Raw genomic sequence first — 414,790 nt, 5'->3', positions numbered from 1 at the left:
AGTGGACACACAACAGTTACGCCATTATCTCGTACGCAGGGATGGCAACATCTGAAAAGCAGCGAACACATCCCGCCATCGCGGGAGAATGAGGGATATACAATTATCATTCTTTGCGTACTGTAACAAACTCTGCTGCCATCTACCGACTACGGATCTGAAGTAGATCTACGTCGAAGCACGCTCCATTGCACTGCCGTTTGAAATGCTACCTGCAATACCTCACATATTGTAATATAGCTGTGTGTTGGTTGTCTTAATAACCTTCCACATTAGCCATTAAACCCCAATATTATGATGCTCAAACCTTATTACACAAGTCTTATAGCATCAAATATTCATGGCAAATGACTATTAACTTACAAAACACAGAAATACACACAGTAAGAAAACAAATTCAAGAAGTCAAAAAATCAAAAAAATGCTTGAAATTGTCAAAAAAGCGCACAAAACCAAAAAAATCAAAAAATTTCACTTTAAAAATTTTTTCCCTAATTTTCAATTTTTTTTTTTTTGGTTTTTACGCTTTTACTGACGTGAAAACCTCACATCTTAAAGCATGTGTCAGCTCAGAGGTTTTAAAGATGGCAAAACAAACTGTAAGGCAGGTCACACACATAGAGAAAATAAATTAATATCAATGTTATCCAATTTTAAATTGTCTGTTGCAATGGTTTCCGATCAGTAAATTATAACTAACACCTCCTAGGTCCATGCATGGCTTGTTCATTCAAAATGCTGTCACTCTGAACTGATATTCATCACTTTCCTTCAGATCATACAAAGAATTTAGTGTTACACAGTTCAACCAATCAGATACATACCAAAACTAACACATAATGCTCCTCAATTACCGTATATACCAAAATTCTATAGTCGTAAGTAACTACTTGTCAAAATCAGCTATTAATATTAAAATGAGTTTAAAAACATTACAAATCAATACTAAAGTACTCCAGGTGTTGGGCAATCCCCCATTCAGCCTGGACCTGTCACTGTATGACTTTCAAGGAGTTCTCTGCAGAGGGAATTAATGGGACGCACGACTCCATACACTTACGAACACTTTAACAGCCATTACTAACCCCGATCAATCCCCAAACAGGCTTCCTTCAAAAAGCCTGTAACTATTTATATTTCCCACCAGTAACACTTTATTGTAATGTCTCAAAATAGATTTCATCTCACTCCACTTTTCAAATTATAACTACGTGCGTTGTAAATTCTTACCTAATACATTGACTTGGAAAGATCCTTCATCCAGACCAGAGCTGTTCCGTAACATTGTATGTTCTTTCATCTGTCTTGAGTGGCTTATTTTCCACAGACCATATTACTTCTGGTGGAGGTTCACTAATAAAATCGATGTCAACGTGAAAGATCTGGCCTGCTTTGATGCGGATATCATTCAGAGGTGTCTTGATTTTAGGGGGATGTCAGTTTCATAAGTAATATTATTGACAAACGAATATTTCTCAGTGTTTAATAAGTACAGAAATACTTACGGTATCTTGCTTCAGCAATCGCAGTATCAGATGACTCGCTAGGTTCACTCTGGCCAGCTGAATTTGTTGCAATGACACGGAACGGTACAGTACCCTGAATGGTAAGTAAAATTTCTTGTTTATTTTGGTGCAGTATGTGACAAAATACACCAAAGTAAATTAGAGAAGTATAGAACTTGTACAAAAATATCATTAAAATCTGTAACTCACAAAAGAAGTAACTGTACTGATTATCTCAGAATGAAAAAATGAGTCATAGATACAGCCAAAATAAGAGATGTCAACTACGGCATCAGACTGCTTCTGTTTCATTTTTGTGAAAATAATGGACAATAACTTGTAAGATATCAATTTGTCAATTATATTATCAATATGAACAAAGTATTCACAACTTTTAATTTATTAAATTATTTTAAGATGCTGGAAGTCATCCCTCCAGCGCTCGCGTACACCTTTGGAACGTCCCGACTCGCGTGTGAGCGCCGCGCCGCAACCCATCAATTGAGCAAATACTTAATCAGACTATTACTGACTTTTAATTTATTTAAGGAGTTACGATTAAGAGACTAATAAAATGTTAAAACATTGTATAAAAGTCCAATTGAAGCTTCGATTTCATCGATTGAAGTTTCTAAGCAGTCTCTTTGCCTAGAATAATTCTCTCTAATGTTATCCAGTGTTTTATTTGTGAATTTTGTGATATCGCCCAATAAATTATCTGGAAAAATAGCTGCCAGAACTCGATCTCGGTTTTTAAGTTTTTTGCGCATCCCTTGCCCCGAGGAAAGTGAGAGATAATGTGCCTTTTTACTTCTTCATAGGGGAAATTTTAGAAATTTATTCATTTTATCTTTGCCAAGATAAACATCACTTATCCCTAAGTTGGAATCTTCATCTAAACTTTCAGCCGAGTTTTCTGATTGACTATCGTGATTCTCCTCTTGTGGTTCCTCATCAGAATCCTGACTATCATCGAATTCACAATCTATAATTTCTCCTGCACTCACTTGTTCTAATAACCACTTCAACTAAACATTTGGATCAGAAGATTTTATTTTAGAAGACATTACTGGTAAACGTGACCAATAGAGACGAAATTAACCCAAACTTAAAAACAATTCACTTTAGAACACAAACACTCGCGTGTGAGCGGGCCGCCGCACTATCAGAATTCTAAAAGTAAACTGATAAAAGCGGGTCTATAGTCGTAGCTAGAAATATTTCCTTTGAAATTCCCATTTAAGGGGGTTTCCTCTTAACATAGATAAAGCGACAGGAGAGAAAACAATTCCTAGAAAGAGTGTATCAGACTTCTACTGAAAATGCGGCGCTGCGCTCACAACGCGAGTCCTGGAGGGTTAATAACTGTATCTTGAAGAGAAAGGAATATCATCAATATGACAATTTGGTATTTTTAACTTACACTGGATTGTTAAGCATTCACCCAGTATGGACTTCCTTTTTCCTTCTTCTGAATAATACAGCCAGTAATGGGAGAACCACTATCTCATTTACGTCTACATGGTCCATGATAAATGGCTTTCCAGGAGCATCTGGTCCGTCTAATATAGTAAATAAATTTATAAAGAAACAGATAAATTATAATCGTTTTAACACAGCACACTATGGAGAATTTAAATTACATACTGAATATTCTGCTCCTGTAATTACAATATTTCTATCAGTGTTAGTAACATTTGTAGTTTTAGCTGTTCTTAATGATGTCAGTGAAGTGCCTTCAAATTTTAATTTTGTTGAAATATTTTAAGTTTTAAACACAGACCCATTTAATGGAATAATGAAACAGAAACTTTCACTAACTTTTGTGCGTGTATGAGTGTGTCTCTCTCTCTCTCCCTCTCTCCCAGTAGTACGCATGGATATGTCATACTGTCACATTTGTATTATAAAGAAAACAAAAGTGGAACATAACAAAGATATCCTTTAGTTCATTACTTCTTTGAAAAATATGACGAAAAAAAATTAAAATTAAGAAACTGTACAACAGAGATGCAGTTGTGCTGATGACTTTTACATATAAAATCAATTTTTCCCAATATTTTAATGCCTGTTTTTAGAACAAATAGCAAAATACTGCTAATCAACCAATGTAATATCAGATTACTTGTTTCTCTTTTTCTATAAAAGAAAGCACTACTTATAAACATTAAGATTTGAAGAGAACAGAAGTAAATTATATGGACTAGACAAATATATTTGATTATTATTTTATTTTCACAGAATCGTATGTGATTACATACCAAATTCATTCTTCGCAATGATGCTCTTTGCTGTCTCAAGAGGATCAGACTCTCCTATGCTATTGACAGCCTTTACTCGGAAGAGGTACTCCTTCCGATGTATTAGTCTTGTTACGTCATGAGATAGACCTGAAGCCATGCCTGCATCTGCCCATGTGCCCCTTGACACATCCATTTTCTCCACAATGTAATGCAGAATGGGACTTCCACAATCAACCAAGTCGTACCTTACACGTAAGGCGAGCGCCCTCCTTTGTTATATTGCTAACCACTAGAGGACCTTCAGGTGGAGATGGTCGATCTGTAAACATAATATAACTTTATGATTAAGAACATTTAGATTCATGGTATATTAATTTCATTTAAAAGAAATATTCAACACCTTACTTAAGTATAAGACTAGAATATTTATTTTTGACTGAATGCTTAATTCTTCACATCCATATCTCATTCCTAGGCTTGCTTCCAAAAACAAATAATTGGGTATACGTAGCCAAATAACTTCAAAAGCAAATAATTACTACTCTTAATTTAATATGGTATGAAAGTTGTCATTTTATTTCACTTATGTAACTAGTGCTTTAATTTCATAACAACAAACTGCGGCTATGTAAATTCTACACTACAACCACTGTGATTCAGTACAGGACACGAATGACAGACACTGACATTTACTTTTGTATCCAAAACACTTCACTTCAGAGAACTGCCTAAATGTAAAGTAAGCTTCCACATGAACAAGTATCCCTAATTCTACAAGCATAAGGGCAAATACACTTACATATACCACGTATCAACAAAAGTAATTTTAATGTTGATCCTGCTTTCTTGGTACTGGTACAAAAAGCAAGACCACTATTAATAACGAATCACCATGAAAACTTAGAAATATTTTAAAGTCATAATACACTACTTCCCCGTCTTTATTTCGGTTATCAGACTGACTGGCCTAAGTACACATGTGGGTTTTGAAATCACACTCACCTTGCACAGTGACACTGGCAGAAGCTGAGGACTCCCCAGTGTGAGAGTGTAGCGCCCAGTATCATTAACGAGCTGAAAACAAAATCTCAAACACAGTCTGATTGGCAAATGTCTGAATATCAGCTCGTACTTCAGGTTCAAAAGGCTTGCCATTTACGGAGCATTTGTCTTTAGGTCTTGGTGAAGCTCCAATTGGGATGGTGTAATTAATCTTCTGATCAGCTTTTACTACCATATCTTGTAGCAAAGTCTTATCAAACCATGGTGCCTCTGAAAAATAAATAAAGATTTCTTTGTGGAGATTGAATTTATGTTACATAATTGTAGTAGTGTTTTGGGACATAAGTATCCCCATTATAAGGGAAGAGAAGGAAAAGGTAAAGAATATGAGGTTTTCACAGCGGTAAACATAAGGTCTGTTATACCAGGTTATAATGCCATGTAGCCTTGTAGGACACAAGTGATATTAGACTGAAGATGGATGCGATGTGTTCCTCCAAATGTTGGTAACCACTTAAAATAACTATATAGCTTCATGGCCAAGAAAACCATGATTTTCAGAGAGGGAAAAAATTTAAATGATAAATTTTCAGAAGTACCACTAGTCACACAACACAACACAGGAAGAATAGGCCATTTTCTTCTTAGACAGGCACGCCAACCTGACAAACTGGAAAGGAACCCACGTGTTGTGGACGATACAGAAGTATATAAAATTCACAAGAAATTATAAATACATCCAGACAATTGCTTGCTACATCCATCAATAACGAAATGCATCGTGAAGCACTTGCCAATCGATTTCATAACCACATATCTCGGAAAATGTAACCTATCCATTTGCGTAAAATTAGCCAAGGCTCTGAGATGTAGATGTAATTATAAGGATTTCATTATGAAGTAAAAATTCTGTGGGTATGAATTAGTATCATATACTGAAATTATTAAGAGAAGACCTCTAAGGGACTTTCATGTACATGGCATGCTGTTTAGTCATGAGCTCGTAAACAGGATATTCCACTGTCCACCACTCGCACGGGAGAGAAGCCGTTAGAATGTAATGAGTGTGGTCACAAGTTTGCTAAAAGTTTAAAGTTACATATGTGATGACATGTAAACATTCCTTCAGAACAAGTATAAAAGTGGATAGAAAAGTTTTTTCTGTACAAAATAAAGTTATGAAAATTAAAACTAAAGGTTTATATTGTTGGGAAGGCTCCCATCTTACACGAAAACACATATACAAATTAGTGATGAATCAATGCTTTTTTTTTTTGTTATCCCAATGCCACTGAAAGTAGATATGTGACTGGTAGGTAATGCATAAGGAACAGCCTATTATATCACCTTTAAGTCAAGCATTTAAAGGATCCTCATTGCAGTTCTGTATGTCAGTAAGAACATGCTGCATTAGGCTAGGCTAGCTTTGGTTAGCTGGTTCCACTTTGTTATCTTATTATCTTTATGCCAATGAAATATGTGTTACTATTTAGGGCTAAAGTTGCTGCCTTAGAGGCTTTTCAAAATAACACATTTTTGCTTGCAAAACTTATGTGGTTAGTACATTTTATATACACAAAGATATTCAACCAAAACCTTTTATGTGTTTATTTTGATACTAGATTAATTGCAATAAAAATGTGTATATACAGTATTTTGTGTACAGACACATGTCCAGTAAGGTCTTATAAATTAATTGATATTAAGAGAATCAAGATTTTGGAAAGGAGTACACTTTACAATATACTGACTTTCTGAACTTCATTGATAATATGTTACAAGACACACCTGAAGATGTAGAATGCAAATTAACAAAATTGAATTCTACAAATTATGAGCTGGGTATCCTAGCAATTTAGGTAACAAGAAGATATTTCAAGGAGTTGCTGATATCCTGGATGATGATATAAAAATAACAGAATTCCTTCATGTTTTGTCACACAACACTCCACATTATTCAAAAAATATATCGGAATGTTGTACAACATTGGTTCTAACAGCTGCTGCAAAGTCACAAAGTGCAATCTCTGGTGGACATCTTGAACCCCGTGCTATTTCCTTTATGAAGGCCGTAGCCTTTTGACAGGACTTCTCTGTACATGTGCGTACGTACCACAACGCTGCATAGCTCATTATGTATTTTTATCTGATGATATAAACGCATAGAAAATAAGCTATTTTCCAAACACTGACTTGCCACATTGTAGCAAAAATGTCACGGGTAATATTTACAACATAAACAAAGTCTTTGAAGTTTAAATTATTCACTCCATCACTTCTCCACTACTTGGTATTTCAACCAGTATGCACACGAGAAAGATGACTTTTAAGATTGACAAGTTCTGTGAAGCTTAATTCACATACAACACAACCATATGGTTTCACCCCGTGTGGATACCATAACGCCTTCTCAGTTTTTCTCGCACTGGAAACTACTTATTGCATACATCACAATTATACGGTTTCTTCCCCTGTGTGTATGCGTTTGTGCGCGTTGAGATGTCCGCCCTGAGAAAAACTTCTATTATATACTTCACAAGTGTAAGGCTTTTTACCTGTATGGATAAAACCGTGTATCACAAGATTTTCTTTCTGTGAGAAATGTTTATTGCATACTTCACATTTATAAATCTTCACTTCAGTATGAGTGCGATAATGTTTCTTCAAATCATCATTCCTTGAAAAGTTCTTGTTGCAAACATCGCATTATCACATTTGTACTGTTTCATTTCCATGTGTGTTGTACGATGCACTGCGTGAGAACTTTGCATACACACATTGCATTCAAAGGCTTCTCACCAGTGTGCATACGGTAATGATTTTTGAGAGGTTTGTACCACTGGTGTTACCGATCAGGCATTCGCGTTTAGTGGGCTTTGGCTGTGACGTCACAACTTGGCGGCTACGTTTCGTGAGAAAGGGTACTTTAGAATGTCTGCAGGTAGGCCAATAACCGGCGGGCAAGAATGGTTTTAATTGGAGAGTGGGGCGGAGACCTCGAAACTGTTTTCATGTGCTGTGGTATGTTGGAAAGCTTGAGGTATGCGGCATATCATAATTCAAATACATGACAAAAATGGTCACAAAACAGTTCGTAATCTTTGTAGCTGCATATCTTATGCAAAAAGGTATTTCAGGTTTGCTAATTTTTGTTGCCTTCAGGTTTGTTACGTGAACTCAAATGTAGATGGTTTCTCATCAGAAATGTTTTATTGGTATAGAGCTTATAAACTACTGGAGTAGAAACAGTGTTGTAAGTTGCATGAGTTAAATAGCATACTTCTTATCTATATACTATCTAACTAACTCACTGGTAGCAGAACTTGCAGGTCCAACACCAACAACACTAAAGCCTGTCAGCAGACATGATCCTTACTTTCATGTAAACAACTTATATCTTAATTGTCATATTTTTAATGGGAATTGTACCTTCCTCTGGAATTAGAATAAGAAATATGATTTTTTTTGGCTTATTATGAGTTCCCTTGTGTAAAAACAATTTTGTTTTTTTACAGTTGCATGTACTGGACAGACTGGGGAGATATTTGAAAGGCTGGAATGGATGGCTCACACCAATGATTCACTGGGCTGGCCAAATGCTCTGACCATCTCATATGAAGCAAATGAACTATTTTGGGCAGATGCAAGGGAAGATTATATCGCAGTCTCAGATTTATAAGGCATGAACAGGAAGCAGAGGTAACAACTGTTGCATTGTATATATATTAGTGATTCTACTAAGGTTTGTGGGAGTCGTTGATTTATGGTAGGAATGTTATGGCTGGATATTGTCCTGATGTACACCATGTTTAGTTAATTTGGTATCTTATAGCTTCCTCCAATGAATATGTGTTTCTCCCTCATCATCTTTCACAAATTTATGGAACTAGGATTTATTTTTTCCTTATTAAAATATAAAGGCAATTCCAATGCACAAAAGTTCAATAACATGAATTCATTCTATACTCTCGTCTGCACGATTACTGTGAATTTTGTTCTGGCATGTAGCAAACAGTGAAATTAAATTTTTTCTGTATTCTTTTCAGTTTGACTGTAACAAAAATTGGATTCAGACTTACTTAGAAAGTTGATTTTTATCATGAATTTATTCTGGAGAAGCTTATTGTTGTTGTTGTTGTTGTTGTAAAGTCAACATAAGAGTGAGTATGATCTTCACAGACCAGTTGCAATCCTCAAAGTATATTAGGAAGTTTTTATTACATTGAAACCTGTGGTATTTTGATATTAAACAATTAAAAATCATGTATAGTTCAAAGTGTATTGTACTCTCAGTTGCTTCTTTGTTCTGTTTTTGTGTTCCTAAGTTGTGTGCCTGCTGTATTTTTATTGTACTATGACTCGTTCCACATATGGGTGATTTAGATAAGTTGAATGCGTGTTATCTGTGTGACAGACGTCGTTATGGATAATGCACGTGAGTCTTAGTATCGCTGTTGGTGCATCATTTTAATGTATACTTTATAATATGATTTGTTTCTATCTAATAACATTTCTTGTCTCTCTGTTATGAAGATGTAATACATATATGATAAGTTCAGTTTACTAATGGTTTTGACAGTAAAATTAAAGATGGAGTTATTTATATTTAGTCGGATCTTAAGAATATAGACTTCATGCTTGACCGTTTTAAGACATTTTGACTTTATGTGGATTATCTGGCTTTGGCACTACAGATTAATAATGTTATTCTTGACGGATGCATTCCTGGCAGTGTTACTATTGGAAACATGTGGACAATGTGAGAGAAATAGTGCAGCTGGGTTGAAGAAAATGAAAATCGGTTTCTGCGTTACAGCACGGGAAATCGTATGATTTCTCATTGGCTGACATTTGGCTTGGTTAAGTTTACTCAAATGCAGACTACATTTTTCTACATACATAACCTTAAGAAATTGATGGTTCCAATGATTTTGTTCACTATAATGTACTTCTTGTTATAAGTTGTACTTGTTCTCTGCCACTTTCTTTGTGAGAGCAAGGAAAACCACAGAAAATATCCTTCATCATGGCTGGTATCCATCTTAGATTTGAAGTGGTACATTCCATCTGAATTGTAATAGGAATTTTTGTAATATCAGTTTTTATTCCTGTGGAAATGACGTGTGCATTTTAGTATGCCACAGTTATTATGCCAAATCTTTGTTAATAGAGAATGGAAATGTGATGGAGACACAGACTGCAGTGATGGTTCTGTTGAAGCCAGTTGTAATGAGTCATGTCCAGACAATCAGTTCACTTGCCAAAATAAACAGTGTATTAGCCAGTCTTGGCACTGTGATGGGGGATGATGATTGTGGTGATAACTCAGACGAAACTCAGTGTATATAAATTTTTTTTAAAATGGTGCGTTCTGTCTCGCAAACATGTTTTTCAATACGTGATTCAAAAGACTATTATGAATTAGGATATAGTATTTATTAATATCAGATATTCGAGGAAATGTCTGAAGTTCGCCGACATTTCAGAGGTGTTTGCTGCCCCCATCGTCAGGACCAAGAGCAACTTGGCTTACTCCTTGCCATGATGATGGAGACATCAAGGATCTCTGAAACGCTGGTAAACTTTTTACCAAACTATGCAGTGCTACAACCCGGAAGTCAGCCATCTTCAGTATGACAAGTTACACCAGTAAGTGATACGATATCCATAGCTTTTTTTATTTTGTTGGTGCTTGGGTGATACTGTAAAGATTGGCTATTATATTCCTTTTAGGTCACACTAGAAATTATGAAAAAATTACCATTATATTTTCTTTTTTGACAGCGACTGATAGTAGACTGTTGTCAAGACAGTAGCGAATCTTCAGCTTCCATAAAGGGTCGGAAATTTCTTGAGCATACCAATAGTTTGTCAAGAAGAGGACTCTGTTTCATGGAGTTCGGTAGTTGGTTAGTTGTTATATATATATATGTGTGCGCACAGAAAGAGAAAATAATGTGTAGAAACATTAATTACTTTTATAAATTTACATATGAAAATTTAAAACAGGAAAATGTATTCAGTTATTTTTATATGAGAGCTACAGATTAAGAGTATAGACTTCTTCCATTTATCAAAATGAAGCAGGTGAGACTGATTTATACAAGAAAAACTATGTGTAGAATAAATTCCTCTCTGGCTACCAGCTGTGTTGGGTTTCAAGAACCATCTTCATCCTAATCCAGAGGGTACTGGAGTTAAGTACCCTGGGGACCTGACATGGCCGGTAGCCTGAGAAGAATTCATTATACTTAGTTGCCATGAAAGTTTTACATCATACAAACTTATATTTGTATTTCTTGATGGAGAAAGCTTTATCACATAAGTATTTAAAGGTATTGTACGTATTTTGAACCGAATTATATTGTTTCTTCCTTTATCTTTTGTCTGTTTTATTTATTCTCTTTTTATAGGGAGCAGGGAGACATAAGTTTGAAGAAATTTTCGTCATTTCTGTTTATGTGCCTGCTACACTTAGTAAGGATCACATACGAATCTGTGTAGAATCTTTGCAAGCTACATGGTCGTTTGTTTGCAGGTCGACAATCTGGCCACTGTGGTACTGATCAATTCAAGTGTGCTGACAAGAACTGCGTTAGCAGCAAATTCCGCTGTGATGGATCTAATGACTCTGGAGATGGTTCTGATGAAGAAGACTGCATTCTACCACCATGTTATTTTGGAACCTGTTCACAGAGCTGTGTAGAAAAGAAGGGAGGGAGGAAACTTTTCTTGCCACTGCGCTCCAGGCTTCATAGGGGAAGGAACATCGAGGAACAGGACTTGTTTTGCGAGAGGTAACATTTAGTTCAATATCAGGTCTTCAAGACCTCATTTCTGTCGAGACAAACGCAGAAATATTTTAGGGCTGAGGGGCATCATGATTTGTCTAATAGATTGCTGATGACAGCCTCTGTGCTGTCTTAACTTATCCACTTGTTGTTGGACTGTATTTTTTTTGTCATAAATATTTTTATTCATCAGATATAACTTTATTAAAAAAATCTTCTTTTCCATCCTATCTAAATACAAGTTAACTAAAATATGTGAAACTAACATTTTACTTGTAGTTCTGTATGGGTGTAAAACTTGGTTTCTAACTCTACCAGAGGAGGATATGTACATGTAAAAAAGATTTTGATTTTCTGCAGGTAATTCTGATGTATACGTACATGTAATTTTTCATTGTTTCCAAATGTAGGCAAATGAAGACTGACACATCTTACGTCAAATTCATGTTTAATGTTTGCACTTTCCGGGGAAAAACCTGTCCACTTCATTGTTGCTGCTGAAATGGATCTAAGAGACCTGGTGAAAACTCTCTAATCCATGCCCTTAGCAAATCATTTAATGACCGTGGTCAAAAAGTGGAGTCAGTGGATATATTATGGGATCTAACAAATCCAAACTACATTCTGGTCTGACCACCACGGCAAGATGATCAGGAGGTCTTATTTCTATGATCTGTCCTCAACATCGAATCAAACCCCAGTCGCGGAGAGTGCAGCGAGATGACGTGATCATTGTGGTAGGCGATCAGCAAGTGTTTTAAGGATCTGATACTTTTCTGAAACTTACATGAAATTTAAACAGATGTGAAACTTTGTAGCCTGAAATTTGAATGGTACGCTGTAGCATGCTCATCCATGTCTCACATTTTTCAGCAACAGTGGTCCAAGTGGTCATTGTTATGGCTATTGCTGCTATGCCTACAGACATTGTTGTTTTTCCTTTTGTTTATTTTATTATTGTTGTTGGAGGTGGTTTTGGTGTCTGTAATCTTATCGAAACGCAGACTTTTGTCGTGGTACCATTCTTCTATTGGGTTTAGTTCACGAGCTACAGAAACCATCTTTATTTGGGACTTGAATCCAGAAGCTATCCCGACTGTAGTTTTTCATTATTTTCTGAAGTTTCTCCAGGGTTAGAATTCCGAAATTGACAGCCTTGTAATTTTGTTTTATATTGCAAAGATATATCTTTGAGAGACTTTTCCCTCTGCCTTCCCTATATTACACAACTGTATCTCAATATAATGAAGGTAATTATAAAAATATCATCTCCCAACAAACTTTAAAGAAGTTAAAGTTTCTCGTAAATCTAAGCACCATGCAATGAAGATGTGGGAGTTGAGAAGTAATCTAATATTTTGGCACCAGGTCACTAAATGTGGTGAGTGGTTAGTTTGAGCCATTCTGCAGGTGGTTGCAAACAGGAAAGGCCTTGCCTCACTTGGGAGGATAGCCAGTAGCCAGTCACATAACCAACTTATCGTTCTTGGTTTTTTATGCCCATGTACAAGTTAATTGGTTATCACATTAATGACGTTGGTTTGCATATTTATTACAACTACATTTTATTGAAACAGGCATTTCTTGAATACATGACACCAACATTTTATAGTGACAGAAATGTAACTAAGTCCAACTTTCTTAGGTTTTGAAAAATCTGAGCAGTATGTTGTCTGCACAGAGGGCTCCGAATTTCTCATTGTGTTGCTCATTCTGAATTTTTGTCTCGAATATGTTTCAACAATCCAAGCAGTGGGAATTCATTTACCTGCAAATGGTATAGAATGTTTTGAATCTGTCCGTCTCTCGATCAGCCATTTCAGAAGTGAATGTATATGTTTATTTTCAAGCATCAAACTTGGTAGACCCACAGGGGCTTTGCTTTGAACTGGGTGGGCATGCGTGTGTATTGGGTAGATGCAGGACTTGATGTGAATTAACTGGAGATAAGAAACGTACACTCGTACACACCGAGCTGGATCGACCTCATGACATTGTTGTGGGCCCTCAAACTGGGTAAAGTTGTGTGTTTTACACACGTGACTTGATCGGTGATTTCTACCACATAGATTAATTAGTTAATGATTCACTGTAAAGTGTGAAACTCTAGTGAAGGCAACAGAATCTCACGCTTCTTTATAACATTCTTGAAGACTGACTTTACAGCATTACTGTTGCATAAGTTCATTAAATGCTAAACACTGAACCATTTGTTCAGGTTGTTTCCAAAAGATGCTGGACTTCTAATTGCATATATTTACCAAATTATGTGACAAACATAATCACGTTTCATGTTCCTGAACACAGCAGCCTCGAGAGTGAAAGTCAAATGAAAACAATTTTGGTACGTGCACCGTCAGTTTATAAAACTGCAGTTGCCTTTGGTACTGTTGCATTACGCCAACCGAAGCTTGTTCATTGGTGCTGATAGCGGCTTCAGATCTTGAGTTGTGTTGCGGATTATTCCTGTAAACAGTATTATAAGAAGAAATTGCATGGGTTGAGTTTTGAAGAGTACACTGGCCAGTACCAGCCATAAGAAAAACGTGCAGGAAACTGATTATTCAGAAATTGGTCATGGAAATGTTGCTTGAAAGAAGTAGGATTTCAGAGTCTCATGGCAGTGAGCATGAAGATGGCTGTCTTCTGGGTTGTAGTACCGTGTAGTCTGGTAGATGCTGACTGATATACCAGACTACACAGTGCTACATCCCAGAAGACAGTCATCTTAATATGTCATGATGAGAACCTCAAATCCTTTATATTGATAATTGTTTTAATTTGTTGAGAAAGACTATGAACAATGTGCAATATTTTCTGGTGTTTTGGATGCCTTTGTGTTTGTGTGTGTACACACAAATCTTCTTGATAATGGTCCCAGTCATTTCAATCTAAGCAACCAGCTTGTTTATAGCAGGTCTATTTGGAGTTTCCTTGCATTCTTGCACATAATTTCTTCTCTTCACTACTGAAGTTGAACGACTCTAGCAGGCTGGGAAGACACTTTCACTACAACACACAATATCTTGTTCAAGACTGCAACTTTATTTGTTCATTTTTTAGTGGTCTGTTGTCTTCAGGATTTTCAGCTTACAGTGGCAGGATATGTGCCAACTATGAATACAGAATTTTTTTGTTATTTCTCATAGGCTTATGTTCCGGTGTGAACGGTCGTATTGATTCAGCGTATATGGACGGAACTGGGCGTCATTCACTTGTGGATACAACGGAACAGTGGCCAACTGGACCTGCAGTAGACTACCCAGCTAGAAGACTATATTGGACTGATCCCTAAGCATGTACTATAGAAAGTGTAGATCTCAGTGGACGAGATCGTCACGTCATCAGAAGATTCCCACATAGTAAGTCTTGAGTATCGTGACAGGATTCCAAAGGATCTAATTTATGTAGGATTTGTGATTTTTATGGTAGCGAGTGTGAATATGGCTGTCTTCTGGGTTGTTGCGCCGTGTTGTCTGGTAGAAGGTTTTCGACGTTTCAGAGGTCCTTGTTGCCTCCATCATTATGGTGATCGCGTCAACCAGACTACATGGCGCGTCAACCCAGAAGACAGCCATCTTCAATCAAATTAATGGCTTAATTTACTTTACGTTGTTTATTGCGACAGATTTGTAGTTCCTTAGAGCTGCTTTTGATTGTTTTAAGTTTCTTGCTTTTGGCCATTAGTGTGAAAGTAATCTGCACATTTTGCTCTGGATTTTCGTTTTACATCTATAGAGTTCAAAACATAAGTGTGAGCAAACTAAGATATATTTATTAAGTTATGAATGATTCTTCTTTAAAGACTCAGAAAGCAAGCTGGCACATTACTTTCTATTGAAAATGTTACTTCAGTGAAGTTATGCTATTCTCCATAGCATAAATATACTTCTTAATTCTTACTTGTGTAGCACTCGTCATGTCTGACATCAGAAAAATGTAAATTCTTTTTTTACTTTTACAGAGGAGAAACCTTACAAAGTGGAAGTGTTTGAATACAACCTGTATGTTAGCACATACCAGACAAACATCATCTCTAAACTGAACAAGTTTAGACGTGGTGATCTGACATACCTTTACACAGGGACTGAATAGAGCATCAGACATCCTTATTGTTTGAGAAAACAAACGAATGAACACTAAGTTTCTAAGCACAGTCTTTACCTGGGAGATAAATAGATTGATTTTCTCCCACAAGGCTCATGATTTAGGATGACAGTTCAGCACACAAATTCTACTATAAGAAATAGTGTGGAGATATTTTGTTTCATATATTGCTCTTCGCCACGATTTGCAGAATGGTTCTGGGGCCGCCCAGTCTCATCTACGGTGGATATTGGTATCTCTCTCCCCAAGATGTAAAGCAACTACAGTGTGAAGCTACGATCCTCCAGCCGGTGCTATACGTCTACAATGCATGGGGCTAATCCTAGAGCCTAAAGTACGCTCTCATGGAATGAATTGTAGTCACAGACACAACTTATCCTTTATTTCCTACATTTAGCATTTTACATATCTTTCTAATTACCAAAGAGTTGAATTTTTTAAAATACAAGTTGCAGTCATTAATTAAATTACTTTCTCTCGAAACTTTTTATTATGTGTCTTTTATATACAGGCATGCCTCGTTTTATTGCGCTTCGCAGATATTGCGTTTTTTTACAAATTGGATGTTTGTGGCAACCCTGCGTCGAGCAAGTCTATCGGCACCATTTTTCCAACAGCATGTGCTCACTTCGTGTCTCTGTGTCACATTTATTAAAATAAATATAAATTAGTATTGGATGTTTGGCATTGTAGCAGCATTTCACGCGATTTTAATTGTGACCCGGAGAGAGTTCATAGTGCCAACAAGGTTTGTTATATATTAAAGGTTAGCAGGGGTATAGAGAAATAAGGTTTGAACTGAACTGAAATGTAGGTAGGGCAGACATGACATGTCTTCAAGGTGTTCTGCAAAGCAGTGTCTGTGAAGTGTCCCTAAGGGGGACTAACGCAGCCAGTTCTGCCATGATTTGAATATTTCCCTCAACCCAACAAGGAAAAATGGCTAACTGTGCAGTGTCTGTAGCATATGTACTTTCATCCATGGAAACAGAATTAACAACACAATTTAAGCACTTGGACATTAAGGCACAAAACATATTTCTGAATAACTTTTCTATTTCCCGTGCTTTTATATCTTTTAATAAAATGACGTTTGAGATTGTTTGCTTCAAACTGGACAAGTAATGTCAGCAGTGCACTGAAGGCATGCCTTCATATGTGAAGCCCCTATATAAAAGATGTATGTGTCTATTTGCTATGTTTACTTTGTCTTTGGAAGTTAATAGTACAAGGAAATGATGATGTTACATGGGCCACCATCATGCAAGTACTGTGATGTAGCCACTGTTATTACCAATCACAAAATTCGCTGTGCATTTCATGTAGCCAATAAGTCAACAGTTGTATTCGGCTAAGTATTTAATCTTGGTTGTAACCAGTTTTATCATACAGACTGATAAAAACCAGAAGATCACAAAAATGCATATGGGTTGTACAAAACACATCAGGGGGGCTGTGGGTTGATAACCTCTGGTTTAAATGCTGTATTCCTATATTTGAAATGGACAGCCATTTTTTAAAAAAATATGCTTTAATTTGCTATACCTGTAACTGGTTCTTGCAGGTGCAAAACTTTTTGAACATATTATATAGCATTTATAATTGGATAGGATTTTTGGATGTCTGTTAAACCAGACAAATGATTGTAAATCATAACAAAAATTGGTGCCTGATGACATATACATAGAGTATGCTTAATATTCTAATCAGAATCTGAAATTAATTAATACTGACAGATGTCATCATTCATACTGGTGCTATAATGTAAGTCGTGACTGCTTCCTCTCAACAACCGTTTATATTTGTCTCGTCATGTACTACTGTTGTAAATAGCGTTCCACAAAGACTGAATGTTGTTTAAACTTACAGTGAGTAATCCATGTTATCGATCCCTGTGCCACAATTCAACTCTTTGTCCGCTGGGATCGAGCCGGAGCCACACAGAGCTAGGCTATTCTTGCGTGTGCCCAGATGGTTTCGTGAAAACCATTGCTAGGTTTTGAATTTGCAACAGCCACCCTGCAGTTACCTTACTGCTCAAGATATATAGTTTGTTCAGTAGTACAGTATTTTAATACCTTGTATTTAATAGGATAAAGAATATTTTTATTTTGTGTTTAACATAAAATACCACCATGTGAGATGAAAGGTTTTCACAGCAGTGAGAACGATGTTTTCTGGTTTTGATACTGTGTAGAATCGGAATTTTGCTGTATTTTATTTCATTCAATTGTTATTATAGGACTTTGAATCACTATAAAATGGTATTAATTTTGTATTATATGAAAATACTACGAAACTATTATTGCAATTAATGGAGTTAACACATATCATTGAATTTTCATTAAATTTTTGTTTAAAACTGTGTACTACTACTACTACTTATTAAATATTTTTCATGAAATTTACAGTTTCAAAATGTAATGTTCAGTAATACAGCAGTACCTACTAGTTATCAGTTTATTGTTGTATTATTAGTGGTACTTAAAATGGAATAGGTCCTGGCAATTGAAACAATATGCACAGTGCATTGTTATTGGTTACAGCAAGAGGCAACTGAAAGTGTGTCAATTCTGTAGGATTACGCACTTAGCTAATGAGAAGACTTGGAGTCAGAGTTAATGAATTCAGTCATTAAACACCATATTTACTACTGAGATTCCCTTTACTGAGATTGTAACAAAGTGAAAATATATTCTAGTACCGTATGTATACTGTAATTAGTATGTGATTTCTCTTTTGTCAGGTTGTGTGCGAACCAACTGTGAGACCTCTGAAGGTGTGTGACTTAGACTGCCATAAAGGAAGACTTGGACACTCAGGAAGAAGGAACAGAAATACCTGGAGAGTTTTGAAATGTGGTGTTGGAGAAGAATAGAGAAGATCAGGTGGACGGATCGAGTGACCAACGAAGAAGTATTGAGGAGAGTCAACGAGCAAAGAAACATTCTGCAGGCGATTACACGAAGGAAAGCTAACTGGCTGGGACATATTATGAGAAGGAATGGGTTACTGAGTGATATCACCGAAGGCCAGGTTGAAGGAAAGCGAGGACTGGGAAGAAGACTGATACAGCTAACCGACGATCTGAAACAAGGAAAGAAGATGACGTTCCAGGAATTAAAACGAGAAGCCGAGAATAGGGAAAACTGGAGAGCTCTTTTTGGGCAGAGCAATGGACCTGTCGTAAGACAGAACACTAAAGAATAATAATAAAGGAATGTGTAAGATTGTGCACGTTGTTCGTACGTGTAAATGACAGTCATTGTACAGTGGTGACAGGTGTCAGCGCTACCGCTGTTCACAGTATTGTAAAAACAAAGACCTGTGCTCTGCAGACATTTTGGTCACTTTATCAAGTGACTCTTCACCTCCACTTGAGGTAATTTACACTTGAGCTTTATCACATAATCAAACATGTAGGATGCTCTTGTCTGATCATTCTCATAGTTCATGTTCCAAACCATTTGATTTCCTAGAAGTGAAGTGTTTGGCTTTTGAACGAGTTTCATTGTAGCCTGAATTGGTTCATTGTAATCGATGGCTTACTGCAGAGACAGTAGATACAGGAAGAAGATTATGTTTCTTTTTAAGGTTCATAAATTTATTTGAAAAGTGTTTTTAATGTATTCTGTATTTAATTGAATACAATGTAAAACGTGTGCTTCATAATCGCTTATTTTTCTGATCAGTTTTCAATACCAAGTACCTGATTTTATATTAAAAGAATGTTATCAAGACCAGCTGTTAGAGACAATCTTGAGCCAGTTCTGCATCTATAAATCCTATACTGCTACTACTACTAAATGTCACTGTATAGTAGGATGGGTTTGTATCACAGGTTTTCCTTGGTCTTATGATTCAAATTCTGGGTTAGTATGTAAGACTTGAGGTTCTCACAGCGGTGAGTATGAAGATTTCCGTCTTCTGGGTTGTTGCGCTGTGTAGTCTGGTCGATGTTAACCAACGTTTCAGAGGTCATACTGCCTCCGTCATCAGGGCGATGAATATGCCAATAGGGTGTGAGGAGTTGGATTTTATAGGCAGGGAAGTGAAAGGTGTAGCCTGCCCCGAGCCAATGGGAGCAGGTATGGGAGTGGACCAATGGTAGCACGTGGGCGAGAGTGGGAGAGGGAGAGAAAGTAGAGAGAGAAAGGTGAGTTTTGTTGTATGGATAAAGGCCCTGAAAGGGGCCGAGTTAGTGGTCCGGTTGGTTCTGGCGGCGCACTCTTGCTCGTTCTCGGAGTCCTCGGAGTTTGTGGATCAGAGGCTTCCAGGACCGGCTCAGGTGAAGTCCATCTTCCCTGTTAAAGTTATCAGGATGAAGTTTGATCTCGATGGCTTCCCTGATTAACCAATCCATGTAGCCGGTTTTTGAGGAGAGGATAGAAGTGTCCTCTAGCTGTATCTTGTGTTCCAAGTTGAAGCGGTGTTCAGCAACCGCAGATTTCTCGGGCTGCCCGAGCCGGATGTGGCGTTCGTGCTCCTTGATCCTGGCCTCAACGGAACGGCCTGTCTGGCCGATGTAGACTTTTCCGCACTCGCAGGGAACTCTGTATACGCCAGGCGTCTTCAGTCCTAGGTCGTCCTTTACCGGCCGGAGAAAACTGGGAATTTTCTTTGGCGGAAGACCAACAGACTTGATGTCGTGCCTGGCCAGCAACCTGCTTATGCGGTTGAAGGTCGTCCCGACGTAGGGCAGGAAGGCAACCGAGGCTGGTTTTCCAGTAGGCGGTGGCAGCCTCGCAGGCGGATTGAGAGCTTTCTGAATCTGACGGTTGCTGTATCCGTTTTTCCTGAAGGTGGTGGTGAGTGCCTCCAGTTCACTCTGTAGGCGTTTGTGATTGGAAGTAGGTGTAACATATACTTTTACAGATTTGTCGGTTTAATTACAACTAGTCATCTGATACGTAAGAGTAGTGATATTTCGTGTCTGTTAAATGTAATGCAAATGACACTTGTTAATCATAATTGCAATTAGATTTAGGGCTGTAGATACAGTTTTAATTTGAATCATCGTACTAGAGGAAACAATGTTCTTGCCACTGATCTAGGCATTGTAATGTGTTTGTTGACAGCTCTTCGCCAAGTAACAATATTCCCCTCATGCGCATTGTGCAGTCAGCAAAGCACACCGAGGGACGAGGATCGAAGGTACACCTTACCAACAAGGACCGCATGGTGAGTTGAATGTTGAATTGAATATGGGACGTACTGAATGAAGTTGAAGAGAATTAGAATAAATGTCTCGTGTTGCAGCGCAAGAGTCACTACTGTCGCCTGGACACCGAGTCAGTGACTCTATTTCAGAGTGACACAGGCTCCAAATACTTCAAGGAAATTCCACTTGCTGAGATCCTGTCAGTTGGTACTGCTCAAAGTCTTGATGGAGGTGGCTGAAGTTGAATCATTGTGTAGAAGGACAGGAGTGGAAAGGTTTGCTTCAGTGGAGTTCCCAGGTTTGAAATGTGATTTTATGCACTTCATTGATGTTCATTTAATACAGATACAGATCTATTGTTACATTATTTATTGCCCCTACAGATAACACAGGAAGGATTTATTCTTTTGCATCATTAAATGTCCAGCACTTTGAAATTATTAAAATAAAAGTTGTATACATGCTGTATATAATGTAATGTAATTTGACAGTTCTTTTTATGATCTGTTTTGGACAAATTTATTTTAGTTTCATCGTATTGTTGTAATAGATACCTTCCATATATGCGCTCAATTTGTTCTTTGTTTTTTTTTCTATGCAGAAGAACTATAAAAATGCTTATGTTGGCTTTACCAAGTCTGTCCATGGGCAATACTTTGAGAATTGTAAACAATGCTTAACCAAATGATTTCCATGTTTCTTATTCCACATTCTAGGAAAATATAAGAAAAGTCAGCAGTCTCCATGTCGATAGGAATCAGACCGCTTCCTATATTAAACAGATAAATGAAGAAAGAGTACAAGTCACACATAGGAAAGCTGGACTGGAGGCAAGAAATGAACAACGCAGTTCCTTCCACAATTGTTTTCTTCTTTCTGGAGACTCTAATGAAAATGTTTGACCTTGTAAAGAAGTGAAAATGACTAATTTGAACTGTTGCAGGACATTGACTGGTGGAGCATTGGGGTCATCACCTATGAAATGTTGGCAGGCCACGGGCCGTTTGAATCTGATGGCAACGTGAGAGACTTGCAAACGCTCTACACGTAAGTATCGATGACCCAACGAACGTGTTCCCTGCGAATATCAGTCTCGTATCAACAGTTACATGCAGCTAACACATTACTGCCTATTTCAATGCCAGGAAAGCAGGTTATAATAATATTTTAATCATATGCAAGGAAACAAAATGCAAGCACAAACATTATGAAAACAAATTTTGACAAGTACAATTTTCCTTGACTCTTGTACGACCTGCTTCAGAGTTCTCCATGCAAATTACACATAACCAAGCAGTTTACTGGAAACGTCACAGGCATTAGAAATACTAATTCTCATAGCATGATTAATAAGAATGTTTTAAATGATAAATACAATGGACATGTCTTTTACAGTAAAATCGTACTTGACAAACCAGACATTCCGACATGGCTGTCAAAGTACGTGGCAGACGTTGACAAGAATCCAGATTCTCATCTTGATAGCGCCAAAGATGGCGCACTGGACATCAGGTGGCATCCATTCTTTGACGTGAGTTCTTATCCCATGTATGATATCATATAATAAATAAGACGGATTATACACATGTTTCTGTTCTGAACTGTGCTTTGTCCATGCAAATCAAGCACAGAGGCACAGCAGAGCAGTTCGTGCCTCCTGACACCATTCTGGGCGATCTCGTTGTTTGGAAAGTTCAGCATAATTTACATTTCCAGGCAAATAAGAATAACTTATGTGATAGGCCTAACACCGCCAGTACATGGGCAGTAAGACCACAGTAAAAGGTTTAGAATATATTGTCGGAGCAGAATTTCAAACGTACCTCTCAGTAAACGCCATACAGTTTTCAACAATTTACTTTGATCCTTGAAGACAAGATTGGATGTCCCCAAAGTTCCTTCCCACTAAAAGCAGTATTGTTAAGTAATGTAACTGCGGTTCAAAGTTTATATCCAAGCAGAAGATTGCCATTCAATTCCTTTTACTTCCTCTATGATTGAAGGGTCTTTTACCTCGAAGCATTCTCTCTTCTACCTCGTCGTACCTTTACTCTGCCATCAACATTGTGGTCCATTTCACTAACGTTTGTGCTTCATCCTACAGGGACTCAAATGGGGTGACGTGATGGCGAAGAAATACCAGATGCCGCGCCCCCCCACCACCATGACCAGTCGGCTCTATAGCGTCCAGTCAGATACGAGACAGCGTCTTCAACCGGAGTGAGGACAATTACGACGTAAGTAAAAGTACTTTGTCTGACATTTTAGTATGTGCTGCATAGTAACAGGGGATTATATTCGGTGATCCTGTTACATTTGGAACTGGTGTTTCCATGTTTCCTTGAAAATGTTTTAGTAATTAAAAGTTCTATGGCAATTGGACTTATCACAGTGGAAACGGGTGGTGATTTTCTACACTCTGCGCCTAATATTAGCCCCTGTAGTCGAAAACAATCCCGTTACTTGATAGTCTCCTCTATTTGCAGGAACTTGGTAAGAAAAGATTGTTCAGTCTTATGGGCTTTTATTTCGAATGGCACCTTCTGTACAAAGTCAAATTTTTAAATTCGTGTCACCACACTGTGGTGTAATATAAAAACACTTCTTGTATAAGAAGGCAATACAGAAAAAACTCACCTTTCTCTCTCTACTTTCTCTCCCTCTCCCACTCTCGCCCACGTGCTACCATTGGTCCACTCCCATGCCTGCTCCCATTGGCTCGGGGCAGGCTACACCTTTCACTTCCCGGCCTATAAACCCAGCACCTCACACCCTATTGGCATATTCATCGCCCTGATGACGGAGGCAGTATGACCTCTTAAACGTTGGTTAACATCGACCAGACTACACAGCGCAATAACCCAGAAGACGGAAATCTTCATACTCTGATGACGGAGGCAGTATGACCTCTGAAACGTTGATTAACATCGACCAGACTACACAGCGCAATAACCCAGAAGACGGAAATATTCATACTCTGATGACGGAGGCAGTATGACCTCTGAAACGTTGGTTAACATCGACCAGACTACACAGCGCAATAACCCAGAAGACGGAAATCTTCATACTCTGATGACGGAGGCAGTATGACCTCTGAAACGTTGATTAACATCGACCAGACTACACAGCGCAACAACCCAGAAGACAGAAATCTTCATATTCATCGCCCTGATGATGGAGGCAGTATGACCTCTGAAACGTTGGTTAACATCGACCAGACTACACAGCGCAACAACCCAGAAGACAGAAATCTTCATACTCATCGCCCTGATGATGGAGGCAGTATGACCTCTGAAATGTTGGTAAACATCGACCAGACTACGCAGCGCAACAACCCAGAAGACAGACATCTTCATACTCATCGCCCTGATGACGGAGGCAGTATGACCTCTGAAACGTTGGTTAACATCGACCAGACTACACAGCGCAACAACCCAGAAGACAGACATCTTCATACTCATCGCCCTGATGACGGAGGCAGTACTACCTCTGAAACGTTGGTTAACATCGACCAGACTACACAGCGCAACAACCCAGAAGACAGAAATCTTCAGACTCATCGCCCTGATGACGGAGGCAGTATGACCTCTGAAACGTTGGATAACATCGACCAGACTACACAGCGCAACAACCCAGAAGACAGAAATCTTCATATTCATCGCCCTGATGACGGAGGCAGTATGACCTCTGAAACGTTGGTTAACATCGACCAGACTACACAGCGCAACCACCCAGAAGACAGAAATCTTCATATTCATCGCCCTGATGATGGAGGCAGTATGACCTCTGAAACGTTGGTTAACATCGACCAGACTACACAGCGCAACAACCCAGAAGACAGAAATCTTCAGACTCATCGCCCTGATGACGGAGGCAGTATGACCTCTGAAACGTTGGTTAACATCGACCAGACTACACAGCGCAACAACCCAGAAGACAGAAATCTTCATATTCATCGCCCTGATGATGGAGGCAGTATGACCTCTGAAACGTTGGTTAACATCGACCAGACTACACAGCGCAACAACCCAGAAGACAGAAATTTTCATATTCATCGCCCTGATGATGGAGGCAGTATGACCTCTGAAACGTTGGTTAACATCGACCATACTACACAGCGCAACAACCCAGAAGACAGAAATCTTCATACTCATCGCCCTTATGATGGAGGCAGTATGATCTCTGAAACGTTGGTAAACATCGACCAGAGTACACAGCACAACAACCCAGAAGACAGACATCTTCATACTCATCGCCCTGAAGATGGAGGCAGTATGACCTCTGAAACGTTGGTAAACATCGACCAGACTACACAGTGCAACAACCCAGAAGACAGAAATCTTCATACTCATCGCCCTGATGATGGAGGCAGTATGACCTCTGAAACGTTGGTAAACATCGACCAGACTACACAGCGCAACAACCCAGAAGACAGAAATCTTCATATTCATCGCCCTGATGATGGAGGCAGTATGACCTCTGAAACGTTGGTTAACATCGACCAGACTACACAGCGCAATAACCCAGAAGACGGATATCTTCAAGTAATAAATTGTTTACTGTATGAGATTTCGAGTTCTTGGAGTGACAAATATGAAAATGGTTGTCTTCTGGGGTTTAGTGTGTTTACATTTCCGAGGTGCATACTGCCTCCATCATCATGGTGATCACTAAGACATGTATAGAAAAGTTGAATTACTCATAGGAGCAAGTCAGACATGGCAGAAGCCACATTGGACCACTGGGAGAGGGTGCAAGGATTTGAGTGAGGGGAGTCCGAGAAGGGAACCGATGGATGGAGGGGTGGGGACTCCAGCTTGGCAAAAGGGATGAGGGAGAGCTAGAAATATGGGAGTAGACGGAAAGTGAAATATGTGGAATGAGGATTGGAAGAACGAAAATAAGGAAATGGGGTAAAGGGGAAGAAGAAACTTATGGAATAAATTAAAATATTTTTAAATTAAATGAGTACTGAAGAAATTGGATATAATAACATGCTTTGAAGGGAAGAAACAGTCCTTATGAGGACTGGCGGGGGACCAGCAGGGAAGACAACAGAAAATCAAGGAAATTAATGCTAGTATAAATTGGGAAAACTGAAAGGTGTATAGAATAATTAAGTAGACTTAAAGAGTTGGGAGGTGTTGGAGAGAAGAAAAGGAAGTGGCTGGGGCCAGGTTATGACAAACATTGTTTCTATGGCAGAGGCCTTCTACATTCTTCGAGCAAGTGGACGAGAGACTTCCCATGACCGGTTCAGGCCGAGGCCATCCTCGCTGTTCTTATTTCTAGGTCGTGGCTTGATCTCAGTGGTCTTCCTGATCATCTTCCCCATTTATCGGGATTGAGTGGATGTGTCCCGGAATTGGTTTTAATGACCCAAGCTTATAATGTGCAAAGCCACAGCTGATTTATTTATCTAAATGTGCCAAATGGATGTAATGCTATTCTGCTCAGTGTAGATAGTCTTCATAGGGCGTGCTGTACAGACCCAGTGTCTGTAGTCACAAGTCGCCCTTGACGGGCTGCAAGGAAACTAGGGTTTTGAAGGACTGTTATTGAATATTGTTATTTTACTGTCAGTGATTGTCCTTGGCTTTAATTTAAATGAAATTCCTTCATTGATACATCATATTTTCATGTTAGGTGTTTGTTTCTCAGGTATTTACAGTCATTCATTTATTCAGCTTTTATTTCCTTATAGTGGTATATTTTTTCCATTCTTTATTACATCTAAGTCACAGTAATTGAATATTTTTTTTTTCCTTTTTAGGAATACGCAGTGATCTGATCCCAGTTTATCCCGAAGAAACAGTATTTTGGTTGGAAGGAAATAATGGTCACAAGTATATGGATTTAAATAATTGACAATATATTTTAAATTGTTATTTAATAATTGATATGTGTTTGTGTAGGAGGCGGTTGGGTTGATGGATTCAGCCCTGATACAAAGGAGTCTACACCAGGGCTGGAAGATGTAGAAGCTCTGATGACAACCGTTGTTTCACCAATTGGCAGAAGCAAAACAAAAAAAGTGAGTGTACTGGAATTACTTAGAAATTTAAATCAGGAATTACGTTTAACTTTTCTCTGTCTGTCGCAGTTGCATTCCTAGAGGCTGGTTTTCTACTGGTCGTTTAGCCATGTCTCAGTTAAACATAAGATACTATGACCAGAGGACCAGACGCTATCGTAGAATTCGAGTTGCTTGGTTCTGAGACCTCTGACGTTTTGGTAATAAATGTCCAAAGAATTTAAGAGCTGTTTTCTAGTAGACATGGAAAAACCACCCGTGTTGACATCACCGGTGAGAGCCATTTAACTGAGTGAAGTAGCCCCATCCTCCAGAGGTTCCTCAGAAATGGCATTTGCACCTAATTGATCTGAAGGTGCGACACCTAGAGCTGAAACCTCGATAACATAAATAGTGTAGAGCAGAGAGCTCTTGCCATAGGTAAAATATTATAACACTAGAGACTGGCAACATGACTATCAAGAATTTTTCTCTCTTTATATTTGTCCACAGTTTGTCAAATAACAGAATACTTCTATAACCCAAACTTATAATACATGCCGTATATCTGTGAATAACCTTAGACACTGAGAACAGATGACCTGAAATAGCATATATGGCAATAAATTAACGAAATATTGGTTTCTGCCACATGAGAAAGATCACGTTCAATTACATTTTTCGAAACCATAGCATACCCCCACCTTCAGTGCATTTGTTGACATTTTATGTGTATCCTTGCAAAGAAGTGAACTGTATGTACACAGAGACAATATCGAAATATAAATCAAATTTCATGCACATGTGAGCGCTTACATTTAACATGACGGGATAGCGTGTTGGAAGTATTCTGCATTGATGGAAATTTACTGGTGCAGTCAGTTGTTAATCAAATTACAAAATTGACACTAACACAGAAATTATAAGCAGAGTTACAGCAGCATCTGATTTAACGTTAAAGTAATATTTTTATCCGAAAATATTATTTAAAATACTAGCATACAACAACACAGTGCAGTAATGGCTTTTAACTGTTCCACATATAAATGTCTTAATTATAATCAGAAAGACGTTTACTGTGTTTACAGGCGTGGCATCGTCTAAGGCCATTTATGATTGTCTAGAGCATATAAGGCAGAAAGAGGAGAAAGTCATTTTAATTATTTCATTTCATTGCCCCAGTATGCTGTCTAGTGTGGGTTGTCTGATGCGCCAGTTTAAAAAATCCAATGATAGCGGAATTCTAATTATAAGAATATATGGGGCCCAATATCAAGGAAATTCCGTTAGCTTCACTATTAAATGAAGTGAGAAATTTATATAATTATATATCTCTCTGTCAGTAACTAATTTGGGCTATTTATTGCTGAGACTGTACGAGTTTACATGAATATACAATTTCACTACATTATATACCTTGAAAAGTAAACGTAGTTCTACTGTAATGTAGACATCCGCGTCAAACAATTTAAGTACGTTGTCTTGGGATGCGCATTTCGTAGGTAGGGTCAGTGCAACCTTTAGTTGTTCCTATAACCATGACGTCACGTGTTCTCAGGCTGAGAACTGAAGATATGTGGATGAATCCTTGGTCGCCAACAGCATATGATGGCTGAAATTCTAGTTTTGATGTTGAATGTGGGGTTTAGAATCCCTTACAATAAATAACAGCACTGGAAACGTGTCAAGATTTTTTCAAACGTATTCCTTGCGACTTTGCTTAGTTCACTGTATTCCGTGTTGCACTAAAATACAAAAAGTATCGTTGCAGATCGAAGGAGTATCCTACCTTTACGCTAAGTAGAATCATAACTATATTGTCCATGTTATTTCAATAAATGGTCGTAATATATAAAATTTCATAAATATAATTCATAAAGTCTAATAAAATCTGCATTTATATTGCATTTACCATATAACTGTTATTTTACACTACTAAGATCAAATAAAAAAAATAACTTAATTTCACACAAAATTATAACATCCCAAACTCCGAATTCTGAATTAGTTACGTACGCTTACTGCAAATTACAAACTCACTAAACAAGCCTTTGAAAACGAAATCACTGTCTTTATGGGTTCAGTCAAGAGTTACTAGCCCTAAAAAAAACAGAGTTACGAAACACAACAGTGAGCCTTTTTCTGGAGCAACTGTGTCGGTTGCTGGAAATTATCACGTTCTGTGCACATTTTGCCAACAGTCAGTACTACTATTCTTCTCAATGTTTTCCATACATTTAGATTGATTAATAAATATCATATTAAAACGACATTTAATTCGTCAGTCACAGATGATTTCTACAGTCATGCAACGGAAAGACATACACGAATAAGATTCGATTACCTCATTCCCCGTTTTAATCTGCAAGTGAAGCAAACATTATCTGCGGGTGTTAATTTGATTTAGCTGTTATGAATCGTTACGCGTTCAGTAGTGTCGTGTTCAAATATGGACATAAAGTGATGTATTGATGATTTTTGCAGAAGGAAAAACAGAATTATAGTTTTCGAGGTTTTGAATCTTTAGTATTACGTACATAGTGTGTCACGCCCTTCTGTACTACCCCGCGATCCAGCCCTCTTCGCAAATTTGTCATTACGATAGATGTCAATGTTGCATTACCAGCAGGTTACACTGAACTTTCAATGTTGGCATTGTCAACAAAGACTGCTACTGCCTCTGTTTCCCAGCCTCTACCCTAGGCCCAAATACTAGGTGTGCTGTTATCCGGCTTTGCCACTCGGTTTAGCGTTTTTTTATTTTGTCTTTTTTACCTTTCAATCATGCGCTAGTCTCTATTTACACGTTGTATCCAATATGTCTCTCGCCCTTTTATCATTCCCCAATGTCGCTTCACCCATCCCTTCTTCCGTTGTCACTGACTGTTATTGTCTTTGTAACTGTTTATGTTCATTTCACAATTTGTATCAATACCACTAGCTCCAAACTTTACAATTCTATACAATATCCACGTTATACACTGATATTTCTAAAGTTTGAAGTTTCTGTAATACTGTCCCATTCCAATATGCACACGTAAACTCCGAATATCTCGTTAGTTTTCATTTTCCCATGTATTTATTCTTTTATGCATATGTTGTAGCTGGGTCTCATCCTCCCACAAACTTTGTGTTTCGTGCATTTCGTTTCTTGTCGTGGCCAGCCTGCGGCGTTATGTTTTGTGCAGTACCGATGGGAATCATCAGGCTTGGACAAACATGGAACCATGTTCTCAGATTTATACCATTTTGTGCTTTGTACTGCTGATGTGCAGATTGACATTTGGTTTCGATATGTAAATATAAACCAGGCGCTGAAATAATATAATGTACTCAGTACTCTCTTGTTACTGCAGATGTCAGTCAGGTATTAATTTATATGTATGATTTACTTGTTCATTAATGCGTAAGCATATAATGAACCTGAAATAATGTTTCTGAAATTATGATCAGTGAACTTACTGGTTTGTAGACGTGCATCAGTTACTGCCAAATGTAAATTAAAGTCGATAACGTATAACTCAAGATAATTTAATTCTTATTCTTAAACTTCTTTGTTACATAGACGTTATGCTTGGGATAAAACGTGTCACGTGTTGTATAACGAATGATTTAAACCTTTAGTGTTTAATCGTTCAGAACATAATATAGATGTATTATATTTTACGAAACCTGTAAAGCATCCGCCTTGGTGAAAACACAAACAGTAATTTTCTCGGTAAAGTCATATATTTTCTGTTTTCATGCAGACTTAGACGGTAAATTCTTTAGACCTCTGAGATTTCTCTCCTCCTCTGAAGACGGGCAGAAATTTTTTTCGAAATTCTTCAAGATTTTCTAGTTATTTAAATATGAGTGTAATAATCCCCTACGAAACGCTGGAAGTTTCTCCAAAATACAACTGTGCTACAACCAGAATAATAATTATTGACCTGGAAGACCTACGAAGGAAAATGAAAACTTGCATAAATGCTTTTGTCCCACACAAGAACGTCAATTGTTAATACCAACATTACGATATAGCAAAACTTCAGTTTTAAGCATGTATTTTATTAGGTCCAAATTTAGACGTACTCTCCCTTCTGACATTGGACCAAAGTCTCCAAACATAATTTAATTTCGTATTAAGAATCTCATTAAATACACTTCCCCGCTTTCCCCTCAAAAGTCGATATTATGCGCATGCACACAAAGGTCAGTTTGACAATATGGCCCTGTGTAACAGCTGATTCACTCCCTAAACTTCGGAATGTTATAAATTACGGTCAATGACAATTCTTACCATGTGCTGAGCTACTGACAGGTTAAAATTTCAACCAACCTGCTCTCAAACGATCTCAGTCTATATTCTCTGACGCAAGAGACCACCTCCTACGCCCATATTAAACAACAGGTATAACTTAAATAAACTAAACGTTTTCGGTAATTTATCCAAGCATTATGTTGGAGGACACAAGCCCATCCTCGTTTAAAATTCTCCTTTGAGCAGCAAGAGTTCCGAGTCCCGCCGCATCACATTCTCACATTCTGTATTGTTTTTAGCTACTTCATTTAATTTTAAATTTTTGTTAAAGTGTGCAACATGGGCATTTGTAAACCTTCATATTCTTCATCACTACAATGTTTATTACTGACATATCTTTGCACTTAAGAGGTCTAGAATCTACTTTGTCTTTAATTCTCTTTGTAACAGGCTTGTCGTCTGGTTTAAGGGTCCTACTTGCAAATAAATTATACTTCCTTACAGGAATAACAAAAAACTCAGTAGCATCAAGCTTAACCAACAAACAAGGAAGGTTTAGTTGACTTAGTTACTGCTACATCTCCTCGTTATTTTTCGTCGGTAACAAAAGGAGAAGAAAGTAACTAATTAAAGAGGAAGGTCCTGATGCATTTAAAGATTTTCTCTGTTCGTACGAATGACAATATTGCGTCAAAATTCACTGCAAATTGTAGTACAATTTTACGAATACTACGGAAATCATAAATTAAAATAACTCTTCTCTTTATTTTTCAAATTCTGTGTTGTTAAAGGTACATCAAGAACTTTTTGTTAAGGAAGATGTTCAAAGAAAGACGTGGATCAGTGACATAGAGAAAGCAATGTGTTTTGTTTATTTGCTATTAACCTATAACTTCGCACAATATCTAACGCAGCATCCATTGAGGCTTTAAGCAGAACTTCAGAGGACTTCACGAAAAACAATTTTCTGATAGGACGTGTTAAATTTCATTTTTCTTTATCCTGGCACGGCAGTCAGACAAATTTGTTTGTGCCCTAAATGGAAGGGCTATCACCACACAGACATGTGTAAGCACCCGTACACACAAAGATGTTACAGAAAACTGCTGTAGAATAAGTTTAATATTTGTAGTCCCAAAGTGGGTACATCTCTTGCTAATGCGAATGTATATTCACAAGTTTGTCATGATACAGCCTTAATAAATTGTATTATTTCATGTAAGTTATTACAAGAAACCCAGAACAAAGAACTAGTATGTATTAAGAGTAGAAGTTTCGAGGTATATTATGTGGGTAACAAGACTCCCTGAAACCCACGGTTACCTTCACACCTGTGAAAAGCTTACTTCTCCACTGCATTGCATTAGAACGAAATCGATATAAACGTAATTTCGAGTAACCAGAAAAAACAGAAAATGTCTGTGTCATAATATTAACGAAAACGGATGCATACGTAAGTTATAAGCTACCAAAACAAAATACAGTACATCGTGCTTTATATTTTTTTTCCATAACAAGTTTCAGCACAGTAGAACAATCCATCTCCCGCTAACTGGTGTCCCAGACAACGTGTCGCCATTTTGTTCAGTACCTGGTATTGAAGCCATGTCATCTGTGGTACAGTTTATGTAGCGAAGACTGCAGAATTAAGAAATGCAGCTGAGTAGCAAAAACGTTTATAGGTGAAATACATAAATGAATGAATAATCAAATACATGCCCATCACATTAACCTGATGCAGCTGGTACCGCCTTCTACCCTCGAACATTGACACTGTGGGTTCAAATTTTATTCGCTTATGTGTTATCTTCTGTTTTGTAGGAAGATAATCATCCTCTTACTAAATGTACCACTTAACGATATACAACTTTTGTAGTTGAATCAAAATCGCTAAAAGGTAAACATTATTTCTTAATATTATTCCAAAATAAGGCCCACTCCAAATTGTTTACATCGTTCGTTAAAACATGTAGATCGGTATTAAGAAAACCTTTAAAAATTAAAACACGTGTTTGAGAAGTATCACACAACCATATTAAAGTCTGGAAGAGCACTTAATTTATCAAAACAGTTTTAATTGCTGCAATAAATTCTCTAGCGTTCTGGTGGTAACAGATGATAATTCAAAGAAAAAGATTCTAAAATACAACGTACAGAATGAACTGAGTACATCTGAACTGAATTGATGTAAGCCATCGTAAGATCCATTTGTGGGCTCATGTAATAATAGTAATGCACACTGACGTTCCATGGAAAGAAATCCGTTCATAATTAATATAACCACACACAAATCAATGAAACTCCCGCACCAAAGACACAGTAAAGAAGAAAAAATAAGTAGCAGCACACACGACAGATATGAGAAACGGTTGGAAAATTATAATTAAGAAATCTTAACTGAAAACCCACATGGGATGTTTAGGCGTAGATCGAGGGATAATACCTAGCGAATGTTTCTATTGCGTGTACTGAATTCAGCTGGCTAAGAATAAGGTATAAGCTCCTGTGAATATGGTAATGAATCTTTGGGATCTACAAAAGACAAAGGATTTCTTGACCAGCGAAGGAGACCTGTGATCTAAGAAGTTATGAGTAAAATCGGACTCTGAAGCAGAGTGGAATTCAAAGATGAAATTAACGAACCCAATGCGATCAGCGCAATGAGCAATTTTCTCATTTTGAAACGTTTCAGCTTCAAGCATGTAAAGGCGGAAACAGACACACAGTGGTACCTGGCTACTGTCCAAAATGATGAGGTGTGAGGATATCTCTTTTAAGCACGTGTTCCTCGCTAAGGCTGTTATTTTTTAATTGACCACGGTTTGGAAATGTTAGTGAGAAAGAGCATATGGTTATGGATTCAGAAGAACACTCCCGCTATCTGTTAGACCTGATCCAGCATTAGCCTATCTGCTGTAATGGTTACGTTACTTTGAATAGCGACAAGTCGTATCCTGGATTTCGAGACGAGTGGAAAATCCTGTACGTAACCACTAATGCTGGAATACAGACAAAGGTAAATGAATTCACATATGGAACTGGTAACGGTAAGTAAAAATAATTAATAAATTCAGTTGTGAGCAATCAACACGCAATGGCACCATATGGGGGCATGGAGGGGAAATTTCATGTACACTTAACCTCAGCCTTTGGTAAACGCTATAATTCGTGTCCTAATACGTGCCATCATTAATCAATGAAGAGGAGACTGATTTCTCTAGAGCTGGTCTGGACGTATTAGCGAAGGTAAACAGTAGTCCCGTCCATGAAATAGAGACCCAACTCTCCTGATCTTAGAGACTTAGTGACTGAGGAAAACCGGCCAAATAATTATGATAAATAAAGCTGTCCCGCTGCACGCCATGGAGGCGATTGTGGGGAGATAAGATACAGCTCCTCGTTCTTGACCTCAGCACTAGATGGAGGTGAGTGGTCAGCTTCATGCTCCGGCCACGCTTAAACCCGAGGACAGGATTTCAAAGCCGGTCTGAATGCTGAGTTTAGAAGAACATCCTTTGTCCCTGCCGGAAATAGAACATCGGTCTAGTCCGACTCCAATAATTAAATACGTTTAGTTATCGTAATTACAGGAACAAAATTCACACAGCCACTAAAGATTTATTTATTACAATATTTTATGAGCGCAGTTTATACAAGAAGAGTCTGCAGGCGACGGAGAAATTTAGATTGAACTGGTGAAGGTAAATGTGCTATCTCATGAACTATTGAATGGAATTCTACGATCGGCATTTCGGATAAACACCAAACTTATCGTGATAACTTCATTTTCACATACTCTGTTAATTATGATCTATATATTGTATCAAACGCAAATGTGACAAAACAGCTTATCAGAAGGTAACGCACGATAAAGGAAAACATGCACTTAAACTACAATGGGGTTAGCTCACAAAACATTCGTATGCCATTCAAATAAAATCAAGGCTAATAATGTGTACGAAACAGCAAGGAATTAATCTGGAAAATATGTTCACTCCACTGGAATATACGTTTTAAGACATGACCTTGAATAACTCATAAAAAGAAGAGAAAAATATCGTTTTAGAATTAGCAGTCTTCTATTTAACAAACAAACTGTGAGGAATCTGTACATTGTCTTCTTTTGGAAATTTTTTAAAGAAACTGTCTACTTCCGCTCGGTCCCCAGCTGAGTCCTGCAATATATCCATCTAATCATCCTTCCAGTGGAATTTAGTAAGAAAAATCTTCAGATTATTAAAATGAATTTCCCTTTGTAAATTACAATATTTCGTTACTTATTCAGTACCACAGGAAGATAACTTTGAAAAACTGAGTCGCTTAATGAACAGTGCAAAATGCGTAGCAGCTGCAGCACAAACAGAAATTCTACCACAAACTGCGGTTAAACCGAAAAGTTTAGTCGATTACATTCAGGCTATTTACTTTTTATCCCGTAATATCCAACGGTTCATACTTTGTACTGCGAAAGCGGACCCTAACAACGTTACAGTCTTACAATTTTCACATTCCTCAGCGAATTTCAACCCCAGGACAATGGTTGCACTGCGTTGTAATTTCCCGTGCTTCGTTCCTTTTACACAGCAACGGAAAAGACTTGAACGCACATCGTTTAGTTCTACGCTTCATCACACAAGTAAAAAGCCCGTTGGCATTAAGCAGGGAATGATACTTTTTAATATTTTAATCATACACCCTTTGCCTTCGTTTCATTAAACCCTATCTCCCGTAGCACATCCATACACATACCTTCCACGTTCCGGCATCTTTTAACATTCTCATATTACCTTGCTAATACATTTTACCTTTATGATCGTACATCATTTTCCATTGCCTATATGAAATTTTTTTAAATTATAATCGCAAGAACTCACAGAATTTTAGCCGATTTATAATAACCATCAGCAAATTCTATACTTGAAGGCTGCAGGACAATCGTTGAAATGTAACACGAACAGCGAAGCCCAGGTCAGTGCAGACAGCACAGAACTCTCAGAGTAGCAAACCCAGCAACGCTATAATCTTGACTTAGAATCATGGTAAGCGGCTAAAGTCCTTTAGTGGCCTTTCGGTTAACAATTTGTGACAGCTGCTTTACCGATTGTACACTATAAAACAATGGGTTTTGCATAATCAATTGGGTGCAAAGAAAAAGCTTGTTTTCAAAAAGACACGATTTCTCTCAAGCGAATTTGCTTTGACCTATCTCTGGATAACTCGGATCCTGATGGTATGACTCACCCTGTACCCTCACCACTGGTCACAATAAGCGTGTGGACGTCGAGCCCCGCGCGAGGCAGCAGAATCCGATCCGATCCGTCCTCCGCGCTGTGGAAACGCTCACCCGTGCTCTGTGAAATGATTCGGTACTTGTGTAATTGAGCAGCGGGCTGCTATTCGGTCGGACATTATTGAATTGTACTATGTGATGACTCACAGCTGCAATTATGAGTTGGAGTAACACGATTACTATTATTCAACGATGTGCTGTTGACACAAACCTAACGGCATGTGTAATAAGCAGGCGCTTCAGTTCAACACCCACATTATGCCACATATTCTGAGGATTAGATACGGTTCGTAGGTAATTTAATGAAGATCTGTCAAACTGAAGGCGGAAGTCACGGTTGAATTTCTTAACATTAATTAGAAGCAGGAGTGATAACCACACAGTAGTGACATTTGTCAGTTCTACTATCCTAAAATAAGGGGTGATGTGAATAAATCACGAAGTTCTTTAAAACTCTTTACAGCCGATAAACTTTAACGTTAATAAATGACAATGTCTTGGCCTCACGGGTCAACAGCTCGTTCAAAGAGAACTGCTGAATATCGAAAAGGCTTTAGAAAGCTGACAGAACTTAATCTGAATACACAGTTTGCTACTGCACATACAGAAATTAAAAGTGATCTAGACGAAACGATATTCGATTGCAACTGGACTTACAGAGCGAGGGGGCAACTCAAATTTCACTGCACACAAACACCTGAATAAATACATTCCTTCACAGATGGTCCCCGGAATTGGCCACCGCGGTTACCGGACTTAACTCCTATAAATTTCTTAGGGATAATTGAATAACATGGCGCGTGAACGAAAAGTAAACATAAGAGTGGAAATACATAATCGCATTTTTATGCTGCAAGAAAAATGAATTACAATAATATTATACGTAACGTTCAGATCATCTTGGATTTAAAATATCCGTAGCCTACAAACAGCTGAAAACCTGACCCATTTCCATACGTTTCTGACTGGGACTGACTTTAAAAATAAGATGTTAAAGTACAGACATAAAATCACCGGACATTCTGTATAGTATTATCATCGTCATCAGTAGTGGTAATAATGCTTGGGCCTGAATATTCGAGTATTTTACTCAAATGTAACGACTGATAAATATTTTATCTGAAACTAAATGTCCATTAATTTCTGGTTTTATCGCCCAACTTTACTGTTAAAAATGATTCATACATATATCGACTGAGGGAATATACGCTGTTAGCAGATGAACTGATATTAATCAGTGTTCCCTGTGTCGTACGGGAAAAAACCAGAGGATGACAGTGGGACGAAAGGTGACGGATGTGGTAGACAGGTGATCTGTCGCACACAAATTTCATGAGTGGTTTTTGCTGTGATAAATTATTATATGCAATTCTCTTGCATGAAATGGGTCATCAGAAATTATATTGAGTCACCTTGCAGCTTCAGTTATTGTTCTTAAAATACCCGGGCTTATCTGTTTCCAGGCAACGTAAATATTTCCTTCCACTGACGTTACGAAATTTCAGATAAATATTTGAAAGTCCTACAAATTACGGGTCGAAAAATTTCTGTGTATTGGAGACAGCAAAATTGCTACTTCGCATTTCCGAGATCCTGTTTAAAAAAAAAATTCCGACCCGATCTTGAAAATTAAACGATGTTCCTTTTGGGCCATAAAGAATTAAAAAATGTGGTTAATAAGACTTGACATACGTGAGTGACAAGTTTCAAGATCCGGCGTCTTTACCCCAGGAAAAGAGGAAAACCCGTGCCCTTGTACAGAATGTTTGATAGATTTCAGAGTTGAACTTCAGTACCCTGAGAACGAGGACGAAGATGCTTCTCGAAACTCTAGTGTTTTCTCCATCCAACCACCTGACACGGCTGGTAGCCCAAGAAAAACTCATTATATACTCAGTCGCCGTGAAAGCTTCAGATCAAAGCATTTTTATTGATTTTTAAAGCAGATATACCTACATACTTCAAGGATTAATATACATAACTTTAATTGTGCATATAAACTGATGTAGGACACGTTGGCATTTGCGAGAGTGGTAAGTCTTAAGGATTACAATCCTGTCAGCTGTACTGTTTAATATAATGTCCCAGCGTCAAATGTACAGTGAAAAAGTGATAAGAATTAATTCCCGTTGTCATGGTTTCATATCTGCGTCAAGTAATTAAATATAACTCACCCACCTAGGAGTTTGAAATCACTCTGATGAGCAGACATTCAAGACACTCACCTGAAAAAGAGCAGAAGACACAAATAAATTACAGTTTTACGTGTTAAAATTTCTACAGTGACGTAATAATGTTATTATCGTTGTACAGTATTTGAAACAGAGTTTGCAACGCGTTGTTTCAGAATTTGAGTAAAGAGCAAAAGTTGAAAACTAGTCCCAACACGCTGCAGGCTGACATAAAGCAGTCAGCGCCAAATGAAATTCGCTCTGAATTAACTCACTAGAAGTTGCATAAAATTCAACAATTAGTTTCGCCATATCTGACCACGCATTAAGTTGCAACTCGAAAATCCTAAAATAATTTGCATAAAATCTGATAGGCTTATTGCGGATATTAACTAAAATTCGTCGACAAACACCAGATCTGATTAAAATCTAATATGAACAAATTTGCATAACTTTTGGATCAAAACTTTTGTAAAACAAATTGATCATTCATGCCCTTTAAACTTTCTCCAACTTTTACAATTTTCCAAATAATTAAAAAAGCTATTTATATGGTGTTTCATCTCATAATTCGGAGGCCAATTGAATGATTTTGATCAAACCACATGAACCCCCCCTGAAAAGGGGACTGCCAGATTATGTTACTGAGGCCACGATCGTCTGATCAGGGGTTCGAAGCCTCCGACTCCAAAGAACACGGAGAGGGAAGATAAGCCACTTCGAGCCATGAGGCATGGCTCACACATTTTGGGGGACCTTGATTGTCCTCCACTCTTGTTTTAAGCAGTCTCTGAAGATTCCTCGCTAGTTAAGAATCCAGACGAAATAGCAAATTGAGAAATTTTCGAACATCTTTCAGGGTTCAAAGGGACAAACTTATTTTGGTCCAAAATTCTTCACGAACAGCCCCTTTGGAACGTTTGCACGCCTCTACATCGGGGAAGGGGTGCTCCACAGGTTAAAATCAGTGCAACATAGGCAACACGGAGCTTCTAATCTTGCTCCGTGGAAACATATCACTTCTTGAGCCAAAACCCTGTCCCCTGAGGGGGTCACAGTAGAGAGCATACTGAGGTCTTGGCTAACGTAATCATTAACTGGCGGTAAATTATATTTCCCTCGTAAAGACAGACAAGTAATACTTGAAAGTTTGTTTCAGAACATGATAAAGTCTGTAACGATAGAGCTCAGAGCTCTGTGATTTCTTTTGTTAGATCCCTACTAGAGACTTAGGTTTTGCTTTGATTGTTCTGTGACTCGCCCAAGACACATGAGCGTTTAACACTATTATTCTGGAAAAAGTCTCTTTCTCAGCTGTGAGTTGCCGAGTCAAATGTAGAAAAGGTAAACTTTGTCGGAATGGACGTGCTAAAACAATGTATGAACAGAGAATGAACCAAAGCAAGATTAGTAAAAATGACTTGTTTAAGGAGTCCCAGGGGAGACCATAAGCACAATGGCTAGACCAAGATACAAAAGCTGGTTTGGACAGGGAACGAGAATAGTGGTCGGCAGATAAAATTAAAAAATGTGCAGTTGGTACAGCTGAGACACACAAGCGTAGGAAAGACATGAAGTGAAGGATTTGACCATGAATTACGTTTCGGCAGTGTGTTGTACTGCCATCTTCAGACGATGTGTTTCCGTACTTACACGTTCATATCGTTTCGTTTTGTATTAGATATAATACATGTGAAAAGAGAACATTGGTTGAATGTGTTATGACGTCTCTGTATTCAAAGTATAAAGAAAAATGGATTAATTGCTTCTGGATTGTTGGTGACTTCAAACAGTGACTGGACTGAGTCATAATCTACAGGATAAGAATTGTTTGTGTCCGTCACATTTTAATAATATGCTCGGAAATTATATAGACGCTCCCACGGTTTCGGAAGACCCGGCTTACACAAACCGTCCCATATAGCATAAAACACAATTTTCTGCATCTTAAAATTAAGTGTTTTGTCGTGCGCTGCCAGAATATGATTAAAATGTAAACGAAATTTTGTTTTTATAAACGTTTCCTATCCTTACTAAGGCGTTTCTCCGCGCTAGCTTCATCTTCATGTTTTCATTTCTTTTCTACAAAGCAGAGACATGTAAAAACGCGTATACATACGTACGTACGTATATTACAGCAGCTATTTCGATTTACACAAAATTCGGGTTACACAATACCTTCCAGAACGGAATGATAGCGTAAGTCCGGGAGGATCTGTATTTCGTAACGGAATAAACATAATTTCCTCACGCTTTCCTTACAGCGTGCTTTTAGAGGTACGAACTACGGTGCTGCGATGTGGTGCTCACTATGGCCACCAGATCGCATCACCTCACGAACTTCCTCATACGTCATTTATTTTCATCGCTTGTAGGATATCCAAAAAGTACAATTCTGAGACCGTGCAGGATGGCGCAAACGCCATGTAAAATTTTATCGAAATATGTCCTTCTCGAGTTGAATGGATTAGACGGACGGACGGACGGAGACACGAACTTTGCGCAAAGAACGCGTAATAACTAGCACAGACGGGCGTTTGCATGACTGAGCTACTTACTCAGGAAAATAACATTTACTTAACGTGAACGTGCAGAAGCTAAGAAGCCTTCGTTGAGCGGTGGGGCTGGAAGGTCTTGTTAATGTACCAGCGTAACATCTGATAATGTACGTGTTCCTAACAATTACGCGAGCGAGCTTGGAATAAACCATGCATTCAGTGGGAAGGGAAAATATGAACTTGTTTGTTGCCAAACACATTACATAGATTTTCCAGACTGATCTCTTTTCTTAACTTAAGCATACTTTAAATGTATTAATATTGGTAAACTATTGTCATGTTTCAGTAAGTACATATATATCTCATTTCCATCATTAATAATAACACGACAATAACACCAACAGTTGGCACAGTATCATAAAATAAACTACTGAATTAGCTGTCCGTCACAGCTCCTACAAGACTTGTTCGTTAATATTTACTTATTTCTCTCTCCCATTCTTTTATTGCTGATGAGGGTGTGAATAATGACCATCACAAAGTCTAAATTTAAAGGAACGAGAAGGTTGGTTGTCTTGTGCACTGAAAAAAAGTCGACGAAACTCCGCCCTAAGAGAAACCTTGCATAGGAATGGTTTTGCTTTGTACTGCAGACATCTGTTCTTGAAGACGACAAATTTGCGATAAAAACACATCCCACGAGATGTAATTTACACTCCAGTAAATGAATTCTGGTGTGTGTACTCAGGACACTTGTCAGTATACCAGCGCATTAATGGCCTGTGCTATTTAACCTAAAGCTGTGATATCAATGTAGTCACTGCAGATTGGATTCCTAAACCGAATGACCTCGTGGGGGGTGTACAGATTTTCAAACTCTGTATTCCTGAGACAATAATTTTACTAGAGATATTCAAATCCTCCATTTTATTGTGCGTAAGATTTTCACAAAGTAACGAAAATGGCTCCTCAAATATTCATTAAGCACTCTCAAAATTCGCAAAAATATCAATCGGTTTCCACCTCCAAGATTTCTAGGGCACTGGTAAATCCATAAAATTGAAAAAAAGTACTTAACGTTCAAAAACATATCAATAGATTTCTGCCCCCCCCCCCTTCCCCATAGTACACTGGCAATTAGGAGTTCCATAAAATTAATTCTAGACTCAACTATTAGTGGAAACACACTGACACACCTATCAATCAATTTAAGTACTACTACACTGCGTGCAAATACGTCCACTACAGCTACCTGAAAGCTAAATAGATACGCCATCTGTTGAACAATATTACAGCCTTCACGGTTTATCGGTGATTTGATTTTGCGAAGTTGGCCGCTCTGCAGGAAGCCATCTTGGATCGTAGTTCCGTTTCCAGCCGAGGTAGTGCGAATTTGCGGTCGGACCATAACATAACCTAAAGGTAGATTCCTTTCAGTTCAGAACCTTTTTCTCTATCTAAAATAGTACAATTAACAGTATTCAAAACCTTGATTTTGCCCATAGTTTTTTATGGGTTTGAAGGTTGATCTATAACACTAAGGGAGGAACGTGGACTGAGGGTGTTTGAGAACAGTGGCTGAGGAGAATATTTGGACCCAAATGGGATGAAATGCTAGGAGGCTGGAGAAAGTTCCACAAGGAGAAGAAATGGGCAGGGCATGTAGCCCCAATTTAAAAGACACACGGGGTTTTGGTAGGCAAACCAAATGGAAAGAGACAACCAGAAGATCTAGACGAGAATGGAATGGCATGGACTGGATTCATCTGGCTCAAGATTGGGACCAGTGGCAGGCCCTTGTGAACATGGTAATGAACCTTCAGGTTCTATAAAATGTTTGCAATTTCTTGAGTGACTGGGAAAATGTTGACTTCTCAGGAAGGACTCATCGTTTTGGAAGAGGAGGGCTATGTGACATGTCCTATGATGCTGCCAAAAGTACCTAATGGAGAAGTCCAGGAAGATTTTAAGGAGAATTGTAAGGAAATTCTTTATTGATGTATTTGGATTTAGAAAAGAGAACCATGATAGTGGCAGAACTTTCTTTTACAACATTATTGCCTCTGTAAGTGAATGATTCATAAAAGCATGAAAATATTTAGTGCTTTTCACAAGAGTGAATGAAGCAGCTCTCCATCATCCAATGTTCTTGTAGCGTATCAATCAGACTACAAATGTAACAGTGATTTAAGCGGCACTCATGGTTAAGGTCGATATTGCAGTTATTGTACAAAAGCTGTTCCTTTTAAGGTTCATCCATTCTCCCCCTCCTCATGGTGCTCTGTACTCTCAAAATGTCGGTGTTTACTCCAGTAAACTACCCTACATGGCTGGTAGCCCTAGAAGAATTAATTATAGGCCATAGTCAATGTTGGTTGAAACATAAAACCATGAAAATATGTACCAAATTTATATTTATGTTATCTTTTCAATTATCCTAACTTTTAAAGTTGTTTTCCTGTGATAGCATAATAGCATAGCAATTCAAGTAAAAGATTTTGTGAAACCATATCCATGTTGTGGTGTTTTCTTATGCATGCACATGCCATTGAAAATAGTTGACAGGATCTGCACAGATTGTTGAAGCTTGAGAAATTAGTCTTAACTTCATACAAGGCACATATTTATACATGCCAATAACTTCACTGTCATGAATATTCCTCTTAGTTATATGTCAGATTATTTTCTTCGTACACTGAGATTGAACTTCATGTAGATAATACGAAAAATCTGAGTTTTTGTTACATTGAATATTGTTCCAGTCAAGTGTGTTCTGGCATGCAGTATTCAACTTCTTCATTCATGGTTTATTTAATGATGCTTTCAGTTGTTCAGATTATATACTGTCAGATGACATTGACCTGGAGAGACTGAGGAAAATTATGAAGCACCTCTGTCAGGATAGCCTGCCTCTGGCTGAGATTTAAACTTGGGGTTATCATGAATATAGAGCAGAAGTACTAGCTGATTGACTGCATCATTCAGTGGCTCTCAGTAAAGCTGTTGCATAATATAATGTTATAATTTGTCGAACACTGAAAGTTGCTCATGTAGAATCAAACAGATTTCATCATTAAATTATTTGACTGTCACCCAGCTTGTTAACTTAATTCCTCTTATTGCCCACGTGATAATTAAATTCAGTTACATACTAGCAATGCTTTTTCACTCCCTGTTATATGTTATGGGCATTTCAGGAACATGAACTGTAGTCATTTTCTTTTCCATGTTGCAGGTAGAATGGTTCTAGTGCTGAGTGGCGTGCTACAGGAGGAGGTGCCTCCCAACACGCGGACCTTATTTCACAATCAACCATTTTATAAGGACTCGGCATCACAACTGCTTGCTATTCCTACAAAGGTGGTAGGATCTGTTGGCCTCCTCTATGTCCAGCAAAGGGAATTGGCAGTTACTGTACCCCATGACAGTATGTATCAGGCATTTAAGTGTGCATTGTAAGAATCCTCATAACTTTTATGCTTGAAAAGGATAGGCAGTTTGTGAGAATCAAGAAACAGAATGGGTACAAGTAGACATTATAAAATTCAATTTGAAATGTGCAACAAATTGTAGGATATATATTCATGTGTCTCTGAGTTTATGTTAGCCTGACTATGTCACAACACCCGTATGCTTCTTAGTAAGATTGTATTATTTGGAGCCAAGTGTGAATACGTAGACTTGGTTACGTTAATGGTGGCTTTTATTAACTGGCTATTCTTCCTTACACTTCAAATATGGATGTTTTGGTGGAAAGTAATGTTTTCTTTTATTTTAGTCCTGTTAATATCTGACTGAAGTCATTCAAATGTTTCTTCAGCCAGAGTATGACATATGATTCTTGAAGGATGTTGTGACTTTGAATGATAGAGGATGTTATGGTCTATTTTAAGACTTAATTAGTTAACTTCTCATAGATGTAAATTCACAAAGAACTTCTTTTGTTTTTGTAATTTATTGGTGTGTTTACTACTAAAACTTACTGAAATGCATTGTTTAAGTTAGACCATATTTTTCTGTCTGCCTGTCCACAATTAATGTTCACGAACTGCTGAACAGATTTGTCCAAAATGAAATATTGGGAAATTGTCTTAAAATTTGTCAGCACCTTTCAATTGTTGCTTGTTTCGGACAATATTAACAGGCACTTTGCACATGGTAGTGAGTGGATGTGGAATTCCTCATCCATTCACAATGGCCAAAGGTAAAATTATAGTCATCAGAATTGTTATGTTGTGTATATATTTCCTAACTTGTTTGTGATCAATTTCTTTGGTGGTTCTCTCATAGGTTTGATTACATGTATTTTTTCCATTGTTCATGGTCTATTCTTTGTTCAGTCAGTATTTTGAAAACTTGATTGTGCATACAAATTAAACTTTTCTCCTTTACAGAAAATGTAAATATTCTTGGGTCAGATGACGTCACAACATGCATCGTTGCTCTCCGTCATTCAGGTAAGTGTTTAAATTATAAGTTGCAGTAACTGTCATACTGCAGCACAACATATTAGACAGTATAATATGGAGTAAAATAGGCAGCGGAATTCACCATAAATCTGTCAGTGCCCGAAACATATTTATACTGATCTGAAAATCTGATGTATTGGAACCTGTCCTTTTTGAGATGAATCCAGTTCACATCCTGGTGAGACAGGTAGTAGATGCTGAGGAATAAATTAATGCTGTGCATTTCATTGTTTATGTAATTGTCTTTAGTTAGTGTATCTGGCACAGTCAATTTAGCAGAAACTTTATGTAGTTACAAATTGATACACCGTAACCAACATCCAGCTTCTCCTGTTGAGAATGCCTGTCTCTTCACCTGACCGCTCTTCATTCTTGGTCTTCCAGTATGTTGTCTTGAAGGCGTAGTTAAAGAATGATGACTGGCTGTCATTACAGGATCAGGAGCTGTGGCAGTAGCGCATTTGGATGGTGCTGGAACAGATGAGGGTGTTATGAACGTGATTCATAGAGTCCAGGAATTAGCCTTGGGTTATCCTGAGGGACGTCTAGAATTGCAGTTCATTGGTGGTTTTTTCAGATAGCCATAATTATTCGGAAGGGTTGTTCCACAGTATCATGTGTAAGTCATTATTTATTTTCCTTTGGAACAGTTTCATAAGTGTTGCTTGCCATATACAGTCTGCTTTAGATTTTAAAGGCAAATTGTCAGTGATCACATTAACATATCCAAATTGAATGAAGTTCTTAACATGCTTCCTCCCATATGAAGCTATGCAGACATATAGAAGGCTGTATGAGGGTCACCCCAAAAATAATGCCTATCTTTTTAGGCACATTAAAATCCCTATAGAGAGCCTATTAGAATTACTGTAAATCCATTTGTATGTGTGACAACTTGAGGAAATCTGAACAGATTTTTTTAAAAATTTAGTATTGTGAATTTTAAAAAAAAAATTGTTGAGCAAGTTCAGTTTTGGTTTGAAGTGAACATTGATAATGATCACTGTATATTTTCTATGAAAGATGTGATTACAATTGAAATTTGTGGTTCTTATCACATTTTAAGCAGGGCGATGTGATAACATTTTTGATTGTGAAGTGATAAGATCCAATAGAGATGAAGTTGTATAGAGATGATGGTGATGTTTGTGTGCATACAATAGAAAGATTGGTACAAAGCTCGGGGTCCACAGTGGCCGTGTCATCTTAGGTGTGGGCCTTGTTCCGCTTGGTTGCTGGGACCGTGGGTTCGAATCCCACTCAAGCCATGGATGTTTTTCCGCGTTTTTTTGGTGTTGTGCTGTCCTGTGTACAGGTAGAGGCCTTGTGATGGGCCGATCCCTCTTCCAAGGAGTCCTACCGAATGTCTATAGATCAAGCCAACGAAAAGTTGGGACCTGCAGTGCTCAGGCACTTGAAGAACGGGTCGTTTCCAGTATCCCCAGTATCCAGGTACAAAGCTCAAATTGGTAACAACTTGGACCTGAATTATAATTAATATTAATTTTATCATTAAATAAACAGATCTGAAATATGTATATTACCTGATAGTGGTCATATGAAAGTCCAATGCATTGTAAATAATTCCTCTAAAGAAATTATAAGAGAGTTGTAATATTTTTAATCACTTTTTGTTTCTATGGCATAGAACTGAAACACAGACTTCTTTCTGTTTCTTTATTTCAGCATCTAAAACATAAAGAGAAGTGTTGGTAAATATCTGGTGGAACATTTCTTCAGCAAGTAGCATATAAATGTTACTGTTTAAAGAACATGTTAAAATTGATTGCTTTTATTTATGGTTTGGCTGTTTTTCTGATCAGATCAGTGTTGACTTTGTACCAGCCAATATATTACTTAATTCTCATGACTTTATCACTATAATTTCCTTAATTGCATAATAGTCCTTCATTTTTCTGACAGAATATGCTGAAATTATATAGATAAAGCTATGTTAGAACAGAATAGAGAAACAAATTTTCTTTTGACTTATAGGAAGAGAAGTTTAGTAAAACCACTAAAGGTACGGCCTAATACCTGACAGGATTATGATGATGGTGATTGATAACAATATTTTGTTCTGTTTCGGAGTTACTAGACTTTTTAGGGCTTAAATGCATTGTGACTGCCTTTTTTACCCCAGAAGGAAAACTGATTTCTTTTCATGTTTATGAACTTGACAGGAGGTCAGAAAGAGGGCCTCATGTTATCATTATGTACAATGCAACTGACTACATCATGATAGCCACGATTGTGCGTCAAGGAGAAAAGCAGGACAGTAGAAGTTAATGTACAGTGGAAGCATTATGTTATATAGAAAATGTGAGATCATGAAGTGTTGTTAGACTTTTATGTATTCCATCATAATATACTAGCCAAAGTACATGTTGGCTTGACTTTTTATTTATAAAATGCAGAACCACTCTTTTCAGTAATGAAATAACAGATTTTACATAAAATTGCAGAAGAAACTGGAAATACTGCATTAAAAGAATGAGGATCAGAAAAATAAAATTAATATGTCAGTTCAGTGAAGGGAATTAGTGACGTTGACCCCTAAAGTGTTCGAAGCTTTTTTTGATTTTGATTTTGGTGTATCCTGTAATTTGTTTTGTTTGCTGACGTGGTATGCCTCTAAATCATGATAGATCCAAATATCTTTTTATACTTATTTTGCTAATGCAGTATTAAATAATCCACTGATCTGTTAGGCAGTCAGTCATGTATGTGGCTCCAATGTGTGACATTCAGAAAGCCTTAATGTACTTAATTAAATGTAAGTGGTTGCATAATATATAAAGCAAAAATCTTATTTAAATATTTTGGAATATCTCGAGATATTCCAAAAGCAGGGAAACTTGTGAATTAGAAGAGTCTGAACGTTTTTTGTTCTTTAGGCAGTGTTCTGATTAACACAGGTACTTCCTTTCAGATAAAAGAAATTACTCACTACATGCCCAATATAGTTATGATCAAAATCACAAGTCCATATTTGATTTTACTAGTGTGGTCTACTAGGTTATGTCCCTGAAGATAAACATGATATGTTCAAAATTATGTGGAGTAACATATTATCTCCAGTTTCAAGGTAGAATATTGAAGTGATATATTATTCCAAAACCATACAACCATTTACAAGACTGCTCAGCATCCTAACCTAGAGGACCACAATCCACACTGTCACCACTCTGAAAACCTAAAGGTTCATACAAAAACTGCTGATTTAGCTGACTGAATTAATTGAAGAGTTTGCCCACAACAAAAATGTGTTATAAATACCAGATTAAGGAATCAAAGTTTGTATTATGTGATATTTAAGGTTCTCACAGTGGTGAGTATGAAGACGACTGTCTCCTGGGTTGTTGCACCACGTAATGTTGTAGACATTTACCAGTGTTCCAGAGGTACTTGCTGCCTCCATCATCAGGGTTGATCATTGTGATGATAAAAGCAGCAAGCACCTCTGAAACACTGATAAAATTCTAGCAGACTACATGGTGTAACAACCCAGAAGATCGCTCTCTTTGTACTTGTATTATCTTTGTTAAACCAGCGTCTGTGAACTCTGCTCAATCTTTAACTCCAATATTAGCCGTGCATCACAGCATACTCACTGTCCAGTTGACCATTCATCAGAGTAGTGTACCTCTAAACCATTAAACCCCAGGTACAAGGTTTGAAGTTCCCTTTTCTCCTACAATAGAGAATAAGTGGTTACTATTCAGACAGTCATATGTTAAAATTGTTACAGATTCCTTCCATAAGCAGTTAGTAGAGATTGATTTGACGCTTGCCTGTGTGGGAGAACTGAACACTACAAATTGTGGTGGTATTCATTGGTCAATACTTTACGGAGTTGGTGAGTTGAACAGAAATAGTCCATCTTTTTTTATTGCTCATTATGTCCAGTTGCAGATAGTTAAATTACTTTCTCTTACGCTCAGCAGAATATAGGAATAATCAAAATCTTGGTAATACTCAAGTATATCCAAAGTACCAATAATAGAATCGTAAAAGTCCTTATTTTGCCATGAAGCATGGAATTTGGTGTTGCATCCTCTAAAATATGTGATAATAGGTAAGAGGCTCCAGGAAATGAAGAAAAGTGAAAACATTTGGATAATCAGTTCATACAAATGTCTTTGTTACTGTCTTTTTTACATTTTATAAGAAAGCACAGAATGTCTGTTCCCTTTTCTCATTTATATTGGAATTTTTAATCAAGTATGACCCAAAATGATATATTTTGTTCTTGTGTTTATATCAAGTCCGTTCAGTACAGTCCTTGACAAGCTAATAATAGTCACTAATCTCATCAAGAAATTCCACACTTTTTATGGAACCTGATGGTTCATTACACTGTTGCAAGAGCTTGTAATTGATCCCTGTTCTGAATCCCGTGAGTCCACTCCATATCCTCATGCCTTACTTTTCTGAGTTTCATTTTAATGGTATACTTACACCTACATCTTGGTCTCTCAGTGGTCTCTTCCCTTCAGATAACCAACTTATATTCTGTATGTGTTTCTCATAGCTCCCATCCATGCTACATGCCTTGCCACTCTCATCCTACCTGATTTGGTCATCCTAATAATACTTAGAGGAGATAAGACTGTCACTCTGAACTTCCTGTCTTGTAATGTTCATCATCACATATGTATTTTAAGAAGGGAAATTAATCATGTGATATAAAATTCCAGTCAGTGAAGAACTGATTTTGATTTTGCTATAATTTATATAACAATTAAATTGACACTTCGTCTACTTAAAGCAGGTTTTTGTACCCATTCTCTCAGTTGTGAGATATTATACCATCAGCTTGTAAATTCCTATGTTTTAAATATTAATGTTTAATTTTCTTTTAGATTTTGGATGTGTACGATTGTCAGCTGGGATTGTTACGAATTGGACCATTTAATTATGATCCTCTGTGAGGTGTTGACCTCTGGTTAGAGCAGACAGATGATTTCATTTTCCAGCATTTGTCCACAGCACCAGAAGTAGAGCCACCTCATTTTGTCATGCAGTAGAATGTGTATGTTTAGCTTAATTTAAAATATAGTGTATTTGAATTACGGCGGTATAAAGCAGTGATTATGGAGCCATCCACTTAGTTGTGAAGAGAATTTCTTTCCCAATACAAGACTGCATTCAGAAAATAAACAGATTATCAGAAGGACAAGTGAATCACATTGTATATCAGTTGTATTTATAATTTTTACTGTTTGCACATTCAAATTGTCATATGCCACACAGTTCAATTAAATTTTTCTTAATTTCTTTATACAACATTTTAATTGTTAATAGCAGAGTTTAAACTGTCTGAATTAGAAGACGTACGTCTTTGTACTCACCATCATGAGAACCTCAGACCTTACATTTGAATTTTATGTAGCAGAAATGACAGGAGCATTATCAAGTGATAATAAATCAAAGTACTGAAAGATTAAGCATTAGATATCTATAGACTAAGTAATAAAATAAGGATTACTAACTGGAATTAACCTTTATTCTATTGTAATAAGGGATTTGCTGCCAGCCAGACTTGAACTCCAAAGGTTAATATTTGAGTGATAGGCTATTGTAATATGAGGTTAGTTGGATCAAGTATGTAAGACATAACACACAGACCATAAAGATTAATAGCTTGTATTATGCTGACAGGTGCGGGCAACATTGAAGTACATCCAAGACCATCCATTCCCAGATCTGACAGTGTTCTGTGATAAGTGGCCACTCCACTACTGGAGGGATGAAAACAGTGGAACGTGGGTTCCGATACAATATCGAAACACTAGTGTAAGAAACTGGACAAATTATCACTTCTTTTAACTTTGTTCCTGTAATGCAAGAAAATATATGAACATAACCTTATTTGTAAGTTAAAGTTCTGTAGATCAGACTTTCAGATATCTTCCGCTTCTTTGTTCGCTTCAGTCTCCAGGATGGTATGAAAGGTAATTTCTCTCTTTAAATATTTATTTTAAAAGAGGATGGGTTGGTTTGTTTCACTGCCACCAAGACTAAGGATGCCGCCACCATACGCTTCCTGGACAAATATTTTAAAGGAAGCATTGCCTCATGATATCATTAAGACGGAGTTAATGAACAAACACAATTAAATCTCTTTTCTTTAGAATGGTTCGCCCAGCCGCAAACAAACCATGACGAAGGAACTTGTAATGTTGATGAGGGGGTTCGAGGTGTACAGTCTGAGCAGAATAAAGAAGCAACAGGGGAATGACTAGTTATATTTTAAAAGAATTTGCAACTTGGGACCACTTTCTTAATTAAAGAAATATCAATTATACACCTGAATTCATTATGTTGTTGATGATGGTATCATTGATTGGTAATTACCACACAACACTTCTTCTTTTTCAATATTCCACACAATGATGTTACTGTCATCAAGACCACCCAAAGATATCAGACATTCACTGTCACAGGGAAAGGCAACTGACTCCACATGAACCTTGTGGATGTCATATTTAGATACAAGCTGACTAGTCTCAAAGCTCCACAGGATGACAGGTGCCAGACCAATGAGTAGCAAAGAGTGAAAATGGAGGAAAATCAGCACCACATGAACTTGAAGGTGGACATCAACGTTCTTAGGTCCTGAAGATTGAGGTAGCATGTTCCTCTGAAACACTGGTATCCACCCACAAGTTCACGTGGCATTACAAGACATGAGGTGTAAAGTGTTAAGAGAAGGCACAAACATGCAACACATTTTATTTTTCAGTACATTCTGCTTCTTACGCTGGCCACACAGGTCTCATTCATAAGCAGTAAAGTGTTAATACTCTCCCTTAAACAATTCTCTCATCTCTCATACAAAATTCCCCCACTTTCTATGGGTTTCCTCAGTTACAGTAATTACTTTACTGAAAAAACCCTTTTATAGAAATTAGATCTAAATCATTAACGTCTTCGTCAACCATAATTCCTTAATATTTAAATATTCGGCAACAAATTAAATTTGTCTGCAATATAATAAAACAATCAGTTGGGAAATAAAGTAATTATACCCCACAGTTATACATATATAAACAATTTCAAACATCTTTTGCAGCCATAGCAACGGAACAGTTGAATTCACGAACTATTTCAATGACGCCAATTCATGAAATCTAAATAGGGAGGATTGTTTTAATCAGTGCCTAAGTAGATGATTCATAGCTATTACTACGTTATAACAGCAGAATTACACATAAGTGTCCCCTCTTAACCATACCATTTTCAAGGGTAAAGCGCTTTTCTTATTTTACATATATCTTTGAAAATAATCTCACACGCTTGTGTTGCGATGTTGGTAATAATGTGTACCGGGAGAGTTGTTTTGTTTTAACTTAACCGAAACTCAGCGGATACATAAACCTATTACTTACTGATTCTCAATTGTGTTATAACTTCAATACCGACGTATATATCACTATAATAATGGTGGAGTGTTATTTAAAATTCTCAGTGCCAGAGGCTTACAAGATACCTCCGACAAGAAAATTATAACCTATATGGTAGCTTCCGTAACGTCATTGGATTTCCAAAACGAACAAGAAATTAATAGGGCAATTGAAACTATTCATATAACGAACATGGTCAGTTAATGCTCCTGTAAGTAATTCTGGCTTGTTCTTAATATAAAATCCACGTTTTCCTTTTCCTTCATATAATGTTACAGATGGAGGTGCCTGACTTGGCGACATACATGCTTGAAGATGAACGCCTGGGAACGTTCAAAAGTTGGCCATTTAACGAAGATACTTCATGCAATGCCCGGAAGGTACAATATAAATATATTTCGTTGTAAACATATAAATTCCGGCCTGAATAAATATACAAACAAGTGTAGCAATGATTTGGAGGTGTGCTATTGCCTGCTTTTAGATGGCTGAGGCAGGTTATATTTTCTGCGGCTCGAAGGATGAACCTGACCTAGTTCAATGTCAAGTGTGCCTAAAGAAGCTGGATGGCTGGAAACAAGATGATGATCCCTGGTATGTGGAATTTTATTTTGAAAACTTGGTGAAAAGGGAATGCTGGTGATGTTTCAGAACATTTGTTATGGTACAGCTGGATGCCAGTTTTTTGTTTTCATGTTGTTGCACAAACAAATACTTTTAAAAATCAGAAGATCACAAAATGTACATTTTTAATTAAATCAGTTCAGTTCAGTGGCAGCCATAGGCCGCAACATCAGTTCATGACCACTTTGAGGGAGAGGGAGACTCCAGTTGGAGTATGGCACTGCCACTGCCCAACTCTAACTTTTTCTGCAAATGTCTGGCAGTTGTTTCCTTCTTGAGTTGAATTGTCTCAACCAAAGTACTAATATCACTTAAGCCACTTGCCCTTCCATGTTTTGGTGACATTGAAGACAGCCGTAAGAATGTAGTCAGCAACAGCTATACTAGTAGAACTGTCATTCTCTTATCTGATACCCTTCATAAGTGAAACAGGATCTCAGAAAAGAATGAAGCCATATTTAAAGTATGGATTTTATGGCAAAAATTTAAGTTAAAATAGGTATAATTCACAATGCAATATTTCCTAACGTTTCTTGCTCTTTCTAGGAATGAACACAAGACACATTCTTCCTCTTGCTTGTTTGTCAAGATTGGGAAGAAAGATGCTGACTTGACAGTATATAATCATTTTGATTTGTCCCTTGAAAGGACCAAAAATATTATGGTTTGTATACTTTGTTTATTACCTGCATGGCAAATTTGAAGCAGTTGCAAAGTTGAACTGTTTTACAGACTGCAATCAAGTGTATGTACTTTTTATCACATGCAAGGAATTCAGCACCAGAGCATGAATTTCTGCTGCTAACAGAGTCTGGCGGCAAGTACATCTATAACTTTGGTCTAAATGTTAAAAGAGAATAAGCAAATTCTTTGTAGTGTTCATTGGGACTGTGAAATGCTTATACCTTATATAAACAACTGCAGTGTGTCAATGTGAGGTCTGTGAAGTTTAAGTCTGTATAAATGTACGAGCAGACTGCAGAAAGTAAATTAAATGATGTAAGCAAAACAAAGTAGGTAAATAATTTTGTAGTGTTCATTGGGACTGTGAAGTGCTTCTGTTTTTGACTAAGCAGTTTATAATCTGTTCTTTCAGAAAGCAGAGCATGCTGAGCAGCGAGCTGCCTTCATAGAAAAGGCTAAAGAAGTGAGGAGGAAGATAATTAAGTTACATGAATCAAAAAAGTAAAATTACGAGTCACAAGAGACAGATTTACAAAGGTTGAAATTCGGTAAACACGGGAAAGTAACTATTCTCTGTGCTTGAAATGAAATTTATTGCACCTGCCCTTACTTAAATCATTTACACATAACAAAATACTGTACAATTTTCTCTCTCTCTGTCACTTTTGTTTAAGTCAAACGTGCTGCTGACAGATCGGATATTCTGGCTTTATAACCGTGATCTAGCGTCATCAGTTTTTGTTGTATGTTGTCTGAATAAATACATGAACTTACACTGGAGGGGCCCAGTTCATATTAACGGGTCAGTTTTGAAATAAGTAGAGAAATTTTGAAGCACCTATGATCATGAATGATGGCAAAGCGTGCTGAAGTTATTCAACTTCTTTTTTTGAGAACGTTATCATCAGTTTGTAGGCCAAGAAATTTTGTCGTTCTGCTCGTTCAGTTGCTTTACATTTCTAGTAAGAGACGCTCCAGAAATACACAGTTAAAGCATGCCTAATAAGAGTATGATAATTATGCGGATTAAACATTTCTAGAGAAACAATACCAAGATAGATGTTAATGCCTGTTCTATCAGCAAATCATACAACAAGAATTGTTAAATGGTTTGCCTGAATAGAAGGTGAAATGTGCAGAATAATATATTATTTTTGAAAATGTTCCAAATATTTGGCATGAGAGTAAATTGATTTGCTAGTGAAAATTGTGTCTGAGTTGCATGTAAAAGGGCTAATAATAAATTAAATAATTTAATTTGTAAATTCTAAGTAATAATAACTCAGAGTAACTTAGTTAAGAAATTATTTGTGATACTTTCATTGCAATAATACTTCTTAGATAATGATAAAATTTGACTGTGAATCATGAACATAACCTGAGAAATTCCAGAAGCAGAGTACAAGTTTTTCTAACGATTTTTATAACTACCAAAATGTTGAAACATTCTCTGCATTGTTTAAATTATGTGTCTAGTCAGTCACTTTGTGTCATTTTATAATTTAAAATATTGGAAAAAATACTGTGATACCAATATTACGTGTTCCAACCTTAAACAAATGGCATTTTTAAGAAAGTTTCTTGTCCAGAAGTGGCCCATTAGACCTAACACAGTAAGTTTGTGGATGTCTGTTGTGCTTGGAACTGTGATTCCAGGAAATTTATGATATAATTTTCTCTGGCACTTATTAGTTGAACCAAGTTCATACTGAAGAATATGTTCAAAAGAAAATTGAATCATATAAGCACATAACATTTTATGTTAGAAACAGTTGCACGGCTGTGTGAATAATTTTAGTGGTAGTTGCTGTTAGTCCTTGGCAATGACTTGCAGTTACTGCAAGGAGCATTGGAAACAGTGCATATTCATAAATTGACATGTTTATTGATCACCCTTGTGTTTTTAATCCTCATCTTCTCTCACCAATTTATATTTGAAATGTTAGTCTACTATATTTGCTGTCGTGTTTCCGTATTGGTCTGAAGTGTAAGAACATTTTGTCCAGTTTTGCTTCTTAAGGTCATCTTAACAAATGTTTAGGTCAGTTTCTTTATAAACAGAATGAATTTGTTGAAATTTCTTTCGAGGCTCATAAATTTTATTTGTTATGTATAATAGATTACAGTTTTACATGAAAGTCTGCAGTTTTAAGTGGGATTTGTATTTCAGCAATCCTTTTTTACGTAAAACTGCTACCCATATTTCTAAGAAGAAAGGTTTTATGTACATATGCTTACTGGTTGTCCCATAAGTTCAACACCACAGGAGAGCTATGTTATTTGGCTGAATATGGAAAATGTAAAGACGAAGAATTGTCGTAAATCTTGTGTTTCCAATCTGAAATGCTGCAATTTTTTACCTAGGGCGAGCCGTTACTGTGCTACACTCTGCATTATCGATAGTAGAAAGTTATGACAGTGTTGCCACATTGACATGACAGCGAAAGGGGAATGTCTTCCCAGAGTAGGGAAATGCTGTAGTGAAGGAGACATGGATATTACAGGAAATACAAATGAATGAACTCAGTGGTGAAGTGTCATGTCAGTGTAGCAACATTTCCGTAACTTTATTATTGATGATATAAAGAGTGTTGCACCATAATGGCTTGTCATTGGTAAAAGATGCCAACACTTAAAATTGAAAACACATTATTTGCAACAACATTGTCATTATTTTTATTATTATTATTTATAGTTCTCCTATGGCCAAAGACTTATGGACACACTGTATTGAATCACAGTTCTTACAGACTGTTCTAGAGAAGTGTTGAGTGACAAGAGTGGGCATTAGTAAGAGTGTAATAGTGTGGAATGTGTTTAAAATAAAATTTCCATTAGTTTTTAGATATCGAAGGTTTGTTTTATATTATTTTATATCTGTGGAACAAAGCTCAGTAGAATCAATAGTTTCAGAGTTTTAATATTTGTTTTATAGGGGGACAATTCTTCCTCTAATGTTGTTGTTTGAGAAATATTTACTTGTTTTCCTTTAGAGTAAACAATTGCTGCAGTATGTTAGAAGTTCACAAACGTTTCACACGTCCTTGCTGCCTTATCGTCAGGGCGATCGCAATAGTAAAGTTCTACCAGACTACACGGCGATACAACACAGAAGACAGTTATCTTCTTACATCTTACTGGTATGTTGAACATAGTCTGAAGTACATTTGTTGTTCACTGATAAAAGCTGAACATAATGTCACTTACCAGCTCCAGGCAAGAACTGTCACTGCATGTAAGTTTTTATTGTTTTATGGAGTGATGCTTGACTCGTATCGGGAAATCCACGAAGTTTTTGGCGGTGAGTCACGCAGTTCCAACCTGGAGCCGGGAAGTGACACGTACGTTCAGATTTATCAATAAACGCGCTTTACAAAATGGATAACGACTTGACTATGCTGACGTCTTCGTATCATTCTCCCCCTCCCCGACTAATAACAGACAAAGCCCAACACCATTCTGAAATAAGAATCAACAATTTTCACTATTTCATCACAGACCAGAATATTTCCTTATCACTTTGTCGTCAAACATTTGTAGTTTACGTTAAAAACCTCGGGACAGGAGACAACAGGCAAAGCGATTGGTTAAATTATTTTTAACGTAGGCCGTATGTATTTCGAAAAGCAGGTAAGTCAATGATAATTTTGACCCAATTCTGAGTTCAAACGGATCTTATTTTCGAGTGTTTTATTTACCCTTACAAACACGCACAAAACAAAAAAAGAATATTTTTTTTGTACAGTACAGTCTAATTATGCCCCTCCATTCCCACTACGACAGACAGGGGAAGCAAATTAAGCTTAATTTTTTCTCCTGTAGGTTCATAAAAAACAAGATGTCAGTTTTAGGTTGGCATATAAATTTAACTGCTGTCTTTGAAATTTGAATGTTCACATTTGGGCTGAGATGAAAATAAATTGTTTACCGCTACTCCAATGTTCTAAGAAATGTAAAAAGCTTCTGGATAATTAGCACTGGAATTGAATGTGCCAAGAACGCAGGACCATGACACAAATGAAACATCGTTCTAACCGGCTGGACATTCATTAAAACAGAAATTCACAACCCGAGGCCCGCCGATATATCTTGCTCTCATCGTCATACTTTGTTGATGTCATCAGTATATGACAGGAAAAGCTGAATGAGGGACTTCTAGTCAATACCTAGAACGCGTCTTAATGATAAGCATTGGAGAAATGCACTGGAAAATCGCAACAGAAATTAAAACTTAAAAGTTGATTTTTGTTTGAAAAAACTTTAGTAGCCCCAATTTAGTACAAATTTCACGTTTCCATATCCCCGCAGCCTGAGAATTGATAAGAGGGGACCAAATATGATCCCAGGCCTGAGACCCTCATCTCATAATATTTAGTCTTTGTCTTAGAATAATAGTGGTTTCAAACTCCTGTACTATAGGAATTTAATACTAGGTAAATGGTTTAACAGTAAGCAACTTCAAAATATGGCCAGCACAACAACCCAGAAGACAGAAATCTTCAGCCTCTCCACTGTGAAAACCTCAAATCTTACATCAAATTTTTTACATTCTCCTGATCCTGTTCAGACTAATCTTTAGTGACTGATGTACCTCTTTCTACTGAACCCAGCTAAGTAGACTCTCCCCACTTTTTTACGTAGGGATGGAATGTGCAGTTTCTGAAATTGTGTGTTCTGTTCAGATTAATAGGTGACGTACAAGTTTCAGAAACTCAGTACGACAGGAGAGAGTTAGGGGTGAATTAACTGTTTAACTGAAGAGTTACACTGAGTTCTGGCACGATACACAATATTTTATACGAGAAGGAAGTTTCAGCACTGGGTTCTCAAGTGCAGAGAAGAACCATTTAGAACCTTCTATTTGTACTTCATAAATTCATGGATTTGCTGAGAGCGATGTAAGTGAATTACTTTCATGAACTTAACTATTTGCGTTATCTCATGTACTGTGCTTTGTCGAGGGATACAAAACCAGAGATTCTGTATGACTGTCACTGTTTTCTGCATTTCACGAAATGGGAGAACTAACAATCAATATTCAAAATTTTGATAAAGTATAACTTTAAAAGTGGCTTATGGTCAGTTCGGTTACATCTTCAAAGATAATTCTTATGGTGCAGGAGCTACACGTGTATTAATACATCTATGAAGTTCGTGCGATTCCGTAAAAGTCTTCAGTTGGCAAAATAAAATATCCATATTATGTGATACATGCCATTACGATTGTAGAACAAAAGCATTTATTTCTAAAGACTTTGCCATATATTGACCAGTGGGACACAACTTGGGTTATGTTTTCTGAAAACCTTTTCCCAAACCTTTTCTACAAAGTGCTAGGCCAGTTTCAGGTTTAACGATGCCTATGAATCCCATGTTTCCATTCCTGATGGAAGTTTATTTCAAAATGGCTGTCTCTTCGCGTGTTTGACCACGCAGTCTCCTGAAATCTGTTGACGGAGTGAGTAAGGAGCTCCAAAAACTTCCCAGAAGGGAAATTTCTTCATACTTGTTTGTGCAAGAGCCAGAAATCCCACGGAAATTCATTTAATTTTTGGTTTGTGTCTGTCTTACGTGTAGCAGAACCTCTCCGGATATATTTTTGTTGGGACAAAATATTTTTTGGAAATATTTTGCTAAAAGAGGGAAATATTGTTATGGGCGCGTGTCTCAAACAAGAAGCGCTTATCTCTCCAAAGAAAGCTTGTGATTAAATTTATTTTTCTGACCTAAGCTAATGGCTTAATGAAATGTACCAAACGTCGCTAGCCAGAACACAACTCATTTGACAGCCTTTTAAAATAGTCATAACTTCTCCCTCCACTTTGATGTGATAAAATGTTTTACGTTATAATAGCGCGTTGGCCGGTGTTCTACGTGCATGAGTGAAAGAAAGATCACGTGGGAACTGTTCTCAAATATGGTGAGGCAATCGTGCGTCGTCAGACAGAACACTAAATAATAATAATAATAATAATAATAATCGTGCATTGAATTCCGATTGGGGGAATTTCTGTTAAGGTTGTCAGGAAACAAATTAGAAGCAACGACATTTCGGTGGAAGCTGTGTCCTTAGCTTCAAGCAGTTTCCCATTCTACACAAAGACATTGATATTTTTAGGTCAACACATTTTACGACTCACAAAGATATTTTTTAAGAAAATTGTTAAATTTTACATAAATGCACTGACATTCAAATTACATTTCTATTACATTTGTATTAAAAAATTATTATGGTAGAAGAGGCTTCCTTCGTGAGTTACATCATCTCATGTTTTCTGTACCTGTCAGTGAAATGTGATAAAATTTGTCTTGAGTGTAGTAAATACTGATGGACGATGAAAGATTATTTTCACTTTTAATATTTCAAATTGCAGGTACCAGGCGGCAGACTTGAATGTTTATAGATACGGAATTTCGACTTGTGTCATCGAGAACCTACCGAATGCAAGCGATTACGCCTACAAGCACAGAGACAAGAGAATCGTAAAGAAAAGGAGGAGAAAAGTAAAATAAATGTTAGATTGGGAAAATCAGCAGTTTGCAGTTGATTACAACCACGACGAACACATTAATTTTAATTACTTTCCTTGCGAAAATTATGTAGAAAACTAGGAATTGATGTAGGAGCTACATAAAGAAATATTGTTTGCAGGGAAGAAGGGAAATTTATTTCTTCTCGTTATTTTCTGTTCAAGAAGTCTTATTAAAATTAATTATTTTACAGACGTCTAATTTTATCTAAAATATTACCATCCATCAATACACAACAGTTTCACCTTACGTATTGTATTAAATGAATCCACTTGTGGCGACATGTTTCGAGTTACGAAACCGTCTTCATGGTATTAGGGGAAGATTCATGAACATCGTTTATAAAAACGTCATTATTAAGGCAACACACTGAGAATTTTGTATCAATTTCTGATCTACGTGTGATATTTAAAAAAAAGTTGCAAATGTACGTTTGGCTGAGTTGCCCCGACATACCGCGTAATTGTGCCATGTGCCTGAGGAAGAACCAACCTTTACAAATGCCGTGAAGAAACAGACGATGCTTCCAGTTAACAGATTATTTATTTATTCACGGTATTTTGTACGGTACTTTTAAGTATTTTAATGAATAAATACATAATATTACCACAAAATACACAAAACTAGGAACTCGAATTTAGTTAAGATACATACAGAGTAATGGAAACATCTGACAGCCCTAATCAAACGGGGAACTCAGAGCATGTTTCCGAGGTAGAATCAAATACAGAATCAGCTTAACAGATCATAAGCCGGGCATGAAAGAAGACTTTACGCCTTATAACTGCGTGGTACCTGGACAATACAGCACTAGAGAGTGTCATTAACCAAGACGTGGTTAACACAACACATCATTTATTCCCGCCCGAGACATTTTGTTAAAAGACTGCAGATTAATATCGAATTTAGACAATCGAAATCCTGGTGTTCTTGGACAGTGACTTCAGAAGAAATTAAGGCCCTTAGAATATTTGAAAGAAGGAAGATTAGAAAAATCCGTGGTCCCATAAGAGATGGAGAAACCTGGAAAAAAACTCATAAGGAGATAGAGGATATCATATATTGTGAAATTTATAAAACCTCTGACAGATGACGTGGACATAAAGGAAGAAGGAATTTGCGATAGACCACGTAAGAGATGTAGAGATGAGGCTGAAGAGGATTCGAAAATCGTGGGAATACGAAATTGGTAAAAAGTGGCTAAGGACCACCAAGAATGTAGGGAAAATGCACTGAAATCCAAGGTCCTCAACGACCCTAGGGCTTGAATCGAATAAGAATGTTGTCGAATGTTCTTATCAGATTACTCTTATATATTAGAACGAAGGTATTGTTTTTTATATACCTTCGTTCTAATATATAAGAGTAATCTGATAAGAACATTTCAATAAATTGCATAACATTGGAAATGATTGTAATTCGAGTTTTAAATTTTACCAATCTAATTTATACCTGAGGACGGTTAAATATAACCGAAACATGTCGTAAGAGACGTTCCAATTTGTAAATCGATCATTCGATGCGGAACGTGAAGTGATATTTTAAATATTTTATATTTTATTATCTTATTAAAATTGTGATTTGACGGAAAATATTAAAATATTAACCTAAGTCACAATATGACTCAAATATACTACCTTACATTGTAAAACAAAGATTTTAAGCCTTGATTTGTACATATATAACAGCTTTAACGAAATATTCTGAATATTAGACTTCTCATGCTAAAGAGAGTGTATTTCGCTTTTATAAATAACAATAACTTTTTAAACAAGGAGTATACACATTTCTTTTAAATTTAAGTAAATAATGCTATGAGATAAAGTCACATGTGAGACACTGCTAGTCGCTGAGTTGGTCGGGAGCATCCTGCATGCCGTGAGACATGAAGACACATTTTATTTTTATAAGAGCTGGTCAATGAACTCTGTCCAGTCTAATTCACACCTGATTAATGTTTCGAACGAAGCCTTCTCATTGGAGGCGAACTAGTGAATATTCTGATTAATAAGTGATTATTTATTTAACAACGCCGGACTTTGCTTCTATAGCCTGGGAAAAACCACGAAGAGATTCGTCATATTAGCAGGTCTCAGGGCAGAGGAAAGCCGCTAATGAATATTTGCTTATACATTCGGCTTTTGCTGTGTGTAAGCGAGCCATTTTTACTTCACTTAATTACTGGAAGGAAAAAAAGAAAATTAAGTTCACTAGAAAATAATTTGCAGGCGTGCCCTGATAACTAACCTCGATTATTTAAATACGCGTCAATACAACACGTTTCGAAATAAAAGTTCACAACCATGTGTTACGTGTTTATTAATTAAACGACATGAAATACAGTCTTAATATACCTACATATATTTAATTGACGTTAGAGAAATAACGTATTCAAATGGCCAATATTGTTTTCTATTTCTAGTGCTTCGTCGAACAGAATGAAAGTTCCCAGACAAAACTGAATTTAATTTCTTTAGAGATGGGGGAGGAATGTAGAAAATTTCAGCTTCTTCATTACGTCACTTCAGACCTTTTTCCTCCCAACCATATTAAAAACAACTTTTAAACTGTCCTAGTTTCTTATGATTTTCACATCTTGAATATGCACAAATTTTATCTCGAAGTGCCTTCTCCGCTAGCGAAGGTTGGCGATCACATCACTTAACTTTCCACGATCCCCTGCTTGATGGATCAGCCGCACTTTGGATCCCGGTTCTTCCGTAACTCGGGGCCATGATTAATGTGAAGTAGATGTGATTTTCCTCGGGAATTGTAGTGCGTTGGTTTAAATACTTACCTTATGCACCGCAGTACTGTAGTCGCTTCGAATTCATTATTCCCTCCTACAGTATTCCAGTCAGAATCCGGGCTGAAGACTCATCTTCATCGCCTTCTCCTGGTACTAGTGATTACTTCTACATTTCACCAGGAATGTTTATTGACTTCCCAGTCTACATCCGTAGTGTTTTGTAACAAGAGAAAGTATTAATCATTAACCTTGAGTGCATTTGTACTGAATCTACCCGAAACTTAAAGCCACGCTGCCGTCTTCATTACTTCGCAAGTGGCCAGCTTCGGTGGTCGGTGTGTGGATCTGTTGGCGTTCTTGCATTGAAACTCTCCTTCCTTTGTCCTTGTATCACGTGATTAAAACAAATGATTCCATTACTGAGAGCATAAAATAATGTATCCGTTTAATGCCAGACAAGGGTCAGAGAAATACACTGGCCAATGACTTCAACTCTGACTCTCACCTTCACGTGGTCCATCCTGTTAAGCTGAGTAACTCACTTGAAGATTTGGTGAAAACCCCAGATAACAAACGAGAGTAAGGGGTTTACTGAGGTGCCTCGGATAATCTGAAAAGCAGCTTAGTTCGCCATGTGTTAATAGTGCAGGTTAATTCCTCAGGACCGCGACGAAACATTGGCGTCAACGTCCACGTCCCTAGTTAGTTGGGACATTGCATCTGATGTTGGACAGCGGCGGGATCAGTATCGAGCCAGGGCGAAAGGCGACTGACTCCTTTTCCGACCTGGTGTCGATAAGTTGAAGACACGGCCCGTATGGCTTGGTTCCAACACCGCGGGGCAGAAGAGAGAGTGGCCTCACTGCACTATGGACCACATGATCACCAAAACGAGATTAAAAGCCGATGAGGATTTTGTTTTGTCGAGCGACCCGACCGACGATGCTTTAAGTGAGACGCACTGGAGGAATTATGGTCATTTTAAATCTGATAATCATTGGGTTTATTTCTCAGGCAAAGCTGAAATCAGCCGCAACGGAGTCGCTATTGTGATGAGGCAGTAATTTCCTCGTCATGCCAGAATTTAATTGTGACCTTCGAGCAACAGAATGGTGTTTGACGTTCATCGTCTATATTCGGTGATTTCAACTTTGAAACTTTTCTGGGGGGAGGGGGAAAATGCCGTGACGCCGCCTCTGGACACGCCGAAATAAGGCACTACCTCTTATGCAACCCTTTTATGACTCCCTGTGTTTAAGTTTCAAACGAGCGTCGCTGTTAAGAGGACATAAATCACGCTTCTTTTTGGAGGACGTGTCCTGGACCGCAGACCGGCTCTCCTGATTCAGACTACCGGGGGTTATACCCTTACAGACTTCCGAAATGTCAGCGAGGGCTTCAGTTCACACTACAAAAACGCGCGTTTACATGTGATCATATTCGTTATAACAGGAACGGATTTGTTGTTCAGGAATTTACATCGAAACTTGTTCTTAGTAAGCTGTCCAACCCATAATTTTATGTTTTTCATGGAACTGTTTCATAAAAGGACCGCGTTTGAAGAAATGGGTTTTTAAAATTAAATTTGCTGTTATAAATGTCTGGCGAATTCAGTTTTGGTCAATTACGGACACATACAGTCTACTTTACGAAACACTCACGACGAACTTTCTGTAAATTTTTACACGACATGAAACGTCAACAATTTTCAATTCAGACATTTTTTTAGTTATCTAAAGTGTTTGAAGAAATATCACGTGTCCAGGTGTAAGATAGCCTAAGATTTTAAGGAACTTGTAATTTTATTTATTCATAACATAAAAAGGATGCTCTTGAGTAAAATTCAAAGCATTGCCGCTGTTGTAAACTGCCCTATCACCATTAAACCAGGTGTCAAAATGGCTATTAGTCTCACACTAACTTGTATTTGTAAATTAACTCTGTTCAAATGTAATTTAATTTCATTACTCTCTTATCTGCATTCACTTCTCGCTTTATCGATGGTCTGACACGCGGTAAAATATAACCCTATTAATAACTCTTCATAATCTGATGCAGTGATTAAGATGATTTTTGTTGGGCCCAAAATGGAAGATTCCTCCGAAATGAAAATGGGACACGGTCGTCAACAACAGAGCTAATGGAGGTTATTCTGCAAAACAACCTGTTAATTAACAGCACACCAATCCGTATAAATAGGCAATGTTCCAGTCGAATGTAAGCCGAGGAATGTTGAAACCACATAATTTATTTCAGGAATATATATATATATATATATATATATATATATATATATATTTATTGATCTTACCAACCAAAATAAGAATTTTGGTATCTCCATTATTCAGTTATAAAACACTTTCTTTTCTTGAATACTTTAGTTTTACAAGATTTTGAATGGACCAGAGGAACGCGCTCCTTTCGGAGCGCATTCTCTAATCTGATATTTCACTTCTTTACCACGCTGTTCTTGGTAAGTCAACTTTCTACGACCAACTCCACCCTTGCAAATGTTCGTCTTTTTTTCCCCTTCTGTTCTTGTTAAATAAGTTTTTCTACGTTATAGCTTCGCTCCCTGGTAATCACTTGACTCATTTCAGGGGTGTTAATGGCATGTAACTCCCGACAACTAGAAGCTTCCTTTATCGCTGAATATAATACTTTATTTATACACAATTTAATTATTTAAGAATAAATAAAGATGTGCAGATGATAAAACTTGGCTTTAGCCACAAGACGATGATCTCAGACTTGTATTGGGTTTGCGGGCGGCTACCTCGAAAGTTTGTTGAAGAGTTCCCCCTCAACCTATTTAATGCGTAAGGTCCAGCAACATTATCTGCTGAGTGACAATGAACCACAGAGTCTAAACTAACTTTCTACATATTTCCGCCATAAATGTTGAAGTATGACACTTGGAATTACAACCAATTCACGACAGTTTATTGTCCTGGTGTAAAATCACAAGACTCATGTGAACCGAAGGTCCTCGGATGTCTTTGTCGTAAACAGTTAGGTATATGCCATGAACTAGAAGTAAACATCCCAGTATTACCCTCGAAACACAACAACAAGTTAGAATTTTGAAACGAAAAGTAAAAAGAAATTCAGCCTAATAAAATAATAAAAGAACTAAATGGTAGGATCAAATTACCTCAGCAGAAGATGTAATTTGGACCGTTACAGACTTCCACACGAAGCTCAACTTCTGATCCACATCCTTACACTGCTCACACACAGGGCGTTATTTGTTTACTCGGCATTGTTGTGTTCCACAACAATGCCGAGTAAACAAATAACGCTTCACAACAAAGAAATCAAAAACTATCAAGCCAGTCGCATTATCACTGCTCCAGAAGCAGCACATCGCCTCCGAACAGCGACATAAAACTATTTAGGAAATGAAGGAAAGTGAAAGAAGACGTTGCCAACACCAAAAAGGTAATCTGATACTAATAATAATATTCAACCAAAAAGAAACTAAAGTAACCCCCCGAAGGGGGTTACTTTAGTGCCTTACTCAAGATTTTAAAACACAGTTGAACAACCCTCCCCAAAACGTGGGTTGTTCAAGTGTTTAACACCCATTCGGGGGACTTAGTTTAGAGTCTTACTCAAGATTTTAAAACGTCTGACTGACCTAGAAAAGTTGTCCTCTGTACTACGACGTAAAAACTACATCAGACATATTTAAGAAATAAAGAAAAGTGAAGGAAGTCTTACATCGATAAACGTAGAAAAACGTATTCAATAAGAACAGAAGGGAAAAAAAGCAGACGAAGATTTGTAAGGGTGGGGTTGGACGTAGAAAGTTGAGTGACCAAGATCAATTGGCCTCTGAACAGCGACGTAAAGAACTACAACATCTGACATATTTAAGAAATAAAGAAAAGTGAAGGAAGAAATACATCGATAAACGTAGAAAAACGTATTCAACAAAAACAGAAGGGAAAAAATCAGACGAAGATTTGAAAGGGTGGGGTTGGACGTAGAAAGCTGACTGACCAAGAACAGTTGGCCTCTGAACAGCGACATAAAGAAGTAAAAAATCAGATTAGAGAAAGTGCTCCGAATAAGACACTAAATTAACACCCCAAAGGGGGATAGTTTAGCGTCTTACTCAAGAATTTAAAACGCAACCCATTCGGGGGGTTAGTTTAGTTTCTTACTCAGGGGTTAAAACACTTGAATGAGACACTAAACTAACCCCCCCGAAGGGGAGTTTGTTTAGCGTGTTACTTAAGATTTCAAAAAGCAATGGTCAATTGTTTTAACCCTCAATTCAGGGCGGTTAGTTTAGTTTCTTACACAAGGTTGGTGGCGTTTTACAAACTTGACCAACTCTCCCTAGGAGCTCCGAAAGGAGCGCCCTGCTCTAGTCTGTGTACAATAGGCGGAGACAGAAGTAAGAATATATCGTTTACGCTTACGAAGAATTTTATTTCAACTTGTATTCTAGGTAATAAATGTGTGAGATACTGAAGAACGAACCCTGAAGACATGTAGGAAGCTTTATGAAACAGTTCGAGACTGTAACTTTGGTTCAAAACACGTCTCGTTGATACCGTTTTCTTCTACAAAAGTTACCTTGAAAAGACAGTTAACAATTCCGAAGAGTCTCAGAAGGTAGATTAAATTATATTCGTCTCCTTACGAACACACAACTGAAAGAACTAAGTAACTTACTAATTAACTAACTAACTAACTAGATGGCTTACGGAACCAGAAGGTTCATCGACCGAACCAACCAAAGCCCTCCACCGGACTCTGTCCTGGGCCAACAAACTCCAGTCTCCTTCAACTCCTATCTCCCATAGATCCCGCCTGACATTATCCTCCCATCTACGTCTAGGTCTCCCCAGAGGTCTCTTCCCCTCAGGCTTCCCAAATAGTGGACCCAACCAACCAGATGGCTTACAGAACCCGAAGGTTCATCGACCGAACCAACCAAAGCCCTCCACCGGACTCTGTCCTGGGCCAACAAACTCCAGTCTCCTTCAACTCCTATCTCCCATAGATCCCGCCTGACATTATCCTCCCATCTACGTCTAGGTCTCCCCAGAGGTCTCTTCCCCTCAGGCTTCCCAAATAGTGGACCCAACCAACCAGATGGCTTACGGAACCCGAAGGTTCATCACCGAATTAACCAAAGCCCTCCACCGGACCCTGTCCTGGGCCAACAAACTCCAGTCTCCTTCAACTCCTATCTCCCATAGATCCCGCCTGAGATTGTCCTCCCATCTACGTCTAGGTCTCCCCAGAGGTCTCTTCCCCTCAGGCTTCCCAAATAGTGGACCCAACCAACCAGATGGCTTATAAAACCCGAAGGTTCATCACCGAATTAACCAAAGCCCTCCACCGGACCCTGTCCTGGGCCAACAAAATCCAGTCTCCTTCAACTCCTATCTCCCATAGATCCCGCCTGAGATTTTCCTCAGTATTTTGTTTCACAAAACTCGCTTAGCTTTTGTGTTACTCCCGTTAAAAGTGTTACACAAAAGCGACTGCTTAAATTGTCATAAAAGTGACGTGGTATTAATCCTCACAGATGAGTTACATTTCCGTGCTTCTGCGTCGGGACAGAAACAATTACACGACCTGTGAACGTAGGGATTTTCGTCTACAAAATTCTGTTGCCCATGAAGTTATTCTTATTAGCGTTATTAATATTTAATCGCATTTTTATTTACTGTATTTGAGGTTAATTGATGGAAACTGAATGACGCATTGAAGCAACCCTTCTTGCCACCTCAAAGATTTTGCAATTATGGAGAAGAATCTTCATTCCAAATTAAAACAAATATATTCTGCAGAGAACTTGTGAGACCTACTGATGTTTTAATACTCCAATTTATATGATGAACTATCATTATTTATAAATTAACAATCATTCCATTTATTTAACTATTTCCATGCATAATTTATCAAATTTAACTTTAAATTCACATAATCTCTATGTATGCTTTTTAACCTATGAAAAAGCATTTTTTAAATATATATCATAATAGAAAATTTCAAAGCCTAACTCCACTAATCAAACATAAAAATGAAAACTAAAAACTAAAAGGTAGATTTCCTGTTCCACATTCTAACAAATATGCAATCTGAATATTCTTCAAACATGGCCACTCTCCAGCAATAAAACTTGGTTTCTGGAGACCACAGCCCAAAATTGGAAGAAATCTGTACAATATTTATGACAATGGAAATAAAACAATTATATCAATTATTTATTTTAATCAGTCTGATCACAATATAATTTTATTTAAAATTTATTATAATTAAGATAATAAAATATCATTCATGTTCCTTATCGATTGATCGATTTACATTTCGGAACAAACAAACAAACAAAACAATTACTTCTTTAAAACAGGGAAGGAAAACCCTGACAGAAAACCAAGGGTTGAAGGGGCTGCATAGGAATAGAGAAACCAATCCTTCTAAGGGAAAGAACCCGGAATAAAAACTTCTGGAGGACTATGGGGGTTGGACATCGGGCTAAGAACCCAATTCTGGAAGAAGCTGACACACTGAAAGGGCCGTAGTGGTAAAGAAGAAGAAGAAGGACATGTAATGAATATCGAAACTTTCATTAGGTTTGTACGTCTTCCTCCTCTGTGTGTGTGTGCGCGTTCGCGCGCGCGCTTGGGTGTGTGTGTGGCGTGTGGGGCGTCTGGGGCGTGGTGTGGGGGTGGTGTCTTGTCGTGTCGTGTGGTGTGGTGTGGTGTGGTGTGCAGTCGTATAGTGTCGTGTCGTGTGGTGTGCTGACGTGTCGCGTGGTGTGTCGTCTCGTGTGCAGTCGTCTCGTGTGGCGTCGTGTCGTGTGGCGTCGTCTCGTGTGGCGTCGTGTCGTGTGGCGTCGTCTCGTGTGGCGTCGTCTCGTGTGGCGTCGTGTGGCGTCGTCTCGTGTGGCGTCGTGTCGTGTGGCGTCGTCTCGTGTGGCGTCGTCTCGTGTGGCGTCGTCTCGTGTCGTGTCGTGTCGTGTGGTGTCGGCCCACACCACAGTACACCACACGACACGACAGCACACGACGACACGACACGACGCGACACGACTGCAGAACACACCACACAACACACCAAACCACACGATACAACACGACAGGAAACCAGGCCCCACACGCCCCACGCCCCACGCCACATACACACACCCAAACGCTCGCGCGCGCACGCAGACACACACAAAGGAAGAATACATACAAACAAAATGAAAGTTTCGAATTTCTTCATTACATGTGCGCTTCTGCTCCAACCTCTTCTTCTCTAGCACTACGGCCCTTTCAGTGTGTGAGCTTCTTCCAGAATTGGGTTGGTAGTCCGATGTGCAACCCCCCCCCCGTCCTCCAGAAGTTTTTATTCCGGGTTCTTTCCCTTAGAAGGATTGGTTTCTCTATCCCTATGCAGCCCCTTCTACCCTTGGTTTTCTGTCAGGGTTTTCCTTCCCGTAGCCTTTGGGGATTCCTCCCCTACCCACAAGGCAGTGGGGGCACTGAGCTCATGTGGTATTTGATGGGTGTAGCCTGCCACCAGCTACACTCCCACGCTCTCCGGTCTTGCCGCCTCGGTCCGGGACTGCCCCTTATTCGCAGCTAACCCTCATATCACTATCCGCCACCTGTCGCCCGCCCAGTAGCTGAGGCTCGCCCTGGATTACGACTGAAATAAACAAACACGACGTTACGGATACGGATCCTACACATCTCCGTTACGCTTTTTTGCCGAATGTCCCTTCCGTGTAGACGTACGTCAAAATTCTTGCTTTATATTATGGAACTCTAAAGGTTCATTGTCGTGTTCAGATCATCCACCTACCTAAAGTCAATTGAATCTGTTAAATTTTGTGCGGTTCATGTCTCAACCATCTCATACTCCTTGAATTAATCACTCTAAAATGTTAAATTGAATCATAAGTATGAAGTTCCCCATTGAGTAAGAAACTAAACTAACCCCCCCCCAAAGGGGTGGTTAGTTTTGTGTCTTATCTAAGTGTTTTAACCCTTGAATGCGCAGTATGACTTGAATGAGTATTATTATCAGTATCAGATTACCTTGTTGGTGTCGGTACGTCTTCTCTCACTTTTCTCCATTTCTTAAATAGTTTTCTGTCGCTGTTCGGAGACGATGTGCTGCTTGTAGAGCAGTGATAATGCGATTGGCTTGGTATTTGTTTATTTATTACGTTATTTGTTTACTCGGCATTGTTGTGTTTCTATACCAACACAACAATGCAGAGTATAAACAAATATCTGTTGACATTGTTTGAAGACGTCACCTTCTGTCACCGGGATCTAAAAGACACACAATTGAAAATATATAAATCACTTTTATATTACTGTTAATTAAATTAAGCAATGAAGCTATAACACACCCATCAGTTATTTACCATCACAGTTTCTAGAGTTCACCTCAGTGAACAATACAAAACACATACGGATGTGTTCAAGGTCGTATTTTTCTGTGTTCATTGTACACGATTTTCAGATTCTGTAATACTACAGATTCAGAAATATAAGATATGAAATGTTGACAGAGGAACCACGGTTCCGGAGAATCTGACGTAAATACGTCTCTATAATGTAATGTAATGTAATAATTCTTACATAAGATAAGTACCTGTGATATTCTAAAACGTTTTTACCAGCACAAAATTATCTATTCTACGACGCACTTATTCTACAGCCGATTCACAGCTCAGCGCTTTCCGCAATAACGAAAGCGGATTGTTGACGGCAGGAATGTAACACAACAATGCCGAGTAAACAGATCACGTAACAATTAGTTTCTTAGGTAACATAACTTCATTGTTATGTTACCTGGGAAACATCAAACTTCATTGATATGTTACCTGGGAAACGTCAAACTTCATTGATATGTTACCTGGGATACGTCATCTGTTTATCAACAAATAAACAACAATGGTTACCTACATAGTTACCTTACATTACATTACATTCATCTACCACAGACCCATCTTAAGCGTAACTAATTCAAGTTAAATAAGCAATGTCTTAATCAAACTTTACTCGATTGTAAAACAGGTGTGACGTATTTACGTCAAATTATCCCGAACCATGGTTCCACTGACAACTTTTTACATGCAAAACAAATTAATTAGAATAATGGCCGGTGTCAAAAGCAGGGTATCTTGTAGAAAATTATTTCGTAAATTTAATATACTTCCACTTGCAAGTGAATTTGTACTCTGCTGTCTATCATGTGTGGTGGAAAACTTAGATAAATTTAAAATAAATACAGATGTACATAATTTAAATACAAGATGGAAACATGATCTCTATGTGCCAAATCCTAACCTTACTAAATATCAAAAAGGAGTCTACTATACAGGTATAAAGTTATTTAATAATCTTCCACCAACAGTTAAAAGTCTAAGTTATTAAATAAAGGTATTCAAGCCTGCATTGAAATATTACCTCTTCACTCACTCTTACTATTCCGTAGATGCTTTCATCTCTGCTGAAAATTTTTAAGCTTTATGTATATCTATAATCTATATGTAAAGCAAGTTTTGCATTTCTTTTTAAAATTTAAAATTCTGAGGTTTTTGTATATTAATTTGTTAAAATCTTTAGTAAAAAACTAAACTAACCCCCCCCCCAAAGGGGTGGTTAGTTTTGTGTCTTACTCAAGTCTTTTAACCCCTTCCTTTCATTGTATTTATCGCGTAAATATAATTTAAACACAGAGGCGTCAGTTTTCGTAAGCAGTTTGACTTGAATGAATATTATTATCAGTATCAGATTACCTTCTCTCACTTTCCTTCATTTCTTAAATGGTTTTCTGTCGCTGTTCGGAGACGATGTGCTGCTTCTGGAGCAGTGATAATGCGACTGGCTTGGTATTTGTTTATTTATTACGTTATTTGTTTACTCGGCATTGTTGTGTTTCTATGCCAACACAACAATGCAGAGTATAAACAAATATCTGTTGACATTGTTTGAAGACGTCACCTTCTGTCACCGGTATCTAAAATACACACAATTGAAAATATATAAATCACGTTTATATTACTGTTAATTAAATTAAGCAATGAAGCTATAACACACCCATCACAGTTTCTAGAGTTCACCTCAGTGAACAATACAAAACACGTACGGATGGGTTCAAGGTCGTATTTTTCTGTGTTCATTGTACACGATTTTCAGATTCTGTAATACTACAGATTCAGAAATATAAGATATGAAATGTTGACAGAGGAACCACGGTTCCGGAGAATCTGACGTAAATACGTCTCTATAATGTAATGTAATGTAATAATTCTTACATAAGATAAGTACCTGTGATATTCTAAAACGTTTTTACCAGCACAAAATTATCTATTCTACGACGCACTTATTCTACAGCCGATTCACAGCTCAGTTCTTTCTGCAATAACGAAAGCGGATTGTTGACGGCAGTAATGTAACACAACAATGCCGAGTAAACAGATCACGTAGCAATTAGTTTCTTAGGTAACATAACTTCATTGTTATGTTACCTGGGATACGTCATCTGTTTATCAACAAATAAACAATGGTTACCTACATAGTTACCTTACATTACATTACATTACATTCATCTACCACAGACCCATCTTAAGCGTAACTAATTCAATTTAAATAAGCAATGTCTTAATCAAACTTTACTCGATTGTAAAGCAGGTATGACGTATTTACGTCAAATTATCCGGAACCATGGTTCCACTGACAACTTTTTACATGCAAAACAAATTAATTAGAATAATGGCCGGTGTCAAAAGCAGGGTATCTTGTAGAAAATTATTTCGTAAATTTAATATACTTCCACTTGCAAGTGAATTTATACTCTGCTGTCTATCATGTGTGGTGGAAAACTTAGATAAATTTAAAAGAAATACAGATGTACATAATTTAAATACAAGATGGAAACATGATCTCTATGTGCCAAATCCTAACCTTACTAAATATCAAAAAGGAGTCTACTATACAGGTATCAAGTTGTTTAATAATCTTCCACCAACAGTTAAAAGTCTAAGTTATTATATAAAGGTATTTAAGCCTGCATTGAAAGATTACCTCTTCACTCACTCTTATTATTCCGTAGATGCTTTCGTCTCTGCTGAAAATTTTTAAGCTTTATGTATATCTATAATCTATATGTAAAGCAAGTTTTGCATTTTTTTTAAAAATTTAAAATTCTGAGGTTTTTGTATATTAATTTGTTAAAATCTTTAGTAAAAAACTAAACTAACCCCCCCCCCCAAAGGGGTGGTTAGTTTTGTGTCTTACTCAAGTCTTTTAACCCCTTTCTTTCATTGTATTTATCGCCTAAATATAATTTAAACACAGAGGCGTCAGTTTTCGTAAGCAGTTTGACTCGAATGAGTATTCTTATCAGTATCAGATTACCTTGTTGGTGTCAGTACGTCTTCTCTCACTTTCCTTCATTTCTTAAATAGTTTTAAGTCGCTGTTCGGAGACGATGTGCTGCTTGTAGAGCAGTGACAATGCGACTGGCTTGGTATTTGTTTATTTATTACGTTATTTGTTTACTCGGCATTGTTGTGTTTCTATACCAACACAACAATGCAGAGTATAAACAAATATCTGTTGACATTGTTTGAAGACGTCATTTCCTGAAGACAACGAAAATCAAAAATTTTTATAGTAGACTAGAGCAGGGCGTTCCTTTCGGAGCGCGTTCTCTAATCTGATATTCTACGTCTTTACGTCGATGTTCTTGTTCAGTCAACCTTCCACGTCTATCTCCACCCTTGCAAATATTCGTCTTAAAATCGATCATAATAGTTTTCGTAATCGTAATATATCGAATGAGTATCAGTTTACCTTGTTGAAGTTGTTGGAGTCGGTACTTCAAATACTTGATGACGTCTTCTTTCACTTTTCTGATGTTTTAAGCCAACTGTCAGTCGATAATCAAGAATGCGGTCTGCTGCTTCTGGAGCAGTGATCATGCGACTGGCTTGATAGTTTTCGATCTCTTTGTTGTGAAGCGGTATTTGTTTACTCGGCATTGTTGTGTTTCTATACCAACACAACAATGCAGAGTATAAACAAATATCTGTTGGCATTGTTGATTGACGACGTAATTTATTAACGACGACGAAATCACAAATTTTTATAGTACTAGAGCAGGGCGCTCCTTTCGGAGCTCCTACGGGGGGGTTGGTCAAGTTTGTAAAACGCAACCAACCTTGTGTAAGAAACTAAACTAACCGCCTCGAATTGACGGTTAAAACATTAGGAGGTTGGTTGCGTTTTGAAATCTTAAGTAACATGCCTAACTAACTGCCCTTCGGGGGGTTAGTTAAGTGTCTCATTCAAGTGTTCAAATGTTATGATAAATAAAGTATTTTAGAGCAAAAGTTAAAGGGACACTAAGAAAGTATTACCCCAGGACGAACACAACAGCGGTATTTAACTCCCCGTGCTGAAGGTTGTCTTTAGAGCACTTTCTAAAACACCTGTGTAGAGCGTAAAATGCGTGTCGAATATTTCAGCCACCCAAGAACACGTCCATAATTTTAACACCTTCCTCGTATTAATTATAGATTACTTTTATTAGCATCGCTTTTTTACAACGTTCCTTTATCCTTGGAATTGTCTTAAGACGTGATTTTATTTGAGAGGACATCTAAATAACAAGCAGTCCTCCTCTTTACCTGAAACGGAAAATTAATGCTAGAACAAATAATGTGATATGTGATACATATATAATTATTTAAAGGCTCTGTAAATTGTCTCAAGTCTGGGATCATATAATTCTACGCGGCAGATGGGAAGGCGTTCTGGTTTAAAGACGCCATTTCCAGGGCAGGAGCTGTTAATGGCCTTATATTTTTAAGGGTTCCTGTAAAATAGCGTGTACACATATCTCGGAAGATTGCGGTCTTAACACTGAATTGGTACCATATAAAGGCAGAACAAGGAGAAAACGAACTGATGATAGGCGTGAGAATAAAAAAAAAGTTTGGTTAGAATGTCTCTTCCATTCGTAGCACGTGACATCTAGCGAGCTACGAGCTAGTTCGGTAATACCAACCTGACAATACTCGGCTTTATTTAGTTGTTGCAGGTTTTTATGGTGAGCACAAACTTAAATGTTCACTCCTCGGTCGGATGGATCATCGAGACAACAGGACAATAAACAGTAGGAGTAACAGGAACACATGAAATAGAAGCGTTAAAATTATATTTCGAATTTTTAGATGGCTGAAAGTTTCGATTTAGATATTATAGTATGAAGCTGGACGGAATAAAATCATGTGAGCTTCTGGGACTCAGTCCACTACACTGTTAACAGTGTGGAATTAACTTTATAAAGGAAAGAAAGAACGTGTGTATCTATCGGGGTTGAATGTGAGATGCCTTGTACCGTGGCATCACTACAGTAAGACTCCAGTAAATTTCTTGTTTCATCAACACAAGGTTAATGAATGTTCTTGCCGCACATTGCATTACAGCAGTTTCTTATATTCTGGAAATTTTTATGTGAAATTGATTTGTGATATACAATTTTATCCTGAATGTACTCAATATTAGTTTGAGGGCACCCCATATTCTATTTCAGAATATGCTATTGTAGATTCCCATCCAGTTTATACCTGCATTTGATGCATATCATCTCAAGGAATTTATATTTAACTCGTAATTTTACAGCAGAATATTGATAAAATCAAGATAGAAAATGACGTGGATGTTCTGAGAGAAGAGGATTCCGTTGGCGTGAGAAATGATGAGGTTTACACACCATCAGCTTTTCCCATAATGAAAGATGAATGGAAGGTAAGCCTCCCTTTAACCAAATTATTTATGGTTCTTATCTGTTTGAGTGTATGTACAAATGTATCCAGGGATGGATGAGAATTCAGGGATAGTTGGCATACGTGACTTTTCTTCTATTCCGTGCAGTAGAATTTTTTATTAACCTCTTAAATACGAGGTGCGATCAGAAAGTTTCGAGACTGCGCCTATAAAAACCCGTACACTTATCTCAGGTATTAAATTCATCCATCACCCTCGACGTAGTTCCCCTGGGAGTGAACACAACGATCCCAGCGCCGCTGCCAAGCCTGGAAGCATCCCTGGAAATCTTTCTTTGTCAGCCTGTCAAGCACCATCTGCGATTCTGCCTCAATCTCTTCTATCGTCTCAAATCTCCTTCCCTTTAGCTGAATTTTCATCTTTGGGAAGAGGAAGAAGTCACACGGCGAATAAGGAGGGTGCGGGATGACGGCCATGGTGTTTGAGGCCAAAAACTGCCGAACTTTGAGGGCGGTGTGCGCTGGCGCGTTGTCATGATGCGTCGCATGTGGAGTTCTTCCTTTAGAATCAGCTGACAGGTCCCATAGCCTATCCCAACAATGTCGCACAAGTCGTTGATGGTACGACGTCGATCTTCGTGAATGGCCTGCCGAATCTTCGTAACATTTTCGGGCGTTGTGCTCGAAGATGGTCGTCCAGAACGCTCGCCATCATCGACAGAGGTTCGGCCATTTTTAAAACGTGAATGCCACAAAAACGTTTGTGCACGACCCATTGCGGACTCCCCAAATGCTTGCTTTAGCATTTCATAGGTTTCCGTAGCCGTTTTGGCGAGTCTTTGGCAAAATTTGAAAATCCGCCATTCCGAAATCGCAGGAGGGTCGGTGTAATTCACTACCAAAACTCCCGTAACTAAGAAACAAATGCTAATTCGATGATGCCGGTTGGCACACTGATTCACTATGAATGTAGGCCGCACCCCCTAGCGGCAGAAGCTCGTACTACATCCGGTTCGCCCTATATTGACACAGTCTTGAAACTTTCCGATCGCACCTCGTACCATGCTATCATTTGGGAGTCCATTTGATATGTATCCGAGTTCAGGCCTGATAAGAAACCCAACTTTCTGTTACAAGTATCAAGGAACTAATTGAACTAACATCCGACATCTTCCTATCCCACTGCATCTAGAGTAATATATTTGCCAAGTTTGTGTTCACATTTTAATACAGTGACCTACCATTCAGAGTTAGAACACGTTATGCGATGTAAGACCAGGGGCTCCAAAATATTTAATCTCTTGCTATAAGTAGCCATCAAGTGATTGAACCAACAAATTTACGTGTAGCTGTCCCACTGTGTAAAAAAATGCATGTACTATGGAATTCAGATCCAACCTGGTACAGAGTAAGAACCAAGATAACTGAGTGACTTGGCATTTATTGTTTGAGTATGATGTTAAATTGGGGGCATGGGCTCCAGATTACGTCACATACCTCAGTGAATTAACTGTTGTAAACTGCGATGTGGACTTCAAATTCTTGCACACCTTCCACTAAATTTGGGTCAGGTAATCGGATTTGGTAGAAAAAACTTTCGTGTTGCTTTCAATCTCATTCTTCTTCTTCTTCTTCTTTATGTTAACTTTATCATAATTCTTTCCTCATTTCTTCAGCAGAGTCCTCAGAATGAACATGAACTTGAGCATGGTGGGGGACATCCCAATTCCTGTGATGCATGCAGTAAAACATTTCGTTGGCCAAGTGGTCAAAAGAGACATCAACGCACACATAGTGGAGAGTATCCTTGTACCTGTAATGTGTGCAGTAAGTCGTTCCGACAGAATCATCATTTGAAGATTCATAATTTCACACATAGTGGCGACGTCCATATTCCTGTGACGTGTGTAATAAATCATTCAGTCAGTGGAGTCATCTGAAGACACATTAGAGCATATAATATGGATAGTGCCCATGTTTCTGTGTGTACATGCACTAAACAGAGTGATCTCGAGAACCATTAATGTATGAATTGGTGTTTTTCCTGTTGTGTGTAATACATCGTTTCATTGCCAGGGTACTCCGTGGAGACGTAATTGTACACAGCATCCGTATCACGTGATTTCTGCTTTGAGTTTCTGAACAAATGTCATCTGATGTGTGTGTAAGAACATGTTCTGGAATTGGTGTAACGTGTTGCAAAAGAGGAATTGGTAGAAATGAACAGATCTAAGAATTTCAGTAAAACTCGTCAACATTCACAGCCTAAGATCTGTGATAAATTTATTAAGAAGGATTTCCAGTGAAGACTGGAAATAAGACTTAAGTAATATTAATTACTTTTTTTTCTTCCTCCCTCAGCCGACTTTGGTTTAAACGATGTACGAGGTTTGTGTTTGAACTCGGTACACAAAACTAAGAGCACAGAGTATTTAACGTTGTCAGTCAATATGTTTGTTTGACAATGCTGAATTTTGTGCTTTCAGACGTTGTTATGAAGGTGTTAACTTTTACTATACTCTTAACTTGTGGTTTTACCAGTGGTGGCCCCTCCATAAGAGCTGCAGAGTTGCAGCACCCCTTATAATTTTTCAAAAATTTAAAAAAAATATTTTTTGTGTTTATATAATTTGCAACACTTTGTTTCCTCTATATCATTATTTTAATATTTCCGGCTGCAAGGATTTCAGCGCGGCTGGCCGGTCTAAAGTTGCGAGCGCAGTGTGAGGTGGAGTGAGGGGCAGTTCACTGTTACAGCGCGAATCAGAGCTGCGGTCTCCACAGCCGGCTTTTAGTAACATTGTCTTTTACTGAAAAAAATGATGTAGGAAATCATGGCCTCCGTCTTCAGGACTTACAAATAATTAAAACATCATCGAGTTTTCTCCTGATGTAAATTTACTTTTCATTTATTTATGTCGTTTTGTGTTGTAAAACTATCCTGATTATTCCGCTTTGAGCAGTACTACCACTGCTCAGACTTAGGAGCCGCCACTGGCTTTTACTTTGTTGTTAATAGGACAGCGCTTCTTTTATTGAGTTATATTCCTCTGTTTTCTGTTTAGCTCCTCTGTGCATAAAATGTTGTTAATCTTGATAAAATTATTTATGGTGTCATCTTTATTGTTAAACACAATAGTATTAATAGTTTATGAGTAAAATGTAAGTGCGTAATTTTACCCAGGGCCTTGGCCAAAAATAACACTGGGAATTTTATATTGTTTATGTATTTTTAAAGAATGCCCATAGGAAGATTAATTGTTTATGTAACGGACATTTCTTCATACTCCAGACAGTACAAAAAGCACGTAGTTGTACATTCAGAGGTCGCAGTTAATGTGTTAAACTGATTTTTATTTACAGTATGTCATTTTGAGTCCATATCCTCTGTGGAGGAACCCAAGTTATCTGGCAGCTGAACGCAAATATCATTTCTTGTTGAAGATGAATGTCTTCTGGGTGTGGTCTGGTAGAAGTTTGTCGACGATTGCTGATTCTGCCCTGAAGATGGAGGCAGCAAGCAAATGTGAAATTCTTGCCGCCTTTTTCCAGACTACATGACGTGTTCGTCTAATACTTGCTACTCTGAGAACCTGAAATATGACGTTTGCTGTTGCTGGCAGCGTAAATAGTTGAGTACGCAGCAGAAAATAGGTAATGAATGAAGTTGAGAAACATTGCGTGTGATTATACATACAATGCGATATTTGCTGTGTTTGTATCTTTGTAGGAGTGATGTAACATCTGCACTAACGCAGTTGCACTTTCATTAAGTGAATGCTAAGTCCAGTTCAGAATCACAAAGAACCTGTTCTAAAAGTATTTCATGCTGGAATGTAGGACCTGTTCGTCTGTTAGTTTTGTATTTGGTTTATGCTGTTACAACAAAGTTTGTTAGGAAACGTGAAAGGAAGATCTAGATGTAGATGAATCTTAATGAAGCAAGGTGGGAGTTTTGAGTCTGGATTTATCTGGCTCAGGATGTGGTCCATTGGTGAACATGGTTATGGTTTTTCTTTGTTATTTTTCTGATACTAGAGCAACAACAATTTTGAGGCATTGCGACAGTGGGAAAGGCCGTGGTGGGTCCTGAACTGTAAACAAGCGAAATTTGATTTCCAAGCAGGAAACCTATGGATCAAATCACGATTTCTGGATTGAGGTGCACATTTACTACAGACCTCTCAGGATACACTTAAGGCCGTTCTTTTGTTTATTCCACGGTCCTTTGTGACGACGCTGATGCTAGTTTCTGGGTTGATGAGTGTCGAACGACGTGTTGGTGAATGAGTAATGAATTGGAAATGGTGTGGAAGGAAGTGGTCGTGGCTTAATTAAAAGCGGCTTACAGTCACAGCATTTGCCATGGGAAACCTCAGTGTGGCCTGTTTCTGGAACCTCCACCGGTATGGAGCAGAAATACTAAGTCTGAGAAAAGTCTCGGTTAATTCTCATTTCGGATAGCAGGTTCTCCGCGTGTGATTGGAAACTGCAAGTCATGACTCACAAACTGTCTTTCTGTTTAGTCAGCTAACGCGGAGACTAATTCTGTGGAGCATAAATCTTCCTGAGATCATTGTAATGGAGAAGTGTTTTATTTCATGTAGGAGCTGTATTTGTGAGCATTATTTAGAGGAGCCTCGGGATTCAAAGTGTGAATAGTCGATAAACTGGGTACGTACACAGACCTTGGACCTGTGCGAATTTCAAGGTCTGACCTTTGATATTTCAGTTCCCTCGGCAGTGTAAATTACGGAGCGCTGTCTATCCTGGACTCAGTGCGGTAGAAGTTTACTCATTTCAGAGGTCCTTGCTGAATCCATCATTAGGGCAATGCTGCCTCCATTATCACCCTGATGATTGAGGCAGCAAGGACCTCTGAAATATCGGTAAAATTCTACCAGACTACAAGACACAACAACCCAGAAAACAGCCATCCTCAGACTCCCTGCAGTGAAAAGCTTAAATCTTGCAAAGGTTAAATTGTCCCTGGCACTTAATAAAGTACCACGCCATGCAGATTTATTGTGAAGATAATTAAAAGATGCAAAGTTTGGGTCACCTCTCAGAAATGATCCATTCAATCTGTTAATTAATTCAAAAGTTACTGGAGGAGACAACACATGAACAGATGAATACTTTGAAATAAAATCATAAATTTATCTTTCGTTGTAAAATTTGTAAAGTAACCAAACTTCCTTCAGCAACTATGGAAAACGAAGAAATTCTGGAATGATCACTCATATAGACTACAGATTTATGTCTACTTACTGTTTTCATTTCCAAGTGAGCCAAGCTAGAGCTGGCTCTGGTGTTTGAGGAGGAACTGATGCGTACCAACCTTTCTCGCCAGAACACAGAAAGAAGTCAGTGAGACACTCTCTCTGAGCTGGTCAGTAGCTGCAGGTCGGTCGACAACCCCACTCCGGCTGGGTACGCCCTGTGAGGTGGTATTGTATTTTATTGTAGTAGTTGCCCGTCCTGTTGTTTTGATGTTAGTTGACGGGGCAACTGCCGTGTGGTTGATATTTTTGGTCCCTCGGGGTGGTCCCAGCCGAAGGAGACGTAGGGGTATTACCAATAGTGAGGCTGTTGTGTGGGCCTTGATTGTATTAGATATTTTTATCTTGATTGCTTTGATTGTATCTAAATAATTTTAATCAAGATTTTGTTGGTAATCGTTTTGTGTTTTCAGTGGCCCAAGTAATATATATATATATGGCATTCATATTAAGTACTGCATTGATGTGGCACTTGTTTGAAGTAATTAAATTCATTGCCTATTGGTTGTATGGGCGTTTGAATACCTTATTGTCTGGGGCGTGGGCCAAGCAAACCTACGACACATAGAACTCGACACCTCCTTCCCATTTCGACTGCGGTGGAGAGGGTGGATCAATAGAATATTTCTTATTAGTGGTTTGTGTTTCCACCAGGGTAGATCTCTATATCTCTCTCTAAGTGTTTGTCTCGCGTCTGTATCGGCTATGGCGATGCACCGATCTGAACATGGCTAGAGCCACAAAGCAACCGAATCTGACACCCTTATAGCACACACTTCTGACTTCTGATTTGTTTCTTAATGAACTTTTAAGCTATAATTTGGAAAGTTAAATAAGTAATTTACCGGCCTCCACTGTAATGGATTAAATTTTGATGAATTTAAATCGGGAGCGCTGCATGAGAAGCTTGCAGTGGCAACTTGGGAACCAGCTCAAAATTTGCTTAAAGACAGAGGAAATCTAAGAAAACCTGTGTCGACGTTCGAGGGAGTCCCTGTACTAAAGTAGTGAATTTATCAGTCATTCTGTCCATCGCATGAACTGAAGTTTCTGGTGTGATTCTGCTTTGCTTGCTATGTTGTCCTGAACAAGAAGGAGTAAGAGTTCAGCGTCTACGGGACCCAGCGGGTTGGTCTTTGTCTTTGCCCGATAATAACGAATTATCTAAATGTCTTGAAGTGTTCATAATAATCAGCAATATCTGGGGTGAGGTTAGATCAATGAACTGTACCGCGTGGACATCGATTTAAATACTTTCGCCGGTGGAATCCAATCGCAACCGATCTGGTTGAAATTCGGTCGCTTAATGTGGGAATCGGATAATCGAGGCTCGGTTAACAGAGGTTTTGCTGTATGCAGAAAAATGTGGGGCTGAATGTTGATTTTGGTGTTGGGAGGATTATGTAAGAAGCAAGGAATGCCGCAGAGAAAGAAAGAAAGAAAAAAGGAAAGGAAGAGAGAGATAATTGTGACCCTGCATTGTGTCGCGATTTACGTTATACATGGTGAAATTATTCATCTGCTGTTCATAATGACGATCAAAACATATGCAGTTAATCAGAACATTTAAATTTCAAGGACGTTAATAACAAATTGCAAACGCATTATATTTCGCACAGTCCTCAGTCAGAGGCTTTAATCTCCGACACGGCACTCGGCTGCTGTCTTGAGTAAAGTTGATTCGCTCCAGCGACGAAGTCTGGCGTCACAGCAAATGACAAATGAACATCAATTACCTTGCGAACTGCATGATGCTGACACAGTAGTTGGCGTCCATCTCGTCCATCGTGTTCATAAGGAAGTCGCGACAGAGTTTAGGAACTTCCGGTATAAGCAAGTAATCAGCCGTCACAAGCAGCTGACACGCGTTTTCGGAGCGGATGACCACCTCTCGAAAATACATCCGAGCTAATTCCGTGTACGAGAATGTCAGTCTGCAGTGTTGTTGTAAAGAGAGTCCTGAAACGTCACGAAACAGTCGTCGATTTGGAGAAACGGCGAGCAGAAAATTACAAGTCATGCGCATCAATTTTAACCTTTTATGACTCACGTAGCCAAATAAAGGTATCCGTTAGTCAATGTGGTGGATGAATTTTTGCTACCTGAATACTTAAAAGACTCCCAGAATGTGTACTAATGGGACCAGATTAACTGCGATTGGGTGAAGGGCCTGCGTAGGCTTAACAGAATTTAACTTAAAAATCGGATAGCAAGCAGCGAGCATTTGTACTATAGAATGGTCACCTCGTGTCTTACTTACCCTTGACTCCTTCAAGAGAAATCTGAGATTATAACAACTATTGCAGAAATTTTAAAGCCAACGCAAATATTTCAACACACATCGCAGGCTGTACATTCCACTGATTGATCAGTTCGTAATATAAAATTATTTGTTCTGCAAAAACATTTTCCTGACAATAAACAACTTAAAAGAAAAGCCGATGTTTCTACGAGGCCTTTAAGAAGTGATCACCAACCAGTAAACAATTTCCTATTACAGATTAAGAGTTTCGCAGTGCAAGACAAACGGAAAGATTTGATTGTCGGAAAACTGTAAAAGAGGCACAGCTCGTAGCAAGACGTGAGATACGTCTTTTGGAAAACAGAAGCAATGGCTCGTGGTTAAAATTTATTTCTCATTTCGAGATCGCACCGCGTCTTTATTTAAAACACAAGAAAATTACCGTAAGCACAAATTCTCGAACGATTCTCCCTAACAATGAAACAATTCTCCCGAACGTCTTTGTTACAGTTTATTTCAGACAGAGCGACACACAGCAGCTTTCAGTGTTCCGGGCATTACCAACTTTCTTCTGGACTTTGTCGGTCGTCTTTATGTATTAAAACGAAGAAGTTTTGGAAATGGATTCTATTTCTCCCTCCAGATCGATTGACTGTCACCTCGGTACAACCGCACTTAAAAATTAGTACAAAAGGCCACGTACGTCTTCTGGGCTGTTGTCCCGTAGAAATTATCGGACGTTTCAGAGGTGCTTACTGCCTCCATCATCAGGGAATGAAGGCAGTAATTACGTCTGAAATGCCACTCGTTTCTACGGCGCAACGTCCAGAAGACATTCTCCTTCTTCCTCCTCACCGCCGCACAGTGGGATAGATTGCGATTCTAGCCGGAAAAGAATAATTTTTCTCACATTTAAATATGTCAGTATTTTTGCTTGGATTCTGTTAATAAAGATCCCTTCTATAAGAAAATGGCATGAATACATGTTTAAACAAGACTAGCGCACTCCAACTTCTCTTATCTGTTGGTGTTGACGGCGGAAGAGATGTTTATGTTGGTAGTCGTGTTCCAGACAGCTTGGAAGCAAAATCCTTGTACCAGCAGACGAAAGAAATATCTTTTGATATTTTAAATGGACGTTATTGAGGAAGGTGTGTAGTATATTTTGTAATAGGTTTTGTATAAATATCTGTATTCTTTCTCTACATATTGCACGCTAACTCAATTATGGCGCTTTTACTGATCATTTTTCATCTTTCCGATGTTCACATAGAATTTTAGTTGCGAGAGTCACGACCAAATTCACGTAAAAATATAGAACAGAGTATGCACTTTACGATGAGGCCTGTTTCGATTGCTAGTTTTTGCTAATGTGAGTGTCGTGAATTTTTTCCAGAATTAGGAGAAATATTTCCGTTGTGCAAAAGGAATACAGATTGTGATGAACTTTATGCTTATATTCTTAAACGATTAGATATTGTAGAATGTTCTCCCGAAAATAGAAACCGTTTAAGAGTGATTTTGATGAAACTGCATAGCATTTTTAATAAAACGTGAGTACAGTGACACTGCAATAAGAATTTCTTTTTAGATAAGAATTCTAACTGGTTAGATGTGAATTTAAATTTGCCAGAAACGTTAGTAGAGCAGATAAAACAAAGGAAAAGGGATGAGCCATCAACAAGTGCGGTCAGGGGTAGGCGAAGAAAACTTTTTCAAGAATGTAATGATGTAGGAAAACGGAAAAAAATTCAGCCTTTAGTGGAAAATCATGAAGTATCGGCGAATATTTCTGGAATTAATGAAGATCTTATTCACCGATTTTCCATAATTTTGTGCACCTTGTCCTGTGGATACACAGTGAATGTTGAGGCATTTAATAAATATGCCATGGAAACAGCAAATTTATATGTTAATTTATATCCATGGTACTATATGCCTGCAAGTGTCCACAAGATACTGATTCATGGCGGAAAAATTATAGAATCTGCCTATCGGATTGTTATCTGAAGATGCCCAGGCACAAAGATGTGCGAAGATACAGACTCGATCACGCCAGGAAATGTTCGCGCGAACGAAATTTCGAAAATGTCCTGCACATGTTACTGGTTTTTCTGATCCTTTAATACCGAAGATTAAACAGGCCTCAAGAGCGAGGAAGCCACATTTACCTTCTGAAGTACTCAAATTATTGAAGGAACCGGATATTGATACCGATAAGCAACAACATGAGGACGAGGAATGATACAGCTCTTCGGATGCTTCGGATGTCTGTTCCGATTAAGAATACTGACATGAATATTGCTCTGAGTTAAATATTTATGTATTAATGTTGTGTTTTCGAAAGTAGAGTAGCTTTTATAATTATATTTGTATTGTAGTGATATTTGTTTCTACTAACTTGACTTGAATGCATTATTTTCCCGTATTTAGAGGCGTATTTCGCCCTTTTTACACATAAAACTACTTAATATTTATTACAAACTAATGTATCACACTTTTTGCTGTCAGAATTTTCATTTTCAATATTCAGATTAAAAAAAATCAAATTTCGATTTTTTCCGGCTAGAATCGTAATCTATCCCACTGTGCGCCGTGAGATTTCATGACAATGAACAAATAACAAAAGACAAATAGCCATATAACAATGCGGGTTTCTGAATGAAAGGGGATAAAACGTTTCACATACGAACTGACGTCTATTGTGTCCTTATTTTACATGATAATCAGCCACGTCGGTAAATAATCATATCTGAAATATTTGCTGTGCATCAAGAGAATTAATCTGTGGACTGTAAAGACGCCGCCGTCGTCCAACCTCAACACCGCGTCACAGAAGAATAACACTCATCGAATACCTTCAAAACCAGTGGTTAGTAATTTTAAACAATTTTTTTAATTTTTATGTAGTGGTGGCTGTTTTGAACATAGCATCATTGAGTTGTTTTGTTGTTGGTCTGAATTCAATGTTATATCCCACGTTTGCTTTATTGTTGGTGGACTAATCGATGTTAATGTTGGCATTGTATTCAGAATTTCAAATACAATGTAATTGCCTATATTCGGCTTTTGGTTTAAAGTTTGATATCTACCCATTTATCCCGCGTATATCTCTGTTGGCCTAGGTTAGATTGTTAGGGTAGACACGTGTGTCTACATAAAATTTAGGCTTTCTGGGTGGTCAGTTCTTGGTTCATTTGCATTAGGTAAGCACCTGCACATCGGTCTATGACGAATTACTGCACATATAATAGGATTTGTTTCATGCAGTGTGCACGATGTATACAAAATGCCACGAAGTAAATCTAATAGGAAGCCGTTTGTATGTCATTTTCGGCGTTCTCGTCTATTAATTTTTGGCTTCTGTGTTTGTTTAATTCGGCGGTTTATAATTTAGTTTAATTTAGACATTACGCTCATGTCATCATTAGATCATTGAGGTTATAAGATTCTGAAGAAGTTAGTCATACTGCGTGCGCTCTGGTGGCGAACGTTATCTTGGGGCAGCTGAAACTTTTTCGATCAATTCCAAGCCACGACCTGTGGCTATACTAGTATCCCTGGTTTGAGCGGTAATGGTGCCGTGTTGTTGTTAAATCCCAACAAAATTGTAACTTTTTAAATTAGGTGTGTAATACTGAGTGTGGATAATGATTTTATACTTTATTATGTGTACTTGATTTGTAAGAAGTGCGTAATCATATTTGTAACCTTTTTTATTGTCCAAAGCCTTGTGGGAGAACTTTGAATATTCTTTTGTCCTCAATTTCTTCATGAAGCAATTTGACAAACCTGTCTCTATATCTTTCTTATTTCCCTTGTGGGGGATAGCTCAGTCAGTATAGTGACTAGCTACGGGCTGGACGGCCGGGGTTCGATCCCCGACGGGGGCAGAGGATTTTTCCTCTAGCCTCTGCGCCCAGATCGGCTCTGGGGCCCACCCAGCCTCCTCTACAATGGGTACCGGGGTCCTTTCCCGGGGGTAAAGCCGGCCGGGGCGTGATGCTGACCACTCACCCCCATCTAGTGCTGAGGTCAAGGAAGAGAGGAGCTATACTCCCCCAAAGCGCCTGCATGACGTGTAGTGGGACACACTTTACTTTACTTTACTTACTTGTGGGGGATACAGTTTGTCGGGAAACTTGTTTTATACAGATCAGTTATGAATGGAATATTTAAACCTTAGAATCAAAGTATTTTCGGCTAGTAGAAGTAGTGCCCATGACCAGCTTTCATTTTTAAAAAGCCCATTCTGATTAGGGCTTGCTACACAAAGAAATCAGTACCGTATGAATAGTTGTATACATATACTTCAGTAAAAATAGTATAAGTATGTGAGAACATTGTGGAAGTAAAACTTATAAAAATGCAAAGGTATTTTTAGTGCATTGTAGTAAGGTAATGTCTTAAATTTTTATGGACATAACCCAGTCATAAGAATAATGATGCGGTTGCCAGAATGAGGAATTTTGCATTTGAATGCATATCACTTGACACTGCAGACTTTAACTGAACCATGCCAATGTGGCATGAAAAAGAGTTTTTATAAATATTTTAAGTCTGTAGTGCTTTGTGTTTTCAGGTGATTATAGTAACAGTCACCTAGGATGCAGCGATGAGGAGGGAAGCGGATTCGGATGGATGATCCTCCACCACCAGAATATGAGTCACCAATGACACCACTAGATGGAAGTGGGACAGAATTGCAGGAGCCATACACCTCTTACACCCCCTACAGCAATCAGCCTGCCACCCGCTGCATACAGGGCATGTCAGGAATTCTTTTCTTTGTTTTTTATTTCCAGTTTCCGCTTAATTTTATTACTTGATAAAGCTTATGTTGCATCATGTCCATGTGTTTGTGTGTCTCCACTTAATAGCTTTATAACCATTTTGGATATATTCATGAAACTAGGTACAAACTTCATCCCACTAGTGGTCATTCTTCTATATGTTTTAATTTCTTACCATCAGTTAGATGAACATGAGAGGTGGAAGTAGTGATATTACCATGCCAGGTAGTGGACATTCTTAATGTAATGGATGTGTAATGAATTATAAACCTTAGGTGCCTATGTTACAGGTCTGATATGTATGGTAATAGTGAATACAGTGAAGCAGCAACAAACGCTTTCCAGCTATGATCAGACAGGCCAGTATGGTTACCAGAGTCCGTGTAACATGTGCACGTGTGTGTGCGGCAGCATCTGCTGCTGCCCCACCTCCAGCCCCTCCTCCAGGTTTGTACAGTCCGATATTACTCTGGTGTACTTTTTGTTTATCCTCCTGTAATTTATGAACAGGAAAGAAATGCATGTGCTCACTTTTTTGTCTTTCCCACCTTTTAACTTTTGAACTAGATGAGATGTGAGGTTCTTACAGATGGGTATCTTTTGGGATGTGTTGAAGGCAGTGAGCTTTTTTGAAACATAAACTATTACCTACCAGACTGCATTTTGCTACATTCCAGAAGACAACCATCTTCAACTCTTGAACCAGTTTTGAGAATTTTGTGAAATGTGGTATGAGCATCTTTGCATTGAAGCCATTCCCTTTCTTTAGAGTATCCATGGTGGACTTTTAAAGATCAACAAGTGAATATTTTATTTTTGTCTTGGTGTTACGTTGGATTGTAGCACTGAAAGAATTAGTCTGGAAATGTGATGGTATTTTATTGTGTACATTTACAGTTGCTCCTGTGCTTGAATGTTTATGGAGGTACAATTCCTTGTATTTTTAACTTGATAATATGTGGACATGATTGGTCATCTTCAAGCTGTCGCTATTCTTACCCTGGGGAAAGAACCAAAAAACCTGTTAGATAGAGGGCTGAATGGGACTCAGTGTTATTGTACTGACTGAGCTCTCCTGGGTGTACTGTATACTTGTCTGAATTTTACAGCTTAAGTTTGTAGCCTATATTAATTTGAGTGATTCTTTCAAGATTTATGACATTTGTTGTTTCATTATATGAATACTGTGTTTGATATTGTCCATTGTCTTAGGTGTATTAGATATTTTGAGAGTTGGCTGTATGCCAAAGACATAGTGTTTGTCATATATACCTGGATAATGGATGATGCCTAAGGTAGAATTTGTATAACTAACTCAAGTCTTGTTCTTCCTCTAACATTATTTTGTTCTATACAAGTTGATGGTGTCTAGCTGGAGTCTTTGCATGTTGCTGGTTCAGTGGCTGGATTAAATGTATTGTGTTGTCATATTTCAGCTGCCCCTCATCGCCAGTGACAACTTCAGTAGTTACCGTACGGCGAGGCGATCTGTCAGTGGAAGAGCCAAAACAACGACGCCCTGGAAGAAGACCCATTTCAGAGTTGATGGCTGAGGATGAGAACAGCTGTATTACATTATCAGATAAGGGAAATGGCTACTCCACAGGAGAAGGCAGAATGTGTATCCTGGTTTATCGACAGAAGATCAGATATGCAGGTGCAGCGCAAGTTAAAATATTTGTGATCAGTATCTGTCAATAATTTAATTAGTATTTTAAATATAATGACATAAGTTATGACATAAGTTATGAGATCGTGCGAGTGCAAATGGGAATATGTAATGTTATTACACTGAGGTCCTATTTGGTGTTATCCAAGACCCAAGAGGATGAATATTTTGAAGGATCTGGACGAGCATATTAATAGTACTGAATACCCAACACATACAATTGCACAATACAATTTCTGCACTGACTTCTTTGACTATGACTCCTATTTGCTGTCTGGTTATTTTAAAAAGATACTGCAAGCTTGTAAACGAATCACCAGTAGCATAAAAACACTTCAGCTGACATGCCAAAAATAATTCTGTTCGTGACCAAAGAAGTTCACAATCTACACTTTAAAAATACCAACTGAAGTCGCTTACCTCAACATGCTCTCTCTTCTTGGCACTAGGTTTCCTGTCACCCACAGGAGTGCCAGGTTTCTGGTTTTGTTTCTCCTTATTTGTTCCTTCCCTCGTTTCCCCATTATCCTCAAAGTCAAGAACTAGGTCTGGACAATCAAGGTTCTCCTGAGGTTCCAATGTGTTATATTCACTGTTTGGATACAAACACATAATCTTGTGAATGAGAAATGATCTATGGGTAAGATTTGAGGTTTTCACAGCGGTGAGTATGAAGATTTCTGTCTTCTGGTTTGTTGCGCTGTGTAGTCTGGTCGATGTTTACCAACATATCAGAGGGCATACTGCCTCCGTCACCAGGCCGATCGCCCAGATGACGGAGGCACAACAACCCAGAAGACAGAAATCTTCGATCCATGGGTACTTGGAGTTCTAAGTGTCTTTGTCTTAATTTAAAACTACTCGCTATACATGTAGTAGAATATGTAGGACTAAAACCAGGATTTTTTTCTTATAAATTAATTAAGAAAACTTACAATTTACTACAGTTGATAAAAATGCTGGTCCAACCAATTCGTCATCAACTTTTGCCTTTTGTAAAAACGTAATGACAGCAAAAGCAACATTTTACATTTCTTTCCAGATCTGTCAAGTGTGGGAATCTATAAACCTGTAAGCCCCACCTTTGAATACAACTCTGTAAATAACAGTTTCTAAATCTGTATAAACCTAAGTAGCTTTTAAAACCAGTATTAGAAAGGAAACAGTTCTATTTATTGGAACAATCCAATAAATTATTCTGAAAAGACCTAACGTCTCTACCAAACTACTCAAACCCGACCCCATCACCAATACCAGGTCATTCCAATTATGAAGTACAGTACCTGTGAGAACAGGACTTGCAAACTTTATTTCCACAAGAAACTAACTACAGTCACTAGGGATTTACAATTAGAAATATTTTATCCCTTAAAAAAGCAAAAAGTACTTTGTAATTTGTATAAATTTTAATAATTAAAAATATTTTAATTGTTTTATTTTATTCAAACTTTTCTTACAAAATAGTGCTTGTGAGTTTTCTAATTTTTTATGTATCGTTTGTTACACACAGAAATACAGTATATAACATCCTATTTTATCCAAAGTACAAAATTTTCCGGGTTTTGCTGGACATTTTTGCATAACTTGCATGTATTTTGACACAGTAAGCATATAGGATTTTACTGGCCCAGGACAGGGATCAGTGGAGGGCTTTCGTTAATTCAGTGAAACAATAAAAAAATTCCTTAACATTCCAAATTTCCTCCGAAATCCATGCCTGTATGTGATACGGGTAATGAGTGTGGATGGTGATAGGTTCACTGTGAGAGTTGTCTCATTTTTACATGCACATTTGCTAAGTTATGACACCAATTGAAAGCTGCTTCTGTGTTGGTACCTGAAATCCGTACATGGATAAGAGATTATATGGCATGACAAATAATATAAATAATGTGAGTGTGTCATGTGAATGCTATAATTTCAGATAAATGTGTCCACTTGTCAAAGGGGGATGTGGGTATTTTATTTACAAACATGACTAACCCTTCACCAAAAGGTCACCTTTTTCTATTTCTGCAATATAAGTTATTTTTAGTTTAAAGAGACCGTTTTGTTGTTTTGTTCACGTGCGTTATGAGCAACTTGTTTGTGGAGTTTGCTTCATGAATAGATGTTATTGGAGTTTCATATTGAAATATTCCATTAAGTGTAAGTTTGGAAGTGGAATATTATGGTCATTTTGGCCGATCAGAATTTTTGCCTTTGTTTTTATCTTGTTAAGAACTTCAAGGTATATATAACAACTTGTACAAGATATTAAATATTTAAAACAATTGTTTCAAATACAATTATGTGATATAAGTACTCTGGCCACTCAGTAACTACACACCTCAGGGCACCAAGGGTTTGTCTTCGTGATAATTTGAGAATGTAATTTCTTGATTAGTCACTGATAATCACAAGGTGCGTGGTGATTTCTGTATGAACCGAATTTCTTCCTAGTGCTAAGGTAAGGAGCTGTAAATGTTTAGATTATGATCAGATGTCAAATTGAGGGTGTTCTATATAAATAATGGTAACGTCTTGTAACAAAATTACTTGTTGCCTATTTCTTAGACAGGCTATTTTTGTGATATTTTAGTGCCAAAAAATGTTATTAAAATGTTTTTATATGAGAACACAAGCTGTAAATCCATTCATAATGTAGTTATTTAACTTATGGTAATTATTACTCTTCTGCTAGAAATTGTAATCATCTTGTTGCTTATCTCCAGAAAAAAGGTTGGTGTTCCCTGATCCATGCAATTAAATTGGTCACACTGAATCATATATATCATTCGACCGTGTATTAATATTTATAACCTTCAAAAGCAGAGTTGTCTTGCTGTCCTTGACTGGATACACCATGTGTATTAGTAGATCTTCCTGAACCACTTCCTTGACTTGATGTACCATATGAGTTAAATGATCTTTCAGGATTGTTCCTTTGTAGTCCACGGTTACTGTTATTGCCATCCTGAAGTCTTTGATCGAACACTCCTTCCTGATTAGGGACTCTGTACTGACTTGAGAGGCATCCAGACCCACTTGGATCAGAACTTCTTCCTGATCCAGGGGATAGGTAGGTATTAGATGGACAAAATAATGACCCTCTGAAGCCAATATCATCATTACTTTGACTGGCAGTGCCAGGAGAGTCACAGTTACTGAATGGACTGTCAAGTGACGCACAGAAATTAGTGTCAGTAATAGTATTTGGAGGTCTATACGAACCAGATACACTGCCAACATCATTTCCTCCATGTCTCAGACCACCAAAAGTGCCACTTCCAGAAGATCCCTGATAATTAAAACTGGAAGTTGGAGGTAGATATATGCATTAGAGGGTCCATTAAAGCCACCTGCAATGCCTGTGAGTGTACTTGGTCCACAACTTGGGCCACCTGCAGCTGTGGTCCAAATAATTCTGAAGGTCTCTGTACACTGAAACCACTACCATTGCCGCCAGAGAATCTTCCTAGTTCCTTGCTTGGTCCACCTGCATTTGATGAACTGTACGTTCCTGAAAATTGTTTCTAGATGGTCCGTGACCAAGTAAACCACCCGATGATGGAAGGTATGTGTTTGACAGACCATTGGGAGAACCGTTATATCCTCCACTCAGTCCTGGAACTTCATGAGAGCTAAAGGGTATTCTTGAACTTGAGTGTCAAAACCACCAGAAAGTTCTGAAGGCTTTCCCACACCACCATCAGTCGGTAAGTAAATATTTGAGGGATCTCCAGAACTTGAGGATGGAGCTCCATCAGCACTCAAAGGCCTTCCTCCAAACCGTTTTCCTTCATAAGGTCCACTGAATCCACTACCTCCAGAAGATGTTGCATCATACGTTCCTGAAGGTTCTTTCCCAGAAGATCTTTGACCACCAAATCCACTACGCCTAGAATCTGGTGCACCATACTTTGCAGAAGGTCCTTTTCCACCAAACACGTTCATTTCGAATGCTGAGGAATCGTAAGTACCAGGTTCCTTGACCATATCTCCTACCTCCAGATACTGGCACATTAACTGGTCCACTAGGAAATCCTTGGAAAGGTCCCAGACCAGCACTTTGATCAATGAACTGTGGCGCGCCATTGATGATATATCATTCTAGACTTGATGGTGTTTGGTTACCAAATTCAGTACTTTGAGGTCTAAAATCTCCACTGTTTCTACGTGGTGGCAGGTATGCATTGGATGGCCCCTAAGGGGAACTGTCAAAACCACCACTGAGACCTCCAAATGATGTTGAGGTCCTCAACGATGGTCAACCGAATCCACCGCCTCTTGCAGGACCTAGAGAACTGAATGAGCCCATAGGTCTTTGGATGGAAAATTGGCCGTTTGGAAGCATGTATGCGTTAGAAAGTCCTGTGGCAGACCCCGCTTTCGGGAAGAGTCCAGTAACATTGAGAGAGATATCAAACTGCTCCGATTGCGAACCTATTTTTGTTACAGTAAATGCACATCATGAAGGTATGTAAACAGAACCATAAGTTTTCTTGCCGACATATCACTTTTAGTTCTTAAAAACTTAATTTTTCTTCATTCGAGGCTGGTTGACGGATGGAGAGGAAGGCTTTCAGACGTGGAGGGTAGCTATTGAGGAAGGCTGACAACGAACGAAGGAGGCTGAGGAATCAGTATTTACGAAGACACAGGCTCCTGTCTCCGGTATGTCCCTATGTTTTGATTCCACGTCAGAGATAAGACAATTCCAAATGTTTTATCATCAGCATAGTGCAAACCTGTAATACATTAAATGAAAAAGTCCGCGAGCCGGTGGGAGAGCTCAAATCATTATATTGAACTAATATAATAAGTAATTTAAATTACTCACTTAAACTGCAACCAGGAATACAGTTTAAATTGAAGTTTCAAAATAAGCTATACGTAATAATATCAGCATTTAAAAATATGACATGTTTGCATGTTTGTTATTTTGTTTTCAACATTCTGTAGTGGTATTTTGAAAGTAAAGAAATCTTTAAGTCAACCCTAAACTGAAAAACCACTTCTGAAATTCCTGACCAATTTGTCTCTACAATTACTTTGACCATAATAGTAACATTAAAGCTCTGAAAAAAAGCGTGACCACAAATTTGCCATTGTGGACCTGGTAGTTCAATCAGTTTTCTGTCAGGCTATAGGCTGGGCGATAGGGGTTTAATCCCCAACAGGAACACCAACTTTGATGATAAATTGGCACAGGACATACATGGCGACCGGACAACCAAATACTGGAATGTAATTTTTAAGGTCACACACATGAGATTTGTCATCACTAACAATAAAAGACAGGGAGAAAATATTTGAAGGTTACTTTTATCATGAATTGTAATACTTAAATCAAATGGAAAGAATATTGTAATTTCAATGTACAGAACTGTAGAAATTCCCATAAATAATCAAGATTTTTAATTGCCTGCAGAACATGAAAAAGTAACATGGATGTCAGGAGTGTGAGGTGGTGGGTCTACCTAACCTAACAAATTATTTTTCCACCTTGCATTGTCGTTGACAGCCATATGATCACCTGGGACCAGCTATATTCATGAATGGGTTTCATCTGAACGTCTCACAGCACAACACCTACTGCGAAGCATAATCACTGTAAGATTTATTTCTAAATGCAAAATGTATAACATCTCTGAACATTTGTATGAAAGGCTGCCAGGGCATTATTGTTTCATCATGTAATAGTTTTCAGCTACACAGCATGAAACTTCTGCACATTATCAAAAACATTACTTTTTGTGCTTATTAACATGTAGCAGAGATTTAAATAAAAATCTTAATGTTGCATAATAAACCCAGAATTATTTCACATAAAAGTAATATGGTATGAATCAAGCAATGATACATGAGACCCAAATTTCTACAGTGACAATGTGTAGGTTCTACATTTTGAGAAACCCAAACTTCCAGTGGATTAGTTCTTCTCATGATTAAGAAATTCCAGAGATATAAGATATACAAACTTTTTATTTTTTTTACCATGAAGCCTTCCTACTAGAAAAAATAATATTACACTTCCTAAACAAAGATGACCTGCATTTTGTAAAGAGCTCTTTGTAGAAGATGAATTTATAAGAGATTGTGAGATTTGCAGTTCTCTCACTGGTGAAGAAGACAATGATGTTCTTATGAGTTGTGAAGCTGTGTGCAGACTTGTAGGTAATTACCAACACTTTTGATAAACATACCATCTTCATCTTCAAAACACTGGGATCTACCTACAAGTTCATGTAATTTCATAACCCAGAAGAACAGCATTATTATAAAAGACATGACCATGTCCATGTGCCTATTTAATATCCTAATAACTTCATAAATCATAAGAGAAACATGGTATGCAGCCATCACTATATAGTAAAATGGTGTTTCTACAGTGCCAGTACAGTGTAACAATTTAATCGAAGCAAGGTAATTTGCTTAGAGTTTGTTACTGCCACTAGAGTTTGTATGTACTCTGTTAATAAAGACTGTGATACCACCAATAAGTTAAGTGGATTCACATCTAGTTTTCCGATTAAACATGTAACTAACTATACGCAAAATAAAGAATACCTGATTACACAAAAAATAGGCAATTACCGAACAAAAGGGATGTATATATTTAGAGCAGGAAGAGTAACGATCCATTAACATAAGTATTTCACCTGAAATAATGTGAAATTACAAAAGTGGCTAAGGACAGCATTATAGTAGACTTAGCGCAAAAGTCGATCATAATACATGAATAACTTGGAAGACTGAAGTTAGGAGAGAGCAAAAATACGTTCAAGGAAACTAAGAAATAAAGAAGTAAAGATTCGGAAGCTGCTGATGCTTTCAGTACATTAAAAGGGGTAGGACTTGCAGCTTTATATTTAAAAGATTCATGTACCGTTAAATACCCATTATTGTAATTATCCCATCTACTGAAGCTGAGATAAGAATGTAAAATGAATTACCTAAAATCAATCATATGAGGTTATGATGAAATAAGATGACAAATTTTGAAAGCCTCTTGATCTCTGTTTATCACCCATTAAGTAATATCAAATAAGCAGATACAACTAGTGTGAAGAAATTATCAAATTTCAGTAGTAACTGTGTTTCCTGAAGCACTTGAGAAGGTTATGTACAGTAGGTTAGGCCATGAAATGAATGTTAATAACATAACTGAACATATTGGGCCCGGGACACTTTGGCTTCAAGGTACATGCACTGAAAATAATACCTTCATTTTGCCACAGATGTATTTATCAGTTTCCAGTGGTTCCTAGAGTAAGCAGCTGTTATGTCCTTAATTGCCACTGACCGCTTGCTTATTGGTGGTTATGAGTTGTGATTTATTTGAGGTTATGACTGAATGCTGAAGTGTTTAAGACTAGATTGTGCTTGATAGGTTTAAGAAAATTGGGTGGTAGCCTGTGAACTTGATTCATCTGGCTCAGGATAGGGAAAGGTGGTATGTTCTTGAGAACATGTTAGTGAATATTTGGGTTTAGTAAAAGGTGGGGAATTTCTTGACTTTCTGAGGGACTGTACTTTGTACTTCCTGTCATGTCAATTTCATTTGCATTTAACGGCTACTCAAGTGCCTCAGTCCATGGTTCAAATATTTTCTCTTAGCTGTATAGAGTGAATGTGAAAGACAGTAAAATATTCTTAATATGTAATTTAAGAAATTAACAATTTAAATGTAAACATCTTAATTGATTAAATAATTAATTAATTTGTAGTAGACATAACTGCCTAGCTGGCCATGCTTGCTGCTTCAAGGAAGTCAAAATATTTCTATTTGAGGGGCCTCTCCTAACCTCATAACTCACCAAAAAATGAAAAATACAATGGAGAAATGTTTGGATGATCGAAAGGGTTGACTGTTGCTATTTAGAGGTTACTGTCAATCTGAATCACTCCTTGATAGAGGCAACTATATAGAATCTTTGCAACTGCTATAAGATTATAATCCTCTTGTGACTGACCACTTAGAGGCAGCTACTGTTTTCAAAGGCACATCTTCGGTCTTCCAGAATAATTTCATTAAAGCCGTCCATGAAGTGATGCTAGATGGCATTTTACAACAAATATGAGAACCACTTAATAATGGATGAAACTTCTGATAATTATTTCATATTGATGTACATTCATGAAGGCAACAGGTTTATCTGCTTAAACACTTTGTTTCTTTAGTACTGACATTTTGTTTCATATATTGCAAACAGACGGTGTGAGCATAGATTACATTCACAAAATAAGAGAATTTCAGTCATGACAAATTGCTCACACTTCAGTGACACAACTCAAAGAAATGAAGATGGTAAAATCTCACATGGGATAATCTGTAGGGGAAAAGTACAGAATACTGTTTCACAAAATTATTGAGAACGAAATTAGTCATCTGTCATCTTTCTGAAGCAGTGAAACATTTAATCTTTCAGTTTCCTAAATATGTAGATTAAATTATCCAATGGCAGTAGCTCGAGTGGCAGTCACTGCGGCACTGCATACACTAACATTGCAGTAATATGGGGAAGATTAGCGTGGCCCCTGCACAAGGATTATGCGCAAGATCGTGAAGTGTTTCATAATTTTAACTTGTTCTTAAAACATCCCAATGTCTACAGTTTGCATTATTCTTTAGCATTTCACAACAACAAATGTAACTTTTAATTGATTTTGTTAGGTGAACGTTCCTTGCAGTAAGATTAAAATACTGACCAATGAATGAGAGCCTGAGTGACATACTAGTACAGTATTGTCCAAAATAGGGTGTCCTTTCTGATTCATGACTTAGAATCATCCTACATCATCTTGTTCATAATATTCCTCAGTCCTGAGAAATTCCAGGAAAACACCTTAAAGTAGGCCACACCTGCTGCCTCCCACATCCCTTCTGATTCATCCTGCCACATCACTGAATCCAGACATCTTTTCCTCAAAAATTTTCAACCTCCACAAATTACCTGGACGTCCAGATTATTGAGTATTTAGAATTGCCGCATTTTCATACCGGTCAGTTTTGGTCTCACTATTAATTAATGCGTATTGTAATTACATCCTCCATTTTCCCTGAACTTCAACCTTAGACACTACACAACAGCTTTTATGTTTCCCTTCTCTTTTCAGGAGACAGACACACGTAGAGAAGATATGTTTGTCGACTTAGACACAGTACCTTCAGTTAATTAGTTTGTTTCTACTGAAGAGAATGTAGTGCAGCATTCAGTTTATCTGGTATATTTGTCGCCAGTTCTTGCTGTCTGTGTGTTCAATCCAACACCACACTTACGTTAAACATTGTCCATCGCCTGACACATATATACATGTGAATGTTGGTCCTACTCATTTCTTGTGTTGACTGGGTATTGTTCTGGTACTGGTGGCAGCAGTTAGGATCGTACCACGAACCTTTTGAATACCAAAATACCTTTGAATATCAAACTTGTATGCTAACTAACAGCCTATCCTATAAATCTAAGATGGGGAGTAGCATTGGTTTTTGAAACACTGTAACCTTCATCAGCCATGTGTTATGAAATAAGTTTGCTCCAACCGTCCATGTGTCAGAGTAGCGTGCCACTAAATTATTAAACACCAGAGTCAATGCTTGGCCCACAGTCGTGTAGTATGGGGGGTTCAAATCCCTTATTCCCAAATAATAAGGTCAATAGTTTCTCAGTGTGTGGATATAAGAATTTCATCTTGTAAATCAATCGCATTTGCCATGGCCGGGCCACATTACATTTTAAGTAATGTTTTGTGTAAACAAAATGTGTGTGCTTATTGAGAGACAGAAAGTGGGAGCTAGTAAGAAAGAGAACAGGTCACTGGTATTTTGTAATGAATTGCAGAGTAGTTGGGGAAAAGAAAGTATACATACAAGCATGTACTCAGGGGGCTAGAAGACATGCAAATGATGGAAAATGGTCTTCTGGAAGTTTGAGGATGTCGGGGGGGAATATGGAACACAGGAAGTGTCCTATGTGTAACAATGTAAAGGCTAGAGCCTCATACCGCAATGTGAGGAAACTGTAAGTTGGAGGGAGGTGTTAGTAGACAAAACATTCATAAGTTTTGAGCCCTAAATAAGAATTGGGAGGATAACAGCAAATCACGAATTTGACAAACTGCAAAGATCGGGTAATATTTAAGGATGTCTAAAGATAAATCAGGAAGGTCAGTAATAAAATGTGGGGGCAAATATAACATAAACTAGGGGTTAGGAAAGATGGTGGTAATAATATAATTTAAAGGAATGTAGAAAATGTCGAGATGTTAAAACTTATGTAAACATATTTAGAAGTGGACATACTACCAGAAAATTATGTCCAACATTCAAAACTCGTATCAGAAAACTAATAAATGTCAATGTCAAATAAAATTTATACTGGATGTTTTAAAAATTTAATCAAAAATCAGTAACACACGAACATTTTATATACATTAAATTCACTCAAAATGAAAAAGAATATAAATAGAAATGAAATCAAAAGTCAAAAGTGGTTTGTATTCAGACGTGTTAACATGGTAAGCAAATGTTTAAAATACACACAGAACTACTTTAATGCACGGTAGCAGTTTACATGACCATGTAAGTTATTTGAGTTGTGTTGTTGTCGTGATACTTTTTTAAGAAATTAAGTTCTGCCGAAAGTTTATTTTACTTATATTTATAATGAAACATATCAGATCATAGGACCAGTGATCCTAGGCATAAAATAATTTTGAACAAGTGATAGAATAATGTGTGGCTCTTGTTTACACGTGAACTGTAAAAATAAATTACAAATCTCGGCTGACCTAACCTAAAAACGCTCGCGAGACAGTGGAATGGAGATTATAAGGCCTACAAACACTTGACAAACTAACTCCATGGTAGCAGAATCCGCAGGTTACTTTATAATTAATCCCAGTGATAATTGAGGCTGCAAGTACTTCTGAAATGTTGGTAAAGCAATACATTACACAGCAGCAGAATGCAGAATGCAGAATGCAAAAAACATGAACGCAGTTTGTGCTGTGGTCAGATCATGACTCATAGCACAAAGGTATTTACAGAGAACAATTATAAAACAGAGGTGACGGTCTCCTGGTATACAGATTCACTTTTATAAAGAGGTTAGCAGAAATTACACATTAAACATATGAGTGTGCACAATTTCTACAACTTCACTTCACTGCCTCCAATTTGTCAGAAGCAACCTCCTGGTAATAAATGTAATACTTGCATATTTATATTATGATACAGGCAACAAGAAGTTTCACACAAGATTAAAAATTTGTTTATGAATTATCTGCATACTAAATTTCATTAATTGAAAGTTCTTTGTCACTGGAATCAAATATTATATTTACCATATTAATAGAAGCACATATTTTCATTAATTATTATCTGGGAATTACATAATAAAGTTGAAATAATGTCTGTAAAGTATAAATGTATCAAAGTATATCTTTGGAAGAGAAGTTTTCTTCAAAATCTCCCACCAGGAAAAAAACATTTTGTTGTTCTAATGTCAGCTCTTTATTTTTTTGTTGAAGTTGTCCTCCATCTGTTCCAAGTTTCAGGCTTTCCAGCCAAAATTGTTTACACATTTTTCAACTCGCCAATGGGCATAGCTGTTTTATGAACCTTATACTAAATGCCTTGTGTTAAAAGCAGTTGTGATTGGTCATGTTGCTTATGCAGACTTACAGCAGCAAGTGTATGGCAGCTCGCAACATGGATGTCCCCGGCAGTATCACAACAGTGCACCCATGTGCTCCTGCATTATCATTGGTTGAACTCTTTCAGGAAGCTGCTTCTGAGTGCCAAGGAAGGTGACACAGAGCATGTACGACTTCTCATGAGCAAAGGAGCACAATTTGTTGTTATTCAAAACAGAATGGCTTGAAGTCAAATTTAGTAGAGAGACATTATTCAAGAGTTCTCCTGATGCATGGCACATTTAAGGAACGTGTAATGCAGTTGGAACAAATTCTTGAGAGACACAGCTTTTGCTTTTCCTCACAAAGTCTACATCGTAACCACATAGTGGACATGTTGTCAGTCTCAGTGTAGAAGAAAAAGAAAGTTTGAACTCTCCACTTATGTTATAAATTTGTGGCCATACTTTCAGAAATTGTAGGTTGAGTTTATATATGTAATAAAGTAAAATCCCCAGTTGATGTTACATGATGAGGTTCAGTTACCAAGTATCATATATTTTCCATTTGTATTGATTGGATCTTGTGAACATGGTACTGGTCATAGAGGCTCCATAATAGGAAGGGAATTTCTGTGGCTTGTGGAATCAGAATCAGGTGTGGATAATAAAAATATGTCTTTTGAAGGATATCACTTACATGCAAAAAATACTTGATTTGTTTAGAATTTTTGTGTTTATATTCAGCTAGCATCAGTTTTAAATTTGGAAGTATTTAGTGAAATATGTTTTAAAAAAGTGATGATTTTTCTATAGAAAATTTCTGAGTCTTAGTATTCTAAGCCTCCCTTCATTGAATATTTAATGTTCCTGTCTATCTAAATGTTAAATTTATTCTGTCGATTTAAATTTCAAATATGTGGTCCCCAAGAGGAAAGTGAAATGGAGAATGACAGCAACAAAGACAAATGAGGACCATTTTGAGAGCAGCGTAGATTAAGGATTAAGTAACGTAGATTAAGACCTTCTGAGGTAGTAAGTAACGGTTTTTGCTGACAGCTGGGAACGAGTCCACTTCACCTGGCAGCTCAGTATGGTCATGCCACTACAGCTGAGGTACTCCTACGAGCTGGTATATCACGTGATGCTAGAACAAAAGTTGAACGCACGCCACTCCACGTTGCAGCTCAGGGTTAACTATTTAATAGTATGCTACTAGGATCAACTGCTACCTTGTCCATACGTAAGTTATGTTTTATGCCTAATAAGGATTAAGGGGGTCCTTTGTCACTTTGGCATGACACATCCTCAGCTTGCATGCACAAAGGACATCTTTTATTAGGAAGTCGGTGGATAAAGGATGGCATCCAGTCTTTTAGAGTACCTCCCTGTGATACTAATGACGACTGTCTGGTGATCACAAGAGTTAGGGACAGATGAATAATGCATAAACTCGGATGCTGAAAGACATAATCTAAAGAAAGTAAACTGTGTGAAATTTAGAGAACAGTATCAGTTTAAAGTTGTAAATAGTTTTACATCCTTGGAATATTTGAATGGCATGTGGACGACAGCATGGTTTAGGAAAGTATTAGATAAAATATCAACATTTCTGCCAAACAGAATTGAGGTTATGAATTAAACGAGCAGCGTAATGTCTGGATTCATGAAACGTGTTTAAATTTTGGAGAATACTTTTCATACAACATTTCATCTGAAATTGTCAAGTGATCTGGGAGATAAACAGACAGCACTATGTGTAAAGAACATGTTATTGGTTTATTTTAATTTTGTAAGCTCATGAATTTTGTTACAGCTGCGCATGGCCCCACTGCATTGGGCGGTGTGGAGGTGCTCCTGCAGAACGGGGCTAACCCCCATGAGGTTAGCAAGTTTGACAAAATGCACTCCTCAACAATCGCCATGACATTGTGCAGCCGCAGAACGATTGTCACCTCTCCAGTCACTGTCAGCTTCAGGCACTCGGCAGGCTATAGAAGAGGCAACACTCGCTGCCACTCAGAGCCTTGCAGTTGAATTGGCACAGGTGCCCACCAGGAAGAGGTGCAAACGTCTACCACAGGTCAGTGTCATGTTACAGTGTACATGATAATGAATATAATTAGCATTCATCTATTTCATTAAGATACAGAAAATTGAGGACTTTTTTGGAACAAATATTTGAGTATAAGGTGCTTTGCTAAGACACACTATCTCTGTGATTTGTTAATTCTCCCACTTCCCTTACATTTATATTCTGATGAGATTATAGGACTTCTTAGAATGCTCAAACTTATTTTACAGTCATATCAGTCCAAGCAGGCATTTTTTGTGAATTTAAAAGTTTTTTCATTGGTCTCAGATATTTTAGATGCTTGAATGCTGAGGAAATGTCAAAAATACTTTCTGAGTTCTTTGTCATCGTGTTGTCTTTCTATTGTCACAGGTCGTAAAACAAAAGAATCGAATCTAACTTTATATAAGTTAGATGCACATTTCTGTTACAGAAACTGCATCGTCACAGAGAGGCGGCGGGAATTCTCGGCACAGCCTCCAAAGAAAGATAAGATAACATTTAACACGGGTATGTTTCTATAGCTTTGAATTAAACTAGTACCAGGAGGTCTATCCCACAAGAAGGACTATGTTTTGTTTCACGCGCTAAGACAGAATGTTTTACACAATGCATTTTTGTAAAGGATATTGAAATTGATGGTTTGTTGTAAAGATGGTACTGGGTGGAATTGGATAATACTTTTCAGTGGAGTATTTTGCTGTAAGGTTGTGCCTACTTTTTTATTCCAGATAGTAACTGTTTAATGATATAGTCAGTTAACATTCCTTGAAATATTCTGAATTTGTAACTAGTAATAATGAACGCACTATATGCAAAATGGCAGCCACATGAAGAAATATCAACGCGCAACGCGCAGTGGCATTTCACTGCTTAATACTGAGCACAGTGTCTGTTGCAGGCACTTGATACCAAAAGAAACATCAAGGTGGTGCTACTTTGCAACTGCTGCAAGCGCACGGTATTACGATGACACCACACTTGTGGCATCGGCTGCGGAGAGTGGACAGACTGCGGTGCTGACGGGTGACGTAACAGACTGGACACTCAACACGACTGTTAGAGTGAGGATAAAATGGAAGGATAATATTAAAAAAAATTTAGTTGTAACTGATTCAAGATTGGTTAAAATGAATGTTAATTTGTTTTAACAGTTGAAAGCTGTGACATTTTTGTTTGGGCAGTGATTACCTGCTGAAGGAAGACGCTACCATTGAGCTGGTTAAGCAGGTCGTTCAAGAAATGGAGGAAGCCTCTGAGTACCATTGCATGCATTTTAGCTACTGATCACCATTTAATCAAAACTGTTCATTGACACAAAGAAACATAACAATGTGAAAAATTTACCTGCTGATTTGTACAGAGTTTGAAATGGCTTTTAAGCTGGTGGACATTATATGAGGTATTCAATAGCATAATATCTGAGGTGATTGTTGACCTTACTTCATGAACAGAAGAAGGTTGTGTTCTGCTGGTAAGATGTTTCCATTCAGAAGTACTTTTTGGGTTTGGATTTTACTAAGAAGTCAGTATAAATTTCTTCTCTTTTAGTAAATGTAAGTCATAATTTATCTATTCTACTCCATTTTTTCTTATCTTGTTTTCCAAATTTGTAGTACCCTGTAAAGTATACCAATTGAGTTCTTCCATTCAAGATTTTTTAGATTGGAATTTTCTAATGTGCAAAGTTCACAGGGCAATTGGTTCAGTTTAAGTAAATCAAATGAACTCGCCTTTAACATTTCACGTCTGTGATGTATTACTCCTGTGCTTTGTTCTACACATTGTGGCCTGTTTATTCTGCTCCACAGAAGCAGGGAAGCTGGCGTTGAATCTTACGCAGGGGACCACAAGTAATACAGGCCACTGTAAGTGGCAAGACAGCAGCTGTAGTCCAACTCAAAGCCATGCCCGTAACATTACCCGCTGCAGCAAAGAAGAAAGTGGTTTCCATTCATGCGTATTGACATTAATTTGTATATTTTCATGTATGCATTTTCTGAAATCCAATCTGCATTTATGGCAGTAGAGAGGATCACACTTCAGACACTTCTGAAATGGTTAATCGTGTAATAAATGTCCATGACATTACAAGCAGTTTGGAAATCCAAACATGGGCTGAGGACTTCCCCAAATCAGAGTTTGTTAAGCAGAATAGATCTGGCATAACCATCTGGTCTTCAGCAAAACATTTGGATCTAGTTTGTAGTGTTGAGAATTGTTATTGGAATGGTAATGGTAGCTGCAGGGTTCAAGCCTTTTTACCCGTTCCAGTCTCAAGGTTAGTCAAATTGGTCCTTCCATCTCTTTGCCACTCTTCCTTTAGGGTGGTAGTCAAACAGTTTTCCAGGGAATTCCATAAGTTGTCATTCTTAAAATCTGTTGTGTTGATATTCTTTTACTTTCTGTCCTAGGTTAAATATGATTATTAAGAATGTGTGAATATTGAATCGTCATCATCTGGCGGTCAAGGATGTTGAGCCTTGAGACCCGTTCCGGCCTCAGTCATCCAGGAATCTTTTTAAAGGGCATCAATTTTTGTCTTTTTCCTATTGGTTTATATTTCAAAATTTGGTGTGGCAATCTGTCCTTCTCCATTCTTCGTACATGTCGGATCCAGTCCCTTCTGTATCTGTGGATTTTTTTCAATTGGCTCCGTTTGTAGTTCTTTGTGGATGACGTCATCTCTTTTATGATCTCTCCAGGTGTATTTGGCTGTTTTTTTAAAAAAAAACTTCATCTCTGCTGCTGCAATTGTTGATTTGTTGCGTTGTTTCGTTATCCAGGTTTCGCATCCGTAAAGAAGTGTAGGTATGGCCAAGGTTTTATATATTTTAAATCTAGTTTCTTTTGGGGTTTAAAGATTTGATTAATGGTGCCTGTAACTTGTAAGTATTTAGATAATTTTGATGGAAGATCTTTTTCTGTTTCATACGATACTGTACATCCCAGAGAGTTAAATGTGTTAATTTCTTGTATGATTGTGTTATTTATTATTATCTTGGATCTGATGGGATCTTGTCCTTTGAATGCCATAGTTTTGGTCTTGTCTGTAGACAACTTTAAGTTGTATTTCGAAAAGTTAAATTATCTGTTTAATCTTTTTCGCAGGTGAACAATATGACAGTGTCAGTGCCTCCTGTAAATGTCTTGGCAACTATCAAACGAAGCACGGAGGGAGGCTAAAGAGTACAGAAAGCTATATAGTCGTAAGGAGCGCGAAGCTGAGGCAGTTGCAGGGCATAGCGCAAGCAAAATAGCGACAGACTGAGGGCTAGAGGAGAACTGTGCTGCCACATCCAGTTCATACAACACTGTGGAACATATTTGTCACAGAAATAAATTACGGTTCTGCTCTAGCTCTGTAGTTGTTTGTTAAATGATTGCTGTGTGGTTGGCAGCAATTGAACAGTTTAACAGCTGAAGTGACATGAACTGTGAATCACCATTCCGTAAGATATGGATGACGCCTTGTCACTAACTCACCCTCAGTTTTCGTAAAGTGCTGTGAAATCTGAAAGAACTTCACTCTTCAATGAGTTTCTTTAAACACTTCAATAAAGAGAATTAAATTGGTGAAGCCTGTAGCATTCTTTCCCCTTTCTGTGATATTCAGCATCTGAAACTTTTTCTGCGTGTTATTTTTTAATGATGTGCGGTCATTCAAATAATTGCTGGTAGATAACATTTGAGTTTCATAAGGTAATATAATATTCAGCGAGTCTTAATATTCGTTGTAATTGTTATATCAACGTAAACTCACATAAAAATCATAACGAGAACTTTCTGTGGTGTAACTTTAGCTCTACGAGTGCAAGATGCTGGTTCTAAATATCTTTCTGCTTTATAAGTTTACTTTCGTTATTGACTTTGACATGTGAGTTGTGCTAGAATGCAAACTGCCTTCTGGCCACCTCATTTATTTAAACAAACTAAATTCGGTATTTATGTAATATAAAAATGAGACTTTAGATTATTAAGCATTTTATAATAATTCTGGGGAAAAATTAGTGGCAGTACAAAAGTCTTCTCTATCTCTCCAACTTATTTGGATGTTATGTCAACGTAAAAACTGCATGAAAATGATAAGGATAAAACTTTAATGAGCATCTGTGCAGATTTTTGTAAACTGTGAAGATTGATGTTAGGGATCTTGGAATTTTCAGGTTGGCATTTAGCTCTTGTATTCACAACTGAAGTTTGCCTTTGGACCTGACTTTAGATTAGATTTGCCATTGTCACAGGCAAGATGTCCTACTTCAACATTTGCTTCTTTGCTCTGAAAATTATAGGTACATATTTTATGCAGCTAATCAAGTATTGATATGTTGTTCCGAAGTGTGTTATGACCAACATGTCCCTCGACTGTTGGAGGGATTCAGGGGGAAAAGTATTTCTAAATTCAATGACCAGCAGATGATAATGTGAATTGGCAATTTTTGTATCAAATATGACCTCCTGAATGAAGTCTCTTCAGTAAAGTCATAAGTCAGCCACTTCCACAATTTCTTATAGGTAGGTTGAAGGAACTGTGAGCACGAAAATAAAGAAACACAGAACGAAGTTTATTTTGTTACAAACAATATTAAATAGGCGAAAAGCACTGGAATGCTTGTACAAAAATACAATATATTTTTCTCTTGTTTCTATTGACTTCTTTGACATTGCTCTTGAGAAATATAAAATGACAACCTGTATTTTGTACATAGAAACAAAGAAAATAACACATACGCAAGGTAATTAACTTAATAATAATACAACATGAGTATCACTTAGAAATTGCACAATACATGACCACTAGCAACCAATGTTTGGATAGGAACGGACACTCAATGCCTTTTACTTTCTTGCAGAACACCCAAACGACTGGTCCAAATACCCGTACATTACAATAAAATTTCTGAATTACTTATTTCGATCAAGACTTCTTATTAAATCATTTAGTACTAATTTCAGTGACTGTATTGCGATTCGATGCTCCTCAAGAATAATCAAAGACCAAACTCGCTGTAGCTGTTAACTGATATACTAGTAAACTTGGTAAAATATTCACACTTCTTATAATGTAGAAAACAAATGCTTCTATTATATATTAATGGCAAATTTGTTTTGGTGCCAGTGGCCAAGAACACAATGGAAATAAACAGTATTATATCACAGCAGCTTGCTAAGAGCATCTTCACTCAAAGATGTCATAAGAAATGGTGTTATAAAATTATCTATAGTCTAAAATCTCAAATGACCAAAACATCAGTTAGTGATTCGATATGACTTTGATATGGATTCTGAGAAAACACATGAAAGAACATAATATTATTACAAGTATGACCACAATATCAGCAAGACTGCAATTTCTTGGTATAAATTTGATAATCGACTGAATACAATATAAAATGGCATTTTCTTACACAATTCCGCGGCTTCAAATTTCTGACCTGACTGAAGAAAGAACTTTATCCAGACAAAAAGCCTTAATCTCTTTCCCATTTAAATGAAGACCAAAATACTTTACAATTTTGAATTTAAAAAAAAATGTCTTTGCTCAATGAACTTGCAACACAATGCTTTCACTCCTTTCTCAGAAACCAGCTCACTTTCACATGCTTCAACTAGTCCCATTTTGTACTCTAACATGTGCACTAAAATGGAGAGGAGACCTCAATAGTTTAATAAATATTTTAATACTAGACAAAATTCTACTGCTGTGCATTTCCAGCACAAAACAGCGAGCACCTCATACTGATATGGTCCTGACCTGTCATGGCGTTAAGCTAGGTTTCTTCACCAGTCTAAAATATTTTTGTTCAATATCTGTGAATAATTTATTATTCATCTAGAAATTCAGTCTTATTATTATAATATCACCCACAATGAATATATTAAATGTATCACAGCCCATTTAATTAGTATTTTAAATATAATCACATAAGTTATGAGATCGTGCGAGTGCAAATGGGAATATGTAATGTTATTACACTGAGGTCCTATTCGGTGTTATCCAAGACCCAAGAGGATAAATGAGGATCTGGACGAGCGTAACAATAATTCTGAATACCCAACTTTGTTGTTACATCTGGGTGGACGAATATACAGTTGTGCTCTCTGAAGATGCCTGCAAATACAAGTTTACTTCCTAATAATTAAGTCTTATTTAAAAACCAGACTGACAGAAATATTTTACAGTTAACCTGAAAGTACCGCATTTACATCTGATATATGGTAAAACTGTCGTTCAAAGCAATGAAAGATATCAGAAATGTTTAAATAATTTTCTGGTTCTTATGTTACATGGTGAATCATCACTAAAGAAACTTCCAAACACTTTCTGTTACGTTAATGCAATCAGTGCTTTTGCCATCTTTCTTATTATCTGAAATGACTATTCAATGATGTGGAAAGCTCAAAAATGGTAATTCTGACACAACTTTGCAAAATACATCGTTCAATGTGTAATTACTTTAAATTATAAAAAGCTTAAAAACTATTTCCATACATCATGTATATTTAAAGAATCAGGGTCTGTTTTAACGTGGCTGAGAACAATCCCCAGAGGGAATCTTCGATCAAATAAATTGCAGATAGCGTCTAAGCCAGCTGAGCCACCACCAGCTTCTCAAGGAGGATTCTCGTACGTCAATTCAATAATACGTTTCTAGGTTCCCACTTTCTAGAAGAGCATTTATTCCTGAAACATAATAGCCTTCGTATTTGCGTAGAAATAACACACTCCAGGCAGTGCCCTTGCCTCCCTCCAGCTCTGTGTAAAGAAAGTCCTAATTAAAATGTATTGGAATATAAAAAGCCTGTGAAACTGCTCTTTAAATGCAATTTCGAATACGAGGCTCCCTTAAAATGTGCGTTTTGGGGTTACTCTTGCCTGGGCCACCCCCCGGAAAATCACGATTTACGAAGATAAATTGTACAATTCCAGAAATCAGATTTATTGGTGGCATTTGAGGTTCTGACGGCGGCGAAGACGTGGCTTAGTCATCGCACTCTTGAGCCGTGTATGGCTCAAGACTCGATCTTACCGGGGAAGTCGTCGGGCACACTGGGTCCGGGATCTTCTTATGCTGGGTGATGCCTAAGGCTCCCCCAGCAATTACGACTGCATAAAACGTGCAGTCGACCCAGTAGCTGAATGTGTCCAGCTCGCACCAACATTCCAGGATCCACACACATTTGAAGGTATGGCATCCCCAGACGTAGAACCGAACAATCTGAGGCACGGAACAAAACAGAAAAAATGAGAAAACGAAAACAAAGGCGAGTCTGATTACATTTCGTAACTCACAACAAAGCGATACCCGTCACATCTGAAATGAAATGTTGATTTTAGTCACGCGAGTCAATCGAAATTATGCTCTTATATTATTGCTATGTACTTACAAATTAATTGTGACCAAAGGAATTTCGAAACAGATCAACAGAAAGTGGGTATTTACGAACATCGATTAGCGGCTTAAAATGGCAGGCCTAAGTCCTCATATTTTAAACTGGAGTCTACTTATTACAAGCAGTTTTAAAAAGTCATGGGCGTTTCCCCTATTAAAGGAGAGAGCGTGTGATTCGGAGACTTCCTTCGATCTCCGGGATCTAGCCACATTCGAAGACTGACTTCATTTAGTTTATAAAAATACGGAATGTTCGGGCCGGTCAGCGAGGTTTTATGACACGCAGACTAATTAAATTGTCTGATGAATGCCTTTAACACAGTGCCAAACTCTACATTTTCAACCAGGGAGTCCTTATATCACAACATGCCTACAACCTTGGTGAAGCGTAAACATACATTTCTTTTCCACACCATCTATTTCGCCCAAAATTATTAAATAACTTTGTCAGAATATTATTCTGAAAAAGTTCTGAGAAATGGAAGAAGTCTCTGTCATCTCGGTAACTTTGAAAGGGATTTTCTTTCCTGCCTTTCTCATTAATTGCATATAAATGTGTGGATCAACAATTGCAGTGTTTATTATCTTCTGCATTTCTATCTGAGAACGGTCCATATATGTGTGCTAAGAGAAACTTGTTGTCAACAGTTTTTAAAGATTACTTAGCTTCATAATCAACCACCATGTAGCTACTTTTGGTTTGTCCTCCACATGTATCATATTGCATGATGCGTTTCACATACTTAGCAGATGTTTAGCAACACAACATTCTATTGTGTAAGACTTGAGGTTCTCACAGCGGTGAGTATGAAGATTTCCGTCTTCTGGGTTGTTGCGCTGTGTAGTCTGGTCGATGTTTACCAACGTTTCAGAGGTCCTACGCCTCCGTCATCAGGGCGATGAGTATGAAGATTTCTGTCTTATGGGTTGTTGCGCTGTGTAGTCTGGTCGATGTTAACCAACGTTTCAGAGGTCATACTGCCTCCGTCATCAGAGTATGAAGATTGCTGTCTTCTGGGTTGTTGCGCTGTGTAGTCTGGTCGATGTTTACCAACGTTTCAGAGGTCCTACGCCTCCGTCATCAGGGCGATGAGTATGAAGATTTCTGTCTTATGGGTTGTTGCGCTGTGTAGTCTGGTCGATGTTAACCAACGTTTCAGAGGTCATACTGCCTCCGTCATCAGGGCGATGAGTATGAAGATTTCCGTCTTCTGGGTTATTGCGCTGATACCTTAACATTCTATTGATTTATCTCTCTGCCGTTTCCTCACTCCATATGTAGCGGTATGCCTGACCATTTTTGCAGTTGTGGAATTAAAGTTAGAAGTCCATAAAAATTGTTTGTTATTGATTATCAAATGCCAAATTGACTTTATTTTCATATTTGACAGCAGCCGCCCTATCTCTAGCTTTTGACAGGCAAATAGCATCAGGAAGACTGTGTTGTTAAATCCTTCTTCTCCTTTCACAAAGAGACAGAGGCTTACTCACTCCTACTTCCTATTACTGAAGTGAGTGTCCTTTTTTAGTATTTTCTGGAGCTTTTATGGTCACCTTCAGTTCACAGAAATAGGACTTATGAAGGCCCTTGCTGTGGAATAGCCGGTATTGACAAGGACCATGTAACTTGCCTCTTGAATAAACACATACAGATTTTACATTCTTCCTTTGGCAGATGGAAAGTGCATGAAGTGTCTGTTCATGATATATCAATATTAACAATTAAAACGAACATTATTGTAAATATAATCAATTGATTTTATCACAGTGGAACAAGTTCAACATAAGAAATCTATACTAATCATGGAAATCATCAAGCATATAAACAAAACAATATTAAACTTCACTTCTGTGGCTAACAACAAAGTGAAAAGAATCACGTATTTTTGGTGCCAAACATTATAACAAAACTTCTGTTGCACCAAATTATGCCACTAATTGTTTATTGTCTACTATAATAACAATAATAATAGATTTCCTTAAATGAACTGTAATATACCATTATTTCTCTATGTTGTATTTAAATATATAGAAATACACAAGCCTTCATATATGTCCAAACAACAATGTATCGAAAGAAACAATTATTTTTGAGATGCTGAAGTCAGTCACAGCAAATATATATTTTACGTACAAGGGTATCAACAACAACAGTAATATTTGAGTAAAAGGGTACATGTAGACTTACGGCTCCTTGGCTCATGGAATGATTTTTGAAATGAAAAATTAACTTATAGCCCTGCATCAAAGTGACAAAATACCACTATGTTTTGGAAGATGTCGACATATCAAGATTAGCTCCTTCTGATGTAGGTACACCCGAGGATAGGCGATGAGCCATATCCCAAAAATAGTGGTTTTTCTGAGGAAGTATAATGACGATTGAAAGGTCCAAAAATTTTAAATTACTAAGTAGACACCATCGTCAACAACATTATAGATGAAGTACTTTATATGTTTTCACAATTCCAGACAAATGGGCAAGAGATAACAGGCATACACCATGATGACAGTCACATTTCAAAACTGTTGTTCATTTCGCTCATTCTTTAAGGTGGGCTTTTATTAGCTATATTTTGCCTTGTACAATGAGCCTTAAATATTCTCACTCATTGCTTGATTTTGGGCATGAACATCACAATATTCATCTTCTCATCAAAGAATGGGGCCTTTCACAGTCTCATGGATGACTATGGCATGATTCCATTTGCATCCTGAACAAGTGTCAGAGAATTTCTCAGTCATTGACTGACTGCAGATTGGAACTATAGCTTGCAAAACAGAGCGAGACGAGACGAGAGTATAGTTCGCTGGTAGTTATCATAAGTGCTCATCAAGCATATTAAATTTATGAAGAACATGTACAGATGCAAACAAAGTCAACTGACAGTCAATATAAAATTGGGAAAAAAAGTACAGCAGCTCTGCTACACGCCATGTAGGATGCTTGCAGGGAGAGGAGGTATAGCTCCTACGCATTCTTGACCTCGGCACTAGATGAGGGTGAGTGGTCAGCATCGAACTCCGGCTGCGCTTTACCCCCAGGAAAGGACCCTGGTACCCACTGAATAGGAAGCTGGGTGGACCCCAGGGCTGGTCTGCATGCACAGGCTACGGGAAAAATCTTCTGCCTCCGTCAGGGACTGAACTCCAGTCATCCATCCCGTAGTCACTACACTGACTGAGCTATCCAGGCTCCAAAAATTTTGGATAAACTTAAAACTAAAATTGTCAATTACAATCCTACTTTCTGTATTTTATAGGGAAACAAAGGTTTATAGTATAATGCCCATTTTTCTCCCTCATAATAACTCTTGAATCAACTGCTGGATTTTTATAAAGCCTGGTATGAACATCAACCCACTAGAGGCTTCCACTGTTGTACTTTTTAATTTTCTACCATAAATAACCCACTCTGTGTGATAACAAATCCTCAAAAATATATAATAGACAATAATTTGGCTATAGAAGGAGCACAAAAATCTATATTCAGCCATTAGCTTGATGTCAATAACTAATATACCATACTTACTTACCTACTTACTCCAATGAGCCGAGTCCTTCCTGAGAAGCCAACAGTTGCTCAGCCACTCACGAAATTTCCTAATAAATATACCACTGGTGCTTCAAATGTGAGCTTTTATAGGGAAACTGTTTATATGTTAACAATTATAAAGAGAAGGTATGAAACTTTGAGTTAATGCAGTTAGAATTTGTACTAGTGGAAATTATACACAGAAAGGGACAGTTATTAATGTTCACGTTTTCCTAATCAGTGGTGGCAAAGGAAGTGGGTGTTGTCGGCAACAGCATTGTGCATGTAGTGGCCCTGCGTGCCTCACACATGTACTTATATAAAATTCCTTTTCTCCTTATACTGTTGCTGTAGTTTGTCTTATAAATGTACTTTTATCTCAGACCAAAACAATGAAGAAGGTACTGAGCAAGTTTTTGATAAATTAAAGAAGAGAAATGTAAATTTTTAAATTCCTTCCATTCCTTGACAGAAGATGGATTGTGTACTATCTGAACACATTAGTTACCCTTTTCTTAATGTTTCTGTGTAGCTGGCAGCTTGTATCAATCTTCATCAACAATGACATATTTCTCCATTTGCATGAATCAAGTAAGTCGTTCTAGAGAGGTAGTTTTCACATCATTAAAATTATAATAAATGAAATCACCTCAAATGTCTTACATGCATTTTTTTATGGGACCTCATTAATCATTCTCACCCAGGGCAAAATGATTGGCCCCCACCACCACTGTCTTTAACAGTACTGTACTGATTAAAGCTCTTAAAGAAAAATATATATTAAGACATTAAAAAAATTAAATCCGTGGCGTAATAGCCCTCTGAGAGCCAAAGCCGACTAGCTGGCGTTCACATGCCTAAGCAGAGTTGAACGATCATCGAACCAGATATAGGGCGACGTGTGGTCAGCACGACGAACCCCCAGCCATTGCTAGCTTTCCTGACCGGATTACGCTACTCATTGTAGCTCCCCAATTTCCTCACGATGCTGGGTTGGCACCGGTCGAAAGCTCACGAGAAAATTTCTTCTCCCCCGAGACTCGAACCAGCGCGCATTCCGTATCGCCGGTCCGAATAAAAATGTAACTTTATGAGAATAAAGAAAATAAAAAAATGATGCTGTACCTGCTCCTCAGTAAGAGATAAAATAATATCACAGCCCTTTGAAAAAGAAAAGATAATGAACTCTGCCTTCTGCAACTTACCCAGCAGACTTTATGCTTCATAAGAACGTAATATTTCAAAGGTAACACTTAAAAACTCCAGCGTTTGTCACAAAGGACTGATGAAAACCACACAACACTTTAGTCAGCTTATCTTAAAGCTGAGATTATATCCTGGTACATCACAAATGCAAATCAGCAGCCCTATCAACTACACTGTGATGCTTTGGCTTACTTTCTCTACGACACAGCTGTCATGCCAGCACACAATCTTCTCTGGCTCGTATAAGGGATTGAAATGGGCACTATTCAAGTCACAAGAATTTATATAACGTGACTACTACACTACTTCTTCAGAGCTTTACACATCTGAGCACCACCAAAAACATGTCATGAGCCAAAATTAATGACAAGTTTATAACATAAAAACACTGTAACAAGTAATCTGAAAATATTTAAGAATAAACTAACTAACCAACCAGATGGCTTACCGAACCCGAAGGTTCATCACCGAATTAACCAAAGCCCTCCACCGGACCCTGTCCTGGGCCAACAAAATCCAGTTTCCTTCGACTCCTATCTCCCATAGATCCCGCCTGACATTATCTTCCCATCTACGTCTAGGTCTCCCCAGAGGTCTCTTCCCCTCAGGCTTCCCAAATAGTGGACCCAAACAACCAGATGGCTTACCGAACCCAAAGGTTCATCACCGAACTAACCAAAGCCCTCCACCGGACCCTGTCCTGGGCCAACAAAATCCAGTGTCCTTCAACTCCTATCTCCCATAGATCCCGCCTGACATTATCCTCCCATCTACGTCTAGGTCTCCCTAGAGGTCTCTTCTCTTCAGGTTTCCCAACCAGTACCCGGTGCACACCTCTTGTCCCATCCATGCGCGCTACATGCCCAGCCCATCTCATTCTTCTCGACTTAATCGCCCTGACAATACTGGGGGAGCAGTACAGATTTTTAAGCTCGTCATTACGCAGTTTTCTCCACGCCCCATCGTCTTCCCTCTTAGGCCCAAATATCCTCCTCAACACCCGATTCTCAAACACCTGCAATCTGTGTTCCTCCCTCTGAGTGAGAGACCATGTTTCGCACCCATACAAAACAACAGGCAAGATTATTGTTTTGTATACTTTAATTTTCAAGTTCTTAGAAATCAGACCGGAAGCCAAAATATTTTGAACTAAGAAGTAGCAAGCATTTCCGGAATTTAGTCTCCTCCTAACTTCCTCACGAGTGTCATTTTGATTTGTTATTGTTGTTCCCAGATATTTGAACTTTGTAACCCTTTCAAAGGATTTATTAGCCACCCTAAGATAATTTTGCCCGCCTGTCTTCTGATGACGAGATACTAACATGTACTTAGTTTTTTCTGAATTTACTTCCAGCCCCACTTGTCTACCAGCCTCTAGGAAAACTTCTGCGTTCCTCTTTATTGTATTTATATCGTCCCCCAATAAATTAACATCATCAGCATATGCCAATAGCTGATGTGTCCCATTCAATTGCAAACCCTCCTGCCTATCTTGGACCTTCCTGATGGCGTATTCTAGTTAAAGAGCAAGGGAGACAAAGCATCTCCTTGTTTTAGACCGTTCTTGATGAGGAATGTCTCAGATACATATTTACCTACTCGAATTTTGCTACAGGTTTCATTTAAGCACATTTTTATTAGACCCACTAGCTTCTTTGGTATACCAAATTCAATAAGAATATTATATAGCACTTCTCTCTTCACAGAGTCATAGGCTTTTTTGAAATCTATAAATAACTGATGTACGGTCCCACCGAACTCCCATTTTTTCTCTAGTATCTGACGAATGCAAAAGATCTGATCAATCGTTGATCTGTTTCGTCTGAACCCACACTGATGATCCCCAATAATTTCATTCGCATATGGGGTTAATTTTGCCAAAAGAATGTTGGATAGAATTTTGTATGAGGTTGACAGCAGCGAAATTCCTCGGTAATTACCACACTCAGTCTCGTCCCCCTTCTTATGAATAGGAATAATTATGGATTCCTTCTTATCCCAAATCAACTGAATAAGCTTATGGATCCTCATATGCAACCCTTTGCCACCTGCTTTAATTAATTCGGCCGGAATCTGATCAATTCCTGGAGATTTATAACTTTTCAACGTCCCAATGGCCAGTTCAACTTCATCTAAGCTAGGTTCTGGCACCAACAGTTCAGCTGCATGTATTTAATAGGTCTAATATCACTAGTCTCATGAACATTTAAGAGCTCGCTCACCGCTGCGAAAACTTCAAATCTCGCCCTGAAGATGGAGGCAGTATGACCTCCGAAACGTTAGAAAAACATCTACCAGACTACACAGCGCATCATATCAGAAGACAGGAATCTTCATTCTCACCGCTGAGAAAACTTCAAATCTAGCCCTGAAGATGGAGGCACTAATACCTCCGAACTTTACTTTTAAAACCTTTAAATGGAATGGTAAGTATACGTACCAACTGCTCCAACAATCAGTAACACTTGTCTTTATGTGCTTTGTGTGGTTCTCGCCGTAATCAGCGGTCAATTTCTTAAACAGCGTTAGCCAGTTGATCTTTGTAATGGTGAAGTGAAGTGTTTTCTTCGCGGTACGGACTGGATTCTTAAATATCATTCAAGGATTCATTCGCTAACAGCATTCTGACATTCCTTTCAATCCATGAATGTACTTCAAATTAACTTCTTTTACAGAATTAAATTCTTCAAGATTATTATAATTTCCCTTCAACTGTTTAATGTGCCTGAGTTCAGTGTTATTCAGGGAACAGGGGGTCATGGAAGGGGTTGGGGCTGTGCCCCCGTCACTAGCACGTTTTCAACTCATGTTTCGTAAATACGTAACTAACTGTAAATAAATTTAGGTTATGTTTACATATTCTACGAAAACGTTACTTCATCTGCAGTTGTAACGAAAATATCACATACAATAAAAGCAAATATAAATTATTGCACCATTCTTTTGCGTACGTTTTCTTAAATTACTTGAATAAATTTGGACGTAAATACAGAAATAGACCAGCAAAATTAAGTTAAAACAGGGAATAGAAGAGTCGGTCTATATAAAAAGGGTGTAACTTAGTGGCCCTCTTAGCTAAACCCCAGGGTTAGAAGGACAGTCTTCTGTGTAGAGTACTCAGACCAATAAATAAATGAATAAATATGATTTTTCCCCTCTAGGGAGTCGATCCCCTGTCAGTCAGATCGTAGCCAGTCACTATACTGACTGTCAAAAGACAGATAATATAACATGGCTGGGGTATGACTTAACGTAATCCCTTAAACGATTGAAAACAGGATGGCCTACATACATGAAAGTGCGATCGAAGTGCACAATTTTTAAAAAAAAATTCAAAATTAATGTATCTGTTACAACTAACTAACTAATGAATAATTCTGTCTCGTGATTACACTTCACAAATCTTTTTCGCAGACGTCCGTGTGAGTGCGACCCAAAGACGTATTTTTAAGACGACACAAAGAACCACTTACATATTCTCCCCAAAAAAGCGCCAACTTCCAATAATCGATATGAGGACACCCGAGGCAGATGAGCCCAAACACTACATATATATTTTTTTTTTCTGGTTTCTTTCATAAATTTCCCTCTCATTCCTTCTTCATAACTACATACCGAAATTCAAATCCTAGCCTTGCAAATTCCAGAAACCAAAGATCAGAATCCTTGAGATGATAAAATTCATTCTGTCAGCCGTGAAATTACTCATTTTCCAAATTTTAATCAGACAGGCTGTAAGAATTCTTAGATATGGAGAAAATCCTGTCCTAGTGCCACTTTTTCTCCCATATGTCGAATATGGACTACACCAGGATCTAAACTGGTCTCAATCAGCCGAGATTTGAAACGGCCGCAGGTGGGACACGAATCCGATACCTCAGCGTAAGAATATAGACGACATAAAACAGTGCATGCTTCGAGTAACTGTGCTAAAGAATCAAAAGAACAACATCCATGGTCCATCCAGTATAATTAAAATTAGAGATCATAGGGATTATACTTCCAATGCAGCCACTTGTACAAAGAATAATTTTCCTTTCTGACAGTGACAGAAACTCGGTGTTACTCGTTTGGACGAAACACGTAAATTTTTGTTTAATAATTACGATGATAATCTTTCGACCCTTTGCATCTCAGTGTAGCGCCTATTAAAAACTGTTTTGACTTCGATATAGGAAGGAAGATAACATTAAAATGGATCGGTTCGGTTTTTTGACTTCGACCATCGACCACGTTTAATATGTGTATTTGGCTTCAGGAAATGTGTATCCACTGAAGATGCGGCCTTCAAGCTAACAGACAACGTGCTTAAATCTATTAACCAAAAAATGCAAGTTGGAGGAATTTTCTGTGATTTAGCAAAAGCTTTTTGACTGTGTAAATCATGAAATTTTATCGGATAAATTACATTTTATGGCATTCAAGGAATAGCAGCGCAATGGTTTGGATCCTATTTAACAGATAGAAAAGGTCGAAGTAAAAGCACCTAAAAACAAACGAAATATTTTCACAAACTGGGGAACAAAACATGGAGTTCCCCAAGGGTCAATTTTAGGGCCCTTGCTTTTTATAATATATGTAAATGACCTTCCTCCAACAATAAAAACAATAAATACTTTAACAGAACCCATAATATTTGCTGATGACACAAGCGTCATAATTTCAAATAAAAATTTTGATGATTTCTGTTCAACATCAAACATAGTTCTGTCTCATATGAGTAAATATTTTACTGCTAACAAACTGGCCCTAAATCTAATAAAATTTATAACAAATAACTCTCCACAATTTGCTTTAAGTATTGGTTATAATGGGAAGTATATACAAGAGTCAATAAACACAAAATTCTTGGGTTTGAAAATTGATAATCACCTAAATTGGACTAATCATATTGATAAACTGATACCTAAGTTAAGTGGCGCATGTTACGCAGTTAGATCTCTGTTGCATGTCAGCAACACCGACACACTCAGATCAGTATATTTTGCATATTTTCACTATTTAATGAAATATGGAATAATTTTTGGGGGGAAATTCATCAAACATCAAAAAGATATTCACTTTACAAAAGAAAATTGTTAGGTTATTGGCTGGTGTAAAACCTAGGAATTCATGTAGAAGTCTATTTAAGAGATTAGAGATCTTACCTCTTCTAATGTGAATACATATTCTCATTAATGAATTTTATTTTAAATAACCAAGAACTCTTTCAAAATAATTCTGCCGTACACCACGTCAACACAAGGAATAAAAATCAGCTTCATAGACCAATTGCCAGTCTCTCATGTTTTCAGAAGAGTGCATATTATGCAGGATCAAAATTTTCAACAGTCTACCATCAAATATCTCAAGTCTTGTAAATAAAAAGGCACAATTTAAACCAGCATTGAAGAGATACTAAATTACACACTCCTTTTACTCTGTCGATGAATTCATAATGTCTACAAGTAAGTCGAAATTTATCCTTTGTATTTTTGTGACATTTATATGACTTGTATTTGTATAACATGTATTGTATTATTATTACGACTTATTCCACATCCTATTGTCATCTGACTAAGTTATGGATCCATGGAATGTAATAAAGATGTATGTATGTATGCAAGAGTCTTTCTGCCTGTTGTTTTTTGGGGTGTGAAACTTGGTCTCTCATAAAAGAGAAGAGAGTTTGAGAGTACAGGTCTTGGAATATGTTTGAGATTTTAGAAGAGATCCGGTAACAGAATACTGGGAACAATTACATAATAAGAAGCTTCTTAATTTATTTTTTAATTAAAACTTTTAGTGCAGTTGAATTAAGAAGGATGTGATAGGCGATCATGGAACATATATGCGGCATATGAGAAATACAAAGTTCTGATCCAGAAATGTAAAGGAAGGAGACAGTTTGGGAAACCTATTAAGAAATAGAATGATAATAGCACATCTAACATTTCTGAGGAACTACTGACATACATATATTACAGTATGTGAGGTATTGCAGGCAGCATTTCACACAGCAGGTCAACGGAGTGTGCTTCGACGTAGATCTACTTCAGACCCGTGGTCGGTAGATGGCAGCAGAGTCTGTTACAGTGCGCAAAGAATGATAATCGAATATCCCTCATTCTCCCGCGATGGCGGGATGTGTTCGCTGCTTTTCAGATGTTGCCATCCCTGCGTACGAGAAAATGGCGTAACTGTTGCGTGTCGTTTCTGTCCACTGCATTTCTTCTGTCATATATTGCGAGGTCGTGCAAGTTAATGTGACGTTATTTGAGCGTGTGTTGAATTTATGTGTGTCATCTTTCCCTTGTGTGGAGGACGTAAAGTAAGAACAATTTCGAACGTGTCATTTCATACAATTTATATAATCTTCAGGACTTCATACATTATACATGACTTCTGCTTTGAAGTGACTCAGAATAAATAACAGGATTTTGTGATCACAGTGATGAGTATTCAACTCTCATAAGAATAATCAAATTTACGATCAGTTGAACAAGTTTCTGTTTCTGAAGGAAGAGGCTGTATTACAGAAAGAAGAATGTTGGTGATTTCTATCCTAGACCCTTATAAATTAATTATTGTAGCTGTTAATTTTATAACAGAATAGTAAGACAAAAACAGAAAATACAGTGGAGTCTGTATAAATTTTATACAGGCTCTCCAAGATGATATTGAAACACTGCAGCCAAATGATAACAACACAGAAACTGCTGAACAATGCTGACCGAAACTTTGCAGCAGAGCTACAATTACAAGTTGAGATACTGGTTGGGAAGTGGAAGAAGTTGGTAGAAGGAGCAAAACATTTGTTTGAAAGATGCTTTTAGAGGGAAGTAAGATGGTAAGTTGGATATTCCCACACCTAGTTTAAAACCTGGCCATAATATTGGAATACAACCTGTAATTGTCTCATTCTTGCCATTTTAAAGCGCACAGCTAAAGAAAATGACCTGTCTGTGGTGAACGCATCTTTTCACGTGTCTCACTGGTCTGTGCAACCGTATGGAACTGGTATCAGCAGGATGAAGTATGTAGGTATGTATACAGCACTTCAGCTCACTAGAGAGTAATTATAATCAGGCATACTATAAAGTATAGATAGAAGATGATGGTGTTGTTCTTCCAAGTTGTGGTGCTCTGTGGATTTGGAGAAACATACTGTCTTTGAAATTTGGTATCTTCCTATGAGTCTTCTTGATGTCACAACCCAAAAAAACAACAACATTGTCACTTTAAAATCTATAGTTGCAACAAATGCTTCATTTTACTGCCAGTTTTAAATTTTATACTTCAAATTGATCGCTTCATTTAAGTTGGTAAATGTGATTTCAATGACAATATAGAAGTTGTTACCTCAGTAGATCAATGCCAAAAATAACTTTGAAGTCTGATTCTTAACTTGAAGAGATTCTGCTTTATGATATTATGAACCTCCATTAAAATATAGTTGTATTATATTGTGGACATGACAACTGTTATATATGTATGTGTGTGTGTGTGTGTGGGGGGGGGGGATGCATGCATGTAGTTACACAAAACTGACTGCTCAGTCTGAATGGTCTATAATTTACTACTTGCATGCATATACATTTAGATGATATTATTATAGGTTGTATTTGTTAACGGAAACTGAATGGTTTAGTGCTATCTGAAGCAAGATGCGTAACTGAAACAATGCACATTCATATTTCAGGTTATGTCTTTGGTGGTTATGTGTTAAGGTTCTTCCATAGGGGTGATGAATGCCTCACCATTCCATCTACTTGGACCGATCAACCTGGACAAAAGTAAGATTTGTTTTATTGGAAGGGATGAAATACAGTTATGAGGTATGGTCCTTTATATGTTTAGAAAGGGATTGTTTTTAAAGAAGATGGCTATCTGCTGGGATGTGGCGTCGTGTAGTCTTGCAGATATGGACGTGCGTTTCGGAGGAGCTTACCATCTCCGTCATCAGAGTGATGATACAGGCAATAAGCTCCTCTGAAATGTTTGGTTGATATATACCATATTACATGGTGCTATATCCAAGAAACAACCATCTTCATACTCATCTTGAAAGTATCAGATCTCACTGGAATATTTTTAATTTTTATAATTAAATTTTTTCATTCTAATTGTGTTAGCTCGATGTCAAGGAAGAAGGAAGGAAGAAGTATGTGCCTGCTTCATCGACTGGAAGAAGGCTTTCGATCGAGTAAAATGGAAGAAATTAATGAGGATCCTACAAAGAATTGGAATTGATTGGAGAGATAGAAGACTAATCAAAAACCTGTATATGCAGCAAAAAGTCAAAGTGAGACTGGACTCAGGAGACACCAACAGCGTTGAGATAGGTAGAGGTGTAAGACAGGGATGCTGCTTATCACCAATTCTTTTTAACCTGTACGGGGAATGGCTAGCCAAGGAAGCTCTGGAGACTTCAAAACTGGAGGAAGAGTCATAACGACTGTAAAGTACGCAGACGACTTAGAAATATTGGCGAAGTAAGAGGAGGAATTACAGAACATGATGGACAAGTTAGTGGAAACAGGTAGAGAGTATGGAATGGAAATCAACATTGAAAAATCAAAGGTAATGAGGACAGCACCGAGAGCAGAACCATTGAACGTTGTAATTGGAAACCAACAGATGGAGAATGTGGAGCATTTCAAGTACTTGGGACGACGGACACCCTATGCACCAAGGAAGTAAAAGCAAGGATAGCCATGGCCAAGGCAGCTTTCGTCAAGAAGAGGATACTTCTCACTAGCAAGTTGGGCTTGGAGATGAAGAAGAAACTAGTGAAGTGTTACGTATGGAGCAGAGACTTGGACACTCAGGAAGAAGGAACAGAAATACCTGGAGAGTTTTGAAATGTGGTGTTGGAGAAGAATAGAGAAGATCAGGTGGACGGATCGAGTGACCAACGAAGAAGTATTGAGGAGAGTCAACGAGCAAAGAAACATTCTGCAGGCGATTACACGAAGGAAAGCTAACTGGCTGGGACATATTATGAGAAGGAATGGGTTACTGAGTGATATCATCGAAGGCCAGGTTGAGGGAAAGCGAGGACTGGGAATAAGATTGATACAGCTAACCAACGACCTTAAACAAGGAAAGAAGGTGACGTTCCAGGAATTAAAGCGAGAAGCCGAGAATAGGGACAACTGGAGAGCTCTTTTTGGGCAGAGCAATGGACCTGTCGTAAGACAGAACACTTAATAATAAATAATTGTGTTAGAAATTGATTATTTAGGAAAACGGGATTTACCCTTCATGTCTAAAGTGTTAGGTGTGTGATGGTCAATTTAAATTTTTAAACAGCTGGTATGGTAATTCTGTGTAGCCAGTCATGGTACAAGTCTGTAACAGAAACCTGGGGTATGAAGACAGAGAGTGGCCACGTGATAGTCACTCCGTTGGCAGACGCACGTGGAAATGAACACAGAAATTGTTTTGTTTTTTTGTGTTATGTACTTAGAAACATGCTTCAACCTGAATTGAAACCTGTGATTCCAGTCTGAATGGTCCATATCATAGAACGCACAGCCATGGCGATCTGTTGTATGCAATTAATTGTTAACTTTTTCAGCATTGTTGTTCATGGGGGTGGCAGTGTAATGAGTCAAGCTAGATCGCTGTGGCGACTGGAATTGGCAAGAACCAAATGGGCAGGCGGCTTCATGAACTGGTATCATCCGATGAGGATCCGCCACCTTACTACTGTTCGATACTTGGGAGTTAATGAGAACAATGAGCTCTACCTAGTAAGAAAGTATGTTAACTATGGAAGATAAATAGCATAACCGTAGAATAAGAGAAGTATGGATTTTACAGAAATACGTTGTGAAGTTGGAACTGGCTCAGGGTTGTATCCAGTGGTTGACATTTGCATTAGCAGTGTTGAACCATTGGATTCTACTGCCAGTAGAGATGGCTGGCAACTGAGAAGTCACATAACCCATATTAAAATATTTGCTGATGGTTGCAGTTCAATACAATTTAACTGGATTAATAAAAACACAATACTGCTGTGAGTGTACAAGGCCCACACATGACACGTCATGTTTTAACCTCCTCGCACTAGTCCGTCAGTCGCCTTACAGCAGTTGAAGTGCAAGGATAATTTCTTCAGAAGTGCAAAAAAGTGTTCGACCATTTCATTCTTACTTAACGTGGCCAGCATTTGTTTATGATTAGATTTCCAGATTCTCCTGTGCCGAAGAAATTGACAATTTCTTGTTTGGTGAACTGTTTTTTCTGTAACAGGAACTCTACACTGCAGGTCATTAAATTTGAGCGAAAGCTTGAGTGCGTGCATCACCGAACACAGTGGACATTAGCAACATATAATATAAAATGTATTTTTGTTTGTTTTCTGATTTCAGCTTGATTTATTTTTTTTTAGAATAGAATGTGTGTCAGGAATGGGTTGCATGACTTTACAGTCGTTCTGTGCATATGCTCATATAAACAGAACTTGGGCAGAGGTGGTAATGATGTTTTAGTTTTTGTTCCTCAGAATCTGAAGCAGTTTCATTTCTGCATTACATGAGATTGAGGCCTACATGCATTATATACAATGCCTGACCCATCAGTAATTATAAACCCTATAATATTAACTAGAAGGACCCCAAGAGATTTACTACAACCCAAGTAAAAAAATATCCTTACTATTATAGGTTTATGACTTACAGTTTTTTCTCCAATTTCTCTCAATTAGAAAACAAATGATTTTAATGAGTTTACACATATTGTAATATCGTACGCTCTTGAACAGAACAGCTGGGCAACTGGTGTTAAATAGCTTTTGCTTTGAAAGTTAGGATGAGAGTATATTCATCTCTGTTTTGGAAAAATGCATGTAACATTTTTGCACGCAGAGATGATGCTACACTTGCCACGTCCACTTTCTGCTTGCGACAAGAGAAGGATGACCTAAAAGTGGTCCTGGAAGAAAAGGATCTAGAAGTGATCGGAGCTCCCATCATCAAATATGGTGACAGTACTGTCATTGTGCAGCACTCAGATTCAGGGCTGTGGCTCTTGTACAAGGTCTGTATACGTATCGTCCGTCAACTAAATTGGGTCATAAGGTGTTTACTTTTCAAGTTACCAGATTTGTAACATAAGAATTTGAAATTATTATATTATATTAAATAAGTGTTGACAAAGAGAGTTGTAGTTTTACCTGACAGTCATTGCACAATGAATAATAATGTGGCATTGTAACATGCAGTTATGGAGAAACTAAATACTGTCTTACTGAAACTGTTCAGAAGCAAAATTTAAAATGTTTCTTCAAAGAAAAAATCTTGTTAAGGACACCATAGAATCATTGCACTAATATGAAGTTTAATAAAATAAGCTGTAAAATATTTATAGCAGATTCTGTCACAGCCTAGCATTCACACTAAGATAAATTAATTTTTATAAAATATTTATTCCAATACTGCACTTTCTTTCTTTCAGTCATACGAGACAAAAAAAGAAAGGAGTTGGTAAAGTTGAGGAAAAGCAAGCTGTACTCCATGAGGAAGGAAAGATGGATGATGGTTTAGACTTCAGCCGTAGTCAAGAAGAAGAGTCTAGAATGGCCCGTGTGATTCGGAAGTGCGGTTCTCTCTTCACCGACTTCATCACGTATGTGTCTTCTGATGTACTGCAACAAGGAAAATGAATGAATGTTAATGAATGAGTGAGGGAGAGTCTTAACCTTTATTGTCCTTGCATCATGGCTTATGCACAATTCATTTGGCCATGCATTGCAGTAGTACGATCATTGCTGAATCATCAAGCCAGTAATCTGATAATGCAACATTTAAATTCTGTATTCGTGTATGATAAAAGTTAATTGTAGCTTTGAGATAGCTTTAACATTATATTTAATCGTATAATCTATTTGTTGTTACCTTCTTGTATTTATTATTGTGCTGTATCTGTAATTGGCCTTTTGGATGTTGATGCAGCACACTAATAATAAAGAACTTAATTAAAATGAGACCAAAGGGCCGTATTTCATATTTAATTTTTATAGGATAGTCTGAACTTATATTGTACATAAATGTCTGAATTAATGTCATCTTTATTCGATCAATAATTATTTATAAAAATTTGAAAGGAAATTTAAAAATGTACAAGCATTAATTTGCTGTGGTAAACTCCTGATTATCCAGGCTAATGAAGAAAAGATGCATGAATAATCAAAATACATGGATACTCAAAAATATTTCTTACTGCATTCACAAATCCGCCACGGTGGTCTAGCGGTTAGAAAGCTGGCCTTGTAATCCTGGGGTCTCGGGTTCGATTCCCGGCGGTGCCCGAATTTATAACTTGTGTTGGGCAAGGCCGTGGTCTAGGCAACACGGAGTTTTCCTCCGTGGCATCCCAACAATTACTCCATTCACACACAGAAGAAGGCAATGGCAAACCACTTCTGGATCATCTGCCAAGAACGTATATGAACAGGTCCCAGTCCGAGAAAAGGACGGAAGGATCCTGTTCATATGGACCTGTCGTCAGACAGAACACCAAATAAAAAAAAATGAAGTAGAAGAAACAATGATATAACTTGATAATTACTACAGTCAATTTTGTTGCCCTTCTTATAAATTGGTAGACTTCTTCCACAGCTTATGCAATTCTTCCTTATTCCAAATACAGTTAAAGAGTTTCTGGATCTCAGAATATAATGTTTCATCTCTTCCTTGAATCAGTTCTGCCAGAATTTGATCGCTACATGGCAGTTTTTATCTTTTAACTTTCCAATAGCAATTTCAACCTCAAGAAAGGTACTAATGGATCAGCTCTGTGTGTTTCTGTCTGCCAACATGATTGGCCCTATGTATGTTCAATAACTGAGAGAAGTAATTCTTCCACGTGTTCAAAATGTTGTGGGAATCTGCAAGCAGATCACTATTCTCATCCTTTATCAAGTTACTTCTAGGTTTGTAACACTTCTTAAATCCATTTATATCTCTTAAACATTTTTCAGGAGAAAAATTCACTATAGTTAGACTAACCACATACATGATGAATGTCTTCAGACTCCGAGAATGATCTATGTTGAATCTTGAAAGTTATTCCGTATTTTGGCAAAAATTTCAGTTGTTGTCTTCGGTGTGAACAACACGTGGTTGGGTGTTTTGAAGCCTTATATAGAACAGGCGGTACGTGACAAGTTGAATGTGATGAATCTGATAGGCAGAACAGAAGAGTAGGCTGTTATCCAATTGGTGATGAGCACATGATTGAGGAAAAGAGGTGATGAAAAGTTATATAAAGACACGTGGTAATGAGAAAAAGCGATACAAGCAATTTTGGTGACCATGAGGATTAAATTCCGGAAATGCTTGCTACTTCTCAGTCCAAGATATTTTGTCTTCCCGTCTGATTTCTAAGAACTTGAAAATTAAAGTATACAAAACAATAATCTTGCTCGCTGTTTTGTATGGGTGCGAAACATGGTCTCTCACTCAGGGAGGAACACAGATTGCAGGTGTTTGAGAATCGGGTGTTGAGGAGGATATTTGGGCCTAAGAGGGAAGACGATGGGGCGTGGAGAAAACTGCACAATGACGAGCTTAAAAATCTGTACTGCTCCCCCAGTATTGTGAGGGTGATTAAGTCGAGAAGAGTGAGATGGGCGGGACATGTAGCGCGCATGGATGGGACAAGAGGTGTGCACCGGGTACTGGTTGGGAAACCTGAAGGGAAGAGACCGCTGGGGAGACCTAGACGTAGATGGGAGGATAATGTCAGGTGGGATCTATGGGAGATAGGAGTTGAAGGAGACTGGATTTTGTTGGCCGAGGTCAGGGTCCAGTGGAGGGCTTTGGTTAATTCGGTGATGAACCTTCGGGTTCGGTAAGCCATCTAGTTAGTTAGTTAGTTATGTGACTCAGGAAATGTGATGATGAAAGGGTTTCAATGACTATTTGGGTAGGAGAAGAGTGTATTTTTATGAGCTGCAGGTTTGGGAATACACTTTTAATAATTCCATACAGTATGTTTATAAGTAGCATAGATAACATGACACTAATTTCAAAATACATTACTATTAAATTAATATACCAAGTAAATAACAACACATCCACATAAGAATACATGCATATATGTTATTTTCCATATGCCTAAAAGTTTATACTCATGACCATACTTGAAATTTACATACATGATTGCAATAGTATAAATTACAAAATTAAAAATTCATCATTAGAGTGGAAGGTGTGTGTCGAAAGAAATTATTTTTAATTCCACTTTAAATTGTTTACTCTTAGCTGATATATGTTTATTAATTAGATTTTTATACTTCTGGTATTTGTACCAACTGCGCAGTATGAGGCAAATGGGGTACTAGTTGTCAGATTGCCCGCTCTTAATTTACTGGTCTGCAAATGAGACTTTGCAGAGCACTACTGAGTTCACTCAGTGATATTCATGTATAATAATGTTTTCACAGACTCAAAATGAGGAACTGTACATGACATCTGATTGTTTCAGACTGATCACAACCGCACGATGCTATTTCAAGTTGGTCGCATCGATTTGAGGCTCATCAGTCCAGACAGAAAGCAAATTCTACTGCACAAGCACCTGAAAGATGTTGCTAGCTGCATCCAGGTACTGATGGGCTGGAGGTTATGACCTGGAATATGTACGTGAAAGTGGGTTGAAAAGTAATGCCTCCTCTTAAATAACACGTGAATTGGAAGGAATCTTTTTATGAAACAAAAACGTATACAAAATTTAGAGTTTATTCTTCAAAATCGTACATTATTTTCCTGCAGTTACCTTCTGCTTCAATGCACTGATGCCAACGATAAATTAATATTTTTTTTAAATCTATTCTTATAGAGCTCTGAGTTTTGTTTGTGCAAAAAGTTGTCTCAGAGTGGGCTTGCCCCTTAAATGTTCCTTGAGCTTAGGGAAGAGATGAAAATCGCTCAGTGCAAAGTCTGGGCTATATGGGGGACGAGGTAAGAGGGAAAAAGCCAGGCATTTAATCTCTTCTCGTGTTTGAGCTCTCAGTGTGGCGACTGCATTTTGGGATGTTGCTGATTTTATGTAATGAGGGACAACCATTAAATCTGAACATTGTATCGAATCCTTAAATAAGTTGACAAAAAGATTCAAAAGAGTTGATAACAAAAACCACACAATCCTTCAACATACCGCTAGATCTCACACCAGTACTTGAACACGAGAAGCGATTGAATGTCTGGGTTTTTCCCTCTCGCATTATTCCGCATACAGCCCAGATCCAGCAAAGTGATTTTCATCTCTTCGCTTAGGTCAGATGAAGAAGTGAAGTCCGCTGTGAGATAATTTCTTTGTGAAAACTCATAGCTCTACAAAAATTTATTTAAAAAATTTAGTTTATAATTGGCATAAGTACATTGAAATAGAAGGTGACTGTAGAAAAATAATGTATAATTTTGAAGAGTAAACTCTAAATTTTTCCTATGTTTTTGTTCCGTTGAAAAATTCCTTCCCATTCATGTTTTAATTAAGAGGAGGCAATACTTTTCAGGCCATCCACATAATTTTATATTTTAATGTTATTGAACATGGATCACAGCTCTGTCCAGCTGGCTTCTCCATGATGGGGGGGATGGGGGATACCCTGTTTCCATATGATAAATGTTAAGTCTGGTAACGTTCACATAACCTCTCCTCATTTGAGTCTTTTGTGTACATTTTTAATTGATCAAGTGAATACAGTGTGCTTACACAAGATGTCCTGGAAGCAGATCTGGCTATGCACTTCCAAGTCAGTGAAGAGTTTTACTAACATATAGAATGACAATGGGCTTTCCGTTGTCATCAGTAATAGGGAACGTGCACATGGACAATTTCGAAACAGTTGCACTAGAACAGAGTAACATGAAACCTAATGTTTGGCTCATGCACATGAATGGGAAGATATTAACTTTTTCCTTACACTCCAGAAAAATTTAAATTCATTACTGAATCGATTTCATCTCTCCGTCCCAATACATAATCTATGTTCACACTGCATTTTTTTTTTCTATCTTGTGGTGTAATCTTTTTGTACTGCCTAACAAGTCAACACTAGTTTCAGCACTAGAACTACATTCAGTGTGTGTGTCTCACTGTGAAAGTTTGAATACATTATTATACATACATGAGATTCAGATTCTTATTGTGTCAAGCATGAAAATGAAATGACTGTTTTTCTGAGATGATATGTCATATAGTCTGGTACAAGTTTACCAACATTTCAGAGGTGTTTACAGCCTCTATCAGCAGGCATAGAGGTGGTAAGCACCTTTGCACTTTTGGTCAGTTTCTACCAGACTATATGTCATATCATCCTGGAAAATGTCTTTGATAATGGAGGCAGTAAACGCCTCTGAAACATCAGTCAATTTCTACCAGACTACGTGGCGCAACATCCAGTCATCTTTAGTATTGTGCATAGTTATTTTCTGTGAATTTTTAAGTCATTTTTGTACTAGTATTAACATCTGACATGGTGTGAGAATTTTTTTGATGCTGAATTTAAAGTCCATATGGTGTGGTGGCGTAAAGCAGCACTAGATTTAAAGAACTTTGTCATTATAGATGTCTTGGCATTATAAACACTTTATTTAAAACAATATTTTAGGTACTCGTGGCACCAGATATGAAAAAGACTGTCTACCAGTGTACATGGCACAACAAACCAAAATACAGCCATCTTCTTTATATTTAAATTCATATTGCCACAGCATAAAAATTTGCTGGTTTTAAATTGCTTTGTTAGCATAAGCAAACACTGAATTTAAGTAGCATAGCAAATTGTTAATAATGTCTTCTTATCTACATTTTAGCCTCTCGTGTAGCCTTAAGATTCCGTTTGACATATTTCAGTGTTGTTTTTTTAAATATCTTTAAGGGACTAAGTCAGAAAAACTTGCTGTGATGGGTGCAAACTTTATGTGCAGGGAATCAAGAATGCAGACCACTTTGGGTTCATCTGTCGAGAGTTGAATGTGGAGTCGTACATTGGATATGTATTCAAGTGCCAGTCAGAATCTGTAGCTGATGATTTGGTAGCAGGTGAGATGGACATCTTTATTTCCAATGTTCATTGGTACAAAAGAATGTGAGCCACATCTTGTAGCATCTTGACTGGGAATTTATTTTTGAATATGTTCTGGAAGATGAATTGATAGAAACCATTTCTCATTACATAGATTAATGAATTAGCATTACCACTGGAGTAAGTATAAGTTTATCTCTGTATTTTATAACTTCATTTTATCGGAAGAACCTATTCTTAATGTAGTATGAAACATTTCGGAGAGTTGAAGATGGCTGATTGTAGCACCATGTAGTCTGGTAGAAGTTTACTGATGTTTCAGAGATACTTGCTGCCTCCATCATTATTGTGCTGATGACTTCTACCAGACTACACAGCGCAACAACCCAGAAGTCGGCCATCTTCATACTTGCCACCACGAGAACCTCAAATCCTACTTAATTTGGGGCGGAAGGGGGGAGGGGGTTCCAACCACTGAACTATTCTACTAAATTTGGCTCAGTATCTATTACTGTTCCTAATAAAATAAAAGGACCTTGGGAGATTCAACCAGTACAGGTCTTTTTCGACATTATTCTTTTGCCGGTTTTAGTAAGCCATAAAAACTCTTTTGCCCTCCATATGCTGCCAGCATCAGTTAAGATGTACTAACCCATGCAGCACCTCAGGTAATCCATTCTTACTTGCATACCACTGCTGTAACTATGTAGATAAGATTTTGATCTTGCTGATAGTTTATTTGTATGCCTGTTAGAAGCATTATTTGTTTGCTGTAAGTTCCAGTGACATTCTCTACGTCACATTGAGCGGATGTGGCATGTATGCAACATATCTCTAAAGACAGTGGACTCTTGTGGTTTCAGGAAAGTTCAATCCTTGCGGCAAAGGAAACAGTCTGTCATCATCATCCTAAAGTACACACTATGGGTGGGATATCAAATAGTTTATATGGCAGCTGACAGATGACAGCACATATAGTTCATATGGCAACTGGTAGATGGCAGTGTGATCTTTTAATCTGAAAGATGTGATGGACAGCCCTTGGCCACAAAGTGTTCTTTGCGCCATTTCTCTATCAAATTCACCTATTATTCCGATATTATTGAATTTATGTGATAAATGTTTTGCGTTCTGTCCAGTTTTTCAGATAATGAATTTTGATGTAACTTGCTTTCATAAATATCATTATTTAAAAAATATAATAAGTTGTAAGGAACAATAATTTAAAAAATAAACGGCTTCAAGGATATTTAATAATATTCTTTTTGTGAACAATGATTATGTGGCATTGGAATTGAATTAATTATAATCTGACTTTTTTTTCTGTGTTCTTAACATGCTCACACAGCTAAGCCATTTTTAACAAAATTCCAAATATTTTGAAGTATTACATTTGAGAAGTGATTGGCAGTCGATCAGTGATTCAAGGACTTTCGAAAGGTACCTGCATACACTATCTAGTTACAGGATGTGAAACTGTGTTCTCAGTTTTCTGAGAAAGGCGCTTTTTGTCTTATCAGGGCATATTCCTATCGTCGCTGTATGATCCTGGTCAAAGAGCAGCATGCCTTTAGAAGTCAAAACATAACGCTTTCAGAACACACTTTGAGCATGTAGTTTTATTCTGTCACTGCATGCAGTTACCTTAATGGAATTCATTGAAATTTGTAGGTCATTTGTCATTCATATCTGTAGAACATGAAGTACTACTGAAGATGACTGAGAGGTAAACCAGCAGCCAAGTACCTGGGAGTGAATGTGTTAAACATCTGACATAAAAATTATAGAATTTTGTGATGAGAATGCTGTATGTTGTGTACTTTCTGAGGCTGTCTCATAATTGACTCATACCATTACTTCGAATGTTGCCAATCCTTTGTTTAAATGTCTGTTGGTATGCTTCCACAGCAACAAGACAAGCATTTCTTGCCACGACAGAGGCACAGCTACGTGAGAAGCTGCCAGTGCTATCTTGTGAACACTGTCCAAAGGTGTGGTACCACAAGCTCTGTGCCGAAGCAGAAGGTGAGTGTGTAATGAGATAATGTTCGTAATATATATCGTAATATTTTTTACTTGAAACAAAAATGTCGACTGCCTCATGTGAGGGTTATTTTTATGAGTCCAGTGTCTGCTCCTTTATCGATCAATGACGTACTGTCAGCAATGTTTCTACTGAACAGATTGTTTTTAAACTAGGTATGAACATCATTACATTGAATGTCGCTCCAGACATATTTCTTATATTCCTGTCTCTTCAGTGGTTCCAAACTTGCAGCCATAGCAGTTGTTTCCTAGAAGGACCAGTTACTAGTACAGTTCTATCTTTTTGTATTTTACTTTAGGCATGAGGAATGGCCTAATCCAAGGACACGAAACCTCTTTGAGACTGAGTGCCATAAATTCTAAAAATGTACAATAAAAGCTTGTAATGTGATCACACCATGCCCCCCCCCCCCCAGTAACATTTTTTAATAACATATATTATTATTTTGTACACATAGTACATTATAAGTAGCAATAAAAATTAGAAACTGTAACAATAGTACAAACAACTTTATTTATAAATTTAAAAATTTCCAGAATAACATATTTCTCACTGTCAGTGAGATTTTTGTTGCTGGATTTTAAATAATTTTAATTCAAGTCACGCCGTTGTGTGGTGACTTAGTCAGTGACACTAAAATCTGTTGCTACACGTGGTATCACACTCTCTAAGTCTACTAATGATATTATATAACATTTGTCTCCTTTGTAATTTGCAAAATGTATTTTTTTTGTCTTCAGACAGTGCAGAACTTCTTCCATGAGCCCAGGCATTTAATATAAGCCTGCATTTAAATTCCCAATAGTGAATGTGATAAGACAGCATACATTGTCTCTTTCTTGATTAGCTTTGTGTATCTTAAGGTGCGCCAATTGACATCAATAGTAAAATGTAAAGGTAAAGTTTGTCCCACTATACGCCATGTAGGCGTTTGGGGGGAGAGGAGGTATAGCTCCTCTCTTCCTTGACCTCGGCACTAGATGGGGGTGAGTTGTCAGCATCACGCCCCGGCCGGCTTTACCCCCGGGAAAGGACCCCCGGTACCCATTGTAGAGGAGGCTGGGTGGGCCCCAGAGCCGGTCTGGACGCAGAGGCTAGAGGAAAGATCCTCTGCCCCCGTCGGGGATCGAACCCCGGCCGTCCAGCCCGTAGCTAGTCACTATACTGACTGAGCTATCCCGGCTCATTGACATCAATAGTACTGCCTTTAATATTATCTTGGAGTAGAAAAGAGAATTGTCCTCTCTACATCTTGTTTAGTGTCCTGTAAAATACAGAGTATCCCAAAAATATGTATGCACATTATAATATGGATTATTAGCCTTGTTATTCATCTTCATGTGTTATGTTTATGAGGGGAGTCTAGTGTGGTCTACACTTAACAGATGATACCATGATTCATATACACAAATGGTGGAGGGTTGATTGAGTTTCAAGCAATGAAAATTCATTGATTGTCTGTATATATCTTTTTGGGACAGCCTGTATCATGAACTGATGTAAGCAATACTCCTGAAGTATCTGCAGTTTTCTTTGCTGGATCAAAGATATTTTGAATTCTTCCTAGATCATCAGACCTAAAGTAGTCATAAAAATTCTTTACAGTTGATTTACTTTGTCTTCGCCATATTACGCTTGTATCTAACACATGCACACTTTATTTTAGTGAGCACACAACTTCTGAGAAACATCTTCCGTCGCCTGGAGTTGTTACCAGAAGAAGAGCAGTCTGTGATATTAACTAAATTCCGAGGAGTAGAGACCTCAAGTCTCCGTGAGCAGAATGAGTTTCTCATGATGCTGCTAAGAGCACACTATGAAGGAAAGCAAGCTCGCCACACTCAGCGAGTTCCTTAATCAGTACCTGGGAGGGAGTACCATCTTCATGAAGGCCAAACGTTCCCTCACAAGCTCATTTGATCAGCTGCTGAAGCGCAAGGGCTCACGAGATGATTTTGGACCAGTTGTGAAAGAATTGAGTAAGGTAAAATAGCATGTTACTGGATCAGTACCTGAAACTTAAATTCTGCCGTATTGCTTCTTTCAAGTACTTCAAAATAATTTCGCTCATGTTTCGTCATGCTGCCACTATCATAGTCTCTTCTTATGATGGGGTGAGACTTTGTCTCTGTGGAACTGTGGCTGCTAATGGGCCCATTCTCCATCCCCCAGATGATACATGAGTGAAATTATTTTGAAGTACTTGAAAGAAGCAATACGGCAGAATTTAAGTTTCAGGTTATTGCGCTGTGCAGTCTGGTCGATGTTAACCAACGTTTCAGAGGTCATACTGCCTCTGTCATCAGGGCGATGAGTATGAAGATTTCTGTCTTCTGGGTTCTTGCGCTGTGTAGTCTGGTCGATGTTAACCAACGTTTCAGAGGTCATACTGCCTCCATCATCAGGGCGATGAGTATGAAGATTTCTGTCTTCTTTGTTGTTGCGCTGTGTAGTCTGGTCGATGTTAACCAACGTTTCAGAGGTCCTACTGCCCTCGTCATCAGGGCGATGAATTCATACATACGTACTTAGTTACTCAGTTGATTACTTAATCAGTTAGTCACGTAGATAGTTGGTAGTTTAGTAAATCAGTTATGAGGTTAGTTAATCAGCCAATAATATCGTCAGTCAGCTAGTCAGTGAAGTAGCTACAAATTCTTTTCTCATTACACTTGAACTCCGCTAATTTAGTGTGGTTTTTAAATTAATGTAGTATTGAAGCTTCTCTGCTAACTCAACTGTTAGTAAAGCAGACCACGAGTACGTGAACCACGTGAAATGTGTGCTTCTCCATTACAGTCGCTGTGATGTAATATGCATAAGGCCTGTTAACCAGAAATCGGTTGCAGTGGAATTGTCTGCTTCTCGCTGTTTCGTTTCTCTGATTTAACTGCCTCTCGTAACTATGCATCTCATGTGAAAAATGTAATTTCGGATTAATCTTTCTCTTTCAAGATTAAGTTTTAGTATGAAGGTGTCTAAATGAATATTTGGTCTCTTTACTAGTTTGTTTCTAACGCACTAGTCATAATGAATGCTTAAATATAAAATTAAATTTTCTTTTTTAGGCAATACGCCATGATCCCTTATAAGGAATATTTCGAAAAATCCAAGAGTATACGTACATTTTAAATCACATAAATAATTTGTTAAACTTCTGATAAAATTTGGTATTTAGATATGGACATTGGGCGACAGAGACAGAAGAAGGACTGAGAAATTTAAAATAATTTGCTCGATATAAACAGACAAATAAAAATAAATGGTGTTAATAAAGTAATTCAATACAGCGTATAGGAGGCGAAGAACAGAGAATGTGGATAAAATTAGTAAAGATAAATAGCCCGGTGTGGTATGGAATTATAAATCTAAGAAGAAAAATGAGACCCTGACAATGGTGTAAAGTGGATCATAGGCCGGTGCAGGTACTCATTTTTTTAAATTTAAGAGTATCTGAAGAATACGAAACGCAAAACTATCAGTGTGCATGGTTTAGGGCGTTGTCGATGTACTTAATTTTGTCTTGGTGTGTACTGGAAATACAACGGGATTAAATTTCTCAAGTCTCGAAGCACAGTTATGGTACCATCATTGTGTTTTACAACAAAGCATTTCTGCTGAATGCTCCATATACTAAATTCTTATTTAATAATCGAGTAATGATAATTTTTTGAGCTCAGAGTAAATCTCACAGAAGTGTTTCTGTGAGAAATTTGACAAATGAATTACCATGGAAACCAGATGCAAAGGAACGAACGGGTAATTTAATTTGCAGTGTGTTTGTATTGCTGTGTACTGTACCATCAGGCACCTCTGGCCTCTGATAACCTATCGAGGGCAGGACTTTAGATGCGAGTAACTACAGCGTGAAATTTCCATTTTCCTCTCAATGATAGGATGAGAGTAAAGATAAAATTGTTGCCCAGTAAAGGGGACGTGCGACTTACCGGGACATTCGAACCTAGGTCGGGGGTGGTGGGTCATTTCAACCTAGTCGGCTGTCAGGGGAAGGCACTGCGGTTTCGAACCCAAGACATGAATGAATAGACTAACAAGCGATTCAACTCTGAACCATTTACATACTCCCAATATCATAATTTAGTCGCATGTGAAATAACAGGAGTTTATAGCAGAGAAAATCGATCATGAATACTAGGTTGAGATTTGGAAGAAGTTTATTGTAATCTGTGACAAGATTCCGTACCGGCATTGCCGTATAGAAACGGACAAATCCAGCAAAACACAAAATCTGTCTTTTGTAACATTTTTCGTGTTTTTAATACCTCCAGGAGAATGTTGAGTAAGCAAATCAGATATGATGTTTTCACGGCGGTGAGTCTGAAGATGGCTGTCTTCTGGGTTGTTGCGCCGTGTAGTCTGGTAGAATATTACCGACGTTTCAGAGGTCTAACAGACTACACTGCGCAACAACCCAGAAGACAGCCATCTCCCTAACCAAATGAAGCAAAATATATGTCCTTTTCTTTTTCCATCTTCTTCATGTCTCATTCGTTATTCTACTCATGTACCCGAAATTCGTTAATGTTAGAAGGATAATAAATGAACAAAAGTTACATTTACAAAGAAGCTAACTGGACTTAGTCTGTATTCTTTTATCAAAATGTATGAGATAGTCTTCAGTAGGGGATCCACGGTGACAGAAATGTTGAGGAACACTGAATTAAGATACAAAGACAGGCGTACAAATGACTTTTATAAATCACTCAGTATTATTGTTGAAGTTGTGATATTTCTTGTACCTCCATTCCTTTTGTAAGACAATTCAGGATGAACTTTAAAAGTATAATCAGAAAGTAAGTAAGTAAGTAAATCGTCCCACTATACGCCATGTAGGCGTTTGGGGGGAGAGGAGGTATAGCTCCTCTCTTCCTTGACCTCGGCACTAGATGGGGGTGAGTGGACAGCATCACGCCCCGGCCGACTTTACCCCCGGGAAAGGAACCCGGTACCCATTGTAGAGGAGGCTGGGTGGGCCCCAGAGGCTAGAGGAAAAATCCTCTGCCCCCGTCGGGGATCGAACCCCGGTCGTCCATCCCGTAGCTAGTCACTATACTGACTGAGCTATCCCGGGAGGTGTCGGAAAGCAGTGGTCCCCTCTTTCCACATGTCCTTCTAGTCTCGACATTTAAATGTTAACCGAGTCGGCATGACAACCACGCCTATCTAATGGTTTATGCTGGACTCAATTGCACGTCTGTGACATTATCTGTAATTGGGGGAATATAATATCATCTGTTCACTCCATTATCCACCCACTTATAACTTGCACATATGACGCTTAAATTTATTCGGTGGTGGCGAAAGATTTTCTTGCCTCATATTGGAGTATGTAATGATTACATTTTTGTCTCTGTACGAAAGTTGTTAAACTACCCTCTTCTCACAACTACATGAACGTGGTAATTGAAAGGGAATCTTTGGCAGATTAATGCTTTGTGTTTTCAAGAATAATTTCTTGGCATTATCTGAAATTTACGCTAGTGGGTTTGTAATGATTCAAATATACGAGATTATGGAGATAGGATTTCTTACAAAAGTGCTCTGAAATAATAAATGCACATGCACATTTCGTCGTAGGCCAATAACTGGTAGATTTTTGAGCACTTACGAGCGGTTCTTTATTAGTAATAGCCTAAATAACTGTTTGTATTACACAATTGCCTTTAAATTAATTTTACATTTGTGGGAAATGTAAATATCTCTAAGGTTATAATGGAAAAATTAAGGTTTCTGTATATAACTTAGAGGCCATAACATCAGTTATCCTAATATTTTAATATTTTCCGTCAAATCACAATTTTTAATAAGATAATAAAATATAAAATATTTAAAATATCATTTCACGTTCCGTATCGAATGATCGATTTACAAGTTGGAACGTTACAACTTGTAAATCGATCATTCGATATTTTAAATATTTTATATTTTATTATCTTATTAAAAATTGTGATTTGACGGAAAATATTAAAATATTAACTTAATTCACAATATGACGGAAATATACTATCTTATTAGTTATCCTATTAACGTGTATAAATTAAATTATGTAATGAAATACATTAGTATTGACAAGGCTCGTGATAAATCTGTGTCTGAAATCATATAAAAATTTACATAATAATTTTTCTTTTCAGTATTTTTTTTTACGAATATTGCAAAAAAATATATCTTCTTTCTTAAAAATTGCCGAAGCCAACCTAGATATATCACACAAGTCTTTATCAACGTTTGCTTAATGCATATAACTACATGCATATTGGATTTATCTTCTGCGTTTGCCGTTTATAAAACTTTATAACGACGTAAGCGGTACACTTTAGCCCCTTAACAGATACTGCATTAAAAACAACCTAATTATTCTTAATTATCATTTAATTTAAATCGCCAAAATGATGTACTACATTAGAAATCTTTTACATTATTTGCCGCCGTAAGAGCCAAAGAAGACTGCGTTCATTAGGTCTGTACTTTATATGGCGGCCTAGCGACGGTACAGCGATTCAGACATCGCTTAAAATATTATATGGTCTCCTAGTTGCAGCCGGGCAGGTAGATTGGAAGAAATTTTAGGGAGATCAAAGCTTGTACACGAAAAATAAGTGTATGTGTACTTATTTAATAATAGCACAACTAATTGTTATTTTAGAATGGGTTTTATTTGTTTGATAAAAATGAGAAAACAGAATTGTTTCTTTGCTTTCATAGGTTTTCATTTATAGATTCATACAGTGATCGACCTATCGATGTTTTTCTTTTTGTGCTCAGAGTGAAAGTCTCAGCGTTTGATGCAATTGGCTCAACTTTGCATCATAAAAATGCTAATTAGAACTAATAGGAAGCATTAAGTATCATTCCTCTCTTAAGATTTGCAATAAAGTATCGAGTTGAAATCAAGATTTATAAATGCAGTGGTAACAGAATTAGGACTTGGTTTTGTGCGCTTTTCAGGCATTTTCCAGCATTTCTTAATTTTTCGAAAATTTTGAAAAATTTCAAAATTTTCGAAAAATCAAAAATGCTGGAAAATGCCTGAAAAGCGCACAAAACCAAAATTCTTTGAAAAACATTTGAAAGTGATTTTTTTTAAAAAAATACAGTTTGTTCGCTTTTTGAATAATTTCCTGCATATTTTGATTTTTCGAAAATTTTCAAAATTTTGAAAAATTTCAAAATTTTCGAAAAATCAAGAAATGCTGGAAAATGCCTGAAAAGCGCACAAAACCCAAAAATTTTGAAAAATTTGAAAGTGAGTTTTCAAAAAATTTACATTTTGTGCGCTTTTTGAATAATTTCCTGCGTATTTTAATTTTTCGAAAAATTTTCAAAATTTTCGAAAAATCAAAAAATGCTGGAAGATGCCTGAAAATTGCACAAAACCAAATTTTTATTTGAAAAATTTGAAAGTGAAATTTTTCAAAAAAAATACGTTTGGTGCGCTTTTTGAATAATTTCCTGCATATTTTGATTTTTCGAAATTTTTTCAAAACTTTGTAAAATTTCAAAATTTTCGAAAAATCAAAAATGCTGGAAAATGCCCGAAAAGCGCACAAAACGAAATTTTTTTGAAAAATTTGGAAAAAATTTGAAACTGAAATTTTTCAAAAAATTTACGTTTTGTGCGCTTTTTGAATTATTTCCTGCATATTTTGATTTTTTAAATAATTTTTCAAAATTTTGAAATTTTTCTTCAAAATTTTTCTGACCTGATGCTTTGGAGAACCGGACTCTGTCGGAATGCTCTTATATACTATGTCTCTGAGGAACGCGGTCGTTACCTCACACGGCCTCTGATGCGCAGTCTCTGAAAAGACCGGGTGTGGCACTTGGAACTTTTAAAGGCCCGTTTCTCTTCCCAAATAACCTTCTCGGAACCCGTTGCTGCCCGCCATCCCGCTGTCATGGACCAACGTCGGATGCTTACTAAGATCTTGGAGAGTGAAAAGTGTCAGAACGAAGAACAGAGTTATTGCATTAAATTAAATTAAATTAACATTCCTGAAGATTAAGGCACGGAGAAGAAAACTATGACCCACGGGCCGAATGCGGCCCGAGAAGAAATTCAGTCCGAATCTTACGTTGCTTGGATTTTATTAACCACACGATCTGCTATGACATTTACTTCCTCATGCATAGATCTACGTACGTTTGCCGTTTAGGGAGCGCATAGATTCATGAAAGCAGTCAACATGGCTAATATTGTGGGCACTGTTGTTTTTATAATTACATGACATCCACATGCATAATATTTATGTCAAATGTTGTGTCAGTGTGATTTCCATACAGCACCCCTGGAGGTGAAATCCGTAATCTACGACGAATAGCCAACGCGTCTTAATTTACTCGTAGTTTCACCGTACGCTAGCGCCAACTATGCCGTGGTATGGCAACTCGAAGAACCACGCGATTACCCATCATGCATTGCTAGAGAGAGAGAGAGAACGAAGTGGTTGCAGATTTGTTGTTGGCTGTTAGTAGAGAACGCAAGGTCAGGTTGTGCATACGTACAACGACCTATAAAGTGCTCGCCTTGGATTAAATTTTGTGTGATACGCTTGTGGGTGGATAAACATGTGTGATGGTAATACTTCTATTACACGAATGTTTGATATTATGTGCAGTGTTTGTAACTTAATAATAGAATTAAGCGTGTGTATTTGTGGCTGTAAGCTGGACCCACTTTTCTAGTAAACCTGTCACCAGTGACATTGGAGCAGAATGCAAAACAAAGGTAGGAACTCATTTTTAAGTAGAATGTGATGTGTGTTAATTCGCCTTGTGTCGGTCCACACCAAGACTATCAAAATAAAAGCCAGAGAGCCAAACGCATTATATTTTCCGTATATTATGAGAGTAATATGCAATTACCTATGTGTTTTGAAATCAAATTCAGTGATTTTAAACGAAGCTCAAAGGTCTGATTTTTATGGCAGACCAATTTTTTACTACCATGAAGGTACAAAGATGGCTGTCTTAAATTTTGTTCGTGACTATTCAGAATAACTCCCCGAGCAGAAGGACAGCAAGATATGTTGAAACGCTACTGAAGTGTACTAAAAGTTTACTTTAAGCCTGCTGATGCAAACACGGTCTGATATTACTCAGTAGTTTTCTTTCCACAGAGTCATTAACGAAGTTTTCGAAACACATTTCATGCGGTTGTAACACGAGTAATCTTTCAGTAATTGTTGCGTGTAACGTATTACAAATATTTTAATACCAATATTTGCATGATTTTATACCGTCAGTTAAGAGAGGGCAGACTGGCACGTGAGCATTATAAAAAATTGAAAGTGGAACCACGGTTCCCTATTTAACGTTGAAGAACGTTTAACTGTATAAGGTATATTTGTACTGAAATAAAATTCTAATGTATACCTTTACATCGTATCTATACGTGACGTCATCCGCCGACAGCTGATCTAAGTGTTGCCAACGCACTCACTAGAACCGTTCTTTATCACGAAATAAATGGGCCAAAACTCCTAAACCGTGAGAGTTAGCAGAAATCTGTTTGCAGATTTGAAAAGCTCGTGTTTATTTACGTATTTCACTCGCAATATGTCCAGATCTAACTCTTACGCTTTAGACGTGGCAAGCGGTTGAATTTAAGGAACGAGGGTATAGTTAATACGTGTTTTGGGTAATTATTTCAACAATGTGTAAAATATGCATTATAGAATAAAGTAAAGCTCTTAATTTACTCTATGTTACGTAGGTCGTAGGACAGGAACAGCGGTTAAGCCAAAAATACAAAATAAAAGAACCCCCGATTAACCAAAACCTATATTTAATAAAAATTAAATAATCATAGAAATAAAAAGAACAATCATCCCAGGGCTCAGTCTCCGGTTGGGTATACGAATAGACACGTCAAAACAGACCTGCCTTCAACCTTTTTCCTCGAGCTCCTGAGTTTTCCTCCGTGGCATCCCAACAATTACTCCATTCACACACAGAAGAAGGCAATGGCAAACCACTTCTGGATCATCTCTGCCAAGAATGTATATATGTATGAGCAGGTCCCTGACAACCTGAAGAGGTTAGAAGGATCCTGTTCATAATATATGGACCTGTCGTCAGACAGAACACTACAAATAAATAACATATATCGCATCTGGCATCCGTCTCGCAGCGCCTCCAACTTGGCAACGCTGCCACGACCAAGGCCGAATCAACATCACATGACATGAGGCCAGTCCATTGACGTCTGTGCGATGTGCTTGTGGGTATTTCTACTTCTTTCAAACATGGACCATCACGAAGGGATTCATCTGCTGTTGAATACGCAAACCGGGACTTGAAAATAAGAAACTGGGAAGAAATTGTGGAAATATTTGGAGGAGGAGATTTATCTACAGTAGAAAAGAAAGGATTAGCTAAGAAGTGTTTCTATGGCTGCATTTGTGGGGCCGCTTTCCAATATGGCAACTTCATTTTTAATTTTTTTTTTGTTTAGCAATCTATATATCTATCTATATATCACCACTTTAACAGTATATGTAATAATGAAAAATAATAATGTAATTCTGTTCACGATTGCAAAATTTGTGTGAACAGAAATAACTCCTATCTGCGTTGTCACATTGATGCAGTGGTTCAGGGTTGTCCATAATCCCCCCTCTGCATTGTATTCATGCTGTTTGAACGTGGAATTAATTGTTTCTGCAAGAATATCACTGGAGCCAAAACTCGTCTGAATAATATTTTGAAATGCAGTACCTTAAATAGGCCACGAACACTTTAAAATCTTTTGTAATTAATTAATCAGAAATCATTCTGCCGTTTGTTTCAGCAAATGCAGTTGGAGCAGTGGCTTTAAATAAACCAAGGAACAAAAACATTATAACGACGATGTTTAATGTTGCATTGTATCTTTTGTTTTGTCCCTTGAAGCCCGAAACCTGTTTAAATATTATTTATTATTTCGGTCCGTACCGCGAAGAAAACACGACACGTCACCATTAGAAATATCAACTGGTTAACGCTGTTTAAGGAAGTAATCGATATTTATTGTGAGAGTCATACGAAAGCCATAAATAGAAATTGAAGCGTTACTGATTTTTAAATTACGTGGTACATATAGTTACCACTGGGAATTGAAGGGTTAAAAGTATTTTTCAGTGAGAGATTAACATAACGCTGTCTCTACAAACACGGAGAGAAGAAACGATTCCTTAAACAGCGTTAACCAGTTGATCTTTGTAATGGTGAAGCGAAGTGTTTTCTTCGCGGTACGGACTGGATTCTTAAATATCATTCAAGGATTCATTCGCTAACAGCATTCTGACATTTTGCTTCAAATTAGCTTCTTTTCCAGAATTAAATTCTTCAAGATTATTATAATTTTCCTTCAACTGTTTAATGTGCAATATGAGACAGGTAATTTGCAACTTACATTTTCAGTTTCTTCTCCGTCTCCTACCCCGTTCCGAGTAGCCTTATGAGCCGGGATAGCTCAGTCAGTATAGTGACTAGCTACGGGCTGGAAGACCGGGGTTCTGCTGAGGTAATTTGATCCTACCATTTAGTTCTTTTATTATTTTATTAGGCTGAATTTCTTTTTACTTTTCGTTTCAAAATTCTAACTTGTTGTTGTGTTTCGAGGGTAATACTGGGATGTTTACTTCTAGTTCATGGCATACGATATACCTAACTGTTTAGGACAAAGACGTCCGAGGACCTTCGGTTCACAGGAGTCTAAGCGGCAATAGACTGTCGTGAATTGGTTGTAGTCCCAACATTTATGGCGGAAATATGTAGAAAGTTAGTTTAGACTTTATGGTTCAATGTCGCTGGACCTTACGCGTTAAATAGGTTGAGAGAGGACTCTTCAACAAACTTTCGAGGTACAATACAAGTCTGAGATCATCGTCTTGTGGCTAAAGCCAAGTATTATCATCTGCACATCTGTATTTATTCTTAAATAATTAAATGGTATATAAATAAAGTATTATATTCAGCGATAAAGAAAGCTTCTAGTTGTCGGGAGTTACACGCCGTTAACACCCCCTGAAAGGTAAAGTTGTGGAAACACCTCAGTTGTTTGCTCATAATCACAGATTATGAGCTGAAAGTGTGTACAGAAATATCTAAAGTATATCGAAATGCTGAATTTCATTTGTAATGAATCGCACTACGCATTACGTTTATAGCTGTAGTCTGAAATCGAACAGCTAACTAAATCCATTGAACAGAGTTCTCTTAAAGAAGCTTATATTCGATGAGATAGTGAGGAACTGCTCGTAAGTCCCTCTGCTGAGTCACATGACTCCAATGTACATCTTCCCATCTCGTTTATTTAAAGAAATGTTTCAATAGCCCCCATCTAATTCTTGATCTTCACGTTGGTGTCTTCCCATCAAGTATTCGAACACGGTTTTATGTGATATAATCATGTGTCCCACACACATTATTCGTTCAGACCTAATCCTCCTTGATTTTTAGCTTAATATTTACTAGAGGTTACAAAAATGAAATCTTGTCATTAATTTTTTTATTTTCCAGTCTGACCTCCTTCTTTCTTGGATCTAAATGTTATCCAAAGAGCCCTGTTCTAAAATACGCTGTATTTTGTTTGTGCCAATTTCTTGCGTGTACATTTTGCTAAAGCCCATGTACGTACACATATAAGCATTCCAGGTTTACACGTCGGGAATTATTATTATTTAGTGTTCTGTCTGACGACAGGTCCATATGAACAGGATCCTTCCATCCTTTTCTCGGACTGGGACCTGTTCATATACGTTCTTGGCAGATGATCCAGAAGTGGTTTGCCATTGCCTTCTTCTGTGTGTGAATGGAGTAATTGTTGGGATGCCACGGAGGAAAACTCCGTGTTGCCTAGACCACGACCTTGCCCAACACAAGTTATAAATTCGGGCACCCGACACCCCAGGATTACAAGGCCAGCGTTCTAACCGCTAGACCACCTCATCTTATTATTATTTAGTGTTCTGTCTGACGACAGGTCCATATGAACAGGATCCTTCCATCCTTTTCTCGGACTGGGACCTGTTCATATACGTTCTTGGCAGATGATCCAGAAGTGGTTTGCCATTGCCTTCTTCTGTGTGTGAATGGAGTAATTGTTGGGATGCCACGGAGGAAAACTCCGTGTTGCCTAGACCACGGCCTTGCCTTATTAATTGAAGCATTTGATTAATTGATCCCGTAACGAGACATGTAATCACATTTGCCCCTCCTCTGTACCGGTACAGCCTACCGTGCCATTTTCAAAACGCCTTCTTTACCTAAAGGTCGTCGAATGTTGTACACTAGATCTAGGATGCGAGAGAGACAGCTCTGACAGTCGATTTCATATTACAAGTGAGTGAGGTATCAGTTGTATTTACTGAAAGGTACGTTGAAAGCCGTAATCAAGAATGCTAGTGAGTTGGGCGTCATCGCCCGCGATTTGCAGGAACAGCGGGAAATTCCCCATTCAAACAGCGTTCGATCTACACCCGTCCATAATTTTCACATACTTGTAGATATTATAACTAAATCCGTCGAGCTGAACCGTCCTTGAGAAGCTGATAATCTCTCAGCCGATTAAAGCAATTGTTCGCGTGTTGTGGAACTGGAATGTTCATTACAGTGTTCATAAGAGCCCCTCATTGGTCGTTATTCTGAGCCACACGAACCCAGTTCATACGTTCACAGCCTGTTTCTAAGTTATCCTCCCGGGCACGGCTAGGTGTCCCAAATGGTCTTTTCCTTCATGTTAAAATGGCGATTGATAAAGATCTAATAGTCACATAGACGTATAGACTAGAAAGTATGATAGATTCATCTTTACATGTTCGTGTTATAGAATTTGCAATTGCCTAATCGTTTTCCGAATGCATTTCTTGTTACTTTTCATAACTTTTTGGAATTTATGTTAATTTATTGCATATTTAGATGTGCTGTCGAGACGCTAATCACGTAAATTCCTTCTAAATGTAGGTAATATTTAGAGCAAAATCAAGTGTTGCTCTAAATATACGTACATTTAGCTGTCCTTTCGTATTATGCACGTATTTTACGATAACTTTTATTGAAACCTACCAATTTAAAAATTAATGCAGATCAAACACGAGGAAATACATATATTTATTTTAAATTTATTAATTCCGGCTCTGATAAGATCTTCCCGCTTTACCATTTGGAATGAAACACCTGATATTTATTGAATAACAGGTTGGGAGGTGACCGCCACGGTGGTCTAGCGGTTAGAACGCTCGGCTTGTAATACTGGGGTCCCGGTGGTGCCCGAATTTATAACTTGTGTTGGGCAAGGCCGTGGTCTAGGCAACACGGAGCTTTCCTCCGTGGCATCCCAACAATTACTCCATTCACACACAGAAGAAGGCAATGGCAAACCACTTCTGGATCATCTGCCAAGAACGTATATGAACAGGTCCCAGTCCGAGAAAAGGATGGAAGGATCCTGTTCATATGGACCTGTCGTCAGACAGAACACTACAAATAAAATACAGACGGATTAAAACAAATAATTAATATAATATTCACAATATGACGCAATTACACTATCTTATCAGACGTACGCCGCTCTCGCACTACGAAAACTCTTTTATAGAAGCTTAGCAGCCAAGAGACGTGGAAACTAAGCGAAAGGATTCATAATTCATATGACAGCCTAACAGAGGATGCGTGATATTAAAATATGACGAGAATCGATCTCGAGCCGGAGAGAAGGAAAATCAGCGCTTCTTGTGTCTACGTGCTCTTTCGTTCGACTCTCAAGAGTCCATGTGCGTTGTTTGATCTTAGTTTACGAAAAAGATCAAGATGGCTGCCTCCATCAAGGCGATGAGATTCAGGTCAACATAATTTAACCTCGCCCTGGAATATCTATATTAACGTCTATACTTGATCTTAACACACGCGGTTCAATTTGTTTGTACGAATGATTTATCATTTATTGGTTTCATTGACATAAAAATGTTAATTTTCACCGGAATTAATTCCATCCTGACTCGAGTAATTTTGTTGCTACTCTATGCTGTGTAATCTGAGCAGTTACGTGAATTAAGAATAAGCAACGAATCCGATTAGTTTAATTTCATGTTAATATTTTTGCTGTTTCTAAATGATTACAATAAACTTTCAGCCCTTCTCAATTCTTTAAATCCCAGTGGTAAATGTATATACCATCTGCTTTAATAATAACTATCTTAATTTTGTATTTATGGATATCATATGATTCTCACTTTAACCCTTTGAAGCCGAAGATCGTCTGAATATTATTTACGAATCCAGTCCGTACCGCGAAGAAAACACTACACCTCACCATTACGAAAATCAGCTGGTTAACCCTTTGAAGCCGAAGCTCGTCTTCATAATATTTACGAATCCAGACCGTACCGCGAAGAAAACACTACACCTCACCATTACGAAAATCAGCTGGTTAACCCTTTGAAGCCGAAGCTCGTCTTCATAATATTTACGAATCCAGACCGTACCGCGAAGAAAACACTTCACTTAACCATTACGAAAATCAGCTGGTTAACCCTTTGAAGCCGAAGAGAGAGAGAGAGAGAAGAGAGAAAGTGGGGGGAGTAGCGATAGGCACTACTGCAATAAATGGGGGAGGGGTATAAAGTTGGTTGTGGGCTACGAAGGTTCCCAGGCAGTGCCCGCTCGTCCTTCTGGTATGAATAAGTTTAGTGAGGACAAGGGATTTAGGAGACAGGATGGGGTAAGAAATAGGGTAGGGGGGAGTTGATTCGGGTCTTTGCGTTAATTTTGAATTTTGATATTGGCCTTGGGGGTGGCGTTAGGAATAATTTACGTTAATTTTTTTTTGGGGGGGGGGCTACTATAGAGCGGAATTTTGATATTACTCTGAGAGGGCTGCATGGGAGGCATGCAGAGCAACGTGGAGTTTGGGTACCAACTCAGCATTTGCTCTAGTACTGAGGAAAACCACGGAAAACCTTGGTCGAGTTGGCCGGTCGCAGGACCTTCCGGATGCGTGCTGCTGACTTCTAGCCAGCAGTCCGGTATTTAAAATCGCGAGCCCTAACGGTAGCCTCAGTCCGTGCGCTTCCTTTATTAAAAACTGATACATTGTTTTTTTCTTTTCATTTTTACAAAGATTTGTTTTGGATAAGAAACGACCAACTTGGCTCGTTGCTTATCCAATTACAAAAAAGTTTCAATCCATATTCCATAAATCATTTTTCCATTTTCTTGCCGTGGTCGTCTTGTCTTGTGTCCGTTGGTTCACGGTCGGTCCAGCGTAGGGGAGTGGTCGATGTGACCGCCTATGGACTGGACTCTCCGGGGTACCTATAACGGGCTGGTGGTGCACTGTAGTGGGGGCTACAAAAGAAAAGCCGAGGTTTAGCTGCGTTTATGCAGGAGGTGAAGGAATTTTAAGGTGTGCTGTTGGGCTAATGTTACAGAACAATGTACTACAGAGGCAATCCTCTGACCGTTTATTGAGCAAAAGGATTGGAGGATTTCGCGGGTTGGGTCACCTCGCAAGAAGGGCTCGGGGGCGGAGGTATTTGTCAATGCTGGGATCGTACTGTCCTAGCTCTTGAATTTGACTGTTGTAGCTGATGGCCGATTTCAAGTAGAGCCTATTCGCTAATCCTTTAATGTAATTCTTGATCAACGGCATTCCGGTCTGTTCGTGTAGGGTACTAATTGGAGTAACCCGTGGCAATTTGGTTATTATTCTGAGGACTTTGTTCTGAAATGTCTGAAGTTTTTGTAAATGAGTTTTAGCAGCGTAGCCCCAGGCGGGGGAGGCATACGTCAGTATGGACCGGAGGAGTGATTTATAGATCATTAACGATAAATTTACATCCATTCTGGAGGATTTATTGAGTAAAGGAAATAGTTGCCTCAGTCTGAAGTTTGCTGTACGGAGAATGGATGATATGTGGGCCTTGTACGTCAATTTGGAATCTAGAATGACACCCAGATATTTGGTTTCGGAGGTAAAAGCTACGGTTTTATTAAAGATTTTTACGGTGGGAACAGTGCAGCGATAGTCGCGTAAACGTTTTGAGAACACCGTTGTGGTGCACTTGTCAATGTTGATCTGAATTCTCCATCTCCGAAACCAGGGTTCCAGAAGGCCTATTGCTCTGTTTAATTTCGTTATCGCTATGTCTAATTTTCCTGAGCGAGCACTGATATTTGTGTCATCTGCATAGATTGAGATGGACACGTTGGAGTCATTCTCAATGGATGGGATGTCATTTATGTAGATGTTAAAAAGTGTTGGCCCGAGTAGGCTACCCTGGGGAACGCCGGCCCTGATGGGGCGGCAGCTTGAGTGAGAGCTCCCATGTGAGACAAAAAATGAACGGTTCTGGAGGTAACTGTGAATTACGTGGATTAGGTGAGGCGGAATTTTGGCTTTAATGAGTTTTGCTATTAGCCCCGTGATCCAAACTTTATCAAATGCTCGTTCTATGTCCAGGAACAATGCCACTGTAGCTTTCTTATAGTTAAATCCGTGAGTGATTCTCTCTATATTTCTTAATAGTGTGTGCGTTGTGGAATGTCCACGTTTAAAACCATACTGGTCATTTCTGATAATGTGGAGCTCCTTAAGTTGAAAATTTAGTCTTTTTAAGATGATTTTCTCAAAAACTTTGCCTAGGGAATTTAATAAACTTATTGGCCTATAATTTAATGGGGAGGCATGGTCCTTTTTTGGTTTTGGGAGCATGATAACTTTAGCGTTTTTCCACTGGGTAGGAAAATAATTTGAAGCTAATGACTTGTTAAATATTTTTGCAATAAATCTGAAAACAGGCCGTGGCAGTTGTTTTAGTACTATGTTCTGAATCCCATCAGGGCCAGGAGCCTTGCGGGGTTTAAGGTGGCGGATAATCCATTCGACCTCGCAATGGTTTGTAAGCCTTACGGAGGCCTGCGGAGGTTGCATCAGGAAGTCGGTAACTACCTGCTCTGTGCTAACGGTGAAGTTGGTGTCTACGTTTGGGTTCGTTTGGAATATTTCTTCTAAAGTATCAGCAAAAATATTCACTTTGTCTTGGTTGGTAATTGCAACGTTGCCATTGTGTTTCAGGGGTGGGATTTTTGTGCCCGTGTTTGTGAGGCTTTTTGTTATCCTCCACGTGTCTTTAGTGTTGGTAGTGTCGAGGCCTTGGAGTGTTTGCTGCCAGGTGTTCGATATTTGATCTTTGATGGCGGAGTTAATTTTCTGTTTCAAGGCGTTGATGAGAGGCCGAAGCCTGATGTCGTGGGTTCTTTGCAACTGATTTCTCAGTTTGTTTCTTTCTTGGATGAGAAGTCGAGTGGCTGCTGCAATTTGCATTGACCTGAAAGTTCTCCGTCTGAGCGGAATAGAGTGGTGCATGGCCTTATTCAGAACGTCTGTAAGGTGGTCAACAGCTGTATCAATCTCACTGTTACAGCAGTTCCCGTCTACGCACTGTGTGTTTAGGTTTTCAGAAATGTAATTTTGAAAAAGATTCCAATTGGCTTCGCTGTAGACGAATGTATGTTTTAATTCGTCTGGTTCTAGTGGACCACGTATTCTAAGAAGAACTGGGTTGTGGTCGGATGTCGAAAGACTGCCTTGTGTGCGTATTGAGTGGCTGGAAAGCACGTTACTGATTATGGCAAAATCAAGTATATCGGCTTCACCAGGATTACAATCTGGAAAGTGTGTGGGGTGGGATGGAGCCGAAATTACGTAATTACTTTTATAGTAGTGTTTTAGAAGTGTCTGCCCCGCTACATTGTTCTGCCGAGCGTTCCAGGTTAAATGCTTGGCGTTGAAATCGCCTGCTAGAATTACTTTGTTTCCGGTTTCCAAAAGATGGTCCAGGTCACTCTCTATAATTCTGCCCGGGGGGTTGTAAATAGAGATTAGTACTATTGTTTCCCTATTGATGTTAACTTGGATAGCTGTCGCTTCCATGTGTTGGAGGGGGGGAAGGGGAATCTCCGAATGCTTGAAGCCCTGGCGAATTAGAATGGCCGTTCCGCCACCCCTCTGATTTAGCCTGTCAGACCGGAATGTCGTGTAGTTTGGGCACTTAAATTTTGTTGCAGATTGTAAATGAGTTTCATTAATTAGAGCTATGGGGATGTTATTGGTTTCCAAATAATCTAATAGTTCTGATTTTTTAGTCTTGACGCCTCTGGCGTTCCAGAACAGGATGTCAGTGTGGCTGAGGGACCTACCCATGATTAGGAAGACCGAGGAGGGTGGCTAGGAAGTTATTAAAGATTATTGGGAGGGCGCTCTCATAAGGGTGCTGCATGAATTGTAAAAGCATTCCCGAGATGGAAGATAGAAGGTACTGGAAAGAGAAGTTCGGATTGAAAGTCCGAACAATTTCGACAAATTCTCGTGTCTGCTGCTGGGTGTGAGGATTTCCGAGTCTCAGACCCGCGGGAGGGTGTGGGTATTGTTGGGTGCGTTCATGAGATGTGTGTGTCTCTCTCTGGCTCGTGTGTTCTTCTTTTCCCTGCCTGAGCGGTTCTGTGTTATTCCCCTTAGTTGCTTTGGTCTTGAGGCCTGAGGGCCTAGATTTTGGGCCGAGAGATGATTCGGCATGTGTGACGTCCTGCGCTACTACAGAGAGAGCGGGACAGACTGGTCCGTCCGGAACCGGCGAAGATCTGCCTGTTACAGAATTCGGAGGCTTGCTCGCTGCAGCCTGTGTTGATGTGTTGGACCGGACGCAGCAGGGACAATTAGCACTGTGTGCAAGCCGGGCGTGTTGTTGTATGATGTGCGGCTGTGGGAAATGATAGGGAGAATAAAGGTCCCGTGGTTGATGGAAGCTGTAGGGATGTGGTGGAGGCTGTGTTAGTTGCGAGCTGACGAAGTTCAGTGGCCTGCTCCAGGCATTTGCAGCACCCATAGGGGGGAAGTCACGGAACGTTTTGGGGGGCGGTCGCTGGGGTTGAGCTGAGACCCGCGCTCCAGCAATTCTTTTTTAATTTTCCTGCGGAGGTCTGCTTTTCGTCTCCCTCTCCATGAGGTCACGGAAGAAGGGACACCCTCTGTACTTGGAGCCGTGCTCCCCGATCTTGCACAGAGCGCAGGTCGGCACGAAGTTTGGGAGGAATCTATTTTCACATTGCCACGAGCAATGTTCCTCCGCGCAGTGGGCACAGGCCGGAGGGGCCTGACAGTTTGTCGCCACGTGGTAAAACTGTTGGCACCGTGCGCACTGAGGCGGCACGGTTCGCCCCTTATAAGGTTCGACAGAAATTTTTATAAAACAGAGATGGGACAGCTGAGAGATCTTTTGACTCTGGGGAACGTTGTCCAGTTCGACTATATGCATTGGCAGAGGGGTTTTATCTCTCCAAGCGGTCATTGGGATAACGGTTTGAACTGCCAGTCCCAGTGCGATCAGTTCGTTTTGGATGGTTTTTGGGGGGGGTGGTTGGCGGAATGCCTTTTATGACCACTTTGAAGGGCTTGGAGTCGTTCGATCTGAGTAAATTGAACGGCACCTTGTTGTCTTTCAAGAAGGTTTGAAGGTTCAGATAGTCCTTGTATGTGGACGTTTGACAAGCGATTCCGGACTTTATTCTGTGAGAAGTGAAGCCCAGCGGCTGGAATTTTGTATGGAAGTCCTTGTTGAGCCGGGTCATGTCACCTTCATAGTGGTGGTGAATGATTACCGGTGGGATTTTTGCTCGCGGGGCGTTTAAGTAGTGGTTATTGGCGGGTCCTGTCTTCCCAGAATCACGGGTCTCAGGGGTGGGAGAAGAAGGTAACTCAGCGTTAATTGCTTCGTCAGTTATTGCGGGCGTTGGAGGTGCTCTTTTTAATTTCTTTTTGGTGGTAATGACAGTGAAGTCATCTCCCTCCACAATTTCCTCCGGATTCAACAGGTCAGAGGACGCTGTAGCAGAGTCTGTCGCTTTCTGCGCACTGACCTTATCAATTTTAGTCCCGCCTTGGGAACAGTGGACCTCCGCCTCTACGATTAAAGTTTTAGTGCCAGAAGGGCCTGCTACTGGCGAGGTTGCCGTTGCCCTAGGTCCTTCTTGACCCTGTGGCCAAATTGACGTTATTTCGGTGTCCGAAATTTCTGACGACGAACTCTCGAAGTCAGTAGTTAACGGGGACCGAGGTGTGCGTTTTGCCTGTTTTTTCTGTTTCATGTCTTTATCTGTTTTATTAGTTAGTTTCGTTTTGGTTCGTCGGCCTGAGGGGCCGGAGACGTCTAGCATTCTCTTTACTCCCTGCGGGTTAAGTCTCACCACCTTGGGTTTCACCATCCTGACTCACGCGGTGTACTCACCAACACCCCGCCTGCCAGGAGGTGGAAGCCCCTAACGCTTTCCTCTGCACTTAGCTTTGGTATGCCCGGTTTGGAGGGCACCAGCCCGCCAGACCTTGCTTCTGCGTTGTCCCTTTGCTTATGCTGTCACCGTCAGGTTTCGGTAATCGCGGGTGGGCACGGCGTAAGCTGGCGTCCTATTCTTCTCCGCTGCTCGATGATCCCTCGAAGGACCAAGTCAGAGTGCCTGGCCGGGCTTTACAGTCCTCACTACCTGAAGACCGCCGCACGACTGTGTTTTGTTGCTTGAAACCCAAACACGAGAGAGAGAAGAGAGAAAGTGGGGGGAGTAGCGATAGGCACTACTGTTATAAATGGGGGAGGGGTATAAAGTTGGTTGTGGGCTACGAAGGTTCCCAGGCAGTGCCTGCTCGTCCTTCTGGTATGAATAAGTTTAGTGAGGACAAGGGATTTAGGAGACAGGATGGGGTAAGAAATAGGGTAGGGGGGGAGTTGGTTCGGGTCTTTGCGTTAATTTTGAATTTTGATATTGGCCTTGGGGGGTGGCGTTAGGAATAATTTACGTTAATTTTGGGGGGGGCTACTATAGAGCGGAATTTTGATATTACTCTGAGAGGGCTGCATGGGAGGCATGCAGAGCAACGTGGAATTTGGGTACCAACTCAGCATTCGCTCTAGTACCGAGGAAAACCACGGAAAACCTTGGTCGAGTTGGCCGGTCGCAGGACCTTCCGGATGCGTGCTGCTGACTTCTAGCCAGCAGTCCGGCATTTAGAATCGCGAGCCCTAACCGTAGCCTCTGTCCGTGCGCTTCCTTTATTAAGATTTAATACATTTTTTTTCATTTTTTACATAGATTTGTTTTGGATAAGAAACGACCAACTTGGCTCGTTGCTTATCCAATTACAAAAAGTTTCACTCCATATTCCATAAATCATTTTTCCATTTTCTTGCCGTGGTCGTCTTGTCTTGTGTCCGTTGGTTCACGGTCGGTCCAGCGTAGGGGAGTGGTCGATGTGACCGCCTATGGACTGGATTGAAACCCAAGATCGTCTAATTAATATTTAAGAATTCAGTCCGTACCGCGAAGAAAACACAACACTTCACCATTCCGAAGATCATCTGATTAACCTTTTGAAACAGAAGATCGTCTAATTAATATTTAAGAATTCAGTCCTTACCGCGAAGAAAACACAACACTTCACCATTACAAAAATCAACTGGTTAACGCTGTTTAAGGAAATAATAATCGCCGTTTACATTGAAATTCGAATGTAACAGATCAATACATTCTGTGGGCAAAATCCTAGTAAATTAGTCGTTATATCAGGTGGTTACGTACAGGTATTACTGCGTCTTAAAGGTTTAACAAGAGTCTTTAAAGTATATATTCATTCAGACGTGACTCCTGTAATGATAATGACCAAACATTCGTTTGTGTTTAGAAAAGTTTAGTAGATTTTGGTTGGGTTTAGTCAATTACTTTTAACCCCTTTTAAGCCTAAAGTCGATATATCTCGTTTATATTTTGAGGTTCGACTTCAGAGGATTCGATATCAGGTCATTTTTTTTAATTATCTGAAAAAAATTTTGGAAGTGATTTTGTAATTTTAATTGCGTATCAACTTAAGCTACAATACAAGAATCAAACAATAATGAAATGTAAATAAAAAAACCCTAGAAATAAAACACGAAACGAGACGTGTGTTCGGGATTCCCGTAACACGGAACACGAAAATACCTGGAATAATACACGAGAACCGGTTTTATTCGTGCTGGCATGACGTAACAACGACACCAGCGCCGCACGCGGTGTATTATTAATGTTGCACGTCCCGTAGTTTCATTATTGTTATATGCAGGTAATGTAAGTGGAGTAGTTTCAGGGGCAATTCAACAGGGACTATTTCCGATTCAACACACGTTCCGAACACAAAATCAATCCACTGGGGCATTTTCTGTCCTTCGTCAAACGTCGAATGTTTTACTTGTTCTGGAATAAAGATTAAATTTGATACGTCTGATTCCACGAACACCTCAGAACACAGAGAAATGGAAAAAAAAAAGTTTCATATTTCCTGTGTACAGTTTTACGTTGTCGTATTCTTCGTCTGAGCAAATATAATCAGAACGAAGTTACTTACGGATCTTTATCGTAGGCCTATGGAGTGTAAAATAAATTTAATTAAAACAATATCGCAACTTTTATACGTCTCCGCTGTATGGTCGTCGTTATATAAACTACAAATAAAAATACGAGCTTTAAAAAAGTAGGTGCTACACGATTCAGTCCAAGGAATTATTCCTCTTAACTGGTTCTAATAATTCTCGGATTTTATGTCTCTCGAGATTGCATTTTGTGGTGTTCCACGTGGCACACACGTGGGGAGCGACAATTGCACGTACACATTCATACGGAAACATAACTAAACTAGACATGATAATGTTAAAATAGAATTGATCTTTAATCCATTGCGACCCCTTTTAAATACCACTACTGCTCTCTCCAGTTCTATTTAAATTCAACTACTATTATGAACTGGTTCGATTTTCTTTTATAACTTGCATTAAATGGAAGGAACGTTGCTAAATATGTTCTGAGAGGATCACAGTTCCTTTTTGTTTGAATACTGACCGTGTGAAATATTTTTCATGGACTGTACCACAGGCGCCTTTCTGTTTCCTCTCGTTTGGTAGAGAATAAATCAAAGCCAAGTCGATGGATTGGACTTCGGTGACGTCTAAACATCTCGTATTGCACGCAGATACACGATGCATAAGCATTGGGTTTCATATTCTCAGAGCTAGGCTTTCTTTCGGGCTGATTGTTTTTGAAAGTTCAAGACCAAAGAATGCTTGATAAGAAGACGAAACAATATGCACATGTCTATGTGACAAAGATAATTAAAAAAATATAATTTCCAATTAGGAAGATGGGACATTTGTTTTATAACTTTATCAAATATAAAATACTTCTAAGTAAGTACCACAGCGACACACACGATGATATTACGTCTCTATATGATGTATGGCAAAACACTTGGTGTGGAATCCTGGCTTCCTTTAGATGCGTGTCCGAATAAGACGACTTTCTCTCCTGTCCCTTTCAGTAGTAGAGGGTACACGAAGTCTTACCAGGAAGACTAGGATGGAATAATATGCTGACACAGTTGGACTCCAGATCACGTAACATTTCCTAAAATACGTGGCGGACTCAGTCCGACATCGGACCGGAACTCGGATATTTAAATGTTGGACTCAGTCCGAGAGAGACCGCAAAGGGTTGAAATAGGGTATGGACTGGATTCAACCCTTTGCGGTAGAGTCCAGTGGCGACCTTTTGAGAACACGGCAGTGAACCTTCGGGAATGTTAAAAGGCTCCAAAGTTTTTGTCCAAATGATAAAAGACTATCAGCTTTTGTCGAAAGATTGTGCTCCTTGCAGTAATTTAAATTTTCAGTAGCTCAGAATAGAAGTTTGTACATTTATTAGTGCTCCAAAACACGTATGTTGTTTTAGCAGTTGGTGCTGCGTACTTAATGAGATACGAACCAACGCTTGTGCAGGTCCGTAGTCGTAAACTCACAGGCTTGACATTGTCCTAGAAGAGGTGAATTGGTCTGATTTTGGACGGAAATAGATCACGTGTATTAACATGTTAACTGCAGACTCGTAGGACATATAATAAATCACGTGAGAAATTATGATAATGCGATTGGTAGACGATTAAATTCTGGAAATTCGTGTTATTAAATTCCAAATCTCTTTTTATTCCGTCAACTTTACAAAGTGCTGGAGATCAAGATGTAGTCCTATTAGGATAATGTCGTCTAGGGCAGGGGTTCTCACCCCTTTTTCGCTGGCGTACCACTAATTCTAATTAAACTCATTAAATTTACCACTAACCAAATGCGTTCAGGGAAAACTTATTTATCTTTTGATTTACTTACTTAGTTCGCGGACCACCAGTGGTACGCTAACCATAGGTTGATAAACGCTGATCTAGGAGATTATGATGGGCTGGTCATGTAGCTGAGATGGGGGTTAGTAACATACTTACATAATATGCGCCTGCGTTTCTTGGAAAACATTCAGTTGTAAGATCTAGAATTGGATGGAAGTAACATTAAGATGCATCTAAGAGACGTCCGTTGTGACTGTGGGAGGTGGAGTTGGTCCAGGATCGTGTAGTAACACAGTCTGTTAATATTGCCCCATCGTAACGCAACAGAACACAATCGACGTCCTATATAAGCCACTGATTGTGTGCGGTCATGACGAGACAGACCTTTCTTCAATTTCCCCTTACTCTGTCTGCAACACCTGCGGATACACGTGATTTACAGTGTCCGAAGGTGGTAGTAGTGTGCGGTGATCTGTTAATACTAAAAGACGCTGTCCAGAAGCGGGCCTCGATTCTGTGTTGTTTATTTAGAAATAGTAAAATGTTTCTTACAGGTTTCTGTGTGCGGTTATCGAATGATTTCTTAGTTTATGAATTTAGAATAGGAATTTTTATGTTGTGACTCGTAATGATCTGCGGGAATCTTTCTGAATATGAGTAATTTGTGCTAGATTTCACCAAACGAATTGCATGCACTACACGATTGGGTAGGCTAAGGTTATTTGTAGTGTAATTTTGAAAGAGAGGAGCCTAGCCAGTGGATAAATAAGTGTAAGTTCTCTGTCAAATTGGGGTTAATAACGGTGTTCCGTAAATAAAGCTTTTTGGTAGTGTTTTATGACAGGTGTTAGTACAGTGTTCATGTTACATTTTTTCGGGGAAATTACAACTAGTGGTAATTGCTAGCTGCAGTCTATATGATGGTAATGGCGGGGGTCCGTTCCCCAAGTTGTTTAACGACACTGTTTCACTTGCACGTGAGCTGGGATAGCTCAGTCAGTATAGTGACTAGCTACTGGACGACTGGGGTTCGATCCCCGACGGGGGCAGAGGATTTTTCCTCTAGCCTCTGAGGCCCACCCAGCCTCCTCTACAATGGGTAACGGGGTCCTTTCCCGGGGGTAAAGCCGGCCGGGGCGTGATGCCGACCACTCACCCCCCCATCTAGTGCCGAGGTCAAGGAAGAGAGGAGCTATACCTCCGCTCCCCCCCAAGTGCCTACATGGCGTACAGTGGGACAGAAGAAAAACGTGTTCGTTATCGTCCCAAAAGGATAGGACAGGGGACAGTGGTTATCTACGGCTTGCCTTTGTATGCGTTGCTATAGTTACCAATGAATTTGCAACAAGGAGGTCCAGGGGTAGGATCTCGGTGTTATTTGTAAGCGAATTTTTAAAACAGATGTCAGTCAACATTTATTATTTACAACTACGTGTGAGTAATTAAAGTATTCTGCACTTCTACCGATATGTTTCGGCGCTATCTTCGCCAACCTTCTTCAGGTTCTAGAAAATGCAATGTGAGCTGCTTCACTATCTGAGCGTTCTGTTAGCTTCTCAAGACAGTCGCATCTCTAGATTAGGTATTAATTATTGTGTGCCTAATTTTTTACCAATCTCATCATGCTACGTTCTCGTGAACTGAATTCCCACGCTTCTTAGGAATAATTTTATCGACGTTTCGTCTGTTTATGGAAAAAATATCAGAAACTGAAGCTGCGAGAGCGAGTCACAAATTACTTTTTTGTGGGAAATAATATTTATAGGATCAATAATGCACGATTTCCTTCCTGCTACCCGTCTCGACCCCTCAGATCGAATTGTGCGTTTCACTTATGATGGATCTTGAGCGCACAGATTCGCCCCGGTTACAGTACACGTGGCTACGATTCTTAAAGGCTCAGGGCGTTTCATTCTGTGCCGTCCGCATGAATGTGGTTTCTGACTTCATGATATTTTTACAACAGACCGGATAAAAATCTTTAACAGGTCTGTCATGAGGTTCTTGGAACACAATTATGTAAGTAAAAGGAAAATTGTCACAAGACTTAACAACTCTTCACAAATCTTTAGGTCCCTAGAAGTATGTGCTGTCCGGCTGAAATTAAACGTAATTGATAATGACATGACTATATAGGAATTCGCGTATTGAGAGACTTCTTGCTTTATTTAACAACGCTATTTTAAGTCTCATGGTTATATAATGTCGAACAGATTTGTGAATGATGCATTCAAACGTTGAAGGAAGTGGTCGTGGCATATTAAAAGACTCTGTCTCATCATTTATTGTAGGCACTGGGGAAAATTCTGGGTTGTATTACGTACCTGTGGAAAAGAATGTATCGACAGGTGAATGTGGTGATGTCCATTACTTTACGAGTGGCAATTTTTCGTTATCGAATGTAAAAAAGTCTTATTATTTATTCTTTTAACGTAGTGCGTGATTTTCTACCCGTGTTAATAATACCAGATAATGTATAGGGGCATACTTAATTTAACGACACAGAAAGAAATATAAGCACGACATACAATTATTTTAAATGTACGAATTGTTAGTTCATTTCGTATTTGATAAAGTTATGGGCTGCTTTACATGAAATACCTGAGTACTTGTCCATATTTATGTACCTGCTAAACAGCTGCAACGTAAGTACAGCCCAAACTTATAGCCTGATGTATGTTGCTTCTCTGTAATCTGAGTTCCTGATCCCCGTGTGTTGTGTTTTCTGAAGACGTGGACGGTGGTCATTTTGAACGCCTGCACTAGATCAGTTATTTCGCTAAGTGCCAATGCTGACGTACGTAATGGTTTGTTACAATGTATTTATTTAATTAATTGAATACGTGTACATAACTTTTTGGGACACCATGTGAATGAAAAAGCACGAAAGTAAAATGATCTTCAGTAAAATTCTGCTCACACTAAATTAAAAATAAATGCGCTTGTGGTTATAAGACTATTAGGAAGTACATTCGGACATGGTGGTATCTTAAGCCTATTTTACCTTAAAGTAAGCTAAAATGTACGTCATTGCTGATAGGTGCACTAAGCTAGCTCTGCAGTAGGCTTAAGAAGGAAGTCACTGGTTGTGTGATTGGGTAGAGATCGATGTTTGAGCAAATCCTGTACTGATTCCAAAGTGAGAAATAGCTGGTATTCTTAAAATCGTTGCACCAAAACGTCTCGTTAGTACAACATAAGTTATTTCTTTTCCGAAAACTTGATTTATATTCCTTTCGTCAGGTTTTCCGGCACGAAGGAAGTCTGGCTTGCTGCGAACTCATCAAAGAGGAAATTGTGTCATAATTGAATCTCTTACGTCTGCTTCCTAATCTTAGTCTTTAGCGGTATTTCAAGTTACCGGATGTTTCAAAAGTGTTTCCTCAACACGTTTCTGTCCTATCCACGTCTTTTGTAACGAAAGAAGCTGTTCATGAAGCAGGATGGAAATTAGGAGGAAATTCAATTTGGGCAATGCTTGTCACCATTCACTTCAGAATCTTTTCTCTTCTCGCCCATACCTAAAACGCAAAGATTAAAACAGAAAATTATACTTTTATCTGTTACTTTGTAGGGGTGTGAAAGTTGGTTTCTCATTTCAGGCAAAGAGCTAGGGATGCTGAGGAGAATAATTGGTTAAGAGGAATGTCAAGAAACTTACATTAGCGGAGAGCTTATTTAGGTGTTATTTTATGATCAAATCAAGGAGGTTGAGGTGGGCGGGGCATGTAGAACGCATGGGAAAGAGGAGAGATGCGTTTACAATTTTAGTCTAAAGCCAGAATTAGAGAAATCACGTGGGAGACCTGTGTGCATGTGGTACGATGATCATAAAGTCTTAGTTGTGTGAGGGTGTGGACTGCATTCAATTGCATCACGATAGGCTTCGGCGTGCTCGGCACTTGTGGACACGGTAATGAACTCCGCATTTGAAACTTGAGATTTATTAAAGTTGGATATTTGGGGCCGAACATCGTGCATAATCGAGAAACGAGACACCGAAGAGGATAGCGAATCTAGAACGCCTTCTGTAAAATATGGGAAACGTAAACTCTCTTCTCATTATTGGTATAGCATCGTAACCTGTAGGGTTTTATAGGCTAAGTTGAGAACTTTGTGGAAGAACATAATACCTAGAACCTAATTATGCTTTTATCAAACTATAGGCAGATTAGTGTCGTCAATTGCACGATAATTTGCCAGTGTGGTGATTCCGTAGGGATCTTCAGGACAAAACACCCGCTGGCATTGTTTCAAAGTGCGTGGTAGGCGTGTGGTTTACAACATCTGTTAGGGAAATGTTGGCACTGTGGACACTGGGGGACGCGATCGGATTGGTCAGTTCACCTCTCCATAATTCGTCATGGTAACGGCCAGATCTCTGCTTATAGGGACGAGAGCCGTTGCTGGTTCTAATCATTTCATCAGTCGCCCTTCCTGAGGGGACTCGATCCAGTGATGTTCGGTTTCTTGATTTCTAGCGCGATTTCCCTGTTCGTTGGACATGCATGAATGAAACGTTTGCATAGCACACACATCGAAATAGAAGACAAACGTAGAAAACTGTATTCTAGTAGAGATGTAAGAAGACAGCCATCTTTATCTGAGTAGGAATATACTTATTTTCCAAATAATGACAGCAGAAGAACATTGATGAGACCCGCATTTTGCGTTAATATTTCAGGAACAAGGTCACAAACTGAAATGTTGTCCTGGGTTTGAGTCCTGGTGAAGGTGTTTTCTGTACCTTAGAAACTAATGATGATAGAAAGACATTGATAAACATAGAAATACATTTTTTCGTCTAGGAGATTATGATTATTTAGTGTTCTGTCAGGTATATTTCGCGCTCATGGTTAGTTTTTAGAACAAATGGGAATTGGTTTAAGAGAGGACTATTTTTTCACATGGACAGTAAAAAGTGGTTTGCTAAGAAGTTTGTTCTACCAAAGGTTCACATATCCTGGCCGGATGGCGTTGTGATTGGTTCTCGTTGTCACCGCCGCGAGAACATCATATTTCAGAACCCCCACCCTTGTTCTGCCATCCTAACCACACGACGAGCCCTTCGTAATCTCCTTAACCTTTTGAAGCAGAAGCTCGTCTATGTACTATTTTTAAAAAAAACAACTCTTATCTCAAAGAAAACACAGCACGTATCCATTGAAAAGATCAATCGGTTAATGTTTTTAAATTTCGTAATCACTTTATTCTTAGAATCGTACGAAACCCATTAATAAACGCAGTGGACAGAATGCACAGTTATTGAATGCTAAAGCAGATGGTACATATAATTACCATTTTGTTTCAATGGGTTAAATTCTTTGTTTTTGTGTGACGGAGCCCATACAGTCACGTATCTCATCGGAAGACTGTCGTGAAGGAAACAGAAATGGAAGTTAAGCTCGCCTTCTCATTTTCTTCCCTGTTCCATCATTTCTCATTCTAAATTTACCATTATTTTTTCTTGTTTTTGTTATTATTCCGTATTCCGCCCTCCGTTTTCTGAGTAGCTTTGTCACATGACCTCAACAATTCTCAAGGGGATGCCCCTTCTCATTGCAAGGAACTCTTCTCGGAGAGCTGGCGCCGGAAGTGTCCCTCGAGGGAAGGAGAAAGAGCTCTGTCAGTAACATGATTCCTTACCAGAGACGAGTAGTTTCTCTCTCTCAGATGCGCGGCGCCATCACAAAATTGCCAGAGACTTGCGCAGTTTGTTTACATTTTGTACTAGACGTACATAAATGATTTGTATGCAAATGTATCTGGAAAATATCCACTTCTAGCCAAGACCATGTCATAACAATGACTGACCTGATTTTGATCGTATCATTTGGAGTAGAGAGAAATTTAAGAAGGAAAATCAGGGAAGCCACTCAACATGTAGAACTACTATAGATATTTTTTAGTATGAAGGTTATTTTGAGAAATATTGATCACTTGTAAAGGTCCGGAACAGCGAAAAATGCCTTAACAAAGTTTGCATTTTGATGCATATTGCCACATAAAATAGTGTTAACATTTTTTAATTAGGTAAAGTGTCATTCCCATCTCAGAATTTCGCGTGTCTTACATGTCCGTATTAATGATGGAATTACGAAGTATAAAAATGTAGTGGCCTTAGTGACATGAGGTTCGAACCTAATTCCATTTACTAGTGGAGGGGCAGGTACATTGACTTTATGTTACTTATCATTAGCGAATTTTTACATTTGAAATGAAGTCTTTTGAAAGTAATTATGTAGTTATTGTGATAATTACAGTACTATGTGAAATGCTACTTCCATATGTAATTCTTGTTCAAAATTGTAATTTATTAGTAACTTGTAGGCTAAGTCGTCTAGTGTTCTTTGGTTATAGCTGTGTATCCAACTTATTGGTGAATCGGGTGTTTAAGGGTAACTGTCCGGGTATTTTAGGTCATATTGCTGCTGCTCTTGGTAATGTTTGGTGATTATTACCCCAACTTTGAGAAAGTACATAAATTCACCTGCACCCTTTCCTACAATAGAGTTCCATGTAGTTTTCTGAAGTTCTTCTCCGTGCCAGTGGGTCTTTTTGAAGCTCTCAGTTCATACCCTGGTCACGATCTTGTTGTAGAGTAGCTTTTCATTCAGAGTTCCAAACTTCTAGTCCCAGTGGACCAAAGTAAAAGCAAACAAGTTTAAAAAACGCCTTCATTCCCATCATGTTGCAAACAGTCTGATTTTAAAACTAATTATTGCGTTTAAAATCTCGCTCCTATTCAAATAAATATAAAAGTTATCCACTGTTTGGTGAGGCTCCCGTTAGCTTTCCATTTACAGTCTTGAGGCTGCAGAATCAGTGTAATTTTATGAAGACAGAAATCTTCATATTCACCGCTGTGAAAACCTCAAATCTTACAATGTAATTTTACTTTATTTCATCTGTGTAATTTTAATGTCTGATGGAAGAATGTGATAAGTTTTTTCCGTTTTAAAATATAAAGATGCTTTTACATTCTTCGGAATGTTGAGCTAATACTTTAATGAAAACGGTCGACAGTGGTCTCCTAGACACATATCATCCGGCATGTTGCCCTCGTCATGTAAGAATTCAGTTATTACGTCAAAGAAAAATATCTCCATTACGAGGATAAACTGGGTTGTTTTTTTAAGAAATTAATTGTTCATTATTCTGAGAATCATACGAACTGTATGAATAGACTGAGTAGGCAAAATGCAGAGTTAATGAATGTTAAGCATGGATTAATACACCACTCGTCTTTCATGTTCAACAATTTGGCCATCCTCACATTGTCATACTCGTCAATACGTTCTTTATGTTTGACGCAACCTCTTTATATAAGTGATTATTACACAGTTTCCGTATTGTCTACATTAATGCTAAATTCATCTTCCGCCTTTCAAGTAACATTTGTCTTAGAGGTTTTCCCATCAGAATCCTATACATCTTCCCTGCCCGTGCTACGTGTCCAACGCCTGTCTTAAACCATCTGATTTCACTATCAGTAAGTTATTATTGATGTGTATAAATTATGGAAGTTCCTTGTTAAATAATCTACGAAACGGAAAGTAGGCAGAGGACGCAGTCACATAGCAGTAGAGACATACAACAAGATAACACGAAGAAAGCCAACAGAAGTAGAAATGAGAGAAAGGGGATTTGTCTTCTGAGTTATTATAGTTCTTTCCAAGAAGTTCTTACAAACAGTCGCGTGGTACTCGAAAGAGAAACTGAAGGCTACGTTACGTTTCCTCGTATATTCAGAGAAGTAATGTTCTGTGCTCGCGAACCCAATTAATGGACCGTAATAAGGTTTCTGTCTCACCCCCACAGGTCCGAAATCCCTAGAGAGGGTCTCAACTTCATAACCCTAGCAGATCTATTAACGGCAGAAACTGTGCGCACTAGCAATGGACTTGTTTCAGTACGACACCAAGGTGGACGAAATTCTCAACTCATCTCCTTCTGTCATCAACACGGCTAGAAGCTAGGTGTTCATCTACGTTGTTTAACGACGGAGAAGATTTACCGTCAGGTTAAAGTTCTCAAGGCTGTGGAGATGTCCACGGTGGTCTTCTGGGTTGTCTTATAAGTGACTACCATCGTTTTTGGAGGAACATACTGCCTCACTCTTCAGGGACGGCAGTCTGAGTTTAGACCGACTCTGAGGTCCACCTAGCCACATGTCGGATGGGTACCGGGGTCCCTTTCCCCGGGGTAAAGCGCCGAGGTCAAGAATCAGTAGGAGCCTCACCTTCTCTTCCCAAAAGCGCCTCCTGGGGAACTCAAAATTCACAACATGCTGTAACCTTAATTGGAAGAAATAACGACGTACAGACCTACTGGCTGGAACGCTTACTTCATGTTCAAGAGACGCGAGGAGACGAGATTTAAATGAAGTAGGAGTCATAAATTGAATCGATGCTAAACAATTTTGACTTGGAGAGGCACAGTTTTAGTTTAGCCCACCCCGCCTTCTCCTCAATGTCAAATTAAACAGAGAACCGTGTAGTCGTTTAGGTGGTTAGATGAATGGTCCAGACGAGACATCTCATTATGCTTTCATTTTACGCACTTTGTCTAACTAACTCACAATAAAAATGCAATAAGTTAGACCGTTTATCAATTACCAGCTGATTAAACGCTGTTGTTTTATTTTTGCATCTGCTTTCATCAACGTCAGCCGACTGGTTCCAACAGTATTAGCACCATGGCCCCGGGGGGGGGGGGGGGGGGGGTTGGTGAGATACACAGCCTCGTTATATAACCCAACCTGAAAACATTAGCGCTAGAGGGACTTCTTGGCTTATTGATTTTTACACGCTACATGACGAAACTCCTTGAAATTTTATTATCCAGTGTTATCTTGTCATTGCCACAAGGAAAAAAGACTACTTGTTTATGTTTAGCGTGTAATAGCCGTAAATTAATGATGAAAAGTGTTCGTGTGACGTGCTGTAGTGGTCTGCTGCCACTTCCACACTGCACGTCCCCGTCAATTGAGCTGTCATTCACGAAGAATAATACAGGGAGACGTATCCTGTGCTAAGCATCATGGATTATGTCTCGGGCAACAGATAACTCGGGAATGATGCTGATATAACGGTTATGACAAACCGCATCACCAGATTAATCTGGGAAGACGACATCAAAAATATTATACTCCATCTTTAAATTCCACTTTATTGTAAACGTTCTTTAAGACAATAAATCCCATCTAAGTTTAGGTGTTTCCTTCAGGTTTTACGATGAAATTTTGTTTGCATTTCTCGTTTGGCCCATGCGTCTTAAGTACCCTGTCCATCTTATCCTCCTTGATTTGATCACTGTAATAATAACTAATGAAGAGTATCAACTGTGAAGCTTCTTTTATGAAATTTTATCCAGCCTCCTTATACTGAAAGGAAGTTACGAGGGTAAGTTAGTATGAAAAGAATGTTAGAACTTGAAGTAGGCCAATAGACAACAATTCTAAAACACATTTTATTGCCAGATATGCATTTAAGTCGAAGTGGAGCTTAAGAAATACGTTTTGACATAATTTCAATGAGCAAAACGTCACAAAAAGTTTGGAATGAGAAATATAACAGCAACCAAATGTATCTTGTCGCATGCCATCCAAACGATAGTACAAAATATATTGCAGCTCTCATGGGATCTTTAGAGGGAGATGTTGGCGATTCCGGTTTGTCCTGTATTTCCTTCGGGAAATGTGCCGCGAGACTTAACATGGTTTCCCCATGACGTGCCACATGAAACTGCTTTGAAACGTTCCAAAAGTGTGTCGAACTAGCCTAATTGTACCTCTTTTATTTGAACGTAAAGGACGCTGGGATACTGCAACGAATTTCAGTATTTTGATAGCAATTTAGCTACAAGTAAGAAGACGATGGGACAGATCCGAAATCCATGGATTAGAGTCCTTGATAACTTGATTGTGCTCGACTAGTCAAAGTCTTTGCCTTTTATGAAACCCGAAATTTTATTACCTTCTTCACAAGAATCCGACATTTAACTCAACCCTGAGCTACTTAAATTCACTTCATTAAAGCTAAATAAATAAGTATATAAAAGCTTGTAGAATTGCGTAACTGCGTGTCAGCAGTAAAGGTTTGCGTATTTTGGAAAACATATAATTCTGAATAACTTTGGAAGGAGAGGTCATGTCCCATTTTAAGGCGTTATCCCTATAATTATTTGTCTGGAGTAACTAAGAAACACGACGATATTATTTCAGTCAGGTTATCCTATTATCCGGCCGAGGTTTGAACCGGAGACCTACTTGATTGCTGTATTATTATTATCCCATTAAATATTCACCACTTATAGGGCATGTTCTTCCATGTACCTGGGACAGACCTTGTCCCTAAGGTACATAGGGCAGCAGCTATTTCCGGAATACGTGTTGTTTTTAACACGTGCTACATGTATTATATAATTTTATTTTACGACAGCGTCTTTCGGATGATGTATGAATATCCCAAAATGGCGGTCTTCTGAAGTTCCCTGATGTCGTGTTCGCCCGGGATGTTGGCCAAATATTTTCTGAGTGACCTGGAGACGGTTCCAGTTGCTCCTATAATTATTGGGATTACTTTTGCTTGCACTTTCCACATTATCTGTATTTCAATGAGAAGGTCCTTGTATTTCAAGATATTATTACTATTATTATTATTATCATCATCATAATCATCAGTAACTTCATTCACCACCTTTTGTGCTTACTACGCTGCCTTTAAAATCTATTTTCGTCGCCTCTTCTCCTGAACCACGTGCCCGCTTCCTATTGGATAGCAGCCCGCTCTTCTGCTCCGTCAATCAAATCCCACTCGCCACCTGACCTATATAAGGTTTCCAAAATTCCATAATGCACATTTAACCTGCACATGGTAGCTGCAGTGAGGGACTAAGGAAATTCTCGGAAATTCTGAAAGGATAGAGACTCATACCGGGGTTCTTTGGAATAAGAATGACTGGTAACCACTGAATAGTGACTTTCAGTGAACCCCAAACGTTGAGAACATAGTGTTTGCTACAATTACGCCACCATTTTCGGGAAATGTTGCTCGTTTTCGTTTTTCTGCTTAGCCAACAAATTGAATTATTACTGCAAGGGAAATTACAAAAGGTCGACCATTCGAGACGTGTCAACAGTCCTGCTGTCTGAATAATTTAAATTTAAAGCTTGTAGACCCATTTTATCTGATACTTTGTATATTATCCGTCCACATCAGATTGGGCTCCCTAGATAGGGCTTCATTTCCACACTTTGGTCCTTAGCGCGCACAGTAATGAATGGCTGTTAATTTGCAGGCCGAGGTGGTGTCGATAAGCTGCTTGCAACTTTCATTTTACAGGCATAAGACCGAGAGCCTTTCCACTGTTTACACAGTCAGTACAATATTTCAGGCAGGTGTAGCGTCCCTTTATTGGTCAAATGAAATATGAATAATTGTATTCGTTTCAAAGGATAATTTGTTGAACTGTATAAAATGAAGCAAATGGAAATTATCATTATATTCAACACAAACGTAAAATAGGCCGTGTAAACTCAGTTAGTCGAAAGAAACTTAAGATGGGCACTGACACGATTTTCTGTTGCTAGTCATCACTTCATCATAAGGGGCTGGTACATTAGGTCCATTTGAGGCGTAGAACCATGGAACATAGTCTCATGTCACTCTTTTTAAGGTATTAAAATTACAATAAGATGACATCACAAAGCAAGAATCGGAAGGGAATCTCAGACAAACAAACTACGGAACAAACAAGCAAAAAATTATTCCAAATTTATCTATAATTAACTAATGATTTTTATCTTCAGACCGATAATATTGTAATAGAGTGTATGGATAGTGTATTGAACCGAATACAAATTGATAATATTTGAACAAATTAACAAACAGTACATTTAGTGCCGAGAGTGAATTGTCCAGGATATGTGTAGGGTGTGGCGTGCTAGTGACAACTTTTTGTTCCACTTTCTTCAATATAGAAAATGACATCGTTTTGATATAATGAAAACAGACACAGCAGAACGAGTGAATAATGCAATTTTCACCGCATGAATTGAACCTTATTGAACCGAAAACACTTTTCCATTACACAATTGTAAACTCTTTGCCATATGAGGCATTTTATTTACTGTGTGTGGAAATATAAATTAAATGAATTAATAACATGTAATATATGCATTGAGTATTGTAAGGAAATTTTATTTGACGACCAAGGTTCATATTTAAATGCGTTCGCTGTTTTATATATAAATACGAACATAAATAGGCCTCTGCATAAAAGTGAATTTTAAAAGAGCATAATTTAAATGAGTGATGGTACTGTGTTTATGGCGTGTTCAAAGCACTGCATGAGGTCATGAAAATTACGAACAACTTTAATAAGTAAATAAATATTATCAGATTATGACACTTTAATCATTTGGGCTGATGTCTGTTGGGCGAGTGTAATGAATTTTATAGCAATGTCAATACTTCTTTAAGAAATGTAACCAGAACAGAAACAGACAACTTTACACAGTCCCGGTTTTAACGTACAGGTGCATTGAAATATAGGCTGCCAGAGAACACGTGGTAACAATAGAAACGATGTATATTTGAAGATATATTTCTTTACATAGGACTTGTGCATTACAGTACAGTACACATTGAAGTGCAAATTTTACCTCGAAGAAATAATACAAGTAGGAAGGTCTGAACTGTGTGGACATCATCTGCTAATGGATCGAAGTAGGGGACTCAGAAAGTTTTAAAGCACAAACAGGTTTGGGATTTTGAAACAGTTAGTCATGGCCTATTTTAAAATGCTATCAAAAACACCCAGGGAGGCCGAGGAATGAAGGAGCGCGATAATTTTTGGAAATCTACAATTAAGGAACTGGAAGTTGGAATAGTAAAAATGGAGATATTATGAGATCAAAATTGATTGATTCTTTGATTATTAGGTTACGTGACGATGCTATCTCAGCTACATGGACTGTACAGAGTCGAACAAGAAGGGAAATTAACGAACTGTGACCAATATCAAACCCGAGTGGTTAGCATTCTTGCTTCGTGTTTGGAAGGTCCCGTGTTTATGTCTTTGCCCGGAGACCAGCTATCGTGACTGAGGTCCTTTTCCATATTATTATTTATCAATCATGCTGTCGTCGGGAGCTATGTTCTGGGCTGCTGACAGTGTCGTTAAATCAGCCACAGGTAAATTAGTATGAAAGAATGAGGTAGTCATGGTCTGTTTGAAGGTGACTGTACCATTATTCCCGAGAGGATGAGGGAGAGTCACGAAAATCGTCGATCAGCATAGCTCGTAGCTCGGTCTAGAGAGACGCGTACCTCCCAAGTACAAGCCTCTGTCTGGTCCCACCCTGATGTGAGCTCATTTCTAAAGAAACACGTGTATGAAAACGGAGTCTCTCTCTCACTTCGTATTCTTGTGCGCCAGAAAGCCTGGGCGTACCTAATCTTTTGACGCGTTCTATAGAATTGCGTAGAAATTTTGTAGACACGACATTTGTAGTAAGGACAACTGTTGAACGTATAGTGCATTCAAAATCTATAACGAACTTATTATAAGTAGGACCTATGCTATTTCCGGCTGAAAAATATGCACCAAATTGTTTTTTGTAGAATTTAAGTTACTACATAAGTATACGAAAAGTTTCCACAATACTGACTTGTTTTGTGCTTGTTCTCGAGAGTAATTAACTGTAATAATTTTAGCTAAGAAGCGATATCATTTATTAACTAAGTGAGGCTCCAGAAACGAAACTCGTGAAGAGTTAAGCCCTTTGTCATGAACTTAAACATTTTCAGGACTTTGCCTTAAGTTCCATACCTGACTGTCTCATCTGATGGGTACAAATCAGATCGTTCATTTCCAAGTTATGAGTCAAAACGTCGACACCTCTACCGGGACATCTGTTTCATATAATGTACCAAATAAGCGCGTATAGAATAGGGTGTGTCCTTCCGTTTGTCCGTATGTTTTATTATCGAAAATACTGAAAGAATTTTGACGAAATTTTATATTATACCCCACATACAATAAAATTCTAGCGAATTTGATGTTTATCCGTATCTGTCCAACATAACCCTTATCTCAATTTTCGTGAAGCCTAATATCGAATTTGGTTGGTTTTCTTAAACACCGTACATTGCAAAAAAAAAAAAAAAAAATCATACGTGATTTAAATACATAGTTCACATTAAAATTTAGAGTATTTATGTGCAACATTTTTTGAGTGTGATAAATATTTAACGAAATAGGAAGATAAATATTATCTTTTGCTCCGCGGCATGATTAAGTAGAGAAAAATGTTTTGTAACTTCACATTTGTACCTGCAGTTCATTGACATAAAGGGCAATGAGATATACAGTGTGTGTACTGTACTCCAGTCTTTTCAGCCTCTGTTGTAGCTGACTTTTAAAAGAAATGAAGTAGATTACATTTTAATCTTTTATATCTGTAAGAAGAAGGACCATAGCTTCGTCCTTAAATGGTGATCTAAAGTATGATAACCAGAAAGCTCTATGATCGTGGTATCTCGAATGGGGTTATTTACATTGCCTTAATTTAGTTCGTGCTTTAATTAGCCATGCCACTCTTAAGAGTGAAAGCGTCTGAAAAGCAAATGGCGCACATTCTGTCGGAGCTTCTTGTATGACGTGAGAAAGAAGGTAATAAGAAGCAATGGGGCTGCTGCTGATGACTGAAAGTAATTCATAACTCCGTGGAGATGAGTCGTTGTTGAGAAGTTGAAGCTGCTCATGAAGCCAGGAAATTACTCGCTTTTTATGCAACCCAAAGCTTCATTAGCGCGTTCACAACGGCACAGCACTCGGCTCTGAGCCAGGTGAAATAAACCAGTCTACACCCTCACTTCCTGTCTCGTTAATATCCTTTTTTGGGTTATATAATTTTCAGATTTTTAAATACATTCGGCTTTTGTTTTGTTAGAGGTAATTTCCATCTTTGCCTAGGTCTTCCAAACATTCTCTTACATTCAGGTGTTCTGTCCCATTAGCGTCTAGGTTTCCAGAATGCTCTAGTCCCTTTACGTTTTGTGACTAAAATTATATAGACCTATTCATTTCTCATCTCTTATCATTATGCAGTCTTCTCCGGTCACCTGCCTTCCCCATTCTGAGCAATCTGTATTTGCTGTGGAACACAAAGTTTCACATTTGTAGAAAACAAAGAGGGTATTTTAATATCTAAGTTTTGGGGTGGGAGAGTATAAGGTGAAATATTTTGAATTAAATTATAGCAAGAATATAATACACTCTTAATTTCTTCGTGAGCTTATGTCATTTTTATTTGTTACCGACTTTTCGAAATATTTGAACTTCACCAGATTTTTGGAACTATTTAGTAGGCTATTTTTATATTTTGATTTGTCCTGAATTCTAGTGACAAAACATTAAATATCTGTAGTAGACGTAGAACCAAGAGACTGAAATAAAGTTGTTTATTGTGGTCTTCGTAACCGTAACCGATCAGGTAGACTGCATCTTTAGCCAGGTGCAGCTCGTTGCGAACGCCTGACTGGATGTAGCTGGCTAGTGATACATTTTAAGTTATCCATTGTACTGTGTTCCGGTGTATGGAGCAGAATTGAACTAGGCAAATAAGAATAACTTACTTTCTTTTTTGAAAGTGTTAGCAGGGCTTACATGACTAACAAGAACGCTACGCCCTTAGTTACAACCCAGAAGACCACAGAGGATATCTTCACTGCTGTGAGAACATAAAATCTAATTTTCTATGTTGTTTAACAAATTCAGAAGAATGAGATGGGCGGGGTATGTGGAGCGCATGGATGTGGCAAGAGGTGTGCACCTGGTATTAGTCGGGAAGCCTGAAGGAAAAAGACCGCTGGGGAGACCTAGACGTAGATGGGAGGATAATGTCAGGTGGAGTTGAAGGCGAATGGATCTTTCTGGCCCAGGACAAGGACCAGTGGAGCGCTTCGGTTAATTCGGCGATGAACCTTCGGTTTCCCTAAGCTATCTGGTTAGTTAATTTAACAGATTAGAACATTTCTGTGTAACTTAAAAGTCATAAATGTGAAACCTGCATTAATGGATTAAAAAATGCAGGGAGTTCAGCTTCGCAGTCTTGTGAAATGCAAGATGTTTCTTGGAAGGCATTTTATCCTTCAGTTGATCGACCTTTACATCGGAGATTCGTTTTAGTGGTACGATTCTGTCAGTAGCTCCCATTAGATTGATTGATTAATTAATCCTGAAGTTTTTTAAAAAATTACATAAGTGCAGTGACATTTAACTTTATCTGATTGAAGGGCTGATTCACCTTCTGCTGTGGAGAGATGAGAGAAAATTCCTGACTCTTCGAAAAGTTTTGTGTGAATCTGTGCGCTTCTTAATTACAGCAAGTAGCACTGTTTGTGTGTGTGTGTGTGTGTGTGCTGTGGCGGGAATCAGCGACAGTCAGCTTGATGTTTGTTCTGCTGCTGTCTGCATTCTTTTGTTGAAAATACGGGTTAAGTTCATCCGCATCAGACTGCAGTGGCAAGTACAGCCTGTCCACAAAGTTCTTATTCATTTAAGTTATATTTTATAAACGTTCATGTTTTCAACTTGAATTCCCTGATACGACTCCTGTAGTTACTCGTGTTGGACATATTTTTACTGTGGAGAGACGGGTTTATTCCCAGGGGAATCCATCGCCAGCGAGCAGTGAGGGATTGAGTTTCACGCACCATTTTGAGACTTGAATTCTCGAGTGTATGGTACTGAATTGCCTCTGAGAAATTGATAGTCGTTTACCCGATCAATTAATGCCCCCCATAAATTTATACTTAGAACCCAAGAGCTCACCGTGAGACCCCTTTATGAGCCACGTGATTCCAATCTGCCAGCTCACAATACTATTTATTTCATGTTAATATTATCCTACCATCTCCCAAATGATCTCTTCACATTTTTCAACTAACATACTGTGTTAATTTCCCTCATGCATGCTACATGCAAACCCTTCTCTTTCCCTTTGATTTTATTACCCTAGTACTGAAACGTACTAATTATAAAGCTCGTCAAGGTATAAATTTCTCAAGACCCCAATATATTTTTTCCTTTGGAAAGTGCTTCGAGATGAACCTACATTTTATTCGTAAATTATAATTGATAACCGAAGCAAATAAACAAAGGTCTTGAGCGGAAATATATGTCTCTCGATCTCGTAGACCTGTGGGGTATGTCGTACATGAGGAGTACGAAATGTCAGAAACATCAAGACAGCGTAGCTAATACTGCACAGTCTGTTGGTAGCGTTTCAGAGAGGCCAAAAATCACAAAGCGTGACATACACGTATGTAGACCTCACGTACAGAGCGGCTCTGTAAGGTTTATTTTACATTGGAAAAATTCTGGAACCTTTCGTGGTGTATTGAATATAGAGACTCTACTTCCTTCTGACATGGCACAGATGTGAAAACACCGTGTTCTCTGGTACGTGTTACTCCTTTTAATATGTTTTATTTTATTTGCAGTACTTTTACGTGAACGTACTACAACGAATATTTGTATGAAACATTTTCTTTTTATCTTTGATTAAATTTTAAAAAAAGGACGTCATCCGAAAACGCTTTGCAGTAGTCTAAAACAAAGTACAGGCATAATATATGCTTCATGTGTGGAGCGCACTGGATTTCTTGCGTGTGGCAAAACAGATTCAGACAATTTTCTGCATAGGACATTAACATATAACATAGTTTTTGGTCAGGGGTGAGCGTGCAGATGGCTGTCTTCTGTGATGTTGCATAATATAGTCTGCTAGATAATTACTAACGTTTCAAAGGCGCTTCCTGCTTCCGTCATCAGGGTGAGAGTCACTCTGATGATGGAGGCGGTCAGCTTCTCTGAAACGTCGGTCAGTATCTACGAGAATACCCCCCTTGTATCTGTGAGAACCTGAAACCTCACATGTACTTTCGGGTTTCATAAAAATCGGGAATTTCTTGCCTAGCTTAATGTAGTTTAGCTTCTTAGGACACTGCTCCATGAAGTTGATGAGTTAGGAATATTTTATTGTGTACCATAATCTTAACAATAAAGGGTTTTTAACTTTTGTAACAGAATGTTTCTTCCCGTGCCTTGTATTTTAAGGGTAAATATCATTGTTTCAATATTGATGCTGATTACATAACCTGAAGATCAAATTATACAAAAAAAAAAACTTTGCCTGTTGTTTTCTATGGGTGCGAAACATGGTCTCTCACTCTGAAGGAAGAATACAGATTGCGGGTGTTTGAGAACAGGGTGTTGAGGAGGATATCTAAGCCTAGGAGAGATGAGGATGGTGAATAGAGAAAACTGCAAAATGAGTTTAAAAATCTGTACTCCTCCCCCAAAATTATCAGGGCGATTAAGTCGAGAAGAATGAGATGGGCTGGGCATGTGGCGCGCATGGATGGGGCAAGAGGTGTGCACCGGGTACTGGTTGGGAAGCCTGAGGGGAAGAGACCGCTGGGGAGACCTAGACGTAGATGGGAGGATAATGTCAGGCGGGATGTGTGGGAGATAGGAGTTAAAGGAGACTGGATTTTGTTGGCCCAGGACAGGGTCTGGTGGAGGGCTTTGGTTAATTCGGTGATGAACCTTCGGGTTCCGTAAGCCATATAGTTAGTTAGATGCTGATTGCATATTGTTACTTCTTCGATCTACAGATGTATTGAGCTCAAAGGAATGTTGTCACTACACGCACATACGATTAGTACACAAGGCATGATTGTTTTCAAGAGAGAGACACTGCGGTACGATCGCATGGCATGGCGTCCTCTTGTTTAATGAGCTCGCTGCAAAGTTTGTTTGAATATTTGATGTTTTATAAATTCGGAACAACCCTGACAGTGACATTCAGTGGGGTGGAGGGTGGGGTAGAGGTGACAGACGAGTCGAATCTTTTCTTCAGTTCACGAACCAGGCGTGATGGTGCTAGGGCTTCAGAACCAAGATAGAGACAGGACGTGCTGTTAGGTACAGAATACTGATGTGTCTCCGTTGCTGCCCTGTAGGAAGAGATCTCACCACGTACATGTCAACTGAACTTTTCAAATATACCTCCAAACGAAGGCAGCAAGAGAAAAAAAAACCTTGTGGTAATTTTAAGAGTTGTGGACACTTGAGCGACTAATATGAGCCTATTAACCATCAATTATAGTAGGATGTTGCGAGAAGTCGAGAATTTTACTTCTCGATGATCAAGGTTGAAATTAAAGAGAAACAGTTTTTAAATTACCTATTAATGTGGTTTGTTTTAGAACTCAGGAGTATAAGTTGTGTCGGTGAAGCGGTAACTGGGATACTGGAAATGCACCAGTTTCGAGGAGGCGAGTATACAGGATACGCTTGCTGACCTTCATGTTTTCCTCAGTGTCTCCCCTAACGAATTAGTAATTGCAGAAATATCACTGTCTCCTCCTTGAGGATCCATTCACGCTTACATTGTCGTCTCACTTATTATCTCATGAGGTGTGCTGTAGTCCTCACCAAGCAGCACGAAGAAGCATAATTATATTACTTCATTATTCCGAAACGTATGAAAAATGCAGCGTTTTTGTTCAAACCTTTCTTGCCAATTTTCTTGTCATTTACCTTAAATTTATGCGTTATATTCAATGTAACTAGCACATTCTTATGATTTCCCCTAATTTTCTCCCAGATACCTTTGTCGTTCCACTCCTGCCTCATTATCCTCTTACCAAGCAACCCGGTAAGGAGAATTTATCATTGCATTGTAGGAAATAGACCAGGAATATGAAGCTGTGATGAATTACGTTACTGAGAACAGCAATGGGAGCGAATGCTTAGCTACGTAGGGTATTCGTGTTTGTTACGACGTATTAACATTAATTGACGAGTGAAGAACATGTTTTGTACAGAAACATATTCTGCCACAAGTTTAAAGCTTTACGGAACCACGGAATTCACGAGGATAATAATCTACCACCTTCGGCGCGATATATAAAGATCAAAGGTATCTCTTCACCATTCTGAATTTTTAGTAGATCAAATCTTTTAAACATGCCGTACAAAAAGAAAACAGTAAAAGAGAAAACTGGAATTTACGGTCGTCTAGGGAGATATGCGTGAAGCTTATGGAAGTGTGTTGGATGGGGAAGAAATCTTGAAGAGGAAAGTGGAAGGATGAGGAAATGGGGGAACAGTCTATTGAAACAGAAGTGGGAATTTCTCCCTCAAGTGCCTTCATGTACATTAAGTCTGTGGAGGCACTCGTCTTATGTCACTACACTCTCAGTTTTACTGCATTCAAATTATGTTGAGAAAGATGCTTATCTTTTCTTAGGAGAGGAAACTAGGTTTAAAAGTGTAAAAGCGCAGGTAATGATTAGGAAAGAAGCTGTAAGGAATGAAGTAAAACGAAAGAGAAGAGGATGATGGCGACGAGGGTTGGTGGATGGTTTCCCGTTTTCGGGGGTAGGGGGGGTAATAAAAAGGAGAAATAAAGACGGATAGCCTAGGATAAAGAAGTATGATAACAAGTAGACAAGTAAAAAATGTGGGTATGGAGAGAAATAGAGAGGTAGAATATAAGAGAAAGAAAGCGAATGCGATAGGGGTGGAAATAATTCACATAGCGAATTAAAGTAGAGGGATGATAACTAAGAGACTTGTGAGTGGAGCCATAGAAGATGTCCGAAGTGAAACGGAGTACTAAAGGAGAAAGAAAGGGAAGAATGAAGGAGAGAAAGCAGTGACTGATGGGGAGGATTTTGGGAAGAATAACAAATGTGCGCTATCGGTGGAAGCACCTGCCTGTACTCGCTGCTTGCTGCTTAGAATTCCGAATGAGACTCTCTCCGTCTGGATGGCTAGTTAGTGGGGCGAGGCACTTCATTCTACAAGGGCTGATGTCCAGAAGTAAGTTCTTAGATAGAAAACTTCGAATTAAAAGTCACTTTTATCTCTATCAGGCTGTAGATGCATTTTCTAAAAACAGTATCATGAACATTTTGTCCCACTACTGACATACGTCTGTCACATTGTGAGGATCTACTAATTGACTAACTCCTTGATGTGGAGTCGTTCTTGAGAAGCTAATAGTCGCGTGTATGATAAGTAGCATTCGAAGCAGTATATGGAACCCGAATGTTTATTACCGTGTTCGGAAGATCACGTTACTAGGCCCACTCCCGTGCCAGATGAATCCAATAAAGAACTGCTGTAACTTGTATTATTTATTATTAATCATAGAATCTTTTTGGCATCGTACATTATCAAATGGTAGAGTTTTGATGCTTGGAAGGAAATTATTATCTTATTCAGAATCGATCTATCGAAAAATGACAGTAGTCCGTATTAAATCTGGGCAGGTCCACGACAAATGGAGCGTCACTCTTACAAACGCCCGTCATTCTAGAAGTGTTCTGGATAGTGTCCATCTTCCGATTTCCTGCCACTCAGCAGTTCAGATGTTACCTCAAATGTCGTGACTCAACGACATTACATTACCCTACCTCAGCTTTAGTTCTCTCTTGTCATGGGGAGGATTGGCATCTCTGCCATGGCGTCTCGTACCCTGACTGATGTTTTCACAGTTTGAGGCGCGTGTGCAATTTTCAGAGACTTAAAATATGTTTACTAAGCATGTTGGTGTAACAGTTTCCAATGGCTGCACGGTCTGGTAAATCAAAATATAAAGTCTAATAGCTGCATGATGTGTGCCATTTTGCATCTCTTAAATCTCCTGGATGCTTTTGACACAGATTTACTACGAGATACATTGAGCAAAATTTAAAAATTGACCTGCATTTCGCATACGCGTGAAGTCCTTTAAGTTTACTTTCTGGTCGCTCATAAACTGGCATTTAACGTCCTGTCGTTTCAGGTTGAATGTGAAATTATTTAATGACGCTGTTTTTATTACAGACGATGAAGGCAGTCGAAGATTATTATAAGACACAATAAATGCTATGTGAGATGATTTCTGCTTACAGTTGTACTTGACTTTGCTCCACACGTATTAACAAAAATTATCTGAACTGAGTAGCTAGTTTCTTATTGAAATTAATGTAATTTTCTCATGATAGCGAATTAAATTAATTTATTATATTAAAATTATTTGTTGGGAGTGCAAAATTAATGTTGAGGAAGGGAGTGTAATATTAGGTAGATGTTGAAGAAATAGGAACATATGGAGAAGACTGGATTTAAATCTCTCTAGGGATTTCATATTAAGTTTTCAAGGAACCCAGTTTTTTTGTCAATCTTCAATTCGATTGATAATGTATGAAATGTTTAATTACCTGTTGATGTATGTGTTGGTGATTTCGTCTTCTGAAAGGCTGTGGAAATCTCATTGCGTTGCTTCCAGTCCTTTGGTGTCCCTTCCCTTAAATGGGCCTAATTTTAGATTTCCTTAACTGTTCATATTTTCGTTTCCGATAGCAGATGCGTATGTTAATAATTTTATTTCCATGTTTTTTGTGTGGTCTTATATAGTGATATATCCTAAATTGGTCAACTTGAATGCCTTGACACTTGTTCAGTAAATTTTATTGTGTAATAGTAGTTTTATTTTTACCAGCTATTTGCTTTCAGTGGTAGATTATTAATTTTGTATTCGTTTGCAGTGATAATTCGTGTGTGGTAATCTGTAATTCATATTGGGCGATTTAGTTATGTATTACGACTTGCATCTACTCGTAGTTTCGTGTCAACCTCACCCCATATCTTAGGATACTATCTGCCAGCATACGAATAGCATAAAAGACCAGAATTTATATTAATAAGCCAAACACAAACACAGACTCCCAGGTGAGGCCCTCGGGTGGGTTATTAACCGGCTTAATATCAGCGAGGTATAGCAAACCATCCGGAAAACCAGGTCAGTGGTTTTCAATCTCTGCTGTTTCACGTGCAGGTACAACAGCAGCACACCGCACATTCCCATCGCCGGTCTCATATTTCGTAGTACGAGCAGTAGTTTACAGTTCAAATTATGCGTCGAAATGCAAGCGACATGATAACAATTTACGCTGAATAATTGTTATCTACATTTATGAATCAGTCTTGCATGTATCTTATTGTTTCATTTTATTCCACCGAAAAGAACGCCTTCTTTACTGCTAGCAAGCAACGCGAAACACGTCGAAAAAGATATACACATCATTGAAGGATTTTCTTATCCCATATACTTCTCGTTGGATAATTCACATCTATCCCGTTGAATCTAAATGATATGTGAACTCAGCAGTTGATACAGCGTTGTAAAATAACAGAATAAAGAGCTGGTAACCATGGCGTACGTCGACCTGCTTTTATACCGACCTCTTTGCATTTGTATTTTTATCCATTGTTTGTAGGTGTCTACTAAATCGCTTCTTGAATCCCCGGTTCTAGCGTGAGCGAAAAACGTCTTGGGCTAGTCCATGTCTGTCTGTCGCGTTTCTCAGTAACGATGCATTGCTGTAACAGTGACCTCGAATCACATTGTTGCAACAGCGTGCTTCTGTTCAGTCCGTAGCTTCCCTCGTGTTTTACGTCTACCTGTTTAATTAATTAAGAGGAAAGCCGAGTGCGTAACGTTATTCCTTAGCCAGTTGAGGATGTAACAGGTGCCATATTTCAACCACTTGAGTTAACTAAGCGTCAACTATGAAGTGTAGACAACCGAAATTGTGTATTGGGCTCACCTTGTGGCGATGGAGCGGTGATCAAGATGGCCGATTAAGTAATGACAACATTAAAGATTGAATGGATCTGAATCTGGCACAACTAGAATTTTTAACCGAAAACGTGTTAGAAATTCAATTTTAAAATGTGTGGTAATGCCCGATATTCCAATCCGTACAGCCTAAAACGGGTTGGATCACGAGTAAAACCTTTGTTTGGAAAGCCGTGCATTTTGGTTGGCTCACACGTTGTTTAAGGCTTCGACCGGGATGTTAAATCTTATGTGGTACCGCCTGATTCGACTTCTAATGGTTAAGTGAAGTGTTTTCTTCGCGGTACGGTCTGGATTCGTAAATATTATGAAGACGAGCTTCGGCTTCAAAGGGTTAACCAGCTGATTTTCGTAATGGTGAGGTGTAGTGTTTTCTTCGCGGTACGGACTGAATTCATAAATAATATTCAGACGATCTTCGGCTTCAAAGGGTTAACGACAGTGTATGTCTCATAGCCGTTCCCTCTGCGTATCTAGCTCTTGACCTCGCTCCACGATGAATAATTTCTGCACTTGTTAAGCTGTCTTTAAATAATCTACGAATACTGTTACGCTCACAAATGTTGTTTTTGACTGTCGTGATGTAACAAAACACGCTCTTTGGCTTCCGATGTGGCAAGCGACGTGAGACAGTTGAGAGTGTGTAGGTCCATAGGAAATAGTGCGTCCATATTGCGGTAAATGCTAATAAGTTTAGATTGCATCGGCGTGTCTTTGACAGGTAGATCGACTTAGATAACCTGCGTGTGTTCGAACAGGACGTCTCTAAGATCAATAACCGCTTGTCCGTGCAGGGTAATTCCTGTGGGATGTTGGTGAGCTGACCGTCTCCGAATGGACATCAAGACCTGCGCTATCTCACTGACAGTAAAGGGGATGCATATTGCAGTGCAGTGCATAGCTCATTGTACGTTATATTATGTTTATAGGACATGCAGACTCATTACTAATGAACTAAACGCATAAAAGTGTCAGAAATTATATCGCCTTCTAGCTCATTAAATGCCCTGTGTGTCGAAAAATGTGTGAAATAAAAGCAGTTTTCAACAATATTCAGATGTATTTTGTGTCAGGTATCAAACTTTTGTGTGAAACGTTTACGGGATAATCTGGGCTGTAAGAAGTGAGAGTTTTATGTTTTTACGTTGGCGTTTTTGTGTTCCGCAAGTATTAACGCTATTCGTTAGAGAGTATCAAATGTTAGCAATCAAGAAGTGAAAATTCGGAGACAATAACAGAGAGAAAGCTCCAGATTTCTTAAGCTGTGCGTACGTTTCTTAACTTGTTACTGCATTATTTAATTCTGGGTTGCTGGAATTAGATATGACTTATATGAGGCCAAAAGTGATATTATTATGCCCCGCTGACTTCAAATGACTGACCCCCAAAATTTTAATGTAAATGAGCTTTCTGAGGGTGTTATATATTTTGCTGTTTTCACTCCTTATATTTAAAATTCCTTTCGGCTTTCCTGAATCCCATTAAAAATATAAACATCTTCGCCAACAATAAAATAACTGCTTGTGTTAATTGACTTGTATTTGGCTCGGTAATAAAACTTAAAATTTTCTTGTATTTTAATCTTTTTCAGGATACGAGGTTAAATGTTATATTGTTATTATCTATCGTATAGACTGTGTAGAGTGATCAGTCACTTAACAAAAATGTAGGGCTGTATTTATGTTTTTCTTGCTTTATTATTACCACTGATTGTGCTGTTCTTTTACATCAGATTTCTCCACTTCACAACAGAATGAAACGCTGAAGTGTTTTGTCGCTGTCAATTTCTTGTTTGTATCTGGAACAATAGCTACTTCATCTTGCACCCGAGTTTTCTTTATAGTGGAAACCAATCTTTGTTGTTTCAAAGAAACATTATTATTTGCTATTATTTTTAACTGTGGTTATGAAAGCACAATACGTATAATTGTTTTACATTGTCTGGGTCACCCCTTCACAATACTCGTCAGAATTCCTCATCGTACGTACAATAAATGCTGAATAGTACAGTCTGTTGTGGCATTATTGAGCAGTATGTTTTAGAGTTTAATCACTCCAGTTGCTCTAGAGATAACTGAAGGTTGTCTTTAAAAGCTTTGAGATGAACAGCTGGTCAGCAGGTTAGAAACTGAAGATTATTTACCACGCTCATAACAGTCCGGCACTGGACCCGATTCTGGGCTAGTTAAATGCAGTCCACACCCTTCCATCCTATTTATTTAAGATCTATTTCAGTATTATCTCATTATCTGTCCTGGCCAGTTGAAGTGATCTCGTCTCCAAAACATACAGATTTTTCATATCATTTTTTATATTTTCTCACCCATCTCATTTACTTTGACTTCATCACCCTAGTAGTTTTAATGTAGAGTACAAATTATGAATTTCATTATTACGCAATGTTTCCAACCCCCCCCCCCCCCCCCCCCGGCTGCGTAACTTTTTTTTTGGTCGAAATGTTCAGGGTACTTTGTTCTCAAACACAATATGTCCATGGTCCTTCCTTTGTATAAGAGCCCAGACATTAGATGTTTAAAATCGAGTATGAAAGAACATCACTTTGGGGGTTGGCTCTGCTTTTTTGCCATAATTGCCTCACTATATATGAGGAGGAGTTGTTAATATTAATCTGTTTTTATTTTTGCTCGTGATATTAGCTTATAGGTTACATTATGTAGTATAGTGACTAGCGAATTGCTTGTAAGTGGTCTAAGCATTTCATGTTGAGTTGGTTTTTAAATCATGAAGCTAAATATTTTGATGAAATGAAAGTGTTAGATGAAATATATAATGGTTTTTATTTCCATAAAGTTTCTGAATTGGCATTGGTTTAAATTGATTCAAGATCAAATGGGAATTTTATGTAGGTTCTACACCAGCAATAAGGGATTTCTGTAAAGTGAAAGGTCTTTACATACTGGTCACTACTTTCGATATCTTGTTAAATAGGCAATGGACAGGGTCTAGTCTGATGGCTAACTTAGGCAGAAAAGTGTTTTGCTAGTCGCTTTATCAATACAGCGACAACAGCAAACGAAAATAATTCATTTTCCGGAAAAGCTCCGCATTTGCGTGTCAGCGAATGCAAGTCTCTCAGGAGTAGCATTTGTTTCATTTGCTTTTCATGGTTGTTATCGTTACTGCTGAACCCCCCCCCCCCCCCCCCCCCGAGGAGGAGATTGCCAGATTACGTTACTGAGGCGACGATCGTCCCAGGCCGGGAGGTGGTACGGCTTGGGGAGGGCAAAGCGGTGAAAAGTCAAAAGAAACTACGTCGAATAATCGAAGTATATTATTTAATGAAAAATATTTAAATATAGGATAAAAAGAATCGAGACACCTTTCAGGGCTCAAACTCCGCCTGGGTATGCGACTCCAGATGCCGAACTCAACCCCCACAAACCCTGACTTGCCTCCCGACTTTCTCCTCGAGTCGTTCTCTCTCCGGCGGACACACACAGACTGTCCTAACTGCCCTGCTGTCTCATCAGGGTCTCGAAGCCGCCGACTCCGAAGAACTTAGAGAGGGGAGATAAGCCACTTCGAGCCATGAGGCATGGCTCACTGCCCATGCACCTAGTATGAGTTTCACGAGAGCAGATTAGTGAATAGATATCTATTTAAACGTAATTAAATAGCACGTTCTGATAAAAACTTACGACGGACGTTTCCCCTATCAAATGTGTTCGTGGAGAATTCCAAATCCGAACACTTACATTAAATGAACCTGCTAGTGGCAGAGGCGTTAATTGGAAAGTGGAGACGTTAACCAGTTTAAGCTGCTTACAGCAACATTACAATAATTCTTGTAGGGTAGTTACAGATCGACCTTATTTTTGTTTCAATTCTAATGGGTTTTGACGACGGTAGTTTACACTTAAAATTATTTGTTGTCAGGACTTTTTCTATCGTCTGTTCTTTAAAATTACGACGTTTCGGAGGCTAGTTGTGTCTCCGTCTTCAGGTTAGAGGTACCTACTCTGTTCGGTCCCTTAGATAGAGCTAGTCTCTGTCACTGGACAGAACCAGCCTCCGAAACGTCGTGATTTTAAATAAAGACAATGGAAAAAGTCCTGAAAATGAATAATTTTAACTTATTTTTGATCTTTGACAGGGATAGTGGAGATATATTCTTTCAGTAACTTCTTACAGTACGCAAAACACTTCAGTTGAACACATTCGTCAAAGTGGTAACGGAGTAAGGAAGTTAAGTACAAATAGATGAAGCTGAATTTGTGTAACGTGGAAAACAGGATCAGCTTGTCACCGAGCTAGTCATCAATGATTTTTCAGGTTATTACAAATGATGTATCAGTTGATGGCTTCAGCTGTTGAGCATGTGGTTTGACTGCCCCTTCCCGAACAACCTCCTGTCGTTCTCAGTTAATGCAAACGCCTCGGAGGGAGTTCTCAGCTTCCTAATGCTTCAAAGGGGATCTTTGTCCCCAGAACCAACAACACCAGACATTGTATTACGCCACCACGTTCGTACGCTAAAAATGTGCCACCATGAATTTCATAATGGTATGTCATATGCATAATTCTCTAGAATCTTCGCATATGAATACACATGGAATGTATAAGGAGGTTTTATTACACTGAGACATGTGGTTCATGAAAGATTGAATGTAGGGTGAATTGGGACAAAGTGATACATAAAGAACAAATGGTGGTCCTCACAGATCGGGAATATCGCGGTCTTCCGGATCGAATAAGAAAGACCCGTCCTTTGAAATGTAGTGGGCTTTTAAAGTTTTAACATATTTATGACTTTATAATAGACGATACACAAAGCCTGAAATAAAGAAAGCAGCAGAGTAATATGATACCATCGCACAAAACATTAGCCTGGGCTTACGCCATTTTCTAGTTGTTGTTCTTTGAACAAAGAGCATAAAATGATAGAAATCATGTTTTCCTGTCTGTAAATCCGGAAGGTTTCATCTTTAAAAAAATTGTATTAAATTTAGTATTGACAGATATGTACTAAATGTTGTTGGGAGAATTTCATTTTGTTTTATTTCGTCAAGTGTGAAGCCATTTATCATATTTGCATATTTCGTAGTAAAGCCGCCCCTTTAATATTACAAAGTTTGACTTTCCATCACCGTAACAACCAATGCACGGAAAACGTCAAGACAGTAGTTAGCAGTCCCGCGTTGTATCCGAGAAGTACCTCCCGTATCTTTGCCCGTGTACCTGCTGTCCTGAGGGTTTTTATGGTTTTGCTAATTTTCTCCAGGAAAATTCTGGGACAGTACATTAAGATTGGCCGCGACCGCTTCTTCCCTTCTTTATTCATGATTCACAGTCATCGTGGCAAATGGCAGTGTGTAGGCGTTGTAACCTGCTCTGTTCTGAAGGCGTTTTTAAATTAACCAACGGAAATAGGTAATTATATGAAGGACAAAAGAAATTCAAGAGGAAAGGGGTAGACAGAGGAGGAAATGAACAGAGAAAGGCGAGATAGAAGGATAAAAATGGAAAGTACGAAAGCGAGAAAGCCTTTCGCTGAGCAGTGGCCGTAATCCAGTTGCACATTAATTGAAACTGTGTCTTCAAGGCTGTTTTTTATATTCCCACAATATGTCCTTGTCTTCTGAATGAGATTTATTGCCCGCCTCAGTGGTAGCCCCTTCCGTATCGGGGTGACGTGAGAGCAAGGCATTTGAGGTCGGTCTTGAGCTGCCGATTCTTGGTCGCTGTATTGTTATCTTGAGCTAACCGCGCACCTCATTTCTCTGTCACTGGGTCTCACCTCATCAGGATCAGAAGCTTGAGGTCTGGTTACCATGGGAACACGTAGTCACACGAAAAGATGAATGGATTCCATGCACGAAGGAGAAGAATGAACTCGTGCGTTTATACCTCGCGATCGGAAAGAAAAAAACTAGCAAAAAATATCGATTATGGCTTCACATAGATCCCCCCGTGATGGCGTCCATATTTTAGAAGGTATTTTCCTGACTTACGTAGAAAGTGGTCAGGACAACGTCATGACATCAAGATCAAAAGTTAGTTCGGCCTGCTGTCCGAGTCATTTGAACCCATGAATCATAACGGTGAATAACATGTCGTACACCTATAGATAAAGTCGCGAAGCATTGAACTGAGTCGTATATGGGATTAAAAAGTAGCTGAAAATATTTTATTTGTCTGTGTTCAATTTAAGTCTTTACTGGTGGTCTGAGGACAGTCACCTTTTTCCGTACCTGTCCGCGAAACCCGTTCGGCGCTAATTTCTTGGTTTTGGACTTTATTCATTATCTGTTGATTGTTATTATCAGATCACATCTCAAATGATGGACCTTCCTTCGTCTTCCGTTAGGTCAGAATTCAATACATGGAAGATCGAAAATAATAGGTGCCTTCTCCCCCCACCTCCCTGAAGACGAAGGATGATCCATTCTTCCAAACGACTGTACAATTTCATTTTTTATGAATAGGTACTTTTTCAGTTGTTTACATTTGTGCCATAACATCAGGCTACCGTTTTATCTGTCTCGATTTTGCATGTTTTATGGTGTGATCGGCCAAGTGTTGAGGAAGAATACGCATCTTTCGAGGCTGGTTGCTGACAGTATCGTTAAATAAACAGCAAATAAATAAAAAAGTACTAAAATAAAAGGTTTCTGATAATGGTGTGACGCATTGTGTATAATTCTATTAGACTTCATCTGTCGTCTAAGAATTTACGTTTCCTCGGCTGTGTTCTGTGCCAGTTAATTGGAGTTCACTACTTCAAACTGTATTTCTCTAAGATACATTTTAATATTATCCATCCATTATACGATCTGATCTCTTGAGTGATCTAGAGTGGTCAGTTTTCTTCAAGTTTCAAAACCAAAATTTAGTATGAAGTTCTACTTCTCATCTTCCTGTTCATACTAGCCTGCATTCCTACTCCTCGTTTTATTTTATTTAACCACTCTAGTAATATTTCTTTAACATTGCAAACTATTAATTTTATTGATCGAAATCTGAACGTTGACAAAAAATATCTGCCGGTCAATCTCAGATGACCTCTTCACGATGCTCTGTTTTCGCTGATGATAAGTACCATATTTATCAGAGACACGCCTGGAATCTGTTTTGTACATCGTGTCACTAAGCGAATTCTGCACATGCGTAAGACTCCTTATATACCTCAATAATATCTTGTCATTGAATGGTTGATGCACCCCTCAGAAAATTTTGGTGGATGCCACAGAAGATATGTAATGTATATTGATTAGCTGCAAAGTATTGTGCCAGTGCGTGACCTCCAGGAACTAAAGTTCAGCACGCCACGCTCTAGCGTTATTAAAATCGATACAGCTAAAAGATTTCGGTTGCACAAGTGCTCAGATACCTGATAATCGTATGAAGATGGAATCTGCCGGCCCTAAAATGAGACTAGTAGTTCCCGAGTATTTAACGATGTTTTCGTTTTAGAGCTGGGAAAAACATTCAGTGCAGTGTCTGGCTACGGATTGGACGACCGGGATCTCCCCGTCAAGGGCAAAGGATTTTTCTTTTAGCTTCTCCGTCGAGACCGGCTCTGGGGCCCACCCAGCCTCCCTTTCAGTGGGTACAGCGTGGTTCCTCTGGTGTGACGCTGACCTCTCACCTCAAGAACGAGTAGAGCCCCTCCCCCAAAAGCCAACATGTAATTATAACCGGACACATTTACTTTCTTAAATAATAATAGGAGTTTTGTATAGGTTATATGAAGTACCTGGTCGGAATGGCTATGAATAGTGAATTGAATAGGATTTGGAAGGAAGCGGTCGTTACATATTTTAAGATAGGTCTACTCTCTGTGAATTTGCATTGATGAACTGAGATAGTATGCTCCCCCGAAACGTTGGTATTTATCTTAAGTTCCACATGACGTTACAGACCTGAAGACCAATCATCATCTTCACTGCCATGATAATAAATAAATACATTTTTTGGGGGGGAGATTTTAGGAACTGCAGCAGTCAGCGTTATATTTCATGTTATTGTTATTTACTTTTCATTATCACTTTTATGTGAACGTCTCCAGTAATATTCTTTCCATTGTCTTTATATCGAAACAAAAATTTCGAAATTGAGCATATTATATCTGATTACTCTCGACCTCGGATTTTGTGGCCAGCACGGAAGTTTGTTAATCAAGCCTCTATTTCCTCCATGCCAGTTTTAACGATACAATCTGTCTCTGTAACGTGCTGACACATTCCCAGATATCGGTTGCCATAAATATTATTTCTCTTAGCAGGAGCTCGTCTAAATAACTTTGTACTAAACTACGCAAGTCTGTATAAGTAACATTCTTACAATATACTGCAGACTAAAACGTAGCCGAAGTATCAAGTAACACGAAACTGATTCTTGTCTGATTAAAGTAATGTAACGTCCCTATGCCCAATGCATTTGGGTTGATGAGACAAAGCGCCTCACGTTCTTAACCTCGGAATTAGTTGGAGGTGAGTCTTTAGCACGAAGCTTCTACCATTTTAACCACGTCCTAGATCGTAATCAACGACTTTTAGGGACCCGGCCCGATGAATTTACATTTTTGGTCACTGAGCCAAGCCACTCATTCGATTATTAGTCGCTTGTTTGTTAGTTTGTTAGTTTTGCAATCAATGATCAGCACTACGTATTACTTACTCTACATTCACAAATACACATTTTTTTGTATGTACGCCTTCGTTTGTATGTATATGTAGGATGATTCTTAATTACACGCAGTAAATATAAGTATCACGTTCTACTCATAAAATCAAACGAAAATTTTTTTGTGTGTGTGTGTGTGTGTATTTTTAAATCTAATATTATTGAACTGACGCTTCTAAATTAAAGCACATCCAGTGTGGTAATCGTCTGAAAAGTTCGAACTCTCTCCTTGTTGATATTATTGGTGGTAGGGAATTAAAGTGTCCCCTGATATCCCACCAAAGTTTAATTAAAATCTGTCAATTGACCGAACAAGTTATCACATGAGATAAACACACCGAAACGCAACTTGTCTTCCTTAGAAAGGAAATTACATGGAGCCGTATCGATCATCAGATAATGTCTTGCATCGCCACGTCGTTTCTAGGAACAGCTGATTCTGTCATGTTCTTTTTTGTTGACAGTCATGGAGTTCTCATGGCTTATGTTATGATACTGTGAGAAACGTTTGTCAATAGGGATGTAGGCACGGCTTAACTCAATGTTAATTTGTAAATATGAATTTAATTCCGTATTAGGCATATATTTACAGTTCTTATTAAACATAAAACACAACTCTACCACGTTTTGTTTCTGTCCTTTTCCTGTTGCAAGAAATGCTTTCTCTCTGGACTCCCACTGTAAAGAACTGGAACCAGAAACTTCTTTTCAGTAGATCTCTCGTACCCCCCCCCCCCTCCCCGGCTCCGGTCCTGAACCCTTTTCCCACTTATTGTCGAGTTAAATACCGTACTTTTATCTGAAATTACAATCTCTGCAAAGCTTTTGGACAATCCAGTATTTCTTATCAGCAGACAAATTAGGGCTTCATTATATAATAGTTCACTTTCAGAGTTCGTAATTCTTACTTACGAGTGTTTTCATCTGTTAAATTAACTGGTTATAACTTGTATTATCGAACACGGCTTAAAGGTTTTTAGAGTGTTGAGGGAAGCGGGAAGTATCGCGGTGACTGGGAGGGGTAATGCGCCTTCGTGTAGAAAAAACGGGGGTTGAAGGTCGGTTAGAGGAACGAATTCGAGAAAGATGAAAGTTCCATGTAAACTCGATACCCTTTGCCTTTTATTAAATGCATCATTTTTAAGCTTGAAAAATAAATGACTGGTCTCTCGTGCACGCTCTTTGAATGACGAGATTCCCCCCCCCCCCCCCCCCCCGTAAATAGCAGAAAAAAAGAGGCTTTGCTCTGTTTCCTCCTTCTGCCGTTGTCGTTACTGATTTGTTGAAATCGGATTAAGGAACAAACACATTTTTCTCATTAGTAAGACATTCTTCGAAGCTAACCCTAAATTCTGATTTAAAATGTGAGTAATAAATGTATCAATAACATGTAAAAGAAATTAAAATGTTATTCGTAACTTGTTCAAATAAATTCCCTCGACAATATAGGTCTACTTTTACATTTACATCATTATAGAGACTCCGCAAATTTCCATGTGAAAGAAGACTCTCTTAAGCATATTATTGTAAAAATTAATTAGGGAATTTACGGGCCTAAAGATGATACTCTACGCTATATAGTCTGAGCTACTGAAAGAGCGTCGATAAATAAACTACAAATAAATATAAGTAAGTCAACATCATAAGAGAACAGCGGCGAAAGAATGTGCAGGGTGATACCCATCTTTTGTTCGCGACGTTTGTCAGTCTCTGAAGGCAAACGTTTTGATACTGCCTTGAGTAAGCCTTTACCGATTCCTTTCACACCCCTGCCAGTTCATAATTTTTACGATCACGTTCCCATTCAACCCTGCATAACATGCTCAGTTGAAGAACACCGTAAAGTTTGAATGATTTGAGGTTCACACTACGGCGAGTATGAAGATTTCCGTCTTCTGGGTTGCTGCGCTGTGTAGTCTGGTCGATATTAACCAACGTTTCAGAGGTCATACTGCCTCCATCATCAGGGCGATGAGCATGAAGATTTAAGTCTTCTGGGTTGTTGCGCTGTGTAGTCTGGTCGATGTTAACCAACGTTTCAGAGGTCCTACTGCCTCCGTCATCAGGGCGATGAGTATGAAGATTTCTGTCTTCTGGGTTGTTGCGCTGTGTAGTCTGGTCGATATTAACCAACGTTTCAGAGGTCATACTGCCTCCATCATCAGGGCGATGAGCATGAAGATTTAAGTCTTCTGGGTTGTTGCGCTGTGTAGTCTGGTCGATGTTAACCAACGTTTCAGAGGTCCTACTGCCTCCGTCATCAGGGCGATGAGTATGAAGATTTCTGTCTTCTGGGTTGTTGCGCTGTGTAGTCTGGTCGATATTAACCAACGTTTCAGAGGTCATACTGCCTCCATCATCAGGGCGATGAGTATGAAGATGTCTGTCTTCTGGGTTGTTGCGCTGTGTAGTCTGGTCGATGTTAACCAACGTTTCAGAGGTCATACTGCCTCCATCATCAGGGCGATGAGTATGAAGATGTCTGTCTTCTGGGTTGTTGCGCTGTGTAGTCTGGTCGATGTTAACCAACGTTTCAGAGGTCATACTGCCTCCGTCATCAGAGTATGAAGATTTCTGTCTTCTGGGTTGTTGCGCTGTGTAGTCTGGTCGATGTTAACCAACGTTTCAGAGGTCATACTGCCTCCGTCATCAGAGTATGAAGATTTCTGTCTTCTGGGTTGTTGGGCTGTGTAGTCTGGTCGATGTTTACCAACGTTTCAGAGGTCATACTGCCTCCGTCATCAGGGCGATGAATATGAAGATTTCCGTCTTCTGGGTTGTTGCGCTGTGTAGTCTGGTCGATGTTTACCAACGTTTCAGAGGTCATACTGCCTCCGTCATCAGGGCGATGAATATGAAGATTTCTGTCTTCTGGGTTGTTGCGCTGTGTAGTCTGGTCGATGTTAACCAACGTTTCAGAGGTCATACTGCCTCCGTCATCAGAGTATGAAGATTTCTGTCTTCTGGGTTGTTGCGCTGTGTAGTCTGGTCGATGTTAACCAACGTTTCAGAGGTCATACTGCCTCCGTCATCAGAGTATGAAGATTTCTGTCTTCTGGGTTGTTGCGCTGTGTAGTCTGGTCGATGTTAACCAACGTTTCAGAGGTCATACTGCCTCCGTCATCAGGGCGATGGATGTTGGTAAACATCTACCAGACTACACAGCGCAACAACCCAGAAGACAGAAATCTTCATCGTAAAGTATCTTAAAAAGAAATCATTCTTTAGAATATTTAGAAACCAACCTACTGGAATCAGGAACGGAATGAATCAATAAGCATCGGTTGAAGCTTCTATATGTGAAGCTTTATAAATATAAATTTTTCCGGGACGAAATATAAGATGTAGGAACACGCTTTCCATTCTTAAGAAATATTATCACTCTAGCGTTCACAACGACTAGCGATTTTCAACACGAAACAAACAGAAAGAGGGAAGATTTGTAGGAAGGAGAAATGAAATACAAAGAGTCAGGAAATGGGCGATACAATCCAACTTTCGTTTTGACTTTTCTTTTTAGCTCTTAGTTCTGTATCGTGAAGGAGATATTCCATATTTTGGAACAGTTTTCGTGAATGAAGTTTTAAAACCAGCATTTCTCAAAGTTTCTTTATTTTAATTCTTTGTGACTACATCATATTTTACATCATTTAATGTATTTTACTGGAAATTTGGTACAGTTCTTATCTATATTATATGCATATCTTCTTTGGCTTTCTGTCAATGTGAATAGTTTATATTTATGTATATTTTATTCTGATATGCACCACATCGGTATAACCTTGTACAAAACACTATTATTTATGCCTCTTTCCTTTCGCATTATTATTATTATTATTATTATTATTATTATTATTACCTTACATGACCTTCAGTTCTTTATTTATGACACTATATTAAATTGTGGGCATAAAACAGGTGATGAACATCAGATTTACTCACTTTTGTGTTATCTGCTCTGTGATGCACTGAATGTGAGAAATCACCACACGTGTATACAATTAGAATAATTTATATTGCGATCAGAATCTCATAACTGGCTTGGAAACAGTGGATAAACCTACGCATCTTATTACATCAAATATATGTTCATGTAGGTCACTGCATAAATACATTACATTTCATTTTAAAATTCTAAAGAAAGCGAGTCTTTTTAAAAGTCATGCAATAGACCAATTTATGTTACACTTATTCTGCAATGCGAGTGATTTTTAACAAGGAAATTGTACATATAAATTCGTATGGAGAATGTTTCTCACAGAGTAACATGGTTGAGCCCAAAAAGGACAGCTTCCACAAGTTGTTTGTCACCTTAAATTAGGTGACAAACAACTTATGAACGAAGGAGTGTTGCGGTCTGTGAGTACTGCACGATCACCGGACTTCAACTCAATTATATTCTTGAGTCCACGTGAAGGATTCATTGTCCTGCAGTGCTGCCAACATCCCAGATGGGATATGGTGTCTTGTTTGCTGGGTGATGAACAGTGTTCGTCGCACTGTTGATGTGTGTCTGTGATCATTCATAAACAAATGCTAACGGTGGTCCGTTTGAGCATTTGACGTGAACGAAATGCTAAATACAACAACAAAATTGGTAATTATCGAACTGTTATAACATCCTCCATTTTAGGGACACTAATTTGCAGTAGCTTAATAATGAAATAGAATAAGATTTTTTAAATTAATTTTGGTACCTACTCTTGTTTCATAAAACACGGGGCACTGCGATTAAAGAAAACAAATGAATAAATAAGACTGTCATAGGGGGTTACACGTACTCATAATACATACAAATATAAACATATTGTAACCGTGTCACAGATTTTATATTTTCGTAAAATAGGACACTTTCAAGACGTTTTATAAAGTCACGTATGAAAGATGGACAGGTTGGTCTTACGATGTTTGCTTCATTTGTGAACTCTTACATTTTTGAGACTTCACTTCTTCGGCTTCACATTCACCTCATATTTCCGTTCTTTGGATTGTCAATGCTCATCTGCTTAATGCTGTCAGTGTGAGAAACCACTTTCAGCTGTCGTTCATATAGAGAAGTGAAGGGACCGAATATAATAATTTTTATGAAAAATTTAGAAATAAATTATATTCCTAATAGAGTTTTAGGTGGAGATTCAAGAATTATGTCTGTATCATTTTTGAAACTCTGAAATTTTAATCAGTTCAATGTATGTTAATGACAATAATTACACGTACAGGCCTACACCCCTCGTATTAATCTATTAGTTAGGATAAGATAAAGCAATTACAGATTTCGGTGTAGCTTTACCTGTAATGAATTATCTTTACGTAGTATCTTGTTAATGCGATTTTTAATCATAGTGGGACACATCGTGATTTCTGCAGTCGTTTGTATCTGAGTGTATCTGTACTCTATGATGACTTAGTTAAATGAAATAATTGGAATAATAATAATTTTATTGATAGAATTAATGCAATTAGAATAAATTTTACAACATATATTCACCTTAAACGTGTTTATATAAACTTAGTTTTATTCTTGATACAAAAATTTAACGATCAATATAAGGGGAAGGGCAGGTAATGTAATGGAGCTCGTTTTACGTCTGAGACAAGTTTTGACGAAAGCTCCCAGTGTCATGAATTCCCCTGAATTGAAAGTCTGACGTCATTTTCGTGACGTAAGAGTCTTAGATGTCAAGATGCTTAAAAATTAAAACTTGGACAATTCTTGTAACATAATCTTCCTTGTGAACAGGAGAAGCTGGTTAAAACTTATTTTTTTCTCGTAATAAGAACTCAGAATATTTGGAGTAGGGGCATTCTTCGCATTAAATGCTGTCATTACATGTAGCGCTGTACCTTTCATGAAAATAACCTGCAGTAATCAGTTATACGTTAAAGTTTTTCGTACCATGTTACAGTCTGAAGAAGTTACAACAAGCGATATCACGACTTATGGCGTAGGAATAGGTAATATTTGTTTAAAGATGAAGTTTTTTATATTCTGCTAAGAAACGAAGAAAGAAAGAAACACTGTAATCCAATTGTGGCCGTGTATAGTATTCACTTTTAGTGTGGATTGTACATTACGATTATTAGTAGGAAGGAGTGTTTATACCTCGTTAAATACCGTGAAATCAGCTTTTCAGATGTATCAGGTATATTTTATGACTGAACAGTATTGGTTTGCTGAAAATTTAATACCATTAATAAGTACAAAGATTATTTCAAGTGTTTAACTGGGATTTCAGACATTCCAGTTTGTTATATGGTCTGTATGACCCAGAAAATATTCTTAGGCTGTTTTAAATATTACGCAAACTAGAAGTTTAGAAGGAGGAAATCATAATATTTGTCAAAGCTTGGGTTCCATAAATTGTTACAAAGGTTAACCTTTGATGAGCAGATCACACCATGTGAGTAAAACGGATGTTTTATGTTTTGTAATTATAAGTTCGGAATGTGAGCGAACACCAGGCAAGTCAGAAAATAGGTATAGAATAAATAGTCTATAGGTACAGTATAGATACTGTTCTAAGTGATGTGGAAAAGGGTTTAAATGTTTACCATTAGGAATTTGGATGCTTTTTTCCCTTTCTGGCACTTACAACACGAGTATTTACACAGTAATAGCATTTTCAGTGGTTGGGTAAGGACAGATAGGACCACAGCAAATGGGGGATAACTTCGTGTATCTGGGACTACGGAATCCTTTTGTCAGTTACATATTCCGCATTAAAACGTACCGATTTAGTATTTGATGTAAGCGGGAAAAACACTTTTGACGGAATTTTTTTTTCAGTTTAAGCATTTAAAAATATCGTGTTTTGTTAATTTTTAAAGATTAGAATCCTTGAACAGTTGTTGATAAATATATACACAATGGTAAGAAATATAAATAAAACAGTGTGCAATCCGTCGCATTCTGGTATAGGGAATGACACATAAAGAACACAAAATATTTTTCGTCGATCTATGATTTATGGTTCATTGGTTTGTTATAAATATGTTGTATGAACTCGCAATTAGTTCTCTTTCTAATGTGCATGTCAACACCGAAAAGGCGACTAAATGTCAGTTTTGCCACTCATTATTTAATAGCAAAGTTACGACGGCAGAGATCTTTTGTGATATCACGTAGAAAACAAAATACTGTAAGAACAGTTGCCAGTTCATTACTGTATCTTTGTTCCTGCAGAAGCAATGTTCTTCATCCACCGCTGTTTCACTGCGTATCTTGAAGTCCGTAAGCCTGAAAAAGAAAATAAATAATGTCTAAGGCTGATTCAAGAGGATTTAAAAAAAATACAGTAATTTAATCCACTTGGGTAACAGCTTTAGAGGTGTGGAACTGCAGACAGTTAATCTCTTGTGATTATATTTTAAAATGTACGTATGTTTCTGCTAATTAGAGAAACTGAACGCATTTTAAATGCTTATAAAATTTTAGTCTGGAAATATGAAGGAAGAAAAATTTACATGGGTGTCTGAATAGTTTTAAAAATTATATTTAAACACAGTGTATTGTGGTGTGGGCTGGATTCATCTGGCTTCGGACGGGGCCCACAATCGGGCTCTTTTCAACACAGTAATAGACCTTCTGGTTCCATAAGAGGCGAGGAAATTTTTGACCAGCTGGACGATCAACAGCTTATTAAGAAGGACTGTGTTTCTTGCAGTTGCATGTATTTCGACGTCACATAATCTAAGCAGTCGGCACAGTGTCGTAGAATGAAGGAAAACTAACTGATCGAGATATGTGTACGTAATACAAATGAAAGCCGGTACAAAACTAGATGGCAGTAATTTTGTATTCTGTAATGGCATAATGCCCTGTATTTTCTGCAAATTATATAGAGTACATTGTTACGTCACCTGATTTCTGAGTTTGAAAATCGCGTAGCTCGGTTTGCGACATTAAGGCAGCTCGAATCACAAAACAAGTGACATGACGCACGGTAAATAAGCTGTGGACGAGAATTACCATTAACATAAGAATAATCTTATTCCTAATCACTGTCACTGCGATCTGATAAGCTTATAGTAAATTGAATGTTCTCTCATATTTTTAATGGAGGTCAGATAATGTCCAAGAGGATAATGGAAATTAATTGGACTAATAATAACAGAACATTAATTGGAAAGGAGGCCTTGTCTGTATTACTGTATTTGTATTCAATCAGAGCGGATTTATAGAGTTGAGCACCATTTTGCGGCAGTTACTGATATATCCCATCAAAATTATAGAGTGTATTTCAGAATCGTGGCTAAGTAGGACGAGGTATTAGGAAATTATTGCAGTGATATGGCCATTTGTCCAGTAATTCTGTTTGTAATAATCAACAAAGTGAGGACAATGGTTGTGAGTTTTTTGATGGCGTAACAAATCTAGCGTATGAATGAACACCTGTATTTTTCAAAGTTCATTTGTTTCGATACATCTGTCTGGTGATTTTCGAATAAATTTAGTGTTCAGGGATTGTTAATTAATATCAAATATGACATTTCAATGCTTTCGTCACAATATGGTATGAAAGCAGTGATTGCATTTAAAATAACCTACATCTTATATTAGTGTACTTAAGTGTATTTACTCTGTTCCGGTATGACATGTTTTAATTGTGAAGAACATCGACTTACGAGCCTCATACTTACATATACGTTGCTGATTCCGTTCTTTTCTTTTACCGTAAAGAAATTAGAAGGCGCCTATTTTACATTGGATATTGCAGTCTGGAATCTCAAACATCTATAGTTATCGAACGAAGGAACGAGAGCTATGAAAACGTGGACGGAAGAGACCACTTGGGAGAGACAGACGGAGATGGGAGGGTAATATTCAAATGCGTTTTCAAGAAATTTGGACTGGATTTGACTGGGGTTCAGTGGATTATGTGGTCTTGTAAACATGGTAATGAACTTTTGGGGAAATACTGACGAGGTGAGCAATTATAAGCATCTCAAAAGGGACACCATCGGGTGTTCCTTCAACATTTTCTTGCATTATATATTTCAAGGTGAATTAACGAAATAAGACTCTCAAACGGCAAATTTAACATCAAAATATCCGCCCAGGAAAGTAATCCCCTTTCTTAACAGTAAAAGAAAAGTATTAATTTATGTGACGCTTTTAAGCAATGAACCGTGTAAATTGGGTTTGTTACAGCTTTTTCAGAACCTGTGTTCATGTACAGGTACTAACAGTGATTGCAGTATAATTTTAATTAAAATAATTCTACAGTGACTTTAGAACCGGGACAAAGGGCGATTCACAGGCCACAATGACCTTTTGTCATTATCACCAGGGTTTGAAAATGAGAGCGAATTATTTACGTCGATGACGAAGCTTTTAGAAATACATGGAGTGAAAGTGATATAAATATTGTGTTACTGGCATCAATAAGTATGGCGAACATGTTTATAATACGAGCTTAATAAAAGAATAGTAAACTTATCTGCTTTGAAACCCCAGTGAATGGAACGAATATTGAGTGGCTGTATTTGAAAACACAATTTTACGTCATAGAAATGCATACGAACGGCTTAGTAAATGTTGAGTTGGTTCACCACTCAGCAAATAATCCTTTACGTACAGCAACTGCCTGTATCCTATGCAAGGCCAGAATTGAAGTTGAGTACTTGGACCAGAGTGACTGGAAGCTGCCTTAGAAGTAGTTGTTTCGACCCAAAACAGTGTACATTTAAGTGCTTAATTTTGGTTACTTTTTGAAGAAACGTCAGTAGTTTTCTAGGAGCTATGGAAGACGTAATATTTCGGAGCAAGGAACTACATAGTAGATGAAAACAAGTAGTCGTGAGAGAACTTAATGAGGCCTTTTCTTCGAGCGCTTAAGGATTATACGTACAGTGATGCTAAGGTGCATTTTAAATTAGTGTAATAATTACGCAATTTATTTGTGGGCTGCATTACATAATTACAGACTGAGAACGCGTTAGATTTGCCATGTTCGTAAGTGGAAAATCGTTTCTTTAGATTTTGACATTAAACACTAAGATCGCGGGTTTGAACCTTCTATGTCTTTCGCCTTCTGTAAGTGGTGGCTTTTGAATAAGCCTATCCCACGCCCTAGAAATCCTACAAAATGTCTGAAAGCCTTGAAAAGGTCAGAGGACAGAATCTCGTAGTAATACAATGAGGGCGCTTGGCGGCTGTGCCGCTGGAGTGAGGAGAAAGGTGTAGCAACCGATGTAGTGGTCGCGGATAATGGAAAACACCTTGCCGTGCGGCCAGATATCCCCACTGTAGATTGCGATTCAGCTGCCCATAAGACAGATTAATAATCAGTTAAGTATTCAGGTTTTACCATATCAATAAATAGATTTTTTCCGTACCACCAAGTGATGAAAAATTATATTACCTGCTCAAGATTATTATGTAAGGTATGAGATGTTGACGATGACCTTGTAGTTGGTTACTGAAGTTTTGGAGTAACGTACCGCCTCCATGTTCAGGGTGAAGTGACCAGGTACAAGATTACATGGCGTCATAACACAAAAGATGACGATCGACCAGTTAACTCTGGTTTGTTCCAAAGTTACGTAAAGAATTGAGACTAACCTATGTTATGTTGGAACACGTACCGTTGGGAAGATTTCTGGACCGCGCTGCAAGGTCCTTGTTGATGGTTTTGACCAGCGAGCTACATCAACCTGCAAGAACACAATACACGACACATTAATCAACACGTTTTAACACATTACAGACGACTTGAGTTGCGATTACAATACGTGTTTCAGCTTTCGGCTTATACGTTTCGATTGTCCTCAGCTTCTCGGGCCGAAAACACATCGTACTTATTTTCCTTGTCCGTAATGTGGTAATGATGATGATCTTCTGGGTTTTAGTGTCGAGTATGCACGGTGCTAAAACCCAGAACAACATCATTATTCTCACAGCCGCGAATACCTCAGATGTCACAGAAATTAGAGTTACAGTCAACTTATCGCTTATTCATTTAACGTACGATGCTGAATCAACTGCTATTGTCATGTAGGATCGAATGAGGATGTTAAGATGACAGGAAAAGTTCAAGAGCTAATGAGCGATGACCATATTGGTCTTTTAGGCTGTAACGCTGTGTGGACTTGGTAGATAGCAACGTTTCGGAGGAACATTCTGCATCAATCTTCTCCCTTTTGTTTTTTATTAGAAACTTCGATAATTTATTAATGACTTTGGAAGGGGGCCTTTGGTGGCCGTTTGTAACACCTACACTAGATTAGCTAATTATTATCGAAGTGCCACTGTTGACGTATGTAATAGTTTAGTTATGAATATATCTTTGTTTCGTTCATTTATCGTGTGTCCATATCTTTTTGGGACACTCTGTATTCTACATACTGTGGGAGCATTGAATGAGGTACAAATACGAACATCAGTTTAGGATAGTAGACGTCTATCCGAATTTCGAATGGAGTACTTCACAAATACATATCCGATGGGTTACCGTTATAAATCGACCTAACAGGTAAAATTTACAACGTTGCACGACTTATCCATTTATGTCATATATTATATGTTACCAGCTGTATATTATTTAAACCGTGTACGGGGAAGTTTTGTAAGTTATGTACAGTATACGGACAGAGTAAATTGAATAATTGATGTCACCGGTGTTGAACATATCCTGCATCGGATTGTATGCTCCACAGCAGGGATACATGATCCAGGTATTGATTCTTCGATCACTTCGTCTAGCGGTTATCACTAAATTATATTAACGATTTCTAAACAATCGGGACACTATATTGGAAGACCTCTCATGGAACATTACAGCGTCTCCAACACAATTCTCTGATTTATTTGGTGTGGTAATTTATGGCGTAATTTTATGGTTTGTCTGTTTAGATACGAATAAAATGTCTTCCCCAGGAACAAGTGAACTAATATTCACATCTTTATGAAACTTAATATGAACATAATGACATTGCAGACAATGGTATCCACCTGTTTCTTAATTTTCTACCAACAAGAGCATTTACATGGCTGTTATACCACCTTTTCTTGATCATGGAATATGTGTGCATAGAGAAATTTGGGAAAATATCCGTTTGCCAAGGTCACGTTTTATGGAATTTCAAGAAACATGGCGGCCCCTCGAACTATCCCTTTTTCATTTTCATGGTAATAACTAATAAGTTATTTAAGCTAGGGGTTCCTAACCTTGTACGGAAATATATCTAAAACGTATCACAAATTTTATTTCAACAAACATGACGGCGTTGCAAAACTCTTAAATTAATATATATGGCAAACTGAATCTGTATCTACTGGAAATTATATAGAGAAAATGGACTACTGACGTTATGATTATTCGAATATAGTTTATGAAATCAAGCATTTTGAGGCAAGTATGAGTCAGATACCTGCTATATTTTCTTTATGAATTACGAACCTAGCCGAGGTCGGGCCCTTCTTCGGCCTGCTCATTGGTGGACTACTGTTTTGATACGGGTAGTTGCAACGTGTAACGTCACAGCAATGGCAGAAAGGACTCGTGTGCCAGGCTCAATTAGTACTCGGACCTAATTAGTCAAAGTGAATAGGAATTTTACCACCGTTTCCGTCCTCTTGCGCTCTCTGCCCCTCGTTCACGTTTGCAAGTCCTTTTTACACCACTGCACGGCTAGGCTCGATATTTGTGTGATGGCGTTTTTTATTATTTGGACCATCATCGTGTCTCTGCCCCCCCCCCCCCCCGCTCGCTAGCTGACATGCCTAGATTTGTTGACACGCTGCCCGTCACATAGGAGTCCATATGTCGTAATGTAATTATCAGTTGAAATCGCCAATAAAGGTCCTTGCTGTATGGAAATTTGCTTCGGTAATGTTTGCATGTGGTTCGTAATTTTTAGACTCTGAAATCTACGCTTTGTACTAAAAAAAAAGGAACTTTAACTATGAATGTACAGGAAAATCCTTTTAATGACTTTTTTCCTCTTAAGTGCAGATTTGGCCAATGAAACTCCATTGTACAATGTGAACATTAGGCGTTTTAAATTCCCTTGTACTGCTTCTCTGAATCAAGGAGTGACGAGCTGGAATAAATTCAGTAGTCTGTGCCAGGTTAGTTCGGCTTCTTTCCCCTCGGGTTAAGAACAGTTTCTTCGTTCGACCCAAGGGCCAATTTTAATCTTTTATTTAACAAAAGCTATTGAAAAATGAAAATATTTCACATGATACGCTTAAATATGAACGATATTGAAATATGCACGAACAACTATACAAATATCGGTGAACGTTCTTATGTCGATGTAGACTCTCATGTCGTGTGACCATACGTTTGTTTATGCCCTAACAACGTTTGAATTCATCTGATAAATTTTTATGAATACTTGTAACGAAATTATATTATTACAATACATTCTGTATTTTACTTTTTATTCATCTAACGCCATGGGGAGAGTTCTGGCCCTGAGGTCAGCTTTCATTTTCCCTCAATTGCTTTTTGCAAATATTATTTCGTTCCATCTTCGTCTTCCCTATATCACCACTTCATCCATTCGTCTGTGTGTAACGTATCACAGTAAGAAACAACCAATATTTATGTTGTGTCTGGATTGGCACTTCCCACTGCTTGCTTTCTCTTGTTTTGTGGGCTGCTCCGTGGTTAAATCAAATGAAAGGAGCTAATGTTTTTAGAATGCACCGTAATGGGGTTTATAAGAATGCTGTCATGGTAGTACAATGTGATCTATCATTTCATATTGAGGTTCCCTGCGGTTCGGAGTGTTCGTTGTTTCACGCTACAAATAATTAGTAACATTGCTTTGTATTTTTTTATGAAAGAAGAGAGACAGAATGTTTCTAACGAAATGTATTCATTATTATATCTCAAAAGGACCTCTAGGGAACATGTAATTTTTTCCAATGTGAAATTTATTATATTCAGATGAAATAGAACATCAGTTGTAGGATGAAATCGGAACGTAAACCATGTCTGTTTATGAAAGCATGCTAATGACATTTCTATATGCATATTAAGCACGAAAGAATAAGCATTTAGGTTGGTAAGCGCTGAAGTTTCTGTTTCATAACTGATTTGTTATTCGTTTGAGTTTTCGTATTTGTCTTGTTAACTTGAAGCGATTGAAGGAAGAACAGTATAAAATAGGCCACGATCTTTTCTCCCTACATTAATTACTTATGGACATTTTATTGTTCGATGCTATATAACGTGTACAGTTGAAAGGCGTCATTAAATTATAAAAACTTGTTTCGGGAAGGACCATGTTTCCTTTTAATCCAAGTCAACAATCAGGAAATAAACAATGCAGTGTAATTTAGTACCTAACTACAGAATTTGTCTGAGATAACCTGTAAATCCTAAGGATTTAACGGCGGTCTGTAGATAATTTTGCTTTATTTCTTATGTCATGAGAGTGTTGTGTTTCGTCCGGTTTTTTGACGTGGATTGAAGCGGGAGGCATCCCATTCGGCTGGCAGCGGTTAACCAGATTCATAATCAAAGAATAAAAACTACATTATCTGGAATTATTCGTCAGCCATTTCAGTTTAACATATTGTGTAGTTTACATTATTGTATTTGCATTAAGCATTCTCACTGTCGTTCATCTGAACATGTATGACAATGATAGTCATACAAATAGTGCAAGCAAACATTAATCTGTAACCATGTAATATTCCTGTTTGTGTAAGGACCAATTCTGCTGAGAAAGCTAAAGAACCAGCGATAATTTACCTAAACGTTATTAACCAGTTAATATTTATAATGGAGATGCGTCTTATTCGTTTCAAGACGGACCTGAATTTTTATATACTGTGTACTTGTTTAGGGTTTCAAAGGGCTAACAAACGCGTCACATTATTAACAGTGGTATTTAAATTTCTCAAACATTGCTTTGAGTTTAGACAGAGTGCATATTATGCAGGGATCAAAATTTTCAACAGTCTACCATCTAATCTCTCAAGTCTTGTAAATAAAAAGACGCAATTTAAAACAGCATTGAAAAGATACTTAATTACACACTCCTTTTACTCTGTCGATGAATTCCTAATGTCTACAAGTAAGTCGTAATTTATCCTTTGTTTGTATTTTTGTGACATTTATATGACTTGTATTTGTATAACATGTATTGTATTATTATGACTTATGCTACATCCCAGTGCCATTTTATCGTGTAGATGAAACAATGAAATTTATCTGGGTTACAGACTGGCGCCAAGTGGACAACTAAAGAACTTAAAAGAATAAAAGTATAAAACACATTTACGTCCTTGGTTGGCTGAAAATTGTCTATTAAGACAGATTTATCACAGCGAATGGATTCTAGATCCAGTTTAGATTGGAACGAGAATTTTAAATGAAAGAGAAGGAATACGCTCGCCCATCAGATAAAACAATCCGTAACGGACTTAGCATCATCTTAGATATGTAAGAAGATAATTTCTAATAATAATTTGAAGAGCTGGATGTAAAAGAATGAATAGGAAATTGTCAAGCGTAAGTGTGTATAATGTTAGTTCCCGGAATTAAGACATTCCAGTGGCAAATGCTCCGGTTTGGCTTTGGTTTGCACATGTTACATTTGCATACGAATTAGTTTTCAGACACAAGAAGACAGGAACGTGAAACATGTTCGAAAGTTTACAGTCTGACGAAGACGAACTGATTGCCTCATTATGTATGTATCAACAAAAAGTTAAACTTGAAGGCCTATTAATAAGGTATGCAAAATTTCGAAGAATGGATTTTGAAACTACTTACAGGTCTACCTACTCAAGTTTTAGCAAATCTAATTCGTGTTGAATTAATTTTTTAGTTGTGAAAATGATATTTTGGACTTTGCCCATCGTCTAGATTTTAAAAAAAAAATCTTCGGAAAATGTGAGTCTTGTTCCGTCTTCAGGCAAAGAAAGGGAAAGACAGGAATCTTGGCTGTTGGGCATCCCAGTTTTTTTTGCCTGAAGACGGAAGACAATCCAGCCTCCGAAACATTGTAATTTTACTGAAATATAGACGATTAACAAAGTCTAAAATGCCACTGTTACAGATTATAACTCACCGTCGTCATAAACCTTCAGACTTAATTGATTTTCTACCTCTATAATATTAGTGAAATTATTGACATAAACATCGAAAGAAATTTTCGCACACACGTGATAGCTTTATACAGTTACATGATTGAAAGGCATATACGAGGTGCGATCGGAAAGTTTCAAGACTGCGCGTATAAAAACCCCGTAAACTTATCTCAGGTATTAAATTCATCCATCACCCTCGAAGTAGTTCCCCTGGGAGTGAACACAACGATCCCAGCGCCGCTGCCAAGCCTGGAAGCATCCCTGGAAATCTTTCTTTGTCAGCCTGTCAAGCACCATCTGCGATTCTGCCTGAATCTCTTCTATCGTCTCAAATCTCCTTCCCTTTAGCTGAATTTTCATCTTTGGGAAGAGGGTGCGGGATGACGGCCATGGTGATTGAGGCCAAAAACTGCCGAACTTTGAGGGCGGTGTGCGCTGGCGCGTTGTCATGATTCGTCGCATGTGGAGTTCTTCCTTTAGAATCAGCCTATCCCAACAATGTCGCACAAGTCGTTGATGGTACGACGTCGATCTTCGTAACATTTTCGGGCGTTGTGCTCGAAGATGGTCGTCCAGAACGCTCGTCATCATCGACAGAGGTTCGGCCATTTTTAAAACGTGAATGCCACACAAAAGTTTGCGGACTCCCCAAATGCTTGCTTTAGCATTTCATAGGTTTCCGTAGCCGTTTTGGCGAGTCTTTGGCAAAATTTGATGCACACGCCATTCCGAAATCGCAGGAGGGTCGGTGTAATGCACTACCAAAACGCCCGTAACTAAGAAACAAATGCTAATTCGATGATGCCGGCTGGCACACTGATTCACTATGAATGTAGGCCGCACCCCCTAGCGGCAGAAGCTCGTACTACATCCGGTTCGCCCTCTATTGACACAGTCTAGAAACTTTCCGATCGCACCTCGTATGCACGTAGTTTTTCCCCCTGTTTGTTATTGCCCTGTGAAGTTGGAGTACTCCAGAGGATAATTCTGTTTCGAGTACACATTAATATGTTATGCTTCCATAATTATGTTCGCTATTCTTTAATTTATGTTTGTTTGGCATACTGCAATTTGTATTCAGGTTATGTTGATTATATTCTTCTTTCTTGATTAATCCTGACCTTATGTGATGACGTTTTCCACCACACTGTTCCAAATGGATGCGTTGTCTGTTAATTAAATTCCTCATGTATCCTCTGCCTTAAGTATCTGACGTCCATAGTTTGATTTTATGTTATTGTTTCCTTTATAAAATATTTATATTTTGTCACGGACCGTCTTCATCATATTCACAAATCAGCGTCTTATTTTTAACCCATTTTACATTATTTGAGGTGATCAAGTTTTATTGTGAAAGTTCTTTTTATTAAAGCATTTTACCGGTTCAGTGTTGTGTTTATGTATGGATCATACCTCAGTTACATATTATATACATCCTAAATGTAAGGTTCACTGTAAAATGTGGACTTGCACTTATGCAGAAGAAACTTCTTGGATTAAACGCAAAATACGGTAAATACTGGATAATTACTTCTTGAACGCCGTGGTTTTATTGCTCTTTGGACCCCTTCAACTGCGACAAGTACTAAAGTTATTTAACATCCTAGCTTGGTACATCATTTAGCTTCTGTATCATCGAATTACAGCCGTTTCCATTTATCTTTGCTGAATAGTCACAAGTCAGTACTAAATCAGGCTATAAAATAACGAAGAGTTAATTATATTTAATCTGTCCATTTCTGACAGCACGTCTTAATTCTGCCTCGTCCGGACCATTGACTTTTTAGTGCAGTGTAGTAACGCGACTGCGAGATATCACGTGAAAATATCGATTGTGTAGTTTTCAAGTTTAGTTAATTGCTTAGACTTTACATTTTGAAGTTGAAGTCTTTGTTCTTTGCATGAATAAATACATGTCCTTAATATAATTTCAAAACCGGTAACAAAATAAAAAATAAAAATAGACTCTGTATATTATCTGTTTAACATTGGTAAGAAAATCATCTGAGATTTAAATTAACGCTAACTTATTTACGTATGTCCCATTTTACAGTTATTTGTTACTTTAGTCATGAAGGTGTTAAAATATGCTCTTCTCGTGAACTAAGAATAGGTCCAAAGTAACATTTACTTTGGTTAAGTATTTTCTGACCTGATATCAGTTGTCGCTCAGTATAGGAAGTTTACGGTATTGGGCAGTCTGAATACTGGTTATCAGTGCATAATATTCATTCAAGATTTAAATGTTAGAATGTTAGTTTATGTCATGTGAATCGCTGTAATACAATTAAATACTATTAAATTAAAGCTGCTGAACTTCTTTCAGAGAGATATTCTAAAGGGTTACACGATTTAAAATGGTGAGATTGTACATTTAATGCTATAACGCAACAGATTTCTATTGCCCCGATATATATATATATATTAGCGATAAATAAATATAAAAGAGGCTGAGGTATGTAACATTACAATGAATGCGTTCTAATCTATATGTACTCCAGTTTGGAGTAAACCGCTCCGCTGTTGTGTACGCAAGGAAACTGTCGGTTGTGATGTTACCTGATATTAGTTGGATTGTTTTACATTTCTGCGTAATATTTTCAGTGATGGGCCCGTATTCATTTACGAAGGGTAATCACCATTGGACTCTGTAATTTTATAGTCGGGTCTCTGACCAGCCCGGCTTTTTAACCATTGTAACTGAAGTGGTTGTAATCATATTATTTCACATATCTAACATTTAATTATCCGTAGAATTTTATTCTCAGTGATGACAATAATAGTTGAATTGTAAAGGTTCAGTCTCCCCCCCCCCCCCCCACATACACACGCAAATATGTATGTATGTGTAGGTCTATATAGTACTGTGTAACCTGTGAATATTTTTTATTTATTTTTTCCATAGACTTATCTTTTCATCCGTATCATTAATTTCCTTTTACCAAATTCACGCAACGTGAAATGAATTCTGCACGTTAATCGAAACTTACGTAACCTTTTAACGAACTGGCAAAAAGCAAGGAAAGGTTTCATTTCCGCAGACTTCTAACAGCAAACAAAATATAATTAAAAATTAATCTGTGGAACGAAAGAAAAGCTGTGAAACTAGACGGTTTCAAAATATGAGCATCCACGTTTGATATTACTGATGTCTCGCCGGTGTCCTTAAATCAGAATGTTTGAGAAATGAAGAATTGACGAGATGTCCAACTTACAAAGAGAAGTACGCTAAGATAACAGATGAACTGGGAAGTAGAGGACTGAAGATTAATTACACGAGACTCTCAAAAACACTAAATTAATATCAAATAATTAATATTACGACCCCCGTCCTATATTGATGTCGTTTCGTGCTGTTGAAATAGAATCTTTGCATAAAATCAATGTTTTTTCAGGCTGAAAGCGATTGTATAAATTCTTTATAGGTCTATTTCATCGTATAGGTCTATACCCATTTATACATTTCAAAATAAAATCATATCTCTAGGTCTGGCGCCATTTTGAATTAAATATGGGTGGATTGAAGGGGAGGGTGAACGCTGAAAAGCAAAATGTTATTTTTCCCCTTGTCTCATAAGGCAAAAAAGTTTTATCAATTGTATTATAAAAATCTCTCACATACTGAATTCTATTATCATACACCTTTTACGCTAACAGAGCATTTCGTGCGAGAGACGGACGTAGTTGCCACTTAACCAGAGCGGACTCGTTCTGTTATCTGTGGATTTGCTCGGTCACCAGGGCTGGCGGTGTTGTGTTAATTCGAATGTTAGGCCACTTGTATGCCTAATTTGTAGATGGTATGTGCGTGGTAACTGGGAAGGAGACTTTCATTCAGGCAAAACAGCCCAGTCAGAGACATCCGGCTATGAGTTGTCGAATCATCTCAGCCCTTGATGAGCCTGCTGAATCCACTCTTTATTCTCACACCCTATTATTATTATTATTATTATTATTATTATTTCCTCCCATATTCCAAACGAAGTCTTGTCATCAGGTTTTGTGATTACAATACAGGTGACTCTCGTTATACGCTCTTTCGGTATCCGCGGTTTTATTTCAGTATGTTGAGGAGCATCAATGTCATATCTGCAGCCAAATTTTAAAGCCTGCTGCGTGCGGTCATCCATCTCCAAGATTATCAGGGAATATGATTCAGATAACAAGCTTAACATCAGACAAATTGTGGCGCCATTAAAATGGCGTTTGTTGTACGTTTCCTGTTTTGAGTATACGCGGCGATTCGTGGTAATGCAACCGCCGTGTATAACGATAGTGTCATGTTTTGTATACGTTTGTAATCGCCATACGTCCTGTATGTCTCACCAGACTTACGTTATAATTGATTTCCTTAATATTCCGTGAACACTACATAGTGTGAAGCTCATGATTATGTAATTCTCTCTGTCCTCATGTCATTTCCTCTCGTTTGGGTCGAAATTTTCTCAGCTTGCTGTACTCAAACGCGCAGGTTAGGTCTCTTAATAATGACTAATATGTCTCGCCTTGGGTGTGAACTCTGGTATTTTTATGCCCTTAATATTCGAATGTAGTTCGTTCGTAGAATTTAAAATACGCTGACATTTTAGGTGGTGTGTTACTTTCTATTCATTCTTTTCTCCGTTGCTCTCAGCGCTAGGTTACTTATTTCCTGTTTCTTGCTCTCTGTGGTCTGTCTGATATTAGCTGTTCTCGTCCTCTGACAGTTCTGCATGATGAACCTTCCATCTCCGAAGAAGCCACTGGGGGTTGAATGAGCGGGGGTAGATGGGCTAACGGGTTGAAGGGTCTGTCAGATCCAGGACGTCTCATTCACGTTATAGTTGAACACACCGGGAAATGGTACTAGGGAAACCGACACACACATGCGAATGCCTGGCGTACACATCTCACAATCAGGGCCGTGCTATTTCAAGAGAAGCGACATGACAGTAGCGATGCGGTACGAGCAACAACGTTATGGTAGTCGAAACGGAAGATTGAACACCACGAAGATCAAACGCTGCCACTTGTCACGATATTAAGAGAGTTCCTCGTCTCCCTAAGATCCATCTTTGTGTTCTCCTCGGTCTTGCAATTGTTTTTTAAAACTTTCTCCGCAAAAGTTCTACATGCATTTATTCTCTCCCCATCCTGGCTACATTTACAGATCATCTTGGCTTCACTGATTTAATTACCTTACAAAACGTTACAAAACGAAAGAAGAAATTATTGTTTTTCGTATCACGATCTTCAACTTTTTGGGAATAAAACGAGATGATAGTTTTTCAAACTGAATGGTAGCACGTATTTCGAGAGTTCAGTACTACAGTTTTGACTATGTTTCATAATAAAATTAATAATCGTATCATTAAATTACCAATACGTTATTCCTAGTTCCATAACTACGTTTGAATCCGGACATTTCTTATATATATATATATATATATATATATATATATATAGTGGGTATAATAATTCAATTTAATTATTTTTTATTAGAGTGCTGCATCAACAGTTAGATAATAATAATAATAATAATAATAATAATAATAATATTCGCTCTTGATAAATTTGTAAACTTACAGTTCGCCAATTACGATATTGTAGGATTTATTGCATTCATTATTATTGTTTGATCGTGTTTTATGTAGAAATAATAAGCTTATCATTACTGCTATGATAATGATAAATGGTATTTGGAAGTAGAAGGTTATGATTCTCTCGTATAAATTACTATTTTAGAAAATTTATAACGTTATACTTAGATATTTATAACATCATTACTGTTTAATCTATTCTGTCACGAAAAGTGCATGGAATTTGATAACCACTTTAAAAATGAGGCCATTCTCTATCATCTCATCTCCTTATAATTACAGCAAAGTTTACTTAGGGTTATTGTTTTATGTGTTATCTCAACCGCACTTGACAGGTACACTGTGTTTGTTATCGCATATAAAAATTGCAGTGTGATTTACATAATATAGATCTTGGAGTGTAGTGAAAAGGATCACTCGTCGCTGTGCTGTCTTTCGTAATAACAGTTTTCTGAAATGGAAGTTACTGCGTACGGAATGAATGGAATGTTCCATCCTAAACGATAAAGGCATTACGGCATACTCCGAGCATTGCAATGCAATGTTTTTCTTTCCTGTCTCGTTTTCTTCCCTTTCCTTTCTAACTCATATAATCGGCCAAATTTCCTTTCACTTATACCAGGCGTGGTTTTCCAACTTATGAATAAAGGTATAAGAATGTACTGTCTGGAGTACAGGACTTTATAAAGTAATTATCATGATCCAACACAAAATTACACAGTGTTTTTAAGTGAATTTTCTTTAGGTCATTTATTGAAAAGGGCAGAGCTAAATTGTATCACATCTGCTCGTCTTTCTCCCACTAGAAACCTTTTAAATCTGTTGCCGAAATTCCAGGAAACTCTTTATGAGTGTCATGACACTAGGGGTCATTCTGCCTTTGAATTTGTAATTTCCTACTACCATTATGGCGATCACGTAAAACTCTGAAGCAGAATTTATACTAGCTGGGATGTGCAGTGTGTTAGAAGCTTTCCGACGTTTCAGAGTTTCTTACAAAACACATTGGTCTTCTTAGAGTCCTCAAGTTTTGTACGTGGTTGTAGACCTGTATGTTCAGTAAAACTTGCCAGGTTTGAAGTGTTTTAGGATGTAGGTTTCATTGCGAGAACTGGTGAATTACTGGAAGTAGCAAATTATATTTTGTAGTCTACAGAAATATGGGCCGTACAATAGAATCCTAGAATGTTGTATCATATATATTTACGTTTTAATAGTTAATATGATGTCAACGGTGCGAGAGTAAATATATGTGACAAGTGTATCATAGTCAGAATATGTAGCATTGCAGACTGTGTACAGATATGATCACTGGATTCCGTAGTTAATTTATATTTTTCCTAGCCTCAGAATACGAATTGAAGCATAAACACCTGAAAATGGAATAACACATGTCATAGTACACCGATGAGACGGGATGCAGCTTAGCGTCACAGAGATTTCACCTGCCACTGAACAGACGAATTATTTATCAATACTGAATTTTTAACGACTGTTTCCACTGCACTGATTATATAACGCTGTATGTTATGGCAAGTACGTGAATGCTGAGTTGGTAAAGGTTAGGAAGGAGCAGTCGCGAACAATCCAAATTCCTTCCCTCAGGCAGGGTAGCCTGTAACCCAGTCGAGATTCAAACCAGGGGCCTAGAGCGAGTACAAGAATAAAGACATAAAGATCAGTTACTACACAAACCTAGTTGAAATGTACAGAGATGGAGTTTACAAGCAAGAAATAGTAAATCGCTTGCCAGGTCACTGAAAATATAATTCTGTCTTACATTAAAGAATGATGTGAACTTCTGTTTCCACTGCGCGACTTAAAATAAGAGTTAAGTCCGAGTCGCAATGTTATTGTTTTTTTTTTTTAAAACGTTACTTGGCGCTGAAAGTCTCTCATCCGTGTTGCTGAGCTTTGTAAGAGACTGCGAAGAGAGACTGTCGGATGGAAAACACCATTAAGCAAATCCTGCCTGGTTCTTGCTGCTCACGTTTTGTCTTGCCATCGCACGTTCTATTCGCAGTTTATATAACGAAGTTCTTCAACTGTCAGATGGTAAGAGTACGTGTAGATCATGCATTGGGAATGACGTGAAAGGAAGTGGCCGTGCCCTATTTTAAGGCACTTTTCCTGCATTTGTGTGGAGAGACAGAGGGGAACCGCTGAAAGCCTCAATGAGCACAGACAATTAAGGGACAAACCTTTAGGATAATGTTAAGGTTAGGTATTTGTTACGTTGGTGTTTGCATTCATACTGAATGGACATTTGACTATTGTAAGTTAATTTAGTTGCCCTGTTTTCGACAGTCGTTTTATAACATTTAATTTGTATTAAGAAAACACTAAATATTAAAAAAATAACTTAACGCACTTTAATTAAGAATGTTGTTCCCAGTGTCAGTTACATTAAATCCGCAAAATCTTTTTGCTACAAATATCGCAATGAGTCGCTCCTTATTTATGACTTGGAATGACATTTAATAATTTTTGGATGCAAACCACATGTTATAATTAACTATTTTATGGAAAAAAAATTCACAAATCAACATAATTTTAATCGGTCTAGTTCCTGTCTAAAATATGCAGCCCGTAACATGTCCTTTGTGACCTTAGTCGAGTCGTGACAGGCGAACAATCCAGAGCACGCCACAACGAAGCTATTTCCTTCACAAACTAAACAACTCCTTGGAGTACACGGAGCTACCTTAGACGATCTACGATAGGAGCTGTGAAACTGTCTCGCAATATGAACCATCTAACCACGGTGCATATGGACTTTTGTTGTTTATCCTTTTGAAGCCGAAGATAATATAAGTGATATTTCCGGACTGGGAGACTGGGGTTAGATCCCGGACGGAGGCAAAGGATTTTTTCTCTAGCCTCTGAGTCCACCCAGCCTCCTACAACGAATCTTAAGTTTATTTACACCGTTCATGTTCTTATCCTCACCGAATTCCCGATTGCATATTATAGAGGAACATTTTTAAGGACATAACCGTTGTCGAGGATATTCTAACGTCACATTAGGTGTCACAGAAATTGACATTTCTTGTTTAGTCGTTCTGAATGTTACAGTACATTGGTCATAATGTTTCGCAAAGTGTTCTCGAACGCGACTGTAACGCTGCACACACAAACAAATATACATACATGAATATATGCGTACACAAACACACACATGTTCTGCTTGAATGATTTATTCATATCATGCACTCCACACAAAATTTTGAGGGAAAATGACTGATTTTATTTTCTCTTCGTGCCATATGATCAGCCTTATTTCGCTACACAAGTAACATGACGTAGCGGCAACTCTTTTTAGATCTGTGTTTGAGAGACACTTTGTTCAAATATCGGCCGGCTTAGGGGTTATCTTGCTTGAGGTTTTAGTGTCTCGAGACAATGTCGGAACAGCGGCTGCATACTAACTCAATCGAAATGCGAGAAAAAAGGATTCTACTAGTTCAGCCTGTTTGTTCTTAAACATGAATACCAACTTAGTATCGATTGTAGGACAGAGTCCCGCCATTAAATACCACATATTTTCCACTTACCGCTGTTTGCACAGGTATGTTTAAATACGTTAACCTAACCCAATCCAACCAAAACTAACCTAACGAAATCTGACCTAAATTTACCTATCCTGACCTAACTTAACATCACATTAACTAAAGTATAAATTAAACTGCAGTGATTTGGGACTGTGTTGGTTTTATCTGTAGTAAAATGAGTTCTAGTAAGTAATGCGTATGAAACAGAAAGGTGTGCAGACAGTTTCATCGTTAATAGTTTTATTGTTTACAAAGGATGCAACCGTTCGAAATAACATGTTTCAATACTAATACGTCAACACCAGGCCACAAATACAGTTGTGTCACGTACGTATTTACCAAAATATAAGCTTTTGTATTCACCAGTATATTTAATTAACGTCAAACATATCACGCCTCGTTGTTAGTTATCCAGTTATTAGTATATTTTTATGAATTTCTCATTACAACAAACGAAGCAAATTTGTAACTACTGTATTTTATGTAATATGACGATAGTGAACTGTGTTTCAACAAATGTAATTATTGTGGTTCATATTCATTTGTCATTGTGCCATTGTAATATATGCCTATTACACAAACACGTATTAAAACGACATATATTACTACTACATTTTACGAGGTCATGCCACTTTATGGACTTACCACCGTATTTTTAATTCACAGCCAAGGACCGACTATCCTCACTGAGGTTTACGTCATAAAACTCAATTATTTCGAAGGCTGGAACAACTCCACGTAAAAAGTGGGTCATTTACCGATGTCTGGTTAATTCTGTTCATTAAGGCGTAAGTATGAACGTAATGGGTCACTACGGCATATACGAGCGCACAAATATACCTTCCTGTTGGGTGGCAGCGGTGTGAAATACGATGGATCTGTTTACACCAAAGTAAGCGAAACAGGGAACAGGCATTTCTATGAATTAATCACTGAAGACATTTTCTCTCAAACGCTTTGATCTTTCTGGTGGGTCTTGGCAACAACTATAAATTAATAATAGTGATCTCAAGAATGAGAGAGAGGAATAAATAGGAGGTTGGAGAAAACTACTTAATGAGATTCATTATAAATACTTGCAAACCAATGAGGATTAGACGGCCGGGGCACATAGCATGACCAGGACGAGAAATTATTGAAATATCTTGGAAAATCTGAAGGAAATACACAAATTGCAAGACGTAGGCATGTATGGAAGGATATTAAAATGGATCTTCAAAGAGGTGTGAGGGTGTTGATTGGATTAATCTGGCTCAGGCGAATATTCCAGTGGCAGCTCTTGTTCACGGTAATGAACCTTCGGTTTCCGTAGTAAGCAAGGAATTTCGTGACCATCAGCTTCTCAAATCGGACTCTACTCCATGAAGTTAGTCCTTTTCACTTATGGTCAGCCTCTCTGAGATTTATCTAAATTGGTCGTTCCTCGACGAGACGCTGTACTAGTTTGCCCTCACAAGTCGTTGAGGTCTGTGGGTCAATTGTTCGCTTCCAACTGCACGGAACAGAATATACTGCAGTACATTGTGATGCGGGCTCATCGTACCAGCCTCTGTACCGCTCGTGAGTGCAGAAATCCTCCGGGAAAATCTGCACTTATCTTAACAGATAATCAACCCCTGCTTTACATGAAATTGAAGTTACACGTCATCAGTTGTCTCAAGATATTTTATTGCTTTCACATTTGCTTGCGTTCACAAAGCGGACATTAAGAAAAACTTTTATAATTACGTAATACAAAGACTGACTGACTTGCTTTCGTTGCTGTTCTCTGGTAACTGCATATTTTGATGATTTGCTTACCTGTGAACTGTTTTATATTTACATTACAGAACATTATATTATTTTTAATTACACGTGTTTGTGTGCATGCTTATGTCACTGCGGTATGCAGTTTTCAAAAGATCGCATTAAGAAGGTACTCAAGATTTATCTCTTGATAATTTGGTATCTTGGTTGATGTTCAAGATTCAACACGATCGGTTTCCTAAATACAAGTCCAGCTAGAACGGTAACGCGTCCTCTTGGTGACTGTTCCTCTAAGCGGAAACGATACAAGGCCCGTCCTACTTCCTTGTGTGGATAAATCGATAATTATCGATGCAAGTCGGATTCATCCGAATCGTAGCGGTAGTACAATATGGCGTTTTCATGTGAGACAGATGTCGGTGTGCCAAAGTTTTGTTATGGCGCCAAAACTGTTTGAAGACGAATGTGACGAAATGTGAAATTGCATATAGTTTAGACTGTTACACTGTGTGTGCTTCAAGAACATTTATGTATGAAGTAGATAGAATCAGTACAACTTGAATTTGACGCAACGACATGATGGGACATATTGCGGTTTTATGTTTCAAACGCAAGGCCAACCACGTGACATCAAATCTACTTCCTCAAGGTGAGGTAAGAAGTATTTGCGAGTTATAATGCATGAACAAACGGTCCAGATTATGGCTGAACAAACCTAATCCTAACTGAAACTGTTGAATCAATACGTGGTACGTGTTTTCACAGTACACCCCTCTATAATGAATGGAACATTCGGGAGAATCTTTAAATGAAATAATTCAAATAGTACCGCTAACATACTTATAAATTTCATAGTTGTTAATGACAATTTTTGTGATTTATTTTTGAAAGTGTTAATTATTTCACAATGAAATTAAATCCAAATAGGGACATATACAACATATTTCGATGTATAAAAAATAACCGGAATATTAATTGCCATTGATCGCCTTTTCCAATTTCACGTATAATTCTGCAGTGATACTGACGAAGAAATGTGAGGGAAATTGGCTTTTTATTGCTGGTCGGACTTCCTAATGCAGATAGGGGGCGACCTCAGTTTTCGAAGTTTTTGATAATATTTATAAAGGATCTGACGTTGAGAACTTGATTGGAATCATTCCGAGTCAAGGTGATTAATGTTCTCCCATTCATGAAATTAAAATTTAAGTCGTAAAAGTATTCAGTACCTATATGTTTCCCCTTTATTAATGTCAGTACAATTTTAATTGAAAACAAACGTAAGCATTTATGAATTAAAATATACATTTTATATCATCTTCTGGTTTTTGCAAGAGATAGAGTTTTGAAAACTTGCAAGTACTACACATTATAACGTGTTTGCATCATTTGTGGCACACACAATTAATTTAATATAATCTAGCTTTTGAATTTTGAAATAAATAGACCTATTTAGAAAACAGTAAATTAAGGGAAATAAGACAAAAAGGAAAACTAAATGGAATCCTATACATCAACACCACATATTATTTTGGAGGTTCGGAACGTCATATTGATTTTTCTAGTTTACAATCAGATGTACCTGGTGGTAAATTATTAATGGCAGCAGGAGAACATGAGACTTAACAATTTAGAGATGGATGGGTACCGAAAAGATAATGAAAGTTGTTCCCAACATATCACATATTCGATTCCAGTTTACTTCTCGAATTATGAAAAATTTTAATTTTAAAATGTGGCCGTACTTATACGCCTATTCCAATCTGGATGATTGCCATTGTATTTATTATTCTGGGGTTTGTGCATTGCATTATTTCAGTACCATATGGTGTTCTAGTCGTATTGTAGTGGAATATGGATATGTGCCTATAGAAATAGCTGATTTGGCCACGCTTTATAAGCAAACAAAAGAAATCATGCACACACAAACATGAACTGATAAACGTGATCACTGATCGGTGTTGATTCAGGAAGAGGAATGGATTGTTTCTTCATATTCTTTCACTGTGCAATGTCCAGAACATGCCTGCAAAACTGTATATATACTAGCAGTTGTAGGGAAAAGTGTACCGATGACGTCTGACACCTTTCAAGTGCCTGAATCTGTATAGAAACTGTCGGAAAAATTGTAAGTTTATACACCCTAATACAATTTAGTGACTTTATATATTAGTTCCTAGCACCAAGCACCACTATTACGTAGTACCTTAATTTTTTTTTCGATTTTTCATAACATTTTATGCCATTGCGTATTTGTAATCTCAGCACTTCTAATAAAACTTGTAATTGCAACTTACATGTAGCACACTTGCCTGCTCATTAGAAAAACTTGTAGCCTATTATACCGGAGTTAGGCACCATATTTGTGTAATATACTTGTCACATTAGATTTAGATTTGAGCTTGTTAGGTGTGAAGACGGCGTTTTTCTGGGATGTTACGCCATGTAGTTTTGTAGATACTGACGTTTCAGAGATACACCTCTGAAACGTCGGTTAGTACGTACCAGACTAACACGACACAGTATCTCAGAAGACAGCCATCTCTTTAAAATATGTTTCTTTTATAAGGGTGTTTTCGCTCAGAAAATTAACAACAACATCGAAAGGACGTTGGTATGTTTAACAAGTAGAATGGCAGAGTTGATGGCGTTATATGGTTGTCGTGCCCACTGGCGAAAGCAGAATAAATGTCAAAATAACGCAGTCTTGAAACAAGCCCAAATCAAATAGGCTATTTGTGTTATTGTCCTTGCTTTCGTTGACTCACTTCAACCTACTCAGATTATTGTTTACCGCAATATTTAACCCCCCTCCCCCTCCCCCCGAGGCAGTCGAAGTCCTCGATAAAACTGCACAGGCGTCGTCTGTGGTTATTCCCCCCTGTTGATGTAGACTACACTGCGTTATTGAGGCACCTAAATGAAACAAACCTACTCCCGCCATGCAACCTTTAACTCTCCGTGGGATATTCACAGCACGAAGGCGCATTTGTGCTCACAGGTAATAAATTTTCTTCGTCCGGACCAAACTTTTCCATATAAGTACAGTAACACTCAAAAGAATCGTACAGTTTGTGGTGGCGAGTGAGTTATAAAAAAAAAGGGGAATGGTATCATTTAGCTGTGTTTGTGCAGTGCATCTCCTTCAAAGTACGTAGCCATTTCAGTGTGATAGAAAGTAGTATCTTAAATAAGACCTAGGATTTGAGACTTTCGCGGCGACTACAGTCAATAAAAACTTCTCGGGCAATCAACTGGTTACCGTAGGAAACCGACGTTTCGGGAACCAATTCTGTCCCCATCATCAGGGTTCTGATGTGACTGGATACCTCGGAAGTCGCCTGTGTCACTGTAGAATGAATGGACGGAATTTAACGAAACTTGGTATGGACATATGCCATAGGTGAATATTGCATACCCCAATCTTTAAATTTCTTACCAACATGACAGTTATGAATTATTGATTGTTATATTTTGGGTTTCCACTCTGCGTGGTGTTGTAGATGGTTACCAACCTTTCGGTGAAACGTGTCGCCTTAATATTTTACCTGAACTTTGGGAGTGCAGATTTATTCGAAATGTTGGTAACCACATGCAAGGCTATACTGCGTCACACCCTAGAAGACCAGAATCCACAGTTCCAGCGGTGACCTAACCGCAGATATCATGTAAGGGGTGAGTTGCGTTGAATAATGAATACTTCAGAACAGCCTGTGCGCGCCTACCTGTACCACGCTGCGGAGCTCAGAGCGCTGTTTTATTGACTGTTCAGCAAGCAGCCAGGTTACCGACAATAGCAGTCACATAAGCAAGTGACTTCTTCTTGGTTATCAGTCCAGATTTATCTACAGTATAAGCAAAGAACTTTAACGCGGATACTGCTACAGCCCGTGCTATGGCCTCCATTCCCTCCTCTGCCTAGATTACGCGGATATCTGCTACCACCGGCATTTCAAAGAATTTCGTAGTCTGTGTGTCCTGTTCTTTTAGAAACGAATCTAAAACAAATCCAGTGTATTACGTCAAGCGCGATAGAATTGTTCGCCGACGAACTCGGCGAGCTGCCGCGACTGTCAGCCATGATTGGAATTGTCTGTGTGTCAACTCGCTGCTGGAATTCTAACCACGTTGTTTGGGTAGGCTGTAACACCGGGCGAGGAAGGACGAGAATTTCAGAGTATCCCCAAACAGAGACTCGGTCAGACAGAAGCCTGTCTGGGGTTGACTCCTGATTGAGTTGGACGGAGACGGTGACGCGATATGGAGGACGTGGCTTGGCTCCTGACCAAATAAATCAGGGGTGACTAATATTATTTGTCATACTTCTCTGCAGTTTACAAGCAGGAACTTAATTAGCGTTCAGAATAATAAATTGTTATTCTACCTAAACCAGAAATGGAGAACACGCGGCTGGCGAAATAAAAACTTCCCGCCCGGCAATTATAATATTAATCTGTCAATAACACGGTCCTTTAATGGTCAAGTTACGTTAAATTAACCCAGGAACTTGATTTGTTTACGGTCTTACGGAGGATTTTGCAGGAAGTAATGAAAAATTATTACACGGAAAGTGTATTGCATGCTGCAGACTCGTCACGATGCAACTAGAAGCACACATGACACAAGTTGTCTGCCAACTGACTGGCCAGCAGTTTATCTTTTTCTTTCACATCATTCCCGACAACATATCTCCCACTTTCTAGAAGAACAGCCCTCTTGTCAACAGCTAGGTCCGTGCCTTCAACACCAGACACTCCAATGAAGGGGAATCTTTTCTTCATCAAAGGAAAAAGAATAGGCTAAATCTCTCCTCAGCATTTACAGAGACGGAAAGGCAGGTGTGCTGGGCTTTCCTATCTCAGCTCGGATGGACGAGTTTGAATCTCCGACCCTGTTCGTGTTCCTCTTTTGGAATTCTCATTAAAATGCCGAGTCTTATCACTTATAAGTAGCAGAATCTATGTCCATCAAATTTGTGTTGTGTAAAAGAGGGCAATGCAAATTAAATTCGAGCCTTGGAAATACAGGATGTACAGTTTAACACGTCGGCAAACCTCTACCAGACTAGAAGGCGCAACAACCCAGCAGAGAACTTTCTTCTGCCAGCCTTTGTACTTGTGAATACATATTGCATATGTAATTCACTTTATTGTATTTTTCACAATTAAATCTACGGTAGCGTCGTTGAAGTCACCATACAATTAGTGAAATTGGCAAAGAGAATCCACGAGCACAGAAAGATTGATACGTTTTGATTCCACCACTAATTCAGATAGCAAAAATGTGTACTAACGTTTTTAGGTGTTCTGTACATTAGGGCTGAGATGCAGAGAATGTTTTCTGATCTCTTTTTTTTCTGTTTTTCGTCAGATTGCAACAAGATGCATGAAAATTAAGTTACTGTGTAAATTTAATGTCTGATTTAAAACACTGGTTTCTCGTGTAATTTTACCATCAACGAAAGTGAATAAAAAAGGTAATATTTTCAGACAGTATCATTTTTGTCATAAAAATAGCATTTCTTCGGGAAGAACAGTCCCTCTTGTAAACGTTACGCTAATTAAGAACTGAACAAGGAAATGTTAAAAAGTAATGTTTTAATCTTGTCATTTATAAGGTGGATCATTAATGAGCGTCAGTATGATAAAATTGTAGCCTTTGCTTGAACATAGTGAAGGATGTTGGTGTGATTCATCATCCTGTGCCTTTAGCAATATCGGTAATAATTCATATTAGTTTCCACGTAGCCCACTCATATTATAGCTCAGTTTTGCTACGGTAGAGTGATGCTGAGTGATAGTCAGATGTCATTTCTCACCTGCTGTCACCTCGTGGGTGAAGCAGAAGCTAATGTTGGACCGTTCAGTCAATCATATATGTAACAGGTCCCATACATTAATCCTCTGGTCTTACTGAAGAACACCTCACCGCGGAGATATTAAAAATGAGAGGGGGAAGAGGTGATTGGATTCTACTAGAACGTCTTTCATGGTACCCAATGGTTCATAACTTTCTTCACAAGTCCCAGCCATTATTCTCTGTTAAAAGCCACATGCGTTCAATCGACTACATTTTAATATTATCCATTCAAGGATTTCAATGAAGAATTGACCTCATTTCTTATATCCCCATACGTGCTACAGTTTCCGCCAATCTTAGCTTCCCTGATTTGATCATCGTAATATTATTTGACGAAGAGTTCAAGTCGTATCAATCACAGAAATTTGTTGAAATACACAATGAGGAGACTCAGATTCAATTCAGTAAAATTTTCCTTTTCCTTTCATAAGAGACTGCCACAGGCTGAATGATTGGCATGACCCGTGTTAAGAGAAGTGAAGTTGTGTACCAGTGCACTTACCTAAGTCTAGTGCATGCGTCCATTTCTCCATAATATATATGGTGTCGTAATTAATTAACTTTATTTTTAGCGTACCAGTGTACTAAAAAGCTAGGGGTCCACCTAGAGAAAGAAATTTCTGAGTACCACACGGCACGCAATGTGTGTTTTGTAGAATATAAGACATGCAAGTATTTTTATTTTCGTATCGGCCAATTGGTCTAACACACAAACTGCATTCCCCTTCTTTCCTTCCTTGAATTTGTCCAATATCGAATGCAGTTCGTTTATTTTGCAACTGAATATGCTTGGCGAAACTGTAAACATCGGATGTAAAGAAAGTGTGTACTGTGTTACCGCGTGTTTTTTATCTTAGAGCGTTTCAATACAGCTGTGAAAGAGAATGACGTATAAGCCTATCCGTTTCAAGACATACGCACAAAACCACTTACAATATAACGGCAATAGCCTGCAATAGAAGCAGCCGGAGTAATATATTCTACGATATGAAACAGGGAATTGTATTATTTTGCGATGAAAGTGACGCTGTTTGAAACTACTTCATATTTGCGCGCTATGCAAGAAGCCTTTAATCTGGGCGTCTGCACAGTCACAACGAAACAATTTCATATTCTGCATACGTGTAAAAATGACGTATCTACTTATTTCCAAAGACACGTTAGGTCCATTCCAGGTCTTCTTCAATTGGCGGAAATGATTTTATAAAAGTTCGACAATGCGTCAGTGGCATACGAGTTAGTTACTGTTATTGGTATAACGTCGGAAACAGTGAGATGTGAGAATATTGTTTAGAACAGAAAATGTACTATAGGTATATGCACAACTTTTTTTTAAATACACTTTTTTCTCTGTGAATAATAGTTAACGAAATGGCGAAAAGTGTAATATTTACCGTGTTACCGCATTTAAATTGTCTTATACACGGAAAACTCTGTAATGAATGTGGAAACCTCGAATCTCACACATTCCATATGTTGCTGCAGAGCTATCAGTTCTCTATTGATGCTCTTAGATTTCCTGATTTCATTAATAATTCTATGGTTTAATTAGCAACGAAGACATCATAAATCTTGAAGAAATTTGTTCCCTCAGGACAGTTTGATTTATACGGAATATACTTCGTGCTGTATCGTTACATTTACAGCAAGTCCAGCAAGAAGCCGTGAATAATTAACCGGTGACTTCATTCATTGTGTTGGAATTACTCACCGCTCCGTTTCACTTAAGGGTCCACGAAACCTACTGATGAACATTACGCGGTTTAAACACACAAATCTACGTCGCCTCTCCCCTACTGAGATTATAAACTTCGTAAAGAATTGCTTCCTAGAAATATCTGCAGGAATCTTGCTCCCTTGATAGTTTCGAGCCTACGGGTGCCTCTTCGTACTTGAAGGGAAGGGGAGAAAAGGAATGAAACAGCCTAAATGGGATGTTTAACTGGTTGACTGTAGCAAGAAATTAAACTTACCACATCAGGTTTATACAGTATAGTTATAGTATAGAAATATTTAAGAACGTAATGTAGCGTAATTACCGTGGAATCGAGACCTGAGATAATATTTTAAAATGGCTAATGTCGAGAGACTGTTGTGCTCTTTAGTAACTCATGGCGTCAGTTGATACAACTGAAGCCTCTTCTTTGTAATCGCTGTCGTTGAAGGAACTATTGTTGTTAAATAATCTACGACCCCCATCTCAGGTATCGAACCTCAGTTGTCGGGATTATAGCCGGTAACTATGTTGACTCGAGTTGTCCCGCACTGAGATTAAATAGAAAATATACACTAAACAGATCGGCGAACTGCAAATGTCACAAATTAATGGAAAATGCCCAAGAAGGGGGAAATATACATGTTTAAAAGTTAGTATACCGTAAGGTCATATTAAAGAATGCAGAAGGAACTTGGACGAAGGAAAATAGAAGATAAAGGCAGCAGAGATGAGATTTTTAAGCAGACAGAAAAACGTAAAGGTATTTTATAATAACCGAGAAAGTCAGAATTAATTTGAAGAAAAATGCATTGGAAGGTAACTGGCAAAAATAAGATGGTATGGGCACTTTTTAACAACGAATGAAGACAAATCCGAAGAAGGTTTTGAACATGAAAGTAAAAGGAAAACGCTCAAGATGAAATGAACCGGTTAGAGAAAATGTCACACAGAAGGATGGAAGTAAGAGCATGGGAAGAAACTGAGGAGAAGCCGTAGGAGGACATGGATAAACGGAGAGGTTTAGTTATCAGATGGAACCGACTTAACAAGAAGAATAATAAGATTTGAAGAAGTGTAATGGTTGATGTATGGAGAGGCGTGACGTTTCCTTAACAGGTTTTCGTGTGGAGGGTTACTGCACAACAGAAGATTGCTCTCAATGTTTTAACATATGGTAGGTCTTCCACATTGTGGTTTTTATCTCACACACGGCCATCATCTCAAACTAGTAATAATTAATTACCAAGTGTGTTGACCGTGTTTGGAACTGAGTTGAAAATTCATGTCACCGGACGCACGTTCACGCGTGTTCAGGATCGTTTAATAACTCAGTAGTTCAAAGTCATGCGAATTTCTGTCATGGTTTTCACACGTTAGATTGTGGGTTAGTGGTTTGACGAAGCACGATCATTTGTGTACACAGAAACACAGTCTTTTGGGTACATAGAATATTAAATTTGTTCCTGCTCTTAATAAAGTTTAATTACTTTGTTTGCTTTGTATTAGTGTGTATATTTTTAAACAGTCCGTGTTATATGAAAATTCAACGGAGTCGATCGATAATCGATAAATTTTTCTTATGAAAAGAACTCTATTCCGCGTGATTTAGTTCAAGTCCGTTGTGAGGAATATGACTTCTGTCCAAGAAACAGACTACATAAGATGTTCAATTAACGCATTTATGTCCGCAAGGTTTAGCACCGAAATTCCTGAACAGGTTTAGACAAAATCCATTATTTAGATCCACAGTAAAGTACAAATTACAATTCTGATTGTACAAGCCCATTTAACTCCTTCTGTACGCGAAGTTCAAATCAAAATTCATCAACTGTATCTTATCACAAAATATTATTCATTATATAAAATACAGAGCACGTACAGTCATTAGAGATCTTAAGATGTGAACGTTTGCAAAAGAACAGGTATTTGGAAAATATGCATGTTGCGTTGGAGTACACCTTTCTACCCTTTCTTAACCAGGATTTTTCACATAAGCCTATGAGAAACACACGCCCTGTAGCATTATAATGAAGATACAACATATCAGAATATACACGAGCCAAACACATCTGATGCCTCAAGTAACACTGTGTAACAGCTTTTATAAAGAGGTTTGATGGCAAGGAGGGATGGGAATAGAAATGGACATCCATGCTGTAAAAAGAAGGTACGAAGTGACTGTTTCCCTGTGTTTAGATGGAAGTATCCAACCCAACAAACATCTCCCCTGTCAGAGCGACACTCTCCTGCCCAGAAAATGCGACATGTCATCTTACAGCTGGCACTTTCAGGGTTATAAGACACTTTTTGATGGCTTCGTGCTATTTAGACAATAATTTTGGCAATTATTTATTGGATTTCATGTGCGACCGAAATCTTTAACGTAACAGTTCATAAAGACAACATTTCTGAGTACTGTGGGGCACATGTACAGTTTTTTGTGTCTAATAATGCACTTGTTTCAAGGAACATAAGCACGCTAATATGGTATGCATTTCGTGATAAACTGAGAATGATGGGCCCTATCGATTTCTCCGTCTCGAGATAACCGCAGAGCGCCTGACTCTCACCCACGTGTTCAGATGTTATCATTTACGTGCGCAAACACTTAATTGATGTTGCAGTGTTGTTAACGTCACTTCATGTCCATTTAAGTATGTAGATGAGGTGCAAGGGATACGAATAGCAGATAACATGTTAATTCAGCGAAGGGAAAGTGCGCGTTCATGTTCGTGTAGTCTTGGGTGCTGTTATTATATTGTAACGTATATGAGTGCTTTAATTATGGCGGTTTATTTGAAATGAAAGATGGATTTATTCCACACATTATTACGGTAATATCTTTGATGAATGCTCTGTCGTTGAATAAATCGTAGTCTTGGTTAGAGATTCCCAATTTCCGGTCTTACATTAGCCAACCACTCTCGCATATAGCTTTTTACAATCATCTGCTTTATTGCTGTCTCTCTGCCCACCAACCAACAATAAACATATGGCTCGCATACCCGTTTAACTGCATTGGCCCATTAAACCGCATTTGGGAGAAAAAAAAAAGATATTATTAGAACACACGGAATATACTTTACTTCGAGGCTGGCAAGAATTATAAATTGCCGTAAGTGCATTGTTTAGTCATCAATTTCTGTGCATAATTTTCACTGGAACAGAGTGTGACTGTTTTAAATTTTCCCTGTGTGTTCTTAAAGTACAGCGTATCATATACATGTACCACGCAGAATTTATGTTTGTGGTCTGTCTCCGAAAACAATTCTCAAACACACAGAGCGTTCGCTGTATTCTGGATTTTATTTACAGGTGACCAGCCTAAAATTAGATTTGTTCTGGCCTTAGTTTCAATGGAATGGAAGTGTGGGATATACGGAAGGACAAATGCCACTGTCACCTTCACGTGATACATTTTGTACCTACGAACGAGGCATTGCGGTATAATTATTCTATCTGTATTGGAAGAAATACCACTACCTAATTAAACAAGAAGTGAGTTACGATTCAAATGAAATTCCACTACATATTTAATTTCTTTAATAGTTCCTTTTGTTTGTCGCAAATAATTATTACTGCATTTGATCACTGCAAAATGAAAAATGGCATGACCCGACGTAAATTTGGACAGTGCAGGAGAATGAAGAATTATGTTATTCTAGTGCTGATACAGGGAAATAATACACACAATGAGACCATGCAGAATTAAAAACGTATAATTACATGTGTCTGAGTTTTATTTAATTTGCAGTTCGGTTGAAAGCCTGAGGCGTGTTGTCTGGTTGCACAAAGTGAACGCTGTAACAATACACGTATCTTTCATCTTACATTTGATATTAAATGAGCCTCTGTGCAATTCCATAACGTACCAGAAATTATCTTGTGAATTTTTTTTATAAAACTCATAAATAATGGAAATTCGAAGTGGAAATTTTTGTAGCACACAGTGGGACAGAGGGCACCGAAGGCAGAGGGGAAATTTAATTATCGTCAATAAAGAAATCTCCGTGGTTTCTATCAGTATTAAAAAACTACCTTGAGTTATGCTTCTAAGACAGGAGAAACTTTTTAACTGTTAAAGAAAGTACTGTAAAATCCCCCCCTCGAAATCGTTGCTGGGATAAGAATTAAAAAAATAAGGTTATTTGGCGTTACTGAGAGAACAATCTTAAAATGGAATTTTCGAAGTAGCCCGTGAACGTATGGGATGGATTCAACTGGCACGGGTCTGAGTGCTCTTTTAAACTCTGCCTCCGTAAAAACTGATTTCTTTTGAACAGCTGAGTAACTGTAAGCTCTTAATTACGACGCTCCAATATGAAGTTGTAGGACACGTGTGTGTTCTGTAGCTTATAGGCTGTATCATGTGGGAATTCTTTTCTGAACCGGACTACGAGAAGTTTATGAAAGTAGCTGACTGTTTGCAGAAGCTAAGCCACTTCATTTCTTTTTTTTATTTAAACGGGGAACAAGAAATCACCGTATCTACGATAAATTATCTCTCTCATTTATTTATTTTCTCTATAAGTGCAGTTTATTTTAAAGCTCGTCCATATTAAAACTTAAGGTCTTTAGTCTGCAGAGGGTTTATACCCATATAGTTATCTGGGTGTAAGTACAGAACCTAGCGAGAATGAATAAAAACTATAAATGTTACCAACTACTGAAACAAGTTGCTCCGAATATTAATACGTACCATTACGCTTTACTCTCTGTGAACCAGTTGGGAAGACTAAGTTTGCTTCAGGATTGGTCCACATGGGAGCCTCCGGTTTAAAATTCAGAGTAGAGCTAATTTCACTGCAATAATAGCAGATGTAGTTGGTGTTGCACAAAATTTCGTGAGTCCACAGTCTTAAAAAATGAAACACCAGCAACTAGCTAACACCACAGACTTAGAGCCCTCTCAGTAGCCTGAATCCTGACTGTGCTCACAGGAGGCTACCCCTGCTCCCTACCCTGAGCTGAACGAGTCCAGTCCACACTCCCATCCAGTTGCTTTTGAATCTATTTTAATATCATGATTACATACAGGCCGAGGTATTCCAAGCTGTATTTTCCTCTCGGAGTTCCCGACCAAAACTTTGTGTGAGTTTCTCGTATCTCGTATGCGTGCTACATTTCCCACTCATGTCACCATTTTTCATTTGATCATCCGATAGTATATGGTGAACGTTAGGCGTAAACCCATCACCATCATAGATCTAAAATTGTGTCATTTAATTTAAGTATCGTAAAATATTTGATGAAGAGTACAAATTATTAAGTTTCTCATATGCTTTCCTCCTCTGTCCTGGATAAAAGTATTCTCACCACTTTTGTTCTCAAGTACCCTAAATTTTCTTCTTCGCTCGGGGTGAGTCGCACTCATATAGAACAAGTGAATTATAATTTTGGACACTTTAACATAAAAAAAAAATATGTACCTATAGTCACTTTATATATCCTTTGTCTATGTTACCGAATTAATTAATTATGTTAGTGTCTGAGAACCATAAGTTATTACACTCCTTTTTCCCTTCATTTTAATATTTGTTCTCTCGGCAGAATTTATTTCCATTTGTACTACCTTCCTGGTTGAAGTCTGCAGTAGACACTGCAGTGAGTTGGTTTGGTTTGGAATTGCTGGAAGCAGTGAGGAGGATTCCGTGTGTTGTCAGGGGTCGACAGACTTTACGCGTGTAATTTAAATAAAATTAAATTTATACATAAATAGAAGATTACTAAGAAATCACTAGGAGAGAATGTTGAAATGTCGGCAAAGTTCTACCAGAGTACACAGCGCAACAGTCCAGAAGACAATAATTTTAATGAAAATCTGAAATCTCACCTATTGGATGTTGAATTGTGTACAAAATATTATTTTAAGTGTCAGTTACGGTCTTGAAGCGTAGGCCTAATTGTGAAAATATGTTTTAACTTTTTCAGCGTAATGACTGGCGGAGCCGGTATCTCTCGTTTGGATCAAGATGTCTTTTGTAACGGATGGGAGGTACGTCAAGGTAAGGAACTTTAAGAAAATTGTTTTTCTGCTCATGTACATATCATGCAGCCCAGAAGTTAAGGGCAAGATAGTCGATGCAGCTAACATTGCCGTACCACTCACTCGCTTAATGAACCAAACACTCGAACATGGCAGCTGATTACAGAAATTGATAACGAGTATAATTTAATATTTTTACACATACATTTCATTATATGATCCAATTATACCGACGGAACATAATCGATTTTTACACTATATAAAGCCTTGTTCAGTTTAATTTACAAGTAAAATATTTGATTAGCATATTTTATTTCTTTGGAAATGGGTGAGACATGTAGTACTCATAAGCAAACGAATTCACTCCGTATATCTAAACCCCGTTTCTTTGATCTTCACTAAATAATGTGCTCCCGCTTACACCAAGAGGTCTCAAGTAATATGTTCCCTTCAGGTTTTCCGACTAAAACTGCACGTTCCCCATATCATCCTCAATTTGACCACCCCAGTAACGTTGCTTTTGTCTGGTCGTATTTTCAACGTATTTCGTGAACCACTCTATTATTACAGTGGAGTACATGCAGTGGTTTTTGTGTTCTGTTACGCAGGAAACTTGTTTATTAAAGAAAATGCAAACAGTACTGCAGAGTTCAGAGGCTTTCTGACTTCAAAAGCTCTCTGCTTTGGTGTCAATAGCAGGCGAAATAGCACCTGTTAGCACTGCTTTTAGCTTTCTACATTTTGAGGCCAGAAAAGTAAAAAAAAAGTTATTACGAAATAAAGGAACAAAAATAAATTGCCAGGGATTACTACTATTCATACTGCTGGCAGAACTTTTAGCGGAACTTCAAAATCATGTAAATGTAAACGTTAAGTTGTTGTCTGCTGTTATGTTGGCTTCCGAAGTTTCCAGAGCTGGAATGTGGAAGGCGCGCTAGATTTGAACAATTTTTGTTTCAAAGATCCCACCCATTTTCAGTAACACTCTGGCCTGTAAACTCTCAAAACCGGAATTCAAAAATAAAGGAAAGATTATTGTAGTGAGAAGAAAAGTGAAATTTCTAATATGCCATAACCCCAGTCCAAGTTGTTGAGGATAAAAGTCAGGCAGGCCATTCGTATTTTGAGACTAAAAACATAGCCAGGAAAATATCCTCCCGTTTACAAGGCCCCATATTTGTTTTTGTCCGACTGTGGGAATTCCTTCCCTTTTGTTTTTAGAAAGAACGTGGATGACAGAAAGGAGGAGAGATTTAAAAAAGGCAAGAAAAAAGATAGTGTTATTTCCTTCTTCCTTATGGACGATAGAGAAAATTGTGCACATCAATTCGAAGACTAGCAATCACGGAAATGCTTTGAGGTTAGTATTACGAGTGGAAGTGGTATTCCTGAATAGGACACTAAACGTGGCGTGCATTTCGCTTACCAGAATAAAACATGAATGCACAGAGAATACCATCCCATAACAGGGTGTATGCGTCATCTGTTTATCTCCCCGCCTGAAGTCTTATCTTTTAAATTTGTTTGCTTGATATGTATGTTCGCCAACACTTCAGCCAACAAAGAATACGTAATAGATCTCTACGTAAGCTGATTCTGTTAAAAATAAATATGCATATTCTCTCCGACATGACCATTTTTGTTATCAAAAGCAGGAAATTATAACGTCTAACTCTGCACTCGGATTATACGAAGTTGTCTACAAAATATGACGAAATTGAATATTTTATCTTCTTATCGCAATATAAAATGTCGTTGAGTACATCCCATAAAGACATCTAGGTAAGTTTGGTTGTGGTTTTACGTCTGTGATATGTGCTAATCCTTCTTACGAGAAATCTGGCTACCAGCACTTTATTTTTGTATCGTTTGGCCTTCAAGGAAGCTTTCCCGGTGCAGCTTTTCGTGTGGATTGTATCCATTATAAAGTTCTTAACAACTTCATAGGCCATAAAGAAACGACAAGAACATAAAAATATAACAAACAAATAAAAAGGTAGCCCAGTATCTTGGTTGCATAGAGAGGATCCTCATTTTATCGGACAGTCCCATGGGACAGTTGAAGGAGAAGGCTGAGCAATATCTGCTCTTATGGATAGCAGTACACAAAGTTAGTAACGACAAAGCTGTAACCAGCCTCCTTCCAACCCCCTTCTGTTTGGTATCTCCCAGCGTGCGCTTACTACATTTATCTGTACTTCCGTCCTTGATTCTCATCCCTCCATAACAGAAGATTAAGCGACTCCAAACCTCATAACAAATGCCCGATCTCCATTACTGGGCTTGTCTACGCCATCTGCAAGTCTTGCAAATCTGCAAGTGTCACACCAAACTAGTCGTAAGTAGAAACTTTGTTCTGTGTCTAGCCCTTTACTTTCAAGCATAAGATTGAAGACTGAATTGCCATTTGAATGTGAAGTTCTAACTTCATATAAGGGAAGTAGGCATATGCATATTTTCCAGATAAGTTCTCTGATATGTTTCGTACAACACTGAGCTTAATGCTCATTTATTACAGATACAAATATATTTTGGCTAAGCTAATCGCAATAATGTATCGGCACTGCATAGAGCCACAACTTATCTTTTCCTGTAGGCTTACTTTGTGTTTTCAAAATCGATGAAAGAGATTTAATATGAAATTTATAAATCTCAGTGAGACGTGGGCCATTTATTTTACCACCCACGAGATTTGCTTACGTTACGAATTTTGATCGATAAAATTAATTTTGACCTTCGTTTAAGTAGCTTATACGTAGACGTTTGCCGACGTTTCAGACGTCATCTTCGGTGAACATCTATGAGAATACACGGCCACCATCCTAGAAGACAGACATATTCTTGTAAACTCTCGTTTCTATGTAGAGGCGTTAAATTCCCACCTTTTCAGAATCTTACGCCGAGGAATTTGAGCAGAGTGTGGCAGTGAGGCTACTTTTTTTCATTATTCCAGGTTTTACAAATTTGTGGGTTAGCCCACTGTTAATCCCAGGATAAGTGTACAAAACGGACCACAGAACTGGGAAAACAGACATATCAGAACTGTATTCTAAGTGCTCCTGGAATACAACTTAATTCTGTAAATTCTTGGTTGTATAACTATAAGGAACAGGGAAGCTGAAACGAATTAGGGGGTAAATTTAAATCGACAATTGTCCAGTCTATAAAGAAAAGTAAAGTTTCATTGGTTGCACTGGGCTGGAGTGAGGGCTTACAGAGATAGAACTAACTGGCTAGAGGTGAGAAAACATAGTGATTAGTGTGAGAATAAGTGCAAGTAAGAGGTTGGGAACTGAAGAAGCAAAGTAAACTTTTCGAAGAATGGCGAGGGTTGTACAGGAGAAAACAAACATGAAATCTATTGCTAAGAGGATTGAATTTGTTGTCTTAACTTCCTCGGAATGTTCTAGGCTATTCTGTTCTAACGTAGAGTCACAGGTACGGACGGCTGGCGTTTTCCAAACTCTTTACGAGGCAAGTTACAACAGACATAGTGGTAGGAACAATTAAATTCGCCTATATAGACAACTGACAAGCATAAAGCTATTCCCATGCTTAGCACAATGCCGTGAAGCATGTAGGGTTATCTATGAATCCCTTATTCGGGACTGGGTGGTTAGTGTCACGGGCTTTGTCCTTTACCGTCGGAGAAACAGCTCCCGGAACGGATAAGCTCGGCTGTCTGCTGTCCCACAGAGGCCCTCAGTGGAAATCGAACTCCGATATTTCGTAACTGACTGTGCTGCTGCTCAAAAAAACGCCTACTCAGTTAAGATGAGGGGTCCTCAACCTTTTTAGATCGGGTGCCACATTTACCCCACCCCTTATCATCCACTTGTGGGCTGCCGATATGTAAATGAGGACAATCCACTGACTCTTCATGGTAATTTATTAAGAATGCTCAAAGTTATTTCATTAAACGTTCACTTAAAACCACTGAAATGTCTCCATTTGTGATATAAAATTCAATGTGAGTTTTCATTTACATGAATATTTTTAGATAGTGCTCAGAAATTATGTTATTGAATAATTGATCCTGTAAGTTTTGCGTTTTGTCTTGTAATTTCGAGTATTCCGATTAAAATTACCAGGGCGTGGAACACAGAACGATGAGACGTTTCTGACTCAGCTAGTGTGTTATACCATTCTGTCTACAAGTTTGATCTCGCTAGAGAGAATAGAAGGAGAAATGCCTTTTCCTACGTCACCAGGGGTCAGATTTACACGTCTCCGTGGGGTTTCCGCCAACAACTGAACATTCCAACAAGAAGACAAGAAGGAGAGGAGGAGATTTTCGCCATATTCCATACCCTCGGAGTCTCAGATGATACTGTACGCCCCCCCCCCCCCCCCATATCATCCGCTTGCCTGCTTTCAACTTAACTCTTGCACAGAGCATCTATCTTTATAGAAATCTGTCTCCGGAAACCCACAATAAATCCGGGGTGGTTCGTCTCCCATCCTGGTAAGGGCTGTCCATTCCTGTCGCAGCCCAACTTGGCCATACGTGAGAGTGTGAACTGCATTTATCTGACTCGACAGGGCCCAGTGGCGGGCTGTCGTGAACGCCGTGAATAGATTAATTTTCCTTCCGGTTCCATAAAAAGGCGAGAAATGTCTTGTCGAAGAAGAACACTGCCACCCTATTAAGCATGCCGTAGTGGCTCAGGGCGCACTCTCTTCCGGTTTCTGCTTGTGCGTCAGATTTGATCGTAAACTCTTCATTTTGTATTTATGTCTTTCGTATGATTATTACTGTAAACAATGATGATTTCCTTAAACGGAATTAACCAACCGATCTTTTTAATGGTGTTGTTTAGTGTTCTTTGCGGTACAAACTAAATTCTTAAATATAATTTGGACAGTATTCGGCTTTAAAGGGCCCAGAATATTTTTTACGGCAACAGCAAGCTACAGAAAATTGTGTTACCCCTGTCGTAGATAAATAGGGAGGGAGTAACTTCTTAGGGGAAACCTTCCTCCCCAATATCCACAAATTCTTGTGTAGTTTTCCCTTCCTCCGACATCTAACTACCCCATGAGCTCCAACCCAACCCCCCCCCCCCCATACAATTCCCGTATCTCTTCAACAATACCATTTTCCTTATCCTGTAACCTTCTTTGCTGTTTTCATCCTCCTCGTCTTCGTCGCTTTTATGCGTTGTTCCAGACGGAGACACCAGGACGCGCCAGCAAGCTTATATAGTCGAGAGTTTCGCACCAAACCAGTCCCATCACTTTTCTAACGGAGAAATCTCTTCGTGTTTGTCAAGTACCAGTCGCAGTGGTTTACGAATTGTATGTCGGCATTCAGATGTTATGCACTGCTGAAGAGGTGTTTACAAACGTTCTTACCAGAATACTCGTCTATTGGCGCCATCAGTACGTTCAGGTAGGCAAATTAGCCGTCTTTTATGGAACAATACAATTTATTACCGTCACCACAAGAGCCCGCCACCGCATCCTATCCTGAGTCACTAGAATCCAGTGTGAATACTCAACACAATTTTAATATAGTTAAATATTATCAAAATAAAAATAAACCAGAAGAAAGAAGTGATAAACAGCTAAGTAATGACTTTAATATGCGTGACCTGTGAAGTCAAGACACAAATGAAATCTTTCTGTTACTTTGTCTCTGGAACAACGATGTCTCTTCAGCGAATGTTAATAAGATTGCTAGAATGTATCACACGGTACATTTGCCAATTTTCTCCACAACCTTAAATCTTAGTTACAGTTTTTAAGAAACTAATTTCAATTTCCCAAAAGAACCTCCCCTTTCGTAATTATCTCACTTCGCTTTACCTTTACTCCGTTTCTCGTGCTGCTTGCAGATTTCAGTTCTGGTGGTCCGTCCTTATTAGCATGGACTGCGTCATATCGTTTCGCACTGCCTCAAGCGGAGCGAAGAAGAACCTTTTCCTTACGTCGTTGCACCTAGCAGCACTTTCTTCATTCCACATCAGTGGAAGAAGTTTCATTAATTTTTCATCCTGAAGATCAATACTGTAATATAGAGAGGTCGACCCCTTCCTCTTTCCTCACCAAGCTTTTTATTCCACTGCCACCTGGTGGAGTTCACAATTGTTAGTTACTATCTTTTTTCCTTCGTCCTCCTTCATCCAGAGTCTTATTTTCATTTATTTCTTGTGTTCTTGCATTCTCTTTTATCCTATCATCTCAGATACTTCAAGTCCTCATGGACTAAAGCAGGGCTCGGCAGTTATGTTTGCCCGGTGCCAGATGGAGCTCTTCTGAAGTGACCACGGACAGAGGCGCCTCACGAGTTCGGCCTATAGTTTTCATAAGGCTTAAAATTGTTAACTAATAATAAATTATTCGCATCAACTGAACACACTTTCTAGGCCCTTCTCCTTAGGTTCAATGTGCAACTTCGGCTTTCGGCGATGAGTAGCGTCGAATTGTGAGAATTATCCAACGTTTCGGCAGTCAATGCTTAGGTGTCCTTAGGAGTTTTACATAGGACAGGCAGTCGGTGGCGAATTGGAGATGAGCATGTAGTTAAGGCTTCCAAAGACGTCTAGCCATTATATATTCACCCTGAGGATGTCAACTGCAATTTGTGCCGAAACGTTGTATAATTCTCACAATTCGACGCTACTCATCCCCAGAAGCAGAAGCTCCGAGCTTTATACACTTTATAGGTGTACCAGGAGATACAAATGCCCTTTAGTTGCGTTTATGGATGTATGCTGAAAATTTAACAGAAAACTACGTATAATGCATAAGGGGCTTAAAGATAAAGGGGTTAGATGTCGAGGTACTCCATATCTCATCCTACCAACCAATCAGAAGACAGCCATCTTCACAGTCGCCGCCGTGAAAACCTAAAATCTCACAGAGGACTTCATAGCTTAAAAAGCAGGATCGGTTGTCAACAACACGCCAGTTATTAAGGATACGATGTCCTGAACTCTGTATGCTTTGCAAAGCACTAAATGGAAATATGAGTAGTACATATTAGTGCCAGTGAACATTATGTTAGCATTTTTGTCACTGTCTCTTATTATATAATTTATTAATCGAGCTACAATGTATTTCCTATATTAGGGGGGAAGTTTGTGGATCATTGGAATATTAATATTTGTATATCGCCGCTCGCGCCCAAGTTTGTTCACCCCTGTCTTAAAGCATCACGCAAGAGATGGGTTTTGGATATTTACCATATACAGTATTTACCAAAGAAATCCCTTGCGGCGAAATTGAAGTTGATGACGTCTTCGTTTGATTTATAACGCGTTACAAATTCCAGAAGTATAATGATGATAATACGAGAACAAGCTAATAGCTCATCAGCGAGATCTTGTCCTGTGAGACACAGAGAAGTCTATAGTTTAGGGGACACCGCTCCGTAATAATTTGAGTTGTGAGATTGGAGAGACGTTTTGTCTGCTAGTTCAAACAATACTGATCATTTTAAAATAATTATATATATTTGTTTACCGTCAAATCACAATAAAATAGTAAGATAAGATAATTAAAATGATTAAAATATCATCTTATGTTTTTATTGTGATTTGACGGTAAACAAATATATATAATTATTTTAATTAATATCACAATATGACGCAGCTATACTATCTCACTGATCATTTTATCTGCCACAGGAGTTATCCCAAAGAAATTGCACAGTTGCATCATAATTTCGTATACTGATGAGCACCATGCAAACACAAGTAGTTACATAATCAGTTTTAAATTACGCGAAGAAGTATGAAATACCTGTCGTATTAAGAATATATTTCTATCCGTCACAATTTTTAAATACATGAATATACTGGTTAAATATGATAATGATAATAATTATAATAATAACAACAGTAAATTTAGTTCACGCACACATCATATTTCTTTAAGATCGATTTTATCTTCCAATTTTAGCTTAAGCTTTTAAAGTAGTGTCTTTCCTTTACCGACTGTACATTTGCCTTCTCTCCATTGCGTGCTAAATGTCTGCTGGATATGATTACCCTAATAATATTTGATAAATAATACAAACTTCTGTATATAACTTTGCATATAAATTGAAACTACAGAATTGTTCCTCATTTCAAATTAAATTTAGTGTACTTGGAAGTACGTTTCGCTCAGTTGAGAAGGGCGATGTATTTTTCTTGATAAAAATAGCATTTAAAGTTAATAGCTGCGGCTACTGAGTCGATCAATCGTATCGAGATGTAGAATTACATATCCTGAATCATCAGTCTAAACACGATTGTGCCATTATATATATCTGTTTATGCAAAATACTAATCTACATATGCATTAGACAAAGGTACTTATAACAAGATGGAAATCGTTGGGTGTGCAATTTCCAGTAGCAACTCAGCGACCTACACGAAACTTGATTTAAGCTCCACTTAGGACCACCATCAAAATGTCTGTGTGTCTGGCTAGTATTCACTACAGGGAAAACCGACCATTATGAAAAGGAATTCGACCGACTAACTCGTACAGAACATTTGATGAAGACAGCACAATACCCAGATTGTTCAACCTACCATCTCACCCCCTTTCATAATCGTACGCAACTCTCACAACAACTATGTTACATCTTTTCGTCATTTTATAGCATCGCTGCCACCATGGTCAAATGTGAAGGCTGTAGTGGTAGGGAATACATAGCTAAAGAGCTATTTACTGAAATATGTGGACAGGATTTCGAAATGATAAAGCACATAAACTTTAAACGTTGGTCTGCACACCAGTTCGCGCTCTGCAGTTCAGAAAACATCGTGGATGAACTTAAATGTGGAATAGCGGCATTATAACCCTGTGCTGGTTGACTATACATGCCTAGAATAAGCAGAAAGCAATAGCATTCCTAAACGGATTATTTGCCATAGGCCACGTCAGTCGACTTTTGAATAATGTTTTTCGAAGTTTAGTAACCAGAATTTAGCTCATGGTTTTAGTTTCACTGGCAAGAGAGTTGGAAAACTGGGTGTGTTTGAGCTTACGTAACACGGCCTGTGTGTGGTGACACTCGTAGTGCAAACAATCTGCAGGAACGTGGGCCACGGTGAACCGCAGGGCAGTCAGATCTTGCAAGGTCAGCACCGCAGAGAGGCCTGTGGTCAGTCAGCCGAGTCTAATACCACAACTCAAGCGCGTTACACTAACGTCTTTATTCTCAGTCGATACTCTTCTGTCGCTTTTAGAACTCTTTCTTCCCTTAAAAGGAAGAAATGGTAATTTCTTAAATATTATACATATTTTTATTAATTTTGGTACGAAAATAATTTTGCCCAGAGAATTGATTTTTTCTTCATTTTCTGTCGACTCTGATACGAATTTAGCTGCAACTTCTGAGGTGGGAGGGACACTATCATTGTATAATGTACAATCTTTATATTTGAGAATGGATTAACAGATTTGTACCAAACTTGGCATCCTTATTCCTTGAGACCAGGAATTAAGTTCCGCGTTCAGTTATCGGTGACGGCGTTTTCGAAGAGGAGGTTGCGGAATCAGAAGTCAGAAATCAGGAAAATTGTCCTCGGTTCGATTCCAAGTGAAAATGGATTCTGTAGCTCAGACACTAAGCACGGCAGAAGACCGGCACCAAAACCAAAGTTGTTTCGAAGACTACAGAAACAGACGCCATAACACCGAAGTCCTGAGGTCGCTTATAACTCCTATTTTCGCCCATCCGCCACTTTGTACTATTGATGCCAGGAATTTTTTTTTAAAAAATGGAAAGGTAAGATGCATCAGAGTGTGTGATTTCCGTACAAGATTTCTAAAGAGATTTGAGAATTATTATGAAGTATATATTCATGTGGACATGACATCGTATCATATTATTAATATTTATTATTAACTGCAAATGAGTTTTTACCCGGTGGCAGTGGTGCTACAATAAGACACAACAAAACAATAATATGGTATCATGATATCACGTTTCGTCATGAAATAAGGCAAGTAGAATTATCTGTATAATAAGCGAGTGTTGGTTTGTGATGATTTACTTCTAAGCTATTTTGGTCCTTACGGGATCATATTTATGGCTGTGTTAACTGCTTTAGATTTCCCGCAATATACTAGTATTAGAGAAATGTAAAACACATACGGGAATATCACTCCAAATTTCTAATGAGTTATTTACACAGCGTTCATAAAATTAACGCATTATGGGAAAGAGGCCATGCCTGTCGGTCTGTCTGTTGCACATCCTAGGACCTACGAGTACTAAACGAATTTCAATTCAATTTTGTTCGCGGGCGTATTCATTCTGGTTTGTATCGATTCAATCACTGTTTTACATGAACCCGAAATACAGACGTCCGTGGTTGTTACGGCGCTGAAAAATACCTTATTTTCATAGAGAACCGCTTCAAAAGGAATGTATATTGCAAAGTGAGCAAAGCGAATGGTAAGAGAACAAAGAAGAAGGAGAAGACGTGTCGTGAGAAACAGAAACGGAGGCGCAATTATGAGGACCAGCGGGTGTAACGCCTCGTAGGAGGAGTCCTTCCTTCCTTCCTTCCTTCCTTCCTTCCTTCCTGCCCCCTGCACAATGCAGATCTCCTGGAAGGAAGTGCCACATACGCTAATACCTCTGCAGTGCCGAAGTCTTTGAGGAGAAAGGGGAACTTTAAACATAAGAAGTTTACCTATCCTTACTGCATAGTGTGGTTATGTAACGCGGGACGTTTAGCTACGACTAACTGCGATGCAGTTTCTTAGGATGATCAGCCGCGTAGATATGAATAGAGCTAAGACGTTTTTGAAAAGAAAAGAGGCTCCGAAACGTCTGGGTAACATATACCCAGTGACTTGAAGTGTATGGCCATGTGTGTTTCTGGGCAGTTGAAGTGTAATAGAGCATCATCTGTTGCAGTTAATAAGAAGGGGGTTCTAACAACACACTAGAGCAGTATATTATTATCCCATCTATTCACCACTTTATAGGGCATGTTCTTCCATGTACCTGGGACAGACCTTGTCCCTAAGGTACATAGGGCAGCAGCTATTTCCGGAATACGTGTTGTTTTTAACACGTGCTACATGTATTATATAATTTTATTTTACAACAGCGTCTTTCGAATGATGTATGAAGATCCTAAAATGGCAGTTTTCTGCAGTTCCCTGATGTCGTGTTCGCCCGGGATGTTGGCCAAATATTTTCTGAGTGACCTGGAGACAGTTCCAGTTGCTCCTATAATTATTGGGATTACTCTTGCTTTCACTTTCCACATTATCTGTATTTCAATGAGAATGTCCTTGTATTTCAAGATATTCTCCGGTTTCTTCTTAATGACATTCCTGTCAGTCGGTATGGCTATATCAATTAAGATGCAAGTTACTGTTTTAAAGCATATTAATATATTCTGCCCGAAAAGGTATGGATTGCTTTCGACTACTTTAGACTTGGTCTCAACGTTTTTGTTTGAAAAGTAAAGGCGAAGTGAAGTAATTAAGGCAAAAGTGGCTTCGTACGGTTCGCACCATTAGTTGTGAGAGTACGTGCGAAGATCACAGTCTGTTCTTAGTGCTACACCCCACAATTAGTCTTGCATTGTTGTTGAGACTGCACATGAAATCATCACAGGCCAGGCTAACGGCTCAGTCAGCAACTCCAGCATCTGCATTTCTCTTACAATAGGCCGTGCACTGCTCAGTAATCTTGTTTCACGATTTTACAATGGTTTCAATGACCAAGCTCGTTAAATGCAAGTGATGTCGAGACTAACAAGTGGGTTCCGGAAAGTCCTGGGAAAGACACAAACTTACACGGAGAGATTGAATGGAAGTACTTACCAAGAGGATTACGTTGATGCTCTGGGGTTATTTAAGACAGGTAGATGTATTTCTGATTAGCAATAGGTTCACTGTTTACTGCTATTTTCTGACTGTGCATCATCTGCCCGAGCTAACAGAATAAATAATTATGTGAAAGTATGAAACTTGACGTAAATCGAGGAGGTTCATGGCGGTCCTGTTCCCTCGAAACGTTGGTATCATCTACAAGTCCACATGACGTCATAGTCCAGTCTCCAATCTCATGTAGTGAGGGCGTTTGAAAGTAGCTTGTTGTGAGGAATACTCGAGTTAAACACACAGGACGTAAAACAAGGCTGGAGAAAAGTGTGCAATGAGAAGGTTATTATAATCTCTGAGTTTTGTCTGGATTACTGGTAATTTTGACTAGGTTTCCTGTGGAATGTTCGGACTTTCGACGCAAGTGCCCAGATAGAAGAAGTGTACCTGAAGTTTCCCTTTTAAAATTCTTACCTATTTGTTTCCATGACCGTCTTCCCATCTAACTCTACACTATATGGACCCTGCAGATGAATGCTAGGGCATTGGGTTGGAGTGAGAGGTCGAAACACAATACGCGCGTGGGATTTCTTGTCAGCATCCCATTGAAACGTGCGCGTGACTGTGTTGTGGAAACAGCTGTATCAGCTTGCCAACACTTGTCCTCACTGTATGGGCCAAAGAAAGGCCTTTGCATATAATGTAATAACACGTCACCTCTGGTAACGCTGATTGCCCAGTAGTTTCAAGGATATGGTCAGAATAGAAGGCAATTAATTCTCCTCAGCTGCCATCTCTTACGTTCCACAGTTTTAAATAGTCAACTCTCGTTTACCTGCGTTCATGACGTAAAGAAAATTAGGCTTATGTTATGTGTGTGAATTTTTCTCCGAATAATCAAGGAACTAATTTTGATATAACTGAGCACGAAAAAAATACCACCAGAGGCCACAACACTTTTTGTACTTTTGAGTTTTGTTAAGTTAGTGACGCCAACAGGGACAAAATTACTTAGCTTTTTTTTTTCGTTACATCTTTGCAACATCGAAGTGTTGCAAATAAAAATAGTAGATCTTAATGTGATTTATATTTTATGTAATAAACTGTTTTAGAAAAAAAAATTGTTCGTTTCGATTTCAGATACATGTAACAAGGTACCGATTCTAGCCAACATTAAATCATTCTGCACTTTTGAAAGTATATCCCAACACAAAATTTGAGGCGCCATGGCGACCCGAATTTGTGAGAAGGAGCGGAGAGAGAAAGGAAAGAAGATAAGAAATAAAGAAGAGGGGAAAGAAAAGTGAAGATAAATAGGGAATGGAAGGCACAGAGCGAGACAGGTTGAATATAAAAGAGTTTTCAAGGATGCAAACTGAGAAAGACGAAAGAAGGGCAGAGTACTCTTTGATCGAAAGATATTTTAAGGAGAGAGGGTTCCGAAGAGGACGTCAGGAAAAAATATATAATTGTGGCAGCGTCGAATTATCTGGAGCACTGTGTAAGTAAAGTAAAGTAAAGTAAAGTTTGTCCCACTATACGCCATGTAGGCGTTTGGGGGGGAGAGGAGGTATAGCTCCTCTCTTCCTTGACCTCGGCACTAGATGGGGGTGAGTGGTCAGCATCACGCCCCGGCCGGCTTTACCCCCGGGAAAGGACCCCGGTACCCATTGTAGGGGAGGCTGGGTGGGCCCCAGAGCCGGTCTGGACGCAGAGGCTAGAGGAAAAATCCTCTGCCCCCGTCGGGGATCGAACCCCGGTCGTCCAGCCCGTAGCTAGTCACTATACTGACTGAGGTGTACATAGTGAAATGAAGCCCTCGCGGGAAATAAATGAAACGACTCTAAGAAGCCTCAAGCGATACAAGTACTCGCCAGGTAAAGTTTCCGGTGAGGTCTAATCTGTTCCTGAAAGGTTACATTTCTCATAGAAAGAGGTTCGTTTGTTTATAAAATCCTTACGGCTGTTCACTTTTCTCCGTCTCTGGTCTGGTTGCTTGGCGAGTAATTTTGTATATGCTTTTAAATAATACATAACGTGATCTGTGTCCGTTGCTTAGCATCTATTTAATTCCTAAAGTGATTATTACTATTTCGACACAAAGTCAGTAAACGAAAAATGTAACAGCAAATGCCAGTTCACACGTTTCCGCTGCAGCCCACAGTCAATTCAACGCCAAGTAATCATTGGCTAGGAAATGGTTATCTACCAGCTGTTATTACGCACACCGAAGTGGATTTCTCCTGCCTGAGAAATTTCGCTCGGTCGAAACTCTGGACAAACTATAATCACAGGATTGTGTGTATTGGTCGGAATGCAAGCTACGGCTTTGTGTTCTCTGCAGCAAATAGCTGGCATGTCATAGGAAGCAAATTGTTATCATGTTATGGAAGTGTGTAGTATGTCTCGCTGCACAGCGAGGTCTAATAGACGAAACGGGAAGAGATAACATCTTTTGAAGATGGCTGTCTTCTAGGTTGTTGAGCCATGTAGTCTGGTAGAAGTTTAGAGACGTTTCAGAGGTCTTTGCTGCGATCGCCCTGATGATGGAAGCAGCAAGCAACTTCTACCACACTGCACGACGCAACAACCCAGAAGACAAGCCATATTTTGACTCACCACCGTGAAAACCTCAAATTCTATATAGCGATATCTTTTTGTAAAACAAGAAATAATGAGTCTATTTTTCTACGTATCTTTGAGGTTATAGGAGTTTCACATTTACTGTTTTATGGTTGACAGAACTATATACGGTTTATTAATGCACACAAAGCGATCTATGGTCACAGCTGTTTCGTTGCGAAGCAGCCCTACGCAGTTTATGAACAGAACGTTGTGTTTGACAATTACAAGCAGAACCGGCAATGCATTACGTATGGAGTGATGCCACGTCCTTTAGTTTTTAGTAGAACTTACGAGTAAGAACATTAAGTATGGCAGCAGTAGAGATATTTGATATACGTTTATCGCGTTGTTTAACGAAGCTAATTTTTCATTTTAGTAATGAATACAGCTTCGGGTTATTGACATGACGGTGTTAAATACAACATTTGGGCGCAAGCGTTAGGCAATTAAAGGCGAATTGAGAAAATTACGTAAGCGCAACATAAATTTTTACTCCCCACCAAGACTTAAATGTAGGTGGGAGGATAATGTTGAAATTGATCTTAAATAAATAGGGAAAACGTAGAATTCAAGTGAATTTACGATGGTGTTTTTTTTTAATTGTTGATGAACTTATGAATTTCGTAAAATGTGGGTTATTTTTGAGCGGCTGTTATCTTATCAAGGATTCTGATTCGTGGGGTTAGCGGTGAGGAATTTCTCACCCATGGACTAAAGCGCACTGCAGTGAGTGAGACTTGTATCTTGTTGACAGATGCTTCCGACCACATTATTCCCACGCGTGATTTGCAAACAAAGCCACGCCAGTCACGACAGGGGGCATAAGGCGAGGACTGGATTACTGCTGAAGGACACTTAAGTAGATTAACGATTCTGTGCGCAGTGATTCCTTTATACCAACATTTCTCAAACTGTGATACATGCCTCGGTGGTGAGATCTACTGTGGGGTTAATTTGGTAATAGCGAACTTTACAGGCATCCCAACGACAGTGTGTGTGAAGTGATAAACACTCACTCTTGAGCAAAATGTATTATAATATACTTGATTGAACATCAAAGTTTAAGTTTAAAAGTAATAGCTTCTGCTTGTTTCTCACAACACCAATAGCATTTTGCTTTATCCTGTCTCTGGAAGTAGTTAATAAAAAGTGTGTTATTGCCACTAATCTATTTGAGCACAATGTTGTAGTTGACAAATGACTTACCTGCTGATAACACACTGGAATGATCTCCCTTGTCACCACAGACGCGTTTCGATGCAGAAAGTGAGTTGTGGTTTCCACAACGCTGAGCTTGAAACAAATCACTCTGCATTCTAATTAGGTCTTCAGTATTTGTCTTTGAGAGGTTCATGTCTTTTTTTTTTCTCTTGAAAAATTATGTCTGGGTTAAAAAAGGGAATGTGTTCTTTATCAGTCACTTGCCCCGTGTGTCTCTCGAACAAAAGCTCATAGGCCCCTGAAATGCCTATGAGATTGGACAAATTCAAAGTAATACTTTATCATTATTTTGTATGTTCAGTGATATTTGTAATATTCTACAGTCATATTCTTCCCAGAAAGTGCTTGAGGTGTTGTCTCTTCTCCATACAACGGTCTTAGATAGTGAAATGACTTAATGATCTGCGCTTTTTTCGTCGTTAACTTACTGTTTAAAAAAAGAAGTTCCTTCTTTGAACAGTCTTCGTTCTGTGGGAAGTATATTTTCATTTCAGTAAGAATTTCGTACATACGAAGTTGTCTTACAATTTATCAAATATGTACTGGTTGTAACGTGGAAGGAATTAAATTCTCCTGGTCCGACGTATTGTATTTTCTTCCACCCTGATATTTGCGAGAACTGGCAGCACAAATTGGAGAGCAGGTAATAATGTATGCGAACTATATTTTCTTTTGACTTGAAATAATTGAGTTGGATTAACTTATTTTCCACATGATCATCTTACTCGTTTCTTTAAAATAAACGATGGCATTTCACAAACTGCCTCCATATTACGTATTTCAAACCGCACTTGGAAAATAAATATATATTTCAAATCTGTAATTTGACATCGACAACTTGGAACAAGCAATACACAGTTCTCACTTCTCTTTAATACGTTTTATATAATTACGGTATATATATTTATATTTATTTAGACGCACTTATACACACACAATACACTAATTTTGTAACACTGTCACCTTTTGTTACATCAGACTTCCTCATTTATCAAGAAATTGTCATGAACGAACAAAATAGTTAAAAAATAAAATTATATTCGCCACTTTGCTGGTTCATAAAGAACACCTTGTCGAGTTTCTCAGTAGCCTATGCATAATTCCACTGCCCTCGTTAAGTGTTAGGGGCTTAAAAGCAATAGGCACACGCAGAATATTAAACAGTAGAGATGCGATGAGCGATGGTGCGCTTGTCCACCATGTTGCATTGCTGCTGGATATTCCCCTGCAACAAAGAGAAGGAATGGAAAGTACAAATTGTATCAGATGCTTGTCCTAGCATTCAGGTGTACTCCATGTCTTTTTTACTCCAATCTATTTCATCTCATTCGTTTGGGGAATAGAATAAACTGAACTTTGGCACATTATGAACTTATTAACACCGCGGTGGCAGAATCTGAGAATTAATCGGATACGATCCTTAGCCATTTCTCCCGCCCTAACAACTCATCTGTTTAGGATCCATCTCTTTCTCGCTGTTCCAAGTGGAAACTTCCTAACAGACGCTGCTTATAAACTGTGCGTCGTAACATGAGGTAATAGACAGACAGAAACGTCAGATTTATGACGAAAGAATGATTCTGAACGGTATTAAATCGCTCTTACAGCATTTTATGAAAATAATTATGATGACAGGGCCACACACGGAGGATGTTTACTGCCTAATATCCTTTTTCTGAGAGTGGTCCAAGATAAGAGCATCTCTGTAGACAGTTTCATAGAAAGTGGGTGTTACAGATATTGATATTCATCTTACGGGCACATTATCTTCCTATTTAAGTACATAATATTTTACTAACTGGTTGTAAAGGTAATTAAATAAAAACAATTCTCGTTCAAAACCTGAATGTTTCGCTCTTTGCCTCAGTAATGTACATAATAAATCACAAAATATGACGTGGTTAAAATTTAATGAACTTGTGTGTTAAGTAGCAGAAGTACACCGACGTTTCAGAGGTGATTGCTGCCCGTATCATTATGGCGCTACAACCCAGAACAAAGCCATCTTCATGTTTTACTATTTCTTCCAGGAACTCTTCCGGTTAGAAACGGCATTTTCTGCGAAGTCCTCAGCAATTTAAAATCCAAGGCCTTCGTAAATGCTGTGCTTTTGATTTCTGTCCAATAAAGCAAGAATTTCTGTTCCTACATAGGCCACGGGCCTATATAGTGGCCTACAGCTTTGCCATTTCCCATGACGACTACAAGCCTAAATTAATGGAACATGCCGAAAAATGTTTATCTTTAACGGAGTCGTTACTGACGGGAACTACCAACATCACTTAAAAAAATTATCTTTAGCCTTTGATGCTAATGATCTTTTTCTTCCTTCTCTGGCACAGATTTCTGATGGTGCATGAAACATAAATTGCATGTTTGTAGAAATATGTACGTGAGAGAGAAATGTTTTATATAATCGGACTTAAAATTCGATGCATGTGGTTCCTTCTTGCATTCGTTTGTAGAACGTTACTCTTCCCTCTTCCTATTCGCATTCCCTCTTCTTGCAGATGTTGTCAAACCCTTGAAACCATCCCCAAGTGATTTTTTGAAATTATTCCTAAGGGGGGAGTGAGGCGTATATAAATAAGATGACGTCACAGAGACGACATCTCGAATTCGCCTTCGGAAATTAACGAAGCGGCAGAACGCTTTACCTTCCTATCGTTGCCATGCTGTGAGTTATTTTTCTTGCGTTCTTCGCATGAAGTGCATAAAATACACGTATAGGGCAGAGTATGTATTATGTGCGCCCCAAATATTCAATCTCAGAAGCAAAAGAACGGATTTTGATTCAATGTGGCCCTGAAAGTCCACTAGTGAGCCTATAGGCCTACAAAAAGTTTTAAGGAAAATTTATTTCTGCTTTCTGACGGTCAGATATAACCTCCCCTCTCACCCAATACGTATTTCTTGAAGATGCTGGCTTAAAAATCACCCCGCAGACGTAGCGTTCTGCTCTTCAGATATCTAAATGGAAATTATTCGAATGTTACCATAGCGCGTTCAAATAAAATACATTATAAGTTCATTTAAATTTATCAGTTTGTTTACTCTACTAGGTATGACGAGAACTTCAAACTGAGCACATTAAACTTAAAGCTGTGTCATATTGACATTGTGTGTGTAAGAAAGAGAGGGGGAGACATTTTTGAGTACACTCACACAACGACCAGCCGGTTTGATGTCCCTTGATTCTGTTTTGCGTATGTTAAGGCTGTTATGATACCAGTAGCACAGGTGTGGCAACATACGACCGGCGGCCATGTTAAAACATAAAAATGGAGCCTGTACACATTTACCACAGTATATAAATGATGAAGTAAATCTGTCCGTATAGTGTGCTGACAGTCGTAAATACTGGATTCAGTTACTACAAGTTTAATCTGATCAGGATTCTGTGATGTGTGTTAATATAGATTAAAATTTAAATTTTCGGTTCCCTAATAAACAAATTTACTAATTTATTCACAATGTCTGTAACTGGATATGAGAAATGAATGGCTTCCTCCCACACCAAATTCCGTTTACTGTGCGTGTTAATAGCTTGAGAACTTCAACCAGGATGTGAAACCGTGTCTGAATTATAACAATGCTGTGTCGTATGATATATTTATAAAGTATGCTTAGTCATGTACATGAATAGTACAGGCGAGTTAACAATCTAAAATACGTAGTCTTTTAGTGGGGGCAACATCTGCCCGGTCTAATTCCGTAATACGAAAGAAAAATGTCTGTGCTTGTACTATGGCGATATAGTGATTCTCGCAACGTTCGTAATATCCTATTACGGACTGGTAAATCAATGCTATGGCAATATTAACTGTGTTCATTTCGCGGCTTATATGATGACGGTCAGAGGACAATGTGCAATGAATTGTGGGTACCCACACTGGTGTATAGGGAAACCATGGTTACAGATGGAACTGAGATTTTAATAGCCAAAGGCTAGTAATGTGGGATTACCTTCAGTGCAGCTCTAATTAAACAGAACAATAAAATTAAGATCGTTATAAATGTTAGAGTCACATGAAACTGGAATGTAAATTAAAGTTTTTGGAATGAACAATGCTATCAGTTACGTTACGCCAGAATTAACATTAATGAATCACCTGTAACCGTATATACAGAAAAGACGATTTGATTAATAATGTTTCCTTAATGGTGCAATATATTTAAATTACATAATTAATTTGCGATGGACACTCATTTATGTATGCATAAGCCCCCTACAACCACACTTTTCCGTCGGTACAAACTATTGGTTTTAAGTCGTTAATAGTTATGTAGCTTATTGTAATATAATATGATAACCACTTATTTTAACCTGTACCGTAAGTTATTTTTAAAAGGACCAAAATATTCTTAGCTGTTTCCAAGTTATTAATCCCCACTTAAAATGTTGCCTTACATATAATAAAAGTTGCATTTTTTCAATTATCTAGCTGGTTTTATCAAGGATAGTCCTTGTGCAAAAGCTGCTAGTAGCCGAGTCGGTTAACAAATTCCTCGCGTTTTCTGGAATCCACATACTACGATGTTCACTAGGTCCCGCCAGTGGACGCTGAGGCGAGTTACTTTAATTCATACCGCACCTTTAAGATCCATCTTAATATTATCATAACACTTAAGGCTATGTCTCTCAAGTGGTCGCTTCTGTTTCCAGCTGACATCCTTGATTTAATCACACGAATAGTAGCCACGTAGAACTGCTTGAGAAATTTGAAACACCGCGGTTAAGCGGGCCACAGTTTGGAGATCAATGGTTTAGACCAGCGTTTCTCAACCTATGGTACGCGAACTAAGTAAGAAAATCAAAATATAATATTAACATAAATAAATTTTCCCTGAACGCATTTGGTTACTGGTACATTTAATGTGTTGAATTAGAGTTAGTGATACGACCAGCGAAGAATGGTGAGAATCCCTGGTTTAGACTATGGAAAGTTTCCAGAGTAGCTGTGCTTGGCATGTGTGTACCGCGATGCCTTAAGAACACATCCTATGTAAGTTCAAAAAGACTGAAAGAACTTAAAGGAAAGTTAAGTCTGAGAGTGGCTGAGACGAATGAGATGTGCTAGAAGATTTGGGAAGTAAAACGTAAATGAGGGGAGTGTGGGCTGCGTACACAAAGGGTGTGTGTGTGTGTAGGGAGACTCCGTTTGGCTTGGATGCGCAGAAAGGCCTCGGGGTCCCAGCTAATTACAGATACAGGATGGGGGCTGGGCGGGGGTGTGCTATCTCTGATAAAGTTGTCTAAGGTTTGGTGGGAGGGGGGGACATACTCACATTCCGACGGCTTAGTCTTTACGACACTTTGGCCTACAGCAATTTTCCTTCCTTCCTTCCTCCCTCGTTTTCTCATATGGCGCAGATTCTACAAAGTTGACTTTTGCACACTAAGCTCAGGGTTCATGAGTTATCCCATTTCGCCCTTTCTGTATTCACAATACTGGTTTTATTTCCACTCACATAAATTGCCCTTTTCTAAATTACGTCATCAATCACTAGTACCCAGCGTTGTATCTGGTCTTCTGAAGAAAGCACGAATAAGTATGAAGTACTGAAGAATATTATTAAGCCATCCCTCCCTAAAGCATACGTATTTGTCCTGAGGCTAAACTATTTAATGAAACAAGAAAACCTTCAAGTCTTATAAGCTGGTAACAGTTCAGCCCGTCAGTAAATTCCCCACCGTTTATGAAACCAAAAGTTTCGTTGACCCCGCTGTGGACCCCGTCGCGAGCCAGATGAATCCAGTATACACCCTCACATCATATTCCTTTAACGTACGTTTTCAAAGGTGCATTTCTTCCAAATTAGGCCAAGGTCTACCAAGTGGTGAGTTTACTCTCACTTGTGGTTTCCCGGCCAAAGTTCTGTGTGCACGTTCTGCCCTTCAGACGCATTTACTGCTCATCTCAGCCTCTTGATCGGATCACCTCAGAATCAGATCTTAATGTTCTCATTACACGACGGTGAATCGAATTTGCCTTGTATTCAGTGCGTCAGGCGACATGTTCGGTATGGAGAAGACTACTTACCATTCAGGACGTGAACCGTGATGCTTTTGGACTGAGCATTCGAAGGGTTGCACTGGTAGCGACCGGAGTCCGAAGGCCGGGCCTTCTGGATGAGCAGAAAGCTGGTGGTCGTCTCCCCCTTCTCTGTGATGACACTGACGCCACCACGCGGCGAATCGTAACTGATTATCTGGAACCACACGAATATACACGTTCTGTATTCCCTCAACCATCAATTAGTCATCTTCTTTAGCCTGTCCTATTTGCACCTGTAACTCATACGTGAGATGCCGTGGCCTTTGATTCGTTATTGTTTAACGAATTTGCACCAGAATAACGCCACTAAAAGAAATGACCCCCCTTTTTAAAATAAGGAGTCTTCGTAGCATATTTTATTTAACCACCAACTCTGCCTATCTAGTGGTTTTGAACGTATGGACTAGTTGTTCCTGAAATAAATAGTACACCTTTAATAATTACCTTAGAACTGTACAGTGTAAATCCCGTCTGAGTATCGTTTTAAGATTCTGCACCAATTCCAAGAAAATTAAAATTAAAATACTGTTTGAAGAAAATTTATACTTGATTATTCCTGGTATTACAAGTAGTCCATGGCTGTCATTTGAGAGGGTAATATCGAATTAGTGACGTTTACAGCTGGAATAAGGGAACGAGATCTTTAAAATACACGTGTTTAGAAGAAGGAAACTATTCTGAATGCATGCGTAGCTGATCGAGGGATATAACATTTACCACGAAGGAACCTTTCTTTCTTTCTTTCTTTTTATTTTTTGCTGTCTTATTATCCAGCTGCTTTTAATCAGAATTGCTATGAAAATCAAGTGGGACGGCTGTTTAAGTGACACACTGTCTGAACCGGCCATGCCATAGCTCTGGCTGGATTTTCACCGCGGAGACCCATTCTTGTAGTGGGCGAAATGGTTCTTCTCTGAGATCCTGAGTTCTCCGCATATACTTGTGATTCTCTCATTTATCACCTCAGTCAGGATAGTAGATGTTCGGGCAGACGTTTGGACCCAGGACCTCCCGAATATGAAGCAGAAATGCTATCCACTCGGCCGGGACGTCCGGTCGTTCGCATTCTTAATAGCATATTGATTTACGCAAGTTTATCCGGAGCGTGTTGGGACACTCATAAATCAATACCTATTCTTCCGTGACACAACTCCGGTATCCCCTCTTACACCCCCGTCCTCCACCACCCTGCTACTCAATTTTACGGCATCCGTTCATGGTCCAACTCTCTCCCCACACACTTCCTCCTCATCTGCCTTAAAGTGTTGTATTACTGAGACTGCCATACAGTCCTACGTCATATTTATTATACGATATGGCGTCCTATGCACGCATTCAAATCGAAGAATTTATTATCCATATATACACTGTACTAGTTGCCCATTCTTTTATCACCTAAAAGAGAGACTGTTGTTTCGTGCTGGCATGGGATCTGGTTCTGGCCAAACCAGAGGAAGAACATTTGAAATAATTCAAAGTGCAGGTAGGACTCGGTTTACGCCGGGGTTAGGTTCTTCAGATTTCCGGCGTAAAGTGAAGCGGCGTAAATTGAAGCAAAAATATAATGGGAACATATGTAAATACATTAGGTTCCGTTCCAAAATTTTCAGTAATCAACACAAAATACTTGAATTTTTTTTTATTTTATGAAATTTACGTATTGTATAATGTTTAAGAAAAAGAAAGAAAATTTACTTCTTTAAAAACGATAGAATAGATGACTGTTTGGTTTTCTTTTTTTCTGATAATAAATTATATAGTATGGCTGTAGAACTGTATCAATTCCTCTCTTAACGGTTGAGCTCCGCTTTCAGTTGGGGTCGTTGCTACAGAACATCTCACATCCCTTATTAATAAGAGCAATAGCCTATTGCATTGATTTCACTGTTGGTGTCCTAACCGGCATTGCAGAGTCAGCTTCACTTTCCTCTGTGTCTTTTTGGACAGTTGTTCAGCTAGCTCTTCTAAATCTTCCGTTGAAGGCTCTCCACTATGACTCTGAAGGAGCTCATTTATATCACCAACTTCTACATCATCTAGTTTTTTGTTTAATTAATTAAATTGTAGTCCGTACTTTATTATTTAGTATTATAGTTTTATTACAATGTAAGTTATATTTAAATGTCGGGACCATCTGCGTCTAGGAAGTCGGGCACAGTCATGACTCCTCACCCCCCCAATCGTGATATATGAGAGGCGCAAAAGTGAACCCGGCGTAAATTGAAGCGGTGCAAACCGAGTCCTACCTGTACTTGTCCGCCAATAACTCAATCCTTTATTAATATGTACTTATGAAATTAACATCGCGATGTAGAGGCGCTGTTTGCTTATTTTTAAGTGACAGCACTTCAGAACAGTTTGCATCTCCAAGGACGTATCTTTAAAATTTACTGGCGCGTCATATATTTTGCAGAGAGCAGTTACGTGAAAATTCTACGGTTGCTGTTACAGCTGAATGCATGCATTGTTCAGTGAAGGAAGGTTTTATTCTGTCTGTAGCTAATATATTGAAAGCGGAGAACGACTGAACTAAGATGAAAAGAAATTTCTTCCGAATATGTTAGCTTTGTGGCATAGTACTCGTAATATTCAGCATACTATTTTTTCAACAAAATGTTTTTACCTCGTTTTTCGAGTTGTAAAGTACATTCATATGTTCAGTGCTGCATATTCAGCAGAAAATTAATTAAACAAATGCAATTACTTAATTAAAAATATTACCACGGGGAGTGAAAGCTGGCTTAAGTAAACAAAGCTCCATTTATATTACATAATTTGTAAATATACGTTCATATTTTAATTTCTCCCACAGGCAAATTGTTAAAAGGTAAGTTTTTCCCCCCTCATGCGTTCTAGTCGTGGTCACAATTTATCAAGTACATCATGGATGGGCTTATGGTAGGCCCTTAGATGCTTTCACAAAATGGCCATTCTGACTGAAGTACACCGTTTGCGAACCAATGCGAACAGTTGCCAATATACATGCATTAAAATATGTGACGGTCTCTGTTTTCTTACACCAACCAAGTCATGAGTATACAGACCTTCTTGCTTAGGTAGTAAAAGCGAAGCTGACTGATATTGGAATCTCTCGCTGCCGCGAGAATCTAAAATTGTCTTTACACAGTTATTGCAAAAATAAAAGGAGTCTGCTGACTATGGAGTCAGCAAACAGAACATATTTTCAATTCAAGTTAAACAGAAGACAGCGGTTTAAAAAGGGCCATGAATTGACTTAGGAAAACCACGAACGAAAACCCCCGACGGGAGACCTGTCGAATACGAAGTGGAAGATCTAACCGCTACACCACACCGTAACGCTTGATTATAATTTCGATAGGTATTAACATGTGAAATTAAGAACGGATTAAAATTCGCAGTTTGTAAATGCAAATGTCAGTTAAAAACTATCAACATGGGAATATTATTATCAAATAAATATTTTTGTCTATTACGTATGCAATTTTTTTTACAGAGCCTAGACATCCAGCAGACAGTAAAGTGACTAGCTGCCGGCTGGACGGCGTGGGTTCAATTCCGGACAGCAGCTTTTTTCTTTGTCACCGAGACCATTTCTTCTGTGGAGAATCTTCCGTCCCCTTAAACAGTGATTAACGAAGACTTTTCCTGGGGCTAAAAGTGGATGTAGCTTGAACTGATCTCTTACCTCCATCTAGTGGTGAGTTTAAAATTACATAGTGCTTTAGCTCCATTACCCAACAGAGCAAATTCTTCCTTCTGTGCCTATTGATTTACTTGTGAATGGACTATTTATGTTCCAAATATGACTAACGTTAGCTCGTTATGGGTTTTGTGCTTCATAAAGACTCAATCCTACGGAAGGCCAAATTTTGATTGGGTCAAATTAATTTTTCATCAGCAAAAGCTTTCTGCAAGGCACTCAATCTCACCGTCCGTAACCGAATTCTTTTTAAGGTAAGTACGTTTCATGCCACGTCTTCTTACTTGTAACAGAACGAGCCGTGACCCTAACACTAGGCGTCGCGGCGGTGAGAAGACAGACGATATGATTATGTTTTCCTGACAGAGACAGCAAGCTGGTAGCGTTCTCTATTTCCTGTGCTGGAGAGAAATGCAGACGAAATATTGGAAGCAGAGCTGTTTTGGTGCAGTATCCGCTCCATTGCGAATTGAGTTAAGGCTGTTGCTGGTCTGTACGTGTCAACTGATGGACGCCCCTCCGTGGTCTCCCCTCAGTTTGATCTCGAACGTGAAGAGGTGCTAAAAAGAGGGAGGCGTAAGCTAAAACAATTCTTTTTTACTTCGAAATGGGTTGACCTTTTCTTTATAAGGGCGACTCGAATGGAGCACTTAGAAGTTGCAAAGGAAAATTTATATAGAATCATCTCTATCCCTTTCAGTAGCTGATTTTATCTTCTACGAGCAATACCTCTCGGACAGTATCTCATTTTATGGTGGATGGATTCCAAAGATTTTTGATTATATTATAGAAAAAAAAATAAACTGACAGTTTGCCTACGATCCTAATAGTTTTTAAGGTCTGGTAGTTCTCAAAATGAGGTACACTACAACGTACAACTTGGTAGCTGGGCCGTAGATTTCTAGTAATACACTTGAACACATTTTTAAGCATTAAAGATACGTCTTTTTGGTCATGCAGCGAATAGATGACAGAATAATCTAGTTTTTCGTGCACATATAACAGCAGAAACGCGGGAAAATGGAATAGTTGATCTTGCTACTTACTTCCGCAAGCAGCTCTGAAACAATCGATCAGTTTCTAGGATATTACACAACTCAACATTTCGCCAACTTCAGTTTCTCCTGATCTTCTGTTGCCTGGATTACGTGGCAGTGCTCTGGACTTGCATTCGAAAGGTACCCGCTTTGAATTTTGGCCAGGTTATTTGCTGCACTGACTTAATTTTCTTCAGTTTCTGTAGGCGAATTCCGGAATAGCCTACGACCGTCTCCCTTCAAATTGTTCCCTACTTAACATTTAGGACACTATTCCTACATCATTCGACGCTATATTGACCTAACACCTGCATCTGAAACAGATTCGGTCAGTAACTTGACAGTCGATCACCTGTTTTTCTGAGGCCGATCTTAATGTTATCGTCCCAGTTCCTTCTTGGCGTTCCAAGTCCCCGCTTTCAAACCCGTTTCTACGAGGTGCGATCGGAAAGTTTCAAGACTGCGCGTATAAAAACCCCGTACACTTATCTCAGGTATTAAATTCATCCATCACCCTCGACGTAGTTCCCCTGGCAGTGAACACAACAATTCCAGCGCCGCTGCCAAGCCTGGAAGCATCCCTGGAAATCTTTCTTTGTCAGCCTGTCAAGCACCATCTGCGATTCTGCCTGAATCTCTTCTATCGTCTCAAATCTCCTTCCCTTTAGCTGAATTTTCATCTTTGGGAAGAGGAAGAAGTCACACGGAGCTTAGAAAGGAAGTTGGGGTCGGTTCTTGCAAGATCTTTGAGCTCCTGACAAACGAGAAGTCGATTCTGCTTCTGGTCCTCAGACAGGATGCGTCGCATGTGGAGTTCTTCCTTTAGAATCAGCTGACAGGTCCCATAGCCTATCCCAACAATGTCGCACAAGTCGTTGATGGTACGACGTCGATCTTCGTGAATGGCCTGCCGAATCTTCGTAACATTTTCGGGCGTTGTGCTCGAAGATGGTCGTCCAGAACGCTCGTCATCATCGACAGAGGTTCGGCCATTTTTAAAACGTGAATGCCACACAAAAGTTTGTGCACGACCCATTTCGGACTCCCCAAATGCTTGCTTTAGCATTTCATAGGTTTCCGTAGCCGTTTTGGCGAGTCTTTGGCAAAATTTGATGCACACGCCATTCCGAAATCGCAGGAGGGTCGGTGTAATGCACTACCAAAACGCCCGTAACTAAGAAACAAATGCTAATTCGATGATGCCGGCTGGCACACTGATTCACTATGAATGTAGGCCGCACCTCCTAGCGGCAGAAGCTCGTATTACATCCGGTTCGCCCTCTGTTGACACAGTCTTGAAACTTTCCGATCGCACCTCGTATATCAAGAATTTGTGCGTATTGCTCGTCTCCCCATCTAGTCCTCCCTAGATTTCACTACCCTATTAATACGAGGTGACCTATGCAAATCGCAAAGTTTCTCGTCAAGTTATACGTGTCGTAAATTACCCACTCTACTCTTCTTATGTCAAAGTATTTCGCTGTACTGTTTCTTTTGAAACACTTGTAATTTGTCGGAGATTTCAGGTGCTCACGCCGGTGAAAATATCGAATGTGTTGTGGGTGTTGTGCTTTTTATTCGGAAGGTCTGTGGTTCAAATCTCTGCCCCGAGACGGATAATGCCACAATTTCTTTCTTTTACATACAATTCATTATTTATTAATCGCCATGTAATCGACGCTATAGGCTTATACAAAGAGTTAGTGATGGCGTCGTTTAATAAATCACATAAACTAAAATAAATATAAAATTGGACATATAATTAGACAAGCGTGTGTAATCTTTATTAAGGTAGACGTAGTGAAATCCTCTTTAAATAACACACGTTGGATGAATTTTGTGACTATTTTATATTTTATTTACGCATTGAAAATATAAAACGACGAAATACGAATCACCTGATGATAACGAGTGAAACAAGTCGTTGGTCCATGCACAAAATGCCTAAGGTTAACTGACTGTTAGGTATGCGGGGTAAAATATCTGTAGAGAGCAGTTCATATTTGATCCAGAATGTTCACTGTTTCTCGATGTATCCACTGACAGCGATATTCTTCTAAAATGTTATATCCTTCAGGGATCAGAACAGTGTATGACTGTAGAGGGTACCTTGAGGAAACTGCCGGATATGAAATAGATGGGAAGATTTACTGACATGCTCGAATTTGAAACACTGCAGATAACACCATGACAAAACTAAACATGTTATTACTACATTAAAACAGACTGTATCTAATGGTAATTGATATTTGCTACAATTTGCAAACCTTCTCTCCCCACTCCGCCCCTTGTTATGGATGATATTCTATGACATCGGTCAGTGCCGTCAGATAATACATTATATCTGGCTCGGTGCACTTCAATCATTGCTCCTTGGAATTGTCCCCTTACCATGCTCTCATGCACTTGCGAATCTATGTATATTAGCTGCTCCATCATGACATTACACCAACTCATGTCTCTCCTGTTACAGGGTTTGTCACTGATCTTCACCTACAGATACAAACCGTACCAGCTCTAAAGAGACGGAGGTTCCAGTCAACATGGGGTGAGCGACCACACAGTATCAGGAAAAATCTCATATGAGTGATTGTTGAGAGTATGAGCGGTAGACAAAGGGAATTATTTCCAAAATGGTGGACAGTAAACCTCCACTGAGACGGTGAGCTCACGAACACATCCGAATAAAGTACAATTAGGAAGATAAATTTACTATAAGCTTTGATAATGTACAACACGCAATAACCAAATGCTCCCCACCCGATTCCTGCCAGACCCGGTGTCTGACGGGGTCTGTATCTGACGTACCCTCTCACTGACGGACAGGGACTCCGCTGTACACAGTCTATAGACCATCCAGTCTCTCTTTGACCACGTTCCTTACGCGCCGTCGTTGCAAGGAACGCTTCTGGCGGAGATCGGTTCAGGCATAGACGTCAGAGACAGTGTGAGGCAGAGAACGCGTCCTACTTAGACGTAGTGACAAAGAGACTGAGTAAGGCAGAGAGCTAATGAGACTGTCAACGAGTCATGCAGAGACCTGCTGTGGTACTATCTTACTGACGCACAAGGATCTGCTGTGCACAGTGTCTAAGCCATCCGATCTCTCTCTGACCGTCTTTCTTACGCGTCGTCGTTGCAAGGAACGCTTCCGGCGGATACCGGTTCAGGCATACACGTCAGCCAGAGACAGTGTGAGGCAGAGAACGCGTCCGACTGAGACGTAGTGACAAAGACTGAGTAAGGCAGAGAGCTGGTGAGGCTGTCAACGAGTCATGCAGAGATTGCTGTGGTTTAGACGAATTCTAGCAGGTAGATGTTCTAGTGAGTTTCGGGTGAGGCGAATTTTGAAAATTTCCAAAAATCAAAAAATGCTGGAAAACGTCTGAAACGCGCACAAATCCAAAACTTTTTCAAAAATGTTAAAAAATATTTTTTTTGATAATTTTTCAAACTTTTTTCTTTTGTGCGCCATTTGAAAGATTTGCAGCATTTTTCGATTTTTTGAAAATTTTCTTCAAAATCATCCCCTCCCGATACCTGAAAAACACGTTTTCTTTCGTGAACTTTCTCTGACATACCATCTCAATGACGCACAAGGATCTGCTGTGCACAGCCTCTAGGCCACCCGGTCTCTCTTTGACACGTTCCTTACGCGACGTCGTTGCAAGGAACGTTTCCGGCGGAGATCGGTTTAGGCATAGACGTGCGCGAGAGAGTGAGGCAGAGAACGCGTCCGACTGAGACGTAGTGACGAAGACACTGAGTAAGGCAGAGAGCTGGTGAGGCTGTCAACGAGTCATGCAGAGACTTGCTGTGGTTGAGACGAATTCTAGCAGGAAGATGTTCTAGTGAGTTTCGGGTGAGGCGAATTTTGAAAATTTCCAAAAATCAAAAAATGCTGGAAAACGTCTGAAACGCGCACAAATCCAAAACTTTTTCAAAAATGTTAAAAAATATTTTTTTTGATAATTTTTCAAACTTTTTTGTTTTGTGCGCCATTTGAAAGATTTGCAGCATTTTTCGATTTTTTGGAAATTTTCTTCAAAATCATCCCCTCCCGATACCTGAAAAACACGTTTTCTTTCGTGAACTTTCTCTGACATACCATCTCAATGACGCACAGGGACTCTGCTGTGCACAGCCACTAGGCCACCCGGTCTCTCTTTGACCACGTTCCTTACGCTCCGGCGTTGCACGGAACGCTTCTGGCGGAGATCGGTTCAGGAATAGACGTCAGAGACAGTGTGAGGCAGAGAACGCGTCCGACTGAGACGTAGTGACAAAGAGACTAAGGCAGGGAGTTGGTGAGGCTGTCAACGAGTCATGCAGAGACTTGCTGTGGTTGAGACGAATTTTAGTAGGAAGATGTTCTAGTGAGTTTCGGGTGAGGCGAAATTTGAAAATTTTTGAAAATTTTCGCAAAATCAAAAAATGCTTGAAAACGTATAAAACTCGCAAAAAACTAAATTTTTTTGAAAAATTTTAAAAAATAATTTTTTTGATAATTTTTCAAATTTTTTTAGTTTTGTGCGCCATTTGAAAGATTTGCAGCATTTTTCGATTTTTTTAAAATTTCCTTCAAAATCATCCCCTCCCGATACCTGCCAGACACGTTTTCTTTTGTGGCCTTTCTCTGACATACCATCTCAATGACGCACAGGGACTCTGCTGTGCACAGCCTCTAGGCCACCCGGTCTCTCTTTGACCACGTTCCTTACGCGACGTCGTTGCAAGGAACGCTTCCGGCGGAGATCGGTTTAGGCATAGACGTCCTCGAGAGAGTGTGAGGCGGAGAACGCGTCCGACTGAGACGTAGTGAAAAAGAGACTGAGTAAGGCAGAGAGCAGGTGAGGCTGTCAGTTAGTCATGCAGAGACTTGCTGTGGTTGAGAGGAATTCTAGCAGGAAGATGTTCTAGTGAGTTTCGAGTGAGGCGAATTTTGAAAATTTTTGAAAATTTTCGAAAAATCAAAAAGTGCTGGAAAACGTCTGAAACGCGCACAGAACCAAAAATTTTTGAAAAATTTTAAAAAATATTTTTTTTGATAATTTTTCAGATTTTTTGGTTTTGTGCGCCATTTGAAAGATTTGCAGCATTTTTCGATTTTTTTAAAATTTTGAAAATTTCCTTCAAAATGATCCCCTCCCGATACCTGCCAGACACGTTTTCTTTCGTGGCCTGTCTCTGACATGCCATCTCTATGACGCACAGGGACTCTGCTGTGCACAGCCTCTAAGGCCACCCGGTCTCTCTTTGACCACGTTCCTTACGCGCCGTCGTTGCAAGGAACGCTTCCGGCGGAGATCGTTTCAGGCATAGACGTCAGAGACAGTGTGAGGCAGAGAACGCGTCCGACTGAGACGTAGTGACAAAGAGACTGAGTAAGGCAGAGAGTTGGTGAGGCTGTCAACGAGTCATGCAGAGACTTGCTGTGGTTGAGACGAATTTTAGCAGGAAGATGTTCTAGTGAGTTTCGGGTGAGGCGAAATATGAAAATTTTTGAAAATCTTCGAAAAATCAAAAAATGGTGGAAAACGTCTAAAACGCGCACAAAACTAAAAATGTTTAAGAAATTTTAAAAAATATTTTTTTTGATAATTTTTCAATTTTTTAATTTTGTGCGCCATTTGAAAGATTTGCAGCATTTTTTGATTTTTTAATTTTTTTTTAAAATTTCTTCAAAATCATCCCCTCCCGATACCTGCCAGACACGTTTTCTTTCGTGGCCTTTCTCTGACATACCATCTCAATGCCGCACAGGGACTCTGCTTTGCACAGAATCTAGGCCACCCGGTCTCTCTTTGACACGTTCCTTACGCGACGTCATTGCAAGGAACGCTTCCGGCGGAGATCGGTTTAGGCATAGACGTCCTCGAGAGAGTGTGACTCGGAGAACGCGTCCGACTGAGACTTAGTCACAAAGAGACTGAGTAAAGCAGAGAGTTTTCGAAAAATCAAAAAGTGCTGCAGAACGTCTGAAACGCGCACAGAACCAAACGATTTTGAAGAATTTTAAAAAATATTTTTTTTGATAATTTTTCACCTTTTTTTAGTTTTGTGCGCCATTTGGAAGATTTGCAGCATTTTTCGATTTTTTGAAAATTCCCTTCAAAATCATCCCCTCCCGATATCTGCCAGACACGTTTCCTTTCGTGGCCTGTCCCTGACATACCATGTCAATGACGCACAGGGAATCTGCTGTCCACAGCCTCTAGGATACCCGGTCATGGACCACGTTCCTTACGCGCCGGCGTTGCAAGGAACGCTTCTGGCGGAGATCGGTTCAGGCATACACGTCAGCCAGAGACAGTCACTCGGGTCAAAAAAGATTGCATACATGTTACGTATTTACTATAAACAGCACCTTATTGTATTACATAGCATAACAGAGGACAGTATTGTAAAACACATTAAATACAAATAATGAAACAGGTTCCACACATAAAATCACACACTTAGTTCAGGTCCCAGACAGTATCACTCCTCTTATAATACAATTCATATACTGAACCATCACTCTACTAACATCACAGAGAATTGTTCTCTTTCCTTCTCTATTTCAGTCACAAGAGATCAACAGAATTTCTGATATGAGAAAGCAAAATTTGTTTTCCTTCTCACATTATTTGATAAATCACATTTATACGTAAGACAAAACACGACTATTAACTTTATTTTGGAACATATTAAAACTTGTCTCATGTGTATGAAAAATTAAATATCAAGTAGACAATAAATAACTAAAGAGCATCCTTCTACATAATTTCTTTCATGTTACAAGTAATTAAAAACGAAACATGGTACGAAAGTCATATATTTCACAATACAGTTGCTGAATGCAAACATGTCTAACTGCTAATTATTTTTACATTGTATTGCCTATAGTATATAGATAGTATTGCTAACAACCAGTATGTCACATGTCACTCTCATATAAAATAATGTATGAGAAAACTACATACTATTTATAATGTAACAGCCATTTTGTCACTGATGTACATACGTAAAGAACACTGACAATAGATATACACACACATCATAAAAACAAACAATTTAGCTGTCTTCTTTCATATTAAAACTATTCAGTAGTGATACTTGAAGCCTGTAACATTAATAAAATAGAAATTACCTTCAGGGAAAATGCCACTACAAACAAATTTCCAAAGTACCTTTAACTGGGGGGAAAAAAGCACATTTTGTGGAATAATAATAATAATAATAAAAGTTTTCTGATGTAACACAAAATAAAAATAAAGAATCATTCATTGTGTACAAGATAAATCGAAGCACAGTATTCTTAATGACGTTCTAGTTGCCATACATATCAGTCTTGAATTTAGCAGGAAACTATTCCATGCAACACAAATTTTTAGTAAGTTCCACTCCAACATGACACCAAATCCAAACACAAACACCTCAAGATATTAGCCTAAATAATATTGCCATTTTGAGATGGTAATTTCTATCACATGGCTCTGAATTAAGGTGGATATACACATTCATCTTCTAACCAAGGTGGTAATTTTTTGCACTGTTTATACACACAGCTCAGTAAAGCCCAAATGTTAAAATGAATTACACCGAGTGAAAATGGTAAGAGAATTTGGTGGCATGACTGATCCAGACAATTAAATGAAAACTGAAATTAAGTACAAAACATGTGCAAACAAAACCTAACAGATATTCTGACCACTGAAACAGAATCGTTTCACTGTGGCAGGATAAGATTCAAGAGGACATCATACTACCCCACTATAGTGACTTCATACAAACAGTTGAATTACTTAATATTGTTTCATTTGTGCCTCTAGTTCAACAGTCATGGCTCCACATGTTTATATTTTTGTCACATTATAAAGTTAGGAATCTGAACCTACTCTATGGGGCCCTGAAAAGTGCTATTCCTATCCATTCATGGTGTGCTGATCACATCAGCTTGAACCAGGCACCGGCTATTCCCTCTCCTGCAAATCTGATTAGATCACACTTGCCTTTCTGACAACTGTACAGATCTTTCTTCTAAGACTCACTGTCCCCTCCCTATTTCTACCATTCTCACCAATCCTTGATCACATAGGGTCTCACCTTCACCACATCCCATGCTGTTGCCCTAAATTAAGAGAGCACACCTGATGAGACCATAAAAGAGCTGTTTCTACCCATTCACAATTCACTGATCCTATTGTCCTGAGGCTGCCACATGGTTCCTACCCTCTCCCATGAGTCTAGAGGGACAACACTTGTGTCTATATATCATCCAACTGTTCCCATTCTACATACTTTCACCCGAAGGTGGCGGGAGCATGTTCATCTGAAACATCAGCAACAGCCCACATCCATATGGTGCCAGCACCCGAAAGCAGGAATGAATCACTGACAATGCTTAAAATCAGTTATAGTTATAGTTATAATCTTCCTAATTATTATTCCACTGAAGATTAATGGCAAAGCTACTAATACAAACACGATAATTTTGTAATAATAAATACTATCCTGTACGTGCATGACAGAGACACAATTTGGACATTTTAGATATGGAAATAAAATCAAGATGACTTAGTGGGAGAGTCAAGAATTAAGTGCAGTCACCAGGTAGAGGAGGATATTGATATATTACATTACTATTCTGGAGATCCACAGCATTTTATTTACTTATTTGTGGTTTAACAGTAATGCCAACATCTCAGATTAAAGTGCCAAATTATAGGGTGACAATTGAATGAATTTGAAGAAATGTGGAAAAAAGAGGTGATCACTTAATTTAAGGTTGTAACCTGACATTTTCCTGAAGGGAGCAAAGAAGAGCACAAAAGCGTCAGTCGAGACAGCCAGTCTCTGGACTCATATTTGAGCCTGGGACCTCCCAAATAGGAATCAATAATGCTAGCCACTTGACTATGATATTTGGCAAAAGATACACACAACAATAGAGATTAAAGGAATACTGAAGAGAAGGCTGTGAGAAGTGACGGTTATGATATCTCTTACAAACAACAGAAAATCAAGACCTGCAACAGTGAAACAAAAAGAGTTTATTCACCCAACTCCATAACCTAAAAAACTGTATATATAAAAGAAACTGCAATGGAATGTTATTTAATATATGCTTGGATTAACCAAGTTGCTAATCATGTATCCACTGATCACTTTTAACAAAACGTATCATTACCTATGAAACCCAACACTCTATTTTGCCATATACAATGTGATACTCCAGTATTTCAAAATAATACAATACCTTAGTAGTAAAACACAATGATATGTCACAAATAGCATAATTTTGAACATGTTACATTTGCTTCAATACAAACTGGAGGGACACACTTCAGGCTTTTATTCAAGGCATGGATATTTATCTAGCTACACTCAAAAAAATGTATACAGTACTATTTGTATGAAACTGAACTGTTACTTTCCATTATTTATTGTATTAATAAAGCTAAATATAATACCTAATATGCATAATGAACTAAATAGCTTTTTACATTAAGAACTGTAATATATGTGTGGTTACAAACTCAGTATCAGAAAGATTCTACTTTTTAAATCCGCTAATTCAGTGCCTGTTTATATCTTTAATATTAATATTAAAGTACATACAAGCTGAATATCACAATGTACATGTAAGTCAGCCCGCTTGCCTAGTATTCTGGAGGTCCTGGAACTGAAACATAACTTAGGGACTGGTTATCCTGCAGATTGTTTTTCTCTATTAGTTCTCCTCATACTACCCAGGTAAATGCAGAAATACCTTAAATAGGCCACAGCCACTTCCTCACATGTCCTAAATTCATCATTCATAATCATGCTGCCAACTGATAGTAAGTAGCCCATGCACTTGACAAAACTTAATTAATCAAAAAATATATACTTAAATTGAAGACAATTTTAGGACTTAGTACATTGTTAACATTTTATTTTCATAATTGAATTTCCCAAATTTTGAATTTCTTAATCATACTATAGAATTTTCAGGTAAATATCCTCCAAGTGTTTTGAAGTATAAGAACAAGCTGTTATGATTGCATGAATGTTTGTGGATATTAAAAACTGATATTTAGGAGTGTTTTGATGTTTAAATCTTCCACATGATTCATATGAAGGTGACTGTTTTCTGGCATGTTGTTCCATTGTGTAGTCTTGTACAAACTGTCCGACATTTCAAAGGCGCTTAGTGCCACCATCTTCATGACCTGATGATGGAGGCAGTAAGCACCTCTGAAATGTCAGTCAGTATCTACAAGACTATATGGTGCAACATCTCACAAGACATTCATTCATCTTCAAACTCATTGCTATGAAATCCTGAAATCTCAAGGTTCACATGAAACTCTGCAGCCATTCATGCACAAAAAAATCAAACTTCTAAATGATTTTAAACAGATCATTGGGGTTTAACAAGCCCTAGAAAAGATAAACAGAGTTAATGTGTGCATTACTTATCTATGCTGTATTAACTAATGATGTAATTGATGGCAATAACATTTTAACAAGGACTGAATATAAATAGGAATAATGGAATTAACAGCAGGGGAAATAAAAAAACTCTGAGAAAACCTGCCCCAATTTCAGCTTCACCATACACCACATTTCAGCAGGACGTGTCTCAAACTGAGTCTGCTTTATGAGAAGAAACACAAGGAATCACCATGTAAGTATATTCATACATTCATCAGGGAATCCTTTTGTGAAAACAAATCAGGAATTATATGCAGAGCATAATAATTCTGGCTTTTTGCAGGATTTGATATCTGACCTTTGCAAATGGTGCCAGTGACATCAAAGTTGGGGATGCTCCATCTGGTTACATGGGTACTAGCATGTAAACATGATGACATCATCATACTGATTCTCCCACATGGTCACATAAGCACCTGGCTGGTTCAGGATTTCCCCAGCCAGTCACTTTCTTGTACAGAAATGCATGTAGGTAGATCTTTATATGAACTACCCACTGTTATCCGATTTAAGCATAACAACATGTCAACAGATTTTAATAAAATTCTCAAATATCAAGCATGATGAAAACTCATTCAGTGGTTCTTGGCTTGTCACATGCAGGCAGACAGACAGACAGCAAAGCTAACAGGCACATTTTTGCAACTTTTGGATGTAAATGCATCTAAAAATCTAAAAGCTAGAAAACAAATAAAGATGGCGAAAACCTACACATTAATTAACACGGTCCTTACTACTATGGACTACAAATGAACAATGAAGTGTTATCAGCGAACACCAATGACAATTCAGTCTCATGATTAAAAGAGAGAGAAAAAACAGGGTTTCATTATTCCTTTAGTTACAGCTCATTATCTGTTATGAGCTAGAGAAATAGTAAAGAGTATTATGTATGTAAGACTTGAGGTTCTCACAGCGATGAGTATGAAGATTTCTGTCTTCTGGGTTGTTGCGCTGTGTAGTCTGGTCGATGTTAACCAACGTTTCAGAGGTCATACTGCCTCCGTCATCGCCCTGATGACGGAGGCAGTATGACCTCTGAAACGTTGGTTAACATCGACCAGACTACACAGCGCAATAACCCAGAAGACAGAAATCTTCAGTATTATGTATGTCTAGGTGTTTTTACATATTTACACATTAAGATATACTTAAACTTTCATCATTGTCAAAACTAGAAAAAAAATCATACTGTTTCAAAATGAATAAAATTTATGTCCCACAAAGGTTTTAAGTACCATCATCATATTGTAATAAAGTAGAATCAGTCTAAATCAGCAGTTATAAATCACACATTTGTTATGACTGCATTAAGTTTAACCTTTAATATATGAAAATTTAAATTTCCTAACACAACCTCACAACCAGAGTAAATTGGGATTTAAATGCTTTAAAGAGCAGAAAATCATAAAATAAGTTAATATATTAAAAGAAATTTTTAACCTAGAATCATCAAATCAACTTTCCCCATACCAAGCTTTAAAACAATCAGACCAGCAGCTTAGTGAACAGGCCTCTTCAATTTTGTTCCCCTTCTTTATATTCTTTGAAATGTTTTAAAACAGATGATTTGGAGTGACAGATATTTCTTAACAAACTGTACCACAGCTTTAGAATTACATAAACTTTGTGTGTTTGTGTCACTTTGGCTCTGAGAACTTTAGAGAAATGATTCAGAGGGAAAGACCATCAGAACATGGTACTCTGTCACCTCCTATACAGAGACACCAATGGGACAAAATATACATCACAAGAAAGAAAGATCTAGTTCTATTTGTGTCAATTACTCACAGAACAAATAAACTATAAAAAGAAATAAATAAAACGTTCTAATATTGAGCCAAGCACGTGGTAACAATTTTGACTTGTACACAGATGGTACCCAGTCTGAATCTCGACCATGGTACAGACTATACTGACCGAGGATGTTTGTGGTTTCCCTCAGTACTCCAGGTGAATAAGTGGGTAATACCTTGAAAGAAACCATTACCACTTCCTCCACAGTCCTTTCAAATTCGCTGATGTCACTATACAGAAAATACACTTGTGCATAATGGCCCACACTATAACAGCTTTCTAGGACTTCTTACAGAAGACAAATTTTCTTAAGATGGCTGTCTTGTGGGTTATTGCACCATGTAGTCTCGCAGAAGTTTACCAACATTTCAGAGGTCCTTGCCACCTCCATCATTAGGGTGATGAAACTACACAGTGCAACAACCCCGAAGATAGCAATCTTCAGACTCACAGCCATGAAAACCTCAAATCCTAATGCGGATTTTCTTGAAACTGAGATTTCTCCAATTAACTGAATAAATTAGCATTATAACACAAGATGAAAATGATGACAAGCTGGGGAAAATGATGATGATAATAATGTCAGTGATAAGCATGGTAAATATAACACCTGGCTGAACTTTTAGCAGGGGTCAAGGTCATTTAATAACAGAGTATTTAGATAATACATTTCGAAGGAACAATAAACAGTTTGGGAGACAGATCTATGAAACTGTGTAACACAAATGGATAATTTATGACCTGAAAGTCAACAATGAAAACTACACATGGAATTATGACATGAGAGTTGACAATGACAATGTGAATAGAAACAGTGACAGATGTACTAGAAGGGTTCACATACATTTTTTATGGATAATTTATCACCCTCTCTTGATTTATGTAACAATATACATAGCAGTAAAACACGTAGTTGTGGTCCTGCAAAACATATTATTGAACGCAAACACCACAGTATCTTCAAGGAAAGGTATTCAAATTTAAACAGGGTGAAAAATAGACAGGGGTGAGGAGTGATTTGATTGAAGTGTATTAAGAAGAAATGAAGTTAGGTGTCATGTCGCCTGTCTGGAAAGAGCAATAAAGTACAGAATGCTCTGTACTTTAGCAATGTGACACAACCTTTTCTCATAACATACGCAACTTCTCAGAAAGACGAATATTTTTCCAAAAAAAAGACAGTTTCCTAAGCTCATGAATATTTTAAATGTAGCAGGAGAATAAACTTAATTCCTTTGAGTATATACAAAAAGTCATGCCACTGGTACCCCTACAGGGCACTAATATGTTGATATATAAATAACAAGGAAAAGGGAGTGTGGATTTTATGAAAGGGGGTGATGATATAAACAGGGGTATCTTTGATAAGTCTTTAGATATTTTTATCTGATTTTGACATTTTGTGGGACAACAAAGAAGGAACAGCTTCTTGGAAAGAACTATCTTAAATATCCAAATTTCAGCAGGAGAGTTAGTAAGAAAAACCATTCCTTAACATGGATGGTTCAATTATAAATGAATCTCTGACAATCTATAATGCCTTACAAACATTTTACACACACAAAATGCTGTTTGTTTGAGTAAATAAACGTTTTAATAACATAATGACTTAGCAGGACTATATAGTTCTTTTCAGTCAACAACAAAACTTGTATGGGACATTCATGTCCTTTGTGGCTCTTGAAGGATAAAGTAATATTTTCATATGAATGTTCCAAAGTAAATAAGTATCTTCAGTCTCTGGATAGGTAAAACATATTCAGAAACAAAGATATTCAGGGTATGCAAAACAATACTAAGGTTGGGATCATCTTAAATCTGGTTATTTCAGACTGAAATAGGTGAAATAGCTGGTAGTGCAAGAATCACTTGCCTAAACATCATCAATTTATGATCCGCGAAGTTGTTCATAAACCTGGAACCTAACATTTCAATTCTTGCAAAAGTAATCACAATGAGGATGTGCTGATGAAAACAAAAACCACAATGGCCCTACCACAAGTGAACGTACTGTTTAGTCTGTAGCCCATCACTTCACGTATTAGCACCATGCTCCTACAAAGTACTCAACCCCCATGTCAAATCTGTATTCTGTTACATCTCTAACTGTGTTGTTCTAACGTATTGTTACAGTAATCTGATTGGTCACTAAAGGTAGATACATTTCATCACAAACAGAATCAAAGTTTACAACATAAACATCACATTAATTCCAAATGTGGGGTATAAAAATTATGATATTTAAATTAAACAAGTATGTGTTCCTGATTTTCACTGTGGTGCTCAAATTGTCAGTAACATACAGAAATTAATAGTGAAGAGCACTTTGAATGCCCTCCCCTCCTGCCACTGATACCATGAGTGCAACACATAAGTTGACTGCCATTTTCCGGGGCATAACTCACTACAAATCTATGCACCAAGGGTCTTCTTGTTCCTTTCTCATTACATGTTTCTACTGTACATGAATTCTGAATGATATGCATTACATGCATACAAAAGTATATCTTCCTGGACATATATTGTGTGTTTCAACTAAAGCAGCAATTTTAGTTATTGGATAAGACTTTATTGTACAGTATTTTGTATAAAGAATAACTCAAGCATTGAATTCAAAATTTTCATAAGTAATAATTGGTTCACAGCATACATATCACCTAAAGTGTTTATCTATTTTAAATCATTCAAGTTTAGAAAATAAATACGGAAATACCTTGCAAGACTTTTTTGACAACTGAGTGCATAGTGAATGGGGAAAGAATATACTGACAAAAATCCATATTCTTTATAAAACATTAACCAACGCAATAAATACCACAAAGTAACAAAATTTTTGAAAACCTGATTTTGTATGACCAACATAACTGATTTTGGTCATACCAAAATAACTTCAAACGAAATGACACTTAAAATCCAAGCAGTTCTGCAGGACTAAAGTATACTGTATTGTCACTACATTTTCTAGCGCAAACCCTCTTTACACTCAATTCAAGCACTAATTTGGTAGACACTTCCAAGTCTGACAAATGCAAATAAAATCCTATCTCATCTTCTAAATATTGTAGGAATTCTATGTAACAATAAACAGGGACACAGTTCTAGTAACATTCCACATCTCTCTGCACTGAAAGAATCAATATTATTCATATGAAAACATCTGTATTACAGTTCCATGTGTAAACATTTAACAATATTTGTTATTGCAATTTCACATGTTGATACCGAGTTATCAAATACAAAATGCTACAAACTTGAAGAATACAGTTATGGAAAAATTTCATACAAAGAATGACTACAAAGGGTCCAGACAATATTAACCCTAACAAGGATTTCTAAATAATAATGTGCTGCAGATTCCACAAAGAAGTAGGAAGTACGTTAAATCAGAAAAAATGGATTTGATTACCACCTTATTTATAATTTACTTGGCCTGGTTCTGCATTTTTATTTTTATTTAACAAATGCTATTTTCCATATCTTGAATAGTTGCTGTTCTATATTAATAATCATTACAGATCTGTCACAATACTAATTTCAGTCTGATCTGCAAACAGGTTCAGTATTCAGAAATGCCATCTGAGACAAAATCTCAGTACAGTGCAATAGAATGATATGTAAAATAATTACCAATATTTTATTACCTGCAATTAGCAACACTAAAGTTATGTGAAAATTCCACTGCACAGGAACAATGATTGTAATTTAAAATCATACTACATAACATATGTGAAAAGTAGTGTTGTATGGCACAGTAACAACAATGCACTACTCTTACACAGGAATGTTATCATAAAGAAGTGAAACTGTGCACATCTTATAAATATATTGAAATCTGTTCTCCAGTTGGCTTCATCTGTTAAACTGAGGAAATTGAAATACATGAGCAAGTTCAGTCACTGCTGCAAATACCATCAGTTACATAAACCTTACTTACACTGAATCATTACCAATGATTCCATTTGGAAAAGGTTATTTTTTTGGATATGAGCCTAAAATCTTGGTTAAACAGACAACTTACCTAAAAGTCCAAAAATATTTGGATACTTTATCAGTACATCTCTGAAAAGTGTCCTCTACCTTCCCACCTAACGGACATACAATAAAGACCTTCATATTTCAATCTGTACTGTCAAATTAAACAGAATTAAAGATAATATTTTTTGTGTTGTCCCCAAAGATAAAAATGCCATGAATATGTATGATCAATCTAAATGATATTAGCACTTGTTGTAATTCTTTTTACTGTATATCTAATTAATTATGAAGGTTAAAACCACATGAGTAACTTATTTTCAATGTGAACTAAGATTCAGTGCCAAATTTTTATTGTGATATTGACTGAACTGATTGAATATCCTGATAACTGAGCTGCCTCCTTAAATTTTTAGCCAGATATGGGTTTCTTCATAAAGGCAAGAACATTTAGCATAAAAGTATACTATACATTTCATACATTTATACGGCTTACCGCTATCATTTACATACCACTATAATATCAATAAAAAATATTAATTCGTTGCAGAATCTTTGTGTAATGTACAAAAAAAAGTCACCAAGTCTAGGTAGAGTATTGAGTGTATAAGATGTCAAGGCATTAATGCCAATATTAAATTACTTTTTAAACAATATGTATTATGCAAGACAACCATATATATGAAAACAGAGATGAAAACATATAAGGGCCCATATACTATATATTACACGATGCACTATAAAAATGTTAAACAGTGCAATATGGAAGAACAAGCACTTGCACACCTACACACCTACACACATAACCTATGCGCTGGAACAAATGTATCGTCCACTTATAAACCACTGCAAGAAAGTTAAGATGTGTTTATCAGGCCATAAAAAATCAACCTTTCAATTTCCAGCCACATACTGCATACATAAAACATATTATGAAGCAGTCAGACCATAATGACTGAATTTAGTGAATCAGCATCACATATCTTAGGTTAAGTTTGAAACCACATATGCATTTTGAAGATGGGTACATTTACAGTTTGGAATTTTAGGAAACCATACTGAAGGGAGTATTAGATTGGCAAGAGTAAAAGAACATAGCCATTCCACATTCAGGAATGAACCTGGATATGCAAGTACTTGCAAAGATAACACCTAGGTATCAATCTGAGGTAGGCTGTATAATTTCCACTCACCTATGGAATAAACTGTTAGCTTTTTGCCCCTAGCAACACAGAAATCGCAATTTATGTCTTACTTACTTTAATATTCTCTTTAAAACTTAAATGAGATGTGAAATCCAAAATGTAAGTTATTTCTTTCAAATAAATATGCATTCTTAATTTAAAGCAATGACAAATCCCACATAAATGTTAAAAAGTTTGTTCCTATCTTTTATTACCTTGTCTGAGATTTTAAAATATGAGTTTGTATACAAAATCCTCATGTTCAATCCTGCATTGAATATATCAGGGTTTCTCAATTAAGAGATAAGGACTTTAATTCTCTCAAAAGCAGACACACACACACTCCATAAGCAGGAGATAACACTTCTTGGTGAGGAAAGTGGATCTGCAAATACTGGTATCCTTTAATAGCTAGGAGTTTCAAAACAGTAACTCCAAAATCAAACATATGTTTCCAAGTAAACTACAAAATCATCCATCATATTAATTTTAAGTGTAGTTTAACTTACTACACACAATCAGTGATGAAAGATAAGGTACAGTAACTCACAAATGAGCTCTAGTTTGGTGCGTAGTTGTTGATACAAAGTGATGTCATCTTGGCATGTTAGTCTGTATTACTAAGCAAAGTATGTCCATCCCTCTTGCACCATAGAGAATCGGTAATGCTCATTTATCATCAAAGCCTGTCACAGGAAGTAATGTGGTGGGCGAACAGTGAATCCCATATGTGGGTGTCGTGGTGGAAACTGTGATCCCATGAGTCTCTGCTGTTGCTGTAGTGCTGCCAATCCTCCCCCACGTGGGTCGCCGGGGTACATTGCATATGTAGGTAGCATGTGTGGTCCCTGTCAGATAGAAGTTCAGTAGACATCAGAACAAAACCCACAAATATAAAACATATCTTGGATGTAACAGCTATTATCACATCCAACAAATTATGAAAAAAACATTCAGGTTTGTATCAATGATGAAATATTGAAACTATTGCACAGTTCAGAATGCACCTACTGAACTAATGTTTTCCTAGCCTACTTAAAAATAGTGGAAACTTAAGTTTTTTCATTAAATTTAGGACTTGGTGGGGGGGGGGGGGGGGGGGGCAGGCAAGAAGAAAACCCAGATTGATAATAAAACAATTCTTATGATTCATGTTACTGTTAAAATACAGAAGATGTAAATGGTAGACAGCTGAGGTATAGCTTTCCTATCCAGAAAAATAACTTTCTTATGAAATGTTGCTGCCAACCAAAACTTTTGTTCAGTAAATTTTAAATGATTCTGCATCTATGTTGTTTGACTAGATGTTAATGTTATACTTTCTCTGTAAAAGGAATATGGTTGTACATGATACAAACTTTCATAGAGAATATTATCACGTCTAATCACATTTTACACAACTCATATTTATGCAGTTAAATACACCTGAATACTGACAGGAAGGACTACTTTCTGAAACTTTAAGATGGTTACTGAATTTTACTGCAGTAATTCCTACACTACAGTATAGCTTCCTTACAACCATGTCTCATGAACTATGGTTAACAAAATATAAGTACACATTCATCTTGCTATAACTGAATCTCATATCACTACAATTACAATTTAAACCCTTTTATATTTCTTTCATATCTTTGTGAATGCAATTTTGTTGTTACTGTCTTTCCCAAATATTCAACATTTGCCACATCTTCAAAGGACTTTTTTTTGTTACCTTCATACTATGATTTTTCCCAGTAGTCTGGTGAAGAGACAGAAGACGTATTTCATCTATTCTACAACATCCTTACCATCATCTACTAAAGCAAGTGTTTTTCTTTATGATATTTATATGCTCACTCAATAAATTAAAATTATCAGCATAGACCAGAAGTTGATGTGTCCCACCAAATTAAAGACCATATTTGTTTGCTGGTACCCTCTTCATGATATACTTTTGTTCTGTTTCAAACTCATTAATTTTATCTTTAAAATATTTTCTTTATTTTTCTGAACATTTTAACATTGTTCATACAATATCTGTTCATGTGCTTGGATTTTGCAACCACAACAATCTAGCCTGTTTCCTTCAATGTAATGATCTTGAACATTACTCCTGCTTTATAAACATCATCCCTCATAGTAGGAGACTAGTTTTCAGATGCATATATGAGAGAAATATTATTTTATAGACCTGTACAGTGTGTCCGTAAAATAATGTTGGGGTAACAGACAGTCATAGTTTTGGAACAAAGCATGATAGACATATGAAATAAACTTCAAAATAAAGAGAAACTCTCCAAGAATCTTACCTGTTCAGTAGTTTTCAACATGCGCTCCTTTACTTGCCCTGCAGACATCAAGAAGATATTCAAGATCTTGCCATACACGACCGAGAACATCCGGTGTGATAGATGAAACAGCTTCAGTGATCCGTTCTTTCAAATGGTCCAAATTTGTTATTTGGACAGAGAACACTTGTTGCTTCACATAAACCCACAAATAAAAATCCATAGGGGTAAGATCTGGAGAGCGTGGAGGCCAGGCTATCCATCCTCCTCGTGCGACCCATCGCTGAGGAATCGTTTGGTTTAGGTAATCCCGCACGAATGTGGCAAAATCTGGAGGAGCTCCATCTAACTGAACGAAATTCTCCGGTATTTGGGGCACTGCATACCCTTCTAACATATCCAGGAAGTTCTTTCCCGTCACAGTTTTTTCAGCAAAAAAGAAGGGGCCAATAACTCTGTCTCGTCCAATTGCGCACCACACATTAACTTTTGGGCTATCACGTTGATGTTCTACGACATATGGAGGTTCATTACCCCATATTCTAACATTATGCCGATGGACTTGTCCCGAAACATGAAACATAGCCTCATCACTGAACATAAACTTGTCTAAAAATTCCCCATCATGATCTAACCTATCCAGAATGTCTGTAGCAAATTCAAATCATTTAATTTTGTCCTGTGGATAAATTTTATGTAACATCTGAATTGCAGTGCCCCAAATACTGGAGAATTTCATTCTCCAGTTAGATGAAGCTCCTCCACATTTTGCCACATTCGTGCGGGATTACCTAACCAAAAATTTCCTCTGCGATGGGTCAGACGAGGAGGGTGGATAGCCTGGCCTCCACGTTCTCCAGATCTTACCCCCTATGGATTTTTATTTGTGGAGTTGTGTGAAGCAACAAGTGTTCTCTGTCCAAATAATAAATTTGGACCATTTGAAAGAACGGATCACTGAAGCTGTTTCATCTATCACACCGGATGTTCTCGGTCGTGTATGGCAAGATCTTGAATATCGTCTTGATGTCTGCAGGGCAACTAAAGGAGCGCATATTGAAAACTACTGAACAGGTAAGATTCTTGGAGAGTTTCTCTTTATTTTGAAGTTTATTTCATGTCTCTATCTGCTTCGTTCCAAAACTATGACTGTCTGTTACCCCACCATTATTTTATGGACACACTGTATTTTGGAAAGCAAGTCAGATAATAAGAGATTCTGAACAGATGCATTTCCTGGATTTATTCTTCTTTAAATTCCATTATTAACCTACTTTTTTTCTACTTTTGTTATGAGACAGTTATATTCCAAAATATTTTCAAATGATCAGTTGCTTGTAGTTATATTATGTATGTGTTTCAAACTTGTTGCATACATACATATGCATTTATATTTACATCTAGACCAGTTTCTTTTCCCCTCCTCTAAATTAATTTGTCATTTATGTTAATTATTCTAACCTAACAAATTAATGCCACCAATAAAATTAGTACCTGGTTTAGGCAATTCATATCAACTTACTTTTACACTCTAAAAACAGCACTCAAAATAAATCAGAATCTTTACCAGTGGCAAAGTGACACGAAGAATATGGGTAGTTATAATATTATTCTTTTAAACAAAGCAATTTATGAATTCCATTACAAAAATCTACTCTCTGAACAATGGCTGCTTACAGGAATTAGTCAACTTTAAACAAAAACTACAGTTTTTAATTCTCAAACAAAGTATCAGACTATAAGATGACATTTTTATGAAATGATGTGCCATCACTATACATGGTATGGCCTTCAAACACTTCAGTAGCTTTCAGCCAAGTATAGACGAGTAGTGTAAGGAGTGGTTGCATATGTATTAGTGTTTTTCCATTTCCTCTCTGTTTCTGTGAAAGTTTGTTGGTCTGAGAGACCAACACTTTGAATATCATAAAATATGGCATTTCCAGCAGTGAATCAGGAACTGAAGATTTGAATCACAGCAAGGATTCAGTATCTCTCAGCAATATTGGGGACAAAGAGTGTTTTGATAAGCATCATGAAGAACCAGAAATTTTGTTAGAAAGAATTACTTTTGTTGAGAATTAGAACAGCCTAACAAATCAAAACACACTCCCCATCAAAATATAATTTGAGGTTTGCCAGTGTTATCAGCCACTGTTAAATGATTAAAGAATGCTCCACCAAAAGGAAAAGAATATTGGAACTTGTTTGACACACAAACAAATTAAATAACTAAGTAATTAGATGGCTAACAGAACCTAAAGGTTCATCACCAAGACAACCAAAGCCCTCCACTGGTCCCTGTCCTGGGCCAACCAAATCCAGTCACCTTCAACTCATATCTCCCATAGATCACGCTTGATATTATCCTCCCATCTATGTCTAGGTCTCCCCAGTGGTCTCTTCCCTTCAGGCTCCCCAACCAATACCTGGCACACACCTTTTGCCCCATCCATGTGTGCCACATGCCCTGTCCATCTCACTCTTCTTTACTTAATCACCCTGACGATGTTGGGGGAGAAGTAGAAATTTTTAAGTTCATCATTTTGCAGTTTTCTCCACGCCCCATCCTCTTCTTTCCTAGGCCCAAATATCATCCTCAACACCCCATTCTTAACAAAATTGTAAAATGGACTAATGTGAAATTAGCAGTCCATATGAGAGAAGGTATATGGTCTTCAAAAGAGAACAAAAATCTGTTAAATCACCACTCTCAGGTACATTCACTACTGAAAATTTCAAAACTACTAGTATCAGCTTCACCACTCTGTCAGTCTGACTCTCTGCATGTAACAATTCAAAAACCAATAAACAGATTTTCATGACATTTCATATTAGGTAGTTTTATCAAAATTTGTCGGTACATTCTAATTTTGGTTGAAATTAGACCAGAACATGGATTTCACATTAAGACCTTCTGCACATGGAAGTAAATGAGTTGGGAATCCCCAGGCAGTTTCACAATGATAATTAATAACAATGGTGATAATGACTATGACAACGAAAACAGGAATAGTTCACATATAAATATTCCAATACCACAGAATATGTTAAATGTAATAAAACTATGCAAGTGTAAGAACATGCATACATTCATACTAGTACTTGAAAATTGCAGTTTACTATCAAATACAATATGGCAGAACCCATGCTACTATGATGGCATGGGTAACAACAAACTGCATACATTCTACACATACATGTTAACACACACAAGAAACATTAGCCCCAAAGAAACATTTAGAAAACTACTGTACCATTACAATCTGCTAATGACATAAAATACCAGTTTTCATTCCAGTGTGTCTCGAAAATACAACACAAGGAGCATATATAATTTTAGGTTATTAAAAATAACTGGTTAGAAATACGTGATAAGATTGAATAATAACCTGAATCTCTCAAAGCAAAAACTGTGCATACTTTGAGATTAATTTCACACATTTCTTGGAATAGTTTTCAAAAACAGAGTTCTGCGGCCTGCCTAGCTATATACAATGGATTCCGGTTAATTGGGACACATCAGGAACACTTTGGCCCAATCAAGCGGCTGCCCCAATTATGTGGAGTTCCACGTAAAAAGTTAAAAAGGTCTGTTCTTTAATATTCATCCCAAATAAACGACTGCCCTGATTAATCAATGGCCCAATTAACCAGAAATTACTGTATACAAAACTAAAATTTTGTTAATTATAAACATAAAAATGTATGTTAGCATGATTCATGTCAATTGTGTGGGTAAAATAAATACTAACAATCAAGTAAATGCAATATCAATACAATCACACACCTCAAAACAAAATTTTAAATAATATAAATGTAATTAATTTCATAACTATGTAATATAAGAAATCTAAAATTTAATTCATAAAATGGGAATGATTATGTAACCAAATGACTGACTTAATGTTTATGTTTTGGAACATTTAGTTTTTGCAACAAAAAGCACAAAGTGGAAATGTGTGACTGTAAATTTTAAACTCTAAAATTAATGTTCTTGGTGGAATCAGTCATAATTATGTGAACTTGTGTTTCACTTTCAGAATATGCTTCATCCTATTCTGAACTTCACTGTCTTGCCTAAAAATTATAATAGCAGACAGTATCTAACAAGATCAGTTACCAATGGCAGATTTCATTAACATTTCTTCATCACAGAATCTCTCTACATTTGATTTTCCATGAGTTTTTACAAAATAGCATTTTAAATGATAATGCTGCCTATGCAGGGTGTCCATGATGCACATTCAGGGAAGGTCATTATAAGTATCAATACTGGCAAAATTTACTGTGCATTGTTTTACATTTGTTATTAATGTTGTAACTTATTACAGTAACTGCTCAAGTACCAACCACCTTCTTTTAGGCAAACTCTCAATCTCTATAAAACAGAACTACTTGCTCTGCATAGAATGGTGTAATCATTTCTGATCTGCATAGCACAATTGAAGATGAAACCAGTTAATTCTGCAAATATTATGATTTCTTTTCATAAGGCTTTTCATATGCTGCCCAAAGGCACCATATCCAGCAACCTCAGTGGCCAGATTTGTGATCCTCCCTGGCTGACCCAGTGACCTTCAAAGCACTGGTTCAAAAACTATATAACACAACTTGAAAAGTGTGCTGGAGCACCAATGTGCTGAAAGCACACACTCTTACATCAAGCAGCACACCTTCCAGCAGTTCTTGTAGAGAGTCTTCAAGGGAGCATAGGTACGTGAGATTTCTGGCTCTCAATGGCAGTGAGTTTGAAGGTGGGTTGTTGTAACTGTAGTCTGGTAGAAGCTTACTGATGTTTCAAAAGTGATTGCTGCCCCCATTATCATGGCACAACAACTGAGACAACAGCCATCTTCAAGCTTCAGTACGTCTCTGCAGTTAGGTTCTGTTCAAACACTGGTCCAATACGTTCACAAGTGAGAATATCTATGGTTCATTATACCATCCCTCAAGAATACTGCCTCACAAGAGACAAGGAATTAACATTTCCTTTTGAATAATCTTCAAAACTCCATATGTGCAGGCCAATCTTCAAGTTGAAGGGCTTGAACAATCTGCTGATGAAATAGATAATAACCAAGAAAGTTAAGAGTTCTCCTCATTTGCAGTTTGTGGATTTACAGAGACATTCAACAAACACTGGTGGCTTGACCATCAGGGTGTGTCCTCTCCCACATTAACTGTTTGCTGAACTGGATGCTAAAGGCATTGCTTTGGAAAGTTACCTTTCTTCCTAACACCTGTGAAAGCATCTAAAGGTGTATGTCAATTTTGGAATCATCTCTTATATTGTCAGACAGCTGCTGCAGCATTCTCACTGCAGAATCCATAAAGTAAATGAATATCTATCCACATATCCTTTGTTAGTATACGTGCATACTTTAAAAACTTCAGTAGAACACACAACACATTACACTAATCTAGCTCTAGTTATTCATCAAATAAACATGTGTTGTCTTCTCAATAGTGTTGTCTATCTGCTCATTGTTATCTTCCCCATTTAAAAATTCTTGTCTCAGTAAATTCAAATGTCCTTAACTCCATTACTTAGAACAGCAAAAATGAATACTCTTTGTTTTCAACGTGTGATGGTCTCCACTGAATGCAGGTGAAGTACTTCTCTGCATTATGAGATGTGCTGTGTCATTAGTACATACATCAGAAGCAGAAAAGAAATTTGGCACTGGTAAAACTACAAAATATATAACCCAAGAACTTTTCAGCAGCACAAATTATACTTTCAACAGACAGAAACATTTCAAATCATTTTTCAGAAATTTTTTTATAACATTGGAACAGCGCAGTTTTTAAATACAAAGCATGAGAGTTAACCACTTGACCACAACGTTTGGCAACATTGGCCAAAATTACTATCATGTCTGTGAGAAATTGCTATTTATGTATTTAAACCGATAAGCCAAAAGGTCCTGTTCACCAACATATCACATTTCAAGAGTGTATATTTAATGTGTGCTTTTATTATTAATGGAGGATGAAGTGGATGGGACATTTGGAACACGTGGGTGAGGGGAGGGGTTACAAGGTACTGGTTGGGAGGCCAGAAGGGAGCTGGGAAGACCCAGGCAGAGGTGGGAGAATAACATTCAGATGGACCTTAGGGAGATAAGAATCGATGGAGTAAACTGGATGCAACTAACTCGTGATAAGAAACCGGTCATGGGTTTTTGTAAACATGGTGTTGACCTACAGGTTCCACAAAGAATGTGGGCTATTCTTTGGGAAGCCAGATACAACCAACTTTTTAAAGAATAACCTGCACCATAGAGTGAGTTTCTAAGATAGCCTAAAGAAAGACAGATAAAGATGCTAAATGGGGAAGACAGGTAAAGAAAACATAACTATAATATTTGGTAAGATAGAAGAAATTAAGAAGAGGTATAATTTGGGCAATGCTTGCTACCATGCAGTTCAGCTACTTTTGTTTTCCTGTCTACTGTCTAAAACATAAAGATTAAAATACACAAAATGTTAATTTTACCAGTTGTTCTACATGGATGTGAAGCTTGGTCCCTCATATTTAGGGAATAACACTGATTAAGGGTGTTTGACAACAGGGTTCTCAGGAGAATATTTAAACCCATGAGAAATAAATTAGAAAAAGGCAAGAGAAAATTGCATTAGGAGGAGCTCCATTACTTATACTCTTTACTAACTACTTGGATCATCAAATTAAGGGGGTTGAGCTGGGAATGGCATGTAGTATGTATGGGGAGATACATAACTGGTTTGAAAGAATAAAGGTAAGAACCACTTGGAAGATCTAGGCATAGATAGAAGGATAATATTCAAATAAAGTTCAGGAAAACAAAGCATCAGGGTGTGGATTACATTCTTTTGATTCAGGATAGATACAGACTGGTGGTGGGATCTTGTGAACAAGGTATTGAAACTTCAGATTCCATAAAAAGTGAGAAATTTCATGACTGGCTGAGCACACTATCAGCTTCTCAAGAAAGACTTTGCTTCAAACAGTTAGTTAGTTGGTTGGTTGGTTGGTTAATCAATTAGTTAATTATTTAGTTACATAAAACAAAATAATAAAATTTTAGAGATTAAAGATTAATACAAAATTTGAGCAAATGTAATAGAAAAATATATTTTATATACGTATCAGGCAGAAAATATAAGCAGTATAAAGTCAGATGCCATATGTCAACCCTTTAAATGCTGCACATAAGACATCTTGGTTATATATCATACTAGAATAATCAAGCACCAAAGAAAATAAGTAAAATAAACTTCTCCTCTTACATCTTCATAGCTTTTCAGCAATATAAATTATGTCACCATGAAAACATACTGACAGAAAAAGATGATTTAAATAAAACCAGCATTAAGAAGGTTAGAGTATTACACAAAAGAGGAGGAATAACAGAACTCAAAATGTAAATGTACAGTCATAATTAGGATTAGAGGTTCTCACTGCAGTGAGTACAAAGACCACCATCTTCAGGACTCACTATGGAGGTAGCAAGGACCTCTGAAACATTGGTAGACTTCTACCAGACTACATGGTGCTATAACCCAGAAGACAGCCATCTTCATTAAGAAAATAAAAAATACTGTGTCATAACTAAAATTTTACCAATATGTAGATGCAGAAATATGCGGGTCTTCTGGACCAAAATGACTGTATACTTATATGTGTTGCCTTGAAAGCTACAAGCTTTATCTAAGCTAAAACATCTGTCACATTATTATTTCATATAGTAACACACAAATATAATTCTAAAAAGTGTTAGTACCCTCACACTGACTGGCTACAGAACAATCGTAACTCTAGCAAATGGCATGATGAATTATAGAGTGAAAACCTATGACTGATAAAAAATAATGGGGACCACTGGCTGCTGGGTAACCATTATGAGTAAGTTCGGAGGGATCACATTAAGATTCTGTTCATTAGCAACATTATCATTAAGATAAGAGTTTGGTGAAGTACCTCCAAACACTGGAACTCCAGTATTGCCAATATCAAGATTAACAATATCAAAAAACAGAGATGAATTTCTATCTTTAACCCCATTTGTATATATGCTAACTTGACAGCCTGGTTTGGATTTTTGAAACGACTGTGCCAACACTAGTAATTTTAAATTGGCCCTGTAATAAAGGTACAATACAGTTGTCACTTGTACCAACAATTCCAGTCTGCAAGGAAACACTACCAAAAGAGTTCATCTTATCCTGCCTGCAACATTGGTCTCAGATACATATGCTGGACTGTTCAAAAGAATAATGCAAGAAACACCATCAACTTGTCATGATAAAGTTTTACAGTTTGCATTAATCCCCCACCCCACTACTCTACCAGTACTGGCTCTGCCAACAAGTATCAATGGAGAGAGAAAGTCAAAATTACCAGTAGTTGATGTCGTCAAACTAGCCGAAGCCGTAGTAGAAGGCTGAGAGAAAGTGTACCCTGAAACCTGGAACACATGCACCAATGTACCAAAATTTAAAAAAAAGATAAATAAATAAAAATAAAAAGAAACTAATGTGCTAATTATAAAGTAAATTGTATCATTACCAACAAAAGATATAATATACTTGCACATGCATTAAATTAATGCACAGTTTTAAGAGTAGTCAGTATGTTCATAGATTCAAAGCTGTGGTCTTATGGCAGAACTGGACTCGAGGAACATTATGTTATGTACAAACCAAAACACAAAAACTTCCATGCCAAATGGCAAGTAATATTGCATATGAGGCATTCAAAAAATGTCTTCAATCTAGAAATCTTCTTTAAGTGGAGCCATATAAGTCGAAGTGTACAATATATCAAAAATATTAAAGGAGTCCCTGCACCTAAGTACCAAAAGTTAAGGCACGTAGGAGGAATGGTAATAAAGCTACATTCAGTCTTAACTTAAAAATTCAATGGAGGGAAGGGAACAGTTTAATGCTCTAGTGCAGCGTATCTCAACTGGGGTTCCGCGGAACTATGGGGTTCCACGAGAAATCACTAGGGGTTCCGCGAGAAATAGTGATGAATAGGCTAATCATATGTAAACGTATTTTTGAGTCATTTTTGTGTTTAATTTCATATTCGTCATTTTACTATACACGTACATCATATTCTTGGAAAATTCTTGGGTATTATAATAAAGTCTTCAATCTGTTATATCATTTAGAAGTATAATAATCATAGGAAATATATTTAGCGATATCCATACGGCGCCAGTGTGAAACCAGGAGCTGTATGTGGCGGATTCACGTATCATCAAGTGACTCAGTCGAGTACAGGACGCATGCATGGTCGCCATCAGTCCTGTCTGTGCTTTCTGGCGTGCAGGTACAGCCCCTCATTCACCCAGGTTATTTAGTAAATTTTACCCATCATTTAGGGATGTTATCTGGTTATATGAATTTTAAAAATTTAAGTATGTTTATGATTATTTTTGTTAATTTATGAGAAATTTGTGTGTGTGTTCTCTCTCTCTGTCTTCCAAAATTAATTCTTCTGTTTGCCTTTATTTGCTTCAGTTTGTTTTGTTTAAATTTTATTTATCAATTTATTTATCTTCTTTTTTACATTTTTTATTTTATTTTTTTTATTTTAGAGAAATGTCTGACCGTGCAATGTGGCGATTTTTGAAGAGGAAACATCCAGACAATTCTGAAGAGGCTAGTGATGAAGAATTGCAATCTCCTGACAAATTTCACTGCACTAGTGCACAAAAAAGGTTTGTCTTTACAATGAAAGTTGCTTATCAATGGGCTTTACATGGACTGGTGATCCAGGTTGTCCTATTCCATTGTGCCTCATCTGTGGCAAACAATTTTCAAATGCAGCAATGGCTCCAGCAAAATTGAAAAGACACTTCACGACAAATCACAGTCATATGAAAAATAAAAGTGCTGATTATTTTATAATGCTATTGGAATCTAAAAATAAACAGAGTACAGCTTAATAAATTCAGTGTCAGTTAAAAGGCTCAAGAAGCAAGTTATTTGGCAGCAGAAATTATTGCACAGAAAAGGAAAAGTCACACAGTTGGTGAGAACCTAATAATGCCAGCATGTAAAATTATAGTGGGTAAAATGCTGGGACAAGATGAGGTACGAGAAATTGAAAATGTTCCATTTTCAAACAGTACAATAAGTCGACGTATCGATGACATGTCACATGATGCTGAAGAGGTTTTGTGTAATAAACTGAAAAATAGCAGTTTTTCTATCCAGGTTGATGGGTCAACATATTTTACCAATAAATGTCACATTGTAGCTTTTGTAAGATTTTTCAATGAGGGTGAAATTCAAGAAAACTTTTTCTGTTGCAAAGAATTGTCTGAGACAAGCAAAGGAATAGATATATTCAATGTTTTGTCCCCATATCTGGAAACAAAAGATTCTCCTGGAAAAACTGTGTTGGCATCTGTATTGACGGTGCCCCATCCATGGTTGGCTCCATAAGAGGTTTTGTTTCTCACGTAAAACAAGAAAATGCTGATGTTGAATCAACACACTGCTTTCTTCACAGAGAGGTGCTGATTTCAATACCTCTTGGAGATGAATTGAAAAAATGGTTAACTTTATTAAACAAAGACCAGTTCACTCCACACTGGTTAAAAAGCTGTGTGGAAACCTGTACAAAGAGCACATAAATCTCTTGCTACATGCAGAAATCTGGTGGCTGAGTAGAGGAAGAATTCTAAATAGGGTGTTTGAGCTAAAAGATGAATTGCAGGAATACTTTCAAAAAAGCAATAAGCAACATTTTGCCAAGTGCACTGAAGATGAAAAATGGTTGCAGAGACTAGCCTACTTAACAGACATTTTGCATCACATGAATCAGCTGAACAAGTCACTGCAAGGCCCTGGAGAAATTATATTAACTTCAAGTGACAAGATTCTTGGATTTAAAAGAAGACTGAATCTTTGGAAAAATCATGTTGCAAAAGGGAATCTTGAGATGTTTCAATTACTGGTGGGGCTTAAAAGTAAAGAAGGATATCAGCAAATTTCAAGTCTTATTAAATCCCACCTGGAAGAACTGTTGATCAAAATCAAACATTATTTTCCTTCCCTTTCAACACAAGTGTGTGATTGGGTGAGGGATCCATACTCTGAATCTTCTGCTCATCCTGAGAACTTGACTTTAAGAGAAGAGGAAGAACTTTGTGGGCTGCAATCTGATCATACACTCAAGATGAGATTTACTGACCTATCCCTGGACAAGTTCTGGATTTCTGTGAAAGAAGAGCATCGTGCCATTCATAGGAAAGCAATAAATATATTTCTGCAGTTCTCAACCTCTTACATGTGTGAGCAAGCTTTATCTTATTTAACAAGTATCAACAACAAAGACAGAAATCGTCTCCTTTCAGTTGAAGATGAAATCCTCGTCTGTTTATCCAAAGGTCGACCCCGAATTAAGTATTTGTGTACCAAAAGACAAGCACAGGTTTCACATTAGAAAAGTAAATTTTATTATCTAAATTGGCTTCAAAAATATCTTTCCTTGAGACATATTTGTTCATATGACATTTTACCTTGATTTATCTTATGCCTTTTCAACACTGTCAATAAACAATTAAGTTATTGTAGTAGTTATTATCTGTTTTCATTCTGTTTATATGTGTTATATAAGATATTGGTTTATATATATACACACACACACACACACACATACATATACACACACACACAGATATGGGGTTAATTTTTTGTGTGAATGAAAACCTCCATATGAGGTCTTTTGAACAGGCAGTTTGACCTCAGTTTTTTTGTATTGTCAATAAACTTGAGAAAAACGGAAGTTATTTTTTGCTTAAACCAGTTATCAGAACAAATATATGATGTTTCCCTCATGAACTTTAAGTTTATAAAAGAGAAAGAAAGATATTAATAATGATATATAATAATTTTTATGTAGGGGTTCCCTGAGACATGAATATTATTTCAAGGGTTCTGCAAGGGTTAAAAGGTTGAGAAACGCTGCTCTAGTGACTTAAAGTCCAAGAAAAGATCCCCTGTCCTATTGGGTCCCAGAGCCAGTCCATAATTAAGACTGGTCATCCAGTGTGTGCAGGCAGTAATACAGGGTGCGGCAGAGCATGTTTTTCAAATAACAATAACTCAATTGATTTTCAAGTTAAAAAATTTTTAATTACACAAAAAGAAAGGTTTTAATATGCAGTTTTTGTTGAAAGTTTTGAATTACTTCCGAAAAATAACGCCCTTCCTTCTGCACGTACTCTTGCAGCCTCTCCTCGAAATTCTGCATTGCTCTTCCCAACATTTCTTCCCCCACAGTAGCGATTTCCTGGCAAATGGAATCTTTCAGTTCCTGGATGGTGCGTGGTTTGTTTCTGTAGACCTTTGATTTGAGGTAACCCCACAAAATAGTCACATACGGACAGGTCAGAGGAGCAAGGCGGCCACGGATTCACCACTTTTGATATAATTTTCAACGACAAACGCCCAATGCTCGCAGGTCCACGGTGCCATGGCTACTGTAACAGCATCATTTAAGCTGTCTACTAGCAAGGGGGCAGAAATCCCCCACCCTCCTCCTTGCCAAGTACTAGCCATTTGAAAAACATGCATTTCCTCTGCTGCACCCTTTATTACTGATGGAGCTACCCGGAATCCAAGAAAACAAACATATTGCATATATGTGTATTCATGAAGTCCTGAAGTATTTGACGACTTATTATCTCAAATACATTGTAGCTGGTGGCCATTAAAAGGTGCATCTCATTTACACATAATGCCTCTCTGCTGTGTATATGCAACCATTTCCCAAAAAGAAAAATTTCAGTAGATGTTGAGGAAATCAATACAAGGGCTCATACAGACAGAACTCTAAGCAAGAAAAATATCTTATGGGCACAACTTATCATATCTTTCAACTGACAAGATTGTGTTGCCACACATCACTGGTCTTACAAGATACACATATACTGTAATACACTCTGTCAGTGACAATATATAATATATGCTACTGCTACCCATTAGTGTCCATGTAGACTACTTGATATCACACCAACAGGATATGGTATAAAGAATGCCTTTGAAACTTTTGCAAACACATTTCCAATCTTATCATTTATAACTACAGTCCTTAACAGAAATGGCTCACTTATGATTCCTAATAGTTCACAGGGTAATTTTAGAGTCTTGATCAGCTGGTGGAAATGGTGATTGAAATACAGAAGCTTGGATAACAATTCTGATGGTACATATTTCATACACAAGATTTTATAATAGTGACCTTCTTGAAACTGGTAAATTTTGTAAAAATACTACACGACATAATACATATATTTTATAGATACCCACAACTTTTGTTTGGCATATTTCTTTCAGTTACCTTGTCGTGGTGGTGGGGCTTGAGTACCTCAGTGATCCCAAGAGCTATGCTGGTGGTAGCATAGCTACTGATAGGGCCTCCCTAGCCAGATTGATCAAGGGGGAGAGGTCAGACTAAGACAGGTACCCTGGCCCTCCAGGTTGGGGGGTTGGTCGCAAGGCTAACAACCTTGCACTGTAAAAAGGAATATGTTTTGAAACCTCAATCAAAGCCTCGGACAGACGGACCTAACAGAAGACGAATTAGCGAAAAGATAAGGATATTGAGATTGGTACGTGGAATGTTAGAACCCTTCTTAAAGCAGGAGCATTGTGAGTATTTACAGATCAATTAACTAAATATAGAGTACACATAACAGTGGTACAAGAAACAAGATGGACAAGTGAGGAAATATGGGACACAAAAACACACACTATCTATAGCAGTGGTAAAAAGAAAGGAAATAGAGAGGCAAGGGTAGCCTTCATAGTGGACAAAAGATTTAAAGGAAATGTGATGGAATTCCAACCCATAGATGAAAGACTATGCAAAATAACGATTAGAACCAAGTTGTGTAACCTGTCTATCATAAATGTGTATGCACCTACAGAGGATAAGGATGAAGCAATAAAAGAAACGTTTTATAATAAACTGGAGCAGATAATAGACAGCACACCATATAATGATGCCAAAATGATAGTGGGCGATCTAAATGCACAGATTGGTAAGGAAGAAATATACCAAGGAGACAATAGGGAAACAAAGTCTACATGACACATCCAATGATAATGGCCAAAGATTCATTGACTTAGCCACTAGTAAAAACATGATAATCAGCTCTACTTTCTTCCCTAGGAAACAAATACATAAATATACATGGAGATCACCAGATGGAATAACCAACAACCAAATTGATCATGTGTTAATAGACAAGAGAAGAGGTACAAGTGTAATAAATGTCCGAACATACAGAGGAGCAAGTTGTGGGACGAACCACTATTTAGTTAAAACAGTCTTCAGAGGAAGTATATTGAGACTTCCAAAGAATGGTACAGAGGCAGTGCAAAAAGTAAATATTAGTAAGCTAGAAGATAAGAAGACCAGGAAAACCTTCGTAACCAATTTAGAAGGAAAACTGGAAAGCATGGGATTGCAACAACCACAAGATATAACAAATGATAAGGGTACTGAGGAAATATGGGGAAGACTTAAAGAGAGTGTTGAAGAAACAGCAAAGGTCACACTCAGGACAGCACAATTTAATAAAAAGAAAGAATGGTTTGATGAAGAATGCCGAGAAGACATTCAAGAAAGAGATAAAGCTTATCAACAAGATTTAGCATGCCCAACCAGAAAAAAGAAACAAGAATTATAAGAACTGAATAAGAAAGCTCAAAACACTTGTCGCAGGAAGAAAAGGAAACACATGACAGAGAAATTAAGTCAAATTAATGAGAAACTTAGAATAGGTAACACATATATGGCGTACAAAGAAATAAAGAATATAAAAGAAGGGTTTAAACCAAGAACTAATATCTGCAACGGCAGGAAAGGAGAGCTGTTAGGAAATGGAAAACAAATCTTATCCAGATGGACAGAATATTTTGAACAAGCACTCAATATTTTGGAAACGGGAGGAATTGAATCAGAGACAGGTGAAGGATTAACAATCTGACATGATATAGAAGATACAGAAGAACAGCAAGCACCCACACTAACAGAAGTTAAAGAAACGCTTCACAAATTAAAAAATAATACAGCGCCGGGTATAGATTTGATACCAGCTGAAATCTGGAAATATGGAGGAGGTATGTTAATAACAGTGCTGCACCACCTTATAAACAAAATATGGAATTTAGAACAAATGCCAGAAGATTGGAAGAAGAGCATAATATGGCCTATATACAAGAAAGGAGATAAACAAAAATGTGAAAACTACAGAGGGATATCGCTGTTATGTGTGGCATACAAAATGTTTACAAACATACTGAAAGATAGGCTACAGCCATATGCCGAAGAGAATATCGGAGAATATCAGGCCGGATTTAGGAGAGGCAGGTCTACCATTGATCAAATATATACTGTAAAGCAAATACTAGAAAAATGCTGGGAAGGAAACATAGTGATAACACAGATATTTGTAGACTTCCAACAAGCATATGATTCCATAGATAGAACTAGAATCAGCCTTATAATGCACCAATTCAAGATACCTGGGAAACTAATAAGACTTACAAATATGACGATGGAAGACACTAAAGCACATGTGAAGATACAAAATCAACTGGGAGACAGCCTTACAATAAATCAAGGCCTCAAGCAAGGAGACGGTTTAGCACCACTTCTCTTTAATCTTGCCCTTGAGCATGTAATTAGAAAACTAGCAGTAGACACCAAACGCACTTTGGAATATAAAATGGTACAAATAGTAGGGTATGCGGATAACATAAATATTTTGCGAAGATCATTAAGATCAGTCAAAGAAGTAGTTGAAGTGCTAGGCAAGAAAGGAAAAGAAGTTGGATTACAAATTAACACAAGGAAAACAAAAACCTTAATACAAACAAGAAGGAGATCATTAGACCATCATATAAAGATCAAGGAACATGAAACAGAAGTGGTGCAAAGATTCACATACCTGGGAGTATGCATAACAAATAAGAATGAGGAACTATAGAAATACAAAGCGGAATTCAAGTGGCCAATAAAGCATATTTCTCGATTTACCACTGATAAAATTCCAAGGAATAACTAAGAAAGTAAAAATCACATTATATAAAACTTTCATCCATAGCATAATATCATACAGGAGTGAAAAATGGGTACGCAACCAGAACGCAGCAGATAAAGTTGATCTTTTTTTATGGAAAATCCTGAGGAAAATTTTCAGCCCAACACAAGAAGCAGGTGAATGGAGGATAAAAACTAATCAGGAAATCTATAAATTATATAAAGACATACCATTGTCACAATTTATAAAAATCAAGAGACTTCAATGGGCAGGTTACCTGATTCGGATGGACAACATCCGAATTCCAAAGATGGTATTCAAAGGTAGTGTTGGAGAAAGAAATCCAGTTGGAAGACCCAGGGACAGATGGGAGGATGCAGTTCAAATGGATGCCACACTGCTCCTGAGAATTAGAAATTGGAAGAAGGCAGCAGAGGATAGGACTGAATGGAACAGGAGAATTGAGGAGGCCATGGACCGAATACAGACCAGAGAGCCACAGAAGAAGATTTCTTTCAGTTACGCACTTAGAAAGATATAACCAAAAATGTGTTTACATCCATATAACAAATCATAATATGAAAAGGTAAATGAAACTTGCCGATGAAAATACTTGTATAATATAAGGGCCATATATCAAGAATCATTCATAAATATCATCAGACTGAAAGGGGTTCAATTAGGCCAAAAGGTAAAGTGGTCCTTCAAATAATTCAAACCAAACTAAAGTCTGTCACAAAATGCAATAGTTGTCATTTGGTTGCCAGATAAATATGACAAAAGTAAGAGATTCTGTTTCCTTAATTGCTTTTTCAAGATCCACCTAAAAGCAATAAACAGCATGAATAAAATTTATCTAAAACATATTTTGCAGGGCCACCTTCTTTCGTACAATTTCATGAACTATAGTACTTATAGCACTGAGGTTTTTAAACTTTACTTTGATAGATCATCCACTATAGGTCCATAATAACATTGATCAAAAAATCAATTTGAATGCACTGCAATTATTATCACAAAACTGTCCAAATACTACATGCATTTTCAATCAACTCTGGAGAGCTGTATGTAGCTGAAACTATGCATGGATCTGATTTAATAAAATTTGCTGTATGCTCTCATTCACTTACAGCAGGCAGGCATTTTGAGGTTCTTAATAGAAAATTGACAAACACATTTTATACCAGTTTTTTTTTTGTTTTGACCTAGTGCCAAGTACCTAGAGAAAATTGTGTCCCAGGTGATTAGGGCAAGTTGCAGAAAATATATAAAAATCACTTTAGAATTACATTTCTTCTTATTTTTACCAGATATCTCTATCCTATGTGAACTCCCATCATGCAAGTTGAAAGTTTTACTAATTACGAGACTAAGTGATGACTTCAGAATATAAATTACCAAATCTGTAATTATGTATACTTTATCATACCAAGCTTAATTAAACTCACCTGAAGACATTTTTAGCCACATTGAAGGGGTGGTACTTAATTAATAAAAGCACAATTTAGCAAGTGTTACATGGCAGAAAAGACACAGGTGACAACTGGAAATGTCCAAGACCAAGTTACTGAAAACCTTGGGGCCAGAAAAGAAGTCCATATAAAAATGACTGAACAAAGTTCAGTATAATTCACCAGTCAAAGACATAACCCACATTCTTAAAAATATAACTAGAAATCAGCACCAATTTGTATTGGACATGTACCATATTTACTCAAATACAAAAGTGCCTGCTTTCAAAATTAGGGTATATGTTATATTCAAGTACCCAGTTTCTAATACTGTCTTTTCAAGAATCAGTACGTGTATAGTTAGAATTTTGTTATTGTGATTCAGTCTGTAATATAAATCAAGTAAGATGAAGCCCTGTAAGAATGTTTTAGGAATAACATGCAAGACAATGTAAAGAGTCAAACCGTTTCAAAAACACAGGAAACAATTCTCAAGATGTCTCATGTACACAAAATAATTGTTCACAGAGTCAGCCCAACCAGCCACATTTATGAGTGAGCATCTGCAGTATTAATAGGCACATCAGTCACCAACATTACTCCATTCAGCAGCCATTTCTACAAAAGTACAGGCACTTCCTTGCAAAGTACAATTACAATTTACTCACCATTAGTGTTAATACATACACTATGTTCATAAGCCAACAAGCACATTTCTGGTATGAACATCTTAATTTAATACAAAATAATATGAAAGGAACTACTAAGATTATATTATTCAAAATTAAAGAAAACAAAAAAAATACAGAACATCAATATAATATCATCCTGAAAATTACAAAAATGTGGATAAAAGGCACATACCAATTTTCTCATGTCTAATCACCATACCATGACAAAATACAGAGGGCATGAAAGTAAAGATGCATACATTTTTGGCCTTGCTCTAACATGGAGGAAAGTGGTTAACTTTATGTTCTGAAAATTTTATTCTGAGAAAAGGGTCTCTGGTACTAAACATATAGGAGGTTTGATGGACCCCACAACATGTATGAATATGGGTTGAGAGAAAAATTCTGCCTAACAAGAAACAAAATCTAGTCACCCAGCCCAGAGTCAGTCTCTCTACTGATTGAATTACATCTCACACAGTGTTAATTAAACACTTCATCTAAAATGATTGAAATTTTTTATTTATCACATTGTATACTGTGGTCAGGTAAAACCTATGTACTGGCAAAACAATGCCACTACAATCTTCAGTACAAAGAATCATAATGCTTGTCAAAATGTTGGTTACATCCACGCTGGGGCATGGCTCCAACACGGGAACAAGACAACAAATTTGAGATTTTGTTCATTTTGTATTAAAATACAAATGCAAAATAGGTGAACAGTTGCTGTAATAACAAATCTGCAACATGTAAATGTTCAACAGTTACTTTATTTATGTTTGGTACCAATGCTGAACATGAATGAGTAAACTATGGAAATGGTAGCCAGCCATAAAACCTGTGCTGTCATAAAAATCATACATCTGCTGAATTGGTTAGGCTGTACATGAGCTGGTGACAACGTAAAAAAACTCAAAATGGATTTGTTTTTTAGAAAATATACCAAACCTTCTAATCTTTGTTGTATTACAGTTTTCCACCTCAGTTGTGATTACACAAGAGGAAAAAGACTGTAAGTACTCCAAGTATACTGCAGTGGCCTGTAGACAATGCCATTTTGTACAAATTCAAAATCAACAATAAACAGGAATTATAAAATTAATATAATAATAAGCATTATGGGGAAAATTAGAACATTATTTTTACACAATACAAAGTAAAATACAATTTATCTGCACAGTCAAGACGTACAAAGTGCTATGTGACATTTAAGGTTCTCATCAATGTCAGGAGCTATATAAAATTCAATCAAAATGATCCATTGTACTCAATGTGAAGGGAACTTTTTCAGTCATCAAAGTGGAGTAAAATGTTAAATAAACACAACAGTGACATTACATCAACTGGAAGTTATCATCAATTTCTGAAAAATGTGTTGTCAGTCCTCTGTATATAAAGTACAGTTGTACTTGATTTTGTATGAGTGAAACTTCAGTATCCAAATTTTAACCCCTCAACGCCATCCAACATTCACAGCATAACCAGCAGTTATTTTTTTATGCAATGTTGTTCATTCAGTATGAAATCAAGGAAAAAATTATGGGCTTTCATCTCACATATGTTTTATCACACTTTCATTTTCCTGTGGCGCATAAATTACAAATCTGTAAAAAAAATTCTCAGCCTGACTGTTTCGTATGTTACATTACAGTCAAATCCTGTCTCTACTATGGGATTTCTCATGAATTAAATGCATTAGATCAATATGAATCAAAACTTAGATTGACTACTTACTCCCTGCCTGTTGATCAAAACAAAAACAAAAATTGTTGAGTGTTTTCAATTACTGTTTCATGATCCAGACAGTGCTGCCTTGACTTAAGTATTTACAACATGAACTGGAATTTTTTATGGCTTCATCTTGACTCATAAAGGTATAATAAAAGTCTTCCAGCCACATACAAAACAATTACAATTCTGTATACAAATGCCTGTGTTGTGCAGTTAGCATGTACAAGCCTGGTGTCTACTAGCAGGAAGTGATCAGGTATTCTGAGTGATAAAGTGGGTTAATGTTTCTTGGCAGTGAATGCAAAGAAACTATCAGATTCAGTGTATGATATTGACAATGAACTGGATGACTGTACCCTTCTCGGTGTTGTGATGGGCAGTAACAGTGATTAAATTACTTAAGACTTTGTATGGGCAGACACAAACAAATACAAGGGACAAAGGAAAAATGTCATGGGTAGTATTGGGCCTCAAGGTGCTGCAAAACAAGTGAAAAAAATTGTGGATATTTTTTGAGTCATTTTGCAGCAGAGAACTTATAAAACTGTTGAAGAGACCAATAGATAAGCCAAGCAGTTTCTACTGGGGCATAAATTATCAAGCAGCTCAACTGCTAGGGCCTAGAAACCTGTGACTGAGGGGAAAATTTATGTTTTACTGGGCCCCTTTATGCTTATGGGCCTACCTACCAAGATCATATTTCCACAAGAAGGGTAATTTCTACACCAGGATTTGGAGACATTACAACAGCAGAGACAGAAACTATCTGTAATTATTTTGCATTTTACTAAAACTGAAACTGTCAACAGATTTCAAGGACAGAAATTTTTTTTAACATTCTTCCCCATAATTTCACATCTAAATAACAAATTTCAGAAACTGTATTTATCAAATCAGGATGTTTCAAATAAATGACTGATACTTTGAAAGGCTGTCTTTCAGACAGTACCTTCCTCCCATGGTATAAAAATTTTGAATCAAAACTTATGAGCTGTGTGACATTACTACTGCAGACTTGTGGTCCTTTCTTGTACATGCAGGCAAGGACATAGTCAACACCAAAGAAACAACAGCAATTAGTCTGAAACTGGCAGAGCCTGTACTGAAACAGGGATGGACTGTGTGGATGTATAATTTCTGTAACTCACCATATCTGGACAAAACAATGAAGACTACTACACAAGACAGACTGGATCAGTATATTAAACTGAAGAGAAAAAATGTTTCAAGACAAATGAGAGACACAAAACTGAAAGAAGGTGAATAGCACAGCATTCTGGCCCTGTTTCTGTCACAAAGTGGAGAGACAAATCTTCACTGATTTCTATGTGTCAGTCATGACACTAGGGCTGTTACAGTTAAAAGCAAAGAAATAGTCAAGCCCATTTCAATGTTAGATTACAATCAATGCATGTGTGGGGATGACTTGAAAGGCTGACTGCCGCACACCTATTTGATGGAGAGAAAGTGAATGAACAAATGGTATATTTTGCAAGCTTCTGAATATCTCAATTCTGAATGCCATGATAATATACATAAATAACGCAGGGAAAAGAAATGATCAGCTGTCATTTAGAAGGCAGTTAGCTACAAGACTTTGTGAAATGCGCTGGAACACAAAGTGCCAGTCTGACATTCTTCAAATAACTACTGCACCAAGCATAATTTATAGGGTAATAAATTCCGTTCCTTCATAATTCTTAAAAGTATACTGTGAAAAAAGTAATTCTGAAATAGTCTTATGTCAATTCTGTGCACTTCTCTGGACACAGTGTTAAAGTTATAAGAAAAAAATATCGTTTCTTTCAAATATTTTGCTGTTCAAATGAAATATTGCATTTTAAAGCTTTAATATTTAAATATTCTCTGCCTCCAAAACTGTGTAAAAATTAAATGTCCCATGGTGTTGAGGGGTTAATGCAAACCTGTTATAATCAGGTATGATAACTAAACATAAAAATAAGTGGCTTCAATCAGGAATTAAGTTTCCTGTATATTAATCCATAACAAAACACAGGAAGGATTTTTGATGACAAAATGTACTGTGTCACCAACAGCTTACCAATCAAGATACAGAGTATCTCCCAAAGTGCATTTCCTTCGCTGGTTAACTTACCAGGAGCATAGCACATCTGCCATTCCTTATCAGAGATACTGTCAGAGATCCAAAGTTTTCATGGCATTAAAAATGTTGCTTCCATAAAGAATTTGTACTTCTGAGAACTGCTACTGTTTAGGAATTCCCGGACATCTTCCCGATTCAGAATTGTTACGGGATTGTCAAGTTGTATGTTGAATGCTGAAACAATTTTGTCCAGTTCTTCTTTTTTCCTGGAAATTACTTCACCTGCAACAGGAAACAAGTGAGAAATGATATACACAGTAATGTAACCCACTGACCCAAATGTGATCAACTGCTACTCCAAACAAACTATTTCATTGAGACGGTCAGGACCTGGTGCCAATTTAACGTAGATGAAACGTGCAACGTGCCACTTACAGAAATCTTCAATATTTAAAAGCTGTAAATTTTGTAATATAGTAGAGTCAATCGAGACTATTAGTTTGAATGGAGTACAGTACATAAATTTTGTAAATCAACCTTCACCCAAGTTATTAATTCAATACATCAAGTAACGTGAGTTGAAATAAACTGAAACTTCCTATATAATACTGTATATGGAGGAAGACCAACAGGACTCTCAGAAAAGAAGAAGCCTGATATGACACTTTTACGCAATTTCAGTAAAATGGGCCTGAAATCTGCGCATCTTTTTAAACAGCCAAAAATAGAACATATTTAAAACAAATATGACGAAACAGACATTTACACATAATCAGTGTGCATGGTAAAATGCCCTCTTAAAACACATATACAATCAGGAAGGGGACAAGTCATATTTTATTTATAAAAAACTAATTGTTTAAAGATAACAAATTTCTTGTTGAGAGCATCCAATATCTGAGATGAAGGAAAAGCAGAGGGAAAGAAAGCCCAGTACCTTCTTCTGACTTTATTTCGTATGTGCCGCGACCAGTTGCATCGAAGCGTCTCCTTACAATTATATGGTCACCATATTGTTCTCTCTCGTAATTAAGGTGACCAGTATTCTTCAATGTCACTTCGATGGTAGCAGTGACTTTACCCTTCTTTATAAATTCTGGAAGAAACAGGAACAATTCTAAAATTCTGATACACACACTTAATCTTCCTTCCAATATCATATGAAATAAAATTAAAGTTTCGGACCAAATCCACTGTTCATTCAGTATTAGGTTAACTGAGAGGATCCTTCGCAATTCTCATGTTCTCTAATTCAGTCATTTGGGCTTGATGATATTAAACATCACGATCTTACAAAATTTACTTAATGGGTTGGCAATAAATACCATGGTATAATTTTTTTCATCAGTGCAGGAATGGTAAGTCATGGTAGGAGAATATCCAGCGCACAATATGCTGGATCTTCTCTGCCCCCTGAGTTACCAAGCTCACACATGTACACACTATGAATTATTTTATATAATCAGATTAAAGAAATTTAAAAACATAAATAATATGTACTGGGAAATTAGTTTTAAGGGAAGATAAGAGATGACAAATTTCAGTTCATTACCTGTGTAGACTGTACACTCAGACTTTTCAGACTGGACTAAATTCAAGCTAGATAAGCAAAGACTAAACCTATGACCTTAGCAACTTGTTACAATATGTTACCTTTCAAAGAGGTTCCTCTCTTAATAGCTCTTGGGTTACCTCCCAAACCAAGTACAAGAGCATAAACTATTGCATTCTTGCCACTGCCATTCTTCCCAAAAACAAAATTACCTCTTCCGTTCAGACGAACCTCCAAGGATGAGTGGCACATGAAATTTGTTATGTATATTTTTTCAATGATCCCAGATTTTGGTTCCTGTAATGTCAATATTCTTTTAAAATAAAATTGCAGTAAACTCTACAAATGAGGCAAACTTGTCCCTGAGCACCAGAACCATGCTAGTTCAGTTGCAACACATCAATCACATCTATAATAATCAATCTTCAGGGGCTCCTATAATGTACAAAGTTCCACACTTTTCTGTCAATTCATGACACACAGATTGAAACTTCAATCTGCAGTACAACAAAAGTGGAACTCCAAGATCCAAATTCTTAAAATGTTCACACATGAATACATGACTTAGAAGAAACCCAGGCACCAAAACAAATATTTAGTAACATGGCAACCTGGTACATATTATAATTTATGCTCTGCGTGTGTAATCATGTGCCTATAAATAAGGACTCATATACAGTATATATTCACGCATGTACGCGCGCACACACCAGTTACATAGAACTCACATTTGAGGGGTGTCCACTAGAACTGGATTCGTCTCCGTCATCATCTCTTCGGAATTTAGAGGTGCTCGGTGCATCGTCTGATTCTCGAACTCGCTCATCTCGACTGCCAGAGTTCTTTTGTTCAAGTGAAGCTCCTTTCACATTCATTTTTAAAGATGACCTACAGAATCAGAAACATGTGAGAACTACATCTTTACTTCTTAGATAATTTCATAAAAATGTAACAAACTTAATTTCACAGACTTCAACACAACTTACATGCATAATACCTGTCTCATATAAACCGTACTTCTTGAATGAATTATCCTAGGAATACGATAGAACTTTCTTTCTGCTGTTACGTCCTCCCTTACATCCACACTAAGTAACCACATCTAAACAATTACTCACAAAACACACAAAATATGTAGCTTAAACTCAAATTTTAAATATTTCACGATACTGTATCACATCACTACTCGCTTACACAGGCCCACCTGACTCAATTCTCATTCAGCTAGACACTAGATGTACGTAATTTTTAATAGGTCTTATTTCATAAGGAATTCAAGAATAAACAAATATGCAATTTCCACATTTACTTCTAGTCAATCAACAAAATCTGGACATGTGAAGGCCAGAGTGAGCGAGCAATTTCACATGAGATACGGGTCAAATTCCATTTTTAGATCAATGAAATCTAAAATCCTACAATGAGCTGGGTTTATGGCTTGAAATAGAAATCTAAGGAATTCACACTGAATTTCTTGGTAAACATCAATTTGGAAGGCACGTACTTGGAGGAGCTGGTAATTATATAATTCCCCGTGTTACATGAAAACCGAAAGTTTACTGGTGTTCACTCGACTCGCCACCAAAGTCAATTTCCATTTATGCCTGTGTCCTGCCAGTGGTCTCCTTACTTCAAACATGAGGTACACATTTCATATACCTCCAATGCGCGCTACATGTCTCCTCCATCAAGCCCTCCTAGATTTTATTATCGTAACAATATTTTTGAATACACTGGATACTACGTGCAGAACGTAAAGCCTTTGTGTTTGCATTTCTGTACAAAAAGTTCTCAAAATCGTTTATATCGAGGGGAAAGTATGGAATTTGACATAAACCGACCAGTCCAAAAAAGGAATATTAATTAACAAGAAACAGAACAAGGGGAAACAAATTACAAAATATTCTATCAACTGGTTTCAAGGCACACATTTCTTTCTACTCGGATCCCAAATACATCCATCCACACTCAATTCGACTCGAATGTAGAGAAGTTTACACAGCCCTGTTTTAGTTGCAAAGAATAACAACATACTAGGTCTCTCTTCACACATGAACATGTTTTGGTCATTTAAAATTACGTAACTTCAGTATCGCAAACCAGACAGCGTCGAATGACAGAATAATTAGTTAATAATTAACCGGAAAGTATTCAGGATGGACGGCCAGTGGCGTAGTTTAAGGTACCATCCAGGCATCTTCCTGGAGATACTGAGGAAAATCATGAAATACCTCCATCAGAAAGCACGGTCTTTGGGCTGAGAACAGAGCCTCACAAATACGAAACCCGAACTGTAATTATGTGACTGCGATGATGTTCTTTGTCACTGAACAAGTAGACCTATTTTCTATACGTGTTTGAGGATTCTTACGTTAGTTAGGGAAAATTGACTGCATAAAAACGTAACAAATGGCTGCTCAGTCAATATGTTCTTGAAGAAAGGTACATTTATCATTAATTATATTACAAAAATAACGTTATATAAATCAATAATGGACTGAATCGTTTCCTTGGCTTTATAAACTCGTCATTAAAGAAAAACTAAGATGATTTTGGTAAGATCTGAGTTCTCCACAGCGACGAGTATGATGATGGGGGCACAAGGATCTGAAACGGCGGTCAATATCTACCAAACTATAAACGGCTTCCGTACAGACTAAACTTTTAGACGACTAATAGTGCCTTCCACTGACGTTAAATTGTTTCGACGGGTAAGATCGAGCGAGTTCACCCGGTGACTGCCACGACTGCACACTGGCCGGCAGAAAAGCAGCTCATTCATTACAATTGCAGTGCCTAATTGGGCACCTCCAAATACAAATTAGAGAAAAATCCGGGACAGCCTTGTGACATATTCTGGCCTCCTGACGATAACTGACAGATACAATGACCTGAATGTTAACGCCATCCGCAAGTTAAATATGAACTCGGACACGCTGTCAAAAATGTATCCCCTTTTAAACCGTTGCTCTAACACTTTTAAGTTTTTCATTCGGGCTACTACGGCAACCGCTGCTCGTTGTTGTCCCCATTTTAAAGAAGAACAATTAGGATTCTCTTAGCTCGAATGTGACTCCGATGCAGTTCGAAGAGCCTCACACAACAGTTAAATGGAGTATTCTAATTGTGACTGCGCGTGGTACGTGCAGCGCGTCCTTCGTTCGCGGATGAAAACGGCACCTGATGTGGAGGGCAGCTGCTAATACTTTAAAGGTTGCTGTGTATGCGAGTGGAAATGTATATGGATTCTGAAAGACTAAATATAATTAATTCATCAACACAAATTACAGGACAGAATTTAGCAATTAGTAAAACTCTTACTGGTGAATACCATAACATAAGTGTAAAAGTTTCAACCTGTAGTTTAATATCACCTTAGCTGTACACACAGCCACGTTGTTCACGATATCGCAGTTTAACAGCTTTCAGTAGAGGGACAAAAATGTTTGGTATGGTGAACAGTTGTAATTACAACTAATACTTTTGCTGCAATGTCACTGACAATTAAAAAAACTGGCACAAGAACAAATACAAATAAAAGCTTTCTTACTCAGACTAGTGACAGAGTCCTCAAGCAATACGGTACGATCCCTAACTCACAAAGCAAGATGCAATCAAGCCATGGCCAGTGCATGCCTTTCAAATTCCAATGCAATGCCAAATGTAGAATGACTTTCAATAAAAGATAATCATCACAAGGCACAGAAAGTATGATCCCAAAATCCTAACAAGCTGTCTTTTTATACTAAAACACATAAGCTCCATTAGGCCCTCATGCTATTGTCATTAAAGAAAAAAGTAACCATATTTATTCCTCTGTTACTTTAATAATGCTTTGTCATTTCCGAGGAACACTTATCATAAACTGGCAGGAACATTGTAAATTATAAATTGTACAGAATACAGCAATACCCAGAGGAACTGAGGAAAATAATGAAAACTGAAAAGTTAGGGTATCAGATTTGAATCCTGAGACTATGGTGAACTGGAAAGAGAGTAAAACAAAGCAGCTGTGGCATATTTTGTTATATAGTTCACTGGAATGATGAGAAAACCTCAGTCTTGACACCTGTAACCAATTTCAGGATGTAAGCCACATACAGCGGTATAAATTTTTCCTATTAATTATAGTTAATACATTCATTCCTCAATTTTTAAAGGCAGATATTCCCTTTTTTATTGCTACATATATAAAAATTAATTTCATACTCATTTAGAGAAAAATTATTATCGATATGGTAACGTGATACATTCACATACTAAATAAAACCTACAAGTAAATATGTAGTACACACACATTTAATATAATGAACACTGCTAATTTGATACTAATTAAAACAAATTATATAAACAACAAAATTATTATTCTTTAACCCACTGCTCCTCAGACTGTACAAGAAGAAAAACACAGTGAAATGTCACCTGTAATTTTAAACTGGGTTTAAGGCACTACAATCTACTGTTTAAAATGTTTTAAAAATAAATTTAAATGGTGGCATTTGACATCAATATATGACGATTCACTTGTGGGTACAAGTCGATTGCTGAGGTACCAACTGAGAAGCTACAGAATTAAATATGCTATCTTGTTATTTGTTTCATAGAGATCCTTGAAACAGCAAAGAGCATTCTCAGATTTTTTTGTTCAATATTTGGACCAAATACGTATGCTGCAGGACCCTTGTAAGGGGGGGAGACATTTAGACAGGGGTAGGGGTGATTTGACTGAAGAGTATCAATGGGATTAGCAGAGCAAGGTATTGTATCACCTGCCTGGAAAGAGTAGTAAACTATAGCACATCCCACAGTACTGCAGTATGATACAGCTTGCTTTTATGATATATAAAGAGTTCAATTTCTTCCCAATAAAAAATGACAATCTCATAAACTCGTGGGTATTTTAAGTAGAGCTGAAGTCTGAACTTCATTCCCTCAAATATATACACAGTCATAATGATATAAACAGGGGCATTTTAAACTGCCTTTAGACTGTTTAGTCCGATTTTGACATTCTGCAGGAAAACAAAATTCCTTTTAATTATTCCAAATTGTTTGAAAATTTCAAGTGAATCTTAGTTAGAGAATCCTTTCCTTAAAGTGGATGATTAGGTTAAAAATTAATCTTTGACGTACTGTTAAGCCTTAGAAGCATTTTGGACATACACAGTGCTATTTGTCTGAATATATAGACATTATAACAATATCACGACACAACAGGACCATATAGTCCTATTCAACCAACCACACACACACAAATTAATGGGACACTCAACCCTTAAAGCTTAGGAACATTTGTTCACACAGATCAACGCTTATATCGTCCAGTAACCGAGACCTTCAACAAAATGATGGACACCAAGAGAATTCAATGGATGTCATGGTATTGGCCAAATTTTATTTTAGATTTAAATTGCATTATTCTTATTACCAGCTGCCATACTGCCACAACAAGCTGGTTCAATTTCACTGTCAAATGAGATTACTTCATCAGAGACACTCTTCAAAATTAGATGTTCTCTATTTCGTTCCTCAAGTTTCAACTAAACGTAACTTCAATACATATGTCAGTTTCTGTAAACATACGACGTAGGTCATTTACAGTATTCAAACTTCCAAAACAACAAAAATCACGCAACTACAAACAATGAATGAAGTATTATTTGTTGTGGCAACATTGCGTGTTTCATCTAGCTTACATTCAGATGTCACTGACAAGACATCATCCCCATGTGATCTTTTGGTAAAAATAACTTTCATAGGGTTGGTAATCTTAATTTCAATTTCGGAGTTGTGTGTGTGTTTGCTTACAGTTCAAAAAAATATATTCTAATTCATATGAAATTTGAAGTGCTTCTTCCTGGAAACCAAGAAGATATTTTAGAAAAGTCAAAAACTCAGTCCTGAATTTGAGTGCTGGTGATGGTGCTTCCTGTTGCTTGGAAACTAGACATGAAAGGACAGTGCCATGACCGAAATTGCTTTTTTCAATAAGCAGACCACAGTAAAAATGGCTGCAACTCCAAAAACAGAGATACGGGTGAGAAATGGCCAATGAATTTTGCTTACAAAACATCTTGTTCCTGCTCATAAGGTTCTTTTACATGCCCTAAAACTATGACATGAGACCGCCGGCTTTACTTCCCCTCTGAAGAAAGTTTTATCATCCTTAAAAGTCCACCGACCTTGGCTGGGTTTGAACCCGTGAACCTTGGGTCCAGTGGCGAAAACGCTAACCACAAGTCCACTGAGGGCAACTTGAAAGTACAATAGTCAAAACAAACAGGTAAGCAGATTAATACGGAGCAATCACATTATTACACATTATCAGACTTTCATCTCATCATGCTGACTTAAGAAGCAAGTAATGAATTCCCTATTTCTACCTGCTGACTCAGACGACTCCACCTTGATGTAGTAGCCTCCACATCTGATTTCACTGTCTGTGACATGATGCCATCATCCACAAAATGACGTCCAATATCCTGGATCTTGGCCAGGCGAGCTTCTGGATGATTTCGAATGTAGTTTTCAAGGTCCTTCAAAAGAATTGCTAAGTCATTTACTTTCACAAAACATAAAAGTAGCTATAGTGACTTCGAAAGCGATCCAGGAATGACACTTTTTAGGATATAAGCCAAAAGACCGATCATTTGCAGGAATTCCATAATCTTCAAACACAACTCCATATAAATTGTTTGTTCTTTAATGTGTTTACTCATCAAGGAGATGTGCAGAAGACTGAAATAAGAATTATAACCTTGCAAGCTACCCTGAAAGACCATTTCCTCAGAACTCACTCTGATCCATAAATTTCAACAAGAGATGTGAAAATGAATATAAGCCAGTTCAGAATGTAACTGCTACATAGCCTGCAGATATGGAGTCTTCTCAAAGGTTTCAAACTCAGTTATTCTGACCGAGGTTTTTTGTGGGTCTCCTTAGTATTTTCACATAAATGCAAGAAAACTGCCCTAAAGTAGACTCTCCCCTCAAAACTACCCTACTCCTATTCATTCAGTTACGAGGGAAAAAATGTGTTAATGCCTGCACTCATCAACTTCACAGTAAATAGTCTACATGCATTATCCTCAGAAGATAAATTTCAGATTCACTGAATATGTAACATTTGAGGTTTCCACAGTGACAAATCCAAAGACAATGATCACTGGTAAACTTATACCAGACCACAGAAGACAGCCATCTTATGTCTGGTCATCTGACTAAGTGATTTCCCTAATCGCTTCTCTAGTTTGTCCAACCAATCCATTTCTTGGGCAAACAAAGCTGATTACGGAAAATTCTCATATTTTATTCAATTACAGAAATTTCAAAAAAACAAAAACAGATGATAGCTGAAAATAAACTATAAACTCTTGCCTGACTTACAACATAACGTAAAGTCACCTGGTAATTAAACAATATCTTACTATTAAATAACACACGTAACATTTATGCACACTGAGCGGAAACACAGTGAGTATGCATATACTGAAAAATGTGAAATGATTCAGCATCTGTGCATCAGTCACCAAGATCCACTTATCATCTGACTTACTCATCACCCAGATGATGGAGGCTGCAAGCATCTCAGCAATATTATGGTAAAATTAGGATGAGCGAAGAAACATAACCAGACTTTTTGGTAAGTTTGTTGAAGGAATCTGACTGATGAAGAAATGTGTGTCTTCCAAAACAATTCATTGAAGATGTCAATGGAAGCCCAGTGACACCAGAAACAAAAAGATCACAACATCAAAATGCTGATACGTTTTTCTAATTTCAACAGAAACATCCATTATAAAACTGTTAATATAAAAGTACACATATATAAACAGTTCCGTCAGTACAAAGTTCCTCTGTTACGGATGATGGCACAGTACAATCTGTTAAATCATTCTCCATAATTTCAAAATCGCAGGTTGTATCATTTAGAGGTTATGAATCTCGATGTAAGGTCATGTGTCGTACTCGCAATTTACATTTCTTAAAAACTTGCAGAACATAAATCAAGTTCTGTATGAAATAAGCAATATTGCTATAGACATCTGCAACATTTCAGAAATATCTTTGACAGAAGAAACAATTAGCAGACCTCAAATAGGTAAGTGGTTTCAAAAGTTCAAAAAAATAAAATGACTTTCATCGAAGATACTGAAATTTTACAGAAACCATCCGACAGTAAAGCAGATAAAAAGTTATACAAATTAGGGAACTTGTTTACAAATAAATCAGACATCTCACCAAATGTAAGTTAATAAGGATGGATCGTCATTCTGATACAAAATCTTAAGAACCGACATACTGCTGCAAAATTTGTGTCTCATCTGCTGACTTACAAGCAGAAGTAGAGTCAAGTCGATATGTCGAAACTCCTGGAAAACTTCAGAAAGAACCTTATTTCCTTTCCAGTGATAAAACAATGGTTCATGGGAACCCCAAAACAAATCTTCAAAATTAATCATAAAAAAAGGCCAGACGAGTTCGCTCAAATGCAAGGAGCACGTAGAATGTCCTCCTCTTTTGATGTAAACAGAAATCTGTATTGGGAGTTTATTTCATTTATAAGTTTTTCTAAATAAAATGTTGTGATTGCTTTCTTCACTCTGTTGTTTGTGCAGAAATTTCTGACAACCATTCCGGCTGTTGTGCATTTCTTAACATATTCCTCCGCATCTAGTATTGTGCGACTTTTTGTTCTTCCAAAAACTCAATTTAGAATTCAAAGCGAAAAGGTTCGATGACATCAATGAAATAAAGGGGACAATCAAAGACTAACTAACCAACCAGATGGCTTACCGAACCCGAAGGTTCATCACCGAATTAACCAAAGCCCTCCACCGGACCCTGTCCTGGGCCAACAAAATCCAGTTTCCTTCAACTCCTATCTCCCATAGATCCCGCCTGACATTATCCTCCCATCTACGTCTAGGTCTCCCCAGCGGTCTCTTCCTTTCAGGTTTCCCAACCAGTACCCGGTGCACACCTCTTGTCCCATCCATGCGCGCTACGTGTCCCGCCCATCTCATTCTTCTCGACTTAATCACCCTCACAATACTGGGGGAGCAGTACAGATTTTTAAGCTCGTCATTATGCAGTTTTCTCCACGCCCCATCGTCTTCCCTCTTAGGCCCAAATATCCTCCTCAACACCCGATTCTCAAACGCCTGCAATCTGTGTTCCTCCCTCTGAGTGAGAGACCATGTTTCGCACCCATACAAAACAACAGGCAAGATTATTGTTTTGTATACTTTAATTTTCAGGTTCTTAGAAATCAGACGGGAAGACAAAATATTTTGCACTGAGAAGTAGCAAGCATTTCCGGAATTTAATCCCCTCCTAACTTCCTCACGAGTATCATTTTCATTTGTTATTGTTGTTCCCAAATATTTGAACTCAAAGACTAGGTTTTCAAAATTCCACAGCAGCTTATGAAATTACAGAAGCTCGGTACTTGCTGTAACAGGTTTGAAAGGGTACTTCCAGACAGAACAGCATCGAATAGCCAATAAGTACCGAGATAAAATTTCAGTATGGAAATTTAACTTGTCACATCTCGTGACACTGGCTATTAATGAAACAATAGGAATGTGATTCCTCACAGAAACTGCAGGATACAGAATGCTGGATCTTAAATGTAACAAAGATAATAAATAATAAATATGAGGACAACATGAAAATAAATGGTTACAACATTTAGGAAGAATGCACGAGAACAGAATTCCAAAGCCACTTTATCAACATAAATCGAAGAGTACAACAATCCAGGAATGCCTGAAAAAAAATACAGAATAACTTTAATCCCTGTATATGGGGCAGGCCAAAACTTAATCCATAATGTTGACGTTGATCACGATGAGACGAAACACCTTCGAAAACCAAAGATGATAAATTCAAGTTTTAGATCCTTTACAGCAACACATTCATAAAAACAGGCGAAATCTTTGGCAAGACGAGAGGACAGTGTTACTTTTGACAACTTATTCCAGTCCGAAAAAACAAATAACAGTGTTCAAACATTTACCACAAGAAAAAATCTTAAAGAAATTTAATTTTCAATCATCTGGAATAAATTCAGAGCCATGCGATTATAATAGAATTTGTCAGAATATGTAAAGTCATAAGGGGCGTAATTTAAAGCTGACCAATTCATTAAAGCTTTGTGAAAATAATATTTTTTTTTCAGCCTACTTCCCTTTCTCATCTATCTAAATGCTGCTCTACAAACACAGAAATATGGACAACTGTCCCTCCCCTAAACTCGATCGGAGGTTAATTTTTCAATTGCCCTCGTAAAATGATTTCAGTTTCCATAGTCAGCATCAGAAGCAGGGGATTTTGAATACAATTGATTTTACTGTTCAAAAATGTGTAGGTGAGAGCCATCTGCAAATAACTGCACGGCTACATAAATAAAACAGAAAAGTAGGCTTTATGAGATGGTTCTTTATAATGAAAATCAAAGGTTCCTCAACAGCTTACTATGCTAATCATTCCACTACCAAAGGGCACAAGTGACTACTTTATTCCAGCAGAGTTATTAGGATGTCTTCCAACGACCCCTCCACACATGTGCAAATGCACAGAGGTTATATCAGTTATGGTTTCAGGTGGAGACAAACACATACGAAAAGTTAGTCGTTTGATAAACAATAGATAAGTACAAGATTTTCATTTGAAAACCAAACACAAGAACACAGGAATACTTAGGAGGAAAGTACTGAAACGTTAGGTGAGAAGTAATTTTTCTGTAGCTTTCAGGTTGCCCATAATGTTACAGATATTCAACACATCTACATTTCAAAATTTGGAACCTTCAACTATTTCCAATACTGAAAAAAAATTTGAAGAAGTCTTCATACTTCCTGCTGTGAGAACCTCAAATCTTACAGAAAAAAATATGTAACTAAAATCTGGCACAGAAACAAGAAGCATGTTATTTTTATTTCCAATAATTTCTTAAAAACAATGAATAACAGTTCCAAATCAAATTATTTCAGTAAACAAAATGACCACATTAACTTAGATTGTAAGAAACAGCTGATTCCCTCACGCACTGAGTTAGCGATGCACAATCACTTACAACAGCAATTTCTACACTTACCTCTAAATTCACCATATTCTTGTGAAGCTTCTTTAAGGATCTTAAACTTATTGCAGCTTCCATCTGTTACATCACTCCATTTGGCATTTAGATGTGTGAACTTCCTTGCAACATTCTGAACGCAGTTGCCTTCACTGCTCTGCAAAACAGATCACTTCCTGTGAAACACAAAATTAAGGAGAAACAAAAAAGCTGTACATATAACAGAATTATGATGCCAGTTCAATAAGTTCCAATAATAAAGTTACTGCAGCAATCGTGGGCACTGAAATGAGAAACTAGTAATTTCTTATATGAAGAAGCATCACTGGGAAACATGTAATGTGCTGCATATGACACATGCTTCACAAGTATGTCCGCTAGACAGTGCCAAAGTATAACGTGGTTAATTTTTATGTCAGTCGGGAATTTTTGTAGTCAGCTGTCAAAATGTCAACATCAGAACTTACGTAAATAAAGAACAACAAACAGTTGTCTTTATTCAAATGCTTAGCCCTCACACAAACGCTGGTTCTTAATTGTAGTGAAAATAATGTTCATAAATTGAAAAATTGGTATAAATTTACACAGTTCATTGTGTGATACATTCCTAAGAAACATGAATGTTTTGTTATAAAGATTTATAAACTTAATGACATGACTGGCTACACATGTGACAGTGAAAAATCTCACTAGGAGAGTAGCAATAAACTTTAAGAGGAAAATCGTTTCTCTTCTATGGACTTATGAGGTATCAACTGTCAGTCAGAATAATACGATAATGACAGGGGAACTTTGGTAATTAGACACTAAAACTGAAATGGAGGTGTCTCAACAGCAGTGATATCGAAAGGCTAGCAAGATGTGAGCATACTAATCCAAGTACATGAAAACAAATTAATATGTTTTGTTAATGGAAATACATCGCAAACAGCCTGTAGAAAATTTACATAGACTCCACTGTATTTTCTGTTTTTGTCTTATTATTCAGTTATAAAATTCACAGCTACAATAATTAATTTATAAGGGTCTTGGATAGAAATCACCAAAATTCTTCTCTCTGTAATACAGCCTCTTCCTTCAGAAACAGAAACTTGTTCAGCTGATCATAAATTTGATTATTCTTATGAGAGTTGAATACTCATCACTGTGATCACAAAATCCTGTTATTTATTCTGAGTCACTTCAAAGCAGAAGTCATGTATAATGTATGAAGTCCTGAAGATTATATAAATTGTATGAAATGACACGTTCGAAATTGTTCTTACTTTACGTCCTCCACACAAGGGAAAGATGACACACATAAATTCAACACACGCTCAAATAACAAAATATTAACTTGCACGCCGTCGCAATATATGACAGAAAAGATACACAACAGTTACGCCATTATCTCTTACGCAGGGATGGCAACATCTGAAAAGCAGCGAACACATCCCGCCATCGCGGGAGAATGAGGGATATTCAATTATCATTCTTTGCGTACTGTAACAGACTCTGCTGCCATCTACCGACCACGGATCTGAAGTAGATCTACGTTGAAGCACAGTCCATTGACCTGCTGTTTGAAATGCTGCCTGCAATACCACACATATTGTAATATAGCTGTGTGTTGGTTGTCTTAATAACCTTCCACATTAGCCATTAACCCCCAATATTATGATGCTCAAACCTTATTACACAAGTCTTATAGCATCAAATATTCATGGCAAATGGCTAATAACTTACAAAACACAGAAATACACACAGTAAGAAAACAAATTCAATAAGTCAAAAAATCAAAAAATGCTTGAAATTGTCAAAAAAGCGCACAAAACCAAAAAAATCGAAAAATTTCACTTTAAAATTTTTTCCCCTAATTTTCAAAATTTTTTGGTTTTTACGCTTTTCAGACAATTTCCAGCATTTTTTTATTTTTTTTTTAAAAAAAATCAAAATTTTCAAAAAATCAAGAAATGGAAATTTTGAAAGAAGCGCACAAAATCAAAAAAAAATTTGGTTTTTACGCTTTTCAGACAATTTCCAGCATTTTTTGATTTTTTAAAAAAATAAAAAAATCAAGAAATGCTGGAAATTTTGAAAGAAGCGCACAATATCAAAAAAACGTTTTGGTTTTTACGCTTTTCAGACAATTTCCAGCATTTTTTGATTTTTTAAAAAAATCAAAATTTTCAAAAAAACAAGAAATGCTGGAAATTTTTAAAGAAGCGCACAAAATCAAAAAAAATTGGTTTTTACGCTTTTCAGACAATTCCCAGCATTTTTTGATTTTTTTAAAAAAATCAAAATTTTCAAAAAAACAAGAAATGCTGGAAATTTTTAAAGAAGCGCACAAAATCAAAAAAAAATTGGTTTTTACGCTTTTCAGACAATTTCCAGCATTTTTTTAAAAAAATTTAAAATTTCAAAACTAAAGTTGGTACCTTCCTAATTTGACACAGGGATGATTAAAAAATCTACTGTGTGTTCAGTTACAGACAAAAGCAAGAAACCGCTAGGACTCTGTGGACCACAGTTGGTGAATGGGAAAATTATGAAAAAACAACTATGCTGGCAGTTTTAACGAGACAGTAGTAGAGATGAGCAGTGATAAAGGCGGGTTTTCACACTGGTAAGTAAAGCACCTTTCTTTCTGTTTCTTATGCTCAAATGTCCATATGAAGAGGGCTTAAAATGGTAAAATTAATATTTTATGTTGTTAAATTATCTCTGTTTACAACTGATCTATCTTCTGCCTGTGAAAGACTAAACAAATAACTGCTAAACTCTGAGACTACACTGGAAAATTTCCAATTGCAGGCACGTAACAGAGGAAAAGTATGTCGTATCTTTCTACACACGGTTGTGACTGTTTAAGCGGAAGGGAACTTAGCTGCCTTGATACAGTTGAAGCAGCTTCTCTGATCTTATTGACCCTCGTTACAAATTCTGCTGCGCGATCTCCTCCAACATCCTAACAAACGAAACAAAATTCATATTAGGCAATTGCTTGAGATCCCTAACTATCTCTAGATTGCAAAATAAAATAATGAAGATAAATATTTAACCAAGTGGATCGAGAAGATGGCAGTCACTCAACAGGTCAATAAATTATACGCCTTTTACGAGTTCAATCCAATCCAATACAACCTATTGTCTGTGATCCATTTCAAGTAACATCCCATCTATACCTGTTCTCCTAAAAGGGTTCTTCCTTCATGTTTCATGACTAAAATTTGGGTGCTTTCCCTATCTTCCTCATTTGTGCTACATGTCCTAATAAGCTGGTGCTCAAAATTTTAAGTTTGGATTTATTTCATAGTACCCTTGAACCGTGCTCCAAGCCAGTCCATGGGTCCATATTCAACATATTCGGACTAGAGTTGACGAAAAGCCAGAAGATATGGCTTGAAACCCAGGAGTCTTTCATCAACATCAGTCGCCATGAAAGTCTCACTTTATACATATTTGGACTACCCCACCACACCTGGTGGAATACTATGGAACTATGTATATCCTATACAGCAGAATGCTTAAACCTTTCTGATCATTCAATCTATTTTTCCAAAAGACTAAGAGTCGATGAATGTCAGAAACAATCACTTATTCAACAGCTGTAAAAACATGCGTTACACTACCCTCTAAGATGAATCTTAAGAATAATATTTGGAGTCGAAACTGGACAAAAACAGATAATAGAGTATTTAATTATGAGATGCTACACACAGACATTCAGATAAATAAAAAAAAATCTCCAACAGAATTTGCACAATTAGACACTTTGCCGTCATGAACAATCTTCTCCTTAGAGTCTTTCTGGAAATGTTGAAACTGTCCACATACATCGTTCCATTTCTCGTTTATTTTTCTAACTGTACGCTCAGTATCACCACAACCAATTTTCAATCTCTGAAGTTCTGTACATTTCTCATTCAGTCTTGCAATCTCTTTTCCCTTTCTTTTAAAACTCCTCCTGGAAAGCCTACAAAATGGCATACATTGAAGAACGGTGTCATATGTTGAACTCGGCAAACGATTACAGTGCTATAAAGAATAGGTACTACCTTCATCTGAACCTCCTCATTATTTGCTTGTTCCAACCTTCTTTTGGCATCCTTTAACCACATCTGTAATTCAGCCACTAACTTCTTCTACTCTTTTGATTCATTCTCACATTGCCGAGCCCCACTTTCCTTGCCTACAGACAAAAATAAAGAAAAATTAAAGAAAAATTTCATTCTAGCATACAAACAGTTTATAATGTAGGGGACTGATGATTCCTGTCTTTGCCCAATGTTCTCCTACTGATTCACTCCTACAAAAAACACGCCCTGAGATCAAACGTAATGGGTCCGTGTGCATGCGTGTGATTAAGTATGTATGTATATATTTATTTATGTACATACAGTACACAGAGTGTCTCACCTAACTTTGAAACTTCAAATATTTATCTAATTTTAACACGTACAGGAAAAAGTTTCAACTAAAATGTACACAGTGTGTAATGGGGGTATACATTAAGCAATAAAATATTAATTATGGAAGTGCTCTTAAGATGTTATTAAGGTTACATTCCTTTCCTTTAAATAGAAACCTTTTAATTTTTAAGCCAGAATTACAGCCAGATTTGAGATGAATTCATGTTTGATGATGTCACCACTCAAAGTATGAGACAAAGGCATCAATACATGCCTACATTGAAAGTTGGAATGTTCATACAAAAATTTACAGTAATAACTATTCAAAATTGTAACTATTGTTATAAATACACTTTCAGATGCATTAAATTAAAGAGGAATTCACAGACAGCTGAGGTTAGAGGCACATCACACAATACAACTATTTAGAGAGTTACAACTTTAATAAAAGTTTATCAATTATAAAGTTAAAACAATGAAATTCCTAAATTTTTCGATACAAAATAACGACATCCTTTTCAAGAGTCCATGTGGCAGGAGAAGAGGGCAATCACCCTGATTATGTACACAGCAAGGACCAATCAAACAATGGTAAACTTCTACCAGACTACACAGTGCTACAGCCCAGAACACGGACATCTTAATTATTTTGCATCTGTTTGACTGTACTTTAAAATGAGCTCAATTTTTTTTACTTTTTATAGAGCCACAAACTACCTACGTCTGCAACAAATTAATCTTGTTTGGAAGGAAAAATCAATTTCATGCATTCACATTTGTCAGTGCAAGTGAGAGATGAAGAAAACTTTTTCGAAACCTCAAATAGGTTAATAAGATGCTGTACTTCCGAACAATTTATGTATCATATTATTGCAGGTACTGACTTCAACACCAAATCATCAATAAATTAAATTTAAATATGGGTGGAAGAGGACAAAGGAATTTGAGTGGGCATCAAATAAATATCGTATTCAGATTAGTAAAATGCGATTACAGAGAACACATCTGTAATTCCTTTCTAATGCTGCCACTCCTCTTTTTATATTTGACTGTAACTCCTGCTATTAATCAACATGATATAACAACTCATGTTTACTGCAAGGAACATTCTGATTTTGCCAGAACTACTTTTCACAAATGTACCAAAAAAGTAAGTCAGTTTACTACATTTTTCAATGGATATTTCAAAATGGATGGTCCAGAAGCAAGTAAGAGCGAGCCAGGATTCAGTTTGTGCATAATGTGTTTTATATTACTAAGAATATTTTATATTAACAAAAATTAAGCAAATAAAGTATTTTTACCTTTGACATTTACTTCACAGGACCAAATTAATAAGAACCTGAGTTTTTTCTGTGAGTTTCATAATGATTGAGTCTGAGATGTCCGTATCATTACGATATTTAAAGTAGTAATGAAACTTAGAATCCGACATCAAAGTGAGTCCCAATCACTGCCTTACCTTACGTGTAGGTCCTCGACCAAGTGGCGGCTCTCCTGTACCAGCCTGGTGAATACAACACACCATGATCTCTATGAGACTGGTTTCCTCTCAGCCATCCAATGCTTCTTCTGACGGTCCTGGTTCCTCTAGCAGCAAGTACGTCATACACTCCCAATCCTTCATCATCTCATTTGATTTCAATGAGGGAATCCACCAGATATGCACCATGCTCATGCAGCTGTGGAAAAATTGGTTACAAAACTTATTATAACAAAGATCACTGACTTCAGAAAAATGTTCATTAGTGTGAATTTGCACTAATAAGAAAAACTGAGAACATCAATACAATAAAAGCAGCGCTCTATCAAAATTCTGTGTATTAAAATGACATTAAAGTCTTTAAAAACCAACCAAATACATCCACTTTCATTTAAAAGAAAGAAAAAACAACATAAAAACAGATTCTTGGTACACATATATGACAAGTAATAAATATCCAAGACCTTGAATCATATAACAAACCAATAAATAGCCACGTAATTAATTTGTTGTTAATGGAGGTCTTCAAGGTTATGATTTTATGAGGATTTGTAGGTGGGAACCAATGAGTCATAGGAACATCCTGTCATCACCATCAGCCTTCGAAGATGGGGGCAGTAGGTTGTTCCAAAACATGGTACTCACCTACAAGTCCACACGGCATCACAAAGACCACCCAGGACATGTTTAATATCATAAGAACCCCAATATTATTCTGTTATTTAACGATTCTTTGAGATGCATCTCGCAAGGTCCCAGTATTTTGTTTTGTCTTATCCAGAATGGTCTTGGAACTGAAACGAAAATGAAAGAAACCTATGGGCAGGCTGAGGACATCATAAATGAACCACATGGATGGAACCAGCTTAATCATGCTGAAACAAATATCAAATAAAATTATTACTTCAGGTGTGATAACTCATGCACGTAACTATGGAAAGAATATTTTTTTCTCTACGTGTCAAAGACTAACAATTCCTTATAGCATTTAAGTGAGTCCCTTGTCACCACTCCATAGTGCAGTCTTTGGTTCGAAATAAAGATGGCCTCTAAATATGAAGACTAGTTGTAAATATGTTGAATAAACAGTCATGGACAGTTAAAAATGTCTGGTCCTCCAGTCTTCAAATAAAAGGCCTGCTGTACTAGTCGGAGCATCAATGACAGTATCTACACAGATAACCTAACCTTAAACCTCTCCAAGATCATACCTGTGGCGAGATAAGACTGAGCGAAAGAAGTAAAACTACAATGAACACATTCGCACGCCTTTCCTCTTACATTACACACAAAAAACTATATTAATGTATACATATGTGAACATGTGTGGAGCAAAACAATGAAATACAGTAGGTTAGACTATTCAGCTTACTTCAAATACGACACCCACCAATGTCTTTCGTACATTGTCATATTTTACAACTAATATATGCACACACCACGCACATCTCTTTTAATTTGTATTATAAAAAGCATATGCACAAGATATTAAATAAAATATAAAACAACCCAATATGTGCACTATTTCTCTTTCACTGTCGGCAGACGCACAGAGCAACAGCGCCAACTGGCGGAAAAGATTTAAGTGAGTAGAACTATATCGATGAACATGGTGCTGCCTTCTAGAAGTGATACGGTAAACTTTTTGTTTATAAATGGTAACGGGAAACTAGCAGCATGCTTTCATCAAATAGAATTAGTATTTGTACGGAAAAAACATTATATTTAGGGTATTTTAATATTTTTCAGAACCCACATGTATTTTATTCTGTTGATAAATTTCTATAGTTTATTGTACTTGTATAGTCCACTATATACTAATGTATTTAGTGTAACCTTTTAATATTTTAATGCTAAACATTTATCTTTTGTTTAAAATGAGCCGTTCTTTAAGCTGTACTCACCCGTGTGAGTACAGCTTAAAGAACGTGCAGTCTCTGAAAAGCCCAGGTGCGGCAGACACCGCGTAAGGGAGAGACCGAGACGCGGTCTTACAGAGACCAGAGTCCTGCAGAGGCCGGTTGGTGCAGAACACCGAGGCAGTCAGCAACCGGGAGATATAGAGGCCGAGTCCGTCAGAGACAGGATGTGGCATTCACCGAGGCTGGCATGCATCTCTTGGGGAGAGTTTTGAAAAAAGTTGAAAATTTTCGAAAAATCAAAAAATGCTGGAAAATGTCTGAAAAAGCTCAAAAAACCAAATTTTTTTGAAAAATTTGAAAACATTTTGAAAGTGGAATTTTTCAAAAATTGTATGGTTTGTGCGCGTTTTGGTTAATTTCCTGCATATTTTGATTTTACTAAAATTTTCAAAATTTTGAATTTTTTTTCTTCAAAATTATCCCCACCTGATGCCTTGCAGAACCGGACTCTGTCGGTCTGCTTCTTATGTACTGTGTCTCTGACGAACGCGGTCGTTCCTTCACACGGCCCCTGACGTGCACTCTCTGAAAAGCCCTGGTGCGGCAATTTATCGTCATTTAGTGTAAAAAACAAAAGACTCCCAGTAACCGAAGGTCCTCGCACGTCTTTGTCCTAAAGAGTTGGGTAGATGTCATGAAATGGAAGTATTCATCCCAGTATTACACTCCAAACACCACAAAAAGTTGAAATTTTGAAACGAATACTTAAAAGAAATTCAGATCAATAAAGTAGTAAATCACCTCAGCAGAAGATGTAATTTGGACCGTTACACTGATGGGGGGGGGGGGGGATATTGGGCATCACATAGTTAGAATGTTCCCAGGCAATGCCCGCTAGATCTTCTGGTAAGGATTAAAGCAAGGGTGAAGACGTTATGGCGATAATTAGTGACAGTTTGGTAGCAGAAACGACGGAAATTTTGAATTTCTTATTACAAAACACTGAAGATATAATTTGGAAAGTTTAGTAATTAATTTGGTCGCATCGGTTGGAGGGAGAGCAAATTTAGATAAATTAAGATAAATGAGAACCATGCAGTGTACGAAGCCGAAGATCGTCTACATAATATTTAAAAACCCAGTCCGTACCGCGAAGAAAACACTACACTTCACCATTACGAAGATCAACTGGTTAACGCTGTTTAAGGAAATAATCGCTGTTTAATCTGATAATTAATTAACCCTTCGAAGCCGAAGCTCGTCTAAATAGCATTTACGAATCCAGTCCGTACCGCGAAGAAAACACAACTCTTCACCATTACGAAAATCAAGTGGTTAACGCGGGTTAAGAGAATAATCGCTGTTTACTCTAAGAATCATAAATAATGTCGAGACTTCAGGTTATCACGGAGGCGAGAGTGAAGATGTGTGTCTTCTGGGATGTTGTGCGTACATTAAACACCTGTAAAACATCGGTCTTTTCCTACGAGTGCCAGGCTACATGACGCAACATCCCACATGACATGTTAGTGATTTACGGTCATCTGAAGTGCGTCTTCGTATGTAAGGAGCGATCGCTATTCAAATTACTTTGTCACTCTATTAATCACTGCCAGCCTGAGTGTGTGACTTTACATTTGTTTGAATTGTACGATTTCATGTGGACGCCTAGCCGGGAGGTGAAAAAATCTACTTACATAAAAGACTTTATCTGTGACTGCAGAACGAGTACAAATTGTGAAATAGCCGTCTAATCCCAGTACCAGTAACTCCGCGAAATAAATGTAAACTTGAAAATTTGTCAAGAAATTCCCCAATATTTAAGGAACTAGAATGTTCATTACAGTGTCCTCAAAAGCCAACCACCGGCCATAACCTGAAACATATAAATTTGCTCCAAGTCCTAATCCTCTTCGATATACTTTCATATTATCCTCTAATATACTGTTCTGTAATACAAGCTGTTTCTTCCATTACCGCCTTCTACCTAAAATTCTGCATACATTTATCACGAGCAGAATTGCGTGCTGCATGTATTGTTTATCTTGTTCTTCTTAACCAGAACTAATAAAAGTTATAATATTTCCAGTCTCTTCATCCAACTTAGGTCCGAATATTCTCAAAAACCTTCAGTCTGTGCCTTTCCTTCACAGACAGACAAAACAACGGATAAAGTTGCAGTTTAAACTTAAATCTTCACATTTCTGGCTAGAAGGTGATGCAGATTCACTCTTAAGTGGCACTGGGACATATCCCAGTTTTATATCCGTCGTTAAAATCCAAGTTCTTCCACCCGCTGTACCTTTATCTCCTGAGCTTTCTTTTACCAGTGTTAACGTGTTTTTAAAGCAAATATAATTTGGTTTAAACCGCCAGTTAAAACAACTGCGTGCACATCCAACCCTCTACACCCCCTCCCCCACCCCCAACGCGGTCCCCAAGACACTCAACGACTGTGGTCTGCATTATGTTGCAAGTCACAGGAGTCTTCATAGACCCTGGTTCGTATCCATGTTGATGTTGACTCTATCCTGTCTTCAGAAATGAATTTGACCTTACAATTTCGATCAATTTTCTTTTGACGTGAAAACGTCTTTAAAATCAATGCCCAAATGAGCGACAGTTTCTGTCGAAGTAATTTCAAACTTCATTAACTCGGCTGAAAATAGACATAGCGCCGCCATCTTAGTCTCGCTTTAAAGAGGAAGGATGAAGGTGTGTGCCAGTACCGCTCCGACATTCGTGGCGGCCGGACATCGCGAACTGCGCACGCGCAAAATGAACCCACGATTTTCGACTTTCCGGATTCGACACGTGTCCATAAACGGGATCATATCTCAGACACTAATTATCCGATCCGAGTGAACCAAGTGTTGTTTGAAGAGGGGTGTATATGTTACAACTCATCCCGGGCTCCAAGTGTGTATCTCAAAAACGCACAAAGATACGAGGCTGTGATTTTGAAAAAGTTTGAAAATTTCCCGATTTTCTTAAAATGTCGCGATATATGAGGGTAAAGTACAACCAGAATTACAAAACTCGGTCACGAATGCGTAGAGCACAAAATTCTAAAGAGAATGACACGGAAAATGTCGGGCCCGGACCCCAAACCAACGCGCAGTACTGCCGCGAATATAGGCAACGTAAGCGCGCTCGGACAACTCAGGCGGCATCTGACGAGCCTGGGTCAAGTATGGATGTGGATTTCGTTGCTGATGAGATGGAGAGTGCAGACCGATCGGACCCACTTGGGGCCCAAAATTGGACTTGTACCGGGGCCGACAACTACTTTAAATTTTGTTTAATTTCAATATACTATACACGATTGACGTTTTCACGAAAATAACTGCGGCAGTGTCCGACACTGCCTATCAATTTTTTTCGTTTTCAATTTAAAATGAGAGCTGAATAAGCTGGAGATTTCCAGTTGCATAACAAACGTTGTGAAGGAAAATAATCAATTAGGTTAGTAGAATCATAACATTTTAGTTTAACAACCTGAGTATGGTTATGATAATAAATAATTTAATCTTTGTTCTTCCAGTGCACTGGCTTTAAAATGCCAATTGAGCACATAATTCATGAAGTTTATTATGCAGAAGATATATCTAATAATATACAAGCAATTAATTGGTTTATTAAATCTGCGTGCTAATATTTTATTATTTTTTTTATTATTATTATTTATTTGACTGCAAATGGGTTTTTACCCGGTGGCAGTGGTCCTACAATAAGACACAACAAAACATAAGACAACAAAAACAATAAGAAACAACAGAACAATGAGACAGAACAAAACAATAAGACACAAAAAAAACATAAGACAACAAAAACAATAACAACAGAACAATGAAACAGAACAAAACAATAATACAAAAAACATAAGACAACACAAACAATAACAATAAGAAACAACAGAACAATGAGACACAACAAAACAGTAAGACAAAAAGACATAAGACACAACAAAAACAATAAGACAACAAAACAATGAGACACAAAAAACATAAGGCACAACAAGAACAATAAGACACAACAAAGCAATGAGACACAACAATACAGTAAGACAAAAAAAGACATGACACAACAAAAACAATGAGACACAAAAAACATAAGGCACAACAAGAACAATAAGACACAACAAAACAACACACCACACTCAAAATAAAACAACTCATAATATTACAAAACCGTATAACCTAAAGTACATAACTTAAAAATTAATACCAACTAGACATAAGTCAGTAACAGTAATGAATCACACGTTTCATCAGGACCTTCTCTTCACTTCACTACACTTATGAAGCCTTCCCATCCTCACCCCAATTTACCCCCCTTCACTTCACCTCATTTATCACTTTCCTAACCTTCTTCCTAAACGTACTTGGTTTACAGGAGAGAGTCCCTAAAACCTCAGCAGGTAGCTGGTTCCAGAGTTGGATGGTCCTATTTACAAAGGAATATTTTCCGATATCTGTTCTTTGTTTTCTGCTCCTAACTTTCCGAATATGATCGACTCTGCTCAGGTAGTATGGCCTTTGCAATCTGTCACCTATAGCTTTCCATGCCCGATCTCCCGTGTACGCCTTGAAGAGAGCACATATTCGTGCTATCTTTCTACGCTGTGCCAGGGTTTCCCAGTTCGAATCGCTCCTGTGATATGCAAATTTACATGCTTTCCTTTGCACCCGTTCTAACGCATTTATCTGCCCCTCCCTGTAAGGATCCCAGCACGCCGCCCCATATTCCAGAATCGGACGCACTAGTGATGTGTAGGCTAGACTTTTAGTGTTACTATTCCCCTTTTTGAGAACACGCATTGTAAAATGAAGTGCCTTCCAGGCTTTTTTAACCGTATAATTTACCTGATCAGCTCAGCTTAAATCGCTGCTTAAGATAATTCCCAAGTATTTACAACTGCTCACTTCCGGAATTATTTGGTCCCGTAACGAATAGTTTAGTGGTTCCTTCACCCGACTTCTCGTGAAACTAACTGCCTTACTTTTACTTGGGTTAATTTTCATAACATTTTCAGCCGCCCACTCCCCCAGACTGTTTAGATCCATCTGCATCTTTTCTATGTCTTTACTATTTATAATTTTCCTATATATTATACAGTCATCTGCAAAAAGTCTAATAGTCGATTCAATGTTCCTCCAAATATCATTTACGTACGCGAGGAATAGAAGTGGACCCAATACACTCCCTTGCGGTACTCCTGATGTTACTCTGACTTCCTCTGATAATTGCCCTCCTACTCTAACTCTCTGCGTTCGGCCTAAAAGAAATTCTCTTATCCATGCGACTATCCTCGAGTCCACGCCCGATGCCGCGATTTTCATAAGCAGCCGATCGTGAGGAACTAAATCGAAGGCCTTCGAAGAATCGATTATAATCGCGTCTGACCTTCCTCCGTTATCCAGTGTCTCTGCAATGTCCTGGCAAACCGTGATTACTTGACTTTCACATGAATATCCCGGCCTGAACCTATGTTGACCCTCGAATAACCAATTCTTTTCCTCCCAGTTTTTCCTCAGGTACGATGCTATAACGTGTTCCATTTGTTTGCAGACCACCGATGTTAAACTGACCGGTCTGTAATTTGTGACCAATGATCGATCACCTCCTTTGTAAATAGGAAACACTATGGCTTTTTTCCAGTCCCTTGGTATAGTGGCATTATTAATTGTTACGTCCAATAATCGCGCCAGGTATGGAATCATGGCTTCCCCACCCAGTTTTAGAATTTCCCCAGAAATGCTGTCAGGCCCTACTGATTTGCTTTTTCCCATCCCTGCTAGCCTTTTTCTAATGATTTTAGTACTAATGGCGAAGGGTTCGCCTGAGTTAGCGCATTGTATCTGCGGGATGCTACGCTCGCAGCTAAATACCGAAGAATAATAGAAATTAAGGGAGTTGGCCTTTTCTATCGAGTCAGTAATGAGCCGTCCATTACCATCCTTGATCGCCGGAATATTTTCCCTGTTTCCTTTACGTCATTTTACATACTTGTAGAAATCGGTCCAGCATTTACCTTCATTTCTTAATATTGTCCGTAAAAATGTTTCCTGCGCATTTTGTTTAGCTAATAGCAACTGCTTTGATAGACGTTTCAGTTCCTCTTGGTGCTGTTGTCCTAATTTTCTGCTGTTATATGCTTTTCTCACCCTTGACTTTAACCGTTTCACCTCCTTATTGTAGTATTCAGGGTCCGAATTTTTTCTCAGTATTTTATGTGGCACAAAACGTTGGATACTCTGGAATATTATATTCTTGAAATTATCCCATATCTCTTCCACGCTACTACCATTTCTTACAAAATAGACCGAGTATTGGATTCATCTGGTCGGGAGAGGCAAACCTCATCAAAGTGCGGTAATCCGTAAAAATTCCGTCTATACTTCCAAGATAAAACAACACATCTCCATTCCAAAGATCATTCTGTTTAATTTTGCTCGGGAAAATAACATTAATTTATTCGGGGATCCCAATGCAAAACATCAGTACACTCAGTTGATTACATAATGAGATAATGAATCTTAAATCCGGTGGTAGACGTCGCTCTCCGCTGAAGGCCCACTTTAGAAGAGTCGCTGGACGCCAACAAAGCTCGGGTAACCTACCACTACTATAAATGTTTACTTATAAATCCATGTAAAATTTACCACTTTCACGCCTACAACTTTTGATGCGTAAATAATAACACGCCAGCGGAATGGACCTAACCCAACCTAACCTAACCCACGGCACACGCACATCAAATGAAACGTAATAAAATGGCGAATGATGTGATTATGCGGGTTACATTTCACTAATCAACGAGTTGTGTACGTATATTTTTGCCGGTGCTGTACTAGGTTGTCAGAAGAACTTATATCCTCCGGCCGCCATTAGTTGTGCATTGAACATCTCGATTTGTATTCGTTAGATACAGGTTTTGCAGACCACAGAGCGACCCACCGGCTCATCAATCATACTCACCACGCAGTGATTAGCGTCACAAGTATCATCCCGTCTTGATAACTCGACGGTCTGTCTTTTTCTGTTCGCTTGAAGCAGATCGACTCACTTTTCGAAACTGTTTCTGTGTTAACAAAATAATGACGGAGATGGGACGAAATAAAGTGACGTCACTCGACACAACGGATGACGTAGGTTTACATAATGAGCAATCACGTGTGAGCAACAAGTATGAATGCGGGCTGCATTGTCATGCAGAACACTTATTTAAATCAAGTTTATTAATATGAAGGCGATTCTGCGTATTTATTGGGCTGATTTGGTAGGACCTGTGGCAGACTCCTGCGAACACGGTAATGAACATCGAGGTTTCATAAAAGACGACCCTCAGACATCACATGAAGCAAGTTTCTGGGTGGAGGTCCCATTCGTCCCTTTAAAAACTAGAGCCAGAAACACTCTCTTGTAACCGTGTCACTGTTTCGGTCCTGGCAACAAACGCACTCTGAATTTGGATGTAAAATGAAATCATCTACGGGAAAATTAAAGTTCATGAAGTGAAGATTAGGCAGTGTGGTAGGCCTTCTGCATGCGCCCTTTTGCTTGAAGCCACAAGACAGACTGAGCCTCGTGTTACCGACGGTGACTCTCGTCACCGCCAGATGAACCCCCCGCCAACATATCAACAGCAGAACGCAATTTCCAGTGGAGGATCGGCACAGTACTCTCATACGCAAGGCCACACACAAGCCATGTTGTACACGGAGACCGCATTTAGAGCAACAGGGATGCTACCGTCTGTGCAGAAATGTGTGTTCGTGCAGCAGAACTTCGAGCTCTGTTGTTAATCTGCGAGAGAAACGTATTTTTGAAACGCGTTAAACACTCCACTTTTTGACGGGCGTCTTACGCATGGACCAGAATTTGTGTCGATATCGGTCATCTGGGTTAATACCCGCAAGACTTGTAAGAAGATATCAGAGTTTCGGAGGAACATACTGCCTCCATCTTCGACACTGGCCATATCTTCTAGATTGCAACGCTCGTTCTGAAGATTGAGGCAGTATCTTCCTCGGAAACTCTGCTATCTTCCTACAAGTCCACACGGTGTTACAGCCCAGAAGAACAACGTCAGCATATTCAATGCGTTCAGAACTTCATTTAGCTCCGAAGAGCTTTGTAAACTGACACCCGTACATAACCACAGCAGCGTCGGAAGAAAGTCTGGTCACTTACTAGAATCCGCAGGAACAAATGACCTTGAACCAGTTTCTTCCTGCATAAAGTTCGATTTTACTTTCCTGTTAAGCAGGGGCTGTGTTCCACCTCCACAAACTGAAATGAACTACGAAACAGAAAGCAGTTCGGCACTTTCAAAAGAAAGGATAAACATTCAGAGAGACGGACGGATGAACAGACACCGCCATCACTTTTGCACTTCGCTTGAAACCCTGTCCATATATCGATCCCAGACCCATAAGCTTGGATTGCCATGTCCTGGAGGCAAATCGAGTGCACTATCTGTGTATGTGGAAACGGTCCAGGAAACATGGGAGAGATTTGAACACAGAGAGAGAGAGAGAGAGAGAGAGAGCAATGCCCTCCCTCAGAACGAGCCCGATGTTGCATGCTTCAAGTGGGCTCTGCCCTTCCGGAGAGTCGAAAGCAATCTGTATTGTACTGTGTGGAACGAGGGCAGTCAGTCTGATGAAATATTTGTGCGCTGGAGAGACGATCGTGAGGCCTTGAAGCTGAGAGTACAACCACTGACATAAGTCCATGATCAGAAGATTTGTTTCCTAAAAGAACAGACGCATTCCGGCTAATTTCGGAACACTTCCCCGAATTTAGTGGTCCCTACGTTCCCCGACACACAACGCATGAATGTTGTATCGGCCAAACGTTGCACTACGGATACCAAGAATTTATGCCCTTCTCTGACACGAGAGACTATAGTCGGGTATTACAATGTTCACTGCCACGCTCATCTTGAACAACTACGAGAAAGTTCGAAAAATGCTGATTTCCTGTTCGTTTTGAATACTGCGATCTGTAACAGAAAATTACGTTTAGAACTGAGTAACCTTTAACAAAGAGGGATGTAGAATATAATGTAATTCATTCACACCTGAGGCAGAAATAAACTTCAACCATTTCATTCCAACATCATAAGGCCGAAACTGAGTTGAACCGAGCACAAACAAAGATAATCTAATGATCTGCCTACTGTAAAATGTTGGGTAACATTATTTTAACAAATCATTACATCACATTATTCCTTTATTTACTTTTCATCTCGCAGTCCTTTGTACTCAGTTCGGCAGTTTCGAAACAGCAGATAGATTGTACAAAGACCATTCACTCCCTGTCAAGATTGACGCAGAATGTAAACACTGCCGCGTTCATTTGTTCTTTCGCCTCGCATTATTTTATTGTAAATCTATTTCGCGTTTCAGCTGTTATTCATTCGGTCCTGAAAAGCCTTTACCTGAGTCTTACGAGCGTATGCTCACGAAATGAGTTTGCTTCTTAAGATATTTAACATCTACAGATTGATAAAGATGATAAATTTGTGGGAAAGGGCTCGAAACAGCCGCTGTGTGTTTCAATATGAAACATCAGCGCAAAAACTTTCGTAGAACGAACAGCGAGTGCCAGCCCCTGTGTACCCACGGACTCTGAAAGATTCTTCTGAAATTAAAAACCAAGGGCTGAGGTAGTTTTAATGTACGTGATTTTTTATCGAGTTTCTGAATTTCTACTTTCACTGCTCACTAAAGCCTTTCATGGAACCAGAGGGTTCATTAACGATTTCACAAGAACCCGCCAACATACATGTCCTTAGCCACCTGAATCCAGTACACGTCCTCAGACGAGATTTATTCAAGATCCGTGGTTCTTCAAATTGGTTTGTCCTTCAGGTGTTCCGTCTAAAGTTTTGTACGCATTTCCCATCTCTACCCTGAGTTTTGTGTGTCTTGCGCATTTCATTCTAGATTTTATTACCGTGTCTTGTACGTAGAATGTTCTCAGTGTGATACATTTAAAATAAAACTGAGTTGTGTTTTACAAACAGCGAGAGCGTTGGTATTTGTTGAGAAAACAAAAAAAGACCCGGTTCCGGCACTGCACATTTTGAATTGCTGGCGCAGAGACAACGCATCTTAACAAAGCAACACAAAACAATAAATATGGCGTCCGTGTTCGTTCGCCATTTGTAAGACATACGCTGACCCTAATGTGAATCAACAAACTGCATGTTATCGCCTTGAATTTGAAGAGCCCAAAGCTTTCTCAAGATCCGGTCCGCGACTCTTTCTTCCATGCATAACGTCAGCGATAAGGGAACATTATGAGGACAGGCACGTAATGGACCCAGCAGCGCATTCTTCGGCGGAGATAAACTTCAGTCACACAAGGAGCATGTACTGCAACCCGCCTCAAACGCCCGGGGCGAAGGCCAACAGAAGTAACTCGGTTTGCTATCACCAAGACGAAGACAACTGGCGGACGTAACTGGTAACTGAACTAGCCATTTGAATCGAAACGGTGAACAAATACGAAATTACACTCATCGGTCTTCGAGCCACGACCCCTGTAATGTGTAAAAACCTAGCGCTACATGATTCTTCAACCCGAGCCAATAAAATGCAATTACATGATCAAATGCACACGTCACTTTCCTTATTAAAATAATGTTTATGTGATCATAATTAAACTAACGAAGTAAGATAACTGAAGGAACTAGCGGTCGTTTAGCTGATCAAGAAATTAGTGTATATGGAAAAACCGTGTTCATAAAATACCGCCACCGGACCCTATCCTGAGCCACATAAATTTAGTCCACTCCGAATGGATGCCAAGTGAGACGGGCTTATCTCCCATCCAGGGAGTAATATGCAATATCCAATATATTAAATGAACTAGAGCCCCTGTTCTGTTGGTATAAGAAGAATTCCATCAAAGTCAGAGAGAAGTCGATTAGGGAGTTAATTCGTTTTTCTCGAGGTCCGAAATAAAAGTAACTCAAAAGAAGATTTACTATTCACGTAAAATTTCTGAGGGTAGATGTGCCCTGTAACTTAAAAACTCATGAGCACCGGAAGATAAATAATTGGAGCAGGTGGTTTCTCGATTGATACACGAATACCCGAGTCGTAAATGCGACGACGTCTGAGGCACAGAACACTCGGCGGCACTAGCTGATACTTGCGAACGATTTATCTTTTGAGTTGGCAAACGAAAGTAAGTCGAGTCGAGATTCTCGTTACTTCTGTCCGTCTCTTTCTCTGATTTTCCTGCGCCCCCCCCCCCCCCCACATCTCATTTTGGAAAAAGAAAGCAGTGACGTTCTAGCCGTCGTCTGCATTCGATCGCTGGAGAACTGGAGAGCAATAATATACGGACTGCCAAGGAGCTGATCACGTGATCAGTAACACCGGCGCCGCCTGGTTGGGCTAACCCTTTAAGGCCCAGTGGTAACTATATGTACCACTTACTTTAATAGTCAGTAACCCTGCAATTTACATTAATGTGTGTCGTATGATTCTCAGTGTAAACAGCGATTACTTCCTTAAACGGCGTTAACCAGTTGATCTTCGTAATGGTGAAGTGTTGTGTTTTCTTCGCGGTACGGACTGAATTCCTAAATATTATTTACACGAGCTTCGTGCTTCAATTTTTCAGAACAAGGTGCTCAGAATTATAACGAAACTCCCAAGGGTAACGTCAATCGAAATTTTACATGAGCAAACTGGCATGGAGACGTTCCGTAACCATGTCAGGAAGCTAGCAAACAAATTTTATGCTAAAAGTCAAGCGAGTGAGAACTCCCAAATTAGGCTGTTAGGTCAATATGACCCCATTTACGATAAATACCAGCGACCGCGGGCCCTACTAGGGGGCTGATCCTGCACATACCCAACAAATTACACATATTTAAATAAAGTAAAGTCCATTTTGGGCAAAACCCTACTGATTTCAGCCAGCCGTTCATCGGAGGACGCTCCAGCGGAACTCCTGCCATGGACCAGACCACGAAACCATCAGCTGAAGAAGACCACGGAAACACGGATGACCTGCATCCATCATATTGTGTTGTATTATTACACCAAATGTACCTGACTTTATCAATAAAGCCCATGGCACAAGTTAGGGAAACCTAGGGGTCGTACTAATCTCTCTTTTGTCTGCCGGACCGCTGGCTAGTAGTCAGCGCGCACCCGGAAGGTCCTGCGACCGGCCATCTCGACACAGGTTTTCCTTGGTTTTCCTCTGTCTTCAAGCAAATGCTGAGATGGTTCCCAAGTTCCAAGTTGCCACTGCAAGCTCCTCATGCAGCCCTCCCTATTTAAATTAATCAACATTTACCACCCCTTAACGCCGTCAAAATTTACCCTCCTCCCCTCATAGTCTCAGCTTTCGCTAATACAAAGTTCAAAATTCCGCCTTTTATGCCAATCATCACACTAACGCCTTCACTCTTACTTTATCCTTAACAGAAGGACGAGCGGGCATTGCCTGGGGACCTTCTAGCTATAAGATGCTCTTTCTCCCCCCCAGATATCGAAGTGTCTCTCACTTCTCCCCCACCAATTTCCTCTTTCTCTCTCTCTCTCTTCGTGTTTCAAAGGGTTAACCAACAAAGAACTGGCGGAAGAAGGCGCACATTTTGACCGCCACTTCCGAGTTTGCAAGTGCTCCAGTAAACAGCCGCGCGAATACTTCGATACAAATCGATACTGCAGCCTAACTCAATCGGAATTTAAAAAAAAAATACACGTAAAAATTCAGTTAAAACTACACCGATGCATGACACGCAGAAAGACAGAATATCGAAGAAATAAAAAGAACCTGTTTAATAAAACCCAGATGTGTTAGCCCACCGTTCCCAAAACGGGTCCACTTAATTTGGGCAATATGACCTTAAAGCAGGAGAAAACGCAGCTCTGCGCTCAAAACACTAAAAACTGAGTTTTTTGTTATTATTCGTACACACACAGAAAATGGAATGAGACCACCCATCACTATTACGACGCACCGTTGCACGAGACATGAAGTTTAGAGACGCAGCCTCCATTTCGGGGTGCTGTTTGTAACAGGAACCTTTCGATCAGACTTCGCCAAAACCAGACGAATGCAAGGAAACTATCATTAGCGTTTTTTCTTGCCGCAAACTTTGTAACAGACTTGGTTTACTAATATTATCACGGATTCGGAAATCCCGTTGACCGCCATATCTTCTTTAATCGCCATGAACGATCTCAAAAAAATTCTGTCTCAGCATTTTTAAAAGTAGCTACATGCCACATTTTCTTCAAATTAACTTTTGTTTCATTATTTGTTTTCCTTCAGCTGAAGGCAGACAAATAACACGGGACCGTGTTATTTGTTTCAGCTTATAATAATGATGATGTGTTTTCAATTAAAGTATAGCCCAGCTCTGCTAACAAAGTTGTTACCTGCTCGATTGCAATGTAATCAGCGTCCTCTTTACATGCATAACTTGCTTAAAATACAGATTGGTGCATGCGTACCAACACAGTTTTGCCAAGCTACTAACTCGTACACAAAGCACAAATAATTCACACAAATCCCACTCACCCCGTTATCAGACTGTTAATTTTGGGTTTGTTCACATTCATCGGGCTGTTTATTTCACAACTACAGTAAGGGAATATACGACACCAATACCATGGAACAGACGCCTTTCTAAGGAGCTGTTAGTTGCTCAGATGGTTAGGAAATAGCTGGTTTCTGAAGTAAGTCACCAGAGCCGCCACTGGACCCTGTTCTGAGTCAGTTGAAACCAATCCATACCCTCCTCCCTTAAAATCCGTATAAATATCTCCCACCCATCTACGCCCAGGTCTCGTAAGCGGTCTGTTTCCTTCAGCTTTGCCGACTGATATGTTGTGTTCATAGTAAGTAACCATGGAAACCGCGAACAGATTCGGGAACGCGAACAGGAAGACATGAAGGATGTTCCGCTGTCTCACCACAGACGGAACTGATCTAGGCTCCTAGACGAGGCGTTTCTCAGTCTTCGGCCCACAGACCACGTGCGCCCCGTGAACAAAGAACCCACAGAACGGTTTGTCTGTGGGAGCCTCAGCTGTGGCCGAGTATTCCCGCATTGCGGGTAGCTCGCTCCCGGGAAAAGCCACCCGGGGGTGTGTTGCAGCGCGGGGTAGTTCGCACTCTGACACGCTGGTCCACACGCGTGCGTGACCTTTCGCCAGACGAAATCACTCTCTTTTAGCATCTCGTTATTTTCCTTAGTCATGTCTTTCGCGAGGGATGACAGAATTTCATCGCATATGAATGAGATTCGCGACGTATCCGCTTCGAATCCCGACCGGAGTTCGGATGCCTTGATTTAGGCCTATGTTTTAAATACAAGCAAATTCCGAGACGGTAAACAAAGTAGGTCGGTCCCAAGTCTGAACCTCTACAGACTTATAGAAATTTACTAAAGAAACCAACAAACAGATTAAGACGTAAATCGACCACAGATAATCGTGGTAGTTGATATAAATGCAGAAGAAACCAACAATAATTCGTGATGGTTTTCATAACCTAACATTTGTTTCAGTTTCTTGAGTCGAAATTTCAAACCAAATTCTGAATAGACTCTGTACAATTTTCACGTTTGTCACATACTTTGTGTAGCCCACAGATTTTTTTTAAAAAAATCAATTTATTCTTGCGGCTTTTTACAGAACAGCTTACGAAATTTTGTTGAAATCCACCTCCTTTAAATATAATAAGATGCATAAGACAGTGTGAAGCCGTAACCGCGTAACGTAGTTAAACATTCGTGCTCATTTAATTAGCGGCAGAGACGGTCTGACTTGTTGGCACTGCATTGCCTGAAATCTGCAGATTTGCCGAGCGTCGCACACAAAAGGACGAGTTAGCTGAGCGTCTCGTGCGACGCGAATGGAGCTTTGAGCCAGCACAGATTCAGCTCATGGAAACACGAAAACATCGCAGGTTCCTTCGTTAAAACACCAAACAAACAACACTCAGCATGGGACTCAGAACAAATCCTGTAAAGGAACGCGATGATATTTACTCCGGGTGAATCAGATGTTCCTAATGGGCGACGATACTACATTTAATCAATATTGGTTTGGAATGTCAGTGTACAGACAGACAGAACAGTACGGCTTCATTCGTTTCGGGACGGAGCCAAAACCAGAAATCGATATAATATGAAGTAGCTTTAGTGGAGACATCGCTTAAGATTTTAAACATTCTATGTTCAAAGCGTAAATGAAAGCGGATAACAGACTGGCCTAACCTCTAGCCTTTATAAAAAATCCCGCCTCCGTTCCTGGCCGCTCATTCCGGACCACACACGATTTTGTAGTGCGAAGTGAATCTATGCCCGTCGATGTTCCGTTGCTTGGCAACCGTTTAATTCATAATTCTATCACTATATGGCGCCACGACGGTAAATAGTCGACAGGAATATACACCCACTATTTTGATAAGAGTGTAAATTGTTTCCGGTCGCTGTGAATTTCGCTCCGAGGCCACGCCCACTTCCGTGCGGTTCGATTTAACTCGTGTTTGCGCGGCTCTCCCATTCTGCGGATAGATTTAGAAAGAGCGCGGCTTTAGCACGAGCAGTGGCAATGTGTTTACCGAACGCCTCCATTAAATGACCTCGAACAAACGCTCCCTTCTGACAGAGCCTCTCTGAGAGGATAGACGGATTACGATCGAGGGGAAAATGCGATTTTCTCTCTCTCTCTCTCTCTCTCTCTCTGCCTGAACCTTTTTGTGACGTGGTTAAGATCCACTAATCAAAAGCGGTACTGGAAGACGTATTATGATCGGTATATTAATTAATAAGTCGTTGTTAAACATCCATAAACGCCAAGTGTTTATCAGAAGCCGCCATCTTCTAGTTCGGTCAATAACTCTTCCGATTACTCAATTTCTGTCTCGACTGATAACTTCATCGAGGAGGCAGTGATCAGCCAGAGATAACACGTGGAAGTAATTTTATTACCAAAGCCCTTGGAGTTGAAGATAAAAATTCTGATTCTGAAGCACGAGGTTTATACACCCCTGATTTTGTGGTTTCTGCGTTTAGGACCCACAAAACACTCTTTGAATAGTGGACATGCCAACTTTATTAAAATGGTGAAATGAAAGGTAAAATTCTAGGTACAGAAAATAAAACAGCCTTACTGTTTGGCCTGTCATATATTTATTTACGGTTCATTTAACGACGCCGTCAAAATCTCAGATCACACGACGTCGAATTGTGTGGCGAATTGTGAATAATGAATCAGAATGTACATGGAAGGAAGCGGTTGTTTTATAGTTTAAGGGACTATGAGGAAACATGTCTGGAGGAACTGACGAAAACCAAGAAAGACCTCAGTGAGGAAGGACGGAAGGCCTCTGGGCCAAGCACTGAACACGGGGCTTCTCGAAGCAGGAGTGACGTTGGTTGGCCTGTGACGAAACTTGTGAACAAGACGGAGATATTTAATTCGGAAATATAAAAGGAAAGAAAAACAGACGATATTAATCACGAATGAAGACGCAACAAAGAACAAGAGATGTTTCCAACACAACAGGAAATCACGCAATCCTCAAAAAAGTATCAAAACATGTTAAAAATGAGCCCTGAAGTAAATTTGATGATGATGTGAAGCAGCCAGTGTGCCTAGGAGGCGTGGAGGTAAAGTTTAACCGGCGGCTACTAGTTCCCCCGGTCAGAGCGCAGTGGGGCTCACGACAAGAAGAAATCCCTTTTCCTACAATGCCTGCCACCTGAACACATTCAATGCCTTACTACGCAAAGCTGTACGTGTCACCACGTGTTGTATGGAAAGTGCTTATTCATTACATCAATTAAGATCAAGTCCCAGTCAGAACGGTGCTCCGACGTCTGATTCGTGTGAAATGATTTTCAATTTAACTCAAATTCCAGTCGGTTAACACCAATCAACAGCTTTTGCCCGTGTCCATATACGCGGTTTATAAATACTGAATGCTGACCTGGTGGGGGGGGGGGGTAGGGGGGTTACTCTGAGCTCTGACGGAACGAACATGCAATGGGTCCACGCGTGGATGTAAGTAGGACATATCAACATTATGAATATTTTGATGAATTCGTGTTTTTAAGCTTTAACTGTATCACGACGTCTTGTTATAATTCTTGGTTGTTACATGATTAACTCAGTGAAGCAGGCTTCTTCTTATGAAGCTGATAGTTGCCCAGCTAGTCAACAAATTCCCGTTTTTGTGAAACACAAAGTTTCATTACCGTGCTCGCAAGAGCTCGCCAGTGGACCTTATCCTGAGTCAGCTGAATCCAATCCAAACCCTTGCTCACTATTTATTTAAGGTACATCATAATATTATTCTCCCACATGCACGTAGGTATCGTCAGTTTTCTCACCACAATTCTGCACGCGTTTGTCATATCACACATTTTCTCTGCCCCCTTATACGTTTCAGGGACCATTCAACTCCAATTAGAAAGTAAGGCAAGGGATGGTTTAGATACGCGACGACTGACATCTAAACCTCAACAAGAAAATTAATTTCATTAAAGAAGATTTCAAATCAAACACGTCACAAATATCTTCCACGTACTGTACACAGGCCCATACTTCGATCAGGTACACACTCAACAAGAAAGAACTAACTCACTTAAAGTTCTCACTTCGTGTTCGTATAAATTACAAACAAAACTTCAAACTCTTAAAATCACAGAGGAATAAAGAAAAGTTTTAATTAACTTGTCCGCGACTACAGATTAACTGCTCCATACTCGAAGGCTGGGCAACTTCCGTATCTTTCGCATATGCATTTAAATAACTACTGAGTATGTAAATAACGTGAGGTAGCGTGGGGTTCATGATCACACCGTACACAGAAATGAAGCGAGTTACTATTAATATCCTGTGTATAATTCTCAGTTGTTAAAACCACGCTACTTTTTTCCTGAAGCCTTGAAGTTGGTTCGCCTTGTTGGCCATTTTCGTTTTATTTTAACGACGCACTACTTCATCCATAATTAAAATGCAGACATAGATTAACATGGGGGTAGTCTCAACTTTTAGATTTACAGCACTCGACCTACCAAAGCACTCAACTGCCCTCGCAGGTACTCACTTAAAATCCTCGAAGTCTGAAGTTTCAGAAAGGTGAGATCTATAGTGCTTAGAAAACAATGGTGACCCTCTTCTACATAACTGGATCAGTAATTACTTTATGCAGTGTGTAGTTTGATCAAAATTGGGCAAAATGAATGTTAGTTACCACTAGGTTCTAAAGAGTTAAAGAAACAAATACTAATTAGGGAGCACGCTTAAATTAACAAGGTCCTTCGTCAACCCCAGTTTAAGACGTGTAGCAGGAACTCCTCCACCGAGAGTCTAGCCATTTAGAAAAATGAACCTCCGATGTTCTCAAAACAGTCCTGCCTTCTTCCGGCCCCAACATTTCCCTCTGAGTAAAATTTTCCACCTTCCTACGAGACAAGGATTCAGACGCCGCCCTAACCTAACAGCTACTGCAAATCTGATTCGAACGTCCTTAGAACAATTCGACTATTACTTACGGGAAATCGTAGTTACAAAAGTGGAAGTGAATGAATTCACTTACCTTCTGCGGGCTGAATCCAACGCCAGAGTTTCCCTAGCGTCAAGAACCATGGCTGCCTCCTGCAAAAGTAAAGTGGTACAAGTTATTAGACAGAAATACCACACGGGGCCTGTTTCTTTGCTTATTAAACACCCGGATGCTGGAAATGTCCGTTCTTCGAAACATTTACCTGTAGAATGATGACGCTCATTCTCTGGGCGCCAAACAGCACAGCTACCGCAATGGGCTGATGCTCTAAGTGGTTCTGTTCCTTGTGTTTAACTAGCTACTTTGTTTTAACAACCGTCCTCAAGATCAGAGTTGTCAGACATTTCTCCTACAGTCAGCCGAGACACTCAGTTTGCCCGCACAACCAGCGTGTCGATGAAATTGCCGTCTTTCACGGCGCTCGGGTTTAAACCTGGAGTGTGTATGCGTATCCTTTTCCAGCTTCAGGGACAGATTTGTTCCAAATCGCAATTGCTCCTAAAACAACGGATTCTGCACACATCTGGCAAAACTGCATGAGGCAGGTCGGAAATCCCTGCCTATGAAACGCACATCGACCGCTTGACGGCGATAATTTCATCTTCAAAACCCTCCACAAATGCCATACATCACGCAACAGGCGTACGTCATGTTCCTGAATGACCATATCAGTCCGTCGGGATGGATCATGTAACTGCAAATGCGTTCGAATTATCTTAACGGAAACATAACAGTGCGTACACACACAAAACAGTTCAAATCAGGTATATATCTGCAATTCGGTACTCAGTATTATGTAATTACACTTAAATGCTGAAATTTATGTTCTTCTTTCGGAGTAATCAGTGGAAAACAAACGCAACTTTGAAGTATTACAATTCCGTATCCCGCTGGATACGACCACAATGTACTGGCAAGTTCGGCTACGGATCACTGCATTTTCCCGGCTTCCTGGGCCGAGATGAGGTCAATTTCCTACATTCAAATCAACTTTACTGAGCTGCATATTTCTGCATAACTTTGTGCTTCGGTTAGAACAACAACAAAACAGATAAAATACAGAGGCGGCAAAAATATCGATACAGACCACTACTTTGCATCTGTCTGCTTTCCTCCTATCAACGAGGGCACAGAGCGTGCTACTACTCCACTCAAAGACATTGGCTATCTCCATCTCAGATATCACGCGGCCCACACCTCGAACCAAAGGGGCAGTAACAGATATTACGAAAACCTTAGCGTCAGAAGGCACGTTCTTTCAGTACAGACGCACTCCAAAGACATTCTTATCGGTCGGGGACCCAACTCCGCGGCTACAATTTTTTATTCTCTGTAAAGAAATGCCAACAGAAGCAAAAGTTGGGGGCGGTGGCGGGGGCGGCAGGGGGGGTGGCGATTGTTCAGAGAGCCGCCATTGTGCTCTGCTTCTTTTAGCAGGACGAACAAAGAGGCTGCGAGGTTCCGCACGAGACGACGTTTGTTATGACGGAAAAGGAAGGAAACTGAGACAAAGTCGTGCTCTGGGAGAAGATGTTCGGGGGTAGGGACAGACGTCGATCGCCGGCAGTGCGATGATTACCACTTCCCTCACCGCGGGGGGCTAAGCACTACTTTGAGCATAGTAAACCACTTTTTACAATCGCATTCAGCCCTGTTTCCCGCCCGATGACGTAAAATTGAAATTCAGGCAAAGCTGGTGTCAGTATGTTGCATGGGATTGTTAAACACGTAATTTAATCCGTGTTTTAAATTCATTTTGAAATGTAAGATGTGAGGTTCTGCATTGGATTGAACTGATTCAGTTGCAATGCCTACACAAAATTTAATTTGCCCTTTAAACTTCTCAGGTTTACATCAATGTATCTACGTAACAGACAAGAAATTTTCTACCTGCTGCAATGTATAAGAGACATACAATTCGATAAGTTACCTCAATTTTTAAGTAATGAATTTTCTGCATCCAAAACCCTTACTTACAAATGGTCTTTAACCCCCTAATACTTGACTCAAGTTCAGAACTTAGATGCAGAAAGTAACAAAAGCAATTCGGCCAACAGGAGCCTTACAGTGGACATCCGTAATCACCACACTTCAATCTGCATTGCATTATAATTACTAAATGGCAGCAGTTCCCCACAACGGGCTTTGAACCCACGAGCAGACCGAGACGACAAAGTTCAATGCATTTTAATTGCACCCGGTGAGAAAGGCGGCTACCTGCGAAAACAAACATTGAGTTAGTTCCCCCTCCCGTAAATTTATGTACAACAAAAGTTCATTCAGACGAGGCAGCGTTTTTGTGCTACGTCTCTGGAGTCTAATGATGTTTATAGATGGTCTGAGTGGCGAGTGGTGATTCGGGTCTGCAGAACCGGAGGACGGAGGACGGAGACAGAAGACGGAGCTAGCTAATTAGCGGACATCTGTCACCTGGGATACCCGTAAGGGCATGAGTGGCACAAGACGAGCATGCTCTGGTACCTTTCACAGTCCCCGTCAAAAACGCTATATGCACCATCTAATCATCATCATCACCATCATCATCATCAAGACAGACGAAGTTATTTAACTTCATTCGGCTTTAAAAATGCGTTAACTTCGATATGGGGGAGATTCTAAATCTGTAAGTTCAGTTCGTTCAGAACAAAATAAAGTAATTTACGAGACACTCGGCTGAACATTCCGACGTGAATAAACTGAGTCTACAGAGTACCGTCCTTCGTGAGACAGCGAAGAAGAAATTGGAGATTTTGTATTGAAACCCATCGTTCATTACGACGTTCAGAAAACCCAATTACTCGAATCAATTTCGAGCCAGACGAATCCGGTTCACACTTTCATGCCACAGTCCATTAAAATATATCTTAATGTTATCCTTCCATCAATGCCCAGGTCTGGTAAATTGATATTTTCCACGAGAGACTGTAGGAATTAAACTTTGTACTGGACCGTTCGCGTGTTTGTAGCAAACGTGTAAGCTTGACCCTTTCAGAATGCAAAATAAATAGGTACTGAGCACGGGAAGAATACGTATCTCCGAAACGTCGGGAGCCACCTGCAATGCCAAGCGGCGTACCATTACACAGGAGACCGAAATCTAAATGGACGTTTCTATGTTGTTCTATTGTGTGGTTTATGAATGATAGATCACGTGTCATCAGTTCAGAGAGCAACTCTGCGATGTGCGAGTAACTACGTATCTTTGCTCAGGATCACATGACAGAAGGAATCTGTGTTCTTAAGCAAATGGTTCGTAGGATGGATTGTCGGTTTAATTGCGGGGATAAGTTTACAGATAATTTACATTTATGCAGATCGTAATTGCTTTGTAGCTGAGACGTTGTCTTACGTCACTACACGAGAGTACGTCCTCGCATCATCACAAGGCTCGCCGGATGATGGAATTTATTCCTACCTGAAACTCGCATAAAGCATAAAGCTTTAAAGAACAATGAACATGATAGGCTTGCTTGTTTTAAGAAGGGGTATGCTCCATGAATGGAAGACAGTTGAGGAAGGTCAAAGAAACGGTGTATTAAGAACACGCTCTCTTACTTCTGCTTCTGTTTTGGGTTATGTCAGTTAATTTAAGGTCTTTACGTAATGATCACGATGTAGGCTATCCACGATTTTTGTTCGACATTTCAGAGGAAATGCTGTCGCCATGCTAACTCGCACGTCGATCGTGAGACCAGAAGGTTCGCCGTTGGCTCCGAAACTTCTGGTTCATTAAACATCTTGATGTGCTATCAGACTGTACTTTACTACGATGTATAATTTAACTGTTAAAGCCTAGTTGCAACTGTGTGTTACACGTTTTTTTAAAATTCAATAAGTGTAAATTTTTTGTTTGTTTTGTATGATTCTTAGTATAAACAGGTATTATTTCCTTAAAGAGCATTAGCAAATTGATCTCTGTAGTGGTGAAATGTGGTGTTTGAGTTTTTAAATTGTATTCAGGCGATCGTCAGTTTGAAAAGTTGATGAATATAATAATTCAGAATACATAAGGCCGAGTAATTATAGAAATAATAAAATCTGAGCTCGGTTTCCAAAGTGGTAGCGGAGACCTATGAAATACGTTCAGTGATATGACTAATTGTTGCAGGGATATGAAGTAGTAGAGATAGCTCACTGCACAGATCAGTGAGTTCAATATTTGTAGGGGTAATTAGCAGAAACTAGAGCAATCGTATAGGAAGAAATAGTGTTTCTTTTGGTAAATGTGCTGTTATTGTCCTCACGGTGTGGTGACACTATGTCTCTGTGGAACTACGACGAGTGACAGTTAAATGCTTCCCACGCAGAAAGTTCCTCAACTAAAATCTACAAATTTTAATGAGATATGTATTGTTTGTTGTGTGCACGTTTAGTGTACACTTAAAAATGTGTTAAAACCTATACTCAAAAATTGGCCTCCGCTTTATGCACTTCGAATAAATAAAGCATGACACGTCGAACTCTTGCGGGCAGTGCGATTATTCTGTATTAGCTTCCATTTAATCTGGAACAGGACTTCGTGAACTTCGATGAAATGGGATCGAACACACGTGTGATGATATTTTTTCACCATAGCCAATCAGCCATCAATCTGTTCTCTCAATAATGTTTGAAATTACAATATAACAGCAACGTAAAGTAACGTCTAAAATCTCGACTTTTTTATTCGTGAACCATATTGGAAAACGTTCCGGGATCAATCACTTGCATGTCGATCTCTTGTTTTCCGCTAGTAATAGCAACTATCGATTTAGTGATTAAGTAAATTACAATTAAGGTTTTAAGGACGGTATAGACGGGGACATCCGGAGCTGTAAGAATGGGCCTGGTGCTTAGCTGTCGGGCGTGGCTTGGTGCGTCGTTATTAAAGGTGCGTCCGCACTATTCGTATCCCCGTAAATGTGGACGTAGGACTCGCTCCAGTGTCGGTAGAGTAGCTGTCTGTACACACGTGGTAACAATCTCTATCCTTCCACGTAGTACAAAGTAGCTCCGGCGAAGACGTTGTCAGCTTTAACTCCAAAGAAAAACAACTTTGGGAACCAAGAATCGAGAGGCATAAATTCCAAATCGATATCAAAACAAAACATATTTTAACCACAAGGTTTTCTGTCTTTATTTAACACGCTGATTCACTCTGAAATTAAAATCGAGACTGTGGCCTGTCCCTAGAAACACCTTCCACTGGCTCTTAAGTAAAATAGTAATTGAACTCAAATTAATAGGCCGTGAGGGGTTCAAAGATATGTTACAAAACGAACCCTTGAAACGTGCCGTTGGGCTCCCTAGTACCTCTAAACATTAAACTACAGCTCAGAGCAACATAACACAACACAAGAACGAGGGCTAAAATCTGTTCTGTGGGTGAATTTCGAGACCGTGTGTTGGCTTCTGAGCGTGCGTCTTGCACGGAGATGGCTGTGTTCTGGGTCGTAGCGCCGTGTAGTCTGATAGAAATTTGCCACCGTTTCAGATATCCTTGCTGCACCCATCATCAGGGCGATGATCGCCCTGGTGATAGAACCTTTAAGGTATATCCGACAAACTAAATGCAGTTCTGATTGCAACGGAATTAGCAGTAATAATAGTAACAACAATAATTACAGAACAATTTAGTTGACACCCCTGGTAAACACTTCAGGCATGGAACTATTAAAGACGGTCACCACTGTAACAGCAGACGTCTTACGGAGACATTAATTTCGTTAACTCCTTGATGCTGAAACTTATCTAAAATATTTAAATGTTTGCACCGCAAAGAAAATACAAACTGTCTCCATTGCAAAGATTAATTGGTTAATTCTTTGCACAGAAATAATTGCTGTTTATTTTGCAAATACCATATGTACTAAATGCAAAGTTGTTGATTGTTAAAGCAGGCGGTACAGTATACGTCACCGAGCTTTGAAGGGCTAAATTTAAATGCAGTTTCCAGAAGCTATTATGTAATGAGCATAACGGACAAGGTTTCGATCTGGTTTATGGACAGGTACCCTATAGGTCTGTGTAGAAGTTTTGTAGTGTTCTGTCAGCCGACAGGTCCATATGAACAGGATCCTTCCATCCTTTTCTCGGATTGGGACCTGTTCATATACGTTCTTGGCAGATGATCCAGAAGTGGTTTGCCATTGCCTTCTTCTGTGTGTGAATGGAGTAATTGTTGGGATGTTACGGAGAAACCGGGTAAGCCCCCGGAGGAAAACTCCGTGTTGCCTAGACCACGACCTTGCCCAACACAAGTTATAAATTCGGGCACCGCCGGGAATCGAACCCGTACAATAACATTATGAACAGCAACAAAGTTTTTATGTAACGCATTTAGAAGGAATAAAAGATTAGTTGCCTAACCCACTAGCTACATTGCATTTTGTTATTGGTTTATGACTTTACATTATTTAAATGAAATATAAGCAGCTTAAAATTTGTGGGACTGCAGTTCCGTACAGCAGCGATGTGGGTTTTATGCGTTTTGCCTGTAACTCCTATACCGGTAAGTTGCGAGTTTAGGATGAATATTTATCACTTATGATTTTTCAGTTCTGTTTCGTGAAAACATATAGGACCTGCCTCCCGGCACTGCCATCTCTTTTATACATGTCCTGTGCTCTCTTATAATCATACTTTCAGCACATTGTCATATAAAACTGTGTCGTTTGTTTGAATTCTCTGCAGACAGTCATTAGTTCGTATTATTATTATTATTAAGTGTTCTGTCTTACGACAGGTCCATTGCTCTGCCCAAAAAGAGCTCTCCAGTTGTCCCTATTCTCGGCTTCTCGCTTTAATTCCTGGAACGTCATCTTTTTTCCTTGTTTAAGGTCGTCGGTTAGCTGTATCAGTCTTCTTCCCAGTCCTCGCTTTCCTTCAACCTGGCCTTCGGTGATATCACTCAGTAATCCATTCCTTCTCATAATATGTCCCAGCCAGTTAGCTTTCCTTCGTGTAATCGCCTGCAGAATGCTTCTTTGCTCATTGACTCTCCTCAATACTTCTCCTCAATACTTCTTCTTCGTTCGTATTGCAGTATAAAAATTATGAGTCGCTTTGTAATGGTCTGTACGCTATGGAAGTTTCACGTTAAATAATTGTATCATTCGGGGTCTACAGAAAAAATTGATTCTGGTGCCGTGCTGGTGTAGCAATAAATAAAACTACGCCACTGATGAAGTCTTTATAAAAATGTTTAAAACAATACGTAATTATATATGCATGTAAAAATACCGAAATAAAATGAGGCTGAAAACATATCAATACAAAGTCAAATTTAATTTATTATCATCAATAAAATTATGATGACAAATTATAAAGGGCAATAAAATGTTGCCCAAAGTAGAGGGTTCATTGAATAAAAAGTATAATATCAAAAAAATATTAGTCTTCATTAACACTTCTTCCTTGAATACTAAATACATATATTTACACTCTTAGTTTGAAGCAATAAATAAACATACGAGATGAAGGTGTACCGAAATTCAAGTTATAATTCATTAGCTTTGAATTAGCAGGTGGTATTAGTTTTCATACCAGTGAATATAAGATTACCACTATTAAATAACGGCGAATTATTAGGAGACAGAGAACGTAGATTTGCTACGGTAAAGTGACTTTCTTAAGAATCAAATCACTTCGCCCATTGCTATTGCAGCTCACGAGGAGCTCAGAATCTTTGTGCTAAATTCCCACTAAGCCTATGTAAAAGAAGAGATGTAAAATCAGACCGTTTTGAAGAGTCTCATATTTACGCTGAACGCAAGAGTTTCTGACTTGAGTTTAATCCAACTTTTGCCAGTACGAATCTAATCTCGTCCATCTGCAATGTGACGAGATCTGTCCGCCTACGTGAGACTTAGTGACCTCAGATCACGTAATACTGTTTCATCGTTAACTATTACCCGGTAGGCGATGGAAACCTCCAGAGGCGTGTATTGTATGGCTCGCCTTGGAACGATGATCCAGCGAGAAGGCGAGGGACAATGCAGTGAAATGCGTAAACAGCTTCAACACTTCGTACGCACGCACGTACAGTGGAAGCTGTTATGATTACTAATAACACCTGCATTACTGTTTCATTAATATGTACAATCTGCTTTGCTGTCTTACACCCTCTATATAATAAAAAAAAAATTAGTGTTAATTTGAAACGCAGGGAACTGTGAATACGGCATTATTGTTCCTTCTAAAAAAACACACTGGCCTATGAATTTTCCTACATTTACTTCGTTCTTATTCATTACGAAACGTGGTGTCTTAAAATAAAGCAGAGCAATTTAAATAAATACATGTGAAATTGGGGAGGATTAGTTTGCCAGTTTTGAAGGTGTCTAAACCTGTAAGTGCTCAAAATGTATGCAAATATTTCTTTTAAATTTAGCCTTCATTATGTTACAGTTGCATTCGAAATTCTTTGATGTTTCGGCGACGAAAACACCTTTTACACGATTTTCATATTAAGAACAGCTAAGACAGCCCAGACGTAAACTGCGACATTTGTTAATCTCGTGAACAGCGCGTTGTATCGTGGAGCCACAAAAACTGACACAATTGTTTCCCGGTTTTTGAAATTTTTGTTGTTCTTCTTATTGTTATTTCGTCACACATTAAGAAAAGTGGGCTAACGACATTGATGTTCTTCCGCTCGTTCAAAGAGATCTGTCATGTTACTTTTAGATCTTCAGGGCAAAGAAATTTTAAAACAGGGAAAGAAGATATAATTATGAAGCTGTGAATATACATTCTGATGAGTAAAGATGATTCATGGGTCTTGGTAAGAAAATTTGTGACTGTGAACTATTTAGCTTCTGTTTACATCAAGAAGTGGGTTCTTATTTAACATTAATATCGTTCAGTACCATCGCCTCCTTCATTTTAAAGATTTCACAAGTCCATATTAAGACAAATTGCAGAACTCCGTGGATGGGGACCAGACCATCGAAAGGTCTTTAACATCACACAACGTTAAGAATAGCGGAGAAATATCCATGCCAACAGCGGAATGTGAATCCACGATCCAAGTGTTTCCGTTGCCCTGTGGCCACCGGGACCACGAATTAAAATAATTTTTATTTAATTATTTATTTTGTTGATAATTTACACGTCTAACAGACCATGCCTTAATGTAAGAAATGAAAAATATCGGTCGCGATGTCACAACTAGTAGCCATCATAAGCAGTTTCAGAAAAATCGGTGTCACAGTTTTGGATCCCAAACAGAACGTTTCTCTTACCGGCGAATTTCCTGAGGAAGAAAACAGGAGAAATAGGCCTGTCTGTAATACGAAGAGGAATAAGCTACAACATAGATTTGTAGATATGAAGGCTTCAGTTTGTACTCGTGAGATGAATTACTGACATGCGGAGTTGAAGGACGACAAAGTATGACGTTCGTTGTGTTCACCGCTGTCTCTGCAATGAAGTCGGGGTGTCCTCGCAAAGCTTTCTGCTACAATAGAAGTCGATTTCTTTTTGTTCCTGAAATTGCCATCTCTACAATTCTGTATCTCCCATGTCCTTTTCTGTACTACTTCCAGATCATCAACATTTATTTTTATTCCTTTCCCCTTTTATATTCTTTAACCTTTGTCCCATTCTATGTTCTTTTTAACGTCTAAGTTATAAGAGCTATGGTCATTTATTGACCCTTCCCTTATAACTGACATGAAAAAGATCCAAGTTTTTCGTGGTAGTTCTGCTGAAAATTGGTCCAATAGAAAGAAGTACGTAAGACGTAAACGATAGGAAACTGCTCATTTCTCAAAGAGCCTAAAAAACCTCAGATAAGAATAAGGAATTCTTAAAAATAATAATGTATGTATGTATGATATTAGGTTTTCACAGCGGTGGGTATGAAGATTCGTCGCCCTGATGACGGAGGCAGTATGACCTCTGAAACGTTGGTAAACATCTACCATTCTACACGGCGCAACAACCCAATAATAATGTAGACACACGGTTAGATTTGAGATTTGCACCTCGGATTTTAATTTCACTATATCAACTGATTATACCACATTTGTGCATTCGGTACGAATGGTTGAAGTCAAACGTGATTCTTATTAACGTAAGCCAATCTACGAGTATAAAATGTATGTCTAGTATATAGTAATGTTAGATTGCGAAATGATTACGGATGGTGGATTCAGAAGGGTGTTTAATTAAGTGGTCATTAACTGTCTCAAGTTTCTGTTACAGAATTTGCTTGAAGGGAATAATTCAAACCAAGAATAAACATAGTATGGAAATCTTCCTTCGAACCAATTTTCATACCGGGACGTCCTGATGGCGTAGCAGGAATCAAATTGCGATTTACGGTTTTCGATTTTAGTTTTCACCTCACTGAATCTGTAACGACACATTTTGAATAGTGTATATTATATTACGTGGAATTATATGTTAAATGACGGCTGTCGTCTGGGTCGTAGCGCCGTGTAGTCTGGTAGAAGTTTACCGACGTTTCAGAGATATCGTGATTTTACGCACGCGACTTACTCATCGCCCTAGTGATGGGGGCAGCAAGCACCTCTGAAATTTTGGTAAACTTCTACCAGACTCACTGTCGTGAGAACCTCAAATCCTATTTATATGTATGATGAGTAGGGAGGTATCTGAAAGGAGTCATTCTTCGTTTATAGGTAGATAATCTGCTGGGAAACAGTAGAAACTGGAATAAGCATAATCGATTCCTACGCAAATATAACTGAGACACGTTAACGCTACTTTAATCTGTTCTGTCCATTTTCTTTAGAGAACATTGGCTATGCATCTTGATGACGTCCATGCTTGAAAATCGAAAGTGCTGGTGATTCATGATCTTTTTAGGAATTCGTTTTACAGCCTTGGAGACTTTTGAGTGCTTGTTTGAAAAGGGAATGCTTTAATCTCGGTAGAAGAAATTCTCCTCCCAGCCGTTCAACCTTTTCATACCTTAACTAATTAACAAGAAGTTTCAGAGTCTTCCGTAAAAAGATAAAAGGCATTCAACCGGTCAATAAATTAATTCCTTACTTCTTAGGAACAGAAAGGTTTATCATCGTGTTTAGAATTGCCAGTAATTGGACCATGTTCCCAAAAGGTTAAGACGCCATCTTCATACCAACATCCGTTTTAATAATATTATTATTCCATTTACATCTACGAAATCCACACGACCTCTTCACTTGAGATGTAAATGCATTTGTTCTGTTCTTGTCATATACCCTGGGCGTCTCATTCTAGTGCTCGATGAAAAATGCGAACTTGTAGGCTTACGTTCTTAATGTGCCTGTATGTTTTTTTCTCTCCAGACTTCTAGTTACTTCCGGGTTTTAATCAAACGACGTTTTATATAGGTTTAGATTGGAAATGAGTGAAAGAATATTTGTTGCATGCCGCGTGAAACTCAGAGGCTGTGAAATGTTAAAAGAAAAGGATCAATGTAAACTGTGAATTGAGAAATAATTATCCAGGAACTGCATTAAGGTTTGTGCCAGAATTTGCTATCGTGATTTAAAAAATAACGTTGCCTCTTTGCCCGTCACCATATCCTGTCTCCTGCGTAGGGCCAATTAGATTACCAAAACAGGTCATGGAATGTAAGCACGGCGTAACAATTACTACGCCCATACCATCTTATTGTCTCTGTATTTCCAGTTCTTGATGCACAATTTCCCGAGGCGTAATGAGAGGCTGTTTGGCCTGTCAAAACATGATCTCTGACCTTTGCGAATGACTTCAGTGACAGCTGTTTCTTCCAGAGATTCTTCACACGTAGTTGGGTGTCTGCCTGCGGATTCCCATACGGCAATTACCACTAGATATTCTCCAATTCCACCTGTTCATGCCGTCATTGTTGTTAAATGTTGACCAAAATTGGAATGTATTGACCGGTTTCAGTGAAATTCACCAGTTGACTGTCAGATGTTAGTATAATTCGTGCAGCGGTTCTCAAGTTCTTACATGCTGACAGCCAGACGGAACTAATGACAGACAGACAGAAATGGCGATGCCAGTTAATGAATTCTTGCATTTTATACTTGAGAAATGCGCCAGAAATAAAGAAACTAAAGAGACAAAGGCAGGAGAGACGGAATGGACGATAAGAAAATGAAAGAAGTAATAAAAGAAAGAAAGGGGAAAATGAAAGTATTTATATTTTATGCGTTGTGTGATAATGCCATTTGAGAGTTCCTTGTCTTCTTGATGTGCCACAGTATTGAGAAACAGAATTAGTACCCAATTTTTTTGTCATGGTGACCATGAAGAAGGAAGTAGTAGGTTCCTGCGAAACGTTGATAGTGCTTTTATTGCATGTAAATGTGTTGCATTGCATTTACAGAACCGGCAGGAACGCTTACACGGTCCACAAACCAGAAAATCTAGTTGACTTCCCACGCTGTTAGAAGGGTAACCGAACAAATCACGCCAATTTCAAACGAAGTGGTGACGTGATTTTTTTTGACGTAAATACGTCTATAAGGAAGGGTCATTCGGAAAAAAAGTGTAACGAAAAAGGGGAACGAAAAAGTATAACAATGGTAACCTAGGGAACGTCGCCTGTTTACTCGGCATTATTGTTACCTAGGAAACGTTACATTACATTTCATTACATTGAAATACATTACTTTACATTACATTCATCTACCACAGACCCATCTTAAGCGTAACTAATTCCAGCATTTTTGTTACCTAGGAAACGTCATCTGTTTACTCGGCATTGTTGTTACCTATAAAACATTACATTACCTTACCTTACATTACATTACCTTACCTTACCTTAACTTACCTTACATTATATTACATTTCATTACATTACATTCAGCTACCACAACTAATTCAAGTTAAATAAGCAAAGTCTTAATCAAACTTATCTCAAATGTAAAGCATGTATGAAGGAAATATTTAGAATAAACCAATATATAAACTTCCTTTCCGTATAGACGTATTTACGTCAAATTCTCCGGAACCGTGGTTCCACTGACAACTTTTTGGTTGTGATGATAAAACAATGAAATAACAAACAAAATGGTATCAATGTCTTGTTATTTGGTGTACATAACCCTGACGAGAGTGGGAGAAAATAATTATGAGTAGTTGCATTAAACACGATAAATGATAATCCATGTGTAATGTATATGGAATAGGACGGCTGTGACGAGGCTATACAATTGATTGCCATCAACATGTAGTCGCGTCCTTTGTGACTTGCATTACAATGTATTATGAGTGAAATATGATTTCATGGTTCGGGAATGATATATCAAGTGAACCGAATTAGTGCAATGAGATTGAAATGCATTATATAATTGTTTAGTTAAACCTATATCGAGCATGCCTTAATGTCTAGGCAAACACGTAATTTGTAAGAGTAGTATCTCATTCCTCGACTTCTTTTTACTTGACGCAGAAAAACTCAACGGAATTTTGCAGAGTACTGGGTAAAAATACTTATTTTGTGATTGGAAAGAGGTGGGTCAAATTTCAGCAAAGGGGCAAGAGGTCCATACCCATTTTCATGCTACGAGCGAGATACCTCCTTAGGAAAATCGGTCATTTGTGCTCCGAAATAATTTTGTGTTTTGTAATGTATATAAAAACATTGTAATTTAAAACAATGAATGACTCTTGTTTAATGCACAGTGCATGTTGCCGTAGAAACACACAAATCGCTCAATGTATTGATCCCTTGTGGACTTGTGGGCAGATACTGGTTTCATAGTCAACGTTGAATATGGAGGCAACATGTTTCACCGAAACGTCTGTTTCTACCTACAAGTTCACGTTCACGACAGACTCCGTTGAAGTCATCGTTGATTATTTTATCCTCCTAGAAATATTGTATGAACAGTAGTAGACAAATTATGAAGCTCCTCATTACGCAGTCTCTTCCGTTCTCCTGTTATTTAATGTATTTTAATTCAAAATATTCTCCTCAGTACTATTTATCAGACACCTCATGTCTCACATACAAAACAACAGGTAATATTAAATTTTGTTTACTGCAATCTTTGCACGTTTAGGCACGAGACGACTCTATGAAAGGTTCTGAATTTCAGAATTTAACTCCCCTTTCAATTTCCTCGTGAACGTAATTTTTATTTGGTAAGGTATTTCTAAAATATTTTCCCTTTCTCATATTTCCAAAGGATTTATTTATTCTCTTTACGTCAAGATGTTGTTTTGCATTCTCTTGACGAGATATAATCTTGTACTTTGGGTTCACTTTGGTCTCTCTATATTTTTTATCAGCGCCTGTCAGAGTCGGTGTATTCTATTTATAATGGTAATTTGTTTAATAAATAAACCCAAGCAGAAAATAAGCTTATATATTAAGTTAAATTCCAATTCCTCTTGATATACTTGATGCCCCTAATGGTATATAATATAACGCAGTATAGAGTTTCTCCTTATAGGGTCTTTAATATAGGTTTTGCTAAACCATGTTCTGATTAGCTTAATTAGTCTCGTCAATGTAAGACCTTCAAGGGGAATACTACAGTACAATGCTTCTGCCATGAGCCACAGGCTGTCTTCGTGTGTGTAACGAATGCAGTCTGCGACTAATAGTTTATCTGTTACATTGAAATACACTCTGACGGCCCTCTTTAATGTAATATACGCACAGAATTAACTCTGAGAGATGAATTTTGGAAGCAATTTTTTACGTAGTTGACAAGAGTGATGTTGTCCGATAGTTAACTGTGGTTTTATTGTCTGTTTTCTGGATGCGAGCAATAATGACTCTCTTTAACTATGACAAATCCTCGTTATTCCGAAGAAAATTAATGCGTCTATATATTTAAAAATGTAATTATCTCCCGTTTGTAAAAATTATACTAGATTTTCATCAGTACGCTGTGATTTGTAAGTCACTTTTTCAATAACAATTTCAACAGCAAAAACAAACAGAGAGTGTTCAAGTACTGAAGGCTCAGCTGTATGTATTTAAAGTCTGCCCAACATTATTCATCCCACGAATATTTAATGACTGAAGTAAGTTATTTAGTTCTAGGTTGGTGACACGTATTAAAGTAATTTATAACTGTGGGAGTCCCTGATATTTTTCTTTACTTTTTTTTAGGCTCCTTAATTTCTCCCTTAAAATGTTGCATTCTCTGTTTCTGATAGTTCTCTTAGTGGTTTCACATCTTAAAATCTTTAAATTTCTCCTTACTATCCTAATTTATCCTAATTTATCCTTATTTCTTTATTCTAATAATTTTTATCACTTTGTCAACTCATAATCTATTGATTTAACTCTTAATAACGCGTCCTCCAATCGACATGATCATGCACGCTTTCCAAAACTGATTCCCTGTACGATGTTTAATAAGTGTACCTGTCGCTTGATTTCGACAACATTTGGCGTCTTGTGCTTAAGTATTTTGTGTATCAAAGTTGTGTTTGCTCGTTTATTTTCCGGAGGTTTTCCCATAATATTTTCAACCACCAGTCAGCTCCTCTGAAAAATCGCATGTCAATTATTCTTGAGTGCTACGAGTTCGATAATAGACTTGATTAATCTGTGCGTTTTTCCATCAGAAGTTCATTTGAATTCATTATTGTCGCTGTGTGGAAATTACATAGCCTGCAATTTCCATTTATATTTTTGAAGTGACAGTGTTTACTAAAGTAACCCAATTTCCATGTCTGTTTTAATACACGTACGAACTCTCACAATAACCGGATTAAAAACATATTTTTGTAGGATTTGAGGTTCTCATGGTGGCGAGTCCGAAGATGGATGCCTTCTAGGATGTAGCGCCGTGTAGTCTGATCGAATTTTACCAACGTTTCAGTGGTCCTTGCTGCCTCCATCAACAGAGCAATCGCCCTCTGAAAAACTTCTGAAACGTTGGTAAATTTCTACCAGACTACACGGCGTTAAACCCAGAAGACAGCCATCTTAAATCTCTTCTGTGTTTTCGTATTTAACTGCCTTAATATATGGATGTGGAACGGTAAGGAATCGCTGGAGTTCACGCTCTGATTCTTCAGAGAAGTTGAAGTCGCAGTCTACGACTAAAATGCTTAGAACTGATTTCCTCTGGATCGCCGGCGTCCTGTGTCTTACTTCTGTTTGTTCTTCCCGATTTTATAAACGTCCGTCATTCCTTAATGTTACAAACATTTCATTTTGTATTATTTTGTTTTTTTAGTACGAACTGTCTGCTTCTATTTTCGTTTGCAGGAGGGGCTAAGTGTCAATCCATTGTCCTAAACCTGCATGTCTTAGCTGGTTCTTCGATTTCTTTGCAGAACACGAAAGCATTACGCGGATGTCGTTTCTGCCTGTGTTCTTATTCCATTGTGTCGTTTGCAAGTAAATATTGAAATTGGCTATAGATTGCATATTATATTGTTGGTTTGTGGAAAACAAAATAGAGCGAGTTTTTATTTTGTTAATGTTTATAAAAGGAAAATCGCACTTTACTTAAATGTCAAATGTTTCTTTCTTTCCTCAAAGATGGCTCGTCGACAAAGTGACACAAAATAGAATGTAACAATTCTTCGGTACATTTTTCTCAGTTCTGTTAATTATAATTAAAAACACAACGTTTCGGAAGCTGGTTCTGCTTCCGTCATCAAGGGAACCATACAGCCTAGTCTGTTGGGTCCACTGGAAAGAGCCATCTCACGCCACTGGGTCTTAACTGATGGACTGTATTGTTTGACCTGATAACGGAAGCATGAAGGGCTTCCGAAACGTTGTGTTTTAAAATTGGTAGACATATGTTGATGTCCAGTTTAATGGTATGCTTTCGTCAAAAAGTTCGGACAAATTATTTTACTTCTGTTTGTACTGTGCTATAATGCTGAAACCTGGTTTAGCGTCAACATTGACTTTCCCAAGAGCCGATAACAAATATTGAGTGGTATCAGGAAATGCTTAACAACATCTGAGCTTAGTAGCTCTTTTTTTAATGTTACTCTACAATGAAACAACATGCCACATTGTACAATCGTGCTAGGCGCCATTTTATTGATTTCGTGATACTAATTACACAATAATTACAATACTTTCGTGGTCATAGACAAATATTTTGGTTTCTGCTTTTCCACTGACTCAAAGCGAATGTAACTAAAGCACGATGACCGAGCAGACTTTCATTGTCATTTGATGATTTGCAATGGACAGGTGGCTAATGGGTTGTAGAAATGATCCAAGCCCATTTGTTTAACCACATGTACACCTGTAATTTCGTGCAGTTAACACTGTCCTGAAATCAGTGCGGGTCGTTGGCTAATACGCTTTCACGCTTATTGCTGCCAAATGGTAAGTAGCTGGTTAACCATACTCATATAAAAATGAGGTAAGGTAAAGGTAAACGTCATAAGGAAGTCACGAAAAAATCGACCCACCAGTTTCCCAGATATGGGTCTTTGAAATTCTCAAGGTTATAATTTTCACGCTTATTTCTGCCAAACGGTGAATACCTAGTTAACTATACTCATGTAAAAATGAGGACACGTATAGGTCAAGGTTATATGGAAGTAACAAGATCGGCACAATTGTTTGCCTGATACAGGTCTTTAAATTTCTTAAGGTCATTTCTTTGCACGCTTATTTCCCCCCAAACCGTAAACACCCGGTTGACTATACTCATGTTAAAATGAAGTCACGGATTTGAACCGTTCTAAGGTTCAGGGCCTTAATGACCTCTGGCGGCCGGCATTTGAACTGTGTTTGGCTGGCCACGAGAAGGTGAAGTACCGCAAGACGATGATCCAGCTAGCATAATCCTCGATTTTCCCTTACGTCACGACTAACCAATTAGCTTCTTTCCCCCCTCTCCATGTCTCAGGCTCGGGAAGACGGGTGATTAGGATTGACCTGGCTTGGGTCTTTCTCTTTCCGGTTCGACCGTCATCATAAGCAGACGTGCGTTTGGCTTCAAAATTCTTTGTTCTCTATTTTGGTTCAAAATTAAGTCTGATATGCTTATTACGATGGTCGACGGAATTTGCAGCTAGTGTATATAGTTTATTTCCTTGTTGTGTTATTTTTTTGTGAGTAAATGGAAATTGTAAGTATTGAATGTGTGTGGTCGGGCGTAGCCCAGTGTGTTAGGCATATGTCTCATCGTATAGGTTGACGAGTATTTTATTTTTTTTTCATTTAGTCACTATTACTCTCTTGTCTGTTTTTTTTTTGTGTGTTTAAAAAGGGTATTTTGATTTGTTGTCATTCACGAGAAAGTGTGGAGTCTTGCAATAGTGAAATTGGACACCTGTCGCGAGGCTAGCACTGTGTGATAAGTCGGGGGAAAAACCAAGTTTAACACGAGGCTACTGCGTAGCAAGTCGTGTGATAACGAGGCTATGCCTGGTGAGAGGCTAGCGTCCGCTTGACCGCTCTTTGTCTGGATGGGAATCCCGGGCTGGAGGCAGTCGGAGATTGAAACGTCAAGTGAGGAGAGTGTTAAGTTCGAATCCGTGTGAGGTTCAGAAAAAGAGGGTGATCAAGAAGATGGAACTTGATCTTCTTAACGTTGTCAGACCAAAAAGGGAATTTGGTCTCTTGTAACACAAAGCTAATGGAAGCTTTTGTCGTTTGTTGGTGAAAGCACTGCGACCCATATATTAATACTTGTTATGTATTTTGAATTTACTTGTGGTCGAGTGTACGAGGTGATGTGTTAATTGTGTTGAGATCAGTGTAAAGCCGATATGGCGGCTAAAGGGGAGTTTGTAGGTAGCCAACTGCGCCTACAAACATTCATATTTTTAAAGGGGGGCCTTACGTAGTATTCTGTTTAAAATGAAGAAGGGTTTTTCAATGATGTTAAAGGTGTGGCTGCCATCAAGTATGGACACACTTGGGCGTATGTTTGTGTAACTTAATATTATCTTCCGAAGGATTAATTGTATTCTTGTTTTGTAACACAGTTTTCTTTTTTTTTGTAATTCTTGTTTTGTTTTTATCAATTTTTCACATTAAATTCATTTTGTTTGTTAACTTCAAATTTGATTGGGATTTAATTTAATTGATTGTTATGTTCAACTGCCTTCAATGTTCCTTGGTTTACCCACGAATACCTCGGGGCGTAGAATACACGAGCAACCGAGTCAGCGAGTATAAGGTGGACCGGAGTTTCGGTTCACGTGTGGGGCCTGGTGTCCTGTCGTGTTGTATCGTGTGGTTTGGTGTGTTGTGTGGTGTGTTCTGCAGTCGTGTCGCGTCGTGTCGTGTCGTGTGGTGTACTGTGGTGTGGGCCGACACCACACGACACGACACGACGCCACACGACACGACGCCACACGACACGACGACACACGACACGACGCCACACGACACGACACGACACGACGCCACACGACACGACGCCACACGACACGACGCCACACGACACGACGCCACACGACACGACGCGACACGACACTACACGACACGACACGACACGACACGACGCCACACGACACGACGCCACACGACACGACGCCACACGACACGACGCCACACGACACGACGCCACACGACACGACGCCACACGACACGACACGACACGACACGACACTACAGCATACGACACGACACGACAAGACACACCACGCGACACGTCAGCACACCACACGACACGACACTACACGACTGCAGAACACACCACACAACACACCAAACCACACGATACAACACGACAGGACACCAGGTCCCACACGCCCCACGCCCCACGCCACATACACACACCCAAACGCTCGCGCGCGCACGCAGACACACACAAAGGAAGAATACATACAAACAAAATGAAAGTTTCGATATTCATTACATGTCCTTCTTCTTCTTCTTTACCACTACGGCCCTTTCAGTGTGTCAGCTTCTTCCAGAATTGGGTTCTTAGCCCGATGTCCAACCCCCATAGTCCTCCAGAAGTTTTTACTCAGGATTCTTTCCCTTAGAAGGATTGGTTTCTCTATTCCTATGCAGCCCCTTCAACCCTTGGTTTTCTGTCAGGGTTTTCCTTCCCTGTTTTAAAGAAGTAATTGTTTTGTTTGTTTGTTTGTTCCGAAATGTAAATCGATCAATCGATAAGGAAATGAATGATATTTTATTATCTTAATTATAATAAATTTTAAATAAAATTATATTGTGATCAGACGGATTAAGATAAATAATTGATATAATTGTTTTATTTCCATTGTCATAAATATTGTACAGATTTCTTCCAATTTTGGGCTGTGGTCTCCAGAAACCAAGTTTTATTGCTGGAGAGTGGCCATGTTTGAAGAATATTCAGATTTCATATTTATTAGAATGTGGAACAGGAAATATACCTTTTAGTTTTTAGTTTTCATTTTTATGTTTGATTAGTGGAGTTAGGCTTTGAAATTTTCTATTATGATATATATTTAAAAAATGCTTTTTCATAGGTTAAAAAGCATACATACAGATTATGTGAATTTAAAGTTAAATTTGATAAATTATGCATGGAAATAGTTAAATAAATGGAATGATTGTTAATTTATAAATAATGATAGTTCATCATATAAATTGGAGTATTAAAACATCAGTAGGTCTCACAAGTTCTCTGCAGAATATATTTGTTTTAATTTGGAATGAACATTCTTCTCCATAATTGCAAAATCTGTGAAGTGGCAATTCAGCCCTACTGGCTCTCGTGACTGGACCAAATTATCCCAGGCCGGGAGGTGGTACGGTTGTGGGATGGTAATAGCGGTTAAGCCAAAAAACTTAATAAATGAACCCCCGATTAAACAACAAGGGATATTTAATAAAAATATATATAAATTCAAAAGGAGAACAAACTCCCAAGGCTCAGGCTCCGGTAGGGGGTAACAACCCAAAAAATATCAGACCTATCTGTCTCCAAGCTGAGTCGTTCTCTGCCCGGCGGACACACACACACACACAGACTGTCTGCCCTGCTGTCTCATCTGGGTCTCGAAGCCGCCGACTCCAAAGAACTTCGAGAGAGCAGATAGGCTACTCGAGCCATGAGACATGGCTCATCCTCCCCCCCCCCCAAAAAAAAAGATCCCAGGGCCGGGGTTGTCGTAGTACAGGTGCCGGTAGCTCCGATCACAGGTGACTTCCGGTCTGCTCTAAAGCAGCTCCCAGTCTTCATGCGCGATCCCATTACAGCATCATACGGGTGAGTTTCCTCTCTGGCCCGATCCACCGCTCCTTAAACAACCTGGCCACCCCGGGCTCCCCCAGGGTGTCCATATTGATACCGAGCTTAGCTGTGGGACACAGAACACCAGAACTCCCAACCTCAAGTCATTTCTCAACACTTAGCCTCTAAGTAGTTGGATTACAGGAGTTCGTCACCACTCCCAGCACGTCGGAGCCCCAGCCCTGGCTTTCAACTTCGTTGTGGGCACCGAAAGTGCATACGCAGAGTCACGACCGAGTAGACACCCCCTCCCCCCCCAAAAATAAAAAAATAAAAAAATGAAAGTGACAGTGGAACCACGGTTCCGGAGAATTTGACGTAAATACGTCTTTACGGAAAGGAAGTTTATATACTGGCTTTCTGCTAAATATTTCCTTCATACATGCTTTACAATTCAGATAAGTTTGATTAAGACTTTGCTTATTTAACCTGAATTAGTTACGCTTAAGATGGGTCTGTGGTAGCTGAAATAACTTTTTTTTATTTTTACTATAAAAATTTTAAATTTCGTCGTCGTCAATAAATTACGTCATCAATCAACAATGTCAACAGATATTTGTTTATACTCTGCATTGTTGTGTTGGTATAGAAACACAACAATGCCGAGTAAACAAATAACGCTTCACAACAAAGAAATCAAAAAATACCAAGCCAGTCGCATTATCACTGCTCTACAAGCAGCACATCGTCCCCGAACAGCGACAGAAAACTATTTAAGAAGTGGAGAAAAGTGAGAGAAGGTAATCTGATACTGATAAGAATACTCATTCAAGTCAAACTGCTTACGAAAACTGACGCCTCTGTGTTTAAATTATATTTAGGCGATAAATACAATGAAAGGAAGGGGGTTAAAAGACTTGAGTAAGACACAAAACTAACCACCCCTTTGGGGGGGGGGTTAGTTTAGTTTTTTACTCAAGATTTTAACAAATTAATATACAAAAACCTCAGAATTTTAAATTTTAAAAAGAAATGCAAAACTTTCTTTACATATAGATTATAGATATACATAAAGCTTAAAAAATTTCAGCAGAGATGAAAGCATCTACGGAATAGTAAGAGTGAGTAAAGAGGTAATATTTCAATGCAGGCTTATACCTTTATATAATAACTTAGACTTTTAACTGTTGGAAGATTATTAAACAACTTGATACCTGTATAGTAGACTCCTTTTTCATATTTAGTAAGGTTAGGATTTGGCACATAGAGATCATGTTTCCATCTTGTATTTAAATTATGTACATCTGTATTTCTTTTAAATTTATCAAAGTTTTCCACCACACATGATAGACAGCAGAGTATAAATTCACTTGCAAGTGAAAGTATATTAAATTTACGAAATAATTTTCTACAAGATACCCTGCTTTTGACACCGGCCATTATTCTAATTAATTTGTTTTGCATGTAAAAAGTTGTCAGTGGAACCATGGTTCCGGATAATTAGACGTAAATACGTCACACCTGCTTTACAATCGAGTAAAGTTTGATTAAGACATTGCTTATTTAACTTGAATTAGTTACGCTTAAGATGGGTCTGTGGTAGCTGAATGTAATGTAAGGTAACTATGTAGGTAACCATTGTTGTTTATTTTTTGATAAACAGATGACGTTTCCCAGGTAACATATCAATGAAGTTTGACGTTTTCCAGGTAACATATCAATGAAGTTTGACGTTTCCCAGGTAACATATCAATGAAGTTTGACGTTTCCCAGGTAACATAACAATGGTTATGTTACCTAAGAAACTAATTGCTACGTGATCTGTTTACTCGTCATTGTTGTGTTACATTACCGCCGTCAACAATCCGCTTTCGTTATTGCGGAAAGAACTGAGCTGTGAATCGGTTGTAGAATAAGTGCGTCGTAGAATATATAATTTTGTGCTGGTAAAAACGTTTTAGAATATCACAGGTACTTATCTTATGTAAGAATTATTACATTACATTACATTATAGAGACGTATTTACGTCAGATTCTCCGGAACCGTGGTTCATCTGTCAACATTTCATATCTTATATTTCTGAATCTGTAGTATTACAGAATCTGAAAATCGTGTACAATGAACACAGAAAAATACGACCTTAAACACATCCGTATGTGTTTTGTATTGTTCACTGAGGTGAACTCTAGAAGCTGTGATGGTAAATAACTGTTGGGTGTGTTATAGCTTCATTGCTTAATTTAATTAACAGTAATATAAAAGTGATTTATATATTTTCAATTGTGTGTCTTTTAGATCCCGGTGACAGAAGTTGACGTCTTCAAACAATGTCAACAGATATTTGTTTATACTCTGCATTGTTGTGTTGGTATAGAAACACAACAATGCCGAGTAAACAAATAACGCTTCACAACAAAGAAATCAAAAAATACCAAGCCAGTCGCATTATCACTGCTCTACAAGCAGCACATCGTCTCCGAACAGCGACAGAAAACTATTTAAGAAATGGAGAAAAGTGAGAGAAGGTAATCTGATACTGATAATAATACTCATTCAAGTCAAACTGCTTACGAAAACTGACGCTTCTGTGTTTAAATTATATTTAGGCGATAAATACAATGAAAGGAAGGGGGTTAAAAGACTTGAGTAAGACACAAAACTAACCACCCCTTTGGGGGAGGGAGGGTTAGTTTAGTTTCTTACTCAAGATTTTAACAAATTAATATACAAAAACCTCAGAATTTTAAATTCTAAAAAGAAATGCAAAACTTGCTTTACGTATAGATTACAGATATACATAAAGCTTAAAAAATTTCAGCAGAGATGAAAGCATCTACGGAATAGTAAGAGTGAGTGAAGAGGTAATATTTCAATGCAGGCTTCAATACCTTTATATAATAACTAAGACTTTTAACTGTTGGTGGAAGATTATTAAATAACTTGATACCTGTATCGTAGACTCCTTTTTGATATTTAGTAAGGTTAGGATTTGGCACATAGAGATCATGTTTCCATCTTGTATTTAAATTATGTACACCTGTATTTCTTTTAAATTTATCTAAGTTTTCCACCACACATGATAGACAGCAGAGTATAAATTCACTTGCAAGTGGAAGTATATTAAATTTACGAAATAATTTTCTACAAGATACCCTGCTTTTGACACCGGCCATTATTCTAATTAATTTGTTTTGCATGTAAAAAGTTGTCAGTGGAACCATGGTTCCGGATAATTTGACGTAAATACGTCACACCTGCTTTACAATCGAGTAAAGTTTGATTAAGACATTGCTTATTTAAATTGAATTAGTTACGCTTAAGATGGGTCTGTGGTAGATGAATGTAATGTAATGTAATGTAAGGTAACTATGTAGGTAACCATTGTTTATTTGTTGATAAACAGATGACGTTTCCCAGGTAACATATCAATGAAGTTTGACGTTTCCCAGGTAACATATCAATGAAGTTTGACGTTTCCCAGGTAATATAACAATGAAGTTATGTTATCTAAGAAACTAATTGTTACGTAATCTCTTTACTCGGCATTGTTGTGTTACATTACTGCCGTCAACAATCCGCTTTCGTTATTGCGGAAAGCTCTGAGCTGTGAATCGGCTGTAGAATAAGTGCGTCGTAGAATAGATAATTTTGTGCTGGTAAAAACGTTTTAGAATATCACAGGTACTTATCTTATATAAGAATTATTACATTACATTACATTATAGAGACGTATTTACGTCAGATTCTCCGGAACCGTGGTTCATCTGTCAACATTTCATATCTTATATTTCTGAATCTGTAGTATTACGGAATCTGAAAATCGTGTACAATGAACACAGAAAAATGCAAACCCAAATTTTAGACCTTGAACACATTCGTATGTGTTTTGTATTGTTCACTGAGGTGAACTCTAGAAACTGTGATGGGTGTGTTATAGCTTCATTGCTTAATTTAATTAACAGTAATATAAAGTGATTTATATATTTTCAATTGTGTCTGTCTTTTAGATACCGGTGACAGAAGGTGACGTCTTCAAACAATGTCAAGAGATATTTGTTTATACTCTGCATTGTTGTGTTGGTATAGAAACACAACAATGCCGAGTAAACAAATAACGTAATAAATAAACAAATACGAAGCCAGTCGCATGATCACTGCTCTACAAGCAGCACATCGTCTCCGAACAGCGACAGAAAGCTATTTAAGAAATGGAGAAAAGTGAGAGAAGACGTACTGACACCAGCAAGGTAATCTGATACTGATAATAATACTCATTCAAGTCATACTGCGCATTCAAGGGTTAAAACACTTGGATAAGACACAAAACTAACCACCCCTTTGGGGGGGGGGGTTAGTTTAGTTTCTTACTCAATGTGGGAACTTCATACTTATGATTCAATTTAACATTTTAGAGTGATTAATTCAAGGAGTATGAGATGGTTGAGACATGTACCGCACAAAATTTAACAGATTCAATTGACTTTATTTAGGTGGATGATCTGAACACGACAATGTACCTTAAGAGTTCCATAATATAAAGCAATGATTTTGACGTAAATACGTCTACACGGAAGGGTCATTCGGCGAAAAAGTGTAACGGAGATGTGTAGGATCCGTATCCGTAACGTCGTGTTTGTTTATTTCAGTCGTAATCCAGGGTGAGCCACAGGTACTGGGCGGGCGACAGGTGGCGGATAGTGATATGAGGGTTAGCTGCGAATAAGGGGCAGTCCCGGACCGAGGCGGCAAGACCGGAGAGCGTGGGAGTGTAGCTGGTGGCAGGCTACACCCATCAAATACCACATGAGCTCAGTGCCCCCACTGCCTTGTGGGTAGGGGAGGAATCCCCAAAGGCTAAGGGAAGGAAAACCCTGACAGAAAACCAAGGGTAGAAGGCGCTGCATAGGGATAGAGAAACCAGTCCTTCTAAGGGAAAGAACCCGGAATAAAAACTTATGGAGGACGGTGGGGGGGGTGCACATCGGACTACCAACCCAATTCTGGAAGAAGCTCACACACTGAAAGGGCCGTAGTGCTAGAGAAGAAGAGGTTGGAGCAGAAGCGCACATGTAATGAAGAAATTCGAAACTTTCATTTTGTTTGTATGTATTCTTCCTTTGTGTGTGTCTGCGTGCGCGCGCGAGCGTTTGGGTGTGTGTATGTGGCGTGGGGCGTGGGGCGTGTGGGGCCTGGTGTCCTGTCGTGTTGTATCGTGTGGTTTGGTGTGTTGTGTGGTGTGTTCTGCAGTCGTGTCGCGTCGTGTCGTGTCGTCGTGTGCTGTCGTGTCGTGTGGTGTACTGTGGTGTGGGCCGACACCACACGACACGAGACGACGCCACACGAGACGACGCCACACGACACGACGCCACACGACACGACGCCACACGAGAGGACGCCACACGAGACGACGCCACACGGGACGACGCCACACGAGACGACGCCATACGAGACGACGCCACACGAGACGACACACCACGCGACACGTCAGCACACCACACGACACGACACTACACGACTGCACACCACACCACACCACACCACACCACACCACACCACACGACAAGACACCACCCCCACACCACGCCCCAGACGCCCCACACGCCACACACACACCCAAGCGCGCGCGCACACGCACACACACACACAGAGGAGGAAGACGTACAAACCTAATGAAAGTTTCGATATTCATTACATGTCCTTCTTCTTCTTCTTTACCACTACGGCCCTTTCAGTGTGTCAGCTTCTTCCAGAATTGGGTTCTTAGCCCGATGTCCAACCCCCATAGTCCTCCAGAAGTTTTATTCCGGGTTCTTTCCCTTAGAAGGATTGGTTTCTCTTTTCCTATGCAGCCCCTTCAACCCTTGGTTTTCTGTCACGGTTTTCCTTCCCTGTTTTAAAGAAGTAATTGTTTTGTTTGTTTGTTTGTTCCGAAATGTAAATCGATCAATCGATAAGGAATATGAATGATATTTTATTATCTTAATTATAATAAATTTTAAATAAAATTATATTGTGATCAGACGGATTAAAATAAATAATTGATATAATTGTTTTATTTCCATTGTCATAAATATTGTACAGATTTCTTCCAATTTTGGGCTGTGGTCTCCAGAAACCAAGTTTTATTGCTGGAGAGTGGCCATGTTTGAAGAATATTCAGATTTCATATTTATTAGAATGTGGAACAGGAAATCTACCTTTTAGTTTTTAGTTTTCATTTTTATGTTTGATTAGTGGAGTTAGGCTTTGAAATTTTCTATTATGATATATATTTAAAAAATGCTTTTTCATAGGTTAAAAAGCATACATACAGATTATGTGAATTTAAAGTTAAATTTGATAAATTATGCATGGAAATAGTTAAATAAATGGAATGATTGTTAATTTATAAATAATGATAGTTCATCATATAAATTGGAGTATTAAAACATCAGTAGGTCTCACAAGTTCTCTGCAGAATATATTTGTTTTAATTTGGAATGAACATTCTTCTCCATAATTGCAAAATCTTTGAGGTGGCAATTCAGCCCTACTGGCTCTCGTGACTGGACCAAATTATCCCAGGCCGGGAGGTGGTACGGTTGTGGGATGGTAATAGCGGTTAAGCCAAAAAACTTAATAAATGAACCCCCGATTAAACAACAAGGGATATTTAATAAAAATATATATAAATTCAAAAGGAGAACAAACTCCCAAGGCTCAGGCTCCGGTAGGGGGTTACAACCCAAAAAATATCAGACCTATCTGTCTCCAAGCTGAGTCGTTCTCTGCCCGGCGGACACACACACACACAGACTGTCTGCCCTGCTGTCTCATCTGGGTCTCGAAGCCGCCGACTCCAAAGAACTTCGAGAGAGCAGATAGGCTACTCGAGCCATGAGACATGGCTCATCCTCCCCCCCCTCCAAAAAATGCTCCCTGGGCCGGGGTTGTCGTAGTGCAGGTGCCGGTAGCTCCGATCACAGGTGACTTCCGGTCTGCTCTAAAGCAGCTCCCAGTCTTCATGCGCGATCCCATTACAGCATCATACGGGTGAGTTTCCTCTCTGGCCCGATCCACCCCTCCTTAAACAACCTGGCCACCCCGGGCTCCCCCCAGGGTGTCCATATTAATACCGAGCTTAGCTGTGGGACACAGAACACCAGAACTCCCAACCTCAAGTCATTTCTCAACACTTAGCCTCTAAGTAGTTGGATTACAGGAGTTCGTCACCACTCCCAGCACGTCGGAGCCCCAGCCCTGGCTTTCAGCTTCGTTGTGGGCACCGAAAGTGCATACGCAGAGTCACGACCGAGTAGACCCCCCCCACCAAAAAAAGAAAAAATGAAAGTGATAGTGGAACCACGGTTCCGGAGAATTTGACGTAAATACGTCTTTACGGAAAGGAAGTTTATATATTGGCTTTATTCTAAATATTCCCTTCATACATGCTGTACAATTGAGATAAGTTTATATCTTAATTGCATCATGCTTGTGTTCCTCAATACAGTACTTTTATTTTCCGTCGTTACACAAGCTTATTGTTAAAATCATATAAAATTTCACATAAAATTGTTACATTTTAAAATTGACGACATGTTTCGATATACAATTCTATCATCGTCAGGTCTATCAAAATTAAAATTAAAATCAAAACAAATGGGCCACATTCACATATATAGGAAAAGAAACCAAATATATAACAAAAACATTTAAAACAAATAACATAAAAATAGCATTTAGAACAAAAAACACTATAAAAAACATCTTGAAACAAAAACCACAAATAGACACAACAAATCAATACGAAAAACCAGGCATATATAGGTTAAAATGCAATGATTGCCCGTTAACCTATATAGGCCAAACTGGACGCACCTTTAATCAAAGATATAAAGAGCATATTACAGCAATAAAACATAATAAAGACCATTCAGCATATGCAAAGCATATATTAAACACAGGACATTCATACAACAAAATAGAACATACAATGGACATTATAAAAATAATACAAAACAAACGACATAGAGACACCATAGAGAAATATCATATACAAAGAACACATAAACAAAACCTTACACTAAACGACAGCAACATTTACACCAACAATCCGATATTTAACATTCTACAGTCCATTGACCCAACCCCCTAAACAACTTTCACCCAATATATATAGCCACACACGATACCTACAACTCAGTTGCTGTCTGCCATTCAATAACAACGGACACGCACCTCTTTTGCTTGTATTACGATATATTTGAGTAATTCCTTAAAATAATATAAAATTAGTGTAATATTATTCCATTTCCTATGTCGGGAGCCAGAATCACGATATGAAAATTAAAATTGATTTTGCAGATATAGGCACCCAGGCGCGTCTCCAAAATTAAATGAAAGAAGCCTGGAGATGTAATAAAAACGGATAAAACAAAAGCAATATAAGCAGAGCAACAGATACACCAGATTTTAATTTTAATTTTGATAGACCTGACGATGATAGAATTGTATATCGAAACATGTCGTCAATTTTAAAATGTAACAATTTTATGTGAAATTTTATATGATTATAACAATAAGCTTGTGTAACGACGGAAAATAAAAGTACTGTATTGAGAAAAGTTTGATTAAGCCTTTGCTTATTTAACCTGAATTAGTTACGCTTAAGATGGGTCTGTGGTAGCTGAAATATCTTTTTTTATTTTTACTATAAAAATTTGTGATTTCGTCGTCATCAATCAACAATGTCAACAGATATTTGTTTATACTCTGCATTGTTGTGTTGGTATAGAAACACAACAATGCCGAGTAAACAAATAACGCTTCACAACAAAGAAATCAAAAAATATCAAGCCAGTCGCATTATCACTGCTCCAGAAGCAGCAGACCGCAATCTTGATTATCGACTGACAGTTGGCTTAAAACATCAGAAAAGCGAAAGAAGACGTCATCAAGTATTTGAAGTACCAACTCCAACAACTTCACAAGGTAAACTGATCCTCATTCGATATATTACGATTACGAAAACTATTATGATCGATTTTAAGACGAAGATTTGCAAGGGTGGGGATGGACGTAGAAAGTTGACTGAACAAGAACAGCGACGTAAAGACGTAGAATATCAGATTAGAGAACGCGCTCCGGAAGGAGCGCCCTGCTCTAGTCTTCTACTATAAAAATTTGTGATTTTCGTTGTCTTCAGGAAATGACGTCTTCAAACAATGTCAACAGATATTTGTTTATACTCTGCATTGTTGTGTTGGTATAGAAACACAACAATGCCGAGTAAACAAATAACGCTTCACAACAAAGAAATCAAAAAATACCAAGCCAGTCGCATTATCACTGCTCTACAAGCAGCACATCGTCTCCGAACAGCGACAGAAAACTATTTAAGAAATGGAGAAAAGTGAGAGAAGGTAATCTGATACTGATAATAATACTCATTCAAGTCAAACTGCTTACGAAAACTGACGCCTCTGTGTTTAAATTATATTTAGGCGATAAATACAATGAAAGGAAGGGGTTAAAAGACTTGAGTAAGACACAAAAAAAAAACCCTCCGAAGGGGGGGGGGTTAGTTTAGTTTCTTACTCAAAATTTTAACAAATTAATATACAAAAACCTCAGAATTCTAAATTTTAAAAAGAAATGCAAAACTTGCTTTACGTATAGATTATAGCTATACATAAAGCTTAAAAATGTTCAGCAGAGATGAAAGCATCTACGGAATAGTAAGAGTAAGTGAAGAGGTAATATTTCAATGCAGGCTTATACCTTTATATAATAACTTAGACTTTTAACTGTTGGAAGATTATTAAACAACTTGATACCTGTATAGTAGACTCCTTTTTGATATTTAGTAAGGTTAGGATTTGGCACATAGAGATCACGTTTCCATCTTGTATTTAAATTATGTACATCTGTATTTCTTTTAAATTTATCTAAGTTTTCCACCACACATGATAGACAGCAGAGTATAAATTCACTTGCAAGTGGAAGTATATTAAATTTACGAAATAATTTTCTACAAGATACCCTGCTTTTGACACCGGCCATTATTCTAATTAATTTGTTTTCCATGTAAAAAGTTGTCAGTGGAACCATGGTTCCGGATAATTTGACGTAAATACGTCACACTTGCTTTAAAATCGAGTAAAGTTTGATTAAGACATTGCTTATTTAACTTGAATTAGTTACGCTTAAGATGGGTCTGTGGTAGATGAATGTAATGTAATGTAATGTAAGGTAACTATGTAGGTAACCATTGTTGTTTATTTGTTGATAAACAGATGACGTTTCCCAGGTAACATATCAATGAAGTTTGACGTTTTCCAGGTAACATATCAATGAAGTTTGACGTTTCCCAGGTAACATATCAATGAAGTTTGACGTTTCCCAGGTAACATAACAATGGTTATGTTATCTAAGAAACTAATTGCTACGTGATCTGTTTACTCGGCATTGTTGCGTTACATTACTGCCGTCAACAATCCGCTTTCGTTATTGCGGAAAGAACTGAGCTGTGAATCGGCTGTAGAATAAGTGCGTCGTAGAATAGATAATTTTGTGCTGGTAAAAACGTTTTAGAATATCACAGGTACTTATCTTATGTAAGAATTATTACATTACATTACATTATAGAGACGTATTTACGTCAGATTCTCCGGAACCGTAGTTTCTCTGTCAACATTTCATAACTTATATATCTGAATATGTAGTATTACAGAATCTGAAAATCGTGTACAATGAACACAGAAAAATACGACCTTGAACACATCCGTATGTGTTTTGTATTGTTCACTGAGGTGAACTCTAGAAACTGTGATGGGTGTGTTATAGCTTCATTGCTTAATTTAATTAACAGTAATATAAAAGTGATTTATATATTTTCAATTGTGTGTCTTTTAGATCCCGGTGACAGAAGGTGACGTCTTCAAACAATGGCAACAGATATTTGTTTATACTCTGCATTGTTGTGTTGGTATAGAAACACAACAATGCCGAGTAAACAAATAACGTAATAAATAAACAAATACCAAGCCAGTCGCATGATCACTGCTCTACAAGCAGCACATCGTCTCCGAACAGCGACAGAAAACTATTTAAGAAATGAAGAAAAGTGAGAGAAGACGTACTAACACCAACAAGGTAATCTGATACTGATAAGAATACTCATTCAAGTCATTCTGCTTACGAAAACTGACGCCTCTTTGTTTAAATTATATTTAGGCGATAAATACAATGAAAGGAAGGGGTTAAAAGACTTGAGTAAGACACAAAATTAACCATCCCTTTGGGGGGGGGTTAGTTTAGTTTTTTACTCAAGATTTTAACAAATTAATATACAAAAACCTCAGAATTTTAAATTTTAAAAAGAAATGCAAAACTTGCTTTACGTATAGATTACAGATATACATAAAGCTTAAAAAATTTCAGCAGAGATGAAAGCATCTACGGAATAGTAAGAGTGAGTGAAGAGGTAATATTTCAATGCAGGCTTGAATACCTTTATAGCATAATTGTAGACTTTTAAATTGTTGGTGGAAGATTATTAAATAACTTGATACCTGTATGGTAGACTCCTTTTTGATATTTAGTAAGGTTAGGATTTGGCACATAGAGATCATGTTTCCATCTTGTATTTAAATTATGTACATCTGTATTTCTTTTAAATTTATCTAAGTTTTCCACCACACATGATAGACAGCAGAGTATAAATTCACTTGCAAGTGGAAGTATATTAAATTTACGAAATAATTTTCTACAAGATACCCTGCTTTTGACACCGGCCATTATTCTAATTAATTTGTTTTGCATGTAAAAAGTTGTCAGTGGAACCATGGTTCCGGATAATTTGACGTAAATACGTCACACCTGCTTTACAATCGAGTAAAGTTTGATTAAGACATTGCTTATTTAAATTGAATTAGTTACGCTTAAGATGGGTCTGTGGTAGATGAATGTAATGTAATGTAATGTAAGGTAACTATGTAGGTAACCATTGTTTATTTGTTGATAAACAGATGACGTTTCCCAGGTAACATATCAATGAAGTTTGACGTTTCCCAGGTAACATATCAATGAAGTTTGACGTTTCCCAGGTAACATATCAATGAAGTTTGACGTTTCCCAGGTAATATAACAATGAAGTTATGTTATCTAAGAAACTAATTGCTACGTGATCTGTTTACTCGGCATTGTTGTGTTACATTACTGCCGTCAACAATCCGCTTTCGTTATTGCGGAAAGCGCTGAGCTGTGAATCGGCTGTAGAATAAGTGCGTCGTAGAATAGATAATTTTGTGCTGGTAAAAACGTTTTAGAATATCACAGGTACTTATCTTATATAAGAATTATTACATTACATTACATTATAGAGACGTATTTACGTCAGATTCTCCGGAACCGTGGTTCATCTGTCAACATTTCATATCTTATATTTCTGAATCTGTAGTATTACGGAATCTGAAAATCGTGTACAATGAACACAGAAAAATGCAAACCCAAATTTTAGACCTTGAACACATTGGTATGTGTTTTGTATTGTTCACTGAGGTGAACTCTAGAAACTGTGATGGGTGTGTTATAGCTTCATTGCTTAATTAAATTAACAGTAATATAAAGTGATTTATATATTTTCAATTGTGTCTGTCTTTTAGATACCGGTGACAGAAGGTGACGTCTTCAAACAATGTCAACAGATATTTGTTTATACTCTGCATTGTTGTGTTGGTATAGAAACACAACAATGCCGAGTAAACAAATAACGTAATAAATAAACAAATACGAAGCCAGTCGCATGATCACTGCTCTACAAGCAGCACATCGTCTCCGAACAGCGACAGAAAACTATTTAAGAAATGGAGAAAAGTGAGAGAAGACGTACTGACACCAACAAGGTAATCTGATACTGATAATAATACTCATTCAAGTCATACTGCGCATTCAAGGGTTAAAACACTTGGATAAGACACAAAACTAACCACCCCTTTGGGGGGGGTTAGTTTAGTTTCTTACTCAATGGGGAACTTCATACTTATGATTCAATTTAACATTTTAGAGTGATTAATTCAAGGAGTATGAGATGGTTGAGACATGTATCGCACAAAATTTAACAGATTCAATTGACTTTATTTAGGTGGATGATCTGAACACGACAATGAACCTTAAGAGTTCCATAATATAAAGCAATGATTTTGACGTAAATACGTCTACACGGAAGGGTCATTCGGCGAAAAAGTGTAACGGAGATGTGTAGGATCCGTATCCGTAACGTCGTGTTTGTTTATTTCAGTCGTAATCCAGGGCGAGCCTCAGGTACTGGGCGGGCGACAGGTGGCGGATAGTGATATGAGGGTTAGCTGCGAATAAGGGGCAGTCCCGGACCGAGGCGGCAAGACCGGAGAGCGTGGGAGTGTAGCTGGTGGCAGGCTACACCCATCAAATACCACATGAGCTCAGTGCCCCCACTGCCTTGTGGGTAGGGGAGGAATCCCCAAAGGCTAAGGGAAGGAAAACCCTGACAGAAAACCAAGGGTAGAAGGGGCTGCATTGGGATAGAGAAACCAGTCCTTCTAAGGGAAAGAACCCGGAATAAAAACTTATGGAGGACGGTGGGGGGGGGGTGCACATCGGACTACCAACCCAATTCTGGAAGAAGCTCACACACTGAAAGGGCCGTAGTGCTAGAGAAGAAGAGGTTGGAGCAGAAGCGCACATGTAATGAAGAAATTCGAAACTTTCATTTTGTTTGTATATATTCTTCCTTTGTGTGTGTCTGCGTGCGCGCGCGAGCGTTTGGGTGTGTGTATGTGGCGTGGGGCGTGGGGCGTGTGGGGCCTGGTGTCCTGTCGTGTTGTATCGTGTGGTTTGGTGTGTTGTGTGGTGTGTTCTGCAGTCGTGTCGCGTCGTGTCGTGTCGTCGTGTGCTGTCGTGTCGTGTGGTGTACTGTGGTGTGGGCCGACACCACACGACACGAGACGACGCCACACGAGACGACGCCACACGACACGACGCCACACGACACGACGCCACACGAGAGGACGCCACACGAGAGGACGCCACACGAGACGACGCCACACGAGACGACGCCACACGAGACGACACACCACGCGACACGTCAGCACACCACACGACACGACACTACACGACTGCACACCACACCACACCACACCACACCACACCACACCACACGACAAGACACCACCCCCACACCACGCCCCAGACGCCCCACACGCCACACACACACCCAAGCGCGCGCGCACACGCACACACACACACAGAGGAGGAAGACGTACAAACCTAATGAAAGTTTCGATATTCATTACATGTCCTTCTTCTTCTTCTTTACCACTACGGCCCTTTCAGTGTGTCAGCTTCTTCCAGAATTGGGTTCTTAGCCCGATGTCCAACCCCCATAGTCCTCCAGAAGTTTTTATTCCGGGTTCTTTCCCTTAGAAGGATTGGTTTCTCTTTTCCTATGCAGCCCCTTCAACCCTTGGTTTTCTGTCAGGGTTTTCCTTCCCTGTTTTAAAGAAGTAATTGTTTTGTTTGTTTGTTTGTTCCGAAATGTAAATCGATCAATCGATAAGGAATATGAATGATATTTTATTATCTTAATTATAATAAATTTTAAATAAAATTATATTGTGATCAGACGGATTAAAATAAATAATTGATATAATTGTTTTATTTCCATTGTCATAAATATTGTACAGATTTCTTCCAATTTTGGGCTGTGGTCTCCAGAAACCAAGTTTTATTGCTGGAGAGTGGCCATGTTTGAAGAATATTCAGATTTCATATTTATTAGAATGTGGAACAGGAAATATACCTTTTAGTTTTTAGTTTTCATTTTTATGTTTGATTAGTGGAGTTAGGCTTTGAAATTTTCTATTATGATATATATTTAAAAAATGCTTTTTCATAGGTTAAAAAGCATACATACAGATTATGTGAATTTAAAGTTAAATTTGATAAATTATGCATGGAAATAGTTAAATAAATGGAATGATTGTTAATTTATAAATAATGATAGTTCATCATATAAATTGGAGTATTAAAACATCAGTAGGTCTCACAAGTTCTCTGCAGAATATATTTGTTTTAATTTGGAATGAACATTCTTCTCCATAATTGCAAAATCTGTGAAGTGGCAATTCAGCCCTACTGGCTCTCGTGACTGGACCAAATTATCCCAGGCCGGGAGGTGGTACGGTTGTGGGATGGTAATAGCGGTTAAGCCAAAAAACTTAATAAATGAACCCCCGATTAAACAACAAGGGATATTTAATAAAAATATATATAAATTCAAAAGGAGAACAAACTCCCAAGGCTCAGGCTCCGGTAGGGGGTAACAACCCAAAAAATATCAGACCTATCTGTCTCCAAGCTGAGTCGTTCTCTGCCCGGCGGACACACACACACACACAGACTGTCTGCCCTGCTGTCTCATCTGGGTCTCGAAGCCGCCGACTCCAAAGATCTTCGAGAGAGCAGATAGGCTACTCGAGCCATGAGACATGGCTCATCCTCCCCCCCCTCCAAAAAATGCTCCCTGGGCCGGGGTTGTCGTAGTACAGGTGCCGGTAGCTCCGATCACAAGTGACTTCCGGTCTGCTCTAAAGCAGCTCCCAGTCTTCATGCGCGATCCCATTACAGCATCATACGGGTGAGTTTCCTCTCTGGCCCGATCCACCCCTCCTTAAACAACCTGGCCGCCCCGGGCTCCCCCCAGGGTGTCCATATTGATACCGAGCTTAGCTGTGGGACACAGAACACCAGAACTCCCAACCTCAAGTCATTTCTCAACACTTAGCCTCTAAGTAGTTGGATTACAGGAGTTCGTCACCACTCCCAGCACGTCGGAGACCCAGCCCTGGCTTTCAGCTTCGTTGTGAGCACCGAAAGTGCATACGCAGAGTCACGACCGAGTAGACACCCCCCCACCAAAAAAAAAATGAAAGTGATAGTGGAACCACGGTTCCGGAGAATTTGACGTAAATACGTCTTTACGGAAAGGAAGTTTATATATTGGCTTTATTCTAAATATTCCCTTCATACATGCTGTACAATTGAGATAAGTTTGATTAAGACTTTGCTTATTTAACCTGAATTAGTTACGCTTAAGATGGGTCTGTGGTAGCTGAAATATCTTTTTTTTATTTTTACTATAAAAATTTGTGATTTCGTCGTCATCAATCAACAATGTCAACAGATATTTGTTTATACTCTGCATTGTTGTGTTGGTATAGAAACACAACAATGCCGAGTAAACAAATAACGCTTCACAACAAAGAAATCAAAAAATATCAAGCCAGTCGCATTATCACTGCTCCAGAAGCAGCAGACCGCAATCTTGATTATCGACTGACAGTTGGCTTAAAACATCAGAAAAGCGAAAGAAGACGTCGTCAAGTATTTGAAGTACCAACTCCAACAACTTCACAAGGTAAACTGATCCTCATTCGATATATTACGATTACGAAAACTATTATGATCGATTTTAAGACGAAGATTTGCAAGGGTGGGGATGGACGTAGAAAGTTGACTGAACAAGAACAGCGACGTAAAGACGTAGAATATCAGATTAGAGAACGCGCTCCGGAAGGAGCGCCCTGCTCTAGTCTTCTACTATAAAAATTTGTGATTTTCGTTGTCTTCAGGAAATGACGTCTTCAAACAATGTCAACAGATATTTGTTTATACTCTGCATTGTTGTGTTGGTATAGAAACACAACAATGCCGAGTAAACAAATAACGCTTCACAACAAAGAAATCAAAAAATACCAAGCCAGTCGCATTATCACTGCTCTACAAGCAGCACATCGTCTCCGAACAGCGACAGAAAACTATTTAAGAAATGGAGAAAAGTGAGAGAAGGTAATCTGATACTGATAATAATACTCATTCAAGTCAAACTGCTTACGAAAACTGACGCCTCTGTGTTTAAATTATATTTAGGCGATAAATACAATGAAAGGAAGGGGTTAAAAGACTTGAGTAAGACACAAAAAAAAACCCTCCGAAGGGGGGGGGTTAGTTTAGTTTCTTACTCAAGATTTTAACAAATTAATATACAAAAACCTCAGAATTTTAAATTTTAAAAATAAATGCAAAACTTGCTTTACGTATAGATTATAGCTATACATAAAGCTTAAAAATGTTCAGCAGAGATGAAAGCATCTACGGAATAGTAAGAGTGAGTGAAGAGGTAATATTTCAATGCAGGCTTATACCTTTATATAATAACTTAGACTTTTAACTGTTGGAAGATTATTAAACAACTTGATACCTGTATAGTAGACTTCTTTTTCATATTTAGTAAGGTTAGGATTTGGCACATAGAGATCACGTTTCCATCTTGTATTTAAATTATGTACATCTGTATTTCTTTTAAATTTATCTAAGTTTTCCACCACACATGATAGACAGCAGAGTATAAATTCACTTGCAAGTGGAAGTATATTAAATTTACGAAATAATTTTCTACAAGATACCCTGCTTTTGACACCGGCCATTATTCTAATTAATTTGTTTTGCATGTAAAAAGTTGTCAGTGGAACCATGGTTCCGGATAATTTGACGTAAATACGTCACACTTGCTTTAAAATCGAGTAAAGTTTGATTAAGACATTGCTTATTTAACTTGAATTAGTTACGCTTAAGATGGGTCTGTGGTAGATGAATGTAATGTAATGTAATGTAAGGTAACTATGTAGGTAACCATTGTTGTTTATTTGTTGATAAACAGATGACGTTTCCCAGGTAACATATCAATGAATTTTGACGTTTTCCAGGTAACATATCAATGAAGTTTGACGTTTTCCAGGTAACATATCAATGAAGTTTGACGTTTCCCAGGTAACATAACAATGGTTATGTTACCTAAGAAACTAATTGCTACGTGATCTGTTTACTCGGCATCGTTGTGTTACATTACTGCCGTCAACAATCCGCTTTCGTTATTGCGGAAAGAACTGAGCTGTGAATCGGCTGTAGAATAAGTGCGTCGTAGAATAGATAATTTTGTGCTGGTAAAAACGTTTTAGAATATCACAGGTACTTATCTTATGTAAGAATTATTACATTACATTACATTATAGAGACGTATTTACGTCAGATTCTCCGGAACCGTAGTTCCTCTGTCAACAATTCATATCTTATATATCTGAATATGTAGTATTACAGAATCTGAAAATCGTGTACAATGAACACAGAAAAATACGACCTTGAACACATCCGTATGTGTTTTGTATTGTTCACTGAGGTGAACTCTAGAAACTGTGTTGGGTGTGTTATAGCTTCATTGCTTAATTTAATTAACAGTAATATAAAAGTGATTTATATATTTTCAATTGTGTGTCTTTTAGATCCCGGTGACAGAAGGTGACGTCTTCAAACAATGGCAACAGATATTTGTTTATACTCTGCATTGTTGTGTTGGTATAGAAACACAACAATGCCGAGTAAACAAATAACGTAATAAATAAACAAATACCAAGCCAGTCGCATGATCACTGCTCTACAAGCAGCACATCGTCTCCGAACAGCGACAGAAAACTATTTAAGAAATGAAGAAAAGTGAGAGAAGACGTACTAACACCAACAAGGTAATCTGATACTGATAAGAATACTCATTCAAGTCATTCTGCTTACGAAAACTGACGCCTCTTTGTTTAAATTATATTTAGGCGATAAATACAATGAAAGGAAGGGGTTAAAAGACTTGAGTAAGACACAAAATTAACCATCCCTTTGGGGGGGGGTTAGTTTAGTTTTTTACTCAAGATTTTAACAAATTAATATACAAAAACCTCAGAATTTTAAATTTTAAAAAGAAATGCAAAACTTGCTTTACGTATAGATTACAGATATACATAAAGCTTAAAAAATTTCAGCAGAAATGAAAGCATCTACGGAATAGTAAGAGTGAGTGAAGAGGTAATATTTCAATGCAGGCTTGAATACCTTTATAGCATAATTGTAGACTTTTAAATTGTTGGTGGAAGATTATTAAATAACTTGATACCTGTATGGTAGACTCCTTTTTGATATTTAGTAAGGTTAGGATTTGGCACATAGAGATCATGTTTCCATCTTGTATTTAAATTATGTACATCTGTATTTCTTTTAAATTTATCTAAGTTTTCCACCACACATGATAGACAGCAGAGTATAAATTCACTTGCAAGTGGAAGCATATTAAATTTACGAAATAATTTTCTACAAGATACCCTGCTTTTGACACCGGCCATTATTCTAATTAATTTGTTTTGCATGTAAAAAGTTGTCAGTGGAACCATGGTTCCGGATAATTTGACGTAAATACGTCACACCTGCTTTACAATCGAGTAAAGTTTGATTAAGACATTGCTTATTTAAATTGAATTAGTTACGCTTAAGATGGGTCTGTGGTAGATGAATGTAATGTAATGTAATGTAAGGTATCTATGTAGGTAACCATTGTTGTTTATTTGTTGATAAACAGATGACGTTTCCCAGGTAACATATCAATGAAGTTTGACGTTTCCCAGGTAACATATCAATGAAGTTTGACGTTTCCCAGGTAACATATCAATGAAGTTTGACGTTTCCCAGGTAATATAACAATGAAGTTATGTTATCTAAGAAACTAATTGCTACGTGATCTGTTTACTCGGCATTGTTGTGTTACATTACTGCCGTCAACAATCCGCTTTCGTTATTGCGGAAAGCGCTGAGCTGTGAATCGGCTGTAGAATAAGTGCGTCGTAGAATAGATAATTTTGTGCTGGTAAAAACGTTTTAGAATATCACAGGTACTTATCTTATATAAGAATTATTACATTACATTACATTATAGAGACGTATTTACGTCAGATTCTCCGGAACCGTGGTTCATCTGTCAACATTTCATATCTTATATTTCTGAATCTGTAGTATTACGGAATCTGAAAATCGTGTACAATGAACACAGAAAAATGCAAACCCAAATTTTAGACCTTGAACACATTCGTATGTGTTTTGTATTGTTCACTGAGGTGAACTCTAGAAACTGTGATGGGTGTGTTATAGCTTCATTGCTTAATTAAATTAACAGTAATATAAAGTGATTTATATATTTTCAATTGTGTCTGTCTTTTAGATACCGGTGACAGAAGGTGACGTCTTCAAACAATGTCAACAGATATTTGTTTATACTCTGCATTGTTGTGTTGGTATAGAAACACAACAATGCCGAGTAAACAAATAACGTAATAAATAAACAAATACGAAGCCAGTCGCATGATCACTGCTCTACAAGCAGCACATCGTCTCCGAACAGCGACAGAAAACTATTTAAGAAATGGAGAAAAGTGAGAGAAGACGTACTGACACCAACAAGGTAATCTGATACTGATAATAATACTCATTCAAGTCATACTGCGCATTCAAGGGTTAAAACACTTGGATAAGACACAAAACTAACCACCCCTTTGGGGGGGGTTAGTTTAGTTTCTTACTCAATGGGGAACTTCATACTTATGATTCAATTTAACATTTTAGAGTGATTAATTCAAGGAGTATGAGATGGTTGAGACATGTACCGCACAAAATTTAACAGATTCAATTGACTTTAGGTAGGTGGATGATCTGAACACGACAATGAACCTTAAGAGTTCCATAATATAAAGCAATGATTTTGACGTAAATACGTCTACACGGAAGGGTCATTCGGCGAAAAAGTGTAACGGAGATGTGTAGGATCCGTATCCGTAACGTCGTGTTTGTTTATTTCAGTCGTAATCCAGGGCGAGCCTCAGGTACTGGGCGGGCGACAGGTGGCGGATAGTGATATGAGGGTTAGCTGCGAATAAGGGGCAGTCCCGGACCGAGGCGGCAAGACCGGAGAGCGTGGGAGTGTAGCTGGTGGCAGGCTACACCCATCAAATACCACATGAGCTCAGTGCCCCCACTGCCTTGTGGGTAGGGGAGGAATCCCCAAAGGCTAAGGGAAGGAAAACCCTGACAGAAAACCAAGGGTAGAAGGGGCTGCATTGGGATAGAGAAACCAGTCCTTCTAAGGGAAAGAACCCGGAATAAAAACTTATGGAGGACGGTGGGGGGGGGTGCACATCGGACTACCAACCCAATTCTGGAAGAAGCTCACACACTGAAAGGGCCGTAGTGCTAGAGAAGAAGAGGTTGGAGCAGAAGCGCACATGTAATGAAGAAATTCGAAACTTTCATTTTGTTTGTATGTATTCTTCCTTTGTGTGTGTCTGCGTGCGCGCGCGAGCGTTTGGGTGTGTGTATGTGGCGTGGGGCGTGGGGCGTGTGGGGCCTGGTGTCCTGTCGTGTTGTATCGTGTGGTTTGGTGTGTTGTGTGGTGTGTTCTGCAGTCGTGTCGCGTCGTGTCGTGTCGTCGTGTGCTGTCGTGTCGTGTGGTGTACTGTGGTGTGGGCCGACACCACACGACACGAGACGACGCCACACGAGACGACGCCACACGACACGACGCCACACGACACGACGCCACACGAGAGGACGCCACACGAGAGGACGCCACACGAGACGACGCCACACGAGACGACGCCACACGAGACGACACACCACGCGACACGTCAGCACACCACACGACACGACACTACACGACTGCACACCACACCACACCACACCACACCACACCACACCACACGACAAGACACCACCCCCACACCACGCCCCAGACGCCCCACACGCCACACACACACCCAAGCGCGCGCGCACACGCACACACACACACAGAGGAGGAAGACGTACAAACCTAATGAAAGTTTCGATATTCATTACATGTCCTTCTTCTTCTTCTTTACCACTACGGCCCTTTCAGTGTGTCAGCTTCTTCCAGAATTGGGTTCTTAGCCCGATGTCCAACCCCCATAGTCCTCCAGAAGTTTTTATTCCGGGTTCTTTCCCTTAGAAGGATTGGTTTCTCTTTTCCTATGCAGCCCCTTCAACCCTTGGTTTTCTGTCAGGGTTTTCCTTCCCTGTTTTAAAGAAGTAATTGTTTTGTTTGTTTGTTTGTTCCGAAATGTAAATCGATCAATCGATAAGGAATATGAATGATATTTTATTATCTTAATTATAATAAATTTTAAATAAAATTATATTGTGATCAGACGGATTAAAATAAATAATTGATATAATTGTTTTATTTCCATTGTCATAAATATTGTACAGATTTCTTCCAATTTTGGGCTGTGGTCTCCAGAAACCAAGTTTTATTGCTGGAGAGTGGCCATGTTTGAAGAATATTCAGATTTCATATTTATTAGAATGTGGAACAGGAAATCTACCTTTTAGTTTTTAGTTTTCATTTTTATGTTTGATTAGTGGAGTTAGGCTTTGAAATTTTCTATTATGATATATATTTAAAAAATGCTTTTTCATAGGTTAAAAAGCATACATACAGATTATGTGAATTTAAAGTTAAATTTGATAAATTATGCATGGAAATAGTTAAATAAATGGAATGATTGTTAATTTATAAATAATGATAGTTCATCATATAAATTGGAGTATTAAAACATCAGTAGGTCTCACAAGTTCTCTGCAGAATATATTTGTTTTAATTTGGAATGAACATTCTTCTCCATAATTGCAAAATCTGTGAAGTGGCAATTCAGCCCTACTGGCTCTCGTGACTGGACCAAATTATCCCAGGCCGGGAGGTGGTACGGTTGTGGGATGGTAATAGCGGTTAAGCCAAAAAACTTAATAAATGAACCCCCGATTAAACAACAAGGGATATTTAATAAAAATATATATAAATTCAAAAGGAGAACAAACTCCCAAGGCTCAGGCTCCGGTAGGGGGTAACAACCCAAAAAATATCAGACCTATCTGTCTCCAAGCTGAGTCGTTCTCTGCCCGGCGGACACACACACACACACAGACTGTCTGCCCTGCTGTCTCATCTGGGTCTCGAAGCCGCCGACTCCAAAGATCTTCGAGAGAGCAGATAGGCTACTCGAGCCATGAGACATGGCTCATCCTCCCCCCCCCTCCAAAAAATGCTCCCTGGGCCGGGGTTGTCGTAGTACAGGTGCCGGTAGCTCCGATCACAGGTGACTTCCGGTCTGCTCTAAAGCAGCTCCCAGTCTTCATGCGCGATCCCATTACAGCATCATACGGGTGAGTTTCCTCTCTGGCCCGATCCACCCCTCCTTAAACAACCTGGCCGCCCCGGGCTCCCCCCAGGGTGTCCATATTGATACCGAGCTTAGCTGTGGGACACAGAACACCAGAACTCCCAACCTCAAGTCATTTCTCAACAATTAGCCTCTAAGTAGTTGGATTACAGGAGTTCGTCACCACTCCCAGCACGTCGGAGCCCCAGCCCTGGCTTTCAGCTTCGTTGTGGGCACCGAAAGTGCATACGCAGAGTCACGATCGAGTAGACACCCCCCCCCACCAAAAAAAAAATGAAAGTGATAGTGGAACCACGGTTCCGGAGAATTTGACGTAAATACGTCTTTACGGAAAGGAAGTTTATATATTGGCTTTATTCTAAATATTCCCTTCATACATGCTGTACAATTGAGATAAGTTTGATTAAGACTTTGCTTATTTAACCTGAATTAGTTACGCTTAAGATGGGTCTGTGGTAGCTGAAATATCTTTTTTTTATTTTTATTATAAAAATTTGTGATTTCGTCGTCATCAATCAACAATGTCAACAGATATTTGTTTATACTCTGCATTGTTGTGTTGGTATAGAAACACAACAATGCCGAGTAAACAAATAACGCTTCACAACAAAGAAATCAAAAAATATCAAGCCAGTCGCATTATCACTGCTCCAGAAGCAGCAGACCGCAATCTTGATTATCGACTGACAGTTGGCTTAAAACATCAGAAAAGCGAAAGAAGACGTCATCAAGTATTTGAAGTACCAACTCCAACAACTTCACAAGGTAAACTGATCCTCATTCGATATATTACGATTACGAAAACTATTATGATCGATTTTAAGACGAAGATTTGCAAGGGTGGGGATGGACGTAGAAAGTTGACTGAACAAGAACAGCGACGTAAAGACGTAGAATATCAGATAAGAGAACGCGCTCCGGAAGGAGCGACCTACTCTAGTCTTCTACTATAAAAATTTGTGATTTTCGTTGTCTTCAGGAAATGACGTCTTCAAACAATGTCAACAGATATTTGTTTATACTCTGCATTGTTGTGTTGGTATAGAAACACAACAATGCCGATTAAACAAATAACGCTTCACAACAAAGAAATCAAAAAATACCAAGCCAGTCGCATTATCACTGCTCTACAAGCAGCACATCGTCTCCGAACAGCGACAGAAAACTATTTAAGAAATGGAGAAAAGTGAGAGAAGGTAATCTGATACTGATAATAATACTCATTCAAGTGAAACTGCTTACGAAAACTGACGCCTCTGTGTTTAAATTATATTTAGGCGATAAATACAATGAAAGGAAGGGGTTAAAAGACTTGAGTAAGACACAAAAAAAACCCTCCGAAGGGGGGGGAGGTTAGTTTAGTTTCTTACTCAAGATTTTAACAAATTAATATACAAAAACCTCAGAATTCTAAATTTTAAAAAGAAATGCAAAACTTGCTTTACGTAAAGATTATAGCTATACATAAAGCTTAAAAATGTTCAGCAGAGATGAAAGCATCTACGGAATAGTAAGAGTGAGTGAAGAGGTAATATTTCAATGCAGGCTTAAACCTTTATATAATAACTTAGACTTTTAACTGTTGGTGGAAGATTATTAAATAACTTGATACCTGTATAGTAGACTCCTTTTTGATATTTAGTAAGGTTAGGATTTGGCACATAGAGATCACGTTTCCATCTTGTATTTAAATTATGTACATCTGTATTTCTTTTAAATTTATCTAAGTTTTGCACCACACATGATAGACAGCAGAGTATAAATTCACTTGCAAGTGGAAGTATATTAAATTTACGAAATAATTTTCTACAAGATACCCTGCTTTTGACACCGGCCATTATTCTAATTAATTTGTTTTGCATGTAAAAAGTTGTCAGTGGAACCATGGTTCCGGATAATTTGACGTAAATACGTCACACCTGCTTTACAATCGAGTAAAGTTTGATTAAGACATTGCTTATTTAACTTGAATTAGTTACGCTTAAGATGGGTCTATGGTAGATGAATGTAATGTAAGGTAACTATGTAGGTAACCATTGTTGTTTATTTGTTGATAAACAGATGACGTTTCCCAGGTAACATAACAATGAAGTTACACTTTTTCGTTACATTTTCGCCGAATGACACTGACACTAAAATATAGACGTATTTACGTCAAAAACTTTCTTACTGTCCGTTGAATTTCTCCAAAAGATTAATAACGAAGATGTGTAAGATCCATATAGACAATGTGCAAATACGGACCGACAAAGTATTATGTTATCTAAGAAACTAATTGTTACGTGATCTGTTTACTCGTCATTGTTGTGTTTCATTACTGCCGTCAACAATCCGCTTTCGTTATTGCGGAAAGAGCTGAGCTGTGAATCGGCTGTAGAATAAGTTCGTCGTAGAATACATAATTTTGTGCTGGTAAAAACGTTTCAGAATATCACAGGTACTTACCTTATGTAAGAATTATTACATTACATTACATTATAGAGACGTATTTACGTCAGATTCTCCGGAACCGTGGTTCATCTGTCAACATTTCATATCTTATATTTCTGAATCTGTAGTATTACAGAATCTGAAAATCGTGTACAATGAACACAGAAAAATACGACCTTGAACACATCCGTATGTGTTTTGTATTGTTCACTGAGGTGAACTCTAGAAACTGTGATGGTAAATAACTGTTGGGTGTGTTATAGCTTCATTGCTTAATTTAATTAACAGTAATATAAAAGTGATTTATATATTTTCAATTGTGTGTCTTTTATATCCCGGTGACAGAAGGTGACGTCTTTAAACAATGTCAACAGATATTTTATTATACTCTGCATTGTTGTGTTGGTATAGAAACACAACAATGCCGAGTAAACAAATAACGTAATAAATAAATACCAAGCCAGTCGCATGATCACTGCTCTACAAGCAGCACATCGTCTCCGAACAGCGACAGAAAACTATTTAAGAAATGGAGAAAAGTGAGAGAAGGTAATCTGATACTGATAATAATACTCATTCAAGTCAAACTGCTTTCGAAAACTGACGCCTCTGTGTTTAAATTATATTTAGGCGATAAATACAATGAAAGGAAGGGGTTAAAAGACTTGAGTAAGACACAAAATTAACCACCTCTTTGGGGGGGGGTGTTAGTTTAGTTTTTTACTCAAGATTTTAACAAATTAATATACAAAAACCTCAGAATTTTAAATTTTAAAAAGAAATGCAATCGAGTAAAGCAGGTGTGACGTACTTACGTCAAATTATCCGGAACCATGGTTCCACTGACAACTTTTAACATGCAAAACAAATTAATTAGAATAATGGCCGGTGTCAAAAGCAGGGTATCTTGTAGAAAATTATTTCGTAAATTTAATATACTTCCACTTGCAAGTGAATTTATACTCTTCTGTCTATCATGTGTGGTGGAAAACTTAGATAAATTTAAAAGAAATACAGATGTACATAATTTAAATACAAGATGGAAACATGATCTCTATGTGCCAAATCCAAACCTTACTAAATATCAAAAAGGTGTCTACCATACAGGTATCAAGTTATTTAATAATCTTCCACCAACAATTTAAAAGTCTACAATTATGCTATAAATGTATTCAAGCCTGCATTGAAATATTACCTCTTCACTCACTCTTACTATTCCGTAGATGCTTTCATCTCTGCTGAAATTTTTTAAGCTTTATGTATATCTGTAATCTATACGTAAAGCAAGTTTTGCATTTCTTTTTAAAATTTAAAATTCTGAGGTTTTTGTATATTAATTTGTTAAAATCTTGAGTAAAAAACTAAACTAACCCACCCCCCCAAAAAACGTGGTTAATTTTGTGTCTTACTCAAGTCTTTTAACCCCTTCCTTTCATTGTACTTATCGCCTAAATATAATTTAAACACAGAGGCGTCAGTTTTCGTAAGCAGTTTGACTCGAATGAGTATTCTTATCAGTATCAGATTACCTTGTTGGTGTTAGTACGTCTTCTCTCACTTTTCTCCATTTCTTAAATAGTTTTCTGTCGCTGTTCGGAGACGATGTGCTGCTTGTAGAGCAGTGATCATGCGACTGGCTTGGTATTTATTTATTACGTTATTTGTTTACTCGGCATTGTTGTGTTTCTATACCAACACAACAATGCAGAGTATAAACAAATATCTGTTGACATTGTTTGAAGACGTCACCTTCTGTCACCGGGATATAAAAGACACACAATTGAAAATATATAAATCACTTTTATATTACTGTTAATTAAATTAAGCAATGAAGCTATAACACACCCAACAGTTATTTACCATCACAGTTTCTAGAGTTCACCTCAGTGAACAATACAAAACACATACGGATGTGTTCAAGGTCGTATTTTTCTGTGTTCATTGTACACGATTTTCAGATTCTGTAATACTACAGATTCAGAAATATAAGATATGAAATGTTGACAGATGAACCACGGTTCCGGAGAATCTGACGTAAATACGTCTCTATAATGTAATGTAATGTAATAATTCTTACATAAGATAAGTACCTGTGATATTCTAAAACTTTTTTACCAGCACAAAATTATCTATTCTACGACGCACTTATTCTACAAGCGATTCACAGCTAAGCTCTTTCCTCAATAACGAAAGCAGATTGTTGACGGCGGTAATGTAACACAACAATGCCGAGTAAACAGATCACGTAGCAATTAGTTTCTTAGGTAACATAACCATTGTTATGTTACCTGGGAAACGTCAAACTTCATTGATATGTTACCTGGGAAACGTCAAACTTCATTGATATGTTACCTGGGAAACGTCATCTGTTTATCAACAAATAAACAACAATGGTTACCTACATAGTTACCTTACATTACATTACATTACATTCATCTACCACAGACCCATCTTAAGCGTAACTAATTCAATTTAAATAAGCAATGTCTTAATCAAACTTTACTCGATTGTAAAACAGGTGTGACGTATTTACGTTAAATTATCCGGAACCATGGTTCCACTGACAACTTTTTACATGCAAAACAAATTAATTAGAATAATGGCCGGTGTCAAAAGCAGGGTATCTTGTAGAAAATTATTTCGTAAATTTAATATACTTCCACTTGCAAGTGAATTTATACTCTGCTGTCTATCATGTGTGGTGGAAAACGTAGATAAGTTTAAAATAAATACAGATGTACATAATTTAAATACAAGATGGAAACATGATCTCTATGTGCCAAATCCTAACCTTACTAAATATCAAAAAGGAGTCTACCATACAGGTATCAAGTTATTTTATAATCTTCCACCAACAGTTAAAAGAATTAATTATTATATAAAGGTATTCAAGCCTGCATTGAAATATTACCTCTTCACTCACTCTTACTATTCCGTAGATGCTTTCATCTCTGCTGAAATTTTTTAAGCTTTATGTATATCTATAATCTATACGTAAGCAAGTTTTGCATTTCTTTTTAAAATTTAAAATTCTGAGGTTTTTGTATATTAATTTGTTAAAATCTTGAGTAAAAAACTAAACTAAACCCCCCCCCCAAAGGGATGGTTAATTTTGTGTCTTACTCAAGTCTTTTAACCCCTTCCTTTCATTGTATTTATCGCCTAAATATAATTTAAACAAAGAGGCGTCAGTTTTCGTAAGCAGAATGACTTGAATGAGTATTCTTATCAGTATCAGATTACCTTGTTGGTGTTAGTACGTCTTCTCTCACTTTTCTTCATTTCTTAAATAGTTTTCTGTAGCTGTTCGGAGACGATGTGCTGCTTGTAGAGCAGTGATCATGCGACTAGCTTGGTATTTGTTTATTTATTACGTTATTTGTTTACTCGGCATTGTTGTTTTTCTATACCAACACAACAATGCAGAGTATAAACAAATATCTGTTGCCATTGTTTGAAGACGTCACCTTATGTCACCGGGATCTAAAAGACACACAATTGAAAATATATAAATCACTTTTATATTACTGTTAATTAAATTAAGCAATGAAGCTATAACACAGACATTGCTTATTTAAATTGAATTAGTTACGCTTAAGATGGGTCTGTGGTAGATGAATGTAATGTAATGTAATGTAAGGTAACTATGTAGGTAACCATTGTTTATTTGTTGATAAACAGATGACGTTTCCCAGGTAACATATCAATGAAGTTTGACGTTTCCCAGGTAACATATCAATGAAGTTTGACGTTTCCCAGGTAATATAACAATGAAGTTATGTTATCTAAGAAACTAATTGTTACGTGATCTGTTTACTCGGCATTGTTGTGTTACATTACTGCCGTCAACAATCCGCTTTCGTTATTGCGGAAAGCGCTGAGCTGTGAATCGGCTGTAGAATAAGTGCGTCGTAGAATAGATAATTTTGTGCTGGTAAAAACGTTTTAGAATATCACAGGTACTTATCTTATATAAGAATTATTACATTACATTACATTATAGAGACGTATTTACGTCAGATTCTCCGGAACCGTGGTTGATCTGTCAACATTTCATATCTTATATTTCTGAATCTGTAATATTACGGAATCTGAAAATCGTGTACAATGAACACAGAAAAATACAAACCCAAATTTTAGACCTTGAACACATTCGTATGTGTTTTGTATTGTTCACTGAGGTGAACTCTAGAAACTGTGATGGGTGTGTTATAGCTTCATTGCTTAATTTAATTAACAGTAATATAAAGTGATTTATATATTTTCAATTGTGTCTGTCTTTTAGATACCGGTGACAGAAGGTGACGTCTTCAAACAATGCCAACAGATATTTGTTTATACTCTGCATTGTTGTGTTGGTATAGAAACACAACAATGACGAGTAAACAAATAACGTAATAAATAAACAAATACGAAGCCAGTCGCATGATCACTGCTCTACAAGCAGCACATCGTCTCCGAACAGCGACAGAAAGCTATTTAAGAAATGGAGAAAAGTGAGAGAAGACGTACTGACACCAACAAGGTAATCTGATACTGATAACAATACTCATTCAAGTCATACTGCGCATTCAAGGGTTAAAACACTTGGATAAGACACAAAACTACCCACCCCTTTGGGGGGGGTTAGTTTAGTTTCTTACTCAATGGGGAACTTCATACTTATTATTCAATTTAACATTTTAGAGTGATTAATTCAAGGAGTATGAGATGGTTGAGACATGTACCGCACAAAATTTAACAGATTCAATTGACTTTAGGTTGGTGGATGATCTGAACACGACAATGAACCTTAAGAGTTCCATAATATAAAGCAATGATTTTGACGTAAATACGTCTACACGGAAGGGTCATTCGGCGAAAAAGTGTAACGGAGATGTGTAGGATCCGTAGCCGTAACGTCGTGTTTGTTTATTTCAGTCGTAATCCAGGGCGAGCCTCAGGTACTGGGCGGGCGACAGGTGGCGGATAGTGATATGAGGGTTAGCTGCGAATAAGGGGCAGTCCCGGACCGAGGCGGCAAGACCGGAGAGCGTGGGAGTGTAGCTGGTGGCAGGCTACAGCCATCAAATACCACATGAGCTCAGTGCCCACACTGCCTTGTGGGTAGGGGAGGAATCCCCAAAGGCTAAGGGAAGGAAAACCCTGACAGAAAACCAAGGGTAGAAGGGGCTGCATAGGGATAGAGAAACCAGTCCTTCTAAGGGAAAGAACCCGGAATAAAAACTTATGGATGACGGTCGGGGGGGTGCACATCGGACTACCAACCCAATTCTGGAAGAAGCTCACACACTGAAAGGGCCGTAGTGCTAGAGAAGAAGAGGTTGGAGCAGAAGCGCACATGTAATGAAGAAATTCGAAACTTTCATTTTGTTTGTATGTATTCTTCCTTTGTGTGTGTCTGCGTGCGCGCGCGAGCGTTTGGGTGTGTGTATGTGGCGTGGGGCGTGGGGCGTGTGGGGCCTGGTGTCCTGTCGTGTTGTATCGTGTGGTTTGGTGTGTTGTGTGGTGTGTTCTGCAGTCGTGTCGCGTCGTGTCGTGTCGTCGTGTGCTGTCGTGTCGTGTGGTGTACTGTGGTGTGGGCCGACACCACACGACACGAGACGACGCCACACGAGACGACGCCACACGACACGACGCCACACGACACGACGCCACACGAGAGACGCCACACGAGACGACGCCACACGAGACGACGCCACACGAGACGACGCCACACGAGACGACACACCACGCGACACGTCAGCACACCACACGACACGACACTACACGACTGCACACCACACCACACCACACCACACCACACCACACCACACGACAAGACACCACCCCCACACCACGCCCCAGACGCCCCACACGCCACACACACACCCAAGCGCGCGCGCACACGCACACACACACACAGAGGAGGAAGACGTACAAACCTAATGAAAGTTTCGATATTCATTACATGTCCTTCTTCTTCTTCTTTACCACTACGGCCCTTTCAGTGTGTCAGCTTCTTCCAGAATTGGGTTCTTAGCCCGATGTCCAACCCCCATAGTCCTCCAGAAGTTTTTATTCCGGGTTCTTTCCCTTAGAAGGATTGGTTTCTCTTTTCCTATGCAGCCCCTTCAACCCTTGGTTTTCTGTCAGGGTTTTCCTTCCCTGTTTTAAAGAAGTAATTGTTTTGTTTGTTTGTTTGTTCCGAAATGTAAATCGATCAATCGATAAGGAATATGAATGATATTTTATTATCTTAATTATAATAAATTTTAAATAAAATTATATTGTGATCAGACGGATTAAAATAAATAATTGATATAATTGTTTTATTTCCATTGTCATAAATATTGTACAGATTTCTTCCAATTTTGGGCTGTGGTCTCCAGAAACCAAGTTTTATTGCTGGAGAGTGGCCATGTTTGAAGAATATTCAGATTTCATATTTGTTAGAATGTGGAACAGGAAATCTACCTTTTAGTTTTTAGTTTTCATTTTTATGTTTGATTAGTGGAGTTAGGCTTTGAAATTTTCTATTATGATATATATTTAAAAAATGCTTTTTCATAGGTTAAAAAGCATACATACAGATTATGTGAATTTAAAGTTAAATTTGATAAATTATGCATGGAAATAGTTAAATAAATGGAATGATTGTTAATTTATAAATAATGATAGTTCATCATATAAATTGGAGTATTAAAACATCAGTAGGTCTCACAAGTTCTCTGCAGAATATATTTGTTTTAATTTGGAATGAACATTCTTCTCCATAATTGCAAAATCTGTGAGGTGGCAATTCAGTCCTACTGGCTCTCGTGACTGGACCAAATTATCCCAGGCCGGGAGGTGTTACGGTTGTGGGATGGTAATAGCGGTTAAGCCAAAAAACTTAATAAATGAACCCCCGATTAAACAACAAGGGATATTTAATAAAAATATATATAAATTCAAAAGGAGAACAAACTCCCAAGGCTCAGGCTCCGGTAGGGGGTTACAACCCAAAAAATATCAGACCTATCTGTCTCCAAGCTGAGTCGTTCTCTGCCCGGCGGACACACACACACACAGACTGTCTGCCCTGCTGTCTCATCTGGGTCTCGAAGCCGCCGACTCCAAAGAACTTCGAGAGAGCAGATAGGCTACCCGAGCCATGAGACATGGCTCATCCTCCCCCCCCTCCAAAAAATGCTCCCTGGGCCGGGGTTGTCGTAGTACAGGTGCCGGTAGCTCCGATCACAGGTGACTTCCGGTCTGCTCTAAAGCAGCTCCCAGTCTTCATGCGCGATCCCATTACAGCATCATACGGGTGAGTTTCCTCTCTGGCCCGATCCACCCCTCCTTAAACAACCTGGCCGCCCCGGGCTCCCCCCAGGGTGTCCATATTGATACCGAGCTTAGCTGTGGGACACAGAACACCAGAACTCCCAACCTCAAGTCATTTCTCAACACTTAGCCTCTAAGTAGTTGGATTACAGGAGTTCGTCACCACTCCCAGCACGTCGGAGCCCCAGCCCTGGCTTTCAGTTTCGTTGTGGGCACCGAAAGTGCATACGCAGAGTCACGACCGAGTAGACACCCCCCCCCCCAAAAAAAAATGAAAGTGATAGTGGAACCACGGTTCCGGAGAATTTGACGTAAATACGTCTTTACGGAAAGGAAGTTTATATATTGGCTTTATTCTAAATATTCCCTTCATACATGCTGTACAATTGAGATAAGTTTGATTAAGACTTTGCTTATTTAACCTGAATTAGTTACGCTTAAGATGGGTCTGTGGTAGCTGAAATATCTTTTTTTTATTTTTACTATAAAAATTTGTGATTTCGTCGTCATCAATCAACAATGTTAACAGATATTTGTTTATACTCTGCATTGTTGTGTTGGTATAGAAACACAACAATGCCGAGTAAACAAATAACGCTTCACAACAAAGAAATCAAAAAATATCAAGCCAGTCGCATTATCACTGCTCCAGAAGCAGCAGACCGCAATCTTGATTATCGACTGACAGTTGGCTTAAAACATCAGAAAAGCGAAAGAAGACGTCATCAAGTATTTGAAGTACCAACTCCAACAACTTCACAAGGTAAACTGATCCTCATTCGATATATTACGATTACGAAAACTATTATGATCGATTTTAAGACGAAGATTTGCAAGGGTGGGGATGGACGTAGAAAGTTGACTGAACAAGAACAGCGACGTAAAGACGTAGAATATCAGATTAGAGAACGCGCTCCGGAAGGAGCGCCCTGCTCTAGTCTTCTACTATAAAAATTTGTGATTTTCGTTGTCTTCAGGAAATGACGTCTTCAAACAATGTCAACAGATATTTGTTTATACTCTGCATTGTTGTGTTGGTATAGAAACACAACAATGCCGAGTAAACAAATAACGCTTCACAACAAAGAAATCAAAAAATACCAAGCCAGTCGCATTATCACTGCTCTACAAGCAGCACATCGTCTCCGAACAGCGACAGAAAACTATTTAAGAAATGGAGAAAAGTGAGAGAAGGTAATCTGATACTGATAATAATACTCATTCAAGTCAAACTGCTTACGAAAACTGACGCCTCTGTGTTTAAATTATATTTAGGCGATAAATACAATGAAAGGAAGGGGTTAAAAGACTTGAGTAAGACACAAAAGAAAACCCTCCGAAGGGGGGGGTGTTAGTTTAGTTTCTTACTCAAGATTTTAACAAATTAATATACAAAAACCTCAGAATTCTAAATTTTAAAAAGAAATGCAAAACTTGCTTTACGTATAGATTATAGCTATACATAAAGCTTAAAAATGTTCAGCAGAGATGAAAGCATCTACGGAATAGTAAGAGTGAGTGAAGAGGTAATATTTCAATGCAGGCTTATACCTTTATATAATAACTTAGACTTTTAACTGTTGGAAGATTATTAAACAACTTGATACCTGTATAGTAGACTCCTTTTTGATATTTAGTAAGGTTAGGATTTGGCACATAGAGATCACGTTTCCATCTTGTATTTAAATTATGTACATCTGTATTTCTTTTAAATTTATCTAAGTTTTCCACCACACATGATAGACAGCAGAGTATAAATTCACTTGCAAGTGGAAGTATATTAAATTTACGAAATAATTTTCTACAAGATACCCTGCTTTTGACACCGGCCATTATTCTAATTAATTTGTTTTGCATGTAAAAAGTTGTCAGTGGAACCATGGTTCCGGATAATTTGACGTAAATACGTCACACTTGCTTTAAAATCGAGTAAAGTTTGATTAAGACATTGCTTATTTAACTTTGATTAGTTACGCTTAAGATGGGTCTGTGGTAGATGAATGTAATGTAATGTAATGTAAGGTAACTATGTAGGTAACCATTGTTGTTTATTTGTTGATAAACAGATGACGTTTCCCAGGTAACATATCAATGAAGTTTGACGTTTTCCAGGTAACATATCAATGAAGTTTGACGTTTCCCAGGTAACATAACAATGGTTATGTTACCTAAGAAACTAATTGCTACGTGATCTGTTTACTCGGCATTGTTGTGTTACATTACTGCCGTCAACAATCCGCTTTCGTTATTGCGGAAAGAACTGAGCTGTGAATCGGCTGTAGAATAAGTGCGTCGTAGAATAGATAATTTTGTGCTGGTAAAAACGTTTTAGAATATCACAGGTACTTATCTTATGTAAGAATTATTACATTACATTAGATTATAGAGACGTATTTACGTCAGATTCTCCGGAACCGTAGTTCCTCTGTCAACATTTCATATCTTATATATCTGAATCTGTAGTATTACAGAATCTGAAAATCGTGTACAATGAACACAGAAAAATACGACCTTGAACACATCCGTATGTGTTTTGTATTGTTCACTGAGGTGAACTCTAGAAACTGTGATGGGTGTGTTATAGCTTCATTGCTTAGTTTAATTTACAGTAATATAAAAGTGATTTATATATTTTCAATTGTGTGTCTTTTTGATCCCGGTGACAGAAGGTGACGTCTTCAAACAATGGCAACAGATATTTGTTTATACTCTGCATTGTTGTGTTGGTATAGAAACACAACAATGCCGAGTAAACAAATAACGTAATAAATAAACAAATACCAAGCCAGTCGCATTATCACTGCTCTACAAGCAGCACATCGTCTCCGAACAGCGACAGAAAACTATTTAAGAAATGAAGAAAAAAGAGAGAAGACGTACTAACACCAACAAGGTAATCTGATACTGATAAGAATACTCATTCGAGTCAAACTGCTTAGGAAAACTGACGCCTCTGTGTTTAAATTATATTTAGGCGATAAATACAATGAAAGGAAGGGGTTAAAAGACTTGAGTAAGACACAAAATTAACCACCTCTTTGGGGGGGGGTTAGTTTAGTTTTTTACTCAAGATTTTAACAAATTAATATACAAAAACCTCAGAATTTTAAATTTTAAAAAGAAATGCAAAACTTGCTTTACGTATAGATTACAGATATACATAAAGCTTAAAAAATTTCAGCAGAGATGATAGCATCTACGGATTAGTAAGAGTGAGTGAAGAGGTAATATTTCAATGCAGGCTTGAATACCTTTATAGCATAATTGTAGACTTTTAAATTGTTGGTGGAAGATTATTAAATAACTTGATGCCTGTATGGTAGACTCCTTTTTGATATTTAGTAAGGTTAGGATTTGGCACATAGAGATCATGTTTCCATCTTGTATTTAAATTATGTACATCTGTATTTCTTTTAAATTTATCTAAGTTTTCCACCACACATGATAGACAGCAGAGTATAAATTCACTTGCAAGTGGAAGTATATTAAATTTACGAAATAATTTTCTACAAGATACCCTCCTTTTGACACCGGCCATTATTCTAATTAATTTGTTTTGCATGTAAAAAGTTGTCAGTGGAACCATGGTTCCGGATAATTTGACGTAAATACGTCACACCTGCTTTACAATCGAGTAAAGTTTGATTAAGACATTGCTTATTTAAATTGAATTAGTTACGCTTAAGATGGGTCTGTGGTAGATGAATGTAATGTAATGTAATGTAAGGTAACTATGTAGGTAACCATTGTTTATTTGTTGATAAACAGATGACGTTTCCCAGGTAACATATCAATGAAGTTTGACGTTTCCCAGGTAACATATCAATGAAGTTTGACGTTTCCCAGGTAATATAACAATGAAGTTATGTTATCTAAGAAACTAATTGTTACGTGATCTGTTTACTCGGCATTGTTGTGTTACATTACTGCCGTCAACAATCCGCTTTCGTTATTGCGGAAAGCGCTGAGCTGTGAATCGGCTGTAGAATAAGTGCGTCGTAGAATAGATAATTTTGTGCTGGTAAAAACGTTTTAGAATATCACAGGTACTTATCTTATATAAGAATTATTACATTACATTACATTATAGAGACGTATTTACGTCAGATTCTCAGGAACCGTGGTTCATCTGTCAACATTTCATATCTTATATTTCTGAATCTGTAGTATTACGGAATCTGAAAATCGTGTACAATGAACACAGAAAAATACAAACCCAAATTTTAGACCTTGAACACATTCGTATGTGTTTTGTATTGTTCACTGAGGTGAACTCTAGAAACTGTGATGGGTTTGTTATAGCTTCATTGCTTAATTTAATTAACAGTAATATAAAGTTATTTATATATTTTCAATTGTGTCTGTCTTTTAGATACCGGTGACAGAAGGTGACGTCTTCAAACAATGTCAACAGATATTTGTTTATACTCTGCATTGTTGTGTTGGTATAGAAACACAACAATGCCGAGTAAACAAATAACGTAATAAATAAATGCGAAGCCAGTCGCATGATCACTGCTCTGCAAGCAGCACATCGTCTCCGAACAGCGACAGAAAACTATTTAAGAAATGGAGAAAAGTGAGAGAAGACGTACTGACACCAACAAGGTAATCTGATACTGATAATAATACTCATTCAAGTCATACTGCGCATTCAAGGGTTAAAACACTTGGATAAGACACAAAACTAACCACCCCTTTGGGGGGGGGGTTAGTTTAGTTTCTTACTCAATGGGGAACTTCATACTTAAGATTCAATTTAACATTTTAGAGTGATTAATTCAAGGAGTATGAGATGGTTGAGACATGTACCGCACAAAATTTAACAGATTCAATTGACTTTAGGTAGGTGGATGATCTGAACACGATAATGAACCTTAAGAGTTCCATAATATAAAGCAATGATTTTGACGTAAATACGTCTACACGGAAGGGTCATTCGGCGAAAAAGTGTAACGGAGATGTGTAGGATCCGTATCCGTAACGTCGTGTTTGTTTATTTCAGTCGTAATCCAGGGCGAGCCTCAGATACTGGGCTGGCGACAGGTGGCGGATAGTGATATGAGGGTTAGCTGCGAATAAGGGGCAGTCCCGGACCGAGGCGGCAAGACCGGAGAGCGTGGGAGTGTAGCTGGTGGCAGGCTACACCCATCAAATACCACATGAGCTCAGTGCCCCCACTGCCTTGTGGGTAGGGGAGGAATCCCCAAAGGCTAAGGGAAGGAAAACCCTGACAGAAAACCAAGGGTAGAAGGGGCTGCATATTGATAGAGAAACCAGTCCTTCTAAGGGAAAGAACCCGGAATAAAAACTTATGGAGGACGGTGGGTGGGTGCACATCGGACTACCAACCCAATTCTGGAAGAAGCTCACACACTGAAAGGGCCGTAGTGCTAGAGAAGAAGAGGTTGGAGCAGAAGCGCACATGTAATGAAGAAATTCGAAACTTTCATTTTGTTTGTATGTATTCTTCCTTTGTGTGTGTCTGCGTGCGCGCGCGAGCGTTTGGGTGTGTGTATGTGGCGTGGGGCGTGGGGCGTGTGGGGCCTGGTGTCCTGTCGTGTTGTATCGTGTGGTTTGGTGTGTTGTGTGGTGTGTTCTGCAGTCGTGTCGCGTCGTGTCGTGTCGTCGTGTGCTGTCGTGTCGTGTGGTGTACTGTGGTGTGGGCCGACACCACACGACACGAGACGACGCCACACGAGACGACGCCACACGACACGACGCCACACGACACGACGCCACACGAGAGGACGCCACACGAGACGACGCCACACGAGACGACGCCACACGAGACGACACACCACGCGACACGTCAGCACACCACACGACACGACACTACACGACTGCACACCACACCACACCACACCACACCACACCACACGACAAGACACCACCCCCACACCACGCCCCAGACGCCCCACACGCCACACACACTCCCAAGCGCGCGCGCACACGCACACACACACACAGAGGAGGAAGACGTACAAACCTAATGAAAGTTTCGATATTCATTACATGTCCTTCTTCTTCTTCTTTACCACTACGGCCCTTTCAGTGTGTCAGCTTCTTCCAGAATTGGGTTCTTAGCCCGATGTCCAACCCCCATAGTCCTCCAGAAGTTTTTATTCCGGGTTCTTTCCCTTAGAAGGATTGGTTTCTCTTTTCCTATGCAGCCCCTTCAACCCTTGGTTTTCTGTCAGGGTTTTCCTTCCCTGTTTTAAAGAAGTAATTGTTTTGTTTGTTTGTTTGTTCCGAAATGTAAATCGATCAATCGATAAGGAATATGAATGATATTTTATTATCTTAATTATAATAAATTTTAAATAAAATTATATTGTGATCAGACGGATTAAAATAAATAATTGATATAATTGTTTTATTTCCATTGTCATAAATATTGTACAGATTTCTTCCAATTTTGGGCTGTGGTCTCCAGAAACCAAGTTTTATTGCTGGAGAGTGGCCATGTTTGAAGAATATTCAGATTTCATATTTATTAGAATGTGGAACAGGAAATCTACCTTTTAGTTTTTAGTTTTCATTTTTATGTTTGATTAGTGGAGTTAGGCTTTGAAATTTTCTATTATGATATATATTTAAAAAATGCTTTTTCATAGGTTAAAAAGCATACATACAGATTATGTGAATTTAAAGTTAAATTTGTTAAATTATGCATGGAAATAGTTAAATAAATGGAATGATTGTTAATTTATAAATAATGATAGTTCATCATATAAATTGGAGTATTAAAACATCAGTAGGTCTCACAAGTTCTCTGCAGAATATATTTGTTTTAATTTGGAATGAACATTCTTCTCCATAATTGCAAAATCTGTGAAGTGGCAATTCAGCCCTACTGGCTCTCGTGACTGGACCAAATTATCCCAGGCCGGGAGGTGGTACGGTTGTGGGATGGTAATAGCGGTTAAGCCAAAAAACTTAATAAATGAACCCCCGATTAAACAACAAGGGATATTTAATAAAAATATATATAAAAATTCAAAAGGAGAACAAACTCCCAAGGCTCAGTCTCCGGTAGGGGGTTACAACCCAAAAAATATCAGACCTATCTGTCTCCAAGCTGAGTCGTTCTCTGCCCGGCGGACACACACACACACAGACTGTCTGCCCTGCTGTCTCATCTGGGTCTCGAAGCCGCCGACTCCAAAGAACTTCGAGAGAGCAGATAGGCTACTCGAGCCATGAGACATGGCTCATCCTCCCCTCCCTCCAAAAAATTCTCCCTGGGCCGGGGTTGTCGTAGTACAGGTGCCGGTAGCTCCGATCACAGGTGACTTCCGGTCTGCTCTAAAGCAGCTCCCAGTCTTCATGCCCGATCCCATTACAGCATCATAATTTTTTACAATTTTTCGTGGTGTGTAATTGAGTTTTAAATTTAATATAATTTTACACCTGATGATGGTTTAATAAAACCGAAACATGTTGTAACTGTTCCAATTGTAAATCGATTATTCGATATGGAACACAGAATGATATTTTAATTATTTTAATTATCTTATTTTAAATACATTGTGATTTCACGGAATAACCAAATAATTTAATTTGAATCCTCTAGATTTGTTACGTTGCAAGTTCTGAGGCGTCTTCAAACGGGTTAGCTCGTCGTCGGAGAGGAAGACCTTCCCGCCGAAGCCGCAGACGAGGGCAAGGAAGCAACCGACGCCCGTCGGTCTCCGCGGCGTCTACCGCCCAAAATCGTTGCTTGGTCCCTCGCAAAAACGCCGTAAGGGTACGGGCCTTACTAGGGCAAGGATACGAATGTTCTCTCTCTCTCGTTGTACGTGTCTTTGGGTGCGCGGTAGGGCAGGAATTGGTCAGGAATCGTGTTTGTTACTCTTTAGCAAGCAATATGGCAAATCTGCAAACACTGACCACTCCTGAACGTACGACAAACCCACATGACCCGGGCAAGGCAAAGTAATCTTTCCACATTCCGGAGAAAAAGTGATTTAATAACGCGGTCCATTTTAAAAAGTTCTCCGACGTAGCCTGAACTCCGTCCGGTGTTTAAGCATTTTGCCAGTCAGCAAAATACACTATTTTCTCGAGGCACTACGTACGCTCCGATTTCACACCATGCCGGCTACTGTCATATCATTCTAAACAGTTTTTTATTTAATCCCCCCCTTTTTTTAAAAAAAAACTTGTTTCAACTTCCCCTGGGGCGTTTCATCGCCGTTCAAATATCGAAATCTACTCGATTCATTTTTCGTGACGGTTGCCAAGGAAACCGACCGTAAAATGCAGCCAGTGGCGTTCTCACGCCGCCCTTGAAATCTCCACGGGTCCTCGATCCGGGGAGCACCCCCCCCCAGCGGGCAGTTTGAGAGTCAGTTGTTAACAACGCTCAGGTTCCGTGCCATGAAAATTTAACTTAGTTCCTGCTCTGTATCAGCGGCGAGAAAATGATCCATTCGTACCGCGTGTTTCCTGACAGAAAGTGTTTATTCGCTCGAACAAAACAGCGCAGACGCATATTTTGTGGGCGTCGGAGCATTCTCCCCTCCCCCTCTGCAGCTACTAGCGATTGTGTAGCACGAGATGCCCAAAGATTAGGCAGACTCAGTTGACCCTAATGCAAGGGCAAGGAAGGTTCGGCGATTTTCCCACGACAGACGTGAAAAACTGCAAACGCCAGAGTCAGAGCACGTGAGAATAGCGCGTCCTCTAAATTCCCGCGTCACGTGACAGCTTAAAAGCGACGTCGGGACGTTCGTTCGTTCGTTCGTTCCTAAGCGTCAACTCGTGTGTGGTCTCTTAAGTTTTCTACGGCGATTTAACGAGGCTAATAGAAACAAAAAACCAAATGCTTGCGATTTAAGAAACTGATTTCACAAATCGCCTTCTACTACAGATAAGACGACCGAGGTTCGATCCCCGACGGGGGCCGAGGATTTTTTTTTAGCCCCTGTGTCCAGCCTCCTATTCATTGGGTACCGTCGCCTTTTTCTGGGGGTAAAGTGGCCGGGGCGTGACGCTGACCACTCACCCCATCTGGTGCCGAGGTCAGGAATGAGTAGGAGCTACACGGCCTCTCCCCCCCAAGCGCCTACACGGCGTACAGTGGAACAGCTTTACTTAACTTTTACTTTCTGCAGATAGTGGTAAAATACGTTTTAAGTGTTGAAGCAAGGAACTGCGCACTTAAGTCGCATTAGCGCGGACAAAAATCGTGGAAACAGACGCCAGAATTGTTCTTGCATTACCCAGCAGATGACTCTCGCGCCCGCATTTCACAGTGCTGACAACTTACTGCATCTCCAAGCTGGTTCACTTCGGTCATCGCATCTTCGCTTCTATTTTCTTTTGCGTCAGGACTTTCCTTCCTTCGTTCTTTTGTTTTTCTGCCCTGAGGACGAGGGCGTAGAAGGTTCTCGGAACGCTGGTGTTCTCTTCATTCGCCCACCTCACGCGGCTGGTAGCTCGAGAAGAGTTCATTTTGATATTTAATCGATGTTTGTCGCGACATTTGTAGTTTGATGCAGATTTGCAAAGTTGGGCGCAATGCTTTGTAACCTCCCCCCCCCCGGGGGGTTGTTCTTCCCTAGTCGGGTCTCCATTAAAAATGCCATCGGGTGTGTTGAGATTAAGTGAGATAAGGTCACTTCGGTCAAAGGTCACAGCCCGAAACCCATTTGCCGCATTGGATATCAACGCTGCCATTTGGTGATTGGTTGGACGTAGAATGTTTCGAGCGGCTTCAAAAAGGTCTGAGGCGATGGGTCGTGTGGTCTGATAACTGCACAACAGAATGGCTCCATTCTTATGAGCTATCTCCACAGCCTCCAAATCCTTCGAAGGCTTAAAGCGTCCGAAATTTAAGAACAAATGCGTCACAGAGAGAGAGAATTGTTACCTCCATTTTCGCAAAACCCAAAAGAAAGTCGCGTGTAACAGCCAAACATTTTATTTTCACAGTCACTCAGTTCTCTTTCTGCAGGATCATGGGTAATAAATGCAGTTCAGAATAATACCACCAGATGGCAGAAACAAACTTACGTTTCCTTTAAAACACACGTGTGGTTTAATATTAGCTACTTCTCCCTCCGTTCAGGGCGACGCCACTTACGACGTCAGAACGCGGCCGCGTCTGTGCTGAAGCCTGGCACTGAATCATTCATCGAGAGGTTTCTTGGCATCACGCGACCTCCATTCAGCCATAGTTCCGCGCTGTGCCGCTAGAGGCCTTGAACGTAGTGAACTTTACGAAAGATCTCCGACCTTTTAGCTGCGTCGTGCCTCGAAGTCACTTGCATTTCATTGGAGAGTAAGTTTGGTTGACAAGGAGCGAACTTCTTCGACGACGAGATGAGATAAGGAAGCTGGTTTCTAAAGGATCCCGATTCTCCGCTTTGTCAATATTTACGACGTTTGTCAGAGAAGGTCGACAGAGTGGACACCTTTCGTCAGGGTCAAAATTGCTCCGTGTTTCCCAATCTTGTTGACAAAGTGTTTGGATTCACAATAAAGACGACGCTTCCGGAATGCCACCAAATTAAGATCACTGAAATGTTTCTCAGAATTACTAAATCCAGAAGAATGATTGTGAATTCAAAAAATTAATCCTCAAATTCTGACTCAACTCAATAATCTTAAGAGCAGCTGTAAAAGTCCCTCATGAAAACTAACTCACTTTGAGCATTGACAGATCTTAAGTCCTTCTGCATTTAAAGAAGGTGAGAATACACGCCAGGAATCCTGATGGGGAAAGCCCACCTGTTCTTGATCTCCGGACTTCAAGCATCTCGAGACCAAACAAATTTCCTGAACACTTTTTCATGTCAACTGAAAGGACCGTTTGAAGTTTCCAGTGAAGTTGAAACCAGTTGAACATTTTCCTTGATTTCAACTAAACCGAATAGCAACTTAAGAATACGAACTACGACTTGAATTTCCAGTTTATTGGAGCGCGTGATAGCGGCTGTATTTTTCGCTGTTATTTTCCCGAAAAGGCTCTTTTTTTACGAAAATTACGAAATGTCGAAGAGCGTTGAAAACGATAGGTCGACTATCGCTGCAGAAACGTGAGAGACAAAGGAACGAAATCGAACTAAACACTGAAGATTTCTGCGCAGATTTTGTTGGAAGGAAAATTGTAATGATGAAAACTGCGAGCAACCAGGAATTTGAAACAAAATTACGAATTCGAAGAAGCTTGGGGCAGGAACTGATGTCGGTCTCAGAAAAAAACCTTTGTAACAGTCCTGTTGGCTCTAACTACAAAAGCAGCGATGTCTTTGCCTCTGACATCCTCGTCCCTCGCCTTTGCAAAAGAAATCGGGCCGTCCGAATTACAGCGAGCGAAGTCAAACGCGTAAGACGACGAAACTCGACTGCACCTCTTACCTTCCGGTGGCATTTCTCGCTGATGGTTCACGTGCCAAGGTTTTGTGAAATGCACGAGACGTGCACGAGGAAGTGGTATCGGCTGCTTCAAGGCGCACACATCGGACGTCGAAACGTAATCCAGTGGAATGTCCGACTTAGTGACGTCGATAATTCAACAAAAACACAATTCTCAAGAGAGACAGAAGAAACAGCCGGTGAATATAAGATCAAGGCGCCTGGAGGCAAGTGAGATTTTAGACTTCGACTGGCACCACGAATGAGAAATCGTAAACAGAACCTAACCTAACCTAACTTGTGATGACACGATCTAAGAGCAAAGCTGGTGAAATTACAATTATCTCCGTAATTACGTCACGCACAAAATGTACGAAATTATGGAAAATGATGACAAATTAGAAGCAGATGTGAGGAGAACATAAAAATGGGTTACGAGGCGTCCAATTCCTGGCTTTTGTAATTACGATGCTGAACCTTCGGGTCCTATTACAGCGGGCAATGCCTTGACCATTTCAACATCTGTATTATTTTTTGAAGGGGTTTCTTAATTGTATTACGTAGTTAATTCATGTTTCTGAAGCGACAAGGTCCTCTGCACCGGACTTAGCCGTCAGCCTGCAAATCGTTGCCCCTTTCACAGGTTTCTTCATCGCAGTAGGTCAGACAAGTCTACCAACCGAACAAAAAGAAACCTCCGGTACAAAGGTGTGCAGCGTTTAAGGCAGTCGCCAAGATTTTATCACGAATAAGCAGGTCGAATGAAAAAATCCCTAGTTCATAGCGAATGTCGCAAGCATTTTGACTGCGTCAAACTAGGACCATTAGTCGCGGGCTTGTAAAACATTTACTAGCTAGAACAGCAGCTCTTCAACCTCAGCTTTAACTCAAAACAAAGTCAATCGCGGGGTCTCGTGATTCTACCAGCAGCAAAAGATGGACGCTGCTAATGTAGTTTGCAATGAATTAAATGTCATATCGCAAAATATATTCAATAAAAGTTAAACTAATCACAACACGACGCCAACGAAAATAAATTTCACGGCGACAACCAAATCGCTTGCGTTCGAACTGCATTCGAAAATGTAACCTAGCCACTGTCGCCACTCCTGACCCCAATAACAGATATTTTCTTCATTCTATCGTTGAAGAATCTTTATAGATTCTAATACAGGACGTCATGGCCGCCAACTATCCGGTTTTTCCGGGTTCTGCACGAAATATACAATTTCCGGTCGCAATATTCGACCGGAAGCCGAATATCCGGCTTTTAGGAGGATCGGAAACTTTGCTGCGAATGTCTTTTTTAAGACAGGAATATGATACCTGCCTTTTCGAAACGATTCTGGTTCCCCGGATGCTCATTTCGTAATATTCCACAGTCACCAACCAACATTGACGAACACGAACTCGACACACGGAAGAACTGAACCTGGAGTGGATGAGCCACTAATTTTTACAGCTACAGGTGTTCAGATCAGTGGGTTTACTTCTGATATATCGTCCAGTGTTCGATTCTTGCCTTCAGCAGCAAAAGACGCCGCGAGTCAGTTCCTTACCATTCTCATCAATCAGTAACTCGGACCTCGCTCACCTTGGTAAAACTACGCCGGTTCTTATATGTGAATAATTCTCAAATCCCTATGACAATGTCACTTTAACGAAGAGTGGCTACGAAATGCTGATTCCTGGAACTGGCTGTCGAAACAGGACGTCAAAGATGCAGGGCGTCATATTAGCAAAGTGAGAGGAAAATCTACGAAGTTCAACTGTTGACAGGTATTTTGTGAAATCCGGAACAAAACAGAAACAATATTGACTTATCAGGTTGCAAAACACCACCTCAGTTATTTGTCCCAAAACCACGGAAACTGACTGTCGTCTCGTTCTGTTTGCGCTGATTATAATTTAACATCCAGAATCCATTGTGGTCTCAAAAATGTATTCGCACCCCCGTCACTACAATCTATTTTGAAAAATGCAGACAGTGGTCAGTTTTCCGTCAAATGAAGGCAATTTGAAGTTGTATCGATTGCCATTCGATACCTCGATACGGAGATGCGCGCTTTAAACTTCACGAAGATTCAGCTGAAACATCCGAGGCTTAAAGAATTTACCCCTAAGACAGATATGTCGGGGGGGGGGGGGGGGAAGTTGGTTGCGAACGGAGCTGACATCTGCTCATTTAATTACGCGAACGACAAGTCAGTATCTGCGAAGTTAAAAAAAAAGTCATTGGATTCGCCTAATCTCGTTGCTGGCCTCTGTAATTACCACATCTCACACAACGCTGACAAACGAGGACTAAATCTCCTGTAATTTGATGCTGTAATGTTGGTAATTATAGCGTCTATTGAATTCTCATCCACTGCAAAGGAAATTATGAGTTCAAAGATTTTCTTCCCCCGCTCCAGCTTCTGTTCCACTGAGGAGAGATTTATTAAAAACTGGAGAGTAAAAAAGTTTTATTTTCGAGCCAAGACAAAGAACAGAGCGACGTGGACGTCTCTTGATCGTGGAAATGATTCTTAAATCGCGATAAACTAATTCTTCCAGAACTAAACTCGTGGTAAGCATCAGTAAGCTTCAATTCTGGCTCGTCTCGGTCCGCAGAGTCTGCGATCCGCACAAAACCTCGACGGACCTCTCGATGTGGATGACCGCTTAGGTTTCTGAATCTGTTGGCGACCATTATTTTCGGAGATCTGTGATTTCAACAAAGTAACGGCCCTCATTAAAGGATAACTGCTTGAACCAAGTCATTCTGACAACAAAGAAAGCGAGAAAAATTCCCAAGTCACGCTAACCTAACCTCCTTTGTTCCAGCCATCGAATGTTTTCGTGGAGCGAGTGTTCGGTGTTACGAAAAACATTTGCAAGAATGAAGCGAATCGTCGAAAACCTAGAGCATTCCAACTACAACATGAAATGCACCGAATCTGCAAATTCCATGAACTCGGAGAGCGGAGAAAACTTGTCAGCTGCTGTTTAAGGCGAATATTCAGCCACCACTGCACACGTTTTACCTATGGCCTTGGCGTTTGTGTTCGTAAATTGTCGTGTTTTGACGTGAAATCACATCGCTGTGTCCCCGTGAATGAAAAGGTCTCTTTTTCATTGAACTTTCACTATAGCGCAAAAGCATGGTTTGATTACGTAATAAGTTTCCAGCTTAAATTCAAATTAAACTCCAACAACAGTTTTTATTTCAAACAATTATAGCAATTTTAAACGCACGAAAATTGCTTTCCAAATGGAGAAACCATTATTCTGGTTTCGAAAGCAGGAAAGCTCTAAAACTTTGACATGAAAAAGCTGTCCCACTATACGCCATGCAGGTCATTTGGGGTGGGGAGCGGAGGTATAGCTCTTAACCTCGGCACTAGATGGGGTGAGTGGTTAGCATCACGTCCCGGCCGGCTTTACCCCCGGGAAAGGACCCCGGTACTCATTGGACAGGAGGCTGGGTGGGCTCCAGAGCAGGTCTGCACGCTGCCCCTGCTGGGGATCGAACCCCGATCTTCCAGCCAGTAGACTGAACTACGCCGGATCTAAGAAATTTTTAAAATATGTTACACAAATACCGAAGAACGGGGGTGGGAGTAAAAATGTCCGGATTTGGCTTAGGTAAAAGTTGGCAACCGCAGAGGACCGTGACCTTGATGCTATATAATAAGTCAAAATGTCTCTCTCCCTGTTGGCTTTAAAAAGGTTGTTTTAAAATAAAACATCTTGACTTAAATGCAATTTCGGGTGACAGCCCTGCAGAGCAAAGAATGCTTAGAGAGGAGTTCTGCGCAAGCGCCAGACATCGTCCCTTGCCTCAAAACCTAACCGCGGGTAACGGCAACTTTGTCGTGGCAGAAGGCCTTGACTTTTCAAGAAGATTATCCAATCAGGCAACGTGTCCTTTGTCCTGGGATTTTGGTTGACTTATGAACCCGCAAATGTTGGGATCACTTCGGCTTAAGGTCTCTGTGATTGGGTGAGGCGCGCGAAGTGTCCCTGTGGGATTTTGCACTGGAACTTGCCTTGAAGCGTAGGAGAATCACGGAAACCTCAGTTGGGATGGCCGCTTTTTCCGGGACACCCGAGGATGGCAGCCACCAGTCAGCCCTTGTTCGGGGTCAAACATTCTTCCTGGGCCACTCCAGTCCGCGTGCTAGGACACGCGGACGTTTCGAGCGTTCGGCAGTGAAGATATGATGAGATGGTTTGCTCCAGGTAAGAAGGCAAGTTTGCGATAATTAGCTTGCACAGGAGGAAAATCGGGCCGGTTAGCCGCTGTGGCTTGGATGTCCTCACGGAGCTGATGGATGTGTACGAAGAGGTCACCACGGCATAATTTCGCTGTTCCTTCCCCTCGGGTCGGCGGCAAAGAGTTTGCGAACCTCAGGGCTCGATTCGATTCAAGGCGCGTCTCGTTCAGGAGGCAGACATCGACGCCTTCCTCACCAATTTCACCTTCCTGCCGCGAACGCCATTGGCTTTCCAGCCTCTGGTATGAAGATATTGACGGCTTTAAGGACACCTCACAGCATCGTTTTGGAGAGACCGAGAAGTGGGGAAAAACTTTCGAGTAGCCAGTCTCCGATCCGAGATTCAAACTCAGGACTACGTGAATACGTAAAGGCGCTGACCAGTGAAATGCGACCAAGTGCCAAACCTCTCTTTTGCATGAAAATTAAAAAGGGAAATAATTAGATTTTCTGAAACTCGAAGTGCACTAAGTTTTCCGCCGTCATATCCAGGACACAATCGCTTCCTCCCGCACTTTTTTTCCCAGCAATCTTCTCCAACACGAAGTTACGTAACCTCGGCAGTTCACGTGGTTCTGATGTCACGAAACAATCAACGCCCACGACCACCTGCCACCTCGTGCTTTGTCGTCTGACTCCTGAGGTACGACGAAGCTTAAGCTTTGACTCTCGACCCTCCGAGAACATTCCACAGTCCAGAAAAGGACCTGCTTGGATCAGAGACTTCCTTGAGAAGCTGATCGTCGCTCAACTACACAAAGGTTCCCCCTGGAGGTCGCCACCAGTCTCTCCCTTCTGAGCCAAAGGAATACAGCCAACATCGAACCAGACCTATTTCTTTTCTACGCCTGCATTTCCCAAGTTTAAAGAACTCACCTTCTACATGCCCACCTTAATATTCTTCTTTCGAACGCAAACAAAAGATTCTGAATTGAATGGCAGAAAACATTCCAAGCACCTGACTGCCACGAATTCTAAATTCTTCTCGTAAAATGCAGTTTCGATTTGTTGATGAACTCTGGAACTTTGTCGCGCTGGTGGTGGCTGTTACTATCATTTAAGACTGTCCTGATGTCAAACTCACCTTTATCTTGCACTCTGTTCCACATCGTGGTGAAGAAATCACGAACAATCAAAGATTTCTCTGTCTGTTTCCTTCTAGACATAATTTCGTATCAGCATCTAACAAAGCTTCTGAACTGTCATTCGTGCTATTTGATTTTGCCCAGTAAAATATCGCAACGAGAATTAATCAGAAGTCGTCGTGTCACATTCAACAAACTGCAGTAAAATTTACGTTCAGCCACGAGAGTTCGGTGCTCCGAAGCCTCCAACGGGAAGTGAACATTTTCTACTGCTAATGGTAAATTGTTAGTCAGTGAACTGCTTAAACATTCCAACTCTCAAAAATCTCGGACCTCCGTTATCTTATACGTGGGCGGATCACTCGTCCAGTGGGTACTTCAAAGTTCATATCAACACATCGTAAACAATGAAGAATATGAAGGATCAAAGAACTATTCGCTTTTCACCAAAAATTGTGCTCCATTTATCACGAAGAGTGAGACAAGGATTCTTAAATGACTAGTTGGCCACAAAAGGATAAAAGTTTTAACAGCAACTTACTTTCAGGCCAGATATTTTCCACAAAGTCTGCGTGTTTCAGGAAACGTTCGCACACATCACTTATCGAAACAAATGAAATGCGATCGAGCCGCTAGTCGAACCAAGCGGCCGGCGCAGGACACACTGAACAATTGCAACTCAGCGAGCGAGGGAGCGAGCTCCTTCGCGCATGAGCGGATAAAATATGAAGAGGGGAGGCTCAGGTTTCTCCTCCAAGGGACATCGCTGACGGTAAGCGGGTTACCTTGCGGTGTAATTGGTGATTTCATGAGCTTGTGTTGTAAACACCAACGTTTCGAGAACCAGCTTCGTCCTGATCGTCAGGGTTCTTTAGTAACCTGACCTCCTCATACGGCTGGCAGCTCGAGAAGAATTGATTATAAAATTAGATCTATTTGTCTAAGGAATCATCTCGGTTCATACTTAGGAATAAGTTGGCCTCACAATATGGACAATTCCATACAAAAACCCTGAGAATATGAAACCGCGCTCGCTGTGGCTTGTAAAAATCATCAGTTCCTGCCCCAAAATCCCCACAGAACCCAGGTGTCTGAGAGTGAAGTGCCTGGGTCTTTGGAGGGCACCCTGGTCATGGCTTCGGTAGTGCCACGTGACCTGGTTGCCAGAAGCCACAGTTGAAGCTCCACCAGCTCAAGAGAGGAAGAAAACTCAGCATCACATCCTTGAGCGCGATGGAAAGTGACGTGAATCGTTCTGACGTTCCTCAACAACACCGAAGACTTGACTTTCAATTCCCATCAGACTGAATAAATCTGAATAAACTGTGGTCGAATGGCGCATCGTCCTCAACCGGAATCCGCTCTTGCTCAGTTCCGCTGGCGACCTCAGTAGAACAGCTGCTGGTGGACCACGAAACTTTCACCCCATATTATAATTATAACCAGAGGGGCGACACAACCCTCCCACAGAGGCCATCCGCCCTGCCACAAATTTGTCTTTCGCTCGCTACTTTGCGAATAATGGACACCGCGATCTTGTTGGATAATTATGAACATTTTTCGGTTGGGGTCGACTTGTAAGAAGTTGTCGCGGCCAGTCAATGTCATAGAGCATCTCCCCCCCCCCCACAATATGGAGTGCCGCCATGACTTGGACAATATTTAGTGTGCGGCGATTTCAGAAAAGGTTGCGTAACACCGGTCCAATTCGTAGTAAGCGAAAGTCTGCGAAAGTTCCTTCTACACTTCGCTGATTTATCGCCACGACGTTCCAGCAGACAGACGGCGTCGGAGTCCAAACACTTCCCAGTTACGCTCCATCGCTTTAGATTGTTTTGTACGAAGACAGTCACATCGGGCGTACGTGTCTTTTTAAACGATCAACATCTGCGAAATATTTTCGAAATAAGACAAGCCGTAAATGTCGGCGAGTCCGACTTTCACCGAGGCCGAAGGTTCTCCTGCCCGAAAGCACTCGATACTCTGAAAACCTCTTTCTCTACAAATCATCGTAATCTTATCATCCCATCTACGCCTGGGTCTTCTCAGTGGTCTCTTTCCTCGAAGATGCCCAATCAGAATTTTTATGGAACCATGTTTCACTCATGCTCGCAAATGCGAGGGTTCAAACGCCACTTTGAGGGAAGCGTGCTTCGGGAACGCCACGGATTTCCGACCGACATCACAGACATTTGTACATTCAAGGTCGCATCTTATCTCTCCCTGTTGGTGCTGCTGTGCGTTGCAGGTACATTACTGAATGTGGTATCGAAGAACGATAATTTCGGTGAAATTATCTACTGTTATCACAGTTCGTATTATCGGTCCACTTCCTTGACTAAAAATAATTTAGGAAGTCGAAGTCACCCGCACGGTAAGAGACCTTCAGGTCCTAGGAAAAGTGGAAAGTATTTTGGCCAGCTAAGTGACTGTCAGTTTCTTAGGAACGAATCGTCACAACCGAAGGACCTAAATATTTTGCAGACTCCATCGTGAGAAAGTTACATTTTCCCTCCCCGTTCTAAGTCACGGCCTTCGAACTTCGCAGCTGGCAAATTAACAAACGAACGCCGTTATGAAACGATGCGAGACTGCAAGAGGGCAGCAGTGTCTGTCATTTGGTACTAGCGCGCATGCGCCCCCGACTCCCCAATCGGAAGTTTCTGAACTACGCTTCAGCTCATTTGACACGAAACAAGCAAATAGCAAATAGCAGGCCGGGCAACTTCACGAATTGTGCTATTCACATATTTTACTGGTCCCGTCGTTCAGACAGCAAAGAGATGACAATAAGGAATACTTTTCCAGTACTCACTTTCAACGTGCGTGTTCTTAATGTCAGAAAAGTCCGGCAACACAAAACGTGCTTTGTCGATAAAACGAAGTTGTCTGTATGATGCAGGCCTATTGCAAAACCAAAACATCTTAATTTTCGTTACCTGCATTTGTTTCGGCAGTCAAATGACGCACTAAAATC

At 38.4% G+C, this 414,790-nt stretch overlaps 11 protein-coding genes, 13 long non-coding RNA genes, 1 other non-coding gene and 6 pseudogenes across 64 annotated transcripts; 15 read left to right on the top strand and 16 right to left on the bottom strand.

Moving 5' to 3' along the window:
* Positions 1 to 495: 495 nt before the first annotated feature.
* LOC147870899 (twitchin-like) lies at positions 496 to 7,112 on the bottom strand. 3 transcript variants are annotated; one of them, XM_087341745.1, is made up of 5 exons: positions 6,539 to 7,112; positions 4,751 to 5,020; positions 3,767 to 4,067; positions 2,929 to 3,067; positions 496 to 1,599 (listed from the first exon to the last, which is right to left on the bottom strand). In XM_087341745.1, exons 3-4 carry the CDS (start codon positions 3,939 to 3,941, stop codon positions 2,946 to 2,948), a joined length of 297 nt encoding a protein of 98 aa, XP_087197871.1. In that variant the 5' UTR covers positions 3,942 to 4,067; positions 4,751 to 5,020; positions 6,539 to 7,112; the 3' UTR covers positions 496 to 1,599; positions 2,929 to 2,945. The 3 variants fall into 3 exon arrangements, with proteins under 3 accessions (XP_087197871.1, XP_087197872.1, XP_087197870.1); XM_087341746.1 differs by having other exon boundaries at positions 6,864 to 7,112; XM_087341744.1 differs by having other exon boundaries at positions 5,176 to 7,066.
* Positions 7,113 to 7,523: 411 nt separating this feature from the next.
* On the top strand, positions 7,524 to 19,320 carry LOC147870898 (complement component C9-like). The gene is made up of 6 exons (XM_087341742.1): positions 7,524 to 7,790; positions 8,266 to 8,449; positions 10,237 to 10,399; positions 11,289 to 11,547; positions 14,691 to 14,903; positions 15,839 to 19,320. Exons 3-5 carry the CDS (start codon positions 10,384 to 10,386, stop codon positions 14,719 to 14,721), a joined length of 306 nt encoding a protein of 101 aa, XP_087197868.1. The 5' UTR covers positions 7,524 to 7,790; positions 8,266 to 8,449; positions 10,237 to 10,383; the 3' UTR covers positions 14,722 to 14,903; positions 15,839 to 19,320.
* A 1,165-nt stretch (positions 19,321 to 20,485) lies between these two features.
* Positions 20,486 to 30,357, top strand: LOC110831891 (uncharacterized). Its single transcript, XM_087341741.1, has 7 exons — positions 20,486 to 20,829; positions 20,908 to 21,107; positions 21,526 to 21,639; positions 21,753 to 21,856; positions 22,205 to 22,340; positions 22,914 to 23,046; positions 26,583 to 30,357. The coding sequence occupies exons 4-6, from the start codon at positions 21,792 to 21,794 to the stop codon at positions 23,031 to 23,033; spliced, it is 321 nt and encodes a 106-aa protein (XP_087197867.1). The 5' UTR covers positions 20,486 to 20,829; positions 20,908 to 21,107; positions 21,526 to 21,639; positions 21,753 to 21,791; the 3' UTR covers positions 23,034 to 23,046; positions 26,583 to 30,357.
* Positions 30,358 to 42,838: 12,481 nt separating this feature from the next.
* LOC147870896 (protein N-terminal asparagine amidohydrolase-like) lies at positions 42,839 to 50,943 on the top strand (annotated as a pseudogene).
* On the bottom strand, positions 46,913 to 49,216 carry LOC147870897 (uncharacterized). The gene is made up of 2 exons (XR_015533086.1): positions 49,108 to 49,216; positions 46,913 to 47,182 (listed from the first exon to the last, which is right to left on the bottom strand). It is a non-coding gene; the product is annotated as an uncharacterized LOC147870897 (long non-coding RNA).
* Positions 50,944 to 51,163: 220 nt separating the features above from the next.
* Positions 51,164 to 62,352, top strand: LOC110828698 (baculoviral IAP repeat containing deterin). Of its 4 annotated transcripts, none has more exons than XM_087341738.1 (7): positions 51,164 to 51,292; positions 53,181 to 53,282; positions 53,387 to 53,496; positions 54,073 to 54,190; positions 54,623 to 54,673; positions 57,204 to 57,350; positions 60,585 to 62,352. In XM_087341738.1, exons 2-7 carry the CDS (start codon positions 53,181 to 53,183, stop codon positions 60,612 to 60,614), a joined length of 558 nt encoding a protein of 185 aa, XP_087197864.1. In that variant the 5' UTR covers positions 51,164 to 51,292; the 3' UTR covers positions 60,615 to 62,352. The 4 variants fall into 4 exon arrangements, with proteins under 4 accessions (XP_087197864.1, XP_087197865.1, XP_021917764.2 ...); XM_087341739.1 differs by lacking the exon at positions 51,164 to 51,292 and adding an exon at positions 52,606 to 52,744; XM_022062072.2 differs by lacking the exon at positions 51,164 to 51,292 and adding an exon at positions 52,828 to 53,097.
* A 189-nt stretch (positions 62,353 to 62,541) lies between these two features.
* On the bottom strand, positions 62,542 to 66,956 carry LOC147870895 (uncharacterized). 2 transcript variants are annotated; one of them, XR_015533085.1, is made up of 3 exons: positions 66,645 to 66,743; positions 63,539 to 64,357; positions 62,542 to 62,922 (listed from the first exon to the last, which is right to left on the bottom strand). It is a non-coding gene; the product is annotated as an uncharacterized LOC147870895 (long non-coding RNA). The 2 variants fall into 2 exon arrangements; XR_015533084.1 differs by lacking the exon at positions 62,542 to 62,922 and having other exon boundaries at positions 63,044 to 64,357; positions 66,645 to 66,956.
* Positions 66,957 to 69,699: 2,743 nt separating this feature from the next.
* LOC147870877 (uncharacterized) lies at positions 69,700 to 391,058 on the bottom strand. Of its 4 annotated transcripts, none has more exons than XR_015533075.1 (5): positions 391,041 to 391,058; positions 389,327 to 389,549; positions 73,257 to 73,477; positions 71,542 to 71,781; positions 69,700 to 71,149 (listed from the first exon to the last, which is right to left on the bottom strand). It is a non-coding gene; the product is annotated as an uncharacterized LOC147870877 (long non-coding RNA). The 4 variants fall into 4 exon arrangements; XR_015533074.1 differs by lacking the exon at positions 391,041 to 391,058 and adding an exon at positions 389,888 to 389,962; XR_015533073.1 differs by lacking the exons at positions 389,327 to 389,549; positions 391,041 to 391,058 and adding exons at positions 74,878 to 75,104; positions 75,316 to 75,438.
* Positions 80,499 to 82,603, bottom strand: LOC147870894 (uncharacterized). The gene is made up of 2 exons (XR_015533081.1): positions 82,524 to 82,603; positions 80,499 to 80,845 (listed from the first exon to the last, which is right to left on the bottom strand). It is a non-coding gene; the product is annotated as an uncharacterized LOC147870894 (long non-coding RNA).
* LOC147870893 (uncharacterized) lies at positions 87,089 to 94,007 on the top strand. Of its 4 annotated transcripts, none has more exons than XM_087341749.1 (4): positions 87,089 to 87,648; positions 89,359 to 89,543; positions 89,860 to 90,016; positions 91,006 to 94,007. In XM_087341749.1, exons 2-4 carry the CDS (start codon positions 89,414 to 89,416, stop codon positions 91,268 to 91,270), a joined length of 552 nt encoding a protein of 183 aa, XP_087197875.1. In that variant the 5' UTR covers positions 87,089 to 87,648; positions 89,359 to 89,413; the 3' UTR covers positions 91,271 to 94,007. The 4 variants fall into 4 exon arrangements, with proteins under 4 accessions (XP_087197875.1, XP_087197874.1, XP_087197876.1 ...); XM_087341748.1 differs by lacking the exon at positions 87,089 to 87,648 and adding an exon at positions 88,281 to 88,403 and having other exon boundaries at positions 89,343 to 89,543; XM_087341750.1 differs by lacking the exon at positions 87,089 to 87,648 and adding an exon at positions 88,281 to 88,466.
* Positions 90,428 to 100,666, bottom strand: LOC147870891 (uncharacterized). Of its 5 annotated transcripts, none has more exons than XR_015533088.1 (4): positions 100,390 to 100,666; positions 91,659 to 91,830; positions 90,842 to 91,118; positions 90,428 to 90,569 (listed from the first exon to the last, which is right to left on the bottom strand). XR_015533088.1 is itself a non-coding variant. In XM_087341752.1 (4 exons), exon 1 carries the CDS (start codon positions 95,313 to 95,315, stop codon positions 94,839 to 94,841), a length of 477 nt encoding a protein of 158 aa, XP_087197878.1. In that variant the 5' UTR covers positions 95,316 to 95,968; the 3' UTR covers positions 90,428 to 90,569; positions 90,842 to 91,118; positions 91,659 to 91,830; positions 94,041 to 94,838. The 5 variants fall into 5 exon arrangements, 2 of the variants coding, with proteins under 2 accessions (XP_087197878.1, XP_087197879.1); XR_015533087.1 differs by lacking the exon at positions 100,390 to 100,666 and adding an exon at positions 98,446 to 98,943; XR_015533089.1 differs by lacking the exon at positions 100,390 to 100,666 and adding an exon at positions 92,174 to 92,301.
* LOC147870892 (U6 spliceosomal RNA) lies at positions 99,700 to 99,806 on the top strand. Its single transcript, XR_015533092.1, has one exon. It is a non-coding gene; the product is annotated as a U6 spliceosomal RNA (small nuclear RNA).
* LOC110832510 (GA-binding protein subunit beta-2) lies at positions 100,884 to 108,513 on the top strand. Of its 16 annotated transcripts, none has more exons than XM_087341755.1 (6): positions 101,498 to 101,741; positions 102,904 to 103,034; positions 103,919 to 104,102; positions 104,676 to 104,942; positions 105,367 to 105,443; positions 105,835 to 108,513. In XM_087341755.1, exons 1-3 carry the CDS (start codon positions 101,673 to 101,675, stop codon positions 104,076 to 104,078), a joined length of 360 nt encoding a protein of 119 aa, XP_087197881.1. In that variant the 5' UTR covers positions 101,498 to 101,672; the 3' UTR covers positions 104,079 to 104,102; positions 104,676 to 104,942; positions 105,367 to 105,443; positions 105,835 to 108,513. The 16 variants fall into 16 exon arrangements, 14 of the variants coding, with proteins under 14 accessions (XP_087197887.1, XP_087197881.1, XP_087197882.1 ...); XM_087341756.1 differs by having other exon boundaries at positions 105,367 to 106,335; positions 108,045 to 108,513; XM_087341761.1 differs by lacking the exon at positions 101,498 to 101,741 and adding an exon at positions 100,884 to 101,390 and having other exon boundaries at positions 102,904 to 103,048; positions 105,367 to 108,513.
* On the top strand, positions 123,225 to 128,649 carry LOC147870890 (ryanodine receptor-like). Its single transcript, XM_087341733.1, has 6 exons — positions 123,225 to 123,897; positions 123,986 to 124,091; positions 124,750 to 124,843; positions 126,631 to 126,813; positions 127,922 to 128,093; positions 128,511 to 128,649. The coding sequence occupies exons 1-6, from the start codon at positions 123,874 to 123,876 to the stop codon at positions 128,541 to 128,543; spliced, it is 612 nt and encodes a 203-aa protein (XP_087197859.1). The 5' UTR covers positions 123,225 to 123,873; the 3' UTR covers positions 128,544 to 128,649.
* LOC147870889 (uncharacterized) lies at positions 128,168 to 129,565 on the bottom strand. Its single transcript, XR_015533079.1, has 2 exons — positions 129,276 to 129,565; positions 128,168 to 128,700 (listed from the first exon to the last, which is right to left on the bottom strand). It is a non-coding gene; the product is annotated as an uncharacterized LOC147870889 (long non-coding RNA).
* On the top strand, positions 128,540 to 140,876 carry LOC147870888 (TBC1 domain family member 4-like). Its single transcript, XM_087341734.1, has 5 exons — positions 128,540 to 128,681; positions 131,544 to 131,663; positions 133,991 to 134,105; positions 135,997 to 136,113; positions 137,802 to 140,876. Exons 2-5 carry the CDS (start codon positions 131,562 to 131,564, stop codon positions 137,990 to 137,992), a joined length of 525 nt encoding a protein of 174 aa, XP_087197860.1. The 5' UTR covers positions 128,540 to 128,681; positions 131,544 to 131,561; the 3' UTR covers positions 137,993 to 140,876.
* On the top strand, positions 144,424 to 270,042 carry LOC110839041 (uncharacterized). Of its 2 annotated transcripts, XR_015533070.1 has the most exons (6): positions 144,424 to 144,884; positions 234,118 to 234,191; positions 235,394 to 235,532; positions 247,100 to 247,460; positions 259,340 to 259,543; positions 263,057 to 270,042. It is a non-coding gene; the product is annotated as an uncharacterized LOC110839041 (long non-coding RNA). The 2 variants fall into 2 exon arrangements; XR_015533071.1 differs by lacking the exon at positions 247,100 to 247,460.
* On the bottom strand, positions 200,763 to 250,046 carry LOC147870887 (uncharacterized). Its single transcript, XR_015533077.1, has 3 exons — positions 249,791 to 250,046; positions 204,248 to 204,339; positions 200,763 to 200,920 (listed from the first exon to the last, which is right to left on the bottom strand). It is a non-coding gene; the product is annotated as an uncharacterized LOC147870887 (long non-coding RNA).
* On the bottom strand, positions 250,659 to 256,343 carry LOC147870886 (uncharacterized). Its single transcript, XM_087341735.1, has 2 exons — positions 255,850 to 256,343; positions 250,659 to 251,030 (listed from the first exon to the last, which is right to left on the bottom strand). The coding sequence occupies exons 1-2, from the start codon at positions 256,059 to 256,061 to the stop codon at positions 250,862 to 250,864; spliced, it is 381 nt and encodes a 126-aa protein (XP_087197861.1). The 5' UTR covers positions 256,062 to 256,343; the 3' UTR covers positions 250,659 to 250,861.
* Positions 273,457 to 316,635, bottom strand: LOC147870885 (structural maintenance of chromosomes protein 6-like). Of its 7 annotated transcripts, none has more exons than XM_087341726.1 (7): positions 314,897 to 316,635; positions 310,179 to 310,331; positions 304,524 to 304,683; positions 303,897 to 304,092; positions 303,181 to 303,339; positions 302,295 to 302,525; positions 275,962 to 278,845 (listed from the first exon to the last, which is right to left on the bottom strand). In XM_087341726.1, exons 3-6 carry the CDS (start codon positions 304,668 to 304,670, stop codon positions 302,353 to 302,355), a joined length of 675 nt encoding a protein of 224 aa, XP_087197852.1. In that variant the 5' UTR covers positions 304,671 to 304,683; positions 310,179 to 310,331; positions 314,897 to 316,635; the 3' UTR covers positions 275,962 to 278,845; positions 302,295 to 302,352. The 7 variants fall into 7 exon arrangements, with proteins under 7 accessions (XP_087197858.1, XP_087197852.1, XP_087197851.1 ...); XM_087341725.1 differs by lacking the exons at positions 310,179 to 310,331; positions 314,897 to 316,635 and adding exons at positions 282,708 to 282,847; positions 288,654 to 288,720 and having other exon boundaries at positions 304,524 to 304,670; XM_087341732.1 differs by lacking the exons at positions 310,179 to 310,331; positions 314,897 to 316,635 and adding an exon at positions 288,654 to 288,720 and having other exon boundaries at positions 273,457 to 278,845; positions 304,008 to 304,092; positions 304,524 to 304,670.
* Positions 362,172 to 362,453, bottom strand: LOC147870884 (signal recognition particle RNA; annotated as a pseudogene).
* Positions 362,811 to 368,276, top strand: LOC147870883 (uncharacterized). Of its 2 annotated transcripts, none has more exons than XR_015533082.1 (4): positions 362,811 to 363,028; positions 364,525 to 364,754; positions 366,237 to 366,476; positions 366,876 to 368,276. It is a non-coding gene; the product is annotated as an uncharacterized LOC147870883 (long non-coding RNA). The 2 variants fall into 2 exon arrangements; XR_015533083.1 differs by lacking the exon at positions 362,811 to 363,028 and adding an exon at positions 363,654 to 364,199.
* LOC147870882 (signal recognition particle RNA) lies at positions 369,191 to 369,451 on the bottom strand (annotated as a pseudogene).
* LOC147870881 (uncharacterized) lies at positions 371,099 to 376,871 on the top strand. Its single transcript, XR_015533068.1, has 5 exons — positions 371,099 to 371,199; positions 371,414 to 371,630; positions 373,123 to 373,362; positions 374,874 to 375,113; positions 375,509 to 376,871. It is a non-coding gene; the product is annotated as an uncharacterized LOC147870881 (long non-coding RNA).
* Positions 377,814 to 378,074, bottom strand: LOC147870880 (signal recognition particle RNA; annotated as a pseudogene).
* LOC147870879 (uncharacterized) lies at positions 378,547 to 384,322 on the top strand. The gene is made up of 5 exons (XR_015533069.1): positions 378,547 to 378,664; positions 378,879 to 379,095; positions 380,586 to 380,825; positions 382,340 to 382,579; positions 382,975 to 384,322. It is a non-coding gene; the product is annotated as an uncharacterized LOC147870879 (long non-coding RNA).
* LOC147870878 (signal recognition particle RNA) lies at positions 385,284 to 385,540 on the bottom strand (annotated as a pseudogene).
* On the top strand, positions 387,991 to 394,047 carry LOC147870876 (uncharacterized). The gene is made up of 3 exons (XR_015533078.1): positions 387,991 to 388,346; positions 392,083 to 392,322; positions 392,718 to 394,047. It is a non-coding gene; the product is annotated as an uncharacterized LOC147870876 (long non-coding RNA).
* Positions 394,048 to 395,017: 970 nt separating this feature from the next.
* LOC147870875 (signal recognition particle RNA) lies at positions 395,018 to 395,278 on the bottom strand (annotated as a pseudogene).
* A 348-nt stretch (positions 395,279 to 395,626) lies between these two features.
* Positions 395,627 to 400,940, top strand: LOC147870874 (uncharacterized). Its single transcript, XR_015533076.1, has 5 exons — positions 395,627 to 395,868; positions 396,083 to 396,299; positions 397,772 to 397,998; positions 399,478 to 399,713; positions 400,111 to 400,940. It is a non-coding gene; the product is annotated as an uncharacterized LOC147870874 (long non-coding RNA).
* A 9,982-nt stretch (positions 400,941 to 410,922) lies between these two features.
* Positions 410,923 to 412,482, bottom strand: LOC147870873 (uncharacterized). Its single transcript, XR_015533080.1, has 2 exons — positions 412,355 to 412,482; positions 410,923 to 410,967 (listed from the first exon to the last, which is right to left on the bottom strand). It is a non-coding gene; the product is annotated as an uncharacterized LOC147870873 (long non-coding RNA).
* Between the last annotated feature and the right edge of the window lie 2,308 nt (positions 412,483 to 414,790).

Source organism: Zootermopsis nevadensis, unplaced genomic scaffold, assembly GCF_977971745.1.
Source record: "Zootermopsis nevadensis isolate Lab colony 2312 unplaced genomic scaffold, Znev_1.0 Znev_ptg000085l, whole genome shotgun sequence".
Classification (NCBI taxonomy): domain Eukaryota; kingdom Metazoa; phylum Arthropoda; class Insecta; order Blattodea; family Termopsidae; genus Zootermopsis; species Zootermopsis nevadensis.
This window is presented reverse-complemented; position numbering and strand designations above follow the sequence as displayed.

Excerpts from the sequence above, each read along its gene's own strand:
- LOC147870899 (XM_087341745.1), bottom strand. The coding sequence starts at position 3,941 with ATGGATGTGTCAAGGGGCACATGGGCAGATGCAGGCATGGCTTCAGGT. Across the intron at positions 3,068-3,766 it reads CATTGCGAAGAATGAATTTG|ACGGACCAGATGCTCCTGGA; the intron begins GTATGTAATCAC and ends TTACTATATTAG.
- LOC147870898 (XM_087341742.1), top strand. Across the intron at positions 11,548-14,690 it reads CAGGACTTGTTTTGCGAGAG|GCTTATGTTCCGGTGTGAAC; the intron begins GTAACATTTAGT and ends TATTTCTCATAG.
- LOC110831891 (XM_087341741.1), top strand. The coding sequence starts at position 21,792 with ATGTTGGCAGGCCACGGGCCGTTTGAATCTGATGGCAACGTGAGAGAC. Across the intron at positions 21,857-22,204 it reads GACTTGCAAACGCTCTACAC|TAAAATCGTACTTGACAAAC; the intron begins GTAAGTATCGAT and ends TGTCTTTTACAG. Across the intron at positions 22,341-22,913 it reads GGTGGCATCCATTCTTTGAC|GGACTCAAATGGGGTGACGT; the intron begins GTGAGTTCTTAT and ends TTCATCCTACAG.
- LOC110828698 (XM_022062072.2), top strand. The coding sequence starts at position 53,014 with ATGGTAGCTTCCGTAACGTCATTGGATTTCCAAAACGAACAAGAAATT. Across the intron at positions 54,191-54,622 it reads AAAGGACCAAAAATATTATG|AAAGCAGAGCATGCTGAGCA; the intron begins GTTTGTATACTT and ends CTGTTCTTTCAG. Across the intron at positions 54,674-57,203 it reads TCATAGAAAAGGCTAAAGAA|AGTAAACAATTGCTGCAGTA; the intron begins GTGAGGAGGAAG and ends GTTTTCCTTTAG.
- LOC147870893 (XM_087341749.1), top strand. The coding sequence starts at position 89,414 with ATGGATGATCCTCCACCACCAGAATATGAGTCACCAATGACACCACTA. Across the intron at positions 89,544-89,859 it reads TGCCACCCGCTGCATACAGG|GTCTGATATGTATGGTAATA; the intron begins GCATGTCAGGAA and ends CCTATGTTACAG. Across the intron at positions 90,017-91,005 it reads ACCTCCAGCCCCTCCTCCAG|CTGCCCCTCATCGCCAGTGA; the intron begins GTTTGTACAGTC and ends GTCATATTTCAG.
- LOC147870891 (XM_087341752.1), bottom strand. The coding sequence starts at position 95,315 with ATGGCGCGCCACAGTTCATTGATCAAAGTGCTGGTCTGGGACCTTTCC.
- LOC110832510 (XM_087341755.1), top strand. The coding sequence starts at position 101,673 with ATGAAAAAGAATATAAATAGAAATGAAATCAAAAGTCAAAAGTGGTTT. Across the intron at positions 101,742-102,903 it reads TATTCAGACGTGTTAACATG|ACTTACAGCAGCAAGTGTAT; the intron begins GTAAGCAAATGT and ends TTGCTTATGCAG. Across the intron at positions 103,035-103,918 it reads GCTTCTGAGTGCCAAGGAAG|CTGGGAACGAGTCCACTTCA; the intron begins GTGACACAGAGC and ends TTTTGCTGACAG.
- LOC147870890 (XM_087341733.1), top strand. The coding sequence starts at position 123,874 with ATGCTTTTAGAGGGAAGTAAGATG. Across the intron at positions 123,898-123,985 it reads TTTTAGAGGGAAGTAAGATG|CGCACAGCTAAAGAAAATGA; the intron begins GTAAGTTGGATA and ends GCCATTTTAAAG. Across the intron at positions 126,814-127,921 it reads GAGCTCTACCTAGTAAGAAA|AGATGATGCTACACTTGCCA; the intron begins GTATGTTAACTA and ends TTTTGCACGCAG.
- LOC147870888 (XM_087341734.1), top strand. The coding sequence starts at position 131,562 with ATGCTATTTCAAGTTGGTCGCATCGATTTGAGGCTCATCAGTCCAGAC. Across the intron at positions 131,664-133,990 it reads ATGTTGCTAGCTGCATCCAG|GGAATCAAGAATGCAGACCA; the intron begins GTACTGATGGGC and ends CTTTATGTGCAG. Across the intron at positions 134,106-135,996 it reads AGCTGATGATTTGGTAGCAG|CAACAAGACAAGCATTTCTT; the intron begins GTGAGATGGACA and ends ATGCTTCCACAG.
- LOC147870886 (XM_087341735.1), bottom strand. The coding sequence starts at position 256,061 with ATGGTTGAGGGAATACAGAACGTGTATATTCGTGTGGTTCCAGATAAT. Across the intron at positions 251,031-255,849 it reads CACGGTTCACGTCCTGAATG|GGGAATATCCAGCAGCAATG; the intron begins GTAAGTAGTCTT and ends TCTTTGTTGCAG.
- LOC147870885 (XM_087341726.1), bottom strand. The coding sequence starts at position 304,670 with ATGAATGTGAAAGGAGCTTCACTTGAACAAAAGAACTCTGGCAGTCGA. Across the intron at positions 303,340-303,896 it reads GAGAGGAACCTCTTTGAAAG|AATTTATAAAGAAGGGTAAA; the intron begins GTAACATATTGT and ends TGTTTCTTCCAG. Across the intron at positions 302,526-303,180 it reads CGAAATAAAGTCAGAAGAAG|GTGAAGTAATTTCCAGGAAA; the intron begins GTACTGGGCTTT and ends TTCCTGTTGCAG.